The 481,222-nt window shown below is 40.0% G+C and overlaps 2 protein-coding genes and 2 pseudogenes across 10 annotated transcripts; 2 read left to right on the top strand and 2 right to left on the bottom strand.

Moving 5' to 3' along the window:
* Positions 1–17,213: 17,213 nt before the first annotated feature.
* Positions 17,214–427,281, bottom strand: ERC1 (ELKS/RAB6-interacting/CAST family member 1). Of its 9 annotated transcripts, none has more exons than XM_057703822.1 (19): positions 426,997–427,252; positions 392,298–393,122; positions 344,548–344,964; positions 335,170–335,244; positions 329,482–329,637; positions 328,159–328,251; positions 324,989–325,156; positions 313,441–313,608; positions 281,993–282,130; positions 280,593–280,733; positions 277,778–277,918; positions 273,292–273,485; positions 258,575–258,710; positions 237,771–237,902; positions 207,907–208,067; positions 114,727–114,871; positions 86,651–86,749; positions 51,473–51,661; positions 17,214–21,746 (listed from the first exon to the last, which is right to left on the bottom strand). In XM_057703822.1, exons 2-19 carry the CDS (start codon positions 392,964–392,966, stop codon positions 21,609–21,611), a joined length of 3,360 nt encoding a protein of 1,119 aa, XP_057559805.1. In that variant the 5' UTR covers positions 392,967–393,122; positions 426,997–427,252; the 3' UTR covers positions 17,214–21,608. The 9 variants fall into 9 exon arrangements, with proteins under 9 accessions (XP_057559805.1, XP_057559807.1, XP_057559809.1 ...); XM_057703824.1 differs by having other exon boundaries at positions 328,168–328,251; positions 426,997–427,251; XM_057703818.1 differs by lacking the exon at positions 17,214–21,746 and adding an exon at positions 46,158–47,549 and having other exon boundaries at positions 427,152–427,281.
* LOC130833789 (eukaryotic translation initiation factor 4E transporter-like) lies at positions 222,512–225,503 on the top strand. The gene is given in 4 exon segments (XM_057703827.1): positions 222,512–222,647; positions 222,650–223,030; positions 223,033–224,788; positions 224,790–225,503. Coding segments are annotated over 4 exon segments (2,943 nt in total). The 5' UTR covers positions 222,512–222,550; the 3' UTR covers positions 225,499–225,503.
* Positions 243,227–244,305, bottom strand: LOC130833792 (heterogeneous nuclear ribonucleoprotein A1-like; annotated as a pseudogene).
* Positions 278,200–279,161, top strand: LOC130833791 (heterogeneous nuclear ribonucleoprotein A1-like; annotated as a pseudogene).
* Positions 427,282–481,222: the final 53,941 nt, after the last annotated feature.

Genomic DNA, 481,222 nt, shown 5'->3' with positions numbered 1-481,222 from the left:
TTGATTGAGAGCCATCAGATGAGAATAGCCCCACTCACTGCCCCTAGAGGGGTCCCCCATAACCACTTCTCCCCAAAGAAAGGCCAGTGTCCTCCAGGGCGAGATCTAGTGAGGGTGCTGAGCACGGGCTCCATTTCAGCCCTCCGGGAAGTCCAGACGCACGGCCTGCGTGGTGGTAGGCAAGATGCCGCTGTCTCTCAGCCCCAGTTCCCGTATCTGTGAGGGAGTAAGATGGCAGCCTGCCTGGGGGAAACTGAGGACTAAATCTGGTGATGCTGGTGAGGAAACCAAGAACCACGTCTCACATGTGGTACACGCGCAATAAAAACGAGTAGTAGTATTATTACTCTGAAACAGACAGGGCCTGAGTTCATTCCCATTCAGATGGTCTACTGTGGTTCTCATCCCTTGAACGCCTGAATTTTCATCCCCATTTTTTTCTCCTACCAGAAGACATACAGGGTCCTAAACTGTTCCTTGAATGAATTACTGCTTCGCAAATATCTAGAATGAGGCAGCTGAAGGTATCACTAAAAACTGGCAAAATCTGGAGACCCCAGCTGACCGGGATGGGAGAGTCCCAGCCTCTGTCAGCGTCACTTGCCAAGGCCCCAGGGAGCGTGGACAGGAAGCCCTGGTGGGCACGGCCCAAAGGGAGGCTCTGTTTGGAGTTGCCATGGACACAAAATGCTGCATCCCTTTTGAGATGCCAGTGTCCCCATGTCCCTCCTGTTTCCCCTTCTCAGCTTTGACTAAAGTGCCTTTGTGTGTTCTGTACAGACAGATGTTAGGAGGGAATGGGGACACGGTGCCCGTGTCACGGGGATCTGCCCTCACGGTGGGGCCGGAGGCCGCAGAGGGGCACAAACCCAGGTCAGGTGCCCTGTCATAGATCCTGGTGCTCTCAGGACAGGGTGGGCCCCAAGCAGGTCACCTCCTCTCTCAGGGCTACAGTGTCCTTGCTAACCAAACCCAAGATTGAGTCAAAAGGGAAAGGGAGGAGGATGGAGGTGTGGGTGGGAGATGAGAATCTGACTCCACGTCCATCTCGTTTTGAGGGTCAATGGGGGCGGTCAAGTGTTGACAGCAAGAAATAGCGACCTGGAGGGAGGTCAGAGGTCAGGGTGGCTGGAGACGTGGCTCCAGCGCACTGAACTGCTAACTATGAAAGCCAGACGGCGAGGGTCAAGGCGGGAGGGGACGGACCCGCAGGGATAATCCCCACAAGGTTAACTGGAAGGAGAGCGGGGCGGCAGGGACCCTGGGGTCAAGTGATGTGCTCGTCACAATACGGGACCCTGGACACGCTTGAAATCAGAAGAAAAGTGAGGCGGGTGAGAAATCCCTGGTCTTGGAGGAGGGGGCCGGGAGCTCCGAGGGGGGTGGGTAGTGGTCCAGGCCCCAAGGGGCCTTCCTCCCTCCTCTCCAGGGTCTGTATAGTCTTGTGACCAGAGGGTGTCTCACAGTTATTAGCTCCAAAATTGCTGGTTGGGAGGCTTCCCAGGGCCCTGGTGGGTTGGATTGTGGGTTTATCAGAATCTCGCAGGAAAGAGTGTTACAAACAGACTCCCAGGCTGCACCTCAGGCCTTCTGAGCAGGTGTGTTTGTGGTCTGTGACTTTTAAGGCTCCACAGGTGATTCTGGTCCTTAGCTCAGTCTGAGACTCGGCCATGGGGTCCCAAAGGTCCACATCCAGCGAGGCTGAGCAGAGGGGAGAAGTGCCCTGGCTCCTGGGCCCCCTTGGGCTTGGCTGCAGTGGAGGCAGGCGGCAGGGTGGAGGGGAGCCCATCTGGTTCCACAGCCCGACCCCTGCCCACCTTGGCCTTGGCGATGCGTCTGCCAAGACTGGGCTCCAGTTCCGCCATTGCCATAGCATTTGAGAGCTAACTTGCGCTAAATGGTACTAATGAGGATGATATAGGAAATCCGCAGGTAATCCATGCATCTCACGGTAAGTAATGCTTTGTCTCCTGACCTATAATTATCATCAAAAGCATTTATAAACTCTTGAATTCCGCCCTCTGAGCCAGGATGCTTTGCTGGCAGTTTCCTGGCTGAAGCATTTGTTTGGCTTGAGAAAAAATGGTTGTAGAGGCGAATGGTGACACCTGGGAATGTCCATCGTGATGGACAAGAGTTACATCACCCTCCCCTGTTCTCTGATCTTTGGCACTCTACGTAATCATACAAGCCTCTGGTCCTAATACATAACTAAGTTCAGCACCTGCACTAACCCTGGATGCCCTTAAATAGGTTGCTTAATGAAAACGACTCATAGAAAGCAGCAATCAAACCTGCATCCCCTGTAGTGGAAGCGCGGAGTCTTAAGCACTGGACTGCCAGGTAAGTCCCCCAGAAGCCCTTCTAGTGACTTCATGCTCTGGCCATGCAGTCAGTGAGAGAGAAAAATGATTAGCAAAGAGACTGAAATTCCATTCAGCGTGTCCTTTCAAGTTTCAAACATGGGCCTTAAACACCTTCGATTCTAAGAGAAGAAACAGATAAATAAATGCCATCGGTTTTGAGAGGCTTGGTGGTGGGCTGGAGGGGCTGACCCACGTTTCCCAAACCTGAGTGGGTGGGAGGGAAATGGATAAGGGGAGAGCAGGGTGGGAGGTGACCGTCCGGGAGGGGAAAGCGCTGACTAGTGACCTCACCCCCTCCTTTATCAAATTCCTGAACGGCCCTCCCCCCTTTTCATTTCCTTTTTGCCTTTCTCGTAGCCTGGTAACCACACCTGTATCCTGCCTGCTGCTTTCATTCGTGGGCTGCCATCTGGGGTGAATTTTAAGCAGGAATTTCTGGAAACAGAAAAGCTACCAGACCCACAGCAGATTCTCCAGTGGTGGAATTTCAGGCACATCTGGATGGGGGAGATGCTTCAGGGCCCCGGGGGTAGGTGGGGACGCTGGGAGCCTTCCCACTGCCTTTAGATCTTACCACCCAGGCAGCCATCCGCCTCCAGTCCACTCCCCAAGGCGCTGTCAGGGCTCCCCCATCCCAGCCGGTGGCAGGGTGCCAGGAGCTGCTTCCTCAGCTTTTAAGTTTAAATGTCCACCTGGGTTTGCGGTGAGTGACTGGGACAGGGTCTCCGAAAGCTGACAGAGAAGGCCCAGGTCATTGAAACCCAGCCTAGGCAATGCAAGTCCCCAGGATTTTCACTTACCGGGACGGGTTTTGAGTGTGCATTTCAAAGATGCCTTCATTCTAACAGTTAAAGGATCAGACTTAACCTGGTCACCATTAGTATTTTAAAAACTTCTCCCTCTGCACTTAGAGAACCCTGAGCACGGCTGCTGTGACAGCGACCGGGACAGAGGATGCTTGCTCCAGCTATGGAGCACGTACGTATTGACTTAGGGCCATGCCCTGGCCGGAGAGCCTTTGATGTGGGGGAGACGGAGATGAATCAGGGGGGTTGGCGGCTGGGCCAGAGAAAGGGAGGAAGGGGGGTTTCTCTCTGGGCAGCAGCTGGCTCAGAGCTGCCAGAGGAGGGGAGGGAGGGCGAGAGCTGGGGGGCCTGAGCAGGGGTGGCCCAAGAGGGGCAGGAGAGGGCAGCCGGCAGGCGCTCTGGGAGGGCCTTGGGACACCCTCTCAGCAGCCAAAGCCACAGGCTGCAGGGGCCCTGCTGGCCGAGTGGAGTCGTCACTGCTTGAAACAAAGAGTGAACTCTCGGCCTTGTTCCCTGGGGGACGAGGAAAGAGAGTCGCCCCCAGTGAGGGAGGGGTGACAGGAAGGCCTCCCACTGCCCAGGACTGGGTTCCAGAGTCCCTGCTACCAAGAGGTGGTCCTGGGGCCGACAGTGCCGGCAATGGTGCGTCCTGTCCTGTCCCCACGGGTGGCCCCATCACCCCAGCCCAGCCCCCATGCGGAGACCTGGCTTGAACCGCAGAGCCTCAGTCTGACTTTCTTTCCCATCTCAGTGGGCTCAGGAGAGGCTGGAGGGATGTTTTGAGCAGCTGAAACCCGCAGGCAGAAGCTCAGCTACAGACACGCTCTGGGGCAGCCCCAAGGTGCCACCCCTCTGCCAACGCACTCCTCATTACTCAGGGCAGCCTACAGGAGGAAGCAACCACTTGGGCTGTGCTCCTAACTAAGGGAGATGTTCACCTGCTCCCACACCAGCCCCAGCCAGCCCTCCTCTCCCTCCGGTAGCCCCCTGGGGGTCCCTGCAGCCTTCTCGGGGCCCAGGTGCAATGGGCGGGTGGGGGTGCCCGTTCTGGGGTTGGGGAGGGAACACTCTCTCCAGAATAAGAACCGCTGTCTGGGAAGCACAGATCCTGGAGCCCAGCCCTTGGGAAAACCTCCCGGACTAGGATAGTTTCCATGGCAATGAGTGAGGGTGCTTTGTCAATTACACCGTGTCACAGGGATAAATGTTAGTTTTTACAGATTTTCCACTGCCGTGTGGTGTCAGGAAGTGTGTGGAGGAACACCTGCTCAGACCAGAGACTGTAACAGCGTCAGCACAGCACTGACCAGTCCTAATGGAGCACGTGCCACGGACTGAGACATGTGACCCTCACAACAGCACCTTGTTATCCCATCTTGCAGATGAGAACGCTGAGACCCAGCGAGGCCACAGGAACAGAGGTCAGACATCATCCGCCCAGGTGGGCAAGAGCCGACGTGGAGACAGAGGCTTCTCCAAACTCTGCCCCAAACATCCCTGGTCTCCATCCCACCCCCACCGTCACTCAGGGGTGGGAGTCATGCTGGCCTGGTTCTATAAATAGCAGTAGAAGGGGGACTGGGCTGGAGACCGTGGGAGAAATGTGGAAGATAAAGTGCTTTTCCGTGTAATCTGTTAAAGCTCACGAGAAGGCAGGAAACCAATTTCCCCCAAAAGAAGAACTGAGGAAAGTGCAGTTCTCTTGCCCCGGGGGCTGGAGACGTGATGCTTTTAATAAAACAATTCTGGGGCAGTGCCTGGAGCTCCAGGGAATGACACTGCACGCCCCACTCCCCCCTCCAAAAACAGATCAGCCCAGGGAGGTGGGTCAGGCCCTGAGCAGTGGGAGGGCTGCTGTTTTCTGTGTGCTGTGTCCCCTCTTGCCCCCACCAGCCAGAGGCTGCAAAGACAGCAGATCCTCCGGATCCCAGGGAGGGGAGCTCCCCCTAGTGGCGCCGTGGACCCACTGGTTGGTGGCCCTTGGGGTCTCGAAGGGAGGAGGGAAGGAAGAGGAGGTTTGAACAAGTCCAGAATCTGGCACAGGAGAGGCTGGCCTCTCCCCACGGAAACCCAGGGATTGAGAAAATGCATTGGGACACCAAGCTGACGAGAGCTGAGAGGTGGAAACAGCTCAGACATCCACTGACGGAGGGATAAACGCAGTGTGTAGGAACACACAGTGGAACATTATTTGGTCTTAAAAAGGAAAGACACTTTGACTCAAGCTTGAAGCATGGATGAAACAAAGTCACTGTGCTCAGTGACATAAGCCAGACACAAAAGGACAAATACTGTGTGACTCCACTTATATGAGGTACCGAGAATAGTCAGATACGTAGAGACAGCAGGTAGAACAGTGGTTACCAGGGCCTGGGGGAGCAGGGTGGGAGTATTTACTGTTTAATGGGGACAGAGTTTCAGGTGGGGAACATGAAAAAGTTCTGGAGATTGCACAACAATGTGAATGTACTTTTGAACTGGACACTGAAAAATGGTTAAAGTGGTAAATTTTATGTTATATTTTACCTTAATGAGAAAAAAAAAACAGGAAAAGAAAAAGAGGAAATATGTCTATCTATTCTTGTGGGGGAAAAACACACCTTTTTGCAGATTTCTAAAAAATTTCCCAAGTCACCCAATTTATGTTGAAATTTCCTGGGCTTTTCTCAGCATAGAATGGAATCTAGAGGGGAATATTGTCTTAAAATCCACTCAGTTTGGAAGAATAAATTGGGAGGAATTACTGTACTTGATGTGAAAACACAATATAGTTGGAATAATCAAGATAGCATGGCTTAGTGGAAGGACAGACAGACCAGTGGAACAGGATACTTGAGCCTGGGAACAGACCCACACAAACACCCCCGAATGCTGTTGACAAAGCTGCAAAAGCAGTTCAACGGGGGATGAACAGTCTTTTCAACAAGGGATGCTGGGGCAACTGGACGCCCATACACTGAAAATACGAGCCTCAACTTCATAAAAAGTCAACGTGCTCATCACTAGCCACACAGCACACGGCAGTGAGATCCAAGGTGAGGCGTCCCCACAGACTCACAAGAAACAGCTAAGATGCACAGATGACAACACCAAACACTGGTGAGGTTGTGGGAAGCTGGATCTCTCAGAAGTTGCCAGTGGCCATGCAAAATGGTGCAGCCACTCTGGAAAAGAGTCTGGCAGTTTCTTTAAAAACTAAACATACACTCACTGTACAATCCAGCAATTGCACACCCGGGCATTTGTCCCAGAGAAATGAAAACTTATGCTCCCACAAAAGCTGTACCTGGAAGTTCACAGCAGCACTATTTATAACAGTCCGGGCTTGGAAATGGTCCACCTGTCCTTCAACAGGTCGATGCGTGAACAAAATGTGGTCCATCCACACCACTCAGCGACCAAAGGGAACCAACACCGATCTATGCAACAATTTGGGTGGATCTCAAAGGCATTCTGCTGAGAAAAGCCAATCTCAGAGGTTACAGTGGGACTTCCCTGGTGGTCCAGTGATAAGACTCTGTGCTCCCAATGCAGGGGGCCCAGGTTCGATCCCTGGTCAGGGAGCTAGATCCTGAGTGTCTCATCTAAGAGTCCACATGCCACAACTAAGAGTTTGCATGCCACAACTAAACGGGCCAGAACTAAGACCCAGCGCAGCCAAATAAGGTTTTGTTTTTTTTTAAAAAAGGTTACAGACCGTGTGATTCCATTTATGTGACAGTCTCAAAATGACAAAATTATAAAAGTGGTTGTCAGGGGTTCGGGATGAGGTGGGAACAGGAGGGAGCACGAGAGAGAGCTTCATGGCCATGGAACTATTCTGTATCTTGACTGACAATCTACACACGTGATAAAATTGCAGGAACCACACACACGTGCATACACACAGTCTGAGTAGACTGGTGAGATCTGAGTAAGGTCTGTACGTTGCACTGTCAGTTTCCCGGTTTTGGTCTGCTATGTGAGACGTGACCATTGGCAGAAAATGGATGAAGGGTACAGGGGACCTTTCTGAACTATTTTTCTAACTTCCTGTGAATCATTATTTTAAAAAGATTAGGGGAAAAAATCTACTCACCTCAGCAAGGGACAAGGGAGAAAGGAAAGTGAGTGCTGTGGGGCGTGCCAGCCAGGCTCTGTCCACAGGTCATCTCATCCAGCCTCCCTCGTGGTCTCTTGAAGTCTGTCTTGTCTCGTCTTAGGGACAAGGAGACCAAGGCCCGAAGTGGAGGAATTGTCTTCAGAAGAAGTCTGTGTGACCTCCAAGCCTGCCGTCCCTGGGGAGTGGAAGCGTCGGGGAGCTTTGAGGCAGGAGAGGACCAAGTGAGCGGCCAGGTTTTGCCACAGTCGCCGTCACCCCGGAAACAAGCTCCATCGTGGATTGAGAGGTTCATCCCTTGGATTCCTGCTCGATGTCATCCGTGTGAGCCGGCCAGTGTCCCTGCCTCTGGAAGTCTCGTGTCCCCTAAACACCCCCTTTGCCACCTCGCTCTCCAGCTGTCAGCCCAGGGAGCCCTGATTGAAGGCTGATGTCAGCCTGGTGCTCGGCTGCCTCCTCAAGAAATGTCCCTGTTTCCTCCCGCTGCTGTACGCAGTGTCTCGCTGAAAGAACTGGCCACCTCAGGTGATTGCCCACGGTCCTTTCACTGTTCTCCGCCCGTCTAGGCGCCATCCTCTTCCCAGCCCCGCCTCCCCAGCCCCCAGGGCCGCCCGTCCTTCACCCTCAAGAATGAGCATCTCCCTGACACAGAGTGGGCGCTCGGGCAGGCTTGTCCGATGAGTGATTGTGAACTTGTCGCAGTGGCCTCGTGCTGGCAGTAGCCGTGTGTCTACAGGTTGGTCTTACCTTTGCCACCCGATGGCGGGTTCCTCAGCCGGCCGGGTTCCTGCTCTCCCAGCTCCGAGTCCAGGATGTAGCTTTAAAGCAGCCATGAGTGCCCTCGCCCCCTCCTTAAGCAGGAGCCACTGCAGGAAAGAGCCGAAGCTGGTGCGTGATTCAGGCGGGGCCAGGGCCCCAGCACAGGGGGCTCGCGTGCCGCGCTGGAGGGGGCCTGGGCTGCAGGGCAGGGACCTGGGGCTGCCCCCAAGTGACGTGGGACCATGGCCACCATGCTTTGTGTTTTCAGACCTCTGTTTAAAATGAAGAGACCAGACAGGGTTGTTTTTAAGGTCCTTTCCAGCTCTAATCACCTACACGTCTATAAGGAAGAATTTTCTGACGTAAAAATCTGTTTAGAAATCAAACTGGCGGCCTCAGAGAGTAAGAGGGGCGGTGTGTAGTCCCGGGGATCCTGTAATAAGAGGGGAGTTCGGGCGACCCCTTAATAGAAAGCAGCCTCTCTCTACTTCCGATATAAAGTGAATTCCTCACAGGGTTTCTGCTCTAAACCAAACAAAGCTAACAAAAGGTAGTTTACTCAACCTCCTTATGCCCTGTTCCCTGTTTGGAAAGTGGAGGAAGCCCGCAGGTGTCCTTTTAGGGCAGACAAGAGGGAGGCAGAAGACAGCCGACAGCCCAGGGGCTGCAGGGAGGGCGCGTCTGGGATGGGATGGCAAGGAGCTGCCAGGACACCGTCAATATTCCAGGGACACTGGCCCTGAACTGGGGCCTGGGCTGAGCAAGGGAGAGGGGAGGCGAGGAGCAGTGACCAGGCAGTGGACAGGCCTTGGTGCCAGGCAGACCAGCTCAGGCTTCGGTCCAGGCTAAGAGGAGCCTTGAAAGATTTTAGACTAGGGAGGGACAGTGACTGAAGCAGGGCCCGAGACTGCAGGCATTTGGGGTGGAGCAGCCTTTAAAATAAAAAAAAAAATGTGTGTGTGATAAAAATACATAACAGTTATGACTGTAACTCCTGGTCAGCGCACCGTGCAATGACCCTGCATTCACAATGTTGAATGGTCACCACCACTACCTGCACTCAAAAGGTTTTCATCATCCCCAACAAAAACTCTGTTGTACTTTCTGTATTTGTTATTTTTTAATTGATTTTTCTACTGTGATAAAATTTACATATAATAAACATGACCATTCTGACCATTCTTAGCGTACAATTCAGTGGCATTAAGTATATTCACATTGTGCGACCATCGCCGCGATTCACCTCCAGAACTTCTTCATCTTGCCAAACTGACTTTGTCCCCAGTAAACACTAACTAAGTCCCCGTCAGCTCCCCCAGCCCCTGACAACCGCACTTCTTTCTGTTTCTGTGAATTTGCCTGTTCTAGGGATGGCTATAGAGGAATCACACAATAGTTGTGCTTTTGTGTCTGGCTTAATCACTTAGCATAGTGTCTTCAAGTTTCCTCCATGTTGTAGCCTGTGTCAGGATTTCCTTTGTTTTTTTTAAAGGCTGGATAATATTCCATCTGATGGATACGTTGTTTTATCCATTCATCCTTTGGCGAACACTTTGGTTGCTTCCATCTTTTGGCTGTTGTGAACAGAGCTGCTATGAATGTGGGTGTACAGATATCTCTCAGAGACCCTGCCTTCAATTCTTTATGGAACTGAAGAGGAGCTGCCAGGTCACACGGCAGCTGCTTTAGTTTTCTGGGGAATTGCCATATCACTCAGAGGCAGCCTTTGAAAGAGCCCTACAAGCTACACCCAGAGAAGAGGCAGAAGAGCCTGGAAGGCTGGAGAGGAGGAGCTGGGCCAGGGGCAGGCAGCCTGGGCATCCACCCTCCTGGCTGCTCCCAGGCCGCGTGACCCCGAGTACATGGTATCCCGCTCTGAGCCTCTGTTTCCTTCCCATCCATTCATGGAACGTGTTTTTATTGAGCACCTGGAATGCTCCAGCCACTCTTGTAAGCACAGGGTACACAGATAAGAGAACAGATCTGGGCACGTTCTTACCCAGCATCTGTGTGAAATGCAGACAGGACCCCGGTTGGTCGCGTGTGAAGGGCAGGCTCTGTGTCTGGTTCACCGTAGGCACTTAATCAGGAGCCCCTTCCTGCCCTCTGATTGGTGGCCAGGTGATCGAGGGCACCATGTTCTCTATAAACAACTCCCTTCTCAGTCTTGTTTGTTTGTTTTTATTTAATTTTGGCTGCATTGGGTCTTTGTCGGGGCACACGGGTTTCCTCTAGCTGTGGTGAGAGGGGGCTACTCTTTGTTGCAGTATGCGGGCTTCTCAGTGCGGTGGCTTCTCTTCTTGTGGAGCATCGGCTCTAGGCACAAGGACTTCAGTAGTTTTGGTACGCAGCCTCAGTAGTTGTGGCGCACGGGCTTGGTTGCTCCGTGGCATGTGGGATCTTCCCGGACCAGGGATGGAACCCACGTCCCCTGCATTGGCAGGTGGATCCTTAACCACTGCCCCACCAGGGAGGTCCCGCAGTCTCGTTTATTAAACTCACAAGGGCCACGGGGGCAGGACGACCAGGAACCCTAGGGTGCTTGGTTGGAGGGGCCAGTGGGCTGGGCAGCACTGTGGGCACTAAGGGGCTTCCCTGGGGACTCGAGTCACCCCCAGCAACGGCAACTGACACAAACCTGGACACAGACCTCCAAAGGTGCCCCAGGAAGAGCTGGTGAGACAGACATAAACCCCAGCGTTGGGCCAGGAACCTGCCTACCTACCCGCCCGGCTGCCAACAGCTGGGATTCTGTGTCCAGGAGACTCAGGACACGCTCCTCCCAGACTTGCTGGGATGGGTGACCCTGACCATCCCTGATCCCCACCCCAAACACAGGTGTTCCCAGCCAGGGTCTCCTGGTCCGGGTGCTGCATGTGGAGGAAGAGGACATTTTGTGGGGGGATCTTGTTAAGCGAAGAGAAGAAACAGGAGAGAAGGAACGAAGGTGGCTGCTGGGAAAGGCTTGTCAGGTGTGGGGACTGGGGTGGGGGCGGCCTTGCCCCCCAGTGGTGGAGTAACTCCTGGCCTTCACTGCAGCCTGTGTGGCCCCTGCGGGTCCTGCTTCCCGGGCCGAGCTCCCAGCGCACCCCTCCCTCCCCTCTTCTCTCTCAGGAGGGAGAATTAAAGAAACTCCAGGAGGAAGGGATTACAGTTACTGGAAGCCCTGGTTTGCAGACACAGGTGCCCAGCCGAGAATATTTAATCGCTATTTACAGAGACACCTACAAACACACGTATGTGGGAAGCTCTTCCCAGGGGATCAGATGGACCCATCCCCACTTGGGAGCTTTGAGGCTGCGGAGGTTCCAGGCGGAGGCCCCCATGCTCCCAGGTGACACTGGGGAGGTTTGCAAGAATTTGTGGCCAGTCCCAAGTTGTGCAGACAATTTTTAACACCTTAAAATAAAACCAACACTTTAATGAAGACAGGAAAGTTTGGTGGGTCTCCTGAAATCTGACTGGCTGGGCGGATCCGGGGGTCCCGTGTCCATGGCTGAGGCTCCTTGGGGTCCAGCTCAGAGGGGCCGGCTCATGGCTGGGGGCTTCTGTCGCATGTGGAAGGGGGGCTCCGGACCCCAGGCCGAAGGCTCTGCAGGGCAGGCTCCCGTCCTTGGCAAGTGGGCAGGAGAGTTCGGGGCACAAAGTCATAATGACCTTCTCGGTGTAGAACTGTCCTCGGAGCTGACACAGACCTGGGGTGGGGACCGGGTAGGGGTCTTGGAGGGGGGCATCTGGGAGCAGCTTGGGTTGGAGGTGAGGTTGTGTTGGGGGAGCCACTCAGCCCGCCTGCACCCCAACCCCTTCCTGGGAGGCACTGCTCTCTGCTGACCCTGACCTAGAACTCCTTGCGCGTAGGGATCTTCACAGCTTCCTGTGTCTCGTGAGAGGTCTTGTGAGAAGGAAGAAGGGGGCCCGGTGGGCAGGGCTCCCTGTCCTGTGTGTCTCCCAAATGCCCCTCGGGCAACTGTGGCCGGCTCTGGGCTGGCCCGTGGGGACTTCCCCGCCGCGCCCAGAGTCCTTGCAGCTTAAGTGAGGCCCCACTGGTTAAGGAGGAAGCGTGAGGGAGGGTGGAGGGACGCGTCCCGGGTGCAGGCCACCCCGAGCTCCGGCCCAGCCCAGGCCCCCACCCGCCTTCCCCTACGCCCGTCCTCCTGCTCTGATTCCTTCTGGATTAGCTCAGGGTAGCTTTACCCCAAAGACTGTCCAAGTTGGCAACAGCCACATGCTGGGCTGTTTGGCTTTTAATAAAGTTTATGATTTAAATCTTGTGCTCTTAACACCTTCTTTGCAAGCCTCTCAGGGGAACAAAAATGTGGAAGTTGTTTACTCATTTCCTTCATGGCAAGGAGACCCTCACACTTGGCCAACGCCTGAGTGTACGTGTGCGTGTGAACACGAAGCTTGGTTGTGTGGCTGTACATGTGCGCGGCACACACACACACACACACACACTCTCTCAGGGGGAGGGGAGGAATCTTTAGGAAGACTGCCTGCATCTCAGTCCCTGGCAAGTTCCCAGAACATCAAATGAGCCTTCAGCACAAAGACCCTCCTCTGAAGAGCCAACACCTGCCTTAGACTCTGGGCAGGAAGGAGCCTGGGAGCCCCTGGAAGGAGAGGAACGTCCCTAGGCCCCAGAGGACCTGATCCCGGGGGAGCAGATGGTAAGGCCACGGTGAGACCCTCGACAGGGTCCCGGGATCTAGGGTCAGGCCCAGCCGGCCCCTCCCAGCGGCCCCTCCGCCCGGCCTGGAGGCAGGACTGTGACGGGGCAGGGGGCAGACCGGGCCCCCGCAGGCTGGCTCTGACGTCTGGCCCGCAGGGGAGGTCTCCCCCTAACAGCCGTCGGCTAGTGTACTTCCAGGGACGTGGGCTGGCACCGGTCCAGCTGTGGGACCGTCCTGGAGTCAAGGCTCGTGGGGGGCGGTCCCGGTGTGAGCGCGAGCAGGCACCACAGCACGCAGGGGCCCCAGAGCAGGAGCAGCCGCACGCCTGCCCTCCGAGGCCTTCCAGCCGCAGGCCTGGGCAGGGGAGTGGGGGTCAGATGTGCCCCCCGCGGGGCTTGGGCGGGGATGCCCCACTGCCCGCGGGTTCCAGTCCACGTTGGGGGCTGCCGCGCAAGCACCCGGCGTGAGCGCCGGTCCCCCAGGTCTGCTCTGTTGCCGGGGCAAACAGGCGGCGGACAGTGCCACGTCAGGGAGCCCATCCCCGCGTGGGGACAGTGCAGCTGTGGCTGATAAGGCCGGCGCGTTGGCATCTGGGCTCTTCCTCTGCAGCAGAAGCAACATGATCGCGGCATCCGACGCCCCCGGAGGAGGCGCCACGGCCAGGATGGGGGGGGCCTGGAACAGGGCACGTGAAGGGGCCGGGGACCCCCCCGCAGACCTCCCACTCCAGGGCCCGTGTCCCCATCCGTGGGAGTGGGCATCCTTATCTCTATTTTAAAAATGAGGAAACTAAAGATGAGAGAAGCCAGGTGGACTCTCCAGGGCCACGCACCCAACACGCAGCACAGACAGGATGGGGACCCTGTCTTCCAACTCCTGGCCCACTGGCCTTCCTGCTCAAGGCCAAGGTCCCCACGAGCCAAGCCTTGCTTTGCCCTGGTCCCTCGCCCTCCAGCAGGGTGGGCACCCTGCTCCCCGCACCCCTGCAGAGGCTGAGCATGGGGAGGGCCGGGCAGCCTGGAGACACGGCCCTGCAACGGCCCCGCGGAAAGGAAGGCTGAGTGGCTACTCGAGTTTTCTTTTCTCCTCAAGCGTCAGCTGGTTTATCCTGACGTCCACATTGTGGCGACAGCCCAAGGAGGGCCGGACCGAGCCCTCCGGCCGCCCTTCTCCCTGAGCCTCCTGGGTGTGGAGGCCCTGCCAGCGCGCTCGCGCTCGGGAGGCCGCCCGCTGCCCACCCACAGCTCTGAGCAGGGGCGCGGCTGCCCGAGCCAGCCCCGTGGGAATCCTGAGGAGTAAAGCCACAATAAGAGGACACTGGGGCCTGAGCTGCCCCCGCAGGAGCCACGGCGCTGTGTCGTGGGTGGACGCGGCCCTCACCCTCCTGGGATCACGGAGCCCATCCCTCGAGGCACAGGCGGCCTGGGGCCGCCCAGCACGGGCAGCGGGTGGCAGGCGCCGCGGGGATGGTGGCGGGAAGGCAGCGCGTAGCTCAGGGCCCAGTCCCCGGGTGACCCCCCAACCCTGTTCCTGCTGGTGAGACCATGTTTCCCTCTTTCCTCTGAACCCCCCCCCCGCCCCGGCCACGACACCCCAAACCCTCCGGCTGCGGGAGGTGTCCTCAGTCCCCACATCCTCAGCCCCTCCCCGGCTCTGAGCCCTGGGCAGTGCCTTGGGCCAGTCAGAGAACAGGGAGAAAGACTAGGGACGCCGGCTGGGTTCAAACCCCGGGCCCGTCACTTCCTGCTGTGTCACCTCGGCCTGGGCCCAGCCTCCTACCACCACCTCCCACAGCCTCCAGCCCGTGGACCAGCTCCTCCCAGCCTGGACACCCAGCCGCCTTTCCCTGGTCAGCTCCCCGTAGTGGCCACGGTCGGGACTCAGGGGCATGGGTGACAGTCCCCAGCCGGCCTTCCTCTCAGGGCATCGCAGGCCTCCAGCCACTGGCCTCGGGCCCTGCCGTGCTCCGGAGCCAAGTGGCCTTGCCCTGGGGACCCTGGGTCACGCGCCTGCATCCTTTCCCGCCTCCCCTCATCCTTGAACGCCTCTGTTGGCAAAACTGTCTTCCAAGGTCAAGCTTGAGGCTGGTGAAGAGCTCTGCCTGCCCTCCTCTGCCTGCCCCCCAGCTCCTTCTGTGGGGATAAGGCCCCCGTGGACTCCACGCTCCCAGAGAGGTGGCTGCGGTCGGGGGTGGAGAGCACGGCGCTGGAGACAGCGCCCCACCGCGGACAAGGGCATGGCCTTGGGAAAGCTGTGTGGCTGCTCTGGGCTTAACTGTGAAATGGGGATAAGAGGACCTACCGCATGCGACGGCCACGAAGTTGCCACGAGACAAACACGTGATGTGCCGAGACCTGAAGGGGCGCCTGGGCCACGGTCTTGCTGAGCTGCTGAGTGTGGGTGAGGGATCTGGGGGTCCTGGGGGATGTCTGGCAGGCAGAGCTGCAGGGTGTGAATATTGAGGACACGCACGATAGAGCAGTGTGAGGAGCTCGTGCCCAATGCCTGGCTTCCACAGCGACTCACAGCCAGTCTCCTGGTCCACGTCCTGCTTGTCGCCACCTCCCCGGAGCGCGTGCTGGATGATCCTATAGCAAATTGCAGACGTGAAGAAAGCAATTCTATGCTTCATGCTCTTCAAGCAGCTTTCAAGCAGGAGGAACATAACCCATCGTCCCCATGATGGCTTGTGACCTAGAGGAGGTTGGGAGGTGAGGTTGAGGGCGGCTGAGGCTCTGGGCTGTGAGTCCAGGGTCCACCCCCCCACCCCCAACCCCCGCCGCCGGACACCTGAGAAAGCGTGTGGATCTCAAACCGGTGTCCTCAGAACGCTCCCTCACCCCAGGGTCTAACCAGCCCCTAATCGTCTCTGGGCCAGCCCGAGATGCTCCAAATAATAGCAGTCCTCTCCCGATTCAGAGGAAAAACCAAGTTAACGGATAGAATCCTCCACTGCACGTTCTCCTCTCACGTTTTCCTTAAACCTCGTGGTCCCTGCGTCCCTTTGTCTGCAGCTGAGCTGGTGGCCACAGGGTGAATCAACAGCAGTGAGACAGGGTGAATGGAAAACCCTGGGGACAGCGACCACTGCCACCTGACGGCTTGCGGTGGACACAACTGCTCGTGGTGGTGGTTTCACATTGTTCAGCAAAAGCCACGCGCTGCCCGTGAAACTGTCCCTGCTTCACAAGGGAAGGACTGGCAGCAGCGGGTCTTCAGCCCCGAGAGTGGTGCTGCTTCTCCAGGCTGGAGGGAGTGGGGCGAGCTGAGCCAGGCGCAGGCAGGGCTACGGGGGTGGGGGTGGGGTGGCGCTCTGCCCCCAGTGCCAATGCCCGGTGGCGGGGGTGGCAGAACCTACACGAGAGGGAGGGAACACCATGAGTGCATCGACCCCGTCATGGGGGACACACAGAAACGAAGCAAAGCAGAAAACCAACTCTCACCCAAGTCCCCAGAACAATTCTTCTTGAGCACTAGGCCCAAGACAAATGACAAAGCTGGATATTTTCCGCGCAGATGCTCTCGGCAGCTTTCTGCTCCTGGTACCCACCTTCTGTCGGCTGGTGCAGCTCATGCCTCCCAGAGTCTACACATTGGCACATGCCCCGGGGGAGCTCCAGCCCCTCTGAGGCCCCGCCCCGCCCCGCCCCACGCGGCACTTGCTCTAAGCTCTGGAACTGTTAGAGCTGAAACATGGACCTGAGCTCGGGCCTCGGTGTGTACACCGTGAAACACAATGAGGGGGCTGCCAGTCCCACGTCCAGGTGGGTGCCCAGAGGGGCTCCCCTTCTCTGTGTCAGGGCCAGGGTGCTGTCCACTCCTCCCCCTCCCTGATTCGGGCATCCCTGCTTCCCTGGTACCCCCAGTGGGGCTGACCTCGCAGGGACTTTGGGCCTCGCCTGCTTTTCTAGCATCTGAGGACACATCTCACTTTGGATGATCAGACTGGATGAGGCCTGAAGAAAGACACAGCACACGATTTTTAAATAACTTTATAATTTCCTGATGGATTTAGTTTGTGAATAAAAAAGAAAAAAATGAACAAAGTGTTTACAGTAATTATCAAGGCAAAGTCGACTCTAACACAGTTTCTCTGTAACATCACAATCGTGTTAGTGAGACGACTGGGCAGTCGCGCACACGATGAAGGCAGCGATGCGTTTGCTCAGAGACACCGCCACGGCGGCCGCTACTGTCGCCAAAAGGAACTCAAGCTACAGGAAGCCGGTGCCTGCTGCCCTCGGCCCCTCGCCAAAGGGCAGCTCTCCCTTCTGGAGCAGGGGGAGCGACCTCAGGAGACCCGAGCCCGCGCCTCGCACACCTGCTGGACTCACAGGTCCCGGGCTGCCCGTGGGGTCCACCGTGCTGAGGGCCACGTGCAATACTGCTGTGGTGGGGAGGGGGCTGCCTCGGCCCAGGGTGGGCTCGCTGACTTCAGCAGGAGTCACCTCCTTGCCTGGCCAGGCCATCGCTGGGCCCCAGACGGACAGCCTGGGCCCGGGAAACCTGGGGTCTTACAAGCTTTTCAGGGAAAGGTTCCAGGGACTCCAGCCAGGCGGACCGGGCTCTGACGAGGACTCGCCCGCCCGGATGGCAGGCTCCAGGTTGGCCGGGGCTCCGCCCGTCCTGGATGGGCCACCGGATGATATAGCACCAAGTGGGCAGGAGGAGGTTGTGTGGCTGGCGGGGACTGCCGCAGGTGTGGGGCCCAGCGCCATGCCCAGGTGACCACACAGCCGCAGGCACACCAGGCTGGGGCCCGTGTGGGGGTCACAGGAAACCTCCCGCAGAGGTCCTGAGGATGGACGGACAAACTGGGCCCCAGGAGCCTCACCCCCTAACTCAGTGGTCACCTCCTTCACCGAGCAGTCGCCTGCCTGGACCATGGCCACTGTGTTTCCCCAGCGCCGGCCCAGCGGCCACCTCAGCCAACTTGGGGTGGGGGGGTGGGGAGGAGTCTGGCTGCCCCATAGCTTGAATTCCTTTATTAACATGATATTGGTTTCATTTTTTAAAACACAGCTCTTTAATTTTTCAGTTCTACAACTACTTTGTAATATCTTAATAATCTTGACAATGGACACAATGTAACCGCCCCGATTCTCTGAACCACACAGACAATATCCACAAGCAGAGAAACAAAAGAGGAAGTGGGTGTGGGACAAAAACCCACTCCCCCCAAATTAACCCCCCAAACCATCTCTCCCCCGGGGGTCAGGAGGAGAAATACCTAGGACAGGATCACAGCACTCGCCAAACACACTGGAAAAAACCAGGAGACACTTGGTTACAGTTTTGACACTAAAAAGTTTGGAAAGTTTTTGCTTAAAAAGCGTAAGACAGCCATTTTGTTCAGAAGGATTTCCCTGGATGTTTTCTTCTTGCCCGAATATTCCCTTAGTTCATGTGGGGCAAATCCCAGATTCCCCTGAAAGAGAAGCTGGGGCTGGCATTGCAAGGTGGGCCCACATCTGTGTGGTCCAGCCGTGGCTGACTCCTCGTCCCCTCTCCTCCTGCAGCCCTGTGCTCCCGCCAGTGGGAAACAATGCCGGGACGGGGTGGGGGTGGGGAACACAGGGTCCGCGGGGACTCGGGAAGAGCCACGTGAGGGCCACGTCCACGTGCCCACGTCCTCCTCCCCTGCTCTCTCCTCACAGACCCTGAGGCCGCCCATGGGCCTGTGCTTCCAGAGTGTGCTCCACGGGAAGGCTCAGCAGCAACTGGCCACAACTGGGAGACGACTTCCTCTCCTCCCCCACTCTGAGGAGCGGGTAAGCCACTGGCTCCTGCGGAACACCCAGCAGACCTTTACGGACGCAAAGGGCCCAGCCCCGTTGCTGCCATCTACACTGGGGGCGCCTCGGGTCCCGTCTGCTTCACTAGTGTTTCTGAAGCCCAAGTGTCAGGAAGAGAAGAGCACTTAAGGTCGCCTTCAGATAGTAGGGTACACGGTCAGGGTTAGAGCTGAGACGGATTTGGGGATTCCCAGTCACACTTCTCGACATGTTAAAGCCCACTTAAATTCTTTTCCATTCCAACCGGTATCCAAATCCTCGCAAATCTCAATCCAGACACTGCATCAAGAGCTCAGTGAGTGCCTGGGATGGAGGTATATGGGAAGAGGAGACGGTCACATTGTCCTTCTGTCCTGAGCCCCAGGGCCGATGCCACCCACTCTTTCTCTTGCTTCCCTCTTCATGACGACTTCGATCTAGGTGCAGAGCTTTAGGTGCTAAGGGGAACGAGACTTGCCAATGAGATGAAGTTTGGTGAACATCAGGCAACCTGCAGTGAGTTTTCAAGGTTACAGATCTTCAGTAGCAGCTGCATGACCTTGTGAAACCACAAACACCAGAAGAGGTCACGGAATGACATCTCGTGTGATGGGAATTGCGCATTTAGCAAATGTCGGCCCTATGGATGATCTAAACTCAGCAAGAGACTCTCAATGCTAGAAACTATGTTAACTTTGCCCCTATGGTATAAAGGCAGGTCCTTGTTCATTTTCATCCAGGACCAAACAGCCCCCTGAACCACCTGAGGTGCTAGGATGACCACCCAAGAAACACTGAGGAGAGTCCCACTGTGGTTCAGAGACAAACAGATGGCATCTGACCAGAAACAACTTCTCAGAGGCACCTGCCCAGAGAAGTAGTGTAAGGCTCTGGAGGGGAAGCCGCAGGAAGGGGAGCAGGTGGCGGGGACTGTGTCTGACGCGAAGGGAAGAACTGGCGGGACCCGGGAGACCAGGCAGAGAAGAGCCGGCCAGGCCCACCGCTGCTCTGCACGCAGCCTCTTCTGCTCCCTGTCTGCTGTGGTCCCAAGGAGGGTGTTGCTCTACCTTGGTTCTTGCATTGTGGTGGATAATGTGAGATTCTGAGACTCCAGCCCTAAAATACTGGGGGCTTTCTATGTGATTTACGGGCAGTGCAATAAATAAGTGGGATTGAGGTAATTGACCACAAATGGCCAAAACTTACTGTCTAAACCCCACTGCATCCCCTCTCCGGCCAGCCTGGCTATCAGGAAGCATCTCAGTAAGAAATTTATGAGCAGAGTCCATTTAAACCGTCGATAAGGAGCACTCGACAGCTTCTCACAGGGAGAGCTTGCTTTACGGCAGGGAGTCAGGGCAGCTGGAGATGTGACCATATAAGTTAACGGGACAGTTGCCGGCTGCTGGTGGGAAGATATGGGACTGACGGCTGTGATGACCTGACAGGCAGCGTCGGATTCTTTGGGTGAGTAATTGGGGAGAAGAAAGGAGAAAACACAAGACAGAGCCATTTAGCCCAGCAACTCTTATCAGAGGCTGTGAGCGCCTGGTGGGTGTCTGGCTGGAGACGTGGTCAAAGGGCTAGAGTTGGGTTAAGTGGTCTATTTCTTGGTGCCTGATATTTAAGACTGCCATTGTCTATGCTGGGGGAAGATGTCAATACCTTCAATTGGATTTGAAACTTTGGGGTCAATTTTCTGATTTGCAACACAGAGCTGGCCAAGTCTGACGAGGTGCACACAGATGTATAGAGAAAACACCACCCACTGTTGTAGCCCATTAAACATTAAACTCTTTCAGGGGAACAGAACCCTCAAATACCGAGTCACCAGATGGGATCCTGCAGGCCAGTAAGCGACTCAGCCCCTCTGCCCCCCAAACCCATACATTTCATTATAATGAGAAATGCTGATTTGTGGAAGATTCTCCTGGAAAAGATACCTTCTATTAAGATGGGGAAGGGGAAGGGTATGTCTTTTACTGCTCTGACTTGACCAGGTGTGTCTCACAGAATCCTCGACAGCCCTCCCTCACTGCAGAGAGGCTTTCTTCAAGGATGGGTGCCCAACAGCGACGTGCACACAGTAGGCACTTTGTAAATATTATCGGAATGAAAGAGAGAGGGAAGGAATGCGTGTGGGATGAGAACCATCCATTTGTAGCAGAAGCCTGGGAGGAAAGCTGGAGGGGGGAGGGTGGGCCACCCGAGCTTGGAGCACAGGCGGTGGAGGTCGTTGGGGGCTGGGCCGGGGGGAGGCAGAAACACTCTTTGGGGCCTAGGCTGCTGACCAGCAAGATGTCTGGGAGAAGCCAGCCTGATCCCGAGGACCAGTCACCTTCTACAGAAGCAGAGCTGCAGGGGTGACCACACTGCCCTCTTCTCTTTCCGTGACAGACGTGATCTGACACACCAAGCCAGAGGTCCTCAACAAGAGGGACTCGCCCCAGAGGCTGAGGAGAAGCACAAGGACTGGTGAGGCCTGGGGGAGACTCCACCCGGAGGCCAGGTCCACCAAGCCCTGTGCGGCTGGCCTGCAGCCCTGCACAGAGGACCCTCGTGGAGAGCAACCAGGACGGACGGGAAAGAGAACAGTAGGTCAGCTCTCTGTCCCTGTTCTCTCTTCCCCCCTCTTTTTTTAAATACTTTTTGAGATTTTTTTTTACCCTTCTAGGAGAAAGCACCTGTTGTGATATTAGAACACGCAGCTCCCTGGTCCGCAGGGAAGCACCTCTCAGTGAGCCGAGCTCTGCAGAATCCAGACTTAGTGCTCACGCCAAGGACAGAAGGGAGAGGGCTCTCCCTTACACCCCTCTGTCAGAACACGGCTGCCAGAGTCCACAGTGTCACTGGTGATGGCTGGATGGCGGCTCTCCACGGAGGCTCGGCCACTCACCGACCTTGGACAGCAGGACACAGCGCAGAGACAACACCGGAAGCAGCAAGGCAGATTCGAAGACAGACATAGAAACGGTGCTGGAGCCACACCTGCGGGACTAACCAAGACAGGACAGAGTCTGTAGTGTATGTTTGGGGCCAGGAGCCTTCTGGGTGCCCGCTCCTCATACGTCTCCTTTCTTGGCTCCTGGGCTCACAGATCGGGCTGCTGGGCCGTCTGCTCCCCACGAAGAGGGTCAGGACGACTCCTCCAGGGCGTTGACCACCTGCTCCAGGATGTCAGGGCAGTGGTCTGCTATCTGCTGCAGGATGGCGTTGGCAAACTCCTGTAGCTCCGCGCTGTCCCGCTCGCCCTTCTCTAACTCATTCTGAAGCTGAAAGAACAGATGGATTCAGATAAAATAAAACAACCCCAGTTGCGCTAAGTTAAGAATTACTGGTCACCAATCAAGAAACAACATTTGCAATGAGGTGGATAAACCCGGAGGGCATTATGCTCAGTGAGATAAGCCAGACAGAGAAAGGCAAATACTGTGTGGTGTCACTTATATGTGGGATCGGGGGGTGGGTGGGAAAGTCACACCAAATTCGGAGAAACAGCAGAGTAGCAGTTGCCAGGGGCTGGGGGTGTGAGAAATGAGAGTGGGTGGTAGAAGGGCACAAACCCTCAGTTACAAGATGAATGGGATCTGAGGTCTAACGTACAAGACGAGGACTAGAGTCCATTATGCTGTGCTGCACACTTGAAATCTGCTCAAGAGAGCAGGGCTTACGTGTTTTCACACAGGAAAAAAGGAAATCGTGAGACGACGCGTGTGTTAATAACGCGACCGAGAGGATGGGGAACCCCTTCGCGATGTCTGTGTACATCACGTCATCGGGGTGTATAAATATATTACAATTTTGTCAACTTTAGCTCAATAAGGCTCAAAAAAAGAAAGAAATGACAAAAAAAGGCAGTTTCTGCCATGTGAAGTCTTCCTGTGTCAAAATTAATAATCAGAAAAGTGTAAAAGTGAATATCAAATGTCTCTTCGTGAAAATGAAGGTTAGTGACTGGACAAGGCCCCAAGAGGGTGACTTGCAGAGCTGGGCTCCCATCCCAGTGCTCGCACTCAGGGAGTGTCCTCCCACTGGGCAACACCATCACACACAGGCCCAGGAGACAGACGGGTACGTGCATGATCAGGCGGGGTCTTCATCTTGCACACTGGTCCCTGCCCGAGGAAGGCTTCCCCCACCTGCCACTGCCACCCCTACCTCAGGCCTGCTGACTGAGTCAGAGAGAGACACGAGAGTCCTCTGTTTGCTTACAAGTATATTTCCTATTGTTTTAAACACTTTTCGACATTCCTTCAGGCACTGACCCAGCATGTACTGAGGGCCTACTACGTGCTAGGTGCTGGATGGATTTGGTCCTTGCTCTGGAACCTGTCGAGGTTAAAGGAAGAGATAGCACATACACTGATAATTACAACCCAACAGGGAGAGGGCCATGACCGAGGGGGAGACAGGAGGATGCCTGCTTTTCCCTGGAGAAGTCTGAGATGTCCCTAAAGGCAACAAGTGGTCTCCATCTCGAGAGTGGATCTCAAGTGTGCCTGGGAGATCAGGGACAGAAGAGGCGGTCAAGCAGGCAAAACAAGCGCAGATGGCAGAGACACTGAGGGGCTTGATGCAGACTAGGGAGAGTGAGACTCTCCTGCGGCTGGAGCATCAGGTAGGGGGCTGGGTGCAGAATGACAGAGGTGAAGCTGGAGGGCCAGACTGGGCCAGACAGCACACACAGAGCTAAGGGGTTCAGATTTCACCTGGTTAAAACAACAAGGATGACAACAACAGCAGCAAGTCCAAGAGTCTTAAAACAGCATAGTGAGGTGATCAGTTTCATTTCCTCAGAAGACGCTAGGAAGATAGGGCACGTCAGCCTGGGTGGAAGGAGGAACGCATCGAGGGAGTTTACTGTCACGAGCTCCGGGAGAGTGAAGGAGAAATAAAGCTAAGGTGGGCCTGGGGATGTGGAGGGACCAGGCGGGTGGGAGATTTTCCAAGGGCAGGATTGGCAGGAGGCCGGGTTACGTGAAAGAGAACAGAGAATCAGACAAATAAGACTGAAAATACAGGAGGCAGAGCAGGTTTTAGGAAAGGAAGTGAATTAGAAATAGAGTTTAAAGTGTAGTTAAAAATGTAGGCTCTGGAGTTAGGCTGCCAGGGACTCAGGGCCAGCTCTGCCAATTATTAGCCTGCATGACCTAGACCCCTCGGAGACTCAGTTTCCTCATCTGTAAAAAGGGGCAATAAATAATAGGGCTGTTTTAATGACTTAACAAGATATTCATATAAAGTACAGTACAATGCCTGACACACAGAAAATGCCTGGGAAATGTTAGATGATGTTATCATTATTATTACTGTTGTTTTTATTAAACAGATAAGATTACCCAGAAAGAGCATGCATATTGAAATGCGAAAAGAACCAAAGTTTCAGTTATACTGTTGACAGCATCTAGATGCTCTGAGCCAAGAATGACTATGCTGCTTTTTCAAATATCAATACATCAAAGGGCTGGGAACAGATTCAGCAATCTTCTTTCTGCTAAACACTGATAAAAGACCAGGACGTGCAAGGGCCAGATTTAGACCACACGAAGTCTTGGTGTAGCTTGAGCTCTGGCAGTATCACATGAATACCAGTCTCTAAAACGGGGAAACCAAGGAGGCCAGGTGCCTTATGAACACAGCTGCCCAGACTGTAACCCAGAAATACTGCTCGGTGAAAAGGCTACAACTCTCAGGTCTCCTCAACCAACCGAAGTAAGTGAGGAGGTTATGAGGTTATACTGCTTCAGTTTCTTATCTTAATCCTTCCCAGGAATACTCTGGACAGTTTTGGTTTATATCCTAAGCCACAAATCTTCACAAGTCACGTAGTTATTTCCCGTGAAATATTTTTTATCCTAATTTGGCTTCTGTTAAGCAGACTATCATGAAGTTACTAATAAATACACTTCAGTTTAACAACATTTTTTCAAGTGTTTTATTTTTCTGATTTAAAAAGTATTACACATGTATTGTAGAAAATTTGGGAAAAAAAAGCACCCCCCTAAAATCACCTATAATATTAGCATCAGGAGATAACCACTTCTATATATTTTGCCATATATTCCTTGAGACTTTGTTTTATTATACATACATGTAATTTTAGAAACAAAATGGCAATGATATTTTATAGATTATTTATAAGCTGATTTTATTTTCACATAAAAGTATACTATAAATACATTTCCAAACCAAATCCCAAAGGCTCTTTTTGAACCTTGGTAACTGATTTTAAAATTTATCCTGAAGTGTAAACATATAAAAAGCACCAAGAAAACTTTTTAAAGGAGGAAAAATGATGGAGGACTTGCTCTGTCAGGTTATAAAACAGTATAAAACCACACTAATTAGAAGAGCACTGTATTGATAAAATTAGATCAGGGGGATTTAGAATATGATCAAGAGGCAAATCAATGAAATCAATGAATTGTATTAGGAAAACTGGGCCCAGAATATGGTTAGATTCCTACTCATGTCATACGTAAACACAAATTTAAAACTGGCTAAAGATTTAAATTTAAAAATTATACTGTGAGTACATACTCTTCTCAAGCACATATGGAACATCCTTGAATAGATCATATGTTTTGCCACAAAACAAGTCAATAAATTTAAGAAGACTGAAATCACATCAAACATCTTCTCTGACTACATAGGTATGAAACTAGAAAGAAGAAAACTGGAAAACCCACAACTATGTAAAGATGAAACAACACGCAAATGAAAAGCCAATGGGTCAAATAAGAGATCAAAAGAGAAATAAAAAAATACCTGGAGACAAATGAAAATGGATCTACAACATACCAAACTTACAGTATGCAGCTAAAGTAGCTCTAAAAGGGAGGTTCATAGAGATAAATGCTCACAATAAGAAATAAAAAAGATCTCAAATACACAACCTGACTTTACACCTCAAGGAACTAGAAAAAGAAGAACAAATGAAGCCCAAAGGAAGTAGAAGGAAGGAGATAATAATAAGAGCAAAAGCCTAAAAGACAATATGAAAGATCAGTGACACTAAGAGCCAGGCTTTTGAAATAGATGCAGAAAAAAAGCATTTGACAAAATTCGGTATCTATTTATGATAAAAACTTTCCACAAAGTGGGTACAGACAGAACATACCTCATGATAATAAAGGCCAAAGATGGCAAGACAAAGCTAACATCAGCCTCAATGGTGAAAAGCTGAAAGCATTTCCTCTTAAGATCAGGAATAAGACAAGCATGCCCACTCTTGCCATTTTTATTGGAAGTCCTAGCCAGGACAATTAGGCAAGAAAAAGAAACAAAAGGCCTCCAAATAGAAACAGAAGTAAAACTGTCACTATTTGTAGATGACATGATATTATATACAGAAAACTCTAAAGATGCCATAAAAAAACTGTTAGAACTAATAAACAAATTCAGTAAAGTTGCAGGATACAAAATCAATACACAAAACCCCATTGTGTTTCTATACATTAATAAAGGTCTCAGAAAGAGATATTAAGGAAACCATCCCATTTACAACTGATCAAAAAGAATTCGTATATCTAGGAATAAATCTAACCAAGGAGGTGAAAGACCTCTACCCAGAAAACTATAAGACATTGAGGAAAGCAGTTGAAGAACACATGAATAAATGGAAAGATATTCTATGCTCATGGATTGGAAGAATTAATCTTGTTAAAATGTTCATACGACCCAAAGCAAGTCTATAGATTCAATGCCATCGCTATCAAAACTTCGATAGCATTTTTCACAGAAACAGAAAAAAAAAATCTTAAAATCTCTATGAAGCCACTCTTTTGGAACCCATGATAACAAAAAGAATCAGAATAGACAGTTCAAAATAATGTAGTTTAAAAAAACAACAACAAAAAACTCTGTGAAGCCACAAAAGACCCCAGACAGTCAAAGCAATCTTGAGAAAGAAGAACTACAATTCCTAATTCAAATTATGTTATTAAGCTACAGTAAACAAAGCAATATGATATTGGCATAAAAAACAGACAATGATCAATGGAACAGAACAGAGAGCTCATAAATAAACCTACACAACAGAGGTAAATCAGTTAAGTATATGATTAATTAATTTTTGACAAAGGAGTCAAAAATATATAACAGGGAAAAAATTCTCTTCAGTAAGTGTTGTTAGGAAAACTGGACAGTCACATGCAAAAGAATGAAACTGGGTCACAATCTTACACCATACACAAAAATTAACTCAATATGCATTAAACACTTGAATGTGAGACCTGAAACCATAAAACTCCTAGAACTCCTAGAGGGTAAGCTCTGTGACATCAGTCTTGGTGATGATATTTTTGGAATCAATGTTTAAAGCAAAGGCAACAAAAGCAAAAAATAAACAAGTGGGACCACATTAAACTAAACTTTCTGCACATCAAAAGAAATCATGAATGAAATGAAAAAGCAACCTACCAAATGGGAGAAAATATTTGCAAATCATATATCTGATAAACAGTTAATATCCAAAAAATATGAAGAACCCATACAACTCAACAGTAAAACAAATAAACAATCTGATTAAAAAATGGGCACAGGATCTAAACAGACATTTTTCCAAAGAAGACATGCAGATGGCCAACACGCACATGAAAAGATGCTCACCAAAAAAGAAAAAAAAAAAAAAAAGCTGACCATCCCTCATTATCAGGCAAAAGCAAATCAAAACCATAGTGAGATTATCACCTCACACCTATTATTGCAAAGACAAAAGATAAGTGTTTCTGAGGATGTGGAGAAACATTTTTAATAAATAAGACAGAGAACAAAGGATTAATATCAATATATTATGAAAATGATACTATAAGGCTTAGTAACCAAAAAGAAAAAACGGGCAGAGGATATGAACAAAAAACTCACAGAAGAAATATAAATGGCTAATAAGCACATAAATGATACTCAACCCTCATTAACAATTAAAGAAATACAATTTAAACAAGGTAGGGTTTTTTCCTCCCATCACATTGGCAACAAAAGCTTCAAAGACTGTTAGCAATCGGTGTTGGTAAAGGTGTGAGGAAGTGGGTACTCATAGGCCATTGTCGGGAATGTGGACTGCAGCACAGTTTGGTCTCTTCAACCAAGTTTAATTGTAAGTATCCTGTGACCAAATAATTCCACTTGTAAGAGTATATTCTACAGAAATACCAGTAAGAAATTTAGGAATGCATGCACAAGTGTGTTCACCAAGACAACGTGTAAGAGTGAAACTTTATTATCAACCTCAGTGTCAAACAAGAGGTGAGAGAGATCTATATTTTGGGCCTATATGTAGAAAAATGGATGGAAAAAGAAACACAAAACTATTAAGAGCAGTTAGTTTGAGTGGGTGGAAAGACTCAATTTTACTCCATATACTTCTGTATTGTTTAATACCACAAGAAATGTCAATTTTACAAAAAGAAATATAAATAAAATATACATATATAAATATTCAAAGCCGTGTGCATTTTTCAAATGTGTAACTGCTATATTCTAATACAAAGAGAAGGGACAAACAGAAATGTAGAAAACATTGATTCAAAAAGTACTGACTGATTCACCCATGGAAAGGAAGCTGGTTCTGATGCTTGCTACAGCATGAACCACAGACACATGATGAGGAGTGAAGGAAGCCAGTCAAAGAAGAGCACTGAGTACACGATTCCATTTTTATGAAACGTCAGGACAAGGCACATCCAGAGTCAGAAGGAGGCCAGTGGTTGCCCAGGGCTAGGGTGGGATGGGCTGATCAGAGGGAATGATGAAAATGTTGGAAAGCTGATGGTGGTGATGACGACACGATTCTGAGAACATCCTGAGCCTATTCAATTGTACATTTGAAACGGGCAGATTGTATGATGTGTGGAATTATATCTCAGTAAAACTGTAGAAGCATACTGACTGAGTCCCGCGTGCAAAGCACTGTGGAGTAAAGCCCACAGAGAGGAATGAGCGCTACGGCCTTCAGCTTGGGCAGAAAGGGTGGGGGTGGGAGGGGATTTCCTTGCAGAGTGTGGCAGTAGATGTTCAAGGACAGAAAAAAGGGTCATTCCAAACAGACAGTAAGAGCTGACTAGGAGCGGAGGAGGAGGAAACGCACTTGGCTGGTCCCTGAGGTTCGGGGCTTGGCAGAAGCAATGCCAGGTCTCCCCAGGCCGGCCAGGTGCGGGCACTGCCCCCAGGACCCCCAGGCCACTCCACACTCTCAGTGAAGCCACACCAAGGACGCTGGGCTCCACTGCAGGTACCTCTTTACCAGAACAGTGGAGACAAACTGGACTAAGTTAAGAGAACGATGGCAGGTATGACTAAGACGCAGAGTTAGAGGAAATAAACAGGATACCCGGACGAGTGGAGACTGAGAGCGGGAATGTGATTATGACCCACAAACATCAGGGGTGGAAGCAGAAGCGGGAAGAGTGACAGCACTGGAGGAAGAAGCAGAGCCGGAAGGGATGGGAAAAACCAGAGGTCGACTATAAGGCTATGCTTTTCCCAACGTCTAATGAATGGTCTGCCTGGGAAAAAGTGTTTAAACACAGAGCAGATCGGAAGAATCAAAAGTTAAGAGAAGGCAGTGTGATGTCATCGGCGGGAGCTGCTCTCCACCTGGCAGGGCTTTCTCTGTCTCCAGGGGTTATAGCTGGTTTGCACTTTATCTGGAAGCAGCATTAAATGTGGACGTGGCTGAACACGGCGAGATTTCACTGGCATTTGATCCATTGTATGTTAAAATTTCCTCTTGAAAAAAATAAAGATCAACCTTTCTTGTGAAACTGGAATTACTTTTTAAGTGAGAATTTTTGTTTTGACTTTGAAATGCAAAGCTTTAGTCCTTCTGAAGTCCAAGGAACACAGAATGTGTTGGGAATGTGTCATTAAAACTTCAGACAACTTAGGAAAGAAACCAAAAGAGCAACTTAAGGCAGCTGTGTTATACACCACAGGTGTTACACAGCATATGTGTGAAAACAAATCTTGAGATGGATTAGTACCTTGTTATTTTAAAATATTTCATTAGCATGCGCAGTGCATATAAAAAAGGAAGTTTCTGCATGGTTTCAGTTGTGGCAGATCCCATGGATGAACTGGGAAAGTATTTTAGCTTCTGAAACTTAATTTACCAGATTTCACTCAAGATATTCCTGTCCCCTGCCCTGCCCACAGCCCTCATGCCTGCCTATCCATCCCTCACTTCCTCCTCACAGAAAGGCCCCTTTAGACTTAATACCAGAAAAGAATTTCACAAAATGTACAAACATGTAATATTTTGGATTTAATGAAAATGCTCATTACATCCTAGCCGCAATGAATTAAATCCTTCTCTGTCCGTCTTCCCTTCCTTGTTAAAGCTACAAATCCAAACTTGGTGGATATAAACACGGCTGAGTAATCCAACAAGATCTTCCATTTCCTTCTCTCTGCTTTCTAATAATGGCAGGCCAGTTCCACCACCGCAAGTCCTACAGGGAAAAACACTGTCTTCTTACTTTCTTAAAAACATCATAATTATATGTAGCATGTAGGTTTACACAAGCCCTCCTCTAGATACAGAGATGCAATTTTCTGTGTATGTGCTGAAAGCGTTGCATTTAAAGACAAACAACAACAACCCTAAAAACATTTCCAAGTAGATTAATTTCCACTAAAAAACAAATTTGTTCCCATGAATCCTGCAAGCTCCTTCTATAACATAAGCATTATATCTTATATCTCAGCATCTTCATTTCCTCCATATATAAAACACCTGACACAAAATCTTCCTTCAGCATCTTGGGCCTCTTTCTACTTAACCTTAATTGAACTAACATGCTCTGGAGGAAGGGACTCTTGGAGTAAGAGATGTCCAGGTATGTGCCTCCAGTAGAAAAAACAGAAAATCATAAGCGCTGCTAAAAGAAACAGAGACTTGGAAGTGTGGGTCAGGATGACCAGGAGGGAAGCGTTCTGCACGTGGGGGCTGCTGCTGTTGGTGGCAAAGGGCACAGCACAAGTGGGTCAGGACCGCTCACGGTGCCAGCAGCCTCGGCCCTGAGGAACTCATTACTAAGGCAATGCAGACATGCCACATCCTACCTTGAAAAGACCCCATGACACTGCTGTTCCTCCTCCTCCTCCAGGCTACCTCAACCACCTCCCGTGTCCCTGTCCCGTCAACTAACCCTGTTTCCAACCTCTCCCATCCCCGGTCTCTGATCACGGTCTCAGAGGGCACTCTCACCCCAAATGTTCTGAATCTACACCTCTCAAAGGCTAGACCAATTTTCCTTTCTTTCACCATCAAACACCTAAAAGAACAGTCTACATTTGCTACCTCTGTTTCTCATTTCCCTCCTTAACATCTAAGAATTTAGTTTTTGCCATTTCACCAAAATTGCTCTCTCCAAAGTTTACTAAACTAAGACTTCTATGCTGAAAACCACACATTAATTGGAGAAGTAACACATCTTAAATGGAGGGATACTACACAATCACAGATAGAAAGACTCAACATTGCAAAAGTGTTAGTTCTGCCCAAATGACCTACAGATTCAGTGTGATTCAAGTCACAACCGTAGCAGTGTGTGTGTGTGTGTGTGTGTGTGTGTGCAACTGACGTGCTGACTCAGAGTGTGAGAGGAAACGCAGAGCCCAGAACAGCCAAAGCAATCCTGGAGAACGATCACGGAGAAATGTTACTGCAGTACAAGCTCTCGTTATTAACACAGCTTGAGACTGGTGCAAGAACAGACACAGAGATCAAAGGAACAGAACAGAGAATCCAGAGAGCAAGCCCAATCCTGGGAGTAACCCGCATGTCCACTGACAGCTGAGTGATGAACTACGGATGTTCACGCAACGGAGTGTCAGCAGTGAGAATGGATGACCTCACCCACACGCAACGTGGTGCTGAACGGAAGCCAGACAGCAGAGTTCACACGGGGTGATTCCGGGCTTATAAAGCCTAGCAACAGGCAAATCAGCCTGTGATGCTGAAGTCAGGCTGCCCTGGGAGGGTGACCGGAAAGCACCTCTGACTCTTATGCCTGGTGCTCATTCCATGAGTGTGTAAACTCATGGATTTATACATGTGTGACACACGTAGCATTCTGTACGTGTATCATACCTCAAAACCTAAGACTCCAAACCAAACGAAACTGACCTCGAGGATCCCCTAACAGCACAACATGACAGTTGCTGGTCTTCATCCAACGCGAGCCCCCCTGGACACCTGGCCCTGAGGACACCTGCTCTGGACTCTCCTGCCTGGGCTTCCTGACTCTCCTCCACCTGTCTGTCCGTCCATCTGTGTGTGTCTTCCCTGTCCTGTGGCTTCTCCTCCCCTTTCTGCTTCTTCCCTGACACACAGGGTTTCCTGAGGCCTAAGGAGATGGTCCTCTGTTGCCCCTGGGTCCTCTGCTTGGGTGACCCTGTCCATCCTTGCTCCAAGAAGTGTAGTAATCACAGCAACTAACCTATGGACGTAGATCCCAGCCGGGTCTGCTCTACATGCTTTAGTGAACCAGCACATTTAATCCGTTTTCTTTGCCAACCTATTTCTTTTCAGATGGGTTTTTTAAGACTTTTCTATTTAGCAGAGAATTGCACACATATACAAAAGAAAAGAGAACAGTATAATAACCCTCATATGACTTAAATTTAACCATTTTCAAGGTATGTGAGTATGACTGTAACTGTGGCTCCCTTCTCTCTCCCAAGCTTCAGACTAACATTCAAATGTCTGATAAATACCTTTTTGTGAATGTTCCACTTATACGTTAAATCATAGTGGTTATACTGTTTAATAAACTTCTTTTCATTTAATAATGACTAAAAATAGTTTTTCACGTGATTAAGTATTCTTCTAAAACCCAATTTTTAAATGGGCTGCATTGTAATCCTTTTAATGCATGTGTTATAATTTAACTAATTCCATTATTAGAAATGTAGTTTGTTTTCAGATTTTCACTACTATAAATATTAATGTGTTGAAACTTTCGGTACATAAATCTTTGCATGTCTATGACTGTTTTCTTAGAACTCCTGGGTCAAAGGGTATACACCCTTTAAAAGCTTCTGACGTTACCAAACTGTTCAGAACAGTTGTACTAATTTTCAGGCAACAAATAAGGGTGACTATTTCCCAGCCTCCTGGTCCACTGGGGTCACGCACATACCCCAACCTTGCCAATATGACAGGGCTGCTTTCGTTTGTAGTTCTTTGTAGTACTTTTCATTTGCAGTGAAGCCAAAAACAGAGGCGAAACATTTAAAAATATATTTATTGGCCATTTCATCTTCTGTGAAATTCCTGTTAATGCCCTTTCCAGGCCATGTTTCTTTGGGTTTAGTTTCTTCCTTGCTGATCTCCTGGTCAAAACCCTAACACAAGCTCTCACATCTTAGCATCTTTTGCGTATTGCAATAGCTTCATAACCGTTTCAACCCTGGTTTGTAGTTAGAATAACCTTTACTAAAACAGTGTGGATTAGGTTCGCTCCTTTTCTTCCAAGATCTTAACTGATTTCCTACCTACAAAACAGAGTGTAATCTCTATGGCATGGCAGCCACCCTCTGGCCCCATGCTACTTTTTCGGTTTCATCTCCTGGTATACATAACCATGCGCGCCCAGGTCTTTGCTTTCACTCTGATGTGGTTCCCTCACCATGGGGTGTGGACAATCTTACTGCCTACACCCCGCTCTTCTCCATCTAACTTATCCTTCCTGGTGGAGATGAAGAGCCCCTTTTGTCTGTGGAGACTTCCCTTTTCAGAGGTGAATACTGCTGAAGTATTCATTTTGTCTCATGTTTCAGGAGTTGGCTACATGTTTAATTCCCCAGCTCTAAGGCAAGCTCCTCAATGAATTCTTTTTTACATGCAAGGCTGCCTAGCAAAATAGCCTGCACATAGCAGACAATCAAAACACAACTGGAGAACGAACTAAAGGAACAGATGCTAATCCTGGGGGAAAAACCCCATAACTTTCCCAAGAGCTTTTAAAGAGATATCTGAAGCATCTCCAAATTAAGACTGTCTGATGGTGCAGGCCTTGTAGCAGGACACATCAGCTATCCACGGCAACACCCACGCTGTTAAAGTTCTCAAAAGACAGAATATGGAACAAGCACAGGATACCAAGGTGGCCTCTGCCAGGAACTTTCTGGCTTTGTCTGCTCAATGTTATGATAATGTATTCTGTTCTTAGTAGCTGTTCCACCCTCGCTGAACTCAGAGTAGTAATATGATTTCTAGAGGGACTCCAGTCAAGAATCACAAATGTGACAGCAACAATCTGGATGCTCAAAGTGACACACACGGGGAGGGTGCACGGCAGAAGGGAAGGGGCCGTGTCAGCCCAGGAGAAAGTATTTCAGAGAGGATGCCCCACAACCTCACGCCCCCCAAAAACACGTCATGAAAGGCTGGCTGTGAGGGAGGCCACTCGAGCTCCCTTCCTGCTTCCCATGTCAGGACAGCTGTTGAGAGCAGGGCTGACGGTGGAAGGAAGATCAGGACACGGCTGGGCAGGATGGAGGGGCAGAGGTACAGCGGAGGACGGGCTGACAGACTTGAAACTGCCCAGAACATCCACTGCTCAGCACAGGTCAGGGTTTCAGGGCGGGGACGGCCTCTCTCCACAGCCAAGTCAAGGCCGAGGCAGAGTGAGCAGAAACCCATAAAAAAAGGAAAGTCTTAGAAGAGAAAATGCCTAATTGTAAGGCAAGTAGCTCTCTACTCACAGACACAGGATGAGGTGAAAGGGGAGGATGGAGGGATGGGTTTAAAGGAGGGACAGTCACAAGACACATGACTGAATGGATTCAGTTGTGCTTGGCAGTGACTCAGATTAATTCGTTTCTGTAGATGGTTTGGTGGTGGGCAGGAAATTATGCAAGAGATGCTTAGTTTGGTTTAAGCAAAGAAGAATCTGAACTTGAGATTTTTGACAGCTAGGTCCCAGGATGCAGAGGCCATGAGGTCTGAGCAGTCAACAGGAATGATGACTGGAGCCTTCCAGAGGTGATGGTCAAGCCAGAGTGGTCCTCTCTCCTGGCCAGATCTGGGCTATGGCCCCCACCCCCAATTAGCAGGCTGCTTAACTACACGTATCCAGGATATACCAAGACATGAAATAACCCGAGTTTGGATTTTCGAACAACTAGAATAAACTGCAATGCATTTTGAATAAAATGTAAAACGTATGTGGTCAGAGGAACCTGACAGCATACTGGGTATTTCATGCCCAGGTAATAAATATTTCATTTACTTTTCTACAAGAACTTGGTCCCTCTTCTGCTCTGCAGAATCCCTCTAGCATGTACCAAGAGGGAAGACGAAAGCTGCCCTTGAGAATCTGTCCTATGATTACTCCCCACAGACAACAACAAATTCCAAAGCCCTCCCTTCTTTATATTTCAAGTCTGAGCTTGCAGCCTGAATCTTCCAGTTTTCTTCCCAAGGTCTCCCCCAAACTCAGCTGCCTGCTGTTACCGCCTGAAGCAGCTGCCACCCTGCCCTGGACTCTGTCAGCTGACCGGACGCGGTGGTGACCGTGAAGTTGCTGCTGGGTCTTCCCCTCCCCCTTCCCTGCCTTGCAATGAACCCCTCTGCCCGGCAGTGTCCGGATTTGTCTTGCTAAGAAGGGAAGGCTGTTGTTGCTTAGGCCAAACGTAAACGAGATGTCACGGCTCCTCCATGACGAATCTGGAACAAGATGATGTAGCAAAAACAAGAGTCCATTCCAGCAAGGGGATCCGCAGTCCGTTCCACTGCCAACAACATGCGACTGCATTGCCATCTGCTCAAGATTCACTTGGTGAAATGAAAGAATTGCTCCTCTCCTTCCCTCATGACAGGCGGCAAGGTAGCCAGCACTGAAGCCTCTCAAAGCACGCAAACCATAAATGACTTCCCAGTGATGTCACGAGCACTTTAAGCCTGGCACATGGGGGGACTCCCTAAACAGGACTGCTTGCCATGTGCCTTGGGGGAGCTGGATGTTTCAATGGTTAGAAACTAAACAAAGATAAAAACAAACCAAGAGCTTCTCTGCTTCCCGGCTCCGGCCCTGAAAATCCTGCAGTGTGATTCTGGTAACCCCCTAGCCCCAAAGGAAATAAAGCAGATAAGGTTTTTAGTGACTCTGTATCGGTACAAAGCACACAATTTAGTTTTCTACACTAATCCCCCCCCCCACCCAACACACAAAATATCAAACAGTGGAACTACCAGACCTAAAAGCAGTTGATTCTGAAATTGGGAATCGAAAGACCGGAAGGCAGCTACAGGACTTGCAGTTCAATTCTCTAACCTTAAAGTGAGGCGAGGGACTTCCTTGGTGGCGCAGTGGATAAGACTCCATGCTCCCAATGCAGGGGGCCTGGGTCTGATCCCTGATCAGGGAACTAGATCCCACGTGCCGCAACTAAGCAGCCGGCGAGCTGCAACTAAGACCTGGTGCAACCAAATAAATAAGTTAAATAAACAAATAAAATATTTAAAGTGAGGTGAGCGAAGCCTAAAGAGGTGACCTGTCTGATGCAGTTTAGGCTGATCGAGCCTGCACCCCAGGAAACCCGGGGCTCGTCCCTCACGCCCCGCCAGCAAGTGGTCAGAGAGAAAAGAGGACATCTCCCCTGACTCAGAGGCAAGTTTTACAAGAAAGCTGGCCTTGCTGGCTAAGCACCGGACCTCTCAGAGCCGGCATGTCACTCACTACTGCTTACTGTCTTTTGAAGGTTAGCATGAGTCACAGTTTTGTGAGTCAACAACCTGGAGGCAAGTGACCCAGGTGAACTGGAGTCAATGGATCTACGGGACCAAAACACAGGTTGCTAACACCTGGATACAGCAGGAGCTGGGACCAGCATGGACAATGATGCAACAGTCCAGGTTTAGACATTTATCTGTACATAAACCAGCACAAAATTCTGCTTTCTGATAATTCTGTTTTATACTTGCAGATGTCACTAACGTACTAATGTCTTAATTTCTACCCTACTTAATGCTAGACGGTTCTAAAATGCTGGCTGCTTTCCTGCTTGAAGTATTCCTCCCTGACTGAGATAATCTGAGTTTTTCTACATGATATTCAGCCTCTCAGGTTACTCTCTTTCCTGAAAGGCTCTATCTTGATATAGGTGTTATACCTTCTCTGAACGAGTTGGGGAAGGGAGTGAACAGAGAAGGAGACAGAAGACATGGCTACAAGAGATAAAAGTGGGAACAGACCCCTCCCCCCCTTGGACATTTACATTGGTCTGATTGGCCCCTATACATTAAATTTCAGGAGTCAAGAGAACGGGGAATCTTCTCGCGTGTGAAAATGTTCCAGAACACCAAAGGAATCTGATGTATCATCCCATTCAAATAAGAAGCCAGTTGTGACTATGTTGATAACACGGTATTGTGCAACTGAAATTTGCTAAGAAAGTGTGGGAAATGTGTTAACTGATGAGGGGAATCCTTTCACAATGTATACGTACAGCTATCATCACACTGTCCACTTTAAACATCTAACAATTTTTTTTGTCGACTGTATCCCAATAAAACTGAAAAGAACAAGCCCGGTACCCATGTGGGCAGGGAGTTTAGATGCAGCATGTCCTGAGGCACAGCTGGACCACGGTCTGTGCCAGGCTTCCCAGTCTAGACCTGCTGGAACAGCGCTGGAGGCTCGAGAAAGTACAGAGGTTTAAATGGGGAAGCAGAATTTGTGCCAGGTAGAATTTTAATTGGTAACACCTCAGGCCATCTCTTACACATCTGTTAACTGACATGAGTAGAGACATTCGCATTAAGAGCCTGCAGTGATCCACACGGGAAAGAATGTCCCTCTCTGCTAAAGGGACCATCAGAGCAGCAGCAGGGTTCTAGGGATCACAGATATGGCCAGGCCAGCCAGCCCAGAGTGTTTGGTTTGGCTTTCAGAAATGAAACATGTCAAAGGGGGAGGATTAAAAACAGAAAACAAACCACCCAAACAACTAATAAGAAATCTAATGTTGCGGCCATCAAGAAGGTAAGAACAAGGCTTTGCTGCAACTGAGATTTAAGTACTAAAACAGCACACAGCTAATCCACACCCACGAATCACTGCAGCCGAGCAGGAGAGGGACGTGGCCTCCACGGCAGTGGCACGTGGTCAGTGCACACTCCATGTCCAGCACGTGGCACCCGATTCTCGGGCCAACGTGACGGGGAGAGACTGGCAAGGCTCTCTCAGGGAACCATGGATCTTGTTTGATCTTTCCTTTTCTTTAGTACCAATCTGACACATTGCCTGGTGGTATCTCCTGACTCCCTGGTGAGATGACAAAATGATCTTTTACAAGTTCCTGGCCCAGCAATTCAGAATGGCCATGGAAAGGGTGCAACTACTGACCAAGGCTCTGGGGCCATGTGGGCTAATCTGAGTGACCCCCGGGTATACACAACCGTTGTACAGAGGACCATGTATGGTGGCAAGGGGTGGGCACAATGAGATGATACGGCAGCTGTGCTAACGTGGAGGAGGCTGCGGGGGTGGGGCCTGGGTGGTTACTAATTTTGGATGCTAAAGGGAAGAGTATGTGATGTGATTTGAAAGCTCTTGAGGAAGGATGGATTTGAAAGAACAATATTCCTATGTCCTCCTAAAGCTCAGGACTTCTGCAGTCATGTTTCACTAGGTGAAGAAGGGTGAGAGGAGAGACCCAGGGACCCTCTGGGCCTGTCTGGTTCAGTGGATGCTCAAGGCTCAGCACACGGGGAGCACAGTCCCCCGGAAGTGAGGTGAGAAGGAAAGTGCTCAGCACTCCCAGGAAGCGTCTCCCAGCCCCCTGTGGAGGAGGCGGGGGTGGGTGGGTGGGGGGGGTCCCCAGAGCTTCCCAAAGAAGCCGCTGGAGAGGGAGGTGGGCTCAACCTTCAGCAGCAGCCGAGTGAGAAAGGATGCTCAGTGCAGGCCAGAAAAGGTGGGGGGCCACAGACCACCCCCAGCACATGGTTCAATGGCTAGTCCAGACCAGCGGCTCTGCAGCCCCCATGTGTGTGGCTCTCCAGTCACCCCGTGGCCTGTGGCATGTGTCACCAGACAGGACAGTGCTTAGAAGCCGACCTTGAGGGTAGCAGGATGGGGCTGGCAAAGCCGCAGCCCTGAGGGAGGTTAAAGTAACCTCTCAACAGATATTCTACTGATCTCTTATTCGCTTTTCTCCACAGAGTAAGTCACGGTGCTTGGTGGGCACACCAGGCCTGGGACAGACAGGCATCCATCCCTCCACACACGCGGCCTGAGCTGGATGGTGACGTCCTGCAGCCATTTAATGTGACCACTGAAAACACAGATGTCACTGGCGTGTCCTCTGTCCTCTGTCAGGTGGAGGGGATTTTCTCCCTGGGGGCTGCAGGGGGACATGGTGGGGACAGGTCTGAGCTGGAAGGAAACGTCCATGCCCCATCAGGCCACTCAGCTTCAAGTCTCAGCACCCCTGCCTCAGCTCCCTCAGATGCAGAGAGAAAGGGGGGATGAGGCTGTCTCTGCATCCCTTCTAGGGTCAATACTCTGAGTAAACCCAGCCGCTCCCGAAGGAACAACATGAGACCCAGCTGAGCGCCCGAGGCCGGCAGATCAGAAGGGTCTCCTCTCCTGGCCCTTTGTCTGGATCGCATCACAGAAAATTCGATACCCTGTCTTTTCAGTGACTCCCGACCTTCCTGCTAGGTGCATGCTGATGCCCATCTCTGGTAAAATTTTTGTGAATATATATCCATGGACTCAAATTTAGGCTAAAGACTTGCAAAGGGCTGGTGTGCTCTCCCGTGGACTTCAGCTGTGCTAACAGCCTGATATCAGCGCACCCTAAGGATGATGATGCTTTACCACCAGGCCCAGGTCACAGTGGAGAGGGGACGGCTCTGGTCTTTAACATGGCAGTGTTGTCCTCTTCTGAACTCTCCTCTTACCAGCCACTCACTGTTCCTATCATCCTAGTGTTCGGGAACCTCAGGCAGGCTGAGGTGAGAGACCATGCTACCCTTCCTAGAAATGCCTGCATTTAAAAAGGCAGTGCCCTGGGAAGATGCCTGATTCAAAGATGCTTGAATAAACGGAACCTGAGACTGTCAGGCAGGGGCTCCACCAAACACACCATCGTACTACTTAAAGCCTCCACCATACCCTGCTTTTCTGTTAAGTCGGCAGTAAGACTCTAGCATTTGAAGTTTGGCTTAGGGTTTCTATTAGAAAAGGGAAAGGTGTTTTTATTTTTTATTTTTTTTTAAGCCTGATAACATTAAAACCATTATTTATCTCTAACAAGAACCCCATGAAAAATCCTGTCCATCAAAATCTGACCTTTAGGGTGACTGAACATCCCTTCAATTAAAAGCAAGACCTGTTATCTTCAGTGTTAAAATTACAGGCTCCCGGGACTTCCTGGGTGGTCCAGTGGTTAAGACTTTGCCTTCCAATGCAGGGAGTGTGGGTTCAGTCCCTGCTTGGGAAGCTAAGATCCCACATGCCTTGGGGCCAAAAAAAACCCCAAAACATAAAACACAAGCAATATTGTAACAAATTCAATGAAGATTTTAAAAATGGTCCACATTAAAAAAAAAAAAATCTTAAAAAAAAATTACAGGTTCCCTTTAACCGGAGCACACGCTAGGTGGGGGCATTTTCTCTTGTGCTGAAGTGGTCTTTAAAAAGAGGTAGACAAAGCAGTAAGATAGCATTTATACAGTGCAGAATACCACTATCACATCTCCAGAAGATTCCTAATTTCATTCATTCACTAAGCAAGTATCTGCTTCACACTTTACGCCTTCGTGTCTGTTACACAGCTTTCACAGGAAGGTCCAGTCACTAAGCCCCGCCACAGGGCACTCTGGACTGCTGTCACCAGCACCCCCCAAGGGAGGATTCTGTAGTTAGTGGAGGTGCCCAAGACTCTCCAGCACCCGCTGCCTCTTAACAGGTGGCCCGTGATGCATGCGGAGAGCCGTTTCCAGAGTTTGTTTGGAAGCTGGTTGTTGGAAACCCTGAAACAATTACCTAAGCAGTAGTTTGGGCCCCAGGAAGGCCCATGGGCTACTGGCCATAGTGTTACAGGCCAAGTCACGCCCCTCCCCCAACTCACATGCTGAAGCTCTAACCTCCAAACCTCAGCATGCGACTGTATTTGGAGAAGGAATCTAAAGAGGTGGTTAAGTTCAATGAGGCTGTTAGGGTGGGTCCCACTCCAATATTACTGGTGTCCCTGTGAGAGAGAGGAAACTTGGACACACACACAGAGACCATGGATGCAAGCGCATGGAGGAAGGACCAACGTGAGGACACAGCGAGAAGGCAGCCGTCTGCAAACCAAGGAGGGAGACCTCGGGAGAAACCAACCCTGCTGACACCTTGATCTTGAACTTCTAGCCTCCAGAACTGTGAGAAAACACTTGTCTGTTGTTTAAGCCCCCGGTCTGTGGTACTCTGTCACGGCAGCCTTGTAAACTCACACAATGTTGCTGGCGAGCAGTGTCACAAAACCGTATCATCAGTGGTAACATTTTATATATTGGAAGATGCCTCCTGAGTCCCAACTCCTGCATCTGAAACACATCTTCACTTGCCCCAGTGGCAAGGGAGCGTGGCCTGCTCCCATCTTTCCCACTTAGCACTGGAAGGGGTTCAGGGAAGAAAGCCTCACTTCTCCAGAGGCCCTGACGTTCTTATAAAGGGTGCAGGAGGGTCTCTTAGGGGCTCAGGGAGTAACAGTGACAACAGTTAGCGCAGCAGTGAGTAGGGGCTGGGTCACTGGGACAAGGGGACATCTGGAGGGAGATTGTGGCAGTATTCCCCCACCCTCTGGGGGAAGCAGGGCTTTAGGTTATAGGGCACAGGGAGTCAAGGGGGAACAGCAGTGCTGTCTCTAAACTGGGTGCCCTTTTAATTTTACACCTGGGAACTCATGCGTCGCTGGGAGAGGGCTGTGGTCCCACACCTTTTCCTTTTTTGAAGTTTACATAGGTTTCCCCCGAGAGTTCTGCTGCACGTGCGTATGGCCAGCGTGATGATGGAGCCTGGCACCGTGCAGGTGTGCTGGGGCAGAGGCGTGGCTGGAAGCACGCCGGATGCTGCCCACTGGACGTTTAAGTGACTTCTGCTTCTAGACTACCCCACAGAACCTCTGGTAAAGAACTAAACAGTAGTTTGAAGAAAACGAAGGACAATTCATTTCAAAGCTCTGACCAGAAGGGAAAACTGCCATTTCCAAGGTTTCTAAGCTCCACGGGCTTTGGTTCGCAGTGCCTGTGCCGGGCAAGTTTCTGGGTGTTCACAAGGATTAATTTTTTTCCTTACAGTATCTCTAGAAGATGACACTGAGACTCCAGGCCTGTGTTTAATGTACTGGGTTGTCGTAATTGTCAAGACTCATGAAGACTCCAAGATGGTAACTAACTGCTCCTGTAGGAGCTCCGGGGATCACAAGCGCTGACCTTCTTCTTCCGGGGGAATACTCTCAACACAAAGGAAAAACAATCATGGCAGCTAGAAAACATTAAGATCTCCACAAATACAAAGCTTCATAATTTAAAAATGTCCCAGGTTCCTATTCCAGAGCTCTAAAGGGTCCAGCGTAAGACCAAGCTAACGGAAGCACAGTGGAAGGTTCCTGCCCTTTTTGCTGTGAAGCTGAGGGCACAGGAGACCTGAACTCAGGGTAGGTGTTACACGTTCGTTTTTATTTAGTCCCAGCCAGCTGGGGGCAGGCCCCGGCGATGAGAGTCAGCAACGGGAGGGAGACAGCGGACAAGATGGAAACTGCAGAATCCCCTTCTCTGATGTACGTTAAGGGAGGAGATGGTCTGGAGGGATCTTTTGTCTCAAACAAGGTCTGGTCCAGCTGGGTCTCTTAATATTCTCTCTCTCTCCAGCAAGACGATGTAGCACGTTTAGCACGAAGCCTGTAATTTTGCTCCTATTTAGGTGTATCCTTTCATGTGTCCACCATTTGGCTGTGGGGCTCATGTTGGGAGTGATATCCAAAGAAGGCTTAATATCTGGGTCACTTCAACTGCGTGAGAGAGTTCCTTGCCTCCTCTATATTCAAATTCTCACTTCTTCCTCCCCCCAACTTTGTTTTAGCGCATTTTACCAGAAGTCAAGCAGCAGGCTCGGGGTCTCAGGGCCCAACCCAGCAGCTGGCCAGGCCCTGTCCTCTCTCGTGGGGTCTCCCAACACTTCCCTATCTTCCTCCTCCTCTTTTTTTTTTTTTCTTTCTTTTTAGAACAATCCTTCTCTGCCAGATTTTCAACACCCAGCTGGCAAGATGCTCTGCTCTTTGCATGAAAAGGTTAAGAGCAGTTGTCAGAAGGAGAGAGTGCCAGACCATGAGAGCAGAGGGGAGAGAAGAGTTAGGCTGCCCCACAGGGTTTTCTCATAAACGCAAGACACACACACCCTGCATTTCCAAGCCCACTTGGGCACAGACACCCGTCTGTCTTCAGGGCCTGCAGTTCTTGCTGCTGGATTGCCTCTCAGCCTCTCACACTCCAGTGCTCTTAGTCTTTTTGGACAAGAGTTCAACCTCAGAGCTGAGGAAACAAGTTCAAACATCACTAAACGAAGAAAACGAGATCAGAAACATGCAGGCTGGGAACCAGGACAGAGTCTGCTGCCCCACAAAGAATCATTCTTCTCTTTTCTCTTTCGCGTTTTCTCTCCCTGCTGCCCTCAACAGCCCCTGCGTCCACGTGGCCCATTTGGAGACTACGGCGATCTGTGCAGATGTGTTCGCGAGAGAAGAGTGTCAAGTCTTGAGTGATGACCTGCGAGCTCCCAGAGTGAGGGCCCATTGCCGCCCTGGCATCCACACCCCCAGACTCACCGCCCCGAAGAGAGAGGGTGCAAGCCAAGCAGCCATTGATCAAAATCGAGAAAACAAATGGAAGAAGGACTCCAAGGGGAGGACGAGGTCTGGGCCAAGTTGTGCAACAATACTTCGAAGGTCAAGACTGCACTGGGTGCTGGGAAAAGGGGCTGAGTCCACAGCTGTGACCCGCAGGCGAGCTGGCCAGCGCGAGCGCATTCCAGTGCGGTCGGCTGTTGGGGGGCTGGCGTTCTTGGTGGAAAAAGGACGTGTACTCCAGGGAGAAACTCCTCTTTCAGCTTTTCAGCAGAATCTGCCTATCAGTGGAACTGCTTCAGAAAGTTCAAAAGGAGACTGGACACGGGGTATGGCTTTTCTGTTTTTGTTTTGAATTAAACTATCATTGACATACAGCAAAATATACAGATCTCTGTACATTCGAGTGTACAATCTGATGAATTCTGATCAACGTACATGCCCACACGGCTGTCTCACCAACCAAAACACAGACCATTTCCATCTTCCCAGAAAGACTCCTGGTACCCCTTTCAGCCAGTTCCTGCAGGCGTTCAATGTTCTAGTTCCTACCACCACAGATGAGCGTCTCCTGTTCTGGAAATGCCATATAAACAGAATCAGACATTAATCAGATATTCCTTTGCATCTGGTTTCTTTTGCTTAACAGTGTTTTTGAGATTCATTCATAATAAATTCATAATACTACTTGTATTAGTAGTTCATTGTTTTTTGTTGCTGAGTCAGTAGCATGCCATTACATGATACATGATAATTTAAAAAAAATCTCTTCTGTTAATGAACATTTGGGTCGTTTCCAGTTTGGGGCTTTTATGAATAAAGCTGCTCTGAACAGTCGTGTACACATCTTTTTGTGGACATGTTTTCATTTTTTTTAATAGGAAGAGTGGAATTGCTGGGTTATAGGACAGGTGTGTATCTAATTTAATAAGAAACTGCCTAACAGTCTCCCAAAACCTTGACCATTTTAAATCCTCACCACAGTGTGCAGAGTTTCAGCTGCTCCACATCCCCATGGACATTTGGTGAATTTTAGCCATCTTCATGGGACTGCAGTGCTGTCTCACTGTGGCTTTTATGTGAGCACTGTTTTCATATGCTTGGTTCATGTATTTTCTTTTGTGAAGTGTCTGGTTCAAGTCTTCTGCCCATTTTTAAATTATGTTGTTTTGTCTTTTTATTCCTAATTTTTAAAATATCTTCTTGATACAAGACCTTTAGTCACAATATAAACATTATGAATATTTGCTCCCAATCTTCTGATGAACAGAAGTTTAAAGTTTTGATAAAGTACAATTTTTCATTTTTTCCTCTCACATTTAGTGGGTTTTTTTGTTCTTCGTTGGCTGCATTGGATCTTCATTGCTGTGCACTGGCTTTCTCTAGTTGCGGCAAGCAGGGGCTACTCTTCGTTGTGGTGTGTGGGCCTCTCATTGCAGTGGCTTCTCTTGCTGTGAAGCACGGGCTCTAGGCACATGGGCTTCAGTAGTTGTGGCTCACGGGCTCTAAAGTGCAGGCTCAGTAGTTGTGGCGCATGGGCTTAGCTGCTCCGAGACGTGTGGGATCTTCCCAGACCAGGGATCGAACCCATGTCCCCTGCACTGGCAGGTGGATTCTTAATCACTGTGACACCAGGGGAGTCCATGTTTAGTGTTTTATGTCTCTATGCCTGCTGAATTGGGGATAGTTTCAGCAACTTACGTGCCATTTGGCTAGTATCTAGAATTAAGACATTTCTTTATTAAGGCTTAAAACAACCACCCATTGCTCATCCCTGGTTTACAAAGGCTCAATTTTAGAACCCAAAACATTAGCTTCACCTAAAATTCCAGGGCTACTAAGGTTTTAAAAATAAAAGGTGCAAGGTGTACCTTCAAAAATATTCAATCATTCAGCACATAGGTGCTTACTGGCAGGATGGGATGATCTGTATCAAATGGGCACAGTGTTGACAAGAATGATGGGGTTACGGAGGGGACACTGTTTGGGGACCAATCTTAGTTTTTAAATCTCTCTGAAAGGAAACTCTGCATTTCTTTGAATTTTTTTCCATGATCACAATTCTGTAGTCAGATTCTTCCCTATGTTTAACTGAAATATTTCTTTTTATAATTTAATATATTGTACTTTCTCACTCTGTCTTCAGTAAAAACAAAAAAAAGGAGAAACATGGGCCTCCTCATTATTTAGACAAAAGCCTTCATCCTGTAACTGAGTTCTATGCCTTTAATCTTTCTACATAATCTTCCCTTTTAAAAAACTTTTTTTTTTTTAAATATTCCAATCTTCTTTTCAAGTCTCTTACCTATTTTTTTTTTTGGTGGTGTCTGAGCTAGGATGTCACATTCAAGTACAGTCCTAAATTTTGGGGGTGCTCGTTTACATTCCCTATACACTAGAATAGCAGACAACCAGGGGTGGGAAAAAGCCGAGAACTAACGTGACTCCAACCACCTCCCAATGCTGGTTCCTCCCACAACCTTCTCCTCCAGTGAAGAACTTATCCCACACGCGGTGCTGTTCAGTCTGTGGACAGACTTAGAAGTTTTTCTTTCTGTTAAACTAAAATCTGCCTTCTTATAATATCTACCCTCTGGGTGTGGGATAACACTGAAGTGGTCTGTCTTACAAAGAGTTCATTTCCTTACCTGTAACCAACTGCATAATGCTGCTGCTGCCCGTGGGTAAAACCCTGGGGTCGTCCAGGCTAATACGCTTCTTAGGATTCTCAATACCCTTAGGCATCTCCATCTTCTCAAGAGGATGGAAATGCGAACCCCAGATTTACTGACAAATTTTTAAAAACTTTTTATTTTGAAGTAATTTCAAACACATAGAAAAGTCTGCAAGAATAATACAAAGAACTCTCAAAACATTCAACCAGATTACTTAATTGCTACCATTTTTCTACCTTTGCGTTATCATTTCTTCATTCGTCTCTCTCTCTATACATGGATGTAGGGAGGGGTGTGTGTATGTGTGTGTGTGTGTGTGTGTGTGTGTTTACGAAACTACTGACCTATGTCTATATCGTTCTACATATGTCTCCTGCTTATTAAGTTCAGGTTACGCGTTGTGTGGTGGGGGTGCTCCTGTGTGTTCTGGGTGTACACTGTTGGGAAGCACATAATGTTCATTTATCCCACTGCTTACAGGTGATGTTACCTTCAGTCACTTGGGTTTAGGTGGTGTCTGCCAAGTTTCTCCAGTGTAAATCAACTAAAAGGGTTTTGTGCTAATTAACCGAAAAAATTTGTGTGTGTGTGTGAAGAGATACTTTCAGGCCATGCAAATATCCTGTTCCTCAACAAACTGTCACCCACTGGTTTTCACGTTCATTGATTCTAGCTCAAATCAGTTACTACTGTGATGGCTGCCAAGCAGTGATTCTCTAACTGCATCATCCCTTCCATGTGTATTAGCTGGCATTCTGCTACAGGACACAGCTTTCCCCTCCATCCCGTACATTTGTATAGAGTCACAGATTCCTATTCTATTCAGTTTGCTATAATTTGTTACTATTATTTATTTTGCTGATCAAATCCCTCAAGATTTTGCTATTGGGAGCCCCCCATGTCCTTCTGACATACCCCTACCACTCTTGAAACATTCCCTTACTTTCTGGTGTAAGATGTTCTGGATTTATGTTGTGCTTTGCCACACACAGCCCTAGACTGAGCCATGTCTCCAAGGAGCCCTGGTTCCTTTTGGTGAAAAAAGGCATCTACAAACCAAGAGCTGGGAGCTAGGTGAGCTCCTTGTTACTGGTGTGTCACTGCTTGTAGGTGCTTCAGCAGATAAAACTAGGAAATACACGTATGTATACATGTTGATGAGCACACAAACTTACACACAGAGAAAGCTAAATCTACTACCTGTCAAAAACCATGAGTCCGTATCAATACCTCCAACTGCAATCGAACACCACAGGGCTTGCCTTCGCCGTTTCTATATGTTAATTCCTCCTCCTGGAGTGACAAGCCTGCTCCCATCAGTGTCAATATACTTATTCATTTGTTCAGTCTCCTGTATGCAGCCAATCTCCCAACCATGTGCACCATCATCTTGGTCCTTGCCTCCAAATGCCACCATACCAGCTGAATCCTCAGCCCTGGCCCTGCCAAAAATGCTGAATCCTTGATTCCAGCCTGACAAACACACCAGAATCTTTGGTCCCACCAAATATATAGGCCAGTGTCAGTGCCAGATTCATAAAACACGGATGAGGTTTCCTGCAGAGGAAGGCAGAAAAAGGCAAAGAAATGAAGACACCTTCTATAGAAGGTATGTGGTGTGGGAAACGTGGACCTGGAATTTCAGTTATGAGTTGTGATTCCCGAAGATAACAGACAGTGGTCAAATATGGGGCTGTCCTTGAATCAACAGAGAAGATGTTTAAATCTAAAACTGAATCTCATAAAACCTTTTTCTTCATGCTAGCCACTCTACCACTACGGCATTCAACTTTGATGCTACCTCAATCTATTTTTTCAAAGAAAGCTTCTTTAGGGCTCCACAACCATACTTAAAACGGTGTAAGATTTACATCGATTTGAAAAATTTCAGCAACATGGTTTCATCCAATACCAAGTGACTACAGGGCTCGGGTTCAGTAAACACTAATGAACAGAAAGGTAGCCTGAGTAGTATGATACCATTTATCTCAAATTTATATCACACTGAACAATACTGCATACTACTCATGGAAATAAATATGTATATTAAAAAGGTAATGTGGACCTCAAAAATGCACACCAGTTTAGGACAGTGGTTGCCACTGCAGATGGAAAAAGAAAAATGCAACTGGGTACAAAGAAGGGGCACAAAGAAGACTTTATACTTAGCATTAACAGGTCAGAGCAGCCTGTACTGGGAGAGGACAAGAGTGTGAAGGGGGGGCCCTGTGGTGCAGGCATGAGGGAACTACTGAAATCCAGGAAAAATCAGCACTCAAGAACTTGCACTAAACGTACAATTCACCACTGGAAACTTTAAAGCCTGTGGAGCAATGACGGTAACTCTAATCCAGTTCAGTTACTGACTTACTTGACTCAGCTCCCAATGCCAATGGCCTGACAGAAAAGGAATGCCTATTTCCAGACATAAATGTTGTTAATAGCAGTTTCTACTCTCTTTTTACATATAATATTTACCACTTAATAAAAAATTATGAGACACAAAAAAAGCAAATAAACTTTAAGACAGATTGATAGAAATTATCCAGATAGGAGGAATCTCCAAACATAACATGAAAAAAATATGCAAAAGAAACAAACAAAAGCCCTCAGACATCCAAGAGATGTGGAACAGTATCAAATGGTCTAATAAATACATAACTGTAGATGCAGAAGGAGAAGAGAGGAAGGGGTGAAAGAAGTATTTGAAGAGATAACAGCCAAGAATCTTCCAAAATTAATAAAAGACAATAAAACACAGATCCAAGGGACTCAGAGATCTCAAAAAGGATTTTATCCCAGACAGGAAATATAAAGGAAAATACAAGTAGGCACATTATTTTCAAATGGTTGAAAACAGAAATTTAAAAAATCTTGAAAGCAGAGAAAACAGAAACATGGGGGAAGGGGGGGTGGGGGAAGCAAACACAAATACAGCAGACTTTTCAACACAAACTATGGAAGCCAGAAGAAAATGGAACAGCATCTTTAAAATTTTAAAAAACAGAAAGTCAACCTAGAATTCAATACCCAGAGAAAAGCATCTTTGAAAAAGAAAGTATCAGCTTGCATGGACTGCCATAAGAAAACACCACAGAATGGGTGGCTTAACAACAGAAATTTCTTTCTCACAGTTCTGGAGGCTAGAAGTCCAAGATCAAGGTGTTGGCAGGGTTGGTGTGTTTTTTTTTGTTTTGTTTTGTTTTGTTTTTAAAGGCCTCTCCTTGTCTTACAGATGGTTGTCTTCTTGCTTTGTCCTCATATTTTTTGTTTTTTCCCTCTGTGAGGACACACTCCTGGTGTCTCTGTATGTCCTAATCTCCTCTTCTTACAGGAACACCAATCAGATTGGATTAGGGCTCACCTACCAGCCTCTTCTTAACTCTACTACCTCTTAAAGGCTCTATCTCCAAATACAGTCACATTCCGGGAGTCAGGGATTCAAAATATAAACTCTGCAGTGGACACAATTCAGCCCATAACACCCTGCCTTCTGAACCCCCAAACTCATGTCCTTCCCACATGCAAAACACACTCACTCCCATCCCAAGAGCCTAAAAGTCTTAACCCACTGCAGCATCAACTCTAAATCCCAAATCTCATGTAAACAGCATCTAAATCAAGTGTGGGTGAGCCTTAAAAAATATGATTCACTCTGAGGCAAAATTCCTCTCTAAATGTGGACCTGTTGAAACCAGACAAGTTATCTGCTCTAAAATACAGTGATGGGACAGGCATAGGCTAGACTTTCCTATTCCAAAGGGAGACACTGGAAAGAAGAGAAATGGATCATGGGTCCCAAGCATGTCCAAAACCTAGCAGGTCAAAGTCCATTAGATTTTAAGGCTTGAGAATATGCCTCTTTGGCTAGATGCTGTCCTCCAGGCCCACTGGGGTGGCAGCCTGGCCTACTGAAACCAAGAAGGAAGAGACAGCCTTGCCCCCTAGACCTGTGTCTTCTGAGCTGGTGTATATATGCTGTCTACAAGAAACTCACTGTAAATATAAAGACATAGCTTAAAAGCAAATATATGAAAAAAGGTTTATCATGCACTCACTACTCTAAAGAGAGCAGGAGTGGTTACATTAATGTTAGACAAAGCAGACTTCAGAGCATGGAATACCAGCTTTGAAAAGAGACATTTACATCATGATAAAAGAGTCAAGTCATCAAGAAGATATAACAATCCTTAATGTGTATGCACTCAATAACAGAGATTCAAGATACATAAAGCAGAAACTGATAAGGTAAGAAAAAAAAATCCATAAATTTAGTTGGTATGATAGCCTCTAAGAGGGCAAAGGAAACAAAACAATTCTGGGAAATCTTCAGATATAATGTTATATTTCTGTAGGCCAGGCAGTTGCAGATAACAGGGTCATGACCCAGGATGGAGTCTGAGTGGTTCCTGACATCAACAGTCAGATTATCCAAAGCTACTGAATGGCACCGAGGAAACTGTCCTGGGTCCCCAAATAAACAACCAGCTAGGTATATATTAAGCATTCTTTACATGCACAGTACTGTGCTAGGCACTTTAGAAATACAAGAGATGGTTCTGGCAGTGAAGAAACTCATCTAGTCAGGGAATAAGAATCATAACTATGAAATACATAGTCATAAACTAGAATTCATTCACTCATTTGAGTTAGGGAGCAAGTACCAAGCATCTGATGTGGTGCGAATTTTAAGATGAAAATGATACGATTCATGTCCTCAGCAGACAGAAAGCCTAAGACTAAAGGGAAACTAGTAAGTACAAGTGTCACAGGTCCTACAGAAGCCAAAAGGGGGGAGTGGCACACCGTGCCTGGGCTTGCAAAAGAACTCATAGGAGAAATGATGTCTGAGCCAAGTTTAAAAACTCAGTTTCCTATGTAGGTATTCCCCAGGGAGGCAAGGCAGAAAAGGGCATTGCAGGCAGAGCGACCAGCGTGAGTGAAAGGACACAAGTGTGAAAACTGTAAGTCACTTAACAGTCGAAAAGACTGTCAGCGGTTGTATGCGTCACGGATAGAGAGAGAAGAGATGTGCATTTAAGAATTCGGCCAGATGAAAGGAGGCCTTGAGTGCTGTGCTAAGGAGTATGCACTGTACCCTGCCTGCCTTCCTCCTCCTCTCTCATTCATCCGGCAAAGCTTTACTGAGCAGATACTATGTGCTAGGTTTAGGCATTATTCTTGGTACAGAGGATACAGTGTTGAAAAACACAGACAAGGCTCTTGTCCTGTCCTCATGGGGGTGTGTGACCGAGGGGAGCACGGTGGCAGTGAGATGCACAGGACGTACAGAGTTGAGTAACACAGATGTCAGGTGCAGAAGGCTATCCCCAAAGAAAACACACACACAAAATAAACCAACATGCATATTTGGCAGTGATCACCATCTCATGTTTCTTGGGCTTCAAACACTAATGTCAAACCTTGCTCACAATAGGCAAGTTGAGAAAGATGACCTGTGTTAATACAAAATGACTTACCTGTTCCTGGGTCATCTTCTGCAGCTCATTCTCCCACGCTGCCTGGTCATCGTCCAAGTTATAGGAAGCTGGCGGAGTGAGTCCTTGAAGGATGAGGGGGTCTCGGTCATGGCAAAGGGCTGTCAGGTGTCCAATGTACAACTTTAGTTTGCTTCTGTTTTGGTCAAGTTCTAAGAGGGGCTGGATGATCTGAGGTGAAAAAAAAAATGAGGAAAGTCAAGGTCAATCTGACACAAGAAGTTCCAGTCTCTTTACGCCTCCCAAGGCAAAGAAATGGAGAGAGACTAGAGCCCTTGTAATCACTACCGCCATCTTCGCACACACCTGCACGTCTACACAGGCACACCTGCCCACCATTCTGGGGGCCGCGTGCGGACCGCTGGCATTTACATCAACTCGAGATGCAGTTTCACGTTTGGGCCGGGGACTAAGCACAAGACTCGCCTGTGTGTGCAGAGGTGACGTGTTCCTGATACAGAAAGACTCCCATTACCTCACAATTGCTAGTCCCACCTATTTACAAGGAGGTTACAAAAAACTGCTAGTGAAATGTGCTCATCTGAAATCCTGATGACACATAATGCGTGTGTTCCTCCACCTCCTGGAATGGAAGGAAGGCTCTGCCTCTGGGGAAGGTGCGTGTTTTTCTTGGCCATGAGAAGTGATGAGTGAGCTCATGACTAAATCTGCCTCCTCCTGGCTGGAGCGCCCGCGTTCATTTGGCTGAGGCCATTGATCCTCCTCTGAACCGGTGACGGATAAGTCCTCACACCACAACAGACCCCTGAGCCACAGCGGGGTCAGCGTGATGCGGGGTGTCTTTTCTCTTGAGGGGTGGTTCCGCGCTACCTCTGTTTTGCATTCCCTTTATGCTGGTTGAATAACTATCACTTTGACTCCCTCTGAAAGCACATTAAAGGAAAGATGACTTCATTGGGCCCCTCTTGGGAGGACACTCTGGCCAGGCACTCAGAACTGGCGAGCCAGCGGGGCTGAGGAAGAGCTGGGCCGGCCTGCCCGCCTCCGACGCTGAAACGCTGGTGCAGCGTCTGCCCGACTCACAGCAGCTGTGGGAGCCGCCCACCCACCAGATGCTGGCAGGTCCCACACGTTCCCAGGGTCACAGGCAGGGTCTGCACCTGCTGCGTGCCACCAGGCTGGCACTTTTCACCAACAGGATACCTCTGACCCACCTCATGAACAAGGAGCTCACTCATCTTCAAGTCAACAGAAACAAGGCCTGGTATTACTTTCAACAGTGACGTGGATTTCTTCCTGGCCCCTCAGAGCACTCACCTGCTGCGTCCCTTTATTTCCTTTTAACAGTTTCTAAAATAAAGTTTTATGGTTTTTATTATGAAATCAATGCCTATGTTACTCTGAAAAGCATGGGGGAAAATATAAAAGAAATAATAAACAGCTTGATAGGTATTCCATCAAGAATACCACCTGCAACATTTTGCTGATTTTCTTCCAAGTCTTTTTATAAACTTACATAAATCAGCTTTCAACAGTATCGTACTTCATGTTTTGCTTAATACCCTGTTTATCCATTTAATGTTGTATTGTGAGTTCTATTCATGACATTATGTATTCCTGGAAAACATGATGTTTAATGGTTGCTTTATAAATGTATCACGTTTCCTCTGTTTCTAATACTATTTCCATGAAATAATTAAGAGAGGGAAGAGCCAGGGCTTAGTGGCTAAAACAATCTTTTACTGGAGAAAGCAGAGTTCAGAGTTCAGGCCTATGTGGTATAATGTAATATAGAAGTTGGAGCCTGGTTAGACAAACCAGAGATAGTGAATCAATTTAGCATTATTATTATTATTTTAAACACACACACACATGCGCACACACAATTCTCTACGGATAAAGGTAAACACTCAAACACTCAAAAGCTGGTGTGGACGGCTCTGGGCTCTGTAAAGGACCCTTAATCAGCAGGCTCGAGGTGCGAGTCCTAGGTTACCTGAGCTATCAACACTGCCAAGCACAGAAGGAAGAGACTGTTCCCATAAAGTAGAGGATATGGAGAGCGGGGAAGTTGCATAGCTTTCCACACACAACACTAATCTCTCAAAAAAAAAAACACTTGTATTTTATTTCTGGCCACAGATATGTATTCACACTGTAGGAGATTTAGAAAGAGTTCCAAAGCAGAATCTTTAAAGGTAAGTTCAAGGCAATACTCCTTTAAATGCATGTCCGCCCTGCACAGCAATAACCCGACTGTCTAGCCACAGCTCTCCTACCACACTCCTCATGCCCCCAAGCACTGCAGCCCCATTTCACTTCCCATGTTTTCAGCTTGGCCTCCTCTAGCTTCTTTCCTGGACACACTGATTTAAAAAAAATGCTTTGGGGATTTTCACTGGATTTGTGCAACTTACTCCCATTCTGTGTGTGTTTGTGTGTCTTACAGTTGCCATCACATCTGGGCTGCGAGGCTGAGAGAGCTGGTATCTTAGATAATTACTGTTTGAGTTGGAAAACTGACAAAAAAGAGCGTGAGCACTGAGGAAGAGACGAAGTGATAAATGGCGGTAGTGGTGAGGTCGAATTCCTTATAATAAATGGAATCTGGAAAGATAGTGCTCACTGCTGTATGACTGGGAATGACGAAGCGGAATTTTTAGGTCCCTGTTCTTAATCAAAGATGAATCTCAAACTGATTTAAATGTATTTCATGCTGAGGTGCTGATTACAAAATATGTAGTTTTGTGCTCTATAATTTTTCAAAGCCCAACTGAAAAGTTAAAAAATGATGGAATGTGAAAATTTTTTCCAGGATAAAAATTCATTCTTTGCAATGACCAAGATGCCCTTTTTTCTCATGTCAAAGGGAACTGCTTTTATAAAACAAAACAAAACAAACAAAACACTACAGAGTTTACTTGGTCAAAGTACATGAACCTGCCCAAACCAGCATAGTTCCCAAATCTATCCATCAAAACAAAAAAACAAAAGTCTGCGGCCTCTCTGGGACTCATCTAATCATGTCGATCACATGGGAAATGTCCTCACCTCTTCCTTCTCCCCATCTAACTTGGGCAGGCCACTGAGAAAAGAAACTACATTTTCCACAAGGTGGAACCGCCACTGCCTAATCTCAAGAGGGAAGAGGGACACTTGCCGAGTAGGAGGAGGATGCCTTTCAGGATCCAGAGGTTACACTTTTGTCCACATACAATCTCTGTGCATTGGCAAGAAGTCCTACCAAAGGCCGTCAGCAATGTGGTCAGGCCACACTAGTTCCACAGCAATGCAAAAATAGTTATCCTTTTTTTTGGCAAAAAGAAGTTAAAAAATGAACTTGTCAAGATAACTTCTGCTTTTATTAAACAGAATGCCAAAATGACAATACTCCCCCAATCCTACACTCATCAAGCTGTTAAGAAAAATAATTTAAATTATAAAAAGGGATGAGATGGGAAATTTGTAGAGACATGGATGGACCTAGAGACTGTCATACAGAGTGAAGTGAGTCAGAAAGAGAAAAACAAATAGTGTATATTAACACATAAATGCGGACTATAGAAAAATGGTACAGATCAACCGGTTTGCAAGGCGGAAATAGAGACACAGATGTAGAGAACAAACATATGGACACCAAATGGGGAAAGCGGGGAGGGTTGGGGGGGAATGAATTGGGAGACTGGGATACCAAATTGTACACTCTAAATATACGCAGTTTATTGTCTGTTAACTGTATCTCAATAAAAGTTCTTAAAAAAAAAAAAAAGGGATGAGAGCCTGTTGGTGGATGTCCTGAAAGCTTTGTTTCTTCTTGCAAGGATTTCTTTGCTTATGAATCAGATTCTCAAATTGGCTTCAGAGGCCAGCATTTGACGACACAGGGTGACGGAGGACAGTGACCTCCAGAAGGTGTTTATTTTAACCTTCCTTCCACGTAAGTAAGGTTAGATGGCTGGAGGTCTTCTGCAAGACAGACGAGTTGCTCCTGTACTGTTCGATACAGATTGCAACTGAAAATTCTGCAGTATCCCGTTTCTGTAACCCATTTATCTAAGAGATGGGAACATACCTTCGGGGACCAGAATGGGCTGTGCAGGGAAAGGCCCTTCCAGTCAGTTCCATGGCCTGCTCTCCTCCCCTCACTTTGTTTCTGTATCAGACCTTTACTCTAGGTACAGGCTCATTGGTTGTGACATTCTGCGAGCTCATTTTGAAAGGAAAGCTATTATAACTTGTACTGAATATTACAATATTCAGACTTAAGGCATTTGCCCTTGTGGTACTAATGTTTTATTATCTGGAAGATGCCACTATTTTTTTAAGTTAACGCTTACTGATCATTTACTGTGTTCCTGGCAAATTACTTTTATATTTACTATGATCTCTCTGTTGCTACAAAATCCTTTTGTTCTTTCTACCTGCTGAAGTAGTCGGAAGCAGGTTCAGCTGTCCCTGGATTACTGCAGAAATGCCAAAAGCAGTTCTGACTTCTCATAGGGTCACTGTTACACTGCTGTGCCCCAATGTAGGTTCATCAAGAAAGTGCCAGAATAACTAACGTATTAACTTCCCCCAAACATTATTTTTTTAGTGACATTTTTGTCCAGAGGCCCCAGCAAAGAGCTAAACTCTGAAAAGTAAAAAAGCAGGCAAGGGAATAAAATTCAATGGTCTAGCCTCAAAGTCTTTTTTCTCTCTCCAGAACTGACTTTATCTTCTTGGTCATGGTGTATGTCAGGATCAGGAAGATGAAGGACAGTACTAGGTCTTTTGACAAGGGTTTGGAACTTTGTGGTATGTTCTCACTTAAATGCAGCTAATTTGTTAAAGAATGCGGTTCTTTGAAGAAATACAGTAAACTGTCATGATATTTTTGCTACATGAATTAGATATACTACATATCAAATCATAGTATGATACAAAAAAATTATATAATTCACTAACATTTAGTGAATGCTTTTGTGCCAAGCCATCCCCAGCTTCTGCTGGCAGGAATATTAAGAATGAGATGTGGTCCTACTGTGCATTAAAAAAATTCATGAAATAATGGAACTAATGTGTTGCATGTATATAAGAATTAAAACATGCAAACTCAGGATTTATTTTTGTTTTAACTTTAGTTTTGAAGTTTACTTCAGGCAAACCCTTAAATTGCTAAATAAACCTCTTTACCTTGATTTCAGGCTTAGTTTGACTTAGTCTTCACATATAAGGTTATAAAATTCAACAACTTTATTATTCTTAATGGTCTCTGGGATCCAACCTTTTATTTAGCTTTCCCATTTGGAGCACAAACTAAAGGATGCTCACTGTCCCCTAAATGTTCTTGGTGTCATGGTCCTTACTCATCTTTAATCCTAACAAACAGAAAACAAATACATATTTGAGAACAGCCCTCTATCCTGTATTTCTTCTGCAAGAGATACCCTAGATAAACACATGCCTCGCAGGTCACACCCTCACAATATGTGAAAAGCCAGACTTCAGACGGTTCATGAGGTACACCTGCATGATCTTCATCAAAAAGCAAACATTACTGACGAACCCAGTGACAGGGCAAGAATAAAGATGCAGATGTAGAGCACGAACTTGAAGACATGGGGCGGGGGGCGAAGGGGAAGCTGGGACGAAGTCAGAGAGTGGCACTGACATATACACACTACCAAATGTAAAACAGATGGCTAGTGGGTGGGGAGTTGCTGCAGGGAGATCAACACAGGGAGATCAACCCGATGATTGGTGATGACTTAGAGGGGTAGGATAGGGAGGGTGGGAAGGAGTCGCTGGAGAGAGGGGATATGGGGAAGTATGTATAAATACAGCTCATTCACATTGTTGTACAGCAGAAACTGGCACAACAGTGTAAAGCAATTAAACTCCAATAAAGAGCTTAAAAAACAACAACAACAAAAACCTTATTCTTAACACTAAGAATCTGGAAAGTTTCAGAAGCTTTAGACTGAGTTTGTGCTTAGCTAGAGGGCTACAGTCATTGCAAAAGAAATCTTTTAGGGGAAGTCAATAAACTTCTAAAACTTCATGAAAAATTAAAAGATAACCTAAAGTTAAAAGCAAGAAAGTTCAGAGCTTCAAATCCTGACCCCCATACTTCATAACCATTTTTCATGTGTGTCACTTGACTCCCTAAATTGTACAGAATGTGACTGTCTCACATTTATCTCCCAAAACAAAAAGTCATGACAAATACGAAACCCAGAATGACATTACTTATACTATAAATATTTACAAAGTACTTAGAATATTGGTTCTATACTAAGCAGGGTCCCCTCCTCAGCAAGTAAGCCCACATACCACAAACTCAGACTCCACACGCTCTGGAGCCCACGTGCCACAACTAGAGAGAAGCCTGCGCACTGCAACTAAGACCTGACACAGCCAAAAAATATGTTTTTAAAAAAAGAATAAAATGAATCCTGAGATCTGAACTACAGGGCTGCTAACTGCTTTTGGCCTATTTACTCCTCATTCAGTACAAGGAATCCTACTGGAATAGAGAGCAGTGTGTGGGCCCTGCCAGTAAGGGAAGAAGCCTCCTCCTGGGCCCACCTCTTCATGGTCATGAGAGCAGGTTAAGGCTGGAGGTATTTCAAGTACTTGCTTCGATATTTGGAAACTTGTAAAACACATGAAAATTAGGTCATTTGACAACAAGAAGGCAGACAGGTATGTACGGATGAAAACAGTGCAGATGAATGGGCAGTATGTGGAGAGATGCTGCATGAGGCACAGAAGCTGTTACAAGCTGACCAGTCAAGGGGACACGGGGAACACACAGTGTGCACCCTGAGGGGATGGTCAGACGAGACACAGGGAGGTAACAGAGTTAAGAAAGCACCCCTCTGCTAGATTCAGAAATGCTAGGAGCAGGTATGTGTTCCACAATTCTTCTTCCCTGCTCTTTTAATAAAGAGGAGGAAAAGCATCTTCAGTTTAGTTCTCGGCTTGAAGTCTGCCTTTCCACAATAAATCATTTACTGTATTTCAGTAAACAATGTAGGGCTTAAATATTTGTGTGTGTGTGTATATATGTGTACATATATTTTACACGACTTCCCCACTGTAAAGTTCCAGGGCTATACATTAATGAATGACAAATTTGGGGGGAAAAAGTCTGCACACAGGAAAGAAAATTAGGCAAAAGAGGGAGAAGAGGGGCTCACGCTTTTGGAGCAGACAAGCCAACTGAAGGCTGATCTGAATTTCAAAGGAAAAACCAGGAGGCAGATGGCCACAGGCAAAAACGGATGCCTCAACTCCTTGCGCACCTGTACACACACCCAGCTGCTGACCCTGGCAACTCCCGCTCCACCTGGTCCTCTGAGGTCTGGGGCCTGAAGTGCTCCTGCTGCACTGCTGCTGCAGTCAAGCACTTCTTGGCATTATTACACCTGAGAAGACAGAGGGATGGATCTGAAAAACAGCAACACGCTTGCTGCCTGCTGGGCAGAACACAGTAACAAACTTATCAGGACAGTTCATTTTCCTCTCTCTCTAAGCGCTGGGAGCAGAGGGAAGGCCAAGCTGAGCTGTGCCAGATGCACAAAAGGACCCTCCTGACCTGGTTAGGATCTTGATAAGTAACCAAGGCTGAGAGTCTAGATTACAGGGAGCTCATCCCTTCGCTCCATCTCGCGGTCCACAGGAAGACAGAGAAGGAAACAGCCAAGTATGATTATCTGGTGACTAGGAGATAGCTTATCTGTCAGGGGCTCCCAAGTGGAGGCCAGTTTCTGGAGGAGACTCTCCTGTGGTTGGCAGTTATTTCAAGGCTGGGTTAAGAGTAGGCGTGCGTGTGCATGCACATGGGTGCATGCGTGTGTACGTGCGTGCGTACAGGGGAGCTGGAGGAGCAGACACAGGCGATCTGCCGTTAGTCCCATCACGACTGCAACTGCAGCATCCCATCCCACAGCACAGGCTGTGCAGACTCGCGGTGTCTCCAGCTGAAAGCTCCCGACAACTGCAGCCCCTGAGAGGCACTGTGCGTCCACAGCCTTTGGCTCTTCGTCACACAGTACTTCACAGGAACCTGGCCTCGGAGGGAACAGGTGGGAGGGAGGAAGGTTCCCTATCGCCTGGAAGGCAGGGGACAATGCACATGTATCTGCAGCTGTGCGTACACATCAGAGACGGGTATCTGTGCTATCAGAGAAAGAGAAGCTACGTACAGGAATTGGATCTCTTAATGATGAAGTTGAAGGCACCCAGGAACGACCTGCGAGAGGCTGAAACACCTGTGACTCAGTGTGTGTAAGGAGGCACAGGCACACACCTGCAGCGGCGAGAGGGGGCTGGCAGGATGGGAAGAAAGATCTGTGCAAAATGGCCCTTCGCCTGTATTTCAGCTTTAGGACAGCCTGGAACTCTGCTTGACTGACAGGATGGAAATTTTCAGAATATCATGAAAAAGCCTCTAAGACTGGACAGCAGTACCAGGGCAGGAGGCACCAAGGGCGTCTGTTTCACTCACACCAGGCTGAAGTAGCCCTGGGTTCTGGGAGCTGGCCTGGTGTGCCCCACCCCCCACCCCGTGCAGAATCTCATCTCCACTCCATACACACACCAGAAATGTCATCTATTTCAGAATCTAAGAGGGATCTTGGCTGCTCTGACAGAGCTGTCCTTCCTGGATCTATGTCTGCCACAGTCAATCAGGAAATCATACTGCAAAAGCAAATTCTTTCTGAAAATTTTGTACACCATGAACAAATCCCACGGATTAACGATTTCCAGACATCACCCCTCTCACCTTGGGAGTAATCCAGGCTTTCGGTGGAAGAAAAAGATCTGGGGAAAAAGAAAAACTAGGAAGACTATTCTTCTCTACCCATCTTCTTTATTTGAGAATAAAACCTCCCACACAGTCACGGAATTAATCTCTCCTTCCCCACTTCTGAAAGTTAAAATTCCTTAGTGTAACACTGACTCTGATAGACATCACCATTTCAATACTACTAATTGCTAAGGTTTAAACAAAGCTTTATTATTTGAGGATATAAAAGTGACTATGACAAAAGAAGCTCAGCTGAGAAATGCCAGAAATCCTACACGTTGCAGCTGATATTATGTAAGGTAACAGCCAGGGTAATTCAAGATTAAGTAACCCGGGGCGCGCCAAGCCCTCCTCTGGAAGAAGGGCCCCGGTGCCCTGATTCCCCTGATACAACACGGGGCTCATAAGTGCTGACTGAAGATCAACTCTGAAGTGCAGGGCAGAGCAGGGCGGTCCCACTGGGATGTGAGACACAGAATGGTGAGAAAGAGCAAACCGCACATCCTGATGGAGCTGATGGATCCTGAGGGAAAAGCAGCAGAGTATGGTAAGTAAAAAAACTGGGTGCAGGCAGCCCAAGGGGACAGTTCCAAGGAACCAGAAATGGGGGTACATCTAGACTGAAGCATGTGAGGCTACGTGATCTAACAAAGAATAAGCAGCTCCTGGTATAGCTGTAAAGTGACCTGATAATTGGGGAAAAAAGTTAAGTTTGTGCAGAATCTTCGTATTGGTTTTATCCACCGGGCTTTTGACCTCACCTTTTCATGCTCATAAAAAAAGCTATCATACACAAGGACCCGCATCCAAGTTTTGTAGCAATTTTAGTGAGGGAATACAAAGGATAGAAATTCTGATAAAATCAGAGGATCTAACACGTTATGGGTGTTTAGAAAACAGGAAACAATGAATGAATGAAACTCCCAACTCTAGAAAGCAAGCAAAGATGAAAAGGGACAGAGAACACAAACACTTTTCTTCACCATGTTAATCTGTCCATGTTCCTAGTGCTCTCCCTGGTCTCCTTCCAGGGAGTACACTCTTGGTGCCAGGGACTTAGAACAGCAACGAACGGGAGGAACAGCTCTCTCCATGCTTTACCCAAACTGCTTAAATGTACGCACGGCACAATTTGGGGGGAGTCTTCATACCCAGTTAATGTGTGCGCTCCAGCAGCTATCACCTTCTTATGTCTGAGACGCTACTGCTGAGAAGACATGGAAAGCCTCTCTCGGGTCACCCACGGGGAGCAAAGTCTCTGCCATTTATCCACCTAAGCAGCAAAAGCTCATGACGCTTGGCCTGATACATTTCTGTCATTTGTCCAATACGTCATTCGCGTATCATTTCCCAGATGTGCCATTTCAAAAAACAGTGCAGAGTCATCCTAAGGCTGGCATGTGTGTTTCCAACTCTCTTGTGAGTTCAGTGCTGCACCTTCTATGTAGCTGGAGGTTTTCCGCTTTCCCTGACTTCATTACCATGCCTGTCTCAAAGATCACACATCTCTGTGCATGTGAAGAAAGCAACAGGTTCATGTGTTAACACACACTCATACGTATATGAGTACACACACGCACACACACACACACACACACAGAATATGGTCTGACTGGCAGGGCCCAGGCTCCTCTGAACTGGAACTCCTGCATCTTAGCAACTCTTGCAACAACAACAACTTGTAACTTCCAGGGAAGCATGGTTGTGCCTGCCTTACCTGTAATTAGCTTAGTTGCTTCCCTCAAGAAAAATGTTTGTTAGTTCTCTATGGAATTCACTTAGATGGTCCTCAGCATCTCATGACCTTAACTAAGAATTTTATCTACTTGAATACTTCTCTGGCAAAAGCAGCTGTGGCATCTAACACCTTACAGCACCACACGTTAAGAAGACACAGTGGTGTCACTTTAGTGCCAGGGAAGGGGATGTGACTGGCGGTGGCCAGGGCCCTGGTCATAAACATGACCATTCAAACACCGCAGTCACATGCGTGCAGACCCTTGGCCAGTGATTATGGTAACTACTGGGTATCTAGTTTCAGAAACTGTGGTGAAAAAAGGCTTTCTTACCGAGCGGCTGCCGTTACCAGAGATAGGTTTATATCACTTATGTTTTGTGCTACAAAATCTTTGCACTGTATTGATGACTGTGAAGCAGTGCAAAGCCACAAAGCAGTTAAGAGCATGGGCTCTGGAGACAGACTGGCTTACCTCCACGACCTGCAACCTTCTAGCCACAAGATCTGGGACAAATTACTCTAGGGATAGTATACTTCATGAGATTGTAATAATCCATATGTCCATCACGCAATAAGCCCCTTCAGTAATTATTCACCATTATTATCTCAAAGAACCTGTTTTACCATCTGTAAAATGGGAATGACAATGCCCATCCACGTGAGGACTTGAGCACATGTAAAATACAAGGTACTCTTGATAACTCCAGCTGACATTCAGACCCAGAGGACATCTTAAAACCCTGTCATTTGCGCTGAGCTCCACCAATGACTTATGGTTACAAAATGGCACATGAAGTGATTGATGAGAAGCACAAAGAAGAGCTGGAAAAGCTACACAATAGACCAGAGATCAGTAAATGATGGTCCATGGACCAAATCCAGCATCACTGCCTGATATGTAACGTCCATCACTAAGGATGGTTTTTCAAATGGTCGGAAAAAAAAAATCAAAAGAATATTTGGTGACATGTGGAAATTATCTGAAAATCAAATTTCAGTTCCCATAAAGTTACATTAATCATAGCTATATTAACTTTTCTTCATTTACATATTGTCTATGTTGCTTTCCCACTGCAAGAGCAGAGCTGAATAGTTTTGACAAACAGTACAGTTCACAAAGTATAAAACATTTACTATCTGGACCTTTACAAAAAGGTCTTCCAATCTCTACAGTAGACCTATTCCAGAAAACAGGGTAACTATAACATTAGAGAGGAAATGCTTATAATTTTCTCACAAATTATATAAGAAATAAATAATATTGTTTTAAAAAACTCAGTTCATAACGAGTTACTTGTATCAACAGTAATATCAACACAAAATGAAACACTGGCTAAACAGAAAACTGGATTTGGTACTGGGCATAAAAAAAATTTCCAGTTGCAGAAAATTCTAATTGGACAAGATCCCTGATTGACAAATAAAATCATTATAAGGTTCAAATATGGAAAAGAACTGATATTAAAATGATTCAGTAAAATAAGAATATTGAAAAAGTTGGACATTTTCAACTACATGCATGGGAAACTGAAAAAAGAAACTGAATTAACTTAGTTTCAGCTCCAGCAAATATTCAGTGAAAATCCCTTGACACTGGTGTAACCTGATTTAGATACTTGTGAATACATCAAATGCTACTACTGAGTCAAACATTCTCAAGGTTAAACAAGGATAAAACACTAGCTGCATGGTTCTGAGTATGAGAAAGTCATTTTAGCGATCATCGAGGTCAGCCACACCCCTACCCTCACCCCCCTTTTTTTCCTTTAAGAACTTTTATTGAGATACAATTGACATAAAATAAACTGCATATATTCAAAGTGTACAATTTGATACTTTTTCTTCTTATTAGTAATGTATATATGGCAATCCCAATCTGCTAATTCATTCCCCCCCAACTCTGCCCCACTTTCCCCACTTGGTGTCCATATGTTTGTTCTCTACATCTGTGTCTCTATTTCTGCCTTGCAAACCGCTTGATTTGCACCATTTTTCTATATTCCGCATATGTGTTAATATATATTTGTTTTTCTCTTTCTCACTCACTTCACTCTGTATGCAGTCTCTAGGTCCATCCATGTCTCTACAAATGTCCCAATTTCGTTCCTTTTTACAGATGAGTAATATCCCATTGTATATTTGTACCGCATCTTCTTTGTCCATTCATCTGTTGATGGACATTTAGGTTGCTTCCGTGTCCTGGTTATTGTAAACAGTGCTGCAATGAACATTGGAATGCATGTGTCTTTTTGAATTATGGTGTTCTCTGGGTATATGCCCAGTAGTAGGACTGCTGGGTCATATGGTAACTCTATTTTTAGTTTTTCAAGGAACCTCCATACTGTTCTCCATAGTGGTTGTATCAATTTACATTCCCTCCAGCAGTGCAAGAGAATTCCCTGTGCTCCACACCCACTCCAGCATTTACTGTTTCTAGATTTTCTGATGATGCCCATTGTAACTGGTGTGAGGTGATACTTCATTATAGTTTTGATTTGCATTTTCCCAATAATTAGTGATGCTGAGCAGCTTTTCACGTGCCACTGGCCACCCGTATGTCTTTTTCGGAGAAATGCCTATTTAGGTATTTAGGTCTTCTGCCCATTTTTTGATTGGGTTGTTTGTTTTTTTGATATTGAGCTGCATGAACTGTTTACATATTTTGGAAATTAACCCTTTGTCTGTTGATTCATTTGCAAATATTTTCTCCCATTCTGAGGGATATCTTTTCATCTTGCTTATAGTTTCCTTTGCTATGCAGAAGCTTTGAAGTTTCATTAGGTCCTGCTTATTTATTTTTGTTTTCATTTCCATTACTCTAGGAGGTGGGTCAAGAAAGATCTTGCTGTGATTTATGTCAAAGAGTGTTCTTCCTATGTTTTCCTCTAGGAGTTTTATAGTGTCTGGCCTTACATTCAGGTCTTCAACCATTTTGAGTTTATTTCTGTGTATGGTGATAGGGAGTGTTCTAATTTCATTCTTTTACTGTAGCTGTCCAGTTTTCCCAGCACAACTTATTGAAGAGGCTGCCTTTTCTCCACTGTATATCATTGCCTCCTTTGTCATATTAGTTGACCATAATTTATCTCTAGGCTTTCTATCCTGTTCCATTGATCTATATCTCTGTTTTTGTGCTAGTAACATATTGTCTTGATTACTGTAGCCTTGTAGCATAGTCTGAAGTCAGGGAATCTGATTCCTCCAGTTCCATTTTTTCCCCTCAAGATTGCTTTGGCTATTCAGGGTCTTTTCTGTCTCTACACAAATTTTAAGATTTTTTGTTCTAGTTCTATAAAAAATTCCATTGGTAATTTGATAAGGATTGCACTGAAAATGCAGATTGCTTTGGGTAGTAAAGTCATTTTCACAATGTTGATTCTTCCAATTCAAGAACATGGTATATCTGTCTGTCTGTGTCGTCTTTGATTTCTTTCACCAGTGTCTTATTGTTTTGTGAGTATAGATCTTTTACTTTCTAGTTAGGTTTATTCCTAGGTATTTTATTCTTTTTGTTGCAATGGTGAATGGGATTGTTTCTTTAATTTCTCTTTCTGATCGTTCATTGTTAGTGTATAGGAATGCAAGAGATTTCTGTGTGTTAATTTTGTATCCTGCAACTTTACCAAATTCATTGATTAGCTCAAGTAGTTTTCTGTTGGCATCTTTAGGATTTTCTATGTTAGTATCATGTCATCTGCAAACAGTGACAGTTTTACTTATTTCTTTTTCTTCTCTGATTGCTGTGGCAAGGACTTCCAAAACTATGTTGAATAGGAGTGGTGACAGTGGACATCCTTGTCTTGTTCCTGATCTTAGAGGGAATGCTTTCAGTGTTTCACCACTGAGAATGATGTTTGCTGTGGGTTTGTCATATGTGGCCTTTTTATGTTGAGGTAGGTTCCCTCTATGCCCACCTTCTGGAGAGTTTTTATCATAAATGGGTGCTGAATTTTGTCAAAAGCTTTTTCTGCATCTATTGAGAAGATCAGGTGGTTTTTATCCTTCAATTTGTTAATATGGTGTATCACATTGACTGATCTGCGTATATTGAAGAATCCCTGCATTCCAGGGATAAACCCCACTTGATCATGGTGTATGATCCTTTTAATGTGTTGTTGGATTCTGTTGGCTAGTCTTTTGTTGAGGATTTTTGTATCTAAATTCATCAGTGATATTGGTCTGTAATTTTCTTTTTTTGTAGTATCTGTCTGGTTTTGGTATCAGGGTGATGGTGGCCTCATAAAATGAGTTTGCGAGTATTCCTTCCTCTGCAATTTTTTGGAAGAGTTTGAGAAGGATGGGTGTTAGCTCTTCTCTAAATGTTTGATAAAACACACCTGAGAAGCCATCTGGTCCTGAACGTTTGTTTGTTGGAAGACTTTTTATATATTTATTTATTTATCTATTTATTGGCTGTGTTGGGTCTTTGTTGTTGCACACGGGCTTTCTGTAGTTGTGGCGAGTGGGGGCTACTCTTCATTGTGGTGTGCAGGCTTCTCATTGCAGTGGCTTCTCTTGTTGTGGAGCATGGGCTCTAGACACGCGAGCTTCAGTAGATGCAGCACACAGGCTCAATAGTCATGGCATGTGGGCTTAGTTGCTCCATGGCATGTGGGATCTTCCTGGAGCAGGGCTCAAACCCATGTCCCCTGGATTGGCAGGCGGACTCTTAACCACTGCACCACCTAGGAAGTCCCAGTTGGAAGATTTTTAAGCACAGTTTCAATGTTATTACTTGTGATTGGTCTGTTCATATTTTCTATGTCTTCCTGATTCAGTCTTGGAAGGTTATACCTTTCCAAGAATCTGTCCATTTCATCCAGGTTGTCCATTTTATTGGCATATAGTTGCTTGTAGTAGTCTCTTATGGTGCTTTTTATTTCTGCAGTGTCCGTTGTAACTTGTTTCATTTCTAATTTTATTGATTTGAGTCCTCTCCCTCTTTTTCTTGACGAGTCTTGCTAGAGGTTTATCCATTTTATTTATCTTCTCAAAGAACCAGCTTTTAGTTTTATTGATTTTTGCTATTGTTTTCTTTGTTTCTATTTCATTTATTTCTGCTCTGATCTTTATGATTTCTCTGTGTCTACTCACTTTGGGTTTTGTTTGCTCTTCTTTCTCTAGTTTCTTTAGGTGTAAGGTTAGATTGTTTATTTGGGATGTTTCTTGTTTCTCTTAGGACTGTATTGTTAAAAACTTCCCTCTTAGAACTGCTTTTGCTGCATCCCATGGGTTTTGAATCATTGTGTTTTCATTGTCATTTGTCTCTAGGTATTTTTTGATTTCCTCTTTGATTTCTTCTGAGATCTCTTGGTTATTTAGTAACATATTGTTTAGCCTCCATGTGTTTGTGTTTTTTACAGTTTTTTTCCTGTAATTGATTTCTAATCTCATAGCATTGTGGTCAGAAAAGATGCTTGATACGATTTCAATTTTCTTAAATTTACAAAGGCTTGATTTGTGACCCAAAATGTGATCTATCCTGGAGAATGTTCTGTGTGCACTTGAGAAGAAAGTGTAATCTGCTGTTTTTGGATGTAATGTCCTATAGATATCTATTAAATCCAGCTGATTTATTGTGTCATTTAAAGCTTGTGTTTCCTTATTAATTTTCTGTGTGGATGATCCGTCCATTGGTATAAGTGGGGTGTTAAAGTCCCCCATTATTACTGTGTTACTGTAGATTTTCTCTTTTATAGTTGTTAGCATTTGCCTTATGTATTGAGGTGCTCCTATACTGGGTGCATATATACTTATAATTGTTATCTCCTCTTCTTGGATAGATCCCTTGATCATTATGTAGTATCCTTTCTTGTCTCTTGTAACATTTTTTATTTTAAAGTCTATTTTATCTGATATGAGTATCACTACTCCAGCTCCAGCTTTCTTCTGATTTCCATTTGCATGGAGTATCTTTTTCCATCCCCTCACTTTCAGTCTGTATGTGTCCCTAGGTCTGAAGTGGGTCTCTTGGAGACAGCATATATATGGGTCTTGTTTTGGTATCCATTCAGCTAGTCTGTGTCTTTTGCTTGGAGCATTTAGTACATTTACATTCAAGGTAATTATCGACATGTATGTTCCTATTACCATTTTCTTAATTGTTCTGTTTTTGTAGGTCCTTTTCTTCTTTTATGTTTCCCATTTAGAGAAGTTCCTTTAGCATTTGTTGTAGGGCTGGTTTGGTGGTGCTGAATTCTCTTAGCTGTTGCTTGTCTGTAAAGCTTTTGATTTCTCTGTCGAATCTGAATGAGATCCTTGCTGGGTAGAGTATTCTTGGTTGTAGGTTCTTCTCTGTCATCACTTTAAATATATCCTGCGCACTCACTTCTGGCTTGCAGAGTTTCTGTTGAGAAATCAGCTGTTAACCTTATGGGAGTTCCCTTGTATGTTATCTGTCGTTTTCCACTTGTTGCTTTTAATAATTTTTCTTTGTTTTTAATTTTTGTCAATTTGACTACTATGTGTCTTGGCGTGTTTCTCTTTGGGTTCATCCTGCCTGGGACTCTCTGTGCTTCCTGGACTTGGGTGGCTATTTCCTTTCCCATGTTAGGGAAGTTTTCAACTATAATCTCTTCCAATATTTTCTCGGGTCCTTTCTCTCTCCTCTTCTCCTTCTGGGACCCCTATAATGCGAATGTTGGTGGGTTTAATGTTGTCCCAGAGGTCTCTTAGGCTGTCTTCAGTGCTTTTCATTCTTTTTTCTTTTCCACATCAGTGATTTTCAGCATTCTGTCTTCCAGGTCACTTATTTGCCCTTCTGCCTCAGTTAATCTGCTACTGGTTCCTTCCAGTTTATTTTTCATTTCAGTTATTGTGTTGCTTATCTCTGTTTGTTCTTTAATTCTTCTAGGTCTTTGGTAAACTTTTCTTGCATCTTTTCAATCTTTGCATCCAGTCTTTTTTCAAAGTTGTGGATCATCTTCACCATAATTACTCTGAATTCTTTTTCCAGAAGGGTGCCTATCTCCACTTCATTTAGTTGTTTTTCTAAGGTTTTATCTTGTCCTTTCATCTGGTACAAAGTCCTCTACCTTTTCATTTTCTCTATCTTTCTGTGGCTGTGGTTTTCAGTTCCATAGAATGGGATACTGCTGATACTGCTTGATACTGCTGTCTGCCCTCTTGTAGAGGAAGCTATTTAAGAGGCTTGTGTGTGATTCCTGATGGGAGGGACTGGTGGTGCGTAGGGCTGGGTGGGCAGAGCTCAGTAAAACTTTAATCTGCATGTCTGCCAATGGGTGGGGCTGTTTTTCCACCCTGTTGATTGTTTGGCCTGAGGCTACCCAGCACTGGAGCTTTGGTGGGGCTAAGGGCGCACTCCAGGAGGGCTCACGCCAGTGAGCATTTCCCAGAACTCCTGCCACCAGTGTCCCTGTCCCCCTGGTGAGCCACAGCTGCCCCCCAACCTCTGCAAGCAACCCTCCAACACTAGCAGGTAGGTCTGATTCAGTCTCCCATGGGGTCACTGCTCCTTCCCCTTGGGTCCTGGTCTGAACACTATTTTTTGTGTGCCCTCCAAGAGTGGAGTCTCTGTTTCCCTCAGTCCTGTGGAGGTCCTGCAATCAAATCCTGCTGGCTTTCAAAGTCTGATTCTCTAGGGATTCCTCCTCCTGTTGCTGGACCCCCAGATTGGGAAGCCTGACGTGGGTCTCGGACCCCTTACTTTATTGGGTGGACTTCTGTGGTATAACTGCTCTCCAGTTTGTGAGCTGCCCACCCAGCGGTTATGGGATTTGATTTTAACGCGATTGTGCCCCTCCACCATCTCACTGCGGCTTCTCCTTTGTCTCTGGATGTGGGGTGTCTTTTTTGGTGAGTTCCAGTGTTTCTGTCGATGATTGTTCAGCAGCTAGTTGTAATTCTGGTGCTCTTGCCAGAGGGAGTGAGCGCACGTCCCTCTACTCTGCCATCTTGAATTGTGTCTCTCACCCCACTTTTTAAAGGAAAAATTCAAGGCCTGGGGAGGCGACCCTGGCCATGAACATGGAGCAAACCCTGGAGTGAAGTTACTTGATGTCCAAGCACCACAGCCATCATGGACACTCGAGCTTGCTCCAGGCTGTTTATCTGAATAGTGCCTGTAGGCAAGTTACCTTTCTGAACCACAGTGGGGCTTTTGGGCTATGTTCTCTGTCTGGGGCATTACTGATAACCAAGCTTCCCAGTGATGAACACATTCCCACAGCATCCAGGCCACACGTCTTCCTCCAGGACAGAGTCAGAAGCTCTGACTGGCCCTCCTGCCCACCCTCCACAGGTTGCCACGGCACACAGAAGTCATTGTGATCTGCCCACTGCTGGCGCTACCAGCCTTGTGGCTTGTCACCCTGCCCCAACACCTGTGCAGGTTGACAGTAAGTCCACACATGCTTTGACAGTCAGTCCTCCCCTCAAAAAATAAATCCTAATACGCTCTGCCCCACTCAATGCAGATGGTCTCAGTGACTCGCTTTGAAGGAACAGAACGCAGTATGGGTGGTGGTGTGTGACTTCTGATTCTGTGTCATAAAAGTCACTGTGGCTTCCTTCTTGCTCCCTTCTCTGAATCACTCATTTTGGGTCCGGATGGTGAGGCACGGAAGGTTCCTGCCAGTGGCCGTGGCATGGGCTGTGGGTGAGCATCCTGGAACGGATGCTTCGTCCCCACCAAGCTTCAAATAACTACAAACCCAGCTGACATCCTGACTGCAACTCTGGAGACACTCAGGCAAGAGCTACCCAGCCAAGTTGCTCTTGAATTCATGACCCCCAGAAACCACTGAGATAACAGGGGTGTACTGCTTTCAACGCTGCCAAGTTTTGGGGTAATGCGTTATGTAGAAATAGAGAATTAATTCACATCCTAAGCAGTATGCATGGGAAACCACTAAGAGTTCACCAGAGTCACAGTACATCCGCTGGCAAACGCCTACTGCTCCTTCAAGACACGGCACAAGTGTTGCCTCCCCTGTGAGCCCTCAAGTCTCTGGTGCAGACCTGCCTTTTCCTATGGTGCCTCATATAATTTTTTCTGTTGGAGAAAATCTGTCGTTTACTATTTGTTTTATAGTCTTGAAACATGTATTTCAGCCCACATACCTAGTGCAGTGTACAGTTTTGAGTTAATTTTCCCATTTCAGTCAGTTTTAAACTAAACAATAAAAACTTCAAATCACACTCAAGGACTTGTTCTGTATGACCTTAGGACCCAGGTGTCAGTGATAGAGTGTGGAGAAAGTGCATTTTAGTTTGTAAAATATGAAGTAGGGGATAAATAGCCTGGTTCAATTCTGGAGGATGTAACAGTGTGAATACTACATTTTAAACAGTGACCCACCAACAAATGACTCATTTAATACCCTAAATGCCAAAAGAAAAATATGAATAACTTATTTTACATTCACATGAAAAGGGACCCAGACAGTGTAAGAACTTTTTGGGTTTGCCAAATGCCTCTTCATGCAGGAAGTTTGTGATTCTAGTCTTGAAACTGAGGAAAAGAGAGAGGTAAATGTTCAGTGTTGACTATTTTTCAATGAAAAGAAATGAAGTCTTGCTAACAAATGGTTTGCCTCAAAACCTGAATTTTCACCAAAAAGAACCAGCCATCTGTTTTGAATATTTTAAAGACTAAGCCTCTATTTGTGCTCTGCTTTGATCTCCTAGGATAATAGGAAGATAGTGATGCAGTCCAGCTACACCTCAATCAAGTGTGCTCATTTAATTTACCCCAGAAATGCTGACTGCCAGATCCAGCTGGAAACTGTAGCCTCATCATCCCAGGATCAGGAGGAAGGAGGCAGACACATCAAGGGAGAATAGTTTTGTTTTGTGTGATGATACATTTTTGTGTCCAAGAAAATATTCCTTTAACCCAAAGCAGAGAGTAACCCTAAAGACAGAGAGAATGTACAGAAAACAACAAACTAGGGAGAAGCTGAGGACGAGTTCGTGAAAGAAACAGTGCAGAAACCTACTGTAACAAGACGGCTGTTTAATAGTTCAGAAAAAATGTGAGTTAAATCATGTTCTCTAAAACATAACTCTGTAAAATAAAAATGTGATATAATTGGCAAATGTTAGGCCTGTCTTCCAAAACCGGTATTAGAATGGGTCCCGTCACGTTAACTGAGGGGTGGGTGATAAACCTGACAATGTACCCTAGAAGGTGGACTGGGTGCTGACTGGGAAGCCAATACACATGAACCGTGTCAGATTATAGGATAACCCGTTAGGGTACAGAGTAAATTAAAAGATTTTTTAAAATCTACTACAAATGCACAAAACTTTAAGTAAAATATATGCGACTTTTCTTTAGGGTAAAAGCTCACCTGTTTTTTACTTAAAAAACTATTTCTTGAGCTCCGCAGGGTCATGCCCCGCCCCCCCCAGCCCTGCCATTTTCAGAGGACTGTGAAAAACAATTAAGATGTGAAGAATTTTATGTTGCACGAAGTGCAAGGATATTTTTATTATCCAGGAAGAATGTCTGAGTCACAAATAATACCACAAACAGGAGGAAGATAGCACTTCCTTATTAGTCCAATGCTCGTAATTGTTAAGAACCCACGTGTCTGAGAGTGTATGTTCCAGAGATGTTTAAAACACTGCAATTTTCAGTCTAAGAAATAAATCAAGTGAGTCACAGGACAATGTCACCTTAAATCATTCAGCAGAAACTACAAAAATGTAGAACGGACCTGTGGAACACTGTAAATTCTGTCTTAAAATTACACTGAGAGAAATGTCTCTCCCCCAGATTACTTACAACTCACTCACATAGCCTAAGAGGTCCCTGCCTCATCAAGCTCATGTGTTCACCGAATGTGTCAATCACTTAGAGCCACCGTGCGCAGGCGGTGCTCCTGCTTCTTTCTAAGGTCTGAAAATTATCCTCAGGTGAGAAAACTTCAGAAGAAAAAGTCATCTGCTGTCACGGGTGCTTCTTAAAGGTGATTAGGTCTGCCTTAACATTGTGGCTGACCTCCCACATGGATACCTGGGGGAGAGTCTACCCTGTTGCTCAGGCAGTACTGGTGACATCATTGACAATTCAAGTAGAGATTCAGAAGATATTTCTTTTGCTGCAGGAAAAATTAATTACTAGGATTGTGGGTTACTTGTGCAATAAGAGGAATGTTACTATATTAGGAGAGAGGAGAAATCTATAAAGTGAACAGGAGCATCAAAGGATCTTGTAAATATTCGAGGATTTTTACCACAATCACCATCAATATCACACAGTCCTTTACTGAGCTCTTCCTGTGTACCAGGCAGAGGGCTGAGTGCACTGAATACTTTATTACATGTAATCCTCACAAGAACCTTTGCTGTAGGTTTTATTATTGCCACTTAACAAATCAGGAACTTGATGCTTAGAGAACAGGTTAAGTGACTTGTGCGAAATTACACAGCTACCGAGCTGGACTCAAGTTATGTCTGGAGGCAAAGCATGCTATTTACCACCAAACTAAAAGGCCATAAAATAATATAACTGCTGTACAGGTGACACAAAAGAAAACATGTTTTCTCAGTTTCACAGGTGGGATACAATAGGAGAAAATAAAAGAGAGAGGATAAATAAAATCAGAAATGAAAGAGGAGATGTTACAAGTGATATCAGACAAATACAAAAAATCATGAGGCTCCTGTGAACAACTATATGCCAATGAATTGGGCAGCCTAGAAGACTGGATTAATTCCTAGAAAACATACAACTTACCAAGATGGAATCATGAAAAAACAGAAAACTTGAACAGACCAGTAACAAGTAAGGGAACCGAATAAGTAATTGAAAACCTCCGAAGAAAGAAAAGCTGAGGACCAGCTGGTTTCATTAGTGAATTCTACCAAACATTTAAAGAATCATCACCAATCTTTTACAAATTCTTCCAAAAAAATATAAGAGCAGAGAACTCTTCCAAATTCATTTTACAATGCCAGCATTACCTGATACCAAAACCAGAAAAAGATGCCACAAGAAAAGAAGAGGCTGCCTGTGCACCACAATGAAAGATCCTGCATGCCCCAATGAAGGTTACTGCATGCTGCAACTAAGACTCCACACAGCCAAAAATAAATAAATAAAATATTAAAAAGAGAAATTAAGAAAACAATCTCATTTACAATTGTATCAAGTTACACGCCAATATCTCTGATGGACATAGATGGAAAAATTCTCAACAAAATATCAGCAAACTAAATTCAACAATACATTAAAAGGATCATACACCATGATCAAGTGGGGTTTATTCCAGAGATGCGAGGCTAGTTCAACATCTGCAAATCAATCAATGTGACATACAACATTAACAAAATGAAAAATAAAAATCATATTATCATCTCAATAGGTGCAGAAAAAGCATCTGACAAAATTTAACATCCACTTATTAAAAAAAAATCTCAACAAAGCAGAAATAGAGGGAACATTCCTCAACATAAAAAAGGCCATAAATGACAAGTCCACAGCTAACATGATACTCAACGGTGAAAAGCTGAGAGCTTTTCCTCTAAGATCAGAAACAAGACAAAGATGCACACTCTCACCACACTTATTCAACATGGTATTGGGAGTCCTAGCCAGAGCAATTAGACAAGAAACAAAAGGTATCCAAACAGAAATGCAAGAAGTAAAACTAACACTGTTTGCAGATGACATGATATTATATGCAGGAAACCATAAAGACTCTGTCAAAAAACTGTTAGAACTAATAAACGAATTCAGTAATATAGCAGGATACAAACTTAATACACAAAATCTGTTGCATTTCTATATACTAATAACGAACTAGTAAAGAGAAATTAGGGACTTCCTTGGTGGTCCAGTAAGTAAAGAATCCACCTTGCAATGCAGGGGACACAGGTTCAATCCCTGGTCGGGAACTAAGATCCCACATGCCGAGGGGCAACTAAACCCGAGTGCCACAAATACTGAGCCTGTGTGCTTCAACTAGAAAGCCTACCTGCTGCAAACTACAGAGCTCAGGTGCTCTGGAGCCCCTGCACCACAACTACAGAGCCTACGTGCTCTGGAGCCAGCATGCCACAACTAGAGAGAAGCCCATGCACCGCAACGAAGAGCCTGTCTGTGCACCACAATGAAAGATCCTGTGTGCCACAACGAAGGTACTGCATGCCACAACTAAGACTCAACACAGCCGAAAATAAACAAATAAATATTTAAAAAAAGAGAAATTAAGAAAACAATCTCATTTACAATCAAAAGTAATAAAATACCTAGGAATAAATTTAACCAAGGAGGTAAACCACCTGTTCCTTGAAAGCTGTAAGACACTGATAAAAGAAATTGAAGAAGACACAAATAAATGGAAAGATAGTGTGGGCTCACAGATTTAAGGAATTAATACTGTTAAAATGTTCATACTACCCAAAGCAACATACAGATCCAGTGCAATCACTATCAAAATTCCAATGGTATTACTCACAGAAATAGAACAGAGAATCCTAAAATTTGTATGAAACCACAAGAGACCCCAAATACCCAAAGAAATCTTGAGAAAGAAGAACAAAGCTGGAGGCATCATGCTCCCTGATTTCAAACATATTTCAAAGCTACAGTAATTAAAACAGTATAGTACTGGCATAAAAAGAGACATATAGATCAACAGAACAGAACAGAGAGCCCAGAAATAAACCCATGGACATACTGGTCAATTAATTTATGACAAAGGAGTCAAGAATATACAATGGGGGAAGGACAGTCTCTTCAATTAATGGTACTGGGAAAACTGGACACTTACAGACGAAAGAATAAAACTGAACCACAATCTTACATCATACACAAAAATTAACTCAAAAAGGTTGAAAGCCTTGACTGTGAGACCTGAAACCGTAGAACCCCTATAAGAAAACATAAGTGGTAAGCTCCTTGATATAGATCTTGGAGATAAATTTTTGAATCTGACACCAAAAGCACAAGCAACAGAAGCAAAAATAAACCAGTGGGACTACGTCAAACTAAAAAGCTTCCTCACAGCAAAGGAAACTGTCAACAAAATGAAGACAACCTAGTGAATGGGAGAAAATATTTGCAAATATATCTGGTAAGGGGCTAATATCCAAAATTTATAAAGAAGTCATACAAATCAATAGCAAAAAATTCAATTAAAAGTGGGCAGAAGATCTAAATACACATATTTTCAAAAAAGACACACAGATGGCCAACAGGAACATGAAAAGGCACTCAACATAACTAATCATCAGGGAAATGCAAATCAGAACCACAATGAAATATCACCTCACACTTGTTCGTTACTACCAAAAAGACAAGAGGTAAGTGTTGGTGAGGATGTGGAGAAAAGGGAACCCCTGTGCACTGTTGATGGGAATGTAAATTGATGCAGCCACTATGGAAAACGGCATGGAGATTCCTCAAAAATTCAAAACAGAACTACCATATGATCCTGCAATTCCACTTCTGAGTATATATCCAAAAGGAAACAAAATCACTATCTTGAAAAGATATCTGCACCCCTGTGTTCACTGCAGTGTTATTTATAATAGCCAAGACACGGAAACAACCTAAGTGTCCACTGATGGATAAAGAAAATGTGGTGCATATACAGTCAACCCTTGAACAACACAGGGGTGGAGGCACTGACCCTCTGCACAGTCAAAAAACCATGTATAACTTATATTTGGCTTTTTGTATCTGTGGTGCCTCTGTATCCATCGTTCTGTATCCATAGATTCAACCAACTGCCAATTGTGTAGTACTATAGTATTTACTGCTGAAAAAAAAAAAAAAACCTATGCATAAGTTGACCTGTGCAGTTCAAACCTGTGTTGTTGAAGGGCCAACTGTACACACACACACACACACACACACACACACACACACACAGAGTAATATTATTCAGCCATAAAAAAGAAGAAAATCCTGCCATTTGTGACAATATGAATGGACCCTTGAGGGTATTATGCCTGGTGAAATAAGTCAGACAGGGAAAAAGACAAATACTATACAATCTCACTTACATGTGGAATCTAAAAAACGAAACTCATAGATATAGGGAACAGACCTGGCAGTTGCCTGTGGTGGTGTCTGGGGGTGGGCAAAAACAGTTAAAGGGGGTCAAGAGGTATAAACTTCCAGTTATATGATAAATATGCCCTGGGGATATAAGGCATGATGTCTATGGTTAATAATACTCTATTGTATATTTGAAAGTTATTGAAAGAATAGACCTTAAAGTTTTCATCACAAGGAAAAAAAACTGTAACTATGTGAGGTGACAGATGTTAACTAAACTTGCTATGGTGATCATCTGGCAATACATACATATACCAAATCATTACCTGCACCTTGGATTAATGCAATGTGATTTGTCACTTATATCTCAAGAAAATGGGGTGGGGGGGGAAGAGGATTGCTATGTAGAGAATGAGCTTTGGTTTTTTTTGTTTGTTTTTTTTGCGCACGGGCTTAGTAGCTCCACCGCACGTGGGATCTTCCTGGAGCAGGGACTGAATCCGTGTCCTCTGTATTGGCAGGCGGATTCTTAACCACTGAGCCACCTAGGAAGCCCCTGAGCTTTGGTTTAAATAAACATCCAGAGAGTAGTCAAGCTGTAGGCAAAGATCATTAAAGCCAGGTATTTATAAAGCTCCAACTCTTCTATTACCTCTCTGCTGAAACCATTTTACATTGTGTGTGCAACCAGATTATTATTTTCTCTTATGATTTAACTTAGAGTACCTCCTCACTATGTTATTATAAAGTTCTTCTTTTTCTTCCTTCAGTGTTAAATATCAGAAGGCTAGGGCCAATGCACAGTTAACCCTGGGGGGTTACTAACTTCCTAAAGTAAATACCTTTGCATCCATAGCATCTCATCCTCTATGAGATGTCTAAAATCACAGCATAAATAAGAAACATATACTTTTACATATAAAGGAAATGATGTTATCTGGCAATTGGCTATCCAGAAAACACTAGAAAGCCAATGTTCAATAAGTATTAATTGAATACTTATTGAATATTCAATAGTCAGTAAGCCTGTTTTGCCAGACAAGACTAAAGCGATCTTTCCTATTAGTTTATACTGCTCCTGGTTTAACTTAAGGTTTGAAGACAAAGAATATTCCTGGAAATAAAGAGGGATATTTCATATTAACAGAGCTTCAAAATACATGAAGCAAAAACTGACAGAATTCAAAGGAAAAATAGAATAACTCCAATTATATGTGAACATTTTAATACTCCTCTCTCAGCATTTAATAGACCGCCCCCCCACCCCCCAATTTTTAGGAAAGTTGTAGAAGATCTGAACAACCCTGTCAGCCACCTGGACCTATCTATATTTATAAAACACTATATGCAATAACTAAAGAATATCATTCTTTTCAAGAGCACACAGTAACCTCACAAGATGATCATTTTCTGGGCCATAAAGCAAAAGTCTCAAAAATATGTAAAATAATTAAAATAATACAAGATATGTTCTCTGATCACAATGAGATTAAGCTGGAAATCAATAACAAAGATATATCTAGAAAAAAATGCAAATTTTAGAACTAGACACTTTTGGAAATCTACAGGAAGAAGAGAAGATATTTTAAACTAAATGATAATGATAATTTAACATAGAAAAATTTGTGCAATGTGGCAAAAGCAGTTCTTGGAGGGAAAGTTATAACTTGAAATATGTATTTTAGAAAAAGTAAAGATAGAAAATCACTGAACTAAGGTTCAGCATTAAGAAGCTAGAAAAAGAACAAAGTGAATCCAAGTAAGTAAAAGCAAGTAAACAATAAACATAAGAGCAGAAATTATGTCCATCAACAGATAAATGGATAAAAAAGATGCGGTACATATACACAATGGAATATTACTCAGCTGTAAAAAGCAATGAAACTGGGACATTTGTAGAGACATGGATGGACCCAGAGACTGCATACAGAGTGAAGTGAGTCAGAAAGAGAAAAACAAATATTGTATATTAACACATATATGCGGGCTATAGAAAAATGGTACAAATCAGCCAGTTTGCAAGGCAGAAATAGAGACACAGATGTAGAGAACAAACATATGGACACCAAGTGGTGAAAGCAGGGAGGGTTGGGGGGGAATGAATTGGGAGATTGGGATACCAAATAGTACACACTAAATATATGCAGTTTATTGTATGTTAACTGTATCTCAATAAAAGTTCTTAAAAAAATAAACAGTAAACATAAGAGCAGAAAGGAATGAGAAAACAAAGAGCAAAAAACAAGGCCATAAATTGGTTCTTAAAAAAATTTTACTAACAAAATGAACAAATCCCCAGATTGACTGAAACTGAAATCAAAGAAGAATTAAATAAATGGAGATATATTTCATGTTCATGGATGGGAAGATTCAAAATTGTCAAGATGTCATTTCTCCCCAACTTGACCTATGAGACTCAATGCAATCTCAGTCAAAATCCCAGCAAGTTATTCTGTGGATATCAACAAACTGATTCTAAAGTTTATATGGAGAGTTAAAGACCCAGTATAAACAACACAATTTTGAAGGAGAAAACCAAGTGGGAGGACAGACACCACCCAACTTCAAGACTTACTATAAAGCCATAGTCATCAAGACAGTGTGATATTGACAAAAGCATGATTAAACTGAGCAATGGAACATAATAGAGTCCCAAAACAGACGCACAGAAATACAGTCAACTGATCTTGGACAAAGACAAAACATTGGAGCAAAGATACTCTCTTCAACAAACGGTGCTGGAACAACTCGACATCCATGTGCAAAAGAAAAGAATCTAGACACAGACATTACACCTTTCACAAAAAAATTAACTCTAAGTTGTGTTCCATACCTAAATGTAAAGTGCAAAACTATAAAAATCCTAGAAGATGATGTCAGAGAAAACCTAAGTGACTTTGGGTATGGCAATGACTTTTTAGACACCAAAGGCCTAATCCATAAAAGAAGTAATTGACAAGCTTGGCTTCATTAAAATTAAAAATGTCTGCTCTGTGAAAGACAATGCTGAGAGAATGAGAAGATGAGCCACACACTGGGAGAAAATATCTGCAAAAGACACATCTGATAAAGTGCTATTATCCAAAACATACGAAGAACTCTGACACAATCCGTTAAAAAAAACTCAACAAGCCAAAGACCTTAACAGACACCTCATCAGAGAAGACATACAGATGGCAAATAAGCATTTAAAAAGATGCTCCATATCACATGTCATTGGGGAAATGCAAATTAAAATAACAACTAAGATACCAGTGCATAGCTATCAGAATGGCCAAAATCCAGAGGACTGTTAACACCAAATGCTGACAAAATAACAGGGACTCTTTCACTGATGGTGGAAATGCAAAAAGGTACAGCCACTTTGGAAGACAGTTTGGCAATTTTTCGTTCAAAAAACTGAACCTGCTCTTACTGTATGAGTCAGCAATCACACTCCTTAGTATTTATCTAAAGGACTTGAAAATTTATGTCCACACAAAAACCTGCACATGGATGTTTATAATGTTGCTCATAGTTGCAAAAACTTGGAAACAACCAGGATGTCCTTCAGTAGGTGAACAGATCAACTGTGGCACATCCAGACCATGTGATATTATTCAGTGCTAAAAAGAAATAAACTACTGAGCTATGAAAAGACACAGAAAGTAGTTACAAATCAGTTCAACACTAGTAATAACGGTTAATCTGAGATTAAAGCACTTAACTCTCTGCCCTCCTCCTTTCTGTCTTAAAAGCAGGACATATTTTTCCCTTTGCAAAGGTAACAGATGTTTCCATTTGTAAAGGTGACTCCCTCCCCTATACCAGGAAAAGAACAACTCTAGAGATGACAATTTTCACCTGATGCTCTAATTTGCAACTAATAATCCTTATTTATGATACATTTCCCATAATTTACCCTCCTCCCCAGAAATCCCAAATCCCTTTTCCTATGTCTAGCCTCTTCTCCACACTTTATTTCGCTTAGTTAAGACGGTATATAAGCCCCAAATTCTAGCTGCCTCTGAATCACATTTTGGGGGGGTGGTAAGTTCCTGTGCATTCAAATGTAATTAAATCTGTTTTTTTTACCTATTAATCTTTTGTCAGTTTAAGAGGGTAGAGGAGAGTTTTTCCTTTCCCACACTATCGTGGGGTCTCTATTTACTTGTTTAACTAGGTTTTTAAGAGGAGTTTCTTATTGATATTCTTCAGTTTTTAAAAAAATAAATTTAAAGGGATGTTTTTATTTTATTTACTTTTTAATTTTAATTTTTGGCTGTGTTGAGTCTTTGTTGCTGCATGTGGGCTTTCTCTAATTGCAGTGAGTGGGGGCTACTCTTCATTGCAGTGCATGGGCATCTCAGTGCAGTGGCTTCTCTTGTTGCAGAACACGGGCTCTAGGCGCGTGGGTTTCAGTAGTTGTGGCTCGCGGGCTCTAGAGCGCAGGATCAGTAGTTGTGGCACACAGGCTTAGATGCTCTGCGGCATGTGGGATCTTCCTGGACCAGGGATGGAACCCATGTCCCCTGCATTGGCAGGTGGATTCTTAACCACTGCACCGCCAGGGAAGTCCCTTGATTGCTACTTTAATCTTCTCAGTATGAGCTGTCCTTGTGAACAACTCACATTTTCAGTTTTTCTATTTGAATTATGGGAGCCCTGCATTAAAACAGAAGTGTGGGTGGGACACAGCACAGGGACCCCTTGTTTTAGTCGGGCTTGTTTCTGCACTGGCCCTTACATCTCACATCCTCATCCTTAGAGCCTTCCTTCAAGTTGGGTCCTACCTAAAATCCCTTACCTTTCCCCTTCCACCCAACCAAACTCCACCCAACCTCCAAGACTCCCTTCCTGTCCCTTCCTAATCTCTAAGTTACAGATTCCCAACTAGATTCCTGGGTAATTGCATTCATTAAAAAATACCAGTGAGTGATATCAGAAATCCACTTAGATTACTTTTAAGCAAGGGAACTTCCTCACGGGTAAAGGCAGTTGTGTTATTTCATCACAGAGAAATTCAATTCCAAATGCTTCTACTCAGTGTCTATTAGGCCCAAGGAACTAGACAGTGACGTGGAAGATTCCTCCTCTTTTCGGCACAGGACAGTGGAAAGAGCATGAATCTGGAGCCAGTCCCGGGTTTAACTGTCTGCCACTTGTCACCTGCGTAATCTCAAGAAATTATCAAACTTCTCTGAGCTCTGTTTCCTCTCTTACAAACATGTTCTTGGTGCAGCTATGAAAACTAAATACGAGATAAGAGATATGGAAGCATCTGGCTCATAATAAGTGTTTCTTTTCTCCCTCCCATTTCTCTGCAACTAGGATCGTCCTGTCTCTTGAATTCTACTGGTTTTCCCAACTTTTCAGGAAAGAAGTGTCTTGCTAAGATCTCTGATCCATTTCTAAAAATACTAGGCCAAATTACTTCCTGTCTCTTATGTAAAAAACTAGTCCTGGTATTGGCCTGAACTGTTTAAACAGTTAACAATGACAAAGCAATAACAGAAATAGTAACAGTACAGAAGACCTGGGCGGAAGGCATTGTGCAAAGCATTTCACACACATTAACTTATTTATCTTTCCAACGACCTATGAAGTAGGCAGAATTAATAAACTCATCTTTATAAAGAAACTGGGGTTCAGAGATAAAGTTACTTTCCCAAGGACACAGGAGGAGGACGAGGAGGAGTCTAGACTCAGAGTCTGGCTCCAGAGTCTACCCGTGACAACGCATGAAGAAGAGAGCAATGCCTTGTCCAACACCAAGACCCACCAGCGAGGAAGTGGTGGCGTGAGGACTTACTCCAGAGCCTGGGCGCTTAACTGTTAGGCTCTGCCAGTTCTCATGACACGGCCCGAACCCCTCCCAGCTCTACGTGTCTGTGATTCTCTTTCCCTCTGAGAAACGATTACAGCTAGTAAGGCTCATACTCTGCTGGCACACATGGTGTTTTTTTAAAATTTATACACACAAAACGTTATTCACCCTCAAGTCTGATAAGGCAAATCATCAATTTCAAAAGTTTGAAGTTTTGTTAAGAAAATCTGGTCTCTGTAGAATTAGCAAGTAAAGTGGATAGCAAGTCAAGAGTTGAGCAATGTTTTAGGGATCGCTTATGCATTTCTTTAGGTAAAACCTTCATAATATAATTATATTTACAGAACATTTTAGAAAACTTGAAATACTCTATCATAGAAACTCCAGCTGTGGCCAGCTAACTGTAGCTGCATTTTGTAAAACCAATGACAGTTAATATTTTAGTTCAGTAAGATCAATAGTGCAAAAATAATAAAAAAACCAAACAGTAGCATCTGAACACTTGCTAGGAGTTAGACTCTGCTGTGGGAGAAGAGAAAGGAGAACAGAGACTCAGGAACAAGGTCACGTGAAGGTTGCTCATTTCTCAGTCTCCTGGTGAGGTTACCTATGGGCCGTGTTTTCTGACACCAACAGGGGCCGGGCTTCCTGCTGAGGCCTGCATCGAAGCTTCCAGGTTCTGCCAGCTTCCCTTTGCAGGAAGAGCCTGGTGAACTACATTCGACTCCTGCGTGGGCCCCACAGGCTCCACGATGACAAACCCCTCGCCCGTAGGGTGTAGGGTAGACAAAGAGAATTAGCACACTGACTTTCTCAGCTTCAGCTTTGTCTGGTGTGCAGCATCTAGCCTGAAGAGCTTTTTTTTTTTTTTAATTGGAGCATAATTGCTTTACAATGTTGTGTTAGTTTCTCTGTACAACGAATTGAATTGGCTATATGTGTACATATATCCCCTCCCTCTTGGACCTCCCTCCCATCCCCACATCCCATTCCGCCCCTCTAGGTCGTCTCAGAGCACTGCTGAGCTCCCTGTGCTCTGCAGCAGCTTCCCACTAGCTATCTATTTTACACATGGTAGTGTATATATATCACTTTCAATCTCCCAATTCATCCCACCCCCCCACCCCCCATGTCCGTACTCTACTTCTTTGTGGATGGACCTAGAGACTGTCATACAGAGTGAAGTAAGTCAGAAAGAAAAAAACAAATACCATATATTAACACATATATGTGGAATCTAGAAAAATAGTACAGATGAATCTCTTTGCAGGGCAGGAATAGAGACCCAAAGAGCTTTCGGGTTGCCGTCACACATTTCAGCTTCTTTCATAGCCTCAGGATAAAGCCATATGGAAGGTTTCCCATCTTCACAATGCACGCCCCTTTCCACAACTTACCTCATCGTTCTCCTCGGCTGTGTTTGCAGTGAGAGGTCTACACAACCCTCATCATTTTAAGGAGGGTACCACCAAGACACAGACTTTTCAGGGAGAACTGACTCTAGCAGAGTGAGATCACCAATAAGCATGGGCAGTGAATCCAGGGGGTGCGAGGCCATCAATACGTGTGAACTTATTCATCATCATTATTATTTTTTCTAAGAAAAGGATTTCCTCAGTCAAACCTCCAGGGCATCAGATCAAAGAGAGAGAATGACACAGCCGGACTATATTTTCTAGCCAATTGGCCTGAAAAGGAGAATCTAGACAGTGTCCTGGCAACTGTTTAACACGGCAGCAATCCATAAAAGAGGGGGAAAGAACTCTGCAGACTGACTTTTTAAAAAGCCTTCTTTTGCTTCTTTACTTCTCTTTAAGGATAGTTTGGGAGTAATGTCCAAGCCCTAGGGGGTCTCCTGGGTAGGCACTCTGGAAGAATCACTGACCCTGAGAATTCAGAGCATTCTTCTATAGACAGAAACTAAAGGTTTCAGTCCACAGTAGAGGGTTGTTGTTTTTTCCCTCCAAACACTATATATTATTAATTATTATAAAAATTGTATCCCAAACCTACTGACAGAGTATCTGATTAATTTTCTATTTCTAGTTTGAAGTATGTCACCATAAACCTGACCAGGACACTGTAAAATACTAGATAGGGTAGTTTATAAATAAAATAACAGGAGAAATTTATCAATAGTTACATGCCCTGGAAGTTCTCCCAAAAATGCATAAAAAGAAATCATAAAAGTGACGATTAACACACGACAGGAAAAAAAAAAGTCACAAATCCCAAACCCCACTATGTCAGAAGCATAGCAATACACACAGGAATCGGGTGAAATGAGAAAGCAGAGAGCACACCAAAGATTTAGTGAATTACAGAGAAACAAGAGGTGAGATGATTGTGTGAAAAACAAAGTGAAGGCAAACAAAAAGAACACACGTCTGTAGTTAAGGAAAGCCGTTTCTCACCGTTCTGAACAAAATGGCTGCACTAGGAGCACGTGGGCGGCTATGCCCATATGCCCTCCTCCTCATCCTACCGGAGGACGGCAGAGACCCCAGAGCAGCGTGGGAACGAAAAAGAGCTGGTTAGTATTCAAAACAGAGACACAGCGCACTGTAGTAGCAGAAGATGGTCTCTAATTTCCTGACCCTTTCCACATCAGGCTCTGACTTCCAGCCCTCCGACCTTGACGAGATGCTGTTTTTCCACGGCTGGATCTGGGCAAAATTACCAAGTCAGAGGCTTTTCTCTATTTTTTGCCTTTTCCTCAACTCTTCCCCATTCCTGTTTGCCTCCTGCTACTCCCAGGCATCCAATTCCTTGCATTTATTAGCAAAACCTGTTTCAAGGAAAGGATCTAATACTCATCCTGTATACACTGGCATAAGCTTAATTTCAGGTATCAAGAAGCAGGCAGAAAAAGCAAAATAATTTCTTGGCATAGACTGCTGACATCAGGCAGACAGCTCTCCATTTTGCCTACATTAAAGATTGTACTGCTTTTGCTCTAAAATATAAGGCCTGCCTCAACTGGCTTAGAAAATGTCATCATACCATGACTATACCTTCTGAATCTTAGAAAAAAATATTTTCGATACTATTGCTGCTTTCACCTATAATATTTCTTCTTCTCCCAAGACAAAGCCATGCTATCATTTGGAGGAGATGTTTGGTGGGGGAGTTTTCCTTGACTCTTTAGTCATATGGATGTAATTACTTAACTATTATTGTTCTCCCTCAGCTGTATATTTTAAGATTGAGTGTGATGGAGATGTTGAAATCTGACTTTTGGCAATGGGATATGAGGTAATCTGTTCACTACTCTCCCCCATCCATCATATTCAAGATCTTGGGAGAGTTCCCTTCTTCCAAAAAAAACTGGCACTGAATATGGTTCCTTCAGGCTGACTCATCACTGCCTCTTCTGCACGGATGAGAAGCTGAAGGCGACAATTTAAGAATGACATAGATGGAGGGGTCCACTAAGGAAACGGGAGTGATGTTTACTAGGGAACCAGCAGAGATTTTTAAATTTACAATTTAAACAATATTCAATAGTCACAGCTACGCTGCATTGTGTGTGCCTCACTGAGCTTACAAGGAAAGTTTTGTTTTCCTACTGAGGCACTATTCCTTTAATAACAAAAGCAGGACAATTACAAATTAGTGAGTATCTGAGAAGATTAATTTTTTTTTCTCATCTCAGTTCAAGGATACTTTAGTGTCCTCGAATCTGCTAAGTATCTCCTCTTAAAATATTCAGAAACATCCACCACCTTCCTATAAACTGACTCTGTGTTTTAAAAAAGTAAGTTTCCAGAAACTGATTATTTTTATTTTTCTAACTTGTACCCTAGAATCTGTAATGTGCTAGTACAAAATACATCAAAATAAAAGCATATTGGTTTTCACAAGACAATCAAAAGCAGTCTTACCTGGTCTGGGGAGGGTTTATGGTTGGTTTGGCTGGAATGGGAGGATCTGAAGTGGTCATCCTCATAATTGTCGGCCATGAGCTTCATTCGATTTTGTGTCTAAGAGGAAATGATTCATAAGGTTAAATTTATGTAAAATTTCTATGACACGCTGCAAAGTAACAGATGTCTTAAGAATGTCCTAAAAAAGGATACAACGAATCATGTCTGAAGTAAAATAAACATAGGGTTTCTGAGGATACTGGGGAAAAGTTTAGGCACTGCTATATGGACTCAACTGTGCCCCTTCAAAATTCATGTTGAGGCCCTAACCCCCAATGCGACTGTGTCTGGAGACAGACTTTAGGAGATAACTAGGGTTAGGTGGGATCATAAGGGTGGAGCCCTAATCTGATGGGCCTGTGGCCTTGTAAGAGGAGGAAGAGGGAACTTCCCTGGTGGCGCAGTGGTGAAGAGTCTGCCTGCCAATGCAGAGGACACGGGTTCAGTCCCTGTCCGGAAAGATTCCACATCAGAGCAACTAAGCCCGTGCACCACAACTACTGAAGCCCAAGCACCTAGAGCCCATGCTCTGCAGCAAGAGAAGCCACCACAATGAGAAGCCAGGGTACCACAACGAAGAGTAGCCCCCACTCGCGGCAACTAGTGAAAGCCCGCACACAGCAACAAAGACCCGAAGCAGACGAAAATGAAATAAATAAATTAATTTAAAAAAAAAAAGAAGAGGAAGAGGGAGATCAGTCTCTCTGCTGTATGAGGACAGTGAGGAGGAGGCTTCTGCAAGCCAGGAAGAGGGCTCTCACAGGCTCCTAAACTTGGACTTCCCAGCCTCCAGAATGGTGAGAAAATAAATTTCTGTTAAGTCACTCAGTCTATGGTATTTTGTCATGGCAGCCCAAGCAGGCTAAGACAGGAACCTAAATTTCTACTGGAATTTTGAAGGGAGGAGTAATCTGCCTAAATTAAGCACTTTATGCAGTGCTTGTTTTTATTTTATCTTTTTAAAAAATTTTTATTTTTTTTTGTTTTTATTTTTTAAAATAAAGACTGCATTATACTACACATAGGATAGAACTCTGAAACTCTATTTTTTCACTTTGTGATATATAGGATCCATTCTTCCCAGTTACAATAAGAATTACTCATCCTTTTAAACAACTATTCCATTTGGGGGAGATGTTATATAACACACAGGCCATAAATACTGGGGTAAAAGTTATCATTATTTGTAAATGAAATGATTATATACCTAGAAAATCCAAGAGAATCATTTAAAAAATGATTACAGCTTACAATAAAGTTCAGTAAAGTGATCAGACAGAAGCTACATATTAAAATTCAACAGCTTTTCTTTACACCATCAATAAACAATTCAGGTTTTGGGAATGAGCTGAAGATTCTGAAATCCTTCTCTTCAACCCTAGACCAGAAAAGGATCATTATCCCATTGCCTCTTCTCCATGTTTACCAAAACGGAGGACTGCATTGGTGATTTTGTGCTTGGTTAATTTAAGCCCCAGGTGAATGTAATACACATATATACCTATAAAATATTTTAGAGGATTCACTTTGCAGAGCAAACAATTCAGGAAATGCATGGTATACTATGGGTAAAATCAAACAGCAATATTGTTAAAATCTGACGTTTTAAAAGCATTAAAAATACTTTTGCTAATATTATATGATTCAAATATGTTCACTGCAGATAATCTAAAACATACAAAGAAAAAAAAAGTTACCTGTAAATCCCTCTAACCAGTGATAATCACTGTTAATATTTAGGTGTATCTGTTCAGCCTCTTTTCAATGAACATAAAAAGTAGCATGTGTTTCTGATTTATTCTCTATTTCTGCTACAATATGGTATTTTTTAAATTGCTATATCTTATGGAATATTTTGATATCTGGTAAGACATGTTGTCCTTCTCCACCAATTCTGCTTTGTCAAAATCTGACTGGGTATCTTTGACACATATTCTTTTCTAGAGTGAATTTAAAACATTTTGTGTAGTTCCATAAAAAAGTTTACAGATTTTTTCTTTGGTATTTTTTCACATAATGATGCCTAAGAAAGGGCTTTAGAGCCAAAGTGCCTGGGCCTGAATTCTAGTTCTGCCTCTTAACCAGCTGTCTCGGCTGGGGCAAGCTACTCAAACGCTCGGAACCTCAATTTCCTCACCTTTAAAATGAGTATAACAAAACCTTCTCCCCATAAGACTGTTGTGAGAATTAACCCACTGAGTTAATATGAGCTCTTAGGAAGGTGCCTGGCATACAATCAACACCCAATAAATCTTAGCTAATCACCATCATTATGAACATTTCTTTTCATGTCATTAAGTATTAGTCTAAAATCTAATTTTAACTGGCCGCATAGTATTCAGTTGAATGGATATTTAATGAATCCCATATCGTTGGGTATTTGGATTCTTTACATTTTCATCTAATAATACACACACGTTTCTATGCCAGTTCCTCCCTCCAGGATATAATGACAGCAGAGAAAATACTTACTAAAAAAATTGTCTGTGATATCAAATTTCTCTTTTCTGAGATGACTTGCAGTGACCTTGAAAGTATGCAGGGCGATGTTTCTTATGTCAGGTGGTACTGCGGACATTTCCCCGTTGACTTTAACAGGAATGTGAAGCAGAAGTACACTTGGAGATTTATTAACTTAGAACATGACACACAATTTTTAATGCCTGATACCTAGTGTGAGTTTAAAAACGTAGAGAAGGACTAATACAGCACACACAAATCCACTTTCAAGGCAGGATGTATCTCAAGTATTTCTCAGGAATGAGAATGAAAGCCTCACAAGAAGAACTGATCACAGGAGACAGATAAGACCAAAGGTTACTTATTTGATCCATGTAAGTGAATGAAGAAACAGTCCTAAGAACTACTCCATTTCTGAAAGACATGAGGTTTATCAAAGTTTAGCTAGTGTTCGCAGGCCTAATATTCATCAATTTGTTGTGAAGTCTGTTCCCTGAACAGTCACAAGTTGAGCACTAAATATCTGACAGCTCCCAGAGCAGTAGACATTATACAGATGGTACAAAGGACACTCTGCTCTCAAGGAGCTCTTGTACTACGCTCTTCTTAAGATAAGGCTAGCAAGCATGAAAGGTACTTTACAGCCAAATATTTTCCCTCTTGAACCACGCCACGTGCATGTGCAGACAGCCGAACTCCCTCGGTCCCATGACATAAAGTATAAGATTGTTTGAAGGAAGGAAGGAGAAAAAAGAGACAGGAAGAAACTCTCTGAAATAAACTTTTTAAGCTATAAACGCATATCTGTGTATAGAGGTATACATCCCCTCCCAGCAGAAAAGTTCATCATTTATTCTGTTAATCTTTTCTTCTAAGACTAAGATGTCAATGTCCAAACAAGGTGGTACAAAAACTATTGGGTTGGCTAAAAAGTTCGTTCTGGTTTTTACAGAAAATCCGAACAAACTTTTTGGCCAACCCAATGTATTTCACAGAAAAATACTTAGTTAAGCTAAGAAACAGTATATGTTGGTTATCCTAACCCAGGTATTAAAAGAAAAGGTCTGAATTCCGATCAGAGTTATCTGGTTGTTCACTAATCTTTGCTTTTTGGTTTCTGATAATGCTACTAGCCTACCTACATGTTTTAGAAAAAATAATACTTAGAAATATTCTGAGATATTTTAGAAATCATAAATCGTAACCTTACTAATTAGGGTTATTTCCAATTACAATTGTCTTTAAGAAAGCATTAAAATTATTTCTGCCTACATTTGTTAAACCTTGGAAATCATTTTACTGTAGTGAATTTTAATTAAATTTTAATTTATTATATTGGTATTTGATATACAAAATGAAAAAAGCATAATCTGTCGTTTTCAGGTAGGTCAGACTCAGTGTTGGTTACAAATATAACAAACCTTCAACAAATTACCTTTGAGTTTTATTTTAAACTTTATTTCATGAAAAAATATGTTAGTCATTAGTTAATCTTGAGTTATTCATTTTATATTATCTTTCTAGCTGGGGAGGCTCTTTTTCTGCTGGTTGGACAGCTCTGGGGGGCTCCCGTGAAGCAGCATGGTGGGTAGGGGGTGGCAACTAGATCAGAAGAGAGAACTGTTGCTGAATTTTGCCCAACAGCTGTCACGGTCAGACTACCTTCACACGCTATTTTATTTTCTCAACTAGAGTGCAAGAGCTAGAAAAGTGTGTTTCCTACTTATTTTGTTTTGCCTTTTAAAGAAATCAGTTTGGTAGTTTAATTTTGGTCCTCAATAGGACCAAAATGTGGAGGGAATAACCATCCTTTTCATTTTCTATAAAGTACCAGACTTTCTGTGTTCTTCTAACACAACATTACTCTTGCGTTCCAGCAAATAACACGCTAAGCTCGTCTTGTACATTTCTTGTCTCAGACCTGGAATCAGCCGTTCTACCCAAGAGCTCATTCAGTCGGTGGGACACCAGCAGGTGCTGGGTGCTCAGTGCTGCTGGATTATTGCTGCTTCCTGGCTGTTTCCGTTGAGGGTTAGGAAAGACTTTTTCCTTTTTTTTTTTTTTAATTAATTAATTAATTCATTAATTTTATTGGCTGTGTTGGGTCTTTTTTTTTGCTGTGCACGGGCTTTCTTTAGCTGCGGTGAGTGGGGGCTATTCTTCATTGTGGTGCACCGGCTCCTCTCTGCTGTGGCCTCTCCTGTTGCGGAGCACGGGCTCCAGGCACATGGGCTTCAGCAGCTGCAGCACATGGGCCCAATAGCTGTGGCTCACGGGCTCCAAAGAACAGGCTTAACAGTTGTGGCACAAGGGGTTAGTTGCTCTGCGGCACGTGGGATCCTCCTGGAGCAGGGATCGAACCCGTGTCCCCTGCATTGGCAGGCGGACTCTCAACCACTGCGCCACCTAGGAATCCCGACTTTTTCTTTTTAAGAGGGAGAAAATTATGAATTATAGTGCTGTTTTCAATTTAGATTTAAGATTCTAGATCTGAAACTTTAAGTTTTTACTAAACTTCTTTGATTTTATACTTTATACATTTTTTCTCTTATGCTGAAAAACCTCGGTTCCTAACAATAATGACATAATTACTTTTTATTTGCTTTATCCATGAATTTAATTCTTTGAAAATACCAAAACCCATGTGATCACTATCAGTATGCCTTCAGGATGAACTTTAAAATTTCTCTGCATCATTTTTAATTTTCATTGGAGTGTATCTTACCAAGGACGTACAGAGAAAAATCTGTACTATATAAGGTTAGTTGAAATAATTCTCTGCTCTATGTGGCTATGTCAACAATTTAATAAATAACTAAATTCATTTGTTTCAGTTTGTTTACAAAATTGAAGAATTGCTTTCCCTCCTTTTGACCTAATTTTACTTTTGATTATGTAAAACATCCACATGATTCTAGAGTCAAAACTATGTAACTAAGTGCTTTCAGAGAAGACTTGCTTCCAATCCTGTCTTCTCCATCTGATTCTCTTCCTCTTTTCACAGGAAATTTTTGAGGTAAATTTTAAATTTGTCTTTAAATTGTTCTTTATGTAACTGTAAGCAAGTGTACACTCTCACAAACATTTATGCATTTACCCACTTTTCTCACATTAAAAAGTAGAATATTAAATACACTTTTCTGCATCTTACTTTTTCATTTAACAAAATATTCTAGAAGTCACTCTGTATCAATAGAGATGTTTCTCACTCCCTTCTACAGCTGTACAGTACTCCACTCTGCTGGATGTACTGTAATTGATTCAACCAGCATCCCACTGTTGGACATCTGGGTTATTTCTAGTCTACTGCTATTACGAACACGGTAGCACACACTTACAGTAGCACATACAGAATTAACTTGTATATATGTTATTTTGTAATTTTGAAAATGTATTTTTGGGACAGACTCCTAGAAGTGAAGCTTCTGGGTCAAAAAGTGAAAACACAGGTAAGGAATCTTACTGCATATTACCAAATTCCCTCCACCAGAGGTGTATGTTTTGCATTCCAACCAGTAGAGTATTAAGAGTGCCGGTATGCACAGCCCTGTCAACTGAATATGCTGTTAAACCCTTGATTCTGGCCAAATAGCACCCCAGTTTGCCTTTACCTTAATATTCCCCCCCACCTCCCATTAAATTGTTATTTTCTTCTCCATTTTTAGGAATGCTCTTTTGTAGGGACATTAGCTCTTCGTGATGTGAGCTGCAATTTCTCTTCTGAAGTCTGACATCTGTCTTCATTGTCAGAGCCCATACTCTCAACTATGACACTATCCTACATCCTTTGTTCTTCCTTCTAATCCTTATCTGCGCTCTCTTTAGTTATTTCAAAATCTTCAAAAAATATTGCCCCTCTAGGATCTTAAGTCTTTAAAGAAGTAATCTTCCCGTTTGCTACATCCTCCTCGGGGTGGACTGAGTGTGAGCTTGCCCTAAGTGGCCCCTCTTTGTTTCCACGGGAATACGGGGAAGTTTGCGTTGTTGATGGGTCCCAGTAGTGATGCTGTGATTGCTCCTGCTAAGCTCTAATGGGGCACACGCTTTCATGCTAATGTTTCAGGTAGGAGCTTCCTGATTTAAAGTACAAATCAATTTGTGCTTTAAATCTGCTGGAAGTACAGGCTTCAGAATTCTGACATCTTATAGGGGAGATAGGACTCCTTCCTGGGGTCATGGCAGAGAAGAGCTTTTCTCACCTACTGGTGGTAAAGGTTTGACTCCATTAGTTTTGCTTTCCGTTCCCTTGAACAGCACTTGTTTGACTGTCCCACCCCATGGCAGGGGTTCAGTTCCAGGTTCCCAGTTCATCCTAGTGTCCCATCTCTTTCCCTTGTGCGGGCACTAAAACCCAGGTCCGGCCCTAACTGGCCACGACTGGCCATAACGCCCCAGGCCTGCTGCTGCTTTAGTTTACAACCCTCTCTGTTTCTGATGCCTGCAGATTTTCTCATCTCTCAATGAGCTCCATCATGCATCACAAATTCTAAGAGGGGGTTAAAGCTTATCCAGTATCTTTAGGTTAAGATCTTTATCTTTCAATGTTATCTAGAACCTCTGTCATTTTCTAATAATCTGTCTGCATGTCTTTTCTTCCCATGAATTGTGAGTCTGTGAGGGCTGGGACAAAGACTAATTCACCTGTGTATCAACCTGGTTCCTAGTAAAATTGCCACTACACACACACACACACACACACACATATCTACACAGTCCTTAACACATGTTTGCCAAATTCAAGAATCCATTTTCCATGGTTGTCACATTTGAGATTGTATTTTATTATTGTTCCAGTGACGAGCTTCATATTTTGAAAGCTTTTTCTATGAAATTACCTTTATTAAATAATGCTCTTTTCCATTCGTATTAATTAAAAATACATATACTTAACCAACAAAATTTCTCATAACTATGAAAAATCCAGCATTACCACAAGTTATCTCAGCCCCCAAAAAAGAAAACAGACATTTTAACTAACTAGCAGAGTTTTGTCTCAAATAAAAATGTAATTGCTGTTACTTATAACAGCTTCAAAAAGAACCCCAGCATCCAGGCCCACTGGTTTATAAGCATTTATAAGTTTCTTTTCTTTGATTTCCTCATATACAAACTGACTTATGTGTGAAAAGGAGAACTTTTGATTATAGATATTCAGGTATTTATTTCGGTACTCAGTGGATTTTTTTTTCTTACAGCTTCATGTAATTTTCCTCTCATCTTAAGAGTATACTTGGATATATCACCATTTACAGCATTAAGCTCAGAGAGTATCTGTTCTTTCAACATATTCTGTATTTCCTAGCAAAACCCTACTTTTTTCCCCTTCTTGGTAGGAAGCAAAGAAAACAAACAAACACAGCAAACTTTCTATTTGCTTTTTTTTTTTTTTAAGGAGCCTAGGTTTTTCCAACTCATTATAATCATTTCTTGCTTCCCTAACACAGAGACACACATATTCCTTCCTTCTCAGCCTCAAGAAAGTATTTATTACTCTTAATGCTTAGTCCTGATTATTATGTACATCTGGCACTTTCCAACTCTGGAGGACAGCAGCCTATACTTTCTGTCTCCAACAAACATTAACATGAGGTGGGAGATATATTTAATGTTTTTAAACTTTATAAGAATTTCTATTCTAAGTTTTGAGAGCTGTCCTGTTTCTGGCAGGCCCATGGTGTGTAACTGCAGTATGCTGGGGAGAAAAATCAGAGCCAGATCCACAAAGCCGCAAAGTTCCAGGAATGAAGCATCTTGCAGGCCAACTTGCTTATTCTGACCCAAACCAAGGTCTAAAATGAGACTGTTTAAAACAAAGTGCGATTGAAACTTTATTCCTGACTACTGCCTCACTTTCTAGCATATACTTCTCATCTTTGCAATAAACCTAAAGTAACGCTATTCCAGTTTTAATGTTATAAGGATCATTTCTTCCAGTTGTATCTGTTCTCGAAGAAACAGAAGTCCTACATTCTGCAAAATAACTGGAAAGTTTAAGGGGAGTATTAGCCGGATCCAGTGAGACCCACCATCAAATCTAGGAAAAGACAGTGTAAGTAGGTGTTTTCTGTTATTCTAGAAACCAGTGATCAAAGGCTAGGATCCAAGAGCATTTACTACAGAGTTTTGTCTATGGATTAAGCGATCTGGGTAGCTAAGTATACAGTTAAAATTTTATAGATTCAGAAGCCACAAAAAAAGAGAAATGACACTATATTCCTTCACACGTAACAGAAAAGACAGGACCCCCCCCCTTAAAAAAAAATCTTAGATTGTGTTAAACACAAGTTAAAAAAAAATCATTTTCTCAAGGATGGTAGCACAAACTATAGGTATCAATTACAATGCATCCCAACTCAACAAATAAGTGCTGCAAAGCAGAAAAGTTTAGTATTCTCCCTCAAACAGGACACTCTTTCCTTAGTAAATACACAGAAATTAGCTTTAAGTTATTTAATGTTTTTTTAATAAAAAAAAAAAAAATTTCCCCCTGTTTGAGGAATAGCTGAGCAGGCAATGGGGTAATCTTCAAGAATTCTAAGCACTTTAAACATACACACACACAGAAAAAAGATGCACTTCAGATAAGAAGGATCAAAATTCTTAAAGTAAGAAGTTTTGAGGGAATTTTATGCTTTCTTTTTTACAGAATTATGGTCCATGTGTGGAAAAGGAATGAATGGAATTGACTCAAAATAAAGTTAACTATAAACTGTACACTCATGAGCATGTACACTGAAGTCTCTGTAAGCAAACCCAGGGATATGAGTGCATTTGGGTTCTTACTGGAAACCATCTGTACTGAGAACAACGGACATAAGGACAGACTCTGCAACACCACCTTTTCTTCCTGTTCTGCGAGACTTCATTATAAAATGATTTCTCTGTACACACATGCTTTCACAAACTTTCACATGTGGTTATGTTGCTAAAATCAGCAAATAATGACCAACGCATTCTAGGTGTGTTCTCTATTCTCCAAAGTTATTTCTTTTTTTGTGAAATTGAGCTAAATGGGTTTTAGTTGACCGGAGCTGTGGGATAGGGTAGTGATGAAAATTGCCATTTCAAAAAAACTGGGTTATCTGAATACTGGCACTAAAGTTCAACCTCTACTGAGGTCACAGATATCTAAACCCAGAACATAACTTTTGTCTTACTAAAGAGAAAAGGCAGTTTTGCCTAAGTCTTCTTTCAAAAATAAAGGTGAGCTTTAACTTCTGCTTCTAGAAGATGCAGACACATTTTTTCCCATACCTCTGATAAGTACCAATGGAAAAGCAAAAAACTATCTGTAAGCTATACATACACATATAAAACTACACCCACAGCAACATAAAAAAGGTGGAGAGAAGACAGATTGGTTAAGGACACTGGGACCCAAAGAATGTCACAGATGGTAGGTTCCCTGGATTTTTTTCTCGCCTCATAGATCAGATCTGGAGCTGACAGCTGGCGACGGAGAAGAGCCAAAAGTCACAGACAACAAGAGCCCGAGCTCTCTAGTGCCCAGGAGGCCTAGAAAGAGGCAGCTTAGCAAGACAGAAACATTCTAGACCATAATCACTCTACTCAAAAGGCCACAGGAAAAACCGCCCTCTGTGGCAGCAAAGCTGAGTGGTGAGCTGGGGCGTCCACCCCCATAGCCTCTGCTGCCCCCAGGAAGGTGTCAGAGGAAGCCAAGGAGGGGGCAGGCCTGCACCTCCACCCCCGTATCAGTGGAGACAGGCTGGGCAGGGGGTGAGTCCTGTCCTGCGAGCTGTCAGAGGAGGCCCAGTGCTGCACAGCAGGAAGGAGGCCACCCCGCAGTGCTTATGAAGGAATTCCTACCCCTCCCGGCAGGCATATGTCAATGGAGACCTAGCGGGGGTGTAATTCACACCTCTGCCCAGGAGTAACAGGGAGCCCCCACTCCCTGGGTGTCAACTGAGGCCGAGGGGAGCCTGGACTTGCTTCCGCTGGGCAGCAATGGGGCCCCACCACCCTCTCCCCCTCCGAGTGCTCCAACAAAAACCAGCTAGAAGAGAAGGTTTAAATAAGATCCAGAGTCACATAGCGTGACCCATACCCCAAATGTCCAGGTGCCAATAAAAACCACTCCTCATACTAAGAACCAGGAAGATCTCGAGCTGAACGAATAAAGACAACTATGGATAAAGGCGGACTGGACACCACCTTCTTGCCAGCAGACTTAGGTATCTGGGCAGCAGCTGATTTGCTACCACAGCTGGACTGTGAGGGGCCAGGAGAAGCCAGAAGCTGCTCCGAAGGCCTGTGCACAGAGCACCTCCCTCCCCAGCAAGCCCTGGCTCATCTCCTCCCAATCCTGGGACAGGCTGGGGGGGTGGGGGTGGGGTGGGGTCAGGGAGCAGGAACCTAACTCATAGCAGCAGCTTCTGGGAAACTTCAAGGTCAGGAAAGCCTAGCCAGTCCACATCTCTGTAGCCCTGTGACCACGGTTACTCTGCAAATGGGTTCATCTAATCACCCAAAACTACAGCTTTATTTTGGCGGTAAGCACACCCCACCCCCGAGAACCGACAGCACCCCTGCACTTCCTAGACACGTGCAGGTAGGTGCTTCTGACTAGCCTTCCTGTTTTTAAGTTAAGAAAAATTCCTTCCTTCTCACACATGTAGCTCCTGCCTATTTAGATAAATAATAACAATAAATATTAATTTTATCAACTCAGTAAGTTATCAGTATATTTTTATTTTTAATGACTTGAAAACTACTTTATTAATTTTAAAACATTGATTTATTAACCAATATTAATGGACAGCTGGTGTTTATTGTATAATTGCTATTTTAAAATTCTTAATTTATGTCACTGGGGACTATACTGTCCTAGAATACATAGAAATTTACTGGCTAAGGATCAGTTCTAATTATATCAAGATTTGGAGTATAATTTATTACCCAAATATATGAAAGACTAGCTCATGAAATAACTGTGGCACTTAAAATGAACAGGTTAACATACCCAAGAGTTAAAAAAAAAAAAGGCACTAGATATTTCTGCTAAGGGATCAAATGCAGAGAGATTGAAAACTTTAGGTGCTTTAAGGAAAACAGAGAAAATAACCTGAAATTGATAACACTTAGACTGAGCTGTTTTTGGTAAGGAACTTTTTTAGCCTATATTGATTTTACCTCTTCAAAATACGGTGGTAGCATTTTTGCCTCCCATCCTCCTTGTTTCCAGGAACTTATCTTTAATTTAAAATGTCAAAACAGCAAAATGGCTGTGGGGTAGACATATTGCAATCACCTGTGACACGCTGCGCCATAAACGCTTGAAGCATTCCGAACACACGCGAATCACGGACAAAAGATCTTAACACCCTGAAACCTTGTAGAAAACCTCCAGCAGTTCTAATCCAATGAAGCCAGTTCTGAACTTCTAACAATAGGGTGTACAGAGGGCATCTGTTTGCTTAGTTATATTATGTAAGGATGAAAAGAATGGCATGTGTTAATATTTTCATGCAAGTGTCAGAAAACAGTAAAAAGTAAACATAACTTGCCTATATTCTCTCTTGAGTAGGCAAACACATTCTTTATGGCTTTAACTGGCACTTCTATTTTGATGACTCCAGAAATGAGTATTTCTAGCTCTTACCTTTACCTTCAGTCTATCTGCCTTCTTGATTCTGTCCACCTGGGGGGACATCACAGCCACCTCACATTCAAAACCAAATATGGTCTTTCCTCTGGACCACTCATCCCAACTAGTAGAACCACCTCCACTTACCAACTCAGACATTCCACACTGGCCGGTGGTGTGTGGGGGGAAGTGACCTCAGGGCCCAGGAATGGCAGCAGCAGTGCCCAACCCACCAGCTCTTCCTCTGCCAGTGACTAAGGAGGCCTCAATGCTGAGAGGGATCAGCTACAAAAACTGAAAGAGGCCTGGATCACAGAGCTGCTGCACGCAGAGACCCGCAGTGGACCCCGCATGACTGAGATGCATTAAACCACGGAGATAAGGGGGTGTTTGAGGCCACATTAGAGCCTAGAACCTCCATCTCAACTGCCCTCTGTCTTAAAATTTTTAATTAATTTCTTCTTTTTTTTTGTAAAGCATATATGAAATTTGCTGTTTTAACCACTTTAGATATACAGTTCGGTGGTATTAAATACATTCACATTTGTGCAGCCATCACCACCATCCATCGCCATGACTCTTCATCTTATAAAACTGAAACTCTATACCCTTCAGTTAATAACTCCCTGTTCTCCTCTCCCTGCACCCCTGGCAGCTACCATTCTACTTTCTGTCTTTATGATTTCGATTACTCTAAGTACCTCACATATGTGAACTCACATAGGATTTGACTTTCTGTGACTGGCTATTTTCATTGAGCATAATATCCTCAAGTTTCATCCATGTTGTAGCATTCTGCAAATTTTCTTTTCAAGGCTGGATAATATTGCCTTGTATGTGTATACCACGTTCTGCTTGTCCATTCCTTGACCGATGGGCACTATGGTTGCTTCCACGTCTTAGCTGCTGTGAATAAGGCTGCTCTGAACACGAGTGTAGAGATACCTTGTCAAGATCCTGCTTTCAATTCTTTGGATAAATATCCAGAAGTGGAATTGCTGGATCATATGGTAATTCTATTTTTAATTTTTTGAGGAACTGCCATACTGTTTTCCACGGCAACCATACCATTTTATATTCCTACCAGTACTGCACAAGGATTCCAATTTCTCCACATCTTAGCGAACACTTGTTTTCTGTTTTGATAGCAGCCATCCTAATGGGTGTGACATGGTATCTCATTATAGTTTGATTTGTATTTCCCTAATGATTAATGATGTTGAGCATATTTTCATGTTCTTATTGGCCATTTGTATGTCTTTGGAGAATGTCTGTATAAGTCCTTTGCCCATTTTTGAATTGGGTTGTTTGTTTTTTTGTTGTTGACTTTTAAAAGTTCTCTACATATTCTGGATATTAACCCCTTATCAGATATATGATTTGCAAATATTTCCTCCTGTTCTGCTGGTTGCCTTTTTATTCTGTTGTGTCTTTTTAGTGCACAAAATTTTTAAATTTTCAGAAGTCCAATTTGCCTATTTCTTTTGTTACCTGTGCCTTTAGTATCACATCCAAGAAATCACTGCTAAATCCAATGTCATGAAGTTTCTGTACTGCTTTCTTCAAAAAATTTTATCATTTTAGGTCTCATGCTTTGGTCCTTGATTCAACTGGATTTAATTTTTGTATACGGTGTTAGGTAAGGGCCCAAATTCATTCTTTACCATGTGGATATCCAGTTTTCCCAGCACCATTTATTGACCGGACTGTCCTTTTCCCATTGAATGGTACTGGCACCCTTGTCAAAGATCATCTGGCCATATATGTGAGGGTTTATTTCTGGGCTCTCTATTCTATTCCATTGGTCTATACATCTGTCTCTATGCTAACAGCACACTGTTTCGATGATTTTAGCTTTGCAGTAAGTTTTGAAATCAGGAACTGTGAGTTCTCCAGTTTTGTTCTTTCTCAAGGTGGTTCTGGATTATTCAGAGTCCCTTTAGATTGATTCTATATAGATATTAGGATGGGTTTTTCTATTTCTGAAAAAAAGCATCTCTGGAATTTATAAGTGATTGCATGAATCTGCAGTTCGCTTTGGGTAGTACCGATATTTTAACAATTTTAAGTCTTCTAATGTATTTAGGAATGTATAAAGGAATGTATTTCCATTAATTTATGTCTTCTTTAAATTCTTTCAGCTATGTTTTGTATTTTTCATTGTACAAGTCTATCACCTCCTTGGTTAATTCTTAAGTATTTTAATATTTTTAATGCTATTGCACATGAAATTGCTTTTGTAATTTCTTTTTCAGGTTGTTCATTGTTCGTGTTTAAAAATGCAAATGATTTTTGTATGTTGACTTTTTGCATCAATTTTGCTGAATTAATTTACTAGTTCTAACAGCTTTTTTTTCTGTGTAAAATCCTTACGGTTTTCTACGTATAAAAGCTCATACCACCTGCAAAGATAATTTTACTTCTTCCTTTCCAAGTTGGATTTCTATTTATTTATTTATTTTTTCTTGCCTAACTGCTCTGGATAGAACTTCCAGTACTATGTTGACTAGAAATGGTGAAAGCAGGTGTTCTTGCCTTGTTCCTATCTCAGAGGAAAAGGTTTCATTTCAGTCTTTCACTATTGAGTATCATGTTTGCTGTGGGATTTTCATATATGGATTTTATTATGTGGAGACAGTGGACTGTTCTTTATCATAAGAGTGGGTTGAATTTTGTCAAATAAATTGAGATGATCATGTAATTTTTTACCCTTTATTCTGCAGATGTGGTGTATTACATTGATTGATTTTTGTACGTTGAACCATCCTTGCATTGCAGGAACAAATTTCTTTTAGTCATGGTATATGATGTTTCAATATGCTGTTGAATTCTGTATGCTAGTATTTTGCTGAGGATTTCTGCATCAATGTTCATAAAGGATACTGGTTTGCAGTTTTCTTTTTTGGTAGTCTCTTTGTCTGGCTTTGTTTTCAGGGTAATGCTGGCCTCACAGAATGAATGAGGGCCAGTTCCTTTGTCTTCGATTTTTGGGAAAAGTTTGAGAAGGACAGATATTAGTTCCTATTTATATGTGTGGTACAATTCAGGAATGAAGTCATCATATCCAAGGCTTTTCTTTGTTGGGAGATTTTTTATTACTGACTCAGTCTTCTTACTAGTTACAGATTTTCTATTTCTTCATGATTTAGTCTTGGTGGGTTTTTTGCTTCTAGGAATTTGTCCATTTCATCTACGTTATCCAAATTTTTGGCTTACAATTGTTCACAGTACTCTCTTATAGTCCTTTTTATTTGTGTAGAATCAGTAGTAATGTCCTCATTTTCATTTCTGATTTTAGTAACTGAGATTTCTTTTTTTCCTTAGTCCATATAGCTAAAAGTTTATCAATTTTGTTGACTTTTTCAAAGAAAAAGTTTTATGGGTTTCACTGATTTTTCTCTACTGTTTTTCTATTCTCTATTTTATTGATCTATGCTTAAATCTTTATTATTTCCTTTCTTCTGCTGGCTTTGGGTTAGTCTGCTTTCCTTCTACTTCCATAAATTATAAAGTTATAATGTTGATTTGAGATCTTTCTTATTTTTTAATGTAAGCCTTTGCAGCTACAAATTTTCCCCAGCACCGCTTTCATTATGTCCCACAAATTTTGGTAAGTTGTGTTTTCATTTTCATTCGCCTCTAAGTATTTTCTAACTTCCCTTGTGATTTCTTCTTTGATCTATTGGTTGTTTAAATGTGTATTGTTCAATTTGCACAATTTTGTAAAATTTTCAGTTTCACTTTTGTGATTAATTTCTAACTTCATCCTGTTGTCATCAGAGAAGATACTTTGTATGATACCTTTTAAAATTTATTGAGACTTACTTTGCAGTCTAACATACGGTCCATCCTGGAAAACACCCCATTATGCATGTGAGAAGACTGTGCATAGGCATATCTTGGAGATAGTGAGGGCCAGTTCCAGACCCATGCGATAAAGTAAATATTGCAATAAATGAGTCACGTGAATTTTTTTTCTTTCCTAGTGCATAAAAAGTTATGTTTACATTAAATGGGTAGACTATTAAATGGGTAATAAAAATTACAGACTTTAATTAAAAAACATTGCTAAAGGGCTTCCTAGGTGGTGCAGTGGTTAAGAATCCGCCTGCCAATGCAGAGGACATGGGTTCGATTCCTGCTCCAGGAAGATCCCACATGCCATGGAGCAACTAAGCCCGTGTGCCAAAAAAAAAAAAAAAAAATTGCTAAAAACTGCTAACTATCACTTAAGCTTTCAGTGAGTTGCAGTAGTAACATCAAAGATCATGGATCACAGATCACCATAACAAATATGATAATAATGAAAAAGTCTGAAATATTGTGAGAATTACCAAAATGTGACATAGAGACACAAAGTGAGCACATGGTGTCAGAAAAGTGGCACCTACTGACTTGCTTGATGCAAGATTGTCACAAACCTTCAATTTGCAAAAAAACCAAAAACATAGTATCTGTGAAGCACAATAAAGTGAAGAGCAATAAAATGAGGTATGCCTGTCTGCTGTTACTGCTGAGTAGAGTGTTTTGTATATGTCTGTAATGTCTAGTTGGTTTACTATGTTGTTTAAATCAGTTGTTTAAATTAGCTGTTCTATCTGGATGTTCTATCCATTACTGTGAATGGGGTACTGAAGTCTCCAACTATTACTGTAGAAATGTCTACTTGTTCCTTCAATTATGTCAGGTTTTGCTTCATATATTTTGATGGTCTGTCCATTGGTGCGTAAATGTTTATATTTGTTTTACTGTCCTGCTGTATTGAAACTTTCATTAATATATAACGTCCTTCTTTGTCTTCTGTAAACTTCTGCAATCTAAAATCTATTTTCTTATATTAGCAGAGCCACTTCTACTCTCTTATGGTTACTATTTGCATGGAATATCTTTTCCCATCCTTTCATTTCTAAACTTTTTTTGTGTCTTTGCATCTCAAGTTAGATTCCTGAAGACAGTATGCAGTTGGATTATGTTTTTTTTAACCAATTTGTCAATCTCTGTCTTTTGATTGGAAAGTTTTTAATCAATTTACATTTAAAGTAATTACTCATAAGGAGGGATTTACTTCTGCCATTGCACTATTTGTTTTCTACATGCCCTATAGCTTTTTGTCCCTTGCTTCTTGCATTACTGCCTTCTCCTGTATTTAGTTGATTTTTCTTTTTTCTTTTTTGTAGCAAAATGTTTAAATTCCTTTCTCACTTTCTTTTGTGTATATTCTACATCTACTTTCTTTGTGGTTACCTTGGGGATTATATCTAACATCCTTAAGTTATAACTGTCTAATCTGAATTTACACAGCTTAACTTCAACAACATATAAAAACAGTGCTCCTAAACAAACCAAAAAACAAAACTCTGCTCCTTTATATCTCTGTCCCCACCTTTTCTAGCTGTTAATGTCACAAAACTACACACTGATGTAACTACACAATGTGTAACCCAAAACATAAAGGTAATTCTTTTTAATGCACTAGTCTCCTAAATTATGCAGAACACAAGATGTGGAGGTACAAATCAAAGTTCCAGTAATACGAGCTTTTACAAATAATTTTTTTCCTTAAATGTATTAGTCTCTTAAATGATGTAGAAAACAAAAACTATAGTTACAAACCACTGTTACAATAATACTAGCTTTTATAACTGCCCATGTATTTACTTTTATTGAGATCTTTATTTCTCTATGCAGCTTCAGGCTACTGTCTAGCGTCCTTTCATTCCACCCTGCAGGACTCCCATGAGCATTTCTTGCAGGGCAGATCTAGTGGTCATGATCTCCTGCAGCTTTTGTTTAACTCAGACTGTCTTAATTTCTCCCTCATTTTTCAAGCATAGTCTTACTGGATATAGGATTCTTGGTTTTTCCTTTTAGCTCTTTGAATATGTCAGCCTCCCCAAAAAAAGTCTTCTGGCCTCCAAAGATTCTGATGAGAAATCTGCTGAAAATCCTACTGAGGACCCCTTGTATGTGATGATTCTCTCTTCATCTTTTGAAAGTTTGATTATAATGTGTCCCACTTCAAATTCATCTTGCTTGGAGTTTGCTGAGATTTGTGCATGTTTGTGTCTTTTGGTAAATTTGGGAAGTTTTCACTATTATTTCTTCAGATATTCTCCCTGCCCCTTCTCTTTCTCTTCTCCTTCTGGGATTCCCATGATGTATATGTTAATCCACTTGATGCTGTCCCAAAGGTCCCTAGGCTCTGTTCACTTTTCTTCAATCATTAGAAATCATTAGAAAAATGATTTCAGTTCCTTAGCCTTGATAATTTCCATTATCCTATCCTAAAGTGCACTGATTCTTTCCTTTTCCTACTCCAATTTGCCTCTGAATTCCTCTAAGTGAACATTTCGTTTCAGTGAATGTGCTTTTTTAGCTCCAGAATTTCTTTTTCGTTTCTTTTTAGGTTTTCTGTCTCTTTACTGATATTTACATTTATTCACACATCATTTTCTTAACATACCCATGCCAAAAGGGATAAGTTGGAAGGAGTAAAGGGGTTGTCAGTCCCAAGCAAGTCTGAAATCCAGCAGAACAAATTCCATTAGGCTTCAAGGCCTGCGGACAAGGCCTCTGTGGCTCAAGGCTGTGCCCTCTGGGCACATAGTGGCTTCATTGGCCTCTGCTTCTGGACCCCCAGCAGCTCTGCTGACACAAAGTCTTAAATTTAAGTCTTGATTTTAAGGTAAAACTAATGAATACTGTTAGAATTCAGGCGAGCAGGGTATAGAGCCTGAAAGGGAGAGTGAGGGCTTGCTTTTGAGGTGCTGGTGATGATCTGCTTCCTGGATGTGTATGCTGGTTACATGAGTGTGTTTCCTTGTGAACATTCATGGACATGTACACTTAGATGTGTACTTTTCTATGTGTATATCTGAATAAAAAAGATTTTTTAAAAAAGCCTGTATCACAAGAAGATTTAAGTAATAGAGGAAGTTATCTCTGGACAAAGAGAGTCATTTCCTTTAATTTAGCTCATGTTTTGTCATTTTCTATAGTTAAAACATTATGGTAACGAAAAGAAGATGTTAAGTTATGGCTGTTCTTATCAGCTGACATAAATGTGAGAGACCTATTTTAGTCTCAGATTACTAAAAGATATAATTTAGTATTTTAATATTATATAGTAAGAGAAATAGTTATTTCAGTGCATGGCCATAAGAACGGCTGTAAGCCAGTAGCAAGTAATATCATTGCTATTCATGAAGATAATCCCGGATTAGGAAATACTGCTATAAACAGTGTCTGAATGTCTAAACACAGTTAAAGATGGCAATCAGCTGAATTAGAACCAGCCTTGAAAGCTGCTTTCCTGTAGCATGTAGTTCTGCCCGGCTACTTTTTCTAAACAATAAGATAGATAGGGAGGCAACTGTGAGAAAAACTGTTACAGAGATAACTTGATCTTAAGAACCTTCCATTTAGCAGACATTGGAACATAGCTGACTAGAGGGATATGACACAACTGTGTCCTTTCACTGGATTCAGGCCAATGACTGACAGACGATGAAGAAATCAACCAGGCTCTTACAGGTATTTAAAGAGTCTTAATAGACAACTAGGTATTGGTTTCAGGCCTGCGATTTGGATACATTTGTAAAGAGCACATATATATTTAAACATAGTTCAATCTCTTCATATATTTCTGATAAACTGGCTAGTTAAGAGCTAGGGAGACTGAAAGGTGCATGTTCAAAACTATTTTCAGAGATCCCTTAATTTTAGAGTTGACTATTATTAGGCTGCAATCATACAAGTCCAGGAAAAACATCATACCCAATTCAGAATGCCATACTGAGGAATAAGACCGGCAACACCATACACTTTAAGCATTCTCTACGTGAAAAACAGCTACCACAAATCTTGTTTTAGTACTAAAGCTCAACAATTTATTTAATTAATTAAATTCTTATATTGCATAAAATCTTTGAAATACTGGGGGAGAAACCCTTGAGCCTCAGGTATAATAGATGTTCATCCTTTGGCAGTCATTTTCTAAAGCTTTTAACAGCTTTTCAATCTCTATTTGCTCTTCTTAAGAATGAATATTTACTGATTCTTAAAAAATTATGCTGTTCAAAAGATGTCTTATTTGTAGAGACATGGATGGACCTAGAGACTGTCATAAAGATTGAAGTCAGAAAAACAAATATCGTATATTAATGCACATATGCGGAATATAGAAAAATGGTACAGATCAACTGGTTTGCAAGGCAGAAATAGAGGCATAGATATAGAGAACAAACATACGGATGCCAAGTGCGGAAAGTGGGGCGGGGGGGGGGGGGCGTTGGGGTGGGACGAACTGGGAGATTGGGATTGCCATATATACATTACTAATAAGAAAAGAAAAATCAAATTGTATACTTTAAATGTATGCAGTTTATTGTATGTCAATTGTATCTCAATAAAAGTTCTTAAAAAAAGATATCTTAATAAATGGTGCATAATATTTTGGGACCAGATTTCCATCCATCTATCTGCCCATGTACATATGTGATAGTAACAATATTTTCATACCAGAGTTATTTGTGATGGTAAGTTAGGATTATAAGCACACCCGTTTTCAAACTTGGCTGCTTAAAAATCAGCCTATCTGATCTCAGATACTCTCTGAATTCTCAATCAGAACTCTAATTCAGTCAACAATTTCTAAGATAATTGTTGAAATGAGAAAGTATCTTTTGATTTAAGATGGGGAAGAGATTTTTTTTTTTTTTTTTTTTTATAGTTGTGGCACATGGGCTTAGTTGCTCCATGGCATGTGGAATCTTCCCAGGGCAGGGCTTGAACCCGTGTCCCCTGCATTGGCAGGCGGATTCTTTACCACTGCACCACCTAGGAAGTCCGGGGAAGAGATTTTGGCTTGTAAAGATTCTGAATTTTTTAAATTGAGCATGGTCCTTTATGGTAATTTAGTTTCACTGTAATTTAAAGAAGAGCTTATTAAAGTGCTATTCATCACAAGAGAGAATTACCAGGTCATTAACGATACAGCTAAAGGCTACTGAAATCTCTAACCAAAGCCCATAATGATGGCAACACACTTGGTGCAGTGATCAGCAGTGTCGGCGACGGAGTGACACGACTTGTTCTGAACCCCAGCTCTGTCACTTGCTAGCTCTGTGACTTTGGGTGAAGTACTCACTGTCTCTCTCTCAGCCTCTCCTCGGTACAGTAAGGATAACTGCACTTCATAGGGTTGTTGTGAAGATTATAGCAGTTAATTCATGTGAAGCACTCAAAATAAGACTCAGCTCAATAAATTTCAGGTATTCTTATCTGTGAACGCTGTTTTCAAGAAAGCCAGATAGTAGTATGGATTATTTAATTTGGTCACATACGTTGTCCATGGGAAGGGCATTCTGTGACAGGTAATGCTGTAGTTTATCGAATACCACTCCTCTTGTCCTTGAATATAAATATCATTTAATTCCATATTCACTTTTAATAAGTATTCACATTAGTTCAAAAGAGACCAAAAGAGGCAGTAGGAATAGATTCTGAGTAGTACATTGGTTTGAACTGATTCCTACCAAGAGAAGCTTAGTGGGGGAAAGGGGAACACCCTAAACCATCTTCCTAGTTTTACTCATGCTTAATGAGATCCTCAGACCAAGGTCAAGGAGCACAGGAAACAGTTATAAATCATGCCACCTGACAGGCATCGAAGGAGAAGGAATAGGAGGGGCGCGTGCAACGGGGCAGGAAATCTGGGTTGATTTATTTGCACTGAGACAATTCAAGAGGGATCAGCAAACTCAGAAGATTTATAAATTCCCTGTGGCATCATAAAAGGCAGCAGCCTGACAATAGGAAGGGTGAGCTAGATGTGATGCTAGGAAAGAAGGGAAGAAAGAGTCTTACCAAATTTTTGTGAAGAATTTTCCTACATCTGGAATTGATGACAAAAAAGATGGAACAGATGGAAGAAAGGAGACTGGGAGGATTCCAGATTTCCACAAACTTTCTCAGCCTCTGGACTTCATGTAACTCCAAGCAAGCAGAACTCATCAAAAAATGATCTATTTCTTGGTAGGATACAGAAAAGGTTTCAAGGGGATAGTGAGTAACCAGGGTTTTTTTCAACTTTAAAATGCAATACTTAATACTTTCATAAAATAAGTAAATTTCTGTAGACAGATTTAAACAATCCTTACATATGTGTATTTTTAATGCTTTACAATTGTTTCTTTTAAAACTATTCCTAATGTCAGCAACTAGCAGGTAATATAGCTACAGGTAAATATATTGACTCGTCAAAAATTGGAAAATACAGAACTTCAGACCTCGAAATTAATTTTATCTATCCATCCAATATTACAGATGAGGAAGATAAGACCAGAGAGGTAAGTCAGGAAGCTTGTGACCTGATTCACTAAAAAAAGTCAAAAGAACATATTAGCGGCCAATACTCAGATATCAAGAGAATTATAAGTGAAAGGGATCAAAAAGTACAAACTTCCAGTTATAAGATACACAAGTCCTTGGGATGTGATGTACAAACAGCAGGGTGACGACAGTGAACAACACTGTGTTGCATATTTGAAAGTTGCTGAAAGTCAAGATCTTAAAAGTTTTCATCACAAGAAAAAAAAGAATTTTAACTGTGTGGTGATGGATGCAAATTGAACTTACTGTGGTGATCCTTTCATAATATATACACATATCACATCACTATGTTGCACACCTAAAACTAATACAATGCTATATGTCAATTATACCTCAATTAAAAAAAAAGAGGTTTACATATATGGATTCTCTGGTGGTGGGAATGGATGCTTGGGTAACGTGGGCTCTCGTCTTGCACGGCCACAATGAGCTGGAATTGAAAGCGGCGGCTTCTCTGGACAAAGCAAGTGGCCCCTAGTTCATCACAGTCTCTCTTCCTGTCTTACATGGTCCTGCACCTCTTGTAGTTATGGCATCTGCCTGGCCCACACGGCCCTCGGGGTTGGGGCTATAAGCCATGTGCACAGTACTCTGTAGGTTGTGAAGTGCTGTGTTTTAGCTTGATGGGGCTATGACTGCTAGAGATGACGCCCTTAGTTTATCAACAGAGTTGGAGGTGGAGCTGAGGTCTGCAGCTGGAGCAGCAGTATAGGTTGGGGATTCCTACGTCTGAAGAGGACACTGGCTCAGAGTCAATAAGCAGCAGCTGCAGGACAGCACGTCAACAGTGCTGCTGCTTCTTTCCTCCTCCCTCTAGTGTTTCAGCTTCTGCCCAAAGGAAGATGAAGGTGCGAATGAAAAAAAGCAAAGAATGGCTTTGCTAATGATAAGGAAAAAAACCGATTCCATGGCTAGGAAATCCCAAACTACAAAGATGAGTCCTGAAGTGAAGATTAAAGCAGAGATTAAGCTGAGGAAGTAAAAGGCATTTCCAGAGGTGAGGGCAGTGAATGGGAAGTGCTTGCATCCAGTTCCTTTCAAATAAATCTGGATGCCATCAGCAGAAACCTGCAGCTGATCCTGATGTTTGTAGTGGTGTAAGGGAAGAAGTATGTATCCTGAATACTTAATATGCAAGAATTTAGAACTGAAGGGAGATGGGATAATTGAAACGACATGAGCACGTATATCTGGCCAAGTCAATACAAACTTTTGAATCACGAAATGCGGATTGAACTGTAATTGTCTATCCTGTCAACTTCTGGATGTCATATATTCTAACCAACAGAAGGTTTCCACTGTGCATGATCACCATATAACAGTCACCCTCAGGGGATAACGTCACACGGAAGGCTGAGAGGCTGGCTCGTGCACATGGCAAGTACAGGACAGAGCAGGCAGGGCAGCGCAGCACACAGAGGAGGGGTCCTCCTACAGCACCAGATACCCGTGTGTCCTCTGAGGAAGGCTTGCCGTGTCCAAGCATCTGGCATCGCGGATGTATGGTGAGCGGACGCTCCAAGGGCTGCCCTTGTCACCAAGGAGGCAGGTGCCCAGTGAGACGGACAGACGCCTGCTGGCTCTGCTCTCCAAAGTGGCACTCCCACTATCTCAACACTGTTGTTTACTTTTTCCTTTGTTCATTGACAACTCAGGAACTCTCTGTAGCTTTACTCCATTTCTGTTCTCTTTTCATAGAACATAAAGTCGTTTTATTTTTCTTCCTCCAACGTCAGATGCTACTTTAAAACTAGTTTTAATACTATGATGAATGGGTTTTCCCAGCTGTTCCAGAACGGGTGGCCCAGGCCCAACGTCGGGGCAAAGGAGAGCTCAGCAGGTCACGTTCTAGAGAGCCCACTGGGGGGGTGGGGGTGGGGGCGGGCAGGAAAGGCATGCCATCCACCTCAGCACACACCTTTTCTGGGTTGAGACTGGTGTGCAGGTGATGCTAAGTCTGGCACAAGGAATCTGGACGTCACGGGGAACAGACAACCATGCACAAGGGGGGCCCCCTGTGCTCAGTGAGAGGGGCTCAAAGATAATTCAACCCTAAATCCTACAGTCTTCAATCCTGAAGACAGGGTGTAAGCAGAAGGAGGGGAGACGAGCATCTCCTTCTTTTGCTTGGTACCCACTCAGGCATCAGACTTGCTGGCTTGCCTTGTGCTCATCTGGGGAGGAGAAAGGACACCCGGAGACAGGGGGCAGGATGGACAGAGGAGCACACAGCAGCCGACACACTTTCACTCTTCGGCGCGGCCAGGATGTAGGAGCTTTCTGTGGGCCGAGTGGCAGCACAGAGATAGCATCTTCCGGGCACTACTCACCCCTTGGGGGTCAACGCTGGCCAGAGAAGCAGCATCAAAGGGCTGCAGCAGCCTCAGAGGACCAGGACATCAAAGGAGGAGGGAGGAAGGCATGACAAGGACAGAAGCTGTCCCCTCCTGCCACAGGCCCTCCCTGGGGGCGAAGGTAGGCACAGGAAGATGAATCAAGTTCTGCTTTGAGGCCTCATCTGCCTTCTGAAGTCACAGATGAAAGTGGTCTTTTCTAGAGCTCAACATATACATGGAATCACACAGCACATCTTCCTATACGTCTGAGCAGTGTCTCACAGTAGGAAGATGCCACTGTTTGCTTGTTCACTCACTTCTTGTGGCAGCCAGCCTTCCAGGTGGCCTGCACTGGTCCACCCCCGCCCCCCATGCCGTAGGCGATTGGTGCACGTGGTCAACAGGACAAGGTGAAGTGATGGTGTGCCCTTTCCAAGACAGGTGTAAGGACATCGTGGCTTCCATCTTGGCTGCTCTCTTCCCCTCCCTTGGATCACTTGCTTAGGGGAAGCCAGCCCCAGGTCCTAAGTAACCCCATGGAGAAGCCTAAATGGTGCAGAGCCCAGGGCCACGTGAGTGACCCTGGAAGTGAGCCCTGCAGCCCCAGCCAAGCGTCAGGTAATTGCAGGCCTGGCCAAGAGCCTGACTGCAAACTTATATGAGGGGACCCTGAGTGAGAACGACCAGCTTGGGCTGGTGTCCTGGGCCTACTCAGTGGCTGTCAGAGCCCCCAGTCCTACCCAATGAAACAAAAGGTCAGGGTAGAAGTACTGTGCAGGTATCCCGTGTGTCACAGGCAGTTCCCTGGAGACTAACCAACTGGTAATTGGAATGCAGGCAGAACTTAGTAAAAGACAATTACTTAAAGTATGACTCACTTAATTCAGATATTTTTTCATACTGGATTTACTGAAAATACTTGGGGCAACAGTTAAGTCCCCCCTTTTCCATTAAGAACTTAGAGATTAGGGAAATTAAGCAGTCTTGTGAAGCCAAACGAGTAAAATACGCACAACACAACAGAAAACTAAGGACGTCTATGAACATGCTTGACTGAAGAGGACAGGATCCCAAAACTACCACTGCCATGAGGACCACCCAGGGGGGTCACGCAAGGAAGGAGAGCGGGGACCACCGGGGAAAGACTACGGGGACAGAAGGGTGATGTTCGACCTGAGACTGCAAAAAAGATGACCAGGGACCCTGTGGGCAAGTGACACACGTCTGTCTGACAGTCAGCTTGCTTCCGGGGGACAGGCACCTTTCCCCAGGACCCGCACCAGGAGACCTCTGCTCATCACGAGGCTCTGCACAGACACACCACCCGTCTCAAGATCTTGGTCGTCTCTGAAGACACTAACTGATCCTCACTAAGTGTCCCCTGATGGAACAGGAGGGAGCATCCGCTTCCTAGCTGGGTGAATGAAGCACAGACCCAGGGAAGCCCACTCAAGTTTCCTGCACCCACTGCACAAGCACAGACGCATCATTTACGACCCCTCTGGCCTCCTTGGTCAGCTGAGCCAGACTCATCCACTGATAATTCTTCTACAGAGCATAACGGAAACTGGTAATTTGTTCATAAAATGCGAAATAAGAACCAATTAGAATTAGTTATAGCTCTTAAAGTGAGAAAAAGTAATGTGAGACTGAGTGACAAACCGCTGATAAATTTTTCTGCCCAGTTTTCCTGTGTAATATGAAAGAAGTCTTTTTTTTTTTTTTCCTCCAAACTAGGTGACGGGAAAATGCTGATGTGGCAGAATTCCTACAAATGCTGGATAAAGTAGTTGAACTTGCAATAAAGGGGAGGCACCCAGAACACATTTGTTTTGCTCACCCTTGGGTCATCAGCACCCAGGAAAGGGTGAAAGCTCAAGTGAATTCCATCTCTTAAAGGGATGAAGGTCTAGGGGTCCCATCGTTTAAGAGGGTAAAAGTTTTCTTCCACTTGCAAATGAGCACTGGGTTGTTTTTGCTGGTCATCTATCTATCTTGCAGAAGGGGACATTTTCTGGTATTTTCTCAGCAAAGTCAGCCACATACATAAAGTCTATGTATAAGCAGTTGTATTAGTTTACAAATAGAGAAAAATCTTTATTGTGTAAATATTGATTCTTGTTAGTTTGAACATTAAATGTGATTCTGTCAATTGATGACTGATCCTTTAAAGTAGAAAAGAAGAAACTCCTTCACTTGAAAAACTCTTTCCTACTCTGATTACTTCAGGCAGAAGGGCAAATGTGGGCAGCCCAAATGTACAGAAAAAGTGACAGAGGATGCAGGGATGACCCTGGGAGGCAGGAGGCAGACATGCATGCAGAACAGGAATGGCCATCACCGTGAAGAGCATTAAAGAAAAAGAGGACTCAGACTCCAAAATTCAGCTTTCTCTTCATTCTCAAAGGGCAGGAAAAATTTCCCCCAGTTTTAAAATTGTGGTAAAGAATACATAACATAAAATTTACTATTGTAACCAGTTTTAACTGTGTAGTTCTGTCCATTAAGTATATTTACATTGTTGTACAACCTTCATCAACGAGGAAATTTCTAGCTTTTATTTTCACAGATGCAAGGCCTTATGTAAGTATTAAGCATTAAATCTGGGGAAGGCTTTGGGTGGAAAAGAAAAGGGCAAAACTTTGCTCTTACCATCAGAGCTTACCCAGCCTTCAATAACAGGAAATCATTTAAATGAAAAAATACTTAGTGCCTTCTGTAGTGGGAATCTAACTGGATGTAAGAAATACGGCTTTTCACCAGCTGGTGGTATGCACACACCACTACCACCTCCACACCACTGCTGCCTGCCCTTATATGTGGCCTCTGGACCTGGAGGCGCCACTAAGGACCCCAACAGCCTTTGCAGATACCCCACAGTGCTTGCCAAGGACCACACGTTGTCAACTCTGTGGACCCCTGCGGCCTGATCCAGAGAGACACGCAAAACAAACAAACCAAAAAACCCCAAACAACAACAACAATCCACCTTTTTCATTTCAAACAGGCAGAATTTCACTAATTTCATCTAGCCACTGCAAGAGTAAAAAAATGTTCTCCTAAGACACGTGACACCTTCTAAACCACTCCTCTTACAAAGAATGCTCTGTGCTTCCTGGATGAGGCCAGAGATTTGAAGACTGAGGTCTCTGCTGGTGAAAATTAACTAGATACAGATCAGATGTATGACCTGAGAGCACAGCTGCCAAGGACGTGCCCTCCCTCCCCCCCCCCCATCATACCTGCTGCTTCAGCTGCTGCACTAGCCTGTCCTTCTCCCGCTTCAGGGCAGCCACTTCCTCCTGGGTCTTTTTCTTCGAGGATGAAAGCTCCAGAAGAGCTATATTGGCATCTTTTTCACTGATGGCGGCCAGAAGGGCTTCTTGCCTGCAAAAGAAAGGAAATATCCAGATTTCCGTCTAGTCCTCACAGCAGTCCTCTCAAGTTACTACTATCATTACCTCCATTTTATGGGTGATGAAACTAAGGCTTAGAGAGTATGTGGTTGCCCAAGTTCACACTTGGAGCAAATGGTCTGGGCAGGAATCCTATTCAGGGCTTCCTGACTCTAAATGTCTTCATCAGGTCGTAATGCTGACATCTTAATAAAGAGTTCCTAGATAATAGTTGTAGTTAGACTTGGAAAGTAAATGAAGTTAATGACTTTTTTTTAAAGTAAGAATTATCCTGTCACCTATACATTTTCCCCATTTGACTCATTCTTTGGATAAGTATTCTGTGGCTTCCAGGAGAATGAGGCACAACTAAAACTGAAAACGTTTTTATGTACAGAATGTATACCAAACTGTAAACATCAGTAAATAGGATTTAGGAAATCAGCCAGCTGGTTCCGTTTAGGAAATCAGCCAGCTGGTTCCGGGCATTCTGAACACCTATGAATCTTTTTATCTCATCAGTGCAAACAAGTTTCCAGTCAAGGTTTTATTTGGCAACGATCTGCACATTTTGAAACAACAATTTAAACTTTACTGATTCCTTGTGGTTTAGCCAAGAACTATTTTTTGGTTCATATCCAGAAGGAAAAGAAGGTGGGATTTTTTGGGGGGTGGGGGTGGGCGTGGTGCTGAACTGAGAAATTTACAAAATCATCAGAATGAAGCTGGTGAACAATTAGTCTCATAGTCCAAATGCATTCCTCTATAGCTCATCTTCTACGTAATAAGTCATCTGGAAGAAGACAGACTTGATTTACAGGAACTATATAAGTGGCCTGAGCTTTTGACCCGAGGAAATGCTGGATCTGAGAATGTGCTGCCTGAGTTTAACCCTGCTTCTGTCTCCTGTTAAGATAATTATGCTTCAATCACAGTCATATGGAAGAGTTTTAGTTCAGCCACAAACTGGAAGACTATCTTTTGAACATTCTGACAAGGATACTCCGTGTTCAGATGGGTAGGTCTGGGGAACTCGGAGCAAGCAGTGCTAATAAATGGAAGATGCGGATCAGTTTACATCCTGGAAATGAAGATGTGTTTAACTAGCTTTTGCTGTTGGAAGGGAAGATTCATTGACCTCAGTACAACTTTCCACTGTCCCCACTCTAAGAAACGGCAGATGGCTTATCCCATGAAGTCAACACCAAAGTGATAACGACAGTCTAAATATATCCACTGACCACTTGAAAAAAATATGTTAAGTGGTGAAATGAGCTTAAAGGTGAAGGAGTTCAAGATGGTCTCACTCTGCGGTTTCCTGTTGATTACTGTCATCTGTTCCCTTTTGGGAAGCCCAGAGCCTGACAAACAGGAACGAGAGATGTGCTTTCTCAACAAGGGAGCTGCTTTTCTGTGCATCAACAGTCAGAATCACACATTTAGCAGCAGACAACTAACAGAAGATGAATGAAAGATAAATAACTCTGTCCAATTAGACCAAGTCATGAGAACTTTTGCCGAATGCAAGATAAAAGGCGATGGGATCTGAGTTCCATTTTGTGCTTAAAGAAAGACAACATAATATGAAATGGTAAGAATAATCCTATATTGTTGAAGCATCTTGACTGAATTCCAAATTCTTTTATAAATGATATGCTTGGCCAACTAGTGTGGTACAGTTAACCTCTGGGGTAAAATGTCACATTCCCCAAATGCAATATGATGTAACAGGTGACAACTCAGATTCTAAATTTTAAAATAAAGGATGTGGCACAGAGTCCAAGCCACTGGAATGGTACCTTTTTGAATCAGATATATATTTTGAAGTCTTTCTCTATACGATTCAAATAAAATTTTATTATGTCATTGGCACTATTTTCTTTTTATTGAGCATTGATAATACACTATGAACTGCACAGAATGAAATTTTCTCTCCCATACTCAAGGCTCTCACCCTCTAAAAATTTCCTAACAGATTAACATACCACTATCCCTTCCATTTTAAAAGTATACTCTTGATATTGATTTCCACATGTGTATGTGCCTGAAAAGGGCAATTCACAGTCAAGAAAAATAAAATGTTTTGATTACATGTTGCATATATGACCATGTAAACTCTGGGTAATGTCAGTATCTTTTGTTGGGTTTATTAGCTTTCAGGTTTTTCTCTTGTTTTTGGAAGGGGACAGAGATAGTATTGTTTTGTCTATAATTCTGGTAAATTTGAAATGGACACTACGGGGGAGAACAACTTCTTGAAAACAATTTGGAGGATGGGCACAAAAATAAAGCTAATAGGGGCTTCCCTGGTGGCGCGGTGGTTAAGAATCCGCCTGCCAATGCAGGGGACATGCGTTCGATCCCTGGTCCTGGAAGATCCCACATGCCGCAGGGAAACTAAGCCCGTGTGCCACAACTACTCAGCCTGCACTCTAGAGCCCATGAGCCACAACAAAAGAAAGCCTGTGTGCAGCAAAGAAGACCCAACACAGTCAAATAAATAAAAATTTAAAAAAAAATTAAGCTAATAAATACTAATGGCCATCTAACTTTTTGGGAGTAAGAAAAATTCTTGTTCCCTCAATACATGTGATATTAAAGACCACATCTGCAGTTGAGCTTGTGTGGTTAAGTTTTACAGAGAACATTCAAGTGTCTAAACTAAAAAAATTTAAGAATGCTCTGCTTTTCAGAGGGAATGGAATTTACAGTGAAGAAAAAAAAGCAAACAGCAAAAAGAATTTTATTTTAGTAGCCACCTATTAATACAACTGCTTCTTAGTAAAAAGGTATTTTCTGATAACAAAGTAATGCCCATTCATTGGAGAAAAATGTAAAGATACAGAAAACTATGAAGAAGAAAACAAAAATACTTGAAATGGCTCCTTTCTAATCAGAGTCAATTACTTGAGAGCTGAAAGTCAGCTATTCTAATACTAATATGGCTATTTCAAAGACAACAAACCTTGGTGAGGATTAATAATTGACTTCAAAAGCTTTACTAACTCAAGGCTCTCTACAGAAAAGGAATACTTGCTGGGGGAACACTTTCTGACTTCATTTCCCATGAGCCCACAGGGAGTAACACAAGCACATAAAATACAAAAGGGAATATATTAATTTTTGTATTAATACATGTTAATTAATATATGTATTAATTTCCTCTGCCACAAGCCCTGAGAAAGGAGCTAAAATGCTCTTCCTCCCCCTGAAAAAAGAAAATGTGGCCAAAGAATCTTTCAAAGTGACTAGTAACCCCCTACTGCGTGACTAACGGGCCACCTGACTTGCATAATGAGTAGGTAGTAACAGAAATCCAACTTCAAGTCATTAGTCTATTCACTCCATCCCTGGTGCTTTAAACTACCAGAACAGTTGAACCTGCCCTTTGACCTGCAAATTCTAATAGAATCAAGATGTCTCTAAAAGTTCTGCTGTGGCATTTGAGCTTCAAGAAACGGTAAGACCACCTCCTCTGTCCCCCTCCCCCTTCCAGCAAATTTCAGAAACAAGAGGCAAATACCCAAGGCAAGTAGAGCTCAAAATCCTGCTGGTAATTCCTGAATCCTTGAGGACAACACACAAGCCCTCTCTCACTGATAAACGACAGTGGTTAACAATTTAAGAGTGAGTCCTAGGTAAGCGTGTGTCTAGCAGAAACGCAAGACAGAAAAGGAGTATGAATGAAGGGATATTACAACGGTTTATTTTTCCCTCTTTCTGCAACTGGGTATTCCAAATGGAATGATTACATCATTGTGTTTCACAAATTCCACGATTCAGAAAACATGAGGAAAGAGACCAGATGAAAGCAACAATGAGATCAGTAGCTTTGGATGTATTACTGTCGAGGACATGTAGGTACAGTTTACTCCGATTTTAAGATAAATCTGAAATCCAGATCCTCTTACCAATGCCTCCTTTACTTGTAATTTAACCAGTTAACTATCCAGAGTAAAATCTCTTTCACTCCTTCATTCTACTTGGTGAGGAAGTTCTTCCGATTACTATTTCCTCCAGCTTTCCTGAGGGAGGTCTCAGAAAGCGTGGCAAACACAACCAGCTTACGAAGGCTCAGTGAAGCCAGCCTGCCGGTGAGCCTGTGTAGGCGAGCCTGGGTGAAGTGCCTGATCTTCTAAAATCTGGTCCCTGAACATCTTCTTATGTCCTCTTGAGGAGACTTTACTTAGATACTCAGCATATCTTTAATATACATGTCTACATTGTCAGGTTTTCCATCCATCAATGAATCTTCCGTCAAACGTTAACTGAATCACCACACTACGAGGCCCATGGGCTGACGACACTGAAGACGTTTAATTTCCTCTTTGTTCCTCAGAACCAGTATGCGTATTGCTGGTTCTTACTTTCTAACAGTTTTTAATGAACCCACCACTTTGTTCACTACCGTGGTCCCCACCACCCTTTCATTATGGGCCTGAATGATTCTTAAAACATGGGCCTTCTCGGACCTCACCCCTGTTCTCACTGGCCTGCTTCCAACGTCACTCTCGTCAGGTTTCTTACCACATCAAACACTTGGGCCTAATATCTGACCAGCTACAATTTTCAATCTACTTCTTCCTCACTGTCCTCCAAGGACCATGTGTCACTAAGACACAACTTGTTTCCACTTAGGTTTACGCTACTCACTCTACCTGAAAGGCCTGAGCTTTCTCCTCACCGGCTGCTAAGTGCTCTCTTTTCAGCATTCCCTTCCAGCACTTTCACAGTTCAGATTAACAGGCCCCTGCTCTGTGGACATCCTTCAATCCTACATGTGCAGGGTCTGCTTCCCCAACTACACTATGTTTATGGCTTATGTCCTTAAAGTTTTCTTTTAATGTTTTATGAGTTTATTGGTCTTTCAATCTGTTGGCCTGTTAATTTTTAAATTTTTAAACATTTTTTCTTTTCAATTGTGTGACTGTGGCAAAATACACATAACACATTTACCATCTTAACCATTTTTTAACCAAGACCAGGGACAGGAGGCTGTCGCCTGAGGGAGAGGTGAGCGTGCCCCAGGACAGGGAAAACAAGTGAGTGCCAGGCCTCTGCCGCCCGCTACCTTGCTGCAAAGTACTCCCTGGGCTCCCAGTGGTCCGGGTACAGCCCAGGTCCTGTCTGCTTAAGCACCATCCATTCTCCCTGAGCCAAGAGCTTGCTCACAAGGGCCACGCTGGCCAGTGGCAGAAGGTTTCAAGTGCTCTGTCCCAAGCTGGCTGATCAGAGGCTGCAGCTAGGATTCTCTGCCAGGGGTCTGTGGGTCCTCAGGGACCTGAAACAGATTCTCCAGGGTTTAAACATCAGTAAGAAATGTTTGTTTTCATTCTGATTACTCTAAAAAAGAACCCCCTTACCAGTTGCAATGACAGAACTATTTTGTGATAACTAGAAATGAAAATGTTTTCATGGATTAAAAAAATACCTATAACATCTACCATCTTAGCCATGTTTAAGGATACAGTGCAGCAGTATTAAGGACATTCTACCTCCAGAACTCTCGTCTCGCCCAACTCAAACTATGTATTACACAATGCCCATCCTCCTTCCCCAAAGTCCCTGGCAACCACCCTTTACTTGTCTCTATGAATCAGGCTACTCTAGGTCCTCAGGTAAAGTCAGCCACACAGTATTTGTCCTTTTGTGACTGGCTTATGTCACTTAACATAAAGTCCTCAAGGTTCATCCCTGTGGCAGCATGCGTCAGAATCTTCATCTTTTTCAAAGCTGAATAATATTTCACTGCATGCAGCCATCACACTTTGTCCATTCACCAGTCAATGGACATTTGGGATGCTTCCATCTTTGGGCAATTGTGAATGCTCCTATCTTTAATTTTTAAAATGTATTATTTTCCTTCTAGGGTCTTGGTTCGTGACTGTGAACACCAGAAGCTTGCACATACTGTTAATTTTCTTCACTGCATGTGCCTAAACCATTTAAACTTTTTTCTTTTCGTTTGGCTGCAGTTACTCTATACTCTGATATTATTGGCCAGTCTTCCTCTTTTTGCCTAAAGTCTTTGCTTAGAGACAGCTGGAATACAAGCTCCACGAAGGCAAGGTCTTTGTGTGTCGTGCTCGCTATGTATCCAAGAGCCAAGGACAGTTCCTGGCACCAGCAGGCGCTTCATACGTGTACCTTGAACCAACAGCTCCTCCAATTCTGACTCCATTTCCATCTGCTGTAGTGGTTCCCAACTATTCCAGTGTTTTCACTTATTCTTAAGCTGTGCTTCACTATATTTTTAAGGTTTTTTTTCCCCCCAGGCCAGCAGCATGGAAAGCAAGTGAGCAGAGGGTTAGAGTAGTGGATATCAAAATCTGAAAACATGAAAGAAACCAAGACTAGAAAGAGACCACTAGCTCTGGCCAATCTACATTTCATTAAAAAAAGAGTTCTGCTTTTCTCTAACTAGACAGGTGACAACTGGAGAAGCAGGTTCAATTCTGGAGCTCATAATTTAAGAGGCAATTAAATGTAGAGGGATCCAAAGGAAGGTGACAGGACGGAGTTACAAAAGGGCACGTTAATCCAAAAAGATTTACACATAGCATGACTGATACTAGAATAGTAGGAACAGGAAAGGCAGAAATAGGATAATCTGTGTTTCTCTAGAAGGCACAAATGACACTAAAGGGAGGAAAGTCATAAAGATACAGATTTCAGTTTATAAAGTGATCATCCAACGTATTATCTCCTGTTAACCAGTAGAACTGGGAAGCCTAGAAAACGACAGGGCTTCCCCTGGCTAGGTGTTTAAAGAGATTATCAGAGATACTGTATAAATGATTTTGCTTTGAGTGGTAAGTCTATCCTTTTTAACTGTAAGATTTTAGTACAACAAATGAGATGAAACAAAAATGATAAGTGCCAATAAACTATATGGGCCTTAAGTGCTGAAGTAAGTGATACAGCAGACAAAGAAAATCTTCTTGGCCTGAGGACATGGGGACTGAGTGGGCCTTATTTTGATAGAGATAATAAGACAGGGAAAGTGATATGTATAAAAGCACAGGTCACGTGAGGACACACATGACTGGATTAGAGGGTTTCTGTAGGGAAAGGACAGAGTGAGGGGGATGCTGAAAAGGTAGCTTTGAAGTGGAGCACAGATGATCTGGAATGGCAGGAAGGAGTAAACACAGACTGTGACATCCTTGAGGGTTCTAACCAGAACGCAGCAGACAGAGGGTACTCAAAAGGCTGAATAAGGAATGATATGATTTTGAATATAATTCAGAAGCATCAAAAGTCCCAGAAAAGTAAAGCAAGGTCTTAGAAAGACTGACTTGGAAGCAAAGAGGAGAAATGAAACGATTCTGGAAGCAGAAGGGTCAGGAGGCTCCTGCTAGAGATGTATCATGAGCAGAATTCTTACATTACAAAAAAAAGTTTTTAAAGCCTTATAAGAATAGAACGCTGCTGTCTGACTCTGGATTCCAGAGTCACATGCGGACTGTGATAAATCACTATACTATTCAAAGAATATGAACATAAAATCAGTATTGCATTTATGTTTTGATGCTGGAAAGAAACTTTCAAACATCACACAACACAGACTATCTTAGGGCAATTGACCTAGCAGCACGAGCTGGGGTCCTGCCCTGTGTGATCTTCTCGCAGTAAGTGTCCAGGCCTCTGCACACAATTCTGCTTCCTGTCTCATGTGTCCACCTCCCGAAACAAGGGAAAGAAACTGATCTCTGTTAAGAGACACATTGACAAGAGAATGGGTAGAGAAATTATCCTGTTATGGACAGACTTCTATATTTCAGAAGTCCTTGAAAAGAATAAAAATTAACATAAAGGCAGAAATTGCTGGTACTTACAGCTCAGGAAAGGAGGCAGACTGAACAAAATTTTGTGCGGAAAAGCTGTATTCAGTTTTTCTCCTCACTTTTTCTGAAAAATGAACATTTTGATATATCCAACCCGCCAGAAATTATGACAAGTCTGGAAGACTGCGTTTTACTGTGATATTGATACTTCTGTTATAAAGCTTCTGCCTGCTTCTCAGATGGGCAAAAACTTGATGATTGTATTTTCACTTGTTAGAAAGAAAAAAATAACCAAAAGCCTGTATTCTTTTCTATTTGCTTAAACATTAAAAGTGTAATCTAATCAACAGAGAGGCAGAAAGCAGATCACTGGCTGCCAGGGATGGGAGGTGAGGGCTGCAGAGCAACTGGAAAGGGACATGAGAACCTTCTGGAAGTGGATTATAGCTTGACTATGGTGGCAATTACATGGTGTATACAGCTGTCCAAGCTCACCATATTGTACACAGGGCACCATAAATACAGCATAAACTACATTCCATGATTAAATCAGCCTGCTCCAAAGTAAATGTCCTCAATTCCAGCTCCCTTAGGACTACTGCGTTTAATATTACCAGTATATAAAGACAATTCTTCTTATCTTATGTTTCCTTACAATATAGCAAACAATATTCAGTTGCTTCCTTCATAAAATATACCTGTACTTATACTTTGAATGAAAGATAAGTTCTTCAAAGAATTCACTTTAGGAATTTATACAAAAACATTTATTCAATAATGCTGCTAGCTCAATATGAAAAAAGCAAATAACCCGATTCAAAAATGGGCAGAAGACCTAAACAGACATTTCTCCAAAGAAGACATGCAGATGGCCAACAAACACATGAATAGATGCTCAACATCACTAATGATTAGAGAAGTGCAAGCCAAAGACACAATGAGGTATTACCTCACCCTGGTCAGAATGGCCATCATCAAAAAAATCTGAAAACAGTAAATGTTGGAAAGGGTGTGGAGAAAAGGGAACCCTCCTGCACTGTTGGTGGGAATGTAAACTGGTACAGCCACTATGGAAAATAGTATGGAGGTTCTTTAAAAAACTAAAAATAGAACTACCATATGACCCAGCCATCCCACTACTGGGTATATACCCTGAGAAAACGATAATTCAAAAAGAAACATGAACCATAATGTTCACTGCAGCAGTATTTACAATAGCCAGCACATGGAAGCAACCTAAATGCCCATCAACAGATGAATGGATAAAGAAGATGGGGCACATATACACAATGGAATATTACACAGCCATAAAAAAGGAATGAAATTGAGTTATTTGTAGTGAGGTGGATGGACCTAGAGTCTGTCATACAGAGCGAAGTAAGCCAGAAAGAGAAAAACAAATACCATATGCTAACTCATATATATGGAATCTAAAAAAATGGTACTGATGAACCCAGTGACAGGGCAAGAATAAAGATGCAGATGTAGAGAACAGACTTGAGGACACGGGGTGGGGGGTGAAGGGGAAGCTGGGACGAAGTGAGAGAGTAGCATAGACATATATACACTACCATATGTAAAACAGATAGCTAGTGGGACGCTGCTGCATAACACAGGGAGATCAACTCGATGATGGGTGATGACTTAGAGGGCTGGGATAGGGAGGGTGGGAAGGAGTCACAGGAGGGAAGGGATATGAGGATATATGCATAAATAAAGCTGATTCACTATGTTGTATAGCAAAACCGGCGTAACAGTGTAAAAGCAATTATATTCCAATAAAGAGCTCAAAAAAAAAATAACGCCGCCAAATTTATCTTTAAAACTGGTTTCAAAATCTATCACATTATTTATTTGGAATTATGACAAATATCCTTTTCATTAAACTGAATTTAAGTTCTGATATCAAGTCTGGGCATTGAAGTTGACAACCAATCAAGATGATATGTTTTTAGGACCACAGTGAGGTATAAGAATATATTTATTTTCAGGGGGTACCTCGTTAACTGGCTTCTGGAAGCAACTCCTAAGAAAAGGATTACAAACATTTTTAGCAATGACAGCACCAAGGGAATTAGTGTAAAACTGTCTAGGTGACTATTTTGAGGCTCAGTTGGATCCTCAGTTTCAATATTCTCATTAAAAAAAAAAAATCCTTACCACTTCACAGACAAACCCTATCGTCTTCATGATACATCAGCATAACACAATCTCCTTTACAAAAATATCTAGAGATTCCCTTTTGCTGAGTACTACATCCAGACTCTTGTTTTTGATACTCTGTATTTACTTTTGAATTATACTTAAACAAAGTAGCTTGTTCCTTGTGTAGCTCAGTGTGCCCTTCCCTTCCACCCCCTGAGCTGCAGTGCCACATGGCAGTGAGGCACCCTGGAATAGGCGGATGGGGATAAAACCCCAGGAATGGCAAAGCAATAAGAAAGGATGACTTTGAACCCGTGATAACTTTACAGAGCAGAATTACTATACCAGTTTGGACTTTTACAAAAACGAGACATAGGTTTGTATACAGTTTACTCTGTTATTTTTGTTGGAGCAGGTTAACATATGTCCTAACTAGTTTTAATTAAATGTTTTAAATCCACTTAGCATTTTGTATACATGAGGGAAAATCTACGAAAAGTCTACAGATAGTAAAATAGACAATATAACTGGAATCTAAAAATTAGAAGAGAAATTAAGAGATAAGAATTAGCCTCAGAATACAATCTTAAAAAAAAGAAGCTAAAAGAGAAAAGCATATGTTGTTAAGATAATGTCTGCTCGTTTAATGTCATTTTACTTATTGATTACAATAAGATCCACTAAAAATGTGCAGGATCCAAATTAAGTTAGAAAATACTGGCACACAGTACCTTTCTTTAAAAGAAATATAGAACTGTAAAATTAGTCAATTACCAAATAGCACGTAAAGCGTTATCTCTATATTCTCCATGTTAGAGGATTCTAGTGATGATGTATCTTTTGTGATACCTGAAGATATAGAGACCAATAGTTCCTTCAATGTATTATGCAGGGAATTACAGTTTATGGTAAAACATGACACCAGGAAGGAAAATAGCACCATTCAGATGAGAGTCTCAGGTTTTGTTCTCTACCCAGTCACAGCTCATTAGTGAGTTGTCTCTCTCTCTGGTTCAGTGTAGAAGTGATTCCCGAATTCTACCTAATGTCCACCTGTTTCAGAGAGAACTCTGGAAAAAGGAAGAACATGTGTTTTATTTGATCTAAAATGATTTATTGTTCATACCACAATTACTGATGCTTGTCTTAAAAGGAAAAAAGCCTCCACTGACTTACTTTTCCCTAAAGCTGCTATGTCTTCTCTTTCCCCTTCCTGGTCAAAATTTTTAGGACTCCAATACGGTACTGGATTCCTGCTTTCAAGACAGCAAGACAAAGACCTATAAGCTCCCCTCTCCTCTGGAAAATCACCCCCAAATACCAGGACAACAAAAACCAGAAACGAACCCTATCTTTGATGATACAAGATATATGTTATGCCAAAGTGTAATATATAAAGAGAAAATGGAATGGAAATTCTTAGAACATGAAAGTCAATCCAATGTGCCTATAGAGGGGACGATGTATGAGAGGGAAGCAGATTTACCCACAGAACCAAGAAGAGCTCAAGAATGCTTAAGTCCACCACTGTGGAAAGGTGTCTAGCTCAAAGCAGTTTATCAGACTTGCTTTACAAGCAGTGGTTCGCAAACATAGAAATTATTACACATGGAAGGCTGTTCTCTATTTCTGACCTACCGAATCTGAATTTCAGGGAACAGCCACCTATACTTTTTTTTTTTATTTTTTTTATTTTTTGGGGGGTACAGCCACCTATACTTTTAACGCGCTTTGAAAGTACTTTTGGGACCCACTACTTTATAGAAAGAACTGATCGACTGACTGATTTTTTAAGCTCTTTACTAGAATATAACTGCTTTACACACTTGTATCAGTTTTTGAGGTACACCAAAGTGAATCAGCTGTGTGTATATATATATATACCATATCCCCTCCCTCCCACGACTCCCTCCCACCCTCCCTGTCCTGGCCCTCTAAGGCATCACCCATCATCGAGTTGATCTCCCTTTGTTATATAGCAACTTCCCACTAGCTATTTTACAGTTGGTAGTGTGTATATGTCTATGCTACTCTCTCACTTCGTCCCAGCTTCCCCTTCGCCCACCTCCCCCAACCCCGTGTTCTCAAGTTCATCCTCTGCATCTGCATCTTTATTCTTGCCCTGTCACTGGGTGAAGGAACTGATTTAAAAGACCAACAGTAAAAAAGTGTTAGGGACCCCTAATTCCCCACATCCCTGCCAAGGCGAGGCTTTTAATATTTGTATTTACTTTTCCAAATGCACTAAGTACATACAAAATCTTCCAATTCCATTGTAAAAATGATCAGCTATTTCAAACTCTTAAATTCTGATATCGCAGGTACTAATAAGCCTGACCATCACTGAACTTAGAGATGTCGCAGAGATGACTCCTGTGGTGTGGCTCTACCCAAGACTGTCTGAAAGGCGAGATTTCATAATGTATTTATAGGCAAATTTCCTCCTAGCTTCATGGCAAGTGCCATCACAAGACTGACAGGTGAATGTACGATCTTTTGCTTTCTAAATTTCTGCCTTTAAAAATACCTGGCAAGCCAGGGGAGTTTTTGTTGAGGATTTACTCAAATCCTACCACAATCCCTAGTGAATTATGCCTTAAACCCTATGATTTATGTTGGAAATCTGGGGGGTGGGGTGGGTAGAAACAGCTGAGCATGAGCCTCAAGAGATGAAGTTAAGTAGTGGGTTCACAGTAACATCTGGGGATGATGTGTACAAAAAGATTTATATGGCCTTTTATTTTGTCTTTACTGTTTCATAATAGCATGTCCTTTATGCCTAAAGTTTGATAGTATAATATGAACAGAACACTTCAGAATACAAACCCCCCTTACAAAGACACGGTCCCTTCAAGACAACACTCCACTGGTTATTGTTATTCTCACACTTTGGGCTGTATTATTTACTGTGTCTTCTTTTCTTAGGAAGTTTCTGTTTCCAAAGAAAAAAAAGTCTTCTTACACTGTTTTTCAGAACTCAAACACCAGAATCCCTCCATTTATTTAGATGTCTGTTTTAAGAATCACTGAATGCTTTAAGCAATTAATCCCTGCATTTTGTCACTGTCCCACTGTTTATTTAACCTTTTCCAGTTGTAGATGGATAACGTGTCCATACCAGCTGTCCACACGGCGCTACCATGGGGGATGCTTGCCTTGCCTTTAGCTTGCCCTGCATTCCAAGTCTGCTTGCTATGACATCTGCTAGAAGAATGCCAGTGTATCCTGGCACTCATTCTCCACCTTTGAGCACAATCAAGAGCTAATTGTGCCTTGATGTCACAAAACAGCCAAATCACACACAACATCTAATGTCTGGACTTGTGGTACATTGCCTGAAAAAAAGAGTCGGGACAGTTTCCATGAGTAAATACACCAGATATACTTCAAGCTGTCCATGAAGCCTATGAGTATTGTAGGGTTACACAGTGTGACTGCTGGGGCGCTGGGAGGGGCCTGAAGATGCTGGGCTGCTGAGATGCTGAAGGTCACCAAGGCACTTGCTGGACAAAACAGATGAAAACAAATTCTGCAATGTATTCATCATTCAACAATTCCATCATTCACCTGCTATCAATTTGCTGGCAAAAATGATAAGAACAACTCCTCTCCCATACAGGTTTGGAACGAAACATCTGGTGGGGAAATTCTGTAGGAACAGGCAAGTGACTAAGCTTGCATTTGGTAGACGAATTGCTATTATTGTCGGCTGGGACCCCGTCTTCTCTGCATCCTCCCTTAGGTTCCAGCTGCTTGTCAAGGGCCAGACATAAATTAGAAAGCAGGGCCCCTACACCTATTTTTCCATTTTATATATATAAGGTGCACGTGGTGACAGTAGGCACAGAAGGAGGGGAGATGCAGAATCTTCTGATAAAAGTGTTTGTTTTTTTTTAATTTTGGGTTTTTCTGCACTAGCAATGGTATTAATTTTAATAGGGAAAATATGTTCCAAAATAGTTAAGCAATAACCATCACTGTACTTCTCAAAGATAAAGGAAAAGGACAATTGAAACATTACTTAAAAATAAGCTTTAGAATTTACTGTATGGAAACTAAAAAAAAATTTTTAACTTTGCTTATTTTAACAAGAGTAGTAAAGATTTTTAAAACTATAGAAAATGATAACAATTGCTGCTTGTATTTTGATATGGCCTCTGGAGTTCTTCCTCTTAAACTGAGTATTTTCTCTATTAGAGCATCTCTGTTTGACTTATGTTATAGCAATGTACACACTTTTCCCATTTCTGAAAGCTGATCAATAACATGAACTTTATCATGTCCACTCCAAATCTCTGACTCAGCTGTAGTGCCTAACTGGTACCTTCCTCACAAGGGTAGTTCCATTTTCCAAAATGTCATTTACTCTGTGACTAGTTAGCTCAGCTGATCAGAGCAAAAGTAATAAAGACAACATATTTCTCTTATTTCCAGAATGTTCCAAAACCCAAATTTTTACCTCTAGCACACATGGTTATTCTCTAGGTCAGCATTTCCCAAAAGTGTATTCTACAGAAGTGAGGCAAGAGATATTAACAAATGTCCAGTGAAAAATGATGTCCACAGTCAAATAACTAGGAGAAGCATTGGACCTAATAGGACACCAGCTTTTTATCGTGTAAGTTACACATTTTTAATAGGAGGCTATGTTTTAAAGCAGGGGTCACCCAATTGCTGCCCACAGGCCAAATCTGTCTACCAGCAAACAATGGCTTTTACGTTTTTATATGGTTGAAAATTTAAAGAATAACATTTTTGTGAAAATGATGTGAAATTCAAGGTTCAGTGTCTATAAATAAATTTTAATGGAACACAAACACACTCCTCTGTTTACGCATTTTCTAAGACCGCTTTAGCACTGCAACAGGAAATCTGTGGTTTGACAGAGACCAAATGGCCCATAAAACCCAATATACTTAGAAAAGGTTTGCCAATCCTATTACAGACCATTTCCAAGATTACTTGAATGGAGCCCTACTTCACTGTTTTCTCGGTGGAACATCAAGTAACACCTTGAGACATGTGGTATTCCAAAAAAACAGTTTGGGAAGCGGTGATTTAAGGATAAGCCAGTGGTTCCTCAAGAGAATGAATAAGGAGCCTTCATGAAACTGGGTAAAAGTTTACCATGATCAACACTGCCGTGATTACTCTACAGTCAGATGCTCTGCTAAGTACTTTACATGGATTAAGCAATGAATCCTTACAACTACCCTATGGACTTGAGAGAGGAGACTTCCAGTTGGCAGCTGTATTGATGGTCTGAGTTAAAGATGGGTGTGGAAAGGGTCAGCATAGAAGGTAGTTGAAATAATACACGAGTCCACCAAGATCAGGAGGGGTAACAGCACTGGTGGAAGAAAAGTCTGTAAAGAACTGAGGGGGAAAAGTCTTAGAAGAAAACAAGGTGTGAGTGAGTGGTGTTTTGGAAGCCAAAGAAAGTTTTAAGAAGTAAGAAGCGATCAAATACTTTAAAGTGTTTATAGTCAAGTCAAGACAAAGAATGCTAAATCTCTTTTGGGCAGGTTAGCTCAAGACAGCAGAAGGACGTGAGTGCACCCCTTTTTACAAATACACCAAAATCACAACTAACTGCTGAACAACCATCGACAAAATAGAATGTTACTGGTTAGTCTGGAAAGCAGTTTCAGTGCTGGGAGCAGAAGCCACATTGAAAAGGGTTGAGGAATAAACAGCAGAAAAGAAGTGGAAAGAGACTATAAATTAGTCTTTGAAGATCACAGAGAGCAAACCTAGAATCACAGATCTTAGAACAGCAAAGGACCTCAAAGACCATCAAATCCATCCATGAAAATCACTGCTGGATTTTGTTCCATTACATTCCTGTCAAGTAACCCTCCAGCTTGTGCTCAGACACATTTAAAGACATGGAACTCTATTCCAAAGCAGCCTACACTACCTTTGATAACCCCACTCTTAGAATAAAATCAATCCTGATGGCTTCCTAGGTAGCACAGTGGTTAAGAATCCGCCTGCCAATGCAGGGGACACGGGTTCGATCCCTGCTCCAGGAAGATCCCGCATGCCGCAGAGCAACTAAGCCCGTGAGCCACAACTACTGAGCCCATGTGCTGCAACTACTGAAGCCCATGCACCTAGAGCCCAGGCTCCACAACAAGAGAAGCCACGGCAATGAGGAGCCCACACACCACAATGAAGAGTAGCCCCTGCTTACCGCGACTAAAAGGAAAGCCCACGCACAGCAAAAAAAAGACCCAACACAGTCAATTAAATAAATAAATAAATAAATTAGTTAAAAAAAATAATCCTGAAAGCTTCTCTTCTAACTTCCTTAATTCTATCCCTTTAGCCCACATTAAAGAAGTTTAATCACTCTTCCACATAACTGTCTTTTAAATATTTGGAAATGTTATTTTTTTCTCCTTAGTACTAAAAAATTGTTTGCCGAAAGTGAAACGAGTTTGCCTTGTTTGACCAAGGTGCCATGGCCTAATTTAGCTTTTCCCTAAACCCAAGTACACTGAATACAAGTCTTATAGAGCCAGGTGATCTGTATGAACTGGCATTTGATGGCCTGACTGACTGATGAATTTCTAACGTAAGCAAATATGTCTAGGTATTTTATTTAAAGCAATCTGTAAGCAGTATCATGTATAAAGTCTATTCTTTCAATCTCAGTTAAACAAAGAGCTGATAAATGTTGGACCTTCTGCCTTGATATTTTTGGAGAACAAAGTAAGATATATAACCAGAGAAAATCATAATTCAAAAAGATACACACACCCCAACATTCACGGCATATTTCATATATGTTCATGGCAGTATTTGCAATAGCCAAGGCATGGAAACAACCTAAATGTCTATCAACAGATGAATGAATAAAGAAGATATGGTACATGCACACAAAGGAATATAACTCAGCCATAAAAAAGAATGAAATAATGCCATTTGAAGCAACATGGATGGACCTAGAGATAGTCATCCTGAGTGAAGTATGTTAGACAGAGAAAGACAAATATCACATGATATTACTTATACATGGAATCTAAAAAATTGATATGAAAATTTTAAAAATTAAAAGTGATACAAATTAACTTACTTGCAGAACAGAAACAGACTCACAGACATAGTGAACAAACTACAGTCACCAAGGGGAAAAGGTTTGGGGGAGGGATAAATTAAGAGTTTGGGGTTAACATATACACACTACTATATATAAAATAAGTAATCAATAAGGACCTACTGTATAGCACAGGGAACTCTACTCAATATTCTGTAATAACCTATATGAGAAAAATAATCTGAATATATGTTTGTGTGTGTGTGTATGACTCACTTTGCTGTACACCTGAAAGTAACACAATATTGTAAACAACTACACTCCAATATAAAATAAAAATTAAATAAAGAAATTAGTATAAAGAGTACAAATAAAATGTGGATTTTCTTTCATGATCAGACAGTATTAGGAAAATTTACAGGGATTAAAATATAACATTACTGGGGAATGTTCTTGCTTGAGTCATATGAGGCAAAATGAAATGACCTCCTGTGAACTGTATCAAAGCTGACAAAGGGGCTTATTATGTTTTATTGATTGGCTAAGAGTTCAGATATCTTCTCTATGGTAGTTTCTATGACAATCTCTGTAGAGCAGGCGTCCTTAGGGTACCATATCTCTGCAACTACCTTAGGAAGTTAAGAAAATTGAAAGACTTTTGTAAGGAAAAAAACCCACAACATATCATTATATCTTAGTTTATAAAGTTCATTATTTGATTTGCCCAAATACATCTCTGGGTGAGAAGACTCATTGCTTCTCATACCCTAGAATTTTATCACAATGAGAACTAAGAGACAGGGTTGAGTACACATGTTTAAATGGCATATTTAAGATAACATTTTAAAAAGAAAAAAGATATTTCAAAGTAGTCCTATCCTAGAGTAAATACATATTGTCTTACATAGGAGACCATGAACATAAGAATTATTTGTAAGTACTTTGAAAGAAACAAAAAGAGAGAAAACAACAGAAAGTAAAAGTAAAAGCAAGCATTAGTCTCCCCAAACCCCTCAGATAATCTCTAATTATGTGTATTTTAATTTTTGCAAATTTCTATGACTACTTGAGGACAACTGCTTTAAGAGCCTAAGACCAAAGGTGTAGGGAATGAGAGATTATTTGAGGATCCACTAACAGATACCAATTTGATGTTTTCTGGTTTAAGAATATGAATTCAAAGGCCATTCCAGCCATAAAAATTTACCATTCTATGTAAAAGATAATTACATAAATTCACAAGCTATACATGATAACATTCAAACCGTTTGTGGTTTGGCTCCCAACCAATTTTCCCAGCTGGATGCTTTAGTATTTGGAAAATTCTTGTTTCCCAAATATATGCTTTCCTTTTCTAGTGCCTTTTTACTTCTTTTTACTTAAAATGCAGTCTTCTAATCCTTCTTCCTTCTGCTGGTTCAAGTCAGTTCAGTACACATTTATTAAATGTCTGCTATGTGACAAAGGTCACATTAAGCATTGAGCCAAGATAAGAACTCAATCTTAAGGTGTTATCCTGAGAAATCTAGGTGAGCTGAACGGGGAGGCGTGATGCAGATTTGGGTGGATGGAGACTGGTGAGCCTTAACAGCCCCAGGAGGCAAGGAGGTGGGTGAAGCCTTAGACCTTTTGAAGCTCTGGGGGAGAACAGGGAATTTCCATCTATTGTGTTGGATGGAAAGGAGGTCAGATGGACCTTTGGGCCTTTTGAGGCAGTATATACTAAGTAGTGATTTATTTATCAACTGTTTAACCATATGAGAAAAGGAACTGGTTGTTTCCTTCTAAAAAGTTATTTGTAAATGACACTTGTAAAACTGAAAAATAAACCCCTTCCAATCTGACTGGTTAATCACATACACCTAAAAATTATTTCCCCCTGCATCTCATTAATAATGTCTCTACATTAAAGTAAGAGAATTTTAAACTGTTTAATTTAAGCATGTAAATCTTTGTATCCTGGATACTTTTGTTGAGAAACAAGCACGTACCATTATTTTATTAAAAAAAATATGTGTTAAAAATTTCAAATATCAAGAGACTGAGAATTCCTGTCACAGACTAGGAGAAAATGTTTGCAAAAGACACATCTGATAAAGGAATGTTATTCAGAATATGCAAGCAGCGCTTAAAACTCAATAATGAGAACCTAATTTAAAAATGGGCAGAGGAGAGGCTTCCCTGGTGGCGCAGTGGTTAAGAATCCACCTGCCAATGCAGGGGACATGGGTTCCATCCCTGGTCCGGGAAGATCCCACACGCCGCGGAGCAACTAAGCCCATGCGCCACAACCACTGAGCCTGCGCTCTAGAGCCCATGAGCCGCAACTACTAAGCCCATGTGCCACAACTACTGAAGCGCACCTAGAGCCCATGCTCTAGAAGAGAAGCCACCGCAATGAAAAGCCTGCACATTGCAACAGAGTAGCCCCCACTCACCACAGGTAGAGAAAGCCTGCACACAGCAATGAAGACCCAATGCAGCCAATAAATAAATAAATAAATAAATAAATAAATAAATAAAAAAAACTGGGCAGAGGACCCAGACACTTCACCAAAGATGATGTACACATGAAAGATGGTCCACGTCATCAGGGAAATGCAAACTGAAACGATGAGACACCACTGCATGGCCAAAATCTGAACACTAACAACACCAAATGCTGGTGAGGATGTGGAGAAACAGGGACTCTCATTCACGTACAGCCACTTTGGAGACAGTCTGGCAGTTTCTTACTCACAAAACTAAACCTACTCTGATCATATAATCCAGTGACATACTCCCTTTCTATTTACCCAAGTGAACTAAAAATTATCTCACACAAAAACCTGGACAGGGATGTTTTTAGCAGCCTTATTCATAATTGCCAAAAGTTGGAAAATCCTTCAGTGGGTGAGTAGATAAACTGTGGTACATTCAGACAATAAAATATTATTTGGTGCTAAAAAGAAATGAGCTATAAAGCTATGAAAAGACATGAAAGGGGGCTTCCTAGGTGGCGCAGTGGTTAAGAATCCGCCTGCCAATGCAGAGGTCATGGGTTCGATCCCAGCTCCAGGAAGATCCCACATGCCGCGGAGCAACTGAGCCCGTGTGCCAAAAAAAAAAAAGAAAAAAAAAAGACATGAAAGGAACTTAAATTCATATTACTAAATGAAAGAAGCCATTTGACAAGACTACATACTATACAATTCCAACTATATAACATCTTGGAAAAGGCAAAATATGGAGACAGTGAAAAGATTAGTGGTTGCCAGGGGCTGGGGGGAGGGAGGGATGAATAAGGAGAGCACAGAGGGCTCTTGGGGCAGTGAAAACACTCTGTATGATACTACAATGGTGGGTGCATATCACTGTACATCTGTCAAAACCCACAGAATGTGCAGAACTATGAACGAACCCTAATGTAAACTATGGACTCTGGGTGACAAGGATGCGCCCATGTAAGGTCACTGATTATGATACATGTGCTCACAGTAGTCACTGGGGGAGATGGTGCGTGCACGAGGATGGGAGGAATGGGAATGCTCTGTCCTTCTGCCTGACTTTACTGTGAACCTAAAAATTAGAGTTTATTACTTAAAAAAAAAGTCCAATAACTAAAGCCAGAGTTAGTTAAAAGTCTCAGTTGAAAGGATGAAAAGATAAGGTACAGACTGAGAGAAAATATTTGCAAACCACATATCTGACAAAAAACTACTATTCAGAATAAAGAACTATCGAAACTCAACAGTAAAAAAAAAAATCTAATCAGAAAATGGGAGGAAGGCTGAAATGCACATACAGAGGGCAAGTAAGCACACGAAAAGATATTCAGCATCGTTCTCCTTTAGGGAAATGCACATTAAAACCACAATGAGAGATCACTATACAACTATCAAAATTGCTAAAATAAAAATAGAGACACTGGCAAATGCTGGCAAAGATGGAGAAAAATAAGATCACTCGTACAGTGCTGTTGGGAACATAACATGGCACTGCCAGTCTGGAAAACAGTTTGGCAATTTCTTAAAATATTAAACATGCAACTACCATATGATCCAGTAACTGTACACCTGGACATTTATTCCAGAAAAGTAAAAACTTGAGTTCGCACAAAAATCTGTACACAAATGCTTATAGCAGGTTTATTCATAATGGCCCAAACTGGAAACAACGCAGACATTCTTCACAGGTGAAAGTTAAACTGTATTACACGCACACCATGCAGTATCACTCGGTGATAAAAAAGGAACTACCGTAGACACAGCAATCTGGATGAAACTCCAGATAACTACGCACAGTGAAAAGAACCTGAGAAATTACATACGATATGATTCCAGTTAGATACCATTCTTGAAATGAGAGAATTATGGAAATGGAGAACAGATTAGAGGCTGCCAAGAGATGAGGAAGGGGCAGGGATGACAGGGAAGAGGGTGGTACAAAAGGGAATCTCTGTGGTGTATCTTGACGATATCAGTGTCTGTGGAGGTGACATTGTGCACAAAATCACATTTTGGTTTTGCAAGATGTTACCAGTGGAGATACTGCCTTAAGAGTACATGGGATCTCTCTATATTATTTCTTACAAGTACATGTGAATCTATAATAATCTCAAAATAAACAGTTTAATGAAAATAAAAAGACTTTCATTCAGATTAAGAATGAAAAAATATTATGCTTTCAGTTTTGGCTACCCTTATAAATCCTAAGTGCAATTCTAACAGAATCTCTTTATTAGAGCTGGGGAATCAAATGAAGCTCAAAAAGTTAGGCAGAACTCTAAGCTTACTGCAACACTGGCAACCATAAGCTTAGGTACAAAAGAGGATGACTGATCGTGGCTTAGTAGTCCAACGAAGAATTTTCCAAACCAAAATTTCTTGAAAAGCCTATGAGCAACAATCCAAAATATTCAAGTCAGTTCTGCTTTACAGAAGTAAAGTCAACAGGAAATATTAGTGACAACTACATTTCAGAGTTATTTTTTAGGTTTGTAAGCAACGAATCAAAGATTGGGTAGACCAAAGCATAGTACACAAAAGCCCAAGGACACATTCCGAGAAGGACGCTGAACTTAGCCGCTTCTGGACTGTACATCCCTATGAAATAGGGAGAGATCTCTTGGACATGACATGAGCTGCGGCCGGCTCTGCCCTATCTTGCTTCATGGATTTATGGCACTTTCCCAGTTAAAGTCCCATCCCAGAAACCATGTGCAGCTCACGTATTTGTCATTCCTACTACGGTATGGCATAAATAAATCATGGGGCTTGGGTCAGTACAGCCAAGCCTGCAAAGTATTCACGGAGCCAGCAGTACCATCCCCTAGGACTGTGAGCTTTATTACAGTAACCTCAGAACAAGATACAATTTCCTGACTCAAAAAGCAGCCTTTAAATCAGGACACCTGGATAGCCCTGGAATCACTTTAAAAATACAATAGGTCTCAATCCCGCGGTTCCTCAGCGCTGGCCTGCCCTCGCCCCAGGCCAGTTCCTTTTAACACTATTCAAAACGAATCCTTTCAGAGTGAATTATTATGGTGACAGAACTATAGAACAAACCTAAATGCATCCCACCCTCTGATCTCTTTTTTGTCCTCTGTTTTTCCCTGACTTCATGCATTCAAGAAAATAATATTCCCCAAGTCAAATTTCCCTCTCGAGCCTTTCCCCAGCCTTTAAAACTCATAAACCGAGAAGGCCACCTTTCGGTGCTTAATATAAAAAAGCAAAGGACAGTGAGTTTGGTTTCCCTCTAGGTAAGGCAATAAGGAGCATGAGCTGGAGAAACGCTGCGGACAGACCTGCCATGGCGTCTCTGGGCTTGGAGACCTGCTCTGCCATCAACGCGACCTGTGCAGACAGTACAGCTACTTCAAACCAGGACTGGCAATAGTGTCAGCCTCTCGTCTAGAACAGGAAGTACAATCCGTTGTAAAGGTTATGTGTTTGTTGAAAGGGCTTTTGATGTTAAGCTCTGAGTGTAATCACCAAGCTATCTTTTATGTTCTCAATTCTTTGAATAAAATGCTTAAAGCCACCAAAACAAACAAAACCACATTCCTAGTTATCAAAAAGAACTACTTGTAAGCCAAGATGCCAAACAGTTTTTAGCTAGACAGAAAAACCTGCTAATCTGAATCAGTCTCACTTCACAGATTTTCTTTTTATTTATTCATTTATTTATTTATTGGCTGCACTGGGTCTTCATTGCTGCACATGCGCTTTTTCTAGCTGCAGTGAGCAGCGGCTACTCTCCATTGTGGTGCACGGGCTCCTCATTTATGGTGGCTTCTCTTGTTGCAGAGCATAGACTCTAGGCATGCAGGCTTCAGTAGCTGCAGCACACAGGCTCAACAGTTGTGGCTCACGGGCTCTAGAGCGCAGGCTCAATAGTTGTGGTGCATGGGCTTAGTTGCTCTGTGGCATGTGGTATCTTCCTCGGGCAGGGATTGAACCTGTGTCCCCTGCATTGGCAGGTGGATTCTTAACTACTGCGCCACCTAGGAAGTCCTCACTGCACAGATTTACTGAAGCCTTCAAGCAAAGGCCAGGCACACACTAATATCACCTTATGCTCTCCTTGTAGAAATCCTCTGTCATGACCACAGAACTGACTCCAATGCCCAGATCCTCTGAGTTACACGGAGACAAATTTAATTCAATAAAGACCTACCTGATTGTACATATTTGGGGAATGACAGGTACAAAACAATCAGAAATGGTCCAAGAGAAAACATGGAGTCTGGCACAGGAGCCCCACCACACCTTCTCCCGTCATGGAGATGTCAGGGTTGTACATGTGCCTCAGGTGTTCAAACCCTGAGCATGGAACTGGAGGCCCTGGTGAACCAGAACAATTAAGTTACAAATATCTCAAGGCTCAATGCTCTCTAGTGAATCTAAAAGAGAGCAAGGGAACGACTGTGGGAATTCTCGGCGACTACAGACAAACGACTACATTTTGATGACAATGTGAGCACGCATATATCAATGGACAAAGTCTTCATAAGTCCTGACAGGAAGTCTTGTCACTTTACGTTGTAAGACCTGATACGTTTTTTCCCTTAAGCTGGTTCTTCATCACTGACCACACAGTCCAACAAGTTTCCTAAAAAGAGCTCAGTAACGGAATTTAATTAATGCATGCTAAAACTTCTGGAAGCTAGAGAGGCAGACATGTTCCTTCTTACTGACCTCTGGCTGTGTCCTGCTGGAGACACCCAAGCCAGGATGAGGCAGTGGCAGGTCATCTGCCCTGGTCATAGACTGTTCCTCACTAGGCAGTGCCACACACCTTTGCAGCCTGCCAGGCAGCGTAACAAACACTGCAGATGTAACACACTGCACAATGAATCACACCGGAGTAAAGCTGGGGACTGACCTGCCTGGGCGTCACTGGGCTTGGAAAGCTGCACTGCCATCAACGCAACCAGATATATCCCATCCTGACCTTTACAGAAAACAGTTTGCTGACTCTTGTTATAGTCCACATAGTGAGATGTGGATGGGGTGGAGCAGCAGCGGACTTTGTCTTATAAGGTTAGGAGGCCTCTGTGTGTGCATGCATTCTGGAGGGGACAATGGGGAGGGGGTCGTTAGGTCCTAACAATACTACCTTGGGGAAAACCACTTATAATTCTGTTTTGACGCTGAGGTTAGAGTCATCATGCTAACCCACTATATTAAAGCATTTCCTGTATGCTTTTCAAGATTGAAAATCCTTCAGAGTGAGATTGAGCTTTACATTTTACTCTTACAGGTTAACTACAGTTCCTCATTTGCTCCCTTGGCTTCTGAGAATTCACGATTTTCTGGTTTACTGTCTAACTCATATCATTTCTCCCCCCTCCCCCACATGGTAAATTCCCCAGTGCTCCACCTTAGGCCCCATTTCACTTTATACTCACTGTTCATTCCTTTCGTTTGAGCTCCAGACCTACAGATACCCAACTGTCTACTGGAGAGTTCTAACAACGCCCTGCATCTCAGTGGACCACATCTACATCCACCTGTGCCTCACTGTGTCTCACCTGTCATCCTGAACTCCTCTACTTCCTAACCCATCACAACCAACCAATAAGCAACAAATTATGCTTCTTTTGTCTTTTAACGTAAACTTCTCAAAAATCTCTTAAACTGCATAAGCACTGCTTCACATTGGGCTCTCAACAACTCTAGAGTACTACAAAGTTTCCATGACTTAAATTTTGTCCTCTACATCTCATTCTCCAGAGCAGAGTCACATATCTGAAGAGCAAATATGAACATCACTTACACGCTCAAAACACTCGTAGTGTTCACTGCTCCCGGGATGGAGCAGCCAGCCTCCACAATGGCCCCGGAACAGTCCCACAGCCTGGCGTCCACACCCTTCTGCGGCCTTCTCTGCCTAATACCAGTGCTGATCTGGGACCAACAGAAGACGGCAAAAGTGATGCTTATCTCTTCCAAGAGGAGGTTATAAAAGAGACCATGTTCCCTCTCACTCCTAGACCACTCACTCTGCGAGATGCCCCACAGAGAAGACACGCAGGGAGGAAACGAGGTCTCCTGCAAACAGCTGGGAAGTGAGGACTCTTCTCAACAACCACGTGGAGCAGCCATCGTGGCCAGAGCTCCTGAAGTCACAATTGAGTCCCAGAGGACTATGGTCCAAGAGGGCACCTTTGCTGCATTTTCACGAGAGGCCTTGGGCCACAAGCACACAACTAAGGGGTTCCTGAATACCTGACCATCGGAAACTGAGATGATAATTGTTTTAAGCCACTAAGTTTGGGATAATTTGTTGACTAATATACAGGATAAAAGCCAAATACCTTAGAAAGAAACAGAAGGCCCTTGGTGAGCTTTAATAATGCCTCTCTTGCTCCCATCATACATTATAATTTATGCTCCAAAATTACTGAAGTACTTGTAATTTTCCATGCCTTGTCAACTGAACAGTTTTCACAATCCTTCTCTGATGTCACAACCACCTAGAAGCTGTCCTGATCATCAACTCCCCTCTCCCTTTACGTCTTGTATAACTGCAGCACTGCCAGAACTCTGTGCTACCTTCACACACAGCACACCCAGGGCCAATGCACAGTACAACTAGTGTTGTGGTCAGTATGTGGCCACACACAGTAGCTTTATGTACATGTTGCCGTTTTTGAACTTGATCATGCTTTAGTATATCTGCTTATATATCTCTCATTAGCACCTAAAATAGGTATTTAATAAACACTTGTTGAATGAACAGACTGTGTTAAATTTTCAATTTTACACACTTAAAATATACAACTTTAAAGAATAATAATTGTGCAGAACTAGCGACTAAAATTTTCATCTCCTATTTTTAATTCTAACTCCAGACACAAACTTTTCATCCACAGAAAAGGAACAGACTATAGAGATGTACTGAATGTATCCTAGGTAACCCATATCCCAAACAGAAAATTTTTTGTTAATAGAACAAAATATGTAAATTTTAGGTCATCCCTTTTCACGTCATGAAACACATGGAAAGTGACAATATTTGTACAGAGAACTGCCGTGAAAGGCTGAGGCTGCTCTTGGCTCAGCGCTGACACTTGTCTGTGATACCACAGCTGTCTGTGAGGTAGCTTCCTGTGTCACACACACAGTATTCTCTCACATTGCCTTTAAAATTAAACATGGCGGATTTGCCTAAAGGTGGCAGATTTCAAAATCCACCCCCCAGCCAATATACAGAGGCAATGATTGAAACACAGCAAAAGCCACAGGAACCAAACAAGATAAAGGTCACAATCTTAACTTCAGCTACAGGTAAGAAAATGAAACAAAAACTCTGGTATGGGATGGATAAGACCTAAGTCCAGAAAAAATCCAAGGTCAGAAGTGAGGTGAAAAAACTGTGAGCATTCCCAGTAATAACTCCAAAGTTGGAGGAAAAAAGACTGAAAGGGTAAACTGACAGTTCAAGAAATGAAAGTCAGAAGGAACACTTCTCTCTCGAAGCCTTGGTACAGACAAGAGAAACTACCAGGATAAGCTGTTTTCTAGGGAACACTAAAGAATTCAACAAATGATCTGAACCCTACTCGCTTCTACCGGGATGAACATAGGACATTTATCAAAATTTCAGAAGAAACAACCAAACCCAGGTCTTCCGACAAAGACTGTGCATGGCCCTAGCTGAGGTACTGTCCCTTTTCGCCACACCCTCAGACCTAAAGAGCAGACTGAAGTTAACTCTTAGCCTCTCATACTCCTCTCAGGGGAAGAAGCTACGAGGTTTCTGATAAGGTGGGGGTAGGAAAGGTATTAGGGAACAGTCACCCACTCTACATTACAAGAAGCAGGTCCAGGAATTTCATAACCAACTAAATCTTCAAGCATAATGGCAAAATAAACATCAAGCATGCAAAAAAAAAATGAAAAGAAGAATTCAATATCCATAAGTCTTCACTGAAAAAAGCCAATTAAAGATAAAATTCGATAAACTAAACAAAACAAAAATCAAAGCAAAGGATTAAGGAAAGTAAAGAGAAAATTCAGAAAAGGGCAGGTGATAAAGCACTGAATTTAGATGAAGACCCTACCTGAGTTAATTTGGAAATCATAGTTACAAGATCAAATGTAAATATTGTAAACCTTGGCAAAGCTGAAATTAAAATATATCTTTAAATACTGGTGAGAAGTGAAAACTTCCTTGTTTTTTACAGCATGATGAAATGCTTCTGAACAACATGACCTAATCTCTGAGTCTTTTCTTATCCTTGGGAAGATGCCTTAGGAATTCTCCTCTACAATAAAGAAATACCCAGTGGAAACTCCATTTGTTCATTCTGTTACAATCAAGTAAAATGAAATTCAATTTTTATTCAAAATGGCATGTTTCAATGATTCCCTTAATTTCCCTCCTATTTTTCCTTCTTGTATATGTGCTTACAAATATGACAGGAATCAATCCTACAAAAGATTACTTCCCAAACAGTTGGTTTTTGAGCTATTCTTTTGCTTTCTTATCTCTACTTCTGCTATTGCTTAAATTTTTTTTTTTAAGAATAGAATAATAATAAATACATAATTAAAAACCTGACTTGAGGCATACTATGACACAAGAAAAAGCATGTGTTTGGACTTCAACTCTGCCATATCCTTGCTGTGTGATCTGAGACAAGTAACTTCTTGAATCTCATTTTTCTTATCCATAAAATGGTAATACAAATGCCTAAACTTCCCAGAGTAGCTGTTAAGATTTTGACAGTTTAGAATACGACACCTCTATTATAGCTGTGAATCTGGTACATGGAAGGCACTTAACAAATGTTAGTTTTCCTAGAGAGCTCGGATTGTGACAACAGAAATCGAAAGAAGAAACCCACTTATACTCTTGGTCTTCTATTTCTCTCCAATTATATCTTTTAACTTTTAGTCAAGAGTCAAATGGATATGAGTTTTATTTCCCAAGATTAGTGTGGCTGAGGGCTGTTAGTTTTGTTACAACATGATGATGAAAATGTACTATAAGGACTTTTCAATATAAACAATATAAACTTCCATGCGGTTCCAGAGTCTTTCCTTTCCTCCTTTTGAGAAATAATATCTTCTTGACTCAATGCAAAGAGAATATCACATTTAAAGTGTATTAAAAATATCTTTTCCTCCGCTGAGATTTTGACAGAATCTACTGAATTCTGAGAGTAAAGGTCATGATTAGCAAAGAAAAACCACCACCACAAAACTGATCAAGTTGTCTTAAAAAAAAAAAAAAAGCTCCCCCCCTTTCAGGCCCATAAAACAATTTTAACATAGATGTTTTATTTTTAAACAAAGATGAAATCCATAATTTAAAAGAGAAGCCTCAGACAACAGTTCATTTCAGCACGTCAGCATGCAGCTCAGAAGCACCAAGACAGGGAGGCCCAGCACTAATGGGAACCAGGGCTGTGCAGAAGGAAAGGAAAGTGCTGAGACTTGAGTCAGAAGGGAGAGAGCAAGAAGATTCGTGACACACAGGGTCAGAGAGGGCAGAAAGGGTAGTTAAGTGATTCAGGGAAGAGTTAGTAACAGCTACTTAACTTCCTTTAAAAAAAGACTCAATATCAATATAACTAAACTCCAAAGTTACAACACAATCTACTTTAAGGAAGAACAGACACGTAGTTTTTTATGCTAAATACAGTTTTCCTGATGTAGCTTATAGAAATCTTTTAAATTAAAAGCAGCATGAAGACTGAATGGGATATTTTCATGCCAAAATAATCAGAAGCAGAGTTCTAAAACTGCAAAATACAAAGATTAATACCAAAACTGCTATTATTTGAATGTGCCATGAAATATTTAAAAATCAATGATACAGGGACTTCCCTGGTGGCGCAGTGGTTGAGAATCCACCTGCCAATGCAGGGGACACAGGTTCGATCCCTGCTCCAGGAAGATCCCACATGCCATGGAGCAGCTAAGCCCATGTGCCACAACTACTGAGCCTGCGCTCTAGAGCCCGTGAGCCACAACTACTGAGCCCATGTGCTGCAGCTACTGAAGCCCACACGCCTAGAGCCCGTGCTCCTCAACAAGAGAAGCCACGGCAATGAGGAGCCCACGCACCACAACGAAGAGTAGCCCCCACTCACCACAACTAAAAAGAAAGCCCGCGAGCAGCAAAAAAGACCCAACACAGCCAATTAAATAAATAAATAAATAAATAAATAAATAAATAAATAAAGTTATTTTAAAAATCAATGATACAGGTTAAAGGCGGAAAACTAGTTGCATAAATGGTACTCTCCTTGGAGTGACGGAGTCTATAATGGAAAAAAAAATGGTCCTTGGCTTTGGAAGCTTGTCTGCACTGGGCTCTGCTGGTCTCCTGGTGTCGACATGAGAAGTCCTGGAAGAGCTGCAACACCTGCTTTAAGCCCAGCAGCTCCCACACTTGTCTGAACAAACAGGGACGTTTCTGAATAAATACTTCAAAGCTGCAGAGGGCCAGGACGCGTCAGTTCAGGGGCTGTCAGGAGTTGCGGACAGCATGAGTGGCAGGCAAAAAAGACAGAGCACTTAGGTATTTATTTCATTAAAGTTCAAGTGTGCTTAATTCTTCAATTTAGAGAGTATTCCTGTCTGGACTTATCCAGTGGATTCCTTACTGGTCTTCTGCTCCAGTCTCTCCCCATTCCAATCCATCCTTAATAGAACCAGTACTATTTTCCTGAAATGGATCAGATCGTGTCACCTCCCTGTCCCCTATGCCTACAGAACAAAAATGTTAATCAGTGGCATTGCACACAAGGCCCTTCCAGAGTCTTCCTTCAGAATTTGCCTCAAATAGTCTCTGTTCCAGCAGTACTAAATTTCTGACAGTTCCTCAAATACACCTTAGTATTTCATACCTCTGTGACTTTTCCTTTTCTATTTGGTCTCTTAATACTTCCAATGCTCTCTTCTCTTATTCCTCCTAAGGGACAGCTAAGGGGTCTATGACGCCTGCCTTAACAATCCCAGGTACCACCAAAGGGAGATCAATTCGATGATGGGTGATGCCTTAGAGGGCCAGGACAGGGAGGGTGGGAGGGAGTCACAGGAGGGAGAGGATATGGGGATATATGTATAAATACAGCTGATTCACTTTGGTGTACTTCAAAAACTGGTACAAGAATGTAAAGCAAACAATAAAGAGCTTAAAAAAAAAAAATCCCAGGTAGACTTGGGTCCCTTCCACTGAACCTAGCTCACATCTCCTCTATATCTATTAACACAACAGATTATGATTTCCTGCCTTCCACGCCTTTCATACACGAATTCCCAAAACAGATCAGTAACAGGCACAACTTGTTTATCGTTCTGTGACATACAAGAAGAAATTCTTATAAATATTTTTCTAAAGTTCAAAGATTTGAATATCCACTCAGTGATTCAGAAACAGACCTGTCCGCAGATTCACCTTAAGTATGCCAGGCTGACCTTGGAGCCTCAAATTAATACTGATGCATACTAGGACATGGATGAAACCTGAGTTCATCAGGCTACATGATAAAAGCCAGTCAAAAAAAAACAAATACTGTATGATTCCACTTATAAGAGGTATCTAAAGTAGTCAAATTCATAGAAACAGAAAGTAGAATGGCAGTGACCAGGGGCTGGAGGACGGGGAAAGGAAGAGCTCTTTAATGCAGATGAAAAGTTCTGCAGATTGGTTTTACAACCATGTAAATATACATAACACTACGGAACTGCATTTAAAAATGATTAAGATGGTAAATTTTATGTTATGCAGTTTTTTTAACTCTATAAACTATTTATTAACAGACAACGCCCACAAATTTATTTCTTCTTGGACACACCCATGGTGTGGCCACGGCAGCCTGTGGTATTGGTGTGCTGGCCTGGACACCAAGTCCCCAGAAGTGGCACAGCCTCTGTGGGGCCGAGTCTTCTCCGGTCGCTCCAGGCCTTCCCAGAGTTTGTTGTCCAGACCCTTGGCCAGGACCCGGCTGTGTTTTCCATCCTTCAGGTCCTCTGTCTATCTAAGAACTCGTCTGGGGTCCTGTACTGGCATGGAGTCTGTGTGATGGTGACGACACATTGCACCTCATCCCCAGTGAGCTGTCCTGCCCTCCTCACCCAACACCACATGGATGGATCTTTGCCTCACATCCTTAACTGCAGGGATGGCAAAGGCAATCTTTTGCTGCCCACTGATGTGGGTGTTGAGTGCTCACGAATGTGCTGACCTTCTCATGCTAGGGACATGGCAGCAGCCTCAGTGGTGGTGCATAGGCCTGCAGTGGAAGAGCTATGTGTTTTTTTATTTCAATAAAAAATCTGAATTAAAGAAAGGCAATTGCAAGTTAAAAAATATAAATATGACGCTCAGGAAAGCCTATTCTAGAGCAATGCCTGAACACATGGTAGACACGCAACAGTTTTCACGACTGAATATGTTAAGTAACTACGAGGGTGAGTCAAAAATTATTTGCACTCTGGCTGTAGAATTTATTTTAATTAACTTTTAGAAAAGACAAACACATCATTTTTCAACATAATCTCCTTGCTTTTCAATATACTTTGTCCATCTGTCAACAAGCTTTCATATTCCCTCATTTAAAAAATGTTTTAGGCTGAGCTGTGGGCCACGAACGAACTGCTGTTTTCACTTCTTCATCAGCCATGGACGTGGATGGGGTGTCCAGTTCCTTCTTGATGGCTGACACTCGTGTGACCTTCCTTGAACTTCTCTATCCATTCAAACACACTTCTTTGCAACAAAACACTTTCTCCATACTGCACACAAAGTCTTTGACAAAGGTACCAGGTACACCCTCAGACCACAAAACACGAATCACTGCACGCTGCTCTTCTTTTGTGCAAATCACAAGTGGGGCATCCATTTTTGCTAACACCGCAGTTACAAAAGAATTGATGTAACACACTCACACCTGCACAGCAGTGACTGGGGAGACAGTAGCCTTGAACAGAAAGCACTGATGAGACAGTGTGGCCAACAGAAGTTTTAATATAATCAGAGCGTGGATATTTTTGACACACCCTCGTAAATTTCTCTAGTAGATGATATGTATTTCTGGGATATAGGTTATATCTTTGGGAATCTTCATTTAATCTCCAAATTCTGTCACATATTTTTTATAGTACCGAACAAGTGGAATCTCATGGCAAAATAGAAATGTTACTACCAAATGTTTTAAATCAAAGTTTTTTGCTTCTTTGAAAGAACAGTAAAAACAGAGGTGGAATGAGGTGGCAATATACCACTTAAAGTAAGAGGAGCTGGAAACACTGTATCTTTAACAAAAGGAGACCAGAAAAATAGTTTGTGGTGTATCATTCAGTGGAATATTATGATATTTAAAATAGTCATATACATCAACATTAGCTGATTTAGAAAGATTTTCATACTTATTGCTAAGTGGCAAAAATCTTTATGTGAAGACACAAACAGAATGAAGAACAGTCACACAACAAATAACTAGTTAGCTCTAGGGTAGGATTACAAGTCATTTTAACTTCCCTCTCTAAATGTTTATGAAATATCTGGATTTAAACATACTAGCATGTACTCTTTTGTAAAACAGGAAAAAAATAAAGCCTTTCCATTCTGATTCGTCAGTGTTTCCTTGTTGATTTCCTGTCTAGAAGACTCATCCACTGTTTAAAGTGGGGTATTGAAGTCCCTGCTTTTACTGTATTCTTTATTGCTGCCTTCAGATCTGTTTGTGTTTGCTTAATATATTCAGGTGTTTCGCTACTGGGTACATATGGAATTACGACTGTTCTATTTTCTTGACGAATTGACCTCTTAATCATTACATAATGATCCTTTTGTCTCTAGTTACTGTTTTTGGCTTAAAGTCTATTTTGTCTAGTATAAACTACTCCTGCTCTCGTTTTGTTTCCATTTCACGGATCTTTCTCCATTCCTTCACTTTGAGCCAGTGTGTTTCTTTAAAGCCAAAGTAAGTCTCTCATAGGCAGCATATGGTTGGGTCTTGTTATTTTATCCATACAGCTAATCTATGTGTTTTGATTGGAGAATTCAAGCCATTTACATTTAGAGTAATTATTGCAGGTAAGGACTTCCTAATATGCCATCATAGTCACAGATTTCTGGCTGCTTTGTAGTTCCCTTGTTTCTTTCTTCCCCTCTTACTGCCTTCCTTTGTGAAATGGTGATTTTCCACAGTGCTATGCTTTGATTCCCTTCTCTTTATCTTTTGTGAATCTACTATAAGCTTTTGCTTTGTGGTTACCATGAGGCTTAAATAAAACATTTTATAGATAAAATAGGCTATTTCAAGATAATAACAACTTAGATCATATAGAAAAACTCCACCCTTTTACCCACTCCCTTTTGATTTTTGATGTCACATTCTATCTTTTAATACTCTGTATTAATTAACAAATTACAGCAAATACAGTTATTTTTAATACTCTTATCCTTTAACTCCAGAATTTTAATACTCCTTTTTTATACCAGAGTTAAAACATCACCATATTACAGAATTAGAAGATTCTGAATTTGATTATATACTTCCCTTTGCCATGTGTAGTCTATTTTCATGTCTTCAAGTCACTAATTAGCGTCCTTTCATTTCAGCTTGAAAAACTCCTTTCAGCATTTCTGATAAGACAAGTCAGGTGGTGATGAATTCCTTCAGCTTTTGTTTGTCTGGGAAAGTCTTTATCTCTCCATTTCTCAAGGACAGCTTTTCTGGGTAAAGTATTCTTGGTTGGTAGTTTTTTTCTTTCAGCAGCTTGAATATATCATCCCACTCTCTCCTGGGGGTAACGTTTCTGCTGATAAATCTACTGATAGCCTTATAGGGGTTCCCTTGTAAATTATAAGTTTTTTTCTTTTGCTGCTTTTAAGAGTCTCTGCTTGTCTTTGGTTTTTGACAACTTTATTACAAAGTTTCTTGGAGAGATTTCTTTTTTCTGCATCAGTTTTATTGAAATATAATCAACATAGAACACTGTATAAATTTAAGGTACACAGCATAATGACAAAGAGAGATGTTTATCACAGTAAGTTTAGTTAACATCCATCACCTCACAGAGTACATTGTGATGAGAACTTTCTTAGTAGCTTTCAACTATACCACAGATCAGTGTTAACTACAGACTTCATGTTGTACATTACATTTCTGGTACTTTTAATCTTATAAGAGAAAGTTTGTACTTTTTTTTTTTTTTTAGTTTGTACGTTTTGACCACCCTCTCCCAATTTCCTCATTACCCACTTCTGGTAACCACATAACTAATCTCTTTTCTATGAGTTTGTTTTTTAGATTCCACGTGTTAAGTGAGATCTTTCAATACCTGTCTTTCCTGGCTTACTTCACTTAGCATAATGCCCCCTAACTCTATCCCATGAGTTGGAAATGACAGGATCTCCTTCCCTTTTCATGGCTGAATCTCTCTCTCTCTCTCTCTGTGTGTGTGTGTGTGTGTGAGAGAGAGAGAGAGAGAGAGAGAGAGATTTTCTTTAACCATTCATCTGTTGATGGACATTCAGATTGTTTCCATTTCTTGGTTATTGTAAATAATGCCGCAATGAATGTGGGGATGCAGATTATCTTTTAAAGATAGTGATTTTATTTTCTTGGAATATATTCCCAGAAGTGGAGTTGCTGGATCATGTGGTAGTTCTATTTTTAATTTTTTGGGGAAACTCTATACTGTTTTCCATGGTGGTTGTACCAGTTTCCATTCCCACCAACAGTGCACAAGGGTTCCCTTTTCTCCACATCCTCACCCATACTTGTTATCTCTTGCTTTGTTTTGATGACAGTCATTCTATCAGGTGTGAAATGATATCTCATTGTGGTTTTGATTTGCATTTCCCTGATGACTGGTCATGCTGAGCACCTTTTCACATACCTGTTGGGCATGTGACTATCTTCTTTGGAAAAATGACTGTTCAGGTACTTTGTCCATTTTTAATTGGATTATTTATGGTTTTTTTGCTACCGAGTTGTATGAGTTCTTCATACATATTGGTATTAACCCCTTAACAGACATGACTTGCAAATATTTTCTCCCATTCAGGAGGCTGCCTTTTCATTTTATTGATGGGGTCCTTTGCTGTGCGGAAGTTTTTCAGTTTGATGTAGTCCCACATGCTGATTTTTTCCTTTGTTGCCTTTACTTTTGGTATCAAATCCAAAAAATTACTGCCAACACCAATGTCAAGGAGCTTATCTCCTATTTTTCTTCTAGGAGCTTTATGGTTTTAGGTTTTATGTTCAAGTCTTTATTTTGAGTTGATTTTTAATTTCTTTGTGTATGTTGTGAGACAGCAGTCCAGTTTCATTCTTTTGCATGTAGTGGTCCAGTTTTCCCAACATCATTTATTGAGAGACACCCTTCTTCCCACTGAGTATTCTTGCCTCTTTTGTCATAAACTAACTGACCATATACATCTGGGTTTCTTTCTGGGCTTTCAATTCTTTTCCATTTGTCTATGTATCTGCTTCTATGCCAGCACCATACTCTTTTGAGTGCTATAGCTTTATAATATAGTTTGAAATCAGGAAGAGAGATGTGCCTCCAGCTTTGTTCTTTCTCAGCATTGCTTTGGCCATTTGGGGTCTTTGGTGGTTCCATACAAACTTTGGAGTTGTTTCTTCTACTTCTGTAACAAATGCCATTGACATCTTAGCAGAGATTGCACTGTGTCTACAGATAGCTTTGGATAGTATGGACATTTAACATAACATCCATATGTTAATATTTAATGTTAATTCTTCTAATCCATGAACACAGGCTATCTTTCCATTTACCTGTGTCTTCTTCAATTTTTTTCATCAATACATGTAGTTTTCCATGTATAGATCTTTTACCTCCTTGGTTAAATTTATTCTTAAGTATGTTATTATTTTTATATTATTGTAAATAGGATCATTTTCTTTTTCACATAATTCCTTTTCAGTGTACAGAAATGCAACTGATTCCTTTTTTTTTTTTTTTGGCACATGGGCTTAGTTGCTCCGCGGCATGTGGGATCTTCCTGGAGCTGGGATCGAACCCGTGACCTCTACATCGGCAGGTGGATTCTTAACCACTGCGCCACCTAGGAAGCCTGCAACTGATTCTTATACATTGATTCTGTCCTGCAACTTTACTGAGTTTGTTAGATCTAAAACTTTTTTGGTCATATCTATAGGATTTTCCATATATAAAACTGTCATGTATAAATAGAGACAATTTTACTTCTTCCTTTCCAACTCTGATGCCTTTTATTTCTATTCCTTGTTTAACTGTGCTAGCAAGGAATATCAGTACTCTGCTGGATAGGAAGGAGATTTCTTTAAGTTGATTTTGTTTGGTGATGTATGAGATTCATGTACTTGCATATCCAAATCTCTCCCCACATTTGGGGAGAGTTATTATTGCTTTAACTAAGCTTTCTGCCCCCTTCTCACTCTCTTCTCCTTTTGGAATCCCAATAATTCACAAATTGGTCCTCTTGATGGTATCCCGCAGACCATGTGGGCGTTCTTCACTCTTGTGTTATTGTAGTTCTCCTCTAACTGGGTAATTTAAAAGTTCCTGTTTTCATTCTCACTGATTCTTTACTCTGCTGGACCAAGTCTGCTGTTGATGCAGCAGACTTTTCATTTCAGTCAATGAATTCTTTAGTTCTGGAATTTCTGTTTGGTTCTTTTTCATGATTTCCTATCTCAGTAAACTTCTTGTTTTGTCCCTATATTATCTTCCTGATTTCACTGACCTGTCCTTCTGTTTTCTTGTAGTTCACTGAGTTTCTTTAAAACAGCTATTTTGAATTCCTTACTGGGTAAATCATGGATATCCACGTTTTCAGGTTCAGTAATTAGAAGGTTACTGTGATCCTTCAGTGGTGTCACGTTTCCTTGATTTTTGATGTTCCTTTGAGTTTTGCATTGTTGTGTTCACGTCTGAAGGTGCAGCCACCACCAGTCTTTACTAACTGCCTGCTCCAGCGCATCCAAACTCATTTTTTTTTTTTTTTTTTGCTGCAGTGGAGTGCTGAATCTCTGTAAACCTGAACTTCCACAAAGGCTCTCTTCTCTGTGGGTGATTGTTTAGGTTAATGTTCTCCAGGGGCTCCCAGACCTTGGTCAAGAGGAGCTGGTTCACGAGTCACTTCAGGGTCTACAGCTGGGAACAAGGTCTATCTGCCTATTACGCACAATGCATGGGTGGTCAATACTCCTTCCAGATCTCTTTGTGTATGATGACAGATCCTACAGTGTCCATAAAGGCACTTTTATTCCCAGATGGACGCTGAATATGGGGTGGGGGGTAGGGAGGTGGGACAAAAACAAGAAAGGTCTTAGGCCTCCACAATGCTGATGTCACCTTCTTTCCACTTTGAAAAATAAAAACTTACTGCTCCCCCCACAAAGAACTGTAGACAAAGATTAGAGAGATATCAGAAACTGCTTCCCACAGTATAAACATAGTTTATATGTGTTTCGTCTGCAGGACATTTTGTTTTGTTTTTAAGTGAACATATATGTTTTTATACTGTCCCATGTCAATCATTTCTGTTATGTCCCATCTCAACAATTTACATTATCTGCTTGGCCCTTGAATACATGTGAATTTGCTATTACAGGCTTATAAGTTTGAAAAACTGGACCAAGCAACCATGGCAGAATCTTCTCACTTATTTAAACTGAACGGTGCACTCCTCACATTCAGATAGATGCTTTAAAACTTAGAGTCATCTCAAACTCGAAAGCATGACAGTTTGGCGGGAGAAGACTACTTCCAGCACAGCATGCTGCTAAGCGTGGAGGCCCCTCTGGTTTTACCCACCCTGGCTATGCTGAATAAACATCTGAACACTTGAGTGTAAACCAGAAATCCTGGAACCTAGGTAAGGGTCATCACTGTGGCCTGTGCTGAAATCTGGGCCACCCAGGACCCACCACCAAAGCAGAGTAAAAGTATCCATAGAACTATGCAGCATCAATTATTCAGGCCAAAAAGAAATGAGCAAGCCTTGATTCCTCCATTTTCTTCACCCCCAATATCCAATCCATCAGAATGCCAAAGGCTCAACCTACAAAATACATTATAGATCTGTAAACTTTAAAAACATAAATTACACCATGCCACTACCCTGGTCAAAATTCTTTGATGGTTTCCTACTCCATTTAGAATAAAATTCAAACTCCTTTAAGACCTTACATGACCTGGGTCTTGCCTACATCTTTGGGTACATTTCCTATGAATCGCCTTATTTATTATACTCAATGGTTTTATTTTTATTTTTCAAACAGACCAAGTTCAATTCTGCCTTAGGGCCTTTGTACCAATTTCTGCCTGGAATATTCTTACCCCAGACCGTCACATGGCTAACTTCTTCTCAACATTAAGGAGACAAAATTCAAGGAAGACCTAAAAGAAGCATTTTTAAACCTTCTAATCTAAAATTTTTCCCAACCCCACAACACCATGAAATCCTTAGAGCAGTCAATTTCTACGAAAGAACTCTCATATTTTCTTCCTGTTACTTAATACTTGTCTGAAACTATCCTATTGTTTACTTATTTTATGTCCATTCCCCCCACTAAAATGTACCCTCCATAAAGGGAGGGATCTCATCTGTCTTGATCACTTGGGTATCTCTTGATATCAGGACACCTTTCGGCACATAATATTATTTAATCAGTGTTTGGTGAATGAATGAATTGATCTTCAATAACTGTATCATTTGTCAGCAGCAATCTCAACTTTACCATTATCCCTTTCAGCTTGGTGTCTGAAAGCTCTACCAATCCAATGGAGAACCCCCTTAAAATGATACTAAAGAAAGATAAACAGGAACTAACTTCACTGTTATGGGTTTATTTCCTATTTGTATTTCTTTAGTATTAATCAGATGGAAGAGTTTAAAGAATTTCTAGAAGAAATAAAAAGAAGGCAAGTGCACTGACTGATGAACAGGAGTGGAGGAGTATCCTGCAGTCCAGCAAAATGCAGTAGGAGGCTAATGGGGGAGATGGGAGCAGGTTCTCCCTGAAAGACTCCAAAGAAATTCAGGACTCAAATCAGCGTGTGTGCGTGACAGAAAGGAGGAGCCAAAGATAATGGCATTCATTTAAACCAGTGAATCACTGCAACAGCTGCCCCTCCTCACTTTCCTATCTTCTTATACAGGACAGGTGGCTTATTATTTCCCCAGCTATAAGAAGCAAGCAGGCAAAGAAATATGATTGGATCTTATCCCTACGATACTAAATAAACTACTCGAGGAGATGTAAGGCTTTTATGTCAGAGTTGGTGCTTCCAAGTAAATTCTTCATTCTAGATTGGGGGGATCCTCCAACCTAACAGCTGGATCTATGCCCATCCATCCTAACAAGATGTCTGCCAGTTGACAAGTTCTGTTTATGTAAATAGAACTACTTGTCAGCTGCGTCATTCAAAGGAGAGACCTAGCAGGAAAGTAAACCTATAAACACCACTAAAAGAATCTTAATCCAGCTACTACTATAATCAACTCAGTTCTTAAATATGAATGGACAATTAAGGGTCATCAGACACGTGGAAAACTCCAAAATGAAAGAGAAAACAAATAATAATTGAGGTAGAAGGAAATACAATTCAGGAAACAGAAGAAAGCTTTTAAAAAGGTCTAATTACTTTTCTCAGAGAAATTCAAGAAAATATTAAAGCTACAAGACAAGATCTAGACAGTCATGAAAAAAAAATCCAGATTATATGAAAGTTAAAACACTCATTACTAAAATAAAAAAAATTCAAAAGGACCAAGATAAAGTCAAGAAAATACCCCCCCAGAACTGAAGGAGAAGAAATAAAACCTAAAGAGTTAAAAATGTAAGAGAAATTGAGGAAGGTTCCAAGTCCACCTACTAGAGGTTTTAAGAAGTTAGAACAGTTAAAATGAAGAAAAGGAAATGGCCAAAGAACTAATATAAGAACTTCTCTGAGCTTAAGCAAAGACATGGATATACTCTCAGGTCCAGGAGTCTTCAGATTCAAAGAAACACGGTCAAAGAATTTTAGTAAATTCATACTTTGAGACACAAAACACATACCAATGGTAAATAAAATAAAGAGCGATCCAGAAAGCCACACCTGGACTCAGATACCATTTAAACAAACCTGTGGACCAGAAATGGAGAAGAACAGAGTGATGTGCAGGGCTGACACCATACCTGCCAGGAATCTGGATCAGCAAGGAGGCAGAGGTGACTAGGAATCTGACTCTCAGTGGATAATGGAGACCAAAAGCACTTTACAGGAGACACAGGCTTGTTACTCAAAACTAGGAGCCAAAATTCCCTATCTCTCACCCATCCCAACTGTCACTGCTCTCTAGAAGGAGGACACAGAAAATCAAGAAGACAGCCTCAAGAACACAGACAGAACCAAAAAATTACCTGCTCTGTGACTTGATCTTTGTGAAAGTGTCAATATTACCCTGGGTCAGGAACCAGTACTATAGTGGACATGTTTGTGGTACCACTATTTTTAAGTGCCCGAAACTAATCTATGTTTCCATCAACACTGGATAAATTATTAGACAGTTGCTAGAGTAATAACTGATATAGTTACAAAATATAGTACTAGATAACATGAGACTGAAAGAACTGTTAACTACATGTAACATTGTGAATAAAAATGTATTTATAATTCCATCTATGTATAATAAGAAACAAATGAATTAATATATGCTTTTGAAAGTCACAAATCTGGTCTCAAAGTAGGTGTTCCTGATGGGACAGAAGCAAAAAGATGGCTTCTGGAGCACTGGTAATATTCTGTTTATTGAACTGGGGCCAGACTGCAAAGGTTTTTCAATTTGTCAAAATGCAGTGAGCTGGGGACTTCCCCGGTGGTGCAGTGGTTAAGAATCAACCTGCCAATGCAGGGGACATGGGTTCAACCCCTGGTCTGGGAAGATCCCACATACTGCGGAGCAACTAAGCCTGTGTGCCACAACTACTGAGCCTGTGTACTCTAAAGCCTGCAAGCCACAACTACTGTGCCTGTGTGGCGCAACTACTGAAGCCCACGTGCCTCGAGCCCGTGCTCTGCAACAAGAGAAGCCACTGCAATGAGAAGCTTGAGCACCGCAATGAAGAGTAGCCCCTGCTGGCCACAACTAGAGAAAGCCCGTGCGCAGCAACAAAGACCCAACACACCCAAAATAAATAAATAAAATAAAATTTTAAAAAACTTCCTTTAAAAAAAATAAAATAAATACGTAGTGAACTGAACAGACAGCAGACAGTACATACATTCTTCTGTAAGTGTGGTATACAATAAAAAGTTTCACAAATAAGTTACTGAAATCAAAACAAAAACTAAACAAGTGAGAGACTTATTGGACAAAGCTGAAGATGAAATCCATGAACTGGAAGACTATCAGGAATTCACTTGGAATGCAGAACAGGGAGATAAAAGATTGAAATACACAAGAGAAATTAACAGACATGGAAGAAAGATTAAGAGACTCTAATATAAGTCTACTAGCAGTTGCAGAAGAAAAGAACTCTAGAGAGAATGGGGGAAGAATAACATTTGAATAGATAATTGTTGCTAATTCTCTAAAATAGAAGAAAAAGTTGAGTTTTCATCTTTAAGGCACTGCTGCTATGTCTTTTATAAAATAAGTGGAAATAAAAGTTCAAATATCAGAATTTAGTAGCTAAAGGCTAGAAGTGGAGGGAAGGGAAGAGGTTCTGATAAGCTTATCCTGCATAGTGCTAGTCCAAGAGAGCCTGTGAGAAGTTGATGAAACACAAATTAGAGTTTTAAGTGTATGATTTACAGTTACAAAGGTAACAAATAATGCCTATTACTAAAATAATGCTAATACTAGTATGAAAATCAGGAGAGTGAGAGAAGGCAGGCAGTAGTTTAAGTGAGCTAAACCTTAACCTTCTGTAGAGCTAGGAGTCAACAAGAAGTAACTGCATAAGCCTGAAGTCCAGAGGAACCAAAAGACCTCAAAAAGAAAAAATACTTCACTCTAGGAGGTGGAACTAGGGGCAGAAAAGGTAGTATTGATGCTTTTCTTTGTAAGTCCGTCTGTTATTTGGTATTTCACACAGTCCTGTAGTATGTTAATTATATATCTCACAAAAGAAAATAATGGAAAATGTTTGTCCCGTGAAAAGTGAAGTTGCTGTTCTTGGTCACATACCAGAGGACTCTAGTTCTCAGTCATAAAACAAGGGTACTACTGAAAACCCCAGCACTGACTCCACTGCTGCTGGCTCTAGGAGTTAACTATCCCAATCTCAGCTCTTATGTTTTGCTTCCATTGGGAATTGCTAAACTATTCTCCAGAATCTCCTTAAGGAGAAAACCAAGCACACTGGAAAACTGAGGTCAAAAGTCTCGGGAGCTTTTAGCTTAAATCATCTTTGATCCTCCCTTTCCTTCAAACTCCACATATCCTCGTCATGAAATCGCTTTTCTCCCTACTCAGGTTTTCCTCATTCTCTACCTCCAATATAACACGAATTCATTATTTCTTGCCTGAATTACTTTAACATATCCTCTTTTAGTATCTTAATTATTCACACATTTCCCCATTCCTCAACTAGGTAAGATTTAGAAGAGCAGCATTAGGTGGCAAAAGGAAACCAAGGTGTTAGATCTGTTCCTTTCCACTCATTAGTATAACTGGTAAAATTATTCACTTTATTATGGCCTCAGTTTCCTCAACTACACAATTAGCACACTGAAGGCAGCTTTCTCACATACTGCTGTGAGGCTGCCATGAATTTACTCAACACAATATGTACTTGCAAAATGTGAAACAATATAACAACTTATTATCACTGTATTTATTACATCTTTCTGAATAGCAAATAGGATTTCATTTACGGAGAGCTATCATTAAATATTTGCGATGTGTGGCTGATTTCATTTAGGCTTTTATAAAATTATTTTTGAGATACTAAATAAGTCTATATTGAAAAATTGAGAAAAAAATACGACTTTTTTCTAAGATTTAAAAAAAACCCTAACTTTTAAACAGATATTTACTCATTTATGAAATGAAATATTTAGGAGTTCCAAGAATGAAAAACACAAGAAACCCTCCCTTCTTCCTTAAGATCAGAGACTGTGTCTTATTCACATTTACTGGGTTGGCCAAAAAGTTCGTTTGGGTTTTTCTGTAAGTTGGTTCACAAAAACCCAAACAGACTTTTTGGCCAACCCAATATATTGTCAGCATGTAGAACAGCTCCTAACATTGACTTTAGATACTAATAACTTAACAGAAAAGAAAACATGCACACAGATCACTTCAATCCATGGTAGGAAAGGAGAGGTTTGTGTCAAACTCAGAGAAAGTGGTGACTACTTCCTGCTGTGGTAAGTATCAACCTAACAGAAAAGGGGGTGGGAAAAGAGAAAAGAACAACAGTGGGGGGAGTGAGGGAAGAAAGTAAGATACAGAAAGGATGAAATGGTAGTAGGGGCCAGGGAATGTGAGCAAAAGGGAGGGGACAGATAAGAGCCTTGAACAACATGCCAAGGAGCCTGAATTTTATTCTGAAAGCAAAGCCTTTGGAAAAGTTTAAGGGGATATAACATGACCAAGTATGTGTTTTAAAAAGTATTAGTCTAGAAATAAAAGAGAAAAAGGACTAGCAAAGAGCAAAACTAGATAGAAGTTCAATTAATGAAGATGCTGTTACAAATACAAAAGTGATAAAATATTAGAAACACTACTATGGAGAGAAATAAAATGATAGGAAGATATAATTCGGAGGCTGAATCTCTAGGATATATGATTAAAAGAGCTGTGGGCGGCAGGAGAAAGTTAGCAGTTGGGAATTATTTACTAGCTTCTGTCTGGAACAACTGAGTAAATGGATTATATTTATTGATGTTGAAAACATGGAGGAAGAGAGTTTTTATAAAATAAATAGTTGGCATAATTTTAGACACGTTGAGACTGTGCACTGTTTAAGAGGTCACTGACAGATGGCGGCTGAGTCCAAGCTCCAAAGCTTGGAAGTAAGATATGGGCTACGACATTGATGCTGTGTGATTATTTGTACTTGGAAGTCATCAGCACTTACAGATGGTAGCTGAAGCCATTAAATAGCTAAAATTACTTGCAGGGGGTGGTTTACGTGGAGGAAGTATAGAAAGAGAAGACAGCTGACAATGGACTTGCTGTGAGCAGCAACCGTAATGGAAAGAAAAAGGAGCCCTTTGAGGAGTGGCCAAAGAGACGGGAGGGAAACCAGGTTCAGTAACTAAAACAACCAAAGAACAACTTTCCAGCGATGTAAAGAATTTTCAATAGAAGAATTTATTTGGGGGCTGGCTATCATTCAATGCTTTAAACTCACTAGGGTAAAAGGCCTCTATGTATTACTCTAAGTAACTAAAATACCTGTTTAAGTACACATTATTCTGCTGAAAGAAATCTGTAAGAACTTCATTGTCTGAACATAAAAGATCTAAAGGGATGGGTCCACAAAGACATGAAAATCACTCTTGTTACTTTAACAGGAACATCTTATACTTTCCTTCTCCAGAGTAACTGGCCCTTAAAACATAAAGGGGTTATACATTTGAATTAATGTAGGGATCAGTAAACTTACAACACAATATTTAAAGCTAAAGCCAGGCCATAAAGATATGAAATAATTTTAAATTGTGTTGATTTTTAATATTAAGATATAAAAAGTGAAAACAACAACCCCCCACCCCCAGCATTCATAGACCACTATACATGAGTTAACATGCTAGGTGCTATACATTCACCACCAACTGAAACATTTTAGTTCTAGTAAAATGTAGGTCTACTTATAATATCACATCCACAGACTTTTGAAATTATTATTTTTTAAATAGCACAGCAAACATTTACCTAAAATTGAGCCTTTAGTAATGTGATTATGCCACACTCTTCATTTTGGAGAAATACCTGTAGAAACAGGAAGTTCTACTTTCTGTTGGCAATCTCTAACCTTTCCAAGAGGGAGAAATAATGAATTTCAAATAACTGAAGAAATCACCCTATGAACTATTCATAAACAGGAAACAACAAAATATACTTCGTTTTTAATCTAAAATATTTGGCCTTATAAGCAGTTCCTATTAAAACTAAAGGGAGGACCTAGAGACTGTCATACAGAGTGAGGTGAGTCAGAAAAACAAATATTGTATATTAACACATATACACGGAATATAGAAAAATGGTACAAATCAACCAGTTTGCAAGGCAGGAATAGAGACCCAGATGTAGAGAACAAACATATGGACACCAAGTGGGGAAAGTGGGGAGGATCTGGGGGGGGAATGAATCAGGAGATTGGGACTGCCATATATATGTTAATAAGAAAAAAAATCAAATTGTACACTTTAAATATATGCAGTTTATTGTATGTCAATTGTATATCAATAAAAGTTCTTAAAGAAAAAAAAAACAAACAAAAAATAAATAAATAAATAAAACTAAATGGAGAACTTTTTCTTTATGTCTAAAGAACCACCTTTCAAACACAATGAATGATGGCACCTAATCTGTCCCAAGTTCTTCTTGCATATAACCTTTCTGGCTCTGATAAAGAATATTTAGGGCTTCCTAGGTGGCGCAGTGGTTAAGAATCCACCTGCCAATGCAGGGGAACGGGTTCGAGCCCTGCTCCAGGAAGATTCCATACGCCTCGGAGCAATTAAGCCCGTGCGCCACAACTACTGAGCCTGCACTTTAGAGCCCATGAGCCACAACTATTGGGCCCATGTGCTGCAACTACTGAAGCCCATGCACCTAGAGCCCATGCTCCACAACAAGAGAAGCCACCGCAATGAAGAGCCCATGCACCACAACTAAGAGCCCGCGCACCACAACGAAGAGTAGCCCCCGCGCACCACAACGAAGAGTAGCCCCCACTCACCGCAACTGAAAGAAAGCCCATGCTAACTAGAAGTTAGTCCCTGATGGTTGAGGAATGTAGGTGGAATAATGGGACACAATGCAGTCAGTTATTCAATCTAATTTGTCAGCTCAAGGACTGTCTGGCCACGCTCTGGCTTACCCCTTTCAATTAATGGGCTTTGAGAAAAATGTCTTGCTTCTAACCTTGTCCCACTTTGTAACAGGCTGCAAATCAGTATAGTGAGGACTTTTCTAACTTACCTTCACAAAGTAAGGATTCAGATATAAACTTGTAAAAGATTTAGAAAAGCAATCAAAATGTATTTTTAGGACTACTGATGCCACATAAACGTTGGCTCATTTTCTCCAAAAGAATAAGTTTCTGGATCATGGATATCAAAGTAGAAGACTGATGGTTTCATATCACAAGCAGGTCCCTGAAACCAATAAGGCTTATTTTGTCTTCTCTATGAGTTTGTATATTATGAAATCAAAGCAAATGTCAAGTTGAAGTAACTGTATGCAATGATAGCAATTATGGACCAAATAAAGAGAGAGGACACAATCACAGAGGCAAGCAGGCATGGGTAAGTGGAGAGGAAGGACCCGTGATCTGTACCTTGTGTCACAAGAGAGAGAAAAGATAAACTACACTCATGAAAGAGGAAATGCTGACCTGTAACCCTTAGAGTATTCTTCAATGACCACACATTTTTATTCACCCTTGGTTTTTTTTTCCTCAAGAAAGAGGGATGAGTGACTGGTGTGGTCAATCATAAGAACTGCAATCAAAAATCGAATCTGAAAAGCAAGTGGAATCTAAGTTAATATATATATTTTACTCCCTTCACTGAACTGTCTTCTCCAACTTCTGTCCTTCTAATGTTAAATTTACAAAATTGTACGAAACATGCCCTCATTTACATGCTTAACAATAAAATCAGTTGTCTTGGCTTCTGAGGGCTGTTTTACTATAGCAGAGAAAATGCTATTAGATAGAGTAAGAAACAAAGCCAAACAAAGCGCATCTGACTAAACCTCTGGATACATAATCACTTGGCAGTTTTCAACCACTAATCTAGTTAAAAACAGCACACTATGGATTCCTTGAATTTATTAAGGGAAGGTAAACAAGAAAGGCCCTGAGAGGTTAGTGACGTGTGTTAATACACAAACTGCTTTTCTTTGTAAAATTTTCTCTTTTAAAACTGTGGTTTTCTGTTTTTCCCTTATCAAGTCTCCTAAAATGCTGGACCACGATGCAGATTAAAGACAAAGGGAAACTTTCATGGAGATAATAAAATAATTTTTTTAAAGCTCCCAAAAATTCATGTTCTTCCCAAAACCAAAAAAGGGAAGCTGAAGCGCCTCTCTATGAATATCAAAAAGACAAGCGTTTCATTATATAGTAAGTAGGAAATGGTCTAGCAAATATTTCTTGAGATCAGCAGACCAGTTTCAAGCTATTGATTACTCTCTGGGTTACGATGGTCACAACCATGACTGATGACGATGGTGGTTTGATTCTCACAACAACCCAAAGAGCTGCCATTACTGTTCTCATCTCAGAGGTGGGAAAGACTCAGAGAAATCAACCCACTTATTCGAACTCACACAGCTAAAAAATGGCTGAGATTTTTAACTAATTTTGACCTATATCACTAATATCACTAAATTTTGACTGTATCACTATATCACTAAATATCAACATTACCGGCAAGAATATGATTACTGAAAACAATTTAATCTAAGCTGTAAATCTAAGAAACAACTTGTAAAAAAATACTATTGATGGAAGAATATGTTAAATGTCTCCACAGCGATGCAATTAGCAAAACCCAGAATGTGGGGCTAAGAACTTGTTTTTTTCCAAAAAATATACTGAAAGGGGTAAAAGAGATGTAAGGGAACTTAAAACAGACTTAAGAGACATATAGGGACTTCCTAGGTGGCGCAGTGGTTAAGAATCCACCTGCCAATGCATGGGACACGGGTTCAAGCCCTGCTCCAGGAAGATCCCACATGCCTCGGAGCAACTAAGCCCATGTGCCACAACTATTGAGCCTGCACTCGAGAGCCCGTGAGCCACAACTATTGAGCCTGTGTGCTGCAGCTACTGAAGCCCATGCGCCTAGAGCCTGTGCTCTGCAACAAGAGAAGCCACAGCAATGAGGGGCCCGCACACTACAACGAAGAGCAGCCACTGCTCACTTCAACTAGAGAAAGCCCGTGTGCAGCCACGCAGACCCAACACAGCCAATAAATAAATACATAAAATAAATAAACTTATTAAAAAAAAGACATATAAACCAACTGCAACATATACACTCGTTTGGATGCTGACTTACAAATAATCAAACTACAAATAATCAAAAGCACAGACCATTTAGAAACAACCTGGTAAATGTTAACACTAACTTTGATAAGAATAAAAAATTAGTGTTAAATTTTTTCAGCTGTGATATGGTCCTGGTGCCATGTTTTAAAAAGAACCCTCATCTTTCAGAAATACATACTGAATGATTTAGGGTAAAATGATGTCTACAAATTACTTCAAAATAAAACAGAATGGGGGGAGTAAGAATACAGATGAAATAAAATTAGTCATAAGTTAACCACTGTTAATCAATGGCAAACACCGAAGTTCGCTGCTCTACAATACTCGTTCTACTCTTAAGTACCTTTAAAATCTTCCATAATAAAAAAAATACCCCATTTCTTGAACGCTGGAATCACACAAAATGTTATTACTTGAATTACAGACTTAGTATCAGACATTTAAAAACTATTTTATACTTGCATTTGATTGACTTATTAAAAAACAACAGGAAACAAAACAACTCATTGCCAAAGTAACAGAATAGGCACACAGCTCCCCTCATCTAGTAAAAGGTGACATTCCAACTCATCATGCAAAGTTTTCCTGTTCAGAAGTGAAGATTTTTGGTCACAGGAGTGTTTATAAAAGGTACGCTGAGCAACAGAGAGGGTATTAAACATTACAATATTTAATTTTTTTACTACATATTATTTTTAAATTTTAGAGACTTTCAAAGCCCACCAATATTCCATGTTTAGTAAACATTCAGTAATTAATCAAAAAATGTTTGCATGTTCACAACGAGCTGCCTACTGTGTGGGCCGGAGCGTGTGCAGGAAGCGCTGCTGCCGGCAGGGGTGGAGCATGTGAAGTGCGGACGGAAGAGGGAGTAAATACTTCACTGTTGTGAAACCTGGAAAACAACGGTCAGTGGAAGCATAAACTGAATTTAGAGTAATGAGAGATTCACCAGCATTCAAAACTGAACACAACACTGGCAGGTTTACTTTAAGTACTGACACTTTTCAACTGAGTTTAACATGGTTCGAAAACGTTTCTAGAAATCAAATAAACAGGAGTACCTACTAATCCTGCAATGTCTAATTTGGCATACTATATGCAGTATCAGATGGTTTTTAAATATATATATCTCCTCCATCATCGCCCTGGGTAAAATGTGGCCACAGTTAGTTCTCCCCCGGTAATTCACCCCTTCTCCCGCCCCCTCCACACACACACACACCCACCCTCCTTCCAATGCTTTCTCTTTGCCTGGATTACAGAGACTGGGACTAATACCTCTGACTTGCTATGTTGAGAGTAACACGATGTATATTCTTCTTTGGCCTCCATGAGTGACAGGTACTCAGGAAAGTCCACCTGTTAACCTCCTTGAGATGCATTCTATGAAGACGTAAAAATCTTGGCAGTCTCCAGAGTGAGGCAGCGCACTGTCTGGGTTCCCCTCCCGCTGGGCCAGGAGGGCAGACTTTCGGGTTCATTATCACCTCATCAGTACGCCTGTCAGCTGCCAAGGGCGAAAGAAGACTAAGCCTCTTACTGCTTCCTGGACTTTCTGACTTCTCTAAAGCATAAGCAAATCCATAACAGATGGATATGTTTTAAACCTACTGCACCCATTTATCCACTTTAATTTATTGGGTCAATTAACTCAGCTCAGAGTAGGAAATGACTAACACTGGCACCACTCAAATACCCTGTTGTCAGGACTAAGGACGGGAAAGTCAACATGTGGGCTTTGGGGAGAGAGAAGCATTAACGCACCTCTGATATAACGTTAACAACGTGGGTTCACGTCTGAAGGAGACTCAGAGCTTAGAAGGTAACACAGCAGAAGTGAACTCCTGGTAAAGAGACTGAAGCACAGTGGGAGGGAGAAACAGCCAACAACGGTCTCAAGAAGTACTTACGGGTTGCACATTTAAAAGAAGAAACGTGGGGGCTTTTTGTTTGTTTTGTTTTTTAAAGAAGACAAAAACAAAAAGCAATCATTCCTTCCTTTTTTTTTTTAATTTTTGCATAAATTTATTTATTTATTTATTGGCTGTGTTTGGTCTTTGTTGCTGTGCGCGGGCTTTCTTTAGCTGCGGTGAGTGGGGGCTACTCTTCGTTGTGGTGCATGGGCTCCTCTTGTGGAGCACGGGTTCTAGGCGCATGGGTTTCGGTAGTTGTGGCACATGGGCTCAATAGTTGTGGCTCACGGGCTTTAAAGCACAGGCTCAATAATTGTGACGCACCGGCTTAGTTGCTCCGCGGCATGTGGGATCTTCCTGGAGCAGGGCTCGAACCCGCGTCCCCTGCATTGACAGGTGGATTCTTAACCACTGTGCCACCTAGGAAGCCCGCAATCATTTCTTCTAAGCAAAATATTTTCCCAACGTCTTTTCTATTTTGGAATGTGGGTTTAAGTCTTTAATTTTTCTCTGGGTAAAACGTGGCCACACAATTTCTCTGCAACTAATGTACTATTCTTTCTGCCCACACTCAGACTTTAAAATTATAATTATTCAGATTTCAAAATCTGTACACTTATGCCCAACTTCATTGTCAAAAGTAGAGTATTCACATTCCTCACAAAACATATACTATACACCAACTTGGACCCTCTTTTTTAAGATAAAAGATTACTTTACAAATGTAATGTTTCCTATTGGGATGTTGAAGAAGCCTAGCAATAAAAAGAGAGATGGAAGACAGAGAAGGTTTCTCAATTCCTAGACTAGAATTCTCTTTATCAATCCACTGTTAAGGCATGCAAACTCTTATTAATTTTTAATCAGCAAGAGTAAGGAAAATCACATGTGGAAAAGGAAGTCAGAAGTAACTGAAATAATGCAACAAAATCTTAAAAGGACAAACTGAGGTTGGCAAACTGAAAAACCAAGTTGGAAATTAAAGTTTAGAAAATACAAACATGCTCAAAATGGGAAAATGACTACTGAGGCAAGTTATAGCAATTTTCAATATGGATAAAACTTCAGAACTGGAAAACTGTACCAGTGGAGAAGAGGTGAACCTAAAAGAAACTGCTGAGAATTGTGGAATTATCATTACTGAAGATGTTTATATGCTGGAATTCAACACCCACCTTTCTGGAATGGGGTTAGTGTAGTGAATGCTTAATTCATAGCCATTTCTTTTTTTTTAATCTCCTTGCCTTTTTTTTATTAAATTACATTTATTTATTTATTTAATTGGCTGTGTTGGGTCTTTTTTTGCTGTGTGCAGGCTTTCTTTTTAGTTGCGGTGAGTGAGGGCTACTCTTTGTTGTGGTGCGCGGGCTCCTCATTGCCATGGCTTCTCTTGTTGCAGAGCACTGGCTCTAGGCGCATGGGCTTCAGTAGTTGCAGCACATGGGCTCAATAGTTGTGGCTCACGGGCTCAAGAGCGCAGGCTCAACAGTTGTGGCACATGGGCTTGCGGCATGTGGGATCTTCCTGGAGCAGGGATCGAACCCATGTCCCCTGCATTGGCAGGTGGATTCTTAACCACTGCGCCACCTAGGAAGCCCCATAGCAATTTCTATAAGCACCAGATCTTACCAAGATAGAAAAAACAGGTGAACTAAGTTTTTGTTTCTTTCTCACTGAAAACTGTACACACGAGAATAAATGAATATAGATGTTTCTTGGCATAGTGGAAAGAATCCAGTGGCCATCGAAGTGGGATCTAGTGCCAGTTCTGTCACTAAGTTGGCTTCTGACTGTAGGTGAATCACTCAGCCATTCCAAATGCCAGTTCCCTTACATGTAAAGTAAGAGAATGGAAAGGGAAGAAGGAGCCAACTTGCACTGGGAGCTGCTCCACATCGTGCACCCTTCTCACGGGGAGATGCTGACAGCATCCCTGTGGGTAGCGACTGCTCTGCTCACTCTCGTAAGTGATGGATGTTGGTTCACAGAGGCTAATGTGCCCAAGGTCACAGAGTAGACAGCAGAGCCAGGGTTTGTATCTGATGTCTGTAATTAAAAAATAAAACAAAACAAACAAAAACCCCACAACACTGTACTGCCTCTCAGCAGCCTCAAAAGGTGCCGGTAACCTTAATTATCTATGGTTTTGCTCCTGGGAGACTTGCCACCCCTTCTGCCATTTCCTTACTGAAGATGCTTCTTCTGGTTCCTGTATCTGCTCCCGACAGGCTCTCCCTGCCTGGTCCCCATCCTTTCTCATCTACTGACAATACTGTGACCAGAGGGTATTCCTAAGAGATACCCACTTGTTATTTTTATATCCTTATATAAAGGCTCAAAATAGAGGGAAAATGCCAAAAGCTTTGGAAACAGACACAGATGTTTTCACAGTGTGCTCCCAACTTCCTACTGACCAAACACGTCCGTGCCTTTACTGCTGCAGACTGGCCGGGAACACTCTTTCTTTCATCCGTACAGAAGACTTTCTCAGCCTTCAAGCACAGTCTGTTTCCACCAAGTAACTCCCTCCATCCTTGCAGCCACCATGCTCACCAGCCCAGAAAGGGTTTCCTCCTCCTCCCCTTCCTCCTCCTCTTTGCGGCAAAAATCTTAATCTTTAAACCACACCTCAGTTGTCACTCATCTCCTTGGCAATCTCCTCCCCATCAATCAGCTCATTCCCAATGAGCTGATTCTTCCTTTGAGCTTCCTTTGTCAGATACCATCTTACATTCGTTTTGAGCCTATCTTCTCTACTGTGAAATCCTGGGGTTTTATTAACCTTTGTATTATTGCTCCCTCTTATCACCTGTCAGTGTCTGGCCCATAATAATGACTTAATTTAAGTTTGTTAAGTGAATTAGTAAATCTGAAGAGGGCCATGCCTTCCTCATCTGTAAACATCATTGCTTCCTCACTGACACTGCAGTGGCCCCATTTCCAGCAAAACATCAAACCACAAGAGGTCGAAAATCATTGAGTTTAGGATGTTTGCGTGTATGGTGCAAGGGCAAGGGGCAGGAGAAGAGGACAGAAGAGACGGCAGGAGAAGGAGCCAGGAGGACAGCTCGGACTAGGTTGTGCGGGGCCCTGCAAGAAGTTGAGGTTTACCCCCCAGGAGATGGGTGCCACTGAAGGGATTTTAAGCTGGGAAATGGCACTGCCATATTTACTATGTGGAAAGCTGCTAAGCAGCGAGTGAAGTCGGAATTCACAGGTGAAAACTGGCTGAGGACAGAGGACTTGGGAGGCAGCCTGGTTCTGAGCTCCCCTTCCTCAACATAACCTCTCAGTAGTCAAGGGAGGGAAGCCTGCCCAGAGCGAGCACAGATGGCAGAAGGGCAAGCTCAGGCCGAAGGGAGTGCCAACGCTCCAGGAGTGCGAACAGTTCACCTCCACAGTTATTTACCGCCTACTATATCGTAATTAACCTGAGACGACGGGATGGATAGAGATAAATGAGAAACAACTCACAGTCAAGCAGGGAAGACAGATTTACAAACAAATAACTAAAATACAAAAATTATGGTTCGAAACATAAAAGGCCATTGAGACAGAAAGTATGAGAAGAACTTCCCTGGTGGCGCAGTGGTTAAGAATTTGCCTGCCAATGCAGGGGACATGGGTTCAGTCCCTGGGCCAGGAAGATCCCACGTGCCAAGGAGCAACTAAGCCCACGAGCCACAACTACTGAAGCCTGTGCGCCTGGAGCCTATGCTCTGCAACAAGAGAAGCCGCAATGAGAAGCCTGCAGACTGCAATGAAGAGTAGCCCCTGCTCTCTGCAACTAGAGAAAGCCCGCTTGCAGCAATGAAGACCCAATGCAGCCAAAAATAAAGAAAATAAATAAAAATATATCTTTATAAAAAAAAAGTATGAGAGAAAGGTACCACAGAGTCAAAGGGAGGAAACAGTTTCAAGAAAAAAAAAAGGAGGGGTTAATTAGTAGCGTACCAACTACTATAGAGCATCCACATAGAATGAGGATGGAAAAGATAACAGTTTGCTTAACTTTTATTAAGTAAACAAATTCTGAAATTTCATATTGAAAAAGGTGGCATTTCCAATTAGGTATTTTCCCCCAGGTGCAGATGAGAAATTCTCATAGTTCCAAACATGGTGTATGACTAATTCAACGTCAAATACTTTAACAGTGTGGGATTAAGTCCCTTACTGTATCAAGTAGGTAGATATCAATTCAAGTATGTAATCCTATATGAGCACAAAGACATTTATTCAATCTCCTATTACAAACTTGTAAGCAGATGACTTACTACTTCTCAAAGCATTAAAACACAGAATGATCTAAAAGGATTGGTATAGAAAGAAGTAATTCCTTATTTCTAGGAATATGCTATTAATGTGGGAGTGATTCTTACTCTTAATTTTATAAGCACAAAAGGAGACAAATGCTCTACACTGTGTAGTTGGGTACAATGAATTCAGTAAACCTATGGAAGCAGGAAAGAGTAAAGGAAGATAAACATTTATTATACGAACACCGAAGTGTTATTTATAAAGATTTCTAAACCAACTGCCTGCTCTCCCAGTATAGCACCTAAAACCACAGGTAAAAGATACTCCATCTGAAATGTCCATAGAGACCCTTCATCTGGAGTAGGACAGACTTTAAAGGTCTCAAGTTTCTAGGAATGAAGCCAGGTTGCCCTTAAATTACACTCAGAAGTAAAAGAGATAATTCAAAGCAGAAGCTACATTTTCTATGCTGATAATTCAAAGTAAAATTGATGACTTTAAAACATCACTGACAATCAGGCTTCATGGAGTATGATCAGTAGGCAACTATGGCTTTTACAAGAGGTACTTGTGTCTCATGAGAATACGCAGTAAAAAAAAAAAAACTTAATTCTGAGATAAAGTTACATATATGTGTAGCGAAGTGAAGGTCAACTGATTTGTAATAAGTGCTGGAGGAAGAAGACTGAGAAAACAGGAGTAAATCTAGTTTTTCAGCAGTAGGAGTAAAAGGAGCCATGCTCCTTATTTGTGGTAGTGCTGTTCTATAACGTAGCTGTGAACACTGAATTAGCAAATCCTGAACCACTGCTCCTAAGGGAAATACAGGTTGATGTTCCTGTGAGCTTCCGGTTACAACATTTACATCAACCAGTCAATAATGAACCACGTTTTCTGTGTGTTTTTGTTAAAGGCACCATATTTTATATTGTTGACTAATTAACACTGAACTCACGGTGAACAGCACTACTGCTCACACCTGAATGGAGCTTAACCAGCCCATGAGTTTCCTCCATGAGGCACATCAAAGAGATGCTAGGCAGCCCTTTGAGCAAAGAAGGGAAACAAGCGATCTCTACAGGCTGAGAAGAGGACTCTGTGTTGAGTGTGAGAGCTGGGACAGGAAGGCAGACAGCAGTTGGTTCAGCCCCAGCGGGACGTGCATGGAGGTGAGTCACAAAGCCCGGCCGCTCTGCCCAGGTCCACGACCAGCTGTGAGAGTGTTTGAGTACCGCATTTGGAGTTACAGATAAATGTTAGCAACAGGTGAACGGGCACATACAGAACCCACAAATATGGAGGACTGACTTTACTTGTTTCTCAAATGTACTAAAAGAAAACAAACCTTTATTTTCCATCCCATTAATCAATCCTGCTTCCTATAAGAGTGACTGTGAGCTGACAGGGGCCACCTCTTTTTCCTCCAGTTTTGCTTCTAGTTTAGAAAAGAAACAATGTAGCTGCATATCAAGAAACTGTTAAATCCAGGACAAAATACCTGAGGGATTCCTTATGCCTCAATCACAATATTACAACTTCTTGAATAAGAACATATAAGGAAAACTGTGGGTGAACTCAGTAAAGATTGAGTTTATGAATGGAGATGAACAAAAAATTGGAATTCTTAATTCTTTATCTCTTCAGATTATGCTTTATGTGATAAAGATTCTCTTTTTCAAATTCTACGATTAATCTCATTCCTAGTGGATTCCCGGCAGGGAAAGGTTCAGAAAGGTACAGGTCTGATTCCATGTGGCAGCAGTATCCTTCCACCAACTGTGAGAGCTTCATGTTATATGTGAGTACTCTACCACTGATTTCATGTAGACAATTTTGTTTCTAAGAGAAATAAAACTGTGCTCCATAGTCACGGGAGTGGAAGAATTTACTAAGTAGAGATAATGGGAAAGTTGCAGCTTAATATATCCCTGCACTTTTTTAAAGAGGTGCTGAGAATTCACTTTTCCATTACAAAGGCCTATGAGTGAACACAGCTGCAGGAAAGAGCCTGAGAAATATAGGGCAGACTTTTTTTTTTTTTAATTACCATTCTAATAATGGCAATGAATATTTTCTAATTTGTGCTATAATAATAGAGTAACCTTCCTCCCTCTCTCCATTCTTTCAAAAAACACTCACATGCCATGTAATGTGCTAAAATGTACAAGACGAAAACAATATGGCCTCAAGAAACAGAGAGTCTATTGGAAGAAACTATAAGTAAAAAGGTAAACAAAATCTAGTGTGGTCTTTCTGTAAGACCTCCAAGCTGGAAACAACCCAAATTTCTATCTACGGTTGAACGGATAAATAAACTAAGGTACAGTCACAGACTGGACTACTACACAGCAACGAGAATACATGAACTATGACCACATGTAGGGGTAGCAGAAAGCAGGAGACATATCACGGAGAGCTACACATACCATAATAAGAAAAACAAGGTTTTTGTTGTTGTTGTTAGGGATATAAAGGGAGGAGACAGGGACGCTGAAAAATTTTAAGTAGAAGATTCAGCAAATCTGAATTTTATACCAATCATTACCTCAGGCAATGTGAAGCATGTATTACAATGAGGCAAGACCACTCAGGAGGCAATTAAGGAAATGCAGGCAAAAATTACCATGAAGGTACAAATTACACTAGACAGAGACAAGAGAAATCAAGTATATAGAATCAAAATGTATGTGAGCAGGAGAGTCAAAGAGGAGCCCAGAATCATTCTGGAAGAAGCACGTGGCATTTCTCTTCTCTGCAATATTTTTTGTAATAATAAAAGACTCTTTCAGGGTTAGCTAAGTTTTGCAGCCACAGAAAAATTCCTAAATGGAAACTGTAAAAGTTACCCTCCCCCCCAAATTTTTGAACGTTGTATACATTGCAAAGTTCTTCTATATTATATAGGTAGAATGGAATACAAACTGCAGACCTGCTGCATAATTGTGTATGCTGTAGTCCACATGTACAAACTGTAATGTTTATAGATAAGGCAGCCCAAGTGGAGGCTGACCTTCTAAGGAAACTATGTGAATACCCTGAAGTGTTGTAACATCTTCAAAGAGTTAGAAATGGCCAACACCAGAACTCTTGATAAACAAAGTAAAGAACACAGTAGTATCTGTTAATTTAGTGCAGTTCTAACTGTATTGAAATAACAGAAACAATATAAAATATCAAAATGTTCTACACGTAGAAAGAAAAGTATTAAGTGAAACTTCCTTCAGTTAACACACAATGCAGTATGTGTGTGTATACATATTACATATTTAGATATTTTAGTGAATTTCAACAAAGGTCATCCAAAGACACAGGAAAAGAAGTAGATAGTGTATTAACTTTAGAATGAGTTACAATGTTTGAGCATGCTTTTGAATGTGAATTCTTGTGACATTTCAGAAGAAAGTCTAGAGAGTAATTAGATTAATAGCCTATGAAGTCAATCTAGATCACCTAAAATCACTTTCTATTCTCTTAAGTAGTAAATATAAAAAGAGGAACTCTCGCAGTTAACCCCTATTTGTGTCTGTAAATAACTGATCTTTTATAACTGCTGACCACCTCAAGTGGCGAAGAGACTGGACTGGGTATAACCTGAAACACTCCAAAGCAAACTGATGCAGAGGAAAAAAGATAAAAGTAATGTGCATGATGCAAAATTTTAGAAGAATAAAAGGAAAAAAGAAAAAGAATTTCAGTTAGGATCTCTTTAGTTCTTTGGAGTTGGAGACCAATACGCAAGGCAGCTTGGATGTTTATAGAAATCATTGGGAATAAACTTGCCAAGAGTCTCTTCTAATTTGAGATTCTTGACAAGAAAAGTTTTATCAAGTCCTTGAGGTACAAATGATTTAGGAGGGAAAACTAATGGAGTAAATTTGGAAGAAACACAAGATATTTTAATATACTGTAGTGATAATATGTACTTGTTACGTTAAAAAGCTGATATTTTCCTTCTATGCGTATATACACAATACTAAATCAAAACTTATTTCTTTGCAGGAATTTACCCAGAAGCTATCACTGGCTAAATCATAGTGGTTTATAAATAGATCCAGTTTACACACCACCACCCCCCCCATACAAGACTGCAACATACAAGCCTGATAACATATGAGTCTGGCCTAAGGACTGCTCACATCAGACACAGCTTCTGAATAAATGTTTTACTCACTATAACAGCTCTACTCTGTGTGTGTGTGTATATACATACGAGGGTGAGTCAAAAATTATCCTCCCTCCAGTTATATTAAAACTTCTCTTGTCTTATCAGCGCTTTCCATTCAAAGCTACTGTCTCCCAGTCACTGCTGTGCAGGTGTGAACGTGTTACATCAGTTCATTTGTAACTGGTGTGAGCAAAAATGGATGCCCCACTTGTGATCTGCATGAAAGAAGAGCAGCATGCAGTGATTAGTTTTTTGTGGTCTGAGGGTGTACCTGGTGCCATTATTTATTGAAGACTTTGTGCACAGTATGGAGAAAGTGTCTTGTCATGAAGAAGTGTGTATGAATGGATAGAGAAGTTCAAGAAAGGTCACACAAGTGTTAGCCATCAAGAAGGAGCTGGATTCACTTCTGATGAAGAAGCGAAGACAGTGGTGCACTTGTGCCTCGCAGCTCAGCCTAAAACATTTTTTAATGAGGGAATACGAAATTCTGTTGACAGATGGACAAAATGTATTGAAAAGCAAGGAGATTATGTCAAAAAATGATGTGTTTAACAAGAAATTTTACGATTTGTATGGAAATGCAAAAGACCCCAAATAGCCAAAGCAATCTTGAGAAGGAAAGACAGAGTTGGTGGAATCAGGCTTCCCGACTTCAAACTATACTACAAGGCTACAGTGATCAAGACAGTATGGTACTGGCACAAAAACAGAAATATAGATCAATGGAACAGGATAGAAAGCCCAGAGATAAACTATGGTCAACTCATCTATGACAAAGGAGGCAAGAATATACAATGGAGAAAAGACAGCCTCTTCAATAAGTGGTGCTGGGAAAACTGGGCAGCTACATGTCAAAGAATGAAATTGGAACACTCCGTAACACCATACACAAAAATAAACTCAAAATGGATTAAAGACCTAAATGTAAGGCCAGACACTATAAAACTCCTAGAGGAAAACATAGGAAGAACACTCTTTGACATAAATCACAGCAAGATCTTTTTTGATCCACCCCCTAGAATAATGGAAATAAAAACAAAAATAAATAAGTGGGACCTAATGAAACTTCAAAGCTTCTGCACAGCAAAGGAAACTATAAGCAAGAGGAAAAGACATCCCTCAGAATGGGAGAAAAAATCTGCAAACAAATCAACAGAGGATTAATCTCCAAAACATATAAACAGTTCATGCAGCTCAATATCAAAAAAACAAACAACCCAATTAAAAAATGGGCAGAAGACCTAAACAGGCATTTCTCCAAAGAGGATATACGGATGGCCAAGAGGCACATGAAAAGCTGCTCAACATCACTAATTATTAGAGAAATGCAAATCAAAACTATCATTTCACACCGGTTAGAATAGACATCATCAGAAAATCTACAAACAGTAAATGCTGGAGAGGGTGTGGAAAAAAGGGAACCCTCTTGCACTGTTGGTGGGAATGTAAATTGATGCAGCCACTATGGAGAACAGTATGGAGGTTCCTTGAAAAACTAAAAATAGAGTTACCATATGACCCAGCAATCCCACTACTGGGCATATACTCAGAGAATACCATAATTCAAAAAGACACATGCACTCTAATGTTCACTGCAGCACTATTTACAATAGCCAGGACATGCAAGCAACCTAAATGTCCATCAAGCAGATGAATGGATAAAGACAATGTGGTACAAATATACAATGGAATATTACTCAGCTGTAAAAAGGAATGAAACATTTGTAGAGACATGGATGGACCCAGAGACTATCATACAGAGTGAAGTGAGTCAGAAAGACAAAAACAAATATCATGTATTAACACATATATGTGGACTATAGAAAAATGGTACAAATAAACTGGTGTGCAAGGCAGAAATAGAGACACAGATGTAGAGAACAAACATATGGACACCGAGTGGGGAAAGCGGGGAGGGCTGGTAGCGGGGGGGAGGCAATGAACTGGGAGATTGGGACTGCCATATATACATTACTAATAAGAAAAAAATACCAAATTGTACACTCTAAAAAAAAAATCTTAAAAAAAAAATGATGTGTTTGTCTTTTCTGTGAGTTAATTAAAATAAATTCTACAGCCAGAGCGTGGATTATTTTTGACTCACCCTTGTACATACACATATATATATTCCTTTCCCACTTGTATTCATTTTTTTCATCGTCTGGTAACATAAAAGAAGTCACTGTTACAAAAATCAAGCCTGGCTAATGGCCTCCTTCCGAGTAAAACAAATGATTCAATTCTGCCTCTATATTCACATTTAAATACAGTGAAATACACAACAGACATTTTGTGATGAAGCTTTATCCTTCTAAATACTACCTCTCAGGATTTCATTCTACAGAAGGAACTTTGACTGAAAGGATGGAAGGAATCCAAAAGAACTCACTCTCTCTCACATGCAGTAGAGCTGGCCACTGTGTTATCCACTTTCCCATAGTTTCTCATTTAACTACACGGCTCTGCAAGGCATGCGTCTACTAGTTTCATTTACATGAAAAAACGGAGATTGAGAGTAAATGAAATGTTTACGCTGAAGGTCACACAATGCACATTTAAATTTAGATCTAATTTGAAAGCTCATGCTTTTACTGTATTAAAGAAATGCTTAAAATATTATATAGGTAATACATTCACATGGTTAAAATCTTTCTTAATTATTTAAAATTATGTGTGTGTGTGTACATAATGAAGAATGAAGGTCTGTCTGATCTTCGCCCATCATTTTGCCTCCCACTGGCCCAGATAATAACACATAAGCGTGCGTGTGTCTGCGTATGTATATGCTTTTGCCTCCCCCTTTAAAACACTACGCACACTGTTTTCCATCTTGCTTTTTCATTCAACAATATTAGCTAGAATTACAGATATATATGTTGTCTAACCCTACAATTCCACTGCTGGGACTTTACGCTACAGAAATACTTGCACACATGTGGAATACCTTTTATACAAGTTATTCTATTTATGAAAATTTTGCACTATTACAAGTGTATTACTATTTTGTAGCACTATGTAAAATAGCTAAGTGTCAGAAGTAACTTAAATGTCCATCAATGGAGGACTAACTAAATATAGCACTATGGTATACTATACTGCTAGAGGACGAAGAGACAAGTAATGGATGGGAAAACTCCCCAAATATAAAAATGGATCAGGAAAAATTAAAAGATAGATAATACACAGTACACGCAAGAGTCTGTGGTAGAGCCTTTGGTTAAGAGGAATTGAGCAACAGGAATCAAAATAAAATATGCTCCATGTTTTGACTCAGTAATTCCATTAATGAATCTCTTCCAGAGAAACACACTTAAATATGTGAGAAGATGCAAGTATAACAATGTTCTTTGCAGTATTGTTTGTAATTTCGCAACGCTGGAAAAAACTTAAATGACCTTGAGCAGAAAAATGATACAAAAAATAACGTGACCTTTATACAAGGGAACACTAAGCAGTTGTTAAACAGAATATGCAAATCTTTATGTTGACATTAATAAGTAAACATGACATTTTTCAGTTAAAACACTAAGTGCAGAACAATGTGTTTAACATTTCACTTACATATGTAAAGTCAGAAAAACAAAATATAAAAGAAAATGAAACGAGAAGCCCCTCCCACCACACAGAGGGGCACAAGTGTTCTCTATGCTTTCCCAGTCCCACCAGAGCTTTAGCCACTTTGAAAATGAAACCTTATTACAGGTGAGTAAAAAAATCCAGGATTTAAACATGCCAGGTACATCTCTGTGATGGCCACGAGTCTGAAAACAAGAGTCAAATTATTAAGATTTCTAATGATAAACTCAATTCATGATGCTTCGGCAATGGTACCAAAAGGTAATATAGAAGAACCTAAATGAAGTCTTGTCATCAAACCCAAGGGACACTTTCAGCAATGCAGGTTTATGGGACTGGCCAGCAATGTGTGCACGGACACCTGACACTGCTCTGTATCCAGAGGGCTTAGTACATAAACAGCAAAAAGCAATGAGAGGAACAGAAAGTCAATCTGAGTCATGTGATTACAACAATCACCAGTTTGGGGGCTTTCAAGCAAGTTACCAAATCCAAGATGGGGCCAAGGATTAAGAATTTTTCTATTTGGTACATGAGCAAAGCAGAAAGTTAACCAATGCAGGCAAGTGCTAGTCTTAAAGCACAGTGCAAAAACATACCATATATAACATGAACAGTAAGGGTGAATTAAACATCAAAACGGATTCTTAACTTACACTTAGCAAGTGGATAGTAAAACTGACATAGACTTGACACAAAGGGATGAGAAATGATCACTGTGGACTACCATGTAGCAGACATAGCGAGAGCTATCAAGCATCCGTAAGGTCAAAGTTAGGAACATGGAAGAAATAGGGGCTGAAAGTTCTCTTTTTTTGGGAACTTCTCCCTCCTTTTGTTGGGTATGACATATTCTAACACTTAATTATGCCCACAGAGGAAACGCTTTTCTAGAAACTCTTCTTCACAATTACAAAGAGCTGAGAATCACACAGCAAATTTTTGGCAGTTAACCTGGGGGAGACGGTTGCTTAGAGCTGCTACCCCCAAACACTAAGCTTTCCAGCAAACAGGGCTGCTGTGGCCCATGAACTCATCTCTGGGGAGGGCCCCACCGAGAGAGCCCCGTGTGTTCTCCAGTCCGTGCCAACACCCCTTTCAATCCTCCAAAGGCTCACTTGCAACTCGGCATAAATTGCCGGTGTCTCTTGGCTCCAGAGACAGCGTCACCTGCAGGGTTTCATTTTTCTGTTTGACACCTAATGTTGATTTTCCTACATACTACAAAAGAGCCCACTCCGTGCTTCTCACACAATGACACAATCACTCCTCTGTGACTCAGAAGAGGATTAATGATTGGGTTTTATTTGATTGTAGTTTTGATTAATCCTGACTTTGTTTAATTTGTGACCTTTGCTGGAATCCCAAGGGCTGGGAAATAGAAAATGCACACTGCACCACTGTGCTCAGAAGAGTCTGAGCTTGCCAATTGACTTCATGCCTCATTAGCCACAAAAGCTATGAAATTTTAGTCCAAAAACAGCTTCACATTTTTTCAGGGCATGGGTACAAAATTCTGTATGAGCTTTTCTTTCTGATTTAAATATAGTAAGCCAATAATTAAGTCTACCCTGGTTAAGCTCATAGGGTCCTAATTGCAATTGGCAGGTATCTCTGTAAATTATCAAACCTAGGCAAGTCACATCATGATGCAGCTGTCCTGACTTCCTGAGGCTTAGAATTAGTTTTTGTGAAAGGGTGGGGAAAAAAATCCGACTTTTTGATTGCAAAAAATTACAATATTCTTTAATAAATTTGTCTTTGGAATGAAACCAAATTTATATGAATAAATTTATCCTAGTTTGTGTTAAATCTTAAAGATAGCACATTGTGGAAAAGTTGCTGTAGTTTTTCATTATTTACTATTTGGGAATCAGCTATTTATAATGTTTTCATAAATAATTTATAATACACTGTAGTCTATATAAAAGTTTTACCTTTTGGAGCTCCCAGAATCAACAAATTATTTATAAGAAACTGTAGAAGATGTCCCTTTCTGTGAAACTCAGTTCTACCATTAACTAAAAAAAGTTCATTAAAGAATGGAAAAATTATACATATAAATGTATAATGCATCACCAATTTTTGATGCAAGTGAGGTCCAAAGCTCACCATGTGATCCAATGCCTTAAATTCTGCATTGTACCAAAAGTACCCTCTCAAGTTCCAGTTTTGTTAAAGTAGGGCTACTACTTAAAGACATTTGAAAGCAATTTCAGTTTAAAACACCTTCAGATTAAAAAAATTCCCCCCATAGTCAATGATTACCTCACTTTTTCCCTAATTCAACAACGATTTTTAAACAATGATTTTTACTTTTATCTTTTTTCCAAAACATTCAGCTTTAGTTTCACAGAAATATTTTTTTTTCTTACAAGTATGTCATTGGTTTCATATAAGATAAAAACACGTAACTACAATATCCTGAGTAAATGGAATAAACAAGTGCGGAAACGAACATAACTAACTTCCAGTAATCGCTCAACAAGTTAGCTGAGATGCACAGCGTATATTTCAGGATCTGGTTTGTGAATGGAACAGGACAAGTAAAATGTTTACAATCAAACTCAATTTGTGTGAAAGAATGGACCAACTCATAAATAAGGTGGATGATTCAAGCCTAAAAATAAATGTGATTTGACAGAGGGGGGTAAGTTTTTTAGGAGTAAGGAAAGAATCAACCGAAGTCAACATATTAAATTATGTATTTAAGTATATTAAAATATATTGTAAAGAACAACTGCTTTTCTTCTCCGAGAAACAAATACATTTTAGAATCACCCTCAATGGGTTAGGAGGTCACAAGCAAACATATCACCCTTTTTTACTTGTTTCTTTCTACCACCCTTCATGCTTAAGACAAAATGATGTTCTTGGGGGAAAGAGGGGTACAAAGTTCTGAAACAATGCAATTATGTAACCCCAGGGAGCATAAACAATATTTGGTTTAATTTTCCATACTACAAATTCAATCACAGAAAGCCAAAGGAAAAGTTCTTACATTACTCAAACTTAATCAAATTCCATTCCATTCAGCTGTTGAAAACATTTATTTTTGGCTATATAATGTATCTCCACAGGAAGAAAGAAAAGCATGACTAGTTCAAGAGAAACAGCCAGAAAGATAATTGATAACTCTATACAAGAGAGCAACTACTTAGAAGTTTCTAGTCTCAAATAAGTTGTACAAGTTAAGTCCTGGTAACCCAGAACCTATATAGAAAAAAAGGCCTGATATTTGCAATGCTTGCAGGCAAAATAAAGACTTAATTTCTTATCTTGCTACCAGAAAAACAATTCCTCACACTTGATCACCCCAGCTCTACTATTTTGGGTTCCTGCAATTGACTCTATTAACCAACAACCAGTGTGCCACATTAGATTTTTAATGACAATTATGAACCTACTACACATTATGTAGCTGAAACAGTAACCTGAAGGATATTTCATTACAAATGAAACCAAAGACTTTGCATTGTGTTTCTAAAACAGTATATCCATGTCAGTCAATACATTATATTAAATCATAATTATAAAATTCAACATGAAAGATGGAGAAGATTAAAATTGAAGATTATCTCAGGATTTATGTATAAAATCCTTGACATGGGTTAAAATGCCCTGCATGATGTAAATCTTGCCCTTTTCACACATACTGAATACTGAACCCCATTTTCTACACTTGACCACACTAGCTTTCATCCAGATCCTTGAACACAATAAGCCCTTCCCATCAACAGACCTCTCTTTATGCTGATTCCTCTGCCCGGAACGTTCTGCTCTTCCTCCAGTACCTTATGGGCCTCTCAATCAGATGGTACTCCTACTCAGTCCTTTGGTCTTTTTCCTAAACTTTAAATATTTCCAGTATTTTTTTCCAGCTTATTGCGATACTGTTGATGTACAACATATGTAAGTTTAAGGTGTACCATGTGATTTGGTACACAGTAATGCACAGCTTGTTTCTTTTAATGGTATCTCATAATCCATGTTGGCTTTCTTCACTCCTTTGTATTCCTTTTGCTCCTCTGACTGGATGATTTCTAGCAACCTGTGTTCTAGTTAATGAATTCTTCCTTCTGCTTGGTCAGGTCTGCTATTGAAGCTCTCTAGTAAATTCTTCACTTTAATCAATATGTTCTTCAACTCTAGGATTTGTTTGGTTTTCTTCAATGGTTTCTGTTTCTTTATTGAACTTCTCATTTGTTCATGCACTGTGTTCTTAATTTCATTTAGTTGTCTAGATTTCTTTTTTTTTGGCCATGCCATGCACAGCATGTGGGATCTGACCAGGGACTGAATCTGTGCCCCCTGCAGTGGAAGCTCAGAGTCTTAACCACTAGATGGCCAGGGAAGTCCTAGCCTTTTTTTTTTTTTTCCCCCCAATTGAAGTATAATTGATTTATGGTGTTGTGTTAGTTTCAGGTGTACAGCAAAGTAATTCATATATATATAATTTATATATACAAAAAATTTTATATGTGTGTGTACATATATATATATATATATATATATATATATACTTTTTCAGATTCTTTTCCCTTACAGGTTATTACAAAATATTGAGTATAGTTCCCTGTGCTATACAGTAGGTCTTTGTTGGTTATCTATTTTGTACATAATAAAAAACATATATTTGTTAATTCCAAACTTCTAATTTATCCCTGCTCCACTTTCCCCTTTGGTAACCATAAGTTTGCTTTCTATATCTGTGGGTCTATTTCTGTTTTGTATATAAGTTCATTTGTATCATTTTTTTTTAGATTCCACATATAAGTGATATCATATGGTATTTGTCTTTTTCTGTCTGACTTATTTTGCTTAGTATGATAATCTCTAGGCCCATCCTTGTTGCTGCAAATGGCATTATTTCATTCTTTTTTATGGCTGAGTAGTATTCCACTGCATATGTGTACCACATCTTCTTTATGCATTCATCAGGTGGTGGGCATTTAGGTTGTTTCCATGTCTTGGCTATTGTAAATAGTGCTGCAATAAACACTGGGGTGCATGTATCCTGTCAAATTATGGGGTTTTTTTGTAGTTCACTGAATTTCTTTAAGACTATTATTATTCTAAATTCTTTCCCAGACAATTCATAGATCTCCATTTCTTTAGGATCAGTCACTGGAGTTGTATTAGTTTCCTTTGATGAAATCATGTTTCCTGGATTGTTCATGATCCTTTTGGCCCTGCTTTGGGGCTGTGCATTTCAGAAACTAGGCACTTCTTCCAGTTTTGACAAACTGGCTTCAGCAGGCAAGGCCATTCATCAGTCAGCCCATTCAGAGATCCTGGGTCAGGCCGTCTAGTGGTATCTGCAGGCAGGCTGGCAGATGGCATCCTTGGACAAACAGATCAGGTACCTGGGTCAGTGGAGACAGGCCTGATGCTTGAGTCTGTGCAGATGGGCTGGGACCTACATCTGCATGGGAAGACCCGGATCCTGGGTCCACTGGGGTGGGCCATGTATTTGGACCTGCAGAAGTGAGCCAAGTGCTGGGAAGGGCCAAGAGCCTGGTTTTACAGGCGCCAACGTGAAAGCTGTGGCCACAGGAACTGGCTGTAGATTGGGTTTATAGGGGCCAGTTTAGGAGTCTGCCCCAGATGAGGCAGCTTGGGTAGCAGGGGGTCTGTCCCAGTCCTGCAGTGAGCTTGGAATCTGTGTCTGCAGGAGCTGGTCTGGAGTCTAGACCCACAGAGACCAGCCTGGCACTGGAGTAGCTGGGGATCTGGAGCCATGGGAGCTGGCCTGGTGCTGGGATGGGTCAAAAGCATGGGTCTGTGGTAGTTGGCCTGGCGCTAGGTCCAGCTAGGACCTGGGTATGCAGGTGCCCACCTGGAATCTAGGTTCAAGAAGCCTGATTGTAAGCCTGGGGCCACAGGAACCACCAATTCCTATGGTGCAAGCTGGTGCTGGGGGTGCAGGTTCACTGGAGCCAGAAAAGAGCTTGGGGCCACAGGAGGTGCCTAGGGCAGCAGGGGCCAGCAGGCACTGGGGCCTGGGTTTACAGGACACACAGAGAGCCACCAAAGGCTGCAGGAGCTGGCCTGGTGTTGGGGTGGACCAACTCTGGGGGTCCGTGGTAAAGCTGGTCACTTTAGTCTCCTTTCCCCATGGGGTGGGTGTCTGCACTAGGCTGCCTGGGCTTGGGGAAGAGGTAATGGGAGTAATGTATAGCTATCTTTCCCACCCTCCTCCACGTGCCTTTATTTCTGTGCTTCATGCAGGGCTGGAATCCCTCACATGAATCCTTGGCTCTTGTAAAGGTACTTTCGTGCAGGGACAGCTGTTCCAACTGATGTTTCTGGCAGGGGCAAGAGTGTTAGGGAGCCCTATGCCACATTTTGCTGACAGCACTCTCATGCCTCAGGCCTTAAATGCTACCTCATATGGAAGATCACTGCAGATTAGCTCAGACTCCTTATTACAGATTTTAATTTAATACTATACTTTTTGTTAATTAGATATTATAATCATAACTAAATTATTATTTGCTTAACATGTCATCTTATCACTAGAGTATTACATAAAGGGACTGAATACATCTTGTTCAGTTGTATGAACTTGTTCAGGACACTGCACATTAATGTCTAGTATGGTTCCTGAAACACAGGTATTATTACAGACACATTTATTAAAAGACAGAAAAAAGAAACAAAGAATAGGAAAGAAGAAGAGAGAGGGAGGAATAGTAGAGGATGAGAGAAGTGGGAGCCAACTGAAACACTTACTGGGAAAACTTTTTCACTATGAGTATATTTATAAAAAATAAGCTAAGATATCGCACCACTTTTTATAATGAAAAAGATGGGTTGTATATATACACTAACATAGCGTAATTTAATAACCTGGACTAAGCATTATGTACCATTCTACCTGCTACAACTTCACAGAAATTATCAACTAGAATAAAATGTAGAGACAGACTGATGGAAATATGCTAATAGAGTAACTACTGGTCAACCAAGGTAGCGCTCATGCCTCTAACTCTACTGCAGTTTGATAAAAGCAAACACTAATACATTTAACACTATACGAGGGTCTTCCCCGGTGGCGCAGTGGTTAAGAATCCGCCTGCCAATGCAGGGTACACGGGTTCGATCCCTGGTCCAGGAAGATTCCACATGCCGCGGAGCAACTAAGCCCATGAGCCACAGCTACTGAGCCTGTGCTCCAGAGCCTGCGAGCCACAACTACTGAGCCTCTGTGCCACAACTACTGAAGCCCATGTGCCTAGAGCCTGGGTTCCGCAACAAGAGGAACCACTACAATGAGAAGCCGGTGCACCACAACAAAGAGTAGCTCCCGCTCGCCGCAACTAGAGAAAGCCTGCGTGTAGCAACTAAGACCCAACACAACCAATAAATAAAAATAAATTAATAAATGAATTTATAAACAAACAAAAAACAACACTGTACGAATGGAAGAGGGAAGAGAAGCTAGTGGTCCCTTTTTCTTGGAATGCAGTTGTGCCTATTTTAGGGCTCCTGGATATTCCAGGCTGCCCAGGCGAGTGCAGTTTAGTGAGATGGGCAGGTTTCAGATCCTGGTGTGTCTATCCTTGAAGTTCATACCAGAAAAGACAGCTAACTGCTGCAAGTTATGAAACACAAATTTTGATTACGGGCCTCCACTCTTAGGGTAACATTCCTCATTGTCCACATTTCTGTGCTTGTGTTCCCAGTCTCACTCCCTTGAGAGTTATCTGATTGGCAAGTTTTGAAGAAAGAGATAAACATGCTCATTTTAGCCCTTCTGCTCTCTTGTCTTTGGATTCATCTGTCTACGCAGAATGCACATCCTGTTCTGCTCTCCGCATACAGTAAAATGCCTGCAGTTACCCAGCTGTGCTCTAATTCACGAGTGAAATAGCAGGAAGGCTACTTAGCTGTAAATATAAAGTCATGTAGTCTAATCAGCTTTATCAGTATAAAGATAACACTTTTATCTCCCTTTTGCTGACTCCTCTGTTTATCTATCAACTGAATCCAAAATCAGAAGGGTAAATGCAGAAAATCTTTGGCAAGGGATACAAAATATATCTGCCCAGGAGTAAAAATCCAGCAAAAATTCGTCCTTTTTACTATATATAGTAGCAGTTTTAGAGGCTGAAGCTATTGTTTCTTTTCAATCCGCAAATGTCCTAACCTCTGATTATTCACTGAGATTCCCAGTAACAAGCAATACAGCATAATTTACAGCCAAAGTCTGTTTTAAGTGTTTCACATGTGTTAACTTATTTGTTCCTCTCAGCATTGATTATTATTAATCCCCAATTGATAGAAGAAGAAACTGAGTATCTGAGAGGTTAAATATCTTGCCTATCTGAGGTCACACAGATAGGAAATGGGTGATGGCTACTTTAAAACCAAGTTGGGCCCCAGAGTCTACACACTTAACTAGTCCTCCTCAGTTGAGAGGGTCTTGAGAAGCAAGATTTTAAAAACAAAGTAAACAAGAATAAAAAAGAACAGACAATATCAGTGCACAACAAGTATTGTTTTGTTCAATGATTGTTTAGTTGTGTATATGACAGTGAAAGAGAGAGAGGAGAAAGGAGGAGAGGGAGAGAGTGAGAACAGGAGAGGGAGGAGATGTAACAAGTACTTCTTCCTGGGGTCAGAGTCTCTGTTCTTAAGATGCCTGCTGTCTCCCCACAGGCAGCTGAAGGGTCCTGGGTCCTCTGGCAACAGCCTAGGACTCACTTTACTCTCTTCCCCTATAGTCTGGCACAGCAAACATTCCTCCTGAACTAGGGTGCCGTCGACTCTTACTAATATCACTCCACAACACTACCACGGTTTCCACACTGCCCAGGGAACTCCCAGGGGCACTGAAGAGTATTTTCAATTTGAGGCAGAAACAGTGACATCTGTCAGACAACACACGAATCACTAGCTTCAGGTGGCTTATGGTTTCAACACTGCATCACACACAGATACATAGGGACAGTCTTCATCTGTGAAATGGAGTTCGGGTGGTTGCTGTGACGAAGAGCCCAGCACCAGAATGCACAGAAGTCAACACAGAACAAGAAACGGAGCCGGCAGTGGCCAATCTGACCCTAAGATTTGAAAAACCATGCAGTGCCCAACAAGCACACAACAAAACTAAAATATTTTTTCTTTCAATTTATATATTATTTTTGAAGTTATTAGTAAATTGTTAGGACATAAATATTTAAACTGTATGAGCCTAATTACTATTAGGAACTGTTAGGTATTTGTTTTTATAATAGGGAAGAACCTTTTGTATTCTATTACAAGTTAATCACTGTAAATTGCCCAGAAGCTTAAATTATACATAATGGCCCATCTCTGGACATCCCGCTCTGCAAGTAATGAGCATTAAGCTAAAATACCTTTGTTCACCTCACAGGACACATCCTGACCACCTGTGAAGAGGAGGAGGAAAGAAACAGGGAGGAAGAAACTAACACATCCCCTCCGGAGCCTGTTGGGAACCAGAAAGTGTTTGGCTTTACCCTTTTAGTATACAAGAGGCCTGAATTCTAACTCAGGCAAGATGGTTCTTTGGGGCATGAGCCCACCACCTTCTCGGTTAGCTGGCTTTCCGAATAAAGTCGTTATTCCTTGTCCCAACAACTCGTCTCTCGATTACTGGCCTGTCATCCGGCGAACAGTATGAGCTTAGACTTGGTAACATTTTGGCCTAGCGGTCGTGAAGGATTTACTGATTGCACTGAAACCAAGAAAGTTTGGGGACCTCTGCCCTACTATAAATATTTTCCTTAAGGAAGTTATTAGACAAAGTTTAGCATTTAAGTTTGAAGAAGTTTCAAGTACTCCATTTTGTGCATCTGAGACAACATAAATGGCTTTTGTTTTTCATTAAAAATTCCTCATCTAATATAATTGAATATGAGCTCTCAGGTCTTTATCTGCTTCTCATCTGCCACAACACTCTGGGATCCAACGGAAAAGTGCCGATGGAGTCATCACTACTACTATTCAGGCAAGAAACCTACTGCTGCAAAAGAATAAGAATCTCAACTGCAAAATACAATTCAACAGCCACTCACTTCTCATGTTACCCCTGTCCATGGCAGAGCTAGGACTCTGCCCTACCTGACAAGCCATACTGCTATTTTAAATAATGAAATAAGGCCTTCCTTATGCACAGTGAGCATTCACACAAACATGAGCTTTGAGATTTAACTCCTGATGTTTTGAACCATGTTGTCAGTATTCAAACGGGATTTACAGTGGAGCAAAGCCACCACTGTTCACATGGCATTACAGCTACAATAGAACACAATAAGGCACCACAACATTTTCATCTGGAACTTTTTATTAGCCTACAGTTTAGTTCAGTTCAAGCCCATGAAATACACAGTGCTTTCTAAGTTGAAAGCCTATATTTACAGTACTTCTTTAAGTAGCTGAGGTGGAGGAGGAATACCACAGAGGAATGATCCCTCTGACCTAAAGAGCAAGTAAAAATGCTCAATTTTAAATAAAAACTCTTGGGTAGCATAAAGGAATCATCAACTTAACTAAACAGTGATTGGTGACTAAAAAACTGCTCTGGTCTTAAAGTGAAAACAAAACACAGCTCTGGAGTCTTCTTATGCTTTAAAAGGAAAAACAAAGATGGGATAGGAAGCACCAGAGGCTAAAAAGTGGTAGAATGAGAAGAAGCTGCTATGGCAAAGAAACACCTTCACACTAATGACACCCCAAGGTGAATTAAGGTGAACTAAAGGGAAGAGTCATTCAAAATTCAATATGCAAATTCTACTCAATCCCAAGCTCTAAAAATTGGCAAATGCTCCACCTAACATGATTCTAGAGCCTGTAGACTTACTAAAGCTTTCTGTTCAAAACTGAAGAACAGGGATATGGGGGTGGGGGTAGGGGTATGGGGTGGGGAGGCATGGTGTCTCATTTTGCGCACCACTTGTTAAACTGGACTATTCCTTCTTTCTTCATTGGCCCCAAATTAAGTGACCTGATTAACCATCTTCAGGGGAAAAAAATAAATTTAGTTTATTTTCAATTCAAAAACACTGACAACTGACATCTGCTAAAATAGCCCCCATCTTAGTGACAAAAGAGATGGATACTAATGAGCACTGGCAGGTAACGTAGGGGCTCTGGGGCTGTTCCTGCTCTGGGGCCCATCAGCACTTTCCAGAATGGTGACTGCGGAGAAGAATGGATCTGCCTGTTGTCCCCAAATGAACCACCCCCAAACAACCATGCTAAAGTATTTCTGTGGTTTGCATGTGATGGTTACATCAAAGTCTGTATGTGTTGTGCAATTATCTGGATACTTTCTAACAGATGGAGTAACAATAAAATGAGAGGAAAACACTGCCTTAATTAGCACAGGCCCAACTACAGTATGCACATCTGTCCTGGTGAAGAAGCCCTCTGAGGCCCCTTCCACATCGGGAACCACTGACAGCTTTGAGCCACATTACTTCATCGCAGTAGGGCTTCAGCCCCAGCAAGAAGGGATGGGGGATCCACCTAATAACACAACTTAACCCTGGTGTCTTAGAATTTTCGTACCAAGGGGTTTAGTCACATTAAGCCCGCCTATAAAATAAAAAAACAAATTAAAAAATCAGGCCTAGAAATAAAAATGTCCTCCAGCACAATTTTACATTGAGAAATGGAAATGCACAAGCCCAAGGTGACTATCTTATCTCTCCAGGAAATTATGTAGCCAAAAAGCTTCACTCCTCCAGTTTCTACTTCAATACTAAGTGGGTTCTGCAATTACCACATGGAACAAGCCCCTTGAATACCACCTGGTCTACTTCCCAGCAGTAAATTCCACTCCCATGCTTGTCATGGCTCATTTAGACAGCACAGTGAGTTTCCTCTATAAGCCTGCTCCCAGAGCTCCCAGAGTTGAAGATATAATGAGATACGAAGGTGTTTATCATGAGGTAGAATGGAACTCTGAGCCAAAGCAACAGGAGCTGGATATCATGAGCAGGCTGGGAACAGAAAGGTTTTTTTCTTTAAAGTATACTGGAAAAATAAACTATTCCATCAGACACACAAAGTTTGGGTAAAGATGAAAATTTTTATGCAGAAGTAACTCTCCACCTTACAGAAACTTAAGAGAACAAAATAACATTTCAGAAACAGAGACGAAGTAGGGCCAGCACACCTTTCATCATTGCCTCTTGCTACCTTTCCACATAAAGTTTTGGTTCAAGGGAGTTGTAACTTACCCCATCCCATTAGAAATGGCAAAAATTTTGCAACAGATGTTCTCTCTAAAAAGTAGCAATCAAAATCCTTGTTATGGACTGTGAAGACTTCAAGAAGGAAAAGTATGTATATAAAAATAAAGGTCAAAAAAAATTAAGAGAGAAGGGGAAAAACTAAATTCTGAAAACAAATGTGGTTTAAATCAAAACTTGCACTTCTGATAAATATATGAACTAAGCCAACACACAAGAACCCTTGCCTCTTGCACCAAATTCATGAAAACATTGCATTAAGTAGAAAATAACGAGGTATCAAGCATGAGCTAAAATAAACAAGGAATGCCAATGATGAAGCTAGAACTCAAAGTCAAAGCAGTAATGAGAGATTAAGTAGAAATGGCTCATAAGGGGTAAAAAACTGGGCTATAGGCCTTCATAACTAAGGACTACTGAAGAGGTTACAGGATTCAGGCTCTGCAGGAGATGAAACAACATGTGCATTAAAACTAAAGAAAGTCACAAAGGTTGGCTGCATCTGTAAAATAGGGACCAGAGAAACCCTGCCTACCAGCCCAACAGAGCAGTGAAGAGTCCAGAGCTATGGGTGTGAAAACACTCACCCATGAGAAATCACTGGTAAACAAGATACACAAAATTCCAAGCACAGAAACTCACATAAAAATTGATTCAGAAACAGTGAAACTCAATTGTTCAGAAAAAGTCAAAGCTGATCTAAAGGAATAAGACTCCCAAGGAAAATAGCCCCACAGAAGATAAGCTCATAATCAAAGATTACAAACCATATAAGAAAACAAATCCTCATGAGGAAAGTTAAGAGTTACAACCAGAGACTTCACATTGTAAAAACTAGAAATAACTGAACTGTGTTAAAGGGCATTTAAATAGATAAAAGAGAAGCTCTCCTAACAGAATGCCACGTACCAGACTCTCCAGATTAATCAATATCCTTTCTCCCTTCCAATAAATTCACTGATGTCCAAGGCAGACTGACAGAAGGCACCTAGGTGGCACAGGGCATCTAGGAAGCAACTGCAGAAGACTGTATCAGCTGCCATACCAACACCCATACTCCCACCTTCTTCCTTCTAACTTTGATCATGGATCCATCCCTTCTTCAGCATGACTCAAAGACAAACACCTTCTTTCCAGACCTCACAGGTAGATACTGATTAGAGTAAGAGAAAAAAGTTGATCTTTCCCCTTCCCAGTGACATGGCATGTGACTCAGTCTGGCTAAATGGATGATGAAGGGACGTCTACTGTGGAAGCAGGCAGTAGATGACTTCTGAGAAAGTTTTTCTGACATTTAAGAAAGAGACCCAAGACCACTTGGAAATGATGACATTATCCTGAGAGCAGCCTGAGGATAAAATCAATACACTTGTCTAATGCCAAGATACCTGGCCAACAGATAATTTTAAACATTTCTGCTGTAGCTATATTTATGCCTCCTTTGATTACCTTTTTTTTTTTTTTGCTTACCTTTTAAAGACTATGTTTTTCTCACTAAAATGTAATAATATTGTGAAATCAACAATGAATACTCCCCCCTAATTTTATGAAATTAAACCACCACACCCTGGATAAAACATGGATTAAGGGGAAAAGCTCAGGAAACCAAAAGATTTAAAATACACAGGAGAAATTTCCACCTATCAAAATTTGCATATAGCTAATGGCGGTCTTAGAAAAAAATTTACAGCCTTCTATAGTAATTGAAAATATTCAATTAATTTGGAAAAAATTAACACTGTAAATGTAAAGAAAACAGAAATCATAATAGAACAGAAATTAGTAGAGTGAAAATAAACATAAAATAGAGGTGAACAAAATCCCAATCTGGCTCCTGAAAAAAAAAAACATAAAGTACACAAACTTTTAGTAACACTGGACAAGAAAAAAAAAGGTGAAAGTCACAAAGCATATGAATTAAACAGGGCATATATACAGTATAGATTTAAAAAGCACCCACCGATCAGAAATAACAGCACTGGACTATTAGACCCAGTGAGAAATAAACTTTCACTGTGTTAAGTCACAGAAAGTTTGGGGTGAGTTTTTCTAGCAGGTTGTGCTACTCTAACAAAACTATAATAAGGGGGCAACAGGGTATATATACCATGGCATAATTTTTGTTAAAGATAGCCTTTGCACATACCAGGAATAAAAAATTAGGGAATTCAACTGAAAACATATATCACTCATGACAGCAGTGAGTAAGGTATCTAGAAAAAAATCTAATGTAGATGTGTGAGAATTTTGCTGAGAAAATGCACAAAATACTAATGCAGGTCATAAAAGAAAACAAATAAATGGATACAATGGCTATGTAAATGGATGGCAAGACTTACTGTTATAAATATATCTAATTTTGCCTAAATTAGTCTATTAATAAATGCAAATTCTTAGCAAAGTCTCAAGAAGGTTTTTTTTGTTTGCTTGCTTGTTTGTTTTTTTAAGAACCTAGTCAGTGTCATTATAAAATTTCTATGTAAGAGTAAAGTTCCAGGAGATTCCGACTGAAGAACACTGAGGAGACTTCTGTCCTGCCAAACACCAGGACTTAATCGTAGAAGAGTATATAAAACAGTAACAAACTAGCACAGCTGTAACAGGTGCATGGAAACCTGTACAGAGCCCAGAAACAGACTCAGGCACATTTGGGCACTTACCATATTACATGGGGGATATTACAACTGGCCTTCCATAGAGAAAAACCAGAATAAAAAACTCTACTCACACAATACATTTCAGGTATATTAAAGACTGACATATGGAAACAAAATGTTAACACACATTAAAAACTATTCTATAAAAATATATCACCCCACCAGGAGGTTCTATCAAATGATGCACCCTTCTCATATGGCCGTTTATGTTTATCTTCACCCACAGAAATCGTGTGTGCATAAGTCTATGAGCTCTGTGATGTGAGGAAAAATACACCATCTTAGTGGATATTTTATCCACAGTGCTCAGCATAGCTTTGGAGCACGTATTCTGGAAATAAGGTGTAAATGGTGTAAAATGCTCTAAAAAACAAAACAAAGAGCAAAGTGATGGGGGCATCAGTGTTGACTGGGAAGATTTAAGCAGGTTTCTGTATAGCCAATGTGATTTGGTGTTGGACTTGAGAAAAAGGTGAAACCATAAAAGGCAGAATATGGAGAAAGCATGTAAGACAGAAGAACAGTTCTAGCAAAAGCATGAAGGAGGGAGAATATAAGTTTGCATAGATTTTGGGTAATGGAGATAAGAACTATAGAGGGAAATAAAGCCAGAAATGCACCCAGGGGTAAAATTATGGAGAGCTGATCGAAAAACATGGAGCTTTTGAAGGTTTGTAAACACAGGTGCAACATAATTAGGTTTATGTTCCCAGTGAAAGTAGGAAACATTTCCACTGAGCAACTGGTTAAAAAAAATGTTTTGAATATACACCTATATATCAGAAAGGTCACAGCAGTACTTTTATCAGGTTCATATTCAATTCAGTGATGTGGATTACAATGTTCAAAGATTTAAAAAAAAGGAAATAAAAGTGAATGAAAGCAGTAACACAAGACTTTATTATATTTCATTTATGGGAGAGGGAACCATGATATGAAATGAGTATTTCTAACATCTACCTTTTAGAAAAGACAGTGAATAGAGATCTTGATTCTTTTTTAAAAAAAGTTAATAATACCCATACACATATCTGAATCAATCACACTTTTCCACCCCTATGTATAGCCTTTATTTTATCTAACTCTAAGAGTGATACATGCTCATTATGGAAAATGAGAAAATGCAACAAGTATGAGAAAGAAAAAAACCCCATATTTCCACCATTCAAAGATAAGTATTTTTAACATTTTGGTGATTGTTCTTCCAGCTTTTATTTTTTGGTTGAAAATGCATCCATATAAGCACAGAAAAATCAGTTTTATGCTGTGGGTTCTGCTTTTTTTTTTTGCCACTTAACATTGTATCATAAATGTTTCCCCAATTTGTTAGATATTTTTCAAATGAATCAATTACCCTTTCATGAGAGAACTATCCTATTTTTACTGTCTCTTTTTATAATGTTAACCCTCAACTCCATATTTTGAACATTGCATAAAGGCAATTAGACATATTTGAGGATTATGAATATTTTATGAGTGAGCTAAGAAAATGCCAACACAAAAAAAATATAAACAAGCAAGACCATATGATAAAAACAAGAACTGATGAAAGAAAAGGAAGGTATGCAGGGTAGCTGTGGCTGAAGACACAGGAAACACCAACGGGATGACTATGAGGCTGCAGTACTGTGAGCTTGAGAGACAGCATCAAAGTGACCCCAGAGCCCAATTGGGCAGCTGTATTCTGGCAGGTTCATTCCAGATGTGTACGCTGCCTCCCATGAAACTAAGTTTAATTTCAAGATCAAACTGTTTGCTATCTCTGCTAGGTAGTAACCACCTTGCTCTAAAAAGCAACAGTTTCTCTAACAGAAAATGCATGGACACTGAGAAGAAATGACTTAATTCTTGGTGGAAAATTATATCAATGTCCATGGGTGCTGTGAGAATGTCATTATGTAGAAGAAAAGGCAAAGAAGAAAAAGAATGAATCCAGGCATAATTGCTTTCACAAGAATAGCAAGGATATCCTTTGCTAAAAGGAGGGGTTCATCTGTTTCCCCCCAACAGTGACTCCTATAGAAAACTGATGTATACATCACAGATATTTTCCTCAGCAACTGTTCCTAACCAAACAAGCATCCTAAACAAATAGCTTCCTAGAATATTAAACGAGACAGAAGAGAAGAACTCTGGATCTAAACAATGTCCAATCTGTCCTGAAGATCTAACTTGTAGAAACAATAACATAAAGGCTGTTTAAAACCATCAGTAATTTGGTTATACATCCTCTTAGAACACAATGTGAGAATAATTCAGTACAATTCAAAGAATGTTTACTGAGGGCCAGTGTGTTGAGTACTGTGCTTGTTTCTCAGGATTCAAGGTGAGCAATACTTCTGGATGTCAGGAGTCTATAGGAAGATGATAAAGCTTGCAAATAAATGACTATAACACAATGGGGTAAATCCTATAGAAACGAGACATAACAGAGATTTAACTACCACCTGCAAAGTTATATACAAAAATCTTTTTCACATAAATACCCTTCACCTTTATCATTCAATTCTCCTCATTTTCTTAATGGTGCCTTTTGAAGAGTAGCCTTTAGTTTTGATTAAGTACAATTTATCAATTTTTCCTTTTATGGTTAGTATATTATATGTACTAAAAGATCTTTGTTTATTCCAAGGTTTCCCACTTTCTTCCAGAAGTTTATGGTTTTTCCTTTTATGCTTAGGCTATGATCCACCTTGAATTAATTTTTGCAAATGGTATAAGGTCCCTACCTCACTTTACCCTACAGAGGTCCAATTGTATCTGCATCATTTATTGAAAAGACAAGTGTTTCCCCATTAAACTACACTGGTGCCTGTGACCGTGTATCTATGGATCTATTCCGCACTCTTCATTCTGTTCTATTATTCTACATGTCAGTCTTCATGCCCTAAGAATACTTTTTATTACTGTCTTTGTAACCGAGACTACAAATCAGATAGTCAAAGTCTTTTGACTCTGTTCTTTTTCAAAATGGTTTAACTCTGCTAGAGCCACTGCAATTCAATGAAAATTTAAAATTTCAAGCATAGGTTTCTACAAACAGCTCCCTGTGATTTTGGCTGGGGTTGTGTTGCAATAACAAATGAATCTGGGGGAAATGGGCAGCCTAAAATTTGAATAATTCAAATCATGAACTAGATATATCCCTATATTCGTTTAGATATTTTTAATTTTCTCTCAGTAATATTTTGTGGTTTTCTGTATAGATATCTTATACAATTTCTGCTAAATTTATTCTGAAGTACTTTATGTATCGATGTCATTGTAAACAATATTTTCTAAAATTTCAGTTTCCATTTGCCTATTGTTGACATGTAGAAATACAACGGATTTATATGTGTTGCCTTACTTAGATAATCATATTGTCAGTGAATAAAGACAATCCTACCACTTCCTTTTGAATTTTATTACTTCTTGACATAGTGCATAACTAGGATTTCCAAATATAATAATGAACAAGGGACTGAAGTGGATGTCGTCGTGGCCTCTGCAATCTCATGGGAAAAGTGTTCAACTTTCATCATTTGTTATGACATTACCTATAAACTTTTCATAGATGTTCTTTTTTGAGCTGAAGAAACTGTCTTCTATTCCTAGGCAGCTCAGAGTTATTACCATGAATGGATGTTAAAAGCTTTTTCTGGGACTTCCTAGGTGGTGCAGTGGTGAAGAATCCATCTGCCAATGCAGGGGACACGGGTTCGATCCCTGCTCCAGGAAGATTCCACATGCCGTGGAGCAACTAAGCCCGTGCGTCACAACTACTGAGCCTATGCTCTAGAGACCACAAGCCACAACTACTGAGCTCACGCTCTGCAACCACTGAAGCCTGCACGCCTAGAGCCTGTGCTCCGCAATAAGAGAAGCCACCGGAATGAGCACCACAATGAAGAGTAGCCCCTGCTTGCCACAACTAGAGAAAGCCTGTGTGCAGCCACAAAGACCCAATACAGCCAATAAATACATAAATTTATGAAAAATTAAAGCTTTTTCTGAATGTCTGAGATAACTATGATTTTTTCTTTATCATTAATGTAGTTGAAATTAGCAAACTCATTTTGAATATTTCTTGCATTCCAGAAATAAGCCTAACTTGGTTGTGACATACTAGTTTCTTATTTACATTACATTCAATTTGCTAAGAATTTGGGGGGGAATTTTATGTCAATGTTCATAAGGGAGCCTGATCTATAGTTTTCTTTTTACATAATGTGTTTTTCAGGTTTAAGTGTAATTCTAGTGTCATGAGGTGAACTAGGAAGTATTTCCTTCTCTATTTTCTGAAAGTCTCAGTAAGAATGGTATTATTTCTTAGTTAGATGTTTAGTAGAATTCATCAGTAAACTAACCCAGGCCTGGAGTTTTCTTTATGGAAATGTTTTTCATTACAAATTCAATTATTTTAATAGATACAGGCCTGGTCTATTTTCCATACCTTTTTGAGCCAGTTTTGATAAACTGTATTTTTCAAGGGATTTGTCTATTATATCTATGTTATCAAATTCATTGACATAAAGTTGTTCAAAATATTCTCTTTTTAAGTGCCATTAGCACCTCAAGCGATATCCACTCTCTCCCTCTTTCATTACAAATGCTGGAAATTCATGTGTCTTCATTTTTCCCTGATCAGTCTTGCAAGGGACCTACCAATTTCACTGCTTCTTTGAAGAACCATGGTTGACTTTGTGAATTTTCTGTTGTCAGTTTTCTGTTTCCTTGATTTCTGCTCTTATATTTACTATTTCCTTCCGTCTACTCACTTTCATCTAATTTACTCTTCTTTTTCTATTTTCTTAGTGTGGAAACTCAGGTAACTGAATTAAACTTTCTTATTTTGTTAAATAGGCATTTAAAGGTATAAATCTGACTCTAAGCACTACTGGAGCTGCATGACAAAATTTCACATTTAGGTTTTCATCTTCATTCAGTTCAAAATGACTTCACATTCCTATGACTTCTTCTCTCAGCCATGGTATTTTGAATTGTATTATTTAATTTCCAAACATGGGGGATTTTTCCAAAAATCTTATTCTTACCTTCTAACTTAATCCCACTGTGGTCAGAGGACAATTCTGACGTATTTCAGTATTCTGAAATTTATTAGATTTATTTTTACGGCCCAGCATATGGTCCTTGTTGGTGAACATTCCAAACATATTTGAAAAACATACATATTCTTCAGTTGTTGGTTATACTACTCTATAAATATTAAATAGGTCAAGCTGACAGTCTTCAGAGCTTCTATATTTTACTGCTTGTTTTTGGTTCCCTTATTCTATCAATTTCTGAGAAACAGGAGTTATAAGCTCCAGCAATGACGGATGACTACGAATCTGTCTGGTTTTCCCTTTAGTTCTGTCAGTTGGCTCTTCATGAATTCTGAAGCTCTGTTATTAGGTGCGTGCATATGAAGGATTGTTATGTCTTCCTGGTTAATTATCCACTTTATCATTATGACATATCCTCCTTTATCTCCAGGAATACTCTTTGGAAGTCCCCTTTACCTGATATGAATATAGCCATACCAGATTTCTTAGGATGACTGTTTTTTTTGCTTGTTTGTCTTTTTAAGCAGGTTTAACTGTTTTTTGTTTTGTTTTGGTTTGTTTGTTTATTTATTTATTTATTTATTAGCTGTATTGGATCTTCGTTGCTGCACGCGGGCTTTCTCTAGTTGTGGTGAGCAGAGGCTATTTTTTGTTGTGTGTGGTCTCCTCATTGCTGTGGCTTCTCTTGCTGCACAGCACGGGCTCTAGGCACGTGGGCTTCTGTAGTTGCAGCACACAGGCTCAATAGTTGTGGCTCATGGGCTCTAAAGTGCAGGCTCAACAGCTGTGGCACACAGGCTTAGCTGCTCCACGGCATGTGGGATCTTCCTGGAGCAGGGATTGAATCCGTGTCCCCTGCATTGACAGGTGGATTCTTAACCACTGCGCCACCTAGGAAGCCCAGGATGACTGTTTACATGGACTATCTTTGTTCATTCTTTAAATTTCAACCTACTTGTGTTTACTACACTGTATATCTTGTAGACAGCATTGCTTCTTTTTTAATTGATTCTGCTAATCTCTGTCCATTAACCAGAGTATTTAGTCCGTTTGGTTGTGATCTAACTACTGATACTGTATCCATCATCCACTTACCCTGCTCTGCTCCTCTCCTCTGTTGTTCCTTGGCTGTCTTTTTTCTTCTGGGTAAATGAAATAACTTGTAGTGTATTTTATTTCCTTTACTGGATTTTGAGCTTTTTGTTTTTGTGGTTTTGTTTTTGGTTTTGCTTTTGCTTTTGGTAGTTGCTCTACAGCTAACAATATGCACCTTTAACTTGTCAAAGTCTATCTAGATTAGAAATTATAAAACTTCAAAACTGATACTTCCAAAACTTCAAAACTGATACTTCCTACTTTCTACTTCACAAAGTATTATCGTTTCCCTTTACATACTATGTCTTTTTTTCCTCCTTGCTGCTTCTGTTTTTCCCTTTATATTTTAATATGTTTCCAGCAATTAAATTATAATGTTTATAAGTGTGGTTCTCTTTTTATTTATGCAGCTTGGTTTCACTAAGTTTCTAGGATCTGTAAATCTACATGCTTTTTTAAAAAGACTATTTTCTACAAAAAAAAGTATTTTTTAGAGCACTTTTAGGTTAACAAACAAAATTGAGAGGGAGGCACAGAGATTTCCCATGCTCCCCCTTAAATCAATGTATTTTAAATCAAACTAAAGAACTATTTCAGCCATTATTTTTACAATTTTTTTTCCATCTCCTTATCACTCTTTTACCCTTCCGGAATTCCAGTTAAATGTATATAAGCCCGTTTGATAATGTCCAACACATTATCGAGGCTTTATTCATTTTGTAAAAACCCTTTCTCACAGTCCTTCAGATTGGATAATTTCTATTGATCTGTTTTAAAATTTATGGACTCTTTCTTTTGAAAGCTCTAATTTGTCATTAAGACCATCCACTGATGTAGAGAATAAACGTATGGACACCAAGTGGGGAAAGGAAGTGGCTGGATGAACTGAGAGATTGGGAATGACATATATATGCTAATATGTATGAAATAGATAACAAATGAGAACCTGCTGTATAGTACAGGGAGCTCCACTTTGCTGTACAGCAGAAACTAACACAACACTGTAAAACAACTATACCCCAATTAAAAAAAAAAAAAAAAAAAGACCATCCACTGAATTTTTTCATTTGAACTTCAGTTTTCAATTTTCCATTTTTAAAAATAGTTTTCCTTTTTCAACTGAGATTTCCTAACTGTTCTATCATCAACATTACATTTTCTTTTAAGACTTTGAAGCATACTTATATGAGTGACTTTAAAGTCACTGTAAAATCCAATATCTAGGACTTCTCTGAGTTGCTTTCTACTGCATGTTTTTTGTTCACTATGGGTCATATGTTACTGTTCTTTGAATGCCTGGCGATATTTTTAAATTGAATATAGGATACTGTAGATGAAACACTATAAAGACTCTGGATTCTGTTATTTTCTTCTGAAAATGATGATTTTTATCCTAGTAGATAATTCAGTTAATAGCTAATCTCCCTGAACTTGTTGAGGCTTGGATTTATCCTTTTTTGGGGCTGATCTGCTGAAAGCTCAGGGTATTTCCCAGACCTCTCCATCTTGATGGGACTCATCCTCCAAATTCTATTGTCCCTGTAGACTGACTTAGGGCTTTTGGTTTTGTTATACTACATCTATAGTTAGCCTTATTGTAGGTCACGATCACTAGTCTTAAAACCTAGACTTCCCGTTATCTCAGCAAGACGCCCGAAGCTTTAAGAAGACTTTTGCCACTCTGACTGGTTGGAACTCAAACTTCTCCAGCACTGCTGCTCTAATTCTAGCATCACAGTTCCACTTCCATCTCCAGAGCAGCTTATCTCTGGTAGGCCCTGGATAGGCTCATCCTGTGAATGTGAGGCTTAGGCCTCAGCCAAGGATTTACGGACATCTGACCCCCAACTTCTGCTCAGTATACTGTTTATATATAAATTACTTCTCTGATTTACTCAGAGCATTTGCAAGTATAGAATCAAGGATGTCAGAAGGTCACCTAGTGAAAGAATCATATGATTTTTAAAACCACGGGAATCTTAGAGATTTAGGAAACCCTTTTCATTTCAGAATGAGAAAACTGCTACCTGAAAAATTAAGCGCAAACTGGATTTTCAGTTGTGAGTATCATGCTTTGCAAATATTCAGCTTGAGCAATTTCAAAGTGTTTTTATCACGTTATCTCATTTAATCCTCACAACAACCTCATGAGGTGGGTCTAAGTATTATTAACTTGCTTTATAGGTAAGCAAACTAGCTCAAAATGTAAACACATTCTTTGCTACAAAGAACATCTTATAATACTCCTTTACTCAGAATCTTCAGGCAGGAAAAGCTATGATTAAATAAACATTACTATTTCTACAGGCAAAGCTTGAGGAAGTTTCACACATTTACAGAATGAGTAAACATCTTTATGGTGCTCTGAGGACACAGAGAAGGAAGGTCCTAAAAGCAAAAGATTTTTTTTTTTAATCCCAAACTAAAAAAACCTCTCCTACTGGTATATTATGTAAAAATTTTTCTTAAAATAAGTATTGCAGATAGGTTAAGGCATTAGTTAACCTGCAGTGGGTAACCCTTTAAGTGTTTCAACTGTATTAAACAGAGGGGACTAGGGTTGATCCTACAGCTCCAGTAGAGGAAAAAATAAAAAGATAAGTAAGAAGTAGGACAATAATTCCACTGCTTTCCCCTTTAGGAAAAAGACCTATATTCTTAACTTCATTCCTGCACAAGTGAGGACATTCTTGCACACAAACCATATACCAGTGAGGGAACAAAAGAATTACAAAAGCTGGAAGAGAGGGACTTTGGGGGCCTTTATCTGAAAAGCTCAGTTCTTTACTTGGTACTTAGAGACAACCACAGCCATTTAAGACTTTTCATATGAAAAAAATGATTAGGAAGCATGATTTTTCTTTAAGAAAGCAGTTTCTTCTGTTTGGAAGTTATGTCTGACCTTAAATGGTTAAAAGGTGGAGTGGGTTTAGAATTAAGGGAGAAGAAAGGCAAGTGATATTAGGGTTATTTGTAAATGATTCCAATTTAGGCCACAAGAAAATAAAATGATTTGAGAAAAACATTTGAAATACTCATGCTTCATCTTGTGAGAAGCTGAGCACCGTGGTCAGCATTTAGGAGCAGGGAGAGGTAAGGAACTCTAATAACTACTGTACTTAATAATTACTGTACTTAATAAACCCATCTCCATCACTGTCCTATAATGACTCAGAGCCCCAACTACACTCTTAGTTCTGATGGGGAAAGATGTTAGGAACAGTTGATACCACACATTCTGTGAAGCAGGTGGCATGAGAGAACTGGATGTCAGGGTAGAAAAAGAGGGGGCAGAATTAAAGAGTTAACCAAGACTAGGGAAGAAGTCCCTAACAGACAGAAACTCTTCTTTATAATTTTAATTAGGACCAGTCTCACTAGTGTTACTTATTTATTACTATGCTGTACAGCATACTTTGTTTTCTCTTTCAACTCAAGTGTAGGAAATTTTCAGAATAATTTATGTGATTTCCTACAGAATATTTAAACCTCAGTAATTTAGGCCACTGGGAAAAATGCTTCCAACTCCACTAAAAAGCCTTTGTCATATGTCCAATGATTCAAATAAAGGCATCTGGTGGAAGTACAAATAAGTGTGGCTTTGCAAAAAAGTATACACGTTCTAATTCTTATGTATCTTAAAACGCACTTCAATTAGTTACTAGGATGTATTTTGCATAATTATTATCAATTTTGTGGTTAATCTGGAAGACTGTCATAAATCCCCAAGTAGGATTTTATTTTTTAATGTCAGCAACTCTACAATAAATTTTAAAATGAAATTCTACAGAATATTAAAAGATAAAATAACTTAAAGTACAGTCTCATTTTAATTATTTAAAGTAAAACAGATTGATCACCTAACTATACTAACCCCAGATAGCCTGAACTTTTCCCAGTAACCATTTTATATAGCTTTCTTAATTCCAAGCATATTGTATTTTTCTCTCTTAAATTAAAAGGCAAGGAGGGGCTTCCCTGGTGGCACAGTGGTTAAGAATTCGCCTGCCAATGCAGGGGACATGGGTTCGATCCCTGGTCTGGGAAGATCCCACATGCGGCAGAACAACTAAGCCTGTGTGCCACAGCTACTGAGCCTGAGCTCTAGAGCCCGCAAGTCACAACTATTGAGCCTGAGTGCCACAACTACTTAAGCCTACACTCTTAGAGCCTGTGCTCCGCAATAAGAAAAGTCACAGCAATGAGAAGCCTGCGCACTGCAACGAAGAGTAGCCCCCGCTCCCCACAACTAGAGAAAGCCTACTCACAGCAACAAAGACCCAATGCAGCCAATAAATAAATAAATAGATAAATACATAAGTAAATAACGTTTATTGGGGAAAAAAGGCAAGGATTTTTTAAATGCTAGAATTCAGATCATATTATTGAACTCTTCTTAGGTACATATGAAAATTTATTTTATGTGTGTGGGAAGTTGGATCTTTCTGTAGCCAAAAGTCATCTGGAAAGTAATTTAGCTCAGAATTTTGAATTTCTCTAGCAACTTTACTAATGGGATGTATTTATCAAACAGCTCTAGATTCTCAAAGAAACAAAAGAGCTATTCCACCATCTCCCAAAACAAACCAATTCTCAGAATAGTCAAATTCATAGTTTGATAAGTCTGCTTAAAATGAAAAATGAGTCTTTTAAGCCGTATTTGTAATGCCAATATAGGGTGAGACTGCAGTAGGACTTCTAATGCTGGGCAGTGGAGAATGAAATAGCTCATTTCGAAATCTTGACAGTGAAGCTCATAATCTGAACTGACACTTAAAATGTATCATGGTTGTTATTTTATTTTCCCCCTTTCCCATTCATCCTTTCTTTCTTAGTCAAAGAGGTTAACATAAACGTGAAATAAAAAAATCGTGACTGACAAAACCACAGCAAAAGGAGAAGAACCAATACGAGATCTGCCAATAAAAATGTTCCTTCCCCTCAGGCTAGCCAACCAACTCCAGTGTTTCTCCTGAACCACTGGCAGTCTACCAAGTGAACAGTTCCACATCTCCCCAAATGCAGGGCCGTCTATCTGTAACAGACACTCTATAATTATAAATACTAGGGACAGGAAAGAACAATTAGGGCATTCCTTTTCACTTGACTAGGTCAGGATTACTGAGAAAACTAGACAATTCTGGTGCTTTGCTGAAGGACTGTCTCTACAAATGGGCCAACTATCCTTTCCACAGGGAAAACTTCTTATTCTAGATTGAGTCACACATGTGCATGTTTCAGGCATGTGCACACTGGATTCCCTTCACATTTCTTCTACATTTCAAGTTCTCTGGTTATAATGAACAAGTCCTTAAATTGTTCAATTATTAATAATAAAACAATGAAAACATTTAAAATATGGTGGGTCCTGCCATGATTACAAGTAGGAAGAATCTTGTTGTCATTGCCAATAGCCACAGGTGGGATATTAGCTTTCTTCTTTTAAATTTTGCTTAAATACTCTTCTGTTTTCCTACAAATCATTACCAGTAAATACATACAGCAAGCTAATAATACCCACTATTAAGTGCTTCCTGTGCCAGGCACTGTTCTCAATTGCATATATTAATTTCTTATTTTACTATCATGAAAATGCTATGAAATAGGAACAAATAATTACCATTTTACATATAAGGAGAAACAAGAACAAATATTGCCATTTTACAAATAAGGAGACTGACGCACAAGAAGGTTAAATAACTTGAAGTTACAGAGCTAATAATCCAGATTCAGGCTCTGATGTATGCTCTTACCACTTCCCATAAGTAATTAGATGCAGATATGATGCAGATATCATGGGGAAGAGTGAATTCTTTGTAAACTGACAAAGGAATGAAGTAAATTCTGAGCAAAGTTATAGAACTGAGACACTCCCAACCAGAACAGATGATTAGCAAAAACTGATCAACCTGCAGAGAGGAGTCAGAACATAGCAGAAGGAAGTCTATTCCCTTGGTCAGCTATGCAGCGGACAGGAATCAAAAGTTTATGTATCAGGACCCACAATATGTCATTCATAGTGTTTTGCGTATATTTATGCTTAGGTTAACCGTATAGCTTTTCACTGAAGTTTTATGAATTATTACTTGATATTTGTATGCCAAACTTTGAAAAATTAAATTATAGTTGATTTACAATATTACGTTAGTTTCAGTTGTACAACATAATGATTCAATATTTTTATACATTATATTCTACTTAAAGTTTTTACAAAATAATGGCTGTATTTCCCTGTGCTATACAATAAATCGTTGTAGCTAGGGATTAATCTCTAAAATACACAAACATCTCATACAGCTCAATAAAAAAAAAATGAACCACCCAATCAAAAAATGGGCAGAAGAGCTAAAGAGACATATCTCCAAAGGAGACATATAGATGGCCAAAAGGCACATGAAAAGATGCTCAACATCACTAATTATTAGAGAAAAGCAAATCAAAACTATAATGAGATATCACCTCACACCAGTCAGAATGGCCATCATCAAAAAATCTACACACAGTAAATGCTGGAGAGGGCATGGAGAAAAGGAACCCTCCTATACTGATGATGGGAATGTAAACTGGTGCAGCCGCTATGGAGGTTCCTTAAAAAACTAAAAACAGAGTTACCACATGATCCAGCAATCCCACTGCTGGGCATATATCCAGAGAAAAACAATCCAAAAAGATACACTCAATGCAACGTTCACTGCAGCACTATTTACAACAGGCAAGACATGGAAGTAAACTAAATGTCTATCAACAGATGAATGGATAAAGATGATGTGTCTCATACACACACACACCCATATATATATATACACATACACACACATAATGGAATATTATTCAGCCATAAAAGAGAATGAAACAATGCCATTTGCAGCAACATGGATGAACCTAGAGATTATCACACTAAGTGAAGTAAGCCAAAGACAAATATCATAAGATATCACTTATATGTGGAATCAAAAAAAAAACCAGATGAAAAATAGAAATATATACACAAACAAAAAATAAACTTACGGTTACCAAAGGAGAAAGGAGCGGGGAGGAGGGATACATTAGGAGTTTGGGATTAGCCACCACTCTCAACAGAATGTCTGGAGAGAGGATTAGGCCTGAAACACTTAATTTGTTAGAAGGAGGGGATTAAACAACCATTTTACTAAGATATAAAAATAAAGACAACAACGAGGAGAAATTTAACTGCAAATTAAAGCAAGGACTATTTTAAAAACTTTGTCAGTAAATTTGCATGACAGAAAACTTGTAGAAAATCTAAGAATCTCCTGAGCAAATGAAGAAAGTGATTTAAGAGACAGGTCATCTGTCAGAGCCATGTTTTAACACCTTATTTCTAGAACTTTTATTAATGTTTATTCATCACTTACAAATTCTCTGAATACTTTAATTACTTATCCCATGCCTTACTGTGTGAGTGTTTGATCTTACCAAAAACAGTTTTGCAAATCACAGTATTTTTCTGAAATGTAATCTCTAACCTGGGTTGGCAAGGGAAGTCTGTAACAAAGTTGAGTACTGTGGTTCCAAAAATAATAACAGTACAAAAAAATCACACACATTTCCTTTCAACGGTTTAAAGGTAAGCATTCTTTAAAAAAGAAATTCTTTCATATCTTTGTTCAAAGTCCTAATAATAAAGGAAAATTCCTTTACAAATCCACCACTATTTTGCAATAGACATTTGAACGGAGTCAGAAAGATGTGACAAGTCAAGATACTGGTACACAGAAAAAACGAAACAATTCTCCTGTACCGTTACTTTAGCAGGTCTGTTTGCGCTTAGGAGTATCACATCTGATACTGTGCTTTCCCCAACATTATATCCATCCTTCTTCTATTTTCTTATCACCAGTGATCAAACCTTGTCTTAAACCTCTTCTACTAATTTGCTCCTAAGAAGCCAACCTTTTCTCCTCATGATACTCAGAACTCTAATTTCTCCCTGTTCTCCCTGCATATTAACCCATTTCTGGCTGCAGTATCCATCACTTCCGAGAGCACATCACCTATAAATGCTTTTCTAAAAGATCAGGATCTCTTAACCTTCCACTGTGGCCTAATAATTCATAAGCACAGGGCACACCCCAACATTTGTTTCCTCAACTCCTGGGCTCCCTTCGTGGTATCACAACAATCGTGTCCCATGAAAATTCATGCTGAGGCATCATGGCAAGAGCCCCTGTTATTCTGTATTTCTCATACAACATTTACTGATGGGTCAAGGAACAGAAAAGAAGAGGTGATGTTAGCTTAACGCACTGGCTGGGCTCAGAAAGTCTGTTTACTTTAGGTCAGAGAAACTGCGTGTTTATTGCAGAGAAGAAGGAACTAATAAAAAGTGAGCAAAGATTATGTGAAAGAAAATTAACAGAGACAGATTGCAGAGGAGGGAAGCAGAGCTTAAATCTGTGCTAGAAATAAGAAGCTAGCTTGACTGGGATGGGGAGGGTGGGGGGGAGTCGAGGGAGGGAGGGAATACGGGGATATGTGTATAAAAACAGATGATTGAACTTGGTGTACCCCCAAAAAAATAATAAATAAAAAAACAATAAAAAATTAAAAAAAAAAAAAAAAGAAGCTAGCTTGGTGAAGGAGAGACAGTATCTCCTCTGAACTGGAAGAGAAAACAACAGAAACACAGATAACCACTGAAGTGACGAAGGTAACTGAGAGGTCCCAGCATAGACCTGGTTTCAGTAAAATGAGAGCAGGACAATTATTGATACATAAGGGTGTGGGCTGGAAAGAGTAATAGAGAAAGTACTAAGGGACTTGAAAAAGAGACATACTTGTTCTAAAGAGAAGGAAACCAGAACTTTTCACGGTCACAGAGGAGAAAAAGAAGCAGCTGTATTATGTACAGGAGATGTATACAGGCTTCACAACAGACTATCTCAAGAAAGCTGCAAGATGACAGGAAAGTAGGAAAATGATGTAAAGAAAAGTTTTGCTAAAAGTCACAATTTTGTAAAAACTGACTGGAGAGTGTGGCAAGTGTTAATGGTTAAATATGGGGGATGGGTATAAGGAGGTTCATTAAACCATTCTACTATTGTGTACCTTTGGAAATGTTTATAACAAAAAAAGGTTTTTAAAAATTGCTTAGCCATCGTTGTGACCTCAGGAGCAATGGTCATCTTCCTCAGAGAGCTCAACAACTTGCCTGAACTTTCTAGGAGGTTTCAGGAATTTCAGAGACACAACTGGATACAGATACATACAAGGAGGCAAAAAAAGTTTCTATTTGACCAGGATTTGTCCCAAATTTGTTCTAAGGAGTGAGAAACACAAGTGAACATTAAAATTAGGCTAAGTGGGTCGGGGGTGACAAACAGGGCCAGAAGATGAAAGCGATGAGGACGAGTATTTCTACTAAGCACGTGCCTGAAGAACAATATTATAAAACTTACTTCATCTCCAGAACTTCCTCTAAGTGTTTCCTTCTCTCAGCCCGCAGGTTGGTCAAATGAGTTTCCTTCTCTGCCAGTGACTGCTGAGTGGAGGAGAGTTTCGCCTTCATGGACTCCAGTTCCTGTTTTACTTTCTCCATGGCCATTAGTAACTCCTCCACCTATGATAAACACGGAAAAGACAGAAACTGAGCATCTGGGTCAAGTACAGTCAGAGGCGCTGGGCGGTGGGCAACACCTGGGTCCACAAAATCGAAGACACACACATCAAAATTTCATACTTTCGCTGGATCAGACCTACTTGGCAGGTAAAGAAATACATCTTTCATCTTCCCTCCACTATAATTCTTCTCAGTTTATGTCAAACAGAACTCTGTTTTCTTTTTGATAAATACAAGGGCATCAGCTCAAGAAGTAACATTCTGCCACAGACAATCCCTTTTAAGGAACTTATTTAGAAATAGTCCAGAAACGTCCACGGAAATAATAATATAATGTGGATAAAAATATAAGGAACAAGATCATAATAAATATTTCTAGAAGGATTTTAGGAAATAAAAGCCATAAACCTAATACCAGATGCAGAATGAACATAAATGAGTCATTTTTATTCGTTCAAAATAAGATTCTTCTGTTCACACCATTACAAAGGATTTCTGGTTAAAGAAACAGCTAGAATTCAATCAGACAATTTCTTGCTCTAAAGCCAGGTAGGTAGAGTTTTTTCAAGGAAGGCAGGAAGAAAACAAGAAAAATACATGATAGAGAAGAGACAGAACGCTTTAAAAAAGACCTGTAAAAAACACCAGAGAGAAACAAGACAGAATGCTAAAACACAAGAAACTAAGAGAGCAATTTCTGTACTTTATCAGTTATTTCCACTTATTCCAGGTGGTTCCAAAATCAGCATTATTTAAATAAACGTGTTCATTTCAATTCAGAGGCAAAAACATGCTGACAAAAGTATCTGTTATTACATAAAAGCAACCTCAACCAAATAGTCAAACAGCCAAGTGCATCTATCACAAGAGTTTACATCAGTTTGCTACTAAACCAGAATTAATCTTGGTTACAATCCTTTTCAGAGGTAGAGGTGAATGTAGGTAGACCGATTGGTAATAACTGTTAAAAACTGATAGTAAACAGATACATTTAGTTTTTTGGTGTTGGCATTATTTTACATTGTGTATCTTCTTCAGCAGTGACCAAGTTAATATTCTCAGCTGACAGCATTCTGACAGTCCCAGTTGCAGTGAGACTTTTTATTATTATGCATATCTCTTCGGATGTGTAGTCTCATATCTGCAAGCTTTACAAGAACATATAAGTGCCTGCCTTTTTAAAAGCTGTCAATAAGGATGATTCCACATTATCAGTTTAATTCATATAAAATCTTACCTAAAACTGGATAAATTATACCCCAAGGTATGTTCTCATAACACAAAAATCAGCCATCAATAGCATCATTTATAGAAGGTCTAACAAATAAAGTGTGAGATGTGTCCATCTTTTATGAATTTAAGCACAGCTCACAAAATCTCCCTCTCATCCTGTCATTCACTGCTCCAGGCAAGCAATGTATCAGTTTCTTATATAACTTCAAAAGGTATCTTATACACACACAAGCAAGCAAGTATAAATAAACTATTCCTCCTTTTTCTATACAAGGGTAAGCCCACTCTATGTGCATCTAAAATTTTTAGTAAACTTTTATTGAAATACACCATAAATACAGAAAAATACACAAATTATAAATGCACAATCTGAAGAATTCTAAGTGAACAAACCTACATAAAGAGCACACAGACTAACAACCAGAACATTACCAGGACCCCAGCCCCTCCCCCATACCCCTTTCCTAGGTAAAGAGTAACCATGATTCTAACACTCTAGATTAGTTTTGCCTATTTGTTTAAACTCTATACAAATGGAATTAAATAGTATATAATTTTAAGCACAGATTTTTTTCACTGGTGTTATATCTATGAGATTCATCTACATTGCTAGGTCAAATTGTAGTTCTGTAATTCTCCTAACTGTGTGATATTCCAGTGTGTAAAAACAGTAAAACTTACTGAAGGCATCTTTGATAAACAGAAGTTTTAAATTTTAATGGAGTTTAACAAAATTTTTCCTTTATACATGTTTATGTTCAGAGTTTTTTGTATAATGAACAAGACAATTTTGTCAACCTCAAGGTCATGAGGATATTATTCTTTCTTCTAAACCATTTATTGGATTATATGTTCACATTTAAATATACAACATATACGCAACTGATTTTTTAACATGGTGTAATGGGCAGACTCATTTTTATCAATATGGATATCCAAAAGACTCAGCACTGTGAACAGTGGAAGGACTTCACAGTCATGGCAGGAAGGTACATTTGGCCTACTTGGCAAAAGATCAGAAATTACTTAAAGACTACTTGTTAATTATAGGAAAAATAATTTAACAATGCTTTATATTGCACATAACCACCTTTAAATTTCATAAATAATCAATGTGAAACATCATATGCATTGAAAAATGGTATATGTATATATTCCAGAGCTAAGAGCAAAATGCACACTTACATATTCACCTCCCAAGAGCTTTGTACGTGCAATTATCCAGCTGTATCCTCTGACTCTCCTGTGATAGAGAATCACTATTCTTAATCTGTGGTAACTAGTTCCTTGCATTTCTTTATTTTTACCTCTGATGCACATATTCCAAAATAAATCACTACTCAGTTTTTTCAGTTTATGGACACTGAAAAAAAATGGTTATCTACTGATTTTCTTATTTCATCCAAAATTATGTTTATTCATGCATATAAAAAAAGGGCCCACCATGTGAGTATTACCTAGATCTAAGAGCAAAATGCACATCTATGCACTCACCACTCCAGAGTTAAAAAGCAATGAGAGTCAACAGCACTAAGGACCACAGCGCCAAGATCACAGTTTCTCACTAAACTGAATGAGCTCCTTGGGGAAATGACTGATACCAGATTAGGAAGCAAAAATATATAAAAGATGGACTTTGCATACATAGTGCCAAAAAACAAGACAAAATAAGGATCATGACACAGAAACCCTGATAAAACTAGAAAAAAACACAGCCAAAGAGGGCGGGAAAAAAAAGCTATACAGAAATACCCCTTATGACTATAGATACAAAAAAAATACTATAAAATCAAAGCCAGCAAGATACAAAAATTGAGAATTATCCCACGAATCCAAGGTTGGCTTAATATATAAAGTAAATGTAATAAATCATATTAATAAAATACACCGCAAAAATCACATGATCATTTCAAAAGACATAAAAAAAGCATTTGACAATTTCCAAAACCATTTCATGATAAAAATAATCAACAAACTAGTAACAGAGAACCTCCTCAACCCAATAAATGGAACCTATGAAAAACTTTTAATGATGAAAGACTGCATGCTTTCCCTCTAAGACCAGGAACAAGAACTAGGCCAGGATGTCTGTTCTTACCACCTCTATTTAATATTGTACTAGAGATGACAGCCAGTAAAAATTAAGCCACAAAAAATTTAAAGGCATCTATATTGGAAAGAAAGACATAAAACTTTCTCTAGTTGAAGATGATATAATCTTATAAAAGAGAATAATCCTAAGGAATCCACTTAAAAATGTAAACAAATAAATAAGTATACAAAGGTTACAGGATACAAGATCAATATACCAAAATCAACTGTATATTGATATGCAGGCAATGAACATTACACAGATGAAAGTAAGAAAACAATTCCATTTAAAATAGCATTAAAAAGCAGGAAATACCTAGGTATAAATTTAAGAAAAGAAAAGCAAGATTTCTCTATTGAAAACTACAAAAGATTGTTGAAAGAAATTAAAGATTTAAATAAATGGAAAAACAACACATTGATGGATTGAAAGACATAGTATTAAGATGGCAATACTCTCCACACTGATCTACAGGTTCAACAAAATCCCTATAAAAGCTCTTTTTCTGCCCCCCAGAAACTGACTAGCTGATCCTAAAACTCATGTGCAAATGAAAAAGAGTTAAAACAAGTAATCTGAAAAAAAAAAAAAAAAAAAAAGTCGGAGGACTCATACTCCCCGACTTCAAAACTTACTACGGAGTTTTAGGATGGACAAAGAGACCAATGGAAAAGAACTGAGGATCCAGAGATAAATCCTAACTTCTACAGTAAACTGATTTTTGACAAGAATGTCAAAGCAATTCAATAAGGGAAGAATATTCTTTTGATTGAAAGGTGCTTGGACAACTGCCCTATCGCTTTTACTTATTTTAAGTTCCCATGCTATTAACTTCTTAGCAAAAATGAGTCACTTGTCTTATAGAGTGACCCACATTTTGGATTCAGTTGACTGTTTTTGGTTTTGTTTTTTTTTAATGATACTGTTCATGGTGTTCCTCTGGTCCTCATGTTTCCTGTAAACTGAAAGTTATAGGTAAAGGCTTCATGAGATTTGGGTTTGTTTTGTCTTTCTAACAACAGCACTCCAGAGGCAAGGTGTGCACATCACATTATACCACATAGTGACGGTCTCACTTTTAACAATAATGCTGATCAGTGTCTCAGTACCATTTACTGAAAAATCCATTCTGTCTTCACCTCTGACAGGTGTTCTCTTTTCAAGAGCATCTTAGTGGTTTTCGAATTTCTGCAGAAAATATTTCCTGGGTCTACCATAGTCCAGGGACTGTTCTACAACAGTTCATGAAAGAGATATGCATTTAGGACTTTAATATCTTTCAGAAAAGATAATTTTCTCCATAATGACCTTGAACATTCTAACAATACTCCTTAGAGCTTTATACTTTTTTAAATGTTATATTAAATAGTATCTTTTAAAAAAATGTAATTTTCATGTTGGTGCAGGCTGTAGAAATGCAACTGATTTCTGTATATTGATACTATATCTAGCAGTCTACTTAAAGACTCTTTATGGGCTTTTTATTTACTATGTAGACAACCATTTATATTTTAATGATAGTTTTCTCTCTTACCTTCTAATCCTTATAGTATTTATTTCTTTTATTGCCTTACCGCAGAATCCAGAAAGTATACAAAGATGTTGACAGCATGTACCCTGTCTCATTCCTGATCATAAAAGGAATACTTTAAAAGTTTGACCCATAAGTAGTATAATTTTTAATAGCTTCCTTTGACAGATTAAGGAAATTCCCGTCTCCTGCTAGCTCGTTAAGAATTTTTTAAAATTATAAAGTTTGTGCATTTATTGAGATGATCATATGACTTTTCTCCTATCATATTTTAATGTCAAAGACTACAATAATTAGTCTTCTAATGAAACCAATATTGAAATCCTGGAATAAACCTAACTTCTTCAAGCCTATCTTTCTTTTTCACATACACTAATTTTGGATTGGCAATATTTTGTTTAGGAAGTTTTGTATTTATGTTCATGGTTGAGACAGGCCTAAACTTTTCCTTTCCTGTATTAGCTTTGTCAAGTTTTGATATGAAGTTATACTGGTCTTATAAAATATGTCCCTTTTTTTTTATTTTCTGGAATTGTTTCTGTAAGATTGAAATTATTTGTTCCTTGTATGTTTATTAAAAATCACTAATATAACTCTGTGGGATTGAAATTTGTGGGAAAAAATTTTATTACCAACTCTTTTCCCCCAGATTTTCTTTTTCATATTTAGCTAGCTTTGCTAAGTTTCATTTTTCTTGGCATTTGCTCATTTAGTCTAAATCTTCAAATGTACTGGCAATGATATCCTTGTATCTTTTTAATACTTGCAGGAATTGTAGTTATGAGCCCTTTATCATTCCAAAAGTTGCTCCCTGTGCCTGCTTTCTTTTTCTCTTTTAGTCTCACCAAAGGCCAGTCAATTTTCTTAGTGTTTTCAAAGCACCAAATCTGGGCGTTGTGAATCCTTTTTATAAAAAGGGGGGAGGTTGTCTCTTAGATTCTCCACCTTGGGCTACATGGACATTTTCTTTTTTCCTGCCAAGATATAAAAATCAGCATTCAACAACTTACCAAGTACTTGTCTTTGAATTCCCTCTCTATTCATCCCCTGGCCTGAGAATTTCCTACATTCTTGACAACTTATGAACACATATTTTACCAGCCATTTTCAATTGTTTCTGTGGAAGTTATTTTCCCAGCATCTAGGCTGCCATAGTTACAGACATGTTTTACCTTTCACTCCAAACTTAAATTTACAGAATTTTGCTTGTTAGTAAAACATACTTTTCTTAAAGGTTGCTTAATTTTCCCATCCATTTGAGTGCCATACCCTGGAGATATTTCTACCTCAAATCATGCACACATCCAAACAAGCTTTAAAGCACTTTAGCATCTAACGTGAGAATGGTGCCATAAGCCAGGATTTCCAACTAATCACCTGATCTGTGCTTTGGTCCCAAGCCAGGCACACAGCTTCAAAGCCAGACTGAAATTCTCCACTTTCTGTTACTTTCCCACAGTCTCAGAGAACAAATTCAGCTGTCTCCACTCGGACATCCACCCCATTCGACGCCTACCACGCAGCAGTGGTGCAGTTTTGGGTACAAACGCTGAGGAATGAAGGTAATGAAAGTCGAGTAGAAAAAGAGATTCACACCACACCAAACAATGAAGAAATTCTCTACAATTTAAAAATGTGCTCCAGATCACAGCATGATTTTCAAAAGCATATGTTCTAAGACATTAAAACAATAAAAAAAAAAAAAAAAAAACCACCCCAGACCAGAGCTGGGATTCAAGTATATAACCTAACTGCCTCCACTAAAATATTAAGGAGAAAGCTCAGGGCTAACAGGGTGCAGTGCCAGCAGGACCAGATGGTTTGCTTAAATCACAGGCTAATAAACTTTTACTCAGAATAAGAAGGAACAAATTATGGCTTTACGACAGACCCGTTTTCCCTAAGAAAGCAAAGCAACTGGGTGCTTCAGGTGCAGGCAGAGACTGCATCTTCAAGTTTCCCACCTTCTGTTCCACAGCAAAGAACAAAACACTTTTTGTAATTTCCAAGATGCTTATGGAAAATCTTGTTATAGTTTTTTGGGGAAAATAAGAGGCATAAGTCTCCAAAGGGGGGAAAAATGATTAGGAGAAAAAAGGAGGGGTACAAAAAGAATATTATCTAGAGGTTAAACATTCATTGTATAAGTCAGATTTTCATATGAAAAATCAATTAGCTTTCCTGATTTCAACAAAATTCTAGATTAAGACCCACTCTGTTATACAAACACCAAAAAAAAAAAAAAAAAATTACCTAGCTCCTGAGTTGAGAAGCATGTTTGAAATATTAATGAGAACTTACATACACAGCTACATACATACATTCCACTACCTTCTCCTGACAAACTGCTACAGGAACCTCACAACCGCTGCTAATAAGAATCTAAATTCACAGAATCCCAAGAGATTTATGCTAGTATTTATACTAGAAATCTTCTCTTTATCCCAGTATGTTCTTTTTGCCAATACATGGTAATTCTTTGACAAGATATGCACCAATAATATAGTATTTTATGAATATGGAATAACTATAGCTATTACAATAATACTAGCAACTTATATTATTTGAGTCCCTTGAAGTGTTCTAAGCACTTTGCATATGTTGTTTCATTATCCTCACAATGATCCTATGAGGTGGTATTATTATTATCCTCAAATTTACGGAAGAGGAAACCAGTTTAGAGAGTTTAAGTGCCTTATTCCAGCCCACACAGCCAGAGGAGGTACAGCTAGGATTCTAACAGGCAGTCAGCCTTCCCTGTAGTCACAGTTAATGCTGCTTTGCTACAATGTATCAGTGTTCAAAAGGCCCTAAAACAGTGTTCCACAATTATATCTAATGAAATCCTCTGGGGAGTGTTCCCATGCCTACTTTTGCATCTTTCTATCCTTCCTTTCTCTCCCTTCTCTCCCACGTGCCCCACCCCACCTCAGATACTTAATTCCCACCATGTGCCAGGTACTGTGTGTTTTACCCTGAAAGCGTAACAGAAATACACATGCTTCCCTACAGCTCTTGAGCTTAAGAGTCCACCTGGAGATAGTCATTAATTAGTAACATTCATAAATGTATAATCATAAAACATGGAAAGTTTTATGTAAGGAAGTACAGGATGCCATGGGAATAAGTACCATGAGGCCTTGATCTATGTTTTGGGACCTAGAGAAAGTTTCCCCAAAAAAGTAAAGGAGCAGCTGAGGAGGAAACAGCATTCCAACTCCAGGGCCCAGCATGTTTAGAAGCCCTGAAGTGGGAAAGCAAATACCTACAAGAGAAGAGAAAAAAGACCAAAGTATTACAAGCCCTGAGAACAAGGGGAAGAAGGGTGCCCATGTGGCAGGAAAGGGAGGAAGAGGGCAGATGCAGAAGGATCATGTAGGCCATACTAGGGATTTTTGGCTTTTCTCCCCAAAGCAACAAGGTACCAAAGGATGTGACTAAACAGAGGAGCAAGAGGATTTAGAATGTTAAAATCAGAATGACTAAAATAATCAGCCAAGGAATCTAAGCTGAACAGAGAGGGAAGCAAAGACAGGGCCAGTGGATCAGCATAAAGCAAAGAGACAAGCTCAAGAAAGATAGGTGCAGCAGGAACTTGAAAACTGAAATGACAGGAAATTGTGATCTGAGAGGAAGATGTCATAATGAGTGGGTTGGAGGTAGACTGGGTTAGCAAGGTCTAGGATGCCAGATATGGAATGAAGAAAGGCAGTGGAGGTGGTGACCCCTCGGGCCAGGAAGCAGAGAGGACAGACAAGTGGGTTATCTACACAGGTGCTGAAGTCAGTGAGGCAGAAAAGTCTCCATCAAAAAGCTTCCCACTACAGCTGAACGTGTGGGCCCTGAAGAAGCAGAAGTTCTTAAAAGGGTGTATTGGAGCAGTGGTCTGAAGGGTAACAGGAAACAAAGCAGATGAGAGTCTTTCCTCCAACCCCAAGATGCAGAAAAAACACTTTTTCATCACCAGAAAGGGTTGTTGGGAGTTTCCAGGGGAGAGGCCAGATTACACTTCAGGCAAAGAAGGTGAAAGTGGTTTAAGATGCAAAGTAAGAATGTACGTGCCAGGGTCAGGCACAGAGCAGGTACTCAAAGAAAATTTGCTTAACGGGCAAATGAATGGAGACAGATCAATCTGTGAATTCTGGTGACCTAGTAGGAAGTGAAAAAGGGATGAGAAGAGTGGAAGATCTGGGTTAAGGCAAGAAAGCACTGAAGAATATGGGATGACAGTGCAGAGCACATATGCTTGGGGGCTTTTTTAGGGGGGCAATGTCTAGTAAAATCCAGGATGAGAGGCACAGTAAAACCAGCTCCATTAGGTTCTCTGAAGAGGGTGGGCACTTCAAAATAAAACAGATGCCACAAAAACAAGCATTTAAAAATTGTGGGTTTTTTAGTCCCTGTTTAAATGCATACGACTTATATGAAAAGCATTGATTATAACTTTCTATTCTGTTTACTGAAAATAAGATGTAAGTGATTCATAACGTAACCTAATAGTAACAGATATCACTGAATTTAGCAGTGTGTTAAACTTAAGAATTGTTAGGTACTACTACCATCTTTTATTCCAGACTTTATGAAGAAGAACCCAAATATGAGTAGAAGTCACAGACAACAATACTGAAGAAATAAACCACAGAAATCACAGTTCAGTTTAGGGAGTCACTAGATGTCTTGATATTTTATGTAGTGTTGGATTTCTCCAATGTTCGACAATGCCAAGTAAAATCAGCAAATGACACTTTTAAATAATTAATATGCTCCATGGGTGAGGAATTTACAAAATGTTTTTACCGGCCCTCAAAATATGTTTCACATCCCTACTGGACACTTAACAATGCATGTGGCTGACGTGTGCCCACACAGTTAAGGCTGACATGCAGGGGAGCTAAATTCACACTGACTGGCTGTATCCTCCACAGGTAGCTGCCTTTAAGTGTCCAGTAATATGATGCTGTGGTAACAAATCTTCAACTGAAGATCAATCTTTAAAGACTGGAAACACAACAATGTAAAAGAAATGTTTCTTTTTCAAGCCATCTCAATTTCCTTTTTTTTTTTTTTTAAACTAACACAGAGGGCTTGATAAACACAGAGGCAGATAAATCCTACACTCCAAAGTGGAGCCTGAGAAATCAGACATCAATAAAATGTGAGCGCATGTTTTCAAAGCAAAGCAAATGTCCCCCTGCTGGTAGGACTCTCATCATCTGAGCCATTGAGGGTGGAAAGAAGCTTTAGGAAGGACCATGTTTATCTCACTGCCAATTCTATTTAGCTGATTTCCTGGTAACAGAGCATCAAAACTAAAAGCTAAAAACCTGAATTCAGCACTGAAACTATTTTTTCCGGAGACTGTTACTTGATTGATAACTCCTTTAATTTGTTTACTTTAGCAACAAACAGGTTGTACCACAATCAAGTGAAAAATAAAATTAATAATTTCCTGGGTCCACAAAAACTCCATAGCTCCCCTGCTACACCTACGAGAAAGAAGGGCAGAAACAATCTAAATAACATCACATTTTCTTTCTCCACCAAAGAGGATGTGACAACCATCATTTTACACTCTTCTGCATGTGGGCGAGTAACGCAGGAAAAGAAATACAAAAAGAGGAGGCATGACAAGACTTTCCCTTGAACTTTGAGCTCTGGTAAGTTCTCTCCTGAAAAAAATTTTTTCTGCATTTCTGGGAAGTCAAGGTAACAGGATATAGTACAAGATAGGAGGGCTATATAAGTTGTCTAGGCTTTGGAAAGAAATTTCCTTAGTTAAAATTATGTATTTGGTTATTTCACATGGAGGAAACCTTAATTCAACATTACTACAGAAAATAGCAGTCCTCTCACTAGCATAAAGTCACCAAGGAACAGAACATTTAGGGCTTGAGCCCTTCCTCTGAGGTCAAATGAACAATTTGAATAAAACAGCTTCAGACTGTTTCCTTAAGTTTTCAACAATAAAAACAAAAATTTACTAGCATTTTAACTGGAAATGTTAATCCTCATTTGCATTCCTAAAAACAAAAATCAAATAGCTACCTAGAAGTAAAAAGAGTGATATTTCATTAATTAGAGATATATTTTGTGAGGAAAACATATTTCAATATAACCCCTTAAAAAATGGTTACAAAGAAGATATTGACAAATGACAGTTATTTGACCTTATGAAAAGTTTATCATCAGCCAAAGGAGAAAAGTAAAAGTGTGGGATTTAATGTCTGGCAACCCAAGGATACCAAGCGAGAACTCATAAGTATCGCATGTGGGTATATGTACACACACACACAGGATTATTCTGGCCATAACAAATGAGGCTCAACACTTGTGTACTGCCTTTATAGGCTACCAAATCACTCCTGGGGTAGTAAGCTACTTCACGCAGGTGAGTGTACAGAGGCCTAGAAAGACTACGGGACTCGCCCTACATCACAGCAAAGAAACAGAAAGAGAAACAGAAGCTGCGTCACTTGATGCAAGCTCAGCGCCCGTTACAGCAACCCTTGCTGCCTCTTCGTCCATTCACCAAAGAAGGTGGAGGTTGGACGAAGGGATGCTTGGGCCACACCACACACAAAATCTATCTTCTGCGTAGGATAAGCCCTGCTGTGCGGATTTCTCTAGGAAAATACATTTTATTGAAAACATCCAGGAAGGTGCAGCCAAGGAGAACATAAACGGCATATAAAGATCAGCGGGAAGCCATCTGGCCCCCATGACGTCACCGCGGCCGCATCCTGGAGAACTGCCTCTATTGTCAATAACTTGGTTTATCAAACTGCACAGCAGGAGATGAGACTAACCGTCAGACACCCCAGAACCAATGCAAGCAAACGAAACATCATCTGTTACAGATCTGCCACAAGGATTCCAAACGCACTTCCCAGTGCAGCAGTGGTTACACAGTTTAGACATAAGTATAAAAACATGCCTACTTTGAAAACCAGTATCTATAGATTCTGGCACTCGACTCTGTAGCTCATTTTGGAGTGTGCCAAGGTTTTATTTCTTCTCCACTGCAGTTAATTTTTTCATTTGATTTTAACCTTTGAAAACACAGATGTGGTCCTTTTGTTAAATAAAAAAGAAAAATCGAGCTGAAATTCAGAGACATAGATATTTCCTGAACTTCCAGGATAATATAATCATGTACTATTTTATCAAAAAAGTTTTCAGAAGTAAGAAACTAACAAAAAAGTGTACTATTTTAAGAACTACTTTATGATAAATATATGGATTTTGTTTTTTGTCATAACCATCGCATGTGGTTACTTCCTGGGGGCTTCAGTTTTCCCTCAGAATTTCTTTAGCTGTCGTCTACTGACCCCATCTGGCAAAATCATATTGGCCCAAGCTTCCAGCAAGTCAAACTTTTTTTCTTTTATGTAGGAAGAAAATAAGAAAATAGAAGTTCAGGGTGAAAGAATTTTAAGGATCCTTAGCTTCATCCTTCTATAACACATAGGATAAGAGGGAAACCATGTAATTAAGAAAAGGTCATGCCATTTTAACTGAAGGAATTCATGTTGCTGCCTTTTCCTTGTTGTTTTTGAAGATGCTTGTTTAATATTCTGATCTTCTATTAAAAGTTGTATTAAAACTCTGAGCTCTCTGCTTGCTTGTTTGTTTAATACAAAGATGAAGTAATTATTTCAAAAGTGCATCCAACATAATTGGATGAATAAGATTTTAAAAAGTACAAAGTTGTTTAAATTTTTAAGTACACAGTTACTAAAAATAGAGAAATATGCGTTTAAACCATGCAAATCGGCCTTATAGGCTTGTTGTCTCTCATTCTTACCATCAACATTCAGAGCTTGATTTTACTAAACGGGTTAAAAAATTACAAGGAGAAACTGATGGAGAGCTTTTAAAACACACAGAGTTTCATTTTAATTCACCATCTGACTTATTCTGCATTTGTGAAGGTGGCTACAACATTCATACAGAGTTTCAACTCTTCTTTTGAACATTCGCTGTCTGAGACCTTTGAGTTTTTAGACTTGCTGTTATTCGAACATGTTTGGGTAATTTCCATTAATAAGTGGATTGAAATGCAGAATAATATTGGGTTGCCATTACTGCAGACTGTATCATTCCTTTAACTGAAAGCCCATTTTATACATCTCTCTAAGATCAAAAGGAGAAGAAGTCTAAACATGGAGATTTCTGCTATGGCCGGGTACAGCCATTTAACTTCTTCTTTCAACAAGCCAGAGATGGCAGAACTCTCTTTGAAGTGGCAGCCCTGTTGGCCTTTGAAGTCCCTTGTCAATTGCAGAAAGGCTCTGGTGGGGTTTGTTTTGTAGCCAGCTGTCACCATGAAGGCAGACATGACGTATTTCCAGCAGTCTCACTTCAGGGTCTGTCAAGTGACTGATTTCATAACCAGTCACCATAACAAAGGAGATTCAAACTCCCTGACATTAGAGCAAGAGTCTACAATGAAACTTACTAGGTTCCTCTTGATGGAACCTGATTTAAATACTGAAATGATCACACAATGGCAAAGAGATAACAGCTGTGAATTTAACTGTCACATCTCCTCAGATCCTTGAATATTAAAAATGTACTTTCCATATGTTTATCAATAAAATATTTCACAACAGTATCTTCAATCTTTGCACTGATGAAAAATGATGACTTCTGCAGAAATCAGTAAACTGCTTTAAAAGCACAGTTTACATTGCTAACTTACAGCTAGACGTTCTTATATGAGACTGAGTGATTCTATATGGTTCTGAGACACGTTTGTATCTGTAATGCTTTTAGACTGCTCAGCTACTCACATCAGAAATCCCCACCACTCCTGACACAGAAATCAGTTTAAGATTTAAAAGGATAAGTAAAGAAAAACAATTCAAGATGTGTTAAGAGACTTCTATAAGCTATAAATATAGCCCATGATAGCATTATGTAAAAGAAAACAATCTTAATATCAGAAATCTATTTTTAAGGTGGGGAGAAATGACACCAATCTTGAAAAATCAAACGTTAGATTTATCAATGATGATTAAAAGGATTAGTCCCACTGGAAGGAAACAAGATAGGAACAAAAAGATTTTCATACTAATCTGATCAGTTTGAATCTGTTACGTAGAATGCGTTGAGCTTTCACATGTTTTTATGAAGATGGCTTGCTGCTATCAGAGCAGAAGACTGGATGCTACACAAGACATTTAGTTCCCAGGGGCTCCCAGATCAACCTCAGCGTGGTTAGTGCTGCGTGTTTGTCCCAGGGCATACAAGTCCTTTATTTCCCCCTGAAGAAACAGGTCATGGAAAATAACGATTCCTAAATTTTACTTTTCCATTCTGGCTACCTCGCTTTAAACTCAAGCAACAAAAGGTAAATTACATTCAAATCATAATATCTATTCTAAGTCTTTAAATCTACAATTCTGAGATCTTTTGAGTTTTTCTGATCCGATGACAAAGCGCTTCATTAAATCCCATGGAAAGGGGAGCGCTGGGCCGCGCTTACGGCGGCTGGAGGGAGCCATTCCGAGCGGGTGGGGGGGCGAACGCGGAGGCCACGCGGAGCCGCCTTCGGACCCGCGCGGACGGCGGGGAGGGGAGCGGCGGCCGAGGCACCGAGTGCACAGAACTGTAGACCAAGGAGCCATGGATACAAGCTTGGGTGAAACAGAAAATGGAGATGCTTTCCTTGACCTGAAGACGCAGCCGGCCTCCAAATCCCCCCATCGCTATACAAAAGAGGAGCTCTTGATATTAAAGAATGCCCTCATTCCAAACACAGACCTTCGTGCCTCTCCGAGAAATACGACAGTGATGGTGTCCGGGACCCTGAGAAGTGGCATGCCTCCCTCTATCCAGCTTCAGGGAGGAGCTCACCAGTGGAAAATCTGAAGAAAGAGTTGGAAACAGATCGGCCTTCCCTGGTGCGCAGAATAGTAGATCCACGTGAGCGTGTGAAAGAAGATGACTTAAATGTTGTTCTCAGCCCACAGAGACGAAGCTTTGGAGGGGGCTGCCACGTGACGGCTGCTGTTAGCTCCCGGCGCTCAGGAAGCCCATTGGAGAAAGACAGTGATGGGCTCCGCCTGCTTGGCGGACGAAGGATTGGCAGTGGGAGGATAATCTCTCTCGGACCTTTGAGAAGGATCACCGTCTTAGCAATAAGGACCTGCGAGACTTGAGAGACGGAGACCGAGAGAGGGACTACAAGGACAAGCGTTTCAGGAGGGACTTTGTGGATAGTAAGCGCGTCTTTGGTGAGCGTAGAAGAAATTATTCCTACACAGAAGAAGAACCAGAATGGTTCTCAGCTGGACCCACAAGTCAGTCTGAAACCATTGAGCTGACTGGCTTTGATAATAAGATACTGGAAGAAGATCATAAGGGGAGAAAAAGAACAAGGCGACGGACAGCCTCTGTGAAGGAAGGCATAGCCAAGTGCAATGGAGGAGTGGCCGCAGAGGATGAGGGGGAGGCCATCCTCGAACAGGAGCCTGCTGCTGATCAGGAGGTGCCGAGGGAGGCCGTCTTGCCCGAGCAGTCCCCAGGAGAATTTGACTTTAACGAGTTCTTTAACCTTGATAAGTTGCCATGCTTGGCTTCGATGATAGAAGATGTTTTGGGAGAAGGGTCAGTCTCTGCCAGTCGGTTCAGTAGGTGGTTCTCTAACCCGAGCCGATCAGGAAGCCGATCCAGCAGTCTTGGGTCAACACCGCATGAAGAACCAGAGAGACTTGCAGGTCTGGAACAAGCCATCCTCTCTCCTGGACAGAACTCGGGGAATTATTTTGCTCCTATACCATTAGAAGATCATGCTGAAAATAAAGTGGATATTCTAGAAATGCTACAGAAAGCCAAAGTGGATTTAAAACCTCTCCTTTCCAGCCTTTCTGCAAATAAAGAAAAGCTTAAAGAGAGCTCACATTCCGGGGTTGTGCTCTCAGTGGAAGAGGTAGAAGCAGGGCTCAAGGGCTTGAAGGTGGACCAGCAAGTAAAGAGTTCGACTCCCTTTATGGCAGAACATTTAGAGGAGACCCTGAATACTGTGACCAGCAATCAGCAGCTCAAAAAAGATGGAGATATGACTGCATTCAACAAGCTAGTGAGCACCATGAAGGCAAGTGGGACTTTGCCTTCTCAGCCCAAAGTCAGCCACACCCTTGAAAGCCATTTGATGTCCCCTGCTGAGATTCCAGGCCAGACTGTCCCTAAGAACATCTTGCAGGAACTTCTGGGTCCACCTGTTCAGAGACCTCCTTCTTCCAATCTTCTGAGTAGCCTTATGGGGAGCTTGGAGCCTACGACACCTTTACTGGGCCAAAGAGCACCCTCTCCTCCCTTGTCACAGGTGTTTCAGACGAGAGCAGCCTCAGCAGACTACCTTCGTCCCAGAATACCATCACCAATTGGTTTCACGCCAGGACCACAGCAGCTTCTCGGAGATCCATTCCAAGGCACGTGCAAGCCCATGAGCCCTGTCACAGCCCAGCAGGTGAGCCAGCTAGACTTGCAACAGGCAGCTTTGGAGGGGCTGGCCCTGCCACATGACCTTGCAGTGCAGGCAGCAAACCTCTACCAGCCTGGTTTTGGCAAACCACAGGTGGACAGAACCAGAGATGGATTCAGAAACAGGCAACCTCGAGTGACCAAGTCACCAGTACCTGTACACCGAGGGAATTCCTCTTCCCCTGCCGTCTCCATCACAAGCATGCCTTCTCCTTCCTTCACTCCTACCTCAGTGATTCGTAAGATGTACGAGAGCAAAGAGAAAAGCAAGGAGGAGCCAGCATCTGGAAAAGCAGCTCTTGGTGACAGTAAAGAGGACACTCAGAAGCCCAGTGAAGAGAACCTCCTGTCATCCAACTCTGTGCCCACCGCTGATCGAGTCTTCTCCCACTACAAATCCCAAACTGTCAACCCTACCGTGGTTTTCATGTTCCACCCCACTATCCCAGACCAATCGTTACACCAAAGAACAAGATTGTCGACCTAAAGCAACTGGGAGAAAAACACCCACCTTGGCATCCCAAGTTCCAGGAACGCCTTTTCTCCGCCCTGTCCACCAGGTTCCCCTTGTCCCCCATGTCCCCACCATTTGGCCTGCTCACCAGCTTCACCCAGGGTTGGTCCAAAGGATGCTGGCCCAGGGAGTACATCCACAGCATCTTCCAAGTTTGCTCCAGGCTGGTTTGCTTCCTCCTGGGATGGACCTGACTCATTTACAGGGAATATCTGGCCCAATCCTGGGTCAACCTTTCTACCCTTTACCTGCCACTAGTCACCCTCTCCTAAACCCTCACCCTGGGACACCTCTGCATCTGGCAATGATGCAACAGCAACTACAGCACTCAGTTCTTCATCCTCCAGGCTCTGGTTCCCAGGCAGCTGCTGTCAGCGTTCAGACTCCTCAGAGTGTGCCCAGCCGGTCAGGCCTGCCCCATGTGCACTCCTACCAGCTAGAGCACCACCCCAGCCAGAGGAGCAGCTCCCCAGTGGGCCTAGCCAAATGGTTTGGCTCAGATGTGCTACAGCAGCCCCTGCCCTCCATGCCCGCCAAAGTCATCAGTGTAGATGAACTGGAGTACCGACAGTGAGCAGGGCAGCAGGCTCACCTACGCCTGGACCTATGGTGGCATCCTGGTCAGGACTCTGCTTCCTCATCTCCCGTTGGTTTATGGGCTTTTTACTTTGTAGCACTCTGTGGGAAGCTGCTTAATGGCACCCAGGCACCTGGTGTGGTCTGCATTATGATGGAAGGAACTTAACCAATTGAGTGGAGTCTACACGGTCTGAATACAGGATGCAGTGCTGTCCGTCCTGGAAACAGTCTTTTTTTGTAAGATATGTGAATGAAGTGTTGGTGTCTTCACCAAGAGGTGGCACCTTAAGGGTTCTGAGGAAGTAAATATATAGACCTTTATGTACAGACCTATGTATAAACAACTTTTGTACAAACACATAGGATAGCTTTTTTGAACTTATACAGCTGTACATAAAAGTAGCTGATATTAGTTAAGCCCGTGTCAACAATTTGGATTTTTTTTCACTTGTACATTTGTGACTTTTTCTTTTGGTTGATTAAAGTTGCATATGCTAAATGTGTGAATGAAGTGAAAAAAAAATCCCATGGAAAGGAATGGCAGCAAAGAACAAAAATGTATTCATTTAAAAAAATGTTTGGTGATGTCTGTAAAAATCATAAAATTACCATGAAACTTTAAATTGTTTAGTAAATAAAGTGATGTTGCTGTTATTAGGGATACAGATACTCAGGTGGTCAGAATTAAATTTCATTCATTCATTCATTCACTTAATAAATATGAATGCCACTTAACAAAAATTCACTGAATGCCACTATATACCAGATGTGAAGTAGCTATCAAAGATACAACAGTAAACAAGACACAGCCTAGCCCTCATGGAGCTTTCATTCTACTAGAGAAGACACTCTCTTCAGTGACAGTACAATAAAACAACACAATAAAACAAACAGTACAAGGTGCTGTGAAAAACGTGGGGGAGACACATGACTCAGACTTGGAAGGTCAGAGAAGGCGATATGGAAGGTCAGACGAGAGAACAGGGCAAAGATGAAGACACTGCTTCATACAGAGGGAAAGAAAGTCTCGTAAATGCAAACCAGTCTTCACCCTTCTGAAAAAGGACCCAATGAGCACTGGTGCTCTTTTCTATCCAGGAAATATTAACTACAGCCAAGATTTTTTATTATTGAAATGATTAAACAATACCATTAAGAAAGCATTTATCACCATGACTGGCAGTTAACAGGTGATCAGTAAAGGCAGCTTCTCAAGCCTTGTAATTGTATTAAGGGGAAGATGCTATGTATACTTCCTGTGTGTCCACTTTTTAGTAATAAGCCAGTCACATATATTTACGGAGTCATCAAAAGCTTATTTTGTAGAAATATACAGAGTAAGCAGGTACGTTCTCAATTTATGTGCATCTGAGATTAACTGGAAGAAGACTGTATACTGTGAATGGCTAACACAAAGTTAAAGCGAGGAAGAAAAGCCAACCACAGCTCATCTCCCGACTTTGTATTTTGAGCTCAGGGCACTCTTCTGAGCTAAACCTGTATATCCAACTGCCTGCTTGACATCATGAGAAACAGGACACGGGCACTTCAAATTTAGTATGTACAAAGCTGAACTCCTACCTTAAACTCCTCCTCCTCAAGCTTTCCTCACAGTTCAATAAACACCACCACCATCCACTTATATCCTCTTGGCAGAAAATGCGGGGATCAGCCCCACCACACCTTCCTCCCTAACCGTCCACACGCAAAACATGGGCAGATCCTGCTGAATCCACCTCCAAGCAGCCAACACCCTCCCACGCCCTTGGATCATGCAGTATCTTCCTGACAGGTACGCCCCTCCTACCCTTGCTCTCTCCCTCTATTTATTCTTCAGATAACTGCCAGAATAATCTTTGAAAACCTATAATGGATTTTTATCCCTCTTCTGTTTAAAATGACTTAAAGTCTGACCATTATGATTAAGATAAAATGTAAAGTCACTACGATGACCACCCTACATAATCTGGTTGCTTGCTACCTCTCATGTCATGTCATGGTTCCATGTCAGACCATCTGTTCTCACTCGTTTATCCACTCACTCATTCATCTATCTACCGGCCGAGTCACCAGCTCACTTCTACTCACTACGCTTCACAAAGTGGTTTTCCTTTGGTTCTCTGACTACACCTCGCTCTTGCATTAGGGTGTCCGCACATCGTGGTTCCCTCAGAAGTAAACTTCTGGCCATTCTTAACGTCACTAAGTCCTATATACTTTTCACGTCTCAATTTAAGTATCAATGCCTTTGCGATGCCTTCCCTGACCGTTCATTCTAGACAAGGTCCCCTTATTATAGTCCTTTATAAAATACTATACAGTACTTCTACTTATTTGTATGTGTCTCAACTTTAAAGAATATGTTTAAATCTGTGATCACCTGATTGGTCTCCCTAAGTAACATATAAATGCTGTAAGGAGAGGGACCATATTTTCTGGCTCACTAAAATAGTCACAGCTTCTAGAACATGGCAGCCTCTCAATAAACACTGACTGAATGAATATGGGATAAATAAAATAAATGATATCTCTGAAGCCATTAAACTCTTAATGCTGGGGTGGCATATTCTCACGGTGGACAGACGTCTCTTTTTCACTTGTGTACCTATTCTACTCCTTTTTCTGACACTAACTCCATTGCTCATGCTATAAATTTAAGTGTCTAGTTATATGAATATGAGGTAACACACACAATTATGATACTTCATATTTCCCCATAAATTAAAGAAAAAATTACTTATGACAAACATGTAGACCACAGATGTTTTTCCAAAAACAAGAAGTGAAGAAAGGACCAAGGACAAGCAAAAAAGTGTGTGTACTTGTATATTTCATTTCTACAACTCTGACAGGCTTAGGAGGAAAAAACTAAGTAGTAGCTGCTAAGTACGTGTGTGTCTATGTATTTATACATCCATCCAACACTTCGGAGAGTCCAGCTGTCAAATACACTGGCCACTGGACAGATTAAGTAAATAAATGTAAAAACTCAGTTCTGCCAGGGATCTAACCCCATTTGCCATAGTCAACAGGAACATGTGGCTGGGTTGTCCTCTTACTTACATCTTCTAAAACATCCCCACTGTCTCCAGGTTCTACTGGACAGTTCTCCTATAGAGACTACGGAGGCTTCAGTAACCATCAAGCACTTGTGATGAAAAATGTGTATTCACAGAATTTATGTCAAAAGTGAAAACGTAATCCCTGTTTAGAATTCAAATCCTTTTAATAGGGAATGGTCTTTGGATATCACATGTGAGCACTAAGAGTGTACACAGCTACTGAAAGAAATCTGTTTTCCAGGTATTTTCAGTATACAGTAAATGCGTGTGTGTGTGTACATCTGTGTGTTTAAGGGTGAAAAAAAAGTCATGAAAATTCAAATCGATATTTCCAATTGTAATTTACAGTTATGGGGATCAAACACAAATTTTTTTAATCCTAAATATTTTGTATCTTCTTATTTCGAGGAATAAGGTCTAAGCATAATGTTCTAAAGTTCACATTTTGCTTTAAATAGTGCTAAAAAAAAGTATTATTTTCTTTCCCTTTCTCCTTCCTAAAGGAATCCACAGAATACAAGACTTTGTAAAACTGAAAAATATTCAGCATTAGGACAGGATTTCACAGTACACATTTCTAGTCATTTACTAAAGCCACCCAAACTATCTTCATGAGGAGAATCTAAAAGTAATCTGGAAAATAATGGACGGACTACGATCCTGCATTGGCCTAAGACACCCTCTCGGAGAATGAACAGCCCAATGACAGAAACAACGCCCACCTGAGCAAACTGTTAGTGGGCTGTGGCATCCTCAGCTGATGTAGATACTAAGAATCCTAGGCCAGGCAAGGGGAGAGGACTAGGGTTTTCTCAAGTCACAAGGATTACAACTTGATGTATATGTAAACAGGAACTTTTAACAATAAGCATGTGATCACTGGTACCGAATCAACCAGGTAGGGTCTACAGATCCTAAGCTTCTCTGGGGCCTTAGGTGAGCTGGACCAGCCCTCCCCTTGGAGCTATCGAGGGCAGTGGTGCTAATGCTGATTGACTGCTTCTCTCTAAGTGCTTTATACATAGAACCTCCCTTCATGTGGCAGATACATCACATTATGCCAGCAACTTTATAGCACTATATACCAGTACCAAGTTTCTTTGACAGCTCAAGAACTGACAGCTCAAGATCTGACAGCTCAAGAAATAACTCGCCCGAGATCACAATTTGTAAGTGACGGAACCACAATTCCAAGCAAGGCTTCTGACTCAAGAACCCGCATTTGTAGCCACCATGTAGTAGAGTTTCCCTAAAGTTCTGGAGTGGCCTTCTGAACTAGAGTCAGGGGATAAAATCTCTGTACCTAACCTCTCACTTCTGTCTTTCTTGGCCTTGATTCTCCTAACACTGATGATGCCTAATTTCAGCTTTGCAGGATAAGAGCTTTTCTCAGATGAGGTGAAAAAGGTTGAGGGGAAAATTGGTTTGAGGGTAAGAAATAAAGAGTTGTGAATTTGGATGGTTTCAGGTTGAGATATCAATGAAATACTGGAGTAAAGATACAAAGTAGATATGAAGCAGACTTAGCTTGGGCCTCAGAGGACAGAACCGGGCTGAAAATACAAACTTGATGTGGTAGCAATTCTATTACTGTTAACAAAGCTAACGTTCTTCAGCACAATTTCTTGCCTCTCTTCCTTGAACAAGTTTTTCCCTCAGGCTTTCTCATCTCAGAAAATGGAACCCACACCTCTCAGGTGTCCTGTCAGAAATCAGAAGATCATTTTTGTTTCTCTTTCACCCTAACCCATACACGTGATTCATCAGATCTTTTTAGCTCTGTTTCCATTCTAAAATTCATCCACTCAGAAGCCACTGTACTAACCTCACACACTGGGGGCAGACACTAGAAGTAGGAGGAACTCTAACCCTGCAGCCTGGGGAAAGGAGCCCCCAAACACAGTAAGTTAAACAAAATGAGAAGACAGAGAAATAAATATGCTGCAGATGAAGGAGCAAGGTGAAAACCCACAAGACCAAACAAATGAAGAGGAAGTAGGCAGTATACCTGAAAAAGAATTCAGAGTAATGATAGCAAAGATGATCCCAAATCTCGGAAACAGAATGGAGAAAACACCAGAAACGTTTAACAAGGACCGAGAAGAACTAAAGAGCAAACAAACAGTGAGGAACAACACAATAACCGAGAGTAAACCTGTCTACCTTTCTCCGCCTCTGCTGCCAGTGTGTGAGGTACCTTCCTCATCTGCCTGTCCTCCCCTAGACCCGGAGTCTTCCACAGGACTGTGCTTGTATACCTCGTCAAGAGTTTATGTAACTAGGATCCGAACTTGATATATGATTTTTTTAAATCATAAGTTAAAGAGTTACAAAGAATGTTATTTCTTAGGTATTTTTTAAATTGTCTTTAAAAAATAAAGCACTACTCCTTTTTAAAACAGAAAGTACCCGATGAAATATAAATACCATTACTATTTAAAAACTGTAAGGACAAACTGTTCTTTAATGATTAAAATTTTTACATTTTACTTTTTCTCCTTGACCTTGTGTTTCCATTCCACTTCTTCCTAAAATTTTGTACTAAAAAAAATTATTTTTATGCTAGGTTTTTGGTATGGATCCTCTCATACTTTTCTGCAAAAAAAAGTATGTATATAAATCTAAATTTGATATTCACATTCCCTGTGGTCATAACTGTTAAAAAATTCTTTTCGATTGAGTTTATGATTATTAGTAACGTAATCAAAACCAATATAAATATTAGACATTTTGAGAGAATAACTATTAAACATGAAGAATACAAAATTAACAATTTATCTTACCATTATACACATTTATCTTAATGAGATTAATTGAACTTTTATTAGGTGAGATATCTCCTGATGAATATTGCTTATTGGTAGAAAGACTCAGGGTTCAGTATTGCTTCTATGATATGTTTCATCTTCACAGGCATAAGCACTAACAAACTTTTATGAAAATAAACAGGAACAGAAGGAGCTTTGTTACTGCATTATAACTTGACTTTCTGCACTCCTTCAGAATTCCATGCCCCAAATCACAGGAGCCTATCATCAAAATCACTGATAATTATCAGCCAGCAACTCGATCAGGTGTCCTTCAATTCTGTTGGAAACAAAGAATTGTGAACAACCTGACTTTTCTCATCCATTTTCTCAACACTGACCTTTGGAATTATCCCTTTCTTGTTGTTCGAGAGGTTTTCCTCCCTCTCCAGAGGAAGAGAAAATAGTAACACCCAGGAGAGGAGTGCCCACTATGGAGTGAGGGACGCACAACGCAAAGGGGAAATGAAACAGCAGGATCTGCACATGTCAGATGCCTGCTTAGGCTGAGTGATTTGAGGGAAAAATATGCTTAGAAGCAGAGAAGCTGGGCCCACAGACCCCTGGGGAAAAGGCTGGTGCATTTCCAGGTGTGTGGATGCCTCAGTGTGAAGACCTCTGGCCTAGGCTACTCTAGTCACCCACCTGACCTTCTTGCTTCCACTCAGCTCTGCTGAATCCATTTTCCAACCTGCAGCCAGGATGATCTTTCAAAAACACAAATTAGAGGATGTCATGCCCTGCTTAAACCTCTGAAGTGGTATCCAACATGCTTAGAAAAACAAACTCATTGCCACTGCTTACCTCAGGCCCTGCCCCCTGCAGTGCCCCTGCCCCCCCCCCCCCCCCCCCCCCGCAGTGCCCCTGTCCCAGTCATGCTGGTTGTCCTCACGCAGGTCAGCTGGTCCCCACCTGCTGCCAGCAGGTCCTCCCCACTCTTCACGCGCAGGCTTCTTGCCCTTCGGTGCCCTTTCTCAGAGGACCCTGTGTGTGCGTGTTCAGTCAAAAACAGGTTCTAACCTCTCCAACCTCCACCAAATCCCCAAATATCCTAGAAAACCCGTTCTCATCCTTCACAGCACTTGGTGATAACTTGTAACTCAATGCCGTTTGTCTGGCTAGTGCCTGTGTCCCCTGCAGACTGCAAGCTCTCTTAGTGGAGAGACCCCTGCGGCTTCGCTCATGAAGGTGTGTTACTCAGGCTACCACAGCATCACCGGGTATTTGATAAAGATCTGCTGAACGAATGAATGAGCAGCAATCTCATAAGCAAATACTGTTCTCTGCTTAAAATGCTTTAGTAGTTCTCCACTGCTTTGAATACAAACTCAAAAGTTCCAGAATCTAAGACTAAACGAGCTTCAGCACATCCGATCGAGTGCACTTTCTCCTCCCCACCTCCCCCACCACCTCCTCCCTCCCATAGAGCTTGCTGTTCAGTAGGATGCTGGACTGTAGCTACTAACCACTACCTAAAGTTCCCCGATGCTTCCAGCTTTTACCTATGCTGGTCCATCCACATGCAGTACTTTAAACATCCTTTCACCTCTTCTTTACCTAACTCTTTCTAAGACTGAGCTCACATAAGCCACCTCCTCCAGGAAGCCTTCTATGGACCCCTCCAAACTGGATTACACGCTGCCCTTCCTCTATTTTTTGTTTTTTGTTAAGTGAAAGCGGGTTAATTTAGCAAGAGATACACATTCCATAGGCAGAACGCTGTCCATCTCAGAAGGCGAGAGTGGCCCTTCCTCTTCTACTCTTAAAGCTCTCTATTCAGATCCCTACCAATGGTACTTATCAAACTGAACCATAATTATAGGTTCATTCTTCAGTCCTTCCCAATAAACATGAACTTCTTAAGGTGGAGGTTGTACCTATTACCCTTTTACTTTCAGTGCTTAGTGTAGCATCTGAAAAAATACATGGTATTCAAACGTTTATGGAAAAGGTAGCATAAGTGAAAGTTTTTTATTTTCTGAGCATTACTGCCACTTAATTAAAACATGATGAAAATATAATTTGCTATAAGTATTCAGATCTGTACAGGATTATGTTTATAAGACCAAATAATAAATTGTCCATTTGGGGAACAGCTGTAAGTAAGAAGGCAATGGGAAGGCCTGGGAAGGCCAGGTACAGTCCTGTCACCATACACCATCTTCTCGAGGCTGCCCAGCCACCAGTGCTGCTTCATGGTGCTAACTGTTCCATCTGAAAAAGGATTTACTTGGGTATCATGGCGATAATTGCCGTGTAATTGACTGGGCAGATTTGCAGCCAACAGCGGATTTAATCAACCTTTAAAAATAGAAACAGGACCCTCGGCAGCAGCCACTGTGCGGACCCCACCCTCCTGCGTCCAGTGCCACTTCTTCTGCAGTCACATCGACACACCAGACGTGGCTGAGACTGAGTCGAAAGTGAGGAAGACAGAAACACAGAGAAAAACTCACTGCCTTCAAAAGAAACGACTGAACAGGAGAAGCAAGCAGGAGAGCTGTAATCAGGTGTGTGCTGCCAACACGCACCAGACGTTCCACAGAAAGAGGCTGGATCAAGTTCAAGTGACACTGTGCTGCCCATTCTCACATCAAAGAAGCAAACGCTACTGACAAGGAAGTGCGCCTGCCTCTGCCACCTGCCCGCCTGGCTGACAGGGAAGGGAGAGGACTCGCAAGTTGAAGGAAGCACCTGGGTGGGACGACACAGAAACCTGCAGTGAAGACCACGCCGGTCCCAGGTGTCCTGCAGGCTGTAAAACGGACTTTAGTCAAATGTCACCTTTTTTGTTCAAATGATTTTAATAATTAGGTTGCACGACTTTTAATATGGAAATAAAAAGTTTTAAAACCTGCACTAAAAAAGAATTTAAAAAAATGTAATCCTTAAGAATGCTCATTAATCTATAACTATCTAGCAAGTCACTGGTAAAACCTTATGATCTTCTAGATCAAGAATTTACACGTAACATACATGCCAAATAATGGCAAACGGCAATTTGAAAAAATGAGTATCAGGATTAAAAATGAGCTTTGAAAGTAAAACTCAGAACTCATGCAAATGTTAGTCGTATCGAGAGCATGTATCTTTTTCATTGCTCAAAACATTAAAAAAATATACTTTAGAAACAGATATAGATCCACCTTACTGAGCAACAAGAAAGTCATTACTTTAGAGGCATTTTTTTAAAACATTTGGTTAACAATTTGCAAATGGCTCCTTTTCAAAAAGTCAATTTATTCTCAAAGAATACCAGTGTAGATATTTAAAACATTCTTTTTAAGTGCTAACAACAACAACAAAAAACCCAAACAAACAAACAAACAAGTAAAACGTTTTAGGTTCAGAGCAACACTGCTGAAAGAAAGACACTGCCCCCAACCCCCTGGCAATTCTGCGACTCATTTAAGAGACCAATTTTTACTCTGTAGGCTCTCAGATTGAATTCAACACAAAACCTGCCAAAAGTTGAGCAGAGAGGAGTTTCAGAAGAGGAGGGCCCGTGTGGAAAGGAACAAAGCAAAGGTAAAAGGAGCCCCCGAGTTTTCCCCTACGGAATTATTCACTTTATGCTCTCCATCTGCCAGCACAGGTAAGAGGGGGTCTTCCTTCCTCAGATCACTGGACAACTTCTCTCAATCTGGGGCACAGGCTCAGTGCAGAGCAGCACGTATCAGGAACAAAGACAGGTAAGGGGATCCTGTGAGAATACAGCAAAGGCATCGAGAAGCATTTTCCTCTGAGAGTTTTTCTCTGCTCAAACTTTAAAAGGTTCTGCATTTTATTTCAATAAGAGAAATCGTTCGCAAACAATTTTACGTTGCTCCTTGAGAAATTCAGAGATGCAGATATCCTCCTCCTATCAGAGGGAGGCATTTCTTCTCAGAGGCTAAATTTAGGCAAGAGACATACGTTTTGAACCTGAGGAAGATAATAAGTATAATGTCTGTAGCCAAAAAAGCAATTTAAGATATTTCAAACAAATATTTGTAGATTACTTTGGTGCATACAATTAATATATATAAGCAAAATTAACAGTAGGGTTAGAAGACAGAAAAAGATGTAAGAATAGAAGATGAAAGCTGGCGAGGACAGTGAGTGAAGGTTATGTGGCCTCAGAAGGACAAACATAAAAGCAGTGTCTTCATACCTTAAACCACTTAAAGCCCAAATGACTGGTCTCATGCAATATTTCACTCAACAGCTTCAGATAGGCAGTGAGTAGCAGAATGGTGGAAAAAAGATAAACAGGAAAGAGAGAAAGAAAAAGGCATGCAATTAAAAGCAAATTATTTACAGCCACTTCACAAGATATTTTCAGTTTCTTACAAAGCTCAAATAGTCTTACCTATCAATACAACCTAGCAATTGCACTCCCAGACATTTACCTAAATGAGCTGAAATCTGACATCCATACAGAAACCTGCACATAAATGTTTATAGCAGCTTTATTCATAATTGCCAAAAAATTGGAAGCAACCAAGGTGTTACTCAATAAGTGAAGGAATAAACAAACCGTAGAACATCCATGCAGTGGAATATTTTCAGAGACAACACAAAATAAGCTCTCATGCCTCAAAAAGACATGAGATATCCTTAAACACAGGCTAAAGGAAAGAAGCCAGTCTGAACGGCTACAGGAAAAAGATCAGGGATTGGAGAGACAGGGGAGGGATGAAAAGGAGGAGCATACGGGAATTTTCAGGGACTGAAACTACACTATATGACACTGTGATGGTGGATACATGCCGTCATACATTTGGCGAAACCCATCATATATACAACACGAGAGTGATCCAAACAGTAAACTATGGACTAGTTAATAATGTATCAATACTGGCCTATCGATTTTTAACAACTGCATCACACCAATGCAAGATGTTAAAGGGAAACTGAAGTTTAGGAAGGCTTAGATGGGAACTCTCTGTACTTTCTGCTCAAGTTTTCTGTGAACTAAAAAACTGACCTAAAAAAAACCTATCAATTTTCAATCAATCAGCCCCAGAAAGCAAATTATAACCAGTTCACACAACAGCTTATAAAAGAACATGTAACGGCAGTCTATATACCATGACATGATTTATTATTAATTGCCAAAATTTCTACATGATCTCTGGTAATGTAAGACCTGTCACTAAACAGTGATCCCAAAGCAGAAAAAAATCTTTACAGAAAGAAAAAATGGGGAACATTTTGAAAATAGAGGGAAGAATGTAAAAAAGGTAAAATCAAGATACAAGGAAATCCCTCCTTACCCTGGAACAATGGCTGACAACATCCCTTCTCTGAGGCTCTCTCCATGACCCGAGCCGTGCTTAATTGTACATTAATAAATATTCAAATAGAGACTGGACCTAGGCAGTTAATCTAAGAACAGGGCGCTGAAAGACATTCATTCCGGAAAGATCAATTTTCCTTCCGCTTTGCTAATAAAGGTCAGTCTGTCTTTCTACACTTGACACTAAAGAAACCATATCCTTGTATCTAAGTCATGAGGGGACGCCCTGGTGGTACACACCATGCACACGTCTGCTTTGAAAGGTACCCATCCTCCTTGCTATAGAGCTAGCCTAGCTCACAAGAGCTCTGGTGGTCTGATCAAAGGGCTCCCCAAAAGATTCATGTTACCCTCTCATTGAACACTTTTTACCTGTTTGGCACTTGTATTTCTTCAACAAAGAGATGGAAACAACACTGAAAACATGACACTCTCATAATGGGAACTGAGATTAGAGCCTCCACTTGTTAAAACTATTTCTTCCACTCACACCTCCCACCTTTAGTTATTCTTCCTAATGGTAAGTTTAAAGCAAGGATATGAGGATCTAAAAAGATGTATAAAAACACAGAAAACAAACAGCAACAGCAGAATTCTTTAACAAGCCACTTCCAGGTTGAGATGCTGATCTGGGACTCCCAGGTAGCACAACATCTATGTCCTTCATACCTGTTCTCAACCTCAATTTGTTATAACTCTAACTGCTCTTGAGAACAAGACAGGCTATAAAAGAAATAAACCTTTTGCTATTTAAATCAACATCTTGGACTCAGAAATGTTTGCGTTTTCCCATTCGATTTAAAGGCAGGGTTGTGCTCAGCCTGGTAACAGACAGGCAAGTTACACTTCATCTCATCAGATGTGTCGGCATATACAACATCAACATATACAAGTCAGCCCCAAATACATAATGCACAGACCTCTGCATTGACATGAAGCAACCCTTATACAACTATACTTTAATTCTTATTTAAGTCTAAATACTTACACTTGATGAAGTGTTTTTGAAACCCTGCAAACATACATTATGTATAGTTTACCTAAACTATACTGGTTAGGTTTTACCTTTCCTTTAACCAGCAGCATTGCCAGTAAGTGTATAAAATCGATCGCAGACCTGTTTTTCAGCACTGGTCCTGGCTGACTCCTCTTGTGCCAGCACCATCTCTCGCTCTGCAGTTATCTGTACACTTTCTCTTAGTGCTTCTTCCAGCTCTTCAATCCTGTCATCCTTCTTACGGAGACTGTCCTGGAAAACGATGGAAGACTAGGTGAAGGAGACTAATTAACCCAAGGAGAGCCTATTTATCAAGAAGGGGCTATTTGCTTCCAAAATGTTATTCCCTTCAGAAGTAAGTCTAGGCTAAAAAGATATGGACACAAAGGAAAGAATAAAACACGGGAAGAAAGAAGTAAAGCGGCTGAAGAAGTATACTATTAAGAGCAAAGGGTCAAGTTAGTTAAGCAAGAGAAACCTGTGATGGACTTTCTCCATAACAGAAGAAAACTGTTTGTGTTAGGCAGATAGGTAGCAAGGGCTTGATTATTTAAAATCACAAAGCTATTTTTGAATTACTCTCTAAACTGGGCTTAAAGCCAGCTTTGATGAAGCCTAAGTCATACAGCTCAAGAGCAAAACATTCTCCTTCCCTCTAAAGTTAAGCCTTAGATGAAAAAGTTAACAGCATGATCAGTCAGATTATATTCTACATATAGACAACCACTGCAAATTCATTTTTTAAAAAAGAAATGCAAAAGGAGATTTTTCCTAATGAATTCAAGAGAGTAAAGTTTTCTCTCAATCTCATAAAAGAAAACTAAATATAACTGGATATAAGTAACTGGTCTGTCTAAGGATGAGTAATTTGTTTAGTCAACCAAAACCCACTAGCCCTGATATTCTACACAAGTCTGAGAAGTAACGTTTGGAGCAGGGGGGTAGGGGGTAAATACAGATTTCTACAAGACAAACAAAATCCTACAGGACTTTAAAATCACGTAAGATAGAAGATCTTAAAATAAGAATAAATGAAACAGTTTTCAAGTAGTATGAAGAACTGGATTCATGAGATTATTCTAAGCATTTCTCCTTTAAATTCTTACAGACGCAGAAGATTAAGAATAAAGTGCTGCCTTTTAGTAACATATGAAAAAAAGAACAAGATTTGTTCACTCACTGTCTAGCTTTCTGAGTACTCATCCCAGCAAAAGATACGAAAGGATTTTTGTCTTTTACCTATGCAACTCTTACTTGATTATATTGCAATTAACTTTTCCTAAGTGCAAAGTAGAAGAAAGTCCTTTTTTTGACAACCTTGTCTTCAGAAATCTAGAACTTGAGATCTGTCAAAGGTAAGTCAGATTTTTCTCTCAACTTTGATAGAATGGCATTTCTTATTTGACATCCTTCCTAATAAAAAGTTGTTATATCTTTTGCTCTCATTTTTCTCAATTAAAAAAAAAAGGGATTTAGAAAAAAGAATATTCACATTTCAACAATGTATGTTAGTTCACTTTTTTTTAAAGTGTTCATTCTTCTCGGAGATGATGTTATAAAATACTCTGATTTAGTCCCATAAGTAAGGTTCTGTTTTTTAAAGGGCAGTTTAGCTACACAAAAAATGCTCTTTGATGAAATCTAAATGCTAGCAGTTTGCTTGCCGTGAACAGTGGAGTACAATACGGGTTTCTACCATGAGGCCAGGCAGAGAGAGACAAGGAATGATGCCCCTGAAAACAAAGTCCAATGCAGTTTCTCTTGATTCAAAGAAAATGAAATGTAACAGAAGGATTAGTGGAAAGAAATGGATGCAATGATCAGTGCCATCCTGTCGAATCCTCTAGTGAATAACTACATCTGTAGTAACACAGGATTCTGAGTTACAGATTCCTATGAGCAAACAGAAAACTAATGCTTCCTGTTATCAATTAGCTGTGAATAGCTCAGTATTATGTTTATGTCCAGCCTATTACATCCTTCACCCTTAAACTGTCTTCTGGAGATCTCCTGAGGGGTTTCTGGTATCCTAACCTAAACTGAAGCTGAAGAAGCTATTCCACATAACCTTCCAGGGACCAATTTCAAGCAAACGGGTTTACCTGCACTTGCGCACAGGCCGAAAAAATAGTTTTGAGACTTTATCAGTAAAACCTTTTTTTTAGAGTGAGGACGATTAGTAATTTGTCATAATGCAGATGATCGGTGCAGGTTTTCATACTCAAAGTTTCCTTGAAACCAGTGTTACAACTAGAGTCTACCAGATGAGCTCTGTGTGCAAGGCCATTTACTTAAAAGTTTTCTGGACCTAATGGCAAAGGCTGGTTTAAATCTTTCTCTATAACAAAAACAAAAAACAGAAGCTAAGTTAAACCACAAATAAGAAGGAGAAGACTGCTAAATAATTGTTATGAGACATTCAGTATTATAAATCATATTACATCTCAGTGTAAAACTAAGCATGGAACCATCTGCTCTAAGGAAATCATTAAACCAGGGCAGTCACAAGAAAACGAAGATAGCAAATCAAATACCCTCCACCATCTTCAACAAAGTCCATAACTACTTAAACCAGATAGTGAATAAAATATGGTTCCAGTTTTACTTTTGAAATCTTAATAGATACCTGCTAAGGCAAACCAAGGAAGTTTCCTTTGTACTTGAATCTATTTCATTTAATAAAATATTGAGCCAATGCCAGAAATAAATAGAACCTTTTAGTTCTACAAATACTGGAACCCTAAACACAGTGCTAGGTCATATTTATAATTATTCTTTCTTGTCCTCACTCTTTCTTGAAGATTAAATACATTTTTCTGTACTTGGATTACACTGTGGGTACTTTTCCTTTATAACATTTAGAATACTAGAGAAAAGAAAAGGTTGTAAAAAGTGTAGAGAGGCCAAAAATGATCACCCAGGGGAAAAAAAAGGAAAAAAAAAAAAAAAAAAAAGGAAGGCAGCGGACATTTTAATGGCAACAGAGGAAACTAGAAGACAATTGAGGCAATGCCTTTAAAACTCCAAGAAAAAGATGACTTCTGATCTAGAATTCTACATCCAAGCCATCAATCAAATGTGAGGGTGGAATGCAAAGTCTGGAAAACTTCACCCGACACTGCAGACTCTCAGAAAGTTAGCAGGGATGGGCTCTGTCTCAAGTGCGTGGTAAAGGGAACTGTGGGGGTGACAGCAAGCCTGGAGAACACGTGCAGTTTGGAGCAGAGGACAGAGACTCCAGGACAGATGCCTCCAAGAGAAGAAGTGAGTGCAAAGGTTACCTGAGGTTAATGAGCACGGGATGATGTATTTTACAACAGTAACAATACTGGGAGGAATGTTATAGTTGGAGAAAGGAATTTGGGGATAAACTGGTGATATGTATACAAATAACTAATAAAATGAACAAAGCAATTACCACCACTGGGAAAAACTACAAGTACAATATAGGAAATGAAGTCATAATACAGTACGTGCCTTTGTCACAACAATGGAAAACTTGATATAACTGGATTGGAAAGACAGAAAAAGGGAAGTGTGTGGGGTGACCTGTGTAAAAAAGGTAATTCCTCATCACTCATGATAAGCAGTCAATACATAACTAATGTCCAAATAAGAAAAATAACCAAACGACGATAAAAGAGTGGAAGTAAACAGCAGAAGAAACAACCCAAAGAGGTGAAAGTGGTCGTCTTCGAGGGACAGGAATCAAGGTTAGACAAGAATGAGGCAGATGAGCGTGCAGTACTGCCCTGCTTTGTATACGATATAAATATACATTGTTCTGAAAAAAAATCAGTCAAATTAAAAATATGTTAAAAGTATAGCGCACACTGCAAGTAAATTAACATGAATATACAGAACTTCTGGAGATAGTTATGAATGTGGTGACTATTTCAGATACTGATACTCTAAACATATTAACTATCATGGAAAGAGAAGAGCTGACCAAGCAAATGTGACAACTCAGTGCTAACGGCAAAGAGGAGAAAAGGTTTAAGAAAAAAACATGTATGCGTTTTAAGTCATCGTGCTCTTCGGTTTTCTCTTCAAAAGTCCTGTGAAGAGACAGACAACAGATTTGTAGTTGCCGCAGGTGGCGGGGGGGGAGGGGTGTTGCTGGGAGAGGGGAGGACTGAGAGTTTGGGACTAGCAGATGCAAACTATCATACACCGAGTGGATAAACAATAAGGTCCTACTGTAAAGCACAGAGAACTATATCCAATATCCTGTGATAAACCACATGTAAAAGAATATGAAAAAGAATGTGTATATATATGCATAGCTGAATCATTTTGCTGTGCAGCAGAAATTAACACACTGTAAATAAACTATATCTGAATAAATTTTTTTAAAGTCCTGTGAATTTCTTCATGCCAAAAATTTGAATGAGTGGGTCAAAATTATGATAAATTCCTTTTCAGTCTTGAGGTAACCGTGGGATACTCCAAACAAGAACATTTTTTTAAAGGAATGATAACGTTGCAATAAGTTCTGCTATTAATTCAAAGATTCTGAAGATACCTAAAGCTTAAACCCCCATAGCCGAGGTCTGAGACACAGCACCAAGCCAAGAGCTTTCAAAACTGTCCCCCATCCCCTTTTCTGTGCAAACTGTTTCATACATATACTTACAAAAACAGCAGTGAGTAGACTTTGGTGATGGAGTTTGACACAGAATTCTGGTGATAAAACTGCTCATCTACACCATACTTAATAGAGTGTTTTGCTCTGAACAGAAAAATCTCTAATCTGTTCAATGTCCTAACTTTGAGTAGAAGTGACGGTGACCACCAGCTTCTCTGAATATGTGTGAGGCAATAAAATGTCACTTGGTAGAGCAGTGAACCTCAGAAACTGTGAAACACAGCAGATTTGGCACAATCCTGCTCTGAGGCCCAGGCTCAAGGAAGCAGGGGATGTGCGAAGCCCTAGGAAGTACTTCTTACTACAGCCTAAGGCCCTGAATGTGCTCTGTATTCTTTTTTTTTTTTTTTTGGTGTTAAATCGTTAACTGATTACACATAATGGATGATACACAAGCTTCATTCCCATCTGTAACTTTATCTGCTACCATAATTCAATTTAGATATATTGCATAGGATGTGCCAACGATCATATTAATAACCAAAAAAACTCCATGACTTCGCTTGGGTGATCCTTCTAAAGGTGAACTCCAGGTCACAACACAGTAACTGTCAGTTCAACTACACCATGGTTTCTGAAGAGAATAGCTTCTCCACCAAAGCAGATTGTAAATAAATTTCAAATGGAACCTGGCATCATCCTGAAGGAATTCTAACTTCACACTGTTGGGGTAATTTACCAAAATGGCTTCAGAGTAGACTAACTTTACACAGCACATTTAAAAAAAGACACATTTATTCAGCGTCATGATCAGACTAATTACATTTAGCAATCAACAGCATGGGTGTAAAAACAAAATCTACATTAAAACCCTTTGTTGGAATGCTTTACACTTTCCACAGAATAGAAACTAAAATAACCTGTTATACAGTTAGTCACAAATGCAGTCCTCGAGTTTTTTTTGCCCATACACGAGTACTGTCTCAAACATGTCTTCTTTGTAGCAGCTGGGCCCTGCCACCACTCTGCTTGGCTGAGTTCATAAATCTGTTGTAACCTGTAGCTTCCCTGTCACTTCTCTGGCTCTCCTCTCTTGCTAAGCTTTGTTTCCTGGCAGTAATTAAAACCTTCTGCCACTGCCATGGCCACTGCTGGCTGCTGGAACCACCATAGCCACCTTGGTTTCGTGGTTTGGCAACGTATTGGCCTCTACCGCCATAGGGGCCAGAACTTCTGCCTCCAAAGTTTCCTCCTTTCACGGGTCCAAAATTTGAAGATTGATTGTTGTAATTGCCAAAATCTTTGTAGCTTCCACCACCTCCAAAACTGCGTCCATCATTACCAAATCCATGATAGCCATCCCCACTGCCACCATATCCACCACCACCACGGCTGCCACCAAAGCCACCTCGACCACTGACATTTCCTCCACGACCAAAGCTGTCATTCCCACCAAAACCACCTCCTCGACCACCACCAAAGACCCCTCTGACTGGATGAAGCACTAGCCATCTCTTGCTTAGACAGGGCTTTCCTCACTTCACAGCTGTGGCCATTCACAGTGTGGTGTTTCTGAATGACAGGCTTGTCTACGGAGTCATGGTCATCTAACGGTACGGAAGCAAAGCCTCTCTTTTTGCCACTGCCTCGGTCAGTCATGATTTCAATCACTTCCGTTTTCCCCTACTGCTCAAAATAATCTCTTAGGTGATGTTCCTCAGTGTCTTCTTTAATGCCACCTCAAGAATCTTTTTCACAAGTTACGTGGGCACCAGGTCTTTGAGAATCTTCTCTTGAGACGGCCCTCTTTGGTTCCACAACTCTTCCATCCCCCTTGCGTGGCCGTGCACTCATGGCCACATCCCCCTCCTCCACAGTGGCACAGGTGACACACCCAAAGCCTCTGGAGCGGTTGGTGTTTGGATCCCTCATTAGCACACAGTCTGTGAGCGCTGCCCATTGCTCAGAATGGCTCCTCAGACTCTCATCGGTGGTTTCAAAGCTCAAACCTCCGATGAAGAGCTTCCGCAGCTGTTTGGGCTCTTTGGGAGACTCTGACTTAGACATGATGGCAGTGGAGTGGAGAGACATCAACGATGCTTACTCGGCGGCGTCCACGGGCAGAAAGGTGTGCTCTGTATTCTTAACTAGACTTTCTCTTTCAAAAAGTCCACATTCACCCATCAAGACAAATCATGAGACAGCCATGCCAATTCAAGTCTGTAATCTGGAGAAATCTACACAGAACCTCTGAGACCCCTAACCCCTTCTGTCCCTGGGATACTCCATAGGCTTGAAGGCTCTCAGGCATCCAGAAAGCAGAGGATGACTTACTGGAACTAAATGTAAATACAGATTAAAGTTAAGGTATAACACGCCTCACTTAAGTTTGAGAACATCATTCCTGTTGTTTATACGCATTATTGATTTGCAGCTAGCCTGGAGTAAAGTCTTAACTTCTTCAGCTAAATACACTATTTGTCTTGTCCAATGCAGCAGCCACTAGCCACATGCAGCTACTGAGCACTTATAATGTGTCCAAACCGAGATGTGCTGTAAATTCTGAAGACTTACTACCTCCCCCCAAAAAAGGAATGTAAAATATTTCATTGATTATCTTCACATTGATTATATGTGAAAATGGTAATATTTTGGATATGCTGGATTAAGAAAAGTACATTATTAAAATTAAAGTCAACTGTTTCCTTTCAGTTTTTTTACTGAAGCTATTAGAAAATGCAAAATTATACACATGCTCGTATTATATTTCTACTGGACAATGCTGACGTTTTTACATATGAAATGCATCTATAAAAGGCTATACATGTTTTATATAAATTCATAACTCTTCTTAGTTCACAGCCTATTTGCACACAAATACGAGTTACTTCATGAGAATCCGTATGGCAAACACTGACAAAAGCTCTAACAAGTGATTGAAAATGACTGCAGTGGTAACACGAGTAAAATAAATTCAAATAGCACTTACTGTTCGAGCAACGGAAAAAAACAATTGTGCACTGAAAGGAAAAAAAAATTCAGGCATGTGGCTGATCACTTTAGTACCTAGGCTATAAAGTGCCTGTGTTAGCTGTTTATTATATCAACATAACAAGTTACCTCAATACGGAGCAGCTTAAAAGAACAGTGAACATTTTTTGTTTCACACAGTTTCTGTGGGTCAGAAAGTCAATAGCAGCTTAACCTAACAGTCTGGCTCCAGGTTTTCTCATGGGGGGACAGCTGAGAAGTCTACCAGGATTCAGTCCTCTGCTTCCTCCTACGTGGTCGGCAACTTGGTGATGAACACTTGCAAGGGGCCTCTGCTCCTCTTCACAGGGCTGCCTGAGCATCACTTATGATATGGCGCCTGGATTTCTCAGAGCAGGTGACTCCGGAGAGCAAGGCAGGGCATCCATGTCTCTTGTGATCCAGCTTCAGAAATCACATATCATCACATCTGACACTTTCTACTGCGCACAAAGACTGACCCTGCCACAAGGCTACACCAGGGCACAGACACCAAGAGGTAAGGATGCTTTGGGGCCATCTTGGAAGATGGTTTTCACAGTAGCCAAGAATACAGCTCCAATACAAGAAAACGGGATTATCAGGGAAGAAATGAAGAATGAGAACAGTGGTTATCAAACTGTTTCTGCGAGAAAAATAACTGTTAGGACTACAAAGACACAGCTTTTGTTATGAGATTACATTAAAATGGAACCCAAATGATACTAAATTAAAATGAAATCCAAACACACCTAAACTGTAAAAGGCAGATATTCAGAAGACTTCACAAAATTGGGTGGTGAATCAGCATCTCACTGGATATGAGGTCAGGAAAATATGCACTCTGTCAGGAATTATTTAGAAGAAAGTCTGCAATTGGATAGAGTTCTAATGAAAGATGTTTTCTTGTGGTTATGGTAAAAAAAAAAAGAGTAATCCAACTTAACTCAATGACAGTTCAGTCCTAAGAATACGTAACAATATGCCAGTCAATCAAAATTCAACTGACAAAAATTATTGGGTCAATGTTTAGAGAGCTATACAATAGAGGTTTATTGGGACTTTCTAGGTGGCGCAGTGGGTAAGAATCCACCTGCCAATGCAGGGGACACGGGTTCAAGCCCTGCCCCAGGAAGATACCACATGCCGCAGAGCAACTAAGCCTGTGTGCCACAACTATTGAGCCTGTGCTCTAGAGCCCATGAGCCACAACTATTGAGCCCATGTGCCGCAACTACTGAAGCCCATGCACCTAGAGCCCGTGCTCTGCAACAAGAAAGGCCACCACAATGAGAAGTCTTCACACCACAACGAAGAGTAGTCCCTCCTCGCCGCAACTAGAGAAAGCAGCGTGTGCAGCAACGAAGACCCAACACAGCCAATTAAATAAATAAATAAATTTATTAAAAAAAAATAGAGGTTTATTAATAAGTTTAGTCTCCACATTTTAGTGAAGTTCCCTTCTTTGGGGAATCAACCCATTTTTTAAAGAAAATCAGAGTCTTGTTGGCTCCCACTGAGTAAAGCCCTCTATAAACTCCTGATCCCTCATGAATTTTCAATATAATCAAGTCTACTCTTTAGGCAGACGGGATGAAAAGTCACAAAATGTAGCCAAAAACAAGAGTCTAATATAAAACTACAAACAGAGGACTTATTTGTACTGTTTGGAGTTAATCAATTTTCTAGCATTCATCATTTGGAAGAAAAATACTAAACTGGCAGCCTGGGGGGAAAAGACTAAGTAGAGAAAGAGACTTCAATTTCATTCACCTGCTCCAAACTGGACTTTTCATTTTTCACTTTAACTGATTCAGGCAACCCAGCATTTAGACATGTACTGTGTGCCTCAGACAATTCACTAAATAGCTGCGTGGAGACTGTAAAGGAACACATTTTACCATTTTAAATAGCTGCTCTCACTTAAAAGTACCTGTAGAATCTTACTTCCACTATAAATTGCATTTGCACTCATCAGAACTAACAGAGGCCAGTTTTCTTGCCACTGGATTAGGTACTGAAGCCTACTTGTTATGCCACCTCTACTTATTAGCTGGGGTCCAATGAGACCACTCCATTCACAGAGGAAAGGGTTCAATGCAGGTGTTTTTGTGACTAGTGTTGGAGGGATGGTAGAGGGAGAACGACAGGAAAGGGGAAGCTACCAGAGAATTCCTCGTACCCTGAAACAAGAAGCTTCCAACATTCAAACGAGATTAGGACAAAAGCTGTGACAGCTGTAACTTCACTCAGGCTACTGAACAAGAAGACTGGACCGGACTCTTCAGCAAATCCCATAATCCCACTCCCCTAATTCACTCCTCTGAACTTTACTTCTTCACATCAGCTTTGTCAACATCAGATATAAACCAGCTGTAAGACTCTACTCTCTCTGCTGCCTTGCCTTCAGATCAAACGTTCAGTAAGGAAAGCGAAGGCAAAAAGGGACAACAGCAATTAAAAAGTAATTTTTTCTTCTCTTCAAACATCTTCCAAATTAAAAAAAAAAAGGTTCAGTAATACAGTAACATAAAAAGAAATCACTTGATACGGACAGATCTTATTAAGCTTTTCTCAGCAGCAGAAGGAAAGTCACTGCAGGTTTCATGAAGAATATCCGAGGTGGCAGCCTCCCAGGTCCACTCGTCCCTCTGCCCTAGCCCTGCCAGTGGAGGTCATTCACTTGGCCTAACATTAAGAGCCACTTCCTCTGGGGTAAACATCACTTACCAGAGAGTTTAACATGCTCTGAAAGATACTAATGTTAACTGCTACCCATTACCCTTAATGTGAAGAGACAGTGCTTCTTTGTCACCCTCAACCCCACTGCCCACTCCTCCTCCCATCCCCCAAGCATAAATACACATGTGGAAGATTTCATTAAAATCATTCAACATGTCAGAATTCAATTACCAACTGCTCACATGCTTAGTGGGGGTGGGGGGAGGGGGGAGGGGGGAATTAAAGCCAGATGCGTTGATGAAGTCAATTTTAAGAAAAGAAAGCTAGCCTAACACAGAGACAGAATCTGGTTACACACCAACTACTTTTTGTTTTAAGGAAATGCTTTGGGTTAAAATGTAAAGATGTTTTCTTCCCTGTCCTCTTTAAAGTCCCTCAAATATTTCCCACAGTTCAAACTGTTAAAAACCAAAGTCTAAACAAAAGCAGATGCACTTCATTAAAGAAATGGAAACACACATATATATATAAAATGATGCTTTATATAAATAACTTTTACAGAGCATCTAGTACAAATATCCTACATAGACTGGACAGGTTCTCATCTTGAAAATTCTGGTAGCTGGGTAACAGAAGCTTGGGCAAGGACATGGGGTTTACCTAATCATAGGTCATGTCTCCTCTGATCAGTAATGCTTATTAAAAAGAACAAGCACAAATTTTCAAAGCCTTCACCAAAAACCCCAAAAATAACCTTTTACTTCATATAATAAACAACTGATGTGGTCCATAAGAGGTTGTCTCTTGCCTTTGAGGTCTTGGCAAAGGGGCTTTATATACACCTGCTTCTGCCCTCTCTTAAAAGGAATCTCTCTGGAGATTCCACTTTCCAAATGCAAAGGAGGAGTTTCCACAATAACACAAAGGAAAGGATTAAACCATTCCTTTCACTGAAGTGAGACCCTAGTACTTGTAAGAATTTTCTTGCCAAATGTAACTTTAACCACTCATCATTTTATGGAGAGCATTCCTGAAATAAGTTCAAATGATGTGACTAGAAGTTCCCATAGAATAGGGCTAAACTTAACTATAGGAAATAGCTTTATAGGCTATACAATCGTACTATCAATAAACATTCTTTCAGTAAATTCCATTGACTATCAAATGGAACTGAATTTTGTCCAGAGGAAAAGTATCTATTGAGGACATATCAAACATGGAAGAATTTCTTAAAATAATTTGAAGACTTGTTTTGCTTTTTTCCTAAATGATAAGTGGCACAGTTTGAGCTAAAAGCTTTAAAAAGTTGCACATGTGCCAACAATAGGAGTAGGTGCTCTACCTGCAGGAAAACACAATTTTCAAGTTAATTTCAGCAACTATCCACAGGGTTGCAAAAACAGACGCTGATTTATACACACTTTTCCTATGTAATCCCTAACTCCATTTAATATTTGTTGAGAACTCCATAAAAACCCACATATGCTCATATTCTAGATAGAAAAAGCCCTAAGAAAAAAATTAATCAAAAGGGAAATGATACAGAATTAAATCTTTAAATAGGTGAAGAATATCTGTTAAGAAGAAACCAATATTTATTTTTACAAAAACAGGAACAATAATACATCAGAGGTAACTGGCACGTGACACATTACATACTATTTCTAGAAAGATGTCAGACAATCTTAATTTTTTAAAAGGTCTTCTTAAATAATTATCCCCATGGCCAATATAAAAACCAAGGATAAGTAGTCTTCATTTCAGAAAGGAAAAAAACTCTTATTAAAAGAGAAGACAAAAATTTTTTTGTAGGTAGAGCAAATAAAACACAATTTTAAAGAAAACCACAAATGTTTCCCGGATTCTGCATCTAAGAATCTAAGAGGAGAACGTGCCTAAATGCATATGAAGCTGCTTTCCCCTATCTCTAGTTCTACTGTTCTCGCTTTCTTTGAACTTTATTCTTAATATTCATTGGTCTCGGAAGAGCTACCTCACAAGAGCCACAATGTTCTTTCAGCAGTCCCATTAATCTCGCTGACAGTCCCCTCTCTCAAGGTTAAATTCAGATACTTATCTTTGTTATCAATAAAAACAAAGCACCAAACCACTCCTGATAGGAGCCCCTGCCCCCAGTTCAGTCTGCTTTGCCACATGAGAACTTGCAGTTCTGTCAAGACAAAGTGTCACTGCTGAAAGAATAAAAATACATGAGGTAAACATCCTGAACCAAGCGAAGATGGCATTTCCTTTGTTAAAATACGAGAGGCCCTTAGAGGGTAACCTGTGAAATTGTAAAGGATATTAGGGTGCTAAATGTAATATCGTTATACAAAATCTTTCAAATTGTAACAATTTTTAATCTTAATATAACAATAATTATAGCTGTAATTAATGAATAGCTACCTATGTAAAACATTAAGAAAGGCTAAAAAGAAATTTTAAAAATAGCTGTTAAAGCAATTATATTCCAATAAAGAACTTAAAAAAAATAGCTGTTAACCTAAGGCAGATATAAACTAGTCAAAGTGGCGGTGGGGGTAGGGGTCAGGGGATGAGTAAGCCACACGGGAACAATTATAAAACAATAAAATATAATTAAAAATACAGGCTGAGGAACAGTAGATAGGACAATAACAAGAACAGGGTAGAGTTCATCAACAAAAGTTAATTTTAAGCCAGAATCTTTAGTGGTAAAACTGGAAATCCACAGGAAGATTCTGCATAAACAGAGGAGCATAAATTAGAAAACCAATAAACTATATTTAAGGAACATCAACACTATCAGGTTGTACAGAACAGAGTAGCTATACTAATGAGTATCTCACCTAAAAACGAGGCTACAAATACTTAACGGATGTGGTTGACAGAATGCTCCCAAGGCCAGGTGCTTGTGAATGAGAGTTCTTCACATTTATTGATGCAACTGAAATCAATAAACAATTTTAGAGAGAACTAACAACCTGCAAAGTATCAAGACACGGTTCCCAAACTCAAATATGCGGGGAAACAACACACAAACTACTAGCATATAATACAAAGTAAGAAAAATAAGCCCTGAAATCAAAGCAGAAACAAACTGTAATGGAATTGCAACACAGAATGTGATTAATTCCCACTGCGAGGATTTAGGGAGGCTTTACAAAGGGAGGGAACATTTGATCTGAACCTTAAAAGATGGGTAAGCTTTCAATACAAAGCTTTTCTAATCCCAAAATGACCATCGGTCAAATCAGCTAAGATTATGCTTCCATACAATGTTTATTTGGGAGGCTCTTGTTGCTGGGATTTACCTAATTCCAGCTCTTCACACAGCAATTACTTATGAATTGCACTACATCTCTTCACATATCCAGCACAAAAAAAATGTTTTAATAAGCATATCTAATGTTCACAAGGAGGAAAAAAATTTCTTATTTATCTCTATATCCTCACAGCACTCAGCAGAATAACGATTCCACAATGGGCACTCAATAATTGTTTACTGAGGATAACTAGAGATTACTCCGAAATCTGATTTAGCCAACTACAGTGAAACATGGCTTACAGAAAATGTAAATGAAACAACTCAAATCTGAATTTAACTAATACAGAGCTAAATTCTTGAGTACTGGAAGCAGAAAGCTGGCAAAATTCAATGCAGGCTGTCGACAGAAGAGGCGCTATAATCGAAAAACATGATAGTAGGAACGGCCTGTCACCGATCTGTGCCTCACTGTTTTTAATCACTCATGTCCTGTATTTGTGAATATCAACTGGAGTTGTAAAATAGCTTAAATCTCAGTATGTATGGACCACGGCAGAAACACTTTAAATGCCCATCGTATAACTGCGTCTTAGAATAGTCACATATATACCTAAGAAAATATTCCGAAGATGTTGTGAGGGGCAATGAATTTTGGTGAGCGTGTGACAGAAATACTGGCCAAGGCAAGTATCTGGATTGATGCGGGACCATTCACTATGCCCAAGGTCAAAAGGGCAGAATGGAAGGCACCCCCTTCCGCAGCCTGGGGGGATCGCTGGGTACTCTCTCTCTTGACCACCCTGGATACCCCAAAACAGACCACACATAGATGTGGTCCTCTTTCTCAGCTTCTCAGCAGCATTAACAATCTTCTCCTGCCTTCAGTGATGCTACACTTTCCTTCTTCTCTCCTGTCTCAACTGGCCTCTTCAGTTTAGTTGTTTAGTTTCCTTTCGAGCACTGCCCTCTCCTACTCTACGCCAGCTCTGAATGGTGAGGATCCTAAGGGTTCAGCTCTAACACCATGTTCTTCTGTCAATATTTTATCTCTAGACAGTATCTGGTTCTTATGGATTAAAATATGATTTTTAAGCTCAAGTTTTCAAAATTAATGACACCAGACTTCTCTAAACTTCAAATCTGCATTGCAAATTTAGAAGTGGTATATGAAAAAAGTCCAAGATATCTATCCTGTAACATTACATTCGGTGGTAAGATGTTTCTGAAATTTGTAACTCATTTAAAGGAGATGGGAAAGTGAAGTGGGTGATTACAAGTGCTGAGGAAATATATAGAGTCAGTGACTATTTTTAATAAAATTTTAATTCTGAACTACTTACATACAGAAAAGTTGCAAAAATAGAACAGAGTTCCCATATACCCCTCAGTTAGCCTCCTGTAAAGAGCTTATATAACTGCAGCACAATGATCAAAACTAGGAAATTCAAACTGGCACAACACTAATAACCAAACTAAAAATCTTATTCCAATTTCATCAGTTTTTCCTTAATGTCCTTTATCTGTTCCAGGATTTGACCCAGGATCCCACATTTCAGTTAGCTGACATTTCTTCTAAGTGTCCTTCAATCTGTCCGCAATAGTGCCCAGTCTTTCATTCCCCGTCTTTCAAAATCTTGACATTTTTAAATGTACCGCATAGTTATTTTGTAAAAAGCCCCAGAATATGGATTTGTCTGGTATTTTCTCATGATGAGAATGAGGTTATGAATTTTTCAGAAAGAGTAACACAGAAGTGATATCTGTCTGCTTCTCAGTGCATCATATCATAATGCCAGTAAGGTCTCATTACTGGTAATGTTAACTTTAATCATTTTGTTAAGGTGGTGACTCTGTCTTCATTGAAAAGTTACAGTCTTCCTTTTATAGTGAAGAAACAGCTTGAGGAAGACATTGTGAGACCATGCAAGTCTTGTTATTCCTCAAACATTCATCTACTAATTTTCACAACCAGGAATAATCTTGTCTGCAATAATTATTACTTGAGGTGTTTGCTTCATGGTGATTTTTCAAAATCTATTTCCTTTTACACTTATTAAATAGTAATCTTCTATAAGAAAGAGCTGTCCTTACTCCTCCATTTCCTTATGCATTTGACTACTTATATGAGCATGGACTCATGGATATTTATTTCACACTAATAAATAATTTTGGATTAAATTCAAACACTGTCATTATTTATTCTTGACTGCATTTGTTTTAGCACAGGACAGGCTCCTTTAGGTTGGCTGCACAGTCTTTCCACAAGCCCCCATCCTTTTGCTGGGCAGCTTCCCACACTCTGGAACCACAAGGTTGTCAAGGCTCACTTGTATTTCCCTGCCCCAGCCCGGCAAGCAACTGCTTCTGCAAGATGCCTTGGTTCATTTTACTGGAGGAAGGTGTATAGAAACTAAAATCTGGGTGTTAGGTATGCTTATTGCTTCTAATGGACAGTTAGGAAATACATGCAGACACGCATCAGCATCTCTATACCTCTCTGTCTGCATAAAAATTTAACAACGTGAGTTCTTACTAGTATTTCTGATTCCAGTCTAGCATGCCAGGGTTCAGTTAGGCCCCCCCACTTTACCCACCTGCAATTTCTTTCTCATATAATGAAAATCTCAGCCTTCATTATGTACAATATATTCCTTTATTATTACAACATTTACATAGAGTTCGTTTGTCTTTAGCTTCACGGTATTCAAAAAAATAGCTTCCAAATCTCCTTAGGACCGTTCTCTTCTTCCCCACCCCTTTGAGGGTGGTTATGTTACTCATTTATAAAACTAGTTCATCTGTTAGTGTCTGTACTCCTTCTGGGGCTCCCCCAACCCCACACCTTGATTGGTTTTGTTTATCTAGTTTTTAGACTATGGAAGGGTATGGGAAACAATTATGGCTCTAAGAGTCAGAGCTACACAAAGAGATATGCTAAGACAAGTGTCACCTTCTCCTCAAACCAACCACCCCCTTCTTTCTACTAATCCCCTCCCAACCATTCCCTCAGATAACTGGTCTCTTTAGTTTCTAGTTTATTGTTACTGTCTTCTTTTGCAAAAAAAGATTAGACATATGTGTATTTAATCTCATACTGAGTAGCATACTACAGACAGTGTTTTGTGTACCACCCTCCCATCGAACCCCCCTCTCCCCCCGCTTAACAACATGTCCTGGAAGTCACTCCATATCAGTTCACTAGAGATCTCCCTCATTCCTTTTTGGGGCTGCCAGTCTCCAATGTGCATACAGCACAGTGGATTCATGCATTCTCTTACCTATAAGCAATTAGGTTGTCTGCAATACTTTGCAATTAGCACAACAGTACAAACAGCCTTGTGTCCCACTGACCCTTGAACAACACAGGGGTTAATCTGAGTATAATTATAGTCAGCCCTTTGCATCTGAGGTTCCTCGGCATCCACGGATTCAAACCACAGAATGTGTAATACTGTAGTACTTACTACAGAAGACGGTCTGTGTATATAAGTGGATCCTCCAGTTCAAAACTGTGTTATTCAAGCTGTACATGGGTTTTCATACTGTTGGAGATGTGTCTTCAGATACATCTAGATGGTGGAGAGCTGGGGCAATAAATGTCTGCATATGTATATGAGCATTACAACCCACTAAAAAATCACTCTGGGAACTTTAAAAATTATTAGGAGTATAAAAGGGCTTATAAAACCAAAAAGTTTGAGACTGGTAGATCATAATGTAGATCATAGTAATAACTGTTCAAAACACAAAAGTACAAACAGGATGCAGCTGAGTAGCAATGTGACATCTGAAGAAAGGGCCTTCCCAACTAAGGCCATGCTAAACAGCAGCAGTGTGTAGATAGAGCCTGAGATCCCTGGATTCCTCTATTCTCAGGTAGCATTTTCATTTCACGTGCAAGGAATTCGTTTCATCTCTTCAGGACACTTTAAATGTGTTGAGCCAAGAACAAACAGCATAGTAATAGCTTATTTCCAAACTCTCTTTATGCCAAAAAGAAATACTTTTATTTCCACCTGAACCATTTTAAAAAGTGGAAAGTTGTAACAAAATGAAGAATCTTTTCAGAACACTTTCAAGATAAAATATGGAATTATGTTCTTCAATTTGTTAATATGGTGTACCACGGTGATTGATTTGCGTATACTAAAGAATCCTTGCATCTCTGGGATAAATTCCACTTGATCATGGTGTATGACCCTTTCAATGTTGGAATTTTGCATTAAAGGAAAAAAACACAGTACAGTGAGGACAACAAAAGTGCAAACGCTGTGCACAGCTGTCAAGGATAAACCTCACACGTGATGTTGAACAAAAGAAGCCACAGAAGAATAAATACGATGACTCCATTTATGTAAAGTACAAGTATGTAAAACTAACATAAACTTTTAAAAAATATATACACAGGTTGTAAAGAAAAACAAAGAACAATAAAAGTCACAATAATGAAGGAAGGGAAGAAATGATGATTGGGAAGGAACATATAAAGGATTTCTGGGACGCCCATAGTACTCCAATTCCTTGAGACAATCACTTTATATGTTTATTCACACTGTGTGTGTGTGTGTTTTATGCACTTTTTAAAATGTATGATATTCTTAAGAATAAAGAAAGTTAAATGAAAAAGTAATACCACTGCTTTGTGGCAAACTAACCAGAAAGATTGAAGCCACCGATGAACTTAATACCATAACTGGCAGTCACTGAATAATAACAAAAGGCAAAAATGAACCTTCTAGTTTAAACCAAGCTTTACTCTTCACAAACCAAAGAAAATACACTATCTATTAACATAATTAGCAGGATTAATCCTTGGAAGCCAAGGTGGCATCTGATAAAGATTAAATATTTATTACTCATCTAAGTTCAATACATTAGTTATAAAGCATTTCTTTGTAACATGACAAAGAATATTTTTTCATCCTAGAATTATTATTATGTCTGTACTGGAAATAATAAAATAATTCCTTCCCTTCACCTCACCTATTTCATGAAAACATCAGTTGATGGACCCATGTGTATATTCAGAATCTTAAAATAAAAGCAAGTTCAGGTAGTGAGAACTTTTTAAAATACAAATCCTCAATCAATTGCTTTTCCACTTTTCTACTCCCCCATGGATTCTACCATCACCTGTTTCTCCAAGAATTCCCTAGTGTTTTTCAGTGAGGACTCATATTTGGAGACCACAGTAGGGTCCTAGTGATACTGGTTCAAATTGTCATTTGCAAGGATACAGTTAAGAAACAAGTAGCAGATCTAGTTACTAAAAGAGCTGAGATCAGATCCAAAGTATTCCACTTGTAGTCCAGTGCTCCTTTCACATATCTGAAGGAAGTGCATCCAAGTGTATCTTGCATACAGACATCAGCTATCAGTTTTCGTAACTTTAATACCTGTCACTTACTGAGACACGTTGGAAAGGTCGCTCATCCACTCTGTTAGTTTTCTCTATATGTAATATATAAACGAATAACCTGATTTACTTATCTGTCGGGTTATATAAAGAGGAAATAAGAGATGAGATATGAAAGTATTTTTGGTGTTATTGTAACACCTGACAGAAGATTAAAAGGGCATGTTTCGGTTTACAAAGACAGACTGGTAGCAGAAGACATTAAATGGCGTGGGGAGGGGAGAATGAGACAAATGAAACAGGTAAGGAGCTACCACGAAGAAAGGCTTGTCTTATAAAACAAACAAATATTTTCTATAATTAAAAACAATGTGATCCTAGTCCACTAAGGAGGTTGAACAGAAATCCTAGAAACAGCCTAATTATTAAACAATTTCATAAAATACAAAGATGTCAATTCAAATTTATGAGCAGTAAAATAATCTTCCATAAATACTCTGACATTGTTAGCAATGAAGAAAAAAATGACCCTCACCACACAAAATAACCTAAGATTATTTAAATTAAAAAGTAAAGGTCAAAAATGAAAATGCAAAACAACTTAAAAATATTTATGGGTAAATATTTATATGTTCTCAAAACAGGGATAACTAAGCAAAAAAATCCACAGGGAAAAAACCACCATGGAAGAGAGACAGATATTAATTACACTGATACACAAATGAAAATGTAAGACATGAAAAAATACTCAGCCTCACTGGTAACCAAATATAAATTAAAACAAAAACTAAATGTTTTCCACCCATCAGACTGGCACTAAAAAATAAAAAAGGAGGAAGAAAATTTATAGTATCAACTATTATTGGCAAGGGTGAAGGAAAACTGGTATGCTGCTCTTTTCAAAAGTTGGTACGTTTGAGGACATTTATACTGTTTTTATAAGGAGTATTTTATAAGAGTTATATAAAAGAGGAATTAAAAAGTTGGATTTTCATATCAGAAATGAATTTGTTATAAAGCCTAAAAATGGCTTCTACATAACAGATATCCCCTCAGATCTCTCCAGTAAAGATTTCTGTGGCTATGCAATGTGGCATAAACACTATCATACCGATTAGAAACTATAATGAGAGAAAACCAGTCTGGCAGTGGCTAGCGGTCTTGACAGGAGTTTTAGAGATTCCCACCAAGTTTATGGCATGCTCTGAAACTTACCCCTTCATTCGGACAGGCTAGAGAGCCAGGAAGTCTCATTTAAAATCACAGCCGAGGCGCTAAGAAAGCTGTGTGCACAGAGGTAAGCAATTCAATTTCTCTGAGGCCATTTCCTCAACTGTAAAATGTGCAAAACCCATCTGCCCCCCGGATCAATGAAGGTTAGAAACAGTGAATGACCAGGCCCTAGCTTCAAGCACTGGGCACACAGCTGGCACTTACGTAGTCACAGCTACTCTTGTCACTGAGCCCGGTTTAACTTGATCTTGTGAATAATTAGGTCCAAATATCAATTATGTCTCCAGTGAGGTAAAAAGAATACATTTTAATACATGCTGTATGACTGAAATATGCTCTCTAAACTGAATTTTTAAAAAGTAAGGGGATGGGGGATGGTAAGAAAGGTTGGGGGGAAAGGTAAGAAAGTTGGGGGGGAGGGAAAGGTGGTGGGAGGAAGGAAAGGAGGATGGAACAAATAAGAAAGGTAGACACAAGCCAAGATCCGTGACGCACTTCGATGAAGGAAAACGCTGATCACCGGAAGCTCAGCAGACCCCACTCATCACATGGACACAACTTACCAAGCAGGCGGGATCTCCTCAAGGAGACAGACTTTCTCCTTTGCTGAGGTTTCCTCAGAAAGCTGTGGAATAAAACTTGCCTTTTCTATTTAAAGCCATCCCTTTGCTGTTAAACAGTTGGTCTGAGAGGAAGGCAGCAGGCAGGGTTAGAAAGAGAAAAGAGAGGAGGAGGAGGAGGATGGAGAAAGAGCCAGATGCAGGCGGGGAGGGAGCCTGCTCGCCCAGGGCCCAGGCCCCCTTGCCCACCTGCAGTTGCTGGGAACTGTCGCTGAGGGTGTCCTCCCTGCGCCGGGCCTCCTCCAGCATCTGTGCACTCTTCTTCTTCTCCACCTGCTCCTTGTGCTTCAGGTTCGCTACCTTCTTATTCTGGTCTTTCACTTGCCTGTGGATAAGGGGAGAAAAGTCAAGCTCTTCGTATACATGCACAGGAAAGACTGTGTTTATTCACCGACTTACACCACTGACCCCAAGAAACACCTGAGAACCAGCAAGAGCTCCTGCTGCAAAATACCCCCAACACTGCCAAGCTCTTCCTACCAACGGCAGCAAACTGTTAACCAGGAATGTTTCGGGAGCATGGGTTTAAGCGTGTACTTTATGGAGCACAAGGAAATCATAAAACAAAAAAAGGCATGGGATAGTGTGAAAAGGCAGAAAAAGGAAACCGATTCAGAGGTTTCTGTTGGAAGCATGAAAACAGGCTCTTGACATCAGTGCTATGAAACTGTAGAATTAAGAAATGTTCGCAATACAACTCTAATTTTTCTGTTATTAAATATTTCAAACCTTCAAAAGGCTATATATAACATATATATATATACATATATATACACAAAATAATCACATAAAGATCTAGGGCCCCAGCTTAAGCAACAGATCATTCTATCTACTTCTGAAGCTCCCTATCCAACTCCACTGCCTCCATACTAAGAAAACTAGACCAAATACTAGGTCACAAGTAGAGAAGACTAATCTCACTAGAGTGGAATCATGATTACCAATCAAAAAATATGTTTAAGGCACTGCCCAGGAGAAAACGGGCTCTGAAATGCAAGAGGATCTACATTTGTCTAGGCTTTGACGGTCTGCTAAGCTCTTTACATTCTCCTTACTCATTAGGTAGACAAGTATCTGGTTAAACACCTCTCTCATGTATCAAGCACGAGGAATATCAACCCGTGAATAAAAATGAGTTCTGCTCTCAAATACCTCCCAGGCATCCAAGCACACATAGGACATACTAAGTGCTATACGAAAGGCCAGCAAAGGGGTCAGGGGTATAGTGATGATCGGGAAAAGCTTCCTGGAAAATGATCTACCTCTGAACTTTCCTAAGGGATTAGTCCAGCTTACTAGGTGAGAGTAATACAGCTCTAATAAAAGGAGAACGCGTTCTGTTGGCGGAAGCCACGTTCAGTATGACTGTAGCTTAAAGTTGGAGCAGCAGAACAAAAGAAAAGGAAGCCAAAGGTGAACGAAAGCCACCTAATTATAGTATGCTGAGCAAGGAAGTTGTAGTTTATTCTAAGTGCATAAGACTTTATGTAGGGAAAGCCATATATATACACATATTATATATATGACTTTCATATATATATATAAGATGATATAATCAGATTTCCAAACTTTTGGAAACAAATTGAAGGGAGGATGCAACAATTAGAAAAGAATTCATTCAACTCTGCCCAAGAGTTATTACATCAATAAACTGAACTAATAATGAGACCATACAAGCCACCGTGGTTTATATTTAATTAACATCCTTTTAAATCAGGTAATGACAGTCTGTGGTAAGTTCTCCTCTCACAGCACATTCTATAAAAGTTGTTTTATTTCTAAACTATATCATCATGGTTTGTCAGGTAAAATACAGGACATCCAGTCAAATTAATATTTCAGACTAATGAAAAATAATGTTTTTGTATAAGTATGTCCCAAAATTTATGACATATTAATACAAAAAAGTTATTCATTATATATCTGAAATTCAATTTTAACTGGGCATCTCATATTTTTATTTGCTAAATCTGAGAACCCTACAGAAACTCAAATCTTGACTAACTATAAAATTAGTCTTTCCTCCCTTCTCTATTGAATCTGCCATTTTTAGCTCACCTACAGAATACCAGGTAGTTATCTAGAAAAGCAACGTTTACTACTTCTCAATGCATAATGGTGTGAAACTCAATACTCTTCCGTGGAAGAGTTAGGTAGATCAGCACAAGTCTGGGTTCACAGATTATTTCTACCAATGAATCGTCCAAATCATAATTAAAATGGTCAAATGTTTCTATATTTAAAAAAAAATACTGCACTAAATTCCAATCTGGAATGAAAAGAGGGTTTTTTTTTTTTTTAATATACTACAGCCAAAGTGATCCTTGTCACTGGAAAAACAAAACTTGTTATATTTTTTATTACTTGGAAAATAAACTTTTTTAGAAATAAGTATACTTTAATGGCATTTTCTGGTAACTAAAAATGAACCAGCTAACAATACTATAATTAACATAACATGTGACTCAGAGAATTATGTTTACACCAATGCCTTCCATGGACAAATTCTTCTGGAGCCTTTCATAAGGTTTTGTTTAGGGCAAAATCTGTCACATAAACAACAAAATATGGAACAAAGTGATAAAACTTCCCAGTAAAAATACGAGTACACTTGAAGTTTAAGTTTGAGAGGAAAGTCCTCCAAACACAGGGCAAAAACCTGCATGATATTCTTCTACTAAAGCTGAATCATGGTCAGACTTGGAACTATTTAAGTGGTACTCTGTTTTACTATAATGTGGAGGAAATGTTTAGAGTAGAAAATTATAAAATCCCTTTTAAAACGCAGTATTTGTGCTTGCTACTTTTATTGCACACAATGTAAGACTTCTTCTGTAATGAATATGGTTTATTCAAAGTAGAGTTCCATAAGTGTTTAAAAAACATAACAAGGGACTTCCTAGGTGGCGCAGTGGTTAAGAATCCACCTGCCCTGCTCCGGGAAGATCCCATATGCCGCAAAGCAACTAAGCTCATGTGCCACAACTACTGAGCCTACATGCTCTAGAGCCTGTGAGCCACAACTACTGAGCCTGTATGCCACAACTACTGAAGCCCACGTGCCTAGAGCCCGTATTCTGCAACAAGAGAAGCCACCTCAATGAGGAGCCTGCGCACCACAATGAAGAGTAGCCCCTGCTTGCCACAACTAGAGAAAGCCAGTGTGCAGCAATGAAGACCCAATGCAGCCAATAAGTAAATAAATAATTTACAAAAAAAAACAAAAAAAAAACCAAAGAAAAACAAAAAAATAAACCAAAAAACCCCCATCATTTTAAAAAAGCAAAACAAAACAAAACTGAGTCTTTGGTAGTAACAAGTTGGGTGACCAATAATGCAGATGAAAAGGAATTTTTTTAAAAAGAACATGAGAAACATGAAGAATTAAGAAACATGTAGGGGCTTCCCCAGTGGCGCCATGGTTAAGAATCTGCCTGCCAATGCAGGGGACATGGGTTCGATCCTTGGCCTGGGAATATCCCACATGCTGCAGAGCAACTAAGCCCATGCGCCACAACTACTAAGCTCACATGCCGCAACTACTGAAGCCCATGTGCTCTAGAGCCCATGCTCCACAACAAAAGAAGCCACTGCAATGAGAAGCCTGCACACTGCAATGAAGAGTAGCCCCTGCTCGCCACAACGAGAGAAAGCCCACAGGCAGCAATGAAGACTCAATGCAGCCAAGAAAAAGAAAAAAGAAACATGTAAAAGAAGAAAAGCAAAACAGGCCAAAAACTGTCAATGAGGTGGTAACAGAGCTAGCAGAAAACAACGTCACAAAAACTAGTACAAAAGTAGAGTTCCAAAAAGAAGGGAGACAGTCAATAATCTAACACCCCAGAAAGACCAGTAGGCCCAAAACAAACAAGGTCACTCAATTTGGCAGAGTCCATCACTGGAGCCATCTTAGCACAGCAGTGAGAGAAGATTCCAAATTACACTGCTTTGGAAAATAAATGGGAAGTGTGAACGTGGAGGCACCAAGCATAAATGGTTCTTTCAAAAACTGTGCAAATAAATAGAAAAGAAAAAGTAAAAGGTAAAAATAACACACTGTCGTGAACTGAAACCAGCAGAAAGACACTAGAAGGACTGCCTACAGGTCTTTTTAAGGATAGGGAAAACCAGGGTATATTTTATGTTTAGGAGAGTCAGTGGGAAGGAAGAGAAGACAAACAGGGAAATAGGAGAAGGAGGATTCAATTTATGGAACAAGGTTTTGAAAACTGGTCAGAGGGAAGGAATGAACAGGAAGTTTAGCCTCAGAATGCAGCTGGGATATTAGTCCCACTGATGAAAGCAGGGTAAGGGTGAGTTAGGAGCGACATTCTGAGACTGCTTGTACGTAGAGAGGTGGAAGAGGATGGTCAAGAACCCCTTCATGAATTAGATTCGTATAAGTGATCATGAAACAAGGGTTTTATTTATTTTTTTAACATGCTCACACCCCAAGCTAACTGCTTATTTTTAAAAGAGTCAAAGGTAAGGAGACTTTTTCAGAAATATCATAAGCACTGATAAGAAACATCAGGGAGAGAGATTTGGGAAAGAGAATCTTTTGCCCAAAAAAAGCCTCAACTTCATCTTTCTACCTATAACAGAAATTTTAGCACCTGAAAATATCATTACAGAAGGAAAATGGCTTCTTTTCTCATCTTCCACACACACATAACTTTGCAATGGGATTCCACTTTGCACTTTCTATTAATACTGACAGGAATCAAGAGCGCAGTGTAGTGTTTTAAAGACCCTGAAATGTATGGCACCATGCTACGGCATCCTGGACCAAACAGGACTCCATGAAAAAAGCAAAAAGGAGTAATCATTAACAGCTCCACTTACTGACTGCTTACCCTGTGCCAGACGCTGTTCCAAGTGCTGTTTGTATTAACTCATTCAATGTTTACAACAACCTTTTAGATCTTAGAGAACTACCCCAATTTTACAGATGGGCAAATTACAGACTAGAAATCTACCTAAGAACATCTGAGCAATCTGGGACTCTAATTACTAAGCTAGAGTGTGTATCACATAAAGAGCCCTGAGGCTGAAATGAGAATATCTGATTTCAAATCTAAGTACCACCACTAACTAGTTGGTTGACCCTAAAAATCATGTTCCCTAATCTCAGATCCTCATCAGAACAATAATCTGTCCTGTGTAACCTCCATGCTGGCTGTGAGAATGAAAGAGACAGGTGCTTTTATAAATGGTAAACATACATGATGTCATTATTATTAGAAAATAGCTGCTAGGTAAAACACATGTGGTATTAACAATATCATTTTCTGAACCTTATCAGAAATGCTCACACCTTAATTTACATTGCCATAAATCATATGTAAAATAAATAACTTTATTTTTTTTAATATTTAATTTTTTTAAAAGGGGGGTACACCAAGTTCAATCATCTGTTTTTATACACATATCCCCGTATTCCCTCCCTCCCTAAAATGCAGGTTTCTGACTGTTTTCTGCGAGCTTCTCTTACTAATTTACCCACTAATGAAGACAGATGAGTTACTTAACGGACTCTGTACTTGTGTTACTCGCCTACAAAGTGGAAATCACAAACCACTCCACATACTTGCTGGGAAGATCAATGAAATAAAACCTGTAAAGCTTCTCCCATAGAACCTCTGACACGTGAACAGCAGGACTGTTGGTTGTTTTTGTTGTCACCAGTTCTATCATTCAGCAGTCTCAAAACAAACCCCAAACTAAAAGAGTTTGTGTAGGTTTGTGTATGTGAAATAACTTAAAGGTTCTTATACAAATCCAAAGACTGTGGCAATTTTCCCTCCCTCCTTCATGCTGCACTTTACTTGCTAATAGAACAGCCAGAATGTCTCTGATGAAAACATAATAAAATTAAAGCAGTATTTTCACCTCCTCATTCCCCTAGTGGCTTCCTTTCATCTTTGTTTCTCTCTTAGTCCAAACCTGGTCAGTCTGATTCTCGCTTTCTGACCAATCTCACTATGTTCTGAAGCTGTGAATTCACTCTTCCAACAAATATAATATTCATGACGTTTTCTGCACTCCTAACTGAATTTCTAGACATCTCATTTCTGGGATAAGTTCCATCATTTCAGCTGCTTATAGGAGTTCAAGACAATGTTAGTATACAATGTTCTGTTACATATCTTTGTTTTAGGATAAGCATACTGACCTTGAGGTGAGACTGAAGGAAACAGCAAATCCAGGAAGAAAGTGTGAAAGAGAAAGTTAGAAAAAATTAGTGAGGGCAACATTCAGAAATAATATTATTCACAGACATAGACAAAACATAAAGCACAGGATTAGAGACAGGAAAGGAGTCACACAGATTCTACGCAGGCACCAAAAATTAGTAATTTCAGATTTTCAAAAGTGTATTTTCATATTAGATTACACCATTGTACCTTAATGTAAGTTTCTAAAGGAAAAAATTTTGTCTAAAATTTACCATTTCCTTGGGCAGGAAAAAAAGTAGTTTCTCAAACACAAAGGAAAAGAAGGGAAGGCTAGCTGCTCCCCTTCTCATTTAGGTAGCTGTGATCTTACAACCTTAGTCAACTTAGTTCTTCTATACACACCCATCTTAGAACTGACAACTCCTTTTCCTAGACCATTTCTTAGACCCAAGTTATCCAGGAGCAAAAGCAGAAAAACACTGACAGCTTCAGTTATTCTGTAGAATACAGAACTCATAATTCATTTGGGAAATTTTGAAATAATTTTCTCAAATGTGAAAATGACGTTTTCCTAATTACACCCATTATTTCTCATTCCAAACCTATCAAATCCAGCCCCAATGGTGCAATCTAAAAGCAATAATGAAGAAGAATATATGGTTCTATAAACTTCATTTCTAATACTGCTCAGCAGAAAGAAATGCAAAGTAGCCATGCTTCACATTCCTACCCTAGCATGAAGCCCCTGAAGGTCATTATTGCTTTTCATAACAGGCAGTTTTCCCTTTTTAAAAATTAATCAATTTCACTGAAAGTAGTATCGATATTATCCTCCAAATATTTAGACTTCTAACAGCCAGTGCCATCCAGCTTGCCTTCAGGATCTAAATTTTACTTTAAGAATCTAAAACAAAAGATTTATTTCTTGAATGCAAGCACTATTCCAACTTGCACTTCAACGTTTTCTAATATTTTAGTATTAAAATGAGAGTTTTTTAAAACTCACTGTCAGAATAATGAAAGGCAAGGATGACAAGATTTATGATCACCATTATATAAGATAAAGAGATGAAAAACAGAGAAACAAAATTGCCCATAACCACACAGCAAATACATGGTGGGTCCATGAGAGGAATGCAGGGCTGCTGACACACCTGCTGGGCATACTTTATATGTCTTATGACACTTACGGATTCCTGAAGGGAATCTACAAAAATCCATGGATCTTTGGCATTTGGAAAACATTTGAATGCAGATGACGTTCAAAGTCAAAGAGAGGCCAATCATTTATCTAAATGACTATTCCCAACAACCTTTTTTATTTTTGTTGGTTATGACACATCAAGTTAGAATAATTTTAGATCAACAATGACACTCACTGAAATCTCATATAGATTCAAGGCTTTATATGAGACATGAGAAAAATCCCTGAAAAAAGAAAAATTAAGCTTATTCCTGTTGCGAGTGAGCAACCCTAAGGGTATTTTTACCTATTTTATAGTTCAGGAGTCATATTTCACTTTGGCATCAAACTTTAGCTCTTGCAGAATAAATTAAGGAGAAAAAAATCTGCATATAGAATAACTATATATAATTCTAAAGTTTACAATTTAAAGTAAAATCCTGAGGTAACCACCAAAATTTCTATCAAGACTGTAATGAATTACAAGGTGCTGTGCCCACAAGGAACTTTAGGAAGATGGCCTAATACAACTGACTATGTAAAGCTGTGTGATTCATTCTTCTTTTAAATGAAATCAGTGAAATTCATCAAGGGGGGAAGAAGAAAGAAGCAAGCAGCCTCCCCAGAAAGCAAGCTGAAGCCAGCAGGATCAGATAAAGAACCAGTCATCTCTCGTTAAGGCACTCACAGCGTCTTGTTTTCCCTTTTTCTTTTCATTTTTTTAAACACAACCCAGCCTCCCTCCAGGAAGCACACAACCACCACACTCATTTCTCCTCCATTCCAATTACATCAAGACCATGTTCTCTGACACTGTCCTTCATGGATACAAGATTCATGACTATACACTTAAAAGTAAGGAAATGCTTTAAGGAATCATTTTCCTCATGAACTGTATACTAGTTTATGCCAAATCTATATGTAGCTTAATATGAATTTCCCTGTGGGAGATTTCTGAAGATATTAAGCTGAATGATCAATTCAGGGCCTCTTTACAGAAAAAATATTTACAAATATGAAGACTGAATATGAAGGTTCACATTTTCAGATTATACTGTGCCATAGATGCCTGAATACTCTGTGATACCAGATATAAAAGCACAAACATAAAACCCACATACCCAATGAAAATGGCAAAAAAAATTTTTTGGTCAATCTAAATAAATAAACTTTCAGGATGCAGTTAAAATAGTCAAATATCTAATTATAACAGTAAACATACTCATTTGGTTACACACATTTAAAATGGAAAACATGAGAAAATAATGTCAATTGGGAATAGTTTCTTCCACCCCTACATTCACTGAAACATGTACCTTCAATACCAATTCACCAAAGAGAGAAGAAGCACCATTACTTTATGTACTACTAAGAAATAAAAAAAAAAAACCAATTAAATCATGCCATTATTTATTCACATATCCCAGTTTCAGAGATGTTAAAAAGTAAAAATACAAGTTAGAATTGGTATTTCATTGTGACAGAAGAGGAGAGACGTTATCTGTACTTTCGTTTAACCGGCAGATAGAAAAGAAATCCCGATGAATTATATTCAATAAGAATATTTAATGCATATGAGTTTACCTATATTTTTACAGAAAGAAAAGTATATGTGCAATGGTAAACATGTTACAAACATATAGAAGAAACAAATATAAAAATATTTTCAATATAACAAACAAGTGTGTAAGGGACTATTAAATCTCCATCTGTTTGATGTAAGGTCTGAACGTGTGGGGGATGGGAACATAAAAGGGAAGAAATGTGGGGTGATTAGAGAGCAAAATGAGAAAGCAGCTGTGTCTCTATGTTTTAACGTATGTATTTACAACAATGTACAGTCCTGGGACAGAATGCTACAGATACTATAAGAAAAGCACAAAAAAAAGGAAAGAGAAATGACAACCTAGTAAGCTTTAAAAGCAAATAAAAAAGCCTCAAAAGGCCATATCCTTGAGCCATGAGGTTTAAGCCTAGCAACTATCTTTCCTAATTTCTCCAAATACCACCAGAGAAGTCCATTCTCTTATACATGAACGCACGCAAATAACCCCCAGACTAAATCTCACTCCTGGCATCAAGGGAAGATGAGCCCATTCTTTGTGTTCAAGTTCAGTTCATCATGTTGATTTTGGTCTACAGTAATACAGATCCCTCTCACCAAAATGAGGTTAGTGGTTATTGCTTTAGCAATTTAGGCAGTTAATTCAGGGGCTAACTACTTTGAGCCTGAATTCTGAGCAAACTGGGAACACCCTTGCTTTAAAAAAAAAAGAAAAAGGAAAACAAGTAGCTGTAAATCTTATGAATAGATCATGTATCAATAAAGCTGGCTGTTTATAAATCAGAATGTAGTTCCCTTGGAAACATTATAAACACAGGTTAAGTTTTCTTGCTAGTCCACAAAAGTTACGTTTAATTATGATGTAAAAGCCTAGAACTAATAGTTCTAGATAAGGTCTGGAAAAGATAGTTAGCAAAGAAAATAAAATTAATCATCACAAAGCAGAAAAACTAAGTTTCCTCCTAATATTATAACTACTTACAAGACTGGACCCAAAATGTGTTCATGTACATGTGTGTGTGTGTAAATAGTAACGCTGATCCCTGGGTCTCTTGCCTTCCCCAGAGCAGCACACTATCCTTGCCTTCCCACTCCATTTTACAGCTCTATCTACACTGCAGTTCTAGGACCTAAAATTAGCAGTCTAGGGTCCAAAATTACCTGCTAGCCTCCCATCCAAATAACCTCTCAAGCCATTATCACTTAATATTGGTCACAAAAATGAGAAGACCAGACTTAAGAGTCCAAAGTTCAAAACAAGCCCCTTTTCTATAATAATTCTGTATCCTGGGCACACATTAATCAAGTATGTTAAGTACTACTGCCCAGGTAAGCTGAACCAGACCTGAAATGGAAACCTCCGCACTGAAATTTCCAGGTGCTGGCAAGCTGAGGAAGAATGCCTCTGCCAGCATCGTCTACAAAAAACAAAACCACTTCTTGCTGAAGCCGTCGTCTTCTCAGGCTGCGTGATAAACTCCTTGAAGGCAGAGATTTTGTTTGTTTTGTTCCCGGTGGTGTCCCCAGAGCCCAGAACAGTGACCAGCCTCCATAAGTAGAGAAATTAATCCATTAATAAATAAAGAAGGAAAGAGTTCATTTTGTGACAAAGACAGTGAGTTGTGGAGAGAAAAATTAAACTCAGAGATTGGATATTATTCTTAAGAGCTTGATAACTACAAAGCTTATTAACAGTAGTGTTTTTAGAGATGCATATTTAAAGGGAGAGTAACCAGGTAAAAAGAATAAGGAATAAAAAGAACTTTAGGGCTTTCAAAGATTAAATGTCTCTAAGAAAGTATATCCTTTCTTCTCATCGGTTAATCCCCAATAAATTTCAAAACACAACCCCAAATGAAATCTATATCCACTGAAATCCTAGTTTTTATATTCCCACAAATCAGGAAATATAGTAAATCCAAATTTCTTGTAAATTATTTAGGTTACACAATAATAGATTCTATTATTCTTTAGGTGACTAGAAATTCCTAACTTTGATAAACCAAAGGCAATCCTTGATACCGAAACTATGTGAAAAATCAGATGCTGCCATTCTCCAAACATAAAAGCTTCTAAGTGGGATGTTGAATCTAATCTAAATAAACCTCATCTTAGAGTAGGCTGACGATTTCTAGTGCAAACACCAAACTCTGCAGATTCATTAGGGCTTCTGTATCAGGAAAAAATGTAATAAAGCAAATACAAAAGCAAAATTATGTATGAGGGACAATGCTCCCAGTATACTGCCATGACATGAGTATTTAGCTAAAAGGAACATGAGTGAAAGAGAGACAACAAGAAATTCTTTCAGGATCTGAAAAGATACTAATATAAGAATTCCATCAGCCTACATTACTAAACATTTTAAACATTATGCCAAAGAAAAGGCTACTCATTATGAATCTAAATAGAAACTCTAACATGCTCACTTTGAAGAGAAGTTTTCAATTTGTGTTTAGGGTTCCTCATGCTAATCTAAACTGATCTACTTACATAACATGTCAATCTCTAGGTTTGCTTTTATTATTATTTTTCTTCCTTAAATTGATCTATGGAGACTATGCAGAACCACCAGGAGATGACTTTCTTGAAGGGTCAAACCGGCTAGACTACAGTGCCCAGTTAATTTAATCCAACACTAATCTAGATGTTGCTACAAAGGTATTCTGTGGATATAATTAAAGACTATACTCCATTTAAGTAAAGGAGATTATCCCAGATAATCAAAGTGGGCATATCTGAATTATTTGGAAGACCCTCAAAAGCAGGTTTCCCCAAGGAAAGAATGAAATTTTGCTTGTGGACCACAGTTCCGGCCCATGCCCACGGGAGTTCTATCCTGCAGGTGATCCTCTCCTCCTGACAGCTTTCCTGTACAGGTTTCAGACTTGCTTAGCCAGCTGCTGACAACCATGCAAGACAAGAATTCCTTGTGATAAATCTGATATATATATATCATACATATAAACATATGTATGTATCTCTCCTACCAGTTCTGCCTCTCTGGTTGAACTCCAACTGATACCATAGTATGGAATATAAATTTAGAAATAGTACTTCTTACATTTAATTGGGAAAAATATTTTATATTTGCAGATGTATGGGTAGGCCTACATAATCCTCATTTTAAAATTGCAATAGCTCAAGACACTATTACAACACTAAACCATCTGACAGCAACTACTATTATTCTCTAAGAACAGTATAAGGGACTATTTGTTTTTCTCAAGACCACAAAGAATAGGGCTGGGAATTCTTCATGATTTAATCTAAACCTCTTAATACTGGAGAATCTTACATAAGTACTAGGAAATGTTAAAAGAATTATAAGAATTTTCTTTAGTCCAATGATTGTAACATTCTGCTTTCATTTTTGCACTTAGAAGGTTGCCGAACACCGGGTAAAAATGTATTCTACTTCCTGCATTGGGGTGTGGCACTACAGTTGCATCGGCTAAGAGGCTACTACTTAAAGGGCACTCCAGCAAAAGAACAACCACGTAAAACATGGGCTAAAACCCTAGAATAAGACAATTATAACCAACAATATCAGAATCTTACCAAAGAGAAGACATAGTTTATCCACAAGCAGTGGACCTAAGAGGTACCGTTCAACTGGATATACAATCGGCTGGTCTTTAATTCTGATCAAGCAAAGCCCCCAGCAAGCCCCAACAGCAGCAAGAGCAGCAGCAGCAGCTCCTCTAGGACAGAACTGCAGCCTTACTTAACACTCACTTGCCCAGGAAGTCCCAAACAAACCCCCCTGACGGTGCAGGGACAGAAACCTGGCGTGGAAGGTACAAAGTGTGGGAGGCTGGCTTTCTGAGAAACAGCATGGCCAAGAGGGATATGAACACAGACAGACACAGAGACCAAAACCCCAATGGAAGAGGACCGGGATAAGACAAGTCAAAAGAAAGGTGAAGAAACTCAAATGATAAATGACAGGGACACAGACCCCCACACAGAGGAAATGGTGGGATGGCAACACAAGAAGCAAATGGTTAGTAAGAAACACAGCCGCCACACACACGCACGTTAGTACTAAACCTGGGAACAAAAGGCAAAATTAACTCCAGTCATCTTTTATTCCTATCCTAAACTACGCTGCTCAGTAACAGATTACAAAGCCCGTAGCAACTGAGTTTTTAAAACTGTTTCTTTTCCTGGGAGCCAAGAAATTGTCTGTCAAATCTTAAAATAAGATTACAATGCTACATGACCAGAGGACAAAATCCTATAGTACTTTTTCAAACTTATAAGTAATGTTCTGTGGAAAGAGCAGATCATTCACAACACTTTCCCAAAATGTGAGAAACATAGTGGCTAATAAAAGCTATCTGGTGTGCTTTGGATATCAAATACAGACTTAATCCTATTTCTTACTCTCACTCAAATCACCTCCATCTTTCAAAATCAGTATTGGGTCCAAAAATGAATTGAAACATTTTTTAAGAAAGCTGTCTGGAATAGCAAGCAATAATTTCAATGCAGAATTCTAATTAAAAGAATCAAACAGAAAAATAAAAGTCTATCAAGGAATTTCTTTTCTGAAATACTGAAACACATTTAGTGGGAAGTCATCCATCAGAAGAATTGTATTTTAAAACCTATGAAGCACTGTTGTTGATTTCAGACTGACACAAAAGCAAAGAAGGGCAGGTGCTCATGTAAGTATGTAAGCAGTGTGTGTGTGTGTGTGTGTGTGTGTGTGTGTGTATGTGTGTTGCAGGTAAAGATGCAGTGCAAACATGGAAGAAGACATATGAAAACGTACATAATCTAATCTTGAGACTCTGATTATTTGTTAAATCTGACTTACAGAACTTTATCCATTCATCTTATCCAGAACCAGATCAAAAAACATGAATAGAGTTAATATCAAAATAAGAGGAAACAAATGAGTAGGTGATCAGCTCATGTTACTTACACTTCCAGTTTAGTGAAGAATTGTGAGGGTTGGACTTTATTCTTTTAGTTCTTAGAAAATCAAAATGCTACAGGCATAGAACAGGAGGAAAAAAATAACTTCTAGGGGAAAATATCAAGTCTACCAATAACCTAAAACTTTCAAACTTAATAAACAACATAAGAAAGTAGTCTACTACTTCCCAACATTCTAGAGCATAAAGATAAAATACTTCTATGAATCAGGCTCAAAGGAGCCACACAGATTAGTGACTTCATTCTGTCACTGCCAGTCTCTGACTGTTCAGAATACAGTGATTAATGCAGTTCTGTTGGAAGAACTATTTCTATGCACTTGTGAATGTATGTTAAATACATGGTATAAAGGAAGAGGCCAAGAGGCATATGCCTTATCTTTAATACAAAATACCCTAACAAGAAAAAAAGGCAAAGAACACTCCAAGAGAGCTATCTGGCTGGTTCTGTTTAAACAAAGCTCATTTTGAAGAAGTCAAAGCCAGAGCTCAATAAAAATCAGATCAAAGTCTCCTAAGCTGTCTTCAAAATGTTCCTCCTTCTAAATTTGACCTATGCACTGATGTAATAGCTTGCTTCTTCACAATGCAGAGTCTAAAAATTCATAGCCCAAAAGAGCATCAGCTCAACAAAAAAGGTCTAAACCAATTAAACATCTTAACTCCTTGAACTTGAGGCTCATTTGTTCCTTAAATAGATAAATAAATAATTAGAGAGCAACTGGCTGTTTGCACTCTCTTGACTAGCCAGTAAAAACTTTAACTTCTTAATCAATGAATACTTTCTCTTTCCAATAAATGATGCTAAAGTCCATAGCTTCCCAATCTATTCCCACTCTGTGTTGCCTTTTAGAGACTGCAACAGTGAACTTACACTGACTTTGAATTAAAAAGCAGATAATAAAGTAACATCAAGCACTCAAGAATCTAAATTCAGATAGGCAGATATATTGGAAAAATATGACCCAAAGTTTTAAAACCACCCTTCCATCTTCCTAACATAGTGCGTCCCTGTCCAGCTTCCCTCTCCTTACCTCTCCAACTCAGCAATCTTCTTGTCTTTGTCATTCTTCTCATTTTCCACCTCTTTCAAGATTTCCAAGAGGCGGTCAACTTCTGCCTGGGCCTTGCTAGAGTCATCTTTGTACCTGGCAATCTCTCTCTCCAATTGCTGTATTCGATCACTCATCTCTGGACTGGCTCTGGCTTCCAATGTTGCCTCGTGTGCCTACAAAGAAAGTCCAGATTCTGTCGGATATATATACAGTGGCAGTGGGCAAACCATGTCCCCAAAAGCCATCTATACTCCAGTTTCAACAGGGTAATATCAAATATCTAATAACTAGTCTTCAATTTATAAGGTTTTTCTCTGCTTAAATATTGCATAGACAAAATATTAGTAATAAATGGAGAAATAATTATCTTAGATTCCACACAAATTAGTTTTTAAAAATAGCACACCTCCGAATATTTATTATTAGGCCAAAAGTCATCACACGACAAGAGATGCTTCAGAGTCTGGTGACAGGTACTAACAAGCCATCAGACGACTACTGATCTAAGATACCGTCAAGAGGTATCAGCAGAGATTCACTGCTGATCTTACTACAGCAGCACCAATGCTGAGATCTAATTCCCACCTGACCTTCACTTCCCCTCACGCCTCCTAGCTTTACCAAACACGTATGGATCACATGGCCTTGAACACCTAGAATCACACCTAGATACTGCAAGTGTGATGCCATAAGAATGGAGTTAGATTAAGAGAATGTCACCACACAGGTATCTTCCTAATGCAAGGATTAACATGAGACAAAGTCAGAAATCAACAGTCACATTAAGAACCTAGAAAAGATTTTTTATTCGCTGCTCTGTTACAAATGGCAACTAGTATCCTCCAATGCATCCTGAAATACAAAAAAGTTTCAATAATTAAAAACTAATTTTCAGGTCTTCGATTTTCCTCCTGAATCTTTAAAGCCATGCATGTATAATGTATTTAATGAGAAGATAAAGGTTAAGATGTTTTATTTTTCCTTATTCAACAGATAACAAAACATACTTAGTCCCTTAAAATGATTTGAAAAATCATTAATGGGATAAATATATAGTCTTGTTAAAGCTTCAGAAAGCTCTCATGCAAAATATCTTGAGTAAAAGAGAAGCGTTTCTATAAAGTGGGCTAAATGCTTTGTCCAAGCAACAGCCGTACTTTTAAGATCAAGTCCTTTACTAATATCTTTTGTTACAGGTTTAATCAATCGTGAAAAGACAATTACTAACAATGCCTTTAAATGAGATTCCATTGGCAGACATATATGGGAATGTTTTACCAAAATCCTACCCCAAAACTGGTGTGATTAAAAGCCACAACAAAATAAAAGCAAGGGGAAAGAGAGGCAGCCCAGAATGAATTATCTCACTAAGAATAAAACAAAGCAAAAACAGCACAAATGCAAACATTTCCCAAAGTTTGGGGGAGAAACTTTTCCACTTAGTATTCACCACAATACACTTTAGAAAGAAGTTATTTTCAAAAAAATCTAGAAATCCTTCTTGAGGAAGTCAGAGGTGTGAAGGTCAAGAGCGGTTTCAGGGGCTGCAATTTTAGGGGGTCCCCCATATTTTCATGGGCTTTAATACAGGAACCACACCAGAGTCTCAAAGTAAAGAGCTGACCAAAATCCCCTTGTGACTCTGGCAGCAGGAGGGGAAGAGTAACAATTGTGAAATGTGCCCAAGGCGTACTCTATCCAAACACAGACCCTCCAGGAGTAATAATTTTAACAGAGCTTTATCCCACCTAGGGGAAGGACATTTCTGCCACTCTAGCCCCTGCTGGCAAAAAACAAGACTCAGATATTTGACACAGATGTTGGAATTATCAGACAGGGAACTTAAAATAACTATAATTAATACTTAAAGGCGCTAATGGAGAAAGGAGACAACATCCAAGAACAGATGGGCAATGTAAGCAGAGAAATGGACACTCTAAGGAAGAATCAAAAGGAAATGTCACATATAAAAAACACGTAAGATCTCATAACGTGGAATCTAAAAAAGCTGAACTCATAAAAGCAGAGGGTAGAAGGGTGGTTGCCAATGGCTTGGTGTAGGGGAAATAGGAAGATATTGGTCAAAGTGTACAAACTTTCAGTTATAAGATGAATAAGTCCTGGGATCTAATGTATAGCATATTGACTATAGTTAATAATGCTGTGTTGCATACCTGAAATTTGCTGAAAGAATACACCTGAAAAAGTGTTCTCAACAACCTAAGTGTCCATCAGTGCATGAATGGATAAGAAAATGTGGTATGTACGTATATATACACACACAAGAATATTACTCAGCCATAAAAACGGGGCGGGGGGGGGATCTTGCAACAATATGGATGGACCTTGAGTACATTACGCTAAGTGAGGTTAAGTCAGACAGAGCAGAGAAGTATCATTATGCTTGCACTTATATATGTAATCTTAAAAAAAAAAACCAAAGCCAAAAACACCAAGCTCACAGATACAGACAAAAGACTGGTGGTTGCCAGAAGCAGGCAGTCAGAGGTGTGCAAAATGGGTGAAGGTGACCAAAAGGTACAAATTCCCAGCTATAAAATAATAAGTCCTTGGGATGTAATGTACAGCACGGTGACTATAAATATGTACTGCATATGTGAAAGTTGTTAAGATAATATATCTTAAAAGTTCTTATCACAAGAAAAAAAATTTATAACTATTGGTGGGTGTTCAATAGATTTATTGTGGTGATCATTTTGCAACATATACAAATATTGCATCATTACATTGTACACATGAAATTAATATAATGTTATATATCAATTATTTTTTTTAAAGTGTTCTTTTTTAAAAGTGTTCTCACCACACACACACAAAAAGTTAACTAGTTAAGGTGATGAATGTGTTAATTAGCTTGATTGTGGTAATCATTTCACAATGTATACACAGATCAAACCATCATGTTGTACACCTTAAATATATACAATTTTTGCCATTGAAAAAGCTGAGGGGGGTGGAGAAAGAGTGAAAATGTATATTGCAAACTCCAGGGCAACCATTTAAAAAATTTTAAGAAATATAATTGATATTCTAAAAGGGGAAAGAAAATGTAATCATATAAGATGCTCAAAAACAAAACAAAGAAGGCAGAAAAGAGGTGATAAAAAGAAATGAAGAACTAACAAATCAAACAGAAAACGAAAATAACAATCTCCATCCTGGAGGAGAGCACTGCGGGAGCAGTATAATAGGAAAACATCAGTAGCTAATTAAAAAGTTACAATCGTCCAGAATGAAACAAGGGAAAATATGAAAAGTGGCAATGAGCAGAAAAACAAGTAATAAGTAAAAGTAAGGGGAAGCCACCAACTCCTCCACCCAAAGGCAACTTTATTTTTTCTCATGAACCTAAATACAAAGTATAAAAGTTCACAAAAATGACCAGCTATAGAACTATCATGATAACAAGGAGGTTAAAAAGAAACAAATAGAAACTGTGGGATTGTCATCAACAGGCGAGTTTGGAATATCAGTGAATAACATTTATTACTCTTGACAGTTACTGCTCATTTTTATAATCCTAAATACACCTAACAATTTTACCTTCGATATTCTGGTATTAAATAGAAAATTATCTCCATTTACTTAGTGAGGGGGAAAATAGTCAATTACCAAATCTGAATTAGTTAATCTCAAAAGAACTATTTTCCTACTTACTCAAAAGTAACTTTCAGATACTGGATTTTCTTCCTTTCCTTAGCTTAAGAATATGACTTTATTTTTGGCATACCCTAAGTAATGATTCATCATGAGGGGTTCATGCTGAACACATGCAACATATGGAAAGAGAACACCACGTGAAGTCTCGAAACTAGGCTGGACCACCCTTTTCATCAGTAATCACGAGAACTGGACCCAGTTAATCAGAGTTGGTAACTCAGAGATAATAAGTATGAAAGTGCTTTGAAAACTACAAACTGCCATATGAATATCAGAGAGGTATAAATCAATGAAATGGAGAGTAAATATCTGCACCGGTAGGGATGACTATCACTGAAATTCTCTCTTTCCAGGAAGCCTAATACTAACAGAAGAACTGAGATTTTAACTTGTGGTCTTACGTTTTATCTGTAAAGGAGATGCATATTTTATCCTTTGGCTGCATTGTGTGGCATGTAGGAATCTTAGTTCTCCAACCAGGGATCGAACCCACGCCCCCTGCAGCGGAAGCACAGAGTCCTAACCACTGGACTGCCAGGGAAGTCCCAGGAGCAGCATATTTTAATCTTACTCTGAATTGTCACTTTTCTAAGAGTTTGTTAACTCTCAGGAGTAAAGTAAAATAGGTTAAGAATGCTAAGAGAATTATCAGGGTATAAATGGTATTTTGATCGTTAGGAGATCATTACTCCATTGGTAAGTAATTCCGTATGAACACTATATAGAGTTTTCTACTGTGTTGTTATTTAAAGCAGAGCAAGAAAATGGAAAAGTTTCCTTTAACCTTTTTCAACTGTGATTCCATCTTCAGACACTCCTCCTTCTTCTGCTCCAAAGCAATTTCTAGTGTCTTAAGCCGTGAGTCCTTTTTCAGTCCTGAGGAAGCCAGGGAAGAAGCATGCTCTTTCAGATCCAAAAGTGAAGCCTAAAAGAAGCAACACACACCTAGAATAAATACTATTTATTAACAAAACAGAGATTTAAATTCTTAAATTTATTTTCCTGGTGGCTTGTAGTTTCTTTCCATTAGCGTATACTGACATATTTCCACTTCAAGAACATGAAATATAACCCAATAGCATTGGGACTTCCTAGGTGGCACAGTGGTTAAGAATCCGCCTGGAGATACGTTCGTTAGATTACTCCCTTCTGCCCGCGGACGCCGCCAAGTAAGCATCATTGATGTCTCCCCCCTCCACTGCCATCATGTTTGAGTCAGAGTCTCCCCAAGAGCCCAAACAGCTGAGGAAGCTCTTCATCGGAGGTTTGAGCTTTGAAACCACCGATGAGAGTCTGAGGAGCCATTCTGAGCAATGGGCAGCGCTCACAGACTGTGTGCTAATGAGGGATCCAAACACCAAGCGCTCAGGAGGCTTCGGGTGCATCACCTGTGCCGCTGCGGAGGAGGGGGATGCAGCCGTGAATGCACGGCCACACAAGGGGGATGGAAGAGTTGTGGAACCAAAGAGGGCCGTCTCAAGAGAAGATTCTCAAAGACCTGGTGCCCACGTAACTTGTGAAAAAGATTCTTGTGGTGGCATTAAAGAAGACACTGAGGAACATCACCTAAGAGATTATTTTGAGCAGTAGGGGAAAACGGAAGTGATTGAAATCATGACTGACCGAGGCAGTGGCAAAAAGAGAGGCTTTGCTTCCGTACCCTTAGATGACCATGACTCCGTAGACAAGCCTGTCATTCAGAAACACCACACTGTGAATGGCCACAGCTGTGAAGTGAGGAAAGCCCTGTCTAAGCAAGAGATGGCTAGTGCTTCATCCAGTCAAAGGGGTCAAAGTGGTTCTGGAACTTTGGTGGTGGTCGAGGAGGTGGTTTTGGTGGGAATGACAGCTTTGGTCGTGGAGGAAACGTCAGTGGTCGAGGTGGCTTTGGTGGCAGCCATGGTGGTGGTGGATATGGTGGCAGTGGGGATGGCTATCATGGATTTGGTAATGATGGAAGCAGTTTTGGAGGTGGTGGAAGCTACAAAGATTTTGGCAATTACAACAATCAATCTTCAAATTTTGTACCCATGAAAGGAGGAAACTTTGGAGGCAGAAGTTCAGGCCCCTATGGCGGTGGAGGCCAATACGTTGCCAAACCACGAAACCAAGGTGGCTATGGCGGTTCCAGCAGCAGCAGTAGCCATGGCAGTGGCAGAAGGTTTTAATTACTGCCAGGAAACAAAGCTTAGCAAGAGAGGAGAGCCAGAGAAGTGACAGGGAAGCTACAGGTTACAACAGATTTATGAACTCAGCCAAGCAGAGTGGTGGCAGGGCCCAGCTGCTACAAAGAAGACATGTTTGAGACAGTACTCACGTGTATGGGCAAAAAAAACTCGAGGACTGTATTGTGACTAACTGTATTATTTTAGTTTCTATTCTGTGGAAAGTGTAAAGCATTCCAGCAAAGGGTTTTAATGTAGATTTTGTTTTTACACCCATGCTGCTGATTGCTAAATGTAATTAGTCTGATCATGACGCTGGATAAATGTGTCTTTAAAAAAAAAAAAAAAAAAGAGTCCACCTGCCAGTGCAGGGGACATGGGTTCAATCCCCGCTCCAGGAAGACCCCACATGCCACAGAGCAACTAAGCCCGTGTGCCACAACTATTGAGCCCGTGCTCTACAGCTCGCAAGCCACAACTACTGAGCCCATGTGCCACAACTAATGAAGCCCACATGCCTAGAGCCCGTGCTCTGCAACAAGAGAAGACACTGCAATGAGGAGCCCACACACCACAATGAAGAGTAGCCCCTGCTCGCCACAACTAGAGAAAGCCCATATGCAGCAACAAAGACCCAAAGCAGCAAATAAATAAGATACATTTTTTAAAAAAATAAAGTAAAACAATGGCTTTCAAGTCCTAACTAGAATAAAATGAATTCCCAAGAAACACCAATTGAACAGTGATTTAAAGAGTCCTATATCCATTCCCACAAAATAAATGGAAGTAGATCAAGCTTTGTGGATGTTAGCAGTCAACCTTAGCAGCTACACTGACTTTTCTCTTTCACAAGAAAAATTCTATTAGAAACATAAATTTCCATAAATTTTCCTAAAGATATTAGAAAGAAAACCCTGAGAACGTCCCTAAAGCTCATGATTATCTGATCACAAGGCATTAGGCATTTTTGCTATTTAGGTGACATCAACAAGATTCTCCAAAAGTAAGATCAAAGTGTATTAAGTCAGTTAATTGGTCAACGAGATTTCTCTGCCAATGTTGAGGTGATCTTTAAGAGCTGATGTAAACAGACTGTCCTCCTTGCGCATATTCCTTTTGGCTATCAGCTTTCTTACCATTAGCACAATACTTCTTCATAACTGGAGAAATATTATTATTTAAGGATCTGTAAAATGTCTTTAACAAGTAAGAAACCAACTCATAATAGTTGGAAGAGGTAAGAGGTAAGACTCAGGAAATAAATGATTCAATTTACTATATCTCTGCAAAGCTTCCCGAAATATCCCTGCTATAAGAAGAGCCTTTAAATCTTTCATCAGATCCTTTTTTATATGCATTATGTAAACACCAACAACATATGCACACAATGCACCGGCTAAGCAAACCAAATAATTCCATTTTGGTGATCTTGACCTCTTTCTCTGAGAGGTCGCCTTGCAATAGGCTGACTTTTTCTTTCAAGTCTTTAAGATCTTTTTTGTAGTTATCAATTTCCTCCTGCTTTTCTCGCTCATCTCGGTCGCGCTGCTCCTTTAAGCGTTCGATTGTCCGCTCCTGATAAGAAAGCACATCAATACATCAGAATATTCCCTTCATACTCCCATCATATGACGGCAATTCAGCTTTTAGCTGATAAAATTTCATGCATCCTCCACTTAAAAGACAGTGATAAGTCGTTAATAACTTACTTTTTAAAGGATTCATCCTTCCTACCTATCCTGCTCTAACATACACCTGGCTCTGTTCTTTTGATTCCCCTAGGTTTCTTTTCCTATAATCTTAATTAGTATTAGATGTCCCTAAAGTATTCTTTTGGAATAATCTGGTTTATTTAATTCCTGTGTAACAAAAACGTATACACCACCCCCCCCCCCAGGACAATCCGTAACAAATACTTCTTCTCTATATGTAATTCACATGTTGCCTACAAAGCAATGGAAACAACTCACAACTCACACATCAAAAAAGGAGGAGGCTGGAGAGATTATGATTTGTTGAGCTTAAAGCATAAAGAAGGATAAAGAAAAGAGAAACCATTAAAACTTCTGTCAACAGATACTCAGGAAGTTTGAAAGTTGAAGCAATTTAAGGATATTTCTGGGTATTATTTCTGAATATATTTGGGGATCAAGCCTTGATCCCTGGACAGGCAGCCTGAAGCATTCTGAGTCCAAGAGGTTTAAGGAACAGTAACCTTATTCCTTCAAAAAATAATAATAATAATAATGACCCAATTAAAATGCCCCACCAAGAGTCCTTAAATCTCCTCCAAGATATTAACACTTATCATGTTGGGCCACTTTACTTAGTCAACCATTTCTGAAAAAACTAGGTTTGCTCATAAAGGCAAAATGAAGTGGCAAGGCCAAGACTAGAAAAACAGCAAGTACATTGTATCAATAACTAAAACCCATGAATACATTAGGTCCCAATGCAGCACAGTACAAGAGAACTAATGTTGCCTCCTGATGGTCAATGTCTGACATTCCCACATCGCCAAATTCCAGCTGACCGTACAAACAAAAAGAAGATAGTAACCAGGGAGGCTGGGGCTGATTCTTTAGAAATTCCAGCCACTGCCCTCTAGCATGGAATCTATCCTGCCTAGCAACAAATGCTTAAATTGCCAACAACAAAACAGATCTTCTTTCCTTCAAGCTAGGTATATCAGCAACAGCACAGGCAGCTCTTTTCCTTGTTGCCAAACCGACTTCTTCTGTCTTCTATATCCAAGTCTCATCACTAGAGTGACTTTCAGATTAACAAGAAAGCAGAAGAAATGTGTCTGTGGGGAGTCTGGGCCAGTTACCCACCTTCTCCGCAAGGGCCTCCTCCAGAGTCGTCAAGGCGGTGTCAGTGTTGGTGGTGTCAGCCTGCAAGGATTTGACTCGCTCCTTCAAGCTGCTCAACTGCTTCTCCTTGTCTCTAAGTTGCTCTTGAAGATTTTCAATCTGAGTTGTGCACACATATTTAAGGGGGAAGAAAAAGGAAATTGAGAGAAATACAAATAGTCACAATAAAAATCATTTTAAGTTGGAAACAGGTAGATCAGGGTTGCCAGTGTTTGTTTTGTAGAAATAATTTAATCCTAGGGGTTTCAGAACTTTATGCAAAACTTTAAACTGGGAATTTATAGTCAGAAGAGAGAAAAGACACACATATGTGTATGGGCACATAGGCAGAGTCATAAATCTCTAAAGAAATAAAGAAAGTAGCTAGGGAGAAAAGGCCCAACATACAGGCATGGGGGGAAGACCTACAGAGAGCGAAGCCATAAGAAACTGGATTACTTCCAAAGTGACAGTGTAGATGCACAGAGAGATTCCTTTATAAAATGCTGAGGGAGGACAGCAAATGGAACAGCTCGACACTAAGAAAAACAAATTAGCTGTATAAAGGAAAAATTGTTCTTAAATTCTAGTGCTCAAGTTAGATTTTTATATCACCTTTTATCTAAACAGCAGGCATTTTCAATTAAATTAATTATTGTAGTTATTCATTCTTTCAAATACACTTACATGCATTCATCTGCTCAAAAAAGTATTGCTGAATTCTCTATCACATGCCAGGCACTAATGACACAAAGAAAAATGAACAGACCCATTTTCATTAGAAGGTGGGAAGGGGACTTTATGTGGCTGAATCCAAGCTGTGGATGGGCTTCTGTGCCATCCTAACGAGCACACATTTTACTCTAGACAGATGGGAACTATGAGGGACTTTTAACCAAAGAAATGGTCTGGTCAGTTCTATATTTCAGACTGATAATTCTTATGGCTGTGGAGAAGATATCTAAGGAGACTTTTGTAGATACATGAAAACAATTAGGAGAGCATATCAATTCGCGTAAGAGAGTTCCGAAACTAAATAAGCTAAGAGAGATGGAGAAGAGGGGATGGGCTTGTGAAACAGAGTGGAAATAGCATGTTATCACTAGAGAGACTCACATACACACAAATATGGAGGAACTGTAGAGAGATTTTTTTTTTTTTTTTTTAGAGAGAGATATTCTTAAAAGGAGAAAGGAAAATAAGTAAGGCAACTACTCTAAAACTCACAAACTTCATGCTTTCACTCAGCACATATTTGAGCTCCTGCTATATGCCAGACACTTTTCCAGGTGTTGAGGATATAGAATTAATCCAAACAGACAAAAATCCCTACACTCAAAGAGCTTACATCCCAATATGGTAGACAGTGAATGAACGAATGAAATGAACATAGTACGTAAGAGGGCGATAACTTCTACGGAGAAAAACGAAGCAGGAGAATATAATCATCGTCTGCTCTTGAGCTAATACTTGACTGGCTGTTTTATTTCACGTGGCTTTCAAAAAGCAACCTACATGTTATCTCTTTCGGGAAGACTTCCTTGCTTTTATCCCCACGACAACAAGATGACCACAGTCTACACTCCATCACCCATGAACACAGTACATATACATACATATAAACATCCCCCATTCTTTTCTTTATCTATACTTTTATCACATTTATCTCCATTCTTGCATCTACCTATACCTTTTAACACTAATCTCCAACCATACTGTAATTACTCATTTTATACACATCTTCACAAGTGGATGAATCCTACTCCTCCACCCCAGTTTTGTACCCAGTTTTCATATCTGGCATACATCAAGTCTATAATAAATATTGGTTCAGTAATCAGTAAATAATACATAAGCTTGGACTTTCATAAATTGTATTCAGGCATACACATAAACTTCTGCCAAGAAAGGAACTACCACAAAACCTAGATCCAACCTTCAAATAATGTCCTGCATCAATCAATTTAATACAAGCTCTTTAAGGGTCTGCTTCATTCCACAGGTTAAGGAAAAAAAGGAGCCACTCTAGAGTCAATGAGAACTCCACAGCAGGACAAATAATCTAAGCAAAAAGATTCAGTGAATTTAGAATAGGGGGTCATGAATACTGTACAGCTTGGATTTTCACTCTTGCAAAGAAATAATCCTGTATGTGAACCAATGAAATTGGTGCCAGTCTTTTCAGCACCAATAAAGTCCAAAGTCTACTGTGAGAGAAAAGACCACCACATATGAAAAGCATCAGTTTCCTTTAATTTAATCAGATACTCCTATTGGAATCTCATACGGATCAATACTTAGGTAAATTCACAACCACTAAAGAGATTTTGCCACTTAAAAATCCAGTACTCCACATACATACAGAACGCAATGCCCTGGTGTTTACACGTTTAACCGCCTGTGCAGGTCATTCCAGTTGCTAACATATAAACCTTATACCAAAAAAAAAAAGAGGATCACTGTTGATTAGATTTTATTACCAAGGAACAGCAGTACAAGCACCTTTTTTAAAATGAAATTTCACAGAACCAACCAAGTTTTGCATACAACAAAGCAGACATTTGTTTTATGAGCCCACCTAATACACAAACAGCCCTTACATGCATAATAAAGATAATACCCTTCTTCCTCCTCCATCATCAACATCTAAGAAAGAAATTAAGACATTAACTGCTAACAATTCCACTTGTATAATTCATATGTAGTCCAACTGAAGAGGAAAGTGAGAAACTTACACTCAGCTAAAAACAACTCCATGCTTGTTTTGCTTTCATGAAATATGCTTGCTGTGCCGAGAAAAACAGAAAAACAGGATGACCTAACAATTCAGTGTAACTTTAAGATGTTTTGTTAAAAAATGGAATGTTCTGCACCTGCTCTTGTAAGTTTCTGTTTGGGAACTTCCATGCTCTGTAAACATGTGCACTATAAAAGTAAAGCTCACCCTGAGTTCAGGGCCCAGAACTTTGGAACGTTAGCTCGTCTGGTACCGCTGGCTTAATAAACCTGAGTTCCGCTGGCTTAATAAACCTGAGTTCTCCAACCCTCCGAGTGTGGTGCCTGGTTTCTCAATGGACTGGTTTCTGCAACATTTCTGGAGACCCCAGCAAGATTCCAACCATGCCAGCCCCTTGAACCACCAGACCAGTGGCTCAGCCGAATTGGAGCAATGGAGCTCTGAGACGAACGAGGAGGCGCACCACCTGACAGTATTCCGGGTTCTCTTTCAGACCAGTGCTCTGACTCTCTGGACTGCAGAGCCCCGACCAGACTCATTGGAGGGATGGACCAACTCACCAGGAATGGCCACAGGATCAGGTAAGGCCCCAGGGCACTGAACCCAGTCAGATCCCGTCTCCTGACGGAAGAGGAGCTTGATCACCTCCTATTGTTTTCAGTAAGAAGACCACCAGTTAGGGACCTTCCCAGAGCGGGGAGGCACCCACCAGTTAGGGACCTTCCCAAAGGGGGGAGGCACCCACCAGTTAGGGACCTTCCCAGAGGCGGGAGGCACTGTGATAAACTCTGCTGTGAATGTGTGTGTGAGTGAGTGCCCTGGTTTGTCCTCATTCCAAGGCAATTGTGTGGCTCCACAGCCTTCGTGACTACAGAGTCCAAGTGGGCCCTAACCAGTGGTTCTGTGGTGACCTCATATGGCTCAGGGTGGTGTCTGTCTCTGGGGGACCCAGTTCCTCCCTGTGAGTCAGATTCAATTCGGGACTCTATACCACCCACGAAAGCTAAGAGGCACTTAAATTCCCCATGGGGACGTGGCCAGGCGGGCACCTGAATGGTCTCCTCTTCTGAGGGGGCACCCACCCTTGTTTGTTTTTGCGACACTGACACAGGGCGGGATAGACAGGGGGGCGGGCGGGGGACACACAATTGATTACTGATTTGATTTAGCAATTGTGTATGTCCAAATGGCCCTTTTGCCCTAGGGCCCTCCACCAAGATTATTTTCTTAACATTTTACAGCTCACTCTCCCCTTCTGTCAGCTGACTCTTTGAGCTGACTTACTGAGAAATTAGGTTTTCCCCAAAAGACTTGCCCCATTTGCCAGACAGATCTGTACCTCCCTCCCTCTTGGTCCCCTGGACCACTCTGTGAAGAGCGGCACATTCTGACGTGTTCTTGTATACTTTGGGATTCACATTACGAGGCTGCTTTCCTCCGTCACCTTTTCTTCATAATCCCGATTCCCCAAAGATTTCAGGCTCTTCACTTAGGTGAAGAGTACGCATACTTGCTCCCTCTGCCTGCTCAGTGCCCACAAGAGGGTCAAACACCCCAGACCCCCTCCGGAGCCCCACCTGAAGTTATTCCTCCGCAAACCCCATTACAAGAGACCGCCTCCTTACAGCTCTGTCTCCCTGAGACATTTAACCATCAGGACCATCTATAAAGAGGCATGTACTCGTGCTGTCTGGGAATACTGGGCTTTCCAGGAGTATCAACATCAGCACTACCTGGGTTATAAGGTCCTAAGACAAGGTCCTTCCCGTGCGTGTCCCTCTCCTCCCTGGTCAAAGAGGTAGATTACACTTGCCAACATGGGGGGAAGTTCCTCTAAGCTGACTGTTTTGGATTGTACGATGAAAAACTTTAAGAAAGGTTTTTCCAGAGACTATGGGGTTAACATGACCTTGGGAAAGCTCCGCACCCTGTGCAAGTTAGAATGGCCCACCTTCAGGGTGGGATGGCCCGCGGAGGGTACTCTAGACCTTCCTACAGTTAGAGCTGTGTACTGAGTGGTGACAGGGACCCCCAGGCACCCAGACCAGTTTCCATACATAGATTCCTGGTTGCAAATCCCCGTTCAGCTGCCTCTTTGCGTTCGGTTCTGTGCAAATAGGCAGGGACAGTGTAGGATCCTAGTGGCCCAACAGGCTCCGAGGACAAGCAAAGAAAAGCCGGCAAAGGGTATCCACCAAGCAGACCCCAAAGAAGAGCCCCCTGTGCCTTTGCCCTAAATGCCAGCTGCTCTGCCAGTTCCCGTTCAGCCTCCTCACCCTTTACCAGACAGCCCTCCACCATCTGTGTCTCCACTGCCTCCAAATCCAGAGCGCCCTCCAAGCCCGCGGCGACTTTGCTCAGCCAACCAACCAGTTCAAAAGCCCGCAGCCCTGCAGATGCCCTCACGAGAGGCCCGAGGCCCACCCCAGGTCAATGAGGACGGCTCTGTCCAGGCAGGACGTCTGGTCCTTTATTATCAGCCCTTCAGTACTATCGACCTTCTCAACTGGGAACACCAGACCCCGTCCTATTCGGAGAAGCCACAAGCAATGATTGACCTCCTTCAGTCCGTTTATCACACCCACACAACCAGTGTGCCTGTTGCAAAGAGACCGGACACTGGAGGAATGAATGTCCCCATCGTAGAGGGACAGCTGAAGGGTCAAAGAAGTTCATTCAACCCAGCAGAGGAAGGTACCAGCCTGAGCCAGCCGCCCAAGACCTTATCGGCCTGGCGGGAGTAGGATCGGGATAGGGAGGACCGGGCTCCCTGACCCTGGGCCCCTGGGAGCCTATGGTCGCAATGAAAGTGGGGGCCAATCAATGACTTTTATGGTGGATACTGGAGCTGAACACTCTGTGGTAACCACACCTGTGGCTCCCATCACAGGTCGAGCAGCAACTATCACTGGTGCCACAGGGGACAGGACTACCCGCTCATTCTGCAAGGCCCACTCATGTCAGCTGGGGGCCACCTAGTGATTCATGAATTCCTGTACTTACCAGAGTGCCCCATTCCCTTGCTGGGCAGAGACTTGCTGACGAAGCTCAGGGCACAGATCACCTTTGTCCACGGGAAGCCCGGAAGTCTCACCCTGGGGAGCCAACCAGCTCTGATAATAGCTGTGACTGTGCCCAGGGAAGATGAATGGCATCTCTATTCTTCAGAAAGAAAACAAACGAATCCAACTAACCTGCTAGAAGAGTTCCCTGCTGTCTGGGCAGAAAAGGGGCCCCCAGGTTTGGCCAAAACCCATGCACCCATCGTGGTGGACCTGAGGCCAGGGGCCACTCCTGTCAGGCAGAGGCAATATCCAGTACCGCGAGAGGCACGTCTGGGAATTCGAGACCACATCCAACACCTGTGTGACGCCGGAATTCTGATCGAGTGTCAGTCTTCCTGGAACACACCACTCCTACCAGTCAAGAAGCCTGGAGGGAACAACTGTCGCCCCGTCCAGGACCTCCACACAGTCAGCAACGCAGTGATCACCATCCATCCTGTGGTCCCAAACCCTTATACCTTCCTGAGCCTCTTAGGAAGGCCCAAGCGAGCTGGTTCACCTGCTTGGATCTCAAGGACGCCTTCTTTTGCGTCTGGCTATCACCAGCCAGCCAGCCCTTGTTTGCCTTTGAATGGGAAGACCCACACACCGGGGGGGAAGACCCACACAGCAGCAGAAAGACACAGCTGACTTGGACCCAACTGCCACAAGGCTTCAAAAACTCGCCTATCTTGTTTGGTGAAGCACTGGCTGCGGATCTTGCTGCCTTCCCCGGAGAAGCCTTGAACGGCACCCTACTCCAGTACGTAGATGACCTGTTGCTAGCCAGTCCCACCCAAGAGGACTGCTGGAAAGGCACCAAAGCCCTATTGGCCCTACTCTCCACCACGGGGTACAAGGTGTCATGGAAAAAGGCGCAGATCTGCAGACAGGAGGTCACGTACCTTGGGTTTGTCACATTGAGAGGGCATTGAGCGCTTGGACGTGAAAGGAAGCAAACCATCTGTTCAATACCTCGGCTAAGCACCAAGAAAGAGGTCCGTGAGTTCCTTGGGGCTGCCGAATTCTGCCGGATCCGGACACTGGGTTTCTCTGAAACTGCCAAGCCACTATACAAGGCCACAGCAGGGTCTGGTAAGGACCCCCTAGAGTGGGGGCCTAAACAAGAAAAAGCCTTCAAGGAGATAAAGAGACTCTTAACCAGTGCTCCAGCATTAGGGCTGCCAGATGTGACACGGGACTTTAACCTCTTCGTGCATGAGAAAAATCATACTGCACTGGGGGTCTTCACACAAACAGTTGGGCCATGGCAGCGCCCGGTCGCATATCTGTCTAAACGACTGGATCCTGTGGCCGCCGAATGGCCGCTGGATGGCCGCCATGTCTCCAGGCATTAGCTGCTACAGTGGTCCTGATCAGAGAAGCAGACAAGCTTACACTGGGACAGAATAGAAATGTAAAAGTCCCTCATGCTGTTACCACACTGATGAACAGCCAGGGACATAAATGGCTGACCAACACCAGAATGACTCACTATCAAGGACTGCTCTGCGAAAACCCACAGGTCTGCCTCAAGACTGTGCGGACGCTGAATCCTACCACCTTCTTACCTACGGAGGCGGGAACCCCCGATCACGACTGTGAAGAGGTCCTGGATGAAATCTACTGGAGCAGGCCAGACCTGACGCACACTCCCCTCCAGAACCCAGAACTGGAACTGTTCACTGACGGAAGCAGTTTTGCCCAGAAAGGACAATGCAAAGCAGGCTATGCAATAACAACAGATGAGATAATAAAGGCTGAGGCCTTGCCACAGGGGTGGGCAGCACAACAGGCTGAGCTGTGGGCACTCATCCAGGCGCTGAGGCACGCCGAAGGGAAGTGAGTCAACATCTACACAGACTCAAGGTATGCCTTTGCTACTTTGCATGTTCATGGAGCCATCTATAAAGAAAGGGGACTACTAACAGCAGAGGCAAAAGGGATCAAAAACAGAGAAGAAGTCCTTCAGCTGTTAGAGGTAATTTAGAAGCCTTCCCAGGTGGCAGTCATCCATTGCAAAGGCCACCAGAAAGGAACTGATCCAGTCAGAAAAGGAAATCGGTTGACTGACCAGGCAGCCAAGGAGGCGGCGCCCCAACCGAGTCCCACATTGAGTCCAGAGCCGATTTCTAAGGTCCTCTTGGCACCAGAATTGCCCCCGTCCCCAAGGTATACCAAAGAAGAAGATCAAGGGGCTTCAGGTGAGGAAAGAACTAAAGGAAAAGAGGGCTGGTGGAAGCTTCCAGACCAAAGACTCTTCGTCCCCAGTGCTATAGCAGTCCAGCTGGTGAAGCAACACCATGAGACAACTCACTTAGGGAAAACAGCACTAGAAAGTCTACTGAGCCGCTACTATTTTGTTCCTAAGTTTCCAACCCTGTGTGCCCAGATCAGTGCTAGGTGCGTGACTTGTGCACAAAACAATGCCAGCCAATGACCAAGACCCAGCCCAGGGGTGCAGACAGTTGGGACATTGCCCTTTGAAGATTTAGAAGTGGACTTTACTGAAGTCAAGCCTTACCGAGGCTATAAGTATTTGCTTGTGATAGTCTGCACCTACTCGGGATTGGCTGAGGCCTACGCCATGCACACTGAACGGGCACGAGAGATGGCCAAGGCCCTACTAAGAGACATAATCCCCAGATGTGGGCTACCTCTCTCCACAGGGTCTGACAATGGGCCAGCCTTTGTGTTTGAGATAGTTCAGATTTTCTCCAAGACACTGGGAGTCAAATGGAAGCTCCACACCGCTTACAGACCACAAAGCCTCAGAGAAAGTTGAGCGCCTGAATCGGACCCTCAAGACTACGTTAGCTAAGCTGTCAGGAGACCCAATTACCTTGGGTCAACATGCTACCCCCAGCCTTACTTCAAGCCCGATGCACCATGAGGTCCTCAAGCTATTCTCCCTTTGAGATCTTATACGGGAGATCTCCTCCAGTGATAGGGGAGCTCGAGGGAGACCCCCAGCAACTAGCAGACCTGGAGATGTCTCGACACCTCCAGGCCCTGGGAAAGGTCTTCCATCGTATTACTTGAGAAACCTTAGAAATGACTGCCATTCCCTTGGGCAACTGGGTTCATCCCTATCAGCCAGGAGATGAGGTATGGGAAAAGAATGGAGGAAGGAACCACTTCAGCCAGTTTGGACTGGCCCTCGTACTGTCGTCCTGGCAACCCCTACTGCTGTTAAAGCTACAGGAGTCACCCCGTGGATCCCCCACACCCGGGTGAAGAGAGCAGCATCTCTAAAAGGGCGAGCGACCTGGACTGTCAAAGCTCATCTGAACCAGCTGCTTCAGGTCTTCCTACAGAGACAACCGAGTCCCGTCTGTAATCTTCAGCCCTGCTCCAGTCACTCCAGGGCTAACTGGTCTACGCACGGTGGGAGCTTGAGGAATTCAATGAGGGACATCTCAGAGTCAGGGTTACGATGACACCCTGCCTTGTAGGGACTGGCTGCACCACTGGCCTTGATGTTTTCTATAGGCTAAACACAAGGGATCGTGTTGGTTATAATCTACCCAAAGGTAATGGAATCCTGGAGAACTATTTGGGGGTTGGTTTTCTTACCTAGGGGGACTCAAAACGCTTGTGGGAATAGTCCTGCTCCTCCTTGGGACCTGTCTCCTTTTACCTTGCCTCTTGCCCTTATTCATGAGGGTAGTTTCCAGCCTAGCTGAGGCCACCGCCGATAGGAGGGCCACCGTACGTCTCCTAGCCCTAAGAGGTTATCATCCCCTGGGCTTAGAAGATCAAGAAGTTGATGCCTTATAAGATTTAAGGTACATCAAGAGAGGGAATTGAAGAGGAAAGTTAGAAACTTTCACTCAGCTAAAAACAACTCCATGCTTGTTTTGCTTTCATGAAATATGCTTGCTACGCCAAGAAAAACAGAAAAACAGGATGACCTAACAATTCAGTGTAACTTTAAGATGTTTTGCTAAAAAATGGAATGTTCTGCACCTGCTCTTGTAAGTTTCTGTTTGGGAACTTCCATGCTCTGTAAACATGTGCACTATAGAAGTAAAGCTCACCCTGAGTTCCGGGCCCAGAGCTTTGGAACCTTAGCTCGTCTGGTGCCGCTGGCTTAATGAACCTGAGTTCTCCAATCCCCTGAGTGTGGTGCTTGGTTTCTCGATGGACCGATTTCTGCAACACAACTATTAAAGGAATCCATTATTCTTTGCCGGCAAAGAAACTTTTCCTGCCATACTCAGGTGCAGAAGCTGCGAAACTAGGTAAAATCCCCATCAACAAGTTCTCCCTGAGCTACTTCCTTATTCAATTACCTAAACATATTGCTGAGTTGGAGGAGAGGAGGAGCATGGCTATTCTTGGACTCCTATTTACTTGTAAAGAGCAGACACAAACACTCCCTAGTGAAAGGAACTGACAGTGAAAGGAACTGACAAAATGAAGAATAACTGCCTCCTTTGGGCAAGCTGCCCTAAGTGAGGAAGACTTGAAATAGACAAGATATGTGCAAACCAGGTGCATAGGCATTAAACAAACTCAAAACAGCTACCTGTGGTGTGTGGGAGGATGGGTGTGCACAAAACTTTTTTTGTGTATCCAGCATCATGATGGACAACAGCTGAATACTACTAAATACTCCTTCTACATATCCTCACTTTGTGACTCAAAACTGCTTTTGTGATCAAGGCTCTCTGGGTTCAGACATGCTGCTAACCAAGGGGTGTATGAATGCTATCATATTAATTTTGTCATTATTCTCTTCTTTTAACTAATCCAATATTGACGCTATAAAAACTGTTCACTCCAATAGTTCCATATCATACGGTCTCAGTATTTACTATGCAACTTTTATAAAATATATAGTAAATCCCATTCTATACCAAGTTCAATTATCCACAGGATCTAAAATATACTATTTACAAAAGTTTTGAGTATAACACCTAAAAGGAAAACTGAATATCAGTTATGCACATACTTGAATATTAATAATAAAGATGAGTATTCTGGAATCATGCTAAGTTGAAAAAATACTCCTTTAAATATGCTAAAAATATCTACCCCCCAAAAGAGGAAAACTTTCTATTTTGTAGTAACAGAAACCACAGAATCCCTAAAATAGCAACATGATAAAAACAAACAAAAAAAATAATAATGATGGTGACAGAGGAGGAGGGGGTAGTGGTGCTACAAGGGACTGCTAACACTTAACAGAGTGCAGTATGTGTCAGGCACTGTTTTCAGAACTCCATGTATAACAACTACTTAAGCACCACCACAAGACTATAATTATTAGGCAATCTAGCTCCAGAATTCTACTCTTAATCACTGAGCTATAAATAATATATCCTATGATGGAAAAGAAAAAGAAAAAAAGAATCACACAAAGATGTTTCAAGCATCTTTTCAAAAACTATACCTTGTTATTAAGTAGCATTTATCAATAAACGCAATGTTATTACTATGGTCACATATTGCATTCTCACCTACTGAAGCAAAGAAGGAAGGGTAGAAGTGCCAAACCACGGCCAATGCTGAAGAGGGTCTTCCATGTACTTCCGTGTACATATAGCCAAACACAACACACTAAAGCTGGTGAGTAGAACCAAAGGTACTTTATACCAGGATCACTATCATGACAGTATTAAGATAGTCTGTTTAGCATTTCAAGGGATAGAAGGAGACTAGTTTATTACACACACGGACTAAGGAGCACTTAACAAAAGCTAAAAAAGCTTTTCTTCTTTTACTTTAATAACTTATACTTAATAATATTGAAAATTAATGAAAAGATTGCTGCAGAAAATGATGTATTTTATAATTCTATGGGCTTTTTCCTACTTTATGCTTAACCCATCTGTTATAAAAAGAAATCATTAAGCAGCTATTAGCATGTTTTCAATTTCTGCATGAGTAAAATGTGTAGAGATGGAAGGAATTGGTGTTTATTCTATGTGTGTCCCTGATGACAAACAAGGAGGGGGAGGGCCAGTCAGGTTTACACAAAGCCTAAAATCATAGAGGAGAACTAACAACGAGGAATGCAAGAAGGAAACACTTCTTAAATAACCATTTAGAGAAAGAAGATGTGTTCCTTAAAATGACCTCTCTAATTAGAGGATAACTCTGTTAACTGGGCCATAAAGAAAACAGAAATAATTATTATATTACACAGAGCCTTTCTTCTCCTCCTACAATTTTTATTTTACAAAGAGAGAGAAACACCAATGGAAGAGGAGGAAGACTGATGCCGAATGCATGCTGCTCGTGAATCCATCAGTCTGCACACCACTCCACACTGGCACAGATTTCTGTGTTTTGGTTTTTATCAGCATTGCCAGTTGTCAGAAACTATCATGTTTCAATGTGGATGATTTATTCCTAGTCAAGTGGAACTGATTACTCTGCCTTTGAGGCCCTAATCACTGAGCAAAGGTAGAAGGGACCTCCTACAGGATGTAGTTCTAATGACAAGAAATCCCAAAATACTTCTTGAGGTCACCTAGCTACTTGAAGTATCATTTAAAGGAAAGAATTTTTTTTGATGATGCCTCCACACTTACTCTAAGCAGCTATCAGTGTTCAATTTATTGTGTGAAGCAAGTTACTCAGAAAGACTCAGACTTTTACCTTCCCGGTTAATAATACCTTTCAATATCAGTAGTAGAAGTACAGTTTGGATGAACTGGTCATAGTGAGCTGGCAAAGAGGGATCTATGTAGTCAACAGAATCTGAAAAGGAAAAATTCACTAAGTCCTCTGATTTCTAGGCAGTTGTTTGTCTACCACCCCGCAAGCCTGTGAAATGTACTAACGAGACACAACTACAATTACCAAAATGACCACAGTTTGCCCAGGCTGTACTGGTTTCTAAATTTTACTTGTCCAGTTATATATTTCCAACGATTAGAAGACACAAGAGTACCAAAGTCACGTGGAACTCTAAGCAGTGTTTTAAACACAATTTAGGTTGTTACAGCTCCCATATCTATATTCTCAACTACTGTTTAGGGTCTTTAATAAGCCCAGCAAAGATTCTGGTTGACATCCAATTATTTCTTTGGTTGATTTTCCCTCCCAGTCGTGCTGTTCTCTCATCATATAAGTAATGGGTGGATTACCGTAATGAATAAATAGTTACTTGATCTTTCTAATTACTTACCTACAGAACAAAGACCACTAATATTCCTTTCAATTCTAAAATACAACTGTATTCTTATGATGGGGAAGATAAGAACATTTAAAAACTAATAAACTTCAACAGAGTACTACTGTATTTTACTTTAAAAACTGTTCAAATTTAATTATATAAGAAGTATAGGTGTGACCTTTAGGAAAATATAGTCAGAGCCCATTGCTTCAGTTAGATTTTATTAATTGCTGGGAGGGAAAGTAAGTTCCTTGACAGACTTGCTCACAGTACAAATAATGGAACTAGGGACCTCTTAAATTAAAATAACTGTATAATATGAAGCAAAAGCTGATGAGACCAAAGGTCACTGCCAATCAAGATCTGGATGGCAGACCATTAAGGAAATGGCTCAAATATTTCTTTTTATATCTCGCAGACATATATAAAAACTTGACAGAGCTTCATATGCTAAAATTGCTCAAAGAACAAGGAAGATTCTTAAATCCACAGTAGCTTTCCTTTTGAAGCAGTGGCGATGATGACACTATACTTAGGACCTCCATTCGCATCCATGTGAATGGCATCCCTTGAAGTTGCCCAGTAATAATAGATAGAACACTCTTAGATCTAACAGTTCACTACATTTTCATGATGAAAGAACTCAGTACTTTTAAGTAACTAATTAAAGCAGACACACTAGGCTTCATTTCTGCCCCTCCCCCACACAAGGAACCACTGTTCTTTGTATTATCTATCACCAATAACAAAGTTGGGAAAAATCAAGTACAGTACATAACAATAGAAGGCTAGCTAAATTAAATATGACCTGTCAACCATTACAGTTCATATACTTGATGATTAATTAAGGATATGGAAATTTCTTTATTATATACTATTACATGAAAAAGAAAAGTTATCAAAATGTATAATATTATCCCAATTTGAAGGAAAAGTTTTTTACGTAGAATTTTCCTTGTTATAGCTTTTTCATATTTTTCAAATATTTAGAATTGACATACATCATTTCAATGATGATGACAAAAACAGCAGTTTTCTAACTCCTATCCAAGAAATCTTAGGATTTATAGGAAATATGATTAGGATTATGATAAGAGTCTCCTAACATATGCTCTTATCAACATGGGAAATCTCTAGGGGTCTCTGTGGGACATGTAAGCAGTTCTATTTAACCCATACCTTTCACAGGTTCATACTGTGGGACCAAAACAAGCTATCAGAGACTGCGGGGGTTTTCTGCAATGCCAAAGAAAGACTGGAAGGCAACAAATGAGTCCAAAGAAACCAAGACTCTCAAAATGTATTTGAAATATAAGGTCCAAAGGGAATAGTAACAGGATGCTTCACATATTTTAAGTCTAAATTCAAGTTCATCTCACTAAATCTTTATTTTAGCCAGGCCTACTTTTATGGCCTGAAGTATGCTAACTTGTACTAACAGTCAATCCTAGTGTGACAAGGCTGGGTTTCCCAGGAAGCAGACCTTGAGACAGATTTTACTGTTGAAGAAATTAAAGGGTGCTCTTGGGATCAGTACTGGTTGAAAGGGGCAGTGGGGGTGGAGCACGACTGTGTAGAGGGAGAAATTTAAGCTGCCACGGAGTCCCAAAGGATTCAGACAACTCCATGGGGAGCTCTGAATCCAGGATGACCTTTCAGAGTTGCCCCAAGTCAGGGCAATGGATTCAAGCCCTTGTACCCTATAAAGATCACTCACTAGATGCCAATGGGAAGGGTGTGGCCTTGTGCAAGGTAGGTCTCTTTAGCCAAGGCAATCTCCACAGGGGCTACTTCCAGCACCTGGAGGAATATATCACAGCATCCATTACAGCCAGCGACTATGCTCTTTCTAGTTAAATTATATTTCACATGAAACTAATTGCCCTCAATTTTTATGGCTTTGTAAAACCTAGAGACCCTTGTATACCAACTTGGTTGGTTCACAAATGGTGGGCATTCTGAAGCAGGAGTTCAGGGATGGCATTTAAGGTGTGTCTGACATCCCAGTTCACACAAATGAGCCCTGTGCATTTTCACATGAAGAGCACCAATAGCTTTCATCGGATTGTCAAAAGGGTAGTAGAAAAGTTAAAAATCATTCATTAGTTGCATTCTATTCAAATACCACAATACTGTCTAAAATGAATAGCCACTTCACTTAAAAATTGCTTGCTTAGCTGCTTTATAAAGATACTGCGTTACCAAATTTGCTGTGTAAGAGTCTGGCTTGGTTGGGATGCAGGAAGAACAGATCTAAACAACAGTTCCTCACCTATAAGCAATGGAAGCCCAAGAATCTTACCAAACTTAATAAATTTTCCTTGGTCAACTTGAATGATTTTTCTAATCTGAAAAACCCCTGTAGGACAAAAAAATGTTAGGAGAAAAAAGTAAGGAGGTCTGTCAGTTACAGGAAGATAAAACAGATACAGGACAAAATACACGTCTGATGCTGGAAGCTATTTTCTGGTGAGGGTGTATGCATCGGTGTGGCAGAGAGAAGGAGGAGCACAAAAAGCTACCTAATCAAAGTCTGATTTAATAGCTTCTTCAGGCAGTTAATTACTTCAACTTCCCAACTATAGTTGACAGACACTTAGGCATCTATCCAAATGGGCATTCCCACAGGTGAGAATGCAATGCAAGTTAATTCATGTCAAATTATAAGCAATTTTAAGCAGAAGAAAATATTAACTGTGCTTCAAAACTTTGATCATTTTTTTTTTCAAATCCTTTGTCCCTTGCTAGATACTTATCTATGCATTTATACTCTGACAAGTTCCTGCTACAAGGTCTCCTGAGAGACTACTAAGAACAACCTTTGTCCCAATAGGGATCTGACCCTTCCATATTGACTAGTTAATTACCATTTTTCAAGTTTAAAATATGTATTCAGTCAAAACACAAGTCACGGCACTCCAAACTAGAGCTTCCAAGACGCTGACGATATTAACATGACATACAATCAAGAGAAAATGGACACATTACACAAATCTTCAAATTATTCACTAAGCTACTTAAAAGTCCAAAGAAATTATATTTTAATAAGGGTCAAAATTACTTCTACGTTGTACAAAGCATTACAGGATAAGCCTTTGAATGGTTCTTGTTTATACCTTAGCAATTGAAAATAAAGAATTTATCCAAAGGCTATGTTCTCTCTAGTGCCTCCATGATAATGTTGGTGGAACAAGTTTCTACATTTCTCCAGGTGAAAAATACAAGGCTCTTTTAAAAAAAAAAATCCACTCTTATCCCAGGAATGCAAGATTGATTCAACATACAAAAATCAATCGACAGAATGTACCAAATTAATAAAGAACAGAGGGAGGGGATATGGGGATATATGTATAAATACAGCTGATTCACTGTGGTGTACAGCAAAAACTAGCACAATAGTGTAAAGCAATTAAATTCCAATAAAGAGCTTAAAAAAAAACAGAAACCACATGATCATCTCAATAGCTACAGAAAAATCATCTGACAAAACCCAATACCTTTTCATGATTAAAAAAAAAAACCCTCAATAAACTAGGAATAGAAGGGAACTTCCTCAACCTGATAAAAGACATCTATTTAAAAAAACAAAAACCAAAACCAAAAAAACCAACAAACAAACACCCAGAGTTAACATCATATTTAAAATGAAAAAATGAGAGACTCTGTCCTAAGATAAAGAACAAGACAAGGATGTCCACTCTCACCATCTCTATTCATCATTATACTGGACATTTAGGGAAGAAATGAAAGGCAACCACATTGGAAAGCAAAGGTACAGCTACCTCTATTTGCAGTTGGCATAATCTTATATTTGGAATATACTAAAGAATCCATTAAAACACCATTAGAGTTTTAGCCAAGTTTAGTTTAGCCAAGTTGCAAAACCCAAGACCAATATACAAAAATCAGTTGTATATCTTTACACTAAAAATGAATGATCTGAAAATGAAATAAAGAAAATTCCATTTACAAGAGCATCAAAAAGAATAAAATATTTAAGAGTAAATTTAAAGTAGTGGAAGACTTGTAAACTGAAAACCACAAACCATCAATGAACGAAACTAACAACCTAAATAAGTTAAAAGGCATGTTGATAAATTTAAAGACCTGATCCTGGGGGGTTTTTTACTTCTTTTTTGAACCCCGAAAGGCCAAAACAGTCTTGAAAAGGAACAAAGGTAGAGGAGTCTCAGTTCCCAATATCAAAGCCTACTACAAGGCTACACTATTCAAGACAATGTGATGTGGCACACAGATAAGATATAAATTGATAGAACGGAATTGAAAGTTCAGAAATGAACATGTATGTCTATGTACAACTGATTTTTAGCAATGGTCCCAAGACCATTCAATGGAAAAAGAATAGTCTTTTCAACAAACAGTGCTGGAACAAGTGGATATCTACATGCAAAATAATGAAGTTGGACCCCTACCTTACACCATATACAAAAATTAACTAGGAATGGACCAAAGATCTAAATGTAAAAGCTAAAACTATAAAACTCTTAGAAGCAAACATAGAAGGAAATCTTTGTGACCTTCAATTAGGCAGTGATTTCTTAGATATAATGCCAAAATAGAAGCAACTAAGGGAAAAAAAAATTGGACTTCATCAAAATTTAAAACTTTTGTGCATCAAAGGATGCTATCAAGATAGTGAAGAGGCAGCCCATAGAATAGGAGAAATATCTGCAAATTACATATCTGATATGGATGGAATCTCCAGAATAAAGACTTTCTAGAACTCAACCATAAAAAGACAAATAATTTAAAAATGGGCAAAAGATTTGAATAGATATTTCTCCAAAGAAGATATACAGATGGCCAGCAAGTACGTGAAAAGACGTTCAACATCATTAGTCATTACTGATAATGCAAATCAAAACCACAATAAGATACCACTGCACATCCATTAGAATGGATATTTAGAAAAGAAAGAAAACAAGTGTTGGCAGAAATGTAAAATCATTCAGCCACTTTAGAAACAGTTTGGCAGTTCCTCAAAAAGTTAAATATGAAGTTGACATCAATTCCACTCCAAGATATATACCCCAGAGAAATGAAAACATACGTTCATACAAAAACTTGTACACAGATGTTCACAGAATCATTATTCATAATAGCCAAAAAGTGGAAACCACCCAAGTGTCCAGAAACTGATGAATGGAAACAAAATGTGGCATATTCATTACAATGGAGTATTATTCAGCCATAAAAAGGAATAAAGTACTGACACTTGTATCAATGAACCCTAAAAACATTAAGTTAAAGAAGTAAGACATAAAAAGCTGCATATTATATAATTACATTTATACAAAATGTCTAAAATAGGCAAATTGATAGAGACAAAAAGTAGGCACGGGCTGCAGAGGATAGGGGTTGTGACAGGCATGGGTTTCTTTTTGGGGTCATGAAAATGTTCTGGAATTGGACAGAAATGATGGTTGTTGCACAACCTTGTAAGTATACCAAAAACAACTGAATTATATAGTTTAAACTAGTAAAGTTTATGGCATGTGGTATCTCAATTGGGGGTGGAGGGTGGAGCATCAATCCAATTAACCCCATGGTGCTAGCTTTAAAAGTCAAGGCTCCTGATATCCATCAATGAAGTGCAAAACTACTCTAAGACTGAGATTTATCCAGCTTTATTCCCCAAATAACACAACTACAAATAAATGTTTAGCCAAGTTTGTCTGTTCTTAAAGGACTTAAAAATTCTTCAGCGATCAGTGTATCATCCATGCACATACTCAGTCTGACTCTCTTCTAGATGGCCATCTCTTCCATGTTAGATCACTGATACACAAACGTTTTCATCTAGACAGGTGTGCTTCTTTCTCACCTACGGTGACCTCCAAGTTAAATACGTAGTATTAATTCATCTTCTGCTGTCAGTGTGCCCTCTCCACACACCGTATTCCTCCGTACCCTTTTCCTATCAACTATTTTCATACCCAGTGATAATCCTTGAATTGGGTAAAATAATTTAAAAATGTTTAGAATTCCTCTGGTTTGAAGTGACTTCTGTTGACAGCAATGGATGATAGTAGAAGTCCTATGAATAAGAGATTAAAACACTGAGCATAACACGGAAATAGACAAAAAAGTCATAAGACAACAGAAAAGGGAGTGAGAACTTTATTACCATACCATACAAAAAAAACTCACTGTCATATTCTCAATCCTTTATCCAACAACTTTTATTCAACTGGAGCCGCTATTTTCCAAAGATGGCCGTAACAACGTCTCCGACCTTACATGCTCTTCTGTAAATGGCTTTGCCACGCCTCCATTAAGATGTGGAGTATTTTTCTTGACCTTCCCCACCGAATCACGGTAGGTCCTGTGACTACTGTGACCAAAAGAATACAGTAAAAAGGAACCCCCTGCCATTTCCAAGCCAACTCCTAGCATAACCCTTAACTGGCCATGTAGCCAGAGTCCAAGGAATACCTAGGCAGAATGTATGCAAGTGAAGAAACCATCTTGGTAGTGGATCACCCAACTGCAGACACCCCCAGCTGTCACCAAACAAATCAGGGACAAACTACGGAAGAGAGCCCTTCCCGAATTCCTGATTCACAAATAAAATGGTTGTTTATGCCACTAAGCTTCAGCAATAGTTTATTAGGCAGCAACAGGTTTTCCTCCACCTATCTATCGTGAAGCAATGGTATTGTTCTTTCTGTTTTAATCACTTATATCTACAGCGTATTGTTTCTAGACTATCAGAATGTAGGGAAGAGGCGTGTTGTGTTTTCTTTCATTGGTTTTATTTTTTGGAAGAGGTGTTCTGGAAGAGGAGGGATGGTGAGGAGGAACATATCATAATTGAAAGATAACTTATAACAAGGTAAACTAAGATCCTATCTTTTTCAGGGAATAATTCTTCAATCATTATAAGATGTCACTTGTACAACATCAATATCATTTAAAAACAGTTGTATGTTGACAAAATGGAAGTGACATCAGACTTTACAAGTTCAATTATCCACCCTCCTTAAAATTTCCTTGAAAAAGTAAAGGGAAAAAAGTTACATAAGCAAAGTAAATCCATCTGGAACATATGCCCCAGCAGAAATGTCATCATCAATCAGACTTCATTTACTATGCATTGTTTTTTCAATAAAATATTTTGAGAATTTAGCCATATATACCTTCCATTGAGAAAAAAATTTTAATTACACTGAGCTGTATTAAAAAAAAAATAAGTAAAAGAAAGAAAAGGGAAAATTCTAATGCCTAAGGATATTAAGTTTCCATCTTAAAATCCAATTAGGACCTGACCTGGTCTTCTTTAAGTTAGCTTCATTAACAGCTGGCTTGTGACTTAAAAATAATATTTAGAAAATATTGCAATTAATCCTTATTAAAAAATAAGGATTTTTAAAATATTAATTTTTAAAATACTCATTTTCTCAGAATAAATTAGTAAATATTGTTTTCAATGATGAAACATACTCTTTCCATTTTATATGGAAACAGTGAAGAAACTAACACGGTCTTAAGTCAAGACTCCACAGAAATCAAATAGAGTATATAAAGAACCTATTCTGACTTTCTACCGAAAACAAAATGACAGGAGACTTAAAGAACCAATCTAGGACTACAAAAAGGGAAAACCTTCTAATTCAATTATCAGTTAGCTTTCTGCTCCTGTTAAATCTAAACTCTAAATACCAAAACCCAGGAAACTGGAGATGCAGGTAAGGTGAAAATAAACAGAAGTTACAGAGGCGTAGAAGGGAAAGATGATAACATCTGCGTCAGCAAATTAAACTCCAAGCTCCATCACCATTTATAATCAATCAAGCAAGAGGCTGTACAATTTTAACACAGATTTTGAATGCAGCTCGGATTCAAATGCTCAATTACATTTTCCAGGTCAGTGACTTATTACAAAGATAAGAAATTTACTGTAACACAAAACTACTTTAAACCATAGGGAAGAGCCCTGGGAAGGAGGGGCCAATGCTAATCCCATTGTACCGCATGCTCGGCCATCTGCTATTGTCTAATTTCATTCTCTGAGCACAGGGCTATCCCCCTGAATACAAATACATACACTACCTAGAAAGCTCAAAGACTGGGCGGGTGGTGGTGGCCCAGACAGAGCTAAAAACGGTCCAAGAGTGTGTGACTCACAATCCAGCCATTACCACAGCTGCTAGTATTCTCAGAAAACAAGGATTTTTTAATGCATATTTAATATACCAAAAGTAATACATTGTTTCCTGGTATTCTCCTTAAATATTGAAAGAGTTAAATATTGCCTAATAATACAATTATAAGTAATATTTGTGAAAAAAATGATTAGAGAATGCAGATGCCAAGAATAAGAAAATGATGAAAGCAGAATTACCTTGCCCTCATCCTTATGGAATAAGTGTCTAAATCAGGAAGCAAAGTAGGTTAAGTGTTGTGTAGAATTAAGAAGTACCTCCAGGAAAAACTCAAGTTCTACCTGAAAGGTTATACTTCAATATCCCACTGCAGGTAAATTTCTTAAGTTTCTGATGGAAAATCCTCAGGGCCAGGGGAAAGAAAAGTTGAATTCTATTTATTAGTTTCCTAAATAAACTAATAGGACAATAAAGACGAGTACATTCACTGAAAACCTTCTCATTATGTAAGAAGTGGGAATAATTTTCCCAGAGACCAGGAAATATGAGACTTCATAATAAGAAAGAAAAGGCATTCAGAGACAGAGCTCTGCCAGAAATTTTTAGGAATCCGTAATACAAATGTATGAAAAACAGAGGTGAAATTCCAGGGCATGACCCTCTGGGAAGGACACTACTCCCCTTTTTCATTTACACCGCTCTCTCAGCTTGGGATGTCTCACCCCTTTTCACATCTGCCTAGCAAACTCTCACGCATCTTTCCAGACTCAGCTGCTAAGACTTTCCTTAGACTCCTTGCGCACAACGTCAAATCTGAAATGCCTTGCTTTGTGCCTACTGTACAGCATGTGTATGGTAACTTATTTAACTCCCACAACTCTGAGACTCTGAGAGCAGAAACCACATCTTGCCTGTGTACTTAGCATGGCGCCAGGTGCACAGCAAAAGGCACTATATTGACAGCATGAATGAAGATGAGACGCCCACAAGAACATAAAATGACTGTGCAACTACAAATGTACTCAGTAGTGGGGAAAGGAGAGAACCCAAGGAGACTCCAGTGTGTACAAACAGAGACACTGCTTAGAAAGCTAAGTAAACATGTACATCATGATGTGGCTCACGTCACTATAAGGACTTATACAGAATAATCTCTCCAATGGATTCAAATTTTTAAGACAGATTTCCTCTGGATGAAGAACAGAGGAGAAAATGGATTTATAAAGGACCTGTACTGTATAGCACAGGGAACTCTGCTCAATATTCTATAACAACTGAACTTGAAAAAGAAGATACACGTATATGTATAACTCAGTCACTTTGCTGTACATCTGCAACCAACACATTGTTAATCTACTATATTCATATATAAAATAAAACATTTTTTTAAATAAAAAATAAATTAGACCTGCAAACAAACGAGGATTACCAAAAAAAAAAAAAAAAAAAGAAAAGAAAAGAAAAAATCCTACACACAACAAAAGGAGCTCTCAGAATTGTTTGGATAAACATATCAAACTGATAGAGTTTTCTTACAATATACCACAAAAGTCTTTTCTGGGCCTATGCAACATTTTATCACTTTACATGATAAAAGCAATAAAATGATACATTTTATACTTAACATGAAAGTATAAAGACTATATTCATAAGGGTAGAAGGCATAAAACTGAAGGAGATAAATAGACTAAGTAAATCAAGATTCAAAAAGATTCTCAAAGATTAGAGTCACTGGCTGAATTTAGCAAAGTAAAATTTAATAAGAATAAACATCCAACTCGAGGATGGAAGATGCCTTAGAGGACTGGGGCAGGGAGGGTGGGGGGGAATCGAGGTGGGGGCGTCAAGGAAGGGAGGGAATATGGGGATATGTGTATAAAAACAGTTGATTGAACCTGGTGTACCCCCCAAAAAAATAAAATAAAAAAAAAAAAAAAAAAAGAATAAACAATATTAACACCTATTAATACATACAGGGTATATAACACTTCACAGATTTCAAGATGCTTTCACACACATTACATCATTTAACAACCACCACCCCCTGCCCTGCGGTAACTACTGTATCACCTCTACAGATGAGGAAACAGAAGGTTAGTGAGTTTCAGTGAGTTTTCCCAATACCAAATTTCAGGTAGGGCCAAGAACAGAACATTAATCATGTTCTTATCATCTCTCTTGCAATTAGATCTAAAATTCCAGCAGGACAGGTAAAGTATGGAGGAAAAATGAGTGTAGAAAAACAACTGTCATCAGAAAAAATAGGGCAAATAAGAATAATGAGAGGAACAGCAATATTTCACCAAGGAAAATAAGATTTGGGACTTGTCAAATACAGGCTCCCAATATCTAAAAAAAAATCATCCTGCTAAAGGAGGATTATACTTGTTCAATACGGCCCCAAGTCAACCTTAATCAGAAAATACTATAAGTAGCCAAATTCTTGTTCAAGGAAACAGGGTCAAAACTGTCCAAGCCATTCATTCATCTTAATTGCACATACCTGACCATAAGCTGAAAAAATCCATTTGCCAGACTTTGTAGAAAATTTTAATCAAATGAACAGCTGGGCTTTATCAAATGAGATAAAGCATCTGTATCAGACATTGTTTCAAAACATACAAATAAACTTCTAGAGAAAGGTGGTTCTAATTTTACAATTATAAAATTAGGAATAAATTTACAATAAAATATAGGAAAAATTCTCTCTCAATGAAGATAGATATGTATGTATAGAGAGAAGTTTTCTCCTAGGCATTTTATTATTCATATTTAAACAGAAGGAAACATATAAAGTATATAATAAGCACCCATGTACCAGTAGAAGTAAATCTGCCTCCAGGTATTTTAGATTATATTGTATTTCATATATACACATATATCTATACATTATGAAGTATATTAAATTACACACAAATGCATTACCCATCATGAGAATGAGAATCACCTAAACTACTTAAGATACTCATATGTTCTTCCTTGTCCCAACCTTCTTCGCTTACCTACCTCCAGAAGAAGTAACTTCGCTGAATTTTTATCCTAAATATTTCCTTGCCCTAAAACAAAAAGAGTAGAATAGTATGTTCCACTGTGTGACTATACCACAACTTACTAACTCAACTCTTCTGTCAATGAACATCTGCAAAGTGTTTCCTCACTTTGTTTTTTCCTTAATCCAAACAAGCTTACTGTAAGCATTCCTACAGAGATCCCGGAGTTCATCTGAAGTACATATATCTGGCAGGGTACCCTTATGTTTAATAAGTGCTTTCCAAAACAGTTGTAGCTATTTAAAAGCCCAACAGCACTATGTGTGAAATCCAGTTGCCGTATTTACCAACACCTGATACTGTCGACCTTCTTAATTTTTGCCAACATAGCTTAAAATGGAAAGTATAAAATGGTTTCTTAATCTAGTCTGATTTTACGTTTCCCTGATTACAATCAGGGTAAACAACTTTTCATATTTATTTGCCATGTGTATTTCCTCTTACATATATTTTATTAATATACACACAGCTTGTACAAAAACATGCATTCTGACCTAAGGTACGAATGCATGCATAAACACCAAAGCAAGCATTTATTTCTGGGAGAGAATGGAGGGGACTACTATCAAGAAAAGATATGCCAAAGAACTCTGACTGTGTTTGAAATTTTACTTCCCAAGTTGAGTAATTACAATTACTTATTATGTTATTCTCTATGCTTTTTGAATCTCACAAATAATTAAATTACAAAATGTAAGAAGATAATATAAATGCATGGTCAACAAGCAAGCACCCAGGACCACTCTTGAAAAGGTGCTCAAAGGAGCTCTTGGGGAACCAAAAACTAAATGAAACGTAAACCTTGGGAACAGGTAAGCTGTGGTGCTACAACCAGCGGTAAACATTAAATTCACTTAAATACAGAAATAAAGGCTGAACAATATGAATTACAATTATAGAAAAGATTGGTTTTCCCCCTCAAAATGCAACACAATGTAAATACAAAAAGTACTGTGGACTCAGAAAAAGACAACAACTTACTTACAAACAACAGCTTACTAACAAAAATTAGGGAGGGGGATTACAAATAAAGTATTCTTCATAAAAAGCAGCCAATAGATACTGCTTCACTTTAAAATTTGTTAAATCAAGACATAAAAATTAACTACCTTGCTAAAAGTAATAGAAAGATTAGGACAACTAAGCACAAATTATACTTTTTCCTACTCCATGAAACTGTTGTAATCAAGGTTACCAAGGACCTTCACATAATATTAAATCCAATGGCAAATTCTTAATTTTCATCTTATTTAACTCATCAGCAGTATCTGACAAGGCTAATCACTCCCCCCTCTTTAAAACTTTCTTAACTTGACTTCTGACACATCACATTCCAATCAAAAGATTAACAAACTTATTTTTTGAAGAGAGAAATCTGACAAAATGATTACTAAAGTTCTTCGTGAAAAAGAAACCCATGAGAAAAGTGAGAAATTGTTCCAAAAAAGAAAATTAATGAAGCAGAACAACCCTACTAAACACTAAGTGCACTATGAAGGTGCAATAAACAGTTTGATATTGACACAAAAAAGAGAGGTAGATAAATGGAACAGACCAGAAATAGGCCCAGATTTATATGACAATTTATTTGTGGCATTTCACATCAGAACAAAAAAGGTAGATTATTTAATAAATATTATAATGATGACTGGCCACATGTAAGAACAAAAAGCTCAATCATTACAGCCAATATATAAATTTTATAAAACAACTTTTAGGTATAAAGAAAAAAGAAACTTTAAATGTACCAGAGGAAAGCATGTGTGAATTACTTAATAACCTTGGCGGGCATAAGGACTTAGCATGATTGCAAACTGAGAGGACACAAAGGAAAGCACTACCTAATTTGACACATAAATTCTAAAACAAATACCATAAAGGAAGTGAAAAAGAAAATGACAAACTCTCTCCCCCCAAGGTATACTTCAGAATAATTTTTTTCTATTAAAAAATAATGGTGGGGGCTTCCTAGGTGGCGCAGTGGTTGAGAGTCCGCCTGCCAATGCAGGAGACACGGGTTCGATCCCTGGTCCAGGAAGATCCCACATGCCGTGGAGCAACTAAGCCTGTGTGCCACAACTACTGAGCCTGTGCTCTAGAGCCTGTGAGCCACAACTATTGAGCCCATATGCTACAACTACTGAAGCCTGTGCTCCTGAACAAGAGAAGCCACCACAATGAGAGGCCCAAGCAAAGAAGAGTAGCCCCCACTCTCTGAAACTAGAGAAAGCCCACACGCAGCAACGAAGACCCAATGCAGCCAATAAATTAATTTAAAAAAAATAATAAAATAAATAAAATAAATAAAAAATAAAAAAATAATGGTGGGCACACTAGAAGTTGGTAGCAAAATTACAGCAACAATCTACAGTGGGACTAACCCGGGGTTTTACAGCAAGCCAAAACAATACACATTGACCAAGAAAAAAAAAATACTCAAGTGTGCAACATGTTTTGCAAAGCTAACATGTTTCAAAGTTCCCGAGTAAAATGCAATATATGGGAAGTTTCTTATAAGCTAAACATAGCCTAACCATAGGCAGCCATGCACTCCTAGGTATTTATCCAAATGAGTTAAAAACTTGTGCCTACACAAAAACCTGTACGTGAATGTTTAGAGCAGCTTTATTCTAACTGATAAAAATTGGAAGCAACGAGATGTCCTTCTGCAGGTAATTACATAAACAAACTGGGGTATATCAGACAACAGAATATTATTCAGCAATTAAAAAAAAAAGTGAGTTATCAAGCCACGAAATGAAACTGACGAATTTTAAATGTATATAGTAAGCAAAAGAAACAAGTCTGAAAAGAGTACAAATGGTATGATTCCAACTACATGACATTCTGGAAAAGGCAAAACTATAAACAGTAAAAACATCCATGGTAGCAAGTTGGGAGAGTGATGAACAGGCAGAACACACATATCTTTAGGGCAGTGAAAATACTCTGTATGATGCTGTAATGGTGGATCCGCGTCATTATACACTTGACAAAACCCACAGAACTGTACAAGACACAGAGGGAAACCTAACATAAGCTATGACTTTAGTTAATAATAATGTACCAATATCGATTCACCAATTTTACAAAAGTACCACACCAATGCAAGATGTTAATAACAGGGGAAACTCTGGGCAGTGAGGAGGGAATATAAGGGAAAACACTCTAAAGTCTGTTAATTTAACAGTAACAAGGAGAAAGCAATAGGGGGGCTCTCAAAGGCATAGGGAAGGAAAGAGCCCATCAGAAGGTGCTCGGCTGGGGGTTGCAGTTAAGGTGGGACAGAACCAGCAATGAAGAATGAGGAAGGGACGCAGTAGAGCACACAGAGCACTCGCGCGGCCAGGGAGGGGCTGCTGACCCCGGGCTCCTCTTGCTGAGCTCACAGTGAGCCATTTGTCTTGTGTTCTCCACGCTCACACATTCTTCAAGTCTTGGTAACTGCAACATTTCTCTCTCCAGGAAAAGGAACCAAAACAAGTACCTCATTATGTGTCAAGATTAACCTGGGAAAACTGTGAGCTGTTGATTGGACTGCTTGTCTTAATCTGCTGATGCTCCAGTTTTAAAAGTTCCCAGGAGACAACCTGAAATCCAGAATCTTCTCAGAATAGAAGAGGGTGGAGGAAATTCTGAACACATCATCAAACAGTAAGAGTCTCAAGTTTTGGGAAGAGCCTGAAGGCCAAAAGCAAGACCTGTAGAGTTCTGTTCATACTAGTAGGTCACCTGATGATTATCTAACAAATTTAGCATATGTCTACCAGCGGGGAACCCTGAGATTCATCTGACTGAGAACAATCTTTGATTACAGCTGAGTCATCTCTGTGTTCTTAACACAAGTAAGACCTGGGGTCTTTTCACTATGTCTATTCATGTGATATGTGTCACCCTCCAGTGTGAAATGGCAGGACGCCCTTGTTCTGTGGGGAAGACAATGTGGAAGAAGGACCTATGAGTATGGAGAGAGAGCCACCTAGAACGCCCCCTCCAAACACATCAGCGAAGGCCTCTTCCTGGGGGCCTCTAACAGATCCTGGATGCCACAAACCCCAGAGGCGTGGGCTCTGGGACCATCCAGGAGCTCAGGATCTCTCGTGCTGAGGTCCTTTCCATCATCACATGGACTACAGTCCTCTCAAACGCCTCTGTGCTTCTCACCCCCTTCCTCACCAGGAAGCTCCACATGCCTCCCAACCATCTCACTGGCTCCCTGGCCAAGACCAATCCCTTGGTTTTCATCTTGGTCCTATCCATCTGCATCACATATATCATCACCCACATCTCGAATTTTGGCCAAATCCTATATGACGTCTGGCTATCTTCTGGAATCGCATGCTGTGTGCATCTCTGCATCATCGCTGTGAACGGGTACTGGCCATCACCAACGTTCCTGTAGTACAATAAATGCCAGATATGCGGCCTCCATGGTCAACGTCATCTGGGCCATTTCATCTCCATCCTGTTGCTCTTCTCACAGATCTCCTACATGACCTACTCCACAGATAGTACCTCTTACATCCTGTTCGTGTGGCTCATCACCTTTCACACAGCCTCCTGAAGCCACCATCATATCACCACAGCCCAGTTCATCAGAGTTCACTCTACTCCCTCAACCCCAGTCTCCGTGAAGGGCACTCGCACTCAGCCGGCCCCCATCTGCTTGTCAACCACCTGAAAATCAAGCTTGCTCATAGTATCCTGGAGCAAGAGGATGTTTAAACCTCAATAAAGGAAAGCCATAATAAAAATAATTATAGCTCTCTTGAGAACCTTTAACTGCCCCTAAAGTTACTGTATTTTGTTTGTTTTACATGGATCCAAAAATTAAAGCTATTTCTATTTTATCAGCAAACAATGATCCAGGAAACACATCACCAATGTTGAACCTAATGACATTAGTACAGTAACTTCTACAACAAAATAAGCAGGCAGAACATAAATGCTCTAAACACTGAAAATGACAGGTATAGAGGCATTTTCTTAAAAGAAGCAGTAACAATGTAAACCAGTTTTGAAACTACCCGTAATTACCTATACGATAACTGTTTTAAGACAAATCAAAGACTATAACATGACAAATTAGTAAGGCAGTACAGTGTACTAAAAAGAGCACAATTACTGGCCTACAGCCTCCTCCACTGGTCCTCACAGCGAAAGACCAAGAATAATACATGTAATATTTGTATGATGTCCTATAGTGGCAAAAAGTTTTAACACACGTTACTGTCTAATCCTCCCAACAGGGAAGTTACTGTAATGGGGAAAGCTGCATTTTGGAATGACACCAACTTTGTGACAAAATCTGAAGCTACCACTTTTTAGCTAAACAAATTTGTACAAATGAACCTCCCTTATTATGTAATATGTCTGGGACTTTGTTGGTTTTGGGCTTGTTTTTGTTTTGGGGGCAGAATAGGGGAGCATGGGAGGCTGAATACCAAAGTGTAAAAGTGTTTTATTAGTGAGTACTGAAATAACTTAATGGATTGGGACTAACATTTTTCTATTTCCTTTAAGAAGTGGGAGAAGATAGCTCAGAGTATATTTCATGAAGTTAGCATAAGTAAATTTTGTGAAAATTTTGTTTCAGCTGTATCCTCTAAGGATGTATACCATACGTTGATATAGATTAATGCAGAATATATTTCTTATTACGTGCCATAGTCTAAAAATTTAGCCACTGATTATTATAGAGCAATCAAGATAAAAAATCCACTACCAAAAAGTTGCAAGGATTAAACAAGATGACAGATATAAAGTGGCTAACATAAGTGTTACCACTCTATTTTTATAAACTATGATTATTCCAGGATAACGAGGTATTATTCCTAACTTCAAACCCCTGGTCACAGTTATTAAAAACTTGTTTTTAATTTTACCTAGTTAAAAATAAGATATGCATTACTTTCAAACAACCTTTGGGTTCTAACCAATATACTTATGACTTGGCAAAATCTACCAACATTACAAATGCATATCCTTTCACCCAGAAATTCTACTTTAAGTAACTTACTTAGAAATATACTTCACATATGAATAAACGACATGTACACATTTTTGAAATGCATCATCATTTTATGTAAAAGCAGAAACTTTAAGCAGACTGTCCATCAGTGGAAACCTTGTAATAAACCGCAGCACATCCACACAGTTCCGGTGGTAACAATGAGGAAGCCCTGGAAGGAGTTTCAAAATATATTAATGGGAAAAAAGGGAAAAAGAAGGGCAACAAGGAATGGTAACATTTGTGTCTAGAGAAACATTTTTGCTTTATATGGATTATGCATAAAATATTTCTGGAAGAACAGAGAAAGAGGGAAACAGAAAAAAAAAATAAAAGAGAGAGAGAGAGAATACACAGTTGCTTGTATGCATGTAAACTGTGCCTGGAAGAACATGTAAGAAACCAGTAACAGGAAGTGAGCAGTTGGGGGGAAAGCTGAGAAGGACATATGTGTAAAAAGGTAATACAAATTAGCATCCACTAACAAGATACTATCATCAACTACCTAGAGTGATCGAAGTTTTATGTTTACTCACTGAAAGCAAATGAAAATCAAACTAATAGAGGGCAAATATTGAACATGGTCCTCTGTACACAAAAGAAAAGCTGAATCTGAGGTTTAGTAAAGAGAGTTTTATTCCTTAGCTATTCTTAGAGGTTAAAAATAAACTGGGACAATGTCAAATATTTCTAATCTATCCCCTCACCGGAGAAGAACAATAAATACCAATGTCTACTGTAACTGTTATCTCAAAGGTACCCTTTAATTTAGCTAAAAGTGGGAAGGGGAGACACTTATTAATATTTTCCTTATTTATTACAGTGTTAGCCTCTTTCCAGTAATGATTAAGGTAAAAAAAAGGAAAGAAAGTCTTCCTTTCCTTGACGTATGCACATTAGATGTCATTACAGTAGCATGTGTTTCTATAGAAAATTGTGGACTTATTAATCGTGTGGATGGAGCTGCAAGCATCTTGGCCCACATACTACACTAATTCATGTCACTAGAGTTGCCATACAAGACACAAGATTAGGAGAAGCAGAAGAATGTCAATGCAAACACTCTGGCAATTTACCAGGCACTTTTCAGAAACAGTAGCATGGAAAACACTACTGAAGATATTAAACAGTGTTTACTTTGAAATTTTAAAAACTGAATATCCAGAGCAGTTTTAACAATCTACCTCCTGCAACAACAGTTTCAATTACTACCTGCAAAAATAAAAACAGAGGAATGAGAAACTTTGACAGCACTCAGGTACAACTTAGCAGTAGGAATGAGGACGTGTGCCCGACAAGGAGCCCCTCCTGGGCTCAGGACGCCTGTGCCTCACCTTCTTCTGAAGAACATTCACTTTCCGCTCCTTCACCTCCAGCATGTCCTTGAGGTCATGGATCTCTCCAGCTTGTGTTCCCTTCTCCTCAGCCATATCTTGGATTTGTTTTGTCTTCTTATTCAGCATGGTTTCCTTCTCTTCCAAACGCAACCGCAGAGCATCCACCTAAGAATATAAGATTTTTACAAATGATTAAATGAAAAGAAAGGAATGTAATTCCTTCCAAACAGATGTGTACAGTTGCCCAAGTGATACTTCTATAGCAAACTTTCTTTAGAATCAAACAAAACACACTCTAAGAACAATTATGACTATTTAGAAATTAAACCCTAAAATTTTGTAAGCACTTTCATAATAAAATAAAATTTACATACATTAAACTATGGAGGTATCAAAATAAATAGATCTGAATAAAGGGGACAAAATGGAGAATTGTTATAAAGAGGCTGAGCTTTGCTACTTTTCTATAAAAGTAGTATAATCTATGATGTGTCTCAGATTTTATGTGCATGAGACTCATCTGGAGGATTGAAACAAGTGCCGGATCACCAGAGTTTCTAACTCAGCAAGGTTGGAGCTCGAGAACCAGTGCTTCTAACAAATTCACAAGTGATGCTACACTGCTTTAGAAAATCTAAAATTAGAAAACCATAAGTGTCACCAAACAGGACACTTGCTGTACCAGATAATACAATCTAGCTGCAGCTGACAATCCCATAAGGCACTTAGAGATCTGTAAGGCAAAGTAAGGTCTACTTTCACATCCCAAGACTAGTCAGCTAAAGTTTGGTATCCAGTTACCTTTATCACCAAAGTTTAATAGCATCCATTAGATATAACTTTAAAATAATTAGAAATCTAATGATAGTATTTATTTTTATTTTTTCTTCCAGTTTTGAGATATAATTGACACACAGCACTGTATAAGGTGTACAGCATAATGATTTGACTTTCACGCCTCATGAAATGATTATCACAGTAAGTTTTGTGAACATCAATCACCTCATACAGATACAAAATTAAAGAAATAGAAAAAAAAATTTTCCTTATGATGAGAACTCAGGATTTACTCTCTTAACAGCTTTTATATGTAACACACAGCAGTGTTAATTGTATTTATCATGTTGTACATTACATCCCTAGTATTTATCTTATATCTGGAAGTTTGTACCTTTTGACTGCTTTCATCCAATTTCCCCTCCCCCGATTTCTCACCTCTGGTAATCACATAGCTGATCTCTTTTTCTGTGAGTTTGTTTTCCAAGTATAATTGACCTACAACCCTACGTTAGTTCCTGAAACACAACACTGTAATTCGACGTTACTATACATTTTAAAAGGATTGATAAGTCTATTACAATATGTCACCACACAATAATATTCCTTAGTTATGGACTATATTCCCCACACTGTACACTTCATCCCCTTGACTCATTTATTTTGTAACTGGAAGTTTGTATCTCAATCTCCCTCACCTATTTCTTTCCTCTCCCCACCCTTCTCTCCTCTGGCAACTACCTGTTTGTTCTCCGTATCTATAATTCTGTTTCAGTTTTGCTATGTTTGGTCATTTCCTTTGTTTTTTAGATCCCACACATACGCGAAATCACACAGTATTTGGCTTTCTCTGGCTTATTTCACTTAGCATAATGTCCTCAAGGTCCATCCATGTTGTCACAAACAGCAGAACTTACTTCTTTCTCATGGCTGAATAGTAATATACACATACACAGACCACATCTTTATCCATTCATCCATTGATAGATACTTAGCTTGCTTCCATATCTTGGCTACTGTAAATAATGCTGTAATGAACAAAGGGTGTATGTATCTTTTCTAATTCGTGTTTTCGTTTTCTTCAGATAAATACCCACCAAGTGAATTGCTGGATCATACAGCAGTCCTACTTTTTAAGTTTTTGAGGAATCTCCATACTGTTTTTCCATAGTGGCTGCACCAACTTATATTCCTACCAACAGTGCACAAAGATTCCCTTTCTCCACAGACTCACCAACACTCATTTGTTGTCTTTTGGATAATAGCCACTCTGACAGGTGAGAGGCGATTTCTCATTGTGGTTTTGATTTGCAGTTCCCTGATGATTAATGATTTTGAGTATTTTTCATATGCCTGTTGGCCATCTGTACATCTTCTTTGGAAAAATGTCTACTCAGATCCTGTGCCCATTTTTTAATCAGGTTATGTTTTTTTGATGTTGAGCTGAATGAGTTCTTTGTATATTTTGGATACTAACCCCTTTTTGAATATATTGTTTGCAAGTATCTTCTCCCATTCAGGAGGTGGTCTTTTGGTTTTATTAAAAGTTTTCTTTGCTAGGCAAAAGCTTTTTAGTTTGATGTAGTCCCACTTGTTTTGTTTTGCCTGTTTCCCTTGCCAGAGGAGACATATCAAAAAAACAAACAAAAAAAATTAGTAAGACCAATGTCAAAGAGTGTACTGCCTATGTTTCTTTCTAGAAGTTTTATGGTTTCAGGTCTCACATTTAAGTCTCTGATCCATTTTGAATTTGTTTTTGTGCATGGTGTGAGAGAGCAGCCCAGTTTCATTATTTTCTATGTAGCTGTCCCAACACCATTTGTTGAAGAGGCTGACTTTTCCCCATTGTATATTCTTCATCCTTTGTTGTAAATTAATTGCCCATGTAAACGTGGATGCATTTCTGGGCTTTCTATTCTGTGCCATTGATCTACATATCCATTTTTGTGCCAGTACTACACTGTTTTGATTACTGTAGCTTTATAATATAGTTTGAAACCAGGGCGCATGATACCTCCAGCTTTGTCTTCTTTCTCAAGATTGTTTTGGCTACTCGGGTTCGTGTTTCCATACAAACTTTAAAACTATTCTAGTTCTATGAAGAATGCTGTTGGCATTTTGTACTTATTTTAAAATCTATTCACAGCAAATGTCATTAAACATACTCGCACACCAAATTCTTTTGCTTTTTACTTTTCCACTAAGGATTTATAATTCAGCAAATAGTCACACATTTGATTACAGCAAAACAGGGAGGTGGGTTTCTTTCATCTTAAAATAGTGCTGTTCAACAAAAATATAATGTGAGTCTTACATGCAAGCCACTTATGAAATTTTTAATTTTCTAGCAGCCACATTAAAAAGTGATAAAGGAACAGCTAAAATTAATTTCAATAATATATTTTATTTAATCTAATATATATACATTATTGTCATTTCAAACCTGAAATCTATATAAAAAACTAATAATAACCTACTTTACATTTTTGTTTTGTACTGTCTTCAAAGCCCAATGTGTACTGAAACTGACACTTATGTCACATCTCAATTGGACTTGCCATGTTTCAAATCCTCAATAGCCACATGTGGCTGGTGGCTACCACACTGACAATGCACATCTAAGATAACAAGTATGTTTCTATAAAACACCATAGATCTTGAACTTGTCCTATATTATTTTTCCTGTCTGACTGTAGAATAATCCATAAAGAAAAAACAGGTAATATGGGTAATGGCTCAGGCTGACAGTATACCAAAACATCAGGAAATAATATTATTATATTATAACTATTATATTATTATATTAATAATATCTCAAAACTATATCAAAACTAGTATTATATCAAAACAATAAGGTATCTGAGAACCAATACTGTGTGTTTAGTGGCACTTACTGCTCAATAAGTACTGTGGAAAATTTTCTAGGAGACTAATCTCACTTGAGACTGCTACAGATAAGTCATCATGTACTTAAGAATTATGTTGGACTATGCTGGAAAGGAAAAACATGTAAATAAACAAGCTTTCACTCTGCTAAACTATATTTCTCTCAACCACTTCAATGTCACCAGCCTCACCAAGCCAGAAATTGAGGAAGCCCTCTTTTCAGGTCCCATTTATAATTCTTCACCACAAGTTCCACTGCCCCCTCAATAAACACTTTCACCTCTAATTTTCCTCTGTTCTACTTTAATTAATGATACATGGTAAACTTTACTACATTCTGGAAAGGTCCCTAAGAACTTTCAAACTCTGTAAATCTAATTCTTTCCTTTCTTCTATGTGTACTAAACCTACACTTTATCTATAACCTCTAATCTATCATCCCTAACTTCTTCTTACTCACCCCATTCTGGTTTTATTTGTTTTTCTCCCAGCCTGAGCAATCATTTCAAATACAGCCGCACGTCATCTTTTTTTTCCCCAGTCATGTTTATTTTACAGACCTTTACTTCTACATTAACCACTTTTCTTCATGCTGTTCTCAGAATTCTGAATCTTCCTGTACGTGGTCACGTATATGCTTGCCAACCACATACACAGTATATCAAAAGTTCTCAGAATTCTACCCACAAGCATCGTATTTTCTTCCCTTGCATTTTCCCTGTGGAAAATTTCAATTTCCCATGGTAACTTGCAAAAGGGGCTTTGAGAAGAAAGGAGACCCAAGATCTCAAAGCTAAAAATAAGTGATAGCGCGTGGATTTAAGATTAAATTATCTGTCTCCAGATCCTAATCTCTTAACCACTAATTCTGTAAGATTTCATACATGTAAAATTCAAGAAAATACAAACTAATTACAGCAATAGGAAGCAGACCAAGGGTTGCCTGGGTATGAGGGAGGAAGTGGAGAGGAGTGAAAAATATCAGGGAGAGGCAGGAGAAAAGGGGTTCAAAGAGGTACCAGAAAACTTTGGGGACAATCTTCTTATGTTGACTGTGCTATTGGTTTCAGAGATGTATGTGTTGAAATTTAACAAATTGTACATTCTGAAGACATGTAGTTTACTAGATGTCAATAAATTTGATTTTTTTAAAATAAGCAAAATTAGAAAGCATGGTATTGGAACAGGAATAAACCAATACATGTTTGCCACAGAAATGGGAGGCCAGATACACACACTCACAAATTTAGTGACCCATACACATATACACAGAGGTGACACTGTAATCAGTGAGGAGAGGACAGAGTATTCAATAAACTGTTTTTAGACAACTGGCTGCACATATTGAGAGAGGGGTGAAGAGCCCTAACTCATATCATACACAAAAATGAATTCTGGGTGAATTAAAAGATTTATATATAAAAAGCAAATCTTTAAAACTTTTAGAAAGAAAGATACTTTTTAAGTACCTTCTAAGACACTGAGGCACGGAAGGATCTTTTTTTTTTAAGACCGAGAAAGGGTACATCATAAAGAAAAAGTACTGGTAAATCCAACTACATTAAAATTCAAAACTCTTGCACATCATTACACCATCTTAAAATGTTTTTTTTTTAATAGTATTTTATCTATATTTTAAATGCCTGAAATAGTTCTTAGTAAAAGATAATACTAAGGAAAACAGAGGCATATTTATACTTGTTTTTTCAAATGTTGGTATTTTGTGAACTGGCCAAAATGAAATATGAGGCAACACTGAACTTCAATTTTCAAAGTGTATGACCTTTTACAATCACTCCAAAAAAGAATGTATGCTGAAAATTACAAACAGCTAATGAAAGCAACTGAAGAAGATCTAAATCAGTTCTTCCCATGAGTAGTGTATGAAATGGAAACTTGACCGATTTAGTAAAGATAGCCAATCTACTTAAATTTTTCCTCAAAGATGAGGAAAAAGATTACTCAGCAGTGATTAAAAAACAAACAAACAAACAAAAACATGTGTTTTACTAACAAACTGTAGAACTACCATAAGCCCCATGAATCCAACAGGTGTTACATTAAAAATTTCCAGTTTTGGTGCCGGAATTCAGCACTAAAGAGCTCAAGAGCAAGAATTAAAATCTAATGCAGAACAAAGATGAAATACACGATCACCACTGAGTTCCCCAATGGTCCTTTCTAAAGTACAAGATGACAAAATTCCTTGTTTCCCCCAGTTTTCCTTTATCTGTCTCTTAAAATCAGAAACACTCTACCATGCAAAGAAGGAAAAAAGGTCCAGAAGAGAAATGTGAGAACAGACTGAATATTTATTCAACAGGGAGAAAAGAACTGCCACCACACAGCAAAGATCCTTGTGAATAACAAATTCAACAACCAGGCTCTTGAGATGTCAGAAGAACTCACTGACCCCTGTCCACCTGGCATTTGTTGAGGCTCAGCTCCAGCAGTCTACGTGGCTACTAGTCCCATCTGACAGTATCAGATGTGGTTCCTATTAGTGAACCCATTACAGGGCATCAGTCAGGGCGAGTCAAAAGGAAGCTCCTTGAACCCTTTGACCCACTGCACAGTTAAAGAGGTCAAAGTCTTAGGAAAGTACACATGCCAGAAATCTAAAAATAAATAAATCACATGCCAAATCATTTCTACCTAATTCCTACATTCTAATTTGTATTTTGTATACTATATGTTCCACCTCTAATACGTAAGCTATATATTCCAATAACCACAAGCAAAAAAACAAAGCAACTCACCTTAAAAACATTTTACCCAATACCCCTGAAATATACTATTAAATTCTTATTGCAAGTCTAAAGCCCAGACATTTAAACCTGTAGATAAGCCTGAACTGCCTTGTCTCTCAGTTCTTCTCAGCATTAATTTCAGAAAAATGAAAGGCTTTTCATATGTGGGTCAGGAATCAGAATACAGCAGGAAAACATCTCTCATCGCCAATGTCTCAGGATAGTAACTGTGAGACCTCATATTGCTGCTTCTTTACCAGAAGTACCCAGATGCCCCAGCTGCACTTTTACATTAGATCCCTGACTCCGCTAAGTGGCCTGGAAACAGGCCTGTGCTAACCACTCATAAACCTGCATGCTGATCTGAGGGAATGTCAGGTACGAGACCCACAGGAATGGGGGACTGAAAAAGGTAACGAATGAAAACTCTTGTTATAAACATACAAACCTTTGGTGTTACTGCAGTGGGAAATGCTGGCTTTGATGTTAAAAAAATATTTCATATCACAAATATTAGGCACAGAAACTACCCAAGCCCATACCCTAATTACTACATGATCTTGTCAATTCAAATCATCTGTGTACACTTTTTCTTGGTCTGCTTTTTCATGCAATGCAGAATTCAAATGTGCTGGTCTGGAGACCTGAGATAAAAATAACCACCAAAACCACTTTGCTACTACTAGATTAATTGCTCTGAATTCTACACTGATCTTTTGGTTTGGAGTGAACTAAATTCATAGTATAATTTTGCGTGAGGTCCACATTTTGCAAACCACAAAAAACATATTCAGGAAAACCCCTCAGAGACTAGTAGGACACAGAGTCATACCCTAACACCATTCCTGGCAGGAGGAATAAGACCCTGTTTATTCACATCAACTGAGCTGGAGGAACAGCATCTATCCAGCTTGCCAAGCATCAAGGTCTGTGGCAAACAGGTTATGCCAACTTCAACAAAATCAGAAGGTTTTTCCTCCACAAGAGTTTCTCTACCAATGGACATGAACAGAAAAATGGCTACCTTGCTGTTCCAGCCTTTTACTTCTGATCACAAAACTATTAATTACCTCAACCCCACTTAACTTTCATTTTACATCAATAAATAGATCTACCTAAGAGCACATCAGCAGTAGTAACTGCATGGAAACAACGGTGTGTTTCCTATAATTCCTCTCTTGCAATTATATGGCTTACTCCCTTTCTAACTCTCTGAACACACCCTTTCAGTTTTCTTCACTGGATCCTCTGTCATTCCCCCCGCTTTACATCTCACTCTACACAACTTCCTCTGGAGAGACAATTCATCCCTAAGGCTTTCGCCACTACCCCCATATGACAGTTTCCAAATATTTATTCCTAGCCCCAACCAGTTTTAAAAAACCTGAGATTCTAACAAAAGTTTCTGCTTAAACTTCCAGATCTTCCACTGAATATTTAGTTTAGAATGAATTTTTTAGTTTTTTAGAATCTTTTCTTTTAAAGGACCTTTAAAGATCACCTAACATGTTCAAACATTAATGTAAGTTAAATCTGAGTGGTGTCTATTATATTATTTTCTGCATTTTTCCTGTATTTGACAGTATTTCATAAATTTTTAAAACTTACAGAATCTAAACTCATTAACTTTAAAGCTGAGGAAATCAAAGCACAAACTAAGTGTCTTGCCCAAGATCACCACATCTCCCACTATTCCCATCTAGAAAGGAGGATGAATGAAGAGCACTGGGCTATGAGACAGACAATGTACACAAGCAGACCTTTTTAAAAGGCTACTTCAACAAACTGTATTGAGTACTGTTTGACACCTCATCCCAACAAAAGGTTGAAGAGCTCAGAGAAACTTCAAAAAGGCCAGAGGCAGAGATGTGTCATTCCACAGCACACAGTTTATTTGCACAAAGAGAGGGAGAGGGCTACAAATTTATAATCTAAAAAAAACCAATGGCAATATTTTAAACCACTGATATTTAGTATTTACCTCCAAATTCAGACAAGAGCTTCATAATAAAAAAATCTATTCTAGCCACATTAAACATATATTCTAACCTTAGAAAGTTGGTATTATTATTATTATTATTCTCATTGACAGATGAGAAAATGGAGGACTAAAGAGGTAAAATACCTCGTCCAAGCTCACATAACTAAAAAGTATAGAAGGCTGTGTTTTAAGCCTATGTCTGATTCCAAAGCCCATGTTTCTGACCACTATGCTACTAAATCCAGACCACCTTTGTCCAGGTCAACAGATTAAAGATGTTAATAAAACAAGAGCAACTCCACAGATACTATATATTGCACACTGCCCAACACAAAAGGACCTCGTTCCCTGGACCCTGAACAGGAAGAAAACCAGGTCTTTTCCCACATCCCATTTTTCCTCAAAGAATTTAAAAAAAAAAAAAAAAAAAAAAAAAAACCCTCCTTAATCCATGTTCTTTTTTATATGTGCTTAATTTAGTGATTTGAGACCTAGATGAAAGTCCAGGGTAGCTTCAGAGAGGAGGACAAGGTTGATTAAGAGCAATGATAGAAACAGAAATACAGCAATTATACAAATAGGTGAGAACTTTCAAAGAGCTGGTTCCAATCGCCATTTATGGGATCCAACAGGGGAAAGCTGCTTTGGAAAAAGTGACCCTTGTCAACTGTCATCAGAGTTACTCAATACAAAAAAGTAAATTCTGATAAATAGGCATATAACATTCATATAATCACCCCAAATTCAAAAGGAAGTTAGCTTTTCTACTGTTACCGTTTAGAATGAGACACATATTTGAGCAGTTGTCCTAATAACTTACAGGGGTAACTGTTGAAACTCAGTTACTCCCACAATGGCTAAAAACGATTTAAAAGCTATCTGAGAATGACCGCAAAAACAGTCTTTGTTCTCTATGGTACAAGAAAGCAATCACAAGCCCATCTGTGTGAGACCTAGCTAGTAAGAACATTATTTGAGAGGGGTACAAAGAGAAGGATGGCCTGCCAAGGGGAAGAAGCCGTCTATTAGACGGTGACAAGCTTTTACATGCTTGCATTATCATTAGCCAACTGCCTGGTTCTCTGGTTTGCAAACCTGCCACCTCCATCCAAAGCTATCAAAGCAGCCAATTTGGCAGGAGGCTCACCTCTAAAACACTGGCACCCTCTTCTGACTCTTTTGGAGTAGTGCATGCATACCAGGTATTGATGCGGAAAAACTCTAATAAAGCCATAAATTAATAAATTTGCAGGTAACATTTTCCAGATAATTCTATATTTGCAGTTCCATGAATAAACCTTAATTTAGCTTGATAAAAATATTGAATAACAGATCTTCTACATAAAAATTATGCCAGTGAAAAGCAACAATGTTCTCTTATCATTTTAAGTTTACATGTATCACCTGATAGTATTACAAGAATTATAATAATGCCAATAACTGAAGCACAAAGACCTTACTATGTGCCAGGAGCTAGGTGTGAATAAATTAGTTTAATACTAACAACCTAATGAGGTAGGCACTCCTCTTCATCTCACAGATGTAAAAGGAGGCTCAGTGAACTTAAGCAACATGTCCAGGACCCTGCACCTGGTAGCAAATGGTAAAACTGAAGTTCAGACTCAGTTACTGTGACTCCAGAGCCAGAGCCTTATTTATACCCCAAATATCCCTCTGAGGTAGGCAGGTGATTATCATGATAAAATGAAACATGATCAAAATAGAAAAAGTGTAAGTTGTAAGGAAAATTGTAAATACATCATCCAAATTCTCATTTTCAACAAAATCCCAAAATATAAAAAAGTAAAATATTACATGAAATATTTTGGTCATTTTCCCATTCCTCCTTGCTTGAAGATTCTGAACTTCCGGGTCTATGATGTTTTTATGCATTCTTTTTACTGCCCATTCTTTTCATTAAACTATGCCTTTAACTATTATCTTGTTCTTTAAAAAAGAAAAAAATTAATCCATATTATATGCTTTATTTTTCTTCTATAAAGCAGAATTGCTTACCTATTCCTAACTAAATTCTCTATTTCATTGAGATCTTTAGAAAACATTTTACTTAAGACAGTAAATCCAAATAGCATCATTACTTTCTTCTCATTGCAAATATGATAGATTCTCATCTGTCCGGAATTAGTGTGTTTTTTTGTTTGTTTTTTGGTTTTTTCTAAGCTCTTTATTGGAATATAATTGCTTTACACTCTTGTACCAGTTTTTGAGGTACACCAAAGTCAATCAGCTGTATTTATACACATATCCCCATATTCCCTCCCTCCTGTGACTCCCGCCCACCCTTCCCATCCCAGCCCTCTAAGGCATCACCCATCATTGAGTTGATCTTCCTTTGTTGTACAGCAACTTTCCACTAGCTATCTATTTTACAGTTGGTAGTGTAAATATGTCTATGCTACTCTCTCACTTTGTCCCAGCTTCGCCCCCCACCCCCCCAACCTCATGTCCTCCAGTCCATTCTCTGAATCTGCATCCTTATTCTTGTCGTGTCACTGGGTTTATCAGTACCATTTTTTTTTGATTCCGTATATATGAGTTAGCATATGGCATTTGTTTTTTCTTAGTGTGTTCTTAAATCAAGGCTGAAAGACTAGATAATCTTCTAAGATTTCTAAAAATGCTAACTTTATTTTCAAACAGGACATGAAGGCACATGTCTAATAATCTGTAGTTCAAAATGAGATTTGTCTGGAACATTTCTAGATCCCACAGTTTGCCTACTTAAAGCTACTCATAATACCAAAAATTACGGACACTTAACCACCCAACACAGGCTGACCAAGCTCCGTGCCATTTATGACTAAAGATTCACCATGGGTGACAACAAACACTTTTACAACTGTCTTTTCATTTCATAACATTAGTTTAAAGTATACTCAGAAGTACAGGCTTAGCCGAAGTCCGAAGTATCAAAAACATATATAAACTGCACCGGTTTTAACCTGTTAGATCCAAGAACAGTAGAAACAAGATGGTTGTAGTTTAGTAGAACAACTGATTACATTGCTAAAGAATCCATCATAACATTATTCATAGCTCCCACATCTCAACATAACAAAAAGTGCATAGGTAATACATGTGAAAAGGTGCCAAGGAATGGACTGCCTGCAAATCCCAGAACTCCTTTTACCTCGGTCTGCAGAATGGCAGCCCTCTGCTCCTTAGCAGTCAAGGACTCCTTCAGCACTTCAATGTGTTGTTTGCTGTCTGAGAACTGGTTGGTGAGTGTTTCTAGCTTTGTCTGCAGGGCTAGTAGTTCTGTATCCTTTCTGGACAGCTCCTGCTTCACCTGACCAATCTGGAGAAGAAAATAAAACAGTGTAAGGAAAAAAGAAATAAAACCACCGCCTGTGATCTGGATCTTCGACAGATCCAAGTCCACATATGCAGCATTAATTTCAAGACAGGACACAATTCATCTTTTTGCATCACCTAATCTTAGATGACCACCCCTCCCTCCAAAAACCCAAACAAAGCTTATTCAACTAATAGCAAAATTTCCAGTTTTCATTTACTGTGTCTCCTAAACTTCTGAATCCCTTAGAAAAGGAACTGAAGAAGGAAAATCCCATTTCACTTAGATGACTATGAGACAACAGTAAGCATCTGAACATGACTAAAACAGTTTTCATTTTATTAAGTCATAATAAACTTCAAATCATAAAGCAGGGTTAGTGTAGGTGTAATACAGAAAGAAAAAAGTAACTTCCTAGTATTGCTATTTAAACTCAAAAGCTGCAGCATTTATTTTTCATTGTTTTTTTTCATTCTCAAATGAAAGTTTACATAAAGCCCTTATCTTAAAAAGCCATTTTTAGTGTTACAAGGCACTATAAACATGTTGTTTTTAAAAATCATATAATTTTGAGGAGTTAGGGGTACTGACCTAAAAAAAAAGATTCTACCTACAAAGTTATATCACCTACAACATGTCATATCAACTAAATGGATAAAAGTATATCACCTAAATAAAGAATACATAAAGTCTCATTCTGTAAGAATCTACATGTGTAACTGAATTTTAATTAGTCTACAGAGTCATCTATAAATCAACAGGTGCCACTCACACCCCTATACATTTTTCTCATCTTAACTTAAAAAACATTTAATTTCAAACATCTCCTTTACATTTCTACTGTGTTTCTAAGAATTTTTAGTCTTTTATTCTAAATGTAAGCCAAATTAACAGAAATCATATTGCTTTTACATGTATCTACTGTCTAGCAAGGTAGCGAGGCACTAAAATAGAGACTAACTATTGGAAGTATAAATTTGACAAGAAGTCAGTAATCCCAGTATCACTGATGAAACAAAAAAATACTTTTTAAAAAGTCAAATGTATCAATATCTAAAGTATTTTGACTGTAATTACTTTAGGCATAAGGGCAAAGTTTTTAAGAACAATTTACCATGAGAAAGTATGAAATAAATGTTACCGTAATTAAAACTACTTTTAGGGAGCACTAAAAATAAATTTCTAATTTACTCTGTTTCAGCCGGAAGACAAGCGTTTTTCTCATATGCGTGAGATCACTGTTTACAAATACAATTATTCATTCATTCAACAAATATGTCTATGTGTTCACTGCACGCAGAGCACTCACAGACACTAAGGACATCAGTGGAAGATAACTGTAAGCAGCAGCTGTTTCCATCCTGTAACACAAGTACACACCCAGGAGCTACCACATACTGTAATGGCGCAGCATCTTGCATGACATCCTTTACTAACGTCCCATCCCTAACAAACAGAATGCACTAAAAATGCACTTGTTGTATGAATGGTCAGGAGAAATGTTCAAAATGTTCTCACCTCATCAGCTAAAGAGCTATGGTTTAAAGAGTACTCAAATTTCCAGCTACCTCTGATCATGTGATCAAAAATAAATATAAGATCTCAGTTTCCTCATCACCTGCATTATTGAATAATCTTTAAATAATGCAATACTGACCATAAACACTGAGAAAGAGAAGGAAATATTCTAAAGAGAAGAGTTTAGAAGCACACATTTTCCTTGAAAGTTAGGAGCATAAGGCTTTGCAGTCAATGCCACGTGAGAACGAGTGTGCCTTCCTGGGTCATTACTTCTCTAAGCCTTGGTTTCCTAATCAGTAACATGGAAAAAGCAAACCAGTGTCACTGTATTGCGTACAGATTAAACAAAAAGATGTATGGAATGTTTACCCTGTTGTTTGACACAAAAAGAAATTAATAATAGTAGCTGAGGAAAAAAAAAGTTACAGATCAACTTCTCCTCTAAACAATACATGGTTACCACAAGCCACATTCAACCCTTTTAGACAAAATATCTCACTTTTCTATCTATACTGTGAAGTGGTCCATAAATAGCAAACACACTAAATTAGCACAAGTGGTTTTTTTTTTTAATGCTGCATTCCAGTCTTATCCTACCATTATTTTCAGAAGCAGTTTTTTTCTGACACTTGTGAGACAAATTTGTGCACCGCACAGTACAGGGCAGTGGAGTGCAGAGCTTACCAGCAGAGGTTCTGGAACCAAATGGCTTGTATAAAAATCAAACTCTGCCTCTTACTAGCTGTGTTTCCTAAGCACCATTGTGTTACCTCAACTTCCCTATCCAGAAATTGGGTTGATAATATACCTACCTTAGTAGGGTATAAAATGCTTATAATAAATACTCAAGCGTTAGCTATTTTATTGTAATCATTTCATCACAATTTGAAATGGAATTTCAAGTTCTCTAGACAGATGACTGAACTATTGAATAGATTTAGAGACTAAGTTTCATGCTACTTCTAATTTACTAGATAACTGAATAAGCTAATCCCTTCCTACACATCTCTTTCAAAGAAAGGAAAATGTGTTGCAAAATCACCTATCAGGCACTTAAAGATGATGTCTACATAAGAAGGTAAAGCACTTCACTCAAGAAATCAGATTCAAATAAACCCTGGGTGACAGACCTAGAACATCTGCACATTCTTTGCACCTAAGAAGAGAAAGAGACCATTCACATAAATCAACAAGTTTCTGGTAACAGGAAAAGTCGAGAAAAAACAAGCTTTGAAGCACCATCCACACAGTGACAGAGCAACAACAGAGAACCAGGGACAGGGCTTCCAGAGCATGTGAGGGCTCACTGCACACAGGGCGACCCGTGGTCAAACCGGTGAACAGGAGGCAGTTAAAGAGCAGAGCAGGCTGGTTAGTGCTAGTACTGGGCAAAGCTGCCAACCGCAGAGTGAAAGCGTGAGCACCCAGAGCCAGAGCAGCAGGGTCCCACTGTGGGATCACTGCACGCAAAGGGTAAATCTTACGGCAAAGACCTCGGCCTGAAGACCAGCCGCTCTCTTTTTCAGCTCCTCCCCTTGAGCCTCTTTCGAATTTAGCTCCTCCTTCAGTTGCTCTACCTGTCACGACATTGTTATTCTTTTTCACTCATGTGTCAACTTAGGTCTTCTTCTTATCTGCTTTTGAGCCAGAGCAGTAACTGGAAATAACAGTAAATAACTCATACAACACAATCAAATCTGTTCCCCTAACTCCTTCTGCAAAGGACTCTAGATGGGCTCACTACCTTCACAGCATATTTTTAATGGACTGAAATGTGCTAATCAGCAAATGGGAAGCAGAGACGGTACTTCATTTTGGTTTCAAGTTAGAGTGATAAATCAAAACTAAGAGAAAGTTGGATACGTGAATTTTTAGGTTCTAGAAGTTACATGAAATTGGCTGTGGTCACTGATAACAGATTCTTAAAATTAGAAAGGAATATTCTACTGACTTATATGCAGGTATGGATTTCACAGAAAGAAGCCAGAAACTGTATTATTAAAGGAACAGTTTTCACTTCTGAGAAATTGGGGAACTGACACAACTGGAGTTGGGGGGGAGGGGGAATATTTTCTAGTTAATATTTTATAATTGAAATTATGATCTTTAATTAAAACACCACAAACCTGATAAACTGATAACTATAATAAACTAAATCCTCCAATTTGCCTAAAATAGTTTATAGAATCAAAATAAATGCCTTTGGCTCTAAGGATGGACTACTGTGACTGAGGTTATAATACAGACTGATGTGTCTCAGCAGTGCCTATCTTACTGTACATACACCCGAAGTGCACATGGAAAACAATAAACCTGATGTACACACAGATCTTCTCCAAGGGAGAGCACAAAGGGCTTTCCTTTAGGGAACTGTGTTTCAGGGAATACACGATTTTCTCTAAGCCATTTCAGGAAAGAAAAGAGAGGGTGGACTCAGCCTCTTAGGGTTGTGACTTTTAAATTTTTTCACAAGAGATAGAGAACATGATATCTCATATAGTGAGAAAAACTCATCTGGATGTGATTATACTAATTGCCTCAGAAATACTGGTAGACATGAAATGTTAAACTGTGATAATACACAGCCTCATACAAGTAATTTTCTTTTAAGTTAAATTTGAAATAACTATACAACATCAGTAATTCTGACTTGAATTCTGGGAAAGTTCTATCTGAGAGAATTATGGTACAAGTATTCTTCCCTGAAGCCTGATAAAACAGTGTGAAGCCCATCATCACTAAAGAAGTGGGAATATGCATCGATTTTTCAACCCCTTTTTAAAAATTACGGTATCACACACCATTACCTTGTTTTTCATAAATTTAGAATGGCTCCGATAGACCTCCATCTGCTTCATTTCTTCCTCTCGTTCTTCAGTACTCAAAGCCCCGTTCGATTTCAGCATCTGAATCTCCTCTTCCAAGTCTCGGAGACCACGCTCCATAGAGGAAATTTTTGAATCCTGAGGACAAAAGAAGATTTAGACAGAAAGTCAGACTTTGAACCTGTCTTTACAGATGTGAAATTTAATAAAGATAAATATGTAGAAATATTGCAACTGGTGCCTTGCTTCTAAAATATACCCTTCACGGCCATTTGGTGGAGAGGAGGAGGACTGAGTCTACAGAACGATTTTTCCTCTACCCCTTCCCCTGTACCCTTTTGATTAAAGTTGAGAGTATTAACTAAAGAAGCAGAAGCAATAGAAAACTAGTTGAATTTTCTCAGTAATTTATGGTCAACAAACTTCTAGTGACAACATTTGTAATACTAACAGTAAAACCTTTCCTAGCTATAATATTTCATTGTTTTACTTGGTGACCCCCAAAAGCTCATTTCTGCCCCCAAAAGAGTGAAGAGAAGAGTAAGAAGGTTTCAAAGATTCACACAATAATGTGTATAATGATATCTACAATAATAAGCATCTGATAACAGATCTTTTATTCCCCCTGCAGAAAAACAAAGGGATGAATAATTACATTAACAGTTACAGTTTATCATACAGTGGTCCCCCTTTATCCACAGTTTTCCATGGTTCTGCTTTCTGTGGTTTCAGTTACCAGGGATCAACTGTGGTCCAAAAATTTCAAATGGAAAATCCCAGAAAAAAACAATTCATAAGTTTTAAACTGCACACCGCTGTTCTGATGAACATGATGAAATCTCACACCATCCTGCTCTGTCCCACCGGGATGTGAATCATCCTTTGTTCAGTGTATCCCCGCCCGTTAGCTGTCTTGGTTATCAGACGGACGGTCCTGGCATCGCAGCGCATGTGTTCAAGTGACCCTTATCTTACTTAATATCACCCCCAAAGTGCAAGACTAGTAATGCTCGCAATTCAGATTTGCCAAAGAGAAGCCATAAGGTGCTTCTTTTAATTGAGAAGGTGGAAGTTTTCACTAAGAAAAAAAATCACATGCTAAGGTTGCTAAGATCTGTGGTAAGAATGAATCTTCGATCAGCGAAATTGTAATGAAGGAAAAGAAATTCGTGCCAGTTTTGCTGCTGCACCTCAAACTGCAAAAGTTAAGGCCACAGTGTGTGATAAGTACTTAGTTTAGATGGAGAAGCCATTAGATTTGGGCAGTAAGATACTGAGAGAGAGACAGAGAGAAAATGAGACCCATTCGCATAACTTCCACTACAGAATACTGTTGTAACTGTTCTATTTTACTATTAATTACTGTTGTTAATTTCTTACACTGTGCCCAATTTATCAAATTAATCACAGGTATGTAATGGAAAAAACACAGACTACATAGGGTTTGGTACTACCCGTGGTTTCAGGCATCCACTGAGGATCTTGGAACATATCCCCTGCACATAAGGGGGGACCACTGTGTTAGCAACCTTACTTATTTGCTATACTTCACCATGCATTTGAAATAGTCCATAATAATTTTTAAAAAGAAACATCACTGTCCTTGTATATCAGCATCAACACAAATATCACCTCCTAGTACAACGTCCTTCTATATTCATTTTCTTGGCTTGGTCCGTCACAGTATCTAGTTTATCCCCAGATTACTTTAGATGTCATCAGTTCTTACACAGAATTCTTTTACAACTACAATTGTATATGCTCATTTACCTAAGAAATAAAGACCTTAAAGAGCATAAATCCATTATAGCTTTATTTTATTTGGAATTTTAGAGAAACCATTCCTTTAGGAAGAAATTTTGAGATTTTCTTTTTTCACTTTACCTCAAGCCTGTCTTGACTGACTCCTTGCTATCTGAGGGCATGCAGATAAGAGTTAAAGGATTTATCATGAGACAACTACAATTAGCTATTTTTAGGTTCGGGGGAGAGGTGAGGGCTGTACTCCTCTGACATTGCATTGCCTTTAACATAACACAGCAAAAATTTTCTTTTACAAATCTATTCAAATGAAACTTACATTTGCTTCAAAATTAATAAACATATTAAATTAATACAATCAGAGACATTTTAAACCTAAACAAGGATTTTGAGTTACTCATTTAAAATTATCCCAGCTCATAAAGCATAAACGACTTCAAATGCATTATCTGAAAATTCACTTTTAAGATTACTATAAATATTACTGGAAATATCAGGATCTTCTTCCTCAAGAATAACTAAAAATAACAGGCATTGGCATGTGACTAACCTGCAAATGAAAGAAAGTGAAATATGGTTCTAACATTAGCCTGGGCCGCAATGAAAGGAGGCAGCAGAAAGAGGGAGCGTATTTCTAGCACCACTGGGCGCCACACAAGCAAAGTAGCTAAGAATTCCGGCTCTGCACATCACAGACAGCCTCTTCCTCTACGAGGCCCCTACAAGGCTGTTGCCAAGAAACATTAGCCATCTTCTCCCCTAATCCCAGCACAGACAGAGAGGCAGCTCTTAACCAAATGAGACCCTCACTACCAAATCATGCACCACAAAATCTGCACCTAAAAAGGGACGATAACTGCAGCTCTAAAAGCCATGAGGCAGCACTGACTGCCCAGAAAAAGAACCTGACAGGCTACTTTCTGGGATGAGGTCAGAAAATTAATGCTTGATACACTGGACTAGTTGTAGCACCAACTCAACCAGTACTCAGGCTGGATTTATTTGAGGACAGTCCTTTCAAAGGTGGTTTCTTACTCCTAGAATGTATAATAACTAAATAAATAAATTCTTTATCTCTTACGACTCTGCACTTCCCCAGCCCCGTGGCTCCCATCATTAATCAACCCACCCCGCTGAGTCCACTGAAATCCTCTGCTCCTTGTTAGATTTCCCAAGTCCTCAACTTTTTTTCAAAAGTTGTCTCCCTACCCCAAGCAAAACCTGGCTTTCCCAAAGCATATAATTTCCCTGAAATCTCTCCAGTGAAGTTTGCTAATCCTCCAGCACCACAGAGTGGCAGGGAGAAGTGTGGGCATCCTCCAGGCTCCTCAATGCTGTTCCCATTTAAAGCTCACACTCCTCTGCCCTCTCGCTCTGTGCGGCTGCCATCTAAGGACTTCCCAGTCACTCCTGCCCACTTGAAGAAGTCTTCAACACCAGGCTCACAATTGATCTCTCCTTCAAATGCCACTCCTGCCATCATCCAAGTATTTCAATGTCTGAATTCGCTGACGTCTGTAATTCTAACACACTCATCTTCCGGTCCATTTTAGCTATCCAGTTTACAAAACCACATCACCCAGGACTCTCCTCCCAGGCCTGACACACCATCACTCACATTAACTGCTGTCCTTGCATCTCACAGAGTCCTCCACCACCCTAAGGTCTACATTTTCTCCCAACCTGTCCAGCCATTCTAAATTCTCTTCCTTCCTATCCAGGCAACATCCCTGGACTGATCATCCAAACTACTCCTTCAGCCCACCCTAAATTCACCTGCATCCCAATGATTCTGCTATATCTATCCAGCAAAACTAATCCTAGAGCAGTCCAGTAATTCTTCCCTGCTCTTCCACTGCTAAAGGGAAACAAAACAAAACAAAACAAAACAGAGAAGAAGGGAGAAGGAAGCGGAGGGAAGAAAGTGGAAGAAGGAAGGAAGCAGAGAAGGGGAGGAGGAAAAGAAGGGGAGGAGGAGAGAGAAAAGAATATCGCATCACCTTAAAGATGGCTGGGCTCTTTTACAGTCCAACATCACCTCCCTTCCCATTTCCCCCAAAGACTAGCCTAGATTTTCATGATCCTCTCACACTCATGCCACACACTCAGCATCTCAACTGTTTCAACTGTGATCTCAACATGTTATGTTGAGATACATACACCTGACCCCACTGGGCCACCAGAATCTCAGTCTCTTGCTTCTTAGCAGAATGGCTGGAGATTAAAACAACTTAAAATAGATCCACTACCAGTTAAAACCACTACACTTCCCCGTGCTGTCAAAAGGCAAGCAAAAGAATTCTGTGAACATGGGTACACTCACATGTTTTATTTTTAGGTTCCAACAGGGATCAGGAAATAACATGTACAAATAAACTTGTGGGAAACATGAAGATGCAATTCAACCTTTCCAAAGGCTCTTTACAAGACTATGTTCAAGACTATTAATTGTCTAACTACAAAGAACCTAGAATCCACTAATTTGGAAGTTGTTTGGTTAAACCCTTTCCCCAATGAGAATAAAGATGTATACAATATAAACAAAGTTTTAAGAGGAAATCATCTAAAAGAACAGTTCTCATAACTGTATTTGAGAAGCACATATTTACATAAAACTATTTATATACCAAAAACTAAATATTCTTGTCATATCAACAAATATTAATAGAAGGTGCATGATGCAAAACACTGTGCCCAATGTTTTAGGGGATGTGAAGAAGTTAAAAAGAGAGACAGAGACAGGGGGAAGGAGGGAAGGGTCCTCATCTGTAAGAGTCTTCTAGCTCTTGTAAGAAAGAATATGTTAATAAAAATAATAGCAGTATCAGCGAACCCTGATTGAATGTTTACTATGGGCCAGGTCCTGTTCAAAGTGTTTTACTTGTTTTAACTAATTTAAACCACAAAACAACCCATGGGATAGGTAATATTATCACCATTTATCAATAAAAGAATTGAGGCATAGATAGATTAGGTTACTTGTTCTAGGTCATACAACTGATTAATAAGTAAAGCCAGATTTTGAATTCAGGGAATTTCACACAGAAGGCAAGCTGTTCATCACCAATCACCATAACATTCAGTCTAAAGATTTCTAACTACTCAGTAACTGAAAGCAGAGGTTTTCAAAGTACGGTCCATGGAACCCCAGGGGTGCCTCCTAGCCTTTGTGAGAAGTCAAAACTATTTTCATAATAATACTATGGCTTTTTGTGCTTTTACCACTGTGCTAACATGCGCACTAAAGGTATAAAGGAGGGGCAAAAGCGCTGGTGCCTCAGGACAACAGCAACAACACCAAACCACACTAGCAGTCAATGTATTCTTCAGGGTCAGCACTCTCAGAAAAAAAAGAAAACTGAGAGAGAACACTTTTAAAACACCGGCTCACTTCAGAAAGTTCCTGGTTACTTTATGACTCTCAACATGCTCAGCCCTTGAGCCTGTGTCTCTGCACCATTCCCTGTGATGAAACGGGAAGGGGCCGGCCCGGCCGCTGCACCTGAGTGTGGTGCTGCCCCCGGACAGCACTGGCTGCCCCACGAGCTGCAAGCTAAATGAGGGGCTTTTTTCACAGAATCCGATCCTTACTTGAGAGAAGAAACGACAAAGAAACGTGGTATTTGGCAGACACTTTCTTAAACACAAATGAAATGAGTCATTTTAAGAGAATAAGGGGCCCTGAGATCAAAAGGTTTGAGAACTGCTGATTCCAAGAAATGCTGGACAAGAGGAAATGAAACCGAAGTTCTTTTAATGTGTCATTTTCATTAAGGCTTACTATTTCCTCTCAGTCTACAAAATGAGCGAAATATTATAACACACCACTTTCTTAAATTCACACATGAAAGTGTGATCACTTGAAAGTGTGAACTGACACATGGGATTCCTTACTAGGTTCTCACTTACCTTCATTTCAATAACAGTTTGCAGAGCTTTAGTTTTGGCAGAATCAGGGGCATTCTCAAATCTCCGATGCATCTCCTATACATGAGAAGCAAAAAAGAGAGTAAGTGTCCTCCTTTTCACTCTCATTTTTTCAAAAGGGGAGGGGAGGGGTGAGGGAGGAGCAGTTACATGCGAAGATGACTATCCCAGCCTTGTAAGACGCTGTGATCGCTTTCTGTCTCCCTGACCTTTCCCTGTGGACCAGGGAGCCCACAGACGACACTCAGGCCAAGAGACAGAGGAAGGTCCTCATCTCTGAACACCTCGTTGTACACAATGAGTCACACAGACCCCAGTCACAACAGGTGAAGCCCCGACACATCCCCAGGTTGGTGTGTCACTCTTCCACACGACTCTAAGACACATCATCAGAACTCCAAACAATCCAAAAGGGGGATTAGAAATATTCCCTTTTTAAAAGCAGAACTCAAAGCAGTCACAGTCCGCACTGCACAAAGCTACTAAAAGCATTTGTGTTGACAATATCCTTTGCATAGCATCCGCCCCCAGAGCAACAACCACCTGGCTAGCTACGATGGAAATCTCTCTCCAGAGGGGGTACAATCAGAAAGAAAAAGAAGATAAGACTGTTGAACAGGTTTCCTAAATAGTCCATGTTTAGCGAATGTCAGAAAAACATAGCTATTTTTTAAATCCAAATTTCAGTGCATTCAGAATCAGAAGGGAAGGAAGGAGATGGTAGAATATCACAGTTAGGGTGTTCAAGGATCACCCCGAAGTTACCAGATGTCCTCAGGCTATCTTCTTTTCAGAGTCCGTGAATGTCTCTGAGTCAGTCAGTATTTCCAAAGTACCCTGGGACAGCCTTTAGTGACCGCAGAGAATACAGACGGATACTTTCCATCTGAACAGCACTGGTGAAATTCTAGGTCTGCCCTCTGCTCTGCCCGCTTGACATCTATATAGATGTCTACTAGTTCACTCAAACTTATTTCATCCAAAACAAAACTTGTGACTTCCTCCTCTTTAACCTAGACCCTCCTCTGAAGACTGGCGAGTCCTGCCCACCTCCTTACATGGCACTACCCTCCCGGTGGTTCAAGCCAAACCCCACAGTGTCTCCTTTCATTCCTCCCAGATCCTCATTTCCTACCACCTTCTAGAGCAGGTCCTAACTGTTCCAGCTTCAAAAGATTTCTTGAATTTATCATTTCACTCCATTTCCAGTTCAGTTTAAGCCTAGATTACTATAACAGCTTCAAGTTAAGTTTCTTTCCGTTTCCTCTGCCCATTGTAAAGAAAGCAATGGGGTATATCTTGGTAAAGCATCAACAAATCACGGCACTAGTCTGTTTTAAATCCTTCAACGAGTTTCCCATTTACTTCTCACCCTCTACAAGTCAACACAATCTGACCATAACAGATAGAAGACTGGCCCTCCTGTCATAAACTATGTTAAAAACTAGACAAAAACGCATGAAGCAACTGTTTTTGGACACTGGAAAACAAGCAACACAGGACTATGATCCTCGAGAGAAGAGAAACTAACAAGGTTATGGTGTGGACTTGCTATCCAATATGTGATGCAGGGAGAGGAAGACCAATCAGAAAACAGCAGTCCTGCCGAGCTCAGAAGACAGATCAATGGGTAAGAGTCCCAAAGACAGTGGAAATGTACAGAGCAGAATAACACAGAGAAGGAAGCCAGCCAGAAAAGCAGCAGTGTCTGATCTGAGAGGGGTCCCCTGGAGCCTCTGGCCAAGTACTAAGTGTGCATGTATAGTGAAAGACTCCACAGTGTCAAAGAACGACTACTGGGAGCAGAACAACTACCAGAGAGCTGTGAGTTGAGCAACTACCTGAACTCACATGGGGCTGGGAAAAGTTCAAGCTCCAAAGAGGCAAAGTGGAGAGAACATCAGAGGCACTGAGCAGAGACACCAGAAAGGCCAAGTCTCAGGAGCAGAGACAGTCTAGCCCTGGAGGGAAGGCTACCTAGACTAGCCCCAACAGAGTGTCAAAGCAAGTCTCGTCAGGATCAAGTTAACACACAATTAACTCTTGCAAGACAAAAACACTTCATTAAGAAAGACAGTAAAATCCAGAACACATTAATCCAGGATAAAATCTGAACACATTAGTTCAGGCCATAATCATGTCTCACCTGCATTAAAACAACAAACTCATCAGTTACCTCCCAGCCTCCAGTCTGTCCACACTAAATCTACTCCCTGCACTGTAAACAGGTGATAAACTGGGCACACAGATACTTAATGTGTTTAATAAATGAGTGCAAACTTTAAAATGTAATAAACAAAACTAAAATGAATCCTAATTGTAAATAATCTTCACCTATTAATAAAGTCCTCTAACCTATATTTCACATTTTTCACTTAATATTTCTGTATCTACTTTAAATATTAAAACTGCATTTCTTTGAAGTACCTCACAATTCAGACACTGAACTAATTTTATCTGATCTCTTTCCCATTACCTACTTCCAAATTAGGGGAATTTCCAAGTGCTTTACAGTGAAACTATTATAATTTCATTTTAAACTCTAGCAAGCATATCAGCAATATATAAAGAAACAGATCCATTTGAATAAAAAAAATTCTCCTCTGCTAAGGAACTAGGGTGCACTTTAAACCATTCACAGGCATAAAGCTTTCCTATTAAGACACTGTAAAACATCAGTCGTAACAGATTCCCATTCAAAGGTCTGCACATTAAAGCTCATTATGAACACATCCTGCAGTCGGTGGGCTGATCAACTCCCCTTTCCCACTGAGCACATCAAGCCTCTGACTCATGCGCTGTTAATAAAGAAAGAGGACTCTGGAAATAAAAATAAATGTACCATTCAGACAAATGTAAGAAGTAGAATGTGCTAGTGCTCGCTTTGTTTCGCTCTTTTTAGCCTGAAAATTTTCACTCAAAACAACTTAAAGCACAGGTAGAATTATCTGGATCTTGTACTGTCAACTGTGGTATGCAGTAGAAAATGTGTTCCATTTCTCTCACTGATTTACTGAAGAATAATGACTGAAGAAAGAAAACAAAGTAGGAACAAAATTTCAATCTTTTGTTAGCAGTTTCTTTTGAAAAGTATTAAGTCAACATTTACTTACACAACTGAGAGAAAGGAGTATTTGTGCCTGAAAAGAACTTATGCCTGAAATTTTTTTTCCAAGTTTCAAGTTTTAGCCTCCAGCACCCTTGGTTCAAGGGTAGACATTCCTTCCTCAGATTTCAATTCTCCACATAAGTTCTGGGCTTACTGTACTCAACACAGAGAAGTGAGGAAAGAACCCTCACTACTCTTTCTGTACCTCAACTCAGCTGATGTCAGATAGCACTGCACTTTAACCCTTTACCATCTCAAGCAACGGCATGATTCTGAGAAAACATATCTTCCTGTCCAAATGGAAATGAGGCACAAATGACACACACACAAAGAAAGACGAGGAGGGATAACCTGAAACAATAAGGTATGCGACGCAATGTATTCGCATTTTCCAAAATTACTAGGAAAGGGCAAACTAGGGACCCTTTTTCTTTTTTAATTCTTCCTATTCTTTGACCAATGTTTCTGTTTTTTCTCTATATATGTTTCTCTTTTTTCCGTCTATCCTCCTCTGCTTTTACCTTACAACTACCAATGACACAGATTGGCATTCCTCGGATATGCTAGTTAGAGTCAGAATTCCTAGCCTAGAACCTCGTCAAACAGTAGGGCTTTTAACCTCAGACTCCTCCTCAAATCTTAACATGATAGCAGTTGTACTAAACAAGGTCTGTTGACCAAAATATTATAGAGATAGAAATTAGCATACATGTAAATGTTTTAAGACAAATTAGTATTTTAATGTCTTTCTTTTTTTTTTTTTTTCTTTGTGGCTGTGTCATGCAGCACGCAGATCTTAGTTTCCTGACCACGGATGAAACCCATGCCCCTTGCAGTGGAATCGCAGAGTCCTAACCACTGGACCGCCAGGGAATTCCCAACAAATTACTATTTTATTCATCACAATAGGATCTACATTTTAAAAAAAAAAACAGGAACACATACAGACCTGAAATATATCATTCATCTGGCCTATAGACAATGTTCGCTATGCATATGGATTGCCCATCCAAAAATTCCATAGGTATTAGGAACTTGGGTATGTTCTGCCAACACAATGAGAACCAAACTTTGATGTATCACAGAATCACCTGTGAAGCCTGTTAAAACTCCATATGCCCAGCCCCAGGCACTAACCACTTCTTGACTGTAGTTCAATATTTGTCCAATAGATGTCTTCACTCTTCTATTCATCAAAGGAAGGGCACTCCAGTAAACAATACAAAATCTAACAGTAAGTCACGTAACAACGTAATTTCTGTACAAAGAGAAAATACGATGCTTAATTTAAGTTTTCTCTTATTTGGCTTTTATTTGGGGGAATTATTTACCTGCTATCTATAGAAGCACGTTCATAAACAAAATGGAAAACTAATCACAAATGTTCCTGGATATGAATGCCATTTTAACGATACTGTATTTCACCAAATCTAAGAAGCCACTGATTGTAAAGCAAAGCACTGTTTAATGTGCTGGAAAGAAAATAAAGAAGTAAATCATGACCCATGCTTTTATCATTCAGAATTTTTATTTTATACTGATTGCAAGACTCTTTTTTGCTTATTTAACCATGAAGTTTAATCATATATTGTTTTGAACTGTTTTCATAACTTTCCCCATAGCAGTGACTTTTCGTTCCAATGCTGATTCACAGCCTAATATTACTGAAGACACACTGAACAGCAGCTAAAGCGAACATGAGATAGCAGCAGCGCTCACAACACCGGCTACAGTGAACAGCTGTGACTATGCGTGCGCAGCCAGACACATCCAGCAGGATCGCGGCCCTGCTGACAGAGATTTTAAGATGCCATCAAGGAGAAGACAACTCATTTTCATACTGTAAAAATGGGAAAAACTATGAGTCTTGGAATTGATGAAATACCCATTTTTTTAAAAGATGGACAATAATCCAATAATAATAAAACCTATGGATATCCTTGTGCTGAGAGCGTGCAACTTTCTGCCTTTCTTGACATACTAGTGATAAGATGTACAGCAGTCATTTCAAGTCACCACTCACCCAACCTAGATTAGAGCTGCTAAGTTCTTTATTAGACTTCCTTGTTCACTCATAACTCTCCCTCCCCCATTTATTCTCAACACAGCCAGAGTAAATCTGAAAAGCTAAACTAGATCTTAGCACTCCCTTGACCAAACATTGGGGCAGTTTTCTCTTGTACTTGGAGTAAAATTGTTGCTTTACCTGCAAGGATCCTGAAGGCAGGTGCTTTGTCTTCTACAGGGCATGGATTTCTGTTTTGTTCACAGCCACTTCCCTGTGCTCTGCACACGGGTTAGGGCCCAATAAATATCTGACGAATGGAATGAATGAATCTGGCCCTGGCCGCGTCTTCAACCTCTCATCTCATGCCTGTCTTCCCCTCAGACAACAGGCTTTTGCCCTCTAGTCTCCTTGCTGTTTCCTCAAAACTCCTTCCCATCAGGCCTTTGAAACTGCTAACCTTCTTCATGAAATGCGTTTACCCAAATGCTCAATCAGGCTGTTTCACCTTTCCCGAGATCTCCCTTAAAGGGCACCTCCTCAAAGGTGCGTACCGTTTACCCCCTCCCTCAACATAATTAGACTCAACTAATTTACCTCATCTCATAATTATCAGTTTACCATCTTTCAAAATATTTTTAAGTTCTAGGAGGCACAGACCATGCGTTCTGACATGAAAAATGTATACCCAGTGCTGATCCCAGGATCAAATACATACTAGTGGCGCAACAGACACTTGTTGAGTAAATGAGAAAAGAAAGGTGGTGCCAAGTGCCTCCAGCATCTTCTTATTTTGGAAAAGATTTTTATGTAATAGTCGAGCCACATGTTACAAAGCTTTACACCAAATTATCATTTTAACTTTTGTTAGTCGTATTTTCTAACATACACACATTTAATTATTTAAAGTTCTTGCTGTGGCAATAAAAGATTCTTTCCTATCTCAAGATTATATTAAAACCTTTTTACTTATATTTTCTTTTTGTGTTTTTATTTTTTAAGAGGCAGCTCTTTATTTCATCTAGAATTTAATTTAATGTAACTATGTACTGTTTTCCAAAGAGATGGCCATTATTTCTAAACATGTATCATATGCTTAAAACTATATTATTTCTGGGTTTTATTGTTTCATCAATCTAGCTATCTATTACTGTGCCAGTACCACACAATTTAACATCACTGGGTTTAAAACACATATATCATGATCTGCTTAAACAAGTGTTCCTGCACTGTTCTTTTTGCAAAGAAACTGCAACATCATTTGGGCGTGTCAAGAATATTCCCATTGGGATTACATTAAATTTACAGAGTTGGGGGAAAGCAGCATCTTTATATTACTATTTCCATCTACACTGTAATGAAAATTTACCTCTATCCTTTCCATTACCATTACTGATATTATTTAATCCATTTTCCTTACCTAATTGCACTGCCTAACACTTCCTGAATAATGTTAAATACTGATGAACACAGCTATCTTTGACCTCTCCCTAACCTTAATGGATGCATCTAGTATGTCAGAGTAAGCCTGATGCTGGCTATTAGTTTGAAATATCTCTATATTACATATTTATTGAGTTGTTTTTATTTAAATCATGCTATAAAAGTATCATTCAATTCTTATTTTTAGTTCATTTGGTTTAGTTTTCAAAGTGTAACATTTTATCTAATATCTTTGACATAGCTATCAAACACAAGGTTATCTTCTCCTTTTACCTATTACAAATTATAACTGTGAATGATATATTGAGCCATTCTGACATTCCTAGAATAAACTCCTTTTGGTCAGAATATTATCCTTTTATCACAATGTTGATTTAATCTATGAAAATCTTCTTTATAATTTCTATATCTAAATTCATCAGCAAAACTGGTTTGGGGTTTTAGTTTATTTGTATTCTAACCTTCATTAGGTTTTAGTATCCAGTGGTCACAACGGAAAAAAAAAGAATTGGGAAAGCTATCCTTCTTTCTGTAAGCTCCAGGTTTAAACTTATTCCCTTACATTTCAACTTATTCAACCAACACTTCTTGAGTACCCACTGTGTATTTGTTAGACACGGACACGATAAAATTATATATATATATATATATATATATATATATATATATATCTCCTCCACATCCTTGGTGCAAAAAATTAAGTGAACAATGAAGAAACACACATGGAAGTATACTATAAAATGACTGGTCCATCTACGTATATGTATAGAGCTGCACAAGAAAGACTTCACAGAAGAACTAAAATTTGAGCTAAGTCTTGAAGGTAAGTAGGAGAAAGGAGAACAAGTATTCTAAACATCTGTTCCTGAAGCAATCACTTCCACTTGCTCTTAAATAATTTTAATCCACATGACTGTATTTCCTGTAAGATGTTGCTACGTTACTAATGGCAACTGGAATTCTGTACTGACATGACTGACAAGGCCTATATTTCTTTCCACATTATGTTCAGAAGTGGGACTTAATATCTGTAGAGCTTGTTACTTCAAAATTAGTCTTAAATTCATGTTTTTTCCTACTACTTGTTCAAATTCAAATTGTTCTCTGCCAGAATAGCACTGTGGCTTTCCATAATCCTTAACTATTCACTATTTATTAACTCCAAAACTCAAAAATAAATGGGCACAGGTTGAACTATTCAGAACAGAAGGAATAAAAACGTAACATTCAAAGTTCATCACGATGCTGGTGGGGTTTTCATGCTACATGCTATTTGAGATTATTACACCTTCTCTAACAATGCTCTATGGCGAGGCTCCAAGTTACCTCATTAAAATATAAACTCTTTAAAGTAAACTGAAAGAAACTCAGGATGGGGCCTATAACACAGTAGTTGTTATACAGATTAACCATAAAAACACAGTATATGCTGCTGGGGGGATAAACTGGTCCAATCACTCTGGAAGACAAGATTGATATTCAGAGTTGTGAAAACGTACACACCCTGAGAAAATTCACTTCTGGGAATTTATCCTAAAGAAAAAAATTAATGTACAGGGATATATGGTTAGGAATATTCAGTGCAGCACAGTTCTATAATGATGAAAAATTAATAGTAGTCCAAATTTCCAACAGTAAGAGATATAAATAAATGCAACAGAACATTAAATCAACTGAAATTACAGAACTCTACATGTACTGACAAAGAAAGGTGGTCAATGCAAGTTATTAAGAAAAGCAGGTGACATTACATTCTGTATCACTGCACTCCCTAATACAGCAGCCATTACCTACCGAGAGATACTTAAATTTGATTAATTACATTTAATTTTAAATTAGTTATATTTAAATAAAATTTAAAATTCAGTTCCTCAGTCACACTAACCACATTTCAACTGCTCGACAGTCACATGTAGTCAGTGGCTACCATACTGCACAGAGCAGACACAGACCGTTCTATCATCATGAGAAGTTGCTGTTTTGCTTTTAACCTCCTTCCTCACACTTCATTTAAAAAGGGATTATTGAAACTGGCACTAAAATAGTTCTGAGATTTTTTTTTTCCATATCCGAATGTGAAAGTTATCTGAAGTCTCTGACATCATATAGAGAAGTAGAGCTGTCAATTTTTCTTAATTCAATGCAAGATGAATTCTTCATTTATGCTTTCTTAAAATGAAGCATTACATAGAAAAGTGAAAAAATTATCAGTAGTCACAGCGGTCAGCTAAAGTCTGAAATTTCCTCTCAAAAAAATGACAGTATGCCTCTATGTCATTCTTTCTAGCTGTGCCTCCATGGCAGCAAATGATTTTTATCACATATCTTTTACAGCAAGGCAACAGTTTCCATGGAAACCACAGGGCGAACATCCATTCTGGCTGCCAAGGACTTTATAAGCACACCTAAACTGAGGTAATCGCTTACTTTCAATTATTAATATTTTAAAATTGAGCAATAGTTAGCTACTCTGATTCTGATTTTGTTGAGTGTGTCAAAATCAACAAATCAAGAGATGAGCAACAAATCAAGAAAATTCTGTGCCCCTCTAGCAACAAAATGAGTCTACAGAAACCAGGAGGGGAAAAAAACCCAGAAAATTATTAAGCCAGTATACATGCCAGCCAATGTCATCTCATATGAGACAGCAAATTGGAATAGAAATCAGTGTAGGACGCAGGCACCAAAGGAGAAATTCCCTTGCACTAGCTCAAGAGAGCATATAAATTTATCTAGGCCAAAATGCTGACTCATCAGGAAAAAAAGACAGAAGGCCCTAACAACTGAGAAAGTGGCCACTCACCTCTCTCAACAGAGCGTTCTCCTTCTCCTTCTGCTCCAAAAGGCTTTCGAGGTGGTGGACGTGCATCTCTGCCTCCGCCAGCCTCCGTGTTCTCTCGTGGTCCTCCTCAGTAGCCTTAGCAGAAAGTCCCTTGCTCTGCAACATCTCCAGCAGCTTCTTGATGGACTCGTCCCGAGCATTCAGGGTTTGCTTCTGAGTCTCGATCCGCAGCTCCATCTCCTCCAGAGTCTTTCGAAGGAGGAACAGCTCCTTGGCCTGCCGCTCATGCTCAGTGTGCAGCCTCTGAAAGTTCTCCTCTGTCAGCTCTGCCACGCAGGGCTCACCAGTCCTACTGCTACTATCTTGTTGAAACAGCTGGTTCAGGTCCCTCTGGATCCGCAATTCATCCTGGAGAGCCTGGATTGTCATTTGCATGTGCTGGAATCAACACAAAAGAGAAAACCCAAATCAGCTTTCCTCTTCAAGTAGCAGAAACAAAGCAGATTGGGGGGAGTCAGAAAGTAGCTACCACAACTGCCAGAACCCTGCATTTAGCAAATCAAGATTCATGTTTTTCTGTTCTACACTGTCTTTAAAAATGATTGAGATAATCTGTAAAATGTCAGTAATTTAATTTGTGCTTATTACCAACAGGTAACAAGGTAAATCTCACAGCTCTTTGCTTTGCTTAAGCCATGACTAAATAAAGACACTGTTCAAAATTAATAGACGGTATTACCTAGAACTGAAGGTGAGGAGAGGGGAAAGACGGGGGAAATCTATAGGATTACGAACACACCATACAAAAAAATTTCACCTAAAAACACAAGGGATATCAAAATACAAAATGACTTGTGTTTTACCATTAAATTTGCACATGAAATAACAAACATATGAATGCATCCAGAATGTGCCAAGCACTCTTTATGTGTTAATTCATTAAATCCTCATTATAACATGTACTATTATTTGAATTTTATTGATGATGACACCAGGCTTACGGAGACTTAAATAACTCACCCCAAGTAAGCAACTGAGCTGACATTCAAATTAAAGCAATTCTCCCAGCCCATTGAAGCTAGTACCCAAAGGTAATAAGGTAACTTGAAGCTTTAAAAACAAAATAAAACACAAAAAACTGAGACAATGTGAACTATTTATACAGAAGAAGATAACAATATAGGTGAGTAACTAAATGAAGATATTAGTGCAGATAAACTACTAAAACGTTTCAGAGGATTTATCTTTAGCCTGTATCTCTAAAGAAGGTATATTACTCTTTAATCTGAATGGATAAATTCTAGAACATTATACAAAGAACCTAAAAGGAAGTTACATCAAGAATCATATTTTTAGAAATGAAGAAGCAACAATATGAAATCACTCTGCAGTGAAGGTATTCAAGGCCTGGCAGTGTGCCACAGTTGGAAGGAAACTAACCCACCATCAGGAGAAATGAGTTTTAGTTCCAACTCTTACACTAAACAGCTTCCTACATTGGGACACACTGCCATCTTTCTGGGTTTCAGATTCCTCATATTTAAAAGGAGGATATACACCTGCACCATCTCTTCACAGAGCTAATAATATCATGGAAATCTCTGTGGTGTATATGTTAAAACATACATTGTTTAAAATTTCTGGCAAACTGCAAAACAGCAGTAAATATCTCAAGGAAATGATCTGGCAAGTGTACAAAGACTCTCACTGTTGTTTATGCCAGTGAGAAAATTAGAAACAACCCAAATGGACATTAATAGGTGATGAGTTAAGTAAATGAGAAACGTCCACACAGTTTAATACTAGGCATCCATTTTTTAAAATGCAGATTTATATTTATGGATTAAATCTATAGTCATAGCATATTATTTTAAGCATAAAAAAGCAGACCATATAATAGCAAGTATAGGATGACCTCAATTCTAGTTTTTAAAAAAATATATACATGCAGAGAAAAGTCTAAAAGGATATAAACCAATGACTATCTCTGGGTATGGGTAGATGTTACATTTTTCTTCATACTTTTTTTGCAGTATCTACATTCCCAACAGTAAGCACGTAATCAATTTTTACCTTTAAAAATAAGAGAAAAAGACTTCAGAGATGTCTGTCTGGCTGCATTCAATTTGCTACCACTTTGGTTAGACGGAAGGGAACAATAAATATTTACTACTTACTATAAATAAGATATAAAATAAGTCATAAGAAATAAAAATACTTCTGGAGTGTTACACAAGAAATAATTAATGGTTATTTTTGGGAGGGAGGGAAGGAAGGAAGGAAGGACAGACAGACGGAAGGACGGAATGACGGACGGGAGGGAAGGAGGGACTGACTGACCGGAATAACAGGGACAACTTGTAAGAAAATTTTATTCTATTCCACATAAAGATTTTTAAACTGTGGTATAAATGACATTGAAAAATTTTTAGTAACAGCTTTCTTGAGACAATTCACATACCACAGAGTTCACCGGGTTAAAGTGTGTAAGTCAGCGGTTTTCAGCACAGTACCAGTCGTACATCAATCACTATTGTCTAATTCTAGAACACTGTCATCACCCCTTAAGAAATATCCCATACACATTTGCAGTCACTTCCCATCGTTCTCTCCTCCTAACTCTCCTCTTGAATTTCAACTAAATGGACGTACTATCCACTTAAAAATTAAATTTAAAAAAATGCCTACTAATATTTTTCGGCCTCAATAAGGAATGAAATTCTGACACACACTGCAACATGGATGAACCCTGAGGATATTATGCCAAGTGAAATAAGCCAATCACAAAAGACAAATATTATACAATTCTACTTACACAACATATCTAGAGTAGTCAAATTTACAGAGAAAGAAAGTACAAGAGTGGCTGCCAGGGGCTAGGAAGGCAGGGGGGCAGACGGGAGACAGGGAGTGACTGGTTGATGAGTAGAGAGTCAGTGTTACAGGATGAAAAGAGTTGTGGAGGTGGATGGTGGTGATGGCTGCACAAAACGAATGCACCTTATGAACTGTACACCTGAAAATTGGTTAAGATCGTAAATTTAAGATGGTAAATGTAAGCTGTATTTTACAATTTTAAAAAGTGGAGAAAAAATATGCCTGCCATAGAATTTCGATGTGTTGATATTAAATAATTTACTTATAACTACTGATAAATATTTAGATTGGTTCTCATTTTCCACTATTATAACAGGCATTTTCATATGTATATTTCTGCACACATATCCAAACATATCCATACATCCATATATTTTTCCTGGAGATAAATTCTGAAAAGTGAAATCGCAGGATCAGAGGGTATACAACTTTAATACATATCGCAAATTATCTCTAAAAGGGTCTGTACAGATTTAAACTTCCACCAAACGACGTCTGAGCACTTTCCTGTACCTTTGACAACTGGGTATTTTCTCTCTTCTCTTTCTTTTTCAGGCTTTTCTTTGATTACAAGAAAGACTGAACATCTATTCACATATCTACTGGCGCTTTGTATTCCTTCCTTTGTGACTCATCTGTTCTTGTTCTTTGCCCATTTTGTTTTGGGAACATTTAACCTTTCTCCTAATCCACTTTAAGATCTTTTTATATTTGGAATACAACCTTTTGCCTGCTGTGCATGTTACAAATATATTTCCAAATCTGTCATTTTTCTTTTAACATAGTTTACAGCAACTTAGAGAATTTTTTTTAGTGCAAAGATTAAGAACCTCTTCCTTTATAAGTTTCTGGTTTTGGTATTATGCTTAGCAAATAGTGAACTTTCAATTATAGTAGTCTTCAAACTCTCGAAAAGCACTGGCTTTTTCTTACACAAAATAAATTTACAATAAAATTATCAGGTATTTGAATTCATGAATATGACTTTTTAAATACATTTAACTACCAGCATCAGGCTATAAAGATTCTTAACAATTGCTGGAGTTCAAAATCTTTAATAAAAAGATGTGGCAAAATGCTAATTCTCTGAAGCCTATAATCAATTCCCAGTTTCATTCTTTACCTTTGGAAGTCAAAAAATCCAAATAAATCCTGAGCAAATTTATCCCACAGGGAAATATCAGAAGTTAAATTCAACAATGAAACTGATTCCTAGGTACTACTGTCACTCCTTTTCTGGACATTCATCACCAAATTCATTCAAGTCAGGAGAAACAGATGTTGACTACAGCTAATAGTCTCACATACACTTGTGTTTAAACTAGTATGGCAATCACTCTTTTGGTGAAGAAAGAAAACACAGCTACTAACGTGCCCTGCTTCTTCAGCTCTGCTTGCACCCACTTCACTAGGATATAGAATTAAAGCGATGCTCTGGCTGGTACTGCGAAGGCCACACGGCAATTTTCTCCACTGAAATGGGAATCAACACTTCTTCTTTAGGCTATATTCAAACTAGCTTCACTTTATAAAAATTCCTGCCAACTCCCTTGGGGAAAGAAAGAAGCAGCAGGCCATAAGCCAGACTGCTCTTTCTCTAGCACATTCATACAGAAGATAAGTGAGCATATCTGCACATCTCACAGACATTTACCACGATCAACCAAAAACTGACATGCTGAGTTTAGAAGGAAGATCTCAGTTGTCAGATATTAGGAAAACTTCTATTTGGGAATTCTGCTCATGACACTCTCCAAAATGATCTCACACTTCTCACATTCCAAATTTTACACCGACACCCACTAGCCTACTTCTGCTCGCTCTAACACTCAGCTTGATCTGGAAGACTGGAAAAATAACTGCTTAAAATTTAGTCCAAGGATTGTGCTAAAATCACACCAAGATGTATCTCAATGACATGGTAGGATATTGTGAACAACAGTAATAAAAATTCTTAAATCTTTGATAGGGCTTATGACCATTTTTTAGAAAAATACACCTGCACAAACAAAAGATCACAACAACACTTCACGTATTTTAGATAAATACCAAAAGCTCTTCTCAGGCAAAATGTCCATTAGTTTCTCTGACCAAGAGAACGCTTTGATCCAGTTTATCCTGATTTCTAAAATGACAGAACCATGTAGTCTAGAGCTATTTTCAGTGACAGGAAAATATTATGGATACATGAAAATGGTCATCCTCACAAACATTACACTGTATCACAGAGACTTCAATGCACTATTTGTCAAGGTAACCATTAGAAAAAAAACCAGTACTGTGTCCTATTATGTTAAATTAAGAATGATTTTTTTCTGAAACAAGTAAATACATACATTGAGTAAACTTTATCAATGCAAGATGCAAAAGAGTTTATAATAATTCTTACTAATGAGACTCAAGTCGGTCCTTAGGCTCTGTGATGCTCTGATCTGTGCTGTACCGTATGTGTCCCTAAGCAGAGCACTTACCAGCCTGATCTGCAATTTATTTATTTGCACCTGTCTTCAAGAAACACCTTCTAGAACTCGGAACTTTCATCTTTTTACACTGGGGCACAGCACAGTATCTGGTATAAGTACTCAATAAATTTTTGATGAAAGACTGACAAAAAGAAATTTTCACAAATTATTTTGAAAGTAAATGGCTACTGGATAGTAGATGCAAATCAAGTCCCCAGAAAGTTGTATCTTCCCCTATGACACAGAGAGTTACTCTTACTCAGCAACAATTAGTTCCTTACCAGCTAACACATAAAATTCTATCTTAAATACAAACTGGCTGAAATACTACAAGCAATTCTAATTTTAAAAATGTTAATTATACACTCTGGGTTTATTCATGTTGATCTGAAGTGAAGCATTTTCAAATAACTTTCAACAAGAACCCTTTATACTTTTAGCACTATACAACATACAAAAAAAGTATAGGACAGAGTTCTTGTCCAAAAATAGAGCTTACAAAAGTGGTAAAACTTAACAGTTATATACACAGGTTCACACACCAGCACTACACCTTATTACAAAATTTTAAATTAAGAATATTCAGGGACTTACCTGCTGCAGCAGTGGTTAAGAATCTGCCTGCCAATGCAGGGGACATGGATTCGGTCCCTGGTCTGGAAAGATCCTACATGTCTCAGAGCAACTAAGCCAGTGCACCACAACTACTGAGCCCACGCACCTACAGCCCATGCTCCACAAGCCACCACAATGAGAAGCCTGCACACCTCAACGAAGAGTAGCCTCTGCTCACCACAACTAGAGAAACCCTGCATGCAGGAACGAAGACCCAACGCAGCCGAAAATAACTTAAAAAAAAAAAAAAAAGAATATTCAAGAAAGAGAAACGGGACAAATAAAACCACTTACTGTATGTACAACATACTCAAACGAAGTTTAGAATCTATAAGATCACTATGATTTGGATTCATGAATCTTTAATATGAAAAGAAAGTATTTTAATTTTTATCATTTTAGAAGAAACTCAAAGTTTTTTAATGAGTCTGAATCTCAGAGACTGAGACAAAGGATGAGCCTCTAAAGTAATTCATTGCTTCTGATCATTAGTCTAGTATTCTTTCAGTTGATGACAAGGATTTATTTTCTGTGCAGCAAAGCACACTGTAAACTCTCAAATATTAAACCAAAACCAAATTCTCAGACTGATCTAAACACCAGCAAGAGACATACTACAATGCAAGAAACAACCACACCAGAATTCAAACTGATAGATTAAATTAATGTTCTTTAAATGAATGTTACTGTGAGCTTATTCTCCTCTTAAAAAGATGTCAGAGTCAAGAAAACGCACAAGCAATTATACCAGATTTCTAGCAGCTACTCTCTGCTACTAAATCCAAGAAAAATAAGAACATCTACCTTTATGCTGGCATAACCCAGAATAGAAGTTAAAGAATAAATGAAAATACTATCAAAATGGGGAAGTCTCAAGGTCATAATACATTCTATTACTGTGGGCTCATCAAGACCATCAACAACTCAAGTAACAATAAACTGATTTTAGTACAAGTTCTAGAAATTCCAAACAGCTTTCAGTTACCGAAACTCCCACACTATTTACTATTTACTCCCTAACCTCTTTACAGTCTCCTCTGCCCTTTCCCTCACTTTCACTCCCAGCTAAATCCTACCGGCCCTTTCCTCCTTAGATCAGGCATCATCTTCTCTAAAAAGCCTAAACTGAACAAAAGGCAGAAATAGAGAGGAAGAAATGGGTGGAGGAAGAAAAGTGCAGAAAGAAGAAAAGATAATACCCCAAACCAGATATTACAAGAGTAAAAATATACTAAGCAATGTCAGGATTGAAAATGTTCATTCCATTAAAAAATAACATCAAAATAAAAAAATTTTTTAAACTTTAGAAGTAAAATAGACCAGCAGAGGGATCCTATGGTAACAATTTCTGTAGTGTTTAACTTGAGAATGCTCAGTACTAACAAAGCAATGGCAGAACTGAATACAAGGGACCATAGATACTGTTCAGGGACTTCCCTGGTGGCTCAATGGTTAAGACTCTGTGCTCCCAACGCAGGGGGCCTGGGTTCAATCCCTGGTCAGGGAACTAGATCCCACATGCATGCCGTAACAAAGAGTGCTCATACCACAACTAAGGGGCCCACCTGCTGCAACTAAGACCTGGTGCAACCAAATAAATAAATAAATATTAAAAAAAAAAAAAAGATACTGTCCAGTCTAGCAGCATTTTAAGTATCAAGCTCACGTCTTTCTTCATTCTCTACAACCCAGAAGTTTCAAGCACCTGCAACAGAGGTCAATGAGGTTAACAAAATTCCCAGATTTAGTCCCTGAAATACTAGTATATGAATCAAAAAGAAAGAAGGGGAAAGAAGAAGAGTTAGGTGATACCAATCAGCTGTGAACGTGTTAAGAGCTAACCCTGGAAATGCTATGCCTGGGAGTGGGTTCTGCTGAATGAACACACACCAGAAGCAGCAGCTTGGCTGTGAAGGGAGTCCCTGCTGACATTCAGCTGCAGCGCACAACATAAAGCTGACAGGGGCTAATGTCTGTGTCCAACAGAGCTATGTCAACACTGAAGTCACTGTGTGCCCAAGGCTTTCCAGAAGCTTAGAATTCCTTTCTCCTTTATTCCCCCTCCTTTTCCTACAGAAAAAGAGAAGAGGCAAGGAGGGCTGATATTGAGGAAGAGCACAAAGAGATCGTGACCATACGGTCTTACAGAAAAGCACTCGTGTACACTGCCATTGTTTAAGATGCTATCACACACACTATCACCAAAATGTGTTAAACTGAAATGAAGCCCACCAAAAATTATTTACATGAATAATTATGTTTTGGGGAGAAAATAGCATAAAACATATACAAAGAACATCAGGTAACCAGAATAAACCAATGAAATTATTCACATCTTTTTTCAAGACTTACATCTTTAATAATGGGCTTTCCTGTAAAAATCAAATCAATCTACCCTAGGCAACCGACAGACTACAATAGTCCACTACTGTATTTTGTTCTAGAGATACTAAAACCAAGTGCAGTAAGAGAAGGAAATCAAAGCTATAAGAATTAGAAAGCAAGAGACAGTCATTATACACAAATTGTAGGATGAAAACTCAGAAGAAATTACAGACAAAATATCTCTACCTGCTCAGCAAGGGACTTACCTGCTGGTCCAGTGGGTAAGAATCCTCCTTCCAATGCAGAGGACGTGGGTTCAATCCCTGGGCGAGGAACTAAGATCCCTTATGCTGCGGGGCAACTAAGCCCTCGCACTGCAACTACTGAGAGAGCCTGCGTGCTGCAACTATAGAGCCCATGCACTGCAACTACTGAGGCCGCACACCACAACTAGAGAGAGAAGACCAAACGCCGCAACAAAGAGCCCTCGCACCGCAACAAGAGATTCTGCATGCCACAAGGAAGATCCCACGTGCCGCAACTAAGATCCAATGCAGCCAAAAATTAAATAAATAAATAAATAAATAAATAAATATTTTTTTAAAAAGTTCAGCAAGCCTGGTACATGTAAGATCAACATAGAAAATTTAACTGCATTTCTCTACACAGGAACAAACCTCTGAAAAGTATAATTAAAAAGAGAGATAAAGAGAATCTTGATAAATAAAACCAAAGAAGTATCTGGTATAAAACAATAAAAAAGGCAAACTTCTACGGAGAAAAATCATAATTTTTTCAAAAGCAAAACATTGAGGTATAAACATAATTTTTTTTTTGTATACAATCACTTAATTTTTCCAGGGCAACCATCAAATAAGGTATATCTAAGACTCTTTTGCACATGCTTCCGTAAAAATGTTAAGTAGATAAAAGAAATCTAAAAATTAATTAAAATCTTTTTGAAAAACTAAGAAACAGAAAATAAATCAATTTAGGTAGTAAACAGACAATACAAAAGATTGCTTCATGTTTTAGCAGCACGTTGAGAGGAAGTAAAACCGTACGGGACCTTCATGGAGTATTTAAAAGGAAAATAAATTTGTTTTCTTGACTCTCACCAATTCTATCACATAAACGCCAATAAATATGTGTTACCATTATTTTCAAACAGACATTTACCTCCTACACGCATATTTACCCACCACGTTGTATTTGCAGTTTGAATACTTAGGTCTATGACCACAAAATCTTTCACATCACTTCAGCTGACTGCATACTTTTAGGGGAAAGTTAAACACCTACCCTATGACCCAGCAATTCCACTTCTAGGTATTTCCCCAAGAGAAATGAAAACATGGCCACAAACACATCTGTATAAGAATGTTTACAGCAGCTTTATTCATAAGAGCCAAAACTGGAAACAACCCCATCAACCGCAGAATGGATAAACTGATTATGCAATATCCACACAATAAAACTACTCACAGGCAAACTTAAAAAAAAAAATTAACAAACAAACAAAAAAACAGTACACTGAACAAAAGAAGCCAAACACAACAGAGTACAGACTAGATGCTTCCATTTATAGGAGGTTCTAGAACAGGTAAAACTAATCTAAGGTGAAAGGAATTAGAACACTATCTTTTGGGGGGGGGGGGGGCAGGGAAAATACTGACTGGGAAGGAGCTCAAGGGGACCTTATGGGATGATGGAAATGTTCTGTTCTTGAAAGGACTGTGCATTATATGATTGGCATTTGTCAAAGCTCATGGAACTATGATACTGAAGATCCATGTATTTTGCTGTATGTAAACTATACTCCAACAAAAATATATATATATTAAAAGAGAAAAAAGTAACAGATATAGGTCTGAAAAGGGAAAGTAAATAAATATTCAAGACAATTTCTTAACAAGTAGGAATGACTTCACTTAAAAGAAAGGATAATTTAGTTGATTTTAAGAACACTTCCAGTTCCAACATGTAGTATGCTCTATCACCTAAGTCAACTGAAATGCTGCAGTCTTAAAAAGGTTAATGATATATGTGGAATATAGAAAAATGGTACAGATCAACCGGTTTGCAAGGCAGAAATAGAGACACAGATGTAGAGAACAAACATATGGACACCAAGTGGGGAAAGCGGGCAGAGTTGGGGGGGGGAATGAATTGGGAGATTGGGATACCAAATTGTACACTCTAAATATATGCAGTTTATTGTATGTTAACTGTATCTCAATGAAAGTTCTTAAAAAAAAAAAAAGGTTAATGAGGTGGGTAGACCTAGAGACTGTCATACAGAGCGAAGTAAGCCATTAAGAGAAAAACAAATACCATATGCTAACTCATATATATGGAATCTAAAAAAATGGTACTGATGAACCCAGTGATAGGGCAAGAATAAAGATGCAGATGCAGAGAATGGACTTGAGGACACGGGGATGGGGGGGGGGGGGCGAAGGGGAAGCTGGGACAAAGTGAGAGAGTAGCACAGACATATATACACTACCAACTGTAAAACAGATAGCTAGTGGGAAGTTGCTGTATAACTAAGGGAGATCAACTCGATGATGGGTGATGCCCTAGAGGGCCAGGACAGGGAGGGGTGGGAGGGAGTCTCGGGAGGGAATGGATATGGGGATATATGTATAAATATAGCTGATTCACTTTGGTGTACCTCAAAAACTGGTACAAGAGTGTAAAGCAATTATATTCCAACAAAGAGCTAAAAAAAAAGAAAAAAGAAAAAAAAATAGTGTCTAGTGCATAATAGTTGTTTAAGAAAAAAAAAAGGTTAAAGAGAAGAAAGCAGAAGCTTGGAGCTACAGAGATTCATCCAAATATACAACAACGTATAGAAATCTCCATCAACAGTCTGCCTTATTTGCTTGAGATTTCTCCTCCCGCCCTTATTGTTGCTTATTTAAAATTCACATAAATGATGTCATCTGTACACGATTCTCTTTGCAAACTGCTTTTGTTACTCAACACAATGTGTTTGAGAATGTAAACTGGTGTAGCCATTATGGAAAACAGTATGGAGCTTCCTTAAAAAAATTAAAAATAGAACTGCCATTAGATCTAGCAATTTCACTTCTGGGTTTTTAAAATTCCGTCCATATCAATTCCATCCATAAGAAATAAAGGCAGAGTGTTTCAAAGAAAGTTGTTAATTATGAAGCTACTTTACCAGAGCCCTAGTATCACTCTAAGGCATGAGAATTTTTTTAAAAAAGAAAAAATTCTACCAATAGAATCTTCTCTCTCTGAAAGAAGGAATGAAAGAAAAGACTGGGAAGAATCCTAATTTCTCTCTTCTCACCCTACTTCCTAAAAAGGCATCTTTCCCTGAGAATCCCCACAAAATACAACCACTTTAATCTTAATACCAAAATTTTGATGTCAAAGATTCCTATAAAAATTATCTTAGCGATAAGGTCATTGAAAATTTGAAAGCAACAATAAACAACATTTTCAAGAATTTCCTTTCTATCCCTCTCATATTTACAAAGCAGGCCTCTTTTTTTTTAATCAGGTATTTGAAAAACGAAAAAGTAATACAGGGACTTCCCTGGTGGCACAGTGATTAAGAATCTGCCTGCCAATGCAAGGGACATGGGTTCAATCCCTGGGCCAGGAAGATCCCACATGCTGCAGAGCAACTAAGCCCATGTGCCACAACTACTGAGCCTGCGCTCTACAGCCTGTGAGCCACAACTACTGAGCCCACGCACCACAGTTACTGAAGCCCATTTGCCTAGAGCCCATGCTCCGCAACAAGAGAAGCCACCACAATGCGAAGCCCGTACACCAAAATGAAGAGTAGCCCCTGCTTGCCACAACTAGAGAAAGCCCATCTGCAGCAACCAAGACCCAACACAGCCAAAAATAAATAAGATAATTAATTAATTAATTAATTAAAAATAATAATACAGGGATACCCGATTCATTACTAATGTTTAAAATATTTTTAAACTAAATATATGAACTGGGATAGATGTTTATATAATTCTTTTTTTTCTGACAGCTTTTAAGAACAAATTCCTTGATTCCCATATTACAAGGAAAATTAGCTTTTTGAACAAAGCTACTTGCTTAACTCAAGGTATCTAAACAAAAACAAGAAAAGTTAAATGAAAGGTTCACAAAGGAATATCTGATGACGTTACTGAACTTAAAATATTTCATATTTCAAATACTTAAGCAAAAGAAAATTTGAACCCCAACCTATAGACAAGTGCCACAAAAACATGAAACCTACAGGACCCCAAGGACAGCACTTTATCCTAGGAGGAAAAATGAACCCATAGCCTATTTCAGTACTTAGAAGAATGACAGATTCTCAGAGGACTCTGGCCACCCTGGGAGTTCTCTCCATCAAGAGCAAGAACTAGTAATTAACATGAAAGAGTCCATTTCAGACAATTCTGCCCACAAAGGAGGCAGTGCTGTTGAAAAATAAACTTAACCAAACATCGAAGAACAGAGCAAAAAAATACTAAAGTATAATCCCTCACTGATGGAAGAAAGATCTTTAGTAGCTACTCTGCAGGAGGCATTATGCTCCCTGCCAGAGATACAATGGCAGGTGGGCATAATAAACACTGTCTGTGTCCACACAAAGGCAGATAAGATAGTCACCAATCCCAACAGCAACAAAAATACACACACACAATTATAACTGCAAACAGGGATAAAAGGTATAAAACCAAGGTAACAGGAGATAAGAGAAGATTTGGGGACTGAGTTAGATCTGAAGAAGGAGTTAACTTCTGTTAACCATTTAAATACAACACTCAGGGCTTCCCTGATGGCGCAGGGGTTGAGGATGTGCCTGCCAATGCAGGGCACACAGGTTCACGCCCTGGCCCAGGAAGATCCCACATGTCACAGACCAACTAAGCCTGTGAGCCACAACTACTGAGCCTACGTGCCACAACTACTGAAGCCCAAGCACCTAGAGCCGGCGCTCCGCAACAAAGAGTAGCCCCCGCTCACCACTAGAGAAAAGCCCACGCACAGCAACGAAGACCCAATGCAGCCAATTAATTAATTAATTTTTTTTAAATAATTAAAAACACTTATCCAGTGAAGAGAAGACTACTTAGGTGAAGGCTGTCAAGAAGGAGGTATGGCACACTTGAGGAATTAAGGAGACTGAGTACCAAGGAAGTGTGACAAGCGTTTTAATGGACTTTAAGGGCAACAGGGAGCCCTGAAAAAGTTTTGAGCAGTGTATGATCATCTCCACCATCATCACTAACATTTATCAAGTGCTGGTCATGGGCCAGGCACATACTACTGCATTTAATTCTTAGAACGATCACATGAGGTAAGAATTATATAACCACTCTGCAGATGAGGAAACTACGGTTTGGAGGGACTCAGCAGCCTGGCAAGTTCACATACCTAGTGAGTGGTGGAGCCAGAAATCAAACATCAGGTGTGCATTTTCAAAAGCTCAAACTGGCTGCAATGAGGTTACACATCAGGGGGCACAGAGAAAGACTGGGGGATATCAGGAGACTGTGCAATACTCTCAGCCAGCAGTGACATGACCAAACGACGACAGTGGCCGTGGGATGGGAAGATGCATGGCTTAGAGAAATCCTTCAGAGAAAAAAAGACCACGAGGATTTGACTGGCAGGGTGGGAAATGAGGGAGCGAGGCAATCAAGGAAGATTCTCGAGTTTCTGACTTAAACACCATGGACACGTTGGTGGCACCACAAACAAATGGACACGTTGGTGGCACTATAAAGAAAATGGGAAAATATAAGGAAAGACAAGAACCGAGGGGAGATCTTGAGCTGAATGTAAGGTGCTTTTGAGACACAGAGAAGAGGTTTGAAGGAGCAACTGCACACATGGGTGTGGAGCTTAGAGGAATGATATGAGCTAAAGACGTAAGTGTGGAAGCTCTGATACACAGATGTTAACTGAGGCCAAAGTAGTGAATGAGCCTCCCTAGGAAAAGAAAACAGAGTAAGAGGAGATAGTCACAGGACTCATTCACCATCAGATGCCAGGGAGAGGGGGAGAGGCTGGCAAAGGAGACAAGAGGAGCAGTTAGGGAAGTGGGTAGAAATCAGGAAAACAGTGTCACAGAAACTGAAAAAAGTTGATAAGGACCCTTTCTCTAGGTACGGGGAGAACACAGACCAAGAAAGATTTGGCTCTGGGTTCAGTTCCTGGTTCCATAAGGATGACTTCAGTGAAGTTACCTAAACACTCTGAGCCTTAATTTACTAACCTATGCTTTGAACATTATGAAACTTAACCTGCAGGGTTATTATAATAATTAGCAGTAAGGGACAGCACCTATCACACTGTAAATTATCAATAAATGGCAGTTACTGTTGTTGCTCCTGTTTGTAAAATCAAAAGGTTTGGTTAGTGGCTTATGGAACCCTGCCCTGGGAAGCCCCATGGGTTCTAAAGAACGTCCTTAGGGAATGCCTGGTAGGGCCGCACTGGGGCATCTGGGCTCCCCAGTCCTGTCTCAATCAGAACAGCTCTACCTTCTTTTGCATTTTCCTTCTTAAAATAAGTTTTATTTCTATATATTCATTTGGGAAAAAAAGGGTCTGCAGCTTAATTTTTTTCAAAAAGCATTGACTGGATTATTTCGAGTCCCTTTGATTCATTTGAATTATGGCTTAAAATTCTTCACCAAAGTAAAACGTGAGAAATAAGGACAAAACAACCTATTTGATAGCATAACCCTCAACATGAACCTTATAATTTATGAAAATCACTTAATTAGAATAATGGTTAAAATCAATTAGCTCTGTTCATCTACTGAAAACACTACTAGGGTCAGTGCCATTACTGCCATTCAAATACCACAGCCTTACAATCAGCAATTTTTTGTTTGTTTGCTTAAGATTACAACCACAGGAACAGTGAAGGAAAGAACGAAGTGGCATTAAAATCACAAAGGGCTTTCTTTTTTCATGGAAAATAAAGTTAGTTAATGTGCTCAAATTACTTGTTTTCTTTTTAATAAGCCCTGCGTTAAGGAAACCGCTTAGTAGAGCATCTAAAAATCTCAACAGCCATTTCTCATTGAAATTTGCACCTCTAAAAACTTTAATATCCTTTCCTTATGCTATTGTTTATAACTAATCACTTTTCATGTTATCATTGTGTCTGGTCCTCTTGTGGTAATAATCCCACATACTCTTCAGTTTAGGGTGGGCAGCAATTGCCCCTCTGGTGCAGCTGAAAATTCTCAGGGACACTACTTGAAACTCCATAGCACAGACGTCCTAATACCTCGTCTTAAAGTGGGACAAAGGTTTTACAGAGCCTTGCAGATCTTTTGTCCCAGACACTGGCTGTCCTTTTCATCTGGGACATAATAAAAAACAATAAATATTTAAAATATACTGTATAACATCCTTTTTAAACTACAATTTTAGAATATATACTTTTTCAAATTTTATATTGGGGTATAGTTGATTAACAATGTTGTGTTAGTTTCAGATGTACAGCAAAGTGATTTGGTTACACATATACATGTATCTGTTCTTTTGCAAATTATTTTCCCATTTAGGTTATTATAGAGTATTGAGCAGAGTTCCCTGTGCTATATAGTATGTCCTTGTTGGTTATCTATTTTAAACATAGCAAAGTGTACACATTGATCCCAAACTCCCAATCTATCCCTCTCCCTCCCACCCTTTCCCCCAGTAACCATAAATTCTCTAAGTCTGTGAGTCTGTTTCTGTTTTGTAGATAAACTCATCCATACCATTTTTTTAAGATTCTGCATATAAGTGATATCATATGATATTTGTCTTTCTCTGCCTGACTTACTTCACTTAGTATGATAATTTCCAGGTCCACCCATGTTGCTGCGACTTTAGAATATATACTCTTAAATAATAAGTCAGTTCTCTTAAATGACAAAATTTGCTAGTAGTAAGAATTTTCAATGGCAGATCAATCAGCAATACTGAGACAGGTCGTATTTTTCTTAAGGTTTTAATTGTATCTTTCTTTTTACATGTTTTAAAACTGTATGCTTTTGAAATGTTCTTGGTATTCTTAGAATACAGTGCATAAAGGAAATTTTGAGCAATTAAACAGAAGCTGATGGTGGATCAATAGTTGTCTTCATTTTAATAGCTCACCTTATAAGGTGGAACATGAGAGCTGGATCTGAAAGATTTGGTGTGAAAGGAAATGACTTCTGAAAGGCTCTCTGATTTATCTGTGCTGATACTGGCACAGGTTGCCCTACTTTAGGCAGGATGGTTAGGGAACGTCTCTTGGAAGAAGTACCATTTAAACTGACATTTGAGGCAGCCAGCATATAAGAAGAGTGGAATAAGAATGTCTGGCAGCACATAAGAACAAAGAGTTCAGAATGGCAAATAGGTATGTATATTTGAAGGAAACTTTTTCCAGTGCCCAATCAGCCGTTAATACAAATTATAAACCTGTAATAATTAAATAAATGTAGTCCTAGAAAAAGAATAAAAACAAAGAGATCAATGGAACAAATCTCACAATAATTAAGAACTTAAGAAAGAAAAAGACCACAAACCAAAAGGAAAGAGATTGATAACTGATCACAGTATTTAGAAAGCTCGTCAATTATTAGGAAAACATAAAAATAAATACATTCCCTCCACACAAAACTAAGTTTCAGGAATATTAAAGAACTAGGTACAAAATGCAAATTAATTAGAAAATAAAAAGAAAATACCAACATTTAATGATATTCATGTAGAGAAATTATCAAGAAATTACAAATTACAAACGTAAGAAAAGTACAGTACACTATACTGCTTAGAAATCTAGAACCGTATACATCAAAATTCAAAAACTAAGGAACAAATGACAAACACTAAAAATTATTTACAACAACCGTGAAAGAACTTTATACTTAATACTGAAAAAGCTCATATAAGTCAATGAAATACTAAGACCTTCCTGTCCCCAAGAGAAATAATAGGAATATACAAATTGCAGACAATATGCAAATAATCAATAAACACATGAAAATGTAAACAAAAAACTGCAAATGAAAGCAAAATAAGACAATACTTTTTAACCCATAAAAGAAGTAAAAGGTTTTTTTTCAGGCCAAATATTTTTAAACATATGAACAGGTAAGGTGACACATGCATTCTTATACACCTGCTGGTGATCACCTAAAGTGGTCCAATCTTTCCAGGAAACTGTGTGTCAATAAGTATATTCATCTCTTTTCTTTTCTAAGCACAACTGCATTATCCTTAGGAAGCAGAAGCTATCTTCTAGCAATGTTGTGTTTCTCTCCAAATACAAGGTAGATAATATAGGAATTTGTAGGGTCATTTTTGTAACAGTTTCTCATTACAAAGTAATAAATATATATGTTAAATATCTTAAGAATACATAAATTTATATGGGAAAAACTCTCCTATAATTTTCAATTCTCTTTGAGCAACAGGTTTAATTTTTTTAGCAACCTATTATAGGAAAATAGTCAGAAATGTGAAAATGTATTCATAAAGCTGGCCATAACAGTAATACACGTGACAAAAAAATCTGAAAAGTTCTAAATGTCTTACAAGAGAATGGCTAAAACTATGACAATTTTAAGCAGTCATTTCAAATAAAGCTTCTGAAGAATATTTACTAACAGGAGAAATGCTCACCTCATATTAAAATTTAAAAAGTAATACAAAGAATGTATGTGTGGCAGGGGTGTACACATACAAATAGACTCATAAATACAATCCCAACTGGGTATGTCTATGACAGATGGGATTTCAGGAGAGTTTTTTTTCCTACACACATTTATGTATTCTTAAGATGTTTTACCATATGTACTTATTACTTTGTAATGAGAAAAAATGTTCTAAAAATGACTCTACAAATTACTATATTATCTACCCTGTGTTTGGAAAAAAGAAGCAACATTGCTAAAATACAGTATCTGCTTCCTAAAGATGACACAATTGTACTTGATAAAATAAGGAGACTGAATTAAAGGACACAGAGAACAATATCCTTAGCAGTGCTACTCTGATAACAGGCCCTTCCACGTACTCCAGTCAGTCTTTTAGGAGCAAAGTTGACCTCCAGTCAAGAAACCTGGATTACAACTGCATAAACTGAAATTCTCTGACCCTTCAAATACATACTAATGAGTGACATTTAGAAGCTATCAAGCCATAATTTTCCTCACGATTTAGCCCACACGTAAAATCTGCCTGCTATGAAAACTCCTTCCCCACCAAGTGTCATCAAGGTTCTAATCAAGTTCAAAGTTCACGTAAGTGTAAAACTTAGGCAGCAAATAACATGAAATCAGTATACAAAAGCTTCATCAGGGAAAATAAATGTAATACGTAGACGCAAGAGAAACTCTCATTTAAGCAACACACAGAGTTTATAGACACAGACAGTAACAAAGAAACGGCAAAATCATCTTATGCTTCTAACAAAAGCACTAGTAAGTTTATGCCTATCATTCAGAAACTCTGAAGTTAGTGTTTGACATTTGGAACAAGACTATAATAGGATCTTTGAAATCAAAATGTCAAGCTGACACAACTAGCTATGGAAATTACTCTAAAAAACAGTAGCTAAAATGGAATATAGTGAAAGTGGCAAGCTCCAAAGGACACACAGTCTGTTTTGCTATAAAGTGTGTTTTTAATATCATGAATTAGCTCATACATGATCACCGTAAACAGAGGACTATCATTACATCAAAGCTCTGTTAGTTCATGAGCAATGTTTCCAAAGTAAAGGAACAACAAAGGGCAGATGCAGAATTACACCCATCGACTGGCTGCTGAATAAACAGGAATTCCTTCAGCTTTATTTCATGACAATTAAAAACAAGCACCTGGAGCAGGGCTCCCTTCTTACAGGAGCACACCCCAAAGTGCTTACGGCTCTCAGTTCAAGGCAGGCTGCACTTCGTCTTGTGCTCAGAGATCCACCGCCATTTGCACTGTCTCAGCACTCACTGCAAGCAAGCATCTCTACTCGATTACCTTTATGAGTTTTCAACATTCGCTGGAGCAGCAGCCAGTCACAATAACCTGCAATCCTGGGGCTGAGTTATCACCTAAGGTACCATTTATTGTTTCATTTAACTGTTCTGGTTATAAAGTTGCAGAGGTTTTTGAGGAATCTCCCCCAAACCTTAACCACTTTCCCATAGCAAAACTTCATAGATACGAGTGACTTTTCAAGGTGACTTGTTATAAAATAAGTTGTAAAATCAATCCAGTGGTTGCTAACCTACATATTTTTCAGTAAAACAATAAAATTTAAAATATCTAAGTACATCTCCCACAGAGAGAGCAATTGTTTTATCATGAAGCTTATGTTTTGATTATTTAGGTATATATATTATAATATATATAAATAACATGCTATATATTTCTACAATGGATTATGATCAAAAAATGCTTAATTTACGCTAAATATACATTGCTAAAATAACTCAAAATATTAGCTAGGGAATTCCCTGGTTGTCCAATGGTTAGGACTCGGCGCTTTCACTGCAGTGGCCCAGGTTCCATCCCTGGTAGGGGAATTAAGATCCCTCAAGCCACAAGGCACAGCCAAAACAATTAATAAATTAAATAAAATAAATTAGCTGTAACTAAATAGCTTAAAAAGAAATACTGATTTTTAACTACTAATTGTTACTAAAAGTTTTCATTAAATGACCACCAGTGTTTAAATTCAGAGTGCTACTGAAGGAGGCAAACATTCATTCATATAATGTTCTCAATGGACCAGTCATGCCTAAAACAGCAATATCTGGCAAACCCCAAAAACAGTATATTTAAGCAGGATTTAGAACTAGGTACCAAGGGACTTCCTCGCTGGTACAGCAGTTAAGAATCTGCCTGCCAATGCAGGGTACATGGGTTCGAGCCCTGGTCCAGGAAGATCTCACATGCCACAGAGCAACTAAGCCCGTGAGCCACAACTACTGAGCCCATGTGCCACAACTACTAAAGCCCACACACCTAGATCCCACGCTCTGCAACAAAAGAAGGCACTGCACTGAAAAGCCTGAGCACCACAACAAAGAGTAGCCCCCACTCACCTCAACTAGAGAAAGACTGCGCACAGCAACGAAAATGCAATGCAGCCAAAAATAAATAAACAAAATAATAAATACATCTTTAAAAAAAAAAAGGAACTAGGTACTGGAAAAAAGAAAATAAACTATCAAAAGAGAAATTCCTTTCCATGTTAAAAAATTAATTTACTATTTATTTTAAACAAATACTTTAAATCATATTTAAACAATTTCATACAACATATAAATATATTTTAATTTTTAAATATAATTTTCATAGTTTCTTTTAAATCAAAAATATCAAACTTAGGGAATTCCCAGGTGGTCCAGTGGTTAGGACTCCGAGCTTCCACTGCAGGGGGCCTGGGTTCGATCCTTGGTCGAGGAACTAAGATTTCGCAAGCCTCATGGGAGAGCCAAAAAAAATCAAACTTAAATACATCAGGTTGCAAATACAAACACTTCTTCTATAAGGAAAAGAAAAAAAAAAGCCTTTTCAACTACAGTACTGAAAACCGGAAGATAAAGAATTTAAGAAAGTGCAAGTTCATAATCAGATGTCTCAAACTGGCAGTTTCCAAAGTACCAAATTAATACCACAAATCTAAACTTATGACTTAAGATGCTCTAAACATAACCAGAGCAAGGTAAGGAACAAGAGTGCTCCCTACTGGCCAGTCTTTGATTAGCTCTCAAGAGCTCACTCTTAATTTGATTGATAAACTAGCTTTAAAGTGATTCAAGTCAGTATCCTAAACTAAAGAATGTTTTTCAACCCAGCACCACAGTTCTTTGTTTTTCTTGTTTCTGATACCTATCTTGCAATGCTGCCACGTGGATTAGAACAAATACATGTGAAGTCTGCAGCCGATGACGGTTGTAATCATCATCTTCGTAAGAACATCTTATTAATGGCTGTTCATAAACTTTAAAAAAAAAATTTATTGAGACGAAATTCACATAACAAAATTAACCATTTTAAAGAGAACAACTCAGTGGCATTTAGTATATCTGCAATGTTGTGCAACCACCACTTTTATCTAGTTTCAAAATATTTCCACCACTCCGAAGTAAAACTCCTTCCTTACCCATTAAGTAGTTTCTCCCCACTTCACCCTGCCCCTAGCCCCTGGCAACCACCAACTGGTGTTCTATCTCTCTAGATAAATCCATTATAGATATTTCATATAAATGGAATCATACAGTATGTGACCTTTTGTATCTGGCTTCTTTCACTTAATATAATATTTTGGAGTTACACCCACATCACAGTGTGTATGTATAGAGCTTAATTCCTTTTTAAGCCCAAATAATATTCTGTTTACACATATACCCATTTTATTCATTCATGCATGATGAACATGTGAACTATGTCCACAGTTATTGGAAATAAGCTGCTTTTGGTTATTTGTGAATAACCAAATTTGGTTATTGTGAATTATACTGCATACACATGTACCTGTTTGAGTGCTAGTTCTCAGTTATTTTGAGTATATACTTAGGAGTGAAACTGCAAAGTTATATGGTAATTCTACATTCAGCTTTTTGAGAAACTGCCAAACTGTTTTCCACAGTGGCTGAACCATTTTATTTACATTCCCACCAGCAGTGTACAAGGGTTCCAATTTCTCTACATCCTCACCAACACTTGTGATTTCCCATTTTTTTCCATTAATATAGCCACCCTAGTGGGTGTGAAGTGGTACCTCATTGTGGTTTTGATGTGCATTTCCCTAATGACTAGTAATGTTAAACATCTTTTCATATGCTTGTGTTCATAATCTTTTAGTCTTTCTATATGTGAAGAAACCCCTCATTATGAGTCCTGCTTCCCCAAGGTAAGAGTGAAGACTCAAACTTCCTCTCTCCCTTGTAGCTAGACCCAGGCAGGTGAGTCAGCCTCTGCCAACTGGATGCATGCAAATAAGACTGATATGGAAATGAGTAACAAGATCAAGAGGCTCTACCTTCCATTTTTATGGATGCAGATGGTGACAGATGAATCTGGCTCTGGGAGACAGGAAGAACAGCAGTTTCCCAGTGAATCCAAGGTCAATTCTTGGCTCTTAAGTGGCATCAACAATCAACTGAACCATATATATGCTGTCTACAAGAGACTCACTTCAGACCTAGGCACACATACAGACTGAAAGTGAGGGGATGGAAAAAGATATTCCATGCAAATGGAAATCAAAAGAAAGATGGAGTAGCAATACTCATATCAGATAAAATAGACTTTAAAATAAAAAATGTTACAAGAGACAAGAAAGGACACTACATAAAGATTGAGGAATCAATCCAAGAAGAAGAGATAACAATTATAAATATATATGCACCCAATATAGGAGCACCTCAATATATAAGGCAAATGCTAACAACTATGAAAGAGGAAACCAACAGTAACATAATCATAGTGGGGGACTTTAACACCCCACTTACACCAATGGACAGATCATCCACACAGAAAATTAATAAGGAAACACAAGCTTTAAATGACACAATAAATCAGCTGGATTTAACAGATATCTATAGGACATTACATCCAAAAACAGCAGATTACACATTCTTCTCAAGTGCACATGGAACATTCTCCAGGATAGATCACATTTTGGGTCATAAATCAAGCCTTGGTAAATTCAAGAAAACTGAAATCATATCAAGCATCTTTTCTGACCACAAAGCTATGAGATTAGAAATCAATTAGAGGAAAAAAACTGTAAAAAACACAAACACATGGAGGCTAAACAATACACTACTAAATAACCAACAGATCACTAAAGAAATCAAAGAGGAAATCAAAAAACACCTAGAGACAAATGACAATGAAAACACAACAATCCAAAACCTATGGGATGCAGCAAAGGCAGTTCTAAGAGGGAAGTTTATAGCGATACAATCCTACCTCAAGAAACAAGAAACATCCCAAATAAACAATCTAACCTTACACCTAAAGAAACTAGAGAAAGAAGAGCAAAGAAAACCCAAAGTGAATAGACAGAGAGAAATCATAAAGATTAGAGCAGAAATAAATGAAATAGAGACAAAGAAAACAATAGCAAAAATCAATAAAACTAAAAGCTGGTTCTTTGAGAAGATAAATAAAATGGATAAACCTCGAGCAAGACTCATCAAGAAAAAGAGGGAGAGGACTCAAATCAATAAAATTAGAAATGAAACAGGAGAAGTTACAATGGACACCGCAGAAATAAAAAGCACCATAAGAGACTACTACAAGCAACTATATGCCAATAAAATGGACAACCTGGATGAAATGGACAGATTCTTAGAAAAGTATAATCTTCCAAGACTGAATCAGGAAGACAAAGAAAATATGAACAGACCAATCACAAGTAATAACATTGAAACTGTGATTAAAAATCTCCCAACAAACAAGTCCAGGACCAGATGGATTCACAGGTGAATTTTATTAAACATTTAGAGAAGAGCTAACACCCATCCTTCTCAAGCTCTTCCAAAACATTGCAGAAGAAGGAACACTCCCAAACTCATTTTATGAGGCCACCATCACCCTGATACCAAAACCAGACAAAGACACTACAAAAAAAGAAAACTACAGACCAATATCACTGATGAATTTAGATGCAAAAATCCTCAACAAAACACTAGCCAACAGAATCCAACAACACATTCAAAGGATCATACACCATGATCAAGTGGGGTTTATCCCTGGAATGCAAGGATTCTTCAATATATGCAAATCAATCAATGTGATGCACCATATTAACAAACTGAAGGATAAAAACCACATGATCATCTCAATAGATGCAGAAAAAGCTGTTGACAAAATTCAACACCCATTTATGATAAAAACTCTCCAGAAGGTGGGCATAGAGGGAACCTACCTCACCATAATAAAGGCCATTTATGACAAACCCACAGCAAACATCATTCTCAATGGTGAAAAACTGCAAGCATTCCCTCTAAGATCAGGAACAAGACAAGGATGTCCACTGTCACCACTCCTATTCAACATAGTTTTGGAAGTCCTTGCCACAGCAGTCAGAGAAGAAAAAGAAAGAAAAGGCATCCAAATTGGAAAAGAAGAAGTACAACTGTCACTCTTTGCAGATGACATGATACTATACATAGAAAATCCTAAAGATGCCACCAGAAAACTATTCGAGCTAATCAATGAATTTGGTGAAGTTGCAGGATACAAAATTAACACACAGAAATCTCTTGCATTTTTATACACCAACAATGAAAGATTAGAAAGAGAAATTAAGGAAACAATCCCATTCACCACTGCAACAAAAAGAATCAAATACCTAGGAATAAACCTAACCAAGGAGGTAAAAGACCTGTACTCAGAAAACTATAAGACACTAATGAAAGAAATCAAAGATGACACAAACAGATGGAGGCACATACCATGTTCTTGGATTGGAAGAGTCAACATTGTGAAAATGACTATATTACCGAAAGCAATTTACAGATTCAATGCCATCCCCATCAAATTACCAATGGCATTTTTCACAGAACTAGAACAAGAAATTTTATGACTTGTATGGAAACGCAAAAGACCCTGAATAGCCAAAGCAATCTTGAGAAGGAAAGACGGAGTTGGGGGAATCAGGCTTCCCGACTTCAGGCTATACTACAAGGCTACAGTGATCAAGACGGTATGGTACTGGCACAAAAACAGAAATATAGATCAATGGAACAGGATAGAAAGCCCAGAGATAAACTACGGTCAACTCATCTATGACAAAGGAGGCAAGGATATACAGTGGAGAAAAGACAGCCTCTTCAATAAGTGGTGCTGGGAACACTGGACAGCTACATGGAAAAGAATGAAATTAGAACACTTCCTAACACCATACACAAAAATAAACTCAAAATGGATAAAAGACCTAAATGTAAGGCCAGACACTATAAAACTCCTAGAGGAAAACATACGAAGAACACTCTTTGACATAAATCACAGCAAGATCTTTTTTGATCCACCCCCTAGAATAATGGAAATAAAAACAAAAATAAATAAGTGGGACCTAATGAAACTTCAAAGCTTCTGCACAGCAAAGGAAATTATAAGCAAGACAAAAAGACAATCCTCAGAATGGGAAAAAATATTTGCAAACGAATCAACAAAGGACTAATCTCCAAAATATATAAACAGTTCAGCCAGCTCAATATCAAAAAAACAAACAACCCAATCAAAAAAATGGGCGGAAGACCTAAATAGGCATTTCTCCAAAGAAGACATATGGATGGCCAAGAGGCACATGAAAAGCTGCTCAACATCACTCATTATTAGAGAAATGCAAATCAAAACTACAATGAGGTATCACCTCACACCAGTTAGAATGGGCATCATCAGAAAATCCACAAACAGTAAATGCTGGAGAGGGTGTGGAGAAAAAGGAATGCTCTTGCATTGCTGGTGGGAATGTAAATTGATACAGCCACTATGGAGAACAGTATGGAGGTTCCTTGCAAAACTAAAAATAGAACTACCATATGACCCAGCAATCCCACTACTGGGCATATACCCAGAGAACACCATAATTCAAAAAGACACATGCACTCCAATGTTCATGGCAGCACTATTTACAATAGCCAGGACATGGAAGCAACCTAAATGTCCATCAACAGACGAATGGATAAAGAAGATGTGGTACATACATACAATGGAATATTACTCAGCTGTAAAAAGCAAGGAAACTGGGACATTTGTAGAGACATGGATGGACCTAGAGACTGTCATACAGAGTGAAGTGAGTCAGAAAGAGAAAAACAAATACTGTATATTGACACATATATGTGGACTATAGAAAAATGGTACAGATCAACCGGTTTGCAAGGTAGAAAGAGAGACACAGATGTAGAGAACAAACATATGGACACCAAGTGGAGAAAGAGGGGAGGGTGGCGGGGGGGGTGGGGAATGGACTGGGAGATTGGGATACCAAATTGTACACTCTAAATAAATGCAGTTCATTGTAAAAAAATAAAAAAATAAAAAGTTAAAAAAAAAAACCAATCAACTGAAGAGTGTGGTGAAACAGCAGCAACAGTGAAGTTTCCTCATCAGCATACATGTAGAACACTGTGTAAACCTCAAGCCTAATTCTCCACCCTACCAGTAATTCTGTGAACTGCTCAATATCCATTTGATAAACTGCTTTTCTATTATAGCACTGTTCTGAAAGAAGCATTAGATTTAATCCACCTAGCTCTAAACTGAAAACCTACGATAAATGTCAAGTAGTTACAGAGACAGGTCTAATTTGATCTAAGAAAAATTCCTAATATCAGTTGTCTACCAAAAAAAAATTCTTTTAATTGAATATGTACCTTAAAGTAAAGAACCAGTCACTGAAGATTTTATGCTGTTATTACATCTGTCAGAGACCCCGTGAAGCAGGTGGATGGAGAGTAGAATAAGGCAGCCCTCAGGACTTTCCCCCTCTGTATTTCTACCATGTTTCCTATGTGAACAACTTAAGAGTAAAATTACACCTCTGTAGCCCATTCAATATCACTCAACTACCTACTAATTTACTAGCAACTAATTCTAGCTTTTGTCTTATAACAATTCACATAAATGTTCAGACTAAATTTTATTATCTTTTACTTTATTATATAGTAAATGCATGTCCATTATAAGGAAAAACGGAATTAAAGATAAACACTAAGAAAAAAATTCCAGGGCTTCCCTGGTGGCACTGTGGTTAAGAATCCACCTGCCAATGCAGGGGAGATGGGTTCAAGCCCTGGTGCAGGAAGATCCCACATGCTGTGGAGCAACTAAGCCCATGCACCACAACTACTGAGCCCACATGCCACACTACTGAAACCTGCACGCTTAGAGCCCATGCTCTGCAACGAGAAGCCACCACAATAAGAAGCCCGCACACTGCGATGAAAAGTGGCCCCCGCTCTCCACAACTACAGAAAGCCCGCGCACAGCAACAAAATGAAGACACAATGTAGCCAAAAATACAAACAAAAAAACCCACTAAATTATTTTAAAAAGAAAGAAATCCATAATACTCCATCTGAGAAAAATCATTGTAAATATTTTGGTGGGTATTCTTCAAAACATTTTATCACTTTAAAAGAAAAAAAAAGATTATAATGCTTACCACATACCAATACCTATTCTAAATGCACTATTATTTTAGCTCATATAATCCTCATGCCTCTTCCATGATGCACTATTATTATTTTCATTTTACAAATACGGAAACAAAGACACAGTGAAGAAAATTAACCTGCCCTAGGTCACTTGGATCATAAGTACCAGAACCACCCAGCAGTCTGACTCCATAGTTTTGTGCTTTTAATACTATAATGTCTCTATACCGCCTCCAAAAACACTGATCATAGTATACCTATAACCCATTTGTATCCCCTAGTATATTATGACTAGCTTTCCATTCCAATAAAACTTTTTAAAAATCCTGACGTTGTGGGGCATATACTGCATAGTTTGATATCCTGATTTTTTAAGCTGTATGTAAAATATCAAATTTGAAGAAATCCTTAACATTAATATTCCACTCTTATGAATAATTCAATTCTTGAAGCTAGTCTAGGCCAAAATACTCTAGTCTTCTGCCCCTCCAAAAATTCATCTTTATGAAACCCCAGATAAAGATGTATTTATATCTATCTTATGATAATATGCTCTAAAACTCCTCAAATGCCTGTCACTGTTTCTCTTTCTCCTCACTCCCCTTTCTTAAAAAAATCCCTCAAAGCACCCAGCATACTACTGGGCATTCACAGCAGGCACTCAATAAATATTTATTGACAGACTGGCTAGACAATGCTATGCTGGACAGAGATCATGCAGAAACAGAGGTCATCTTGTGAGAGTGAATGCAGCTGGAAACCACAGGGATACCCACCAAGCAGTCCATCCCAGATAATGTGCAGTGACACACCACAAGAAAAAGAGCTAACAGTGCCACTCACTTTGCGTAAATGCTGAACTTTGCACCAAAGTCAGTAAATACACAAACAGACAAGGTACAAACTAAGAGAATTTTTTGCAGGGGGGTGAGGTGAGAATCCTAGTAACACACAAATGATAGGTAAAAACAAAACTCCTAAAGGGCTTGCAACACACAGTCCTAGCCAATTCCAAGTGCTTTGTGATGTCTGTCACACCACAGGGCATGCCCAGGTCCTGGAGAATCATTTGGCCTTGGAGCAGCCCCCCGCAAGGAAGGAAGGCAGTTCCTAATGAGCCTCAGATTTCAAAGTCTGGCTAATCCTCGTGAATTGAGAATTATGATAGTTCAAACTTTGAATACAGAATTTTTATAGCATATAACATTTAAATAGTTTTCTCTTTGTGAAATTTCAGATCATTACTCGTGAGTAAAGGCAATTCAGTTTTAAAAATAATAGCCTAAAAAAATTAAAATAAAAATAATAGCCCTTTTTTTTTTCTGATTTTAGAAGGCCAGGGCACTAGAGATAACATAGAGATTATACTTTGACATGAAAATCACTGGGAACACTTGAAACATGAGCAAATACTACTCAGAAAGGCAGGATAGCTTAAAGACCACAATCCCATTTGCAACGGGAAAAAAACAGTGGTTTCCAGAGAAAAGAGACCAAATTCCCAAACTGTATAATAACTAAAGCAAACACCTCAGTAATCTCCAAAGTCTCTGCTTTTGTCTTCTACTACCTACATAAACCCTTCATATGGGAGCTGCAAATATGAGCTTGCCTCCTTGTTAAAAGAAAAATGGAAAGGATTATTTTCCTAAGGTCTACTTTATGAGTGAAGATAAAGACCCCTAACAAGAGGGAACAAATAATCCAAGAAGGAAAGCAAACAGAAAGAGTCTGGAAAGAAAGTAGAAAGAAACAAGTGTGTCAAGAGGATAATTACAGGAAATATGTGATATTTAGAATGAATGGGAAGGAGGGAGGGAAAGGAGGAAGACGAGTTGAAGCTATACAAAGCTTTTCATCAGACAGTAAGTCCATACGTGCCAAAGCCACATGCAAATCCTCACTTCAAAGAATGGTGAGGAAAACGCACAGAATCTAGCAAGTCCAGGGAATCCTGTTATTAGCTTCAAGATGAAAAATACATAGAGGTGATTAATAATGCCCTTCACAAGAATACAAAAACAGCATTACTTCAATCTCACAAAACTAACGTGGCTCGGGAGGTCTCTACCAAAACGAGCCATCTATTTAAAGCAGGAGAAAGAGCTAAGCTAGACTAATCAAAACCATCTTCACTGTTCCAGAATCAAGTTGACAGCACTAATTATGAATTTGGTGTTTCTTCCCTCTTGTTTTTTCCTCGTTTTGTACAGAGAGTCAGTTATATTGAAGGAAGAACAAATTGTTTTAGAACTGAACAAATAACAGTTATCCCTTCAGGTTCTGGGTTCCTATGTTTTCACAACTGTCACATTTTTTATACCACCATCCAGAGCAGCTTACCTTTTCTCCTCCCGGGTTTCTAGACACACAGCTCATTAATTCTGTGAACTGTTCAAATAAACAAGTTCCTTAAGTATAAAACAGGATAAAATGATTGCATCATTTTTAAATATATAATACTTTTTAATGGTCTTCCTCAGATTGAACATATAATCAGGATTGTTTTATTATTTTTAAAGTTTTCTGGATATACATAGAGAAAATAAATCTAAGTCTCGTGTTCTAGGTTTCCAGCTTGGCTAACTAGATTCGTGTTTCTTCAAGCATGATGCCTGGAGCAGCAGCATAAGCATCACCTGGGAAATTGTGAAAAGCATAAATTCTTGGGCCCCACCCCAGGCCCACTCCATCAGAAACTCTGAGGGCCAGCAATGTGTGTTTTAACAAACCCTCTACGTAATTCTGATGCACACTTAAGTCTGAGGACCATCTGACTAGATAAAAGATCTTACCCAGAAAAGAAAACAAGAGGAGCAGGCTGGGGCAGAGGAGATAATCATGACAAATGAAGAGCCTTCGTGCTTTACCAGTTTACCTTCTTTTTCCTCCTTCCTGCCACACCCCTAGGCAGCCACTGTCTTCCAATTCTACCAGATAAATTTATTTAGCACTCATGAGTTTATACTTCTTAGTCTGTTTACGTTGTATTTTTTTTTAAATCTCTAAATTCTCAGCATAAAATACATATTATGATTACCTGGGAGAGTGTTTTAAAAATACTGAAGCCCACCACTTCCACCATATGAGGACAAGAGAAGGCAGCAACCCAGAAGAGAGTCCTCGCCAGAATCCACCCTGTCATGCGCCATCCTGATCTCTGACCTCCAACCTCAAGAACTGTGAGAAGTGAATGTTGTTTATTTAAAAAACAAACAAAAAACTGATGCCCGGGTCCTATCCCATATCAATTAAATCAGATTTTCTGGGGCTGGGGACTGGCCAAAAGTATTTAAAAGCTCCTCAGGCAATTCTAGTGTGCAATCAGCAGAAAACCACTCAGTCTAAATGCAAGTTTTTGTCTCTGATACATTTCCAAGTATAATGAGGAAAGTACTTGTATCAGAATCACCAGGGGCACATTTCTCAAAATAATAGTGAAGATAATCTTCAATGATACATATATATGACCTTTTTAAAAAATAGCTGTTTTTACTTTTACAGGGTTTTTGTTTGTTTGCAAGTGATACGATTTCCATGTACAGCAGTGAGAATTTCATTTTTAAATGATTCCCTTTTTTGTGTGTGTGCCAACTGTTTTAAAAAAACAAAATAAGAGAACAGCACCAGAGATAGGGCAAATATTGCAAAGATGCTAAGGGAACAAGAAAGTTTAGTTAACCTTGACCAAGGTACTGTTAAAGATACAGACTCCTGAGCCCTACCCCAGCAGTCCTAAAACCAGAAACTTGGGAGTGGGGTCCAGAAATTTGCATTTTTATCAAGTGCTCCCAAGTGATTCTTATTCACTAAAGCTTAGAAATGCTCTAGTAAGAGGTATTTGAGCCTTTTGCCACTAGGCAGAGAACATGTTTGGATGTAAAAAGAAACCCTCTCATTCCATTCATGTCACCACCACCACTTCCTGGTCTCACAGAAGGATGAGCCCCAGTTACACCTGCTGGGTGAGAAAGAAGCAATTTCTATTGAAGACCCATCCTGACTTTCCATTCCATCCCTTTATTGCAAGTCTCTCAGAAGCCAGAGCTCATTCTAATTTTGCTCTCTTCTTTTCACCCCTCTCACCTCCTTAGCAACAGCCCAATGCCACACCAATCAGACCACCTCTCGTCCTGTGCTCATTCACCTTTCCAGTTACCCTGTGAAGCTAATGCTTTTCAAATGTCACAAAATACTGACATGATCTAATCACCCCAGGTTATACTTGTGCTCTCAAATTCCAATGATAAACATTCTCCATCCATTCAAATTGAAATTGCTTTTAACTGCTTGTATATTGTAGCTTGGTAACAAGTCACCTCACTAGACAGAGGACTGAGAACAAGTTTCAGCTCACTCACCGACTCCTAGCCAATAGTAGCCAGCGGTTCTCGGCCTTGACAGCCCATTAGCATACACTGGGAGCTTTTAAAACTCCCTACATGGAGGCCACACCCCAGCCCCAATTATATCAGAATCTCTGGAGGTGAGGGTGAGACCAAGCATCTTTTCTTTTTCCCCTTTAAGCTTCTCACATGATGGCAACATGCAGCCAAGGTTGAGAACCACTGAGCTGAGTCCAGCCAGCAAGATTACCAAGACAGACTTAGAGGCTGTCTGCCATGGGTGGGCAACCCTCTTGCCATAACTGCCCAAGATTCACTCAGCCAAATACAGGAGATTGACACAACAGTGACTTCTGAGGACAAAAATTCCAAATCCTGGAACTTCCTAGGTGGCGCAGAGGTTAAGAATCTGCCTGCCAACGCAGGGGACACGGGTTCGATCCCTACTCCAGGAAGATCTCACATGCCGTGGAGCAACTAAGCCCGTGTGCCACAACTATTGAGCCTGTGCCCTAGAGCCCGTGAGCCATAACTATTGAGCCCATGTGCTGCAACTACTGAAGTCTGCGCTCCGCAACAAGGGAAGCCACTGCAATGAGGAGCCTGCGCACCACAATGAAGAGTAGCCCCCACTCGTCGCAACCAGAGAAAGCCTGTGTGCAGCAACGAAGACCCAATGCAGCCAATAAATAAATTAATTTTTTAAAAATTCCAAATCCCAACACTAATGAGGGTAGTATGCACATATTTGTTTATATTTATCTCCACTTCTTTTGGTCAGGAAATACCCTCTATTTGTTTACTCTGACCTGGCAGGTGCTTTTTAAAGCCAAACATGAACAGAATTTTTACAGAATTAAATTGGCTCAGATTCGGACTTAAAATTTTCTTCAGTGCCTAAAATAATGTCATTTATACCCACCAATGGATAAGAGATACTGAGCAAGAAGGTTAAAACAGATACTACCGTCCACATGTAACACAAAGCATGTTTAAATATAAGTGCAAAGTTCAATACTACACATCACAAACAATTGCAATCGTCTCTGGAGTCTCTGTGATACTAACCCCTTTCATGTTCATTATACTCAGTAAAATTAGATCTATTCATTCAATATCCTGGACAAACACTGCAGTCTAATATACTATAAATCTTTGAGTATGTGAAATTCAGATTTTAAAACCTATTTTGTAATAAACATGCCACAAAAATTTACTAAACAACATCAAGTGAAGAGTATATTCTTTTAAAAAAGCAATAATACTCATTTTACTCTTGGTGTGACAAAGAAATGATGTTTAATTTTAGGGAGCTACAATTCTAATAAATGAACTCTTGGCAAAGAGAGTCACAGTTGTATCCACTTCCTGACATAAATGCCAACAGCAAGTACATCCAATTTCAAGTTCCTCTGAAGCCAATGAGTGGGTAGAAAAAAATCACAGCCAAAACGGGGAACACATGGCATTCATTCTTTGAAAAAAAGTCAGCAGTGGATTACAACCAGGAGGGGAAGCCATCTGTCACAAGAAAAAGAGGTGGCAGTAGCTATCAAGGACTAAAACATGCCACCTCAACCTGGGCAGAGGCAAGTCTTAGATCTTCATTCCAGCTAACTCATGTAATAAGCAACAGTTTTCAAAATTATTAGTGTCAAATTATGGAAAGAAAGGGTAAGAGAAAGAAAACCTCCAACACAGTTTAATTCTACCAACACTGTAACTCTTGCCTTGCTATGAGGAAGAGCAACAACATGGCAGATGGAAACCACACACATGCAAAAATCAGAAACAAGTCAACACCTGGACAAATTCAATTCCCTCTAGTATAAAAAGGACTGGAGGTTTTATCTATAATATTATTTCCAGCCTATAAACATTGGCCCAAAATGAAAAAAGAAAGCAACTTTTCAAATATGAGAGTAAAAGTGAACCCAAGTCAAAAATCAACCCTAACCACTGCCCCACCCACCCTTCACTGAACGCCTCCAACCACCCTAGCCACACCCCAGCCCCTGCACAGCACCAGAGCCCCTGCTTCAGGATTCTACTTCTGAAAAAGTAAACTTAATGGATAATTTAAAAGATTTGAGGGCTTCCCTAGTGGTGCAGTGGTTAAGAATCTGCCTGCCAACGCAGGGGACACGGGTTCGATCAAGCCCTGGCCCGGGAAGATCGCACATGCCACAGAGCAACGAAGCCTGTGCACCACAACTACTGAGCCTGTGTCCTAGAGCCTGCAAGCCACAACTACTGAGCCCATATGCCACAACTACTGAAGCCCGTGCTCCTAGAGCCTGTGCTCCGCAACAAAAGAAGCCACAGCAATGAGAAGCCCAAGTACCGCAACAAAGAGGAGCCCCTGCTCTCTGCAACTAGAGAAAGCCCACTGCAGCAACAAAGACCCAACGTAGACAATAAATAAGTAAAAAAACAAACAAACAAAGATTTGAAAAAATAACCTTACTGAAGTATCAGGCCAGCTTCTCTATGGTCCTAAGCCCACTAAAATTGATCTCAGACACAGTAGGTTTCTAGGCTTCAGAGGATCACAAAAGAGTATCAGTTACCACCATACCACCATTTTTAAATCTCAAAACACAGATGATGTTTAATTCAGATAAAGTGAGAGCCACTAGACCTCTCTTTACTGAAATCAGCATTTTATCCTGTCATTAGAATGTATAAAAGCTGGTTTTGAATACAATATTGGTGAAATTGGAATTGGTCACACTAATTCCAGTTTATGTTCCTTCCCTCACTTAGGCGGTTTTTGAAACCTCACTTTCTCCCCTCAGAGCCTTCTTCCCTAAAAGGAAAAGAGTGATTTCCTCTAGAATAGATTCATCTAAATATCCATCTACTGGTAATGCAATTCTTTTTCAGACTTTGGCATACAAAGCCATATTTATTCTTTTTTTAAAAATCCATTACATTTTTTAATTAAAATATATTTGTGCATGTCAACAAAAGTTTAAATCTTTATATAGTCAATGACTTGGGAAGTATACCTTCTGCTCAAGAACAAAATAATAAATATTGTTATTCTAAATATACCAAAAATTAGGCAATACAGTCCAGAAATGACCTTCACTTGCTCAAAAGTTCAGTAAATAGGACATCAATAAGCAGATCATCTCCACCAACAAACCTCTGGGAAAAATCTACTGAGTCAAAAAAGTTCAGGAATCATGAAGCAATCATTGTTGATTTCTTCATTCTACTCCTCAATGATTACATTATCAGCCACTATAGGACAAGCCTACTTCCCTCTTTTCCTGAAATAATTAAGGTAAGTGTGAAGAATGCATTCAAGTGTCCTGAAGGAGACTATTTGTTTCTTTCTCCTGGCCATGCAGTACAGTAGAAAGCAGCACACCTTCTGGGCTGGAATCCCGCCTCTGCCACTTAGCAGCTGTGTGGCCTTGGGCAAGTTCCGTCTTCTCTCTAAGCCTGTTTCCACATCAGTAAAATGAAAGTAACAGTACCTACCTCCACAAGACTGTTAGGATGGTTAACAGTATAGGCAGAGCACATAAAATGGGGCCTGCTTCTTAGCAAAACCTACACAAGCTATTACTACGTTGAGCTGTAGTAGCTGTTAGTCATCGCTACTTATTCTGTTGTCTGAAACCAGATGCTGGCAAACGTCCCCTGTAAAAGGCCAGACTAAATATCTCGGGTTCAAAGGAGAATATGGACTCTGTCACAACTGCTCAACCACACTGCTGTAGTGGGAAAGCGGCCATAGACAGTACACAAACAAATAAGCATGGCTGTGTTCCAGTCAAACTGTATTTATGGACACTGAAGTTTGGATTTCATTAATTTTCACATTCACAAAAATCACTCTTTTTTCAATCATTTAAAAATGTAAAAACCATTCTTAGCTTCCAGGGGATGTATGAATCCTCTGGGCAGGATTTGGCCCACAGGCTGTAACGTGAAACCCCTGTTGCAAATCAGTGCATCTTAAATGCCAGTCCATGACCAAGTTTCCACCAATCCTTAATAAAATTGTCACTGTAAACTTAAAAGTTATATTTTCTTGGGAAGGACTGTGCTTTACTCTATAATTATGCAATTCCAACTCCTTTGGTGTGACAACGTTTTTCCTCTTATAAAAATGATGGTAAGGGTATGGGGCCATTTATTTTTTTTTTAACTGTCTTTATTTGACAATCCCATGCCAGGTCCGCCCCGCTACTTTCTTTTTTTTTGGGGGGGTGGTGTTTTTTTCTTATTTTACTAGTGTGTGAAATCCAAGTCTAGGAATCGTTAACGAAAGCTTTCTGCCTAATCCAAACAAGAGTAGTGATATGTGTCACTGACACCTGCTGATATTTAAACTAATCAAATTACATCTTTACCATCTGCTAAGCTGGTCTCCTGTATCTCTTGTTGGTCCTTCCTCTTAAGTAGACTCCTTCCCAGAAGCCTCTGGATCCTATTATACTTCCTTTCTTGCATTTCCTCCTCCAACTAAAACACAGAGGAATTTTAATGTAGTCTTTCACATTTAATAAATGACTACATACATGTTAATTTTTCAATAAATATTTTAAACAAGTATCTGCATTTCGCTCATTTGTTCTTAGTTGCAAATGTCACAGTGACATTTTATTTGGCTTTGTAACCAGAAAGACCAAGATCTGTCACTTCCCAGATGTGAGATGTGAACAGATTACTCTTGATTTTTAGTTTCCTCACCAATAAATGAGGATAGTATCACGTCCCTACAGGATTTCTGTTAGAATTAGAAATAGCATATGAAAGAATCTAGTATGGTATTTGTAAATGCTCTATAAAAGTAGTTATTATTAACATGTTCACTGGTTTCCATAAGAGGTACTCAGAGATGTATCGGACAAGTGTCACCGTAAGACCTCATTTGCACTGACAGATCTACTACACTATTTTTAAAGGTACAACAGGTGATATGTAAAAACTAAAGAGAACACCACATGTAATGCTACATTTTTAATGGCAGCGAAATAATAACAGATAGTGTGAGCAAAGAGCCTTTTTAGTGACATATATTAATATTTATATAAAAATTTCAGTTAGGAAAAAAGTAACAGCACAGAAATAGTTTTAAATAAACACGAGTAAATACAAACATTCTATGTTGCCCATTCTCAAGAATTCTCCACCGTTTTGTAAAGGTTAAGTCTTCTTCATACAAAGGCACATAGTTTAAATTATTTACAGAGAGTTTTGGGTCCAACTAACCAGCCAGAAACTCCTTACCACAGAGAGAAAATAGAGCAGTAAAAAAAAAGTTATTTCCAGCAATATTACATTCCTTTTGGGAAAGCATGCTATAATTCATGGATGAGTCACTGTGGAAATAAAAATGTTAAATAATGGATAAGACTGTAACTGAAAATCCTGAGAGCTAATTACCCTACTCAAAGTTCCTGGTGACTCCTTCAGGAATATTAAGGCTACACTGCTAGTAATTAGTTATCCAAATGAAACTTATTACCCATTGTGACCCACTTTCTAGAAAAACTGTATAGGTCCCATGCTACTGCTTCTCTCCTCACAGCAGATTATAAGATACATTCCATACTTCAAAAAATGCTCCACAGCATTCTTTGTATTTATGAAATATTTGACTTGGTTCCAACTAACATCTACTGCTCTGTGTACCTATTATGGTATTTAGTCTTGTCCACTGTTTTATACATATTATCTCCTTTAGTCTCCTTCACGCATCACAATAATCATAAAAGCATTTTCTCTATGTGACAACTGATGAAACACACAAAAGCTCTTTGCTCCTTATATGCAAGCACGGATTTCATGCTGCCTACCTTGGAAAGCACATCAATGGTCAAGTATTTCTCATTCCCAGAAGGGCCTGACTTGGTTCTGTCAATCAGTTTTGAGCTAGGGCATTAAAATCAAGGTGAAGAGATTCTGAGAGCAAATTCTATTAGGAAAACTGACAAAAATAAATCAGATAACTGTAGAAGTAAGAACGAATCTCTAGAGACCACCTTGTCCAACCTCTGGGGTTTACAGATGAGAAAACGTGTCCAAAAAGATTAAACAACGGTCATACACCTAGTTACCGACTGGCAGAGCCAGGATCAAAATACGAATGCAAGTCTCCTTTTCTAGAATCAGTGTCCTATCCACTACACCAGTGATTCTCAAGCTCATCAGGCCCAATGCCACCCTTCCCCTTCCTATAACAAATATTTTGTAATGTGCCCTTTATTATTTTAAAATTCATAGATAAGCCTACCCTCATATGCAATCGAGAAAAAGTAACATAATGCTCTGTGAAAGATAGGTTTATAATAAAATAACATGTATGTTAATATGGGAGACGCTGAGACACAGCTACACCAAAAGACACGGGCACGTGCAGAAAGAGGCTGTTTGGTGGATGCTCTGGTCAACAATGCAATGCTGCTGCTCTAGTCATTTTCTAAAATGATAAAAACTCTACGTAAAGTTCCAAACAAAACAAAGTACAATCTTCCATCAGCTTACACAGTGGTCCCAATGCTAAAAAATTCAGTGTATACTGAAGCTATTCAAAAAATGCTAATGTATTTATGCACATTTATGTAGTTAGGATCTGGGCTCAGGTCATTATAAACAGATTTCCCATCTATACACATTTCTGGCAAGACATTTGAACCTCGTACAGAATGAGGGAGAAATCTGCAGTGCAGGGCTATCCTATGCAGTGCAGGGTATCTAGCGATCCTGAGCCCTCCCTACCCTAATTCCGAAAAATGCCTTCTGCCTCCGAAGTATGCTAGCAGCCAATGTTCCCACAACTCTCCAACAACTGAGAAGCAATGTATTACTCCTGAAAACAAGTACCCATCACCAAAAATACCAAGCGAAATTCAGGAATGTGTCCACTACCACTTACGTAGATTCTCTTTTACATGCTTCATCTCTTGAAAATGCTCTGTACCATGGGTAGCATGTTTTCAAAGAGAAACAAGAAATACACCTCATGAAATTACAGGACAGGAAAGGTTGGAACTCATTAAATATGCTTCTCTCCTAAGAATCCAGCACCTATTCTAAGTTCCTATGCCCATGAAGAGCCATGTGGCAAGAATAAATTACTAATTACTCAGATTATCAAATCTATGAAAGATAATCAAAACTAAAAACATTTTCTGAATATATTCTACTTTCTCGGTAGATTTTAAATCCTACACAACAACAGTTTTCACTTAGCTCCCCAAAAATGTTTTCCTTTGAAACAGAGTGAATACTGTAGGACAGTTATAATGTAAACAGGGCAACTGTGTAAAAAAAAGAATTAAAAATGCTATGCTTAAACAAAGATTTATCCGTGAACGACTAATCAAAGCAGTTTTGCTTTTATTTTAATATCATCTCAGACCAAAAACAGGAATGACACTGGTGTACAAAGAATAATATAACTCTTTACCCCAAACAGATCAACTGTAACGTACCACTATTTATATTTTTTGACACTGAAAATACCTGAATTACAGGCATATCTCTTTCTGGATTTCATAAAACATGGAAGAAGAATTCAATATAAATAATGAAGAAACTTAACCTGAAAGAATATTTCCTTCACTTATGCATTTAAGATGCTATGAAAAGTGAAGGACTAAGTTCTTCATCACAAAATTTTACAGCATAGAGGAAAACTTAAGAGGTTAACTTGTCCAAATCCCTGCTCTAAGGCAAAATATATACTGTGTTATAAACCAGTGGGTGACAACCTCTCATCATATCTTATGCTGGCAGTATCAGAAAATAAAAATACGTATTTTCTCTTCTTTTACCATTCAGAGAATTTAAAAAACAAATCAAGATGAAACATACAAAATAACAGGCCTAAACATACACAGTGTAACTGCAGCAGAAAGCAGCCCACGTCATGGGCTCTGCACGCAACAAGACCTCCCTATTTTAAGCTTAATGGGTATTCCTCAAGCACAAACTAGGTAATAAAAAGTTACATAAACTTTTCCATGAGAATGGCTTAATATGCATTGCCTGGCAATATTCTTAGTCTTTAAAATTGAGCTCTCTCGCTTTCAGAATTTTACAATACTTTCTAACAGTTAAGCAACAGTAATACAGAGTCCCACTGTCAAGGAATTGTTGATGATGTGCTCTCGTTTTAAGGGCAACAAATTATAATGCTCAAGCACTGCTCTCACAAGATAGTTTTTAAACTGTGCGGTGATTCTTGAAGAATTTAAGTCCTCCTTTATTTACAGTTATGAAAATTAAATGGCTCCCAGAGAGTGAACAAATTTGAAAATCACAATTACATCCAAAAATTGATCAATACATGCTTTCCCTTTTTTTAGTTTCTTCACAGTAAAAACTGGGTAACTGATGAGACAAAGAGGAATCCTTATCACAAAACATTCAATAATGAGAATACTTACTGGGTAGCCAACTGTAACTACTGGCTAAGACAGCCCACCCAAGGCACCTCCCTAAGGACAGAGAAATACATGCTATCGACAAACAGCAACAAGAAGAAAATATTGGCTCTTCTGACCTTTTATCTTGTTGCTCTTTCTTTCACTGATGTTTCTACTAAGGGTTACTATGTATTTCTAGAAGTTTATTACCCTCATATTCATTTTATCCTACAAAATAAGACTGTGAAAAGAACAATCCAGGAGAAAATGTATGTATGTATTCTTTACATAGAGCCTCTAAATCACTAAGACACTTTAATGTTAATGTTAATTCAAGAGTCCAAAAATTCAAGAAAGCAATTTATAGCCTTATACAGTTTTCACATTGCTTTCAGTTTTATTTCCAGTTTCAGGGCAGTTCACCAGAAAACTATGATGGTACAAAGGAGGTGCTCAATATTTGTTAAATCAACAAAATTAAATATTAAACATTAAAACTAGCATTTAAAAACACACTTTCATAACCTTGCCAGAAAAAAGGTGGCATCTCTAACCATGGTTTATACCTGAAAATGCACAAGCAAAACGATTAAGGATAGACCTCAAAGCGGGAATTTTCATTCAATGCACATGGATAAATTCATTCCAAAACTTTGAAGAAGCACTTTTCCAGCTTTCTAGCACACCGAAGCTTTCTATTATTTAATACTGTTTGGGCTGAATTTTGGCCTATTAGGCTTTATCCAGTGTTTTCCCATTATTCACTATTACTGAAGAAATAGTACAATTACCTAAACCATGGTGGAGAAGCAAAAGCCTTGTTGATGTCAAAGACCACAATGTTTTATTATAACACAACAGTTAAGAGAAGAGGCGTATTAGAGCTAAAGAATAAACTAGTCAAGACCCTTAGTGGCAACCTCTTACCAGAGTCAGAGACCCCAGTAAGGCCTTTAGATGTGTAGTCCCTTCTGTCTGGAACACTTCACCCATAGAGTCACATCATCCAGGTCTCTCAAAGAGGCATGAAGCACCTCTGCTGCACATTGAAATACAATGGCTGTCTCAATGAGCACCGTTTTAATTTAAAAGACTGAATTCACAACCAATGATTATTCAGACTCGGGTATACGGATAAATTTTTCTCAAAATTTAATTAAACAAACCTGTCAACTCGACAATAACTGGCAATATCTCTTGCCAATGATAAAATCTGAGTTTCGAGCAAAACTCAGAATTTTGGAAAACTTGTATCTCCTGCCTGGTGAGCTTATCAATACTTAAAGGCTTTTCTGACGAAACAGAACGTGATTTTAATGAACGAATTTTTTTAATCTGTCCAATGAAATGTGTCAACACTTGGAAGACCTACATAACTCAATCAACCAACATCTTCCAAGTGACTAATACAGAGTGTTACAAGAGCAGGGGAAGGCATATGTAATATTCATGTATATTCTCTACATGTAAAAGATATGTTCAAAGTGCAAGACCGACCAATTTATTTTAATGTAACAAAGTATTATGGAAAGGTCACTGACAGGATTTCGGATTCTACACTGCACCAACTTTAAAAAACTACCACTCACTGATGAAAATGTTCTAAAATTAGATTACGGTTCTGACTGCACACCTCGCAGTCAAATTTACTAAAAAAAAAAAAAATTCAATTGTGCACTTAAAATGGATGAATTTTATGGCCTATAAATCGTATCTCAAAATGTTTAAAAAAAACTACCACTTGTCAAATTTTGGTGTGGTTTCAAAACATATCCAAAATTATCTGAAAAGGATTTTAAAATACTCCTGCCTTTTCCAACTACTTATTTATATGAGGCCTGATTTTCTCAATATACTTTTGTATATTTTTCTCAACCCAAAAAACAAACTGCAACAGACCACTGAAAGCAGCAGATATAAGAGTCAGCTGTCATCTACTAAACAAGATATTAAAGAGACGTGCAAAACTATTTTTCATTAAAAATGTTATGTTAACATTTAATGTGTTTATTATTTTGAAATGTATTAATAAATATTTTTTAATTTCTATTTTAGTCTCCAATATGGCAAATACTGATAGATAAAAGCCTACATAAATAAAAGCTATTTTAGGTTCCTTAATAATTTTTACAAGTGTACAGCGTCCTGAGGATGAACAGTTTGAGAAATACTGCTACAGGAGACCATACCTGAGTGCCCGAGGGCTCATCCAAAATCAGAACAGTTATCCAAGGGTGGTTTCAAAGCAAAACAGGTCCTGCATATCACATGCTCTGGAAGTACATGAGCCACTAGCCACAAAATTCCACAGTTAAAGGATGGTACGGTGTACACATCAAAGCTGAACTGTTGCTCACCTTCTCAACCTACAGGGTCTCCACAGATGAAATCAAGCTAGACAGGTGTCATTTCAACCAAGTGTTCTCCACCAACAGTCAAAGTGCGACAGAACTTACCATGAGCCTATTAGGTAGGAAAGACTGCCAGAACAAACAGAAAGGGAGGTAGTTTCAATAAGCATTACTGCTGATAACGTGGAAAAAATAAAAGGAACAGATCTATGTGAAAGACTAACTTTCCAACTCCAGAAAGAAAAATGAATATTTTTAGAGATGCACATGGCAGCACAGAGAATGAGAAAAATACAGTTCATAAAAGATTTCTAATCTTATCCATAAGGGAAGAACAGAACGTTGTCAATACAAAGTTAATCACTTCTTCGCTGAAAGTAGGAAGCATTTCCTTTTTGACAGTATTTCTCTTTCTGACAAATTTACTCCAAATTCATCATGCAGAGGTATCTACTTTCAATGAACTTGTTCACTAAAACAAAAGATGTCTGTTAGCAAAAGTTCGTTCATCACAGGAATATAGACATTACCCTTTCTAAGTGAATAGTGACTTTCAGTAATCGAGAGAATCACTCAAGTTATCTTCCTTCAAAGAAAAATACCACAACAAAGACAGAAGACGAAAACACAGAAACAGCTGGGTGAGAAAACATATAAAATATGTACCACTTAATGGCTTCTCTCTTCCTCTCCACTCCTTACTCCCACAAGCAGAGACATATAGCTTGCGATACAGAATTAACTAGGTCAGTACATTTTCCAACATTAACAAGCACACATATAATAACACTCCTGTGCGTGCACCTAAGATTGCAGTCATTAGTCTCTTATTTCCAAATGCTTATGGAAAACTTCTCAAATAATTAAAACTAAATTCACTGTTTCTTACCCTAACTCTAGTTCCACATTCTAATCTCTACCCATTTATCATCAATGGCAAAAACACTTCCTCAGTCTCAGTACCATGGTTCACTCATTGTAGCCTTCTCTCTTGCCATCCTAGTCTATACTGAAATATATCTTTGAAAATACCTCAAGGATGTGCACCTTCTTCCCCATTCCTATCACCCAAATAAATCCAAGTTTTCTGCAACAAACTCATTTGCTTTCCCTGCTGCCTGCCTTCGATCCTCTCTGCAGACCAGCAATAAAAGCTGCTCCTGAATAATTTACCCCCTAGGGCAACTTCCTGTTACTTTCTTCAATTCTTCTTTGAATAAGTCAGACTAAGAAAAAAGTTATATAGTCTTAAAGGATGAATTAAATTATATCTCAATAAAGTTGTCATAAAGGGAGAGAGGGAAGAAGCAAGGCTGGGACGGCAAAAAGAGGGTGGGTGGGTGGGTGGGGAACTCTCTAAATGCCTCTCAATGAAGTCACTGCAGGCACCCTCCAGAGCTGAAAGACCAGGAGCACCTACACAGCTGTCAGAGGCATCTGGCCTCCCAGGAACCAATGCCAGTGACGGTCAAGCACAGGACTGTGAAATTGATTCTTCCATCAAACGGATTGAGCTTTGTTAGAAAATACTTTCCTCCATGAAGCCAGAACCTAAAACCTTCATATGCATATTCATTTTTCCAGTACTGGCCTTCCAAAAAAAATACCAAAGAAAAAAAGGGAAAAAACCTTCCTTCTTCATGGCTGCCCAACAAAAACAGAATATAACTAAAATGTCACAAGTCTCTTCTTTAGAATTCCCCCAACCACTTGTTCTAAAGCATGATTTCCAAGCCCCCGCAACACTCTCCAGGGCAAATATAGCACCTGTAACATGATAGCAAGTTCCAGGGGCAGCATGATTTTAAAAAGTAAAATGGAACTATGACCTCCCTTGATCAATATTAGTGTAACTAAAAAAGCTACGTTCATTTTCTGGTTTCTTTTGCACAAAAGAATAAAAAATGGGTTTCCCAACTCATATTTAAGCTGCTATCTGCAAAGATTCTGTAAATTAGCGAACCCATAAAACCAATTCTATCACTGAAATAAAATCACACACTAGACTGCACTGTGAAATGTAACAGAGGGGAAAAAGAGACTATAATCCTCTGGCAAATTCTCTTATTTCCTCACAAATAAGCCCTGTCAGATATTTGCACAACATTTTTTATTAGATTCACTGGGAAATTTTTCACAATACTCCACTACATCCCAGGTAAGCAAATTTACCAGTTCTTCAAGAAGCCAATTTCCCATACCCATTTATATACCTTTGCACAAGACAAAATCCAATGGATGGGTAGCTTATATTTCTATATGCCTCACATGAACAAATTCTGCTTCTCAAAATGATTGTTAACTCCCCAAAAGGAGTTATCTATCTTACATGTGGTTTCATTTTCTCAGGACATTCCACACAGTGCCTCTAACACCTCCCATTTCTGGAATGCCAGAAAAGATCAAATCTATCTGGAAAACAGACCAGAATACTGATATATCCACAATACTCTGAATAACAATTCATAATTCATCTCTGTGTTAAAATGGGATTATCAAAAAGAAAAGTTAAACAAACAGTCCAAGACAGAGATCCCAGATTTTGACATCAGATTTTAAATGACAGTGAAACAATAAGCAAACTGATGAGTTTATTTAAATTCAAATAATGGCTTTCACCATGTGACAAATCAAGGTACAATCTAAAAATTACTAAAATGTTAATAGTCACCAGTGTCCAAACAGTGAGAACAAATGACAAAACACAGATTTACACAGAATGTCTATCTTTTTTAATTTCTGAACTTCAAATTCTCTTGATCCCTAAATAAATAAAATAAAAATCCAAAAATCAGAATTCTGAACAAAATCAAACTTGGATCCAGAAGCAAAAAAATACACAAAGCAAAACATTAAACTCACTTGCCATACTATAACATTTTTTAAATGTACTCTGGTCACACAAAATTCCAACGAAAGTGGTTTAAATAATTTTTTTTAATTTCTTTATTTTTAGGTTGTGTTGGGCTTTTTTTTTTTTATTTAAATAATTATTTTTAAAGTAAGCTTGCAACTAAACATACAGGAATAGTACAAGGCATAATAATCAAAAAGAAATATGACAATATCTTATTAGATCCTGGTTAGAATAAAATTAAAAAACATAAATCATCCAAAGCCTTAGCTCTGCAATTCAACCAAGCTCACAGCTGGGTTTTTATTCTTGATAAGGTAAACACACCAAAAGCCTTCCTCATTCTCAATTTAAAAAAAGAAAAAGGCCTTTCCTGTTAAAACACATATTGTTCCATTTCTCCAACCACCAGTACTTGAATGTTCAGTAACAAAAAGAGTATGAAACATAAAAACAGCTGGATATTTATTTTTGAAACAATCTTCTAAAAGGACTTCATAATAATGAACCATACACATTCTGCAATTCTAACCAAATGTGTTTTTTCATTTGATAGGATTCTAGACCAAGATCTCTGTGGTCCAATCAGATCAAAGATTTAGAATGTGTCTAAATCCCCAATCTCAAACTGAAATGGGGAAATTTGTTTAATTACTGTAAATCCTATTAAACCAATCTTCTTTGTAAAGTGGAAAATGTCTGACCTCTGAGGGCTATGGAGGGTGTGATGAATGCAGAGTTTAATTAGGGCCCACTGCTGGCTCACTATAATCTATTAATTAGCATTCTCAGTTCTCCATATCTCATTGCAGTGTTTCACTTCGTTTTAAAATTGCACCCTTCGTTTCTTGGACCAAAGTTATACAATTTTAGGATTGTGTGGTAATTACAGTGGGTGCAGGAAGAATATACTCCTGCCAGCACTGGTGTTTAATTAGGGCAAGGGGCGGAATCTAGATAAGGCAGTGTTCACCCTCCTTCTGCGCATATGGTTTTTTTGGCATCAGAGCCCTGTGGACTGTTTCGCTTCCACTGGGCAAAAGTGCTGAGTTCCCATCATAGTCTTTTCAGAAGATTCAAATATTTGCCTTTGAATACAGCTTGATAATTAGAAAGGTTATTGTCAATGCTTTTTATCCACACAGCTTTTAAAGTATAGGCATAATTAGCTGCCTGAATTATTTGAAAATAAAGAAGTAAGCCAATATTTTTTTTCCTCATTAAAATGGACATTTCCTTGCTTGCTAATAAAAATCATCTTGGTGACAGGCATATTTTCAGCACCATCAAAAAGGTACACTGAAGGCTAGCTAATTCAATGATAAATTCAACCTCAATTTAATATTCAACTTCTACCAAAATCTAATTTATATTTTATATATAACCAATCACACCAGTTGCCTTTCTTCTACCTTAAGTCCTCAATTTTGAAGAATTAAAAAAAATTTTTTTTTTTCAAGTTTTTTTTTGTTTGTTTGTTTGTTTGTTTTTATTATTTTATTTTATTTTTTTGGGGGGTACACCAGGTTCAATCAACTGTTTTTATACACATATCCCCATATTCCCTCCCTTCCTTGACGCCCCCACCTCGATTCCCCCCCACCCTCCCTGCCCCAGTCCTCTAAGGCATCTTCCATCCTCGAGTTGGACTCCGTTTGTTATACAACAACTTCCCACTGACTATTTTACAGTTAGTAGTATATATATGTCTGTACTACTCTCCCGCTTCTTCTCAGTTTCCCCTTCACCCCCCGCCCCCTCCCATACCTCGAGTTCTCCAGTCCATTCTCTGTATCTGCTTCCTTGTTCTTGTCACTGAAGTTAAACTTTCATAAATGTCAACAGAAAGAACTGCTACTCATTGTTGGTACTTAATATTTATGTCATCAATATTAACTTTTTAAAATTAGTTTCTGTTCTGTACTGTCAACATATTGACTTGCCTTGTGATAGTTTTTTTTTTTTAAGATTGACTTTTTTAACATTTACTATGGTAAATCTTAATACTATACCCCCACACTTAAGTTACATAGCCTAAATAATTTTGATAATGGATTTCAAAGCAAAATCATACTCTCATAAGAAGTGAAAAAAGATAACATATGTTAAAAGAAAAGACAGGAAGAGAAAGAGAAGCTAGGGGAAAGAAACAAGCAAGAATGGCGAGCAAGCAGACATGGCAGCCAGAGAAAGATTAAGGTAGAGGACCCATCTGGAAAAGGCTAAGAAATGGAGGGCATAAAATACTAAGAAAAACAGGAAAAAGGAAAATAAATGAACTGGGAAGGGAAAAACCTAAGAAAGAAAGAAAAGAAAAAGAATGGCTCGTTTCACTTATGTACATCAATTGTTTCATATATTCAGAATACAGAAAGGCAAACATACATATAAAACTAACCTGGTTTTCCTCCTGCACAACTCTATACTGTTCCTTCCAAATAGTGATTTTAGAAGCTTCATCTTTTCTCAGGGCTCGTTCTTTCTTCAGCTCTGGGCTCCAGAAGGTCTTGATGCTATTCATTGAAGAACTTAGTTTGCTCTCCTTTACTTCTACATCCTTTCGCAAGAGATCATTTTCCCTTAATACTTCCTTCAGCTGTGTCTGCAGATCCATGATTGTGTTATCTCTTGCCTGACGGAGAGAGTGAGGAACAGTGGATGCCATGCTCACAGGAGGGAGGTGATGCTCTCCAAATGCTATGGTGTCGCTAGCAACTCCACTGCTAGCTATATTGGGGCTACTGCCCATAGCAGTCATCCTCACACCGTAAGGCAAACGTCCTCCAGAACGGCCAAGTGTCATGGTGCTTTTAGGTGTTTCTGAACCCACATTTTCATGGTCACTTAGATACATAGGGCCAGAAGTGGCATAGGCAGCATTTAAGGACTGGATGTTCTCCATTGAAAGGGTTTTCCCACTGCCACCTCCGACACTGCTTCCAGAACTCCCTCCTGTACTATTGGTTCGACGATGACCCAAGCGAGGGGACCGTGGAAGCCGAGGTGATCGCCCAGGGCTCTGGTTGCTTGGTTCCACCTTCCCAACTGAGCGAGCGCTTCCGTACATGGTTGCAAGATGAATTCAGGTGCCAGGAAAGGTTTAAAGCAGAAAACACAATATGGAACTCTGTGACGTTTCTCTATGGCTATAAGTCTGCTTAAGGCTAATCAGAAATACCAGGTCCTCAGCTGTTCAATCTTGAAGAAAGAGCTTACACCATATCTGTAATGAAAAGATCACACATTAACTCCTCCAATAAGAAACACTTCCCCTCTCAGACACTCTTCATTGCCCCCACCTGAGGAGGAGCTCCCCTTCGATCATCTGTTTACTCCTGCGCTTGTTTACAGCACAACTTATTTCTCAGTAAACATCATTCCAAAAACATTCAACATGTCTCAAAACTGAGTACGTAAACCATAACAAGCAAATGGAAAAGACAAAGAAATGAGGCATAAAGACTGGCAAGAAAAAATTAAAACTCAATGTCTGAATAGATGATTTTCTAACTGGAAAATCCAAGATCAACTGACAAGTATTAGAACCAATTACAGAACTCAACAAACTGCTTAGGCACAGATCAATATATAAATATCAATACTTTCTTGTACGTTAGTAATAACAATTAGAAAATGCAATTTTTTAAAAATTCCATTCACAATAGCAACAAAACCATAAAATACTTTGATATAAATCTAACAAAAATGTGCAAGAACTTCTGGAAAAACTAGAAAACTTTCCTGAACAAAAGGAAAGTTATCCATGTTTACGGATGAGAAGACAAACACTGTAAAGGTGTCAGTTCTTCCCCAACTATTCCACATGCCAATGAAAATCTCTACGGGATTCCTCCTATAACCCAACAAGCTGACTCCAAAATTCAAATGGAGGAGTAGAGGTACAACAATAACCAAAACAGTCTGAAACAGAAGAACAAAGGAAAATGTCCCCTAAATAGCAAGATACACTATAGGTCCATGATCCTTTAATTTGCAATGCAAAAATTTTTTTAAACTCTGGAAATAAGGTTTTTTTTTTCTTTTTAACTCAGTGGCAAAACCTGGCATGATCTGATATGAGGTCACTTATTGTTTATATGTATCTCACCTAGTGTGATTATTTGTACACGTCATTGGGAAAACAATGTGTATGATTACAGGATACTGCATAACACCCATTGGGCATCATGGAGAAAAAACCTGGATTCCAAAACCACATCTGCCCCCTAAGATTTCTCACAAGGACTCGAAGCCTTTTAAAGCTATAGTGATTAAAACTGTACAGAACTGGCCCAGGTATCGACTCTAAATTATAAATGTGAGTTTAGTGTATGCTAAAAGTAACATTTCAAAACAGTGAGGAAAGGACAAATCATTCAATAAATGGAGTTTGAACAACTGGTACTCTTGGAAAAAAAATAAGTTACATCTCTACTTCACATAGTACACAGAAATAAATCCTATGTGCATAAAGATATAAATTTTGAAACTATTAAAAGTACTAGAAGAAAACTTAAGTGAATATCCTTGTGAACTTGAGTTAAGGTAGGGCTTCTTAAATAAGAAACAAAACATAAAAATGTAAAGAAAAACAACTAGTACATTCATTCAATTATGTCAAAATGACAAAATACACCAAAAATTAAAAGAAAAACAAAACCCTTGGTGAAAAATTATCTAACATATGTATAAAGATTTGTATACAAAATATATAAAGAATTCCTACATGGGAAATGCCAAATTTTAAACAGCAGTGGTTAGAGGGGAAGGGAATCTGGTTTCTAAGGTTGGGGGGAAATGTTTGTGGAGGCTTTAGGTTCACTTGTAAAGCTTTAGACTTACAATACTCAAATGCTTGAATTTTTTAACAGGAAAATATGCTCATGTGCTACAAGTATAGTAATTAAGACAAATTTTAAAAACATATATCATACCTATCTACTTTCTACACTTCTCTCAAACAGAAATCAATACAGATCTAAACTAGATCTCTGTGATTTCCTAATATTCTACCAAAGAATTGGCTTAGGTCAACTAACAGATTTCACATATTAAATAATATTTTAATATGCAATTGAAAATGCAATCCAAGTAAATCACATGGTCAAAAATAAAATTTTTAAGGACCTATATAGTCATGCCAAACTCAAGTTAAAGATCTTCAGAAATATGAACACACTGGCAGTCTCATCTCTACTTTTGTGATCCATAAAGATAGCCCTAAGGTAACAACAAGCAGGACAGGAAATGCACGGAGTCTGAACCTTCCGTCTCAGAAACAGCAATAGTACACCAAGTTCAGGTATTGCAATATTCTTCTAGTAATGTTAGGAAATTCCTTCCCAGGATTAACCTACCTCAGGAAGTAAAAATTCCTTTTCATGATTAATCTGGACTGTAAGGTAGGTGACAAGTAGTAATCTACATACTACTGTTTAAGTGAATTCTATTACAAGATCAAAGAGGGATGCAAAGTTTTTTATGTTTTTAAGTAATCTGAATATTGCTTAAAATAAGAGAGCTATTCATTACCCAGAATTCCTTGAATGATAACAAAAGCGAACATGTAGTAAGTGTTCACTATGTGTCAGGCACTGTGCTAAGAATTTTACAAGATTTAATTTAATATTTATAAGCTCCCTACAACACAGGAATTGTCATTACCTCCACTTCACAGATGAAAAAAGTGAGGCCTATAGGTGTTAAGTGGTAGGTTAAGATTTGAATTAGGGCACCTAACTCCAGGGCCCTGGAAGCTCTTAACTACTATACTTATCCACCATCTGATGATGTTAACACCTCAATTGTCTGTAGGATGTTAAAGGTTTCCAGTTTTAATGCAGAGTGTCCTGCTAATCTAGGACTCTAAACCGAAACTTTAAGGCACATCTTAGGTTTTTCATGGTGGAATGCTTAAATAATCACATTTATCTTTCTATGAAGGAGAAAGTCTTTTTTAAAAGATGCTGGGGAAAAGAACAAAATAAGGAAAATTAACAAAATAAAGAGTAATAATCATGCCATCAGAATTTTAAAGTGCCACAGTCAAGAAAAAAAGTCCCAACTGTGTTTCTGTGAAAAACTCTGTTTTCCTGTAGTCAAGTAACTAAGTCACACTACACAGGCTAAGATGCAGTAACACAAATCCACATCGAGTTTTCAGCATCAGCAGGTGCATTCTAATGTTCAAGCCATTCTCAGACCCAAAATGGCATTTGCATGTGGAGTCTTTGTTACTATCAGAACTATATTCATTTCTACAACAAAAGAAGAAAATTCACTAGCTCTGTCTGAAGCCCTCATACTGGCTTTCTAATATGAACTTGAGGGAAGACAGTGTTTTTAAAAATTAAAATTTCTTTTAAAAATTTGCCAGATCCACAACCACAAGATAATAATTCTTGCACTTTAAACAGCTGACAAAAAAAGAATTTTGACCAAAAAAAAAAAAAAATGTTAAGCCATGTGATTCCATTTATATAAAATTCTACAAAGAATCTGTTATGACAGAACACATCAGCATGTGCCTGAGGTTGGGGGTGAAGGGTGCATGGATCATGAAGGGGTAGGAGGAAACTTTAGGGGTGATGAAAATGTTCACTATCTTGACTGTAGTGAGGCTTCCCAGGCATATACAGGTCAAAACTCATCAAACCACATACTTTAAATATGTTCAGTTTATTGTACACAAATTATAGCACAAAAGCTTGAAAAAAATAATTTCACATTCCATACTCCCCTGCCCTTGATTAATCCAAAAGAAATATCTTCACTGATTACCTACCTGGAGCACCGCCAGCTGCTGGAAAAAATCATGCGGCTGTTCAGTTTGAGCCCATAATGTTGGCCCCAGAGTCCTACAAGTCCCCTAGTTCGTGTCCTATCCAATATCTTGCTAGCTCCCCTTCTTGTACCTGTTGTGGTTATTTCAAACTTCTGCCTCTACTTACCAGACAGAACACATGAGTCTCCTAGGTCACAGACAAAGAATTTTATCACTCACAGCACAGCCAGCTGTATGAACATCCTGTCACCCCCAAGTCCCACAAGGTGATACAAGGGGGCCCAGACAAATGCTACACATGCAGTGGATTTGCAGAGGAACATTGAGTTTAGGGAATCCACCACGTTCACAATAATCAGTAAGTAAGCCTGATATCCCCCAATGGGAGACATTACCTCATCCTTCAAGGTAACTCGCTGCAAACACAATCCTGAGAAACAGCCCAGGTTAAGAGCAGTCAGGGCCTTGCATTCAAGGCATGCAGGAAAGAAGAGACCCATGGAGGACTCACTCTCCTGATAAGTATTTGTGGTAGTCTTAAGGTACCTGCATAAATTCTTTGATACTCCTCCCTTCAAGAGGGGAAGCAAAATTCCTCTCGCTTTGAATGTGTACTAGACTTAAAGGATTTGCTTCTGATGATGTATCAGTTCCAAGACTAACTCATAAAAGACACTTCTGTCTCAGTCACTCTCTTGCAGCACTCGATTTGGGGAAGTTAGCTACCATGCTATAAGGGTACTTGAGCTACCCTACAGAGAGCACCATGCAGTGAGGAACTGAGGCCTCCTGCCAACAGCCATGTGGGATGGCTTGGAAAGGGATTCTGCAACCCCAGACAAGCCTTCAGAACTTCAGACTCAACTCACATCTTGACTGCAACCTCATGAAATACCTTAAGCCAGAGAACCACCCAGCTATGCTCTTCATAAAAACTGTGAGATAATGTCTGTTTTTCTGATTCAATAAATTTTGAGGTAACTTTTTATACAAGAGACAACACAGCATTGTTTCCTGAAACTTGTTTTAAATGTGCATATGAATACACATGTGCATGCTGGATCACAATTTAAAATGTGTTTCTCTTCATAGGTTCTAAACAATTCTCAACACCATTGCCAGCATGATCTTCTAATACAACAATTCTCCAAGTGAGTCAGAATCCCTGTTTCCCCCAGGTCCCACAAAGTGACACACAGGGGTCTGAACAGAATCTTTCAAGAGGTCCAAGAAGGCAAAACTTTTCTCATAATACTCTGACATTACTTGCTTCTTCACTATACATTCTCACAAATGTACAGTAGTGTTTTCCAGAGTCTTCATGGCATGTGGGATTATCCCACTGACAGCTAATGGAATGTGTACTTGAGTACTCTTATGTTTTAAAAATTTCTCAGTTTTACTTTCTAATATGGTAAATAGTATAGCCTACATAAACAAAAGCTATTCAGACTCTTCATAATTTATAAAGGGATGCTGGAACAAAAAAAAAGTTTAAGAACCACTGCTCTAAAATTTAAATATGACATCATCACACACACCTACATACTTCCTTTGAAGACATCCCAAAATGAGAATCTAAATTCCTTCGCACTGCATATAAAAATTTTCAAGGAGCTTCTCTGGTGGCTCAGTGGTTAAGAATCCACCTGCCAATGCAGGAGACACGGGTTTGATCCCTGGTCTGGGAAGATCCCACACGCCAGGGAGCAACTAAGCCTGTGTGCCACAACTACTGAGCCTGTGCTCTAGAGTCTGCAAGCCACAACTATTGAGCCCAAGTGCCACAACTACTGAAGTCCATGCATGCCTAGAGCCTGTGCTCTGCAACAAGAGAAGCCACCACAATGAGAAGCCCACACACCACAAAGAAGAGTAGACCCCACTCTTTGCAACTAGAGAAAGCCCGTGTGTAGCAACGAAGACCCAACGCAGCCAATAAATTAATTTTTTAAAAAAAGAGAGTTACAAATGAAGATTAAAAAAGTGTACTATGGACAACTCATGTGGTTATCAACAACACACGCTGGATGAATTTAGCAGGCAATTAAAAAAAAATTTCATGATTTGGGTCCGGCCTACCTCTCTAAAGACACATACTTCTTAACCACTCTTTTCTTCCATGTGACAACCAAGATCAAGTACCTGCAATTTCCTGAAATACCATCCTCTCTCATGCTTCCATGACCTTCCTCTTCCCCATCAACTGGCTAACTACTTACTACTCATTCTTCCAAACTAAGTTTAATAGTCACAATCCTACACAAACCTTTAAATCCCTCAGTCTAATTTGGGTGCTCCTCTTATGGAACCCAGGGCTTTTAAAATAATATACTTACTATGTTTTAGTTAATTAACTATTTCCTTAAAGGCAAAGGAATGTCTTATCTTCAAAACCTAGTGCAGTGTCTAATATAAATCAAGTATTCAAAAGTGTTTGCTGACTCCACAAGTTAACCTAAATCCTAGAAAAATTCATTAAGATAGTTCTTATACATTCAGAAGGTGGGAATAATCTTGAAATTAGTTTATGGAAACTGAAACTAAATGCAGTTAAGACAAGCATAATGAAAGCCTTTTTATCATTCCCTTCATGTTAATAAACTTCATTTTTAAATTTTAACCAAATTTAATAAACTGATAACCTCCTTCTCTATATGCATTGCTATGTAGTTTTGTCCTCTAACATTATGCCCTAAAAATCATAAAGAAACTTACCGAATAGTCAAGATTTCAATTTTAAAAAAAATAAATTATTCTTCTTGCATAAGAATAGGGAATTCTGTACCTAAATCTTAATTCCAAGAAAACAGCATAAGCTCAATAAGAACACACTAACACTGTTCATCTTCTAAGGAAAAAAAAAATTTTAATTCACACACACATACACACATAGCAATCATATGCAGAAAATATCATGCCTATGTGTACATATCTATTCTCAATACTGAAAAATCTGTCAAGTTAGAGACTTATCAACTACCTAAAACGAATTGTTTTATCCTATATTTTGAGTTTTAAAATTATTTAAAAATACCAGCATAACATTTAAACCTCTGCAAGTCTGCCCAGATATAAGTTTTAAAAAAAGGTTCCTCAAGTCTAATTCTGATATGAACATTACCAGAAATCTGGTTTATCTCAAATTTGGTATTTATTAACAATATAGCTCCACCATCAATTCATATTTCCACATCCCCATAAAAAAATTAGTTTTTAGAGCGCTTCAATTTCACCACAGAAGTATTCTTAACTCTAAAACAGCCTGAAAACCTTAAAATACTGGGGTTCTCTATCAAGAGAAGGCACAATTATTTTTAAGAAAAGAAAGTCAAGGGCTTCCCTGGTGGTACAGTGGTTAAGAATCCGCCTGCCAATGCAAGGGACACAGGTTCGAGCCCTGGTCCAGGAAGACCCCATATGCAGTGAAGCAACTAAGCCCATGAGCCACAACTACTGAAGCCTGTGCACCTACAGCCCATGCTCCGCAACAAGAGAAGCCACCGCAACAAGAGAAGCCACCGCAATAAGAAGCCCATGCACCACAATGAAGAGTAGCCCCTGCTCTCTGCAACTACAGAAAGCCCGTGCATGAAGATCCAATGCAGTTGATAAATAAAAAATAAATAAATCTAAAATTGTATTAAAAACATTAAAAAAATGAAAAGAAAGTCAAGAAAACTAAAATTAATTCAGTTCTGGTGACATATACTTGTAAGCAAAGATTTTTTTCTAAGATATACAAGACAATCAACATTCAAAAGGATTAGGTTAATTTTTAAAACAATGAAGTCAACTTTTTTTAAACTTCCCCAAATGAAGTAGAATGGTAAAAGTTAAAAATGCAATTCCAAATCATGCAGCAACAGTGCTCAGAATACATGAACATGGTAGTTTTTATATTTTCCTCCTTAACGCTGCTGCCCTCTGTATTAAAGCATATCACTAACTCTGCTCAAGTATGAAACCAAAAATGTGACCTGAAATCTTTTCTACAGGGTAACTGTAAAAATGTGCAAAACAAAATGCAATGCATAGACCTTAAATATTTACATTTGACCCTAACGAGCCCCCTGTGAAATAATTCTTACTGTGCTCCTGAGGCTTAGCTGTGTAATAACTAGAAGGGGAGGCTTGGGCTGGTACAGCTCTGCTATATAAACACTGTAGTTTTCAACAAAGAAATAAATCTCTTAGAGCCTCTTCTATGAAATGGGCATATCATCTTCCTCAAAGGATGGCTAAGAAGATCAAATCAGTGAGTAAGTATAAAATATCTGGTTCCTGGTAGGTTTTCAATAAATGTTAGTCATTACATGTCTAGATATTTATCTTACACATATTTTCACACAAGTGGAAAAACTGAGTTAAAAAAACTGCAGAATTCTTTGAAATAACAAGACTCTGGTAACAGCCTATATAATTACAGGAATACTGTGCAGCTATTAAGAAGAATAAGGTTAAGACTGTGAGTAGTGATAAGAAAAGAGATACAAAATACACAAGATACATTTTTAAATTTATAAAAAGAAGAATACAAGAATTCCTGGGGAAAGGTGGGTTTTTACTGATACATTTTTCTCTTCTGCACTGAGTTTTTAACATGAATATGAATTACTTTTATCATTTAAAAATGAATTACAGTTTACATATATGGACAACTCATTTGTGACAGAAGTGCAGAAGCGACACAGTGGAGAAAGTGAGACAGTGCTGCTCCCATGACAGGAGACCTGAACACACACCTCCATGACTGCCACAGTCCACCCCCCACACTGCAGTCACTTCTGCACACTGGATCAGGAAGCAGCTTCTCCAGGATTCCCATGGGCCTCTGTTCTTGAGGGGACCACAGAAGAGGAAGGTTACTGGAACAAACTAGAGCTGCCGTTGGTCTCAAAAGCACAAATGGTCTCATCTATTCCCTCCTCCACTATCCTAAACGGCACCCAGCCTCAGTTTTCACCTGGCAAGTCTTAGTGACTTATCTGATGGCAACCCAACTGCTCCTTCCTAAGGGATCTAGGCCCTCGGCAATCATGTTCCTCTCAGGCCAGGGCTGCTGCACATATCTGTTCACAGTTACGATGCGGCAAGGGGGCACAGAGCAACTAAGCCTGTCATGGAACAACTAAACCCGTGCGCCACAACTATTGAGCCTGCACTCTAGAGCCCGTGAGCCACAACTATTGAGCCCATGTGCCACAACTATACTGATGTCTGCACGCCTACAGCCTGTGCTCCACAACAAGAGAAGCCACCGCAATGAGGAGCCCGTGCACCACAAGGAAGAGCAGCACCTCCAATCACCGCAAGTAGGGAAAGCCCATGTACAGCAACGAAGACCCAATGCAGCCAATTAATTACTTAATTTAAAAAAAAAAAGATGGGGCAAGGGAGTACCAAAAGGTGCCCGGCTGGATCACTTCGGTTCTACCATATGTATTATCCCTGCCCCCATTATGTTCATAATAATGAAAAGTTACAACCGAAATGTCCAACAATGGGGCACTGGCTATATAAATTAAGGCACAACTATAAAATGGGTTACTATCTATAATGGGTTGAATAGTATCCCGCCAAAATTCACATCCATTAGAAACCCAGAATGTAACCTTATTTGGAAATCAAGCCTTTGCAGATGTAACAAAGTTAAGATGAGTTTATACTGGATTGTGTTAGTCTCTAAATCCAACTGGTGTCTTTCTATGAGGAAAGAGAGAGATTCAGTCACAGAGACGCACATTAAGAAAGACCATGTAAAAAGGGAGGCAGAGACTGGAGTGATGCAGTTACAACCCGAAGAACGCCAAGGACTGCCAGGAGCCACCAGAAGCCAGGAAGAGGCAACGAGGGATTCTCTTTAGAGGCTTCAGAGGGAGCAAGGTGCTGTCTACACCAATTGTGGACTTCTAGCCTCCAGAATCATGAGAGAATAAATGTCTGTTGTTTAATGCCACCAGTTTGTGGTAATCTGCTACAGGAGACCTAGAAAACTAACACACCATCTCATTACAAATGATGATGTGGCTCTATACTTAACAATAGAGAAAGATATTTGTAATCTATTGCCAAACCAAACAGAAAAAAGGAAAAGTTATAAACACAAATTCTACCTGAGTTTGTTTTTTTTAATGTTACAGCAGGATACACAATTCTAGGTAGTAAGATTTGGGGTGGTGATCTCACTTTCTCTCCAAACCATAAATTTTTTTCTATGAAGACATACTCTTTTCATAATCAGGACAAAACAATAAACAAATTCGGGGAAAGGTAGTGTAAAGCTATCCAACAGAAATGGTATAGATAAGGCTCTAGGTACTAAAAACTCCCACTACCACTTCTAGAATAAAGCCAGAATGGTTTCCTTACAGCCAAATTCAATGCATTCTCTTCACTCTACTGCATCTGATGCAACAGAACACTTCTGTCTTGAAACACTTACCTGGGTTTCTCTAATACTCTTCTGATACTCCTACTATCTCTCCAAGACAATTCTCTTCTAGTACATTTTACTGGCTCCTCTTCCTCTGCCTACCTTTAAAATACTGGTATATGCAAATGATAGCACTTATATATGGAATCTAAAATAAGACATAAATGAACCTATCTATGACACAGAAACAGAATCACGGACACAGAGAACACACTGGTGGTTGCCAAGGCAGAGGGCACTGAGGGAGGGATAGAGTGGGAGTCTGGGATTAGCAGATGTAGGCTTTTATATATAGAATGAATAAACAAGGTCTTAAAGTATAGCAGAGAGAACTATATTCAATATCCTATGATAAACCATAATGGAAAAGAACATAAAAGTGAACGCGTGTGTGTGTATAAATAACTGAATCACTTTGCTGTACAGCAGAAACTAACACATTATAAACCAACTATACTTTAACTGAAAAAAATAATGATAAAACACTGGTACATGCCTTAGAGCTCTATCCTCAAACATGTTCCTGGGCAATCCCATCCAGAGTCACTGTTTCAACTGGTTTCAATTAGTACCTATTTTAAGTATGTACTTAATTTAGGTTTTCTCAATCAATATTCCCAACTCTGGCTTCTGCCTTGGGCTGCAGACTTGTATGACCAACTGTTTACTGTACATATTTGCCAAGATTTCCCATAGGCAACTCAACAGTTCTAACTAAACACATATTTTCCCTAAAATATGCCCCTCTCCTATGTTCCCTATTTTGATAGAATTCATTTTGACTCCCCCTTTTCACTTCTCTATTCAACTTCCATTAACTAATCAATCACTGTGCACCATCAATTTTATCTTCCTAATATATTTCCTTTCTATCTCTATGGCTACAGACTCAACCTGTGTGGCCAGTACTATCACAACAATCTCCAAAACAGTCTTCGCGCCTATACAGTCTTGCCTCTTTTCAATCTATTGATGATCCTTAATTTTATTTTCTCAACCCATCACATTTAAGGGACAGACACATTATCATCATCTGTAACAGCAGTTCATTTTGATAAACATTCTCAAGTTGAGGGTGGGGGACATGAGGCCAGAGGGTTATTTTTCATTTGATAAGAGCCCCATATTATAATATCCTCTGTTTTCTCCATGTCCCACTGAGACTCAATATATTTTCTTCGTATTGTATGCTTTTCCATTTTTATTTCAGCATTTTTAACTGAGCTATCATTCACAAACCACAAAATTTACCGTTTCAAAGTGTACAATTCAGTGATTTTTAGTATATTCACAATGTTGTGGAACCATACCACAAAATATCTAATTGCAGACTATTTTCATCACTGCAAAAAGAAACCCTACAAACCAATAAGCAGTCACTCCCCATTTCTCATTCCCCAAGTCTGGTCAACCAAAATACTTTGTCTCAATAGATTTGCCTACTCTGGACATTTCATATAAATGGAACCATAAAATACAAGGCCTTTTGTGTCTGGTTTCTTTCATCTAGCGTAATGCTTTCATGGTTCATTTATTCTGCAGCATATATCAGTATTTCATTCCATTTTAGGACTAAAGAGTGTTTCACTGTATGGATATTCCACCCTTTGCTCACCAATCCGTCAGTTGATGGACATCTGGGTTGTTGATACTATGAGTAATCCTACTATAAACATTCGTGTACAAGTTCCTATGTGGACAAACGTTAGTAATTCTCTTGGGTATATACCTAAGAGTGGAATTGCTTGGGCGATATAAAAACTCTGCTTAGGGAGTTTCCTGGTGGTCTAGTGCTTAGGATTTGGTGCTTTCACTGCCATGGCCCGGGTTCAATCCCTGGTCAGGGAACTGAGATCCTGCAGGCCACATGACGTGGCAAAAAAAAAAAAACAAACCTGTTTAAGTTTTTAAGGAAATGTCAAACTGTTTTCCAAAGCTTCTGCCACATTTGACATTCTTAGCAGGAACCTATGAGGGCCCAATTTCTCCACATCCTCACCAATACTTGTTACTGTACTCTATTTTACAATCGCCATCCCAGTGGATGTGAAGTGTTACTTTATTGAGGTCTTGATGTTATGACTTTTCATTTAAATAATAATCTTTAAAAAAATCACAAGCACATTTGGAGCCAAATATATTTGGTGTGCTTTTTGGTATTACGTTATTAATATATTTAACCTCTAACATTAAATATTACTACTGAATGAGTGATACATGCATGTAGAAATAAAAACTCAAACAATAAAAGGTAATAGTCTCTCTCCACTGAGTTCTCATTATTCTGACCATTCTGCTTTTAATTAGTGGTTACCTCCATAACTCTAAATTATTTAACTCCTAATCACTAAATTTAATCTCCATAACTCTAAATTATTTCTTCATAACATTTAATAATAAATATGCATATAATATGCAATTCGTTTCACCTCTCTGTTTTGTTTATTGTCAGTCTCCTTCACTAGAATAAAAACTCCATGAGAACGTGCGTGTTCCCTTTTCTGTTCACTGCTGCACCTCACCACCTAGAATGGGGTCTGGCACATAAAAGGCAGTTGATAAATATAAATTTTTTAAATATTTTAAGTTTTAATATTTTTAATATTAATTTTAATAAGTTTAATGTTAATTAAATTTAATATTTTAAATTTTTTTTATTTATTTGGCTGCACCAGGTCTTAGCTGCAACACACAGGATCTTTGTTGATGAGTGCCAGCTCTTTAGTTGCGGCACACATGCAGGATCTAACTCCCTGATCAGGGATCGAACCTGGGTCCCCTGCATTGGGAGCTCTGAGTCTTAACCACTGGACCATCAGGGAAGTCCCAATAAATACATATTAAGCAAAAAGCATCTATTTCTTGATTTATCTGAATTTTGAAATACATTTTCTTGAGTCTCTCCCCATAAAAGGTAAAGAATTTTGTTCATAACCCTCTTTTTTCCCCCAATTTTTGCTGAGTTACAGCTTACTTTTACTTTTCTAACAGTTATCTTTACAATTTTAACTAATATACCTTAACTTGTTTCCTTTTTTTTTTACTCCGTAAAATTTAAACTCTTAACCTCCCACCACCAGCTCAGTATATGATGAGGAATCTGGAGTTCCAATATACCCAAGTTACCTCATATTAATCACCTATACCATTACTTTTACATTGTAAAGTTACGACATTTATTTTCTGATCTATAACTATCTTTTCTTTGTCTACAAATCAACTCTGAAGACAGAAAGCCAATAAATAGTTTACAATATGACGATAATGCAAACAACACTCACTGCAGAACCAAGCAGTAGTTGGAACTATAGAGAACACGCAATTCCACTTGTTCCCTTCTGAGGATTTACTGCAATTTACTATTATCTTCTTTACATGTTGCCTGTATTTCTTACTACACCATACTCTAAGAGAACAGGATTTTTATACACACACACTGTATCATGCACAGCCCTTGTTACTATACCTGGCACACAGTATATGCGTTCAATAATTATATGTTTGTAAACAGATGGATAGATTCGTGGAGGGAAGGGGAGGGGAGAAAAGAAAAGGGAAGGTCAGGCCATCAAGGATATCGAAGTCAATCTACTTCAGACATTAAGTATCTTTATACAATATCCATCCTCCAGCATCACCCTGCGATAACGTGGAAGGAAATGAATCTGCATACCCTATGAGATCTATCAGTCAAGCAAATATCAACTAAAGGTTAAGTTAGAATAAAAAAAGTGGTATTCTGTTTCTGTAGTTACAAAATTTTTACAAATTTTATTGCTTTTAATAACTCATTTCTCCTATTTTTAAAACCCTTCTATATACATGGGGGGCCTCGAGGCAGGGATTTTGAGTTTTTCTCCCTTAGTTCTTCAGTACAGTTCCTTCTGAAAAATTTCTATCTTAACTGCTAAGAAGAAAAATGCTTTTTCTATCCCTTAACCAGAATATGTAGATGGCCATAAAGAAGCGGTAACAGTGAGAATAATCCACTTCAATGCCTCCAAAAGGAACTAGGGAAATAAACGCTGCCGAAACAAAACAGAAAAACATGGAAGGTGGAAGAGTTATAACTGTGGAGGCCAATTAATTGTACTTCTCAAATTCAGTACTGTATCTCCATTGAGTTCATAAAACAGCAACAACAAAACTGAGTTCAGACCTGGCCACTACAACATATTCACACCACAAAGCTTATCATCTAGGTCAGGAAAACCATAAACAGAAGAATACTAGAAAATTCCAGGATCATTTTTCCCGACAAAAAAAGCATTGGTTCAAAAATCTATGTGAAAACCAAGAGAGAACACTCGCACCCCTCAGGCTGGCCCCACCCCACAGACACCCATACATACCCACTTAGAACCCTGGAGTACCCCCAGGGGCCTAAAATTAAAAAACACTTCCACACACAATGACGGTATGTTAGCCTTTCACTCTCACTCTTCCCACAAATAGCTACAAGCATAACATGCAACTTTCACTCTCGCCTCACAAATTAGAAGGATAATAATAGCTCTCTCCAACCTGAGTCTCCAAAGGAGCACCAAATATTCATAAATTAAAGGAAAGCAGAAAATTCTTTAACAGCAACATAGTAACCCACTTCAAATTAATTACAACTGGAAAGGCTGACATAGATGTGCTATGAGATATTTATGATGTGAACTAGAAAATACAATATATCACCCATTAGCTAATTAAAGCTTTATATATGAAATTCTGACCTAAATCTCAAAATTACTAGTCCAACCTGCTGTGGTGTGTTATACTATTACTAATTAGCATCAATTATCAGAAAACGAGTCGAATATTTTTAAATGCTGTATTTCAACATTTTTTTATTGATTTACAATGTTGTGTTAGTTTTAGGTGTACAACACAGTGATTCAGTTATATATACATATATATATTCCTTTCAGATTCTTTTCCCTTACAGATTATTACAAAATATTAAGCAGAGTTCCCTGTGCTGCACAGCAGGTCCTTGTTGGTTACCTATTTTATATATAGTGGTGTGCATATGTTACTCCCGAACTCCTAACTTACGCCTCCCTCCCAACATTTTTTAAGATTCCATTCATTTTGTTAAAGGGTTAAAAATGTCACTAGGGACAAGAAATGTGTGGCTATCTTAAACCCTCTATGAAGAGATTAACAATAGACCAAAATTTTTAAATCTAATTCAAGTGCAATTTGGCAGAATCTATCAAACTTTATATACCCTCTGACCTAGAAGTTTCACTTTTAAAATTACTCTCTGTGAGACATATTCCACAAGTTTAAAGATAAATGTACAGTGACATTCAGTTATTGCATCATTTTGTACCAGCAAAAAGAGAGAACTTAAATTTCCACCAACAAGAGGCTGGTTAGATAAATTATCATATCTCCACACCCTAAAATAAAATACTGCTGTGAAAAAAATTTTTCTTAAGAAAACCTCTATATCTGACAATCCCTATAAAGACATCCATGACACGTGAACTGGGAAAAAAAGCAAGTATAATACAACCCCAGCAGCAGACAAAAGTACAGACATGCATATTCGCATATACACAAAAATGATTTGGAGAGCAAGAAGTTATTTCTGAAAGGTCAGATAGAGCCAGCTTTTCCCTTGTATATATATGTGTGTGTACTTCTTTTTTTCTTTTCTTTGTCAATTATTTTAACAGTGAGCGGGTATTACTTTCACTCACACACAGTCTTACTACAACCAAAGGCTTCAATAAAGCCCTCAACCATTCAACACTATAATAGGGTAATGAATGGGCTAGGCCCCAACTGACAAAGTCTCTGTGATTAGTAGGAGGTTAAAAACAACCCTACAAGTTAAAGGAAGCATAGATGTCTTTGCTTCTACCCTCAGCATGTAGCATATCAGTTTTGCTAATACCAGACATCAGGTTGTATGTTCTTAATCTGATTCTCCTGGAGACCAAAAATTATAGAACCGTGAGGCTAAAGCAACACTGTTTTGATGACATACCCACAAGAAAGAGGACCTCTGCTAGGAGCTGTCATGACACAACACTTGTCACAGTTGCCATTTCATTCTTTTTTATGGAAGGGTGTGAATGCTGAGTAACAAAGTTACAATCAAGTTAACTGTGGTTTTTAATAATTCTTATCAATCAGTTAACCAAGTTAATTGTAAGGTCTATCAAAGTTCTCACCATGACAAATATCTTGTCAAGCACATACTTCAAGCAAACACAAGTTATTAATCACGGTTATATCAGCAACCTGAGCTACTTACTTAGTTCAAAAGAGTCAAGTTCTAGGTTGTATAGCCTTTCCCAACGACTCTAGTCTCAATGCTATCTGATTTCTCAAAGGCCTAAAATATTAAATTGTTTGGATGTTAGTTACATTACTGTCCATTTTATACATCTCATACTACATTACGATCAGTTCAACAAATCCTACCAGCCTGATTAAACTGAACAAATACATTAGACAGACACACGTTTACAACCATGTATCTCAATTCTAAAAATTTCTGAAAATCTCAAAATTTTGTAACTAATTTGGTGACAAAAATCACACCTGAACTGATACTGAAATACCAATGTGTTTGATGAAGGAACTGGAGGATGCCCCCCACCTTGCTTGGAAAGTTAGATAATATATAGTATATACATCATATCACCTTTCTAAAATCTGAGAAATTTTGAATTCTGGCCCAAAAGATCTTGGATACAGACCTGGGTTACTGGATAAGATTAAACAGTCACATCATTGTTGGTAAAGACATTTATAATCAAGGAGAGCTACGCAAAAAGGTTTTAACTCTATATTTATTAAACAAGGCGGTAAGTACACAGGTATTTATTAATTACACAATTCCATCTTTTTTGCATGTCAAACATTTCATAAATTTAAAAGCTTAAATGAAAAATTATAAGTACACGTTTGATTTTCTTCCTTAAAATAATAAAAGGATTTGTATTCAAATGTTTTCATCCTTAAAAAAATAAGAGCATTTGGGAAGCAGCATGTTTAAAAATGGTTAAAGATCTTAAAAACATTCATATCTTTTGATCCAATAATTCCAAAAATAGGAAACTCATCTACTTAAATGATCCAAAATGAGAGAAAACCAGCTACATTATGACTTATGATATACCAGCTTTATTAGTACTTGTCCCACTGGGAAGTGTTTAAGTGAAATCTTTATAATTTAACTTGCCATCTACGAAAAACATTTATAACCAATGGCTGACATAAAAAATGCTTATAATACAATAAGTGAAAGTGGATATACATTGACATACAGCATACTCTCAATTTTGCAAATACAGTCGACCCAACGACAATACAAGTTTGAATCTCACGGGGCCACTTATATGTAGGTTTTTTTTTTTTTCCAAAAGTAAATACTACAGGGCTTCCTAGGTGGCACAGTGGTTAAGAATCTGCCTGCCAGTGCCGGGGACACGGGTTTGATCCCTGCTCCAGGAAGATCCCACAAGCCACGAAGCAACTAAGCCCATGTGCCACAACTATTGAGCCTGCGCTTTAGAGCCTGTGAGCCACAACTATTGAGCCCATGTGCCACAACTACTGAAGCCCACACCCCTAGAGCCTGTGCTCCACAACAAAGAGTAGCCACCACTCACTGCAACTAGAGAAAGCCTGTGAGCAGCAATGAAGACCCAACACAGCCAATAAATGAATTAATTATTTTTTTAAAAGGTAAATACTACAGTATTATACAATAAGCAGGTGGTTGAATCTGCAGATGAGGAGGAACCCCTGTCATGGAGGGCCAACTATAAGTTATATACAGATTTTCGACTGCAGGGAGGGTCAGAGCCCCTAATACATACCCCCACTGGTTCAAAGGTCAACTGTATACATATAAGCATAGCAAAAAGAATGGTAGGAAATCTGTTTACTTCCTTAACAGTTGTCAAAATTTTCCAAATGGGCATATAGCACTTTTTTAAAAAGAAAAAATGTTTAAAAGATTTAAACAGAAACAAAAGGGAAAAGCCACTGTAATTTAAGGTGAGCATTTCTTCCTTTTGGACCTGCTCTCAAAAACCTGCCCAGCAGAGCACTTCCAGCTGCCACCACCAAATGTAGCTGGCACACAGTATTAAACCTATCTGTTGGCCCTAAATGCATGATTAAAAATTTTCATTATCTGCAATAATACAGACGCAAGATGTTTAATATTATTTCAGATGTAAGTGACTGTAGGGGAAATAATGTGAAGACGACAGCAAGATTTTCTAGCACACACTAGGTATGCAGTGCATGGGGTATTATTATATAAATGTTTCCTGTCTTCTCCAATACACTTGAGAAATGGCACATGGCCAGATATAATGAGCAAGCTGGGACCTGAGGAAAAGACTTGGAGAAACAATTTTAATTGTGATTAAAAATCACAATTCCTTCCTCTTTGACCCAGTAGAGTCCATTTTTCTCTTCTTTGTTACCATGCTTCCCTGAATACCGCAAATTACCAAGGGATTTTTTTCATCATAATTCTTTACATGTTTACACCCAAATGTAGAATTAGACTTTTAAATTCTATAGATTTAGCCCAGAATACAATGAAATCATAAATATAAAGGTATCCAAAGAGATTCAAGCAGAATTCAGTGGTTCCTGGAATAACTAAAAAATAGAATGAGATCATAATACATTTCAAAGTTCCAGAATTAAAATAGATTTTCTATTACAAAGTCTACTTAAGTGAAACTTCACAAAAGAAATACCATGTTACACTGCATATTTAAAAAAAAAAAAAGAACCTTTCACAGCATCATATAAAGCCTTTAACATAGTATGTGGACCATAATGAGCATTCATCAGTATGAATACTAAGTATATTTCCTCTATTTTAAGATACACGTTTCTTCATAATTTAAAGTTTCAGAAATAGGGATTCATCTCATAACATGTATAATTAAAATGTTTTTTCCCCCCCAAAAAGAATAAATTATTAAATTGATGGTACACTCCACAAGAAATGGGAACTAAGAAATGAGGTGACATGGCATTTTACATGGTTAATATTTGCCATGAATACTTCCTTTAACCCTTCAAGCAAACGTTTCAGGGAGCAATTTTATCATCCCATTTCTAGATGAGAAAACTAAGGCTTAGAAAGGGTAAAGTTGCCCAAGATCACACATCTGACTCAATCACTGCAATATGCTGCATATTTTACAGAGAACTTAATATTGGGTTGTCCAAAATCAAGCCTGTTTTTTTATCTCCACATTCCTCACTGTCCCTACCATCTACCTGCCTGTTCCTACATCTCTTTCCGGAGCTCCAGACCTGAATTTCCAACTATCAAGTGGATACAATCTGAGCATCTGAATTAAGATATGCTATAAAAGAAAAGTATACAATTGATTTAAATAGTATGAAGAAATAACGTAAAACTGCTCATTAATAATTTTTTAAATGACATGTTTCAACATGTTCAAAATATTTTGGATGCACTGGGTTAAATAAAATATATTATAAAATTATGAAATCAACCATTTCTTTTTATTCTATAATGTGGCTACTCAAATTTTAATTACATAAGTGGCTCATTCATACTCTACGTCTATTGGACAGTACCCTTTCTAGAGGTTCCTGTTGCCCCCATCACAGCCATCAATAGCTCAATAAACGGCATTACCATCCCTGTACGTCAGCGTTGTCCAACAAACCTTCTCTGATCATGAAAGTGTATATCTGATGATGACTGGATGCTTGTGGTGGTAATTGCGTCTGACTCACAGGATCCCTTAGGTTACTGTGGAGCCAGAGTTCTTCGGAGACTGGAGAATACCACCTGTTATTTTGACTTTCCTCTGGGGAAAAAGGTAGTCAGTACCAAAAATTGCAGACCAGAGTTACGCAGCAAAACTTTCTGTGACAATGACAATGTTCTATATCTGCACCATCCGATACAGACGCCACAAGTCCCATTTGGCTACTGAGCGCATGAAGTATGCCTAGTGCACCTGAAGAACTAAATTTTTTTAAATCAATTCATTTAAATCAGTTTAAATTTAAATACCCATATATAGTGGCTACTGTATTAGACAGCACTGCTTCTAACCTACCTGCCCCATCTGAGAGTCTGGGAATCACCTTAGTCTCCTCCCTCCCCACCAACTGCCCCTTCTCCCACAAAAGTATACACACACACACAGATATTCAATTAGCTGGTCCTGTGTTCTTTAATCTCAGTATGTTTGCATGCTTTCATCTCAGTACGTTTCTCTATCCCCACTGTCACTACTTTCTTTTTCAGGCTTTAACAAGATTAAGGCCACAGCCTCCTAGTTGGCCTCCTCACTTAGCCTCCTCCTACCCACTCCTTGTAAGATGTAAATAAAGTCTGTTATTTCCTTCATACAAAAGTCTCCAAAGTCTTGCCACTGCCTGAAGGTAAAATTCTAGACTCTGATGGACAAAGCCCTCCATGATCCAAACCCCATTTTCAGCCTCATCTTTCACCACTCCCATCCACCTCCCAATTCTTGCTCATATCATTAACCCTCATCCTGCTCTATTAAAACTGCCTGTGTACTTGTCTCCTTCAAAGTCTCTAGCATCCTGAGGGCAGCAACAGCGTCTCAAAATTATACTGTTAAGATGGAGCACAATACAGTCACAGTACACAAATGAAATATACTAGAGTTTCCATAAATATTTTTTGAATGAGGGAGTAAAGAAAAGAAACAAATGTATACCCTGGGACAACTATGAAAATAAAAAAATCTGTAAAGCAGACATTCTTGCTATATTATTGAAAACAATTTTAATATGAATTTAAGAATCAACCCCTAATTTCAAGGAAATCCTGATTGGTGCTTTAAAAAAAGGCATATGTATAACTTGCCATGTAGAAATACATACTTATATTTTACCTGCATTAACTCATTCTTAACCAGCAATACTTAAAAATTTCTGCTCTATTGAAAATCAAGAAATAATGAGCCTAAGCATAAGAATAATCAAATTATTTCAGAAGAGTCAAATTATTTCAGTCAGGATTCAGAAACTTGGCAATACCAGAAAATTAACAGCAAACCACTAGAAAAACCACCAGAAAAATCAAGTGAAATGTCAAATAATGCTACTTTCCGTAACTCTTTCTACCTTGTAATATTCCACTTATGCACGAGAGAAAAATATCAAGCAAAGTTTCAGCCTAAATTTGATACTGCCATTTAGAAAGGGATGCAAAACTATCTGAAGTACTCAAAATTATCTGCCACTAATGAAAGCAAAGTGAATACTGCCATGAGGGTAGAAAAGTCACTTGTGTGGCATCTGAAGGGATGGGTCCAGAAAGAGCTGAAGGGATGTACTCAAACAGATTGTTGTAAAACAATGCAGGTGACACGGGTTCAATCCCTGATCCAAGAAGAGCCCACGTGCCAAGGAGCAACTAAGCCCACAAGCAACAACTACTGAGCCTGCACTCTAGAGCCCGCAAGCCACAACTACTGAACCCACATGCTGCAACTACTGAAGCCCACACACCTAGAGCCCATGCTCTGCAACAAGAGAAGCCACCGCAATGAGAAGCCTGTGCTCTTCAACAAAGAGTAGACCCCACTTGCCACAACTAGAGAGAAAAGCCTCCACACAGCAACAAAGACCCAATGCAGCCAAAAAAGAAAAAAAAAAAAAAAAATCAAATGAGGGAAAAAAAACTTCTACAAAATTCTTTAACCAGTAGAAATGAATTTTAAAACCTGTGTAATCAGCCACTTTAATAGGTTAAAAGAAGACTGTCTCGATATGAAAATGCATCAGGTAGATTTTTAACATTTATTAATGATGAAAAATATTAACAAATTAGGAACAGAAGGAAACTATCTTAATCTAACAAAGGATATGTGCAAAGCCAACTAAGTATCTGTAGGGGAACAGAGGGCTCTGCTGTTGCATATCTGGCGACCTGTAGATTTTTGAGTCTAGGTAGAACACTTTGTGACTTCTTCCTGACCCCCACCCCATGCACCCTCCTAGCCCCCCTACCCAGAACAGGAGAGGATGGGAGGCCTATAAGAGGCAGCCACCAGGCCATCTCCCACAGTTTCCCTCTTTCCCCTGGAGGCTTCATGAGATAGTTTCTCATTGGTGCCTTGACTCTGATGAGACAGGGGACTTTCAGCTCTATCCATCTCAGAATAGAGCTGTAAACTATGAAACCATGTAGGGGTTAGAATGGGCTCCTTATCAATAGGGCATCCCACAGCTCACACTGTAGCCATTGGCAATGGTTTTGTTCTGGTGTCATCCTTTTTGGCCTGTGGGACAAGAGTCACAGAGAGCTGGCACCTTTGGCTCCATTGCCCATGTAAGGGACAAACTGCCTAAATCTGAAGCGTTCATTGTATCTATACTAGTCAAATCAGTCAGGCCTTGACCTTGGCCTTGCCCCATCTTGTGTGTGTGTGTGTGCTTGACAACACCATACTTCACAGTGAAGAATTAGCTGCCCCAGCAACCACTTGGCTAGATACCTAAGAGTTGAAAGGCTGAGGACATACAGTAAATACATGTTTAAGAAACTACCAAACTCTTTTCCAAAATAACTGTAACATTTAAAATTCCCACCAACAATGTATAAGAATCCCAGTTTCTCCACATTCTTGCTAATACTTCGTATTTCAATCTTTTGACTTTACCATTCTTGTGGGTATGCAGTGGCATCATATTGTGGTTTTAATTTGCATTTTCCAAATGAATAATGATGGTGAGCGTCTTTTTCAAGCACTTACTACCATCAATGTATCTTCTTTGGTGAAGTGCCTATTCAAATATTTTGCCCATCTTGGGGGGGGGGGGGTGCTATCTTATTATTTAGTAGTAAGAGTTCTTTAGATATTCTGAATGTTTAAGTCCTTTACCAGATATATGATTTGCAAATATCTTCTCCTGTTTTGTGATTTGTCTTTTTTATTTTCTCAATGAATTCTTTTGAAAGGCAAAACTTTCTAATTTTGATAAAGGCCAATACATCAATATTTTTCTTTTATAAGTCATGTTTTTGGTGCCATGTCTAACCTAAGGTCTCAGATTCTCTCCTATGCAGTGAGGCTTGAGGTTCACTTTTTGGGGGTGCATATTGAGATCTACTTCTTGTAGTACCTTTTGTTGAAAAGACTATCCTTTCCTCCACTGAATTACCCTCCCACTTTTGTTGAAAATTAATTAACCACATATGTGTGTTTATATCTGGACTCTACTCAATTCCATTGATGTCTACATCTGGCCTTATGCTGATACCACTCCTGTTACAGACTGTGACAGTCGCTGACAGACAATGAATGTCAAGACATTCCTGGAAAAAAACAAGGTGGGAGCACTTGACTCTACCAGGTATGAAGACTTACTATAAAACTACAGTAGCTAAGATAGTCTGGCACTAGGCCAAAGTAGAGAAACCAGTGGAAGAGAGCAGAGAGCCTCAATTTATTACAAAGCAGTTGAAAAGGGAAGGAACTGTCAATAAATGATGCTGAGAAAAACAGGAACCATACAGGGAAAAAAATAAACCTCAGAGCATATGCAAAAACCAATTATAGGCAGATCATGGTGCTATATGAGAAGGGTATAGGAAGGACACTCCCAGAAAGTAACAAAAGAGTAATTTCATGACCTTAGGGTAGGGAAAGATTTCTTAAACAGGACATAAAAAGCACTAACCATATAAAGGAAAATATTAACTGAACTACACTAAAATTAAGAAGCCAGTTCTTCAAAAGACACCATTAAGAGAACAAAACAGCAAGCCACGGAGTAGAATAGAAATACTCGCGACACAAATAACCAAAGAAGGGCTCATACCCAAAATATATAACTCCTATACATTAATTAGAACAAGAAAGAAAATCTAACAGAAAACTGAGCAAGATATCTGAATAAGCACTTCACAAAAGGTTTTCCAAATGACCAAAAGACAGAAAGGTATTCAACCTCATTTGTAATCAGTGAAATACAAATTAAAACTAAGATACCACTATAAATCAACCCACCAGAATGGCTGAAATTAATAACACTGACAATAATGGCAAGAATATAGAACAAAAAGAACTCTCAAATACTGCTTCGGGGCATGTAAGTTTGTACAACTATAGGAAGAGTTGGCAATTATCTAGTAAAATTGCACATATGCATATTCTATGACTTAGCACTTTTATTCCTGGCTATAAAGGCAGCAGAAATACATGCACCAAAAACTTGTGTAAGAAAGGTCATAGTGGGACTTCCTAGGTGGCGCAGAATTGGTTAAGAAATGGTTAAGAATCCACCTGCCAATGCAGGAGACACAGGTTCGATCCCTACTCCAGGAAGCTCCCACATGCCTCGGAGAAACTAAGCCTGTGGGCCACAACTACTGAAGCCCGCACACCTAGAGCCCATGCTCTGCAACAAGAGAAGCTGCTGCAATGAGGAGCCCAAGCACCACAATAAAGAGTAGCTCCCACTTGCCACAGCTAGAGAAAGCCCATGTGCACCAACGAAGACCCAACAGGGCCAATTAATAAATTAAAAAAAGAAAAGAAAGAGGAAGGTCATAGTGGCATAATTCATAATGCTCCAAGACTGAAAACAACCTAAATATCCATCATTAAAATAATGAATAAGTTATGATTATTTATACAATACTATACAGCAATGAAAATAAGTGAACTACCACTACACACAACAAATCTAAATCTCACAAAATGCTGAATCAAAGAAGTCAGACATAAAAGAATATATACAACATGATTCTATGTATATAAAGTTGGAAAACAGATAAAACTAAATAATAGAATTATACAAAAAAAAGCAAGAAAATGATTCCCATGAAAGTCAGGACAGTAGTTACCTTTATGGGGAAAGGACAGGGTTGTGACTGGTAAGAGGCAAATAAAGTTTCTGGAATGCTGGCAAGGTCCTCATGTTTGACCTAGATGATGGCTATATCAGTGTTTGTTCCATAAGTTATCAAGCTATACATTTGTTTTATATACGTCTCTAACCATGTGTTACATTCAAGAAGGCATTCACGCCTGCACTGTTGGTGGGAATGCAAATTGGTACAGCCACTATGGAAAACAGTATGGAGGTTCATTAAAAAACTAAAAATAGAACTACCATATGACCCAGCCATCCCACTACTGGGCATATACCCAGAGAAAAGCATAATCCAAAAAGAAACATGTACCACAATGTTCACTGCAGCACTATTTACAATTCCAGGACATGGAAGCAACCTAAATGCCCATCAACAGATGAATGGATAAAGAAGATGTGGCACATATACACAATGGAATATTACACAGCCATAAAAAAAGGAATGAAATCGAGTTATTTGTAGTGAGGTGGATGGACCTAGAGTCTGTCATACAGAGCAAAGTAAGCCAGAAAGAGAAAAACAAATACCATATGCTAACTCATATATGTGGAATCTAAAAAAATGGTACTGATGAACCCAGTGACAGGGCAGGAATAAAGATGCAGCTGTAGAGAACGGACTTGAGTACACAGGGTGGGGGGCAAAGGGGAAGCTGGGACAAAGCGAGAGAACAGTGCTGACATATATACACTACCAAATGTGAAACAGATAGCTAGTGGGAAACTGCTGCGTAACAGGGAGATCAACTTGATGATGGGCGATGACTCGGAGGGATGGGATAGGGAGGGTGGGAGGGAGTCGCAGGAGGGAGGGGATATGGGGATATATGTATAAATACAGATGATTCACTTTGGTGTACAGCAAAAACTGGCACAACAGTGTAAAGCAATTATATTCCAATAAAGAGCTTTAAAATGTGAAAAAAAATAAAATAAAATAAAAAATAAAAAGCCTTTTTAGAACAACAAAAAAAAAGGGGTTCAAGAGGCAATTAAGTTCTTCAATTGATAAGTTATATTCCCATTATAAAATTACATTTAAGGTCCAAACTTTAATTCTTGAAATGTTTTCACAATTTCAGAGATGTTTAACTGAAATTCAGGCAATTAGTTACCTAATTTCCATGAAAAGGACTTCTAAAAAAAAAGAAGGAAAAAATGAAAATAACATATACACATACACATAAAGGGGCTGTCAGATGAAAACCACTGTCCACTCATCTCACAGCACACCATGTTAAAGGAAGCTAAAAGGAATAAAAGGTTTAGTTTCATTCTGGGTGAACCACTAAAAATGAGAGTCCACGTGGACTTCAGGTGACAACGATGTGCTAACGAAAGTTCATCAGTTATTTATTATGTACCACTCCAGTGGGAGATATTGATAATGAGGTGGGGTTATGCATGTGTGGGGGCAGGGAGTCTATGGGAAATCTCTGTACCTCCACTCAATTGTGCTGTAAAGCTAAAGCTGCTCTAAAAAACAAAGCCTTTTTTTTTTTAAGTGTTCAAGAGTCGCTGTATCTCTAAAGCACAGCTCTGATCATGTCTCTCCTAATTAAAAACCTTCAACAGCTACTAACACAGTATCTCAAGATTGGAAGGAACCTTAAAAATTACTCATTCAATGCTTGGAACATGACAGGGGATGCAGTATGACATAAAAACATTCACACCATCGCTGGACAGCAGTGACTCACAAAATCAATAGGGAAAAGTAAAATGGAAGGTGGAAGTAAGGGAAAAATCAAGAACACTACATATATTTCTGACTTGAACCAGCTGGTGGTGTCATTTAACAAATGAAGGAACACCAGAGAAGAGCAGGAATCATACATTTAGTTCTGGATGTGCTGAGTGTAAGGGGCATCCAAGTGGAAATACGGGATAACAATAGCCCTTAGACACAAAAGAAAGGTGAAAGCTGAAGGCAGAAACACAAATACTCGGCATACAGATGAAAAATGAAATAGAAGATAAGATCACCCAGAGAAATTCAAACATTTAATGAATGGTAGAAAAAAATTCAACAAAGGTGATTAGAAAGAGCCCAGAGAACCAGGAAGGAAAACAGAAGCATGATCTAAAGACCCCCAAATAAGTGAGAGTTTCACAAAAGAAGGAGAAATTCGCTGTGTCAAACACGGCTGTAGTGGGCAATCTTGAAAATGGCTCTGAATGATGTCTACCTCTGAGTATTCATGCTCTTGTGGAATCCTCCCTTGCGTGTGCTGGACCTAGTGACTCTCTTCAAATGAACAGGATACAGCAAAAGTGACAGGATGTCACTTCCAAGGTCAGGTTACAAAATGACTGGCTGGTATCCCCCTGCCTCCTTCACAGAGCCCTCAATCAATCTCCTTGATGTGGGGCTTGTGCCATGTTGTGAGTAATCCTATGCAGAGACCCAAATGGCAAAGAGACCGATTTCTCCATCAAACAGCCAGCAAGGACCTCAAGCCTGCCAAGAGCCACATGACTGAGCTGGAGGCAGACCCTGCCTGTCCCAGCCGAGCTTTGAGATGACCAGTCCTAGTCAACATCTGATTGCAGCCTTATGAGTGACCCTGAATCAGATACGCCAAACTCAGATGTCTGACCCGCAGAAACTGTGAAACAATAGATGTTTGCTGTTTTAAGTTAAGTTTGGTGGTAATTTGTTGCACAGCAATAGACAACTAGCACAGATGCTGAGAGCTTAAATAAATGGATAGAAAAATAGCCAGTGTATTTAAAGAAAGACATTAGTAATCCCAGCAAAACAGTTTCAGTGAAATTGTGGTGAGAGAAACAAGACAGAAATAGATTCAGAAGAAAATTACAGGTGAAGAAATGCAAACATAAAGCAAATGTAGACAACTCAACAAAGTTTGGCTATAAAGCAAAGAGCAAAGCAACTTAAAGCAAAAGGCAGAGAAAGTGTGAAGCTGGAGAAGAATTTGTTGCCAGAATGAGAGAGACTTTTCTTAAAGTTTAATTGATGATAAAAAGAAGCCAGTGGGGTGGGGAAATATACTCTCAAGGAACTTCATTCCATTATTAAGAAACTCCTCTAGGGACTTCACTGGCGGTCCAGTGGTTAAGACTCTGCGCTTCCCATGCAGGGAGCACAGGTTTGATTCCTGATCTAAGATTCCATATGCCATGCAGCGCAGCCAAAAAAAGAAAAAAAAAAACTGCTCTATAAATTCTCAGTACCTCTCTGCCTTCATTGAAAGCTGGCTTTCCCAGGATGCCTCTCCCCATGCTACCCTTTCAAGTGGAGGCTATGAAGTCACTCACATGCCACACCCAATACTCGGAAATGAGGCTGGTACCCTTTTTTCTTCCACTGCCACCTCCAGACCACTATTCCTGAACCCTCCTATAAAATCCTTGTTACGCTGATTTTCACGCTACTCAGCAACTCAGTCTTCTACCTCCGCCTCTTCACTATCAGCTAGTCATGACCTGGACATCCTCCACACTCAGTGAGGATATGCTGGCAGCTAGTTCACAACACCACTGCCTTCTATGCCACCACTCCTGGGTCATTTCAATACTATACACATGGATAAGGCAGGCATCTAACACCAGTTCCTCTAACCCATCATCTTCTGTTCTCTGGGGACAGCCATTTACAACCAGTTGTAACTTCACTTAATTGTACCATTATCCATTCAGTCATCAAATATTTAGTAAGTATCTATTATTTGCTAAGTAGAGAACACATGACAGTCCCTGTTTTCATGAAATCTAGGACATAATTTTTCATATTTTCCACAAAAACAGCATGAAAAGATCCAACTGAAGTCTAGACACATTACAACTACTACATTCCTTTATTAATCAACCTGGGAACCATGTAGATTCTAGGAAATTAGAATTATTGTCTGCTGTGACCTAGTGAATCCATGCTGTATCCTAGCAGTCACCTTTCCCCGATAAGGCTTCTAAAACTACTTTCTAACTTTTTACATAATCTATTCTAAAATATTGCCATAATTCATTATTAGATCCCCCAATCTGTAAGTGTACAACTGTGCTGCACAAAACAGTAGCCACTAGTCACAGAGGCTATTTAAATTAACTGTAATAAAATTAAAAATACAGTTTCTCAGTCACACTAGCCACATTTCACGTGTTCAAAAGGCACATGTGACTCATGGCTATTGTATGTGATGGTGAAGGATAGAACGTTTCTATCATTACACAAGGTTCTATTAAACCATGCTGGTCTAAAGTTTTTGGTATTCACTTCCTTTTTCCCAGGAAAAAGTTAAGATGACAGGTCACTTTCCAGTCTCCTGAGCACTCTCTGGGGCTCCAAAATACCCTAAGGAATTCCACACTTCAGGATCATTATCACCACCATCAAAGTCACCATGACCAAAATCACCACCACCACCACCACAACGTCATCATCAGGGTAGCTGGTTTTCACTGCGTACTTACTATATTCCAAGCACTTTACTAAAAGCTTCTTGAGCACTCTCCCATTCATTCTTCACAACAATCACATCAGGTAGGACTATTATTCTCATCTAATGAGAGTTTAACTGAGTTTTAGACAATAAAGTAACTCATTCAAAGTTATATCGCTAGGAAGTGACAGCAATCCACAGTTTAAGCAAATTAATAATGTAATTATTTTGTCCTTTTAAGACAACACATTTTTTCACAGAAAGGAGAAGCAATGCCCACACCTCACACTAGCACTCAGCATTCCAGCCAGATCAAACTATCTTCAGATCACTCTATCTGCCCTACAACTTTCTTGCCTTTGGGTCCTGCACATGCTGTTTTCCCTCTGCTTGCATCCTTTTCATGCGGCCAAATCCTACTTATTTTTAAGATCTCATCTCAGATCTTCCTACAATCCTTAGACATCCATTCTATGAGCTGATGTGGAACCCCGTATGTCACCTATTGAAGCATGTATCACAGCAGACCACAAAATCCTGTTAACTTTTCCTCTTCTCCCACTAGAATGAAACTCCTTAAGAATAAGGGACCCTGTCCCTTATGTAACATGGAATCCATCTGGCCTAGCCCAGGACTGGTTAGAACACAAAAGGTACTCAATAAATATTTAATATTTAATAAATGAAGGAATAATGAAAACAAGACACTTAAATAATCAAATCATTTCACAAGTATTCACGCAACTAAATAAACCACTATCTAATTTGACTTTTACACAAACCTAAGCGTCTATTCAATCAGAGACTATTAAAAGTAACACTAAGTGGCCTCCCTGCCATTTAACTGGAAACAAAGTAATTCACAAACATCCTCCCTTCATAATATGCAAAACAACACTTAACTCAAAAAACAAAGGTCAGGGGAATGGCTGCTAATGAGTTTGGGACTTCTTTTTGGGAGGATGAAAATTGATCTTGATGATGAATGTACAAAAAAATTATTTAATTGTACAGTTTAATGGGTGAATTGTATGGTATGTGGATTAACTCTCAATAAAGCTGTTATAAAAAAAAGGTCTGCAGGTAGCTAGACTTAAACTATCAAAAGAAATATTAAGCCTGCAAAAAAAAAAAAACTAGAGGATAAAATACCTGTTTTATTTATGCAATTTTAAAATAGCTATATGCCATATTATTGCACAAAATTTCACTGGTTAGGAAAAACAAGAAATTGGAAACAGTATCTGCCCTTAGGAATAACTGGATAAATAAGATAATAAATAAATAAGAGACTTAGTTCTTCCCTATGTACTTTTATAACTTCTGATTTGATATATGTATTAAAAGAATAAGTGTACATATGATTAATAACAACAATGTCATACCTCTCCTTAGTTCAACTATAAACTCCCAGGCTGCATATTTTGTTCTGAAAAGAATAAAGAATGAAATATGTATTTTTTTAAATCAATCAAAGGAAGTAAAAATCTGAAAGATTTTTACATTTGTCTCATCTCACACTAAAAAGCATTTAGTCATTTCTGTTATTAGACATTATAATCAGGCAGAATTCTTTCTTACCCAACAGTCTGACACATCTTTAAACACTGACACAGTTGATCATTCCCTCCTCCTTGAAAACTTCCTTTCCTTTATTTCTAGTACATCACACTCTCCTGGTTTTCCTCTTCCCTCAGTGACCTCCTATTAGTCTCCTTCACTGAACTCCTCTTCATTTCCGCAGAAGGTTCCATGAAGGTGGCAATTTTTGTCAACTTTGTTCACTGTTGTATTCCCAATGGCTAAAAGTACCCAAAACCATACTCAATAAATAAATGTTGAATGAATAAATGGATGAATTAGCACCCCATGGCTCACATTTTGAAAAGCCATAGAAATAAACTATATTCCACAAAACCTTTATGCTTAATTCACTTTATTATATTTCTCTGAAAATAGATAATCAATACACTGTTTATTATTTGATTAGCCAAAATGCTTCATTCCCTGCTCTTTCTCCACCAATGTGTTTGACATAGCATGTGCAAAACGCACATTTAAAAGCTCTTATACTGGACTTCCCTGGTGGCACAGTGGTTAAGAATCCACCTGCCAATGCAGGGGACACAGGTTCGAGCCCTGCCCCAGGAAGATACCACATGCCACAGAGCAACTAAGCCCACGCTCCACAACTATTGAGCCTGAGTTCTAGAGCCCCGTGAGCCACAACTATTGAGTCCATGTGCCACAACTACTGAAGCCCACGTGCCTAGAGCCCATGCTCTGCAACAAGAGAGGCCATCTCAATGAGGAACCCGCACACCATCACGAAGAGCAGCCCCCTCTCTCCGCAACTATAGAAAGCCCGCGTGCAGCAACGAAGACCCAACATAGCCAATAAAATAAATAAATTTATAAAAATAAATAAAAGCTCTTATACTTCTAAAAGCATAAACATACTACAGAAAAAGAGCAGCTGTTTCTATGGGAATCTTCACTTCTATTTTGTTTCTAGTATTAACAGTGTGTTAACAGACTGACATACTTATCTGACTTTAGTAATTTTTAAAAAAGGAGGGAAACCCCAGTAGACTCACCAAAGATATCCCAGTAATGACTACCAAGCGACATTTCTTGAAAAATAAAACGTACCAGTTTTCTCAGCCATAAGAAATTCTTAAAAGAAATAGATCACTTCTACCCTACACTTTCCCGAAATCATATGATTGCATTCCAACAAGAATCACATTCTACCGTCAGCCATGGAAATGTCATTTTAGCAATACACAAAATTTCACCTGGTATCGTGGTTCACATTTGTCCCCATGTGTACCCCATTAAATCAAAGCATAATTTAAATGCCAAAACTAGATACGTGAATTTTAATTTTTCCTTCTAAGTGACTAATCCAATATCAAAACTATTATTATACAAGCTTGTAATTTGACCTGTCTGAAGTTAATTAAATCTTTTGTTTTTAATTACAAATTGGACCACACCCTTTCTCACTTAATAGCTATTATATCATCTGTTTCCTATAAGTTTCTTCAAGCAGAAGTATTTGCTGGAAGATAACAGTCTGCTCATTAAGTAGACATGTTAAAAAAGGCAACTACTGGCACTCACTGTGTATATTTCTCTCTTGGGTTACAGGAAAGCACTTCCCTGGCTATGTTCCCAAATAAATTGAGTAAGCCTTGGGAAAGTCACTGCTTAAACTCCATTTCATGACGGGTTCTCTTCCTCCATAAATGAATTATTAAGAGTCATGCCTACTTCCATCCATTACATAATACATGTCCATCTCAGGGCCTGTTTTCCGAGCAAGAAATAGCTTAAATGATATTAACTGATAGGTAAGTGCAGTGAATACTGTAATCTAATAGGGAGCGGGAATCCAGAAAAGAAGATTCTGATTTAATGTGCTAAATTGTGAAACACTGATGTGAAGAACGTTGAACACTGTTTACTCTTAGTAACATCTCCCTATACAGTTAAAAACACATGCCCCCCAAATGTTATTAAAGAGCGTTTTAAAAAAAGCACCTGACTCCAAGAACGTTTCTCAGAAACGGAGGAGCATACCCCCCCCAAAATTATTCCACTTAACTTTTAAAGTGTCTAATAAAGACATGTGCAATTGAGAAAATTTTAAAATCTCCAATAATTAAGTGTTAAACACAAAATAGCTGTCAAGGTCTACTAAGAAATGAGCTGTAAAAGACAGCTGTGCTTCAAAACATTTAAACACGTTTCATACAATTAGCGCCAAGAGAACTGTTCAAATTGTTCATTTTATCCATCCAAAGCAGTCAACCACAACCACCTGCAACTATTCCTCAAAAACGTGTCTTCCAAAGCAACCACCTGATCCTCAGGCCCTCTCTTAAGTGGCCAGGGTAAAGCTTGAAAATGAGGTGGTACAGAGATCGTTTAGGCACAGAAGACTGGAAGATAACGCCTTTAAGGAACTAAGTGTATTGGGACCTATTCCCTAATGTTGCTGCCAGAATGAAGTTGTCTAACCCAAGATCTCGCTCTTCTTGAAAAACTCCAAACCCATCCACGCTCACAACTTCTCCACCCTGAGCCAAAAGCAGAGGGATTCTCTTCCCTCCTCGACCCCCCAACCACCCACCCCGCCTGGAGGAAAAAAAGAAAAAAAAAGACCCCAAACCCTAAAGTAGAATTGTGAGACCTAGCGCAAGAGCTTCTCCAACTGCCTCAAAGGCAACATCCACAGCTCATCTTCCTTCTGGAAACCAACCCTTCATCTCCTAACCTTGCCCCTTCGTAGAAGGAAAAAAACCAGAATCCTCGTCTCCTTCAACGCTGTACATCAGTACCCAAACCCCAGACCCACCCGACCGCACCCCAGCCTCCCGGGGCTCCCCGAAGCGTGCACCTCCCCGCCTCGCCCGCAACATCACGCCTCGGAAGCCGGCCGCCCCGCGCCCTCCCGGCGCCCGCAGCCGCCGCCGCCGCCCCCGAGACCGCCGGTGGGGCCCGCCGGTGGGCTGGGTGGGGCCGCCCTCCCGGACGTCCCATCCCCCAGGCAGGGCGCGGAGGGGGAGGGGTCCCCGCGCCTCACCTACGGCTCCGCCCTCCCCGGGGGCGCGCTGCCCGGACCTAGCCAGGGCCGTGAAGAGGAGCGGGTGAAGAAGAGCCGAGGGGCCTAGCGCCAGCGACGGGCGGGAAGCTCCAGGCGCCGCCCGCCCCGAGCTGCCGCCACCGCGGCCGTCTCACCCTCCTTCGGGCTGCCGCTGCCGCTGCCGCCCGGGCGCCGCCGCCGCCACTACCGCCGCCGCCGCCGCCGCCGCCGCCGCCACAGCTCGGCCCGGGCGAGCGACGTCACCGCGCCCCGCCCCCTGCGCGAGTCCTCAGCCCCGCCCCGGGCCGACGTCCGCGCAAGCCCCGCCCCCGCCCGGCCACCGCCCGCTCGCCGTCCCGCAGCCTCCTGGGAGCGCGACTCGGCCGCGCGCGGGGCTCGGCCAGCTTCCTGGGGCCGGCGGGCTTGGGGCTGGGGGCTGGGGGCTGGGGGCTGGCGGGCGGGCGGGCGGGCGGGGGCTGAGGGCTCCGGGCTGGCGCGGGCGCACACGCGCACACACCCGGCGCGGGGCGGGCGGCGTCTGTCTCCTCCCGCTTGCCGTAGGAGGCGGTGCAGCTCAGAAGGTAGGCAGCAGCCGCCGTCGCCTCGGCCGGCCTGTCAAGCAGAGCCCCGGCCCAGCCGCCGCGGGAAGGCTGGAGCCCGCTGGCAGGTGGGCTTCCCGCCCCGAGGCCCATGGGCTGCCTGCGTGGCCCGGGAGACCCCCCTCCCCCCAGCGGCCTGTCCGCGGTTCGCCGTGGAGGCCGGGGCGGGAGGGCGGCGCGGGCAGCGGCCGGCCCCGCGTCGGGCGCCCCAGTTTCTGGTACCGAAGCGCAGGCGGGTTTCCTTATCGGAGCCATGCACCGTTAATGTAAGGCCGTAGGTAAGCCACTGCTACAACCAAGCACCTAAGAGTGATGTGAATTGTGTTTATTCCCGGCCGGCAACTGTTTTATCAGTAACTCCAAACGCTCCTGAGAGCAGCTGAGTCACCATCAGCGTCCACTCTCTCGTGGTCCCAGTGTCACTGCCCCGTCCCTCCTCGGGGTTCTCGTGCCTTCATTCGCCACCGCGTCCCCATCCCGCCCAGCATCGCCATCCCCGGGTTCTCGCGGCCCCCGTCCAGCTGTACAGTCGCCCCCTTCAGCACAGTCCGCACGCGGCCGCCGCTGCCAAGGCCGCTGCCCGGGGTCACTCAGTCGTGCCAAACGAAGCATCCTAAAGTATTTCATTTTCTCGGACACCCAAAACCCAACTTCCTGTGACTGTTTTTCACGATCCTTCTCATCTGACTGCTGATCCGCTCGTCCTGTTACTCTCCGGCAGTGTGGCGAGGTGAAAGGAAAGCAAAGTGTACTCATCCTATCTTTCTAATTTCCATTCTGCCACTCTCTACCTGTGTGACCTTGAGAAAAATCCTGCTTTTCTTAACTGTAACATGGGGTGTGAACGAGATGTCTCAGATCTGTGACATCCCTGAGATGTTTGGATGTGAAGAGTGTAAGATGCTAAGCATTAAGTTATGCATACACAGGAGTACTGTCCATGTCGCAGACTCAGAAATTTTTTTGGTTTCTTTTTTGTCATTCCACTCTTTTTCTTATTTCCTACTCTGCCCCAGATATCTTTTTTTTAAAACCTACATTTAGGATTTTTTTTTTAATTAAAGCTGCCTGAGTACATGCATTCGTTGCCTCTTCTTCCTGAAACCCCATTAAAATGTCAATAAAGGAATGAAAAATGATACAAACCTGTACAAAACAGAAAATGGGAAGGGAGCCACCAAAAGTTTTGTTTTTGTTTTAATTTTTACACACAGAAAGTGAGTGCGGTCTGATTAAACATAATGTGGAATAGGTGTAGGGCGGTACTGCAGCTGAGGAAGGAGGCCTACCTGCCAAAAGTGATTTAGAGAAACTGAAATTTGGAAACATTGACAAGACTGAGCAAGAGTGAGAGGCAGGGCTGAAAACAAGGAAACTAAATAAAGGTCTCTATGTAGAATAGCAGAACCCTCCCTATACCTCAGTTACAATAGCTAGGCGTTTATCCCAGGCTGAAAGTCAAAAGAGTTTCCATAATCTCTGGGGAGCGTTTAATGACTAAGAGTAAAGCGTTCTTTATTCTGGCACAATAGCCAGTTTCCTACCCACTCACCCTAGAGTGAAGTTGTGCAAGTTGGCAAGACCCTCCCAAGTTCCAAAGATTTGTCATCAGCATCCAACTGCCTCATCTTAAATATGAACAGACAACCAAGGACTGTTAGGTGTTTAAGGGAAGTCTCCAACTTGGGGCTGGAGGAAGAGAGGGGAAGGTTAAACAGAAAACGTGACCATAGAGAAAAAAGAAACTTCAGAGAACTTAATAATAATAATAATAATAATATGCTCACAAACTTTTATTACAGCTATGAAACAAGGATAATATACTCAGATAAGTAACAATCCAAGAACAAAAAGTAAGTCTTTAAATTAGAAATAAGAAATTCCCAGTTATAAATTCATTTGAAGTGTTGAAAGGTAAAGTCCATGAAATTTTAAGGAAAATAGAAGAAATATGCAGAGATGGAAATTGCGAGAAAGTATAAGAAAGAGTCAATCCAATAGGGCTAATATTACAAGAGAAAGAGAAAACAGTAAATAAAAGATGGAAAATTACCCCAAAACTAATGGAAGAAAATTTTCCAGAGCTGAAAGTGTTCACTAGTGGAGAGCAGAAACAAAGGAAAAACAACCTTGTGAAATATTAAAACTCTAAAGATAGGGATGTCCTAGGTGGTGCAGTGGTTAAGAATCCACCTGCCAACGCAGGGGATATGGCTTTGATACCTGCTCCAGGAAGATCCCACATGCATGGAACAACTAAGCCCAAGTGCCACAACTATTAAGCCAGTGTGCGGCAACTACTGAAGCCCGAGTGCTTAGAGCCCTTGCTCCACAACAAGAAAAGCCACCGCAGTGAGGAGCCCACGCATCACAATAAAGAGTAGCCCCCGCCCCCACTTGCCACAACCAGAGAAAGCCTGTGTGCAGCAATGAAAACCCAACACAGCCAATGAATTAATTAATTAATTTTAAAAACACTTGTTAAAAGATCCTGAATTTCCAAAGGAAAAAAGTAACCAATAAAAGAACAAGACTCAAGTTGTGATTAGAATTCTTACCAGCAGCACTAGATGTGAGAAGATAACAAAGACCTTCAAGTTTCTGAGGGAAATATTTCCTGAACTTCAAATTCTAAGAATTAAAAAAAAAAAACACTTGGGACTTTCCCAGCAGTCCAGTGGTTAAGACTCTGCCTTCCAATGCAGTGGATGAGGTTCCATCCCTGGTCAGGGAACTAAGATCCCATGTGCCACATGGTGCAGCCAAAAAAGGAAAAAGAAAAAAAAATCCTCTACTTCTAGCTGAATTATCATTAAAAGAGCAGAATGAAAACATTTTCAGATATGCAGAGACTCATAAAGTCAAGCTCCCACATAGGATTTTGTATGGCCTTCAGTGCAAAGACTTTAGTTAAAGATGACGTAGAAATGAGGTATCTGGCAACATAATAATCTAGGAATCACTGGATCTAATTCAGAAGGAAAGGTAAGTTCCAAGAGCTAGTTTAGACTGGGATGGAAGGATAGGAGTTCTGGGAGAGAAATCTGAAAAAGAGAGAATTCAACTGAATAATTAATTACTATGATAGAAAGCTTAGAAAATGCTGGTTTCTGGTGTTCAACTTTTAGGCCCAATCTATTAATAAATTACAGTCTTGTTATAGTTAAAGCATAGTTTATAAATTACACCAATGTTGACAATATAAAGGTAAAAATACAGCTGGCAGTTTAAGATGTGAAACATAGGGAGGAAAATTAGAGGTAAAGGTAAAAACATTCAGATGATGTCTATAGTTGGCAGAATCAGAAATAGGTGCTAAAATGTGCCGTTATAATTAAGCTAAATCATCATCAAGAAATAGTAGAAGACTTAATATTGTTAAAATAAGCAGTACTCTATTTGTTCTGCAGATTCTATGCAATCCTTCAAAAATTCCAGCTGCTTTTTTTTCCCCCAGAAATTGACAAGCAGATCCTAAAATTCACACAGCAATGCAAGTAACTCAGAATAGCCAAAAGAATCTTAAAAAAAAAAGTTGAAACACCCATTCTTCCTGATTTCAAAACTGACTACAAAACTACAATAATCAAGATAGTGTGTGGTACTGGAGTAATGATATCATGGAAAAGAATTGAGAGTTCAAAAATAACTCATACATTTATGGGCACTTGATTTGCTGGGGAAATAATAGTCTTTTCAACAAAGCGTGCTGGGATAATTGTATAACCACAAGCAAAAGAACCAATTGGACCCCTACCTCACATACACGAAAATTAGTTCAAAATGGATCACAGACCTAAATATAAATGCTAAAACTATAATACTCTTAGAAAAAAAACAGGTGTAAATCTTCATGACCTTGGATTAAGCAATAGTTTATTAGCTATGAAACCAAAACCGTGACAAAATTTTAAAATTGGATTCCACCCAAATGGAATATAAAAAACCTTTGTACATTCCGATTTAAAAAGGAAGGAAATTCTGACACATGCTACAACATGGTGAACCTTGAAGACATTATGCCAAATGAAATAACCGAATCACAAAAGGACTGTATATTTCATTTATATGTGGCACCTTGAATAGTAAAACTCATAAAGACAGAAAGCAGAAGGGTGGCTGCCATGGGTTGGGGGGAAAGCAGATGGCCATTTGCAAGCCAACCAAACCTGCCAACCTTGATCTTGGACGTCCAACCTCCAGAAGTGTGTGAAATTTCTGTTATTTAAGCTGCCATCTGTGATATTTTGTTATAGCAGCTCTACCAGACTAATACAGATATTGGTACTGAAAAGTGGGGTGCTACTGTAACGAATACCTTAAAAATGTGGAAGGAGCTTTGGAAGTGGGTAATGAGTAGAGATGGAAGCTTTTCGAGGTGCATGTTAGGAAAAGCCTAGATTGCCTTGAAGAAAGACTCTTGGTAGAAATATGAACATTAAAAGGTGACTGTGGTGAGATCTCAGAAATGAGGAGCATGTTACTGGAAACTGGAGGAAAGGTGACCCTTACTATAAAGTGGCAAAGAATTTGGCCAAACTGTTTCCTAGTGTTCTGTGGAAGGTAGAAATTAAAAGTGATAAGCTTTGATATTTAGCTGTGGAGATTTCTAAGCAAAGTGTTGGTGGTACAGCCTGATTTCTTCTTACTGCTTATAGTATACAGGAGGTGAGAGATAAATTAAAGGAGTTGTTAAGCAAAAAGGAACTAGAACCTGAAGATTTGGGAAATTTTTAGCATATCTGCAATATTGTAACTTGCAAGAAATATGTATTGGTGATCATTTCATAGTATGTTTAAATATCAAATCACTATGTCATACACCTGAAACTGACAAGATATTGTACATCAACTATACTTCAGTTTTTAAAAAAAGAAATATACATTTGTTCATTCAGATGACCAAAATATACGTCATACATATTTGGTCTTCATCCAAGGTTCTTGACTCACAGCTCCCAAACCCTTGGAATTTCCTTGTTATTTATAACAAGCCCCTTTCTACCACAACAGGATTTATGTTAATGAGGTGACTTTTGGAATGCCCTAAGGATGGGGTCATCAGCAAAGGACCCAACGGGAGATACAGGGTTGGAACTTTCAGTCCCACCCTCTGACCTCCAGGGAGGGGAAAGAGGCTAGAGGGTGAATCAATTGCCAATGACCAATGATTTGATCAATCATGTCTAGGTAATAAAGCCTCCACAAGACTCAAAAGGATGGGGTTCAGAGAGCTTCCAGTTGTTGAATACCTGGGGTGACACACCAGGAGAGCACTTGGAAGCTCTGCACACTTTTCCCATACCTCACAGTATGCATCTCCTCCATCTAGCTGTTCCTTTTATAATAAACCAGTAATCCAGTATGTAAAAATGTTTCTCTGAGTTCTATGAACCACTCTGGCAGATTAATCAAACCCAAGAAGGGGGTCATAAGAACCTCTGATTTATAGCCAGTCAGTCAGAAGTACGGGTCATAACGTGGACTTGCAATTGGCATCCTGAGTTGGGAGAGATTGTTGGAAGCTCCAGTTTATGTCCAGTTGGTCAGAAGCACTGGTAACAACCTGGCTTGCAGCTGGCATCCTGAGAGGGGGAGAGGAGTATACGGCAGTCTTATGGGACTGAGCACGTAACCTGCAGAACCTGATGCTATCTCTGGGTAGATAGTGTCAAAATTGAGATGTAGGACACCCAACTGGTACCCAGAGATTTGTTTCTTGGGGATGTGGGGAAACCACCCCCACTCCTCACATGTTGGAATTAGGTGCAGAACCCAATTACTGTCCATGTTTTAAAAAAAAGAAAAAGTATGTTCTGGAGGATACATCAAGGACAATCACTTGATAAAGAGGTCATGGGTGCAACTCATGGATTTAATCAGTCATCTCATAAGTAACCAGGAATAGAAATAAGATTATACCATCAGAAACACTGCCAATTTGGACTAAGGGGCATAGAGACAACAAAATGGAGGAATACTGTCAGACTTCCGGGAGTCTACAGGACAGGACAATAGAGCTATCTGGCTGCCAATTCACATTACCCTTCAAGAAAAGGGAGAAATGACACCAAAAGTGATTTAGAGATCAACAGGGCTGCTACTCCAGCCACCAGTCCAGAGAGAACAGGTCTGAGGGACAAGGATGTCTCCTTGGTTTCACTGGAGCCTGCTACCAACCAATGCCTCAGGAATAAAGCTGCTGCTCAGGACCAAGGGGGTGGAGCCACCACCCAGGACCGAGGGGATGAGGTTGCCATCCCAATGAGCCCCAAGGGCAGAGCATTGAGCCTGAAAGGATCACCCTTGAGCCTTAAAATCTAATGAAATTTGCCTTGCTAGGTTTTGGACATGCTTTGGACCCATTCTCCTTTCTGATTTCTCTCTTTCAGAATGGAATATCTCTCTATACCTGTCTCACCATTGTATTTTGGAAGCACATAACTTGTCTGATGTCGCAGGCTCACAGCTGGTGAGGAATTTTGCCTTTGAGTGAATCATATCTCAAGTCTCAACCATACCTGATGATATTCAGGTGAGACTTTGCACTTAGAGTCAATGCTGGAATCAGTTAAGCCTTTGGGATGGGGGTGAATGTGTTTTGCATGTGAGAAGGACAAGAATTTTGGTATCCAGAGGGCAGAGTGTTTTGGACTGAACTGTGTTCTCCCAAATTTATGTGTGGAAGCCCTAACCCACAATGTGATATACTTGGACACAGGGCTTTTAAAGAGCTGATTAAGGTTAAATGAGGTCATATACAGTCTTTGGTATCTTGTTATGGCAACCCTAGTAGACTAATTCAGACACCACCAGGAAAGTGAAAAGACAACACACAGAAAGGGAAAAAAATTGCAAAACACAATTATCTGATATTATATGCAGAATATGTAAATAATTCTTCAACCTTAACAATAAAAAGACGGTCCATTAAAAAAATGGGTTCAGGATTTGAATAGATATTTCTCCAAAGAAGATATTTAAATAGCCAAAAAGTGCATGAAAAGATGTTCAACATCATCAGTCATTAGGGAAATTCAAATCGAAGCCACAATGAGAAACTACTTCACACCCACTAGGATGGCCATAATCAAGAAAAGTATAACTGTTAGTGAGGATGTAGAGAAATCAGAACTCTCATTAATACCTGGTAGAAATGTAAAATGGTGTAGTCATTTTGTAAAACAGTCTGACAGTTCCTTGAAATGTTAAATATAGAGTTAATAGAGGACCCAGCAATTCTAGTCCTAGCTATATATCTAAAAGAATTTAAAATAGCCACACAAAACCACAAAATTTTGTATATAAATATTATAGCAGCATTATTCATAATAGCTGAACAGTGGAAACTAAATCATGAATAAATTACCAAAAAAAACCCCCATAATTTTTAACAAATTTCTAGCCTGCAAGGAAGTAAAGGATTTGCCCTCAAAGACTCAGTGGCTTATAAACAACAAATATTTATTTCTAACTTAGTTGGAATTTGACAGCCGGAGGGAGGGGGAGTCAGCTGCTGTACTGTGCTCTAGGTGCAAATCAGTTTCACACATCTCCCATTCAGGGAGCCAGACTAAAGGAGCAGTAGTCACCTGGGTTGTATTTTCCTCATGATGGAAAACAAGCACACAAGAGGCTAAGCCACAGAAACTCGCTTGAAGCTCTGCTCAGGTGTGTCATATGTCCTGTGTGCTCACACAGCAAGTCATTTGGCCAGGTCCAAGGTAATGGTGCGGAAAAGTGTATACTCCTTTCATGGAGTAGAGGGAGGGAAGGAAAAAGACATGCCTTTCCCTTTAAGAAAACTTCCTAAAAAATTGTGCATACCACCTCTCTTTATATCCCATGGTAAGAGCTTAGTTCACGTCATTCCTTGCTGAAGGGCAAATTGGAAATATAGACTCTATTGTGGATGCTCATATACCCAGTTAAAATTGTTATATTACTACAATAAGGAGAATGTGGCTATTGAGAGACAACTGTCAACCTGCCACAAACTTCTAAAACAGTTACTGATATTTTAAAAACTTAATAGACATTAGATGCATCTGAAGAACAAATGAAGTAAAAGATACAATGGAAGAAACTGCTTAGAATGCAGCACAGAGAGACAAGGAGATGAGAACATGAGTTGCAAGACAGGAAGGATAGAAAAGGCAGTCTTCTACTTTAAATCTACTTAGAGTCCTTTAAGGAGAATCTAGAGAAAGGAGGTAAGCGTCTGTTCATATAACGGATGAGGACTTTCCAAACCAATTAGAGACATAAATCTACAGATCAGGAATCACTAAGAACAAGATCAGTAAAAAGAAATCCAATCAAGATACCAGTGTAGTGAAACAGAACAGAAAAGACAACACAGCTTAAATTCAGCTGCATTAGGTTCCCAGGGCTGCTGTAACAAACTGCCACAAATTGAGTGGCTTAACATCACAGGAACTTGCAGTCTTACAGTTCTAGATTCTGGAAGTCCAAAGTCAAGGTGTCAGCAGCGCCTTGGTCCCTCTGAAAGGGAGGGAAGAATCCTTCCCGCCTGTTCCTAGCTTCTGGTGATTTGTCAGCAATCCTTGGCATTCCTTGGCTTGCATCTGCAGTGCTTCAATGTCTGCTTCCCCTGTCACATGGCCTCCCCGTTTGAGAGTGTCTGTGTTTCTTTTCCTCTTCTGATAAGGCACCCAGTTGTATTGGATTAAGGGCCCACCCTTCTCCAGTACAACCTTATCTTAATTGTGTCCACAATGACCCTCTTTCAAAATAAGGTCACGTTCTTAAGCACTGGGGGTTAGGGTTTTAACCTGTCTTTTTAAGGAATACAATTCAACCCATAACATGAGACAAAAGATCAGCTTACTTACAAAGGAACAGTAATTAGACTGACAGCAGACTTATGAACACACAAGGGAAGCTGGAAGACAGCAGAATAATCTCTCCAAGTGCTGGGAGAAAATAACTGTCATCTCAGAATTGCATACCCAGTAACACTAATTTATAAGATCAAGGGCAAAATAAAGACATTTTCAAATAAATAAAAGCATATGGTTTATTACCAACTGTTCTTTATTAAAGGAAAATCTAAATGATACTTTGACTAAACATAATCCTAGAAAAGGGTTTGAAAGACAGGAAGATGGTGATCAGAAAAATTGGTTGTATCTAAATAGACACTGTAGTTGTATCTAAATAGACACTGCTTGTTTGTAACGTCCCAAAACTGACTGAAAAAGTAGTAAGTCTGAATGTTCCTATAACAAAGAAATTTGATTGGTACTAAAACTCTTCCATTAAAAAAAAGTCCAGAAGATTTGTTGTTGTTGTTGTTTTGTTTTTTAAATAAATTTATTTATTTATTTATTTATTGGCTGTGTTGGGTCTCCATTGCTGCACGGGCTTTCTCTATTTGCAGTAAGTGGGGGCTGCTCTTCCTTGTGGTGTGCAGGCTTCTCATTGTGGTGGCTTCTTTTGTTACAGAGCACAGGCTCTAGGTGCACGGGCTTCAGTTGTTGTGGCACATGGGCTCAATAGTTGTGGCTCACGGGCTTTAGAGCACAGGCTCAGTAATTGTGGCACACGGGCTTGGTTGCTCCGCAGCATGCAGGATCTTTCCGGACAAGCGCTCGAACCCATGTCCCCTGCATTGGCAGGTGGATTCTTAGCCGCTGTGCCACCAAGGAAGTCCCTGTCCAGAAGGTTTTACAGATCAGTTCTACAAAATATTCAAGGAACAATTCATCTTAAACTTATTCCAAGACATCTAGAGAATTTACCAAAAAAGAGAAAATTCTCCAACTGCAGCTCATTTAGTGAAGTTATTAAATATTGATACAAAAGCCAAACAGGGATAGTACAAGAACATTAAATTATAAAGAAATCATATGAAGAAAGGTGCAAAAATATTGTTAGTAGCAAATTAATAAAATAATGTATTAAAAAGATAGTATATTATGACTGAGTTGGGTTTACCCAAGTGAACAAATGTGGTTTAATATTAGAAAATCAATGTAATTCACCATATTAACATATTGAAGAAAAAAGAATCATATCAATAGATGTAAAAAAATATTTTTATGATAAAAACTGAGCAAAACAATTATAGAGGAAAACTTAAAAGCTATTTTTAAAATGCCTATAGCAAACATTATTTTTAGTGGAAAAACACTAAAAACATTAGATTTACTAAAATAATTTAGTACTGTATCTAGATAAAAGATAAATATACAAAACCAAGCACATATTACACCCTGATTAGAAAATGTAATTTTAAAAAATGATAACCAGAGAAAAAGATATATGCATGGCCCGTAAATATATGACGAGATATCCAACTTATGGTAAAAGAAATGTAAACTAGAGGCACAATGAAATATCATCTCTAATTAACAGATTGGCAAAAATTTAAAAAGCTTGACAACACATGGTTGGTGTGGCAGTAAGGAAAAGGGTACTCTTATACGCAGCTGGTGAGAATATGGAATAGTGCAACCCCTCTAGAGGGTCGTTAGGAATTCTTGAACAAAAGTACATATGCACGTACCCTTTAACTCAGCTATCTGTTTTCCAGGGTTTTACCCTAAATAGGCACCTCCACAAACATTAAACAACATACACATAAGGTTATTCATTAAGGCATTATTTGTAGTAGTAAAATATTGGAAACATAACTGGATAAACTATGGTAAATATATACAATAAAGATGTAAATATCTTATAATAACCTATAATGGAAACGAACCTGAAAAAGAATATACATATATATACATATATGTATATATATAATATGTATATATGTATAAATATACATATATGTGTATGTGTATATTCAGTTATGCATATATATATATCACCTTGCTATACACCAGAAACATTGTAAATCAACTATACTTCTATAAAAAAAAAAGAAATGCAGTTGTAAAAAAGAATGAAAAAGATTTCTATAGACTGATATAGAGTGATATATAGGATAGATTAAGTGCAAAAGATTGTATACTATGCTACTTCTTGTGTAAGAAAAAAGGAAATGTTTGCTTATTTTCTCAAACAACAACAAAAAAAACCCACAGAAAGGATAAATCATATATCAATTGTTACTGTATTAATCTGCTACGGCTGCCAAAACATACCACAGCCTGAGTGGCTTAAACAACAGAAACTTATTTTCTCAAAGTTCTGAGGCTGGAAGTTCAAGACAGGGTGCCAGAAAATTTGGTTTCTGGTGAGGCATCTCTTCCTGGCCTGTAAATGGCCTTCTTGCTGTGTCTCCACATGGCCTTTTCTCCGTGTATGTGCACAAGGAGAGAGAGGGTGTTCTGGTGTCTCTTCCTATTCTCATAAGGACACCAGCCTTATCTGATTAGAGCCTCACTCATATGATCTCATTTAACCTTAGTTACCTCTTTAAAAGCCCAGTCTCCAAGTACAGTTACATTAGGGCTTAGGGCTTCAACATACAAATTTTGGAGGAACACAATTCAGTCTGTTGCAGGAAGGGGGACCCCTTCCAGGGCTTGAATGTGGGCTCTTATCTAACACTCAGAAATGAATTATCTGAGGAGACACACATGGTAACAAAGCAAGAGACTTTACTGGCAAGGGGGGCACCCAGGTGGAGAGCAGGAGGGTAAGGGAATCCAGGAGGACTGCTCTGCCACGTGGCTCGCAGTCTCAGGTTTTATGGTGATGGGGTTAGTCTCTGGGTTGTCTCTAGCCAATCACTCTGACTCAGGGTCCTTCCTGGTGGTACATGCATCACTCAGCCAAGAAGGATTCCATCAAGGATCCTGGGAGGTTGGTAGGACATGTGGACTAGCATCTCCTTTTGACCTTTCCTGAATTCTTCCAGTTGATGGTGGATTGTTAGTTCTGTGTTCCTTATCAGGACTTCCTATTGTAAAATAATATGCAGATGGTTACCTTGGTGCCTAGCCAGGGTGGGCAGTTTCAGTCAGTGTTTCCCCTAACAAGTCCATAACAGTCACCTCTAGCGTGTGAGTGGAATGGAGGGATATAGTAATGAGATTTCTCGGAGCATATCTTTTTGTAAAGTTTTACATTTTTAATCACATAAATGGTTTCTATATTTTAAATAATTTAATTCAAAAATAATGAAACAAATGAACCTAATTATATCAAATTGATACATAACTGTACTGACAAAAATTTCAAGTCACTTTTTTTTATACAAAGCTTTTTTTTAAGAACTTTTATTGATAGTTGACACAGTAAACTGCATGTATTCAAAGTGTACAATTTGATTTTTTTTTCTTATTAGCAATGTATATATGGCAATCCCAATCTCCCAATTCATTCCCCCCCAACCCTCCCCACTTTCCCCACTTGGTGTCCGTATGTTTGTTCTCTACATCTGTGTCTCTCTTTCTGCCTTGCAAGCTGGTTGATTTGTACCATTTTTCTATATTCTGCATATATGTGTTAATATATGATATTTGTTTTTCTCTTTCTGACTCACTTCACTCTGTATGACAGTCTCTAGGTCCATCCATGTCTCTACAAATGTCCCAATTTCATTCCTTTTTACAGCTGAGTAATATTCCATTGTATATATGTACCATATCTTTTTTTTTTTTTTTTTTTTTTTATTATTATTTTATTTTTTTTTTTTTGGGGGTACAACAGGTTCAATCAACTGTTTTTATACTACCATATCTTTTTTATCCATTCATCTGTTGATGAACATTTAGGTTGCTCCCATGTCCTGGCTATTGTAAATAGTGCTCCAATGAACATTTGGGTGCATGTGTCTTTTTGTCATGCAGGTCACTTTTGAACACAGTATTCTGCGTGTATATCCTTGGTAGTATATAGTCTAACAACTACAAAGCAATTTTGAAAGCTTCTTAGATTTATTATTGGTAGCATCAATGGAATAGCAATTCTGGAACTATGGGTATTTTGTCTCTAGTGTAGGATAGAGCAAACAAATGAATATATTGACATAATTATGTGAGACAGGAAATTCAAATGTGGAATGGGGAAAAGGGAAGAACCCCATAGTGTTGGATTTGGATTGAAGGTATCAGTGTGAACTCATGATTTCCCGCCCCCCCCCCCCCGGTTCTGTTCACCAAAAGGGTGTAGAAGCAAAAAATTCTAGTAGCAGGGATGATACAGCAGGAGCAAGGTGATGCCTGCACATATTGTGGGTTCAGTTAAAGGAGAGGAATCCCAAGCTTAGGAAGCCCCAATTTTTTATAACAGACTGCAAGCAAACATGCTGAATTTTGCCTTAGAGATATTACCTGTATTATTCTGGATAATTATAAACCTGTCCTGATGGGATACATTATCTCTAGCCTCCAAGGCTACTCACTGTCAACTTTAAAAATAAAATAGCCAGTTATCTCAACAGCAAAATGAGTTTATTTGGGAATAGCCAGAGGAATTACAATTCAGGAACGCAAGCTCTGGCAGACCATAGGCTAATTCTGAGAACAAAGGGGAGCTTGCTTTTATAGAGAAATTTGGAGTTAGGAGGGGCTGTTCTACATGAAAGTTCATTGGAGGAAAGAAAGAGTTCAAGGTGGCACTGGTTCCTCATTGACTGAGCTGCAGTGTTTTCTATTGGATGGGCTTGTTGCTGGGCGAGAAGAAAATCTTCCTTCCTCCTGCTGGGGTTGTAGAGGGACCTACTTGCTAGAGATGCAAAGCAGGTGGATCCTGTTTGGGGTATTTGACAAGGAGTGTTAAGGCATGAGATCTCTCGCTAAAGGCCTTTCCAACTCTAATTTTAGTTGAGGCTCCCTGTATTAATGTTCACATCACTATTCAAATATCTTTGAAAAGGTAATCCTTAATGAAAGGACAATTTGTGCCTCTGCTCACAAGTCATGAAGAAACACAAGATCATGGAGAACTATCTCCCAGTAGCCAGTTTGTGGATCATTCTACAAAACAACCAGTTTAGGTTCATTAAAAATGTTAATGTCCCAGCAAACCTTGTCAGTGTCTTGCCCATACTATCTAAACTTTTCCACTTCAATGTGCTCCTTTGGTGTCTCTCTCCCAGATTTTGCATTTCTTTGCCTGAGGGCTTTTCCCCTGAGCTTCTGCTTAAGACTGATGGGGAATCAGCCCCTCCAGGAGCAGCCCTCAGCCAGTGACTGATAGTAGTTAGCACATAAATAATCCCAGGTCCCTTGCTCTCTGAGTAGGATAACTCTGAGACACATGTTTTAACTAATTCCCTGAGTTCCCCAACAGTGGAAAGCTGTTTCCTTCAGTGGTAACAGTAGAAAGCTGTTTCCTTCAGTGGTAACTGGCTTGATGACACACCCTTATTGTTTGGTCTCTTTCCCTGTTTCACTTCCCTGTGACATTACTGGTGTTTCCTGAGTTTACCTCTCAAATAAGCTACTTCTAGTTGAATCCTTGTCTCAAGTCTGTCCTGGTAGAACTCAAAATAAGACATGTCCATGTGGAAATGTCAAATATGCAGTCTGATGTGAATCTGGAATTCAGAGGAGAGGTTCATGCAATTTGTGAGTCATCAACAAAAGGATGATATTTGTTCTGGTTATCTATTGCAGTAAGAGAGATTACTCTAAAATTTTGTGGTTGAAAACAACCTTTTTTTTTTTTTTTTGGTGACTCACAGTTTTGTGGATCAGAAATTTGAGCCTGTCAGCTAGGCAATTCTGTTCCACATGGCGTCACCTGAGGTCAATCATTCCACAGTATTCAGCTGCCACAGCAGGTAAAGCAGTGAGCCAACATAGGAAACCAAAGGTGTGAATGGGGATGAAGTCCAAGCACTGAAACTTCCAATAGTAAGAGACTGGTGAGCTGAGGAAGAGCCAGCAACAGATATGGAGCACTGCATCATAGACTGCTGATAAATCAGTGCACATTGAAAACTGACACTGGATTTAGTGATGTAAACATCTTTTGGGAGGCAGAGATATTGAATAATATCCTCTACACTGAGAAGGAACTTTGAGACCTGAAAACGAAGCAGACAACTCCATAAAGTGCAATTAGGAAGTTCATTGTGGGTAACTTACATACAGGTCTGATCCTGCGGTAGAGGATTCCAGAGGTACTCACAGCTGCGGTCTGTGCCACCAAAAGTGGTACAGGGGGACTTAAAGGGACCTAAGCTAAAAATAGAACCTGACTACCAAGTGGGGAGCATGTCTGCACTGATGGGAACCCAGGGTTTTTCTCCCCTCTGGGGGTCTCATGATCATTAACCATCTGCGTCAGCAAAAGGCATTCTTCCAGCTTTCATATCAGATAAAGGCAAGGGTAAAAGTTGATAGGAAACTTATATGACTTGGGTGCATTCCTGTGAATGGGCTAAAGCTCACTCATGCAGAAAGGTGGGGAGGGGGGGCAGGTAGGACTGTGGGCCTAAGATGGGGCTCACAAAATGGAGTCAGTGTGGTTCAGCCACACAGCATCACTGGGGACCATGACAAGGTCAGTTTATTCAGGTGGTTGAGTTGAAAGTTTGATTCACTTGTCCAAGAGAGAATAGGATGGGTGGAAATACAAGTTGTGAGTATTAGCAGTTCTTTAGAGAATTTCTGTTATAAACAGGGATGGGGAAATGTGAGGTCAACATTGTGTTCCCATATACCTTTCTCCCATTCCTGATTCCATCTGACATCATCCACTTCTGGTCACTTCTGGTTTAGGACTTGTACATGGAGGCATACTGGCTGGTATAATAGTTTGGGATCCCCCTTTATTACCTATTTTCTTTGCATAATGAGAAGATAACTAAACTTAAGTATTAAGTGTTAAGTATCTTCTACAGCATTTTAATTCCAAAATTGCAAGGAGGAACATGAGAATTTTTTTTATCATTATTTCACCGTACACAATATTATCTAACTTTACCCATTATATTTGAAGTTTTTTATACCTGATAAATGTCCATATTTATGTGTAGGTGAGAAAGAATTTGGCACAGTAAGTTTTATAGTTATAGTTTTATTTCAAATTATATAACCACAAATACTAGAAGGCAGTACAGCAAAGTCTCAGGGGCAAGGGCTCTGGAATCAAACTGCCTGGGTTCATATTCTGGGTTAACCTACCCAAGCCCAATTTCCTTATCTGAACTGGAGATAATAATTTTAAAGGTATTTATTATAAGGATTAAATGGGGAAATACATGTAAAGTGCTTAGACTAGTAAACACTTACTAAGTATATAGTAAGTCCTTGATAAAGTTAACTAGTGTTATCAGTGAGCAGTGAATCAACTGTCAGTAAGAGAAGACCTGACTTACAGTGGCTTAAATAAGAAGGGTTTGCTCTGCTCACACAGCAGGCAGCCTGGAGATAGATGGCTGCTAAAATTAGTTCATTTCTACAATGCCAGGGCTTGGCCTCGCTTCAGTTCCCTTGGACTTTCCCTCATGATTACACCACCACCAATATCACATTCTCAAACAAAGGCATTCAAAGGCAGAAAGCAGGAGGCAAGGAAACAGAATTTCTGCCCCTGTGCCTTTCTCTTATTAGGGAGGAAACCACCACTCTGTGTATTGTATTGTGTTGTGCTGTGTTTCAAGATTGTCTCAGTTCGAGAAAGCCCTCTGGCTAAGAAATGGATGTGCTGGCTGTTGGTGGTCAGACAGTCCTAAGTGCACTGATGTGGTCCACTCGAGGGGCAGAGTGGGCGAAGCACCAACTTGCTTTTACAACTGTCTAAAGGGATCTGATGTGGTACATATATGCAACGGAATACTACTCAGCCATAAAAAAAGAGTGAAATAATGCCATTTCAGCAACGTGGATGGACCTAGAGATTATCATAGTAAGTGAAGTAAGTTAGAAAGAGAAAGACAAATACCATGTGATATCACTTATATGTGGAATCTAAAATTTGACACAACTGAACCTATCCGTGAAATAGAAAGACTCACAGAGAACAGACTTGTGGTTACCAAAGGGGAAGAGGGATAGGGGAGGGATCAATTAAGAGTTTGGGATACAAACTACTATATATGAAATAGATAAACAACAAGGTCCAACTATATAGCACAGGGAACTATATTCAATATCCTATAATAGACCATAGTGGAAAAAAATTTTTTTAAATAAAGGGTATCTGCAAAGCAATTTACAGTTTCAACACAATCCCTATCAAATTACCAATGGCATTTTTCACAGACCTAGAACAAGAAATCTTACGATTTGTATGGAAACGAAAAGACCCTGAAAAGCCAAAGCAATCTTGAGAAGGAAAAATGGAGTTGGTGGAATTAGGCTTCCTGACTTCAAACTATACTACAAGGCCACAATGATCAAGACAGTATGGTACTGGCACAAAAATAGAAAGGAAGATCAACAGAACAGAATGGAGAACTAAGAGGTAAGCCCAAGCACATATGGGCACTTTATCTTTGACAAAGGAGGCAAGAATATACAATGGAAAAAAGACAGCCTCTTCAATAAGTGGTGCTGGGAACACTGGACAGCTACATGGAAAAGAATGAAATTAGAACACTTCCTAACACCATACACAAAAATAAACTCCAAATGGATTAAAGACCTACATGTAAGGCCAGACACTATAAAACTCCTTGAGGGAAACATAGGCAGAACACTCTATGACATCCATCAAAGCAAGATCCTTTTTGACCCACCTCCTAGAATCATGGGAATAAAATCAAGAATAAACAAATGGGACCTAATGAAACTTCAAAGCTTTTGTACAGCGAAAGAAACCATAAACAGGACAGGAAGGCAACCCTCAGAATGGGAGAAAACACTTGCCAACGAAGCCACGGACAAAAGATTAATCTCCAAAATATACAAGCAGCTCATGAAGCTTAATACCAAAAAAGCAAATAACCCAATCCACAAATGGGCGGACGACCTAAACAGACATTTCTCCAAAGAAGACATACAGATGGCCAACAAACACATGAAAAGATGCTTAACATCACTAATCATTAGAGAAATGCAAGTCAAAGCCACAATGAGGTATCACCTCACAACGGTCAGAATGGCCATCATCAAAACATCTAGAGACAACAAATGTTGGAGAAGGTGTGGAGAAAAGGGAACTCTCCTGCACTGTTGGTGGGACTGTAAGTTGGTACAGTCACTATGGAAAACAGTTTGGAGGTTCCTTAAAAAACTAAAAATAGAACTACCGTATGATCCAGTCATCCCACTCCTGGGCATATACCCAGAGAAAAGCATAATCCAAAAAGAAACATGTACCATAATGTTCATTGCCGCACTATTTACAGTAGCCAGGACATGGAAGTAACCTAAATATCCATCAACAGATGAATGGATAAAGAAGATGTGGCACATATACACAATGGAATATTACACAGCCATAAAAAGAAGAATGAAATCGAGTTATTTGTAGTGAGGTGGATGGACCTAGAGTCTGTCATACAGAGTGAAGTAAGCCAGAAAGAGAACAACAAATACTGTATGCTAACTGATATATATGGAATCTAAAAAAACAAAATGGTACTGATGAACCCAGTGACAAGACAAGAATAAAGATGCAGATGCAGAGAATGGACTGGAGGACATGAGGCTGGGGGCGGGGGGGGGGGGGGGCAAAGGGGAAGCTGGGACGAAGTGAGAGAGTAGCATAGACATATATATACTACCAACTGTAAAATAGATAGCCAGTGGAAAGCTGCTGTATAACACAGGGAGATCAGCTCGATGATGGGTGATGCCTTAGAAGGCCGGGGCAGGGAGGGTGGGGGGGGAGTCACGGGAGGGAGGGAATATGAGGATATGTGTATAAATACAGCTGATTGACTTTGGTGTACCTCAAAAACTGGTACAAGAGTGTAAAGCAATTATATTCCAATAAAGAGCCTAATTAATTAATTAATTAAGGGCATCTGAAATCTTACACATTCAAGAACAAACTTCTGATGTCTACCCCCAAACCTGCTCTTCCTACATCTTCCCCATCTCAGTAGATGGCAACTCCATCCTTCCAGTTACTCAGACCAAATGTTGGAGTCCTCCTTAATTCCTCTCTCTTACACATCACGTTCAATTAGTTAATTAACCCTATCAGGTCTACTTTCAGATTGTGTCCAGAATCCAACCACTTTCATTACCGCTGTGGTTACCATGCTAATCCAACCCACCATCGTTTCTTGCCAGTATTATTTCAATAGGTTCCTGCCCGCTCTCTGCTTTCTTCCCCTGCCCCACCCCCACTATCCTTTTAAAAGCTAGATCATAATTATGTCACCTTTTTGCTCAAAACCCTCCAATCTCACTCAGAGTCAAATCCAGTCTCTTCTCATGGCCTGTAACTCCTCTAAGAGATTTCGTCTTCTCTGACTCTGCCCTTACCTGCTACTCGCCCTCTAGCTCAGTCTGCCCCAGCTGCACTGACCTCCTTGCTGTTCTTCAGTCATGCCAAACATGCTCCCACCTCAAGACCTGCTCCTTCTGATGGGCCTCAAGACTCTTCTGCCAGAGAGCTTCCAGGCTTGATTACTCGCTTCCTTCAGGGCCTCGATGTCACCATCCTTGAAGCCATCCCTGACCCTCTCTACATACTCCCTGCCCCCGTGACTGTTTTATTTTTCTCCATCTGACATGCTATATATATGTATTTATATACTTGGATGTACTATGCTTCTTTCTTTCTTCCTTCCTTTCTTTCTTTCTTTTATTGGCTGTGTTGGGTCTTTTTTGCTGTCCGAAGGCTTTCTTTTTAGTTGCAGCGAGTGGGGGCTACTCTTTGTTGTGATGCGCGGGCTCCTTATTGCTGTGGCTTCTCTTGCTGCGAAGCACAGGCTCTTGGCGTGTAGGCTTCAGTAGTTGTAGCACATGGACTCAAGAGTTGCGGCTTTCGGGCTCTAAAGCACAGGCCCAATAGTTGTGGCGCACGGGCTTAGTTGCTCTGCGGCATGTGGGATCTTCCTGGAGCAGGGATCGAACCTGTGTTCCCTGCACTGGCAGGCGGATTCTCAACCACTGTGCCACCTAGGAAGCCCCTGTACTATGCTTCTTGATTTATTTTCTATCTCCCCCACAGAAATGTAAGTCCTGTGAGGGAAGAGACTTTCTTTAATTCCCTGTTCTACCCCTAGTGTTTGGAAACTTGTAGGCACTTGGAAAAAAGATGCTGAATGAATAAAGCAAACAATATTGAACATTCAGGTTGCTTCAGGCTTTGTGCTTACAAAGCTTTGGCTTTGTGCATATTCTTTCCGAGTCTTATGATTAGTACTTTTTATGAATAATTCTCAAAATGAGATTATCGAATAAGAAGTGTAAGGCATTTTTTGGCTTTTAATAAAAATTATCAAATTGCTTTCCAAAATATTTAAACCAGTTATGTAGAGGGCACCAGTTATATGGTGTTCCTGCTAGGCATTCTGTGTTTAAACTTTTCCATAAATTTTATAGGAAAGACTAGAAGAATTGATGATTTTTCCATATTTATTTATAACCATCAATACTACTGTTATTTTTTTCTTTTCAGTTTTATTGAGATCTAATTGACATGTAGCACTATATAAGTTGAAAGTGTACAGCGTAATGATTGACTTACATCCATCATGAAATGATCACCACAATAAGTTTAGTGAACATCCATCACCATATGCAGATACAAAAATTAAAGAAAGAGAAAAATTTTTTCCTTCTGATGAGAACGTCAATAGTATTTTTAAATAAATTAATTAATATAAATATTACTTTAAAAAATTAAAATCTCACCCACAGGCTTCCTCAGGTTCATTCACCTTTTCACTTCTGACCTATCCTTAGCTGACCTTAATTAAAGGTGAATTTATTAACCTACTTTAAACACTGCTTCCTATTTTCCTCCACTGTCATACCAGCCTTGCAAGTTCTGGCTTCCAAGTCCTATTTATTACCTTTTATCTTAGTTATAGAATTCTCACACTTGAGGGAAAGGCAGTTTTTTTCTGCCTCCACGACTATGCTCTTTTTAAAAATACTATGCCCCTTCCCACAATATTTTCTTTATCCTCTAATAATATGAATATAAGTATAGCTTATATATGCCCACTTGAGTATACTTTATACAATTGTAACTATTTTCATAGAATGAGAGTAGTTAGATATAGTCCCACATATATTTTTTTGGTTCAAGATCTCAACAAGGGATGTACCTGGCTTTGGTTATTGATGAGAAAAGTAGTTAATAAAACATTCAAATTACTATGATACCCCATCCAAAATAACTCAGTTGTTAGTTGACTTTCTTCAGATACCACCTCGTCTCATGAACCACCTACTCCCAGATGTTACTCTAAATTACCATTTACAACCACTTCCTCCCAGTGCCCACTCCCAGCTGCCTTTCTAAAAGTCAGCATTTCACACTTCCTGCTTTGTCTCTGTTCTTTCTAGTTGTCATTTTAATCTAAGAGCTAATTATCTGTGCCAACCACCATTCCTGAGAGGCCAAACTTTCAAACTGCAAGAATTTCAGGAAGTCATTTGGTTAAATGTTCCCTCATTTTTGGTTATAAATGCCTTGCTTTTTATTTTAAACTATGGAAAACTTCGTGACTGTATTAGACTGTGCTAAATAAGCATCCAGTGACCACACTAATCAGCAAAATGATTGTGACTCTGGAAACCAAGACTAAATTGCAGTCATATCACTGAAAGTGTAGGTGGGTTGTATGAAGACCTTTCTCAGTGCTTACTGATGTGACATTTAAGTCAATAGAATGGAGGTAAAATTTCCTAAATTATCATCAATATATATATAGATTTTGTGCCTTTCTGCATAGTTTCTTCATTTTGTCCCTTCCAGATTTTGTACTTCACACTTAATATTGTAAACACATACTCACATTCTTGTAATGCAAATAACATGTTCAATTGTGAACATGTATAATATAACAAGTTAAATATTTTCATGTTTTATCTAACATTTGACATATATAATTCAGTTAGTGCAATCCCACCAAATTCTCATTTAAATAAAATTATTGACCCTTATACGTTTGGTATGAATCAGTTCTCATTGTTGGAATGTTAAATAATTCTTTGGTGTTTCTTGGAGGCAAAAAAACCAAACCAAAGAAAACTAAAAGAATGTATTATTTTTTCCTGTAAAACTCATTAATTCTTCATTGGTTCAACAACTATTTATTGAATTTCTGCTGTGTGCAAAGTATAGTTTATGACAGTGAGGTATAGTGGGCAGACTCTGCCCCCACTGAGCTTATATCCCTATAGGGAAAGACCATGCTCAGGGCATTCCTGGGCACGAACACAGCCCTGTGCCTGTGCTGGCTTCTAGACCACCAGCAATGTGCTGGAGCTTTTCTAAGCTCCTGTGAACACAGCATTCTCTAGCTTTTCCTTTAAGCTTCAGGTTAGCCTCTGGTTGCTCTAATATTATCCACCACCTCAGGCAGCAATGAAGTTAAACAATTGCCTCTAAATATTTTCAATAAAAGCCTCTGGGGAAGAGGCTTTTTAACCCTGGATAAGATCCTAGTCAGGTCAAAAAGAAGCAGCCTTGCAAGTGGGAATCCTCCAAATCAAGTGAGGAATCACACCACACACACACACACACACACACACACACACACACACACAGAAGAGGAGGCAAAAACCAAAAATGTGAGCATTAGGGTGGGATTGAAGGCATGTAACATAAAACGCCAAAATAATAACAACTTAAATGAGATAATTTTTCTCTCATGTGAAAGAAGAATGGATGTAGGCAATGCAGAGATAGTATGGCAGCGTTATAGTGTCACTGGGGACACAGGCTCCTGTCTTTCTGCTTTGCCATCCTTAGCTAAGGATTTCTAATCTTAAGGCCTCCTCAGAGTGCAAGAGAGTACTTCCGTTATCACCCAGGATCAAGAAGGTAGAAGAAAGAAGAGCACATCCCTCCATTTTACGGAGATTTCCAGAAGTTCCATGCAACTCTCCTGCTTATATCTTACTGGCCAGGACTTAGTCACTTGTTCAGATCTAGATATAAGGAAAGTTGGGAATTACAGAATCTTATCTGAGCAGCTAAAACTTGGAATTCTGTTGGTGAGGGAAAAGGAGATAATAGATTTGGTAGACAACTAGCAGTCTCTACCAGAGGGAAAATTTAATCACGAAGCAAATAGGCTAACCTATATATTCATCAGAAGGCCTTGAGCACAACACACTCATACATAACAGTACATAACAATAACAGATGCCATTAATGTGGATCCTGAGTCATTAAGAAAATGTTAAATTATGTGTACCAATCTTCTGTAAAGAGTGCAAAGATGTGTATAGTACATTTTCTGTAGATGTCTTTCCAAAATGTTGAATATTTTAAAATTTGGGTATGTAAATAAAACCTAATATCTAGAAATTAGGTCCTATGTAGCTAAAATTTTGCTGTAATATGCTAATATTTTTAAAAAGAGATTGATCAGAAAATTTCCCTCAGAATTTGCTCAAATTTTCAAAGCAGGTATGTTTAGTTCTTTCAGGAATTATTTGTAAGAAAAAATGGAAAAGATGGGAAAATATGTTTTTGCCCCTAAAGAGGTCAACTTAACACAGCAACAGCACATGAAAATTAATAAACACAATAAGTAAACTTAGTTTAACAATTTTGCTTAGACTGATTTGGACATTTCTCTCAAATGCCAATAACACAGTACATTTTATAGAACAGAGAGCATATTACTTAGTGAATTCATGTGCTTACTAATGAAAAAACTCTTTAGCTATATGAGCAATAAATGGAAACATTATTTCTGGAACCCAGAGTAGAAAACCAAGTGACTTGCACTGCACTAATATGTATACGATAGGTTTAACTGAATTGCTTTAATTGCTTTAATTCTAATAAGTAACTGACAGTTGGTTAATCAAGGTCACTTAACTTTGGTGTTGGGTGAATACCGTGTGAATAACTCACTTGGAAGTTAAGGATAATATTTAAGATTAAAACAGCAATCACCTTGGAAATTTTATCAAGTTATAGAAAAATTGAGTGCTCTCTTTTGTCCCCAGTCCATATCCAATTCATCAGCAGATCTTTGGGTTATACCTTCAGAAGTTATCTAGAATCCAACCACTTCTCTCCAGCTCTCCCATTTCTACCCCAAACAACCATCATTTCTCATCCAGATTATTGAAATAAGTTTCTAGCTAGTCTCCTTGTGTAATATCTTTGCCCCCTGTAGTTTGAACATAGCAGCCAGTAAGATCCTTTTAAAACTTGTGTAGGTAAATGTCATTCTTCTGCTCGAAACCCTTCAGTGGCTTTCCTTCCTACTAAGAGTAAAAGCCAAAGTCTCAATCTTAACCTGCAAAGTTTGGTCTGAACCTTGAAGCTACCTGACCTCGTCTGTACTTGCCTCCTGGCTCACTTGACTCCAGCCACTCTGCACTTATGTTGTACCTCAAACACTCAAACCTGCTCTTCCATCTGCCTGGAATGTTCTTCCCATATTTCACAATAGCCTGATGTGAAATAATAGAAGATATATATATTGATAAAAGAAGTTGAGGAAGACACAAATAAGTGTAAAGACATCCTGTAGTCATGAATTAGAAAAATCAATATCATTAAAAATCTCCATACCACCCAAAGCTATCTATAGATTCAATGCAATCCCTATTAAGATTCCAATTGCATTTTTTACAGAAATAGAAAAAAAATTCCTAAAATTCATTTGAAATTACAAAAGATCCCTAATAGCCAAAGCAATCTTGAGAAAGAAGTACAAAACTGGAGGCGTCACTCTTCCTGATTTTAAACTATATTACAAAGTTATAGTAATCAAGACAGTATGGTTCTGGCTTTAAGACAGGCACATGGACCAGTGGAACAGAATTTGGAGCCCAGAAATAAACCCCTGCATATACAGTCAACTAATATTTGAGCCAAGAATACTCGACAGGGAAAAGATAGCCTCTTCAATAAGTGGTGCTGGGAAAACTGGATATTCACATGCAAATAAAGGAAACTGTATTCCTATCTTATACCACTCACTGAAATCAACTCAAAATGGATTAAAGACTTAAATGTAAGACCACAAACAGTAAAATTCATAGAAGAAAATGTAGGGTAAAATCTCCTTGACATTGGTCTTGGCAACAATTTTCTGAAGCACAAGCTACAAGGAAAAAATCAAGTGGAACTTTAACTGAGAGCTCCCTGGCAGTCCAGTGGTTAGGACTCAGTGCTTTCACTGCCATGGCCCGGGTTCAGTCTCTGGTTGGGGAACTAAGACCCCACAGCTGTGTGATGTGCCAAAAAAAGAAGAAAAAAAGTGGGACTATAACAAACTAAAAAGCTCTAAACAAGAAAAAAAAACAATCCAAAAAGTGCAAAGGCAACCTACAGAATGGGAGAAAATATTTGCAAACCACATATCTGATAAGGGTGCTCAATATCCAAAATATCTTGATATCAGGACTTCCTACAACTAATAGGAAAAAACAAATAATCTCATTAAAAAATAGAGAAAGGAACTAAATAGGCATTTTTCTAAAGAAGACATACAGATGGCCAACAGGTACATGAAAAGATGTTCAACATCAATAATCATCAGGGAAAGGTGAGTCAAAGCCACAAGATATTGCCTTACAACTGTTAGAATAGCTATTATCAAGAAGGCAAGAAATAACACAGTTGGCAAGGATGTGGAGAATGTAAATTGGTACAGCCACTATGGAAAAAAATTAAAAATAGAACTACTTAGTGATCCAGGAATTCCACTTCTAGGTATTTATCTGAAGGAAACAAAAACACTAACTTGAATAGATATCTGCACCCCCATGTTCATTGCAGCATTATTTATAATTGCCAAGATATGGAAGCAACCAAGTGTCCATGGATGGATAAATGGATAAAGAAGATGTGGTATATATACACAATGGAATATTACTCAGCCATTAAAAAGTAATGAAATCTTGTCATTTGTGACAACACAGATGGATCTTGAGGGCATTATGCTAAGTGAAATTAGTCAGAGGAAGAGAAATACTGTATGATCTCACATATGTAGAATCTAAAACCCCTCAAACTCATGGAAACGGAGAGTATATTGGTGGTTGGGGGAGGGGTGGGGTAGGATTTCTGAAGATGGTCAAAGGGTACAAACTTCTAGTTATAAGATGAATAAGTTCTGGGGGTGTACATACTGCATGGTGACTCTGGTTCATACTGTATTGTATACTTCAAGTTGCTAAGAGAGTACATATTAAAAACTCACCACAGACACACACACACACACACACACAGAGGTAACAATGTGAGGTGATGGAGATGTTAACTAACTAACCTTATTCTGACAATCATTTTGCAGTACATATGTATATCAAATCATCACACTATACACCTTAAACTTACACAATGTAAAAAAAGGGGAGAAAAGAAGAATGTATAAATGTTTATTGGTCTCTGTCCCTGCTTCCTGGCACAGAGCTCCGAAAACCCTTTTATCTTCCTAAGTGACAGAGTGTTAAGAACATCTTTTGTTCTAATGTTTGGTCTTTGACCTTGGTTCATAACACAAAGATTTAGGAATCCTTTGGCTTTTCAAGCATGATAGGAGTGTCTTTTGTTCTAATGAGGTGACTCTGGGTGAGCTTCTCAGTAACTTCAGGATGCGGCAAGGGAGGTGCTGGTCACCAGAAAGACCAAACCATGATTAGAAGATTCAGTCCACCCGCCATCCTCTGAGAAAGGGAGAGGGGCTGAAGACTGAGCTAATGATTGATCATGCCTATGTGATGAAGCCTCCATAAAAATCCCAAAACTGGGGTTTGGAGAGCTTCCGGTTGATGAATTTATCCATGTTTTGGGAGTGTGGCACACCCCAACTCCATGGGGACAGAAGCTCCTGTGCTAGGGACCCTTCCAGATCTGGTTCCTATGCATCTTCTCATCTGGCTGTTCATCTGGTATTCTTTATCATATATTTTGTTACATAACAAACCTGTAAATAAGTAAGTATTTCCCTGAGTTCTGTGACCTCTTCTAGCAAATGATCAAATCCGAGGAGGTGGGTAATGGGAACCTTGATTTGTAGCCAACTCAGAACTGGTGGGTGACTTGGGGACCTATTATTTGCAAATGATGTTTGAAGTGAAGAGCAATCTTGTAGGACTGAACCCTTAACCCATGGAGTCTGCCTAACTCCAGTTAGTGTCAGAATTGAATGGAATTGCAGGACACCCAGCTCTTGGTGTAGAGAATTGTATGATATGTGGAAAACCCACACATTTGGTATTGGAAGACTGAATGTGTCAGTATTGTGGGAGTAAAAGAGAAATACACAGGAGGAAGAGGGTAGTTTTTCCCCTATACCACCTCATTCGTTTCATTTAGTTCTTTGAAAAGTCACCTTATCAGAGAAGCCTTCCCTCAATCATCACTTGATCTAAACAGTACCACTGTCCTTGTCATGCTAGCTTCTGCCTCAGTCTTTGTCATAGCATGTCCTTCTACCAATTATGCTAGAAGGTATACCTTCTACCAACCATTGGTCATCCTTTCTCTGCCTTCTGTGACACAAGGTTCATGGGAGCCTGGACTTTGTTCTTTGCTCCATCCTCAGTGCCTAGATTAGTGTCTTTCACATAGGAATGGATTAATAAATATTTATTTGATGAAAGATGAAATACTAACCATTTACTATACTGTGGGATTCCTTGACTGGTAAAATATTTTGAAGTGACATGTTATACAGCACTCTACACAAAACAGAAGAAACCCACACATCTCACATGCAAGCCTAAGACCATTTAAAGTACATGAATGAACACTTTCCTCTTTTAAAAAAATGTTCTTCTATGCACAGCAAAGGAAACTATCAACAAAATGAAAAGGCAACCTGTGGAATGGGAGAAAATATTTGCAAATGATGTGACTGACAAGGGGTTAATATCCAAAATATGCAAACAGCGCATACAATTCAATATCGAAAAAACAAAGAACCCAATCAAAAAATGGGCAGACGACCTAAATAGATATTTTTGCAGAAAAGACATACATGGCTAACAGGCACATGAAAAGATGCTTGACATTGCTAATTATTAGAGAAATGCAAATCAAAATTACAATGAGGTCAGAATGGCCATCATCAAAAAGTCTCCAAGTTATAAATGCTGCAGAGGATGTGGAGCAAAGGGAACCCTCTCACAGTGTTGGTGGGAATGTAAAATGGTGCAGCCACTATGGTGCAACCACAATGGTGCAGCCACTATGGAGAACAGTTTGGAGGTTCAGTATGGAGAACAATATGGAGGTTCCTTATAAAACTAAAAATAGAGCTACCATATGCTCCAGCAATCCCACTCCTGGGTATATATCTGGAAAAAAAATAAAAACTCTAATTCAAAAAGATACATGCCCCCCAATGTTCCTAGCAGCACTATTTACAATAGCCAAGATATGGAAGCAATCTAAGTGTCCGTCAACAGATGAATGGATAAAGAAGAGGTGAGATTATACACACCCATTCTTTGCTCTTCTTTTTTTTTTTAACTTTTTATTTTTTTATTTTTTACAATAAACCATATATTTAGAGTGTACAATTTGGTATCCCAATCTCCCAATTTGTTCCCCCCCCAAACCTCCCCGCTTTCCCCACTTGGTGTCCATATGTTTGTTCTCCACATCTGTGTCTCTATTTCTGCCTTGCAAACTGGCTGATCTGTACCATTTTTCTACAGTCCACATATATGTGTCAATATACAATATTTATTCTTCTCTTTCTGACTCACTTCACTCTGTATGACAGTCTCTAGGTCCATCCATATCTCTACAAATGTCCCAGTTTCCTTGCTTTTTACAGCTGAGTAATATTCCATTGTATATAGGTACCACATCTTTATCCATTCATCTGTTGATGGACATTTAGGTTGCTTCCATGTCCTGGCTATTGTAAATAGTGCTGCCATGAACATTGGAGTGCATGTGTCTTTTTGAATTATGGTGTTCTCTGGGTATATGCCCAGTAGTGGGATTGCTGGGTCATATGGTAGTTCTATTTTTAGTTTTGCAAGGAACCTCCATACTGTTTTCCATAGTGGCTGTATCAATTTACATTCCCACCAGCAATGCAAGAGCATTCCTTTTTCTCCACACCCTCTCCAGCATTTACTGTTTGTGGATTTTCTGATGATGCCCATTCTAACTGGTGTGAGGTGATACCTCATTGTAGTTTTGATTTGCATTTCTCTAATAATGAGTGATGTTGAGCAGCTTTTCATGTGCCTCTTGGCCATCCGTATGTCTTCTTTGGAGAAATGCCTATTTAGGTCTTCTGCCCATTTTTTTGATTGGATTGTTTATTTTTTTGATATTGAGCTGGCTGAACTGTTTATATATTTTGGAGATTAATCTTTTGTCTGTTGATTCATTTGCAAATATTTTTTCCCATTCTGAGGATTGTCTTTTTGTCTTGCTTATAATTTCCTTTGCTGTGCAGAAGCTTTGAAGTTTCATTAGGTCCCACTTATTTATTTTTGTTTTTATTTCCATTATTCTAGGGGGTGGATCAAAAAAGATCTTGCTGTGATTTATGTCAAAGAGTGTTCTTCGTATGTTTTCCTCTAGGAGTTTTATAGTGTCTGGCCTTACATTTAGGTCTTTTATCCATTTTGAGTTTATTTTTGTGTATGGTGTTAGGAAGTGTTCTAATTTCATTCTTTTCCATGTAGCTGTCCAGTGTTCCCAGCACCACTTATTGAAGAGGCTGTCTTTTCTCCATTGTATATCCTTGCCTCCTTTGTCATAGATTAGTTGACCATAGTTTATCTCTGGGCTTTCTATCCTGTTCCATTGATCTATATTTCTGTTTTTGTGCCAGTACCATACCGTCTTGATCACTGTAGCCTTGTAGTATAGCCTGAAGTCGGGAAGCCTGATTCCCCCAACTCCGTCTTTCCTTCTCAAGATTGCTTTGGCTATTCAGGGTCTTTTGCGTTTCCATACAAGTCATAAAATTTCTTGTTCTAGTTCTGTGAAAAATGCCATTGGTAATTTGATGGGGATGGCATTGAATCTGTAAATTGCTTTCGGTAATATAGTCATTTTCACAATGTTGACTCTTCCAATCCAAGAACATGGTATGTCCCTCCATCTGTTTGTGTCATCTTTGATTTCTTTCATTAGTGTCTTATAGTTTTCTGAGTACAGGTCTTTTACCTCCTTGGTTAGGTTTATTCCTAGGTATTTGATTCTTTTTGTTGCAATGGTGAATGGGATTGTTTCCTTAATTTCTCTTTCTGATCTTTCATTGTTGGTGTATAAAAATGCAAGAGATTTCTGTGTGTTAATTTTGTATCCTGTAACTTTACCAAATTCACTGATTAGCTTGAGTAGTTTTCTGGTGGCATCTTTAGGATTTTCTATGTATAGCAACATGTCATCTGCAAAGAGTGACAGTTTTACTTTTTCTTTTCCAGTTTGAATGCCTTTTCTTTCTTTTTCTTCTCTGACTGCTGTGGCAAGGACTTCCAAAACTATGTTGAACAGAAGTGGCAAGAGTGGACATCCTTGTCTTGTTCCTGATCTTAGAGGGAATGCTTGCAGTTTTTGCCATTGAGAATGATGTTTGCTGTGGGTTTGTCATAAATGGCCTTTATTATGGTGAGGTAGGTTCCCTCTATACCCACCTTCTGGAGAGTTTTTATCATAATTGGGTGTTGAATTTTGTCAAAAGCTTTTTCTGCATCTATTGAGATGATCATGTGGTTTTTATTCTTCAGTTTATTAATATGGTGCATCACATTGATTGATTTGCATATATTGAAGAATCCTTGCATTCCAGGGATAAACCCCACTTGATCATGGTGTGTGATCCTTTGAATGTGTTGTTGGATTCTGTTGGGTAGTATTTTGTTGAGGATTTTTGCATCTAAATTCATCAGTGATATTGGTCTGTAGTTTTCTTTTTTTATAGTATCTTTGGTCTTGGTATCAGGGTGACGGCTTCATAAAATGAGTTGGGGAGTGTTCCTTCCTCTGCAATGTTTTGGAAGAGCTTGAGAAGGATGGGTGTTAGCTCTTCTCTAAATGTTTAATAAAATTCAGCTGTGAATCCATCTGGTCCTGGACTTTTGTTTGTTGGGAGATTTTTAATCACAGTTTCAATGTTATTACTTGTGATTGGTCTGTTCATATTTTCTTTGTCTTCCTGATTCAGTCTTGGAAGGTTATACTTTTCTAAGAATCTGTCCATTTCATCCAGGTTGTCCATTTTATCGGCATATAGTTGCTTGTAGTGGTCTCTTATGGTGCTTTTTATTTCTGCGGTGTCCGTTGTAACTTCTCCTGTTTCATTTCTAATTTTATTGATTTGAGTCCTCTCCCTCTTTTTCTTGATGAGTCTTGCTCGAGGTTTATCCATTTTATTTATCTTCTCAAAGAACCAGCTTTTAGTTTTATTAATTTTTGCTATTGTTTTGTCTCTATTTCATTTATTTCTGCTCTGATCTTTATGATTTCTCTCTGTCTACTCACTTTGGGTTTTCTTTGCTCTTCTTTCTCTAGTTTCTTTAGGTGTAAGGTTAGATTGTTTATTTGGGATGTTTCTTGTTTCTTGAGGTAGGATTGTATCGCTATAAACTTCCCTCTTAGAACTGCCTTTGCTGCATCCCATAGGTTTTGGATTGTTGTGTTTTCATTGTCATTTGTCTCTAGGTATTTTTTGATTTCCTTTTTGATTTCTTCAGTGATCTGTTAGTTATTTAGTAGTGTATTGTTTAGCCTCCATGTGTTTGTGTTTTTTACAGTTTTTTTCCTCTAATTGATTTCTAATCTCATAGCTTTGTGGTCAGAAAAGATGCTTGATATGATTTCAATTTTCTTGAATTTACCAAGGCTTGATTTATGACCCAAAATGTGATCTATCCTGGAGAATGTTCCATGTGCACTTGAGAAGAATGTGTAATCTGCTGTTTTTGGATGTAATGTCCTATAGATATCTATTAAATCCAGCTGATTTATTGTGTCATTTAAAGCTTGTGTTTCCTTATTAATTTTCTGTGTGGATGATCTGTCCATTGGTGTAAGTGGGGTGTTAAAGTCCCCCACTATGATTATGTTACTGTCAATTTCCTCTTTCATAGTAGTTAGCATTTGTCTTATGTATTGAGGTGCTCCTATATTGGGTGCATATATATTTATAATTGTTATCTCCTCTTCTTGGATGGATCCCTTGATCTTTATGTAGTGTCCTTTCTTGTCTCTTGTAACATTTTTTATTTTAAAGTCTATTTTATCTGATATGAGTATTGCTACTCCATCTTTCTTTTGATTTCCATTTGCATGGAATATCTTTTTCCATCCCCTCACTTTCAGTCTGTATGTGTGCCTAGGTCTGAAGTGAGTCTCTTGTAGACAGCATATATATGGGTCTTGTTTTTGTGTCCATTCAGCCAGTCTGTGTCTTTTGGTTGGTGCATTTAGTCCATTTACATTCAAGGTGATTATCGATATGTATGTTCCTATTACCATTTTCTTAATTGTTTGTTTTTGTTTCTGTAGGTCCTTTTCTTCTCTTATGTTTCCCCCTTAGAGAAGTTCCTTGAGCATTTGTTGTAAGGCTGGTTTGGTGGTGCGGAATTCTGTTAGCTGTTGCTTCTCTGTAAAGCTTTTGATTTCTCCCTCAAATCTGAATGAGATCCTTGTTGGGTAGAGTATTCTTGGTTGTAGATTCTTCTCTGTCATCACTTTAAATATATCATGCCACTCCCTTCTGGCTTGTAGAGTTTCTGCTGAGAAATCAGCTGTTAACCTGATGGGAGTTCCCTTGTATGTTATTTGTCGTTTTTCCCTTGTTGCTTTTAATAACTTTCCTCTGTCTTTAATTTTTGTCAATTTGACTACTATCTGTCTTGGCGTGTTTCTCCTTGGGTTTATCCTGCCTGGGACTCTCTGTGCTTCCTGGACTTGGGTACCTATTTCTTTTCCCATGTTAGGGAAGTTTTCAACTATAATCTCTTCCAGTATTTTCTCAGGTCCTTTCTCTCTCTCTTCTCCTTCTGGGACCCCTATAATGTGAATGTTGGTGCGTTTAACATTGTCCCAGAGGTCTCTTAGGCTGTCTTCAGTTCTTTTCATTCTTTTTTCTTTATTCTTTTCCGCATCAGTGAGTATCACCATTCTGTCTTCCAGGTCACTTATTCGTCCTTCTGCCTCAGTTAATCTGCTATTGGTTCCTTCTAGTGTATTTTTCATTTCACTTATTGTGTTGCATATCTCTGTTTATTTGTTCTTTAATTATTCTAAGTCTTTGGTAAACTTTTCTTGCAACTTTTCGATCTTTGCATCCACTCTTTTTATCAAAGTCCTGGATCAGCTTCGCCATCATTATTCTGAATTCTTTTTCCAGAAGAGTGCCTATCTCCTCTTCATTTAGTTGTTTTTCTGGTGTTTTATCTTGTCCCTTCATCTGGTACAAAGTCTTTTGCCTTTTCATTTTCTCTGTCTTTCTGTGGCTGTGATTTTCAGTTCCACAAGATGAAATACTGCTGATACTGCTTGATTCTGCTGTCTGCCCTCTTGCGGAGGAAGCTGTCTTGGAGGCTCGTGGGTGCTTCCTGATGGGAGGGACTGATGGTGCATTGGGTTGGGTGGGTGGGGGTCAGTAAAACTTTAATCCGATTTGGTGGGTGGAGCTCAATGACACTTTAATCTGCTTGTCTGCCAATGGGTGGGGCTGGGTGCCCACCCTGGTGGTCGTTTGGCCTGAGGTGACCCTGCACTGGAGCTTACAGGCTCTTTGGTGGAGCTAATGGTAGACGCCAGAAGGGCTCATGCCAATGAGCACTTCTCAGAACCTCTGCTGCCAGTGTCCCTGTCTCCTCGGTGAGCCACAGCTGACCCCCACCTCTGCAGGCAACCCTCCAACACCAGCAGGTAGGTCTGGTTCAGTCTCCTATGGGGTCACTGCTCCTTCCTCCTGGGTCCTGGGGAGCATACTTTTTTGTGTGCCCTCCAAGAGTGGAGTCTCCATTTCCCCCAGTCCTGTGGAGGTCCTGCAATCAAATCCTGCTGGCTTTCAAAGTCTGATTCTCTGGGGATTCCTCCTCCTGTTGCTGGACCGCCAGGTTAGGAAGCCTGATGTGGGGCTCAGAACCCTCAGGACTTCTGGGGTATAACTGTTCTCCAGCTTGTGAGTCACCCACCCAGCATTTATGGGATTTGATTTTAACGCGATTGCGCCCCTCCTACCACCTCATTGCGGCTTCTCCTTTGTCTCTGGATGTGGGGTGGTTTTTTTTGGTGAGTTCCAGTGTCTTTCTGTCAATGGTTGTTCAGCAGTTAGTTGTAATTCCGGTGCTCTTGCAAGAGGGAGTGAGCGCACGTCCTCCTACTCCGCCATCTTGATTCTTCTCTCTTTGTTCTTCTTTATCCATTCTTTATATGTGTGTGTGTATATATATATAATTGGATATTAGCCACTAAAAAGAATGAAATGATGCCATCTGCAGCAATGCAGATGGACCTAGAGAATATTATGATTAGTAAAATAAGTCAGACAGAGAAAGACAAATACTATATGATATCACTTACATGAGGAATCTAAAAAATAATATAAATTAATATATATGCAAAACAGAAACAGACTCACAGATATAGAAAACAAACTGGTGGTTACCAAAGGGGGGTGGGGGGAAAAATTAGGGGTATAGGATTAACAGATACAAACTACTACACATAAAATAGATAAGCAACAGAAATTTACTATATAGCACCGGGAATTATGCCCGATATCCTGTAATAACCTATAATGGAATATAATCTGTGGGAAAAAAAACAACAACCTGAATCACATGCTGTACACCTGAAACTAATGCCATATTGTAAATCAACTATACTTCAATAAAAATTAAAAGTTGCTCTTCTGTTTTTGTTTCAGTCTCTCATTCATGCTCCATAAATATGGTTTGGTTTCTCCTGAGGTCTCTCTCCTTGGCTTCCAGATGGCCACCTCCTTGCTGTGTCCTCACGTGATCTCTGTGCTCCTGCATCCCTGGTGTCTCTCTGTGTGTCTTAATTTCCTCTTCTTATAAGGACACCAGAGAGATTGAATTAGGACCCACTCTAACAGCCTCATCTTAACTTAGTCACCTCTTTAAAGGCCTCATCTCCAATGACAGTCATATTCTGAGGACCTGGGGTTAGGACTTCAGCATATGGATTTGGGTGCAACACAAATAGCAGTTCACAACAGATACCTTCCTGGCTTTCTTCCTCACCTCACTGGCCACTCTCTTCCAGTTTTCTTTGTTCCTTCTCTTTTGTCTTGCCTTTACACATTAGAGAGCTCAGGACTCAGTCTTGGGGTTCCTTCTCCTTGTTCTCTACACTTTATTCTTACAATATCTCATCCACTCCATGGCTTTAAATATTACCTACATACCACCAACACCTGCATGTGTTTCTAGCTCTGACCTCTCCCCTGACTCCTCCTTTGATACTCCCTACCCTTGCCAATTACCTCATTTTTCTAAAATGTACTTTTCTTATCTGTGAAATAGCAATAACAGTGCCTAGTTCTTAGAATCTTTTTTGAAAATTAAATGAGATAATGCATATTGAACACTTAGCATACTGTTGAGTTAACACTTAATGTTAAAGTTATTTTTATGTCTTTGGAATTTCTCTGTGAAAGTGTTAAGTCATATGGGTAAATGCTTCTTTCTCTGCTGAGTGGAGTGGCAGTGACTTGATGAGCAGTAGACTGCCATCATACAATAGACAAGGACAGGAAACAAAAGAGCACTCTATCCCCTGGAGATCGTGGCTGAATTCACAGGAACAGAATGTTATTACTGGATTGAGAACCTGACTGAGTCACTCACACTAACATGGTGATGCTTGAGGAAAATGCCTCCCAACCTCCAGCAGCCCTGTCACTGAAGCACCCACCCTCTCCATTTTTACATAAAATATTAATAAAAGGACCTGTGAATCACCACGCCAGTTCCACACCACCCAGATGCTTCCAATTGCAGCCTGTGTTAAATGTGAAGTACATAATAGGCCAACCACTTGCCAACCACGTCGTATTCTTGGCCCAAGTCTGCTGTGGCAGACGGTATGAAAAAAAAAAAATCAAAAAGGAGAGAACACTTCCCAGCTAATTTTATGAGACAAACTTTAACCTGATACCAAAACTAGACAAATATAAGAAAACTTCAGAACAATATCTCTCATGAATATACACGCAGAAATCTCTAGCAAATTTTAGCAAAACAAATCTAGCAAAATAAAAACCATTGTGACCAAGTGAGTTTTTTCCCAGGGATGCAAAATTGATGTAACCTTGGAAAATCAATCAATGTAATTCATGTTAACAGACCAAAAAAGAAAAATCATATGATCATCTTAATATTTGCAGAAAAGGCATTTAACAAAATTCAACACCAATTCATGATTAAAACTCTCAACAAAGTAGTAATAGAAAGGAATTTTCTCAATCTGATAAAGTACATCAATTAATAAAAAACAACCTACAGCTAATTTCATATTTAATGACGAAAGATTAAATCCTTTCCCTTTAAGATTGGGAAAATTTTAAGGATGTCTGTTCTTAACAACATTCAAATGTCTAGATTCTTAGCCAGTGCAAGGAGACCAAACTAACAACCGAAAAAGCACATGATTGGAAAGGAAGGCATAAAACAGTCTTTATTTACAGGTATGACATGATTGTCCTTGTAGAATATCTTAAGAAAGCTACAGAAAGCTACTAATAAATAAGTTTAACAAGGGAATAGGAAAACAAGTTCAATTACAAAATGTAGACCAGTAATAAACAATTGGAAACTTAAAAAAAAAAGCCATTTCAACATCAAAAATATGAAATAACAGGGATAAAAATTTAACAAACTGAAAATATTGTCTACAGAAATTAAAGAATACCTAAATAAATGGAGAGATACACCATATTCATGAACCAGAGAACCTAATATTGTTAAGATATCAATTTTCTGTCAAATAGATGTATCGATTCAACATAATCTAAAGAGATATACCAGCAGGATTTTTTGTATAAATTTACAAGCTTATCTTAAAATTTATATGAAAATGCAAAGAGTCTATGATAGGCAAAACAATTTTGAAAAAGAACAAAGTTGTATTGTTAACTGTAATCACAATGCTGTGCATTAGAGCCCCTGAACTTATTCATCTTCTAACTATAAGTTTTACCCTTTAACCAATACCTCCGCATTTCCTCCAACCCTGTAGCCCTTGGTAACCACCATTCTACTCTGTTTCTACAAATTCAGGCTTTTTAGATTCCACATGTGGGAAAATATTTGCAAAACATGTGTCTGATCAAGGAGGTGTAATCAGAATATATAAATAACTTCTACAACTCCCTAATAAGAAATCTGATTTTTAAAAAATGAACAAATAATTTTACAGACATTTCATCACAGAATATATGAGGACAGTGAATAGGCACATGAAAAGATCATCGTCATTAATCATTAGGGAAAAACAAGTTAAAATCACTATAAGATACAACCAACTACATCCCTACTAGAGTGGCCAACCTTAAAAAGATTGATGGGGCTTCCCTGGTGGCGCACTGATTAAGAATCCGCTTTCTGGGACTTCCTAGGTGGCGCAGTGGTTAAGAATCCGCCTGCCAATGCAGGGAACATGGCTTCAATCCCTGCTCCAGGAAGATCCCACATGCCGCAGAGCAACTAAGCCACAGCTATTGAGCCTGCGCTTTAGAGCCCGTGAGCCACAACTGTTGAGCCCGTGTGCTGCAACTACTGAAGCCCATGCGCCTAGAGCCCGTGCTCTGCAACAAGAGAAGACACGGGAATGAGGAGCCCGCGCACCACAACGAAGAGTAGCCCCCACTCACCGCAACTAAAAAAGAAAGCCCGCGCACAGCAAAAAAGACCCAACACAGCCAATAAAATAAATAAATAAATAAATAAATAAGTAAATAAGTAAATAAATAAATAGAATCCTCCTGTCAGTGCAGGGGACACGGGTTCAATCCCTGGTCACACGTAAGTGACATCATACAGTATTTGTCTTAGTATAATGCCATTAAGGTCCATCCATATTGTTGAAAATGGCAGGATTTCTTTCTTTTTTATGGCTGAATAACATTGCATTATATATATGGAATATATAAATACATTTAATATATATATACACACACACATACGCACCACATCTTCTTTATCCAGTCATCATTCAGTGGATACTTAGATTGTTTCCATATCTTGGCTATTGTGAATAATGCTGCAATAAACATGGGAGTGAAGATATCTTTTCGATATCCTGTTTTCATTTCCTTTGGATATATATCCAGAAATGGAATTGCTGGATCGTTTGGTAGTTCTATTTTTAATTTTTTGGGGAAACTCCATACTGTTTTCCATAGTGGCTGCACCAATTTACATCCCCACCAGCAGTACACAAGGGTTCCCTTTTGTCTATACTCTCACTAGCACTTGTTATTACTTATTGTTTGGATGATATTCATTTTAACAGGTGTGAGGTGATATCTCACTGTGGTTTTGATTTACATTTCCCTTGTAATTAGTGATGTTGATCATCTTTTCATGTACCTGTTGGTTGTTGGTATGTCTTTAGGAGAATGTCTATTCACTTCCTCTGCCCATTCTTAATTGGATCTTTGGGGTCTGCTTTTTTTTCTTCTTCTTTTGAGTTGTTTGAGTTTTTTATAATTTTGGCTATTAAGCCCTTATCAGATATACGGTGTTCAAATATTTTCTTCCGTTCTGTAGGTTACCTTTTCATTTTTTTAATTGTTTCTTTTGCTGTTCAGAAGCTTTTGTTTGATGTAGTTCCACTTTATTTTTGCTTTTATTGCTTATGCTTTTGAAAGCTGATTCTTTTAAATGAAACATAAAAACTAAGGCATTAAAAGAACAATTTCTGAGGGTTATCTTTAAGATTCTGGACTGAGAGAGAGAAAAATACTTACATTAAGTCATTCCCAACACCCAACAACAGGCATTTATGAGTCTCCTGCTCTGTACCTAGCATCGTACAAGATTCCTACCAGGAATTCAGTCTTGAGGAAGATACATACAAGCAAACAGATAAATCACAGCACAGCACAGTGAAAGCCTGATATAGATAAGGAATTTGTCAACAAGAAAGACTGAAATGATGCCAGGCACAGAGCCCAGGTTCTTGCAGAAGATTTCCTTCAGAACTTAAGCAGAGGTGCTAAACTTTTTCTTTCTGCCATTGATATGCAGATTCTTTCCTTCAACCTTTCCTTAGCTCAAGAACAATTGCATACAACCAGCTCCTGATTTTACTCGGGAAACCTGATAGTTCACTGACAATCAAAATCTACAGGAATTCCCGGATCATACTGAAAGCAATCATGTCAACCTAATTTACCTATTGTTAAACAATGTAGCAAAATAAGTTGTAGTTCTATGCCTACTTTTTGGTAGAAATATCAGTGAGTTGTGAAAAGGCCACATTGTGGTCATTCAGAGGGGAAAGGAAGCAGCCTGAGTGATCCAACACTACATATACGTTAGTGACAGAATAAATAAATAAGGATCACCACCTGATACGTGAAATAGATCAGCTCAAGTATAGATTCAAACACAAGAAATCATTGATATTCAACCATTATTGACCTGTAAAAAAATGACTATTTCTTATGGTTCAAACTAACACGTCAGGCCAAAGAAAAAAACACATCAGAAATAGGGAGGAAAGAAAGGGCCCACACCAAATTTGCAGAAGTTCTGTACTCTACCTTCTAGGATTCATTCATTCAGTAAATATGACTGAGCACCTGTTGTGTGCCAGCCCACATAGTTCAGCCAACTGGCATAGCATCCTGCTTCAGCTCTGGGATGATACAAGCACAAGAGAACCAGTTCCTACACCCAGAGCTTTTCTGAATTATTATTCTTTTAATCATGAAATTGCAGTGTTGGAAAGAGACTTGGAGCCCATTTAGTCTCAGGCAGAAAATGCAGAACAAGAGATAATTTTTTGGGATATAGATTTTCTGTAATAAATGAGGTAACAAAGTTAGTATTTTAAAAGCATTTCATTTTAACATAATTTCAGTCTTAAAGAAAAGTTGCAATAGTACAAAAGATTTCCATATACTCTTCTCTCAGACTCTCCAGCTGTTAATATTTTACCACTTCTGCTTTATAAGTCTATTTGTCTAGCCTCTTTTTTCTCTGAACTGTTTGAAAGTCACAGTCTTTTACATTTAAATATTTCAATGTGTTTTCTAAAAACAAGTATATTCTTTTACACAACCATCACGTAATTTTCAAAATCAGGAAATTAACATCAATATAATGCTATTAGTTAGTTTACAGATATTATTCAAATGTTAACTGCTGGCCCAATACAATCATTTATAGAAAAAGAAAATTCCAAATCATGGGTTGCATTCAGATTTTTTTAAAATAAATTTATTTATTTATTTAGTGGCTGCATTGAGTCTTTGTTGCTGCACATCAGCTTTGTCTAGTTGTGGTGAGCAGGGGCTAATTTTCAATGTGATGCATGGGCTCCTCATAGCGGTGGCTTCTCTTGTTGTGGAGCAGAGGCTCTAGATGCATGTGCTTCAGCAGTTGCAGCACATGGGCTCAACAGCTGTGGCTCATGAGGCTCTAGAGTGCAGGCTCAATAGTTGTGGTGCACGGGCTTAGTTGCTCCGCAGCATGTGGGATCTTCCTGGAGCAGGGATTGAAGCCATGTTCCCTGCATTGGCAGGCAGATTCTTAACTGCTGCGCCACCTAGGAAGTCCCTGCATTCAGTTTTCATGTCTCATTAGTCTTCAATCTGGAACAGTTCCTTAGGTTTTTCTTATCTCTCATAAACTTGGCATTTTTAATGAGTACAGGCCAGTTATTTTGTAGGATTTCCCTCAATATTAGTTTTTCTGATGTTTTAATTCATTTTTTAAGTGTGGAACGTAAGACTCAAAGTTTGAAAGATGGACAATAAATGGCATAGGTAAGACTCAAATATGGGTCTTCCGACCTCAATGTGGTTGCCCTATACCTTCAAAGTAATAATAATAACATACTTACATGTATGTATAAGTTACTTTTGCATATGTCACAACAATCTATCAACACAGATGTTCAACTATGAGCTGCTTGACTATTTGCCAGTTAAGTTGAACCTTTGGATGACGAGTGGGGAGTGATATACGGATTGCTCTGCAGAGGTGCTTCAAGGCCAGGAGGGCTGGGCTGCAGGTTCCTGTCCCAGTTTTGCTAGGACAGAACCACTGTTTTCTCTGTTGGAGTTATATCCACAATTTCATTTTTTAAAAAAGGATGCTGCTTCTAAGATTTTGAAAAACATTAAAGATGATCTTTAAACTTACTTCAAATAGTGCTGAATGGAAAAATAGAAAAGAGAAGTAGAGGTAGAGACCTATACATTGTTAATCAAGAGAAAGAAAAACAAAGAAACAAAAAAACCCACTCACAAATGACTAAAATTATTGTACAAAAAGCAATTTCTAAAAATTCAATAAACTTTAAAATAATGTTCCTAGGTTATTACATCAGGTGTAGTATCTATCATTCTACACCCTAAGTTCTGATATCAGTCCAGATAGATACTGAATTCCAGTTCACCTGCTTCTTCCTCCATGAAGTCTTCCTGATGATGCTTTGGAAGTAACAAATGCATTCATCTAACTCCCATTATCTAGACTTCTCACCATCCACTACTTATAGTCTGTGTTGTAGTTATTTCTGTGTATATCTTATTTCTCTGCTATATTGTAAGTTCCTTAAGCGTAGGTGCTGTGTTTCTTTCTCTTTGTATTCTCTATACAGGCATAGCTCAGGGATATTGCAAGTTTGGTTCCACACCACTGCAATAAAGTGAATATTGCACTAAAGCAAGTCACATGAGTTTTTTGGTTTCCCAGTGCATATAAAAGTTTACACGATACTGTAGTTTATTAAATATACAATAGCATTATGTCTAAAAAAACTATATACATACCTTAACTTAAAAATACTTTATTGCTGAAAATTGCTAACCATCATCTGAGACTTCAGCAGGTTGTAAATTTTTTGCTGGTTGGGGGGCGTCTTACCTCGAAGTTGGTGGTTGCTGATTGATCAGGGTGGTGTTGCTGAAGCCTGGGGTGTCTGTGGCAAGTTTTTAAAATATGACAGTGATGGGCTTCCTAGGTGGCGCAGTGGTTAAGAAAATGCCTGCCAATACAGGGGAAACGGGTTTGATCCCTGCTCCAGGAAGATCCCACATGCTGCGGAGCAACTAAGCTCGTGTGCCACAACTATTGAGCCCATGTGCTGCAACTACTGAAGCCCATGCACCTAGAGCCCGTGCTCTGCAACAAGAGAAGCCACGGCAATGAGAAGCCTGTGCACCACAACGAAGAGTAGCCCCCACTCACCACAACTAAAAAAGAAAGCCCGCACACAGCAAAAAAAGACCCAACACAACCAATAAAATAAATAAATAAATTTATTAAAAAAAATGACAATGATGATGTTTGCTGCATCAATTGACTCTTCCTTTTGTGAACAGTTTCTCTGTAGCAGCAATGCTGTTTGATTGCATTTTACCTACAGTAGAACTTTCAAAATTGGAGTCAGCTCTCTCAAATCCTGCTGCTGCTTTGTCAATCAAGTTTATGTAAGTTTCTAAATCTTTTGTTGTCATTTCAACAGTCTTCACAGCATCTTGACCAGGACTAGATTCCATCTCAAGAGACCACTCTCTTTGCTTATCCATAAGAAGCAACTGCTCATTCACTAAAGTTTTGTTTTGTTTTTTAATAAATTTATTTACTTATTTATTGGCTACGTTTGGTCTTCGTTGTTGCACACAGGCTTTTTCCAGTTGCAGCGAGCGGGAGCTATTCTTCATTGCAGTGCGAGGGCTTCTCATTGTGGTGGCTTCTCTTGTTGCGGAGCACAGGCTCTAGGTGCATGGGCTTCAGTAGTTGAGGCACACGGGCTCAACAGTTGTGGCTCACAGGCTGTAGAGCTCAGGCTCAATAGTTGTGGTGCACAGGCTTAGGTGCTCCACAGCACATGGGATCTACCCGGAGCAGGGATTGAACCTGTGTCCCCTGCATTGGCAGGCATTTTCTTAACCACTGTGCCACCTAGGAAGTCTCTCATTCACTAAAGTTTTATCATGAGATCGCAGCAATTCAGTCCCATCTTCAGGTTCCACTTCTAATTCTAGTTCTCTTGCAGTTTCCACACCATCTGCCGTTACTTTCTCCACTGAAGTCTTGAACCCCTCAAAGTCATCCATGAGGGCTGGAATCAACTTCTTCCAAACTTGTGTTCATGCTGATATCTTGACCTCTTCCCACGAATCACAAATGTTCTTAATGGCATCTAGAATGGTGAATCCTTTCCAGAAGGTTTTCAATTGACTGCCTAGATCCATCAGAGGAATCACTAGCTATGACAGCTATAGCCTTACAAAATGCATTTCTTAAATAATAAGACTTGAAAATTTAAATTATACCTTGATCTGTGGGCTGCAGAATGGATGCTGTGTTAGCAGGCATGTAAACAACATTCTTCTCATTGTCCATCTCCATCAGAGCTCTTGGGTGACCACGTGCATTGTCAATGAGCAGTAAGACTTTAAAAGGAATCTTTTTTTTTTCCTTCTCTTTTTCTTTTATTTTTCTGAGCGTAGGTCTCAACAGTGGGCTTAAAATACTCAGTAAGCCGTATTGTCAACAGATATGCCGTCATCCAGGTTTTATTGTTCCTTTGATAGAGCACAGAAGAGTAGATTTTACATAATTCTTAAGGGTGCTAGGATTTTCGGATGATAAATGAGCATTGGCTTCAACTTAAAGTCACCAACTGCCTTACCCCAACTAGAGAGTCAGCCTGTCCTTTGAAGCTTTGAAGCCAGGCACTGACTTCTCCTCTCTAGCTATGAAAGTCCTGGATGCATCTTCTTCCAACAGGAATCTGTTTTGTCTACACTGAAAATCTGTTGTTTAGTGTATCCACTTTCATTGATTATCTGAGCTAGATCTTCTCGGTAACTTGCTGTAGCTTCTACATCAGCACTTGCTGCTTCGCCTTGCACTGTAATGTTATGCAGCCAGCATATTTCCTTAAGCCTCCTGAACCATCCTCTGCTGGCTTCAGGCTTTTCTACTGTAGCTTCCTCACCTCTCTCAGCCTTCATAGGATTGAAGAGAGTTTGGGCCTTGCTCTGGATTAGGCTTTGATTAAGGAAAGGTTGTAGCTGGTTTGATCTTCTATCCAGACCACTCAGACTTTCCCCATGTCAGCAATAAGGCTGTTTTACTTTGTTATCATTCCTGTGTTCATTGGGGCAGCACTTTTAATTTCCCTCAAGAACTTTTCCTTTGCATCCACAATTTAGCTACCTCTTTGGTGTAAGAAGCCTAGCTTTTGGCCTGTCTTGGATTTTGACATGCCTTCCTCATTAAGCTTAATTCATTTCTAGCTTTTGATTTGAAATAAGTGTGCAATTCTTCCTTTCACTCAAACACTTAGAGGCCTGTATAGGGTTATTAATTGTGTCTTAGGGAATATAGAGGCTCGAGGAGAAGGAGAGACATGGGGAACAGCTGGTCAGTGGAGTGCTCAGGACACACATGACATTTATCAGTTAAGTTCACTGTCTTATATGGGCACAGTCCATGGTGTCCCAAAATAATTACAACAGTAACATCAAAGATCACGGATCACGGATCACCATAACAAATATAGTAATAATGAAAAACTCTGAAATATTGTGAGAATTACCATAATGTGACAGAGGCAGGAAATGTAACAGCAAATACTTTTGGAAAAATGGTGTTGATTGACTTGCTTGATGTAGGGTTGCCACAAACCTTCAATTTGTTAAAAGAAAACAAAAGAAAACAAAACCGCAGTATCTGCAAAGTGCAATGAAATGAAGAGCGATAAAATGCATGATTCCCTGCACAGTATTTTGTACCTAGTAAGTGATCAACACATATTTGTTGAATGAATGCAATAGAATCAGTTCCCTTTTTATCTGGGAAAATAAAGCTAAACCACTGTCATGTGAGAGAGGCATTCACAGCTCGTTTTGTGTGGTCCCAAAGGATGGATCAAGTGCAAAATTCTGAAATAAAAGCTCTTTTTTCCAGTTACAGTTGTCCAATGATAGATTTACTGACTTGTGAGGTGAGGTTTCCACCAGCAGAAATGGGATGATTATTGAAGATGCATAGAATCTTATTCAGTTCTGAAACCCTCTCAGTGGCAAAAGTAATAACTCTGAACCCAGGTTCAAAGTCTGGCTAAGCCACTTAGCACCTGGGTGGTTTTTGGCAAACCACTAAATCTCTCTGTGGCAGTTTCCATGTTTACAAAGTGGAGATGATTTCTTTGATTCTAAGATACAATTATTTTATTTATTTCTGACATCAAGATACTTATTACAATCATTGTCAGCTAGATGGCAGTTGTGACATAGTTGTCAGTTCATGTTGTTCATACTTGAAATGAGTTATGTGCAATCTTAGTACATCATCTGTATTGAGTTTGACTACCTTTTAAAATGTCTTTCAAAAGATTGTGGCATAGATTGGCATTGAAAATAAACTTTTTTGTGTATGCAGAAAGACAAGGATGTAAATTTCAGATTAGTGAACAGTATTTACTGTTGATTAGAATTTTTTTTTTGTTTTCTTAATGTTAAATAACGGTATGTCTTGAACTCAACTACATCTTAGATTCAGTGAATCTGGTATCTCATTGGTTACCTCATGCGGTTATTATAAAAGTTGTAAGGATTAAATGAGCCAATACCTACCTGTAAACGGCATAGGACAGGGCCTGGTGCAAAGTTTGCACCATGTAAGTACTATTGTTATTATATTTTTATCTACTTAGACACCATTGATTTCAACAGTTGCAGCCTCTAATCTAGCTTCTAATGGGGTGTCATAAGCAGTAAGGTTATGGAGATTGCAAAAGGACAATTAGGGGTTTCTCCAAGGTGAAAATATAGTCTTGGAAATTTGAAATTGATGCCATTGAAGTTGAGGAAAGCCTCTGACTATACAGGAAGTTTTTGTAGAACCAGACTCTTTAAACTCTTCCCAATGAGACTAAATGCAAATGAAAAGACTCTGTAAATAAAAAAATCAAGGTTATGGTGGCAGCGCACTGGCCTTCTCTCTCTCTTCCTCTCAACAGTTTCTGTGCTGACCCACATTTCCACCTGCCATGTAACAGCCTGCCAGGAGTTCCTCCATTCTGAAGATAAGTCACTTACAAAAGACTCACTTTCATTCTAAATACTGACTGGGTCTGTAGCAACAGGAAGAGGGCCAGTGCTTCTCCAAACTGCCTTCCTGCCACTGCCTTAACTCCAGCAAAACTAACTCTTCCAGGGAGTAGATTAGTTGGGAAAAGATGTTTTGCACTGAAGCAGAGTAGTTCTGGTCCCAGCTGCCTCCACCTCAGAACACTTGTTTGGGTGGGTGGGCTTCATGGAATGATAATTATCGAAAGAATGCAATATGGAGATTTCCCTTTGACAACTGCTACTTGTGTTCTCAAAGCTTCTTATTCCCTTGTCAAGAAACAGACAGTACAATGTATAGGAAACTAAGGGCTAATTGTGTGTACTGCTTGGGCTGAGACCCACACCTGTATGTTAAGTGTCTGCTACTGTGTCAGCCCCTGCTTTTCAACAAACAATAGTTAGCCAATCATCTATTGAAATGTCACTTGTCTTATTCCAAGCACTAAGTTCACTTCTGCTGTAACTTCAGTAGGGTCATGCAATGGAGGGAAGGCTCTGGGATTTGGGGAAGGAGTTCAGGGTCTAGGGAGACATCCTGCCATCTCTTTCACTCCAGGATACCAGTGGACCAAAGAAATGAAGGATCAGTAAGCTCTGAAAGTATTTTAGATGGCTATCCACTTTTCTCCATATCCTTCCTTTCTAGCTTGAAAAGCATGAAGATTCACTCATTACGCCATGCTGACAACGCAGGTAAGAAAGATGGATTTTCAATATGGCTGGTCAAGTGTGTGCTGAAGGCAGATTCACAAAAACAAGCAGCAGTACTGGAAGTGCGTAGAATTCGCACAACTCACCAGCATGTGCACTAAGTTTATGAAATAATGCCCTTGTTCTGAGGTATGACTCAACCTGACCTGTCTCTACCACAAAGAATCAGGCTCAAGATAAAGGATAATTATAAAATCCTGGAGAATCTTAGAAGTCATTTGATAAACACCAGGTGTTTTAATATTGCTAATTCAGTCATTGAGAGGAAACTTGCAGAAGCTTCAGGCCATCAATCTGCTCCAGGGTGTAGGTGGTACTGGAAACATGTACCAGCAGAAACAGAGAATGCCTCTGCTGCCACATAAACAACATATTTTTTCTGATTATAAAAAATAATACCTGCTTATTATGGAGGGATACAAAAATGCATAAATTTATAGAAAAGATAAAGCCATCTATGGAATATATATATATATTCCATATATATATTCCCATCACCCAGAAAAATTTTGTTTCCTTTTCGTCTTAAAAAAAATTAGCATGGGACTTCCCTGATGGTTCGGTGGTTAAGACTCCGCATTTCCACTGCAAGGAGTGGGTTTGATCCCTGGTCAGGGAAGTTCCACAGGCTGCACCATGTGGCCAAAAAAAAAAAAGAAAAAAGAAAAAAAGTTAGTATATACATAACACATACGACACAAAATTAGTATCATGTATTTACAGTATTTTAAAACTTTTTACTTGCAGGTAGTTTCAAACTTAACAAAAAGTTGCAAAAATAAATATAGGACAAGGAATACCTGTACGCTCTTTAGGCAGACATGCCTTACAGTTAACACTTCACTCCATCTGCTTTATCTGTGTTCTATCTATCCGTCTCTCTATCCATCTATCTATGTATCTATCTATAATTAAAGGGTGAGTTTCATCCACTGTGGCTCTTTTACCTCTAAATACTTCGGTGTGTATTTTCTAAGGATAAGGATTTTTCTCCTCTAACATAACCATAGTTGTCAGCTTTACAAATTCATGTTTACATTAATTTAAGAATTTAATCTATCGTCCATATTCCAGTGTCATCAACTGAGCCAAAAATGTCCTTTATGGCATTTTCCCCCTCCAGCACAGGAGCCAGTCTAGGGTCAGGTACTACATTCGGTTGTCACATCTCTTTAGCCTCCCTGATCCTGGGACATTTTCATAGCCTTTATCTTTTCTGACATTGACATTTTGAAGAAGGCAGTGTCTACCACCCCTGCCCCTAACACGTACCTTTTCCCTTGTAACTGAACATTCCTCATTCTGCATTTGTCTGGTGTGTGTGTGTGTGTGTGTGTGTGTGTGTGTGTGTGTGTGTGTGTGTGTGTGTGTGTGTGTGTGTGTGTGGCGGGGCGGCGGGGGAGGGGGGGATGTGATACATTCTCTGTTGGAACATGGCATAGGTGATGCTGTGTCCTCCTTGGGGTATCGCATCTGGAGACTGTCTGAGTTATCCTCACTGGTTATGTTCATTTGATCACCCGATCAGGGTTTGCCCAATTTCTCCACTGTACTGTTACTGTTTGTTTGTTTTCCTTCCTCTCTTGCAGTTGATGTCTATGCGGAGACAATTTAGGATCGTGCCAGTATTCTGCCCCTCATCAAAATTTCCCCCGATTCAGCATCCACTGATGATGCTTGCCTGATTTAATCTTTACCGCAACAGCTGCCAAATGATAATTTTCCAACTCCAACACCTCTTCAACATTTGCCAGTTGGCCCTTGTCATTCTATTTTCTTCTTTAATTGGGAAGGACTCATTAATTCTTCTCAATACAATTTTCCACATGTCCAAAAAGTTAGATAATCTCTTAGCACCATTTTTCCTCCTTTAGACATTCCATCTGGAGCTCTTCTTCCTCTTCTCCACTTCAGATCCATGGTCCCCTGGCTGCTGCATAGCTGCCTTCCAGAGTGTTTTACTTCTTATCATCTAAGGAATTTCATGGCCTTTTTTTCTGTGTTGGATCCTGTTTTCTGAATCCTGTGCCTTCCTCTTTCTTGTTTCCTTTTTTTGTTGTTGTTGTTAAATTTCTTTTTTTTTTTTTTTTGGTTGTGTTGGGTCTTCGTTGCTGCGAGCGGGCTTTTTTCTCTAGCTGTGGAGAGTGGAGCCTTACTCTTCATGCAGTGGGCGGGCTGCTCAGTGTGGTGGCTTCTCTTGTTGCAGAGCATGGGCTCTAGGAGAGCAGGCTCTAGGCATGCTTCAGTAGTTGTGGCTCCCAGGCTCTAGAGCGCAGGCTCAGTAGTTGTGGCGCTCAGGCTTAGTTGCTCTGGAGCATGTAGGATCTTCCCAGACCAGGGATCGTACCCATGTCCCCTGCATTGCCAGTCGGATTCCTAGCCACTGCACCACCAGGGAGGTCCTCTTAGTTTCCTCTTATGTTTCGAAGTGAAGAGACATTCTTCTCCAGTCTTCTGAGAAAAGGTTTGTTTTTGTTTTGAGCATATGTGTGTCTAAAAATATCTTTGCTTATTCTTTCACTTTATTGATAATTTGGGTATTGAATTCTAGGTTAGAAATTACTTTCCCTCAGAATCTTGAAGGCATTGCCTTAGTGCCTTTTAGCTTCTGTTGCTGCAAGGAGGAAGTCCAAAGGCAGTCTGATTCCTGATACTTTTGATGAAACCTGATACTTTGTATGTGATGTATTTTTTTTGTTTTCATTCCCCATATTTTCATTTAAGATACTTCCTCTACCTTTTATGATATAAAATTTCTCACTGTAGCTCCTTTTTAATTCATCATACTGAGCCCTGAGGCGGGTGGGACCTTTCAATATGAAGACCTATGTCTTCCAGGTCTGAAGAGGTTTTTTTGTGTGTGTCTGTTCTCCATATTAATTTATTCCAGGTGTTTTCTTATTCTCTCTTTCTGGAATACCTATTTGTCAGATGTTGGACTTGATTGATGCTTTAATTTTTGTATTGTTTCTTTTATTATCCATCTCTTTGACCAACTTTCTGAGAGATTTTTTTAACCTTATCCCCCAAACTTATTAGTGAAATTTTTATGTTAGGTATCATATTTTAAATTTGTAAGTGCTTTCTTTATATAATGCATTTTTTTCTTTTTTCTTAGAGCATACTGTTTTGTGAACAGAATACATATATCTTCTTATCCTAAAATGTTACTTATGTTTTCTTTGGAAAAATACTTTTGTTTACCTTTTCTCTTGGATTCCTTTTTCCACTCGTTTTAATAGCTTTTATCTCAAAAATATTCCTTGTGATCTTTTACTGTCTTCATATTTAAGAACGAGGTATTAAAGAAAAAAGAACGAGGTATTCAACAGCTCATTGGAAGCTTTCTGAGGATATGGAAGCTCTCTGATTTGCCTCATTGTAGGCAAGATTTTAAAAATTATTTTAATTTAAAAATTTGAAATTGCAGTAAGATACACATAATATTTACCATCATAGTCATTTTCCAGTGTACATTTAAGTGTACATCTCAGTAGTGTTAAGGACATTCATGTTGTTGTACAGTCAACCTCCAGCGCTTCTCCTCTTGCAAAATTGAAACTCAATATTCATTAAACAACTACCCATTTCCCCCTCCCTCCAGCCCCTGGCAACCACTCTTCCACTTTTTGTTTTTATGAATTTTACTACATTAGGTATCTCCTATAAATAGAATCATACGGTGTTTATCTTTTTTGATGGACTTCATAAAGTCCTCCAGGTTTATCAACATTGTCCCATGTGTCAGAATTTACTTCCTTTTTAAGGCTGAATCATACTCCATCGTGTGTACACACCACAGTTTGTTTATCCATCATCTGGCAATGGACACTGGGGTCACTTCCCCCTTTTGGCTATTGTGAATAATGCTGCTATGGACACGGGTGTGTGAATATCTCTTAAAGACTCTGCTTTCACTTCTTTTAGGTATATAACTAGAAGTGGAATTATTGAGTCATATGGTAATTCTATTTTTAGTTTTTTGAAGGCCCACCATTGTATTTGCACCATTTTACATTCCTATCAGTAGTGCACAGTATTCCAATTTTACGCATTCTTGTCAACATTTGGTATTTTCTGTTTTTTAAACAGTAGCCATCCTAATGAGTGTGGGCAAGCTGTTTTATGTGTGTAGTTTGGGGCCGTGCTTTTTCTACAGAAAATGATCATGAAGTTTTTTTCCATGTCAATAGGTTTTTCATTTGTTTGTTTGTTTGTTTGTTTCTGGTCATGCGACATGCGGGCCGACCAGGGATCGAACCCAGGGCCCCTGCATTGGGAGCGTGGAGCCTTAACCACTGGGTCACGAGGGAAGTCCCCTCAATTAGCATTTTTTTAAACATGATTTTTAATGGCTGTACTATTTAACAGATTTCATAGTGTGACATTTTGTTTCCAGTAATTTTACAGGGTATAAACAATGTTGTGAAGAATATTCTCCTAAAGAAATCTTGGTGTACATCCCTAATACTTTCCTTAGTTGCTAAGGTCCTAGAAGTTGAATTCCTGGATCAGAGGGTATTTTTTTTTAATATTTATTTTATTATTTATGTATTTATTTTTGGCTGCATTGGCTCTTAGTTGCAGCATGTGGGATCTTTGTTAAGGCATGCAGGCCCACTATTTGTTGTGACTTGGGCTCTGCGTTGCAGCACACGGGCTTCTCTCTAGTGGTGTGCGGAGGTTTTCTCTTCTCTAGTTGTGGCATGTAGGCTCTAGGGCTTGTGGGCTCTGTAGTTTGCACCATCGCAGGCTCTCTGGTTGAGGTTTGAGAGCTCAATGGTTGTGGTGCGCAGGCTTAGTTGTCCCTTGGCATGTGGGAGCTTAGTTCCATGACCAGGGATGGAACTCGCATCTCTTGCATTGGAAGGCAGATTCTTTACCACTGGACCACTAGGGAAGTCCCAGAGGGTGTATTTTTTGATATATACTGCCAGATTGCTTTCCTGAAAGGGCTCATCAGTTTATATTCCTACTAGTAGTATGAAAGTATCATCCATGCTGAATATTATCAGACAAAATTATTTCAATGTATTATCATAAATACAAGGTCAGTAAGACTATATACAACAACATGTAACAGTGGTCAGCTCTGAGAATAGTTCTGGTTTTGACATATGAATGGTTATGTAAAATGCTAAATTAATTTTTGTATTTTTCAGTAAGAACATAAATGTTTATATAAAAATAAATATTCTACTACCAACTGTAAAATAGATAGCCAGTGGGAAGTTGCTGTATAACAAAGGGAGTTCAACTCCAGGATGGATGATGCCTTAGAGGACTGGAACGGGGAGGGTGGGGGGGAGTCGAGGGAGGGAGGGAATACGGGGATATGTGTATAAAAACAGATGATTGAACTTGGTGTATCCCCCCAAAAAATAATAAATAAAAAAATAAATAAAAATAAATACTTTAATTTCCCAATTTAAAATGGAAATTGTTTAAATTATATACTTATTTTAATACATATGCTTTTTGGTTTTATTACAGTTAAACCTTTTTTCCTATTTATTATCTCTCTGCTTTTGGTAAATATCCACTCACTTCCTTTGTCTCTATTTCTTCAATTTTTAGAACTTTTTACATGTGAATTCTTTTCATCAAACATGTCAATTCTTTTCACCATTCATGTCAATAATATTCGCCCCTTTTTCTTGTTTATTTCTACTTCCAAAAGCTAAAGACCTTGAATGTAGGTAGCTACATTTATCCATTTTTTACTTTCTGGTTACTTTATCAGCTTTTATAGTTAGAAAGCTTTTCTCCATTCCGAGGTCGGATATTCATCTGCATAGTTTTTACTTTATGTGTATCTGCACATATTTAACATTTCACCCTTGAATTCATGCACCCTTGAATTTAGTGCATTTTATTATGCACTAAAATAAATTCAGTTGTAATTTATTTTAGTGCATATTCTGATAAGGAATCTAACCTCAATCAGTAAGTTTCAGTCCCTGCACCGTTTGAAAACCAACATTCCTTTCTTTACCAAATGCACCGGGCGGGGGGGGGTGGGGGGGGGTGTCCCCTGGAGAAGCAGCCAGCCCTGCAGGAAGTGACTCGCCCGGGGCGTTGCTGCTCTGATTCCGGACCGCGCGGCTAGAAGGGACGCCGGGACAGGTGGAAAAACGGCGGGGACTGATTTTGTTGGGGTTTTCCGCAATCAGCTCGGGGTCGCGATGACAACTTTTTAATCCTGCTTTGCGCGGTGTTGCAGGAGGTCCCGCGCGCAGCTCGCCACACACCGTCTCCCGAGGCGTGAGCCCCTGGGCGCCCTGCGGACCCGGGGGCGGGGGCGTGTGGGGCGGGGACACCTGCGCGTGCCGGGCGCGAGCGGGCGCCGCGTGGGGCCGGCGGGCAGGTCGGCCTGCGGTGCGTGCCGCGCTCCCCCGAGCGGCCTCAGCAGGACACAGGAGAACGGTCCCTGCCGCAGCAGCCCAGGGGCACCGAGCGGTCCTGCCGCCCCACGCCGGGCTGGCGGCCGGGCTGGGAGCACAGAGGGCGGCGCCGCGAGGCCGGTCGAGCTCTTCGGCCGCCAGGGAGCAGCAAAGGCGCCGGCGGCGCAGCGCGCGCGGGAGCCAAGCGGAAGCAGCGGCGGGCCCGGAGGTCGCCGCCAGCTTGCTTTTGCGGCTCTCGATAGACTGACTTG

This window comes from Hippopotamus amphibius, chromosome 12 (assembly GCF_030028045.1).
Source record: "Hippopotamus amphibius kiboko isolate mHipAmp2 chromosome 12, mHipAmp2.hap2, whole genome shotgun sequence".
In the NCBI taxonomy this organism is placed as follows: domain Eukaryota; kingdom Metazoa; phylum Chordata; class Mammalia; order Artiodactyla; family Hippopotamidae; genus Hippopotamus; species Hippopotamus amphibius.
Note: the sequence above shows the minus strand (reverse complement) of the source record. Positions and strands in the feature narration are given on the sequence as shown.

What these genes read in the sequence shown, in the direction of transcription:
- ERC1 (XM_057703818.1), bottom strand. Translation starts at nt 392,966, where the DNA reads ATGTACGGAAGCGCTCGCTCAGTTGGGAAGGTGGAACCAAGCAACCAG. An exon ending in CTGCCATTCTGCAGACCGAG is followed by an intron (nt 313,609 to 324,988) that starts GTAAAAGGAGTT and finishes TTATATTCTTAG; the next exon opens with GTGGATGCTCTGCGGTTGCG. An exon ending in AGAAGATGACCCAGGAACAG is followed by an intron (nt 47,550 to 51,472) that starts GTAAGTCATTTT and finishes CTTCCTCTGCAG; the next exon opens with GAAACCTCATCCGTGTTTTA.